Here is a 576716-nt window from a genome sequence, read left to right as displayed (position 1 = left end):
CAGGGCACTCTCGTATTGGGGTATTACTTTCCAATTAGTCGCCTCTGGTGGCTCCCTCCCCCTTTTGTTTATCTTCTGATATCAATCCAACATTCCCACTCTGTTTACCTGCCACTGGCATCTTCTGCTCTTGTAGAGATCCAGACGTGTGTAATTCTGATCTCAGGCTGATTTCATGGGTGATCGGAGTTCTTTGGTAGGTAATCCGCTCACTTTAAGGTACAGGTTGAAACGGCGCCTCCTCCTACTTCCCCACCATCTTGACTCCCCTCTATGGTTTAGTTTTAATACTGGATGTATAAGCTTCAAAACTGCACATTTTATCCTTCAATAAACACTGTGTACTACATGCAAGCAGACTTGGAGAATTCCCAGATGCTCAGTGAGTTCCTTACACACCTGGGCTCATTTCATATATCAAAATCTATTTAGACTATGATAAGCTGGTAAGAGAGTAAAAAGGCCTTTTGTGTAACAACTCGCCTTTGAAGAAAATTTAAGTATCGCTTCTTGGCTTTCTGGCTAGGCTCAAGACGGAAGATAATTTGAGTATATTCATCCCTGCTTCTAAATTGGCTTTCATTATAAAATAAGTAAGATCATAGCTGGGAAGACATTCAACAAACCTTTCAACAAACATTTCTGGGGACAGGAAAATTTCATTATACATTTTTTTTTAATGTGGACATTTTCATAAAGATAATACTTATTTTTTTTGTTATGTTTTTTGTTTGTTATATATTTTGTTTTGTTTTGTTTTGTGTGGCTTACCGTAGAAGAAACCATGAAGTCTCACCTAAGCTGATCACAGTGAAATACAATGTCTAATGACCTGTCTTCTCCAGTCTGGTCTCCATATTCTGTCCGAGGACAACCTGAAATAACTCATGTAAACACAAATACACACAGAGGACAGCCTGAAATAATTCATGTAAACACAAATACACACGCTTGCATGCCCCTGCATGTCTGTAGGTACATATATTTTTTTTAGTATTACACATTACTTGAAAAAATTTTCTGGACTTTACAACAGGATCATTAACTTACTCTTTATTCAAACAGTATTATAAAATTACCTCCTTATTTAAAACTCTCATAATTTTTTAATCTAAACATTCCAGCTGCCTTTTGTTATTATGGACTCACCTAATTTTTTTTTTTAAGTATCTGTGTCACCCTTCAGTCTATTCACAGTGGGTTATCCAAACAGGCTCTTCACAGTTTAGAGTTCTTAATTTAGACTTTGCAAAGTCCGTAAGCACAATCAGGCTGGATATAATTTTCTATATGTGCAAATTTTCTTGAGAGAGGATCTGTAGCTTTCACCACATTCTCAGAGGTTGGAAATCTAGAAAAGTTGGTCAGTCAAAACCATCAAATACCATTAATTCCTAGATTCTAAGTGGAAATACAGGTTCGTCTATTTAATGTAGGTGGTGGGTACATGGGACATGAGACATTTTGTCTTTTGCCTATTTCAAATAGTTCATAAGCAAATTCCTAAGAATGAATTTCCATAAGACAAAAGCATCAATAAAATTTTCTTTAAATCATAACACTGTAATAACATTTTAGAGAAAGGTGCTAATGAATATGTGGAGTTTAACTACCCAAACAGATGGATATGAGAATAAAACATCTACACTACAGTGAGTCTAGATTTCTATGTTAACCCATGGCAAAATACTTAAGAGAACCGAAGCTTCCACCGCTGTGTCATGGGAAGAGCCATCATTAAAGCCCCGGGGATACTGCATGTGGGTGCTGAGACCTTTGTGAGGCTTCCTTTCACTTCGCAGCAAAATGTATGCCTTAGAAAAGGGCTGCCACAGAGAATCAACTCAAAGCTGCCTGAATGAAAAGTAGTTGCCCCCTGTTTTTTAAAAAATTAAGCTATTTCTTTTTTGATAAATTGAGTACTTCCATTTACTTAATAATGAAGTAATTTTGTTCCGTTTCTCTGTACAAGTGAAGTCTTGACAGAGACAGAGACACAGAGAAAAGCACTAGCACTTGCATTTCTGATTAAAGGAAGCAAAATCCAATCCCCTACACAATAAAATCACCATTACTATGCTGCACTTAATTTAATCAGCATAGCTAAATTTACTGATGACTAGCTTCATGCATTAGAGAAATATTAAAAATGTCCCAAATGCCCAAGTCACTTAAATCACTGTAAATCCTAAATCCACAACTTAAGGATCTTCCAATTCAAAGCAACATCAAATTACAGCATCTTTTATTTGTGAGGTTTAAATAGAAAACAAACCAAAAACAAGTAAGGCATTTTTCCCCCTAAAAGATTATATTCTAGTAAGAAAAACATCCAAGATAAAAGTTCTTCCTTCTTTTAAAACTGAGGGGGGAAATTTAAGCATGCAACCTAATGCAGTGAAGTATTCATTACCCACCACCCAGATTTAATGGGGGGTTAAGTTTTGGTCATATCTCTTTCGCTTTTAAGGAAAAAGACATGTGGGGGGAGATGCCTGGGTGGCTCAGTTGGTTAACCGTCCAACTCTTGATTTCAATTCAGGTCATAATCTCAAGGCCATGGAATTGAGCCCCACGTTGGGCTCTGCACTGAGTCTGCTTTTCGCTCTCCCTCTGCTCTTCCTCCTGTTCATGCTTGCATGCTCTATCTCTAAAATAAATAAATAACATCTTTAAAAAAAAAATAAAGAGAAAAATAAGACGTTTGGTATTTTTAAGATGTGAGATATATTTACCCTTTATTTCCTTCACCTCAACCCCTTCCCACCAAATCACCATCCTAAAGTTGAGCTTATCCTTCTGTGAATGTACTTACAGCAATGTGTAGTATTGTTCTATGAAGTTTTTATATTCAATGGAAAACACAGTTCTGCTTTAGTTCCTAAAAATTATTCTAGCGTTCTGTTAAACCCATTAGCAAGTACTGGTTATCAAAATTCCAGTACTTCCAAAAATTTTCTATTTTGGGAAAGTGTTTCAGTATCTGTGGATGATATAGGTTAAGAATTAATCCACAGAAAATGGAGGATAAAAACTGTTACATAGTTTAAAAAATAATGATTAGGATTTACCTTACAAACAAAAGCCATGAAAATATGCTTATTTTACACTGATTGTATTTTAGGTGGTGATTATGATTTTTAATTTTTTTTAAATTATGGTTTGTTTACATCTAAGGTGTATTTTACTGACAAATGATATGACAGAGTAAAGCTACAGTCATCATTTTACATTTAGACTTTATCCTCATCTTTTTGTTATTGACTTTTATAAGATCCTCAACAACTGTATCACCTATTAACATTCAAATCATTCTCTGTTCAAAGTCAATTATTTCAATACTCACGCAGATTCTTTTTAATTGTTAATTGCCTATCTCTGCTATAATTTTATCAGTGGCTTTGTCTGTAATTTACACTTAATACCTTTTTATTAACTTTCTGAACTTTTTTTTAATTTGTAATTAGTTTGCATTGTCTTTTCTTTGTATCCCTCCATATTGACCACTTTGGGTTATGGGGAGAGACCGATCAACAAAGATTAAAACAGCTTAAGTGATTGCAATTAGATTCCCTTTATAGTAAATCAATTCATCAGTAAGTAATGTTACAAATTTTTTTATTATGAAATACAAAGACGGACTTATGCTTTCTTTAGTTTGATTAGACTTCAGACACATTTCTTCCTGACCATAGGGCCCCCAATCTTCCTTTTCTCAGAGCATTACTCTAGAAAATTTTGCCTGCAAAGTCTTTGTCCCCTTTTACATACATATATATAAATATATATGTATGTATGTATATATATGTGTATATATTTATGTTTGTGTGTGTATAAACATATATATATATATATTTCCTTCAAAAATCTCTGGAAATCTTTATTTTTTTTTAAAGATTTTATTTATTTATTTGACAGAGAGAGATCACAAGTAGATAGAGAGGCAGGCAGAGAGAGAGAGAGAGAGAGGGAGCAGGCTCCCTGCTGAGCAGAGAACCCAATGCAGGACTCCATCCCAGGACCCCGAGATCATGACCTGAGCCGAAGGCAGCGGCTTAACCCACTGAGCCACCCAGGTGCCCTCTGGAAATCTTTAAACCCAAGAAAAGTCTTTCTCAAGTACCTGGAAAACCATATTTTTGAAATGTAACCATCCAGGAAGATAACACCCCCATGTGCCAGTCTTTCTGGAAGCATAGGAGCCTAACTTCAGGGGGCACTTAACTCCAAAGTCTGTATCAGCTAGAAGATAATCTTTACATCCAGACAAGGCCAGTCAGCAAACTCAGGTGGCCTGCAATCTCCCCTGTGCACCCCATACTCTTTAAACTCTCTTTCCTCTACTTGAATAACTCCTTGCCAGTTTATCTTGTCTGATACAATTTTTCTTCAACAGTATTTCCTCCAATTCATTCTCCTAGTTGTCAGAACTCCTATAATGAATATTCTGCTAACCACAAATTCCTGATTTCAGTATTAGGCAACTTGGAGAGCCCTACTGGTTTCTCTCACAGGTAAGTCAAGAAATCATGAAACAAATACAATGTCTTTATCAACGTATTTACTATTTAACCTCAAGAGTTATGCAGCATTTTTATCATTCAAATAACAAATGCGTGATTTTTAAAAACAGGTGCCCTGCTTCTTTTTTTTTATTCTGTAAAATCTAACATAATACCTACGGCATAAAATTATTCTAAAAAATGTTTGATGTTCTCTGATTGATTGCCATTTGATTCTTAGATTCTACAGTTTTGAAAAACAGCTAAAATAGAATCCCAAGTTATATTAAGTTCAGTATGTTTACTTGTGTTTCAGATGGCACAGCTATGCAAGAAATGAAAATAACCTGTGTCCAGTTGTAGAGAACTGGCTGAGTAACTGATAATAAAAACATTCACTGGGATCACCTGCAATATATATGTTAACATTTAATTATGGAAAGGGTTGATTACAAAGCTGGGCAGGAAATACACAAGGTGAGACCAGGATATTTTATTACTGAAAAGGGAAGCCATCAAGGTATTTGGGTCCTAACAAAATAGCATAGATTCAACTTGAACAGGACAAAAATGGAACAATTTGAATACACAATTAATTAATTATATATATAATTATAAATATATAGGTATATATAATTTCATACTTACATATATAGAATATAATTATAGGATCAAACATATATATTAAAAACTTTTAAGTTCCTAATGATAATTTTAAAAAGGAAAAAGAAAGAAATCCAAAATCCAACTAATTTTATGAAGACAAATTATACTTAGCTTCAATTCTTTATTCTGAAAATTATTTAAAAGGAAATAAGTAAATATTTATCCTGACTTTCCTGTACAAATTATTTTACTGTAACCCAACCAACTTAATTTATATATACATGTATATGTATATGGGGCACTGGGTGGCTCAGTCGGTTGAGCCTCTTGATTTTGGCCCAGGGTATGGTCTCAGGGTCATAAGATCAAACCCCATGTCAAGCTCTGCAATGGGTGTAGAACCTGCTTAAGATTCTCTCTCTCCCTCTCACTCTGCCTTTCTCCACACTCACGTGCTCTCTCTCCCTCTCAAATAAGTAAATATTTAAAAAATATATATATATACATATGTGTACATATGTACACACACACACACACTCCCCTACATAGGCAAATTCCAACAAATACAAGTAGGAGGATGAAGTTGGAAAATCATTATGTTGTAAATGCTAGTGAAGTAAGTGCTTCCGACAGTGTTTATCAATATATTAAACCATTAGATGAAATGGTAGGATATTTACAAAGGAGAGTTCAAGATGCCACCACCTGAACCCAATAATCAATCTTTTCTAAGGATATGATAAGCAGACACTGCATGTAGGAGAACTCCATGCAAAATGGAGATTAAAACCACTTTATGAAGTATTTTGCCAGAAAAAAAATGTCTAATCTAAATATATTCAAGACTCTAGAACCAAACTATATTACAATAAAAACAAAATAGGAAAAGTTAACTGATTAACAGAAAATTAAACAGACAAACCCAGAATGGAAATGCCCTGCAAGACAACTATATTAATTTTCTGTGGCTGGTGTAAGAAATTACAAAAAAAACTTAGTGGCTTAAAGCAACAACAAATTTTTTGCATTACGGTCCTCTACGTTAGAAGTCTGATGTAAGTGTCACTGAACTAAAGTCAAAATACTGGCAGTGGTGCATTCATTCTGGAGGCTCTAATAGAGAATATTTTTCTTGTCTTTTTCAGCTGACAGAAATCACCCAAATTCCTTGTTTTGTGGCCTCCTTACAGCACTTTCAAATGATAGCAATATAATGTTTCTCTGAATCTCCTCTCCTGCTTGTCTTCCACTTCAAAGTACCTTTGTGATTAACTGTGCACACCTGGATAACAAAGGAAACTCTTCCCACCTCAATGTCCTTAACTTAACCACAACTGCAAAGTCCCTTTCTCCCTGTAAAGTAACATATGCATGGGTTCTGGAATTAGGGTGTGGACATCTTTGGGGGCTACTATTCTGCCGAACTCAACAATTGTCTCATTTTCCTTAATGAATCAATAGCATTAAAAAAGCTGAGAGGACAGATCATTGCTCTAAGTTTAGGTATATTTAACAGACATAACAACAAAATATTATGTATGGTCCTTTTAAATACTAATCCAAACTTGAATAGATAATTTTATGAGGTTCAATGCTTGCACTGTGATCAAATGAGAAAATGTCCCTCTATTTTAGAGATACTCATTCCATAGTTAATACATTAAATGCCTTTCCATGCACTACACGCACATACATGCAGACACATTTGTTAAAAAACAAGAATGGATTTAAGTATGGTTATTACCTAGTGTAGTAATTATAGGTAACTTCCTATGTTTAATTTATCTATGTTTTATGACTAGTCTACAATAAGAATGTGTTATTGGAATGATTAGAATTCATGATGAAAATGAGAAACCCTACCAACAGCATAAGTTTATATATTCCAAGGTACAGAAAAGGAGAAGTTAACATGTACTGAGTATGTAGTTTGTGCCAGACATTATATCAGAAGCTTCGTGTGTATTTCTTATAATCATTATGGCAGTCACATGAGGTTTATCCCATTATCCCCATTAGGTATATTTCTCAGCATCATACTTGGAGCAAATAATCAGTTGGGATTTAAATTCCTCTCTGTCTGGTTTTGAATCCAATTATTTTTTGAAACTTTGTGCTGCCACGACTCCTTTTGCCCGGCACGTAGATCAAACAGGCTTATCAGAGACTGAACGGAAAGGGCTCCATTCATGGGTTCCAGCTATTTGTTGATCTAGAAGACTGTGTCAGTTCGTTGTGAACCCAGCCTTGCACCATGGTTCTCAGGAAGCCTCAACAAACTTGCCATCCACTTAAGTGTCCTTTAAATGATACTGCCAAACAAGCTCTTAGTCTTCTAGAGCAGCTGCACTCCAGGGATTACCCAGGACTCCCCCAGGCTGCTGGAATTCCGGGCTGTCCCACACAGCTGTACACTCAAAGAGAGATGGACTGAAAAACCGCTTCCTCCCCACCAAGCAATGGCATCGGGTCCCCCGAAGTCCACTCACTGCTCCACTACTCTCCTGTTGGATGCCGAGCATCTGGGTGAGATCTCATCACTGTCATGAAGCTCCACAGAAAAACTGATGTGCATTTTACACAATCATAACAGGAAAAGGGAATACTGCCCGACAGAGGAAGTGTTAATGACAGAGAGAAAGCAGATTGTTTCTACTTATTTTGTGTTTGTTTTTATTTTTAATTTTTTTCATTTTTATTTAAATTCCAGTTAACATACACTATAGCATTAGTTTCAGGTGAAGAATTTAGTGATTTATCACTTATATACAACACCCAGTGTTTATCACAAGAGCACTCCTTAATGCCCATATAACCCATCCCCACACCCATCTCACCCCATCAACCCTCAGGACAGAGCTTGCCTCTTTTGCGAATCCCCAGACCTTTCCACCATCATTAGTAGCTCACAGAGCTCCTATAACACATTAAGTCTCAACCCAGCTATCACCTTCTCTGAGAAGGCTTTCTTAATTATCTCTCATGGAGAAAAACTCTTGGCTCTCTCTGCTTCTATAGCCCTACAGTCCTACTTTTGTCATCTCAGGTATGTATTCTTGCCCATCCTTGCTAGACTGTGAACACCTAGAGGTCAAAGGCCCACTTTTATACATAATTTTTAATAAAGGGACGAGAACATACCTAGGGCTTTCTCAATATATTTTTGAATTTACTTGAAGAAAAAAATCATGGCAATCTTATGTCTATTTACTGCTCTCCTGATCATTCTTCTCAGCTCAGGTTCTGTGTTACTAGTGCCTTGGGTTTCTACACAAAGAATTACATTTGAATGACAAGATATACTAAAGTAATTTGTGTGGAATTACTAAAGGATTTGTGTGGAAGGCAGGAATTGGTCAATATTTCTTTTATAAAATACAATGAAGAGATGATTTTATTAACTTCTGACATAAGAAAAAGTATCATTATGTTTTATCAACATAAAAGTATGTTAATAAAGTATTAACATAAGTGAAGCCCCCCCACCCATCTGTTATGAAAGACGCTGCCCAAACATAGTCCCACCACTATGGAAATACTGGAAGCATTACATGGAATTACACGCAGCTAATTCAAGCCTAATAATTCATAGCCCTGAACTGATGCATTACAGTATTTATACTTTTTGTTGTTGCTAGTACGGGAAACACTGCTTCATTAAAAATGTATACAATGGTGATATGGGAAACAAATATCAACATAATCAGTTAGCAACTTTTAAAATTGCTGGACTCCAGTTGAAGAACATTTTTCATCTGCGGGTATCCATAAATCAGAACCTGAGGAAAACATTTAGGGCGGGGTGTGGGGGGAGAATACACACACACACACACACACACACACACACTCACACACACACACACATTATATGAGAACACATTGTGGAAGTTCAAAGTTTTAAAGGGCTACAGATAACATTTTCACCACTCCACTTCCAGTCATTCTATATTCAAACCAGAGCAAACCATGAGTTACCAGTATTCTGCCAAATACAGGCTTAACTTAGAAAAACAATGGTTTGAAATTTAATAAAATTAACAGGACCTCTAAATTCCCAGGAGCCAAGCCAAGAGGTTAAATTGCTCCAGTTTCCTGAGATTAAACGGCCTCTCCTTTTTATGCATTGATGGCCTTTTTCCACTCTAAGCAAAATCATGTTATCTAACTTAGGGACTCATGGGAAACAGGTGCTATATACATCCGAACTGACAATAATGGATTTTGATCTCCTGATGAAACAAGTCGAGTGGAAGTGTACTCCAGAAGCAAAGTAGTCCCCACTGTGAGGATCACCTATACTGAGGGTGTAGAGGTGGATAAGACCCAGACAAATGGAAGCATCTCTTTTCACAAAAAACTTCTGATTTTCTTCTGCTCTAGCAATTTCCCCCATGTAGTTCTTTCTACCAATTCCACTTCTGTGATTTCTAGGTTCTTAACAGCTCATCCATTCCACAAAATGCATCACAAAAGTCACCTTCATTGGCTATGCCCTTCCAACCCACAGCTGGAGTACAACTGTTTTACAACTTCCATGATCTAAACTCAACAAATATGACCAAAGTAGTCACAGTCAAATATAAAACACCTCTGGGAGGAGGAAGGGACACCATGTTAGAGAGTAAGAGACTGTCTTTCATGAAGTCTCCCACTGGGAAAGACCATCACTCTTCAGCTGAGCATCAGGGATTTCTAGAGCTCATGTCCAACACAAGAGCCACTGATCATGTGTGATCACAAGAGCCACTGACCACAGTGATCACAATGATCACTGATTATATGAAATGAGGCTGATTCCATAGCTTGAAATGATAGTGTACCACATTAATCTAATCAAATAAAATAAATTATTTTTACCACTTCCATCCCTGCCTGGAGAGCTCAGAAGTTCCCACTCTGTCCTATCAACAAGTAAAAATCTGAAAAACTAAAAAATCAGCAATTCTTCTTAGTTTCACAAAGTAAACCACTGCCCTCAAAAGACAAAAAGGTGAAAACAGAGAATTCCAATTCACTTAAGCAGAAACCCCTGAGGGGGAAAAAAAAAATAACATTGTCAGCTAGGGAAACCTAAACTGTAATTGATGGACTATTGGAGGATCAGTGTACACTAGTCTAGAGGTTAAAAACCCCAAGAAGAGCCAGTCATAGGGAGACCCCCACACTTCGGGTTTTGCCTTCAGGAGTTCAACCAGTGATAATCTGGGGGGGGGGGATTTTTTTTCCTCATGCTTTTATCAAGAAAAAGGAAAAAGGAGCCATTTTTTAAATATTCCAGGTCATTCTATTCTTATAAGGCCTGCCCTCAGGAAAAATTATTCTAACAAAACCTACCCTACTAGGGTTTTAACAGAGCTTAAACTATCTGCAAGGAGGGAAATGCCCAACTCCAGGCACCGCTAGCCTTCCATACAAAAGGAAATATCCAATTCCAAGTTTCTTCTAGCTATCCTGGGCCATTGAGAATCACTGGTTCAGGGACACAGGCTTATCAAACAATGAGACCTAGTCATAAAACCACAGAATGCTTCCCCTCACCTTACTTACCACTATGTACATTGCTAAGAGTCTGATTATCTTTCACCCTGTACGTTACATCCATCTTGCATCAGAAAATTACAAAGCATACTAAAAGGTAAAAATAAAACAAAACAAACCAAACAAAAAAAGAAACCCACAGTCTAAAGAGATTAAGCAAGCATGAGAACCACAGTCAGATATGGAAGGAATGTTGAAATTATCAAACTAAGATTTAAAAATATATATTATGTTTAACATGCTTTTCAGTTTTGGAAGTTTCTATTGTTATATCCAAAAGCTCAGAATCTCTCCTCAGCCATGTCCAGTCTACTAATGAGCCCATTTTGAAGTATTCTTCAAGGCTCTACTATGCTTACAAACTCCAACATTCCTTTTTGATTCTTTCTTAGAATTTCCAACTCTGCTTACATCATTTTTCTTGCACATTATCCACTTTTTTCATCAAACCATTACCACATTTTTTTAAATCCCTGTTTGAAAATTCCAACATTCCTGATTCCTGTCATATCTGACTCTGGTACTTATGGTTGTTTGGTCTCCTTCAACTGTGTTTTACTGCCTATGTAAATCAGTAATATGATACACCACATAAACAGAATGAAAGATTAAATTACATAGGCAGCTACAAAGATGCAAAAAAGCTCTTCACAAAATATAACATCCTTCCAAAATAAAAAAGTTTTAACAAACTGGGTATAAAAGGAACAAATCACAACATAAGGAAGGCCAAATATGACAAGCTCCATCAAATATCATATGAATAGTGCAAAGTTTTTACTGAGATATAAGTGACATATTATATTAGTTTCAAATGTACAACATAACTCAATATATGTATATATCTCAAATAATCACCACATTAGGCCTACTTAACAACCATCACCACACAGTTACAATTTTCTCTTCTGGTGCTGAGAAATGTATTATATGGATTGAGATTTCTGTGATTTCTCCTATACAACCAAACACCTCAACCTGCATGTACACAGGCAGGCTAAACAATGTTTTTATGAGACTTGTGCTGCATAAGTGACCTCGGCAGACTGATTAGTTGACATTAGCAAGCCTCCAGGTCAGAATTGTTCCTTCTGGTCTCAATGCCAAGAGCTATAAATTTTGGCTTGCATGTCCTCCAATTCCAGGATGGGCTGGCCCTTGCAATGGAATCCAGGAGTGGAAGCAAGCACACCTAGCCCAGGGTCCTTGAATATGTTAAGACATGGTAACACAGGGATGCCGTTCTCTTCCAACTGTAGGTTGGATGTTTTAAGTACCTCATTTGATATAACTCTGTCTTTCCTCCTTTACAGCTTACTAATACCCTCAACCATTGCAGATTTCCCTTTTATTCTTTCTGTTTCTATTATAGTTTTACTTATGAAAAAGTGTTTTTTCCCCTTCAAAACTCAGAGTATGGCTGCCATAAATCATTTGTTTAGAATAAGAACTTATAAGATCTACTCTCTTAGGAACTTTGAAATATGCAATAGAATGTTATTAACTATAGTCACCATGCTGTGCATTACATCCGTAGATGATATCACCATATCCTGTATGAATATGAATAAAATCCTGTAAAATCCTTAGAATGCACCAAAAAGCTGTTAAAATTAATATAAGAATTTAGTGGTTTCAAGATGTAAAATCAACAAAGAAAAACCACTTGAATTTCCACACACTAACAGTGGACTATCTCCAAATGAAATACAGAAAACAATCCCATTTACAGTAAAACCAACAACAATAAAATACTTAAGGATGAGTTTCACCAAGGAAAAGAACTATACTCCAAAAACAGTAAGACATTAATGGAAAAAATGGAAGAAGATACAAATAAATGGAAAAATAATCTATGTTTATAGATCAGAGGAGCTGATATTGTTTCTATGTCTATGCTCTCTAAATCCATCTATCAATTAAATACAACCCCAATCAAAATTCCAATGGCAGGGAGGAGTCAAGATGGCAGAGAAGTAGCAGGCTGAGACTACATCAGGTAGCAGGAGATCAGCTCAATAACTTATCTAAACATTGCAAACACCTACAAATCCAATGGGAGAACAAAGAGAAGAAGAACAGCAATTCTAGAAACAGAAAATCAACCACTTTCTGAAAGGTAGGACTGGCGGAGAAGTGAATCCAAAACGATGGGAAGATAGACTGCAAGGGGAGGGGCCAGCTCCGGCAAGCGGAGGAGAAAGGAGCACAAAATCAGGACTTTTAAAAGTCTGTTCCACTAGGCGAACCATAAGAGACTATGGACTCTGAAAAACAACCTGAGAGTTTTGAAGGGACAGGGGTGGGAGGTTGGGGGAACCAGGTGGTGGGTAATAGGGAGGGCACGTATTGCATGGAGCACTGGGTGTTGTACAAAAACAATGAATACTGTTACGCTGAAAAAATAAATAAATTAATTAAAAATAAAAAAATAAAAATAAAAAGTCTGTTCCACTGAGGGACATTGCTCCAGAGGCTAAACCGGGGTGAAGCCCATGCAGGGTCAGCGTGGCCCCAGGTCCCGCAGGGTCACAGAAGGATCAGGGGTGTCGGAGTGTCACAGAGCTCCCAGGTATTAGAACGGAGAAGCTGGCTACAGAGACAGAGCCGAGGACTGAACTCTCAGCTCAGGTTACCTTGAACGGGTTGCAAGCTGGCTGAGCTCGGAGCACGGCTGAGGCTGGGGATACGGGAGTGATTGGGCGCTGTTCTCTGGGGGCGCACTGAGGAGTGGGGACCCAGGCTCTCGGCTCCTCCGGGCAAGAGACTGGGAGGCCGCCATTTTCATTCCCGTCTTCTGGAACTCTACGGAAAGCATTCAGGGAACAAAAGCTCCAAAAAGCGAACCCGAGCGGATTACTTAGTCTGGCCCCCGGTTAGGGCGGTGTAATTCCGCCTTGGGCAAAAACACTTGAGAGTCACTACAACAGGACCCTCCCCCAGAAGATAAACAAAATATCCAGCCAGGACGAAGTTCATCTATCAAGGAAAGCAGGTTCAATACCTAGGACAGCAGCAGAATTCCAGAGGAGGAGAAAGCAAACACGGAACTCATGGCTTTCTCCCCATGATTCTTTAGTCTTGTGGTTAATTCAATTTCTTTTTCAATTTTTTTCTTTCTTATTTCTTCTTCTGCTAAATTTTTTAAAAACTTTTACCCTTTTCTTTTTTAACGTTTTTTTAAATTGTTTATCTAAAATATATATTTCTCTTTTTTATATTTTTTCTTTGTTTTATTTATTTTTTTTTCTGAACCTCTTTTTATCCCCTTCCCCCACCCCCACGATTTGGGGTCTCTTCTGATTTGGTTACAGCGCACTTTTCTCGGGTCAAATGACAAGACAGAAAAAATCACCACAAACAAAAGAATAAGAGGCAGTATCAAAGGCTAAGGACCTAATCAACACAGACATTGGTAATATGTCAGATCTAGAGTTCAGAATGACGATTCTGAAGGTTCTAGCTGGACTCAAAAAAGGCATGGAAGATATTAGAGAAACTCTCTCTGGAGATATAAAAGCCCTTTCTGGAGAAATTAAAGAACTAAAATCTAACCAAGTTGAAATCAAAAAAGCTATTAATGACGTGCAATCAAAAATGGAGGCTCTCACTGCTAGGATCAATGAGGCAGAAGAAAGAATTAGTGATACAGAAGACCAAATGACAGAGAATAAAGAAGCTGAGCAAAAGAGGGACAAACAGCTACTGGACCATGAGGGGAGAATTCGAGAGATAAGTGACACCATAAGATGAAACAACATTAGAATAATTGGGATTCCAGAAGAAGAAGAAAGAGAGAAAGGAGCAGAAGGTCTATTGGAGAGAATTTCCCTAATATGGCAAAGGGAACAAGCATCAAAATCCAGGAGGTGCAGAGAACACCCCTCAAAATTAAGGAGAATAGGCCCACAACCCATCACCTAATAGTAAAATTTACAAGTCTTAGTGACAAAGAGAAAATCCTGAAAGCAGCCCGGGAAAAGAAGTCTGTAACATACAATGGTAAAAATATTAGTTTGGCAGCAGACTTATCCACAGAGACCTGGCAGGCCAGAAAGAGCTGGCATGATATATTCAGAGCACTAAACGAGAAAAACATGCAGCCAAGAATACTCTATCCAGCTAGCCTATCATTGAAAATAGAAGGAGAGATAAAAAGCTTCCAGGGCAAACAAAAACGGAAGTAATTTGCAAACATCAAACCAGCTCTACAGGAAATATTGAAAGGGGTCCTCTAAGGAAAGAGAGAGCCTAAAAGTAGTAGATCAGAAAGGAACAGAGACAATATACAGTAACAGTCACCTTAAAGGCAATATAAAGACACTAAATTCATATCTCTCAACAGTTACCCTGAATGTTAATGGGCTAAATGCCCCAATCAAAAGACACAGGGTATCAGAATGGATAAAGAAACAAAACCCATCAGTATGTTGCCTACAAGAAACTCATTTTAGACCCGAAGACACCTCCAGATTTAAAGTAAGGGGATGGAAAACAATTTACCATGCTAATGGGCATCAGAAGAAAGCTGGGTGGCAATCCTTATATCAGATCAATTAGATTTTAAGCCAAAGACTATAATAAGAGATGAGGAAGGACACTATATCCTACTCAAAGGGTCTGTCCAACAAGAAGATCTAACAGTTTTAAATATCTATGCCCCTAATGTGGGAGCAGCCAACTATATAAACCAATTAATAACAAAATCAAAGAAACACATCAATAATAATACAATAATAGTAGGGGACTTGAACACTCCCCTCACTGAAATGGACAGATCATCCAAGCAAAAGATCAACAAGGAAATAAAGGCCTTAAATGACACACTGGACCAGATGGACATCACAGATATATTCAGAACATTTCATCCCAAAGCAACAGAATACACATTCTTCTCTAGTGCACATGGAACATTCTCCAGAATAGATCACATCCTGGGTCACAAATCAGGTCTCAACCGGTATCAAAAGATTAGGATCATTCCCTGCATATTTTCAGACCACAATGCTCTGAAGCTAGAACTCAATCACAAGAGAAAAGCTGGAAAGAACCCAAATACATGGAGACTAAACAGCATCCTTCTAAAGAATGAATAGGTCAACCAGGAAATAAAAGAAGAATTGAAAAAGTTCATGTAAAAAAATGATAATGAAAACACAACGGTTCAAAATCTGTGGAATACAGCAAAGGCAGTCCTGAGAGGAAAATATATAGCGGTACAAGCCTTTCTCAAGAAACAAGAAAGGTCTCAAGTACACAACCTAACCCTACACGTAAAGGAGCTGGAGAAAGAACAAGAAAGAAACCCTAAACCCAGCAGGAGAAGAGAAATCATAAAGATCAGAGCAGAAATCAATGAAACAGAAACAAAAAGAACAGTAGAACAAATCAAAAAAACTAGGAGCTGGATCTTTGAAAGAATTAATAAGATTGATAAACCCCTGGCCAGACTTATCAAAAAGAAAAGAGAAAGGACCCAAACAAATAAAATCATGAATGAAAGAGGAGAGATCACAACTAACACCAAAGAAATAGACAATTATAAGAACATACTATGAGCAACTCTACGCCAACAAATTTGACAATCTGGAAGAAATGGATGCATTCCTAGAGACATATAAACTACCACAACTGAACCAGGAAGAAATAGAAAACCTGAACAGACTGATAACCAGTAAGGAGATTGAAACAGTCATCAAAAGTCTCCAAACAAACAAACGCCCAGGGCCAGACGGTTTCCCAGGGGAATTCTACCAAACATTTAAAGAACTAATTCCTATTCTCCTGAAATTGTTCCAAAAAATAGAAATGGAAGGAAAACTTCCAAACTCATTTTATGAGGCCAGCATCACTTTGATCCCAAAACCAGACAAGGATCCCACCAAAAAAGAGAACTACAGACCAATATCCTTGATGAACACAGATGCAAAAATTCTCACCAAAATACTAGCCAGTAGGATTCAATAGTACATTAAAAGGATTATTCACCACGATCAAGTGGGATTTATTCCAGGGCTGCAAGGTTGGTTCAACATCCACAAATCAATCAATGTGACACAACACACTAATAAAAGAAAGAACAAGAACCATATGATACTTCCAATAGATTCTGAAAAAGCATTTGACAAAGTAGAGCATCCCTTCCTGATCAAAACTCTTCAAAGTGTAGGGATAGAGGGCACATACCTCAATATTATCAAAGCCATCTATGAAAAACCCACCGCAAATATCATTCTCAATGGAGAAAAACTGAAAGCTTTTCCGCTAAGGTCAGGAACACGGCAGGGATGTCCATTATCATCACTGCTATTCAACATAGTACTAGAAGTCCTAGCCTCAGCAATCAGACAACAAAAAGGAAATTAAAGGCATCCAAATTGGCAAAGAAGAAGTCAAACTATCACTCTTCGCAGATGATATGATACTATATGTGGAAAAACCAAAAGACTCCACTCCAAAATTGCTAGAACTTGTACAGGAATTCAGTAAAGTGTCAAGATATAAAATCAATGCACAGAAATCAGTTGCATTTCTGTACACCAACAACAAGACAGAAGAAAGAGAAATTAAGGAGTCAATCCCATTTACAACTGCAGCCAAAACCATAAGATACCTAGGAATAAACCTAACCAAATAGGCTAAGAAGCTATATGCAGAAAACTATAAAGTACTCATGAAAGAAACTGAGGAAGACACAAAGAAATGGAAAAATGTTCCATGCTCCTGGATTGGAAGAATAAGTACTGTGAAAATGTCTATGCTACCTAAAGCAATCTACACATTTAATGCAATCCCTATCAAAATACCATCCATTTTTTTCAAGGAAATGGAACAAATAATCCTCAAATTTATATGGAACCAGAAAAGACCTCGAATAGCCAAAGGAATATTGAAAAAGAAAGCCAAAGTTGGTGGCATCACAATTCCGGACTTCAAGCTCTATTACAAAGCTGTCATCATCAAGACAGCATGGTACTGGCACAAAAACAGACACATAGATCAATGGAAGAGAATAGAGAGCCCAGAAATAGACCCTCAACTCTACGGTCAACTAATCTTCGACAAAGCAGGGAAGAATGTCCAATGGAAAAATGACAGCCTCTTCAATAAATGGTGCTGGGAAAATTGGACAGCCACATGCAGAAAAATGAAATTGGACCACTTCCTTACACCACACACGAAAATAGACTCCAAATGGATAAAGGACCTCAATGTGAGAAAGGAATCCATCCAAATCCTTGAGGAGAATACAGGCAGCAACCTCTTCGACCTCAGCCACAGCAACATCTTCCTAGGAACATCGACAAAGGCAAGGGAAGCAAGGGCAAAAATGAACTATTGGGATTTCATCAAGATCAAAAGCTTTTGTACAGCAAAGGAAACAGTTAACAAAACCAAAAGACAACTGACAGAATGGGAGAAGATATTTGCAAACGACATATCAGATAAAGGGCTAGTATCCAAAATCTATAAGGAACTTAGCAAACTCAACACCCAAAGAACAAACAATCCAATCAAGAAATGGGCAGAGGACATGAACAGACACTTCTGCAAAGAAGACATCCAGATGGCCAACAGACCCATGAAAAAGTGCTCCACGTCACTCGGCATCAGGGAAATACAAATCAAAACCACAATGAGGTATCACCTCACACCAGTCAGAATGGCTAAAATTAACAAGTCAGGAAATGACAGATGCTGGCGAGGATGCAGAGAAAGGGGAACCCTCCTACACTGTTGGTGGGAATGCAAACTTGTGCAACCACTCTGGAAAACAGCATGGAGGTTCCTCAAAATGTTGGAAATAGAACTACCCTATGACCCCGCAACTGCACTACTGGGTATTTACCCTAAAGATACAAATGTAGTGATCCGAAGGGGCACATGCACCCGAATGTTTATAGCAGCAATGTCTACAATAGCCAAACTATGGAAAGAACCTAGATGTCCATCAACAGATGAATGGATAAAGAAGAGGTGGTATATATACACAATGGAATACTATGCAGCCATCAAAGGAAATGAAATCTTACCATTTGCAACAACGTGGATGGAACTAGAGGGTATCATGCTAGTGAAATAAGTCAATTGAAGAAAGCCAACTATCATATGATCTCCCTGATAAGAGGACATGGAGATGCAACATGGGGGGTTAGGGGAATAGGAGAAGAATAAATGAAACAAGATGGGATTGGGAGGGAAACAAACCATAAGTGACTCTTAATCTCACAAAACAAACTGGGGGTTGCTGGGGGGAGTTGGTGTTGGGAGAGGGGAAGGGGGTTATTGACATTGGAGAGGGTATGTGCTATCGTGAGTGCTGTGAAGTGTGTAAATCTGGCGATTCACAGACCTGTACCCCGGGGATAAAAATACATTATATGTTTATAAAAGATATAAATAAAACATTTTGACCAAAAAAAAAAAAATTTCAGGTAAACTTTGAGATGCCATGCAATTAAAGCAAACAAAGAAAAAATCATTTCCACTCCCCCAAACCTTCAATTACTTTTATAATACCCAACTACTTGGTTATTTAATAAAGGCTTTTTGTTATTTGGTCAAAAAAAAAAATTCCAATGGCATTTTTGCAGACACAGAAAAAACATCTTAAAATTCATACAGAACCTCAAAAGACTTCCAAGTAGCCAACGCAATCTTGAGAAATGAATACAAAATGAAGGCATCACACTCTTTTTTTTTTTTTTTGTAAGGGTGGGAAAGGACAGAGTGAGAAGGAGAGAAAAAAATCTTAATCTTAACCAGACTCCACATCCAGCATTTAGTTTGATCTCAGGACCGTAGTTTGATCTCAGGACCCTGAGGTCATGACCTGAGCCAAAATCTAGAGTTGGACACTTAACTGAATGAGTCAACCAGGTGCCCCTGGAGGCATCACACTTTGATTTCAAACCATATTTAAAAGCTAAAGTAATAAAACTAGTATCACAGTAGCATTAAAAACAGACACACAGACCAAAAGAATAGAATGAGAACCTAGAAATAAACTTCCCTTATAGGGTCAGCATATTTGACAACAGTGGTTTTGGAAAAACTGTATATTCACATACAAAATATTAAAACTGGACCCTTATCTTATACCACTAACAACAACAACAACAACAAATCCTCAAAACAAATTAAAATCTTGAGACTTAAAACTGCACAACTCTTAGAAGAAAACAGGGGAAAAGCTCCCTGAACTAGTATTAACAATGAATTTTTTGGATATAGCACCAAAAATAGAAGCAATGAAAACATAAATAAGTAAGTACAACTAAAAAGCTCAAAGGAAATAATCAACAATATGAAAGGACAACTTATGGAATGAAAGGAAGTATTTGCAAAGTGTATTATCTGACAGGAGATTCATATCTAAAATATATAAAGAACTTACAGGGACACTTGGGTGGCTCAGTTGGTTAAGCATCTGCCTTCAGCTCAGGTCATGATCCCAGAGGCCTAAGATGGAGTCTGCATCGGGCTCCCTGCTCAGCCGGGAGCCTGCTTCTCCCTCTCCCTCTGTCTGCTGCTTCCTCTGCGGTGCACTCTCTCTCTCTGACAAATTAAAAAAAAAAAAAAGAGAGAGAGAGAGAGGGAGAGAGAGAGAGCTTATAAAAGTCAATGGTGAGAAAAACAAACAAGTGAAAAAACCCTAAACAATCTCAATAAAAATGACAAGAGGACTTCAAATAGACATTTTTGCAAAGACAACCAAATGGTCAGCAAGTACATGAGAAGATGCTCCACATCATTAATAGTGTAAATGCAAATCCAACAATGAGAATGGCTATTAGAAAAGATACAACAGATAACAAATGCTGGCAAGAATGGACGAAAAGGGAAACCCTGTACACTGTTGGTGGGAACGTAAACTGGTACAGTCACATGAAAAACAATGGAAGTTTCTCAAAAAATTCAAAATAGAATTACCGTATGATCCAGCAATCTCACTTCTGGGTATATATCCAAAGGAAGGAAAAGCACTCTCTTAAAGAGATACTACAGTCCCATGCAATCTTATGCTCCCTGAAGCATGATTCACATAGCCAAGTCATATAAACAACCTAAATGTCCACCAGTGGGTGAATGAGTAAAGAAAGTGCTATGCGTATATATACATAATCAAGTCATAAAAAAGAAGGAAATCTTGCCATTTGTGACAACAGGGATGGACCTTTAGGACACCATGTTGAGTGAAATAAGACAAAAATAAATACTGTATGATCTCACTTACATGTGGAATCTAAAAATATCAAACTCACAGAAACAGAGTAAACTCATGGTTACCAGAGCCTGGGAAACAGAGGAAATGTGAAGATTTTCATCAAATGATAGAAACTTCCACTAATAAGATGAATAATTTCTAAGGATCCAAAGTACAGCATATTGACAGTTTAGAAAACATTTTGCCAATTTCTTACAAAACTAAATATACTTTTTACCATAATATTGTGTGTGTGATCAAATTCAAAACAAAAAGGCATGTATTATTTATATTTTAGCAACACACATAAGATTGAGTTATTTCACAACAAAATAAGAATTTTTGCATCATTCATTGGAGGGAAGAAATTTTGCCACTGTTCCAGAAGTCCTTTTTCAAAACTGTTAACCTGAATGAATGTTCTGTAACAATGTCACTTTCAAATAGGCTACTTTTGAAAGCAAAACCATTATAGGTGTCAATATCTATCTGTTTGATATGTATTAGCAGGTTGATTAATATTCTTATTAAAATAACATTTACTCATTTCATATTTTGAAATGTTAGTTGAATTTAACTATTTCTGATAACAGTGAAATACCGTGTAGCAAGCACACTTCCCAACAAAAACAACTAGAAAACAACTACCAAGGAAACTAGAATTTAAGAAGTCAGAATTCTGCAAAGAATTAAAGCTCACTGAAGTGAGCCTGGCAGAGAAGTGACCTATACTTTTCCCAGAACGCTTGTGCATTATATAACACAAGCACATATAGCAGACAGGCTAAGAAACTGAGCAGGAAGCATCGGCTAGAACGTTTAGAATATGAGATAAATTTTCAGCGTCTTACAGGGTTGGAAAGCCAAACATTAAAAGTTCAGGACTACTGATCAGCCAGGATCTCCAGGGCAATAATTCCAGGGAGAAAGAAAGTGCATTAAAGTAAATATAATATATTTTGTTGCTTAGGCATTTACTGATTTGTAAGCAGCCTGTGGCCAAAAGGTTCAGAAAGTAAGCAGAATGTTGGCTAAGAATAGAACTTTTGGAAGATTCATAGAGCAAGGTTAACAAAAATTAGCAATCAGAGCCTGCCAAGATAAAGGGACTTTGGCATACAACCAAGACTTCCACAAAGGGCTCTGGTAGCTACAGCTTAGGAATAAGAAGAGACCAGAACATGGATCATCTACCCGAACAAAACACTTGAACCAAACTTTGCATAAATTGAATCCCAAAATGAATCAAAGTAAATTGCCTCTACTTTAGCTACATGTCAGAAAGCAATTTCTTTCTTGTAATAGATAACACTGTCTCGTGTTTCTAATGTTCTCTAAAAGTGTCATAAAGAATGTCTTGAATCCAACCAAAGATCACCAGCTATATCAAGTTAAAAAAGCAAATTACTGAAAACCAAGGGGAAAAAATAGAAAAAGATTCAAAGGTGACCCAGGTATTACAGTTTCTTACACAAAGATGTAAAAGTAACTGTGACTGATAAATTCTTAAAAGATGAAAAGAGTAAAATTTAACCCAAAAACTGAGTCTATTTTTAAATACTGCATGGATATTAAAAAAACTAATGTATATTATATCTAAAATTAACATGTGCTTAATAGGAGATTAAGGCAGAGTAGAAAAGAGGAAGTGACAGGGAAGATAGGTAAATAAAAAATATTCAGATTAGGGGCACCTGGGTGGCTCAGTGGGTTAAGCCTCTGCCTTCAGTTTGGGTCATGATCTCAGGGTCCTGGGATGGAGTCCCACATCGCATCAGGCTCTCTGCTCAGCGGGGAGCCTGGTTCCCTCTCCCCCTCTACCTGCCCACTTGTGATGTCTCTCTCTCTGTCAAATAAATTTTTTTAAAAAAATCTTTAAAAAAAATATTCAGATTGATTCATAGACAGCAATAAAGAAGGGAAAATATGTAATATAGCTAAGAGACACAGGATAATAAAAACATTTAATTGGAGACCTGGGGAGAAGGGGAGAAATGCTGATTAGATCTTATTTAAAATAGTTTTAAATGTAAGCTAAAGACGCAAAACTCTTTAGAAACAAAGCAGAATAAATGTAAACAAAAGCACACCTAGGCACAACACAGTAAAACGTTTGAAAATCAAATACCAAGAGAGAATCTTAAAAACAAGCAGAAAAAACTTAATCCTGCTGTCAAAGAAGGGACAACAGGAATGATAGTTCTTTTCAACAGAAACAATGGAAGCCAGAAGTCAATTAAATGACATTTTAAAAATGTTGACAGAGAATCAACCAACAATTCAATAGTATTCATCCAAATCAGATGGTGAAACAAAGATGTTTTTAAGTAAAAAAAATTTAGAATATGTCACTAACAGATTAATACAAGAAATAATTAAAGAAAATTTTTAGGCAGCAAGAAAACAATTTCAGATAAAATTTAAAAATTGCAGTAAGTAATGAACAGGAACACAAAACACATCCTTGTCTAAGGCCATGATGATGGTGATGATGATACCGCTCTGGGTAGTTTAAAATGTAGAATTATTATAATTCACGTCAACAACTGCATGCAACAACAGCAAAAGATAGTGTGTTAAAACAAGACAGAAGGGTATATTGGACAAGAAGTGGTAAAAGTACTAAGTTATATCTATTAAACCAAGAATTCATGTTATAATCTCCTGGGTAATCACTACAGATGAGTAAAAGGGCTTTTACTTAAAAAAGTTAATTAAGGGCAAAAATACAGTAATTAACACCAAGAACTCAAACCCTATACTGACAAAGAGGTAAGGAAAAGAACACAGAGCATTAAGGAATACAGGGGAAACCTGTAAGATGACAGATTTAAACCCAAATATAAGAGAATTTTATTCATTAAAGGCCTAAAGATTTCCAATAACTTGGCAGTCCCTGGTAGGCTAAACATAAGAACAGTATGTGAACCAGTAATTATACCTATACAGCTCACAGAAGTGTATGCATACTCATGTCAAAGACATGTACAAGAAGCTTTAACAGCATTATTTCTAATAGCTGAGAACTGGACACAATCCAAATATCTATCAACAGTAAGAGATAAATTGTGTAATACAAGCTATTCAACGAATTACTATGCAGCTGATGAAAAAAACAAAACCATTGTCAGAAGACTTACACGGCTGAATCTAATAAAATTTGAAGGTAAAAAAAGGCATGAAAGAATATGTAATGCATGATTATATTTAGTTCAAAAAGAGTCTAAACTCATATATGGTATTTAAAATCAGGATAGTGGTTAACCTGTGGAGGATGGAGAAGTATTACCTGGAAAAGGTGCCAGGGATGATTTTCTGGTGTGCTGGTCATGTTCTGGTTTTCAATGTAGGTAGTGGTCATGTGAGATCCCTTTAGGAAAATCCATTGAGCCATGTATATATATATATCTATATATATATAATATATAGATAGATATATGATCTCTCTATATATACATATATAGATCTCTATATATCTATCTATATATTATATATATATGACTTGTGTTGTTTTCTGAATGTTATACTTGAACAAAAGAATTTATTTTTAATGTAAATAGGTAATAAGTGGTTATTGGTATAAAGTAAATTTTAATATGTAGGATTTAGAAGTTAAATAAAATGAATTTAACTTCTAGCCCAATATGTGAATTTCCTTATTTTTAAAATATTATTTTCTTGCTTGTCATTAAATTAACAAAAATATCAGTCTAGTTTTCTAACAGGGATGTTTTACAGCAAAAGGGATGGGGAAGTAACTTTCTTTTCATCTACTCCTTTTATAAATACTCACTTTCTCTTCCATGTAAAACTTCAGGGGATTCAATGAATACAAAAATGTGAATGGCATAGTATCACTCCAGTGTATGTGAAATGGGCATGAGAGAGAAATATGCTTCCATATTTTCTGTTCCAATCTACTTTAATATTTTATCAAGCATCTCCTCCACGTTTGATATAGCATGTCAGTCTAGGAAATTATATCCAAACTGCTCAGCAAATTTCATTTCTTGACTTACAAAATCATACTGGAGATGTCTAAAAATTATAAAATTCAAAATTTATTTTCTACATTTATTTTTAGTTTTCTACATTTTAAATAAACTTTACTGGGACAAATCTATCATATCTTCCTGCTAATAATATCTGAGAAGAAATAAAACAAAAAACATGGCAGAAGAATAATACAGAGCGTTCTTCATGAACTGCTTAGCTAGATTTCATCTCCGACTTTGGGGGCTGATACACATCTAAGTTCAACACTAACACTTGGATGACTCTTTGGGGTCAGCCTTTAGGGCCTCTTAAGATGGGTTAGAAGAAGACAGACTGTACTTCCAAAGCCCCATCTTTCACAGCAGATGTTAAGTTCAAGACACCCTAGGGAAACATCAAGGCACTTGTTCCAGAGTTGGTACAGAAAAAAGGTACACATTCCATCTTTCAACAACATCACCCGCAAGGCTCAAGGTCAGTTTTTAACACTTGCTGAGTATTAAACTGCAGACACGTCTACTCTCAAATCCCTAAAATTATATGATGCATCTCTTTATAGGGTGAAAGAAAGCACTGAGGATTTATAGAAGTGGTAGAAGAAATGTGCTGACCTGAAACCTGAAATCCATTTCAAATCGACTCAAAACTATTGTCAAATGATTCCTGAGATCTGGAAATAAGTATGTATGAGAACTTGAGGATTCATTTAGAAAAGAGGTTCTGTTAAACTCAGACAAGCACATGTTCTCACATCCTACACTCCTAACTCTGCAACAGTTTCTACATTTTGTACTGAAAGTTAGGATCTATTTTCCAGTAAATCAATTGCACAACACTGGTTGCGGGCCCATTCTGTACAGTGTCCTTGTTGTGTCACTCACAGAGCTCACACATTTTGGAAGTCAGAAAACAGGAAAAGCATTAATGCACTGCGATACCAGTATAACCAATACAGAACCAAACACCGAACAATATACACTAAGGAAATCTTGGTTAAGGTGAATTCTAGGCAGGATAAAACCCATACCCAGAGACCAAGAAATAAAAAGAAAAGAACCTATTGTATTTGGCAACAGTGACAAAAGAGCTTGTTGGGAGTGGAAGTTACATATTGAGAAATAAGTTGTAAAGTATATTAGAAGCATTAAGAAGCAAGGAATGGCAAACTCTGAATGCCAGAATAAGCATTATGAACTCATTTATTTGGACAAATCTGGCAAAGTGTTAAATTGAGTAAAAAGAAATGAATGGAGCCTGAAGCGAACGATCCAGCCAGAACCTTTGTTGACTCCAACATGTGGCCCAGAATACCATCAATCAGTACGAATGAAACAGATCCACTAAACCTTTAAGACAGAGTGCAGCCTATGAATAGAAAGGCAGATATCACAGCCAAATTCACTAATCATGTATAATTCTCTTCCATTTGTGTTGGAAAAATATAAATCATATTATTATAAAGGAGTTTTTAAGTCTAATAACTAATTCAAAGTGTTTGACCAAAAAGATTATGAATTATTTATGTAATTCTGCCTTTTTATGAACAGACATTCTGAATGACACAGATCAAGAGGAAATGCCAAGGAGAGTAAAAAAACACAGAGAATCTTAAAGTTTTAAGTCTTACCATTGAAATGAGCTATTTTTAAAGGCCCGCTCTGTAATTTTTATTAAGCCCTGATAAGAAAAACAATAAGCAATAACAAATAATGTTTATGCAGCACTTACCATGTGCCAATCACTGTACTAAGCATTTAAATAGTTTTTTATTCCTCACAAAATCCCTTCTCAGTAAAATAAATATTTCTCTCCACATTATAGGATATAAAATAGAATCTAAGAAAGATCATGGTCACAAAGTTACTAAGTGGCAAATCCTAAGAAGACACAATCACATCTATTGACAAAGATCTGTCCTTAAACCTTCTATATTACCCTAAATCAATATTTAGTCAATCTTTTGCAGCATTCCTTGCTTGAAGGAGCTGAAAGACCATAAGACAGGAGTTAAGATGCCTGGGTTTTAATATGATCCAATAATCCCATTACTGGCTATTTACCCAAAGAAAATAAAAACACTAATTTAAAAATTATGTTTACTGCAGCATATTACCTATAATAGCTAAGATATAATAGCAACCCTAAGCGTCCATCAATAGATGAATGGATAAGGAAGAAAGGTGTGGCAAGCATATATGTTATTAATAAATTTTATTATTTATTTATTAAATTTGTTAATTAATAAATTAATGTTAATATTAAGCAGCCTCAAAAAAAGACTAAAATCTTGCTGTCTACAGCAACATGGATGTCCCTAGAAGGTACAACACTAAGTGAAATTAAGTCAGGCAGAGAAAGTCAAATACTATGATTCACCCACATGTGGAATCTAAAAAATACAAAATGAGGGCGCCTGGGTGGCTCAGTGGGTTAAGCCGCTGCCTTCAGCTCAGGTCATGATCTCAGGGTCCTGGGATCGAGTCCCACATCGGGCTCTCTGCTCAGCGGAGAGCCTGCTTCCCTTCCTCTCTCTCTGCCTGCCTCTCTTGTGATTTCTCTCTGTCAAATAAATAAATAAAATCTTTAAAAAAAAAAAATAAATAAAAAATACAAAATGAATAAATAAACAAAAAGCAGAATCAGATCCATAAATACAGAGAACAAATTGATGGTTGCCAGAAGGGAGGGGTCTCTGGGGATGGGCAAAATGTATAAAGAAAGTGGGAGACAGAGGCTTCCTATGAAATAAGTAATGGGAATAAAAGGGACAACACAGGGAAGATAGGGACTGGTACTGTAATACTATTGTATTGTGACAGATGGTAGTGACACCTATGATGAACACAGCAAAACAAAGAGAAAAGTTGAATTGCTATGTCAAACAACTAAAACTAATGTAACATTGTGTGTCACCGACAGTCAAAAAACTTTAAAAATATGCATAAATTTATATTATTTCTAATGTATACCTTGATATAATTGCTAAATATTAAAATAAAATTGATAAAATTTAAAAAAGTCACTTTTGTCCTGAGGGGAATGCAATTTAGATTGTTGCCCAAATCTGTGCTCCTTGAATTGAACTGAATTGAATTGCAATTCTGACAACCTAAACAAATAATTTTCTTTTATTAAAAAAATAAAGTTACCTGGATTTTAAACTTTGGTCTGTCACTAACAGGTTCTGTGACCTCAGAAAAGTCAACCATGCTGGCTTACAATTTTTCCACATATAAAATAGGAGATTGGGGGATTGAAATTCCTTTCAGCATAAATACATAAATAAAATAAAATAATAATATAAAGATAAAATAATCAAATTATATTTACCATATAATTAAGTTTTCAGAATCACCAAGGGTTTATAATTTGTATTTATTCTGGATTTGGTATTCAGAGCAATAATGATTCCTATTTCTGTTTATAGTCAGAGAGTTAAGGATGTTTGCTGCTTTCAGCCTCAACTTTTAATTACCCAGTTTTATAGTTGTTGATAAACACTTATTTTTTTCAAAGCACATGATTTAACCCTGCTTATTCTGCCAGTTGTGTTTTATTCTAAATTTCATTACATAGAAGAGCTTTGCATCTTCACTCTCAGTATTAATATTCAATCAGGAGTTATCACTGCAACTCATGTGATAGAATACCAGTAAATCCATTTAATGCATAAATGCATTTAGAAAGCACACATTTAGCAAGGATTACACTGGTACTCTACAATTAAGGTTCTGTCCCTTCCAGAAAATTATAACTTACCCTAAAGATACAAACATAGTGATCCGAAGGGGCACGTGTACCCGAATGTTTATAAATTATGGTTTTTAATTTTAAAATCACAGATATGCATACGCACTCATATATAAAAGATATTTTTGCTACTCCACATCTGGTAGTAATCTGAGTCACAACTTTGTCTTGCTTGAGTTTGGCAGTAACTATTTTCTTAAAATGTTAAGCATAAGCTCTATGGACAGGATCCAAAGGCAAAAAGCAAATCCACTTAGATAAATTAACTGAAGTGTAAATAAATTACTAAGATTAAAGCAAATCTCATTGCATTCTGTTAGTTATAATAAAAATTAAAACTATTTTTTATGTACTCATTTTCTTTTTAAGAAGAAAATGGCAATAAACGACCACAAATCTCATTCAGGTTTTCCCAAAATACCAGAAATAACAAAATATTTTTTTTCCAAAACATGAATACCCAGCATGTCTCATTATGATACACCACAACACTAGTGTTTCTTCTATTGTAAGTTAACAGAATTTTTAAAAATCTCCTCCTTTGAAACATGGGAAGCAAAAGTTGCATGAAGCTGAACATACATTTTACTTGTACTAATTCAACTCTGTGTGTTTCAGAAGGAAATGAATAAGATAAAACATCAATTTTAACAGTTAAAACTATTTCTGCCTAGTTACATAAGCTGAGGCATGAGACAGGAGGCAGAAAACTACTGGTTCTCAAATGAGTCTTCATCCCACTGTGCATCTCAGTAATAACATCTTATTGTGTTTAATGTAATGGTTTAATCTAATTTCAGTGTTATAAAAGTATATATATTGTAGGATATGTCCCCATATAGAAGCCACATTATTCAAACATATTTTTGACCAAATAAAAACACCAATCTGTCCCCATGGTAGAGAAATAACAGGCTTTGTTGGAGTTATTAAAAGTCTTTTTATCTGTGGCACCTGGATGGCTCAGTTGGTTAAGTGTCTGCCTTTGGCTCAGGTCATGATCCTGTAGTCCTGGGATCGAGCCCCACACTGGGCTCCCTGCTTCTCCCTTTTCCCCTTCTGCTCTCCCCACTCCTGTGCTCTCTCTTGCTCTTTCTCAAATAAATAAATGAAGTCTTTAAATCTAAAATCTAAACAAAAAGAAAATCTTTATATCTCTAATACAGTACTCTCTCAAGGAATTTTCAATTTTTTTTTGTTTTTATCTATCAGACTTTTCTTAGGACAAAATTTCTACTAACTTGCAACTCAACTATAATGTGTTCTTCAATTAGACATCTATGTACTTCAAATGACACTTTCTTTTAAGATTATTTATTTATTTATTTGACACAGAGAGAGAGAGATCACAAGTAGGCAGAGAGGCAGGCAGAGACAGAGGGGGAAGCAGGCTCCCTGCTGAGCAGAGTGTCCAATGTGGGGCTCGATCCCAGGACCCTGAGATCATGACCCAAGCCAAAAGCAGAGGCCTAAACCACTGAGCCACCCAGACGCCCCAAAGCTTACTAGAGCAATCTGAGCACACGTTGCTGTTGAGGCCAAGACCACAGACTGTCATTGCATACAAGTTCCCAGACTGTGGGTGCAAGGAGACAACTTATATGCACAGAAAATTAAAGCATTTGTCTATCTCCTGCATTTAAGTCTTCTGGAAGACCACCAGATCATGCTAGGCAACATGGAGCTCTGATGAGCAAAATTTCCAACATATACATGGGTTAAATAGAACGGATCCTGCTCTGACTTCCATCTGACAAGAGCTGGACGACAGAGACCTCAGTGCCTCTCCACTACTTTCACACTCACCCCACTACTAGCCTTTGCTTCCATGTATAACTACTTGGAAATTAACCAGCTGGAAATCAGGACTCTTCTAAATATCTCATGGATGAAAAGCAAAATCAAAACAAATTGCAGATTACTTGACATTAATACAAGTCTATTTCTTACAAAATATAAGAAAACTGCTCTGTGCATATATTAAGAACTTTGAAATTGCTCAGTAATTACAGGCAATAGGTACTTCTGGAGAAAAGCTTCTAGAACAGAGTTCAAGAGCGAGGATTTTTATAGTCATAAATCTGGAACATTATAACCCCTCTTGAAGTTTAAAAGAATTCTGGAACAAAGTTTTCTCTAGAGAAGCTGATTCAGAGGACTCTGAATTTGGGGAGCAGGTACAGCTGATGGAGAAGATGGAGTGCATGACAGAAGCAATTAGGTCTCTGCATGGTGAATGGTGATCTCCAATCAAGAAAAATAAATTTACATTAAAATATATCATATAACATGTGTATCATATACTGTAATGTATGAATTTTACATGTTAATATTTTACTGTAAATGTGGGTGGAACATTACCATGTGAAATAATATTTAAATAGAGTTATCTCATATTTGCTGAGTTGAAGTCATAAAATATCTATGGCTTTGCACATATTTTTTTCATTTTCTCAATATAAAGGTATTTTTGTTGAGGGAGAAGGGTGTAACACTTTTTATTTTGTAATCTGTTTAACTTTTTAAATGTGGGCCCACATTTCTATTATTATAGCAGGTCTTACAAACATGAATGGCAGGCCTGTTTTTCTTAGGCTATTTTTCAATCAAAATCTGTTTAGTAAAAGAAACAAAATATATGTGCTGTGTATGGCTCACAGGTCATATTTTAACTGAAGAACATTTCTTAACCATCAACTATTTATTACCAAAAGAGAATTCAGGATATAAAGCCAGTAATAGACATAACAAAGGAGAAAGCAGAAATCAGCACTTGGTCTTATTTTAACTTAAATGACTGTCATTAGAGGTGGCTCATTTTGATGAGTTTTCTCCTATAACTGTAAATGCAGGAAGAATAAATTTAATTTAAATACTGATTTCTTCAGAAGAGAATTCATATGAGTGAAACCTAATATTGGCAAAGGGGCTTTATTCAATACAGATTTCTAAAATGAGATATTAATGTTATATATTGCTCATAAAAACAATTTTAATTCTACAAATAGTAAAGGAGTACTTGTGATAATTGCAGGGTGATTATACTGTAATTGTGATATTGGTAATTTCTTAGGAAGTTGAAGGCAGGGATGCTTGGGTGGCTCAGTTGGTTGAGCGGCTGCCTTTGGCTCAGGTCATGATCCCAGCGTCCTGGGATCCAGTCCCACATCCAGCTCCTTGCTCCGCAGGGAGCCTGCTTCTGTCTTTGTCTCTGCAGGCCACTCTGTCTGCCTGTGCTCACACTCTCTCTCTCTTTCTCTGACAAATAAATAAATAAAATATTAAAAAAAAAAAAAGGAAGTTGAAGGCAGACTAAAAACTTCCTACTATTCTCTATGAAAAAGTGTGCTGTAGGAACTCCATGCATCTATAATTAAACATGTCTATAAAAATAAAGTCATAAAAATATTCCTCTCCTTTAAAATCAGAACAGGTTCATATGCTAGAGATTCAATACCTCAGTCACAGAGATTACAGCCTTTCTAAGACACATGCGGAAATAATGTCTGCCCCACAAACTGACAGACATTTCCTAAGACAGTTGAAATTACTTATGCCAAGAATTTCAGGACACCAACACCCATGTCTGCCAGAGAAAATTTCAAAAGTGTGGTGATCAAACTAATACTATATATGTTCAACAATATCAATCCTAGATATTTCAACCAAACTCAATTTGGGGAAGAAACTAATTCAAATCAGCTTGAGTAGAACTCAACTATTAATGAATATAATGAAAAAAGACATTTGGTTATTTTTTCATCATCACTCATTTGAGAGATAATAATGTGGCTTGGAATTAAGTGACAAGATGAATAACAAATGTCGTTTTGGAAATTTGCCTAATCACGAATTCCTTGGTGGAACACAAACATTATTTTATGGTTTGGACCATTAGTGGGTGGCCAGATTTTCATATCTACCTCATAAATAATGCCTTTTTTTTCCCTTTAAAATGTTTTGATGAAACCAGAAGCTGGTACTACCCCATTGTGTAACGGCAGCACCTCCAAAGTAGCAGAAGGTCAGGAGAGCACTCCCCAGCCTGGTGCCCCACAACAGTAAGTTTCTGTTCATATATTTATAGAAAGTCTTGGCAGGAGCCCGTTGCTTAAAAACAGCTGGTAAGATAAATGATGGACACCTGCTTTGGGAGAGAAGACAAAATTTCCAGCAATATATTTGTATGAAATTTTACGAAATGAATGTGATCAATTTACAATGACGTATAGCAAATGGAAAGAACTCCATGAACAAAGCCACATATACACAATGGAATACTATGCAGCCATCCAAAGAAATGAAATCTTGCCATTTGCGACGACGTGGATGGAACTAGAGCGTATCATGCTTAGTGAAATAAGTCAATCGGAGAAAGACAACTATCATATGATCTCCCTGATATGAGGACATGGAGAAGCAACATGGGGGGGTAGGGGGATAGGAGAAGAATAAATGAAACAAGATGGGATTGGGAGGGAGACAAACCATAAATGACTCTTAATCTCACAAAACAAACTGGGGGTTGCTGGGGGGAGGTGGGATTGGGAGAGGGGGAGCGGGCTATGGACATTGGGGAGGGGAGGCGAACCGTAAGAGACTATGGACTCTGAAAAACAACCTGAGGGTTTTGAAGGATCAGGGGTGGGAGGTTGGGGGAACAGGTGGTGGGTAATAGGGAGGGCACGTTTTGCATGGAGCACTGGGTGTTGTGCAAAAAGAATGAATACTGTTACGCTGAAAAAATAAATAAAATGGAAAAAAAAAAAAACAAAGCCACATACAGACACAGAGCTCATATATGAAATAGTGAAAAGTCACGTGAAGTGTAATGTAAACATCCATATTTCTTGAAAAGCTGCTTCAATTTGATTTCACTTTCAGGATCTGGCAAATGTTTGTTCTCTTCCTCAGTGTCCTAGCATCTGCACAGAAATGGCTGCTGTCCTTAGGTAAATGCTCACACAACTCATTGGGTCTGCAGTAGGTTCTTTCCTCTACTCCTGTAAATTCCTGCAGCGTCTTTAATCTTGGGATATTTCAGTTAAAGGAGTAACAGATGGTTAGAGTTTTACGTATGCCATTGCTGCTAGCAATAACAGTTTTCTTAAAAAGATACTTGTATACTTGGATAAAAGTAAATAAATATTTAAACACAAGCAAAAATAACCTCGATTTAAATCTATTTTTTGAGGTAGCAGAACTAAAATGGACAAATATCACACACAAGTGATAGCTCAGGCTTCCCTCATGGTTCTGCCCAAGGGATGATGCAGTCACACAGTGAAAAGGCTCTGTGGTTGTTAGATTAATAGTGTTGCCCACAGATAACCTGCCAGACCCACGAACAGAATGAAGCCAGGAACAGGACAGCACAATGAATCTTGTCAGCCGGTCTATAAGAGAAAAATGCGAAGAATTGTAGAAACTGTTCAAAAATAAGTGGGGATGATAGAGAAAGAAAACATAGTGAACTGAAAAAATACCGTAAGGTTCAAAGGAGATGCTTTTATGGGGCGTGAACACGTCTGTGTGCTTGTGTCTGTCTGGGTGTGCATTTACAGGTATGCTTTGCGTCTGGGTGTCAGGTGTGTGTTTTTTGTAAATTATCTACCCTACTGGTAAAAACGCAGAGGGAATATGTGGCTATGCTGCTTTTGGTAATTAGTCTTAATGCTGAAGCATGGTTTCTGAAGCTCTTCTTTGGAGCAACATGCACCTGGAAAAGAATTTCTTTCAGGATGTATGGACAAAGGAAATACAAGCTTCCTTATTTCACAATATCTGCAGCTAATTTCTCTTTTATAGCTAATATGATTACACAGCCTCTCTCCAAACATCTGGGATGCTTTTTGCCTTCAATTTGTTCCATTTTCTGTTTTGAAAAAAACTAAATCGAATATAGTTTATTCAGGGTTTTCTTTTTAAAGCCTGGTAATTTCTTAGAATGGACACAGATATTCTTCAATTACAGTGCATGCAATTTAAGTATGCACACAAACAAAAAACCTAAGCCAATGCATTTTCAAAGTCAAAATGAAGAAAGAAAGTGTGTGGTTACATATTTGAAAGACAAGAACTGGGTCAGAGATAGGTAACAAAGAAGGCAGTAGGAAAGGTATTCTGGAAGGAATGGCAAAAGGCCAGGTTGCTGGACAGAGTGTAAAAATGGCACGAGGAGAAAGAAATGCCTGGGAATGACAGAGGCAAAAAAGGACTTAGGGAAAGCTAAAATGTCTCACACAATATTTAGGTTCATATATGTATTTCTGCCTCATTTCCTCTGTGACATTCTCAGTAGCACCTACACAGCATTCCAATGCTTTTAGAGTGAACTCACTGGGGAACACTTAAACTGGTCCTAGGTTTTTGGAATCTAAGTTCATAGAAGATGAAAGGCAGGAAAGGGATAAGCAAGGAGTGGGCACAGCCAGGATGCGTATGTTCTACTATGTTTCTCTTCCATCCTTTATTGAGATATAATTGACATGAAACATTGAATAAATTTAAGATGTACAATGTGATGATTTCATACAGGTATACATTGCACAATGTTACCAAAATGTTAGTTAACACCTCTTTCTGCTCACGTAATTCCCATTTGGGATTATAACTGTCATGATGAGAACCTTAAAATTCTACTCGCATAACAACTTCCAAGTACACAATTCAGTTATTACTTAGTGCCATGCTATGGAATAGATCTCCAGCACTTATTCATCCTGTAACTGAAGGCTTGTACCCTTTGACCAAAATCCCCACATCTGCTTTATCTCCCTGCTCCTGATAACCATCAATCTACTGCTCCTTTGAGTTTAATGTTTTTAGATTCCACAGGTAAGCGAGATCAAACATTATTTTTCTTTTTCTACCTTTTATTTCACTTAGCATAATGCCCTGAAGTTGTATGCACGTTATTGGAAATGATAGGATTTCCTTCTTTTTTTTATGGATGACAAATACTCCATTGTATATATACATACGGCTTCTTCTTTATCCATGTATCTACTGATGGACACTTAAGTTGTTTCTTGTCTTGGCTATGATCAATGCTGTAATAAACAGGAATGTTAATATCTCTTTGAGAATATGATTTCATTTCCTTTGGAGATATGCATAGAAATGGGACTGCTTTTCATATGTTCATTCTACTTTCAATTTTTTGAGAAACCTCCCTATTGTTTTCCACAGCAGCTAAACCAGTTTACATGCCCACCAACACAGCCAAGGACCAGGCATCCACACTCTCACCACCATTTGTTATCTCCTGTCTTCACAGACATTCTGGCAGGTGTGGGAGACAGTATTTCCCTGTGGTTTTGATATTCTATAATGTTTAGTACACGCTAATCTGAACTTAATAGAGACAAAGGATTATAAAACAAGGGAATTATTTCAATGCATTCACAATGTTTCTAAATAAAGTGCTATTCTAGGCCAGTTAGGTCAGGGACTAGCACACGACAAAATCATAGGCACGATTTATGTATAGGTTAGTTGGTATCATTCAGTACTGCAGCCAGGGAGTAAATCCTGTCTTTCTTATTTCTCTGCTCTTAAGGTGACCAGTGCAAAAGATTCATGAATCCATACAACCCAGATTTGCCGGGGGGAGAGGGGGCGGAGTGAGGCTTAAACAATATTAAATGACATTACATTATAAATTGCGACTTTGCACAATTTTTGATTCTACAATTTTTAATACCGTCTTAAGAGTTTAAATAAGGTATTCTCAATTTTAACATTCTGGACCAGACTAGTTTTTTGTTCTGTGGTATGTTAGCGGTATCTTTGTTTTCTACTCACTGGATGCCAGGAATAGTCTCCACCCCAGTTACAAAAATCAAAATTGTCTCCAGAGGCTGTCAAACGTCTCTGATGGGAGGGAGGTGGGGTAAAACCTCTCACTGAGAACTATTAGTTTATATTCTGATAAACTAAGACTCAAGACCAAATTTTTTGGAAACATAATTTTACTAGAAAAATTAAACTGCAGTGTTTATTTTCCAAGGTGAAATAATGTTTTCTAAATAGTTACTAAGTAGTTTCTGTGGTGTTCAATTTACAAGTGTACAATTACAATTTTGGGTATTTTCATACATCTTTTTTTTTTTTTAAATTTTATTTGTCAGAGAGAGAGAGTGCACAGGCAGGGAGAGTAGCAGGCAGAGGCAGAGGGAGAAGCAGGCTCCCCACTGAGCAAGAAGCCTGATGTGGGACTGGATCCCAGGATGTTGGGATCATAACCCTAGCTAAAGGCAGCCACTTTGAGTGAAATAAGTCAAGCAGGGAGAGTCAAGTATCATATGGTTTCACTTATTTGTGGAGCATAACAAATAACATGGAGGACATTGGGAGATGGAGAGGAGAAGGAAGTTGAGGGAAATTGGAAGGGGAGGTGAACCATGAAAGACTATGGACTCTGAAAAAGAACGTGAGGGTTTTGAAGGGGCGGGGGTGGGAGGTTGGGGGAACTAGGTGGTGGGTAATAGGGAGGGCACGTATTGCATGGAGCACAGGGTGTCGTGCAAAAACAAAAAATACTGTTATGCTGGGCGCCTCGGTGGCTCAGTGGGTTAAGCCACTGCCTTCGGCTCAGGTCATGATCTCAGGGTCCTGGGATCGAGTCCCACATCGGGCTCTCTGCTCGGCAGGGAGCCTGCTTCCCTCTCTCTCTCTCTCTCTGCCTGCCTCTCTATCTACTTGTGATCTCTCTCTATCAAATAAATAAATAAAATCTTTAAAAAAAATACTGTTATGCTGAAAAAAATAAATAAATAAAAATTTTTAAAAAAAATAAATAAAGGCAGCCGCTTAACCAACTGAGCCACTGAGGCTTCCCATGGGTATTTTCATACATCTTAAAGTAACTTAACTGAATACATGAATCTACATCATAAGCCAATATTTTAGGCAAAGAGGAATATGAAAACTATTTAATAGCTATGCTGGATTTCCAAATGGAATGTCACCACCTATTCACACTCTTAATACATTATATCTATCCAAAAGACAGTGAGAATAATAAGATATAAAAAGAGAAATATAAAGCTAGGATCAAACCATAAAGTAAAATCTTTGTTTTTTCCAAAGAAACAGAGAATGGACATTCACAAATCTAGCCTCAGAACATTCTGGAATCCAAGTGCCAAAGTGGGAAAGAGTAGTTGGAAAGTAAAGGTCAGAAGGGACAGTGGAGCTTGAAGAAAACTCAGCAGGTGGATTAGAGTCCTTCTCTTTAATAAATTAAAAAGAAAAAAAAAACTATCCTGAAACTGTCTGGACTTCAGTTTATATATGCAAAGAAACTTCCTCCCTCACATTTCTTCTGAGATTATTTTACTTCGTCTTATAGTTTATCCTTTAGAAAAGAGCTTCCCAAGATGTGGTGTCATGAATGGCTTACAGATGTGCATGGTATTTGGGAGCTCCCCAGCCCCCAATGTGGCTGGTGGACACCAGAATGGTGAGAAACTCTGGGCTGATTTCTGGACCATGACCATTCTCCTCTTCTTCCCTCAAAATACTGCAGAAGTATTATTATTATTATTTGATATACTCTGTGATGTGAAAATATTTAAGAGTCAAAGTAATCCTACTTCCCTTTATGGGAGTCTTCATTAGACTGATGGGACTTCAATAACAAATTCCACATACTGGTGGCTTCCAGGTTTACTTTCTCACCATGGTAGAGGTTAAAAAAAAACAGTTTAAAATACAACAACTATTCATAATTTAATGAGTCTTCTAGCACACTATTAGGAAACCTCACTAATGAAGAGTATCCTACTTAATGGGAACATGTTGAAAGCTTTCTTCCTGAGTTTAAAAAGGAGACATCATTGTTATAACCAAATAAATTAGATGAATTTTTAAATTCTTAAATACAAGTCCCAAGAAGCAATCACTAGAGGAAACTTGGAAAGACTATGTTCACTATAATAATAATTAGTAAAATCCAAGCCATTTATATCTACTTTTGAAGTTACATGATTCAAAAAAGACTGAACATGGTCAAGTAGACTTTGAAACCCAGTGATTTCTGGGGGAAAAAAAGATAGGTAAAATGATCAGCACTCAAACAAAAATGTTCATAAATAAGCAAGACTCCAGCAGCAATGTATTCATTTTCCTGAGAAAATTAGCAAATAGGCAAATTTACATGAGATGGAATTTATGTTTTTGTTGGTACTAGAAAAGGCCAGAAGGAAGCTATTGATACTAGGTTTGGGTTTTTTCCTTTAAAATTTGATCTTTTATTGATTTTATATATAGAATCTAAATTAGAAATATCATTTTAAAGAAAGGGCATGTTTATTTTAGAAAGAATGATCTCATCTGACTCTCTTATCTTTTCTTGATGAAAGCCTAATTAGATATGCAAACTTGATCAAGTTCAAGATGATAACCACTGGGCATTAGAAAATCATCAATTATTAATGAATTATAAGAAGTGTGTTAAATACATTTTAAGAAACATTTTCACAAAAGAAAGCATTTAAATATTGTAACACAGAAGATGATCATCTCAAAAAATTCCAGATATCAAGAGTAAGAAGTTAATAAAAGTACATAAAGGCAGACCAGCTATTTTCATGCATTTATTTTCCCATTCCCTCTCCCTATAAATACCCAGTCAGGCCTAAGGAATTGCAATTTAAGAAGATTATTTTACAAAGCTACTTCTTTCAAGGATTTTATAGGTTAATCTGGAGCCAGAGAAGTTTCTTTTTTTTTTTTTAAGATTTTATTTATTTATTTGACAGAGAGAGAGATCATGAGTAGGCAGAGAGGCAGGCAGAGAGAGAGGGGGAAGCAGGCTCCCCGCTGAGCAGAGAGCCCATGTGGGGCTCAATCCCAGGATGTTGAGATCATGACCTGAGCCAAAGGCAGAGGCTTAACCCACTGATCCACCCAGGTGCCCCAGGAACCAGAGAAGTTTCTTAGTGGAACAGCAGTAAATGGGGTTCTTGGGACATCTCTCACAGGTTTATCCCTTCCATTTTCTTCCACAATCACCTGGAGTGACACAAACTATGACCTAACATGGAAATATGACCTCATAAGCCAAATACCAAGCCATATAAGAAGTAAAACCATATAAAAGAAAAGCACTGAAGTAGACATCAACCACCATATACAATATAAATTTTTAGAAATAAATGGTTGAGAACTTTAAAGAAACATAATAAGTATCCTAAATTGTATGAGGGAAGACACAGTAATGTGCTTATAATATGCTATAATAATAATAAATGAAACCAAATCCTATCCAGAAATGAACTGCAAAGAAGTCAGGGAGTTTGGTTCTCAGCTTTCTAGTCTCCCCACACTCTAAGACAGGTCACAGGTGACAGGAAATATAGAGAGAATAGGATCATTTGTAACATCTACTTCAAGTAAAAATACCAGCTGGAGAACAGATCAATAACTTGCAGTGTAACCATATATACGGACATACAAAAAGTCACGCCTTCAGAGATCAAAATGGATGCATCTCTGGGGCAGAATGGTGAGAGCAAAAAGCAAGATGGAAAATACAATATGCAAATACGATGCAAAACCAAATAACACTCTGTTTAGAGATACAACCACATGTGGTAAAAGTTTCAAAAAGTATTAGATAATAGACACTTAGTGAATTTTGATCTCTGTGGGTAGAGAAGGAAAATGGGAATCTGGAAAGGACCTTCAGAGTCCTCAAAGTTTTGGGTAGTTTCTGTTTGTTTTTTTTTCTAAGGCAGAAAGGAAGTAAATGGATGTCTGTATTAATATGGTTTATAACTGAATATGTAATGTTATTCTATATATATTCAAGTTTTATAAAACAATTCTGACAAAGAAAAGCAAAAGGAAAAATTAAGGATAATCATAACGAGAAAATAATTAATAAACAAATTTTTTTTTTTTTAAATCACTGGAAAAGGGAGGAAGCTCAGAGAAAGAATTCCATCCGGTAAATTCAAGAAAAGGAAAGCTGAAACATAGATAAAAAGGATCTCAGCAAGTGGAGAGGGAAATTATATATCTGGCAAAGGGAATAGCTGTCAGGGGATGGTAGGAAACCAGAAGCTTTCCTGGTTCTGGTTTGGAATCAGACCAGGTTCTAGACCAGTCTCCTCCTGAGGGGAGCCAAAGATGTGGGATGAGCCTGAAAATACAGGTGGCAATGTGAAGGGACTTTGGGCTCCTTTAAAGAGCTTGCAAGGTTCATTTGTTTTCCTTTGTTCTACATTTAAGAAACCTAAACTCTATCAAGATTTTTTCAGTAATAGGGATACCTGGGTGGCTCAGTGGGTTAAGCCTCTGCCTTTGGCTCAGGACATGATATCAGGGTCCTGGGATCAAGCCCCACATGGGCTCTCTGCTCAGCAGGGAGCCTGCTTCCCCTACTCTCTCTGCCTGCCACTCTGCCTACTTGTGATCTCTCTGTCAAATAAGTAAAAAAAGTCTTAAAAAAAAAACAAAACATTTTTTCAATAGTATATCCTCGTTATTTGTCTGAAACCAAAGCTCTTTGTCCTGTGGAGGATGAACTAGAAAAGCAAAGTTAAGAAACAGGAAGAAGAGTGAGGGGCTCAAAACCTCCCCTACATGTCACGTTTAATGCAAGCACTTCATGCTTTATTTACAGAAAACGTGACTTGCTCTATACGCTTGCGCTATGGCTAGAGGAATTTCCCCTGAATTTGAAATTCTTGCTATTCAAAATGTTTACTGTAGCAGCACGGTTGATTTCTTTCCTCAAAAAGCACAGGGGGGAAAAAAGCTAAGATGAATAAACAGAAGTCAAGTAAGGGAAAAGAAAGAAAGAGAGAGAGAGAGGAAGAAAGAAAGGAAGGAAGGAAGGAGGGTGGGTGAGCAGGTGGGTGGGTGGGTAAGCGATAAGTAAGAGCAGAGAGGCCAAGAAAGCAGTGGGGCAGTGGGAAGAAAAAGCCAAGCTTAGCGAGGCTGCTACGTGGCTGTGAGCAAAGTACTTAGCCTTTCTTGTTTTCACTTTCTTCACCTGTAAAAACAGAGGTTCAGCTAGATAACCCTGAATCCCTCCAGATACATAAATGGCCAGCATGATTCTATTACATGATATGATCCTATTAAAAAGGTACAAAGTCATTCTTAGAGAGCTTTCTTTGTACTGAAGATACTACAGCAAGTATTAAAATGATGCTAAAAATATATTATATGATTATACGGAGACATTAATTTCAATGTTGTAATTTTTTGAGGGTCTTAATTTGGACCTAAGAATAAAATGAAACATGGCTGACTCCTGACTCTCTCAGCAAATTATTGTTGTGTTGATGGCCAAAGGGAGAATTCAATGATCTACCCAGCACTGCTCATCATCATGTGTTGTTTTTGAGACTAGAATTCAACATCTTTTGCCTGTGCTGTGCTGTTTTAAAATGACGGCATGTTTCCTAACACAAGCAGGATTCTTAATCCTCCTAAGACTAGCCTATTTAAGCTACCCAATCCTTGATCCCTAATAACCACTCCAAAAAGAACATTTTCAAAAGCAGCAGAGCAAGGGCAAGATTCGGTGGCTAAAAAAGAAATAAATATAAATCAATCAAAATTAATACCACCAATAAAATGATAGTGGAAAGAATTACTATTATAGTCATCACAATTATCAAGGGTTGTGGAATAAGAAAGCTATATTTGGGAAGTATCTCGTAGATTAATTTATCTGTGCCTTTTCATTTTAACTCTAAAGCAGAAAAACATTTGTTGAAAGAGCTCAGAAGAGCCTGGCTAGGAGAGAATTTTTGTGATTAATTACAAGAACGTACCTAAATTACTCAGCAGTATTTCTGATGCAAGTAAGCCTCAAGGAGGCCTCAACCTGGGCCTGTACAGATTTGAACAAAACACTATTATAGTTTCTAAAAGGCCGAGACCACTCATCTCTAGAATGACTGTAGTCCCACTAATAGAGCAGTCTTGCAAAAACTCAAGGCTACCAAAAGAATTTGTAATTTGCTCCAGCTAACACCTGAAGACAGAGCCTCCACCTCCCAGTTTCTATGGGAGGGTAGGAGCCTCACTTGTATAAGCTCTGGTTAGCAAACCCAGATCGGTTTCGTATGGATCAAACTTTCTCCTAACTGCTTTTTATAATTTTTCACTTCCCTCATTCGACTGATCCTCCACTCACTTGTCTCCCTATTCCCTCATTTTTCTTTTGAAATTCTGAGTCATTTCTGTACAAATTAAATGAGTTCAGTTCATACTAATCTCTTCCCTATTTTTCTAGTGCTGAATCATATCTGTCCTTACCACTTTAACTACTGTCTAACACTGTTTAATTTTGACACTAATAAATTCTCAAGAAATGATGAAGAAATTAAGCCAGAAAAATCAACTTATTAGCAAGATAACAAGATTAGTACGTAACAGAGCCAAAATTTCAATCCAGACCTGTGTGATCATCACTGTTAATTAATTTGCTTCACTTTTGGACAAGTATTTCTTAAAAATCAAGAATAAATCCTATCTTGAAAGTTAATTGATGATATGCCATCTAAAGTATGAGGTATGGGTTTTTGTTGTTGTTGTTTTTTAAATTTTTTTTTAAGATTTTATTTATTTATTTGACAGAGAGATCACAAATAGGCAGAGAGGCAGGCAGAAAGAGAGGAGGAAGCAGGCTCCCTACTGAGCAGAGAACCTGATGCGGGGCTCCATCCCAGGATCCTGAGATCATGACCTGAGCCGAAGGCAGAGGCTTTAACCCACTGAGCCACCCAGGTGCCCCTGTTTTTTTAAATTTTTTTTTATAAATATATAATGTATTATTAGCCCCAGGGGTACAGGTCTGTGAATTGCCGGGTTTACACACTTCACAATGAGGTATGGGTTTTTGAAAACCCAAAACCCATATGCCATTAGAATTTACAAATGAGGAACCTAACATATGTTAAAAATTGCATTAAAATAATTGAATTCACAAAAGAAACTATGACAGCCTAAAAATGGACCTATGCAAAATAAAAATTTTAAAAATTACGTATTAAATAAAAAGAACACTGACATGCTTTCCTTCTGGAATTAATGGAACTGATAAGTATAGGAAATGTTTTTCTCCAACTAGATGTTTATAAATTTCCTCAGCAGTAGACACAAATATTAACAGCAGAGGTTCAAGAAACAGGGAGACTGAGGCTCTACACATAGTCCTCCATTTATTGTTCATGGGACCTGGAAAAATTATTAAATTCTCTGAGCCTCTTCAGCTACATAATAAAGCCAGCATCATGGAACAAAGAATTCCAAGATGGTTTCCAAGGTGTCTGGTCCCTTCTATACATGCCCTATATGATCCTCTTCTTAATGTGTGCAGGACTTGTAAATATCGTGAACTATCATTTTCATGATTATGTTCCATTATATGATAACAGTGATCATACTTTGCAGATGTATTACGTTCCCTAATCAGTAATGAAAAGACTATTATCCTATGTAAGTTTGCAAGCTCTTAAAGAGGGTTTTGATGTCAGAGAAATGTGCTTTTCCCAGCCATGAAGAAGTAAATTGCTATGTTGTGACCAGATCTAGATCTGTAAATAGGTGATCTCCTGGAGCCTCCAGCTCAGAGCCAGCAAGATGAGAACCTCAGTCCTAAAACTACACGGAACTGAACTCTGCTAACAACATGCCTCATCTTCTAAGAAAAGCTTCAGCTTCAAAAGAGAGCACTGGCTGACAACTCAACCTCAACCTGCAGAAATCCTGAGCACAGATTCAGGTAACTCTTGCCCACCCTCCTTGAAACAGCTCAATCACTCCTTAGTCTCATCACAGAACTCAAAATGCAAACCCAGATTATAAAGCATTTTTTAAAACCATCTCAATTTTTTCTCTTATAACAGAGTCAAGAAGAAAATAAGTTCCACCTGACTTACTACCACTATCTTTATTATTTTTTTTAAAGATTTTTATTTATTTGACAGAAAGAGACATCACAAGTAAGCAGAGAGAAAGACGGGGGGGAGGGGGGGGAAGCAGGCTCCCTGCTGAGCAGAGAGCCCGATGCGGGGCTCGATCCCAGGACCCTGAGATCATGACCTGAGCCGAAGACAGAAGCTTAACCCACTGAGCCACCCAGGTGCCCCTATCTTTATTATTTTTAAGACTATTTGGGGAAACATAAATCTTCATGATTATCCTACATCTTTCATTTTCTTTTCTATACTCCAAATATTCAAATCCAATTTCTAAAAATGGAATGAACTCCCATATGCAATAATCTTCTTTCCCAAACTATGGATGGTCACTGAATGGGTCATCTCTGCTACAAGGCACCAATTTCAGTTAGGATCTCTCAGCCACAAATAAAATAATACTTGACTAAGATGATTTAAGTAAAAATGACGTTCTCTTATACCATATAAAAAGAAAGTTCAAAACAGACTCTGATTTAGCAGTTGAACAAATGGAACCTAGATTCTTCCCAATTTCTATGTTACCATTATCAAGTGTAGGTGGTGGTTTCTCCTAGCACAAGATGGCTCTTGTAGTACTGATCATCATATTCTTTTTTTTAATATTTTATTTATTTATTTGACAGAGAGAGAGAGAGATCACAACTAGGCAGAGAGGCAGGCAGAGAAAGGGAGGGAATCCCCACTAAGCAGAGAGCCCAATGTGGGGCTCAATCCCACAACCCTGGGATCATGACCTGAGCCGAAGACAGAGGCTTAACCCACTGAGCCACTCAGGTGCCCCCTGATCATCATATTCTTAATAGCACTCTAGGCAGGGAAAAGTGGATAATGTCATAACAGGCCTTTACCTTGTGATTTCTTTTTCTTTTCTTTCTTTTTTTTTTTTTTTTTAAATTTGTAAGTTGAAGCTTGATAAAAAGCACTCCAGCAAGACTCCCTCTTAAGCTCTTTCATTAATGCTGGCAAAGGAGAATGGGACTGCCACGGTTGACACAGACCAATACAACTTATTCCCCAGGAATGGACATTTTGCCACCCAAACATGCTAAGATGTCTCTTAAGATGAAAAGATAGGGAAAGAGGATGCCTGCGTGGGTCAGTTGGTTAAGCATCTGCCTTTGGCTCAGGTCACAATCCCAGGGTCCTGTGATCTATCCCTGGATCCAGGCTCCTTGCTTAGTGGGGAGTCTGCTTCTCCCTCTGCCTATCACCCACCCTGCTTGCTCTCCCTCCCTCCCTCTCTGACAAACAAAATATTTTTTGAAAAAGTTAAAAAAAGAAAAGATGGAGAAATGACTATTGGATGGGCTAGCAACAACGACTACCTTAACAAAATGTTGTGCAAGCTGAGGATGCTTGCAGTGACAATTTGCCTTATACTAGGGCTTCAGACAAATTTGATAAATTCCCATGGTATGGATAGAGGAATAACTTTACTGGGAAAGTGGGAAATGTACAAAGCTATGAATACTAAGAGAAGAGAAGACAATTATCCTCCATATTCTAATTATTCTACAAAGAACTGTGCTGAGGCATGACAGATTTGCTTGAACAAAGGCCAGGCTTCTATCTCAGTGAAGGAAGCCCACTCCTACATTACTTTCAATTCTTATATTTATCAAATTAAAGGATGCATAGACTGCATGGACACCAGGATTTGGGTGCTCACTTTTTCTAGGAGTTTTGGGGAAGGACAGCTGCCCCACACCTGAAGACAATGTGTTCTATAAAAAGTTGCAATCTCCTTGCAAGGAAGAGAAGCTCTCTAATCCCATGGAAACTTTTATTCAGTGTAGCCCTTCCACTAGAAAGAGTTGGGTGGACCTGATCAAGCTGGCTCATTCCCCAGGCAATCCAGAATGAAAACATATAATCATTTCCCAAAAAATTTTCCCCATAATCTCATCAAATATAAATTTTTCCATCATGGGAACTGGCCTGTCCACATGATGAATAGAAGGAGAATGACCTTATCTATCATTCCTTCATCCTAATGTCCCATTCCGTGATTGACTTTGCTATCCAATTCATTGGGATTTATCATTCTCCTTGGGGGTGAGTCAAAATTTTTGTGCTGTTCTAGTGTTGCATAAGAAGCTCTGTGGGAATAGAAGGATCGAGTTTTGTCATCACCAATGACCTCTAAAATCAAGGGAGGGTAAGCAGAGAACCACCCAATGCAAAACCAGTGTCAGTCTGGACCCTTTCAGATATAACCTACCATTTTCACATTAAGATCAAAGGAATAAAAGGACAAAGATTAATTGTTCTTGTCCCTTACTCACAGATGTCCAAGTATCCAGGAGTCCTGTGAGGACAGAGCTTTAGCTGCTTGCTTCCTCAAAGGACTTTACCTTCAACACATCATTCAGCAGAAATGACTGATTTGAATCACCTCAAAGTTTCAGCTACTGATGACCAAAGAAGCCACTGTTGCTGATACAGAAATCATTTTCTAACGTGACAATGAATGCTGGTGGGTCAAACACTGATAATATTACCATCTATGTAGGTCAGCGCAAGGGCCATCACCTCTACCCACAAAAGGAATTAAAAGTGCTGATGGCGATCCCTGTCCTGAGATGCTGTGGGCCACACTGTAGCTATAAATATCAAGGTTCAGGGGCCTATTTCTAAATAAAAGCTGGTAGCTCCCTTTGATGCTAAATTTCCTTGCACAAATTATACAGATTCACTGATGCCTTAAGTCCTAAGCCTTTTTAATTCTTACTTTTTTCCCCCTATAATTCCACCACCTTAAGATTTTTTCATATTAGGCAGAAAGGTAATTTGAGTGACAAACCCTTCACAATAACTATAGTATTTTCTCTACATCAATGACATATGTTTCAATTAGAGTCCCTTATAATTAATTCTTTATTAAAAGTCTCCTCATTCCCCCATGTAAATAGACTGACGCCTATCTTAAAGATGTGTCTGAATGTTGGGATACAGAGAACATTGGCTCAAACTAGTAACCCCTTTCCTCCCAACTCCCCAACATAAAAAACTTAAATATTTATCCTTATCCAGTATTTGTTATTCTTCATGTGTTCCCCATGTTGATTGTGAGCAAAGTCCTTGAAAAGTAAATAAACCTAAGTGACTATTTTTCAGAACATCAATAAAAGAGTAGCTTTCATACTCTCCTATATGTGTTTCTACAGTGCTTAAAAGATTTTAAAAAGCACGTCCTGTTGCTATACTTTTAAAAAATACAAAAAATAAATAAAAACACAAAGATAAAATAGCTAAAAATAAAGAAGAAAGGAATCTTCAGAAGACAGGCAAACCAGTGACAACTATTGAGAGAAAAGAAAGGAGGCTGAAGGTTGGGACTGAATGTGGAGATTCCCATGAGGTCAGTGAGGTCAACAGAGTCAATAGCTATGACTCTGTACAGTCACCTTATCTCCTTTCCCACTGGTATAACCTCTTTCCTTACCGACTGTCTTCTCAGACCAAAGTCCCTGTATGCTCTATCTGTAAAGGACTGATTATTTCCCTCTTCCCTCTTTAAACAAAGAACATGTGAACGCTGAAACTATATTTCTGATAAAAAGGATGTAGTATTTCAATCTCCTATGACTTTGTCCTTTAATACTGATGAGGGAACAAAAGGCAAGCTGAAGGCAAAACACAAGCTAATACCCACAACCTAACCAACACCCCCCAACACACATACACAGGTAGAATATATGGAACATTCCTCAGGCACTCCTGGCTGCCCTAGAATAAAGGGAAAAACAAATGGTTAACTGATACAGATTACAATCACGCAGGACCTGAGTCTCCATCAGCCTTAATGATTGACCAGAAACCTATAGACTCAATTTCCTGGAGCCCTAACATCAACCTCCCCTCCATAAGACAAAATCTTATATAATCAGTCACCCTTCACAATCCCACGAATCTCTCTGCCCATGGGTCCTGTCCCCGTGCTATAATAAAACACTTTTTTTGCACCAAAAACATCACAAGAGTACTTTCTTGGTCATCTGCCGAACTACCTTATGGAACAGCATGTTCAGGTAGCAAGGAGATTAACACACACACACCCCTCCCCCGAAAAAAAAAAAAAAAAAGAGAGAGAGAGAGAGAAAGAAACGAAAAGAAGGGCTAAATGACCTGCGTTTTCTGCTCTCCAGTGAAAATCCTATTTGCCCCAGGCAATCTGTAAACCTTTAAGAAAAAACAGTGAGGATAAAAGCGCACCACACCCCCCACCCCCCACCCCCCGCCCCCGCAAATGTAGATTGGAGGAAAATCACCATAGGCTAAAAGAAATCTTATGAGAAAAAAAAGGAAAAAAAAAAAAAGAAAGAAATCTTACCACATTAAGTACAAGTACATTGCATTAATATCTAATTCTCTACCCTTCCCCTATCCACATCTTTTTGCATAGGACTTGACAGTTCCTTCTCTAAGATAGAGGTCACAGATATGTTACACCCCTTGTCTCTGTGTTTGTCACCCGGTCTGCTGCGGTTAATGGAATATGAAGAGAAAAAAACAAAAACAAACAAAAACCTTCTGCGTTATTGTGCCTGCTCTCCTTCCCATGCACAGCAGCACAAGAACAGGCCTGGGCTAGCTGAGGAGGATCAGAGACGTGAACTGAGCCACTCATAGGCATTCCTAGCCTAGGTCAGCATCCCCTGTGCTAGGTAAATGCAGGCTGCTCTATGCTACTTAGATTATATGGTTGACTGGGGCCATAAATTAGCTGAGCCCACACCCAAGGATTCCAACTCCTTCCACTTACAGAGGAGAAAACTGCACCAAGTGCAACAGACCCATGCCAGTGTCAGAGCTGGAAGTTAGGCAGGCCCTGAGACAGAACTTTGCAAACTTGCGTTATGATGCTACATGTGGATACTTATCATCCTCATGGGCACTGGAAAGCCAGTTCATTTCCCTGCATCTCAGTGTTTCATTTGTAAATGGAGGAAACATATACGCTGAACAAGTAACTAGAAACCATCCTGCCTAAATATAAGAATCAACATGAAAACGTTTTCTAAAAAAGGGAGAAAGAAGCTAATGACCTTAGTGTTTAATGTAGGCAAGTACATCATTAAACATTTACTTACAATGATGTCATTTTATGACATTTAATTTTTGTGATAAGATTTAATGGAAGAGCAAACTAAGGCTCAGGAAACTTAAGTAACTCTGACCTAAGGACATTAACCCCACAGCACCTGGCATGTTTTTACTCATCAGCAGGTTGCCTACTGCTTGGAGCTCAGGAGAATGGTTAACTATTGTGAAATAAAAAAATTTCTGCTATTGGTCACCTAGAAACATGCTACAAAGTTATTCAAATTAGAACGATTTTCTAATTTCTAATAGCAACTGCTTTTCTATCTCTGATCCAAAAATTATACCAGCAGTATTTTTGTTTTTGCATGTAGACACCTGTCACCTGCCATTAATGGTCACCTTGGTGCTAATTATAACATTCTACCTGCTTTGGAAGATGACGACCTTCTCTATGAGGTGCTCCCAGAGGTGTACCGTGCATTTCAGTTATGCCATATGGCCTACATTTTGATTCAAACTACACCAAACATACCTTCCAAACTCCTTAGAAATATGTATTTTTAGGTTTAACTTCTCTAAATGAGAAGGACTGACTCTCTTTGAGGTAACCATAAGACTTGAATTAAATGTATTAAGAAATGCCTCTAAAAATCGGGGGGGGGCATGGCAAGAGACAAAAGAATTTTGCACCAACAAATATTATATGAAAAAATATGAGGTCAGTGTGAATTACTGGAAATGCTCATTAGTAGTACAGAATATTGACTTGAATGGGACTTAAGAGAAGCCACAAAAAGAATGAAAATTGTATAGGGCAAAAACCTCTCTGATCTTTTCTCAGCCTCAAAGTACTGAGTTAAAACTTCTCTCTTGGAATCCTAAGAGCATGGTGGGTTTACATACAAGCACAACTCTCTCAGAGATGAAATTTCATGCAATTTCTTAGGGTCTTCAGGCATTCTGCTTAATCCACATTAAAATAAGTTAATCAGAAGGATTAAAGGAATATACTTTTATTCCACCTTAAAATCTTTGCCAATAAAATGCATTTGACAAAGATTCTTCTACTAAGTCTTAAAACTTACAACATCCTGAAGAAAATGAGGAGTGATGCTGAAGGAAGATAATGGAATCCTGCTGGAATGTGACTTTTCTCATGGCTAAATTCCATTCTGATTATTCTCATGGCAGTGAGTCACAAATTTCAGGTCACACAGAAAGAAGGAGCAAGGAGCAATGGCATCCTCTTCAACCTCCTATAGAGCTTTATTGGTCCACGTGTCGTTATTTTTGAACAGAAATCTTTTTTCGTAAATTTTTATTATTTTTAAATAATCTCTACATCCAAAGTGGGGCTTGAACTCACAACCCTGAGATCAGGGCTGCATGCTCTACCATCTGAGCCAGCCAGATGCCCCCTGAATAGAAAACTTGGTCATCATTTCTGAACAAAAGTAAGACTGTGCACAAGAACTTTATAAATGCTTCATGGTCCTTCCCTTGTTAAAGTAGTTCTAATTTGTATTATAAATAGAAGCACACATTTGGAAAGAATCCCTTAGATAGCTTATTTAATTGTGATAGTTAACTGGTTTAATTGTAAACAACTAGTTAAATAATAAATTATGTACATATATAAATACTGAAAGGGCACTATTTCAGTTCACAAAGGGAATTTTAACTTTAAATATACAAAATATACAGACAAACTATACAGTCTTTCCAGTAGGAAAATACTAACGTATACTGTGAAAATTAATAAAGGGAAACCACTAAAACAGAGCTGGGAGACCAGCCAGGGGAGTTCTCAGGTCCTACCACTTCTCATGAACTGCAGACACAACAGGAAGAGATGTATCCTGCATTTTCACCACCCAGCAGGAGGAAGGAAGACTCCACCGCCACAATTCCTACAACCTTCCCCTCCCCCATTCCCCATCCCCACCACCCTCCACCAATGAAACAGCCCAGCCAATGCAGCCAATGAAAGGAAGTCACAGCTCAACCAAGGAAAAGCCAACATGGTTCCAACTCCCAGTTTACTCCAGTGGACTTCTTTGTTTCTGACAGCCTTCCCAACTTTCCCTTTTCCTCTGTAAAAGGGCTCATCCCCTCCTTTGTTCAGCTGATTAGTGTAAGAGTTTTGCCTTAGGTTGCCTACCCTGATTACAAGTCTCTGCTATTCCCAAATAAAGTTTACGTTTATTTATTTATTTTTCTGCTGGTAAAATAACTGGCAGTTTCATTTTTAAGGTTAACAATGCTGTGGAAGACAACTGTGGCCTTGTGGTAGTATCCTATCTGCATTCCATAAACTCTGTGAAGTGCTTGCTGACATCCTGCCTGCATTTCAAACAATACTTAACTATGTGCCAGATTTAAATTATAATTTACATTCACCAATATAAGAGTGCTCTCAAAAAAAAAAAAATTTAGTATTTGGCACTACTGATATAATTGACAAAACCTTAAAGTATTTTAAGTGTACAACATGATGATTTGATTAAAATATTTTTTAAATGAAACTCATCTATGGGTGGGAGAATAGTTTTCTGTTTGTTATGTGTAATCTTTACCCAAATCAATTTCAGTTTTATTTGGGGATAATGAAAAAAAAAACAAAAAAAAAAAAACAAGTAAAGCAGGGGCTTTCATATTTTCTATGTAAGCTTCTACTTAAAGATAATAAAGGACAGCATCTACCCCAAAACATCTGTTGATACAAAATGGAAAAACCCTTTAGAATCTCCAAAAGAAAGAGAGTTTTATTCAAGCCCAAGTTTGGACAGCTGCCTGGGAAACACGTTTTTCACTGGGAAGAGAGTGTTCCAGAGAATGAACAGTTTTCAAGCAGTTACATACTTTTTACATCTTGTCAAATCTCAAAATATTATAGAGCACATAGGCAGGACTCATGAGTTTTAATGTCAAGGAGTGCAGGGAACGGGAGCCATTGATGGGTATCTTAAGGACAATAGGGTTTTCCTTTAGGCTACCCACAAAGCAGGTGCACAATGTATGCTTAGTGGGCCCTAAGCAAGGCTTTGGCTTAAACGAAGTTTATGTGTAGTCATGCTGACTTAGAAGAATATCTAAAATGGCTTCCCTTACGTCTCAGGCCTTTAGAGAGCTTTTTCTCTCATCATAACTTCAATAGCAGGCAAAGTATTTACATCAATATGTAAGTGGTGGCAGAATATTTTGAAGTATCAGCAGAGATTGTCTTAATTTTTCTTTCTTAAGACCTTGGTCTTTCGCCCCATTCATATACCTAAACTACAGGACATTTATTACTTCAGATAAACGATTTTACAGTAAAGAAAAACCATTTGAGGTTCTAAAGGCAAAATCTAGAGTATAAACAATTTTGAAAGAAAAAGAGCGGAACTTCCTAAGTCTCTGCCACTCATTATGATGGCCAGAGATGCCCCTGATTTGATGGTGGTAGGTAGGAGACAGAAAAGAGAGTTAAAGAGTCAAAGGGGAGGTCAGCAAGGAAGAAGCAGAAATGTTGGTTCCTTGGGAAAGGTGGTACAAGCAGAAAGAGTTAGGGGTCTACAGAAAAAGAAAAACATATCTTTCTTGATATAAGAAAAATCATTTTAGGGGTGCCTGAGTGGCTCAGTCAATTGAGCGGCCAACTCCTGGTTTGGGCTCTGGTCATGACCCCATGGGTTGTGAGATCAAGCCATACCAGGCTCTGTGCTCAGTGGGAGTCTGCTTGAGATTCTCTCCCTCTCCCCCTCCCCATTCGCTCATTCTCTCTCTGGAGTAAATAAATCTTTAAAAAAATAAATAAAAGAAAAATCATTTTAGCTCCCTCCCCACTCCAACCATCTTATAAAAGAATATAAAAACAAACAGCCACTATCAAGCCAGGAGATAGCCTAAGCATATCAGGGTGAAACTCCCAGAGCTGATTCACAAGTGAAGACTGACTTAAGGCGCATTCTTGAGTTATTTTTGCTGGACCTAAACCTCTGTGACCATTCAAATACCAGGCAAAATAGAGCCAGAGAATTGATAATGTTGACAATGGCCCTTGTGATCTTGACCTGGACCCAGGAGCATTAAAATGACTTTTGCCCCAATTCTATGCTGTATTCCCATTGCACAATTCCCTTCATAAACACGTATGCACCCTTGGCTCAAGAATAAATGAAACAAGATGGGATTGGGAGGGAGACAAACCATAAGTGACTCTTAATCTCACAAAACAAACTGAGGGTTGCTGGGGGGAGGGCGGATTGGGAGAGGGGAAGGAGGGTTATGGACATTGGGGAGGGTATGTGCTATGGTGAGTGCTGTGAAGTGTGTAAACCTGGCGATTCACAGACCTGTACCCCTGGGGATAAAAATACATTATATGTTTATAAAAAAATAAGAAATAAATAAAAAATTAAAATAAATAAATAAATAAAATATGTTTTAAGAAGTTAAAAAAAAAAACTTCCCATTTTGTTCAGGGAACAAAGATTTTCCCAAAATCTTTAGGAAAGATCCCCAGATTCCTCATTGCTTTAAGTAAAACCCTTCCTTTTCCTAATCTCTGGCTCTGTTGTGTCTTTTGGCTTGACACCCATCAAGAGATGAGCCCAGTTTCAGTTCACAGTGGGTCCTGGTCCCTGTCCACAATAACTGAAATCCCAGATTGTTTGGGGATGGTTACAGATGCACCGAGAGATCACTGAATCTGTATCTAGCTATCTTTTAAGAAAGAACAATAGTTCAACTGAGTAAATCTGAAGATCTAATGGGCTTTATTAAGTGATTCACGAATCGAATTGGGTAGCATCCCATCTAGGCAATAGAGAGGAACTCTGAAGAGTTGTACAAAATGTAAAGGTTTTACAGGAAGAAGCATGAGGAGCAAGAAATTATTAGCAAAGAAATAAAAAAGGACTTCTCAGGTAAAATCACCTTCCATCAGGGGTAGTTTAGAGTTTCTTATTAGGTATATCACCTCATCCTCCTTTGGGGGTACAAAGAAGCCCCATGTGACAGATTACCTTATTGGTGTTGATCCCAAAATTCCTGACTAAAGGGTTAAGACTACATTCCTGGAGGAGGCTGGAACTGCAATTAGATAGGTATTAAGTCCCAGTTTGGTTACTTGGCCTAATTGATGCCATTTGGGGACTGTGGTTTTCTTTTAAACACTTTCAAAGGCAGGTGGGCCAGGATCAAGTGTTCTAAGAAGCCACTATTCCCAGTACCCTCAAAAGATTGAGATCTACTTATGTGAAACACCAAAGTAAGAAGATATACAAAGGCTCAGCTGTCAGCCTGAGCCCCTCCAGAAATAGTTTTCAGACATGGAGGTCACAGCGAATAAAGAGGGGGGAGAGGAGAAGGTGAAAGCTTTGCAGATCTTAAAGTTCTTGGCAAATGGTCTGCAACTGACAGAGCCCCACCTTTGTGTGGGGGTGGAGGGATCATTTCAGGAGAAAGGGAGTACCAGGCAGAGACCCTCAAACATTAAAGGAGAAATTTGCATTTTAAAGTGATAGGCCAAGGGCCCAGAGCTGAAATGTGTGGAAGCACTACTCCGAAGGTCTGCATTATGCCTCCCTTGAGGGTGATGTGCAGAGCAAATGTGTCTGCCAACCAGGAATACACCAGTTACTTATGTTAATTCTGGGCAAGAGCTCTGAGTTCAGCACCCCAGAGAAGCTCCTGAATAAATATGCTTCGTTGCCTCTCCTTACCTGCAGAACCTGACGAAAGTTTGAGGAACTAAAAGGGAACAACTTCATCTTTTCCAATCTGTACTTTGCAAATAGTGCTTTTATATTTAAAAAAGAATCCAGGAAGTGCATCTTAAAATGATGCTCATAAAATGAAACCTGGGACTCTCTGTAAATATCAGACAATCTACCTTTTTTTTTTTTTAAGATTTTATTTATTTATTTGACAGACAGAGAGACAGAGATCGCAAGTAGGCAGAGAGGCAGGCAGAGAGAGAGGAGGAAGTGGCTCCCCGCTGAGCAGAGAGCCTGATGCGGGGCTTGATCCCAGGGTCCTGGGATCATGACCTGAGCCGAAGGCAGAAGCTTAACCCACTGAGCCACTCAGGCGCCCCTCTACCTTTTTTTTTTTTTTTAATCTATTATACAGAAATTTTGGAGGCAGAATATCTACTACACAGTCAAAGAACTTCACAGCTCAGTGCCACCTCATATCAGAAGGGGTATTTCAAATACAGACTTTGAGAGAGTTATAAATACAGATAGATGCTGCAAAAAAAATGGGAGCAAGAAGTTTCAAAGAAAAACTGCACAAGCAAGGAAAATTTCACTCAAGACTATTGCATTGGGGGTCGAGATTATTGCAACGACAGAGGGAAATTGAACTCTGTTGAAAGAAAAGGGAGGGGATAACATTAGGCTGCCTCAGTCAGAGGGCAGAACTGGGTTTGGAGGGTACTTGCAGATAAGTTCCCCTCCTAGCAGAGGGCAACATCATAGGAATAGAGGAGCTCAAGACTTGCAGTATCCTAGTCTGCTACTTGGGAAAAGAAGAAAGGGGCTTTTGTCTCCATCTCTGCCTGGGCTCTTTCTGGCACTGGTATGCTGCTTTAGGTTTAATGTATTTTTTTCTTCAGGACAAAACAGAATATTATTTTGTAGTGTTTGTTAATTTCTGTAATTTCTCCGACTATGGCTGATTTCAAGCTATTAATTTGATCACACTGAAATGATAATTTGGGAAGAAATGCAATCAAGTCTTTGGAGGTAGCACCAGGCCACTCAAGTAAGCACATCACCACTGCCTTTTAGCCATACATACCGGCAAAAAACAAGAGAGAGAGACATCCAGAAATAATAATAAAATATCCTATTGATCCCACTTCTAATTAATGAGACTTTACACAATGCACAAAGAGAAGTTTAATATATGAATAGCTTAAGAACTGTAACAAAGACTTACCAACTTATAACACCTTACAATGTACAACAGACTTAATTGCCATTACTGAATTCAGATGAAGAAATCAAGGGTCTCAGCTTCATTTACCTGGTAAATGGCCAGGCTAGGAACAGACCAGAGGACTAACTACTGCCTAAACTCTCCCTTTTCCATGACTTCAACTATAAGCAACATTCACAATCCTTTTCTCAGGACCCACATGCTCAAAAATATCCTTACTGTCTTACCTGAGAGCCTACAGTTCTTACAGGGTGATACCTCCTTTAAAGGTAGACACAACTCAGGATGCTGAAGATAATATGAGTATTTGTGAGGGACGTCACCCCTCCATTATCATCCCTCACACATCAGTGGGACATGTTCTGACATGACTCAATGGAAAAAGGAGTAATTTTTCTTAAAACTAGAAAGAGAAAGATACAGGAAATCTCAATAGTCTGATGCCCTCTGTGATAGGTGGGAAAGTAAATGTAAGTCTAAAAGAGAAGAGAGGCAAAAATGAAGGCTCTGGAAACAATAATCAGCTGACTTACTCATTTAGCTGTTTCATCAGCATGTGGCAGAACTCATAGCAGGTGCTGGATACTAGTTTGAAGAAAGGAAAGAGAATTCTACATGAAGATGAGTTGGGAGGACAAGCATAAAGACAGAAGGGCAATAGGGAAAGAGAGAGTGAAGGAGGGATCCAAGGCCCCAGATGGGCTGCACTCTTAGAAATATGAAAAGTGGGGGCACCTGGGTGGCTCAGTGGGTTAAGCCTCTGCTTCGGCTCAGGTCATGATTTCAGGGTCTTGGGATCAAGCCCTGAATCGGGCTCTCTGCTTAGTGGGGAGCCTGCTTCCCCCTCTCTCTCGGCCTACCACTCTGCCTACTTGTGATCTCTCTGTCAAATAAATACATAAAATCTTTTTAAAAAATATGAAAAGTGTCTGGGGCGCTAGCGTGGCTCAGTCAGTTGAGCATCCAATTCTTGATTCTGGCTCAGGGTCCTGAGTTGGAGTCCCTCATTGGACTTAGCACACAGTCTTCTTGAAATTCTCTCTCCCTCTCCCTCTGTCACTGCCCCTGGTCCTCTCTAAAATAAACAAGTCTTTAAAAAAACTATATAAACAGTATCCAAAAATGGAGTGAAAGACTGTTTCAGTTAGGCAATGTGGCCTTACTTTGACATTTAATTAAGTGTTGGCTTCTGCAGGACCCCAAAATTAACTGAATTTTATTTGTAACCTTTACCATGCCTACCTTGCCACAACATGGACTTCTCCCACTCACAAAGTGGATTCTAAACGTCATGGCTTTATGTTTTCACATTTAACAATAATTAAAATGAAATCAATGAACTATGCATATATTTACATTTTGAATTGCATGGACATAAGTAACTTTTTCAATAAAAAGTAAGGGTGACTGTTTATTCAAAGCACATAGCAATAAGGAGTGAAATAAAAGCGCCAGAAAGTGCTCCCTTTTCATTCAATTAGGTAAATGAATTCCCACCTGGAAGGTGATGCTCTCACTGGAATAACTGTCATAGATTAATGGCAGCATTTCCAATGCAACCACTGATAAAGGATTTTTCTGTTTTTTAATACAGTACTCTTCATAACGGGTGTTATGATCTTCCTACACAGTTCTTTTACACAGTGGTTTATTGTTTTCCATGTGCATAATTTTCATTTGTTATTCAAACAATGATGCTCTCTGAAGTATACTTAGATACCAGAGCAAACTTAAGATTGTTAATGAATTTTTAATTGTCATCATTTTTTTTTAAGAATTTATTTGACACAGAGAGAGAGAAAGAGAGAGAGATCACAAGTACGTAGAGAGGCAGGCAGAGAGAGGGGAAAGCAGGATCCCCCGATGTGGGGCTGGATCCCAGGACCCTGAGATCATGACCTGAGCCAAAGGCAAAGGCCCAACCCACTGAGCCACCCAGGGGCCCGTCATCATTTTACTTTAAACTTAATAATTATCAAGAGTTAAAAATCTCTCCATTCTACATTAAAGAAGGTAAGGCCTTTGAAATTTTCTGTACAACTTCATGTTACTAGTTGCTACATTTTCCACTACCCTTGACAAACACACCACACTCTTCTACCATCGTTATGGTTAAGGATCAGCTGCTTGTCAAGTTGGAAAACTTATTTCCAGAAGCAGAAGCAGATTTTTATTCTATAAGGTGCAAAATATCATTTGTTCCTTAGTTTAAAATGAGTAAAAAGTCTGTTTAATGTTTTTTTTTTCCCCTTCTTTATATCTCTATTATTTGTTCAGAAGAAAAATGTTTATTGTCAGTAGATGCTAAGTGCCTCAGGAAAAATAGGATCCCTTGACAGAATGTCTTCTGCTGGATAAGGGGAGATGACAGACTAAAGTCATTTTACAGAGCAAAATTACCAAAATAAACTACAGCAAGACACCTGAGATCTACTGAATGAGCAGCTGTGAAGTCAAGGCCACAGTCCTGTGCCCTCAAAGAATGAGACCTGGGAGAAGTAGGCAACAGGACTTAATGAATTCAATCCACTCCTACTTTCCAAGACTCAGATGCACTGAAAGGACACAAAAATGGATTTGTTACATTAAAACTTGATTTAATAAATTTTGGGGAGTTCTTGCTGCTTACAGAGAGATACTATGTTTAAACACTCAGATACATCAGAGGTGATGATCAGAATGGCAATCATCCATCAGGAAGGACAGCAGGGACAACACAAATTCAGGGTCCTAGAGGTGCCCTGCTATAGCAGGCTTAACTCTTTAGATACTGAATCATGGAGATCTGGGGGATTCCTGGTAGAAAGGGTTAATGAACATCTACCAAAGTCAGTATTTTATTATCAGTCCCTTCTAACTGAATCTACGTCCTGTACCATATTTAATTTTGTGCATACTTGTTCCTTCTAACAGATACTGCTAAGGTTCTTTTTATTTTATTTTATTTTTTATTTTATTTTATATTTTTTAAAGATTTTATTTATTTATTTGACAGAGAGATCACAAGCAGGCAGAGCAGCAGGTAGAGGGTTGGGGGGGGGGGGGGAAGCAGGCTTGCTGCTGAGCAGAGAGCCCGATGCGGGGCTCGATCCCAGGACGCTGGGATCATGACCAGAGCTGAAGGCAGAGGCTTTAACCCACTGAGCCACCCAGGCGCCTCTATTTTATTTTTAAGCATGGAGCTTAACATGGGGCTTGAACTCATGACCCTGATGTCAAGACCTGGGCTGAAATCAAGAGTTGGACACTTCACTGACTGAGCCACCCAGGCACCCCAATGACTAATGCCTATTTCCTTCCTATCCTCCTAACCCTGATACATTTTTAAACAGGAAATATTTCATCCTGTCACCCAAGCATAATTTTTCAATACTGTACACTTCTGTCTTCCTCTCACATCTCATATTTATACCCCCCATTCTCCTCCTCCCTCAACTTATAACACCAGAGAAGATTTTGCTCAGCATTTTTCCCTTCATCTACTTAATATGCAAATAAAATAACGGGTGTTGTACTGGGAGACAGGGAAGAAAGCCAAAATGTTAGTACTCTTACGTGTCAGGATTCCTTTTACACACACAACTTTACTGTGATTGTCCTAACTGACTGAGAGAGTAACACTCGAAGGGCTCCTGAGTGTCATGGCACTGAATACGGGATTTGTGAAGACATGAAGAGGAAATGCTTCTGTCTAGGAAAGGTTCCTCACTCAACACCTCTGTCTTCCCCTAGTCATCGGTCCTGTTTCACATTATGTAGTAAGACAAAGGTACAGCCAAATATCAGACTTGGAAAGTAATTTGAAAAGAAGTCAAATTCCTTTAGGCTCGCAAATGTTCAGCGCACATGTTCTAGTAATGGCACTATCTTTATTCTTTTTAACTGAGTTCCCAAGTATGGGAGAGTCAGTACAAAGCTAGAGAGGTTTGTTTTGTTGTTTTTGTTTTTAAGTACGATTAAGTTCATTCAACACACATTTTCAATACTGAAATGTGCTGACACGTAAATCACTCAAAATCTTTCTGGGAAGTAGGTGAGGTATAAGTGTATCAGGCACTGGTGCCGTGCCAGATTATTAAGAATGTTAGATGGGCAAAAAGGATTGTAATAGGGTAATGGCAAGTGCAATGACCAGGGTGAAAGTCTAGGGTATTAGCTGTAGGAAAACACAGGATGACGGCCCACACAAGGGCAGGGGAAAACCATGGGAGGCTTTTTGAAGGTATGGATGCTGAACTGGGTGAATGTCAGTGAGACTTCCAAAATGAAGAGAGAAGAGATATCCCAAGCAGTGACTACTGAACATAGTGATAAAGGAAACAGGCTGTAAAGCTATAAAGGTATAAAGGGATAAAGAGAACCTGAGTCTAAATTCTCTGGTTTAATAATTATTGGGTCTGAGCAGATAACTCTCCTTCCATAGACTTATTTACTCTTGGGCAGCCTTAGAACAACAGAAAGAGAAAGAACACTGAGCAACATGTAAGTACTCAAAAATGGTATTTCACCTGTAAAATCTTGGTGATGCCTTCAGGGGACTGTAAGGATTTCCAGATACTTGGAGTGAAATTATTTAAGTTAGGAAATGATAACAAGGCAGAAAAGAGAGTTGAGAGCGAACAGATTCACTGACAGAAATGGCTACCTGTTGTTGTGCACTGTGGTTTTCAGACGCACACACTGATGCACAGCTTGAGGTACAAGGTCTTTGTGAGGGATCAAAGCTACGAAGGGAAGGATGAAGCAGGATAGGAAAGACAGAAGTCACTCGCCATAAGGCAAGGCAACTCTCAAGTAAGCAATGCTTTTTAGAGCTGGGTGTGTAGGCAAAGATGGTCCAGTCTTTCTACCTCTGCTTCCTTCATTTTCTACATGTGCGCTGCCCCAGGAGTGGCATGACTTCAGACAAAGCACCTTACAGTTACTGAGATAGACAAAGTCTCTGCACTGTGGCATCAACTCCCTCCCTGAAGGGAAACCCAGGAGGTATATCTCTGCATCTGTCAAAAGAGTGTTCCCTAAAACCATGCCCCCCCTCTTTACCTTCTGGGTAAAGGAAAAGTGGGCTCTTCTCAGCCCCCTGAGAGCTGGACAGAGCACCTGACTCTGTAGACAATGAAGACTCCAAGTATGAGTCTTCTATTTCTCTCCTCCTATACAGTGTTCATCAAGGAGACTCTATGTTCCAGATGGGGCAGCTGTAAGACAAATGAGCCTTCATCCCCTAGCATGGCCAAGGGGCTTACATGGACATGATTCAGAAGAGTTCAACCTCCAGGTACAATGTACTGAGGAATTGTTACAGGAATTAAGGAAGATGGTGGTATTATCAGATCTGTCTTCAGAAAGATCAAATGGCTACCATATGTAAGATTTTTTGAAATGGATGAAGCTGGAGACAGACACCTTGTAAGCTGCTGTTTGAGTGAGATAAAACCGATAACAAGGGGAAAGGATTTACGATCAAGGGAGAAAGGGAAGCTATAGTGAACCACTATACAATTTGATGACAGATTGGACAGAGGGCAAAATATGCAGTCTGGGGTGTGAGACTGGTGTCATTCACTGTATTTCCATCAGAGAGACTCTCATAGGATCAAAATGGCAACTAGTATTTACCAAATGCTACTGTGCACAAGCTATTGTGCTAGTAATAATCACTTTGCACACCTTTCTCTATTTCCTCAGTAGTCATTAGGCATCCCTTCTATTTTGCTGGCAGAATCACAGCTTTATTTAGGAACTAGTTTTTTTATGTACCTTTACAGGTCTTCCCCATCCCATGGAGTAAAATGTCAATGCGACTATGCCAACTGTTATAATTTTATTTCCCTTATCAGTGATTTGTTAGACATGGTTATGTGACAGAAAAACAAGACAAAAAGGAAAGCCTAGTGAGAGACTTCTGGGATCATTTTCCTCCTAATTTAAAAAGCGGAAATAAAACAGGGACTTGCTCATTCCTGCCTTTTGCCATTGCCATGTGAGGCCCCTCTACTGGGAGCTTCTCTGTATTCTTGTTGTACCCAAAGGGGAAAGTCTAGAGACTTCCAGAGAGAGTGACCAGAAGCCCTCACAACACGGAGACACTGAGCTGACCCACTGTGATTACAGCCTATCCTGAGACTTATTATTGGAGGTAGCACATTTTTCTCATTGTTAAATCCACTTTTAGTTTACTCAGTTACTTGCAGCTAAAGGATCCTAACTGATATAAATGCTTTTATGTTCTTATCTATGCTTGAAGAAGGTAGGCAAAGGTAAAAGGGAACAGTCCAAACTCCCCAAATCTGTGAAAGTAGAGATCCTCTTACAGATTTAAGAGTTATGTCAGGCAGTCACAATCTCAAGTTTTCTCCTCAATTATAAGATATCCTTCCTTCGTTTTGGGGGGCCTGAGTGGCACGGTCAGTTAAGCCTCCGATTCTTGGTGTCAGCTCAGGTCATGACCATAGCGTCATGAAATCAAGTCCCTCACAGGGCTCCATGATCAGAGCAGAGTCTGCTTGAGATTTTCTCTCTCTCCCCTTCTTCTTTCCCTCCCACACATGCCCTCCCTCCCTCTCTCTCCCTTTCTCTCAAATAAATCTAAAAAAAAAGAGATATCCTTTGTTTCACAGGATCTCAGGCATAGTTATTTCCTCAAATTGTGCTATGACCCTTAAATATTTCACTGTCTCCACTCACCATGTTAGGGAGAGTGCCATTAGTTCTGAATGGTTGTTAATGACTGCTCAAGAACTGACTACTGAAATTCAACCTTTCATTAGAGACTGGTGTGCAATTTTGTGACCTCTAACAGGACCCTATGCTCTGCACATCACAGGACTAGCTGCAATGGCTGTTACTGGGGCTATCAACCTTTGCAGCACTGTATTCTTTTCAACAAAAGGTGTTGTGACCAAATTCTCAGATTCTGTCTTTTGTTTCCAGCCTCATTAGTGGCTTAAATGAAACCATTCCTTTCATTGGAATAAAACTGCTTATTTATCTTCAACAAAAACAACCTCAAATAGTGTAACCATTAGAAAATGCATTCTTTTAATATTAATTTTATAGTAGTTCTCTAATGAAGGCAAGATATTCCTAAAGGATACACAAAACGAAAAATCACATATTCGAAACCAAAACAACAAGAAAAAGCAACCAGAGACTTTTTTTTTTTTAAAGATTTATTTATTTATTTATTTGACCAGAGAGAAATCACAAGAGAGGCAGGCAGAGAGAGAGGAAGGGAAGCAGGCTCTCCGCTGAGCAGAGAGCCCGATGTGGGACTCGATCCCAGGACCCTGAGATCACGACCTGAGCAGAAGGCACTGGCTTAACCCACTGAGCCACCCAGGCGCCCCTCAATCAGAGACTTTTAAACAAATGTTAACCTTAACCAAATCTTCTTCAGCTGAGTTTATTTTTTTTTGTCCTACAATGAGTATTAAAACATAGAGAACAATGATAGCAATACATTCCCTGAGCATGATGCTGTATTTCCGAAAATGAGATACTGTATTAAATGCCAATGTCTCCACTTGAGGCTTGCATCCCATGTCTTCTTACCTTCTCAGAGTCTTCAAACACTCCCTCTCCTGAACCAACTATTTCTCGATTTTTGATAGACTGTTACAACTAACAGGTAAACATGCACTAACCTTGTTTTCTTTGAAATAAACCAAATAAAACCCGTCTTGACCTTAATCCCAATTATCTTCCTATCAGGGCTCTACTTTTCCCCATTTCACTGTAAATTTTCTTGATAAACTTAGAATCATGTGATAGGATCTTCTAAATATACTCCAATCAGGTTTCCATCCCCTCTATTTCAGAGAGAAGTCTTATCAAAGTCATTACAAAAATCTGTCTAGAGATCATTGTTCTTTCCTTATCTTTAACCACAACTATCCATTGATTTCAGCATGGTTTCACATCTTTCTTCTTAAAACTCTCTCATCTCCTGATATCCAGGACCTCACATGCTTGTGATTAACCACCTATCTTGTTAGCTGCTTGATCACAGGCTCCTTTCCTGGTTCTTTTCCTCCTGCTGAACCAATAAATGCCCTGGGCTCTCTTATCAGCTCTAAATATGCTTTCTCTAGGGGACAGTTTTTCAAGTCTATGGCTTCAAATAGAAACTGTTTTCTATGACTTCCACATCTGTACCTTTAGATCCAAATTTGCCCTAGAACTCCAGACTCAAGCATTAACACCCTGGTTGATATTTGTCTGCAGGTGTTTCAATAAGCATCTCAAAATTAACAAAGCCAAGACAAAAGTCTTGATTCTCTGCAAGATCCAACGACCAAACTACCTACTACCTCAGATTAACTTTTCTGAATAAACAACTCCATCCAATTTCTCACACCAAACTCTAGGATTTTTGCAGATTTCTCACTATCCCTCAGAGATCTCCACCCTCAAATATACCTACAAAATGGTCAACATACCATGTACAGTTTTTCCTTAAAACATTTCCTAAATCTATTTTTGGTTCTCCATCTCTGCTATATAAACCACCACTGCTCAGATTATTCACAGCACTATAGCTAGCCTCTCTGCTTCCGTTCTGTCACTACACTAGATTTTTGGTTTTGTTTTTTACTTATTAAGTTAACTCCACTGAACTATGATTTATACGCAATAAAGAGCACCTATTTTAAGTTTACAATTCAATGTGCTTGTCAAATGTACCTCCCCATATAATCATTACCCATTCAAGATATGGAGTATTTCCAACACCCCTCAAATTTCCTATGTAGCCATTTGCATTTTACCCTCCCTTGCTCCTGGGCCCAGGCAATAACTGATAAACTCTCTGTTACTGCCTATTAGTTTTACCTGTTCTGCAAATTAAATATACAAGGGTTTATATAGTATGTGCTCTTCTGTGTCCTAGATGGTCCAACATTACACTTTATGATCAATCAATGCTACATGCCTAAGTAGTCTGTTCCATTTTATAGTTTGGATATACCACAATTTAAGAAGAAAAAAAAAGCAAAGAAAACCTTGGTGACCTTAGAGGATAGAAGCACTAAGTAGAATATAATAAAAAATAAACATAATCACAATGAACTCCCTAAAAGTAATGTAACATAGAGCCAGGGAGATGATGTTAGGAAATCCACTATTAAATCATCCATTCTAAAAAACCATATGATCAAAGGAATGTATTTCAATGGGAAATTTTCAATAGGAAAATACTGGGATGCGTAAGTGCTGTAAGCATAATTAGTAAATGGACAGTGAGTTCATGGGAAAAGAGATTATGTTTTCTGAGATAATCACACATGGGTGACCTATGCTTAAAAATGACAGAAAATCACTTGAAATTTCTCATAAAAATGCCAGGTATCTGAGGCATCCCCATTAAACACAATTTTCTTCTCCTCCAGATAAGGAATGGAAAATTAGTCATAGGGTATTTACAGGTAATGTAGTTAGTACTAATGTAGTATTAAATGGTCAGGAAGTCCTACTTTCAAATTGAAATTGGTCCTACCAGCTTTATTAAGTGATGTGTGTACTTCTCAAGTCTAGATAACCATTAGGGAGTCATTTCCAAAATATGCCAACACTTAATGTGCAATCAGATGGAAGGAGCCCCAAAGAACTGTTCAGTTATTTTTTCAGTTATTTATTAACTTGTTTCACTTGTTGAATGTACTCCTTAAAACTGTGCATTCTTCACTTTTGGTTAATTATCCTATAAATTTCGAGTATGTCTTGCTGATTAACATTTTATTCAAGTCTTTTGCATTCTAGGTAAATTCCTGTAGAAATTTTGACTGTAAGGTGGACTTGTCTAATTTTGTTTACAGGTACTTTCAGTTTTGCTTCATATGTTTATGAGTCTCTGTTATTAGGTACACAGAGTTTAAAACTGTTCTATTTTTGTGATGAATTGATACTTTTCTCTTTATGACATACCCCTTCTCACCTTTGTTAATATTCCTACTCCTGAGGACTTATTTGCTATTAAAGCAGATTTTCCCATCTTTTTACTATTAAACTATCTATAACTTCATATTCAAAATGCATTTTCTCTAGATGAATCCACCATAATATTCTTTGGCTTTTAGTTGGACATTTTAGAGCATTTATAATTAATCTAATTATTTATATGATTGTTCTTAAGTATACCATCTGGATACTTGTTTTTCGATTTGTCCCACATATTTTTTTTTGTTCTCTTTCCTTGTGTTCTTTTTGATTATTTAAATATTTTCATTATTCAATTTTTCTTCACTGTGTTCTCAAGTTTATAAAGCAGGAGTTCTATAGTTTGCAGCGTGCATCTCATCACTGTGTACCTTCAAGTAATTTTACGGCATTTGAAGATTGGAATTATGTAACAGTATACCTCTGTTAAACCTACTTTTGTTTATACTGTTACCATCAGTTTTCATCTACACATCATAACCTCCACAAATACATTACTTTTTAACTCAAATAATAAAACATATTTTAAAGAAACTGAAAAATGAGGGAACATTTTTATTTACCCACATAAGGACTTATTTAGTGTTTTTTCATTCTTTGTCTTCCATTCCTTCAGCCTGAAGAAATTTAAACTTTCTTCTTGTGCAGACCTTCTGGTGATAAATTCTCCAAAGTTTTCTTTTCATGAACATCATTTCAGGAAACATCATTTCATTATGAGCATCATTTATTTTATTTTCATTTCTGAAGGATATTTTTTCTGGATGTAGAATTCTAGGTTGACACATGACAAAAAGTCAACCACTTTCTTGTATTTATTCCCCTCTATTTGATCTCTCTTGTTTTCTCCACTTTTAAAATTATATATATATATATATATTTTTTTTTAAATATTTTATTTTATTTTGACAGAGAGAAATCACAAGTAGGCAGAGAGGCAGGCAGAGAGAGAGGAGGAAGCAGGCTCCCCGCGGAGCAGAGAGCCCGATGTGGGGCTCGATCCTAGGACCCTGGAATCATGACCTGAGCCGAAGGCAGAGGCTTTAACCCACTGAGCCACCCAGGAATTTGAATTATATGTTTTGGACTTTTTTATTCCCCTGACTGGAATTTTTTGAATATCTAAGACATGTGGCCTTACCATTTTGAGCAAATTTGGAAATAGGAAGTCCATTATTTCTTCAATTTCTATCCACCCCTTTCAGAACACTAATAACACTACTGTTAGAATTTTTAGAACCATTCTCCAATTCACAGAAGCTAAATATATATTTATTGCAATATATATATACACACACACACACACACACATATATATATATATAATTTTTTCCTTTCAATGCTTCTGTATGGGTAATTTCTATCACTGTGTCTTTAAGTTCACTGATCTTTTTATTCACGGTGTTTAATCTGCAGAAAAATTTATCAATGCACATAATATATTTGTGGTTCTAGACATTCCATTTGGTTCCTCTTTAATATTTTTTATTTGTATATTTACTCCACTTCTTGAATGATCTGGATATTTCCTTTTCCTAGTGCTCAGATACTCCATTAAAGGTCATGGGTCACTTTCGTGAAGCACTGGGGAATTTCTCCTGTGTATCTGTCCCAGTGAAAAATGATACCTCATCACACACCTAACCTGTCTTTGAGTCAGTGGGTTCATGATTTGGAAACTGGATCAGATCTAGAATCTGGGAAAAGACTGTGACATTTTAATGGGCGGCTTTGCTTCTTCACTATCAATTTTTAAATTTATTTTGATTGCATATGTTACGGAAATCCCATTTGTTGTCTATTCATTTTTTCTTAAAGAGTAACATATTCTGCTAACCCTCTCCTTACCTCATTGTGAAGCAAGCCTCTTAGGTCAGTGAAGCAGATCTTGCCACCCACTGTGATAATTGCACTTACCTTGCTTTTGATTGCTAAACACCAGCATCTCCTCTTTGTTATTTTGAGATGCAAGCATACTAATTGGTATCAGGATGCCCAGTTCTAAAACAGCACCTCTACTGTCATTCTTTGCCTAGAAAGAAGAGCCCTCACTGAGCTAATTTTTCATTCCCCTTTTACCAGCTCATTCCTTATTGCACTGTTGACTGGAACGTCCTCAAGGCCTTTCCATAATACACTATCAGCTGTTTATCCAACCTTTTGTAATATACCCTGCCCACCTCTCTCTTCTTGCCATCCACCCTGAAATTTCTGGAAATTCTACTTCATTTACTTTGGATCAGTCTTTGTTCCATGTTTCCAAGAGTAATCCTAGGAGACAGCTAGCATGACCTCCTAGGTTTGATGCCAAAATATTAAACTCTTTTTCACAGGGTATTGCTCTCATATTGATACATTTTCCCTTCCCCAACTTTCTTTTCTATGCTGCTTCTGCTTCATTCAGCAACCCCAGGATCTGATCCTGTGCATTCTTGTCTTCTCACAGTATACTGATATGTGTAGCCAGATCATGCAGCAACTTCAGCATATGGTTTCCCTTTTCCTGAACAAGCCTAATACTTCTCCAAATGGGTGTTCCGGGATTTGTGCCAGTACTGCCTTAGACTGGGTTCCCCAAAAATGGGTTTTTTTAAATAAGAAAGCTGACTGGACAGTGCTCTTAGGAAGTTCATCTGAGAGAGTGTGAGAAAGGCAGACTTTGGGAGAAAGAGAAGCTGAATCATGACATAGTGGCAACTGAGCCTTTAGCCAATCTGCAGAAAGTTCTCAGGCTTGGGTACCCTTTAGAGTTGTCCTAAAATAAGTTAAGGATACCAGGTCTTCAAATATCTCCATCATCCCATCACTGTCCACAGGTTGTCTCCCCACACTTCCTTCCCCATTCCAGGAAGGAACGTAATTTTTAACAAAGCAGCTATTTATTGTTGCCAAATAAAAAAATCCAACAAAGGCTTTAGCTTTGGGCTATTGCATCAGCAGCTGGTGGACAGATGCTTTGACCTTGAAGAGGTGCCCTGGGTGGGACACCTAATATCCACTACAGACATACTTAAACATTCAAAGCAGTTCCCCAGTTTCTTCTGATTTCCATAGCTATGTCTGCAACTGCTTGGTGCTTAGACAGTCATCTTGGTCAAATTTAGCACTGTGCTACTTCATTCTAGTGTTTCTATTTCCTATCTGTTTATGGCATCACTATTCACCTTGGTAAACAAGACAAAACTCTGGAATTCATCCTTTAATTCCCCGTTTTTCTGTCTTTAATTTACGGGTGTGTATCCTGTGTATGTGGAATGCCCTTTCACCCTCTTCTCTACAGAGTAAAATTTTATTTGCCTTTCAAGGCCAACTTTGGGTACCACTTCCTTTCTGGAACTGTCTTCGGTTGTTATTAGCAAAATTAATTACTCTGTCCTATAAGCCACTAATGTAGTTTGCACATCGGGCTACTCTTGTAGGGCTGCCCTAACAAATACCACAGTCTAGGCAGGTGGATGAAACAAGAGGAATTTATTCCACACAGCTCTGGAATCTGGAGGATCAGGACTAAGCAGCCAGCATAACCAGACCTTAGGGAAAGCTCTCTTCCCAGTTTGCAGATAGCCACCTTCTCCTCACATTTTCAAGTGCAGAAAGGGAGAAAGAGTAAGTTCTCTGCTATCACGTCTTATAAGAGCACTAATCCCAACATGAACCCCACCCTCATGATCTGATGTAAACTCATGACCTCCCAAAGGCTCCATCTCCAAAAACCAGCACACTGGGGATTTGGGCTTCAACATATGACTTCGTGGGAAGGAGGCAGACACATTTAGTCCACAGCGTATTCTGTAAGAGAGTCCTCTTACATTAACACCACACTGTGTTAATGTAAGTAGTGTACATATATAAATTCTCTTTAAACCATGAATTTCTAAAATGCAGGCACAGTCTCACTTCATTTTGATCTCTGGTAACTAGTACAGAGACAGCTATTAGGTTATGCTTAAGGCTTATCTACTGAATTATAAATAAATCTATATTATTAGTGTTCCTTTTCAAATATGAAATGCCTAGTCTCGTTTCCCATTCTATGCTTTTTATCTGCTGGTAGCTTGCCAATATCGAGATTCTGTAGTGATAAATGAGTTATGCTTACTGGGCAGACCCTGTTCTGTACTTGAGAACACAGTGCTTGCTCCTCACATCACTGTCCACAAATGTGAAAAGTTAGATGTTTACTGAGCTCCTTGGCACTTTTCACTTTAGTTACACAAGGATACAGTCTATGCAGGTCCTATTTACCACTATATATCCTACGCCTAGTACCATGCCTTATACTAACAAGGCATGCTATAATTTTTTATCAAGTAATAGACATGAATATATTGAGCTTCCAGCTATGGAAAACAGAGCTATAGAAAAAACAGAACATTTCCAATATTCACCAAGAAAAAATTTTAGATAGACTAGCTTGAGTACTGACTGTAAAGAGAGAAACAAAGAAAGAAAAACAAGCAGTGATTCACACAGAAGCAGCACTAAGAAAAGAAAGGGCCAGCTTTCTCTGAGAAAAAGCATGTAGACTTCAAGGTTAACCTGAGCAAAAAGTGAGGCCCAAGTGGAGTTGCCAACAAGTTAACAAAACATCAAACAAAATGTTCCAGATACTGAAAACCGTGAATGTCCTAAATCAGAATTTAATCACATACAAGCACATGAATAGAAAAGATAAAGATTCTAAGGAAATAAATGTGACAATAAACACATTAGTAAGCATAGTGTTTTCTGAAGCCAATACCAAGTCTGTCCACACTGAAGAAAAAAAGAAGCCCTATGAAGGATTATTAGGGGATATATCTTTCACAAAATGCAAATAAGAGGCTGCTTACTAACTGTCACAGTCAATAATCAGAATGCTAATTTATCAGTGGGTAGCAAAGTGGTAAGCACTATTATTTATATTAATATGTTAATTTTTAGCATTTATATGTATTTTCAAAAATGCAAAAACAATTAAAAATGACTTAATTTCAATCAGTTAGCGCACTTATTGTTATTAATCATGAAAATCAGCTGAGCCTGGAACTGTCCATCCCATCTCTGTTTCATTCCTTGGTTGAGTCTCCAGTTGGCTACCAGTGAAGCCGTGTAGCACTGGTTCTTACCAAGAGCACAGCTGATGGAGGAAATTGGGGTTTATAAACTAAAATCAATACTTGGCTTAAATTATGATATGAACCCAAACCTCCATTAGCCAAAGGACAGTGATAAATACAACAAGCCTATCAGGTCCTCCGAAAATTGATGATTCAATAGGCTGATTTAAATAGGGATGACTCACATTCCAGTAAATCTTCATTCCTGTGAGCAAACCAGGTTGTAACCTTTTAGTGTTCTCAGAAGAAATTGGTTATTGATCATAAACAAAAGTCATAGAATTTGATACAAACATAATGCAGTGAGAAACAGGAAAGTATTCTTCATGTTAATGGCAGTTGACACTGCCACGGACCTTCTTTTGAAGTAATTCAGATGGACTTAATGGGATTTGCTCCCATAAGAAACATTTTCCAAACCTTGAAATTTACTGTGTTCATTCCCTGTACTGTGTGGCAGGATTTATTTTCTAGAGTAATGGCTTTAAGCCCATAGAGCTTTCTGCAGTTTTGGACTTATAACCTCCTTGTTCTTATTTCTTTCTTAGTTTATGATTAAATAAAATAGACCCTATAAATCTTCACAATTAATCATTAATTTCTTATAGGCTTCTTTTTCAGGCAATCTCCAAGTATTTTTCAGATAGGTAGTTTTAAGTGTATCAGCAACCTGTTAGAAAATACTAAGTAGAGACACCTGGGTGGCTCAGTTGGTTAAGCATCTGCCTCAGCCTGGGTCATGAGCCCAGGGTCCTGGGATGGAACCCAGCATCGCATCAGGCTCCCTGTTCAGCAGGGAGTCTGATTCTCCCTCTCCCTTTGCCCCACCCCCTGCTCATGCTTGCTCACGCTCTCTCTCTCTCTCTCTCTGACAAATAAATAAATAAATAATAAAAATAAATAAAACAAAATACTAAGTAAAATTGTCCTTTGCTCTATCTCCAGACTTCTGGATTACAGTTTGTTAGGCTTGTTAGTGACATATCTTTTTGCATTAGATGTTCCGTACAACTAACAATAAACATATTGGTATTAAAACAAGAACTGAAAGAAGATTTTAAGAAATAGTTCCTTTTTAATAATGAATAATATATACAAATGGCTCAGTATAGGCTGAGATATGAATAGGATCCTCTCCTTTACTGCCTTAAAACACAGAAATTATAAATAAAATAAAACACTGGGTAAATATCCTTACTAGGGAAGAATAGTTTACCAATGAAATACCTTGTAATTAAGGTCTAATTACAAACTCTCTGTGTCAGCTTAAAAATTAACTTCTAGTTTAGGCAGAAATTCATCCATATGAAAATACAATCTGAGCTCAAGATTTTGTTCTTAAATTAAAATGTAAAAATATTATGTCATTTATTAATATATATCAACACTATAAGCAAGATAACAGTTTAAGCTCATAAATTCTAGAGAGAGTCAATAATGATGCGTTACTTTGCAAAGCTTGACTCATAAACATAATTAGCCTTCTTTTTGCCATAAAACATATACTATCGCAATTCAACCCTATGTACATTTGTATAATAAATACATTACTTGAACATTTAACTACATTACTTAAAAATAAAATCAGAAATAGTATGCATATTGTTTGATCAGAACACAATTAACAACTTAGAGAAACTTAGTAAAATAGATCAAGAAAAAGGAGAGAAAAATAAAATTATCAATATTGGGAAGGAAGAGGGGTATTTTTATAGATAACTTTGGGCCTAAAAAAAGTAATAGACTAATTGATCAACTTTATGTTAATAAACTTGACAAGAGAGATGAAATGGGATAATTCTTTGGAAAACACAACTTATCAAATTTGACATGGAAAGTTATAGAAATTTTTGATATCATTTAAAAGAAATCCAATTTGAATTATCAGAAATATTTCCACAAAAACACTATCATTCCAATGATGAATTCCATCAAATTTACAAGGAATAAATAGCACAACTTTACAAAGACATATCCAAAGATTATAGTGGAGGAAACACTTCCAATTAAATTTTTGTGGCCATTATAACCCTAATACCAAAGATGGACTAAGACAATATAAAAGAAGATTACATAGATTCAAAGAAATCCTCAGATACAAACTGAATCCAACATTTAAAAAGAAAATATACAATGATCAAGCTGGATTTATCTCTGGAATGCAGTTAGTTTAACATCTGAAAATCAACTAATGTAATACTAGATCTGAGAATAAAGGAGAAAAACTATATGTATATTTCAACAGTCACCAAAACAAATCAAATTAAACTGACAATCATAATAAAAAAGAGGAATAAAAAGGGAATTTTTCACTATGTAAGTTGAGACCACATATAACAGCAGAGAACTGAACTTTCACTCCTGAAGATCAGTAACAGTATGCATGTCACATATACTGCTGGTTCTAGGCAATCCACTAAGGTGATAAAAAATAAAAAAAAGATACAAAGATCAGCAAGGAAGAAAGAAACTGTTCCTGTATTTGTAAATGATATGATTGCCTATGTAGGTAATTCTTCTAAATTTCAAAACAAGTATCTCTCATAAGTAAGTTTCAGAGGAAGATTTCCAAGTACAAAGTCAAAATACAAAAATCAACTGTATTTCTATATCATTGCAGAAAACAATTGGAAAATGAAATTTCAAAAGACATTACAGTAGTGTCAAATAAAATATCATACTTAGATAAAACTTCTGAAAAAATACAGGATCTTTGCAACAAAAACATTGCTAAGACCGCAAGTAAGACACAAAGAAATGAAACGATAGACCTTTTTCACGTATTAGAAAACTCAGTATTGTTAAAAATGAAAACTATTCAGTACGTTGACCTAAAATTCAGTACACAAAAACATTGCTAAGACCGCAAGTAAGACACAAAGAAATGAAACGATAGACCTTTTTCACGTATTAGAAAACTCAGTATTGTTAAAAATGAAAACTATTCAGTACGTTGACCTAAAATTCAGTACATATCCAATCAACATTCCAGTGGTCTGTACTGTAAAAACTAATAAGCTAATTCTAAAATTTAAATGGAAATGCAAAGGACTTAAAATAGCCTAAATAATTGGGGGGGGGTAAAGTTGGAGGATTTAACTACAGGGACTTAAAGCTTAGTACAGAGATACAGTACAATGAGGCACTGGCCTAAAAAAAGGCAAATAAAATTAACTGAACAAAACAGAGTCTAGAAACAGACCTACAGTTATAAAGTCAACTTGAATCAAAGTAATTCAATGGTGGGTGAAAGTAAAATCTTTAAAACACATGATACTGAAATAGGTATCAATACTGGGGGAGGCAGGACAAAGGTCTTAAATCTTAACTCACACCAAATTTAAAAAGATAAATTTGAGATGGATTACAGTCCTAAAGTAAAAGATAAAATTATAATACTGTAAGTGAAACCACAGTAGAATATATTTGTCATAAGGATAGATAAATATATCTCTAAGAGGACAAAGAAGGAGTTCTAAAAAAAAAGCAATGGTAAAGCTTCAAAAATATGTTAATCAAAAAACACTAGAAAGAAAGAAAAGGCTTAATCACAGACTGAGAAAAAATGTGGCAAATATATATCTGATGGATTTGTATCTATCATATATAAAGTAATTCTACAACTCATTAATTAAAACAAATAATCCAATAAAGTGCAAGAAAACTACTTAAATACTTTATAAGGAAAGGTATATGAATATCAAATAAGCCCACGAAAATATGCTCAATGTCATGTTTTATTAGTCATCATGGAAATTCAAATTAAAATTGTAACAAATATGGCCATACACCCACTAGAATGGTAGGATTAGATTTAAAAAAAAGTTAAAAGACCAACAACTCAATAGCAGAATTCTCATTTCCAGTATAAATATAAAATAGTACAATCATGTTTTTAAAAATGGTGGTTTCCGGGGCGCCTGGGTGGCTCAGTGGGTTAAGCCGCTGCCTTCAGCTCAGGTCATGATCTCGGGGTCCTGGGATCGAGTCCCGCATTGGGCTCTCTGCTCGGCGGAGAGCCTGCTTCCCTTCCTCTCTCTCTGCCTGCCTCTCTTGTGATTTCTCTCTGTCAAATAAATAAATCTTTAAAAAAAAAAAAAAAAAAAAATGGTGGTTTCCTTCAAAGCTAAGTATACAACTACTTTCTAACCCAGAAATTCTAATTCTAGGTATTTATCCAGAAGAAATTTTTTAAAATGTATGTTCACAAAAAGAGACAAAAATAGAAATCACATAGCCCAAATCTAGAAACAATCCAAGTGACCACTAACAGAAAAATGGATAAACAAATTAATTGTAGTAGAGTCCTGCCACTACTTAGCACCAAAAGAAGCTAACTGTGTATACATAAAATAACATGGCTGAATTTCACAGACATGCTAAGAAAAAGAAGTTGGACACAGAAGAATATATACTTAATGATTCTATTAACATATACTTCTACAAGAGTGAAAACTAATCCACAGTGAAGAAAGCCAGAGAAGTGATCATCCCTGGGTGAATGGAGACTGAGGGTTAGGGACACAAGGGAATGTCTATGGCAATGGAAATATTATATTATCTTGACAAGGCTGTACACTTATCAAACTTGTCAAACTATACACTAGATCTGTTACACTAAATAAGCCTACCCTGAAAGATTACAATCACCCGAAGTCCATTAAAGTTCACTCTCGTTGTACAATCTATCGGCTTTTTTTTTTTTTAGATTTTTAAATTTTTTTATTTTTAGTAATCTCTCCACCTAACGTAGGTCTCCAACTCTCACCCCCTAGATCAAGAGTCACATGCTCTACGTACTGAGCAAGCCAGGCACCCCTAGGGTTTAAACAAACGTATACTGACATGTATCCATCACTATAGTATCACACAAAATATATTCACAGCCTTAAATTTCTCTGCTCCACCTATTCATCTACCCCACCAACCCTTAATAACCACTGATCTTTTCAATGTCTTCACAGTTTTGTCTTTTTTTAATACAAGAAATAATAGCAATTTTTTATACATATAGGAATGATTCGACAGATAAAAAATGGTTTCTGGAATGATATCCTTAAGTAGATGAGGCAAAATGTGCAAAAGCAGAGGAATTAGCTTTAGACAAAAGCACATATGGATCGTTTGTAACAGATAGGAAGGCAGAGTACGTAGGTATAGATACCTGTAAGTGGGTCAAATTAAAGGCAGGAATCTATGGAAACTTTCTGAGAGATTCAGATTCTCAAGTAGGATTCAAAGTCATCAGCTAAGAATGAAGATGACAGGAGACATACTAATGATTTGTGGGGGAAGGAGAAAATAGAACATGAGTGGAAAAGAGAAGCAGAAAAAGATTTCCAGAAAGTATTAAAGCCTCTTTTGTTCTTTTTGTTTAGGAATTTACAGTGGAATGAAAGAATGTGGTTGTGTGCTCTTTCCAGTTCTAACCAACTTCGTGGGTATGTACACAAAGCATTTGAAGAGCTGAATTTAACCATAGCTACAGCTGAACACAACTATCTAATAAAGTAAGAGAACAAGGGAGTTGGGGGTTAATCAAAAGGAGAATTTATAATAAGTAAGCAAGTAATTTAAGCTGTGTAACACGGGTAAAGATTTTGAGAGTGTGAATGCCTTGATCTCAAATGACTAACATAGTGGCTTGTTGAAGTGAGGTGTGGGTACTAAAAGAGAGCTGGGGAAAGAGAAGAGAAATTAAAAAAAAAAACCAGGAAATTAATATAATGAATAATGTAGAGTGGGGAATAATAATAAAGTCTAGAGTATGGCTAGGGAATGGCTCAGGGAAGATGGTGGTCAAGAGGAGAGGTGCTCAAGAAACTGAGGGGGCAAGATGCTGGAAGATTCACCTATGTCAATATTCACATTGTCCCAAATTAAGATGGCAGAGTCGATGAAGAGAATGACAAAGAGCTGAGAGCGAAATCTCTGAAAAATGAAGGGACAATGACCAGGACACAGGCAAATGCCAGAAACAATGAGAGGTAGTAATAAATCCATTATCATGAGATTTAAATGTTGGTGGGCGTGCTGAGATAAGAGCCTAAGGAATGGCCCAAAATGGTCTGAAAGCAACCATGGAGAGTAAAGGCCAGTGCTAAGCCCAGTTAGGTATGAAAAAGCAGCTACTGATTGAAAGCTGCAGAGGAAATAGTCTTTGAGGAAAAGGCCAGATTTAAGAGCGAAAAAGTGTATGCATGTTCAGAGAAGAGTTTGAAAACATATTCTATCATGCAGATAATGGATTGCTAGTCCCAAAGAACACGCTAGAAGGGTTTTGGAGGTTAAGGAAAAGTTTAAGAAAGGGATGGAATAGCAGATAGGCAGGATGATTACAATGAGTGAAGTAACATGGACATGGAAACCTGCCTTCCTGAGGCCAACTATACAAAGGGGAACATAGAGTTGAATGACATTACCTATTCTAGATTTAAGACAGAGGCAACAAAGGTATAAATGTGGGGGGTGAGGGGTGGTGTAAGGAGGTGTACATGTTGGTTTACCATCTGGACCTCTGTTGATTAAGGAAAGGAGGTCTGGGAACTCAGAACTTGTTCATTATGGACATAAAGACCCTGTATGGGTATGGCCTGAATGAGAGGCATGAAAGGCTTGGAGAGGTGTGGTCTTAGCTCACTGCCTGAGTTTATTCTTGACTTCTGTTAACAAAGAGGTTTTTTGGTTTTTTTTTTTTTAAGATTTTATTTATTTATTTGACAGAGAGAGAGATCACAAGTAGGCAGAGAGGCAGGCAGAGAGAGAGGAGGAAGCAGGCTCCCTATGGAGCAGAGATCCCGATGCGGGGCTCAATCCCAGGACCCTGAGATCATGACCTGAGCCAAAGGCAGCGGCTTAATCCACTGAGTCACCCAGGTGCCCCAACAAAGAGGTTTTTTACACCAAGTTTTGACCAACTTGAATTTTTCTGCACTTTGTTAGTAAAAGTTACATATTTTTCGCTAGTATGTATCAATCACTTAGTTCATGCCAGGCAATGTTAGTATATTCCACGTGTGTCTGCATTTTGACTCAATTAAATCAAACCATATGAAGTGCATGCAATTATCATCCCTATTTTAAAAGATGACAAAACTGAAGAAGAGAAGGTTAAATATCTTACCAAAGATCACAAAAGTAGTGCTTATAGCCAAGATTTTATCCCAGAGACTCCACACTATAGACTCTGCATTTACTTAAATGCCAATAAGAATATAGTATTTTTTGTTTGTTTTTTGTTGTTTTGGTGGTCTCAGTAGAGCCTCGTTTTTATACACCAGAAGCTCACTTAGGAAACTTCCAAAATGGTGTGGAATGAGAAAATTATATTGTTCTGTTTTAATTCTTAGCCTTTAACAGAACACCTGGCTTTATCACCTTTTATATTTGATGATGAAAATGATGTGTTTAATGGATTCAATTATTTTCCCTTTTGCAAATTTTAACTATTGAACTATGGTAAACAGTCCTCTTTACTTGTTAATTACAGCTATTAGGCAAAACAGAAATGGTTTTCACCTCAAGAACAGGAGTTTAAAGAGTATTTCTGACAACAACAGTGCTCCCAAAACCATTTCTTGTGTTTGGTTAAAGCCATTCATGAAAAGTACACACATGGGCTGTGAAGGCAGCAGAGAAATTGAAGCAGCACTGGAAAAACCCTGAGAACAGCTCCTCCAGGAACAAGACAATACAAAGGTCAATTATTTGGAAAGCCATTATGTAAGAGCTTGTTTTTATTTTCATGCCCGTAACTCTGCATCTGGGATTCCAAGGTGAGGAGTTTGATCACGCCGTATTTTAAGAGGCACTGAGGTGAATAGTCAAACTGTATGCTCTGGCTTCAAGGAGCTCTCATAACAGGTACATCTTGCAGTAATTCCTGCACTTAGCAGGTGCCTTAACATTCTTACATATAAAACTCCAAGTGATGACTAGCCAGTGATCGTCAAACCAAATCATTAAGATTGTCTTAGGTTAATATTTTCTATAAGTTGACTATGCTTTAAATTTAGTTAATTATAAAACAAATCCTCAATTTTGAAAATTGAAAATGTGTTCTGTTAATTTGGGGAGGGTTTTGGGAAGGCGTATACACACATGAAGCTTTTATTTTACCAGATTTTATTTCCCCCTGTCATATTGTTAATGTCACCACTCTGAATAGGAACAGAACATAAATGTCCACAATTCCTTCTTCTGATTCTGCATGGGACAAACCACACTGAAAAAAAAAAAAACAAACAAACAATAGAACACTGAAGAATATCAACAAAGTTTACTAAAGCACATACCACCAGAAAGCTGTCTCCTTAAAAAAAAAAAAATCTAGTTAATAAAGCCTAATTATGCCAAATTGTTTCTACTTTGTCCTTATGGAAACTAACTATTCAGTAGTCTTTTTTTGTAAGGATTATTCACACATTTGAAAGTTATTTGTCATTTTGTCCCTGCCCTGTTCCTTCTCCAAATTAAATCATGTGCGATTCTCTTTGTATTGGTCTTTAATCATGTCTGTATGTCGTTAATTATGTCATTAATGTATGTCATTAATAAGATCTGTAATGTATTCAGAGTGAGGTTTTAATGTATGAAGAATCCAAGAGTAAAAAAAGAAAAAGTGGGAAGCATACTGACTTCTTCCATAATCTATCATCTTGCTGACGACCCTGTGACTATCTCTCAATTCTTAAAATATAATCAATACAAGATGCACTTCCCATATGAATATAGTGTTCTCGAGACTCAGAAGATTTCCTTGCTGCTTACCAGTAGTAACGGTAAAGTTAAACCAAGCAGACATATTTCCTTGCAACCTTCCTTATCAGTAATAAGCACTGCTAAGAGAGCTGGAAGGAACCCCGGGACCACTTATATCTGGCAGTATGTTCTTTCTCAGTAACCTCATGGCTTTCTGCTGCTCACAGTCTGGATAATGCCCCATGCCGTATCCTTAATGGCAGTATCACCCAAGACTTCCAAGTTCACCAAAGACAGGAAAGTAGGAGGAAGATATGACCAGGCCCGAATCAGCTAAGCACTGCCCTAACCAAACTGACACCTAGAAACTTTGCAAAGAAAAGAAGGGAGGTGCTAATAACATTGAGATAGAATTGACTGGACTCAGGAAAGGCAACATTATTGATTGAACCTGGGGGAGAATGAGCACCAAAACAACATGGCTGGGTTCCTCAAAGTTCTTCCAACAAAGAAGATTGATGGATCATCTTTATAATGATGGATCATTATAAATCCTAGCCTGGTAAAAGAATCCTTATAACCCACTCCACTCACATGTTGTCCCATTTGTTTATTCAAATTACTAAGACAGGGGCGCCTGGGTGGCTCAGTGGGTTAAGCCTCTGCCTTCAGCTCAGGTCATGATCTCAGGGTCCTGGGATTGAACCCCGCATTGGGCGCTCTGCTTAGCAGGGAGCCTGCTTCCCCCTCTCTCTCTGCCTGCCTCTCTGCCTGCTTGTGATCTTTGTCAAATTAAAAACAAAACAAAACAAAAACAAAAACAGGGCGCCTGGGTGGCTCAGTGGGTTGAGCCACTGCCTTCGGCTCGGGTCATGATCTCGGGGTCCTGGGATTGAGTCCCACGTCGGGCTCTCTGCTCAGCGCGGAGCCTGCTTCCCTCTCTCTCTCTCTCTCTGCCTGCCTCTCCATCTACTTGTGATCTCTCTCTGTCAGATAAATAAATAAAAAAAAATCTTAAAAAAAAAAAACCTTAAAAAAATCACTAAGACAAACTTTCCTTTGGGAACTTCTTTGTTTCTTCTTACTTTGCCTTTTATATCATGTCTAATTACTTTTCTTTACGTAATAGAATATAATCTCTGCTTAAGATTTAACAGTGGTATGAGCAACCTGGACATCTGCCTTGTTACCCTTCCAAAGTGGGTATAATATAACACAGAGTAGCCCATAAATATCACATGAATTGAATTGGCTGGGGTTTGGAGAGACTGGGGAGCTTGAAAGTGAATTTTTTTATGAGATCATAGTCCCAGGCCATCATCACAGTCCCACAGCCAGATAGAATATGAGCCATCATGACCACCGCACATAGTTCACTCTTGTGGCCTTGCCAAGAGAGTTTGTCTAACTTCCTCCTAATACTGAAGTGAGCCTACAGGACACAAGTAGATTCCCTTTTGACTGACTACTATCGTTCTGTGCTAAAATAAGGAGAGTCATTTTCATGTCATTTGGGATTTGATCCCTTAGAATACATCTCTTTGTCACTTTTCATTTCTCTTAGTTTTCTTCCATTTTACTCATCCAACTTATATATTCTCTTCCTCCCTCTTCATCTCCTTGACTGGAAACACTGGAGTGCCCAGGGCACCATCTTTGAACTTCTCTATTTCTATTCCCTCCCTAGAGGATCTCATCCAGTCCTATAGATTTACTACTAATCATCTACATGCTGAAGACTCAGAAATGTATATCCCCATCTTAGGTCTGACTTGCAACTCTAGCTGCCCCTCTTGACATGTCCACTTGGGCATCTACGAGGCACCTCAGCCTTAATGTACCCTATACCAAATTCTGACTTTCCCTCTCTTTAATCTGCTGTTCCATCTACTTCAGAGTTACCCAACTGAATAAAGAGCAACTTCATTATTCTATTTGCTCAGACCCCCAAAAAACAAAATACCTGAAGTTGCTCTTGACATCTTTATTTCTCTCACAACTCATAGCTTATCCGTAAGTATTGTTTATATATATGTATAGTTCAACAAGCACTGTTTGCTAAACTTTCAAAATATATTCCAACACTAAATACATTTCACCATCTTTACTGCAATCCATCTTGGTCTAAGCCAGTAACTTCCCTCTTCAGGATTACTCCAGTAGGCTACTTGTCTCTCGGCTTCAAACTCCATCTTAAGCCTCACCTGCATATGAGCGTTTCTTTTAAAGGATAAGTCATCTTGCTCCTTAGGTCTTAATACCTCTCACATATATGCCCAATATCTTCTCATTTTACACCAAGTAAAATCTACAGTCCTAAAATCACTGTAAGATTCTACAACGTCAGACAATACCCTGCTACATCTTTACCTCATCTCTTCTGTCTCTCTGCTCAGTCATTACACTCTAAGCTAAATGGTTTTCTTCAGTCACTCTGGGCATGTTCCCGATCTAGACCCTTCACTCACATTCTTTCTTTTCCTGAAATGCTCTCCTTAAAATTGAATAACATGGACTCCAAACGTTCCTTTGAGTCTCTGCTCAAACATCACCATACCAAAGAAGTCTTGCCTAAATGCTGCATATAAAATAACATTTTAGGGTGCCTGGGTGGCTCAGTGGGTTAAAGGGTCTGCCTTCAGCTCAGGTCATGATCTCAGGGTCCTGGGATCGAGGCCCACATCAGACTCTGTTCAGCAGGGAGCCTGCTTCCCTTCATCTCTCTCTCCATGGTTCTCTCTGCCTACTTGTGATCTCTGTCTGTCAAATAAATAAATAAAATCTTTAAAAAAAATAACATTTTACAGCACTGATTTTTCCAACCTCCATCACTTCCTATTCCCCTGCAAATTACTCTCCAAATTTCTGAATAACATCAGACTTAAATATTTGTTATTAAATTTGTATTTACTTATCACCTGCCTACTCTCATTAGAATGCAAGCACTGTTACCTCTGTATGTAACTATATCATGGCTCTTAAAATAGAAAGGTACCTAGGCCCAAAAGAGACACTGATTAAATTGTTGAATCCATTCATTAATTTTGTAGCAATGGCTACAAAAGAATTCTCAGAATTCTTTTTTTTTTTAATATTTTATTTATTTACTTGACAGAGATTATAAGTAGGCAGAGAGGCAGGCAGAGAGAGAGGGGGAAGCAGGCTCCCCGCTGAGCAGAGAGCCCAATGCAGGGCTGGATCCCAGGACCCTGAGCTCATGACCCAAGCCGAAGGCATAAGCTTAACCCACTGAGCCACCCAGGCGCCCCACCCCCCAGAATTCTAACAGATTCATTTCCTGTGTAATTACCATATTCCTAAAGTAACAGAACATCCTGTATTTTCTCAATTTCTGCCCCACAAAATTAATAGAATTATATAAACATTTGGCTACTGTGTTTTTGTCATTCCTAGTAAATATCACAATTTAAGCCATTGTTATAAACAGAATACAGATCTCCAAGTACATTAAGATTAAAACACAGGAATAGAAAAAAAAATGTTAATGGCTGGGAAATCTTACTACAAGAGGATTTAAGTTCAGTCATAAACATCTATTCAGGAGTGTGCTGATATAACTGGAAGAAAACAAAACACACAAGACAAAATATCAACAACTTCTAGTCCTACAACTTACAGGGAGTTTCTCAGAACAGAAAATAAATATTTTTACTGCCATCCAACCAGGTGCCTAAGAATTTCATTGAGTTAATAAGCAGTCTCTTAATTTCTAAGTTTTAGCGGGGTCCTTGGTAGAGGTGGGTCTTTATTGAAGAAAGTATCTCAAATAATGTTCTCGGTTTTGCAAAAAGAGATCTTAATAGTAAACTGCTCTGTTTGAGAGAATGGCAGTAACTGGGGGTTGAAGGCAGCTAAAAAGGTAGAATAATGGCCTTAAAGCAGGATGGGCTAAGGAGATGGCTATGTTTTGGATAGGGAAAGGAAAGGAAGAGTAGGTTGTGACCAAAGAAAAATCCCTCTTTGTGCAATAAAAAACATGACATTTTTGGTTAATATTATCTAATGTACAAACCGAGTGCTGGCAGCTGAGTGGGGCTATAATCCCCCACTCTTTCTTCTTCGTTTCAGTGAAACATGATAGACACGGAAAAGTCTTGTGTTTTTTGTGCTCTGGCAAGAGGAGAACAGAGGTGGTGTTCACCTGAGGAGAAATGGTGTGAAGGAGGACATTCATTCCAATGGGCAAGACACAGAACCATGAGATCAGTGAAAAGAGGGAGAAACAGACACTCCACAGAGACTCTGGGAAGAAACTGGTTTATCCCACAGTGTGTACAGAGCAAGAGTGAGGTTATTTAGGGTGAAAACAAAGAAATCTAGAGGATTTGGAAACTCTCAAGCAACACAAACTTGGCTTACACAGAAGACAGGCTTTCACATCCAGTCTTCCAGTTATTCCAAATTTTGGTCTTAGAAAAATAAAAAACAACAAACAGACTGCATTGGCCTCCCAGCTCAAAAACTTCTTTCATTGAGATGCACAGTACTTCATTGTTAAGCTCTTGGCTTTTATTTAACTTCTTGACACTTTGTCTTCTTCTTTCTAACCAATTAAACAGCTCTATACTTTTCAGTTATAGTTTTTTTTTCCTGATTTCCAGGAAGCTCCAAGTTAAATTCTAGGCGTCAGCAATGCAAATTTGGAATGTAATAGCCTCTCAATATTTGTTGAATGAGTAAAGAAGGGTCGATAGCAAGACATTATATTGGACAAATCCTAAATTCAAGAATTATGGGTGTGCACCAAAAAAGAACTGATGGCCCACACGTTTCACATGATAGGGAGGGAGACTCTTGGGGAAGCTGAAACTTCTCTCAGGCTGGGACAATGTGCCTCTACAAGAGGGGAAAACCTGAGGGCATCGTTTAGTCATTTTATATCTAGGTTTCTTCATCCACTACTCCCAGCAGGTAATATTGACAGGTGTTTTCTGCTCTGAAAGATATAAATCTAAAAGAGCTTTCTCACAAGAAGGGAGGCTGCTTCTTAAATCTTGATTGAAAGCAACCTATTTCCTCCTTCTCTCTTTTGCGTTCTACTTTTCTCCAGTTATTCTAACTTCCTCAGTAAAATTCCATTATTTTACTCAGGAAAGCATTTAGGTGTCTGGCTTATATCACACATGCTGGAGAAACTAGATATGCAAAGGAAAATCTATTGGCAAAGGCCATTTCTACTTTGACACGGTTCTCAGCCTCCCTGCAAATGGACTTCTGCTTTGAAAAGCTAGTTGAGAACTTTCGTTTCCTTTATTTTTATTTATTTTATTTTATTTTATTTTTGTAGGCAAAGCAGGTAGGGTAGATTTCTGTCTGAGAGAATTAGATGGTTTTTATTTCTCAACCACCTGTTTATTGTTCATTATAATATAATGTTAATGCCAATGTATGCAGTCATTATTGAGAGAACATTAACATTTTAAATGTGTAAGTAAAATCCTGGGGCACTGGAAATTCAAATACACACACATTTTCATTTAAGAGAAGGGTTAGGCTACCTAAGTGAATGCTTGCTCTTCATTAATTACTATGTACATTCTCCTGCTGCAAATGTTGATTTCTAAGAGAGGCAATTTTGTGACTAAAACACAGTCATCATAAACTGTCACAGGGGAGAACACATCTCACATTTTATACTATAATTGAACAAGTGTTTTTATCTCAAAAGCATTACTTCATTCGAGAAAAGAGAATTTTAATGGCACCTTTAAAACAGAAGCCACAACATTAACTGAAACCACACAGCAAGTATGATTTAACAATCACAGTACTTTTCACTTTGTGAGCATAACTCAAGAGCATATTTTGCTTTTTGAAATACACCTAACTTCTATCCTCATGCTTCTTAAACTAATGGCTACATCTGTACTTTTGGAAAAATAATCATCACTGTGCCAAGTGACACTTCCCCCGTAAAATCTCCTACTACCTCCCAAATTGAGACTTTCCCCTCTCCTGGTTTCATATCTTGTTAATTGAGCAGAATTTCCTTATATGAAAAAGAGACTTTTTACACACCATTACTACTGGTGCCAGAAAATAATAATAATAAATTACCAAAATCTGTAGCAATTCTAAATGTTTCAGCACTGGCCATATATATTCATAAAGAAAAAAAGATCTCAATTTCCACCTGAGAGCACGCACATGTGCATAGGAAATCACCTACAGTGGTAATGATTGTAAGAGGGAAAAATAAATAACCCGAACATCCAAACCCAGAGAAATGAGTAAATTCTACAGGGAATTACTATGAGATACAAGTAACAGTGTGAAAATACCTCTAAGATGTATTCTTCAGTAGAACAAATGGCAGTGGCAGAACACCACATGTACTATGATCCCGTTAATGCAGAACACACACGATCATACACCAATACTACATTTTTCTGTTGGTATTTGTATCTGTGCCAAAGATTCCTTTTGGAGAAGGGGTAGCGTAGATAATAGGGTAGATGAAGTGAGTAAATTATATAATTTATAATAAACACAAATTAAAAAATAAATACAAATTAAACATATTTTAAAGTGAAAATGTGAATTTTAAGTAATATAATATGCTGTATACCTCCCTCTTTTTATGCCCAACCTCCTGTCCCTCAATTTCTAAGTACTCTAAGTCAAAGTGTTAGGAGTATTTCTTTGGATTATGGTAAAATGCTGCATATTTCCTTCTAAGGAACCTTCCAAAGGAACTGTCGCTAAGGCACTAAGTGCTATTCATGTTCCGTCTCACTTTCATGTCTCATTAAAAAGTTCACTCTAGGGGCGCCTGGGTGGCTCAGTGGGTTAAAGCCTCTGCCTTCGGCTGGGGTCATGATCCCAGAGTCCTGGGATCGAGCCCCGCATTGGGCTCTCTGCTCAGCAGGAAGCCTGCTTCCTCCCTCTCTCTCTGCCTGCCTCTCTGCCTACTTGTGATCTCTGTCAAATAAATAAATAAAATATTTAGAAAAAAAAAAAAGTTCACTCTATGTTACCATGCAATACAGAAACATAAAAATTATTCAAAAATTTATCAGGGTGGCATACTGTGGGTTCAATCTGCACATCAGATAATAAAGTATACATACTTCTGGAAGATTTAGATACTTCCCCAGAGAAAGTGAACGAAGCTTACAAAGCATATGTTCCCATGCTGTAGATAGCTCATTTGATCATAGTGGCTGATTGAATTAGTCATTCATGAATTGGCTTTATTTTATGATTGAAAAGACTAAAATGTCTCCTGAAAAGTATAGACTATCTCCTTTCTGATGAATCACATTGAATGTCATAATGTACGCTATTTTTCACTTTTAAATCTCAAATAAATTTTCAAATATGTTTTAGCATTCTTGTTTGCATTTATTTTTAAAGATTTTATTTGTTGATTTGTCAGAGAAAGAGGACAAGAGAGTACAAGCAGTGGGAGGGGCAGGCAGAGGGAGAAGCAGACTCCCTGCTAAGCAAGGAGCCCAATGAGGGATTAGATCCCAGGACCCTGGGATCATGACCTAAGCTGAAGGCAGGCACTTAACCAACTGAACCACCCAGGGTCCATACTGTACATTTATAACTGGCACAGGGCCAAAGAAAGTCTCTATGTGTGTTTAGGCAAGTATGTATCATTGTGAGGAAACTTTATTTTCTATAGGAACCCATATATACACTTGCTTACATGTTTACATTTAATTTTATATGTATACTGAATTCCTCCTTCTTAGCCTCTGGAAAACCTGGATCTTGTCACTATATGTAAAGAACAATCCTCTCTTTGCTATGCCCAAACCAAAAAATGAGAGGGATGCTTACATAAAGCCAGCATAAAATGCGTCCCCAAACTTAAGTACCCATTCATTTAAAAGATGTTAGGCAATTCCAAGACTTTTTCCACAAAACAACTTGTGAAACTCCCTACTGTATCAGTAGTATACGAACAATTGTGTTAGTATAAATTCCACTTACCAATTCACTTACCAATACATTAGAATGTCATGACAATGAGGTATGAAAGCCCAGAGAGCCAAAATGTCCCATGAATATGCCCTGTATCATCTACAAAGTGCACTGTTCCTTCTGGATCAGAATAATAGTGTGATAGTGTGATGAGATGTTCACAACAGGAGACACAGAGAAGTTTTCCATATCCTTGGCAACCTTAGGTATATGTTCGTAAAAAGCGATAGATAAGAGTGCAGAACTCAGAGAAGATTAAATGTACCCATGATGTGATTCCACTTGTTATTTTCCTCCTGAAAATATGAGCTGAAAATTTTGTTCCCTCAAGTATGCACATAATTCAGCATTTAACATTTCCAATACTTAACCCAGGGCATGATGGACTGGTGCTACATTTTCAAAGTCCCACTGGCAGAATTAAATAGTTGTTTACACCATCATTTATTCCCCCAGCCTCTTCAGTGTCAGAAACCAAGTATATTCAAAGTGGCAACGTACCCAGCCAAAGGACCACATTCCTTAGTTCTAATGCTGCTATGGCCAGTTGAACATGACAAATATACTTAAATGTTGTGTGAACATTCTTTGTTACGTTCTCTTACAAAAGAAGAGGTAAGCACTCTCCTCATTGTGTTGCCTGGAATATGAATGTGATGCCTGGAGCTCTAGCAACTATTTTATGCCATAAGGACAAAGGTCATCATCCAAGGATAAGAGAGCAAAAAACCGGAATACTGGATCCCTGACAATTTTAATGAGCTGCTGTGTCAGGTCTAAACAGCCTCTTATTTATTACTTTGGGTTTTCTGACATATATAGGCAAACTTATTTTGATAGAAATTGGTTTCAACCTATTTTTAAATGTCTGTTGTTAGTTTATTATAGTTGTTCAAGCCGTTATGAATTTAAAGATAGCTATGAATGCATTTTTCATCTATAATGAAAAATTATAAAAATAAAAAATGCTCCCAATACCATTCTTAGTTTTTTCTTTATAATTCTGCTTTTTAATAATCTCTTTGACCTCTTCCTTCCTTTCTTACATTCTTACATTTCTTAATTTTTGAATGAAATTATTCAATCAGATATATTGAATGCAATATACATGTTTTCTCTGTGCTATGGTCTCTTTACCTTCCTTGCAACAATCTAATTAGCCTCGTTTTTCAGGTCTTCTGACATCCTATTTCCTTTCCCCTTTACATGGCTTTGCATATGAGTTTGCCCCAATGATGTAGTAGTCACCCTTCAGATCTCAGCTCAAAGTTTACTTTCCCCAATGAGTTACATCCCCTAGATATATAGTCTCAGCATAACATGCACCTTTCTTCACAGAACTTAGCATACAGCCGCAATTTTTTCTATTGTTGTTAACTAGTGAAATCACACGTTTAATCTATTTCTCTCTCCAATCTTCTAGATTTTAAACTGCATCAGAATAGGACCTGGTGCCCAGCACAGTTCATGTTGCAGAGTAGGCATTCAGTAAATAAAGAGAATCATCTTGCCCCTGCAGATACACCTGGTAACTATGTGATTTGGGGTCAGGAGAACAGGTGGAACTGGGTTAGAATGTAACAAACCCACATTCCAAAAGAAGTCAGGAAGTGAAGATTACCTACAGTGGCATCCTCAATTTTAAAAATCTGTAAGCAATAATTCTCAACAGGGACTGAAGATGATTTAACAGATTTCGTGAAAGTAATAGTGAATTTTGAAGATGGCAAAGGTTAAGTTTAAAATCTGATGAAAACAGAAGAGGACCGGGAGTCAAGATGGCGGAGAAGTAGCAGACTGAGACTATATCAGGTAGCAAGAGATCAGCTTGATAGCTTATCTAAACATTGCAAACACCTACAAATCCAACGGGAGATCGCAGAGAAGAAGAACAGCAATTCTAGAAACAGAAAATCAACCACTTTCTGAAAGGTAGGACTGGCGGAGAAGTGAATCTAAAACGACAGGAAGATAGACCGCGGGGGAAGGGGCCGGCTCCCAGCAAGCGGCGGAGCAACGGAGCACAAAATCAGGACTTTTAAAAGTCTGTTCCACTGAGGGACATTGCTCCAGAGGCTAAACCAGTGTGAAGCTCACGCAGGGTCAGCGTGGCCCCAGGTCCCACAGGGTCACAGAAGGATCGGGGGTATCAGAGTGTCGCAGAGCTCGCAGGTATTAGAACAGAGAAGCCGGCTACAGAGACAGAGCCGAGGACTGAACTCTCAGCTCAGGGTTACCTTGAACTGGTCGCAGGCTGGGTGAGCTCGGAGCGCGGCTGGAGGCTGGGGATACGGGAGTGATTGGGTGCTGTCCTCTGGGGGCGCACTGAGGAGTGGGGCCCAGGGCTCTCGGCTCCTCCGGGCCAGAGACTAGGAGGCCGCCATTTTCATTCCCGTCCTCCGGAACTCTACGGAAAGCGTTCAGGGAACAGAAGCTCCCAAAAGCGAACCCGAGCCGATTACTTAGTCCGGCCCCCGGTAAGGGCGGTGCAGTCCCGCCTCGGGCAAAGACACTTGAGAGTCACTACAACAGGCCCCTCCCCCAGAAGATCAACAAAATATCCAGCCAGGACGAAGTTCATTTATCAAGGAAAGCAGGTTCAATTCCTAAGACAGCAGCTCAATTCCAGAGGAGGAGAAAGCAAAGCACGGAACTCATGGCTTTCTCCCCATGATTCTTTAGTCTTGCGGCTAATTCAATTTTGTTTTTCTTTTTTCAATTTTTTTCCTTTTTTTCTTTTTTCTTCTTCTGCTAAATTTTTTAAAACTTTTACCCATTTCTTTTTTAACGTTTTTTGACTAGTTTATCTAAATATAAATATTTTTTCTTTCTTTTTCATATTTTTTCTTTATTTGTTTTTTTTCTTTTTTAGTTTTTTTCTTTTTTTTTCTGAACCTCTTTTTATCCCCTTTCTCCCCCACACAATTTGGGGTCCCTTCTGATTTGGTTACAGCGCATTTTTCTGGGGTCTTTGCCACCCTTTTAGTATTTTATTTGATCCCTCATATCCTCTTATCTGGACAAAATGACAAGGCGGAAAAAATCACCACAAACAAAAGAACAAGAGACAGTACCGAAGGCTAGGGACCTAATCAACACTGACATTGGTAATATGTCTAATCAAGAGTTCAGAATGATGATTCTGAACGTTCTAGCCGGGCTCGAAAAAGGCATGGAAGATATTAGAGAAACCCTCTCTGGAGATATAAAAGCCCTTTCTGGAGAAATTAAAGAACTAAAATCTAACCAAGTAGAAATCAAAAAAGCTATTAATGAGGTGCAATTAAAAATGGAGGCTCTTACAGCTAGGATAAATGAGGCAGAAGAAAGAATTAGTGATATAGAAGACCAAATGACAGAGAATAAAGAAGCCGAGCAAAAGAGGGACAAACAGCTATTGGACCACGAGGGGAGAATTCGAGAGATAAGTGACACCATAAGACGAAACAACATTAGAATAATTGGGATTCCAGAAGAAGAAGAAAGAGAGAGGGGAGCAGAAGGTCTATTGGAGATAATTACTGGAAAGAATTTCCCTAATATGGCAAAGGGAACAAGCATCAAAATCCAGGAGATGCAGAGAACCCCCCTCAAAGTCAACAAGAATAGGTCCACACCCCGTCACCTAATAGTAAAATTTACAAGTCTTAGTGACAAAGAGAAAATCCTGAAAGCAGCCCGGGCAAAGAAGTCTATAACATACAATGGTAAAAATATTAGATTGGCAGCAGACTTATCCACAGAGACCTGGCAGGCGAGAAAGAGCTGGCATGATATATTCAGAGCACTCAACGAGAAAAACATGCAGCCAAGAATACTCTATCCAGCTAGGCTATCATTGAAAATAGAAGGAGAGATCAAAAGCTTCCAGGACAAACAAAAACTGAAAGAATTTGCAAACACCAAATGAGCTCTACAGGAAATATTGAAAGGGGTCCTCTAAGCAAAGAGAGAGCCTAAAAGTAGTAGATCAGAAAGGTACAGAGACAATATACAGTAACAGTCACCTTACAGGCTAATAATGGCACTAAATTCATATCTCTCAATAGTTACCCTGAATGTTAATGGGCTAAATGCCCCAATCAAAAGACACAGGGTATCAGAATGGATAAAGAAACAAAACCCGTCAGTATGTTGCCTACAAGAAACTCATTTTAGACGCGAAGACACCTCCAGATTTAAAGTGAGGGGCTGGAAAACAATTTACCATGCTAATGGGCATCAGAAGAAAGCTGGGGTGGCAATCCTTATATCAGATCATTAGATTTTAAGCCAAAGACTATAATAAGAGATGAGGAAGGACACTATATCCTACTCAAAGGGTCTGTCCAACAAGAAGATCTAACCATTTTAAATATCTATGCCTCTAATGTGGGAACAGCCAACTATATAAACCAATTAATAACAAAATCAAAGAAACACATCAATAATAATACAATAATAGTAGGGGACTTGAACACTCCCCTCACTGAAATGGACAGATCATCCAAGCAAAAGATCAACAAGGAAATAAAGGCCTTAAATGACACACTGGACCAGATGGACATCACAGATATATTCAGAACATTTCATCCCAAAGCAACAGAATACACATTCTTCTCTAGTGCACATGGAACATTCTCCAGAATAGATCACATCTTGGGTCACAAATCAGGTCTCAACCGGTATCAAAAGATTAGGATCATTCCCTACATATTTTCAGACCACAATGCTCTGAAGCTAGAACTCAATCACAAGAGGAAAGCTGGAAAGAACCCAAATACATGGAGACTAAACAGCATCCTTCTAAAGAATGAATGGGTCAACCAGGAAATTAAAGAAGAATTGAAAAAATTCATGGAAACAAATGATAATGAAAACACAACGGTTCAAAATCTGTGGGACACAGCAAAGGCAGTCCTGAGAGGAAAATATATAGCGGTACAAGCCTTTCACAAGAAACAAGAAAGGTCTCAAGTACACAACCTAACCCTACATGTAAAGGAGCTGGAGAAAGAACAAGAAAGAAACCCTAAACCCAGCAGGAGAAGAGAAATCATAAAGATCAGAGCAGAAATCAATGAAATAGAAACCAAAAAAACAATAGAAAAAAATCAATGAAACTAGGAGCTGGTTCTTTGTAAGAATCAATAAGATTGATAAACCCCTGGCCAGACTCATCAAAAAGAAAAGAGAAAGGACCCAAATAAATAAAATCATGAATGAAAGAGGAGAGATCACAACTAACACCAAAGAAATACAGACAATTATAAGAACATACTATGAGCAACTCTACGCCAACAAATCTGACAATCTGGAAGAAATGGATGCATTCCTAGAGACATATAAACTACCACAACTGAACCAGGAAGAAATAGAAAACCTGAACAGACTGATAACCAGTAAGGAGATTGAAACAGTCATCAAAAATCTCCAAACAAACAAAAGCCCAGGGCCAGACGGCTTCCCAGGGGAATTCTACCAAACATTTAAAGAAGAACTAATTCCTATTCCCCTGAAACTGTTCCAAAAAATAGAAATGGAAGGAAATCTTCCAAACTCATTTTATGAGGCCAGCTTCACCTTGATCCCAAAACCAGACAAGGATCCCACCAAAAAAGAGAACTACAGACCAATATCCTTGATGAACACAGATGCAAAAATTCTCGCCAAAATACTAGCCAATAGGATGCAACAGTATATTAAAAGGATTATTCACCACGATCAAGTGGGATTTATTCCAGGGCTGCAGGGTTGGTTCAACATCCGCAAATCAATCAATGTGATAGAACACATTAATAAAAGAAAGAACAAGAACCATATGATACTCTCAATAGATGCTGAAAAAGCATTTGACAAAGTACAGCATCCCTTCCTGATCAAAACTCTTCAAAGTGTAGGGATAGAGGGCACATACCTCAATATTATCAAAGCCATCTATGAAAAACCCACCGCAAATATCATTCTCAATGGAGAAAAACTGAAAGCTTTTCCGCTAAGGTCAGGAACACGGCAGGGATGTCCATTATCACTACTGCTATTCAACATAGTACTAGAAGTCCTAGCCTCAGCAATCAGACAACAAAAAGAAATTAAAGGCATCCAAATTGGCAAAGAAGAAGTCAAATTATCACTCTTTGCAGATGATATGATACTATATGTGGAAAACCCAAAAGACTCCACTCCAAAACTGCTAGAACTTGTACAGGAATTCAGTAAAGTGTCAGGATATAAAATCAATGCACAGAAATCAGTTGCATTTCTGTATACCAACAACAAGACTGAAGAAAGAGAAATTAAGGAGTCAACCATTTACAACTGCACCCAAAACTATAAGATACCTAGGAATAAACCTAACCAAAGAGGCTAAGAATCTATATGCAGAAAATTATAAAGTACTCATGAAAGAAATTGAGGAAGACACAAAGAAATGCTCCTGGATTGGAAGAATAAATATTGTGAAAATGTCTATGCTACCTAAAGCAATCTACACATTTAATGCAATCCCTATCAAAATACCATCCATTTTTTTCAAAGAAATGGAACAAATAATCCTAAAATTTATATGGAACCAGAAAAGACCTCGAATAGCCAAAGGAATATTGAAAAAGAAAGTCAAAGTTGGTGGCATCATATTTCCGGACTTCAAGCTCTATTACAAAGCTGTCATCATCAAGACAGCATGGTACTGGCACAAAAACAGACACATAGATCAATGGAACAGAATAGAGAGCCCACAAATAGACCCTCAACTCTATGGTCAACTAATCTTCGACAAAGCAGGAAAGAATGTCCAATGGAAAAAAGACAGCCTCTTCAATAAATGGTGCTGGGAAAATTGGACAGCCACATGCAGAAAAATGAAACTGGACCACTTCCTTACACCACACACGAAAATAGACTCAAAATGGATGAAGGACCTCAATGTGAGAAAGGAATCTATCAAAATCCTTGAGGAGGGGGCGCCTGGGTGGCTCAGCAGGTTAAAGCCTTTGCCTTCAGCTCAGGTCATGATCCTGGGGTGCTGGGATCGAGCCCCGCATCGGGCTCTCTGCTTAGCTGGGAGCCTGCTTCCTCCTCTCTCTCTGCCTGCCTCTCTGCCTACTTGTAATCTCTATCTGTCAAATAAATAAATCTTTAAAAAAAAAAATCCTTGAGGAGAACGCAGGCAGCAACCTCTTCGACCTCAGCCGCAGCAACATCTTCCTAGGAACAACAGCAAAGGCAAGGGAAGCAAGGGCAAAAATGAACTATTGGGATTTCATCAAGATCAAAAGCTTTTGCACAGCAAAGGAAACAGTTAACAAAACCAAAAGACAACTGACAGAATGGGAGAAGATATTTGCAAACGACATAGCAGATAAAGGGCTAGTATCCAAAATCTATAAGGAACTTAGCAAACTCAACACCCAAAGAACAAACAATCCAATCAAGAAATGGGCAGAGGACATGAACAGACATTTCTGCAAAGAAGACATCCAGATGGCCAACAGACACATGAAAAAGTGCTCCACGTCACTTGGCATCAGAGAAATACAAATCAAAACCACAATGAGATATCACCTCACACCAGTCAGAATGGCTAAAATTAACAAGTCAGGAAATGACAGATGCTGGCGAGGATGTGGAGAAAGGGGAGCCCTCCTACACTGTTGGTGGGAATGCAAGCTGGTGCAACCACTCTGGGAAACAGCATGGAGGTTCCTCAAAATGTTGAAAATAGAACTACCCTATGACCCAGCAATTGCACTACTGGGTATTTACCCTAAAGATACAAACATAGTGATCCGAAGGGGCACGTGCACCCGAATGTTTATAGCAGCAATGTCTACAATAGCCAAACTATGGAAAGAACCTAGATGTCCATCAACAGATGAATGGATAAAGAAGAGGTGGTATATATACACAATGGAATACTATGCAGCCATCAAAAGAAATGATATCTTGCCATTTGCGACGACGTGGATGGAACTAGAAGGTATCATGCTTAGTGAAATAAGTCAATCGGAGAAAGACAACTATCATAATCTCCCTGATATGAGGACATGGAGAAGCAACATGAGGGGTTAGGGGGATAGGAGAAGAATAAATGAAACAAGATGGGATTGGGAGGGAGACAGACCATAAGTGACTCTTAATCTCACAAAACAAACTGGGGGTTGCTGGGGGGAGGTGGGATTGGGAGAGGGGGAGGGGGCTATGGACATTGGGGAGGGGAGGCGAACCATAAGAGACTATGGACTCTGAAAAACAACCTGAGGGTTTTGAAGGGTCAGGGGTGGGAGCCTGGGGGAACAGGTGGTGGGTAATAGGGAGGGCACGTTTTGCATGGAGCACTGGGTGTTGTGCAAAAATAATGAATACTGTTATGCTGAAAAATAAATAAATTAAAAAAAAAGAAGAGAATGATAGATAAGTAAAATGACTTAAAAGTGTAATTACAGTTGAAGAGAACAAACTTAATTCAAAGAAAATATAGAGATTTTTCTATACAAACCCCCCAACTGCCCAGTCTCACTCTAATTCACTTTATAAATTACCAATGGTGTTATCTTGCCCAAGAGAAAGTTTGACATCTTTGCAAAATCCTTCAGGGGCGCAGCAGAGACTACAGCAGATACAACACCGCATACTGTTGAGTATACTCAAAAAAATAAAGACCTATAATTTTTTTTTATCATTTTTCTTGATGGACTTTACTGTTAGATGTTTGGAGGAAAGCTGATTTTACTATTTATGATTTTAAATAATTCACAGCCTGGAGCAATCAGCATGGATTTTAAAAGAATCTGAATGAGTCCAGGCATCCATACTTCAATGCCCAACATCTCGCAGGAACTGGCAATCTGATTCCCAGCTGGTCTATTTTCATGTACAACGTCTTAATTTTCAGGGGTTGAAATCAAGCGTGACAAACTAATTTTCTTCATTATGTTACAGGATACTTTAAGGACTACCAAGAGAGACTGCAGACAGTAAATCAATTTAAGTGTGCGGAACAAAATGGGAACTGGTTTTGGGTCATAGTTTGGGAATAAACCTAATGACCTACTCTTTTAATGATTAAAAATAATTTATTTTGGGTTTTGGGGAGTTTCACTTCAAGATGGTAACACCGGAGGATCCTAGGCTCACCTCCTCCCTGGGACATGCTGAATCTGAAGCCACATATGGAACAACTTCCTCTGACAAAACCTAAGAACTAAGCAACTCTTACGTATCAGGCTAAGGAGAAAAGATGAAAGAGGCTGGGACACAAACTTGCCAGAAGCCCCGACCCACGACACAGTGATCCAGTCAGGAGGGAACGGAGTTTCTCCCTGAGGAGCGAAGACCTTGAGTCTCACAGCGGGCACCCATACTGGGAGAAACTCACCCCCAAAACATCTAGCTTTGAAAATTAGATACCCACAAGACTAAAGCAAACAGAGGAAAACCCTCTCAAAGGCTCTCAGGCTCTTGCAAGGACTCACCTGCCCCAGGGCTCAGCACGCAGAAAGGCAATCCAGAAGCTTCCAAGTTTGCCAACAGGCGGCTCATTTACAAATCCTACAGTTTCAGCTTGAGGGTCAGGCATCTACTCTAGGACACATCTAGGCAACCCTGGCTAGCAGGAACCATTTTCAGCCAAAATTCCAGCTGGCAGGCGTCTTTTTTTTTTTTTTTTTTTTTTTTTTTAACGTTAGGCTGTTCCCCCCCCTGCCCCTGCCTATAGTGGCGGACGCCGTCTATACACGTGTCCTCTACCACAATCCAAAGTGTAGGCATCTCCCACCAGGCGGCTTTGACACAGGTCTGGCTTCCGGGTTTTGCCACCGCTGTGGAGAAGCCATCCCTTACTCACGTGGTCATGGAGGGTCCGGGAGTTCAAGTTCTTGGGTCTCGCGAGATTGCAGGCTACTTCCGCAGCACTGCCCTGAAAGCGGACTGAAACACACCCCAGTCTTTAGGATTAAGAGGCCTGTTTGCTTGTCCTGGAGCTTTGGCCTGAGGAACACACTTCTGATCTGGCACACATCTGCCAACTATGAATGAGCTCGCAGGAAACAGAGGCCAGTGGATGCCATCGTCTTGCTCTCCCCTCTGACTTGCTCCATCTTGCCCTAATGTCCCCGAAAGGGGCTTACATCCTTGACTGGTGCCCCGGTTTTTGTGGCTAATGCCAGGGGACACCCCTACATGGCTCTGGTGGCCAGTGGGACTTAGGCTTATGCATTTCACACAGCTGTAATCAATGGAGAGAGTTTTTACAATAGCCGTCACCCAAGGGACTGCAAGAGGCGACAGACCCAGGAGCTCAGGGTTTGTGTGAAGAAGCCCTTTAGCTCACCTCCATAGCTGCAGCCTGAGGGGCAGGCTTCGAATGCCACACACATCTAAGGGCTCTCTCTAACCCCTTACAAAGACCTCAGAGGGCTGGTGCTATCTTTGCTTTCCCTTTGCCGCATTCCAGAGTACCACAAGCAAAACTATAACTGTAGTTAATAATACTGTATTGCATATTTGGAAGTAGCTAGGAGAGCAGATCTTGAAAGTTCTCACAAGAAACAAAATTGTAGATATGCATGGTGATGGACGGTAACTGAACTTAATTGCAATCACTTAGCAACACACACAAATACTGAAATTATATTGCACACCTGAAACTAATGTAGCAATTATACTTCAATTTTAAAAAGAGGAAAAAATAATTATAACCGCACACGACTTAATGGTGGTAGCAAGGACCATGAATCCTGACTAACTGATGAGCCTCAGGATGAATACATGTACGTACTTACTGAGTCCTTACTGATGGAAGATTCCCTTTTTGCTACAGTATGATTGCCTAGTCAGTCATTTTTATATGCACTGATGAAAATTCTCAGCAGACTTCTTGGGGGCATTAATGAAAATTCCTTAGTCATAATTAAGGGTCTTTAAAAAAAAATCTAATTATCATCTTCTTCTGAAGCAGATTTCTAGAAAGAGAACTTAGGGAAAATCCTTACTGATACGGTACCCAAATGTTCTCGTTTCCAGCAATGCCCCCATATCCATGACTCTGGATAGTCAGTATAATTAGAATATTAACATAAACCCTTCATAAGATAGGGTGAAAAAGAAATCATTTCTTCTTCAGAAACTAGAAAGCCCAATATTCTACCATCCAAATATTTTAAATTTCTATCTTCTGTTTCAAATTAATATGACAAAAGCATTCCAATTAACCACAAGAAATTTGCTTTGCAAGTAATGAAAAACAAATCAAATAAGCCACCACAAATAATACAAACAACACGTTTATTTAGAAAAATAAACTGAAAATGCTGTTTGGTACATTTTCCCATGAAGCATAGATAAATGGTTATAAAAAACCGTTATATGTCAAATACAAATTACGAATGATTTCTTTAAGAGAACAAATAGATGTTCAACACAAATGTGTAGTATACAGTTCACTGTATCTGACTTCTTGGCTGTTAATGATATAAAATGATCCCAGCTAAAACAAACTTTGGATCCCTTCTTCATTCATTTGACCACACTTAGACTCTTTTCTTATTATTCTATAGTTTTTTAATTTGAGACAAGTCCATTTTTTTTCTAGAAGATAACTGACTTTTACAGAAGAAAGAGAATCTGGAGAATTTTCAAATGCCTCCTTTCTGGACTCTTGCATGTAACTGTGGTCTCAAATCTCCTGGGACCATCTGTGCAAAAAACAGCACACATCATTACCCTGAATGGAAGTGACAGTGCAAATACTAGAAGTGCATTGAGAAGTAATGAGTAAGAACTGGCCTCCCCCTCCCTTAACCAATATGGGGTGAAGGACTGAATGCAGAAACTTTTCAAGCAATCAACGACAATGCTGTTAGTCCATTATGGCTTTGAGGGTGTGCACAAGATGGCAAACACCCTCTCTGCAAACAGCAACATTCTGTCCTAATACTGTTCATTGCTGAAATGCTCCTCTGTTCACTTTCCTTTTTTGTCTACATATTTTGAAATGCTGAATAAATCAGGCTACAGATCCCTCCTCTCTCTATACTTTCACCTTCCCAAATGATAAATCAATTTTCTAGCTTAATTGCTGAATATAAATTTTCTTGGGCTCACATCTGAGAATATTTTTTCTCCAAGGTAAAATAAGATGGATTTTTTTTGTTGTTTTTGTTGTTGTTCTTCTTGATGTTGTTGGCTTGCTATTTAGTCTTTTTCTTTTTCTTTCTTTCTTTTCTTTTCTTTTTTTTTTTTTTAATCTTCTCGGTAATTTCAGAGTGAAGAGATTTAAGGCTGTGGCTTTTTTTTTTTTTTTTTTTTTTGTCCCCAGGGCTCTGCTCATGGCTGTCAGACTAGAGGCAGATGATTTTATGCAGACCGTATCAGTGATCTTTTGTGCTCCAAAATTGAGGGATTTGCTGCTCTATGGTGGACAGGTTCCTGGTTACTTCAAAATTAGATCTGGCCTCAAGAAGTAACAATGATGAATCTGAAGTGAGAAAATGAGCTGACATGCTTCCAAATAAAGATAGTCCTTTCAACCTGAAGGACCTGTCAAAGTAAGTAAAACAAAAAAACAAGAGATCAGTTGAAGTATTAAACGTAGTTTAACAAAAACACATTGAAATTATCAATGAAGCAATCATTTGTTAACAGTATGCAAAATTTAAAATTATTTGCTTATCAAGGATTTTAGGTGCCTAAACATATATTAAACATATATTCCATTTATATTTCATATATGAAAGCATATGATAACTTAGTCATCAAAATTTAGTAATAGCATGCTTATATTTCAATTAAAAGATCTCATATCTCTGGCTCTTTTATAAACTTCAGTAAATTTGTCCACTTACAAATGTACTAAGTTCTCAAGATATTTCATAAATTTTTCAGACTATAAATCTTATAAATAGTACTCTCAAAAAATATCAAGAACTCACTTTAAGATAATCTTTAATGCCATCTAGGTAGTCTAAATGTATTAGCAAATTGCCAAAACAATATCCTTTTTCTTAATGCAGCAGAGTTGCCAAAGAACTAGTCTCTTTTTTTAAACTCTGTGAGTATCTATAATGCTTTTAAACTAGCACCCAAAATTAATTTAAATCCATATTTGTAATTAATGAATATATTTCTTGGAAGACAAAAAGAAGAAAATGTAACTGTAACTCTCACCCTCCCCACCCACTATCAAAGATGTTTAGCATCACTTAATGTGAGTGCGTCTATGGTCTTCTCTGTAAGTTACAATGTAATAGACAATATTTATGCAATGACTTACTATTAATAGCTTCAGAAAGGTATTAAAATAAACCTAGTACCATAATCCATTGATTAACAAATTATTTAAAAAGTCAGAGACAGAGAATAATGGCTCTTACTATATTTTTAATCTCTTAAAGCTTATCTTAGAACCCCTTGTCTTAACCCTTTCATTGGAGGGTAGATGACCCCCAAATGCATTATGATGTCTGCAACACAAACATACACACAGACAACAGAATAAATCATTTAGTCCTTTTGTGACAAACTCAGTCATTACCATTCTATTAGGTTAATTCTAATTATTTTTCCTTATATTATTCTCAACAACCAAAACAAAGTCCTAGGGTGAAATAACTTAAACTATGAAAATGAAGAAAATGATCCTCTCTTCTCTAAGATTAAACCCAGAAAAATGACCGTATATAATTAACCGGCGCGTATTGAAAGCTTACTCTGATTCATCACTGAGGATGTTTTATGAAAGATACAGAAGTAATGGAAGGAAATCCTCCATCAGGGAGTTGCTTAAGATACAAGAGGATATCAATAAAGAAGAATGCAGAAGGCTGGAATAAACTGGCTTATGCTACCTTTAATCTAACAGCATTACTAGCATCTGCCTATTTATACCATTTTTGTATCTTCTAGAAATAGAATCCTCCATGTATACAAAGGAAATTGACATTCAAGCTGTTACTAATGCAAAAGCAACAATCCTATAATAATTAATATTTTCATTTCACTATTGAATAAAACCATACAAAGGTCACTTTCTCAAAATATACTGAAACATAATTCGTGTACCTGGGGCAAAGATAATTAAATGTGGGGCAAAGATAATTAAATGTGCCAATTATATTTTCATAGGTATATAGTAATCTACATTATTTTTTCAAAGCTTATTAAGGCCGGCAAAACAATCTGTCATTCATTCAAAAATATATATTGTGCCCACGGTATACCAGATACTGTTCTGGGAACCATGGATATAACAATGTAGTCTGTCCTTCAAGGATATTAGTATCAAGAAGGTAAGGGGACACACAAATATTCATAGTAAAAGCAGATTTGTGCCATAGTATATGAAATATAGGAATAGAAGCCTATAGAAGATGGCGTTTGAATTGAGACCTGAGGAGTAGGTTGGAGTTTGAAAAAGTAATCCGTTGCTAGTAGTTATGAAATAAGGATATTTCAAACAGAGGGAAACAGGTGGGCGTAAGTAGGAGAGAGCACGGGGCCTTCAATATTGTGTTGTATAAAATTGAAAGGAGAAATTAGAGTTGATTCTGGATAGCCTGGCAGGGGCCAAGGTGTCCTTTTCTACAAAAAAAAAAAAAAAAAAAAAGTTTTAGATTTTTATCCCAAAGGCAACAGGAACTATTGATGAAGAGAATGGCCGCAGGGAGTGGGGAGAGTATTGGGGAAGGCGGGGAGGGGATACACATTGCAGATATTTTAGGCAAAGGAATGGCAAAGCCTTCAGCTGAAAGCAGTAACTTAATGCCCATTTCAGACACTTCCTTAGCGGCAATTTGAAGAGAGCAAAATAACCCATTCTTTCTTAATTAAATCAAGACAGACTTTCTTTCAATTTTCATCTATTTAAGATAAGAGCAAACATTATTTATGAAGCTTTTCCTGTTTGGCCAATTTGTGTAGGTATCTCATGGAAGCAGACATCGCCTCTCGGTCCTCGGTGGGCGTACATGAAAAGCAGAGACTAAAATCTTCTACCCAGCAGATGTGGATACCCGCTGATTGAATTCTAATATTGGGTATTAGTGAAATACATTGAAGTCATACTGAGTTTTGAAGATTTGTTACAGTTTTCCAGACCTCTCCCTGAATGTGATCAGATACCACATTCAATCTCTTTAACCTCAGGCTCAAATGTTGTTTCCTGCAGAAGAAAAGCCCCAAATAACTTTACATGTATAATTCACAAATTTAAAAATTCCATTATGATAGGTTTTAAAGTACAAGGGTTTTTTTTTTTAAGATTTTATTTACTTGAAAGAGAGAACAAGAGAGCATAAGCAGAGGGAGCAGCAGAAGGAGAGGGAGAAGGTGGCTCCCCGCTGATGCCCAGGAGCCCAGGACCCCGAGATCATCACCTGAGCTCAAGGCAGAGGTTTAATTGATGGAGCCACCCAGGCGCCCCAAATACAAACCTTTTTAAACCATCACATTCCCTTTCTCATATGCTCGCTTCGAATATGGAGACATGTCACGCACCGTTACAACCGTACAAGTTAAATACATTTCCTCAGCATTGACACAATGAGAAATAAATCACACACACCAACATCTTGTATAGCTAACAGTGATTGGAAGCACTATGGAAATGCTTTATGACCCACTCTTCAGATAAGTGGGTTAATTGCTTCATTCTGTTTAAAAAGGCTTTGGTTAAAACTAATTAAAATTTTCTTCACTTTTTGGATGGAAGAAACCTATGTTTTCAAGCACTTTAAGTATCATTTTTAAAAAATTTTTTTTCCAGATCTGAGTGTGGTATACAAAATATGAATACTAGATAATGTTTAGCCTTCAAGTCATTAAATGTCAAGTTAATTTATGTAAGTGGCACCTCAAGTGACTGAGAGCATCTCGATACCGGAAAGACAGCATGACTTTAAAATGTTGAAGATATCACGTGAAGCTAGGGAGAAGCTAAAAATACTACAAAAGTTTGTCCAAACAGAAGAGTCTCATGACTAGATTTATTTGGGCCTTGATGTAATTTTTATAATTCTCTTCTTTTTAATCTATATTTATTGACTATAAACACAAAAATTGTATATATTGATTGCATATTGTTATAAAATATTTTATAAAACAAACGTATGGATCAATATTTACTATTTAAAATTTATATAATTTAAAATATTTTTAACTATGGGACAATGTGTCATATGTCTGCTGCCTTTTAAGAGGCAGAAACCATGAAGAAATCAAAATCATTTTTAAGAAAATCTCTTATTTTCCTTGTTAAATGAATAGCGGTAAAACTTGTTCCCTTAATTCAGTTAAATGAAAATGTATGGACTACCTACTCTAAGTCAGGCATTATACCAAGTATGGAAATTTTAAGAATAAATAATTAGATTTCTATTACATCTAAACATGGAGCTAAGTATTTCACTTTATTTAATTGTTATATTAAGCTATGAAGTAGATATGCTTATAATTTACCGGGTGAGGAAATTCTGGCTCTGGCGAAATTACATCAAGGTCAACATTACCACCTGCAAGCCGAATTCACTATCCCCCAAACCATTCATTTGATGTTGTAACAACAGAGATGAGTATTTGTGACAAATAATATGATCACATAAACTAAAATATTTACTTCTTGGCCCTTTACAGAAAAAGTTTGTCAATCCTGATTGAATCTATCTATCGAATTTATTACAAAATTACTTACCAATCTAACCTTTTATTTTTCTAAATGGGTCGCCAATCATTTTAACAGCATGGATTCAACTACCTCTATTTTGCTATACTCTGATATGGTATTCTTACCATGTAACAATTCACATAACCACATGGTTGTATGTGGTTATGGATGCTAAGAGTTCACTTCCTCTCATTTTAGGTTCAGGTTTTTTATTGTAACAAAATTGTAATATTCTGTGGGATAATGCTGAATTTCTAGAATAATTGGGGCAGAACTGGCATCTGTACAATATTAACTAATCATATCAGAAATATGTTGGACTGATATTTATTTAGACCTTTTTTTTTTAATGATTGATTTATTTTAGAGAGCGACAGAGAGAGTCGTGGGGAGGGGGGAACAGAGAAAGTGAATCTTAAAGCAGACTCCCTGCTGAGCACAGAGCCTGACTAGGGGCCCCATATATAAGATTATGACCAGAACAAAAAGCAAGAGTTGGATCCTTAACTGACTGAAGCCACCCAGGTACCCCTCAACCTTCATTTTAGGGTTCTCGATAGTTTTATCATTTTCTTCAGAGATAGCTTTCACACTCCTTGTTAGAATTATTCCTTTATTATAGCTTTCATTGCTATTTGGATGAAAGTTTTTAAATTGTATTTTGTATGTCTTTATCACTAATACAGAGGTATATATTGAATTTTAAAATATTATTTTATCTAACTAGTTTATGCCACTTTCTTAGTGGTCCTTGTCTAATAGGTTTTTATCTACTGTCTTGGATTACCTAGATCAGTAATCATATTATCTATAAATGTTCACATTATCATCTTTCTTTTTCAAAATTTGACCTTATATGGTTTTTACCTTTCTCTTTTTTCATTATTTAGTCTCTCCAGCACAATGTTGAACAGTACCACTGGTAAGAAATGGTTCATAAAATCATTTCAGTATGACGCCTTACTTGAGAGGAAAAATTTTAACTACATTTCATTTTCTTCTTTTGACATTGGTTGTTCAAATGTTTCGTAAAGCAAATTAGGTTATTTACATTTTTAAATAAATTTATTTTATCCACACTTAAACATAGAAGTCCCTTCAGTGCTCTTCTTTCTGATTCCTAAAGTCACTCATTTTTTTCTCCTTTTTTTTCTTCTTAATTTTTGACGGTGCTAGAGATGGAATGTTTGTGTGCCTCCAGAATTCATGGGTTGAAACCTAATCCCTGATGCGATAGTAGATGGAGGTGAGGGACTCTGGGAAGTGAATGTTTCATGAAAGTAGAACCTCATGAATGGGATTAGTGCCTTTTTTTTTTTTCCTAAAGATTTTATTTATTTGACAGACAGAGATCACAAGCAGACAGAGAGAGAGGAGAAAGCAGGCTTCCCACGAAGCAGAGAGCCCGATGGACCCAGGACCCTGGGATCATGACCTGAGCTGAAGGCAGAGGCTTTAACCCACTGAGCCACCCAGGCGCCCCGGGATTAGTGTTTTTTAAAAGGAGAATCCAGAGAGCTCCTTCTGCCATCCAAGAATATGAGGATGGCATCCAAGAATATGAGGAGAGGAAGGTGGTCTAGAAGCCAGAAATGGGCTTCTGGTTATTTTATTGTAGCAAAATTTTAATATCCTGTGGGATAACGCTGAATTTCTAGAATAATCAGGGCAGAACTGGTATGTATACCAGACACCAAATCTGCCAGTACCTTGATCTTGTACTTCCCAGGCTAAAACCTGTGAGAAATAAATGTTGGTTGTTTAAGCCACCCAATCTATGGCATATTTGTTATAGTGGCCCTACAGACTTAAGACACACAGGGGAAAAATCTATTTTGACATTCTTTTCAAAATAAAATCGAGATTTCCCTTTTTCCATAGGTTTGGTAGTTTTTATAATTTGTTTTTGTCTTTACTAGCTTTCCTTGTCCACGTTAAGAAGATTTTATTATAATTTGTTCAGTTTTTTTGAGTTGAATGTATAGCTTTCATCTTGATTTTTTTTTTTTTTTTTGCAATTTTTGCGTTTATTTGAAAAAAACCTGTTTGGTAATCCACATTCCCAAATATTTATGTTTCCTAATGTGAATAAAGGGATAGCAAAACATTTTCTCCTTCTTTGAAAAGAAAAATGACATTGAGTTAACTTTCTAGCTCTGTTTCCATAGAAACCCGATACTCATGGAATGTCAGCTGTATTACTAGGCAACATTGCTTATAATAAAAATAAATCCTGATTTGTAAACTGCATCTGCTCTGGGGGGGACTTTGAATGACTATAAATACCACATGGGATTTCTTGAGAGTGGTGCATTATTGTAACTGGTGATGTCTGTTGCATATGGATTATTATAACAGATGTTGGTTACTATTCCGGACATGGTGAGTTTTAGACAGGATAGATCTCACACCTACCCATGACCTCAGACTCTACCTCCTGAGCTGTCATGTTAAGAAAGACTTTAGCCCTCGACCCTTGTTGGAACTCTCATGTTGGAAAATCTCTGCATACTGCCCTACTGGGGCATGCTTAGTACCCTTCTAAGGAAATCCACATGGAGTCTGCTTGAGATTCTATCTCTCCCTCTGCCCCTCCCCCTGTTCATGCTCTCTGTCTCTGTCTCTCTCAAATAAATACATAAATCTTTAAAAATAAATAAATGAAAACATCATAAGCTATTTCCTCACACCTATTCAGTGAATTTTATATATCCATGTATTGGTTCCAAGTTATAGGAAATTTGCTTAAGCTCTCATACTGATACATGATACATATATAATTTAATACCTATGATCAAATTAGGAAAAAGCCAATTAGGGATGCACTTCATTGTAATCTTTAAGTCCTATTACACATTTAGCTACTTTGGAAAAACATTTCATTTCATGCTTCACAAGTTATGAATGTTGAGAAAATCACCTTGAAAATAATTATTTTAATGTGAGGGAAAGGACACCACTAATTCTAGCACTGTGTTCTGAATTGACAGAACTCATTTCTTGTCATGAATTATCAATGACATTTTCTAAAGTCTAAGTAAGACTCCCTGGTAGCCACTCTGCTTTCCTGAGCCCAGGAGCTGTGCAGATATTCCCTGAGGAATCTGTGTATTCATGAACACACACACACATAACAAATCTGTACGAAGTACTGGCTACATTGAGGATATTTAGTAAGTGTGCATGTGTCTGACAAAGCAACAGCCTAGAGAAGATGTTACTCAAGAGTTTAAGGCCAGAGGGCCATTTTCTAAAATAAATACCCTATACCTTGAAATAGCATGCACCTTAGAATTGCCCTTCTCACCTAGCTCTGATGGGCTAGCACATCAGACAATAACTTTCAACAACATGAGTTCCAAATGATCAAGGCCAGCTACAAAATTTACAAGGTCCAGGGAAGAATGAAAAGCTGGGACTTGCTCAAAAGGCAGGAAAAAAAGCTTTGTCCTTTTTTATCTAATCACTCTGTTTCTTTTTTTTTTTTTTAATTTACTCTCTAATATCATGCTTTTTCAGGCAGAGGTTGAGTGCAGACCTTGTACAGGTTCTACCCCGTAACTCAGGACACGACACCGGGTTGCCACCGTTGGCCTCCGTGGAGAGGGTACCAGTGATCTCTTGGTATATAAAGGGCAAATGGGTAGCCAGGAGCTTATCCATGTGCATGGTGAAGGTAGAATGAGCCCTGAGGAAAAGCTTCAAGCCCCCTAAGCCATTCTTCCCTATCCCATGGAACTTCACTTACAAAACACAAATTTAAAGTTAAAAATATCAAGGCCTTGACAGAAGAACATTGAGCCCTAAGTTTAAGTGGGTGTAGATGCAGTGAGAGGTACTTCTGAACACAGGGTCTTAAGCAGCAGTAAGTTTCCCATGTCCCTGAAGATGACGCTGCAAGTCCATCCCAAGGACACTTCCATTTGTCCCACCCCACGTCTTTACAGTGAAATTCAAAATAACCCCAACCGCAGGTCCAGCTTTGCCTAATGCTATGCTGTTGTGTTTGGTTCATTCACAACGTTCAACAGTATGTTTCAGTCAGACAACAGTGACAACGGAAGGACGATGTACATGAACCGTAAGGAGGAATATCAAAATCAGTTTAAGGAAGGCTTAAAATATTCTTTTGTGCCAATAAATATTTTTATTCATTTTTATGGATAAATTGCACCTGTCCACTTGTTCAGATTTTGACACTTTTACGTAGAAAAAAAGAGTATGTATCTACTATCTAAATGGGACCTGTAAACTCTAAAAGAGTTGGTAAAAGTCCCTCCATGATATATAAACACTGGAAAAATTTACTTGGTGAAATTCTCCAAGAAAATTGACTATAGATGTAAATAAAACATGGAACTTCTCTTCTCCATGGAACATCTGCATTCACACAACAAAAAAACTATTCTAATTATTACCTTAAGCCACATTTTTTATGTATTTATATGCCCATACAGAATGACATCAGTTGGAAAGAAGGGTATTTTTCAATTTTTTTGCCCATTAGTTTTAATTCACTTAAAATAAATTTAATCACCTAACTTAATAATGATAGAAATTATGGTTTATGAAGAATGTTATTTATAACAGTAAAGTTACTATGTAGTACTATTTCAAAATATTAATAATATATTTATAATTATCTCAATATATTTTAATATATAATTACTCTCATTTCAACATAAATTTCAATATTTCAATACATTTATATCATAAAAATTATTAAAAAGCATATCTTAGAAGCCGAGTTCAGACCTGTTTTAGGATATTTTTGCTAATCTCTCGAAAAATTTTATTACTAATTGGTTTATGATTAAATATCATAATTAAAGTTCCATAGAGAAGGAATAAGTGATGAGAAAAACATGTCATTTTTTTCTATCCTTTTAGATTCCCAGGTGAAAATATTTCTTTGAAGAATACTTTCCAGAAATCTTTTTCTACTGCTCATTATGAACACAAACCCACCAAATTTTTCAAGAGTACCACCACCTTATTATCAAGTACAAATTCCAATTTGCACTTATAAAATATTCCTTCCACAGAATATATGCAATATATGCTTACTTGCTTCATTCATTCATTCAATAATTCATTTATTCATCATCCATCCACCAGTCCCTCTGTCCATTCATTTACCTACATTATGCGCGATCCTGTGCTATTTCATCAGTATGGGATAACACTGAGTCCATCATTTATTTATTTATTTATTTATTTATTTATTATATTGACAGAGATCACAGGTAGGCAGAGAGAGAGGAAGGGAAGCAGTCTCCCTGCTGAGCAGAGAGCCCAATTCAGGGCTAGATCCCAGGACCCCGGGATCATGACCTGAGCTGAAGGCAGAGGATTTAACCCACTGAGCCACCCAGGCGCCCCTGCACTGAGACCCTTATTGCCAAACATCCTTATTGATCAATTAGCAAATTCTTGCCTAATATGCTGTCATGGTTTTAAAATCTGGAGCTCAAAATTAAGTCCCAGTCTACAGTAGTTAGAAGGATCTGTCTTAGATAGTTTCTAATACTCACTTTCTTCATCTGTTGAAGAGGAGGAGGAGGAGGAGGAAAAGACATTAATATCTACTTCCCAGTGCTGATAAACAAAGTAAATGAAAACAGATAAAAATGATTTTGCAGTGCTCATACAGTTCCGTTTTACAAAGAGAAACACATATAAATACGTTGGAGAGGGGTAGATAATGCCACAAGAGAACTGAACAAGCCCCCTGACAATCCGACTCCTAAAAAGATCTCAAGGCTGATTGGTGTATATTGACAGAACTGCCCTAATCCTGTGTCCCATCTCCGACCACAGAAGGAAGCTACTAGAGTGGATCTGCCAAGAAACAAGAACAGAATCAAAATAACTGTCTTGCTCTCTTTCTTCTGCTCCTATTAACAGGATCAGCACTGGCCATTTTTGCAACCCAGAGTTATAAATACTTTCAAATATTTAATTACATGAGAGCAATATCACACATAGTGTTAAAAGTACCAAAATGTAAATTAAATGCTAAAGGAACCAATTTAGAAAAACAGTCACCAGGATGTTTTTGTTTTGTTTTGTTTTTTTCCCCATGAACAGAGTCAAGTATACCCAATGAGGACGTTTGCTTCATTGTGTGAGGAAATCAGGGATGGGGGCTCAGTTATATAAAATTGTGGCTGTTTGCTTACCCTAGACATCCTTGATCTTCACTAGTGGTGTTCAGAGAACAGTTTTCTTGTTTTTATTTATTTTCTAAAAAATCTCAGCGTTCTTTCTCTTTTCGTTACTGTAAGCCAAACAGGAATTTTGCTCATGCTAATGACTGTGAATTGTCTTGTCTAAAATCAAACATGTTTTAGACAACCCCTTCTTCCTAAATCCCCTTTTGCCTGCCTCTCCTTTTCAGTTCCTTTTTTTTTTTTTAAAGATTTATTTATTTGACAGATAGAGATTACAAGTAGGCAGAGAGGCAGGCAGAGAGAGAGAGAGGAGGAAGCAGGCTCCCAGCCAAGCAGAGAGCCCGATGCGGGGCTCGATCCCAGGACCCTGGGATCATGACCTGAGCTGAAGGCAGAGGCTTTAACCCGCTGAGCCACCCAGGTGCCCCTTTTCAGTTCCTTTTTATTCACTGATGTGTGCTGCTCAGAGAAATAGTTGCAACCAAATTGGAAAGCACTGTGAAATGAATGACTGTGATATCTATCCCTCCTTTTGCCAACACTCCTTTGTGTAACTGCATGAAAGCCTGCCGAAGCTAATGTTAACACGTGCACATTCTACTGAGTTCCACTGGAAATGAGGCATGCCAGAAGAATGGCATTACTTTTTCATGGTGGAAAGAGAGTTCCTTCAATCAAAACAAAATCAAAATGCTAACATTGCTCCCTCCTCCTTATTTAAACATTTCTGTCAAACCACACTCATTTTCGGTTTTTAATTTATTACATGAAACAAGCAATACCATGCTTCCCCCTCTAATATCCACTGATGTTGTGCAACGATTAAATTCTGTAGACAAGCAATAAAAGGCTGCTCTCATTTTCATGAGATGGCATTTCTTTCTCCTTGTAGCTTTTAAATAAAGGATCAGATGCCTTCTCTGAATTAGCAAGCTGAGCTTTCTGGGTTGCCTTTTTTATTAACCTAACATAATCAGGTTAACTAGTCTTCTCTCTCCAAGCACAGGCAGGGTTAGAAGTCGAGGACAGGAGGTCAGCCATGACAAATCTGCTGAATAAAGTTATGCTATAGACTGGAAAGGAATCAAGGATTCTGTTTTGTTATCAAAGTCTCTGAAGCAGCCAGACTTGGAAAAAACATCCAGTTGCCTATGCCAAGAGACCATCCCTATTCACCATGTCCTTTTTGAAAACACTGGAATCAAAACGAATGGGAAACAAAACAAAATAAAAGACAGTCTACTAAATTTTATTTTTCTTCTTCCAAAATGCTTTTCGTTTTGAAAATGACTGAATATTATAAGCTCGAGGATAGGAAGAATGTCTTGCATCGACTACAACCGAGTGTATTTCTGGAAAGTCTGTAAAATGCCACATAGAGGAGGTCTCTTATAATGGTTTTGTTTTAATTAAGGGAGTAAGATTATCTCAAGTTTAATTGGCAGGTGTCTAGGATATTTTTTACTTAACCTGAGTATAAGGCTCTATTCCTACCACCTTTTCTTCCATCTTGCCACCACTATGAACTAGAAAATGTGAGTGTCCATATTTATACACCCACAGAACCAAGAGAAAGCAGACCCTTGTATATAAGACAAATAACTGAATGACCTTTCAGTCATAAGAAAAAAAAATGTGCTAAAAAACAGAGCCAAAGTTGTCCCATACAAAAACAATGTTCTATACTCCTAATAACAGTATTTTAGAAGGCTAAAACCCAAGGTACAACTTTTAGAGCTGAGAGTGATTTCTTTCATTTCATTCCTCCCATGAATTCATGATCTCTCTATTAGCCTGACCAACAAAGACAATTTTTTTTGTCTACCTTGGCCCAGTCCTGAGCAAAGCCTTGAATTTACATAGTTGTTGTCGATCCAATTACAGAAACATTTATTGGAAATGTACACACATGCATGAACTGCTCAAGGCACTTGGAAGACAAAGGTGAAGAAGATATTAAAGTGAGAACCCAATTAATGAGCAGACATAAGAGAAAAATGAACTCTGCCCGAGGGAATTGGAAAGGGTTTCGAAGCCAGCTTCCTTAGGGAGGATGACTAGAATTTCAACAAAAAGAAAAAGCATTCAAGCAAAGCGGGGACAGAGGCAGAGAGAAATCAGAGACCTTAGAGCCCAGCCTACAGACCTGGAGGCAGTAGCAAGGGATAAAACCAGAAAGAGAAGATGTTACCACATAATTAATGGGGAGACCATTGAGGTCTCTTACTGGAAAATGAGCTGGTCAGATCTGCAAGACAGAAAGAAGCCCGTGTAGGTATGCGTGCAAAGAATGAAATGAGAACGAACAGACCTTGAATCAGGAAAAGCAATTAGGAGTCTATTATTAATACAGTATTTCAACTGAAAGAGAATGAGATATTGAACTGAGAAAAACAGCATGAGGGATTGAGATGAGGGAATGGGCTCACATGGTATTTAGGATGGAGAATGGAAAGACCATGAAAAATTATTGGAGTGGGAAATGTAGAGGTGGGCGAGATTTTTTCTTTATCGTTTCTGGTGTAGTGATTTGGATGGATAGTAATGTCACCTTCCTGAAAGAAAAGAAGAGGCAAGGAGCAGGTGTGGGGGAAATAAATGGATTGGAGAGGATAAACTATTATCCCAAACACCAAAACAACATGTATCACAAAGGATATTTAACACATTCGAGTGGAAATTATAAAAGTATGGGTTAAAATGGGAAATCTGGTTTCTTAAATCACAAGCTCATCAAAGGGAACTTTCCTTGGCGATATGATTTCTATTAATTATAGAGGCTCAGGTTGGGAATCTTTAAACTTTATTTCTGTCAGTGTCATGCTTTAAATACAGTAAAGTTAGAGAATATGCAGGGAACCAGCCTGAGAGGGCAGCTTGGCTCACTGGAGGGAACATAATGGCTGATTAATTTACTAGAATTCTTTGGCATTCTAATAAATTCAGTGTCTGCCTTTGTGAGGTCATAAATCCCTTAGAGCAACAGAGAAAAGCTACAGAGTTGACCCCTTAAAAATGAGCAGATTTACATATAAAGAACATTCTCCTTATGATTTCAAGATGGCTCTCCACAGACACCCACACATTACAAGGACCTCAGCTTCAGAGTTCTTGGTGTAAAGGTGGACAAATCCACTTATAAATCAGTATTATTTTTTAAAAAAGTCAAATATATATTCAAAGGCATCTCTTTCATATTACTAGAAAGTGTTCTCTTTTCCAAATAAACTCCTATAAATCAGGGTTTTACAATTCAGTACTGGCGACTTTTGGGTGGGGTAATTCTTTGTTGGTGGGTGGGAAAGGAAACTGGTTCACGCACCGTAACATGGTCAGCAGCACCCTTAACCTCTAGCCACAAGGTGTCATTAAGACCACAGATGTCTCTAGACATTGTCAAATGTCTCCTGGAAGGCAAAATTACCCCTTCTGAGAACCATTGATACAAGCAAGTACATTTATCTTCATAAAACTCCTTCATAAGAGAGAAAGTTAGGTGTTCTCTTTTTGAAGAAAAATACTTTCTTGGGAAACTTTCCTAGAACATATCACAAAGTTAGCAAGCAGCAAAGGTCAGTATATAGATCCCGTTTTTTGGGGTGGGGGGCAACTCTTAATCTTTTCCTTACATTCCTATTCTCACTGCAGGAGGAAAAAGTATCTCTTCCTTATAGATGGTAAGAATCACACAAGATGGTCATAGCATAGCCACTGTCTTCTATCCATTTGCTTCCCTCTTTCCTTTTTTCTTTTTTTTATAAATTTACTCTTTAATACTCCAACTTAAGCAATAAAGAAACGAATATTTTCATAGCAACAAGAAATCTCTCAACTCAAAAATAAATGAAACATTATAAACACTAGTTAGTAACAATATATTACCATCTGTAGTATGAGCAAGTCTGTGTTCTTAGAGTAAATCTTACCTTTATTTAGTTCTGGAATGGGAAATCTGTAAGTTATGCACAAATTATGGAATCTATGGGCAACAGATACAAAAATCTGCTAATACCCGTACATAGAGATTCTGAAATTTTGATACAAATATCATGTTCCCCTCTCTGCCATTTCTCTGTCCCCAATCTTGCTCTGTAAAACTTTGTTTCTCCCTTTATCATCACTTACAATTTTTTTCATATATTTATCAGCATGCTAATATCTGTGTTTGCTCCCTGTGTCCATTACCTTGTCTTCTTATGATATTCTCCATTTTTATTCTGGGGGGGGACACTCCCTTCCCAAATCCTTGTCAGCACGTTTTAGGCAGTCTCATAGAGGTAGTCTTTCTTTCCCTAAAAGTGGAACATTTAATTTTTAGCTAAGCAGCTGGTTATGTAGAATAAATACTACCTTGAAGGTGTGTGTAAACATGTGACAAAGTTGGGAAAGGATGAGCTACCACTGAGTGGTAGCTTCTGGAAAACTTTTCAACAGAAAGTTGGTCCACACACTTGGCTGAAATTTTTCTTCCTTTGCTCTGACCTGCTGCCAAGAATGTAGATTTGATGACTACAGTTCCGGCTGCCAGTCTGTATAATTACTGTGAAACATCTACATCAGAGATGGCCAAGACAATGCCCAAAGGAAACTTGGTCTTTGAGGGCTTCGTAACCCAGAGCTGCCATATCAGCACTGAACCAACTCATGACTTCCATGTAAGAAACAATCTTCTAATTTATCTTTGTAATATCTCTGTGGTTTGGGGGACTCAAATTCACATAGGAATTGAAGCTTAATGGATACAAGTGAAAACACATTCTAATCTCAAGACGGAGCCCATAACCTAAGTCTAAACCAGAGAGCTGTTGACATTCCTGTTTCAGAGGGATCCACGCCCTATACCAATATTTTTAGGTAAAACGGTATACTTGCAGCTATGTCAAGAAACTTAATTTGCCATAAAAAATTTGACAAAGAAGTACAAAGATGCTGTCATTCTGACAAAAGCTCTTAGTGTATTTTGGTTTAAGTATCAAAGTTTAAATGCGGACACCTGCGTGGCTCAGTTGTTATGTATCTGCCTTTGGCTCAGGTCATGATCCCAGGATCCTGGGATCCAGGCCCACATTGGGCTCCCTGCTCGAAGGGAAGCCTGCGCTTCCTCTCCCACCCCCCCCCCGCTTGTGTTCCCTCTCTGGCTGTCTCTCTGTCAAATAAATATTTTTTTAAAAAGCCATAAAGTCTAAATGGGCTTGGGACTAAGTCCTCCTTCATGGGAGGCCTGTGTATGGTTTCAAGGGATGGCCCTGATGACGTCAGGGTTACGTGATTAAATATTTAGGCAGCCACGAGCGTTTCTTTGAAGGCATCGGAAGTTACAATTAACATAGTCTGATGTGAGTTTGACAAATTCTGGAGTTCATGATTATTTGTAGAAAACTATGCTATTGGGTTCCTAACTACATGATGCATTTTGGGACAAAGCATTACCAGTCAAGCAAATCAGTCTTCACTCATCAAGGCAATCAATCTTTCTGGGTCCCTTGCACAAATGTCACAATCACAATGTCTTCTGACCAGTTCGGGAGAAAGAGAATAAAGAAGTCAGCAGCTCGTAAGATGTAATGAAATTAAAAATAATAATAATGATGATGCCAGGAAATATTAGTTTCATTAATAATAGTCTTCAGGGGTGCCTGGGTAGCTCAGTGGGCTAAAGCCTCTGCCTTCGGCTCAGGTCCTGATCCCAGGGCCCTGGGATCGAGCCCCAGCATCGGGCTCCCTGCTCAGCAGGGAGCCTGTTTCCCTTCCTCTCTCTCTGCCTGCCTCTCTGCCTACTTGTGATCTCTGTCTGTCAAATAAATAAAATCTTAAAAAAAAATAGTCTTCAGCTCTCAGTTATTAAGTACAATTCAAATAGAATTTACTGAGTACTTGGTGTACTACTTAAAATACATAGGTTGGCTCTGATTGGGATATTTCAAGTAATCTGATAGGGCATAAGGATATTTGGCCAATATTGAATTGTGCATGTCCTATGCCGGGAAATACTGTATATATTCCAGATAGAGTAGTAAACAAGACAGACAGAAGTCTCCACATTTTAATGATGAGATCATATGGGGAAAGGAGCTAGGTCCGATTTTAGGGGAGTTGGAAGTAAGGGTGAGGAGGGGAAGAGGCAGAAACATACTTCTCAGAAGAGAAAGCTAATCTCTGTGATTTCGACCAGTTAAAGGGAAGGAAGAAAAACCAGTGCCCTATTGCTTCAAAGATGAGAGAATATTACATTTGGGGCAAAACTTCCAACACGCAGTAGAGCTGAAGATTAGGTACCATAAATGGGAAGGCCAGAACTGAGCCCAAGGGGAAGAAGGCAGATAGCAGTGTGAGTTTTCCTTCTTTAAATCTGAAAAGATTTATCTAAATTGCAGAGATCAGACATGGCCAATATAAGATGTTTCTACGCTTGTTTTCAATATTAACATTGTTTAATTTTGAACTAATCCATGATTAATGAAAATCCGTGGAATATATGAACAGCATAAAGAAGAGAAAAATGTCATGCTTTCTGACACACAGGGGTATCCGATAATATAGCTTTGGCATATCTTATTCAAGTTCTTAAAGTTTTGTCCTTAGCTGAACTCATTTTCAATGTAGAATATTTTTATAATATGATATCAAAAAATTATAACATTATTTAATGGCTACATAATATTTTAAGGTAAAGCTAGGTTCCTGCTCATTTTTTAAATTAATATATATTAACATTAACCTAAAAAAACACTAACAAATATATTGGATATAGGATTTTATGCCAAAGTAAATGTACTTAGAGGGCTACACAAAGTGTGCTCTTTTTTTAAAAATTTATTTATTTATTTGCGCAAGAGAGGAGGAGCTGGCAGGGGAAGGGGAGGGGCAGGGGAGAAGGAGAAGCAGACTCCCCGCTGAGCAGGGAGCTCAACGTGCGGGTCTATCCCTTGACCCTGAGATCTTGACCTGAGCCAAAGACAGGTATTTTACCGACTGAGCCAGCCAGGCACCCCCAAAATATGCTCTTTTGACATTAGCCCTGGGATATGCTTTGAAAAAGCAAAATAAGAAATGTTCTAATAACAAATGAGTTTGTGAAATAATGCATTTAATACTTTTCCCCATGGAGAGTCTCATAACAAAACAATACTGAGGTCTCTATAATTATGCTTTAAAGAAAACTAGTTGGATTTTCCTTGCCTTCCCTAAATAATTTTATGACAAAACACTTTCTGTATACTTCTTATTTATCTAAGCATTACACACTTTACAGAATACCATATTAGAGAATAAAAATAAAACCCAGCACAAATTAGGGTGAGGTCAAAATTACTTAGTATATTTCAATAACCAAATTAAAGTATATTCTATAGGCTTCTTAAAATATTTTTTAGAAATAACACATGCTGATATTAAAAAATGCAAACAAGACAGGGGTGCTTGGGGGGCTCAGTCAGGTAAGCATCCAGCTCTTGGTTTTGGCTCAGGTCATGATCTCAAGGTGCTGAGACTGAGCCAGCACGGGTCTCCTCGGGCTCTGTACTGGGAGTGGAGACTACTTAAGATTCTTTCTCTGTCCCCCTCTGCCTATGATCATACATGCATGCAGCTCTCAATCAAAAAAAAAAAAAAGCAAATATGACAAGCAATCGAAATCTTATTTCTATCCTAAGTTCTGTCTTAAGAAATCATCATTAACATGTGAGGAACAACATATGAAACATCTCCAAACCATATATGCAGATACAAGGGCAGATAGGGAAACAATAGGTAAATGGGTGATAACAGATAAAGCTATAGATCAGTAGATGGCATTTAAATTTTGCATTAAGCTGCATTCTATATTTAAGAGGTATTCTAATATTAAATTTAACAGAAGAAATACAAACGTAGTGTAACCTAAACGAATTGATAAGTTGCAAGTCAATTTTTTCAACAGTTAAAATATTTTTTAATAAATAATCCCTGTAAACTTAAGGTCAAATTTTGATATATAGTAAGAGTTTCAAGTCTTTTTTTTCTTTTTTTCTTTCCTTCTTTTTTTTTTTTTTTTTTTTTTTTTAAAGTAGGCTTCACAGACAGTGTGGAGCCCAACTCGGGGCTTAAACTGACAACCTGGAGATCAAGACCTGAGCTGAATAAACAAACAAATGAACAAATAAATAGAATTTAAAAAGGCCTAAGCTGAAATCAAGAGTGGGATGCTTAACTGACTGAGCCACCCAAGTGCCCCAGGAGTTTTGAGTCATTTTTAAACTACATAATCAGACTTTAATATTATACATTTACTAATTGCAATAAAAGATGAAGAAATTAGCTCGCTTAGACTTCTCTCCACTTCTACTAGATTGCAAAGCCCTGGAATGAATTTTTCTCGAGACCAGTATGGTACCTCACTATGCCGATTACACTCTATTTCAGGGAAATTTTCCTTTGACATCTTTGAATATTTTTTTGTTCCACATATTCTTCAAAACTGCAATTGTACTTCTTTCTATTTTCTTTGACTATTTCCACCTACAGTCATTTTTATGTCTCTATTACTTTCTCTTTAAGTCATTTCTTCAAGTCTATATAGTTGGGTTTTCAATTGTTTTATTATATTTTTTATAATGTCTTTATCTTATCATTCTTTTTATAAAACAGAGGTCACTTTTTTGTGTGTGATTTCTTTGTAATTTGAGGAATGATTTATCTGGAATCCTGTTTTCCCTCCATATAATTCTTCCATAATGTATGTTCTCTAAGCACCTTTTTCTTCTTCTTTTATAGTTTCTGTTCATAGGCCACATGTTTTTTCTCCCCTGCTTCTGAGTTATCTTTAAGAGATGGCAGCCTAAAAACAACCTGAGGGTTTTGAAGGGTCAGGGGTGGGAGGTTGGGGGAACAGGTGGTGGGTAATAGGGAGGGCACGTTTTGCATGGAGCACTGGGTGTTGTACAAAAACAATGAATACTGTTACGCTGAAGAAATAAATAAAATGGGAAAAAAAAAAAAGATGGCAGCCTGTATACTAAATACTGTCAAATGGGCAGATAATGGAACAAGAAAGGAAATGAGCTCCAACTTGGAATGGTGTTGTACAGAGCACCCCCTTACCAAGACCGATATTACCTTTTGGTACAAACCCACGCTGAGCTCCACACCTCTAAGGGTTGGCATTGAAACCGTGGTGGGTTGGTATAGCTCACTACAGATCTTGTTGAGACACAAGCCCTTCATTTTGAGCCCTGGCGATGGACCCTTGCTCTCCTTTGTTCATCCCTCTTGACATCCAGGACTCTCCTTGGCAGAGAAGGTTTCAGCTCCGGAAAATGACGTTCACTGGGTTCCTCTTGCAGCATCATATTCACTGCCGAGTTGCGAGACTGAATTCACTTTCCACACCAATGTCTACTGACATGCTCTAGTGGCCTGTCCTAGAGCTCAGATCTCCTTATCATACTATAAGGATGGTGAGATAAGCTGCCACGACTGTGATTCTTCCTTTTATGGATGCATTTTCCTGTTTCATCTCTCAGGCTATTCTCCTGTTGTGGCCAGACTACACATAGCATGTTTTCGCTGTGGCTGATACATGATTGGGAGCACTGGCCATCAGCTGACTTTGAAGGAGGAATATAGGTTTAAAAAAGTTCTCCATTCAGAGACCCATAACTGGAAACACGATTTAGTGCTTATAATCTTTAAAATACTGCAGGTGTGTTTAAGGTGTATGCCAGGATACTTCAGGTATTATCAAAAAAGAATTCAAGTCTATTTGTTCTTTCATAACTTAGCAAACATTTCTAACATCCTTAGACTGTGCAGTAGACTACTTGAATTACCAGAAGTGCAGAAATGAACTCTTTCTGTTATGATCAAGGGGCTCAGAAGTCGAGCAACAGGGACACCTGGATGGCTCAGTGGGTTAAAGCCTCTGCCTTCAGCCCAGGTCATGATCCCAGGGTCATGGGATCAAGCCCCGTGTCGGACTCTCCACTCGGCAAGGAGCCTGCTTCCCCCCCACCCCACCTGCCTCTCTGCCTACTTGTGATCTCTCTCTGTCAAATAAATAAGTAAGATATAAAAAAAAAGAAATCAAGTAACAAAGACAAATACACATAAATAAGCAGACAAGATGCAGTGTGTGTGTGTCTGTGTGTGTGTGTGTGTGTGTGTGTGTGTGTGTGTTTAATGCTATAAATATTCCAATAGCAGAATTCGGGGAGGGAGCAAAGGAGTTGCCTATCATCACAAAGAGAAGAAGATATCTGAATTGTGGTTTAAAATGTTAATGGAATTTATGAGGCAGAGGTGGGCAGAGAGAGCTCATGAGAAAACATTGTGTGCAAATAAAGGCATGAAGATGTTAGATCTCTCCATTTGTTGTGGGGCAGCAAGCACCATTTTGTTTCTGGAAGACAGGGTACATGGAGGAAGGTCACGAATGGGTTCAAATAGATATGCTTGGGACAAGAAAATTAAGGACTTTGAGTTTTACTCATAGAAAAATAAAGAAGGGATAATGCAAGACATAAGTTTGATGCTCTAATGAACTACAAGATGCAAAAATGACTCATACAGTGAGTCTTTCTCAAGATTGGATGCTAGTTTGCTAATTCTAGTTTCCAACTACCTTATCTTATCATCACAGCTTCACTTCTGTCCCGCCAAGCTTAACTACTCATACTGAACAATCCTATTACATCTTAATGCCACTCAGATACCACAATATGAAATGATTTCTATTCCATTATTTAAGTAGTTTCAGAGCAATATACAAATTAAGTATCTCTACTCAAAACCACAGTGGTAGGCAACGTCTGAACAATGCCTGTTCTTGAACTGCTTTATTATACTTAGGTTAAATTTGCCAAACATGTGTTTCTTTCAAACATCCTTGGGGTTTAATAGAAGTCCTAAGAAATGCAGCTTGCAAACAACTCTTTTTTTTTAAGATTTTGTTTATGTATTTGAAAGAAGGAAACACCATGAGAGAGGGAACACAAGCAGGGGGAGTGAGTGAGGGAGAAGCAGGCTTCCCGCTGAGAAGAGAGCCCGATGTGGGGCTTGATCCCAGGACCCTGAGATCATGACCTGAGCTGAAGGCAGCTGCTTAACAACTGAGCCACCCAGGTGCCCCTTGCAAACAACTCAGTACAATCATTTCATTTTTTTCCAAATAACTTCGCAAATATTTACTTCTTGTAATTTCCTGCTCATAAAATCCTAGCTGGAGTTGGTGGATGAATTTCATTCTTTTATCCATCTCTATTAAGTGAGGAGTATGAGTTCTTGAAGGTTAAGTTTTTGCTTCAGCTTCTCCAAATGTTCAATTAGAGACAGAATCAGAAAGTCACTAAATTCAATTTACTCTATTGCAAAATTGCTGATAATTTCCAAGGAGTGAGAGAAAAAGAAAACAGTCCCCCAAATATTTTGGAGAAATCCCAGTATAAGCAGAATGTGAGCAAGTAAAGGGAGTGATAAGGAGTATTAAGGAAAGATCTAGTAAATTTTACAATACCTTGCCCTGGTTCTTTAAAACTTTTTTCTAGAATGGCGTTGTGTAACTTTACTATTCTGCAGACACTCATCTATGTTGACTGGAAACAAAAATATGGGAAAATTTACTGCATAGACTGGAGATCACATAGTGTACGATTTCAGTTTTAGAAATGTCCAAATAAAAGAAATCCATAGAAATCGAAAGTAAATTGGTGATTGTTTAGGGCTAGGAATGGTCATGGGTTGGGGTGGGAAGTGACTTTTAACGGGGATGGAGTTTCCTTTGGACGTAATAAAATACTCCAAAATTAAATTGTGGTGATGGGTGCATCATTTGGTGAATATACTAAAAACTACTGATTTTATACTTCAAAATGGTGATTTTCTTGGTATGTGAGTCATGTCTCAATACAGTCGCTTCTCATAAACAGGAGTGGCAAGAACTAAACCGTGCATATTTTTAATGCAAATGATCCATAGAGGAAGGGTGACATAATTAGCTACCATGAGAACTGGGTTCTCAGGCCATATGGACAATTCCTTTTCCTTATGTTTCTCTGAATAGTGCCTTTCTGGTGACTAATTGCATTCCATGACATCACAAGATTTTTAAGCTGTTTTCAACCAACCCTTGTGATCTGGCTGTTGTGAAAGAAGAATACTTCTAAACCCTGTGAAATCAAAACGGTTTCTGCATATCCAGGGAGGTAAGACTGCCGAATTTAAAACTTAGACAACAAACATCTTCAAATCTTCTAATTCGAAGGCAAGAGGATAGATCACGCTGCCTTCGTGACCTTTTTCTTCATGTCCTTTCAGATACCACCCTGCCCTAGGAATGGGATTTATGTTGTTGGGGTGCCTGTCAAGATCTGTGTCTGAAGAAATTGTGAAATACATTATCTTCCGGAAGAGTATCATCAGCGCAGAACATTGTGAGCATCTTTACACTGGGCATGAGAAAACATGTCGCTCACTCCCCCCAGTGCCATTAGGCATCACGAGTCAACCATGCCTCCCAAGATCCAGTAATCTGGATTGAGATGTGTCGCCTTCGTAACAACGGAAGTGTCAGGGACCCAAGGTAGGCAGTTTCGGCCGTCTAAAGAAGTGAAGGCTTGGTTTTAACCATTTTCAATGATTTAGTGTTAATCTTGCTATGTTCACATTGAAATGTTGTTATCCAATCATAATCACTTATTACCCAAATTCGAGCAAATGTAGAGGTGATTAAATTGAAGAAGAGTTACATAGACATTTTGGTTTCATCAGTGGCTTTCACATCACCTTTTGTTTGTTTTTTTTTAAGATTTTATTTATTTATTTATTTAAGAGAGAATGAGTGAGAGAGAGCATGAGAGAGGAGAAGGTCAGAGGGAGAAGCAGACTCCCCAAGGAGCTGAGAGCCCGATGCGGGGCTTGATCCCAGGACCCTGGGACAACGACCTAAGCCGAAGGCAAAGGCCTTAACCCACTGAGCCACCCAGGCACCCCGCCTAAGACATTTTTGCTTCAATTTTCTGGAAGTCTGGGATCATGACCTGAGCCGACGGCGGTCGCTCAACCAACTGAGTCACCCAGGCGCCCTCACATCACCTTTTAAAACATTCCCTCACTCTTAGTATTCTAATCTCTGGAATAAAGCAACTGCTGGTATTTTGTCTTCATACAGTCACCATTTATAAGAAAAAATAAAACTTACATGCTTTGAAATGATATGTTGAGATCAAACATCCTACATACTGAAATTTGCTGTTAACCAGAATATTAAACTCGTTTTGTTTTTTTTTTTTTTATCTTACTAGCATAAAAAAGGGGCATCATTTGGTGAATTATCACAGCAGTATCTGTCAGGTTCATTCATTTCATCAAATATCTCATTAGCGTCCATTGTATACCTATCTCCAGAATTGAGCTGTTTACTTTTGAAAGATGACTTTTGCACTTTTGGAGGATTCGAGATGCTAGGGCATCAGTGAGATGGAAGATCATTTTAAGCTGGAAGGATTTATTTTAAAAGGGAATGGAGTTGAGTATTTAAAAATGGGTAAAACACCACTTATATAATGGGGCACCTGGGTGGCTCAGTGGGTTGAAGCCTCTGCCTTCGGCTCAGGTCATGATCTCAGGGTCCTGGGATCGAGCCCCACATCAGGCTCTCTGCTCAGCGGGGAACCTACTCCCCCGACCCTGCCTGCCTCTCTGCCTACTTGTGATCTCTGTCTGTCAAGTAAATAAATAAAATCTTTAAAAAAAAATACCACTTATATAATGAAAATATAGCCCATATCGGTAGCTGATATTTTTGCTGTACGTATCATATGAAAGACTCATCCAGAATATATGAAAACTTCTATGTATCATTGAAAAAAGCAGATATAACACAACAGAAAAGTAGGAAAGGAGTTGAGGCTATACGTCACAAATGAGGAAATCCCTATGGCCCAAAGAGACTTGTTTTTTAAAATGTTCAACTTCATGAAGCAGCAGATAATGCAACTAAATGATACCAATACATGTCTGTCAGAATAGGTAAAATGAAAGGCAATGCCAAATTTTTGGAAGGATGTGGTACAACCAGAACTCTCATATGTTGCTGGTATAAGTATACACTTGTACAGACATTTTATAAAAATGATTTGAAGAAAATATAGATATATAAGCTCATCAATTCCATTATTAGGTTTACACTTAGCACACAGACACGTCTAATAAATGCAGGTACTAAAATATTTATAGAGCCATGGTTTAAAATAACCCCACAGCGCAAACCGTACTATTAATGATGTCTTATTGACACTGAAATGGATAAATGGTATTATTTTCATAATAGCAGTATATAGCAATAAGAATAAAAATCAAAACTACATACAACAACATGAATGATTTTATGAGAGACTATGTGCTTACTTTCCCATGGATACAAAATATTAAACAGATAAAACTAACCTGTGCCATTGGAAATCAAGAAAGCGGTTACTCTGAGTGTGAGAGAGAGTGATTAGTGACTGAAAAGGAGCCTATGGGCTCTGGAAGTGTGTATAATGACCTCTTTCTGGATCTCAGTGCTGGTTAAACAGTATACTTAGTTTGGAAAAAGCCACTGAGCTGTAAACTGATGATACATGAACATTAATAGATACATACTGTTACCCAATAAGGGTTTTTAAAAAGTGGGGTGAAAATTAGAGGTTTAGGAAAAAGTAAGAAGATGAATTTCTTTATTAAGAGATACTTTTCACAGTCTTTTTTTTTTTTCAGGAAAAAAATGCTTAAATGAAAATAAAGATGAAAAGACAGAAATTTCAACACTAAAAAATGTTGCCAGAGCTGGATTTTTCCCCAGTTTATATAATGCAATCTGCTTAAGGTGATCTATTCTTTCACCACCATGACAGTCCAAAATCAACAACTCTTATTTATATATGTAAGGTCATTCCAGGGGATGCCTGAATCCTCAAAGATAGACAAAGATATATTTGATTTCATTTATGTCTATTTGCTTAAATCTTCCCTCTTTGAACATCAGTAGAACCATGTGTGATATCTGAGGGAAAATATTTCAGATTATTTTCTTAAGTAGATGGTCATGCCAGGGCCTATGGCCCATTATTTATATTTTAAACACTTGCGATTTTATTTTAGAACCATGTAATTTTCTTCTCTATTTCCTATCTTCTTTTTTTTTCATGGTGTATATTTCATTTTACAGCCCCCCACGCACAGAATATTTTAAAGTGTTCAGACATCACTTTAAAAAGAGAGGTAACAAATAGTATGGAGGACATCAGGAGAAGGAAGGGAAAATGAAGGTGGAGGAGAATCAGAGTGGGAGATGAACCATGAGAGACTGTGGACTCGGAGAAACAAACTGAGGGTTTTAGAGGGGAGGGGGATGGGCGGATGGGTGAGCCTCGTGATGGGTATTAAGGAGGGCACGGATTGCATGGAGCACTGGGTACTATTACGCAAACAGTGAATCAGGGAGCACTGCATCAAACACTAATGATGGTGACTAACATAACATAATAAAAAAAAGAGAGATAACACAATAGTAAAGTAGTAAAAGTTGAATAGACAATGCCAAAAGACATTTTTTTTTTATAATGGTCAACTTCATTATGCAACAGAATTGCAAAAACAACAACAACAACAAACCCCACAACGATACCAGTACATGGGCATTAAAATAGATAAATCAAAATCAGCTGATGCAAATTCTACCACAATTTCTTTATCCGTTTATCTGTCAAGATTTTGCTCGTTTCCATGTCTTGATTCTTCTAACACTGCTATGAACACGGCAGTATGGTTATCTTTTTGAGATCATGAATTTCTTTCCTTGGACTTATACCCAGAAATGGTATGTGTTCTCTCTCTCTCATGTTCTCTCCACCCCCCAATAAATAAATAAATAAAATCTTAAAAAAAGGGGGGGGGACATTGCATATCTGTATCCGTGTTTTTGGTTTTTTTTTTTAAATTTCTACCCCACCAGCCAAGCAAATAAATTATCAGTCCCTATTCCACTGTTGTGCACACAGACATCAGCACCTGATATGGTTATCAGAGCCACTGCCTGACCCTGAGTGAAAATCTGTTGGACTCCAAGGCCAACATCCTTACTCTAACTTTGCAAGAAGCTTCCTGGGGAGTAAAGGTTTGAGTCTCCTTCCCCCAGTGAGGTTTTTGAAGTATAGTTTTGTCTGCACTTACCCACATTACATCTGACAGTGGGGAGTCACACTAGCATTGTTATTCTCCTTTCTTTCTTTCTTTTTTTTAGGACTGATTTATTGTTTGTTTGTGTGTTTGTTTATTTGACAGAGAGACAAAGATAGAGAGCATAACTGGGGGACCAGCAGAGGGAGTGGGAGAAGCAAGCTCCTTGCCGAGCAAGGAGCCTGACATGGGGCTTGATCTCGGACCCTGGGATCATGACCTGAGCCAAAGGCAGCCACCTGACTGAGACACCCAGGCACCCCCATAGCTATGCTCCTTAAGTCAAAAAAATACATCAACTACACAAGACATTAATTACAGAGCATCATTTGCTTGAGGTGCTATTTAGTGCATACAAAAATCACTTTGGGTCTATCCAACCAAGGGAAAATAAAGCAAAGCAAAAAAAAAAAAAGCAAAAACAGTGGAAATAAAAGCTTTTAAAATGTTTTCATTGATAAAAATCAAGTTCCTGGAAAGAAATTTTGGTAGGAGTTTATGCCCTCTTCCGTGATATGCTTCACGACAAAAGAAGCACGTGTATCATGATAAATCTAGAAACATTTAAAAAGGCAATCAGGGAGGGACCTCGGTGGCTCAGTGGGTTAAAGCCTCTGCCTTCGGCTCAGGTCATGATCCCAGGGTCCTGGGATCGAGCCCCACATCCAGCTCTCTGCTCAGCGGGGAGCCTGCTTCTCCCTCTCTGCCTGCCTCTCTGCCTACTTGTGATCTCTGTCTGTCAAAAAATATTTTTTAAAAATAAATAAATAAAAAATAAAAAGGAAATCAGGGAATATCAAAGAAAAAATATATATTATGGTATGGGAAAATCACAACTCTTTCAATGTTATCTACAGATGCGTAGTTTCTCTTCCCTTCCCGACAAAAATTAAGAAACAAACATTAATATTGAATAACATCAACTCTTAAAGTCTCTATGTCTGAAGTTAATATACCTACAGACAACCTTAAGTGTTACATGAAGTTAAAGAATTAATGTAAACCAGTAGTCCAATCAATAATTTTCTTTTACTAAACCAGAATGATCAAAATCAGAATAGACATGCAGTAGACATTTCAAACATGAAGTGCATTGGTTAACCTCTCCTTGATGATCTCTTCCAAAACCAGTGGCAAAATGTTTCCTTAAGCCAAAGGGAGACTACAGAGTCTACGTGCTCACAGAACAAGCCACCCATCTCTGATTTTCTCATGGTTCTGAAAGCCTTGTTAGCTTTTCTCACAGATCTGTTGGGAGAAATCCCAAGTACAAAGAGGTTAAGCAGAACAAATTGTAGGCACATGCACACACCCGAAAACAGCCCTACCAGCCTGTGTTGACACACGATCTGCCCGCAGGCACTGACGGTACTTAATTTTGTTGCTTCCTCTATTTCTTTATACCCAATGAACAACAAATACAAACTGAAAGTAGAGAAACTAAAATTAGATTTTAGATCATTTAAACCTGAGGCCTTGGAATAAGTTGCCCAGGTGACAAATTCGAAGAAAATATTAATACAAAACAAAAAGGTATCTTCAATTAACAAGAATCCGTACCTACTAAATCCCACTTAGATTTCTCTGGAAAGTGGAGCTGATATGGTAAAGCCTTTATTACCTGTAACTTCAGGTGGAATAATTACATTTTGTTCTGGAAAGTTGTTTCAAAATTAGTCAGTAATTGGTTCTGGCTCTGGGAAAGGAACACATGAAGATATTAACTTTTCATCTAAAGAAAAAGCCCAAGACCTTTTTTTTAAAGATTTTAATTAATCATTTGATAGAGACCACAACCAGGCAGAGAAGCAGGCAGAGAGAGAGGAAGAAGCAGGCTCTCCATGGAGCAGAGAGCCCCATGCGGGGCTCGATCCCAGGACCCTGGGACAACGACCTAAGCCGAAGGCAGAGGCCTTAACCCACTGAGCCACCCAGGCACCCCGCCTAAGACATTTTTACTTCAATTTTCTATTTCTGTAAATTAGTAAATCACTGGCAAGGAGATGGATGCCTCCATACTTTTCCTTAAGGGGCCCTATTCATTAGAGGGAATGATGTACAATCTACCATATTACTGAAATGTTCAACAACACATGCATACTGCTTATAAAACCAGGCAATAAAGAAAAAGCAATATTTAAATGGAACACACAGAAGAAAATCACTTGAAATTTCATTATATAACCACACCTCTCAATTAAATTGGATATCAGGTAAGTCCTTGAAAATTTAGGCATTCCTGTATTATTTTTGAGTCTCTCTCTCTCTCTTTCTCTTTCTCAAATCTAGATAACCGATCTTGAGAAACAGAATCTTTACAGAGGCGATGAAATTAAAATGAAGATATTAGAGTGAGCCCTAACCCAACATAACTAGTATCTTTATAAGAAGGGGATATTTGCCTCCCCTCCCCAATGTCCATAGCCCGCTCCTCCTCTCCCAATTGGGGAGGGGAGGCGAACCATAAGAGACTATGGACTCTGAAAAACAACCTGAGGGTTTTGAAGGGTCAGGGGTGGGAGGTTGGGGGAACAGGTGGTGGGTGATGGGGAGGGCACGTTTTGCATGGAGCACTGGGTGTTGTGCAAAAAGAATGAATACTGTTACGCTGAAAAAAAAAATAAATAAATAAAAAGGGAAAAAAAAAAAAAAAAAAAAAAAGAAGGGGATATTTGGAGACAGACAAGTACATAGGGAGAACATCAAATGAAAACCAAAGCAGAGATTAGATTGATGATTGGATAAGCCAAGGAACACCAAAGGTTGCCATCAAGCTATGAGAGTCATGGTATAGAATCTACTTCACACGACTCAAAAGGGACCAACCCTGGCATGACTTTGATCTTGGACTTCTAGCCTCCAGAACTCTGAGAAAACAAATTTTTGTTGTTTAAACCACCCGGCTTATGATACTTTGTTACAGAAGCTCTGTTTGACTCAGAGACCATATTTGATTCAGTTTTCATAGTTTTACATAATGTCCCTTTTCTGTTTCTGGATCCCACATTACTTTTAGATATCATATTAAGGCTGTTCTTGGTTGTGATAGTTTCACAGACTTTTTGTTTTAACCTTAACTGTTTGTTTGTTTGTTTTAAGATTTTATTTATTTATTTGACAGAGATCACAAGTAGGCAGAGAGGCAGGCAGAGAGAGAGAGAGGAGGAAGCAGGCTCCCTGCTGAGCAGAGAGCCCAATTCGGGGCTCAATCCCAGGATCCTGAGATCAGGACCCGAGCTGAAGGCAGAGGTTTTAACCCACTGAGCCTTTCAGGTGCCCCTTTACTTTAACTGTTTTGAGAAATAATGGCTAGCTATTTTGTAGGATTCTCCACTATTGGCATTTGTCTAGTTATTTTTCATATGGCTAGGCTGCTGTTATGGGTTTTGGGGAATAAGACCATAGAGGTGAACTGCCTTTTTCATCCCATCATAGCAACCTGAGTGAAAGGAAGCCGTGTGCATCACTCACAGTTCACAAGTAGTAAGTTATGTTCCTCTCCTGACAGCATAGTATTTACACAAAATTATTTAGAATTATCTGTATGGGAGATTGGCCTCTTCTCCCCCACTTATTTACTTATTCAAATATTCCATCATATCAGTAAGGACTCATGGAAGTTTATTTTATACCTTGGGCTATAATCCAATAGTAATTTATTTTATGATCCAAATTGTTCAACCTTTGGCGATTGGAGTTCTTTCAGTTGGTTCTTGTGTACCTTTGACAGAACTGTATCAATGTGGTGTTTGTGTGTATGTGTGGGTGTGTTTACTTCCTTACTTTCTGGCACTTATTAGATGCTCCAAAATCATCTTGTATAGTCCCTGTTCCAGTGTTAAAATCAGCCATTGTGCAAGGATCTTTGGTTCCTTTTTTTAGAAACCAAGTTATGGGCACTACGTAATGCTCATTGCTACTGAAGGGTCATTACTTGCAGACTATCCCAGCTGACCGCACACACACACACACACACACACACACAAGGGTGTGTGTGTTCGAACCCATGCATACACAACTTTTTATGATTATTTTGACAGGTAACCACCTGTATATATATCAAGTTTCTTATGAGTTCTTTCTGATGTCTCTCCAACTCCCATCCATTGCCACATTTCACACCTCTGCCCTTGCAATCTGTAAATCCATTACAACAGTTAAAAATATGACTCCTAACATTCACCATTCACTTACTTCATTGTTCATTTCTTTTTTTTTTTTTTTAAGATTTTCTTTATTTATTTGACAGACAGAGATCACAAGTAGGCAGAGAGGCAGGCAGAGAGAGAGAGGGAAGCAGGCTCCCCGCCAAACAGAGAGCCCGATGCAGGGCTCGATCCCAGGACCCTGAGATCATGACCTGAGCTGAAGGCAGAGGCTTAACCCACTGAGCCACCCAGGCGTCCCTCATTGTTCATTTCTATTACACATGTATAGCAGCCTCAGAATTAACTAATACCTTGGTAGGAAACAGCTTTATTAACTAGAGTCTTTTGCATATATGCAGTTCCTCTTGACTTTAGTCTTAGACCTTCCACTCACATCCCAAGTTACTTGGTCAGCACCTTTTATACCCTTCCCCTTAAGAGAGCTTGTTCCACTCATTTGCAATGCAGTTAAAGTCTCTTCTCATAATCTGCATTCTTTTGTGGAATCCCTGCAATCTTCTAAATAAATTTGTATATATTAATATTTACTCTTTGTGCTTTAAAGTCCTAAGAGTTCTGACAAATGCATAATGTCATGTGTTGACCATTACAATATCATACTGAATGTTTTATCTTAAAAAAAAAAAAAAAACACCAAAACTTTGTTTCACTTATTTAACCTCAATCCCTTCCTCTGAGTCTCTGGCAATCACTTCTGTTTTTATAATGTCTCTATGCTTTCCAAAATATTCTATAATTGCAATCATACAGCATGTAGGCCCTTTGGACCTTTTGTTTTCTTACTGTTAAGTGTTGCTAGTGTATTTTGAATACAAATCCTTTCTGAGATAAATGTTTTATTAAGACTTTGAAGCAGCTCTAAAGTTACTGGAGAGCTATGAATTATAATGTATGTTTTAAAGGAAATTTCAAGAAATACTTCAGAAAATCAATGGACAATTCTTCAATCACTGCAATCTACTTATACTAACAAAAATATGTGAAAAGAAATATGCTCAAAATTTAAAATATTTAAAATATGATAGAGCTATAACACTATAGAAAAATTTATTTTGGGGGGGCACCTGGGTGGCTCAGTGGGTTAAGCCTCTGCCTTTGGCCCAGGTCATGATCTCAGGGTCCTGGGATCGAGCCCTGCATCAGGCTCTCTGCTCAGCAGGGAGCCTGCTTCCCCCTCTCTCTCTGCCTGCCTCTCTGCCTACTTGTGATCTCTCTCTCTCTCTGTCAAATAAATACATAAAATCTTTAAAAAATGTATTTTTTGACTAAGTAAAAACAAAGTTACCATTTTCTGTGCCATTTCTCATGCTCTATAACAGAAAAAAGTGACATTTTAATTCCTTCAAATGATAGTAGATAAAATTGATAAATAATAAAATCAAAGAGCTATTGCACATGAGGCATGAAACAGAACCCAGTGAGAGTAAGCCTTGATAAATATTTCCTCTTACTATTTTCACTTATTACAAAAGCCACATTCATATAAAATATAATTTGAGAAGATAGAAAAATTGGCTGAGCACATTTCATAATAAATAGAAGCCATTTTCATTATTTTTGCACCAAATTTGATTCTAAAAAGAGTTACTTACCTCAGTGTGTAACTACAAATAACCACCATATAAAACACTACTACATCAACAGTTAATGAAGTTAACAATGAACTTACTAACAAAGTAGACGAAATACAGGTTTCCATTCTAAGTTCATTTGAAATCACCCCTTCCCTTTAACTAGTAAATCTCAGATTTGTGATAAATTTTTACTCTAATGAAGCCATCAAAAGCATCACAGAATGATTATGAAGATGAAAACACAACTTTCCACAAGTTCCTTTTTTCCTACTCAAATCCAGAAACTAGAAATACCATTTTCATTCTATGCCTATGATTCATGAATGTTCTCAAAATCAAAACTGTAAGAGGCTTATATTTATAGCACGTTAGACAGTTAGACATGGTCAACTCCCAAGACATAGAATCTCAATTTATCTGGTATCATTCCACAATTATAACTTTATTATTTAATCTTAAATGAGAAATATCATGACCTTACATTTTGAGAATATTCATGTCAAAGGAGTTTTTATGATTAATAAAATGGTGGTAACCAACAAATTAAGTCCGAGTGTCCGAACACTACAATTTCTCTTGTACTGTACAGCAAAAATAAATAAATAAATAAATAAATAAATAAATAAGTTAGTGGTACCAGTTTTCACCCATGGCAAACTGTGCCTATCCAAAATGTTTTTTAATTGTAATAAAATGTGAACAAATGAAATTTAGCTGATTTTACCTGAAATGAGCTCATTAATTCCTGGTATTAACAACTAGCCTTAAGCTCTCCTACTCTAAGACACACTCTTAGAATGCCTTAAATGACATGGTTTATTGTAAACTGTATTAGGAAACAAGGGAATTAGCATAACAAAGGCAAAGATAGCCCTCAATAGTTCATTATCATTGAGACTGAATTCATCTATTTTTTTGTCTTCCTGTTTTAAAAGAAAGACAATGATACAAACTGAGGAGCTAATACTTACTGAAGACAAGTGCAGTGCTCTCTGCCTGTATCATCTGTGAGGTCTTAGAGACAAGCCAACAACTTTACTTTGCAGATGAGAAAAAGCCAAGTTAGAGAAATATAGAAATCTGCCCTACTAACCCCACTAGGGAATGGCAGACTCAGGATTTCCACCCTGTGGTGTTCCTTCAGATGTACTCTCTACTCTCTATGCCATTCTATTCTTTTGTTCCTCAATTTCCTACAGCATTTCCATCTAGAATAGTTGCACCCTCTTTTCTAGCTCAGGGCATCTGATTACTGAAGCAGAAAGTTTTGACTCATATATTTTAATGTCACCCTCCAATCTTTTTATCACCAGCCATACAGAGTTAGTAATAAGATTAAAGATACAGTCTCCTGCTGAGAGAGAAAACTCTTGTTTTTTGCTTGAGTGTGACTTATGTCAAGCCACTAAAATATAAGGTCACTTCTAAAAATATTCTCGTTAATAAAGATGAACCCCACCTTAAACTAGCATCATGTTGTGTGTTGACTGACAGGAACTTAACCCAAAACTTGAAAAAAACCAAACCACAACCAAAACCAGAATAAACCAATTTTAAACCTAAATCTCATGTCAGAGCGCATACAATTAAGTCACTAAATAACTTTTTTACTGAAATGGCAATTCTAATAGTTCCTACTTGGGAGCATTACATGAACTCATTGTGCGTGAATGCACTCTGCTCAGTGATTGCCACATAGTAGGTCCACGTAAGCGATGCTTACATCTTCATCGTCATCATCATCTTGGTAGGCTGAAGTCTGACCAGGCTAAATTTTTAAAAAGTATTTCTATTTTCAATATGTCTATATTAACACATATGATTAGTATATATAATATACATAGTTGATCCTTGAACAATGCAGAGGTTAGGGGTGCCAATCCCCCCTCGTTAAAAATCCACATATAACTTTTGACTCCCCCTGAAACTTAACTATTACCATCCTTCAGTTGACTTGAAGCCTTACTGATAACATAAAGTCAACTAACACACCGTTTGTAGGTTACATGTATAGTATACTGGATTCTAACAATAAAGTAAGCTAGAAAAAGGGATGTATTAAGAAAATTATAAGAAGGAGAAAATACCTTTACAGTACTGCACTGTATTTATTTTAAAAAGTCCATGTAGGAATGGACCCATGAAGTTCATACATGTTGTTCAAGGGTCAGCTGTGTGAATATATAGGTATGTACGTGTATATTATATGTATGTGTGCAGTTATGTGTATATGTAGGTATGTGTGTATCATGCATGTGTATGTGTATATACACGCATGGGTTTGTGTGTTTTTGTGTAGGTGCATATGTGTGTATATACAGGTATGTGTGTATGTAAGCATGTGTGCATATGTGTATATGCATGTGTATATATGTGTACCTATGTGTGTATTATGTGTATGTGTGTATACAGCATTATGACAAACTTCAGCCTCCTATGTCCTTATTTCCAACCACATCACCATACTGAAATTATATTTCCACAGGTGAGTGACTGATCAACTGTCAGATTCAAAGGCCATCTCTTATTCCCTCTACTTCCAGACTTCTTTAGAACATTGGATGCACGTCAACCGTTTTTTCTTGAACCTCTTGTGTTTAAACCCCTCCACGGCAGGCTGACCTCTCACATACACTCTTTCATCACATCACTTCTCTGCTGAAAACCATGAATGTTTCCTTGTTGATTCATAGAAACATTAAAAAGTCCTTACTTGGCACTGTGTTCGCCATCCTTCATAATGTTATCTGAAATTACCTTTAACAATCTCAGAACAAAGGAGACAAAACTGCCACCCTGTGACTTCATGTCAGATGCATGAGCATGTCTCTGGTTCTCTCTCTGACAAAATATATAATTACCCATTAATAGAACCTCTTCTTTCTCTCTCCTCTGTTTTTTTTCTTTTTTAAAAGATTTTATTTATTTATTTGGGGTGCCTGGGTGGCTCAGTGGGTTAAAGCCTCTGCCTTCAGCTCAGGTCGTGGTCTCGGGTCCTGGGATCGAGCCCCACATCGGGCTCTCTGCTCAGCAGGGAGCCTGCTTCCTCCTCTCTCTCTCTGCCTGCCTCTCTGCCTACTTGTGATCTGTCAGATAGATAAAGAAAATCTTTAAAAATTTATTTATTTATTTATTTATTTATTTGAGTGAGAGAAATCACAAGCAGGAGGGAAGGGTAGAGGGTGAAGACTACTCCCTGCTGAGCAGGGAGCCTGATGCGGGGCTCTATCCCAAGACCCTATGACCTGAGCCGAAGGCAGATGCTTAACCGACTGAGCCACCAAGGGACCCTCCTCTGGCTTTCTAACTGAAGCTTCTCAGTGACTATTTTGAGCTGAGCTAAGTATTTGTATAATACTGTTTCCCCTACTTGAGCTAACTTGACGTATAGCCACAAATAAGTACAAGCTTGTAACCAAATACCATTCTGAACCAGATATAAGAGAAATCTCACATTCATGACTTTGGACAGGTGAGTGAGCTCCATCTTAACTGGGACACAATCCAAGGATGTACATTTTGCTAATCGTTGGTCTCAAAAATGGCTGTGATTTCCCAGGGGTATTTTTTTTTTCTTTGTTGTCATTGTTGTTGTTCTAGATCTCACTAAGTTTGCTTGACCTAAGCACAAACGTGTCTGGTCATCGCAAAGATAGTGGAAGAAGATGTTTTCAAAGCTGAAGTGTATAGAACCTCACGGTCCCTCTCAGCCTTCTAATCAAAAATAAAACACAGGTTATGAGGCAAGATTTTCTGTCATTCTATGTTACTTCCATTATTTGAAGAACCTCACATTATCTCCATTGGTATTATTTTCCAGTTTCTTATCATGGCTTTCCAGGTATAATCTGGAAGTAATATATATTTCTAACTTATTTCACATGGGTTCTTATCTTGACTAATATTGCCCCAGAGTAGGCAATTCTTCTTCAAAATGATACACTCTCTTGCTGGAATTTTCCTTAATGGCTTCCTAGAACAAAAATCCTAAATGATACATGACGATGATTACTTTAGCAGTCTTAAATTAGCACTGATTTTTCCACACCCATCAAAAGATTTACATTAAAATATTCCAAGCTTCTTCAGGAAGATTCAGTTCTTCCTGGCACTGAACAATTTTGACGACAACAGAGAAATCCTTAAATCACCTAAATAAAAAGGACACTGGAGTTAAATGCCTACAATCCTGGGGAAGTAAACTTAAATGGATATTTCACAAGGAAATGGAAAAAAAAAAAAAAAAGAAGTAAAGCCCACCTGCTGGGTCTGTATTAATATTAGGATGCTAACTCATCCCCTAAAAAAAGCAACATGGGATTAGCAATCCTACACCACTGTTCACTAGATTCTCTCTGGTTCTCTTTTTTAAAGCTCTCATAATGGGGGACTCAGTGGGTTAAAGCTCTCATAAACTTCTAAGATCAGAGAGAAAGAGTATATGCTCATATTTGGAATAGTCCTAATCAAGAATATTTTATTTAAGGGGCGCCTGGGTGGCTCAGTACGTTAAAGTCTCTGCTTTCAGCTCAGGTCATGATCTCAGGGTCCTGGGATCGAGCCCAGCATCGGGCTCTCTGCTCAGCGGGGAGCCTGCTTCCCCCTCTCTCTCTGCCTGCCTCTCTGCCTACTTGTGGTCTGTCTCTCTCTCTCTCTCTCTCTGTCAAATAAATAAATAAAATCTTTAAAAAAAAAAAAAAAAGAATATTTCATTTAAAATTACTTTTATGGATTTTGAGAGGCAATATACCTGCAAAAAAAAAAGTGAATTTTAAACTACAAATTTAAACCACGTGGCACTGAATCTGCTAACAGGTGTAAAGTAGAGGTAACCCTAAATTCTACGGAGTTTGTAATTTACTTTAAATTCTATCTGGATGAATTAATAACTTGCCTTATCAGGCTTTTACACTCAATTTTGAAAAAAATAAAAAGTTAAGGCTGAATACATTTTTTCTAGGTGCTCTTTGGCCACTCAGTTAACAGCTAATTTGTTTCAAATTCCCACAAAATAGGTAACCAAACAAAATAATGCTGTTAAAGGCTTTGCTATATAGAAGTCACCAAATTTTTCACAACAAAAATTAATTAAAAATGATTTAGACTATGAACTATGTTGATTTGTATGCATTTTCAAATGGGTTTTGAAACCCATTTCAAACATGTTCTTATTTTTATTACATTATGAGGTTAGGGAAGAAATTTTTCAGAGATGCTTTCTCAACAACAAGTCCATATAAGACTATACAAGAAAATTTGACTTGAAATTAGACTTTGGAAAATTTCAGCTTGAAAATACCATCTGGTACTTTTCCACTATTTATTTCCCACAACAAAAAAAAAAAAATTCAGAAGAAAAGTATTACATATGCAGCTTTCTTTTTTTAAATACTTTTTGGTGATAAACAAAGCTCTTTCTACCTATTGTTGCTGCTTGAAAATAAATTTTTATAGTTTAAACATAAATGACAGAGTGCCTGGGGAGCTCACTTGGTTAAGTGTCTGCTTTTAGCTCAGGTCATGATCCTAGAGTCCTGGGATCAAGCCTGGCATTAGGCTCCTTGCTCAGCGAGGAGCCCATTTTTCCCTCTCCCCGCCACTCCTCCTTGCTTGTGCTCTCTCTCACTCTTTCTCTCTCAAGTAAGTAAATAAAAATCTTAAAAAAAAAAAACTATGTTCTTTAATATTACTTATTTTACATTACAGGGGTAATATATCAGTATAGGTATTCTTATCAACTTTCAAAACAAGATAGGAAAACCTTAATGAGAATTTTAACGCATTCTTTGACAATCTAAAATAAATACTTTAATTACCCTAACTGTCATTTTCTGAATTGTGTCATTGTTTCCTTAATTTTTTAGGTATCAAATAAAATATCCAAAATCAGTTTCAAATCCCTGGTCAAACTGATTAAAAACAAACTTTGGGGGTTTTATTTTAGCTTTTTCTTTTTAAGATAAAAGAAAGTTATGGTCACAAAGTAATGTAAATGTTAATAACATTATGTTATTTCTTTGCACTATTCAGAACAAGAACATCATGAATAACTCTGCCATTAGATAAAAGATCTATAACTTCTCTGTTTCCACGCCTTCAAATATCAAACAAAAAAAAAAAAGTGTGAGAGTAGCTTATTATGAATAATAATCAATAGTTTAAAAACAAGTTTTTAACAGGTTTTTAACAAGTTTGTAATAGTTTAAAAAGAAGTTTTTCCCCACATAGAGTTGGAAAATAATTTATGTGACATAACTGAAGTATTCAAGCTCCTAATATAAAAATTTGTCCTATTGGAGCACCTGGGTGGCTCAGTGGGTTAAAGCCTCTGCCTTCAGCTCAGGTCATGATCTCAGGGTCCTGGGATCGAGCCCCGCATCAGGCTCTCTGCTCAGCGGGGAGCCTGCTTCCTCCTCTCTCTCTGCCTGCCTCTCTGCCTACTTGTGATCTCTGTCAAATAAATAAATAAAATCTTTAAAAAAAATTTTTTGTCTTATTTAATTTCAAGTTAAATTGTGTTTTACTTCATTTGAGTTCTCTAGTTTCTTCTATAAATTCTTGATTTTTCTACATTTAAGCATCAAGTGTACATACAAGTACCCAAAGATTAACCATTATAACATTTTGAAAAGTTAAAATTAGCAAACATGAATATGGATACAAATTCTTTAATGCCAAAAGCAATGCCTCTAAGAAATATTCTGTATTAATAGGTACTTGAGCCACATGAAGTTTTATTTTATTTTATTTTTTAAAGATTTTATTTATTTGACAGAAAGATCACCAGCAGACAGAGAAGCAGGCGGGGGTGGGGGGGGGGTGGGGGAAGCAGGCTCCCCACTGAGCAGAGAGCCTGATGCGGGGCTTGATCCCAGGACCCTGAGATCAAGACCTGAGCCAAAGGCAGAGGCTTTAACCCACTGAGCCACCCAGGCGCTCCCAAATGAGGTTTTATATGGGTGATTCAAAAAAATATTCTGATGTTCTTGTGATCTTCTAATTAAACAGTATCAGCAGTTCATAGTATCGGGTTACCAGTTTCAGCACAGAATTGTAAAAAAATTTCAGTTTAGAGCTGCAAAGAGCATAGCTCCCACCACAACAATGAGAGAGAAATTGACAAACTGCAAGTTAAATACTTTCCTTGAAATCTTCAGAAAAATGAACTCACAGGGTGAATGATTAACCAGAAATCTAGAGGGCGACAGGCACTTGTAGGAAGAAATGGGCTGTCACCCAACTAAAACAGATGCTGCCAAATGACACCTAAGCAAGTAAGAAGACTGAGTTTCTTCCCTTCCTCCCTTCCTCCCTCCCTCCCTCCTTCTTTCCTTCCTTTCTTCCTTTTTTAAACATGTTGTCAAACTGAGTAAGAGCTAGCGTGAGACTGTGAAGTCCTTTAGGCTGTAAACAAAGAGCATTCCTACATTCTAACAGGATTTCTCTGCACAAAGACACCAGGGAAGATCAGAGAGTACTGAGGACCCACAATAATGACTACAGTAGGGAAACACTAGCCACTAGCTAAGTTTCCAAAGAAAACTCAAGACCCAGATGTTTTCACTTTGAATTTGATGGAACTCTGAAGGAAAAATTTATACCGCATTAATACAAACTTCTACAAAAAGTAGAAGAAATAGAAACTTTTCTAAATCATTAATGAATTCAACTTTACCTTAATACCAAGAACCAGTAACTGCTTTTGATTAGAGACCTACTTAAAGACACAGGAATTTCTCAACAAAAGACCATCAAATCAAATTTAGAATCAACATTCAAAAAATCACTAAGTATTTACCATATTAACATATGAAGAAAAGCTATATGAGTATCTCAATAGATGTAGAAAAGTGTCTGACAAAATTCAGCATCTGTTTGTAATAAAAAAAATTCGGCAAAGTAGAAATAGAAAAAAAAGTCTCAACTTAATCAACATTTAACCAAAAATTAAAACTAATATCATACATAATGGCAAAACACTGTACTTTCCCACCAAAATTGGGATCAAGGTAAGAATGTCTTTTTATTGCTCCTATTCAACACTGTACTCAAAGTCCCAGATAATGCAAAAAAAGTAATAAAAAGCATACATATTGGAAAGAGAGACATAATCCCATCTCTAAAGATGACACAGTTAGTCTTTGTAGAAAATTCAAAAGAATCTATACAAAAGCTGCTAGGACTAATTTATGATGTTAGCACATTTTCAGGATACAAAGCCAATATATGAAACTCAAATCACGTTCCTATATATCAGCACTGAAACGCTGGAATATGAAATATAAAAAATATGGCAATGAAATCACAGAAATGATACCAAAGGCACAACCCATGAAAGAAATAATTGATAAGCTAGACTTCATTAACATTCAAAACTTCTGCTCTGATAAGACAATGTCAAGAGAATTAGCAAATAAGCCACAGACTGGAAGAAACGATTTTTAAAAGACACATCTGATAATGGACTCTTATCTAAAATACACAAGTAATTCTTCAAGTTCAACCATAAGAACACAACCAACAGAATATAAAAAATGGGCCATAAACCCTAATAAACACCACATTGAAGAAGATACGCAAATGGCAAATAAGCATGTGAGAAGATGTTCCACATCGTATGTCAGCAAGGAAACGCAAATTAAAACACCAATAAGATACCACCACACACATACTAGAATGGCCAAAGTCTGGACCACTTGCCACACCAAAAGCTGGTAAGGATGTGGAACAACAGGAAATCTCGTTCCCTGGGGGTGGGAATGCAAAATGGTACAGCCACTTTGGAGGACAGTATGGTAATTCCCTACAAAACTGAATATACTCCTATCATATGATTCAGCAAGTGTGCTCCTTGGTATTAACCCAAAGGAGTTGAAAACTTATGTTTACAAAAGAGCCTGCATATAGATGCTTAGAGCAGATTTATTCATAATTGTCCAAGCTTGGGAGCTACTTAGGTGTCCTTCTGTAAATGATACATCATTCAGCATTATCTGACACTAAAAAAAATGAGCCATCAAGTCACGCAAAGATATGGAAGAAACCTAAATGAATATTGCTAAATGAAGGAACCCAATCTGAAAAGACTACATACTGTGTAATTCCAACCACGTGACATTCTGTAAAAGGCCAAACTATGGAGAGCATAGTAGATGAGCTGCTGATAGGAGTTGAGGAAGAGGAAGGCAGAGCACAAAGGATTTTTCGGACAGTGAAAACACTCTGTGTAAAACTTAATCATTGATACATGTCATTATACATTTTTTCCAAACTCCTAGAATGTGAAATACCAAGACTGAACACTAAAGTTAAAAATGGTCTTTGGGTAAATAAAATATGTCAAAGTACTGTACTTCAACAAATAAATAACAAATAAACCATCCAATGGGTCATGTTCATAATGGGTGAAGCTATACAGGAGTGAGGGTGGTAATCTGTGTATCTTCCTCTTAATTTTACCTAATTCTGTCTAAAAAATTCAGTCATTAAAAAACAAACAATGCACCAAAAGAAGTGAAGCACTTATATATAAATCATACAGGTTATGTGTAGGATTTATAGGCTGAAAACTACAAAATATTCCTGAAGGAAATCTAAAAGACTTTAATATAGAGTAACATACCATTTTCATGAGCTGTAAAGACTCAAAGTTGTTTAGAGGCCAATTCCCCCCTAACAGACCTGTACATTCAAAGCCATCCCAATCAAAATCAAAGTGGACTTTTTAATGGGGAAAAATTTTAAAACTTTTTTCTAAAATTCATATTGAAATGCACAATATCTAGCCAAAATAACTTTCGGGGGTGGAGGGAAGCACAAAGTTACAGGACTAACCCTACCTTATTTCAAGACTTATTACAAAGTTACAATAATTGAAACAATGTAGTATTTGTGAAGGGACAGAGAAATAGATCAATGTGATAGAAAATAGAGGGCAGACACATTCTTAGATAACCTATTTTCCACAGAGGTACAAAGAAGGGTCTTTTTAATGAATAGTGCTGAAACATTTGGATATTAAATACCAAAAAAAAAAAAAAAGAAAGAAAGCAAAGAAAAAGAGTTTCAATCTATACAATACATCATACACAGAAATTACTAATTACTAACTACAAAGCCTAAAACTCTAAGACTTCTTAGAAGAAAGTATTATATTTTTGTGGCCTTGGGTTAGGGAAAGTTTTCTTAGGTGTAAATCAAAGCTATAAGTCATAAAAGAACTATTTGATAAATAGGACTTACGGGGTGCCTGCGTGGCTCAGTCATTAAACAGACGTCTGCCTTTGGCTCAGGTCATGATCCCAGGGTCCCGGGATCGAGCCACACATCAGGCTTCCTGCTCAGCCACAAGCCTGCTTCTCCCTCTCCCACTCCCCCTGCTTGTGTCCCTTCTCCATCAAATAAATAAATAAAATCTCTAAAAAAAAATTTTAAAAACCAGGACTTAAAAATATTAAAAATCTTCTGCTCTTTGAAGACAAATGAATTGAGGGAGAATTGAAAGATAAGCCCCTATTTTGGAGTCTGAAAACACCCTTTTTGTTTTTTTTCAAAATTGAACAGCTATAGTAGGAAAAAATATAATGCAAGTCAGAAGTGTTTATTACAAACAAGTGTGTGAAGAGAGAGGGAGAAATAGAGGAAGTCCACATTTCTTATTTTCAAGAAAATAACTTTACAAAAATAGGTCATATTATTTGCCACATAAAATATTTTTAAAATTATAATAGAAGTTGCTCTATCTTATATCCTCTGAAACTAGAAAATTGAAAAAAAATAAAAATTTAGAAACAACCAGTTACAAAAATGAACTTTTTTAGAAATTAAGAAACATGCTTACAAAAATTACTTAGTTCAAAAAAATTACTTAGCTCAAAGCTGGGAGTAAAATAACAGGTACAGGAGTGCCTGGGTGGCCAGTCAGTTAACTAAGCGTCTGTCTTCAGTTCAAGGCATGATCCTAGGGTCCTGGGATTGAGCCTCTTGTTTTACTCCCTGCTCAGAGGGGAGTCTGCTTCTCCCTTTGCCCCTCTTTCCTGCTCATGCTCTCTCTCTCACTCTCTCGATCGTGATTTCTCTCTCCCAAATAAATAAAATCTTAAAAAATATTAAGTTCAAATGATCTGAAAGCCAAGGAAAATCATCATAATTCATGACAATACTAATAGAGCACAGCAAAGTCTATTGTCAGTGAAAAATTTAGGCCCACAAAAGTCTTCAATTCTAAAGAAGAAAATAATATGAAAAAGAATATTCACTGGAAAAAAAAATCAGTTAAATAAACCATAAGGAAATTAAACGTGGAATTAATGAAGGAAAAAGAATCCAAGATTAATAAATTAGAAAGCCACATACCTGTACATGAAGACACACATACACATAAAGAATGTCTACATTTAAATACGGTTTCTTTACGGGGCGCCTGGGTGGTTCAGTGGGTTAAACCTCTGCCTTCAGCTCAGGTCATGATCCCAGCGTCCTGGGATCAAGCCTGGGATCAAGCCCGAATTGGGCTCTCAGCTCAGCGGGGAGCCTGCTTCCCTTTCTCTCTCTCCCCCTACCTGCCTCTCTGCCTACTTGTGATCCATCAAATAAATAAACTCTTAAAAAAAAAAAATAAATAAATAAATAAATACTGTTTCTTTAAAATACAAAAAAAAAAAAAAAAAAAAGACAAACTCAAACAAACTCCAGAAAGATGTTTAGAAGCTGAGGATTATGAAATAGACAATAAAATAGTTCATACTTGGAATACGAAAAGAAAAATTAATTGAAGACTTAAGAGAGATCACAAAAATTAGAAGGAAAAAAGGACATCTAACTTTCTGGTAAGCAAACAAATAAATAAATAAAAAAAGAAAACCCTGGGGAAACAAAATATATTCCATACATTTTTTTTTCCCCAGGATAGAAAACTTGATTGGTCCAATTCATACATAATCCATATATTAATCATATAGATGGATAAAGCTCTATCACTAACAGGCACCAAAATGGAGAATGGATTTAAGGAGAGAACTGGGAGAAGCTGAGATGACTCCCACAAAATAGGAGAGGTACAGATGAGAGAGGTCAGATGACTGAGGATTTAAACCTTCCAGCAGAGGGCCACCTGGCTGGCTCAGTAGGTTGTGTGTGCCTGAGGCTCAGGTCATGATCTCAGGGTCCTGAGATGGAGCCCTGCATGGGGCTCTTGCTCAGTGGGGAGTCTACTCCTCCCTCTTCCCCTCCCCTCACTCATACATGCATGTGCACTCTCTCTCTCTCAAATAAATAAATAAAATCTTTTGAAAACAAAAACAAACTTCCAGCAATGGTCCGTAACAAAGTGTGGTTTAGCCAAGCAGAAGACAGAACAAGTAGATATGAAGGGTACATATTTTTTTAATATTTTATTTATTTATTTGTCAGAGAGAGAGAAAGAGAACACAAGCAGGGGGAGCAGCAGGCAGAGGGAGAAGCAGGCTCCCCACGGAGCAGGAAGTCCGATGCGGGACCTGACGCCGGGACCCTGAGATCATGACCTGAGCCGAAGGCAGATTTTTAACCGACCGAACCACCCAGGTGTCCCAACAAAGGTCATATTCTTTAACACAGTCAAACCCGAGAGCATTGCTTCAGATCTACTACATTGACATAAGCCCAATCAACACCCAGATTATTCAAGTACATGAAGACAATGCCTTATGGATCTGACAAAGGGAGAGATGACAGCCTCTGGTTTGGAGAATTCTTCACTATTTGGTCCAGGGAATCAATTCAATCTCCTCAAGGTAGGAAATCCCACTTATTTTCCTGAGGGACGGGGTCCTGTTGGCCTGCAGTGTAAAATGTGACTGCTCATCAGTTGAAGCCAACATTGATAGAGATAATGTCAAATTTCATGAAATCACTGTGCTCAGCCTTTGGATCATTTGTATAGATCAGACGTCAAGAGTGGACTCAGAACAACTGCAGAACATCGGAACCCAAGAGGAAGTTTTACATAAATAAAAATCTCATAAGTTTGGATAGCAGGTATTTATGATTAATTCCATAAAATGTCATAATGAGAAGAAAATACAGCTGGGATTTTTCAATCTGTCAACAATTTTCTGGTTCTGTTATGTTCCTATCATTGTTTTCCTATTAAATATAGGAAGGGGCACCTGGGTGGCTCAGGGGATTAAGCCTCTGCCTTCAGCCCAGGTCATGATCTCAGGGTCCTGGGAAGCCCCACATCAGGCTCTCTGCTCAGCAGGGAGCCTACTTACCCCTCTCTTTGCCTGCCTCTCTGCCTACTTGTGATTTCTCTCTCTGTGTGTCAAATAAATAAATAAATCTTAAAAAAAAAAAAAAACAGGCAAAGATTTTTCCAAATCAGAGAATCACGGGCAGCCTGGACAGAAGGGTATTTTAACAGTGATTTAGTTCAGTCATGAATGTGCAGCTTAACACCTGTGTATTAAGGAGGATTCTGCAGTTTTAAACAACTGAAAGCAAATCTGGACAGTTTTGCAGTATTATGAATTTATTATAAGAGTGAGAAGTGTCCCTAAGAATAGACACTGAAAAGCTCCTTCCTGGGAAGAAGTGGAAACAGAGCAACCCTGAGCATCCAGTTGGGGGAACTCAGGGGCAGATCCCATGGTGTTTGTCCCAAGGGATGAGAGATCCCATCTTTGGCAGCTCAAATTCTAAAGAGATTCTGACTGGCATCAAGTTGCCCACTTAGCCAGGAGAAGAAGACATTCTGTTAGCAGCCTCTCTAGACCATCACCAAGGAAGCTAGATCAGCTCCTCAAAGCAAAACTTTCTCCCTGTGCAAGTATATGGAATATGCACGCTGGGCAAAAAGGGTAAACATCCATGCCGTGTACTCTCTAGGACTTCCTGATCCAGAATTGCTGCCCATTCTTTTAAACATAATCAGCAATGGAGGAGGAGGAGGAGAAGGAGAAGAAGGGGGGTGAGGGTGAGAGGGAGGGGGGAGGAGAAGGAGAATAAGGGGGGAAGGGGAGGAGGGGAGGGGAGAGAGAGGGAGAAGAAGAAGGAAGAGGAGGAGAAGAAAGGGAAGACGGAAGGAAGGAAGGAAGGAAGGAAGGAAAGAAAGAAAGAAAGAAAGAAAGAAAGAAAGAAAGAAAGAAAGAAAGAAAGAAAGAAAGAAATAGAAAGAAAGAAAACATAATCAGCAATAGGAATGCATGCATGGTCAGACAGCTTGGTTACACATTTCTCTTAAATCAAGAGAGCCCTTTGTTTATGGCTTTCATCTTTTACTGTGAGTGCCACCCCAGACCTCTTCAAATTACCAATTTTCCCTCTTCCTTCCCAAATATTTGAAAGCATTTTCAAACCATTTCAGCCAGCTACCGATCTGCTTAGTAGTCCATAAATCCAGTGTGGGGGCGCCTGGGTGGCTCAGTGGGTTAAGCCGCTGCCTTCGGCTCAGGTCATGATCTCAGGGTCCTGGGATCGAGCCCCGCATCGGGCTCTCTGCTCAGTGGGGAGCCTGTTTCTCCCTCTCTCTCTCTGCCTGCCTCTCTGCCTACTTGTGACCTCTCTCTCTGTCAAATAAATAAATAAAATAAAATAAAAAATCCAGTGTGTATATCTCTATTATAGGTCTAGACCTTGTCTATAAGGAACAGGAGGAAACTGTGTAAAAATGCCTTGTACTTGTTTTTTCCTAGTGGTGCCAAAGAAAGTAGTTGTAATGCATGTGTTATTTTAGAGAATCCTTCCGAGGCTCTGGTCATTATTGCTTTCTCTTCTGTCCTTTGCTTCCAGCAATTATCCTGTTAATATTTTCTGGATTTTTGATGCAAGTGACATCAAGCATACGGATTTTGAGTTTGTGGATTTGACTTTCCATCGAGATTGTAAGAATAACACCTGTCCCTCATATTCCAATTCCAACATCTCTCCCATTCCCCATAATCTGAAATTCAGATGTTTTCCTCAATACTCCAAGAATGGAGTATTTTTAAGCCCAGGAGCTAAAGGCTCTCTTTTGATTCCCAGCCTCAACAAACCTCAAAAGTAATGAATTTTAAGAAGCTTTAAAAAAGTGGCTCTACGTCTTGTAGAGGTGAAGTGGGTAGCAGAAGTCATTTGTCTATGTTACTTGCTAATTTGGAGCAACATTCAGTTGTTAATCATGTTATTTCTACCACCTTCAGTGTTTCAAACTTGAAGTCATTACCTCAGATGGTATCGGATTTAATAGTAGGTAATGTTTATGTAGACTTTATTGGGTTCTAGCTACTGTACCTGTTTACATATAATAATTCATTAATGCTCACAACAGAGAATACAGAATTGAAAACTGCCTTACCTATTAGGTATCTACAAATCAAAACCACAATGAGATATCACCTCACACCAGTGAAAATGGCTAAAATTAACAAATCAAGAAATGACATGCTGGTGAGAATGTGGAGAAAAGGGAACCCTCCTACACTGTTGGTGGAAATGCGAGCTGGTGCAGCCACTCTGGAAAACAGTATGGAGGTTCCTCAAAAAGTTGAAAATAGAGCTACCCTATGACCCAGCAATTGCACTACGGGGTATTTACCCTAAAGATACAAACACAGTGATCCGAAGGGGCATGTGCACCCTAATATTTATAGCAGCAATGTCCACAATAGCCAAACTATGAAAACTATGGAAAGAGTCCAGATGCCCATTGCAGATGAATGGATAAAGAAGATGTGGTACACACACGCACACATGCACGCACACACACACACACACACACACACACACACACACACACTGGAATGCTACACAGCCATCAAAAATGAAATCTTGCTATTTGCAGTGACGTGGATGGAACGAGAGGGTATTATGCACAGCAAAATAAGTCAATCAGAGCAAGAAAACTATCCTATGATTTCACTTATATGCAAAATTTAAGAAACAAAACAGGATCATAGGGGAAGTGAGGGGAAAATAAAACAAGACAAAATCAGAGAGGGAGACAAACCAGAAGAGACTCTTAATCATGGGAAACAAACTGCAGGTTGCTGGTGGGGAGGTGGGTGGGGGATGGGGTAACTGGATGATGGACATTAAGGAGGGTACGTGACGTAATGAGCACTGGATGTTATATAAGACTAATGAATCAGGGGCGCCTGGGTGGCTCAGTGGGTTAAAGCCTCTGCCTTCGGCTCAGGTCATGATCTCAGGGTCCTGGGATCGAGCCCCGCATCGGGCTCTCTGCTCTGCAGGGAGCCTGCTTCCTCCTCTCTCTCTGCCTGCCTCTCTGCCTGCTTGTGATTTCTGTCTGTCAAATAAATAAAATATTTTAAAAAAAAAGACTAATGAATCACTGAGCTCTATCTCTGAAACCAATAATACAGTATATGTTATTTAGTCGAGTTTAAATAATAAAAAAAAAAATGCCTTTCCTAATATCACACAGGTAATAAGTGTTCAAGCCAGAATTTATACCCAGGTGATCTAATTTTAAATACTAAATTTATAAATACTATAAAATCCTGGATCTCGAAGCTTGGCTATGAGCATACCAGTACGCTGCCCCAAGTATATAACAGAGAGCCAATGCCCTAAATATGGATACACATACTCTTCAGCCCTGGTGTATACTATGGTTTCTGCAATCCAACACCAGCTTCATTTTCTAGACTGATACTCATCCTGCCCCAATTTCTTGTCAGCCTTCTCCAAAAACTGGTAACATATATAACAACACACTGTGCGTGTTTGCTCGTGACATCGCCCATGTTCTTATAATCAGACCTTTCCCTTTACCAACCTATCACTTTTCAGTGATTCTTTCTCCGGTCTGGGCAGTGTTTTTACTGCTTCCTTCCCCAGCCCCACACAGTCCTTTCTGCTTCCTCAGCTTTGTACTGGAGAAACTGGCTCAGAGATCTGCTGTGGACTTGCCCTTGCTCACTGCCCAACTGTCTATGTCTATCTGAGGTGTAAAAACCCCATGCATGTTCCCCAATAAACCCAGCTTGCTTCTGTCTAGACCTTACCACTGCATTCCTATCTCCTTTTCATTTGGCCATTCATTACCTCTAATCCTAAAAATCTGTGAGTGTACTTTTCTACTTAGATTGCAAGTTGATTGAGGTTGTCAATCATGACACTCCTTTCCCACCTAACACCAAAATGGGCTAAAAGAAAGTGCCCAGCGAGTATGCGTTCCTCTGTTCTTCATGAATGCTTTCAAGACTTAAGTAGGGTAGACGCCTGGGGCACTCAGCCAGTTAAGCATATGCCTTCTGCCTAGGTCATAATCCTAGGATTCTGGGATCCAGCCCCTGCACTGGGTTCCCTCAGCAGGGAGCCTGCTTCTCCCTCTCCCCCTGCTGGTACTTTCTCTCTCTCTGTCAAATACATAAATACAATATTTTTAAAAAAGATCTAAATAGGGTAGAACCCTAACATTACCTTCAGCAGGAGAGTACACAATCCAATAAACTTTGTAGAAAAGTACTGTGAGAATTTTAAACAGCAAAAACTTAGAACTCCGCTTTCTCAATGCTGCCATGCACTAAGGAAGGGCCTATTGTATCTTAACTCCTAAACATGAGTTTTTCCTTAGCAATTTCAGTAATTGGCTGAAAAACTGCTTATCCTAGAGACAATAAATTACATGAGACAGGTGTCAGTAGTGGTTTCCGGTTTTAGTGTTATGATGAAGCGCAGGGAGAGATAAATAGAAAGCTAATATTAATCCTAAAAACATTTTCTAATTAATAGAAACAAGATGAGTCATATAATATTTAAATCAATATATATTTGAAAGGCAAATGAGAATATGCTTATGATAATACAAAGGATAGCATATGAGACCTTCAAATTTAAATATATATATATTTTTAAAGATTTTATTTATGTATTTGGAAGAGAGAGAGAGCATGAGTAGGCAGAGAGGCAGTTGGGGAGGGGGAAGCAGACTCCCTGCTGAGCAGAGAGCCCAATGTAGGGCCTGATCCCAGGACCCCAAGATCATGACCGGAGCCAAAGGCAGAGGCCCAACCCTCTGAGCCACCCAGGTGCCCCTCAAATTTAAATATTTAATCATTTTCCGATGTTTTCTATGAAAATATGTTTAACACTGATTTAGCTATAATGCATAGTTACATGTACAATGTTTCAATGAGAAAACTGTTCTTACATTTATCGATAGTGATATTTATCTATATATCTTACTATGCAACCTGTGTGGCCAAGACTCTGGCACACTACTGACACTTGGTAGTGGCACACACAACAGAAACACAGTTGATCCTCATATGAAGTGGGTTTGAAATGTGCAAGTCTACTTATACTTGGATTTTATTTCAATAAATACAGTACCGTCAATGAATTTTCTCTTTAAAAAATTTCAGTGACATTTTCTTTTTTCTAGTTTCCTTTTACTTTATTGTAAGAATACAGTATATAATACTTATAACATACAAAATAGGTGTTAATCAACTCCTCATGTCATTGGTAAAGCTTCCAGGCCACAGTAAAATATTAATAGTTAAGTTTTTTAGTAGGCAAACATTATTCATGAATTCTTGGCTGCACGGGGGTCAGTACCCTTAACCCCCTTTGTGGCTCAAGGGTCAATTGTACTAGACTTTTTAAAAATTGGAGTGCAAATATTAGGCTGTTAAATTATAAAATTCAATTTAAGCAATACTGATAACAAAATACCACTTTTTGATTCAATTTCTGTCACCTCCCTTAAATAAAAGGGAATTTTCTCTTCTGACATTTCCAGATTGCTAGCTATTCTCCCATTGTCTCTAGTAACTCCCTTCCCTTGCTGTTTGCGTGCCCCACACAAGCCCTCTTCCAGTCCCTGTAATTCCCCATGCACCTTCCATGTCAAGGATTTGTCACATCTCATTTATCACCTGAACGGATACTCCTTACATGAATGTTTCTTCAATTCTTAGATCTGTGCTCAAATATCACTTCCTCATATATGCTTTCCCAGACTTCTGCTTGAGCTAAGGTCTTTCAAATGCTTCCCAAGAATTGGTACTCTTCTCTTACAGCATTATTAAAGGTTTACATGACGTATCCATGATTTCATGAGATTTCTGCCTCATCCTCTCCCTTGTCTATAGTCTCCACGTTGGCAGGTGCTTTCCTAGCTCTCTACTGCAGGCCCCAGTCTGTACCAGCACACAGAAAATGTACAGAGCATGGACACATGCAAGAAAGAATGAATTTTACGTGAAAGGAATCACAGTGTAAGAGACGTGCATGATATTTCAGCCAGAGTACTCCAAAACTAAGACAAACCTTGGCAGAGAATCACCAATATTTGGCCCAAGAAGATTAATGTTATTCGATCTTGGCTGCTGTAAGAAGAACCAGCTTCATTCACTCCCATCACAATATGTTGTGAAACTTACAGGATTGATTCAAAAATATGTAGAAATAAACAACCTATTTTTCTACTTCAATATTTTACTCTTTTAAAAAAATCTTATTTATCTATTCTGAGAGAGAGAGAGAGAGCATGTGTGAGTGAGAGTAGCGGGAGTTAGGGGTAAAGGAGAGGACGAGAGAGATTCCCAAGCAGAGTCCATGCTGAGTGCAGAGCCTGGTGCTGGGTTTGATCTTATGACCCTGAGATCACAACCTGAGCTGAAACCAAGAGTCCGGGGCTCAACCGCCTTAGCACACAGGCAAAAATTATTTATTTATTTATTTTTAAATATTTTATTTATTATTTATTTGACAGACAGAGATCACAAGTAGGCAGAGAGGCAAGCAGAGAGAGAGAGGAAGGGAAGCAGGCTTGCCGCCGAGCAGAGAGCTCGATCCCAGGACCCTGGGATCATGACCTGCGCCAAAGCCAGAGGCTTAACCCACTGAGCCACCCAGGCACCCCAAGGCAAAAATTATTGATTGGTACTTGATGATTCCATCCCTCCTGAAAATTTAACCACTCAGTAACATCTTAACCAAAGACACTCCTCAGAGAGATTTGATACTGTGTGATACTATATATATATATATATATATATATATATACATATATATAATATATATTATATATAATATAATTATTATAATTATTATAATTAATTATTAATAATTAATAATATTAAATATTATTAATATTTAATAAATATTTAATAAATATTTAATTTATTTAAAAAATAAAATAATTTTTAATTATGGGATAATACATAGAAAATACACTGTGGCAACTGATGAGAAATCACTTCATATAATTCTTAAAAAATTAATTTAAAAATGTGAATAATTTTTAAAATGTGGGGAATAAGTTGTGTCAAACACAATTTTTTTTTAATTTCTTGAAACTAAATATACCTATAATGGCTGTAATTACCTAGACCTAATAGAAAATGTTTGAAAAAAGTGATTTTTTCTCCCATCCTTATTTTCTCTCTGCTTTCTCTTTCTTGAAAACAGAGTCAATTCCCAAGCCCCCCAAACTACCTGATGCCATGCTTACATTTTGCTATATTTCTTGGCTTAGTAATGTCTATGAATTGAACATCAGTTTGCTTATGTACAGCTGTCCATGGTGGGTACAGGTGGCCAGTGGGGCAGCTTTCTGAATGAGCATATGATGCTTCTCTTTAAAGTGACATATCCCCCAGGCCATCTTAAAACATCTGGGGAATCACTGATCTGATAAGGTCTAGCAACACTGGAGTGTCTTTTAAAAGAGGAAGCTTTCCACATGAGATAGAACCAGACTGAAAATTGAGGCCTGTCTGCTCTAGTCTGGTAAAGCACATTGGTTCTCAGCAGAGGCAAAAGTTGGAACTTTTAATTTATTGCTCAGGTCAATTTAAAAAGACAAACAAACACCTGGACTGGGTAAAGCATTTGTGAGGTAAACTTTCTAGTAGCACGGTAGGTTACCTGGTGAAGGTAGACTAGAGACTTCTCCCTAGCTCCACACAGATGGATTCTTTCTGAGCCTAAGTCTGGATGTCTTTTGGTTTCTTTCTTGAAAAAAAAAAAAGTTAGGGATTTTAAATATGCATTTAACTTTGAACTCTTCTCCATAATTATAGCAAATTTCAAGTGAACCCCAAAGCAAGCTTTATGTGTAACAGTCACTGAAGAAATTGATCTTTCAGCAGCTCTGATAGAGTAAATTACCTCTCTTTGAGGTATATAAACCATAAAACTTTGAGGTATATAGACTATAAAAAAAATTTTCATATTTTCCATCCAAATTTCAAAGATTTTTTTTTTAATATTTTATTTATTCGACAGAGAGAAATCCAACTAGGCAGAGAGGCAGGCAGAGAGAGAGGAGGAAGCAGGCTCCCTGCGGAGCAGAGAGCCCGATGTGGGGCTCGATCCCAGGACCCTGGGATCATGACCTGAGCTGAAGGCAGAGGCTTTAACCCACTGAGCCACCCAGGCGCCCCCCAAATTTCAAAGGATAGCTTGCTTTTCTTTCCACAACAGAAGGTGCTTTTATTCAATTACTACATTGAACAATAGTTGAGATCAATATGATTTCTCATGTGGCTCCAGGTGAAGGGGAAATAATTTACTTTTATTTATCCAGAAGCACAGTAGTGTTAAGCAGGTATTCCCATAGTTTCACTCCTGAAAATGGGTATTCCTCCTAATTGATTTTCTGTTACATGATTCTCAACTCTGACTGCACATTAAACACCCTGAGGAGCTTTTAAACACACCACTATCAAAGTTCCACTCCAGGCAAACTGAAACCAAATTTCTGGTGCTAGAATCTAGGCACTACTGTGTTTAAAACATTCCAGGTAATGGGGACCTGGGTAGCTCAGTTGGTTAAGTGTCTCCTAGATTTCAGCTTAGGTCAGGATCTCAGGGTCATGAGATCAAGCCCCATGTTGGGCTCCATGCTGAGCAAACTGTCTACTTGAGAATCTTTCTTTCTCTGCTTCTGTCTCTCCTCCCATTCACACGCATGCATCCACACTCTCTCTCAAAAAAGATAAATAAAATCTTTAAACAAACAGATGAAAATAAAAAAGACAACAAAACTTCACAGGTGATTCCAGTGTGGAGTGAAGGCTGCAACCCATTAATCCAATGTTTAATCTGAAAGAAGTTAATTGAAAATGAACCCCAAGAGTTAAGGGAAAATGGCCAACAAAATTGGGAGGTCCTAGATTGAAACTAGTTGGTTCAAAAAGTCTTTGTAAGATATGCTTCACTAAACAGTATTTCTGAACTTCTACTGTGGCTCCAAATTTCTTATTTCCCTCAGAGACAGAGGGTACATTTCAGAAAAACAATTTTAACTTCAGAGGAGAGCTATTTCCCAGGTTCAAATCATGCTTAACAAGGACAGCACCAGGTCTTGGAAGCAGATCTTATGAGCCTCACTAACTTTACCTTTGAGCCAAAGTCAATTATGATTACAGTTGCCTGGGCCATGCAAATCACCTACGTATTTCTGTACCAAATACATATGGAAATGATTCAAAAGAACAAAAAATTAATATAACTGCATAGAAGAACAACTACTTTTAGAAAAAGCTGAAAAAGTCTCAATATGAACCTCCAAACATAATAGAATTATGATAAGTCTTAACATTTTACTGTCTCCAAACCTAAAAATATGAGTGCAAATAGGTTAAACACAAAACAAGAACTACCAGCCAACAAAAATCTTTCACAAAAACAACAGAGTCAGAGAAAGAGCAGGCTTTAAAAAATATTCTCCAAGGCCCACCTTGGTTTAGCTCCATGCAGCTTTTAAGAACTCAGTAAGAAGCACAGTGAGAGAGAAATTGATTTCACAAAAAATCTGAACAAGTCCAATCAGAAATACATGGTTGGAAAGTGCATAATGAGAAAGCGTGGAGGCAGCTCAAAGAGGACCAAGAACCTCAGAAAAAGAACACTGTTGACATTATGGTTTTGCTTTTCTTGCTAGGAGAAAAGCAGAAACATTTTAAACACCCAGAGGTAAGATCCCCTGAATAAGCGAGAATTTAGTTAAACCTAAGAAAAAAGAAAGAAGAGATTTCTGGCATAGTAAGAAGTACAGAAACCTGCTGAAGTACCTCCAACCCACCCTGAACTCAACACAGGGTTCTACAATCCAGTTGCCAGCCTCATTATCCTTATAGAGAATTTGAAAATATTTCTGGAAAAACCAGGATGGACTAGGGTTAAAGCTAATTAAGCAACTTCTCTCTGACAAATGCCAAGACTGGAAGATTCTGCCTCAAATTCATAGGTGCTATTTGAAGCCTGATGATATTCTGGTGTCGATTAGGATATAGCTTCTATAAAGTGACTGGGGTAACAAGTACAATTCTGATTAGGTTTACCTCAACCCAGATGATTTCCACTCCACCACAATTTACAATCCCCTTCTCTCTACCACACAGAGATCACACTCTGAGGGTAACTGCAACTTTGAGATAAGTAGAAGTCAGATAAGGGGAGAAAGCAAACATTTATAATTAAGTCACACAAACAACATCAGTGCAAAGAAAAAGTATGGGCCAAATTGTTCACATTAAAAATGAGCTACGTGAAAAATAGTATAAGCTCTATTTTAGAAGAAAATAAACAGGTAATCAACATGTAAAATTATAATAGAAAACATATTTCTTATTAATACCTCAAAGATAAAAACATAAAACAACAAGAAGAGATGATAACAGAGTTTAAAAAGTCAGGAAACAAATACAGGGCCAAAGTCACAGTATTGGTGAATTAGTAAATGTACTCGGGGCAGAAAAGAAAGAACATACAAAGGAGAAATATTTTACTGAAATATAGGAACAATTAATATATTCAAATGAAGGTCAAATATAAAACAAAGTAATTAAAGCCAATAAGGGAAAGCCTATAGGTATGGAATGTGATCAAAGATGATCAACCCAAGGATAACTGGTCTTCTTGAAGGAGAAAATCCATTAACAAAAAGTCAACGCTTTCCAGAATCAGAATAAAATTTTCCTGAAATTCTAGTAAAATTGAAGATGAAAGCACATAACATTTTCTAGGGGAAATGTCTGATACAAAAATCATCAACAATGAAATACACCTCCATTAAGTAGTGGAAATTCAAGGAAGAAGAAATTTTGCAAAGTACTTACAATTGTAAAAAGATCAGGCTATCTTCAGACTTCTCCACTAATTCAGATGCAGACCCCCTTAGAGCATTAACTCTGAAACTCTGAAGGAAAGAAAGTTTGACCCAATACTACTGTACCAACCAAGCTGAGGGTCACTACAGAGACAGTCACAATAAAAACAATAGACAATAGACAATAAAAACAATAGCCCACATCCATAAGCAAGAAGAAATCACCTAGGAAATGAGCCCTAGTGAGAACCTGTTGGTTTAAACAACCCAGTAAAAACTTCTTGAAATTGAATTTCACTAATTACAATGAAAAAGAAACATGGAGGAGCGCCTGGGTGGCTCAGTCAGTTAAGTGTCTGCCTTTGGCTCAGGTCATGATTCCAGGGACCTGGGGTGGAGCCCCGGGCTCCCTGCTCAGTGGGAAGCCTGCTTCTCTCTCTCCCTCTACCCCTCACTCCCTGCTCGTGCACTCTCTACATCTCTCTCAAATAAATAAATAAAATCTTTTTAAAAAACTGATTTTTTTTTTTAACTTAGAGGGATGATCAAACAACTAGAGAAATAGGACTATAGCAGACTATTAGTACACAACCTCTAGAGTTCCTGGGTGAAGTTTAAACATGGCTTCGAAACATGGAGAGCAAGTAGAGATGGGAGGAAGAATTGGACCACTCTGCTTGGTAAGTAGCAGGTTTAATAGGAAGGCAACTTCCTTACCTACCCTGCTTATCTTGAGCGGCTGCAAGACAGGTAGCTCTCCTCACTTGTTAACCAGAATCTTAAAATTTTATATAGAAGCCTTAACTGTCTTCAGCAGCATATAACGTCTAGGCAATCTCAACAACATGCTGCCCTCAACACTGTGTACTTGAAAAGGGCTCCCACTGTGAGAACTGTGGCAGAATGTAAGTTCCAACGACAGGTGAGAGAAGTGAGGAGCCTCTGATGGTCTGGTCCAGCTCTCAGGCCAACCAGAGTCATGTCTTCTCCATGACCTTCTCCAACAGAGAAAATATGTCTGAAAATAAACCACATACCCGTACTTGAGAAGAAAATATTAAAGGGGGGGAGGGGAAAGTATGGTTGAGTAGTAACTGTTCCTCCCCAGCCCAAATGTCCATGTTCTAATCCTAGGAAACTGTTGATCTATTACATTACATGACAACAAATCAAACAGGGGATATGCAGATGTGTTCAAATTAAGGGTCTTGTGAAGAGGAAATTGTCCTGGGTATGCAGGGGGTGTTGATATTAGCAGAGGCTGGACTCATGCCACCGATGCCTGGAAGGGGCTCATGTCCTAAGGACGGTAGACACCATCTTGAAACTGAGCAAGGCAAGGAAATGGTATCTCCCACAGAAACCAGAGGGACCCAGCCCTGTAGACACTTTGACTGTAGCTCAGTGAGACAGATTTTGGACTTGTGGACTCCAGAGCTCAGAAATAAATTTGCACTGTTTTAAGCTACTGAATATGAAATAATTTGTTAAAGCAGCAATAGGAAGCTAATACAGATGGAAAATAGTTTGAATGCATTCACTTTTTCTAAACTTTCTTTAAAGAAAACCAATAAGCATAGAATATATCAAGAAACTATGGCTTCAGTCTTTTTCATTAAATTATAAAAGGAAACCACCAAAATTTAAAATAATAATTGGCAAATCCAGTGGTCAAGTGGTGACCAGAATTAAAAATATTCTGTACATTTAAAGTTTTTATATAAATAACCTGAGGCAAAAGACACACACACACACACACACACACACACGCACACACACACACACACACCTCTAAACTATAATAGGCACTCATGGGGAAGATAAAAGAAAAATAAAATACTGATAATATAAGAAGCATAAAAGACAGAATTACAAATTAATATATGCATTGCATCAAATGTAAATTAACTTATTCATTGGTTAAAAATCACACATTGTATCAAAAACATTCAGGCTTTATATTTTTTTTTTAAAAACAACACATTAAAATGCAATTATTAAGAAAACTTACATGTAAATGAATGAAGACAAAACAGACCAATGTTAAGATAGGAGTACCAAAAAAAAAAAAAAAAAAAAAAGATAGGAGTACCATCTCAATATATAAGGAAATTGCACTTGAAAAAAAATTAACACTCATTAATGACTACAAACAGAAACTCTCAGCAGAAAAAAAAAAAGGAAGAGAAGGGCACTTTTTAAGTCTCATAAACATCTACAAAAACCTCATGGAAAACATCAAACTTAACTGTGAAATATTGAATATTTTCCCTCTGCGATCTGGAAGGAAACAAAACTATTTGCTATCACCATTAATATATTCAAGATGATCCTGAAGGACCAAACTTTTGCAAGCCCTGGGATGGGGAAAGGAGAAATAAAACTTTCATGACTCACAGATGATGTGACTATGGATGTAAGAAACACAAAAAATCTACATAAAAATTATTAAAAATAATTTAGCATTGGGACACCTGGGTGGCTCAGTGGGTTAAAGTCTCTGCCTTTGGCTCAGGTCATGATCCCAGGGTCCTGGGATTGAGCCCCACATCGGGCTCTCTGCTCAGCAGGGAGCCTGCTTCCCCTCCCTTCTCTCTGCCTGACTCTCTGGCTACTTGTGATCTCTGTCTGTCAAATAAATGAATAAAATCTTAAAAAAAAAATAGCATGGAGCACTAGGTGTGGTGCAAGAACAATGAATTCTGTTATGCTGAAAAGAAATAAAAAAAATAATTTAGCAAGATGACAGTTTGTCAACATACAAAATGATTGTATTTCTCCCCATATGAGAAAAAATGACAAAAATATTAGTTACAAAATCTGTCATTTATATCATCAGCATAGTTTATCTGATGCCAAAGAATCGAGCTATAGAAATATCTTCAAGGATCCTACAGAATACTACACAATATTATGAAAGAAATTTTAAAAACCAGATAAATGGGGAGGTTATGATGCTTTGGATTGGAATACTACTTATTATAAGTGTCAGTTAACTTCAAATTGACTGACATATTGAAGGAAATCACCCCCAAATCCCAGAAGTCTTTTTTGATGCAATTAAAAAAATGAGTCTATAATTTATATAGGAATGAAAAAGTTAAGAATAGGCAAGGCAAGGGGTGCCTGGGTACGTCAGTGGGTTAAAGCCTCTGCCTTCAGCTCAGGTCATGATCTCAGGGTCCTGGGATTGAGCCCCGCATCGGGCTCTCTGCTCAGCGGGGAGCCCGCTCCCCCCCACCTTTCTCTGCCTGCCTCTGCCTATTTGTGATCTCTCTGTCCAATAAATAAATAAAATCTTCAAGAAAAAAAAAGAATAGGCAAGGCAAAATAAGAATACAACCAATGACCTATGTTATCATGTATCAACCCATTCTGCCGAGCCATTGTTCGTAAGGTAGTGTGGCAATGGTATAGGCATGTGAAATGGGCCAAACAAAAATAGGCCAGAAACAGACTCACACACTTGATCCAATTGATTTCTAACAAAGGTGTCAGTGCCATATAACAGGAATAAGTACAACCTTTTCCAGTAACAATTTTAAACGTGAAACTATGAACACAGAAAGTTCCAGAAGGTGGTCTGTCTTAACTTACTAGAAACCTTCAAATGGAAGTGGTCTTTTAAACCAAGACACAAAATACAAAAACTAAAAAGTCCAAGTTACATAAGTTTGAAGTGTTACTAATTCCAAAGAGAGAAGTTCTAGGGGTGCCTGGGTGGCTCAGTGGGTTAAAGCCTCTGCCTTCAGCTCAGGTCATGATCCCAGGATCCTGGGATCGAGCCCCACATCGGGCTCTCTGCTCAGCGGGGAGCCTGCTTCCCCCTATCTCTCTGCCTGCCTCTCTGACTACTTGTGATCTTTTTTTTTCTCTGTCAAATAAATAAATAAAATCTTAAAAAAAAAAGAAAGAAAGAAAGAAAGAAGTTCTAACTTGAGAGTGGGGAAACCTGACAGACATCATAGGGCATTACACAACACTCAGAAAACAAAACAAAGAAAAAAGAAAAAATCGCAGGGCACCATTTCTGCTTACGCTCAAAGGGACACAGTGTCTTACTAGGTGAAAAATGCAGATCTAAGTCCTAAGATCTAAGATCTAAGGATTTAATGATCTTGTCATAATTTGGAGAGTGATAATCATGAAGTCATTTGGCTATCATTCAATTAGCCCAAACTTCCAAGTCCTGGATATTATTCTACAATAATATAATACTTATAATGTAATATAATTATAATAGGGCCATTTAAGCATGTGAGTATATTTGCCATAAAATAATTTAGTAGATCATGAATCTGACATTTCCAATTTTATCTATTTATTACATGGAACTTAAAACATTTTAGTTTTTCTATAATTTATTTGAGGCTTCCTTGTAGAATACTGTTTTCTCAAAACCAATAGGAATTTCAGAATTTCCAGAAGGTTGGCAACACGAAACATCCCAGTATCTTTAAATATGATTAAGAAGCTACTGTCTTATTAAAATGCCTAGTTCTTAACAATTTTTGGGTGGGGCTCTTTTTTTTTTTCCTAATGAGAGAAGAGACAAAGATCTCTGTAACCTATGGCCAACACAGAATACAGAAAATATTTCTTTTATTAAATATTCCAATGACAAAATCAAATTCACTTTGCGTTACACATAAAAAAATAGATCAATTTGGGGAGATAATCTAAATGGACTCTCAGTTACTTGGAAACTTCATTTTGGCACCAACTATATGCTTCAGTGTCCTAAGAGTTTGATTTTTATACATACAACTCAGACCCGACAACTGCATTTCTCTAAACTTGTTCTCTGAGTTGGGTTGGACAATGAAACGTAACCCATTCTCTTCCCCCTTAACTGCCTAAGGGCTTGTGATTTGCGATTTGAGTCCGGCCTTCTTTTTTTTTTTTTTTTTAAGATTTTATTTATTTATTTAACATAGAGAGAGAAAGAGGGAGAGAGACAGCGACAGAGGGAACACAAGCAGGGAGAATAGGAGAGGGAGAAGCAGGCTTCTGGCTGAGCAGGGAGCCAGATGAGGGGCTCTATCCCAGGACCCCAGGATCACGACCTGAGCTGAAGGCACAAATATTTACAAAGGCATCTAACAATTAATAATAAACAAAGCATGCTTTTCATGAGCACCTTATAAAGTAGTCCTCTTCTGGATGCATCCTTAGCATAACACTTCACTCAGAAACTTCTGTTTCCAATGTTGTTTGCGAACTTCTGTGAGAAGGGCTTAACCAAAATTATACTCGCCTAATTATACCACTTGCTACTGCTGACCTCTGTTTATTTCTATTTATACTGATGTTCCCTGAGGACATGAAGATGCCTTATTAGTCTATTTATTTTTAATTATTTTTTTGCCAGTGGCCAGAAGGGTGTTCTGGCAGTATGGAAATAATATTTTTATTTATTTTTTTAAAGATTTTATTTATTTATTTGACAGAGAGATAGAGATTACAAGTAAGCAGACAGAGGGAGAGGGGGAAGCAGGCACCCTGCTGAGCAAGGAGCCCGATTTGGGGCTCAATCCCAGAACCCTGAGATCATGACCTGAGCCGAAGGCAGAGGCCCAACCCACTGAGCCACCCAGGTGCCTCCTGAAATAGTATTTAGATGCAGGTATTAATCAAGTTGCACAAATATTCAGGGAATCAGATCCTCTCTGCAAAGGTCAGCATTTGATTGAGTCACTGCTTTTTCCTTGATTTTAGCTGGTCTCAGTAGGTGGCCCTGTCTCTCTGCTCATTGCTGTTTGCTAAATAGCCTCTTCCAGGAAGGAAGCGGCTGCTAAAAGCTGTAATTACTGACACTGAACACAGATCACTCAGTGACCCTCTGATAAATTCAAATCAGATTGGTACACAGATGCAGTTACCAAGATGATAGGCCAGATTCTGAGCTCTGAGCTTAACAGTGAAGTCTAAGATAACCTGCACACCTATGAATTTTTTAAATGGTTTCGTTTGGGTTGAGACATAAAAGGTCCATTCTAGTTTGAAAGGGCTTGTTAACATATGCAAAACTATTCCCTTGCTTTCAGTCATAAAGACGATGATGTGATCAAACTGGTTAGGTTAGGACAAAGTTGGGAGCACTCTTGTCAGTATGATGACCCGGAAAGTCAAAAGCAAACTTCTGATAATTAAAGAAAAGAATGTGTAAAATAACAGTATCAAACTAATTTCTAAATAGATTATCTTTTTAAGTATTTTGAGGGGATCATATCTGGGTTGGAGAATCCAGAGACCAGGCTTCCCAGTTCAACCTCGTTTTGGTACCAACTCTCTTGCTTAAAGGGAGAGTTAACCTGTGTATTAAATCCAAGAGAAGGGGCACCTGGGTGGCTCAGTTCTGCCTTTGGCTCAGGTCATGATCTCAGGGTGCTGGGATGAAGCCCCACATCGGGCTCTCTATTCGGTGGGCAGCCTGCTCCCCATCTCTCTCTGACTGTCTCTCTGCCTACTTTTGGTCTCTGTCAAATAAGTAAATAAAATCTTAAAAACAAAAAACAAAAAACTGAGAGAAGATCAACACACAGCTATGCCCAGGAGCTCTTGTTGATACATGACTGATATGCCCAATGCTTTAAAAAAAATTATCAATAATCCTTCATTGTAATGATTATAAATACTATATTTTCTATGTAGAAAACATTTTCTTTATTTCCATTTTTTGTCCTTTTCTAAGATTATCTATACTTCCCTGATGTCTGATTCCTACATCTTTTGCCCCCAAAGGCATTTTCCTGGGCTTTTTTTTTCTTTTTCTTCCCTTTCTTTCTTATATTTCCTAATTACTGAACCAATCACCAAGAATTCTTTTAAAATTTTTTACAATCTACAACTCAATATCAAGTTAGTGTATATGTATATTACTAGATCATTAGTTGCCTAAATATTCCAAAGATTAAACTTTTAAAAACACACATTTGAATTATCCTGGGTATTCAAAAGGACTTCAATTGCATACTTTCTGAAGAAAACTTAATCCTCTGAGACATAAGTGTATAACCAGCAGAAGCCAGAGAAAAACACATGACCCTTGAGTACTTACCTTCTCAAACTGCCTTCAACAATGTGATTGGGACATCTGGTTGGATAGATCCTCATCATTTTAAAATTTGGGTTCTCCAAGGAAATAAAACCAAACCAAACCACCGGTTTGACCTGTTGTTTTACTGCTGACTCTATTTTTTCTAAACGACTTTGAATTATGAAGTTCCCCATGATGTCCTATAATAACTAGGATAAGCCAGGCAAGGAGAGCTGGAAGTACAAGAGGTTTTTAAAGCACAAAGACCAATATTAAAATTCAGACTCCCTGTGAGCAGGGATCCTGATGCAGAGCTCTATCCCAGGACCCTAGGATTATGACCTGAGCTAAAGGCAGATCAACTGAGACACCCAGGCACCCTGCATTTTAATTATTCTACCTTCAAATGTAGAAGAGGCCATTTCTCTCTTTTTTTTCCCCCTCATCTAAGTCTCAGAATCTAAACAAACACAACATCCAATTTAGATTTGAAATGTGGGAGAAAAAAAAACCCAAAAAACAGAGTTTACAAACCCATGGCTTACCACCCACTAATTACTTTTCTGAAGTTTCTAACACTAAAATTTTGAGATTTCTATGAGTTAGTCACAAGTGAACTGTTAAGAAGCAGCTACTTAGAGAAAACATTCTTCATTTCTTCAAATAACTGTTGTTGTTGTTTTTCTGAAATTCTAATTTCCCCAAATAAGTGCTCAATTTTTCTTCTAAGAATCTATATACATGTGCTTGGAAGATTCTCAACGTAAACACTTTGCATTATTTAAAGGAGAGTACATTTACAAATAGGGAAACTGAGACATAGGTGGTTAAAAAGAAATATAAAACCCTTTTTTTCCTTAAAGATTTTATTTATTTATTTGACAGAGAGATCACAGGTAGGCAGAGAGGGGGAAGCAGGCTCCCTGGTGAGCAGAGAGCCAGATTCGGGGCTTGATCCCAGGACCCCGAGACCATGACCTGAGCCGAAGGCAGAGGCTTAACCCATTGAGCCACCCAGGCACCCCTATTTATTTATATTTAAAGATGTCTTTATTTTAGAGAGAATACAAGCTGAAAGCGGGGGCAGAGACAGAGGGAGGAGAAGACTCCCCACTGAGCAGGAAGCCTGATGTGGGGCTCCATCCCAAGATCTGTAGATCATGACCCTAACTGAAATCAAGAGTTAGCTGCTTAACCAAGGTACCCGCACACACTCATAATTTTACATAGGGGATGATATAGGTGGAAATGAAATTAATTTAACTTATAAGTGTATTTTAATGTATTCAAACTATAGTAAAAACACTTTAATCGGTAAAGGGCTTCATTTTTTTTTTCCAAACCAAAGGACACACTGAAAACACTGTAAAATAAAAAAAGAGAAAGAAAGAACTGAACTGATAACAACAATGGACAGAACCTTTACCAGTTCAGGGAAAACTGTGGAAAGCCTACGCAATCTGGATGCAAAAGCTTTTGTGGTCATTATGCTGGGAAAGTCACAGATGCTTTCCAGCTGTCTACAAAGCTGCTAAAGAAGTCATTTCTTGGAGAGCTGAACATAGGTCCAACGCTATTCATAATTATCAACCTGCTCGACCTACCGCAAGAAAAAAAAATCACGAATTTTCAGTAATGTGGGCAGGACTTCAGCACAAATTCTATAATGGAAACAGCAGTTTACTAGAAACGTGGAATCAAAGGTAATTACACAGATCAATATGGCATAATAATAAGTGGGTGGTCATTCCACAGAATTGGGTCTACCCATTCACAGCATAATGTGTTTTCACTTCCAGATTTACCTTGGGCTGGAAATTAAGAATGTTCAGGCTTGCCTTTAGCAAGTGTGTTTCAGTGTGGTCGGGCATAAAAAGAAAACTAGAAAAGGAGCAGATAGATGCCAATTACACTAATGGTGTCTCTTCCATCAGAGAGGTACTGATAACATTTCTTGTAATAACCAGCTCTCCAGAAAAGGGAGAAATAAGAAGAAAAAATTTAAAATGTGTGGTCTTTGCTGTGTTCCATGAGGTAAACACTCCCACCACAGATGATTTCAAGCTATCAACATGACATCTTTGAATGGGGAGTTGAGAAAGGGTGTGTATCATTAGCTTTTATGAGTTGGTGTGAACCAACACACCACTGAAACACACTCCCCTCAAATGTCTTAGGAGTGGCAGTACGAATCATTATCCTCAGGACTTCCTCTGCATCTCAAGAACATCTGAAGAACATTTCTGTAGATTTCTGATCCCTAATTCTTGGTCTCTATATCCAAAATGTAGATCACATTTTAACCTACTTTAGACTTGTAAATACAGATATCTATGATCAACATAGGTCTCTGTCTTCTCAAGGGAAATGATCTACCAGATGCAAGCAGATAAATTCTTGCTAGGTCCTAAGAGCTATTGATTTATGAAGCATGTCTTTTATCTCAACTTTACTATCAATATTGTGAAATCCAACCCACACTCTAAACATCTGCCTAAAGGGCTCACATTTAAGGTATTCTGTTCTGGGATAATTTGTGTTTTAATGATATCTTTACATCTTTATAGAAGAGAAAAGGATTAATTCTGATCACCATAGGAACATGTTTCAGTCTGGGTAAGGACACAACTGAGTTTGGAGGCAATCAAAGAACAAAGGATTCTCTTCTGATCATGAGGAGATGTCAAATTTAGATGCTATAGTAGCACTAGAAAAACCATTTCAGGGTAAATAATTTTATTTTTCATATGTATGATTGTACTATTGACTCCCTATTGGATAAATCTTATATTTCATGCTCACTGATCCTTTCTTAAACTCATCATGCTTATGGCTTCCATTGCTGTGGATGGAACTGTCATGGTTTTCTTTGTACATTGGTTACAATTTCTTCTATTTTATTTTATGTTTTTTGAGAGAGACAAAGAGTGCCAGTGGGGTGCGAGGGACAGAGGGAGAGAGAGAATGTAAAGCAGACTCTATGATCAGCAGGGAGCCTGACGTGGGGTTCAATCTCATGACCCTGAGATCATGACCTGAGCTGAAATCAAGATCAGATGCTTAACCAACAGAGACACCCAGATGCCGTGGTTATAATGTCTTCTGTCTCTCCTCACTGAGCTCCTTATCCTACCCTGATCTGTGAAAAGCCAATGATTTCCAAGACTCCACCCTTGGTCCACTGATCTCTTAGAGAGCCTTATTGGTTATTTTTATCTACTCTTATAATTTTGCCTTTATGTAAATGATATTCAAATATCTGTCTTCAACCCAGAAACTTCTCCAATCTTCAGATTCATCTTTTAGTTGAATACTCCCAGCTGAATATTCCATTAGGTCTTCCAAGTATTTAAGACCTTAAATGTTCCCCATCTTCCAACTACAATACTCTGGTGTTTTCTACTTTTGTTGCACTATGATTCACTCTGTTATTTACCTTAGAAGCCTGAAAATGTATTCTTCAGAGAGTTGCTAGGTTGAGCTAACAAGAATAAAAATGTTTCCATACCTTTCCCCTGCATTGAATACTCCATAGCTGCCATTAAAATAGTATTTTTCTACCTCCTAGAATGTAGTAAAGTTATTTAAAAAAATAAACCATAACTTGGGGCACCAGAGTGGCTCAGTTGGTTAAGGATTTGGCTTCAGCTTGGGTCATGATCCCAGAGTCCTGGGATGGAGCCCAGCATCGGGCTCCCTGCTCAGCGGGGAGTCTGCTTTTCCTTCTCCTTCTGTTGCTTCCCTGCTTGTGCTCTTTCTCTCTCTCTCTCTATGTGTCAAGTAAATAAATAAAATATTTAAAAAAAAACATAACTAACCTAACCTAAATATAGTATTCAAAATATGTCAAGGGGGAAAAAAAAAACCAGTTATGGTTGGTGCCCTATTCTGAGACTTGGGGGTAAAAATAGGGGTTGTAGGATAAAGTCCTAGCCACATGACTTCTCCTTCATTCCCCCGCCAGTAGTGAGGTAGTCTGAGGAATTCATTTGGGTAAGCAGAGCAGATGTCAAAAGCCAGTGAACTACAGAATAAAGTTCATTTCTTGGCAGGGCACACAAAACCCTCCATGATGTACTACTGTTCCTCCCCACCTTACCCCTCACACCCCAATCATATAAAACAAGGGGTAGTTTCTCCAGATACCACACTGTTTCTCATTTCCCGTCTTCGCTTATGCTACCCCGTCATAAAGGACACCTTTTGAGCCCCTCCACTCTTAACATGTGGCCATTTACTAAGCAGCTTGAAGATATAAATCAGATGACATTTCATTCATTTATTGATTCAGTCAAACATCAGTGTTTGTACAAAATATTTGCTCTCGGGAAGCACATAATTTTGTGAAGGGGAGACAGACGATAAGCAAACAAGTATGCAAACCCCAGTGAATGAACTGCTTGAATCACCTACCAGTGCCATGTTGGCCATGTACTACACACTCAAACAAACCATTAGTGAGCATCTTACAATTGTCATGCAGAGCACGAAGTGCTTTTATATGTCTGCTCATTTTATTTCTCCAAATTATGTTAGGAAAATCAGTGCTATTCTGCCACTTTGGTAGGTGGGGAGACAAGGGCTCAGAGAGATTCACAAATTCACATATGGCCACATAGCTACAGTTGTCAGAATCTCAATAGAAATCCAGAAATATCTAATTTCTGAAACCAGCCATGTTCATGATAACATTGGCTTTTGGGTGCTACCAAAAAAAAAAAAAAAAAAGAAGAAGAAGAAGAAAGAAAGAAAGGCTCCGTCCCTACCTGAAGTAAATTCACATGTTCACATCTCTCAGTTCTGGATGGATTTCTCTAAATTCTAGGAAGCTTACAGGGAGCTTTACACTGTGGCACATTAGAATTCAAAAGGATTTAATCACGAGCAATGAATCTGCAAAACACGCTGTTGGAACCCCACTGATTTTAGCAAGAAGAGAGCACAGTCTCCTGCAGCATCTGTTGGAATGAAATGGTTTGAGGAGGTCCAGGAAAAGCATAAATGCACAGAACACCTGGTATTCAAGGCATTCTTTGCTATCTAAGCACCAAATTAAAGCTTCAGTTATTCATTCTGAAAATGCTTATAGCTTTGCTGTAAAATCCTACAGTAATGCCCGTGGGCTCCAAATGTAATCGCTAACAAATGGTTTAATAGTAATAGACGGATGCTCTAAGAATTTAGGGAGAATAAATAAACATGTTAAAAATAAGGCATTTGAGCACCTGGGCACCAGGTTACTGTTGCCCAGATGTGGAAAAACACTGCATTCATTGTGACAGACAGATAAAGGCTTTCCCTGTAGAGTCTGAGTAAACACTCCTTGTGAACCTGCCAAAATAAATTCTCTAGAGAAAACAAATCCAGAAAAGCTCAAGATCAGAGTTGATTCCAAATTATCTCCTTTTGTTCATTGTTTAAATGGGGGGACTATCTGAGAATTTAGTATAATCTGGCAGGCATGATTTGCCATCAATGCAGAACTGTCCCCCTAAGATGACTTCCTAATTGTTTCATTAAAATTTAATAACTTAAAAACTGCCTCCTTGTAGGACAACACAGCAAAAATCATTTGTTGTTTTGTGTTTCATATATATATATGGAAATGTTTCCAGGCTACTGTGTGAGAAATTCATTTTGAAAAAAAAAAATGAGATTCTTATTGTTATGATCCCAAAATATTGTAACCTGTTTAAATATTTATACTTACTTTGTTTTTAGATCAGACTGCTGCTCTACCAGTTTGACTTGATTTTCTAAGTTCTAAAAGCAAGTAACAATAACAAGAACTTTAAAAGTTAACTCGACTACCACATATACTAATAATACACATCTTGAAATTTATTTTTTATGCATGCTCTTTTTATGCACAATTTGACCAAACAATATATGTAATTCTATACCATAACTTCTTCCTGTAATGTTAAATTAAAGCATCTTTGTACCACATTTATCATATGCCTCATATGCCACTGAAATGATATACTATAGGGTTTTTTTAAAAAGATTTTATTTATTTCTTTATTTGACAGGGAGAAAGAGTGAGAGAGAGAGAGCACAAGTAGGAGCAGCGGGAGGGAGAGGGAGAAGCAGGTCCCTAGCTAAGTAGGGAGCCTGATGTGGGTCTCAGTCCCAGGACCTGAGGATCATGACCTGATCTGAAGGCAGACACTTGGCCAACTGAGCAACCCAGGTCCCCAAGATAATCTATAGTTTACTTAATCTTGTTTTGGGACATTTAGATAATTTTTAGTTTTTTTTCAGTATTCTTATTACCATATCACCTAATCTTTAAGAGACAATTTACTTATTTACAAGTTTTCTTAATGATTCTAAAAATACACTTACAGAGGGGCACCTGGGTGACTCAGTTAGTTAAAACATCTAATTTTAGCTCTTTGGCCCAGGTCATGATTTCAGGGTCCAGGGATCGAGCCCTGCATCAGGCTACTTGCTCAGTGGGGAGTCTGCTTGTCCTTCTGCCCCCTCTGCTACTCATGTTCTCTCTCTCAAATAAATAGATAACATCTTTAAGATAAAATAAGATTATTCTATTATAAGACTATAGTAGTCAACTTATCCTATTATTTGTCTCCATATTTTACCATGTAGGGACACCTGAAGTCTTAGTTTCATTTGCATCATTAAACCTATCACAATTATTTTTAAAACAATGGCATTTGTCAAATCTACTCCCTATCTTCACATCAACCTTGCATGGCAAATATTGTTCTCATTTTTTTTAAAGATTTTATTTATTTATTTCACAGAGAGAGATCACAAGTAGATAGAGAGGCAGGCAGAGAGAGAGGAGGAAGCAGACTCCCTGCTGAGCAGAGAGCCCGATGCGGGACTCGATCCCAGGACCCTGAGATCATGACCTGAGCCGAAGGCAGTGGCTTAACCCACTCAGCCACCCAGACGCCCTGTTCTCATTTTATAGATAAACTATTTAAAACGTTTAAGCCATCTTCTCATGGCTTCTTACAAAGGGCACATACCAGGTGGCATAGTTGACAGGTATCAAAGTAGAGTAACAGTCAGGCTTCTGGGCAGGAGAAGGAATTCCATCCTGGACACATCAAGTTTAGGTTGCCTGCAGGGTATACCCAGAGGCAGTTATATAATAGGAAGGTGCACACAGATTTGGACCTTTGAAGAGAGTATTCTTCTGAAGACATCAATTTGCAAGTCCTCGGTTAATGGCAAAAGGGGCAAGGGGAGAATCTTGGGGATGCAGATACATTTGGCAAGAAAAAGGCAAAGTGGAGAAAGAAAGGAGGAGAACGTGAAAGAATAGTGGGTGATGTTTTAGAAATCAAGGAAGGAAATAATTTTAAGGTAGGACACTGATGACTTAGAAATAGAGACGCCTCTGGTGATCTTGGCTAAGAGAAGTTTCACTGGTGTTCTGGGGTACAAGAGGGGCTTTCAGGGGTTGACAAGTCAGTGTCCTAATTAACAGGAATAATTCAGAGGGCAAATGTGCAAAATGGGAAGAACATTTTGCTACTTTCCTAGAAACAATGTGGCAAAGCTCCTGCAGAGGTGCATAAAAGGACCAGGTACCTTGCCACGGAGATTCTCAAAGGAGCCCTCGGAGTATATAGAGCCCTGGATTCAGTCCTGTTGTAGGAGAACTAGGCACAGAAACCTTCCTTCCTGTAGAGTGGCTAGGTCCTGTTAATCAGGAAGGACAGCTGATAGGACATCTCCATTATCCTACTCACCAGTGAGTAAAATCAATGCCAAGTGCTCTTATACCAACTACCCTATCCAACCCATTATTAACTATCAAAAGATACTCATCTATGAAGTCTGAAACACAGTACACATACTAAAATAAGATCTATTAAGGAAAATAAGAAACAAAACAACTACTTGGGACAATGACCGATGCTCTAGCCCACTGGCATGCCACTTCTTTCTGCCAAGAGCAGGAGAAAATGGTAGGATTTTGGTTTGGGTTTTGAACAGTTTACAACCAGTTAAGTTGTATCATTCTTAAATATCTTTTTTTAAAAATCCATAAATTGCAGAGCATTAAGGAAATCTCTGCATACAACTACCCCAATCACGTGACCTTTAAACAGCTCAGCCCTTATGGTCACCCCCAACTGCATCGCCACATAAGGCATTCAGAAGAAAAGTGCAATTGTGATTTCTTGATGCCCAGAGATAATTACTACTACTATTTCAATCTGAAGGAGATAATTCTTTGTTCCAATTTTCTTTTGTTGAGCCAAAAAGAACTATTTATATCTCAACTTTCTTTACGTTTTATAGCCAAAGTGTTACCAGAACTACCAAGATCACATGAAGCCTGTGGCATTTACCTTTACACGATATTCAATACTCAACTGAGTAAGAACACTTTTAATTCCATGAAATGAACAAATTTAGGACCAAGTACAAAGACATGTGTTTTGCATAATAAACCTCTCCTCTTCCCCAAGACATTCCAGAACATTGCACTGCTTGATGTCATCTACAGCTCTGGAGTTTGGCGGCTACATTAGGGATATCCTGCAGGTGGGGCTACTGAGTCTCTCCCTTGGATGACAGGTGTTCTACCTACTCACTACCTACTCATTCAGGCCTGCATTAAGAGAAAAAAATAATTGCACACCAACTCTGCACATTGTTTTTTTGTTTTGGTTTTGGTTTTTTGTTTTTTTTAAGACCTTGACCATTCAGAAGAGTGAAAATAATTTCTGCCTTGAAGGCAATCACAGTCCAGTGGGAGAAGGTGATGACTACAGCTTGATAATCCCACAGTTTGGACAGAAAGTGCTTTTGCTACCCAGGATGCAGGTGGCAGGTGCTTGGGAGTGTTCCAGAGCTCTCCAGAGGCCTGATGAAGTGGGGGAAAGGGGAAACTTGGGGTGGAGTTTGCTGCCACACATGTCTTCAACATATTTCTCTTTTTAAAGATCTTATTTACTTATTTGAGAGAGAAAGATGGAGAGTATGCATAGGTTGGGGGAGGGGCAGAGGGAGAAGGACAAGTAGACTCCCCGCTGAGGGCACAGGGCCTGATCCCAGGACCCAAGATCATGACCTGAGCCAAAGTCAGATGCTTAAGTAACTCAGCCACCCAGGTGCCCCAATATATTTCTGAATATAAACTTATTACATATAACTTTCTACCATCAAGACACAAGTCTGGTCACAAGGGAATTAAAAAAAAAAAAAGAGGGGTTCCTGGAGGCTCAGTCCCTTAAGCACTGGACTCATGATTTCATCTCAGGTCATAATCTCATGGATCATGGGATCAAACCCATGATCACAAGGGAATAAAAAAAAAAAAAGAGGGGTTCCTGGAGGCTCAGTCCCTTAAGCACTGGACTCATGATTTCATCTCAGGTCATAATCTCATGGATCATGGGATCAAACCCAAATAGTTCTCCATGCTGAGGGAGAGTCTGCTTCAGATTCTCTCTCTCCCTCTCTTTCTGCCCTTCTTGCTCACACATGCTATCTCTTTTTCCCTCTCTCAAAAATAAATACATCTTCAAACAAATAATAAAAATAAAAATAAATTGAGAAGAAACATTCCCTCTCAAAAGTGTAAAAGACATTCCCACACAATGTAAAAGACATCCCACACAAACCGATAAGGAGAAAAAACCTCGGTATCTAGACCTACATTTATAAGCACAAAATCAATGATGATATAAAATAAATTGATACTGACAAGTATTAGAAAAATGTTACAGATGTAATTTTTTTCTATTACCAGAAGATGAACTCTCAATGTAAATTTTTAAGTGAACATACAAATCCCTTGTTTTTTTAAAAAAAAAGACGATATTGAAATGTAAGTGTTAGGGGTGCCTGTTTTACTTTCAGCTCAGGTCATGATCCCAGGGTTCTAGGATCAAGTCCCACATCAGGCTCCCTGCCTAGCAGGAAGCCTGTGTCTCCCTCTCCCACTGCCCCCCACTTGTGTTCCCTTTCTTGCTGTCTCTCTATCAAATAAATAAATAAAATCTTAAAAAAAGAAATGTGGAGAGAGGCAAGATGACAGAGGAATAGCAGACTGATATGCCATCAGGTCCCAGAAGTTCAGCTAGATAGTTATCAAACCATTCTGAACACCTACAAACTCAACAGGAGATAGAAGAGAAGAGCAGCAATTCTAGGAATAGAAAATCAACCACTTTCTGGAAGGCAGGACGTGCAGAGAAGTGAATCTGAAGCAAGAGGAAGACAGACCAAGAGGGGAGGGGCCAACTCCCAGCAAGCGGTGGAGTAGCGGAGCGCAAAATCAGAACCTTTGTAAGTCTGCCCCACTGATTGACGTCACTCCAGAGGCTAACTGGGGGTGAAACCCTCGTGGGGAAAGTCTGGTCTCAGGTCCTGCAGGGTCACAGAAAGACCGTGTCTGAGTGTGGCAGAGCCCTCAGGTATCAGAGTGGGGAAACTGGCTGCAGAGATGCAACCAAGGAGTGAGCTCTCAGTTAAAGGTTCCCTTAAACCATGATCCAAGGCACAGTCGGGCCACAGCTCTTCAAGCAAGGACCCCACAAGTGGCAGATCCAGGGAGACTCACCTTCTTCGGGGAGGAGTTGCAGGAGTGTGTGGCAGGAATCTGCTGGGTTGGATACTGCAAACAGGGCCATGCACCAGAGACAGAAATGCTCAGTCACAGGTCGGGTGAGCACAGAGTGGGGCTGGAGGCCAGGGAGACAGGAGGGATTGACTGCTTTTCTCTGAGGGCACACTGAGGAGTGGGACCCTGAGCTCTTGGCTCCTCCACGCTAGAGATTGGGAGGCTGCCATTTTCATTCCTATCCCCTAGAGATCTACAGAAAGTGTTCAGAGAACAAAAACTCCCGAGAGTGAACCCAAGCAGATTACTTAGCTCAGCCCCTGGCAAGGGCAGTACAACTCCCCCTCTAGCAAAGATATTTGAGAATCATGGCAACAGGCCTCTCCCCGAGAAGATCACCAAAAACAATCAGCCAAGATCAAGCTCACCAACTAATGAGAATTGTAAAATTTCAAAGCTATGGGAATACAGCATATAGAATTCATGGCTTTTTTCTCATCATTCTTTAGTCTTTGAAAGTTAAATATTTTTTAAGATTTTTTATTTATTATTTGACAGACAGAGATCACAATAGGCAGAGAGGCAGGCAGAGAGAGAGGAAGGGAAGAAGTCTCCCTGCTGAGCAGAGAGCCAGATGTGGGGCTTGATCCCAGGACCCTAGGATCATGACCTGAGCTAGAGGCAGAGGCTTTAACCCACTGAGCCACCCAGGTGCCCCTCGAAGTTAAATTTTTTCAATTTTTTTTTCTTATTCTATTATTTTAACTTTTTTCTTTCCTCTCTTAATGTTTTTTAACTAGTTTATCTTAGCAATATCTTACTAAAAAATCTTTTTAAACCTAAATTGTTACTGTCATATTTTATCTCTTCATTGTATTTAACCTTACTTTTTGTCGGGGTGCCTGGGTGGCTCCGTGGGTTAAAGCTTCTTCCTTCGGCTCAGGTCATGATCCCAGGGTCCTGAGATCGAGCCCCACATCCGGCTCTCTGCTCAGCAGGGAGCCTGCTTCCCTTTCTCTCTCTCTGCCTGCCTCTCTACCTACTTGTGATCTGTCTGTCAAATAAATAAATAAAAATCTTAAAAAAAAAAAAAACACCTTACTTTTTGTATACATATAGGAATTTTTTCCTAAAAAATTTTGGGATTCAATTTCTTCTAACAGATCAAAATATACCCTAAATCTAACACATGGCATTGTTCTAGTCTCCATCCTGAGCACATTCTCTCCCCCTTTTCTTTTATATTTCCAATCAATTTATCAATTCCTTTTTTAGAATTTTTAAAAATTTTCATCTTTACAGTCATATTCCATCTCTTCATCATGTTTACCCTTTTTTTGGGGGGGGGTATATATAAGTTTTTCTTTAAAATTTTGGATGGTAGGTTCTTCTATGACACCAAAATACACCTACAACCAAAATACACCTACAATGGGTGGCTCTTTTATATTCAATATATATATATATGCATGTATAGTTTTTAAAAACTTTTTTCTTTTTATTTCTTTTTTCCCCTCCCCCCGCCACCCCAGGTTTTGGGTCTCTTCTGATTTGGTTTAGTGTACATTTTTCTGGGGTCTTTGCCACCTTTTTAGTATTTTATTCTTTCATTCATATATTCTTATCTGAATAAAATTACAAGACAGAAAAACTCACCACAAAAAAAAAAAAAGAAAAAGAAAAAGAGGCAGTACTGACAGCTAGGGAACTAATCAATACAGACTGGTAATATGTCAGATCTAGAGTTCAGAATGATGATTCTCAAGGTGTTAGCTGGGCTCAAAAAAGGCATGGAAGATACTAGAGAAATGCTTTCAGAAGAAATAAAATCCCTTTCTGGAGAAATAAAAGAACTAAAATCTAACCAAGTTGAAATAAAAAAGCTATTAATGAGGCACGATGAAAATTGGAGGCTCTTACTGCTAGGATAAATGAAGCAGAAGAGAAAATTAGTGATATAGAAAAATGAGAATAAAGAAGCTGAACAAGAGAGACAAACAACTACTGGAACAGGAAGGGAGAGTTCGAGTGATAAGTGATACCATAAGATGAAACAATGTTAGAATAATTGGGATCCCACAAGAAGAAGAAGAAAGAGAGAGGGACAGAAGGTATATTGGAGCAAATTATAGTACAGAATTTCCCTAATATGGCAAAGAGAACAAGCATCAAAATCCAGGAGGTATAGAGAATCCACCTCAAACTCAATAAAAATAGGTCCACACCCCGTCATCTAATAGTAAAACTTACAAGTCTCAGTGACAGATAAAATCCTGAAAGCAGTTCGGGACAAGAAGTCTGTAATGTAAAATGATTGAAATATTACTTGGCAGCAGACCTATCCACAGAGACCTGGCAGGCCAGAAAGAACTGGCATGATATATTCAGAGCACTAAATGAGAAAAATGTGCAGCCAAGAATACTATATCCAGCTAGACTATCATTGAAAATAGAAGGAGAGATAAAAAGCTTCCAGGACAATGAAAACTAAAAGAATTTGCAAACACCAAACTAACCCTATGGGAAATATTGAAAGACGTTCTCTAAGCAAAGACGGAGCCCAAAAGTAGGAGAACGTAAAGGAACAGTAACAGTCATCTCATGGGAACAATAAACAGTAACAGTCATCTCATGGGAAATACAATGGCACTAAATTCATATCTTTCAAAGTTTTCCTGAATGTAAATGGGCTAAATGCCCCAATCAAAGGACACAGGGTATTAGAATGGATAAAAAAAAAACAAAAACCCATCAATATGCTTTCTACAAGAAACTCATTTTAGATTCAAAAACACCTCCAGATTTAAAGTGAGGGGATGGAAAAAAATTTACCATGCTAATGGACATCAAAAGAAAGATGGGGTGGCAATCCTTATATCAGATAGATTAGATTTTAAGCCAAAGAATATAATAACAGATGGGGAAGAAACTATATCACACTTAAAGGGTCTGTCCAACAAGAACAGCTAAAAATTTTAAATATCTATGCCCCTAACATGGGAGCAGCTGGCTATATAAACCAATTAATAACAAAATCAGAGAAACACATCGACAATAATACAATAATAATAGGGGACTTTAACACCCCCCTCACTGAAATGGACAGATCATCCAAGCAAAAGATCAACAAGGAAATGAAGGCCTTAAATGACACACTGGACCAGAGGGACATCACAAATATATTTAGAACATTCCATCCCAAACCAACAGAATACACATTCTTCTCTAGTGGACATGGAACCTTCTCCAGAATAGATCACATCCTGGGTCACAAATCAGGTCTCAACCAGTATCAAAAGATTAGGATCATTCCCTGCATATTTTCAGACCACAATGCTCTGAAGCTAGAACTCAATCACAAGAGGAAAGCTGGAAAGAACCCAAATACATGGAGACTAAACAGCATCCTTCTAAAGAATGAATGGGTCAACCAGGAAATAAAAGAAGAATTGAAAAAGTTCATGTAAACAAATGATAATGAAAACACAAGGGTTCAAAATCTGTGGGACCCAGCAAAGGCAGTCCTGAGAAGAAAGCATATGGTGATACAAGCCTTTCTCAAGAAACAGAAAGATCTCAAGTATATAACCTAACCTTACACCTAAAGGAGCTGGAGAAAGAACAGCAAAGAAAGCCTAAACCCAGCAGGAGAAGAGAAATCATAAAGATCAGAGCAGAAATCAATGAAATAGTAAACAAAAGAACAGTAGAACAAATCAACGAAACTAAGAGCTGGTTCTTTGAAAGAATTAATAAGATTGATAAGCACTCCAAATTTATCAAAAAGATAAGTCTTACTGGCCAGACTTATCAAAAAGAAAAGAGAAAGGACCCAAACAAATAAAATCATTGATGAAAGAGGAGAGATCACAACAAACACCAAAAAAATACAAACAATTATAAGAACATATTATGAGCAATTAAATTATATATAATCAATTAGTTACATTAATTATATTAATTAATATTATAATTTTTATTTAATCACATTAATTAATATTATAATTATATATAATTAATTTTGACAATCTGGAAGAAATGGATGCATTCCTAGAGAGGTATAAACTACCAAAACTGAACCAGGAAGAAATAGAAAACCTGAAGAGACCCATGGAGATGGAAGCAGTCATCAAAAATCTCTCAACAGTGGTGCATGGGTGGCTCAGTGGGTTAAAGCCTCTGCCTTCAGCTCAGGTCGTGATCCAGGATCCTGGGATCGAGCCCCACATCAGGCTCCATGCTCGGCGGGGAGCCTGCTTCCCCCTCTCTCTCTGCCTGCCTCTCTGCCTACTCGTCATCTCTGTCTGTCAAATAAATAAATTAAAAAAAAAATCTCCCAACAAACAAGAGCCCCAGACCAGACAGCTTCCCAAGGAGTTCTACCAAATCTTTAAAAAAGAATTAATACCTATTCTCCTGATACTGTTCCAAAAAAATAGAAATGCAAGGAAAACTTCCAAACTCATTTTATGAGGGCAGCATTACCTTGATCCCAAAACCAAACAAAGACCCCATCAAAAAGAATTACAGACCTATATCCTTGATGAACACAAATGCAAAAATTCTCACCAAAATACTAGCCAATAGGATCCAACAGTACATTAAAAGGATCATTCACCACAACCAAGTGGGATTTATTCCTGGGCTGCAATGTTGGTTCAATATCTGCAAATCAATCAATGTGATACAATACATTAATAAAAGAATGAACAAGAGCCATATGACACTCTCAATAGATGCTGAAAAAACATTTGACAAAGTACAGCATCCTTTCTTGATCAAAACTCTTTAAAGTGAAGGGATAGATGGTACATACCTCATTATCCATCAAAGCCATCGATGAAAAACTCACAGCGAATATCATTCTATATAGGGAAAAACTGAGAGCTTTTCCACTAAAATCAGGAACACAAGCAGGGATGTCCACTATCACCACTGCTATTCAACACAGTACTAGAAGTCCTAGCCTCAGCAATCAGACAACAAAAAAAATAAAGGACATCTGAATCAGCAAAGAAGAGTTCAAACTCACTCTTTGCAGATGGTGGAAAACCCAAAAGACTCCACTCCAAAACTGCTAGAACTCATACAGGAATTCAGTAAAGTGTCAGGATATAAAATAAATGCACAGAATTCAGTTGCACTTCTATACAGCAACAACAAGACAGGAGAAATAGAAACTAAGGAGTCAATCCCATTTACAATTGCACCCAAAAGGGGCGCCTGGGTGGCTCAGTGGGTTAAGCCGCTGCCTTCAGCTCGGGTCATGATCTCGGGGTCCTGGGATCGAGTCCCACATCAGGCTCTCTGCTCAGCAGAGAGCCTGCTTCCCTTCCTCTCTCTCTTCCTGCCTCTCTTGTGATTTCTCTCTGTCAAATAAATAAATCTTAAAAAAAAAAAAAAAAAAAACAATTGCACCCAAAACCATAAGATACCTAGGAATAAACTTAACCAAAGAGCCAAAGAATCTGTACTCAGAAAACTATAAAGTACTCATGAAAGAAATTGAGGAAGACACAAAGAAATGGAAAAACGTCCCATGCTCATGGATTGGAAGAACAAATATTGTGAAAATGTCTATGCTACTTAAAGCAATATACACATTTAATGCAATCTGTATGAAAATACCATCCATTTTTTTTCAAATAAATAGAACAAATATCCTAAAATTTAAATGGAACGAGAAAAGACCCCGAAAAGCCAGAGGAATGTTGAAAAAGAAAACCAAAGTTGGTGGCATCACAATTCGAGACTTCAAGGTCTATTACTAAGCTGTCATCATCAAGACAGTATGATACTGGCACAAAAACAGACACACACATCAGTGCAACAGAATAGAGAGCCCAGAAATAGACCCTCAACTCTATGGTCAACTAGTCTTCAACAAAGCAGGAAAGAATGTCAAGACGTCTCTTCAACAAATGGTGTTGGGAAAATGGGACAGCCACATGCAAAAGTATGAAACTGGACCAATCCCTTACACAACACACAAAAATAGCCACAAAATGGATGAAAGACCTCAATGTGAGACAGGAATCCATCAAAATATTTGAGGAGAACACAGGCAGCAACCTCTTCGACCTTAGCCGCAGCAACTTCCTAGAAACATCGCCAAAGGCAAGGGAAGCAAGAGGCAAAAAGGAACTACTGGGACTTCATCAAGATCAAAAGCTTTGGGGCGCCTGGGTGGCTCAGTGGATTAAGCCGCTGCCTTTGGCTCGGGTCATGATCTCAGGGTCTTGGGATCGAGCCCCGCATGGGGCTCTCTGCTCTGCGGGGAGCCTGCTTCCTCCTCTCTCTCTGCCTGCCTCTCTGCCTACTTGTGACCTCTCTCTCTGTCAAATGAATAAAAAAAAAAAAAAAAAAAAAAAAAGATCAAAAGCTTTTGCACAGCAAAGGAAACAGTCAACAAAACCAGAAGACAACAGACAGAATGGGAGAATATATTTGGGAATGACATATCAGATAAAGGGCTAGTATCCAAAATCTATAAAGAGCTTATCAAACTCAATACCCAAAGAATAAATAATCCAATCAGGAAACGGGCAGAGGACATGAACAGACATTTCTGCAAAGAAGACATCCAGATGGACAACAGACACATGAAAAGTGCTCAACATCACTTGGCATGAGGGAAATACAAATCAAAACCACAATGAGATATCAAATCATACCAGTGAGAATAGCTAAAATTATGTTAGGAAATGACAGATGTTGGAGAGGATGTGGAGAAAGGGGACCCCGCCTACACTGTTGGTGGGAATGCAAGCTGATGCAGCCACTCTGGAAAACAGCATGGAGGTTCCTCAGAAAGCTGAAAACAGAACTACCCTATGACCCAGCAATCACACTACTGGGTATTTACCCTAAAGATACAAATGTAGTGATCTGAAGGGGCACGTGCACCTGAATGCTTATAGCAGCAATGTCCACAATAGCCAAACTATGGAAAGAAGCTAGATGTCAATCAGCAGATGAATGGATAAAGAAGATGTGATGTATATATATACAACGGAATACTATGCAGCCATCAGAAGAAATGAAATCTTGCCATTTGCAACGATGTGGATGGAACTAGAGGATATTATGCTAAGTGTAATAAGTCAATCAGAGAAAGACAATTATCATATGATCTATTTGATATGAGCAATTTGAGAGGCAGTGCAGTGGGTTTGGGGGGTAGGGAAGGAAAAAATGAAACAAGATGGGATCAGGAGGGAGACAAACCATAAGAGACAATCTCACAAAAGAAACTGAGAGTTGCCAGGGGGAGAAGGTATGGAAAGTGTGGTTGGGTTATGGACACTGGGGAGGGTATGTGCTATGGTGAGTGCTGTGAAGTGTGTAAACCTGGCGATTCACAGACCTGTACCCCTGGGGCAAATAATACATTATATGTTAATAAAAAACATTATAAATAAATAAATAACACTGCTATTTAAAAAAAGAAATGTTAAGTTTTAAATAATAAGATTTTTTTTTTTATCATAGACTCTGAAAGGTAACAACCGTATGATAATTTGGTTTTGTTTCTCCATTGCATGAATAGTGCCTGATACACACAGTAGGTCAGGCTATAAACTGACCTGATTAATATTTGTTGAAGGCTGAGAAATTGCTGGAAAGTCTCAGGCAACTGACTTTCCAGGATTTTGTGTATCTAATAAAATGTCAGGTTATTATATATTTCCCTTAATTGCACAACGAAAGAATACAGTGCTTTCTGGCCCAAGGGTTGCTTATCTGCACATTAGTTACATGACTATATTTAAAAAGTATAATATTGGTCATTTTAATTTCCTGATTCTTTGTTTTCATTTCACAGCGATGTGAAGTAGAGCACAGTAACATCACAATTGTGGAGAAATGACATAGACGTCAAGACAAATTCCCCAGAAGGGAGATATTTGGCATGAATACAAGGGACTTACTTAACAAACCAGTCAGAAAAACTGCAACTAAATGCTCATCATACAATATTAGACAAGCCTAGGGAATCAAGTGATGTTTTCAAAGAGCTTGCTGATAAAAATCACCCTCTTTAGCAAAAGAAAATTATTTGATCCTTTTTCCATACTTTGAAAAGTTGAAAACACCACACTGGGGTTTTGATTTCTACTATAATTAAGGCAACATGGCTTAATTCATCTTTTTTTCAAGATTTTTCCATCTGTTGGTGCCATAAACCCCTGAGTGAACTTGGGGATTTCTGTATCATCTTGTTTCACAGACAATATGGCAAAGATAACAGTTAACTCCATCTATTTCTCTCTGCTAAAACTCTTGGCTGTAATCATCTGTTTACTCCCGTGGCAAACAGAGAGGAAATTATACACTATTTCAATCACACAGTTCTTCTTCCCCTTTCCTCAAGCTTATAATGTGCATCTAATAAAATGTGCTAACATGTGAAATCCTAGACAAATATTTAATGAAGAATTATAGGTACAAGAGTATCATCCTAAAAGAATTGGGTGACTGTGATATAATACACTTGTTTAAATCTGGTTGGCCAGACATCCAAGTAATGATTCAGACAATAAATGATAACGTTGTTCCCAAGCCACAGACTGATATCCCTGCTCCAATGCCAATGCCAGCGAGTGGCCTTTCTTCTCAGGTCCTAAATCATAACATTGGGCACTACAAAGCGGACTTTGTCTCCTTAACCCAAGTATATGACATATTCAAAACCCTGTAGATTCTACCATTTTAATCTATCTCTTATATCTGACCCCCTCCTTCCACTAACATCCTTGATTTCATCTTTCACACTACCAACAGATGCATTTTTTCCTCCAAAATTAAAGCATGATCTCATTAGCTCCTGCCCATAGAATAAAATTCTAGCTCTTCTCATTGGTACCAAGAACCCTCCAGGGTCTGGTGCCACTGACTGCTCTTCCTTCTCCCTCACGGTACTTCCCATCCAACCCCTGCTTTCAGCCACATCAACCTTCTGGAAGTTTCTGAACATTATGGGATGTTTTACTCATTCTGCTCTAATCAAACATTTGAATGGCATTAATCCCTGCTTCTCATTCATTCCTTTTTAAAAATTCTTATTCAACAAATATTTACTGAAGACCTATTATGTGCCAGATTCTGGGCCAGGTCTAGGAAACAAAAAACTGAATCACTTAAATGTACAACAGTCCAGGACCTCAGGGTCCTGAAGACAAGTATGACATTGATCAGACAGTCATGACCTTAGCAGGACCTCAACGCCTGCCCTTCTTTGCATCACACTTTTAGGTATTTCCCAATTATTTTACACTCAAAAAATTTAAAAACCAATGAATTAATATAATCAACTTAAGATCTCAAGGATGAAGTAAAATTAATAGTCTGAAATAACTCTACTTTGAAAGAGAGACTATAATGAACCTTTTTACAAATGATAACTTAATAAAAAGAAAAGGTGCTAGACAAATAAATGTAGAATTGAGCCTTGATAATGCCTGGGTGAGAGACAGTTGATAATTCACACAGAAATTTGACTCCCCCAAAACATAACTACTATTACCCTACTACTGACCAGAAATCCTGCTGATAACATAAAACATTCAATTATCACACATATTCTTTTATGTATTCTACACTGTATTCTTAGAATAAAATAAACTAAAGAAAATGTTTTGAAGAAAATCATAAGGCTGGGGTGCCTGGGTGGCTCAGTGGGTTAATCTTCTGCTTTTGGCTCAGGTCATGATCCCAGGGTCCTGGGATCAAGTCTCACATTGGGCTCTCTGCTCAGTGGGGAGCCTGCTTCCCCTCACTCTCTGCCTGCCTCTCTGCCTACTTGTGATCTCTGTCTGTCATATAAATAGATTTTTAAAAATCTTAAAAAAAAAGAAAATCATAAGAAAGAGATCGGGGAAAGTACATTTGTAGTACTGTATTGCACTTACAAAAAAAAAAAAAGGATGTTTAAGTAGATCTGTGAACTTTAGACCCATGGTGATCAAGGGTTTAAAATATAGACAACACAGGGCAAATTAAAGAATCACATAACCTGGAATATCATGGAAATCAAAATCACAGAGAAAGGTACTAATGTGGAATAACTACTTGATTAATTAATTAATAACTACTTGGAGTGTGAGTTTCAGACTATGTTAAAACAAGGAATCTTATTACTTCACTGGCACAAATATTAATATAACTGACCTGTATTGACAAACACAAGTGCTATCCCATTTGCTTTATTTAATATATAAAATATTTTCCATCAGCATATTATATGCTAGTTAAGCTGTTAAAGTTATTAGAATGTTTCCTTTTGTGACTAACCTCTTGAAACCCTGTTTGTATTACTAATTCACTAAGGGAAACTATTTCACATAGAGAATACAAGAGTTTATTCCATCCACCCCTTTCTGGAACTACTAATCAGAGACAGAGAAATTAATCCAATGTTATACTTCATAAAAGGGGGTTTCATTGAGAGTAAAAGCACCAATCAAGCAAGAACCAAGCTGAGTTCTTACTTGATGCTAGGCACTACCATCTATTAAACACTCTGAGCCCTATGTTAAATCAAACATTAAAAATTACAGACTAGGTTTAGATTCTGTGTCCTTAGATTATTATGTTAATCTGTAAAAAAATCCCTTTGCAGTTTAAACTGCAAAGAAGGGTAGTGTTGCAAAAAGGAATATCACCATTCAAAACATGTTTTATGTTGTATCTGAAATTGTATCCCATCCTTTACCATGATGTGACCAGATTACACATGTTAAACATCTCTTTAAGTGTTATTTTTAGTAGAACTTTATAGATGATAGCTGTGAAAAGGGTTATGTGTCAGGCATTATGTTTAATGTGTGTGTGTGTGTGTGTGTGTGTGTGTGTGTGTATGAGAGAGAGAGAGAGATTTGGAATCAATTAGTCAGGAACCTTATTTCTTATTTTCAAAATGTCTATTATTTGTTAACTCTTGATCAAAAAGTGGAAAAGAGAAATGGGAGATTATCTTCCTTCACGTTGCAAATACTATTTCTCCTACAATTTAATAAAACCAGAAAAAATTTGGCCATGACTGAGACCATTCGCTGGGGTGGCTGGGGGATGGGCACTTGGGAGGGTATGTGCTATGGGGAGTGCTGTGAATTGTTTAGAACTGATGAATCACAGACCAGTACCCTGAAGCAAATAATACATTATATGTTAATTAAAAAAACAGTTATGTGATATTAGGAGCATTGCTGTTATCTATATGTAATAATTATATGATTCTCTATTTCATGAATCAAACACCATGAGAAGCTTGGGAGAATGTAACGCCTTATATGAGAAGAAGAATGATGCATGCCTTCTTATTTGGAAGAGAGGAAGAAGATGGTAATGGATCAAAAGGAAATCTAATAAACCAGAATTTGGTGTAAGAAAATGGCAGTATAAAGGTAAAGAAAAGAAAGGAATGGTAGAAATACAAAAAAAAAAAGTTGAGGAAAACATAATATAATCAGGGATGAAAACCTAGAGAAATACTCACTTCCTGACTCTGGTGTCTCACATCCACAGAGACAGAAGCCCCATTTAACAGAACAAGGGATAGGACACACAGGGCGCCTGGGTGGCTCAGTGGGTGAAAGCCTCTGCCTTCGGCTCAGGTCATGATCCCGGGGTCCTGGGATCGAGCCCTGAGTTGGGCTCTCTGCTCAGCAGGGAGCCTGCTTCCTCCTCTCTCTCTCTGCCTGCCTCTCTGCCTAGTTGTGATTTCTGTCAAATAAATAAAATATTAAAAAAAAAACAAAAAAAACCAAAAGCAAAACACAACCCCCCACCATATACAGGGTTCTGTATAAGGTCCTTTACTTTTTAATTGGTACATGCTGTAACGTCTTCCAAATTAAGATCACACTTGAGCAATACTTCATTGTACATGAATTTCATATAGCCTCTAAGGATTTCAAATCAGTTAGAAAGCAGATAGGCTGTTCTTCCCTAACGTAAATTCACATGGGAGCTAAAGACGAAATAATTAAAAAAAAAACAAAACAAAAACAAAACTTACTGAATCTGTGTCATTAATTAAAACTATGTAAATTTCTTCCCTTAGAACTGTCGTGCTGCCTTCCTCACCTCACCTGGAATGGTGAGCACACATTGCATGAGACAATAATTGGCTCTTTTGGTTGCTGTTGTACAATATGTCTCAAATCATAGCACTACTTGCAAATAGATTTAATGAGTGTAAAACATGTTCCCATCAGCTTCGCATCCAAAATGTCATCACATCTACTCTCTCTCCCTTCATGATAATTTTACCAGGGGAAACAAAAAGAAAAGAAAAGAAAAAGGCAATAAATTTTCCGGCATGTAATTTCTTGTATAGTGCTAATGAGGTTTAGTACCCCAATTCAAAAGCCCAGAATAAAATATTTTCCACAACCCATCTGGCACCACACACAGTCAAACTCACACATGCCATCACATCCAACTATAATGTCACCATTATCACCATCGTATCTCAACTCTGGTCAGGCAAACTCACCAGGTCTGAAATAACAAAGTCTCCCGTGATAACGAAGCTCTAGAAGTCCTCTGACTTGTAGGGATGTATTCCAAGAAAATAGGGAACAATAAGTCATTTGTAAATCAACACGATAAGGTGATTGAAGCAACAGAAAATAACTTTACATGATACCTTGTACAGTTTGTCAAAACTTGATGCAGTGAGAAATGGAAAACCATGACCTCTTCTCTAAACCGCTATGATTACTATGCAGTATTTATATTTGTCTTCTGGTCTTCTCCTCTTAGCTGTACTGGTGCCATTTTTTTCCCCTCTATCTAAAATCATAACCTCCTTTCCGGTGCTTCTCTTCATAACCTCTCTAACATCACTGACACACTTCTCTTGAAGAGACACATTGTAGAACTGCTTACAATTCTTTACTGTCTTCCACTGCCCACACTAAACTGTACAGTCTTCCCGGGCCAGAACCTAGTTTAATTTGTGACATTGTATGTGTTGTCTACCAGGAGCTGAATCCCTATAATTTCTTGAGAACAGAGTGTTGATTACATTCCAGGTGCACTCTCATATACTGTGTCATCCAGGGGAAGGTAATAGCTCTCTTGATCTGCGGTAAATCATGGATTGTAGCTGAACATTATAATTCCCTTCAGCTTCCAGTGATCGCTGTAGGCGGAGGTGTTAGACACAACACGGACTAATGAGAGGTAGGGGGAAGCCTTCTGGGTGCCTTTTAAACAAGAATCCAGGAGGAGTTGGCCACTCCTTCTTCAGAGACTTTTGCATGTGGGATCTCTAACTGTGGAAATGATTTAGTAACTGTGGAGAGAGCTTGCTAGACACAATAAGAGCAGGAAAAAAAAAAGCTGGTTTCTTGCTTTTCTTAATTAACTGCTAAACCACCATCCCTGAAGTTATGTCTTCTTGGTATGAAAGATAATTGATGTTTTTTGTTTGTTTGCAGATGATTGGTTAGTTTCTGATATTTGTAGTCAAAGGTCTCCAATGGAACACAGATTTTTCCACTTTACTGAGCAAGTCCTCAAATATCGCAAATGAATAATTAACTCTGGTTTCAGTGTAGAAGGTGAAAATTTACAAAAATATCTAATGCATAAAACAACGATTTTATAGGATTTCTGAAATAGCAATGGCAGTATCAACTTCCAGTGTTCAAGGTTCTAGCAAGTCTAATGTATTACAAAGATGATGGGTTGAAGCCACAGGGCATTTATCTTTTGTCTTATTAACAACAAATTTCTAGATTAAAGAAGAAAAAAAGCAGAATATTCAATCCCTGCTGCTTCATATTTGCAGTACTGAATGTAAGGCACAAGTTAAATATAAAAAGAAATCTAACTTACCATCTCTATCTTGATTTAGATATGAAAGGATAAAACATTAAAAGTTGCCTATAAAGTTCCCTCCCTGACATTCAAATTTAATGAATACTCTCTTGATTCTTAATAGTGTGGTTCATTTTTCAAATAAAGAGCCCAGAGTCGCGGAGAGCACCAGGTGAGGAAGGATATTACACCAAGTTCTTCACAAAGGAAGTACTGCACACTGCTCATTTCAGGTTCTTATCCTGTCAAATGTCATCATCTTTCTAGATTATTACCAAGCAGAAAGAGCCTGTTTATGTGACAGGCAGCATTGAAATTTTGTTTGCAGCCAGAGGCTAAGTAGAAAATTGAAAATACACATGTGTAAGAAACAGCTTTCTGATTTCTATGCAAATCTATCTGTCCCACATGAGTTTATTAATCAAATCATTATTTTTGTCAGGTTTCCTCAGAACCCATGAGTTCCCTCAGAAGTTTTCAAAATAAATGATCAAAGATAACCAGAAAAAAAAAGTCAGGAAGAATGATTTGACCAGAAATAAAATATACAAAACTACACTATTTCCCTTAAGAAAACATTTTCCTCTGGCTAAAAGTATAAACAAGAATCTGTCAATAGTTATAACTCTCTTATTTTACACGAAAAGGGAAGGAGCTAACAAATAATTAAAACTTCAGGTGTTCATACATTTTGACCCACTGACTCTATGACAGGAAAGCTATTCAAAATTATTGGTGCAGAAAAACCATTTTTAGTAAGGTATTCATTACTGCATTATAATAAAATACTTTACTATCAGAATAATTGTCAAATTATGAGTGATATGGCACAGAAATTGCTGGTAGACTGTAAATTTGCTAAGGACATGAACCACATTCATCTTCCTCACCTTCAGCTCTTATCACATTGCCTGATAATAGAGAAAATTCTCAGGAATCTTGACTCATTAACTCACTTGTGTATTGTCCTTATTCATCCAACAACCAAGTATCAAGCCTTATATCCTCCCACAAATCATGCTCAGCCATTGGTGATTCAAGGGACCATAAGAAGGAATTTTGTCTTTAAGAGGTTATTGTTGGTGCTGCAGTTGGGGAAGGAAGGAGGAAAAACACACAAATGGTAAGATGAAGTGTTCATGGTCTTCAGGTAACTGACGGTGGTTTATGGAGTAGACAGTGAAAACCATGTTGTTCTTTTTTTACCGATAGAAATAGAGAAAAATAATAAAAGTTAAAAGCAAAAATGGTGGAATTCACTTAGATTCAACCATCAAAAGGAAGCTGATGATGATGATGCCTGAGGAGACTGGTCGCACAGATGGGAGGACAAACTCCTGCCCGTCAAAAAGCTAGGGAAGGGGAGGCATTTGAGGAGCCGGATGAAAAAGGGCCCAAGAAATATCTGAATAAATGTTGCAAGGATGTGACAGAACATGATGGCTTCTAAGTGTTTCCGTTTGTGATGGACATTTCTTCATTTTGGAATACTTCCAGATTTGCGGGTTTTTTTTTTTTTTTCCTTTTTCCCAGATTTGATTTTTACTAGGTTCTCCCGCTCTTTCTTTTTGATTTGTGGTAGAGATGCAGATGAAAGGTTGTGGAGGCTGACTGATTGCCACTGCTAAGACCTAGAGTCAGTTCAATGTTTGGAATATCATGCAAGAAGTTCTCATGGTGCATGGTGGCTAGAGGGGAGCAAGATGGTGGTGGGCTCTACTCTCCACAGAGAGAAAGAAGGCCTGTGTGAATCAAGCAGCACTTGAGAAACACTTCCTTGTTATCCTATTTACTTTTCATCTGAAAATGGATTGGAAGGGGCAACAGGAGTCAATTTCAAAAAATAGTGCATTTTCTGGAATGGTGACAGACAAAGAATTGTAAAGAGAAAACCAAGATGTCTGATTCACTTTGATTTTCATACACCACCACTGTTCTCAGTTTTTGTTGTTGTTGTTGTTGTTTTGTTTTTTGTTTGTTTTGCTTTGGTATATTTTTAACATGATAAGAAGAATATGATAGCATGGAATAACCTGGTATTTGCTCAGAAATGAAAATTGCAGAACATGTCTATAAAGGGTTTATGAATATACAACATTCCTCAATAGCAATCATATTAAATATTCTATGCAGTATTATCATAAATATGAATATATTCATTTAATTTTCACTTATGAATGCATTTGAGAAACATTTATTTATAGTTTACTTATTACCCAATTATGTCATAAATGGAGTTACATGCATGTGGATGTTTCTGTATTTTTCAGTGAGTCACAAAGGACATAAATATGAAATATTGAAACCAAAGCAGCTTCTAAGGGCTCTTCCTCAGAGCTTTGTGTACTTATAATAAAGTCCTATAATTTCTTTTAAAGGCAGTGCATGTGGAGTTCAAAATTTAACAAGACTGTAGCTTTCAGAATATTAGACACAGCAATCCAATATAATTCCTATACCCCAAAGCCTAAGTCAATTCAGGCAAAAAATAAATATTTTTATCATACCATTTCCTTTCTCAGAGACTAAATGTTTCAATTACATATTTTACAGTCTGCACTACTGTGTTTGACTTTAATAAAAATTCTAACAAGTTGTTCAATATTCATCATCAAGTATGATAATGACACATATCATTTATTTCTTGGGCCATTTTTTAGTGGTTTGACTATTGGGATTTAATATAATATTAGACATATTTAGCACAAAGAAAAAAAACTGATTGCCTGACAAAGCAAGACATTCAGTCAGAAAATTAATCTTTATAATTGTGTTCTAATCATAATATATGTGAACCAAATCCTTGGGGCACTAGGAAGATTCATATATCTTGAAAATGTATCAAATTTTTGGCCCAAAGGCAGTTTTTGCATGGAATCTGGGCTTTTGTATAGGACAACTGCTTAGAAAAAGCCTAGTTGCTAAAGTCAAGGTATGTTCAAGTGCTTTTATATCACTCTAAATATATTCCTATGTATTCTTGTATTATATACTTAAATGTTACAATTTTCATATTATCTGTATCTTAGGAATTCAATTATTTATCTCCAAATTATATCGCATGAAGAAAAGCAAAAGAAAGAAAGAAAGAAAGACAAGGAGGAGGAGGGAGGGAGGAAGGGAAGGAAGGAAAAAAGGAAGGAAGGAAAGGGGGAAGGAAGGAAGGAAAAGAAAGGGGATGCACCATCAATACAGTTAAGAGGGAAAAAAAACTACTGAATAGAAAGCCCAGCAACAAACTCTGACCCATTGTAGGGCTGTGGTAATGTGAGTAAACCACTGAATGCCTTTGGATTCTGATTTTCCATCCATAATATCAATGGTGTAATTATATGGGTTTTAAGTTCAGAAATTCAAAGATTTACGATTCTGAATTCCCATTCCCCACTTATATCACTCAGTTGATACTGCAGTGGGAGGAAACAGATAAAAACAAGGAAGCAGATAAGTAAAATAGTTATAACTATGGAAGGCAGAAGAATATCTCCCCAAAGATGTCCACATCCTGATTCCAGGACTATATTACATCATTATATCATATTATTATATTACACTATATTGCTTTTATATTTTTTTAAATGGAGAGCTACAAAGATTATGAAATTAATGCTGTCTTTTTATATTTAATATTTCTTATTTATGTTATAAATGGATAATTACTCTATATATCTGAAAGCATACCTAGATGGGTCAGGACATTCTTTCTCTAGCTCATGAAAGCCAAGTTACAATGTATGGAGTATGTATAGATTGTAGGTACATTTATGTAATGAGGTTAAAGAATGTATTTTAATAGGGAGGATGAGTGGCTCAGTCAGTTATGTGTCTGACTCTTGATTTCAGCTCAAGTCATGATCTCAGTGTCATGAGATCAAGCCTACCATCAAGCTTCAAGTTCAGTGTGGAGTCTGCTTAGATTTCTTTCTCCTTCCTTGTGCTCTATCTCTCTCTCAAATAAATAAAATATTTTTTAAAAACAAGAAGGTATTTTCAAGAGCCTGGAAATCGCCCAACCAGGACTAATCCATGGAACACTGACATAGAGTCAAAAGCTCATCATTAAGGTAAAAGAAAAGAAAGGAAAAGAAAAGAAGGGGCGCCTGGGTAGCTCAGTCAGTAGGGCATCCACCTTTGGCTCAGGTCATAATCCCAGGGTCCTGGGATCAAGCCTTTTTTTTTTTTTTTTAAATATTTTATTTATTTGACAGAGAGAAATCACAACTAGGCAGAGAGGCAGGCAGAGAGAGAGGAGGAAGCAGGCTTCCCGCGGAGCAGAGAGCCCGATGTGGAGCTCAATCCCAGGACCCCGGGATCATGACCTGAGCCGACGGCAGAGGCTTTAACCCACTGAGCCACCCAGGCGCCCTTGGGATCAAGCCTCTTGTCGGGCTCTCTGCTCAGTAGGAATTCTGCTTCTCCCTCTCCCTCTCTTTTGTGCTCTCTCTCTCTCAAATAAATAAAATCTTTAAAAAAAGAAAAAAAGAAAAGAAGCAACAGTGGAATGTACATGTGGTTGAATGAAGGTTGACACTTTAGCAAGTTTTCTCTCACTTCAGCCACAAGAGGGACTCCATGGAGTGACACCCCTGACCTCAGTCTACAAGTCCCTCATTTTTCCATAAGTGAAGAAACTTGAATGGTCTTCAGGTGAATTTGGAAGAGGGAAGATCACACTCAGCTCAGCTCCCTCCTCTTTGAAGGTCTGTCTCCTCGGAGCAGGTATTCTTATGCACTGGGTCCTGAGAACTACAGAATCTGCATCCGAAAGAGAAGCAGGCCTTTGTCCCAACTGCTTCAGACTTTGGAGCTGAGTCTTTTCAATCAGAAAGAGATAAATCTACGGGACAACAGGTCCAGACCTCCACTGTAGGTTTGATTAGTAATAAACGTAACCTACTGATATCTTTACACTGGACCTTTGCATATATCTCACATGGTTCCTAACACAAGTAAGAGGAGCAGTATTCATCGTGTATCCTAAACCCTAACAAACAGCATGCTAGATATTTTTTCTTTTTTCATGCATGTACTCAGTCTTCATTCAACCAGAATGGGAGCACTCACAAGAGACAGACATTCCAGTGAGAGCAAACAGTGAAAAACAGGTCAGCAAGTAAGTAAAATAATTGTTGTTATGGTAGGCAGGATAATGGCCCTCCAAAAATATTGACATCCTGATCGCAGGCACCCATAAATATGTCAGGTTAAATGGAAAAGGGGGAATTAAGATGGTGGCTGAAATAGAAATTGCTCATCAACCCCCTTGAGATGGGAAATCCTTCTGGATTACCCAGGTGGGCCCAATGTAATCATGTGACCCTACTAAATAAAAAAGAAGAGAAGAGAAGAGTCAGGGTCAAAGTCGTACTACATGAGAGACTTACCCAGCCATTGCTGGCTTGGACGATGAAGGGGTCATGAACCAAGGAATGTAGGCCACCTCTAAAACTTGGGAAGGACCTAGGAATTTGTCTCTGGAGCTCCCACAAAGGAGCACAGCCCTGCTGACTTCTTGACTTTACACCAATGAAACCCACTTCAGATTTCTGAGTACAGGACTTATATAATACCTTTGTGTTTTAAGCCACTGAGTTTGTATGTGCTAGGGCAGCAATGGAAAATGAATACAGTAGTCACTAGTGCTGTGGATATATCTGTTCTCTTCATGAGATTGGGCACACCTGGGAGAAGGTGGGCAATGTTTCTTGTACTTCATGTGATTATGACATTTGTATGATTATGAAGATATGGGGACAGATGAAAACCATGTGGATTTTGGAGGCAGATGGGCTAGTGAGGAATAAACCCAGCTATATATCCAAGAAAGTGATATCCTGTCCCTCTGTAGTTCATCAAATGGCAGTCTGTTTACTTTTGAAAGTTTATTCTTGGAAATTTTGAAATCCTATAGTTCCTTTGAGGGAATCATCTCAAAGAATAAAGCTATCCAAGGAAATGTAAACCATAAATCTTCCTTCCAAAACACACACTGGAAAACCTCATTGGAAAGATCTTGTTGTTTATCTATCATTATGTCTGGAAGAACCTGTAATTCAGACTCTACTACTGCAAGAGAAACAGTGTCCTTATTTCAAGATAACTGTGATATTTCTAAGTTTCTATTTGCTTCCAGAAGGACAAACATTTTATAAGTTCAAAACCCTTCAATGTATCAACTTATAACAAAGCACTGAATTTGAAAACAAGCCACTACCAAAACGCAGGCTGGTTGAAACAGTCTACTCTCCTTTTGAAACATCAAGCTAAAATCAAAGGGCTCTACTTCGATATTTTGTGTTAATAATTAATTTAAAGTTAATTTCAAGTTGTTTATTTGTAGTAAAACCTTTGTCAGAAAGAGATAGTCATATATAATGAGATACCATTATAAGGATTTTTTAAAGGAACACCAAAGACTCAAAATAAATGTGAAAGATATTTGGAACAATGATCAAATTTTCCCCCAAAAAATCTCACTGGAAATACTAACATCATTTGCAAATGATCAGTTAAGGATGGCCTGAGGATACCATTACAACTACAGGATAATTTAAACTAAATGTGTTTGATAATGTCCCTGTACCTTCCTTAATTCTGCATTCTATCTCCCCAAACTTAAAAAAAAATTCTAATTGAACTTGTTCATTTCATCTAATTCTGGGGTTCTTTTGAAATAGACATGCTTCATATCAACCCACAATCCTCTTCCTCTAGGGGTTTACAGTCCTTGAAAACGGCTCTTTTTACCTCATAAAATTACAAGTGTCCCCTTTACACTTTCCATTTTATCTGCTCAACAACAGTAATAGCATTTTTTGAAATAATAGCATTTTTAATTTCTTTTATCTGAGGGTTACCAGAACGCTGGCATATTCAAGTAAAGATGTTTTTAAGATAATGTCACTCCAAGTATCCTAAGGAAACCATTTTCCTTATTAGTACTTATTAGTACTAAAATAGTACTAATGAACTCCTGGTCGTAATTAAAATCCCACCAGGAGTTCATTAGTACTATTTTAAAAGAAAATGACTCTTTTTCATAGAAGAACGCATGTCATCACCATTCTATGGGAAAAAGGTGAAATTAACTGATAGCCATGATGAGAGCACTTGATTGGAATTTTCTAAGCTTTTGATGCATTTATTGTCCAAAATGGGGGTGGGGGTGGTATTTTTGTCTTCCATCTAAGATTGGAACCAAGGGGGCGCCTGGGTGGCTCAGTGGGTTAAGCCGCTACCTTCCGCTCAGGTCATGATCTCAGGGTCCTGGGATCGAGTCCCGCATCGGGCTCTCTGCTCAGCAGGGAGCCTGCTTCCCTCTCTCTCTCTGCCTGCCTCTCTGCCTACTTGTGATCTCTCTCTGTCAAATAAATAAATAAAATCTTTAACAAAAAAAAAAAAAAAGATTGGAACCAAGGAAGAATGGACACTTTTTGCTACGGTACACTCATGACCGGAAAAGGTGACGGTATGGGAGATTTCACGGAGGGGAAAAGAGCTGTCTTCCGCTGTCACCAAGACCCCTGACAAAATAGATGGCTGTCATTGGGTAGACTGTAAATCAAGACTGACGTTACTAAAGTGGAAATATTAAATATTCTCAGGGATGCTGACCCCATGCAGAGAAACTGCAGTGTTTTCTTCCATTCAAGCTAAAAACACATCAGTAGCCTACTGGGAAGAAGACGTGAGTGTTCCTGGGCCATTGGTTTATGACCTGCCACAAGAATCGGTGCCTAGGGACGACTTCCGGGCCACCAAGCCTTATTGGGAAATGCCACAGAACGGCCCCTTTCCCTTGGGAGCCCCTGAAAAAGTTTCTTGTTTCTCTCAAGATTTGAGTGAAAACAACTCCCTTTATTAAGAGTTGTTTCCTTTAATTTCCTCCTTTTCTTTTCCCCCCTTATGGAGAAAGGTGTTTACTCCTAAGTATTACCCATGGTTTTCAAAGTAAGAGGCAAAACTAGAAATTTCCTCAAGCTCTTTCACAAACATCCTAAGAGAAGTACTTGCAGCCCTTAAGAAGCCTTTGTTAGAAACGCAGAACAACAGGCAGGCATATAAAGAGGATTTTCCTTAAAGTCAAGGCTGCTTTTTTCAAAATTTTGAGGAACCTCCATGCTGTTTTCCAGAGTGGTTGCACCAGCCTGCATTCCCACCAACAGTGTAGGAGGGTTCCCCTTTCTCCACATCCTCTCCAGCATCTGTCATTTCCTGACTTGTTAATTTTAGCCATTCTGACTGGTGTGAGGTGATATCTCATTGTGGTTTTGATTTGTATTTCCCTGATTCACAGACCTGTACCCCTGGGGATAGAAATACATTATATGTTTATTAAAAAAAAAAAAAATTTGGAAGGGGAGGCGAACCATGGGAGACTATGGACTCTGAAAAACAACCTGAGGGTTTTGAAGGGTCAGGGGTGGGAGGTTGGGGGAACAGGTGGTGGGTAATGGGGAGGGCACGTTTTGCATGGAGCACTGGGTGTTGTGCAAAAAGAATGAATACTGTTACGCTGAAAAAATAAATAAAATGGGGAAAAAAAAAGTCACGGCTGCTTTTAAACCCGTAAGATACTCAGACTGGTGAAAACAAGAGAACATGAGCATACAATAATTTAGATGAACAAACCTCTCAGAGATCAGTATTTCCCTATAGGAGTTGGAGATCATCAGGCAAGTATTTAAGAACGCGCTTTTGGAAAGTTCCTACCTGCCCAGTGTTCTCTCTCTCCTGGCTTTCTGACAAGGCTGAACTGTGTGCTGGGAAATTCACAGGTTTTGGAGGAGATGAGAATTAGGGTCGAGTAACAGTCTTAATGCTTAACACCTGGGAGACCCACCGCAAATAAACAAGCTCTGCTCTCTTGTCTTGTAATAACAGGAGAAATAAACATTTACTTTAAAGGTGATCAAGATAGCCGTAACTTCCCCTCAGCCTGAGGAAACTTTTCACAGGTTTCTTCCAGACTACAGAACTCTCACCTCCCTCTTCGGAGAGCTTTCACTTTAGACAGCTTTCAGTTATAAGCTCATTTTCTGCACTTTGCGATGGGAATCTTCTCTTGGGCTCCTGCCTTTTTTTTTTTTTTTTAAGATTTTATTTATTTATTTGACAGAGAGAGATCTCAAGTAGGTGGAGAGCAGGCAAAGAGAGAGAGGAGGAAGCAGGCTCCCTACTGAGCAGAGAGCCCAACGCAGGGCTTGATCCCAGGACCCTGGGATCATGACCTGAGCTAAAGACAGAGGCTTTAACCCACTGAGCCACACAGGTGTCCCGGGCTCCAATCTTACCACTCAGGCATGTCTTTCTCAAATCTTGGAGCCGTCCTCTGGAATCATGACCAAGAATGACACCACCTGTGCCCTTATCTTTGCATCTCTGGAGGCAGGGGGTGGGGAGCCTAATTTCAATAAGCACCAAACAGCCAAAACAGACAATCTGATCATATCGACCATCATCCCCAGGTGAAGGTCCCCCGCCAGCCCACCACAGCACCAAACACTCTTCTGCCTTTTCAGTTGGGGCGAGTTCGGTCTTTTCCCTTATTGCTAGAGTCTTGACCCCAACTTCACTTGTCTTGAATGAAGTCACTCCTGCCTGTTGAACCTATCTGGTGCAATATTTCTTTGACAAGAGTCATTATAAAGATGAAATAATACAGCGTATGTAAGATACCCAATGTGGTTGCTTAGTAGATGTTACCTTTTCCCTCTCCCTTTCAAATCACACAAACCTGACGAGAGGTCCCTGAAAATCCCAAATGCCTCCTTTCAAAGATTAGTATACTGTTACGATAGTGTAAAAAACTAAAAAACTAAAAAAAAAAAAAAAAAATCCCGTGTGTGTGTGTTGTTTTTTTTTTAAAGATTTTATTTATTTATTTGACAGAGAGAGATCACAAGTAGATAGAGAGGCAGGCAGAGAGAGAGAGAGAGAGAGGGAAGCAGACTCCCTGGTGAGCAGAGAGCCTGATGTGGGACTCGATCCCAGGACCCCGAGATCATGACCTGAGCCGAAGGCAGCGGCTTAACCCACTGAGCCACCCAGGTGCCCCTGTGTGTGTGTGTTTTAATGGAAGTTAGACTCAAGGAATCTAACAGCAGTTTCTATTTCCAGCGTTCGCCCAGCGGCTTGAATTGCCCACACAGTAGCACCAATAACAAAGATGGGGCCTTGACAGGTACATACGGGTCAGAGGACTGGAAAGGTCTCCAGCCTCAACACAGAGCCATCAACACCACACACAGAAAGGGCACATCAGTTTCCAAAGCCAAACCTCAAGTTTTGTCTTCAGGAACTGATGAAATCATGAAGCGAGAACAGTGGAGTGTCATCATATCAGAAGGCTTGCAGACGACATGCTCAGCGATATCAAATGTAACTTCTCAAAGTATATTTTACTCTAAATGTGCTCCCAAGTTAAACCAAAGAGCTCTTTCTTCCAAGTTGCTGAGTCAGAAAAGAATAAAATACACGTCATTTTTGGTTTGATGTTTAAAAATATGAAAACGGTCTCCTCTCTTTTGATTCTTCACTGGGATCACTCCTAAGACTGCTGAGAGCAATTGTTTATACTCACTTTAATTAATCAAATTTCTCTGAACTTTGCTACATCACTGTTAAAGAGCAATACTAAAAGAAACAGTGTATATTTTTAAACGAAAGTGCTTTCTCTAAGATGCTTCTTCTGTTATGTAATAAGCAATCAAGGACATACCGAGATCTTCTCTGTTGGGATTTTTAATATTTTTAGATTGAGATGTTTTACTACTGTTTTCTATCCCACATCAAACTATCACAGGCTTCAGTTCAAGTTTATTAATGGCAATATTTAGTTCTAGGAGTAATTCATTATCAGAGGAGCAAAAAAGAACATTGTGAATTATTTATAGTTATTGATATCTTGTTTATCATTTTAAAAAATATTTATTTATTTGAGAGAGAGAGAGCAAGTGAGTGGAAGGGGAGGGGTAGAAGGAGAGGTTAGAGAATCTCAAGCAGAGTCCCTACTGTGCATGGAGCCCAACACAACACTCGATCCCACGACCCTGAGATCATAACCTGAGCTGAAATCAAGAGCCGGATGCTTCACCAAATGAACCACCCCGGCACTTCGATATCTTTAATATTTAATATACATTTTGAACACTTCTAATAATATGTTCTTACTTATGTTCTGAACATGAAAAAAAAAATTAACCTTTACTTCCTTAGCCAAAGAGCACAAAAAAGGAATAAAGAAAAATTCCTAGTTTGTTCAAGCTAGTCTGGAAAATAGAAGCTGATTATAAAAGATAAACATAATTAATCGAATATATGATATAAAAAGAAGTTACAAAGAATATTTTCTAACCATTGAAGACTGATTCCTACATCCTTCACATAAAAATGAAATAGACACTTGATATTTGTTTAAAGCATATGTGGAGGGTATTAAAATAATTTATTACAATTGACATGAATTGTAGAGAAGTAGAAATGAGGGAAGTCATAAGAGTATAAGATTTCTGACAATGGGGGCACCTGGGTGGCTCAGTGGGTTAGGTGGCTGCCTTCGGCTCGGGTCATGATCTCAGCCCCGCACTGGGCTCTCTGCTCGGCGGGGAGCTTGCTTCCCCCTCCCTCTCTGCCTGCCTCTCTGCCTACTTGTGATCTCTCTCTGTCAAATGAATAAATAAATTCTTAAAAAAAAAAGATTTCTGACAATGTCAGAATGTTATATTTGATACTTTAGCTTAAAGATACCATCAAGAATCTGAATAACAGCTGGCCAATAATGAATTATTGTCCTAAAATTAGAGTAATATTCCATATTTGTAAAGAGTTGAGCATTACTGGCCTAAGCATGTTACCAACACTTAAGCAATACTCTTAAAATGCACACAAATCAACTTTTGGTTTTTGTCACAATTTAATATAAAATTTTACTTTTCACTTCTTGAAACGTTGACCCAGGGAATCACAGAAACTTGGAGAGGTAAGCTAATACACAAAACACACATACTCCCCACTTTAAATTTGCCTTGAAGGAATCTCTAGCTCAGGAATTAATTACCTTTTTTTTTAATGCCGCATTAACCGAAACAAGATTTTAATGCTCCATTTAAGCTCTCTAAAATGGAGCACTGGGTGTGGTGCATAACCAATGAATTTTGGAACACTGAAAAAAAATTAAATAAAAAATAATAAAATGTAGAATTCTAAATATATTCCTGTCTCTCGCTCATATGGTAAAGAGAATCTGTAAGTACTGATTTCACACTGTTACAATTAGGATGAAATAAGGAATACCAGATGTAGCATTTTGGTACCATTTTCTTGTTTACTATGATTCAGAGGTTTTTAACCATACGGAAATCGTAGAGTCACCCAAGTAATTTTAATATCTGATGTTTGGGCCTCCGATGGGGAGATTCTGATTTCATTGGTCCAGGATGGGCCTCAGCATCTGAACCTTCCCAGGGGTCTGTGATGTCTCATCAGCCACACTCGCACATCTAGGCAAGCGAGGGAATATCCTGAGTTCTAAAATATTCCTCAGCACAGTGGTGCTCTAGTTTCCATACCATAAAATGCTAAGAATTTTTAGAACATATATTCTCAGATTTCATCATCGCTCCATCTGGAAAAGAAAACCAGGTTCTCCTTGGTGCAATTAGTACCACTCTTTTACAGGAACCCTGCACTCTTTCAGATTTGCAACACGGCCCTAGGCCAAAACAGGAGAGGAAAAAAACAAAACCAAAAATCCAAAAAACCTCAAGCCAATGAAGCCCATTTCCTGTATTCATAGAAATTTTGCCCCCGTGACTATCCATTTCCAAGATCCAAGATCAGGTGAAAACTTCTCACAGCACTATCTCCCCCAGAATCTATGAGTCTCTTAATCCTTCTCCACCACCTCCCTTAGGTTTTGCTTCTTGTTGTTAAGAAACTTTTCTCCTAGGGCACCTGGGTGGCTCAGTGGATTAAGCTGCTGCCTTCCGCTCAGGTCATGATCTCAGGGTCCTGGGATCGAGTCCCGCATTGGGCTCTCTGCTCCGCGGGGAGCCTGCTTCCTCCTCTCTCTCTGCCTGCCTCTCTGCCTGCTTGTGATCTCTCTCTCTGTCAAATAAAAAAAAAAAGAAAGAAAAAGAAACTTTTCTCCTAGGAAGTTCAGAAAGGTCTGTTAGAGCCTATGTTCCTATATTACTTCTGCGCTTAAATTTGGATGGGAAAAAAAAATTCTGTGTTTGCTTAAACTTTGATGTATTGTCAGTATCTAAGTCATTGTAGAAAAGCTCCAGGACAACTTGAGGTAATATTTATGTGGAATCTTAACAAACAAACAAAAACACCAAATTCATGGATACAGAGAACAGATTTAGTGGTTTCTACAGACTGGGGCTGAGGAGAAATGAATGAAGGGGTTAAAAGGTAAAATAATAATAATAAATTATAAAAGTTTTTTTTAATAGAAGAGAGAAATAAATGAAGGGAAAATGAAAGTAAAGAAAAGGAAGAGCGGGCAGGGAGGTAGGAAGAGAGGAAGAGAAAGAAAGAAAGAAAGTAAGAAAGAGGAAGGGAGGGAAAGGAAGGAAGGAAGGAAAGAAGAAAGGAAGAGAGAGAAAGAAAGACAATTAGATTATGGTCCAATTCCTAAAGAGAGTCACATCCTAGTATAGCAAAGAGCCATATAAAAACTAATTGTTAAAATAACAGGGTAACCATGACAGTATAAATAAAAAAAAAAAAAAAAACTCTGAGGGAATACACAATACTGAAAAAAAAAAAGGAAAGAAAATTTTCTAAGATACTTTGAGGTAACATATACTGCCAAATCCAACCCCATTGTCCTGTTCTCTAAAAGATGAGTGTGTATAAAGTAATCGGCAGCTTTTTTTTTTTTTTTTTAGATTTTTTTATTTATTTATTTGACAGAGAGAGATCACAAGTAGACAGAGAGGCAGGCAGAGAGAGAGAGAGGGAAGCAGGCTCCCTGCTGAGCAGAGAGCCCGATGCGGGACTCGATCCCAGGACCCTGAGATCATGACCTGAGCCGAAGGCAGCGGCTTAACCCACTGAGCCACCCAGGCGCCCCTCGGCAGCTTTTTATATCTGCCTATAGGTTACAAGAACTACAGAGTATCTCCCCTCATTTCATGGGTTAGGAAATTTATTATGACTAACCTTTATAACTGTAAGCTAAGTAAATGTCACACTTTAAAACTATCAATGAGGAACCTCACACAACTGAACCAAGAATATAAAAATAGCCTTTTCAGATATCTCTTCAATCTGCCCAAACACTGTAAGGGACAATGCAATAGAAGAAGCTATGAGACTAGGATATAATCAATACAACACTTCACACATTAGTGTTCGATCTGTGAATTCAGTCCGCAGATACATATTGAGATGGCTGTTGTTTCTTTTTTTTTTTTTTTAAAGGGTTTTCAAGGCAGAGGTGAGTAGGGTGGTATAATTTTTTTTTAAAGATTTTATTTATTTATTTGACAGAGAGAGATCACAAGTAGGCAGAGAGGCAGGCAGAGAGAGAGGGAAGCAGGCTCCCTGCTGAGCAGAGAGCCTGATGCGGGGCTCGATCCCAGGACCCTGAGATCATGACCTGAGCCAAGGCAGCCGCTTAACCCACTGAGCCACCCAGGTGCCCCTGCTGTTTCTTTATCAAAGGAATTTAATCAAGCGCTGGGGAAAGAATGTTGCCTATTCCTGGTTCATATCATAAGTAAATAAATAAAACCTCAGGTTTAGGATAGCTAGTCTCAGGAAGCACTTTTGATGTAAATACTGGACAAAAGCAGGGCACCTTGACAGCTCTGCTGGTTGAGCACCAGACCCTTGGGTTTTGACTCAGGTCGTGATCTCAGGGTCCTGAAACAAAGCTCCATTTCTGGCTAGAGGCTCAACAGGGAATCTGCTTGAGACTCCCCCCTGCCCTTCCCCACTCATGTGCATTCTCTCTCTCTCTCTCTCTCTCTCTCTCAAATAATTAAATAAACCTTCAGAAAGAAAGAAGACGAGAATACTGGGCAAAACCATAAAACAACAAAATTTCTGAATTTTCTCAATGGGAATAAAAGCCATGTTAACTTTGTATCTTGAATCCAGTAAGTGGAGACAGATTTAGGGTGGTTTAAGGACAATATTCTGGACACAATCCAGTTGCAAATGGTGATTGACCTCTTTTGTCTTTGAATCTGGCACTGTGGTCCTTGCCAGCAAGGAGCATTCATTCCTGTCCCCTTTGCATCATCCTAGCAACTTGGAGCGAGCTTGGGGTGAGGTGGATCTTAAATGCGTGTAATTAAAAGACTAAATATAAACCCAACTGAAAGCCTCATTCTCATGGGAACATTTATAGGCAGCATTGCCTCACCAAAATCTGTCTTCTCAGCTATCTACATCTTGGGAGGGAAAAGTGGTTTTTCCTGATGCTGTTAGTCAAAGTAGAGTGTACCTTCAAATTAAAAAAAACATGACATAGATGAGTGGTGTGTTATATAATCTTTGTTGAAATGCTAAAAAGGACAACTAAACCTTCACGTATTCACTTAAGGGCATAAACTTCATTTTCTCCCTTGTATGCATGCCTTCATTTAAGTTCAAGATTTTGATTGCTCTTCATTTCAATTTCCTTTTCATTTCCCTTCCTTCCTTCTGCCTAGCGCTTTCTGCGTATGTGACAGTACTTCACGTATTAGCTCACATTTTCTTGGTTGTTCTTCTCTGCCAAGACTCTGATTCTCACACACCAATATGCACCAATCTGTCTTCTCCTGGAAACTGCCTGTTTTAAGTTAATGGGAATAAATTTTAGGGGTGCCTGGGCGGCTCAGTCGGTTAAGCATCTGACTCTTGATTTTGACTCAGGTCATGATCTCACTGTTGTGAGATCAAGCCAGCTTCCAGCTCTGTGCTCAGCATGAAGTCTACTGTCCTTCTTCCTCTCCCTCCACGCCTCCCCTGCTCCTACTCACTCATGTGTTCTCACACTTGCTCTCTCTCTCACATAAATAAAATCTTTTAAAAAGGAATACGTTTTATATCAAAAGATATAACTTACTTTTCTCTAAGTTAAAAAGAGAAAACTTACATTTCTGTACATGAGTTTATTTGTCCTACTGGGAGGTCAATTTCCTAACCTAATCAGTGATGGGTCTGTAAGTTTCTTCTATTTTAATACTGTATGTTATTGTTTTGCCAGTGAAAGCAGATATCATAACTATCTTTACATAATTCTGTTAATTTAAGAAAAGACATACACTTGATATTTATTTACTAGTTAATTACTAATTTAATTCCTATTTTTTCCATATACATCTTTATGCTTTCCTTTTTGGATTTTTACCTATATTATACCCATTTTACCATTGCGGTGGTGTTAAAATTTTTAATTTTTTTATTTGATGAATTGATTGGCTGATTGATGAGGAAAGGATTCAGCTAAATGGTGAGAATCTATGGAACAAGATTTATAAAACCACAATAACAAGGAGCAATTATTTCAGGCTCAGGGTACACGGCCAGGAGAAGGTGTGGCAATAGGAAATGAATAATTCATGTCAGGGTTCCAGTCCTGGAGACCTCTTAGTTGGAGCAGTCTTACCAGTGTTGGGCTCCTTGGACTGGGAGGTTGTAAAAGTAGCCATAGAAAGGTTTTTGCTACAATTGCTAGGCCCACTTAACAATTCTAAATGGCAGGTTGTCCCGAGCTTTCACAATTTCTGGGCTGAGATGAAATGATGAAAGAAAAATCTCTCTATTGGATAACTGCCAAATCAAGTGGACATTCAGGTGAAATGTCAAGTGACCAGGAAGGTAACAAATGAAACATCGAAACTGAGGTGCTAACAGCCTCTCTGAATAGAGTGTCACTGGGAATAAATTACTAAAGAAAAAAAGAAAAAAAAAGACAGTTGGCAAAAAATCCAAATTACTGAGATAAAAGGAACAACGGAGAGGCAGAAGATAAATATAGCTGAAAATTGGAGATTTGATGCTCAGATTTATTGGGAAGTGATATGGAGGAGCTATTTTTAATATTCTCTGTAATGATAAGTAAGTCTACTTAGAAATCTATTTAAAAAAAGAATGTCAAGGGGCGCCTGCGTGGCTCAGTGGGTTAAGCCGCTGCCTTCAGCTCGGGTCATGATCTCGGGGTCCTGGGATCGAGTCCCGCATCAGGCTCTCTGCTTAGCAGGGAGCCTGCTTCCCTCTCTCTCTCTGTGCCTGCCTCTCTATCTACTAGTGATCTCTCTATGTTAAATAAATAAATAAAATCTTAAAAAAAAAGAATGTCAAATCTATAAAGCACTTATCAAACTCACCACCCAAAGAACAAATTATCCAATCAAGAAATGGGCAGAAGACATGAACAGACATTTCTGCAAAGAAGACATCCAGATGGCCAACAGACACATGAAAAAGTGCTCCACATCACTCAGCATCAGGGAAATACAAATCAAAACCACAATGAGATACCACCTCACACAAGGATGGCTAAAATTGACCACTCAGGAAATGACAGATATTGGTAAGGATGTGGGGAAAGGGAAACCCTCTATACTGTTGGTGGGAATGCAAGCTGGTGCAGCCACTCTGGAAAATAGCATGGAGGTTCCTCAAAAAGTTGAAAATAGAGCTACCCTACGACCCAGCAACTGAACTCTAGAGATTTACCCCAAAGATACAAATGTAGTGATCCAAAGGGCGCTTGCACCCAAAAGTTTATAGCAGCAATGTCCAAAATAGCCAAACTATGGAAAGAGCCCAGATGTCCATTGACTGATGAATGGATAAAGAAGATGTGGTATGTACACACACACACACACGCACACATGCACACACACACACACGCAAATACTGTGCAGCCATCAAAAATGAAATCTTGCCATTTTGCAATGACCTGGATGGAACTAGAGGGTATTAGGTTGAATGAAATAAGTTAATCAGAGAAAGACAATTATCCTATGATCTCACTTTTATGTGGAATTTAAGAAAAAATTAGGACCATAGGGGGAGAGAGGAAAAAATAAAACAGGATGAAATCAGAGAGGGAGACGAAACATAAGAGACTCTTAATCATAGGAAACAAGGGGTTTGCTATAGGTGGGGAGATGGGAAGATGGGGTAACTGGGTGATAGACATTAAGGAGGGCATGTGATGTAATGAGCACTGGGTATAAGACATAAATCACTGACCTCTATCTCTGAAACTACTAATACATTATATGTTGATTAATTGAATCTATATTTAAAAAATAAAAATTGAAAAAAAACAACTGGAGAAGAAAAAGACAAACCAAGTTTGGCTCTGTCAAATAAATAAATAAATAGAAAAAAGTTTTAAAAACCAGAATGTTAGCAGTGTATTTCAAATATCAATCGGAATACAGTCATCATGATTTGTCTCCCTACAACTCTGATGTTTTAAAAAGGAGGTAAAGTACATCCAAATATCTTGTTTTTGTCCTGAAGAGTTTGAATTGGTAGAATTTCCAGATGATAATTGTGGACTTTTACTAGCAATGTTTTTTTTATTTATGCTTGATCCATTAATTGCTATAATCAAAAACTTTAGTTCTTAGTCCTTCGGAAAGGTACACCTCACCGAAACACACACTCAAATACATCAGACTTCATTTAAAGCAAAACAAAAGTTAATGCTTTGTCAGATTTTAATAATATTGATAAATGATATATTTAACCACAAACGTACATTCTCCTTTTAAACAAAAGCCTGATGATTTAATATCCTAGTCGAACAAACATTTTTCAAAGATTTATAAAGGCCTAATGGTATTAGACTTTAATTAGTTTGACAAATTATATTCTAAATGAATTTACTCATGTGCTATTAAATATTATCATAAAAAATTAAAACTAAGCTACCCTTGTCAAAACAATTTAATAAACTGTGCTTTCTGTTGTAGTCACCTAGGATTTCTGTCATGTTCATTTTCTGACTTGCTAATTCATAAAATTTAATAAATCAAAAATGAGACCTCTACATATGAACTGGCAAAGTTCTAAGAAAAATCATTAGTTTCCTTGATCATGGTAAACATAAAAACATCTAAGTAAAATAATTACTGTATAAATGACGTGAATAAAATATCATTAGCATGAATGCAGGCAAATACAAATCAGTCTCCCAGATTAACAAGGAGCAGAGGAAGTAGAAAAGAAGTATCACAAAACAATGGCAAGGACAGACATTTGTTTGAGGTTTTACTGTTCATAAGGTACTTCCACATTTGTTAAACTATGAGGGCCTTAGGACAGTAGGTTGGAAGGTGGGACTCTTTAGAGGAGAAACAGAGAAAAATATTAGAGAATGGGGAAGTAGTGGGGGATGGTCAAGTGTGTCAATGTGACTACAGCAGAAATAAATTTTGTGAAAGAGGCAACGTGGGCAACATGTAGGGCTCTAAGACCACGTGAAGGACAGACAAAAGAAAGCAAGGAAAATGCACATCACTTCTATTTTGGGGACTGCAAGAGAGACAGGAACTAAGAAGGAGTTGGAGTTGGGACAAATAAATGATGTTTGCAAAGAAGGAGGTCAAACACTTTGTAACCCTGCCTGTTCAGTAGCTTGTCACATCCTGAAGCCTCCTGTCTGTGGGGCTTTCTCTGTTTTACCTTTCAGCCTTGCTGCCTATCAAAGAGCTTAAGAGTGTGGTCCTGATGCCTTACAAGTTCATTTGCAAATGGTAGCATCCTCTTGTTGATATTATCATCCTTGCCCCTGAGAAGTAAAAACAGGATTAGGTGAGCCCCAAATATACAAAGGGAGGAGGATAAGGATTTATAAGCCCTATGGGGTAGAAAAGAGGGACACCATCATCTCCATTTGAAAGCAAGCCTGAGACTTTCGCAATTTGACCTGGACCGCTTGGGAGTTGGGAAAATTGAGACTCAAATCCAGACCTTCTGCTTTCAAGTTTACATTTTTATCCTAAATGAATAGTATAAAATACTGCCGTAATTTATACCATCAGTGACCTAAATTTCTGTAGTAGAGTTTTCATGTTTCTTTGGCCCGTCCTGGATGACTAAGTGTCTTCAAATTAGGTTTATCTATTCTTCTAGGGATAATTATTCATATAGCAACCTAATTTACTAAAAAAAGATCTTTAGAAATTTGACAACTGAAAAGTCAGTACGCGATCCAAAAGGCTCAACTACAAAATGTAAGTTGGTGAGTAGCCTCAAATAGAGCACAGATATGGTAGCTGAAGATGGCAATAGGACTCACTTACCTCTCATCTCAGAAAATGTTGTCAATTCCCTCTACTAAGGCTTTAGTGGGGCTGTTGTTAAATTCATTTCTTTTCTCTCCATCCTTGTTTGAAATCAGATGTCATCCTGATTTATGATGAGACTAAATGAACATCAAGTGATATGAAAAGGAAAAGGTGTGTCTATAATAATCTATAATCTATTCAAATTAGACACACACCAAAAAATTACCTCTTAGAAATGGTGGTAAGCACGACTTGTACCCATGGATAGGCAGCTCTCCTTCCCTTTCTAGGGCACATGGGGACTTGACCAAGGATGTGTACAGCGGCTGAGGTAAATGCACAGGTAAGACTCCAGTAACCCCAACCTCTGTTGACCAGATGGTGCTTCTACACAACCAGCACAGCCCATATTGCCAAATGATTACCTGGAGAGTCTCCCGGACTCAGGATGAACTTAGAGTGAGAAATAATTCAGGTCCCTCTAAGATACTAGAGTTGTTTGCTCCCAAGCCATGGCCTACACTATCTCGACTTACACAGAAATGCACTTGTTCTTTCTCACGGTCTACCTTTTGACAGCTTCAGACTAGTTCCAGTGACACGGTGACCTTCAACTGCACAGGTGACCCATGCACAATGCAGGGCTTCTGCTCTAGGTGGTTCTGAAAGGTGGTGGAGAACTGGGCCATGGGGGCTAACTGCCTGCTTTACAATTCTGTCTTGGACACTTCTTGGCTCCACTATGTTGGGCAGCCCCCTTCTGGTGCCACAGTTTCATTTGCAAAATGTAGTTTATAACAGTGTCTGTGACATTGGGTTGCTATGGGGGAAAATGGCGGTATGAGGGGAAAATAATACATAGAAGAATGGCACAAAGTCAGTCCTTGACAAGGGTTAGATTGTACGTATCTTGTCAATATGAACCCTAAACCACCGCAGGGCCCATGATTGTTTTATTTAGCTGGTCTAAAATTCCCTGTGGGGGTCAGGAGAATTGACAACTACATTATCAAACAGTGGAAAATCGTATTTATAGTATAGTAACAAGAGGATGGAAAGTCTTTTACTAAAGAGAGCTCTAATGCACTGGTCCTTTAGTGGTTCTCCAGAATGGATCAATTGCTATTTTTGGCTTAGGGGTCAATATTAAATAGATGAAATTCACAAAAGAAATACCAGTAATGAAAGTGACACATTCAGGGTCAAAAGGCATTAATACTATGAAATCAGAACCTCTTAGGCAAAGAAACTAAAATTAGAGACAGCTCTTGAACTTAGAGGGGGGAAAAAAACACCCTGAAAGGTAAAGTTGCTGGTATAATTCACAAGAAAATGAGACTGGCATTATTCAGCAGCTCATTCACTTTAGATGGTTCCTAAATTGCCTGAAATCCCTTTTACATTCTGCAAAGATCAAACACATTAAGAATGTCAAAATAACGTTAGGTAACCCCTTTCAGATGTCAAAATAACTGCTCAGAATAAAAGAAAGATTTGCAAAGTTCAGGGCTATGAAGAACATAATTAAGTAGCAAATTTATGGGGGAAAATTATGGGGAGTCAAGCTGTTAAAAAAAAACACAACATAAAACAAACAAACATAAGAGACTGTGGACTCTGAAAAACAACCTGAGGGTTTTGAAGGGTCCGGGGTGGGAGGTTGGGGGAACCAGGTGGTGGGTAACAGGGAGGGCACGTATTGCATGGAGCACTGGGTGTTGTGCAAAAACAATGAATACTGTTACGCTGAAAAAAATAAATAAATTAAAACATCAAAAAAAAAAGTACATGTGAAAACAAACAAACAAACAAAAAACAAATGCCAGCCCAGTCACTTCCCCAGGGGTTGATTTTGATTTTGGCAAAATACTGAAACCGAAATCCTGGATTCCTTCCCTTGTAGATCAGGGTAATATCATCTATTTTATACATTCATAGGGGAATTTGGAGGAACTCTAACATATGCAGAGTTTCAGAAAAATAGTTAATGATATTAGCTTACCTATCTTTGATCAATTTAGAAGTCAATGCTATAAGTAGTATTTCCTCCTTGTTTTCCCATGGCCTGTGCACAAGTCTATACTCCATGTTGATTTAACTACTTTTTACAGGGAGGGTTATTTGCAGGGCTTATTATGTTCCACTTTAGGTTTCCCCAAAAGACTGGACTGATGGATCCAAGGGCTTCACAAAAATGACACCCTGCATCATTGCTGCTCCAAGACGACGTGGATAACAGCGGTTTTATGTTCAACACTGCTGTGTACCCTAATGGGTATCACATCTGCCATTATTTCAGAATCGAGCAACTTGAAGGATTCTAAAACTCCCACGTGTTTAGCCGAAACATTTAAATGCACCATGCCACTTATGGACTGACCTGGAAAATGTCATGTGATTCAGTGATAGCATCTAGTAAGTGTCAGATTCTGTGCACTTTATCTAATTTCGTGATGCGGGTTTTTTTTTTTTTAAAGATTTATTTATTTGACAGAGAGAAATCACAAGAGAGGCAGGCAGAGAGAGAGGAAGGGAAGCAGGCTCTCCGCTGAGCAGAGAGCCCGATGTGGAACTCGATCCCAGGACCCCGAGATCATGACCTGAGCTGAAGGCAGCGGCTTAACCCACTGAGCCACCCAAGCGCCCCGTGATGCGGGTTTTTGATGCAACTTTATTCTCGTAAATCATTTCCTCACTTAGAAATCATCAGTACATACCAAAGCACATTACACTGCAAACTCCTGCTACAAATGTGGGTGTACTTTAGAGCAAAAGGTGCTACCAACAGAGTCAGGAGAAAGAACGGAACTGGGACAAGTAGAAGGCTTGACGTGGCAGTAGTGCGTGTATTCCACGGAAAAAGTTCAGTCCAGACAGTGACTCATGACTTGACTACATCATTCCCAGCGCAAACGCATGGGAAGCTACTCAGGCTTTTCTTCATGGAGCATCCAAAAAGAACTATATAATTAGAATCTGTAGATAAAAGGTCTTGCATAGTTTCAAAGACGGTGCGTAGCTACTGCTCTTGGTAATGCTAAAGGTAACTACTGGTCTGTCCAAAGAAAGTCCTATAATACAGTGCCCTATTCCTTTATTCATTAAATAATTAGATGCAGGCATAATTCAAACACAAGAATTTTTAGGTTAATTAAACCACTTCAGTTAATACCATTCATTTTTCCCCCTAGAATAATGTTAAGCTAATGAGGGAAGGTATGAATATAATAATAACAGATTGAAAGAGTGGGGAATTTTTCTTTCTGCATGCCCAGTATTTTTGAGCAGATACTTTAAATTTAGCTTAAGCATGACCTAAAAAGAATATCAGTTTTATCTCCTTCTATAACTGCTGTAACTGCTAGGGGATGGAAGAAAACTTTGGTCAGTTTTTCTTTTCTTTTCGCCTTTCATCAGACAAGATACAATAACCTCCCATCCCCCAAGTGGGATCATCGTTGTTTAAACTAGCAAGAGAAATCCTTTCCTTTTCCTTTAAGAGATGCTACTTAAAAAAAAAAAAGTCCACGTTCTACCTTTCACTCTGGATGAATGTTGCCATAGGCAGCCTTACCCTTGGACATTTTGTAGGAACATCACCTTTCAAAGAGGATAGAGGCTAACTCAGTGGTGCTCACTCTGCTCGGTAACACAAATCTTCAAATGCACAGTGGGAAAAAAGAACTGCCCCAAAGGGTTTGCCCTGGGATCTTTGGAAAAGTAACCATGTACCATGTTTTACTATAATTTAATGGCAGATGTGCAGAGCCTGCATTAGATAATTAAAATTTTGAAAGCCATGTTGGCTGAAGACAGAAGTGGCAAGGCCACTTACAACACTTTAATTATAAGTTTGTTTTTTTTTTTTTTAAGATTTTATTTATTTATTTGACAGAGAGAGAGATCACAAGTAGGCAGAGAGGCAGGCAGAGAGAGAGGAGGAAGCAGGCTCCCTGCGGAGCAGAGAGCCCGATGCGGGGCTCGATCCCAGGACCCTGAGATCATGACCTGAGCTGAAGGCAGCGGCTTAATCCACTGAGCCACCCAGGCGCCCTTTAATTATAAGTTTATTATGTTGCCCTCTGTTCATTGTGTTCCCTGGTTTACAGGTTTGTATCTATTTAAAAACATACGTTCTGGTGAATATTTCAAGGTGATCTGCCGGGGAAAAAGAAGACAAAACGAAAAAACTTTATTGGCCCAATGTATTTCGAACCTTAATGAAAGAAAAAAAAATGAAATAATGGAATAAATAAACTCAAAAGAAAGTCCCAGCACTGATATAATCTACCATTGAATCTGAATACTTAATAAACTAAGAGGAGAAGTTCAACCCCTCTTAACTCTTTTAGGTTAGGATTTAACTTGGCCCTTTAGGCCAAAAGCTGCTTGCACAAGTGTTGAATGAGAACAGGTATTGCCATTTGAGCAATGTGAACAGGTACACTTAAAAAGATGGATGCTATGGGGTACCTTTGACTCTGCTTTGAGAATGAGAGATGAGTCTGAGCCTCACAGGTTGTGACTAAGCACCTGGTTCAAGGTCCTTCTTCGGTCAGCTTGAATTAGTCAGCTTATTCAACCCACTTCATTGTAATTGAGTTACTTGCTCTGTGAGTGATTTGTGGTTGCTAGGAAGCTCTTACCTTGAGATCCAGACTGGCTCCCCGACACTGACAGGGGTCAACATTTCGCACGAAAAGCTAATTATTAGGTCATGGTAACTTGCTGTGAAAGGAAGATGAGCTGAAGGGAGAAAGCTGCGTGTCTTCCAAGACTGTTTATAATACCATATGGTCTAACACTGGCTGCACATTTGAAAGAAAGTGATTACTAAAATCTAGAAAATGATGAAAGTTTGGGTTTATTAATAAGTCTAAATGAACGCATGAAAAAATTAAGACTATATTAGCTTGGTATTCGGAAAGTTGATTGTGTGTTTACTTGGGTCAGATTTATTAAACATAGTTATCGCATAATTAATATATTTGAGATTGTGGCTTTTCTCTATTATTGCTCTTACATTCCGTAACTTTCTGAAAAAAAAAAATGGATTTATAGTGCTTGCGTTATCTTCACAGCCAAAACACACAGGAATGAAATCATGCTGAGTAAATTTGTAACATGACGTCTTCTATTTTTTCACTCATTTAATCATTCCTTCAAAAAGTCATTTTCCCTCTGTTATTCTGCCTAAGGTACTTTACCATTTTTTAATAAGAAGTTGTTGAAAAACAGTATTCCAGATTACCATCATGTGGCTTGAAAAAGGCAATAGAGAAACAAGACAGCCTCCTTGGAGCAACAAAAATTAAACTTTTGAGATCAAAAGCCAAATAGTCCCAAAATTATAGTATCTTTTTAATTAAGCTGCTCAATAAACCAAATTTCACCAAAGAGAACTCCCTCTCCTCTTGCCAATTAATGGAATTTTTGTTCAGGTATGCACTTCTCATCACGATTCTAGGACAGATGAACTCATCTCTAGTTCCAGAACAAAATATACAATCTGTCCAAATCACCGTAGCTGGGAAGTGAACTTGATCCACAGGTGGGTAAGTGACATAAGCTGGCAAGTTAGCCTTAAGAGAAAGACCTCTGTAAGATGTCAGGAGGAAAGGATGTGTTCTCTTGCTTCTATAAAATAACAAAGATCCCTGGCATATTTCAACTGTGAGGGGAAACAGCATCAAGGCTGATACTAAGAACATCCTATTCCAGAAGCATCTTTATTTTCCGCTATGATTCTCTTATAAATGGGGATTCCCTTGGAGAGGCAGAGAACTTGCTGTTGAAGGAGGAAGATCATCCCACTGCTTCGGTGTCCTGGTTTATGGTGTGACTGGGAGGGATGCGGAGTGTGAGGAGGATCTAAAGGGTTCGGCCATGTATTGGGTCAATGAGACCTTCAATGTATGGCCTTGGCCTTACCACAAGGCATAACATGAAAATGTGTAAATACCACTTATGACCTGGTAATGATATTTGATTTAGAAAATGCTGCTGGATACTCACTGTAATCTTCTCCAAACTTTTTCAGAGTCGCTACCCATTTTGATGAATATTCACACAGGATTCAATGAACCACTGCTTCATTTCCGCTCTGAGGAACGTGTGCTTTTGCCATTAGGTACTGTTGTTTATTGACGTATGATATTTCCAGAGACAAAAATCTTTCATTACATATATAGGGGAAACATATAATCATTATTGGATAGTATAGAAAATAAACTTTTTGGTACTGTTCTCGGCATTTCATAATGTAAAACTAGTGGCAAACATCTTTAGAAAAAATAATAAAATAGTCCTTCGGTATTAAAATTTCTTCCCTAAAAAGCATCTGGCCAAAGTTAGGAGGGTGACATGTTATTAGTGCATAGATGAGTTAGGCATGAATAAAATGAATCTAATTCCACCTCTGATGGTAAATCAAACCATTTGAAATCTACAGGCCACTGTTTCTGCGAGGTCGGGTGCAAGAAACAAAAAGCGCAGCTTTTTCATGGTTCTGTGGTTTCTGATGTTGCAACTGTTTAAACACCGTGTGCCCGGGGTAAAAACGACATAGTGCATACTTACCAGGTGGTTTTTATGCCACTTTGCTGAATGCAGGATTAATATATTTGGGCTTTTTATTGCTTGAGTAGAAAGTGCTCATTACTTATTATTTTATGTTTATAGCATAGAAATTAAAAAACAAAACCAAAAACAACGAAAAGGTTTTGGAAATGGCATACATCACACTGTTGTAGTGGTTGATTTCCTCAAGATCGTCTTCTGTGGTTTTGGTGCAGTGGGAGGAGGCACAGTTGCAGGTCTGAGAGGGGGGAAGCTGTTACTGTGGCTTATTCCCAGCCCCCCGTTTTCCAGCGGAAAAGGAGGGAGGTGGGGCGGAGGAGGGAGGGGAGGGCCTGGGTGAGGAAGCTTCCCCGGTGGGTGGACAGGTTCGCTGTGTAAATGGACCTCCCTGTTTTTTATGTTATACCGGGCGTCACAGTCGGGACAATAGCCATGGTACTGCACTTTTTCATTAAACCGAACTCGTTCCCGAGGCCCTGCCTGGGGACACCTGTCTTTGTCAGGTCTGTGCGTCAGAGGCTGCACGGGAGCCTTGTCCAAGGTACTGGCGGGTAGGCAGCAGATGTCTCCGTTTGGAATTTTGTTCGGTGCCCCGGGGAAGCCTCCGTTTCGCAGGAGGGTGCCATTGGTCTTCAGGGTATTGGCCACAGGCACCCCTCTTGGAGGGTCTTCACACTTGACCGGGGTCAACCGCGGGGGAGGCGGTGGAGGGTTTGGCTTTCTCAGGACGGTGAGGATCGCAGACGGGTGCGCTGGGGGTTTGATGAGGGGTGCATTGGCCTGCACTTTGATCTTCTCGATGCTGGAGGCGGTCGTGCCGCTGGAGCTACTGTTCAGGGTGTCCGTTTTGGAGCTGTCGGTCATCTCATCCTCCAGCTGGAGGTCGGAGGTCAGGGTATCAATCTGGTCAACCACCTGGTGGAAAGGACAAGGTAACTGTGTTAACAATCACCCAGAGCCAAACAGACCAGGAACAAACGTCTCCCTGTTGAGCTGGAAATCTGCTCAGGGAACCTTGACTCATACTACATCCTTGACTCCGTGGTTGGAAAGTGTTTCCATTCCATACATTGAAGGAATGGTCTCCAGAGGTGTGTGGACTGTTTGATAACCTAATGATGTCATGTACCTAGAACATAATATACGATTAACATATACCTTCTCTTCCTGGCTCTGCTGAACCCATGAAAGATAAGACCCTGATACAGAAACAGAAATGATTTTTTAAAAACAAGAGGTGGGTGGCTTTCCCTAGGCTCAGCCTGTAGAAAGCTACCGGAAAACATGAATCTCACGTGAAAAATGAGAAAAGCCAGATACTCTGCAAAACTCTAACTTTTTTTTTAAAGACTTTATTTACTTATTTGACAGACAGATATTACAAGTAGGCAGAGAGGCAGGCAGAGAGAGAGAGAGAGAGAGAGAGAGAGAGGAGAAAGCAGGCTCCCTGCGGAGCAGAGAGCCCGATGTGGGGCTCAATCCCAGGACCCTGGGTTCATGACCTGAGCTGAAGGCAGAGGCTTTAACCCATTGAGCCACCCAGGCACCCCAACCCTAACTTTTCTTGAGATGATCAGAGAATGGAGAATCACAAGGACACCCACCCAGCTGAGCTGCAAAAAGTCTCCAGGCCTCTGAGGATAGAAAGGGCACGTGGACTGTTGCACCTTTGGCCAGTCATAGGGAACAGAGAGCCTCCACCAAAGTGAGGAAGCAGCTAGAACTTTAATCAATAAATCATGACAATTTAGAGTCCCCAGGAGCCCAGACACAATGCTGTCTGTCCTCACTCAAGTCTCTGTTCCATGAGCCTCTGGTGTTGGGTGCTGAGGAGAGCAGGGCAGAGAATGGAATGAATGAGTCTCCCTGCTCCATTCCCCACCCCCCGCCATCCCTGGGCATCCCATAGGCATAAATCTCCAGGGACTTCCCAGATCTTCATCCTTTATAAAACACAATGTGTAAGCATTAAGGGAATGGCAACAGTCTCCTGCTTCTGAGAAAGGGGAGAAGCCACAGCTGTCTGTCTTTTGGGAAAGGGGCAGAAAATTCTCTTGGCCCCAAGAACTTGCACAGCAGATGTCTGCCATCACTTGGGGGAGGGATCCAAGTCATAGCATCTCAAGAGCTCAGACACCAGGCAGAGGCAGGGAATCCAGTGTGGCTGGCAGAACCATCAGATGTGATGGAGGTCTGACCCTAGTGAAGGAGAATAGATGAGAAGGGGCGAGATAGGACAGAAGAGTCATGGTGTTAAAGCCGCTCATGGAAGGACTCTGGCATCGCCCCTAACAGGCTTGCCTGAGGGTCTCTGTCCTGTTCAACATGGTCAGGAGGCAGCTTGCTGGAAGGAAGCACAGCCTCGGCTCAAATGCTGGATATCAGAACAGGCTCATTCACCCTCCCTCAGGCAGAGATCTTGGAGACCATGCTCAAGGTGGCCATAAAGGCACGATTACCCATATACAAAGATGGGAAGGTTACGGGTCATTTTAAAATAGTTTATTTACGTATAGTCTTTTCATTTCACGTTTCCACATGCAGATTTGTCTCTCGGTCTTCAGGTCTCAGTGTGTTCCACTGTGAAGCTGGCTCTTTGACACATGGTGGCAGAATTGGGCTCAAAATGAAAACATCATCGGCATCCAGAATGGTAGGGAGGATGGAGAGATTTTACTTCTTCCTCATGAGGGTCTTAAGGGATTGCTTCTTGCTACTGTCACCAGAGCTCAGCCTTCTAATTTTAGCATATATATATATATATATATATATATATATATATATATATATATCAGACCCACTTCTCTGCATTTCTTTGGTCCTCTCTGAGCCGCCATTGTTTACCACAGGGTCCCCCGAAGTCACCTTGTTCCCTCTTTCAATTCTGTCGTGTCAGTGATTTTCTAAAACAGAAATGTGCTCCTGGCGTCAAATCCCTACTCAAAACCTTTCAATGCCTGTTCATCTCTCCTGTGATAAAGATCAATTCTTAACACCGTCTCCAAGGTCGTGTATAGTTTCCCTCAGTGTTGTGCTGGTAAATGTTTAAAACTGGTTCTTAGAGGTGTAAGGGAGTTTTGATTCAAAAAGTTTGCCAATTTCTTTGGTGTAAATTCCCACAATGATCAATTTCAAGTTAGTGAATATGACATCACTGCATTAGAGATTGGGAAGAAATGTTAATTGACACAGCAGTAGAGATGCTTCTACATGCCAGTAGAATCAGCAAAAATAAACTCAGGGGGCACAGATAATAGTAGAATGTAGTAAAATAATTAAGAATGACTGAGAACAATGAGAAAGCCTTGTATTTAATGTAATTTACTTAATATGAGTATATATATACAAATTTAATTTTTTTCAATTCAGTTAATATACAGCATATCATTGGTTTCAGAAGTAGAGTTCAGTGATTCTTCCCCCCCCCCCATTTTATTTATTTTTTTCAGCATAACAGTATTCATTGTTTTTGCACAACACCCAGTGCTCCATGCAAAACGTGCCCTCACTATTACCCACCACCTGTTCCCCCAAGCTCCCACCCCTGACCCTTCAAAACCCTCAGGTTGTCTTTCAGAGTCCATAGTCTCTTATGGTTCGCCTCCCCTTCCAAATTTTTTTTTAAATAAACATATAATGTATTTTTATCCCCAGGGATACAGGTCTGTGAATCGCCAGGTTTACACACTTCACAGCACTCACGATAGCACATACCCTCCCCAATGTCCATAACCCCCTCCCCCTCTCCCAACCCCACCTCCCCCCAGCAACCCTCAGTTTGTTTTGTGAGATTAAGAGTCACTTATGGTTTGTCTCCCTCCCAATCCCATCTTGTTTCATTTATTCTTCTCCTATCCCCCTAACCCCCCATGTTGCATCTCCATGTCCTTATATCAGGGAGATCATATGATAGTTGTCTTTCTCCGATTGACTTATTTCACTAAGCATGATACGCTCTAGTTCCATCCACGTCGTCGCAAATGGCAAGATTTCATTTCTTTTGATGGCTGCATAGTAATCCATTGTGTATATACACCACATCTTCTTTATCCACTCATCTGTTGATGGACATCTAGGTTCTTTCCATAGTTTGGCTATTGTAGACATTGCTGCTATAAACATTCGGGTACACGTGCCCCTTCGGATCACTATGTTTGTATCTTTAGGGTAAATACCCAGTAGTGCAATTGTGGAGAAAGGGGAACCCTCCTCCACTGTTGGTGGGAATGCAAGCTGGTGCAACCACTCTGGAAAACAGCATGGAGGTTCCTCAAAATGTTGAAAATAGAACTACCCTATGACCCAGCAATTGCACTATTGAGTTCAGTGATTCTATATTTTGGTTTTTAATAATGGTTATTTAGCAGCAGGCTCACACAAAATTTCTGAAAATAGAACAATTGGCCCTTTTTAGCCAGACCCAGTCAGCACATTACTGTCTCTCCTCAAATGACTCTCCATCCTCAGCTCTAATAAATTTCCCTTTTATTTTCTGTTTTCAAACCTCCTGGGTCTTCCTATAGACCCTCATAATTGTCAGTCTGCTTCCTGCCATAGGACATTTGCACATACCAATTTTTCTACTTGAAATGCTTTGACGTTTCCTCTTTGTCGACTTAAAGCCTTAGCTCAGGAGTCCCTCATGACCTCAGCCTTCTCTGTTCTGCAATTTCCCATGTGGATCAGGCGAAATTGTTAAATATTCACAGGGAACTTTATTTCTTTCACTGAAAGCATTTGCATACTTTGTGATTGTTTAGAGAGTAGGAGGAGTCCTGGAATAGTCTTTCCTCTCTAGACTCTCATTTCGATGAGATCAGAGACCATGTTTGTTGGTACTACTGTGACATAAAGTCCTAAGGTGGTGAATGACAATTAAAAGGGGCTCAATAAATACTTGTTAAATAAATGCACTGAAGGCTATTTCTTTAGTTTAAGAGTGAACAACAACCAAAAACCACAAACAAACAAAAAAGAGTGAACGAAAACATGTTCTTTCTCATTTGAGTTTTGAAGCTGTTACTTTGCAAAGTCACATCTAATCAGTTATTCTAGAGTAAAATAGGGGGGAAGGGAGTTATACAGAAATGATCCAGTCTGATGGCACAGTCTGCAGCTCTAGCCCAGACATCCCAGAAATTAAAGTGGGAGGACACGGGAGAATGTGAGAGATGGGGGATGGTCTAGGCTCATAGGTACTGTGCACAATCTCACCTGGAGAGACTCTTTACCCAGAGCCTTATATCGCATTACATATCTACAGGGAAGACAAGAAAGCTGGTCCTCTCTCAAGGGAGGGAGGCTGCTGCTAAGAGACGAGTCAGTATTGATTGGGCGTCTCATGCAGTTCTGTAGCTGCTGGTGGATTTTAGTCTCCATATTTTTATTTCCTGAGTGCCTATTAGATGAAAAACTAAAACAGACAAATACAGTTGACCCTTGCACGACACAAGGCTTAGAGGTGCTGCTTCTACTGTGCAAAGCTATGTCTCTGTTGAACCCTCAAAACTTAACCACTAACAGTGGACTGTTGACTTGGAATCCTCATTGATAACAGAAAGAGTTGATGAACATCAGTTGTGTATGCTGTATGCATTATCTACTGTACTCTTTCCACAAAGTAAACTAAAGAAAAGAAAATGTTAATAAGGAAATCATAAGGAAGAGAAAGTACCTTACAGTACTGTATTTTTAGAAAGAAATCTGCATATAAGTGGACCTCCAGAGTTCAAACTTGTGGACTTTAAAGGTCAACTGCAAAGCCCTTGTGGAGCTGGGAATCCAGTGGAAGGACCCGGCATGACTTAGATACTCAAACCTATAACTGTAAAAGTACTAATTTTCTAGGAGCTCTGAATGACAGACCAAGATACTGTAAGAGGAGAATAAAAACAGCCCATCAAAAAGTCAGCAAAAATCATACTAAAGAATTATACACAAAACTACAACTTTTGGTAAGCTGTAATTTGGTAGAATGTTGCTAAGAAAACACCATGGAAAACCAAAAATCATTAAAAGTATAAAAATTTTATCAAACCACCATCCAATTAATGAAAGAGGATTATAGTTACTTTTATTTCTGAAAATAATCAATTTAATCAGAGCCTTTCAGTATGCCCATTTGTTTCTTTGGATGGGGACTGCACTTTTGATATTTCATGGATACTAGTCAGGCATACAAAAATTATGAAATTTATAAAATCATTTGGGATAACCACAAAAAACAATTATTCGTAACAAAGACTTTATAGAAAAAAAAAAAGTCAGCAAAACCTCTCTGAAGGATGAGTGGCCGTTAAATGGTAGAAGAGGAGAGATTCCAGAAGGTGCTCAGGGAAGGGCCTGATAAAGTTCTTCTGACAGAAGAGAGGGCCTGAGCATGAGCCACGGGAAGGTGACTCTGGGCTGAAGGGCACCATGAGAGGTCAGGCTATGAGGGGGTCCCGCTAAGTGCTGATCAAATACCACAGAGTCCTAAAGAGTTCCAGAAGGGAGAGAAGCCCTATTCACAGAGATGATAAATTGCTATTTTTCAGAATGGAAGCATCATCGAATGAGAGAAGCACACAGAGCTCCAAACAGGAAAATATAAACAAACCCACACCCAGACATGCTGTCATAAGAACACAGAACACGAAAAAGTGTAGATGCCAAAACGTACCAAAACAGCACATTAATGATTTTGTGTTAAATCTACATGGGACCCAGCTGGTGCAAGGACACTCAGACCCTCCTGAGTCCTCCTGGAAGCATGAAATAAATCTTTTGTATGAAAAGTACCCTCCCTGCACTAAGGAAGAAAAAGGTGATGTTATCACCAGAGATAGGAATTTTAAAGCCAAGAAAACTATAGGAAAAAAACTTGTTCCTAAAAAAAAATATATATATATATATATATAAATATATATATTTATATATATATATTATTTATTTAAGAGAGAGAGAGAGAGAGATAGTGAGAGAAACATGAGCATGGAGGAGAGGGAGAAGCAGGCTCCCACCTGAGCAGGGAGCCTGATGCGGGGCTCAATCCCAGAACCCCAGGATAATGACCTAAGCCAACTGACTGAGGCAACCAGGTGCCCTCTTGTTACTTTTTTACTCATCTACTACCTCAGCCCAAATTCTGCTTAGAATTCCTTATGAATTAAAACTCCCAAGCCTCTGTTTTCTCTATCCTGTCAATTCCTCACTAATTTATTTTCTCTTTGTCTAAAATGTACAAAATGTACAAAATGCTTTCTCTTTGTCTAAAATGTACAAAATGCCTGCCGTGGTCATTGGTTTGGGTCTCAGTTTCATTATTGGACCTCCATGCGTATATAATAAAACTTTGGTTTTTTCCTCCTGTTACTCTGTCCCATGTCAATTTAATTCCTCAAGCAGCTAGAAGAACCCCGGGGGGAAAAGGAAGAAATGTCTCCTTCTCCTACAAAAGTAATGATAAGAGTTTTACAACAATAAAACAAGGCACATCAAGTATGTATTGAGCAACAAAAATTAGGATGACAGATTTGCAAAAAAAAATATAAGTCTGAAGAAAATTTAAAAGTATGTTTCATAATGAAAGAAAGTAACTGAAAATATAGTTGAATTCTTCTGTAAATGTGAGGGTGAAATCAACATTGTCACATATAAAGACTGGGAGAGTGTACTTTTTACAGCTAAGTGTTGAAATACAGATAAATGACAAATCAGAAAAAGGTAAGAAAACAGAAGAAAGGGCTAGCATACAAGGAGCATAGATGAACAAAGAAATTATAAAATAATAAAAATGTGCATTGGTTACAAAACAATAATGTACTAATGACTAATTGGAGAGATGAGAAAAATGTGAAAGTAAGATACTAGGAAAAATGACATAAAAAATGACATAAAAAATTTATTATTTTTACTGTAAGAAATCAGTAGCAGTGATATTGATTATGGCTCATTAAGTCGAGAATGCATGTGAAAAAATTTTAGAGCCATTACTGAATTAAGAGACAAACTTATAATTTCCAAAATAATATAAAGTTTAAAGACTGAGTAAGAAAAATTTGGTATCTTTTAAATTTTAAAAATGCAGAAAATAAGAAAAACAAAACAAAAATAACATAGCAAACAGAAAAGAAACTACGTAAGATAGAAAAAATAACTCCAAATATATTAGTAATCATAACAAACATAAATAGATTACAATACTTTATTCAAAAAAGGACACAGAAACATTCATATAAATGGACACAAATAAGATCAGCAGGCAAATATTCTAATGAAACCTGATGCAGCTCCATAAACACTAAGTAAAAGGGTCTACCTAAATTTTTCTTCATTGAAACAGTTTTGTTTCCGTACTGAGTAAAAAAAAAAAAAAAAAAAAAAATAGACTGAAACAGGGACGCCTGGGTGACTCAGTCAGTTAAGTATCTGCTTTGGCTCAGGGCATGATCCCAGGGTTCTGGAATTGAGTCCCACATCAGGCTCCCTGCTCAGTGGGGAGTCTGCTTGTCCTTCAGCCTGCCGCTCCCCCTGGATGTGCTCTCTCTCTCTCACTTGCTTGCATTCTCTCTCTCAAAAATCTTTAAAATAATGAATGAAACAAAATTTGGAGATTATACACACATACACACAAAATCAGAAAAATGTTGTAAAAAAGTAACTGACACAAGCAGAATGCTTAATTTCCACTCAATCTCATGAGTAATCAAGGGAGGGCAAACTGAAGACAGATGCAATAGCATTTCATTCTTAAAAGTGATTCAAAACAAGACAATCTGATAATTCCAGTTGATGATGATGATGTGGGTAAGTGGGGAGTATGTACATCGCTAAGGGCAATATACATTCAGTCCATTAGAAAAGTTCTGACAATGTCCTATAAAGTGGACAGGGGACATTCTCTGTGGTACAGGTATTTTAGGAAAAAAGCCTACCCTACTCTAGAGAAACTCAAACGGACGTGCACAGGGCTGAAAAAGCATAGGAATGTTCCTTGCAGATTGTTAGTTATCTCATAGCAAAAAACTGGTAACCTAAATATCAGTTGGTAAGTGCTTGGGTACACAAAATATAAGGTAGTTCAAAGGAAGTAACCAGAACTATATGTATCAGTAGGGATAAATCTAAAAAATGAACGTTGAGTGTAACAAAGTTAAAACACACTACTCAGTGTGTCTTTATTGTTGATATATAGAAACAAGGGTAGTTTATGTTACAGAATGTTAAAATAAACAATACACATCAAATTTAGGCAAGAAGGCAGGGGAGTGGATATTGAAAGGCAGCTACCATATGGCTAAGATACTTTATTTCTTTTTAAAATTGATGCAAAGTAATTAGGAGAAAGGGTTGACATTGGTTAAGTCTGGGTTATAGTTGCTACATTAGTTTATTTATTTTCTGTCCTGTGTGAATCATTTTATAACTTGAAAATAAAATAAATGTTTAACACTAGTTAAAAAAAGTTAGAAAGAAAGGAAAATATTTAAATAAAGTTAAATTTAAATTTAAATACAGTTAAATTTAAACTTTAAATAAAGTTAAATATTTAAATAAAGTTAGAAAGAAAGGAAAGAAGTGATTCTTGCAGCTGCCGTGTGGAGAACATATTGAAAGGCGTTGAAGTTTATTTACTTGGCTAGTTAGACTCATCGCAGCCAAGTGAGAGATGAATAGATTAGCCAGACAAGGAATACACTGTGTCCTTATAATTACATTTCAATGTTTGGCGGAAACTCTTTCAAAAAAGTACCATGTTGCAACTAAAGGAATCATAACCACAGGCAAGACGGAATTAAATGGAAAAGGAAATGAAAGAAAATAGGTCTAGGGGGACGGAGTGTTTGCAGATATCTGGGGGTGAGAAGAAGCATGACATTAATCCTAAGTCTGATAACATGCACACCTAACATTAGAAGCAAGGGAGAATTGTATCTCTCCAATATGAAACTGAGCCATCTGTCTAATTGTGGCTGCTCATGTCTAAAGAGGAATCTGCTCATGGAATGCAAGCAGAGAGAGTTAAAGAAAGGACAAGAACAGGTGATGTGTTCGATGATCTTCAGAGGTTTTTGTTAGAATCACATACAAGGAAGCTGTGGATCAACTGTGAAATGATTAATAATAATAATTGTGATTTAGGAATCACATGAGCTCCAGGTTTTCATACCTGGGGAATATCCTTAAATAATTTCATAAAACAGAGGCTGATTTGGCAGAAATGACGTGGTTTGTAGCTGTTTGTGGAAATCCAAAATTCATTTATATTAATTCTATAAATATTAAACTATAAAGAACAAACACAGAGACAATGTAGGCTTATCATTAGAGTGAAAGTCAGGTCAAACAGACTGACCTAGAATTAAAAAAAAAAAAAAATTAAGTGCTCTTTGTCCGATGTTCTCGTGTGGTAATGTCTATTTTATTATTACAATTGCCTTAATATGTTGGAATTATCTATTTATACGTGTTCCCCTCAGACCAGGAGCATGGATTTCCACCTTAGTTTCCTGGGCAGGAAGCAGAGACTGCAAGAGTACATGCTCTAATAGGCTGAGAGAGCGAAGTGGACAAAAGTAGACTTTGAGAGAAAAGACATATCTCGACCTCACTTCCATTCCTCCCCAGCTTTTCCAACTCGGGTCTGATTTTCAAAGTGTTCACACTCACCAATTCCAGGTGGTGCAGGAAGGCACAAAGGAATGGATGAAGCAGAGAAAGGGCAGGCAGAAATAAGGCATGGGTGACACCTGGTAAGCTCTCCTCCTATGTTCTTGACTTTTCGAGCCTAGCTCCACAGCTTGGGGCAGAGAACATTTCGGACACTCTCCAAAACAGGGAAACTAGTTAAGTCTATATTTATCTTCCATTATTTGTCTATGTCAACAGCTGTACATGTATTTAGAACATTCCTAAACCCTGCTGATCTTGTTTAAATAAAAACCACACAATATATATAGTTCAATTGCCTTAAAACCAAAGAAAACCCTCTCTCCACTTGAGGGAATCTTCCTCTAGAGTCTCCTCAGTAATAATTCGCAACTCTAAAAATGGCAGCTTCAAACTTAGTGGAAGGAAAGCAAGAATTTAGCCCTGACTTACATCTGTATAAAAAAGTTTGTGAGATCTTCTAAGGTCTTTAACATTGACTTATCAGAGCCACCACCTTTTGCATATGTGGTATCAACTATAAAGATCTAAGAAGAGAAATGTATGGGAACCATAGGAATTTTTCCCAAGAGACAGCTGAGAACATCCCTTCCTCATAGCTCCCAGACTCTGGTCAGTGGCTGAGCCGCAGCGCAGGCAGACCCGAGAGCTCTGATTAGCAGCGCCACGGTCTATACAGGATAGCAACCGGCGGACCCAGCCAGATCCTCCCTGAAAGAGATGAAACAGAGAGGAGTGGAGTCACCAGTGGGGCTCTTCCAGCATGAGGACAAGTGGCCAATATCCTTGGCATTCTGTTCATAACTCACACACTTCATATCTATTTTGGATATTATACCAATTTTTGAAGGCCTAATTGATGCTCATCTTTGTACCCTTTACTTATGCTACTGACCTATTGGTAGCATTAAAGTAAGTCCTTCATCATAGATCACACAACTTTGTGTCCCATTGCTAGATTACAGGGTTTGCTATACACTGTCTCTGAATGGCTCTGCACAAATAATTCTTGTAATCATTTTGTGAATGTGCTTGTGTTAAGAAAAAAAAGTAATAATATGTGGAAACACCGAGATAATTCCATAAATTTGGTTAACTCTGCTTTGGAACTTGTTTATCTTGAAAAAAAAAATCTGTAAGAGCTTTAAAAAAAAAAATCCCAGGAGTCACTCAGGCTTCTCTTGATATTTGGAAAGACCCAAGGACCAGTATGGAAGAGTTTCTCAGGGGGTAAACACTAAATGCTTGCTTCCAAAAAGATGACTAAAATAGTCTTGGGTTCCTGAAGCTGTCTCTGTATTTCTACAGCAACAGTTCATCCTTAACATTATTTCTTACAGACCTAGCCAACTGGCTGCTGCTATAGTTCCATGATATCCCAAACACCATACTAATATTTTTGTATTAGCTCATGCTTCTGCATTCTCCTTGTCCTTGGCACATCTGAGAGAGTACCATGCTGGCTCTGGATATTCTAGGGTAGATAAGGCAGTACCTTGAAGCTGTCCGAGACTCGAGCTCTGTCTAGCTTTCTGCTCTGCCATCCCAAGTGTGTGATTTAGATTTCATGTCCAACTTCAGAGCTGGACTTCTAGCTGTTACATAAGCATTTCAAGGGGAAGAACAGAAAAGGTGAGCAAAGCCATATAACTACGGCTGTTTAAAGAGATGTTTCAGGAGCGATGCATTTGATTTGCTTACATTTCACCAGCCAAAATTAAGCTTCCTAGAGGCAAGAAAGCTGGGGAATGGGGGCTTTTATATGGGGCTCAATGCACGTAGTGAATAGCAATGATTCTACAGAATAAAAAGGGAGGAAGGATATTTCAAGTCAAATAGTAACCTCTGAAACACACACACACACACAGAGCACACAAATAAAAAAAAATCATATGCATCTAACCATTCTTGTTGGGAAGTACATGGGAACGATAAACTTCCTTAAAAATGTTTAATTTTTTGAAACTTTTTAAAGTACCGGAATTGATTTCATGACCCATTGTGACCTGAGACAAAACAAAAAGCTGGAAGCTTAACTGACTGAGCCACCCAGGCATTAATTTTGAAACTTTTGCAGACAGCACAGAGTATATTTTGGGGAAATATTGTGTTGTCTGCTTTTGTCATATACATAAAAGAGGTAATGGATACTCTGTTCTCTGGAAGCAACCAAGATTAAAAAGAAAAACAACACCATCATTCATGTCAAGCCTCATCAACAGAAAAGCAAGATAAGGCTATAATGTAATCTGTCTTGTTTTCTGTGTATTCAACTGGGTTTGACAAATATCTCTTGTGCAAATACTATTCATCTGTTATTACAGGAGACAGTGAGAATTACGAAAAATGTTTCTAGTTTAATAGGGACTGATCACACGTACTTAGTGTCTTCCTCTCCAAATCATAGTTAAATAACAGTAAAGGGGAACGACAGTAATAAATTCAGAAATTTTTCTCGAAGTGGGGCATACATGGATCGGAGATTTTTATAACTACTGATGAATTAATAAAAAGGTGGAAAAAGCACTGATGGAATCCCAGAAGAATTTCAGACTTGAAAGTGGGATACAGAGAGGGTGGGAGTGAGAATCAATGCAAAAATTAAGAGTGTGAAGTTGTTGAGTGACTGTAATTCACAGTGGAAAACACTGTGTCAAATGGCCTCATGCTCTTTGAAGGGCAGCAAAATTAGCAGCACAGCAGGAAAAGTGAGATTGTACCTATAAGGAAATCGAACAACTGAGATTTTAGCTATAAGGAAACTGAACAATGTTTCTGGATAAATAGAAGGCTGAGTCAATCATGAAGATGAAGGTGCCCTTATTAGCGAACCAAAGAGAACTTTGCAATAAATCTAATTAGTGTATTACAGAGGGTTGAGAATGTCTTGCAGTTATAAAATAAGACCATACAGTTATTTTTTTTAAAAAGTAGAGGATGTCAGAGAAATATTTGGAATATAAAGCATAAGTACTAAATTAAAAAAAAATAATAGGAAGGCTGGAAGATACAATCTAAGAAAGATTGCCAACCATAAAGCAAGATTTTCTCTTAAAGGGAAATACAAGAGAAAAGTTAGGACATGGAGAGCAAGAAGAGCAGCCCTGGACCTCCAAATTATTGAGGAGTTCCAGAAGAATGGGCGGGAAATGTAGGATGGCAATGTTCAAAGAAACAATAAAAGAAAAAATTTCATAGTTGATAATACAAAGGGAGCTCCAGATGGAAAACACCGTCTGAGGGCTAATCAGGGAAAAACAAAGTCAGTCACCCACCAAATAAACCCAGGACACCCAGAAAGAAGTGAAAATCAAATAAACATCACAGTTTCTCCAGGACAAATGGATAACCAAAAACATTTTTACCAGTAACGTCAACGGTTCTGGCTAAAGTGATTTCACTTTCTACACTTGGCTTCTTCACTTTCTACACTTTCATTTCTACACTTGGCTAAATTACCATCTCAATGTAAGTGAAAATTGAAATATTTGGCGATATTAGGGACAAGGACAGTGTATATATCCCTTGTATCTGTTCTTCGAAAGTAAAGGACGTACTGTAACACAGTAAAATGGAATCCGGGACAGGAAGAATTAGAGCTAAGAAACACTGTAACACAGAAGTGTGAAAGCAAATAAAAGAACTTATGAATAACACCCATATCACAGACCTACAAAGCAATTCTTCTTCTTTTTTTTAAAGATTTATTTATCTCTGCTGAGGGGCAGAGGGAGAGAGAGGGAGAATCTTAAGCAGACTCTGTGTTGAGCATCAAGCCTGGCCTGGGGCTGGATCCATAATCCTGAAATCATGACCTGAGCCGAAACCAAGAGCCCAAGGCTTAACAGACTGCACCTCCTGGTGTCCCTAAAAAGCAATTACTTTAAAGTAACACAGAGAATCGGAAAGCTCCAAGAAAAAATAATAATGAGTTCCATTCAACAGGTCATATAACTGGAAATTTGTAACACAGCACTGAAACGGGGAAGAAATAAACTGTTGACAGTGTGGCTGATAACAATGGTGTGCGAGTTGAGAATTCATTACTATCTTCAACTGAATTCATTTCTGGGAGGTTCAAGTTTAGAGACACACATTTAAATTCATTTCTTTATGGGTTCATTAACATTGTTTCATTCTATTTTTACTATTGAGATACTGGTTATTGATGGATCTCTTCAACATATGGAATAAAACAAGATTAGTTCTTCATCTTCCATAAAGATGAGTCAAATGACATGAGGTGAAGTTTTTAAAAAAGTGTTGGAGATATTACTTAGATAGCTGACTAATCAGAAAATAAAGACAAGAAGAGGCATCTGGGTGGCTCAGTTGGTTAAGCGCCCCACTCTTGATTTTGGATCAGGTCATGTTCTCACGGTCATGAGATCGAGCCCCACATCGAAGTCCATGCTCAGTGCTGAGTCTACTTGATATTCTCCTTTTTCTTCTCCTCTGCCCCTTCCCTGCTTGCACATATGTGCCTTCTCTCTCACACACAAATAAATAAGATCTTAAAAAAAAAAAAAAAAGAAAAGAAAGATGAGTAGCTAAAAGTGGTTGTGTCTTGAGAAAGGACCAGACACTGGATAGAGATGAAAAAGAAGGAAGGGCCACCAAGGGCTCAGCTGGTGAAGCACCTGACATCTCAGCTCAGGTCTTGAGATCAGGGTTCTGAGTTCAAGCCTGGAGCTGGGCTCTGTACTGGGTATGGAACCTAGTTTAAAAAGAAAAAAAGGATAGAAGAATGAGAATCATACTGGTATGTCCTTATAAAGAATGTGATTTGGAGATGGGAACAAAAGTGTATATAACTAGCTTGATGATGGTTAAAATAATACCCAAGAAAATCAGAGATAAAGGATGAGCTGGACCTTATTTATTCCCATGTAGGCTAATAATTATGGTACATTGTGTGTCCAGGAAAACAGGAGTGATCTACTCTTTCCAAGCAGGTCAGTTGGTGGCATTGGTCAGAGATTGTTTCAAGTCAGGTGACACCTGAGAGAAGTCGTGAATGGTAAAATAAGATTAGGAGGAAAAGTCATTTCTTGGCAGAGGCATGAAGGTATGAAACACTTTTATTTTTTTAACATGTTTGTAAAGAATAAAGTAGGAATAGACGAGCAGGTGGCTCAGTTCATTAAGCATCTGCCTTCGATTAAGGTCATGGTCCCAGGGTCTGGGGATTGAGCCCCAGAATGGGTAGCCCACTCCCTGCTCAGCTGGGAGCCTGCTTCTCCCTCTCCCTCTGTCTACTGCTCCCTCTGCTTGTGCACTTCTCTCTCTGACAAATAAATAAATAAAATCTTAAAAAAAAAAAAAGAATAAAGTAGGAAATGACAAGTGAATAGGACAGAAGGCTGAAAATAGATAAAGACCAGGTTCGGGGTGGGGGGGGTCGTGCCCAGTAGGCCATGTTAAGAAGTTTAGATGCTGTAAATTGCAATTTTTAAACATGAGTCATCAGACGGGTGAGATTTAAGGCACCACCAAAAAAGTGCGTGGAGTTACTACTTTGACAGAGAGGCGCAGATGGGATGCTCATGTTATACTAGGTTCATTTCTTTTAAGTCATAGTTTACTTTATAGTCATAGTACTGATAATTATAGATAGCCTCGGTCCAGCTATAAAATTTAACTCCAGATATGATTTGTCCAAAATGTTAATGGGCCCTGGCAGCCTTGGAAAATCACACAAGTTTCAACAGGCTATGTTACTTGAAGCACTAAACAATCCAAAATTTTTAACTCCACGCTTTGCAAAATCAAGACGTTTAATTTTTTTTTTAAACTTGTAACACGAAACTACCTGGTTTCATTGAAATCAATTCCACATAGGAGTTTTGAGCATTTCTGAGATGCTCCTGAAGGAAGTAGAAATTCCTGAAATTATTATACTGACATACTCTGTTTTATTATTGTGATCTGCTTTATTGCAGAGTCTAGATGCCATTAGGAGGGAAACAGTGTGAGAACTAGCATTAGAAGTGGAGCCTGAATACGGGACTGAATTGTTACCATCTCATGATAAAAATTGGATGGATGAGGCATTGTTTCTTAGGGATGAGCGGAGAAAGTGGTTCCTTGAGACGGAATCTGCTCCTGGGAAAGATGGCATGAAGATTTTTGAAATGACAACAAATGAGTTAGAACATGACACACACACAGTTGATAGGGCAATGGCAGGGTCGGAGAGGATTGTGTCCAGTTTGGAAAGAAGTCCTGGTGTGGGGAAAAGGCTACCAAACAGCATCACGTGCTACAGAAGAAGCATTTCTGAAAGGAAGAGGCAATCGATGTGGCAAACGTCACTGCTGTCTTACGTTAAGGAACTGCCACAGTCGCCCCAGCCTTCAGCAGTCACCACCCTGATGGGTCAGCAGCCATCCCCATGGAGGCAGGGCCCTCCAACAGCAAAAACATGATGATTCACTGAAAGCATTTTTTTAGCAATAAAATATCTTTAAATTAAGGTATATGTACATTGTCTTTTTAAAGACTTCATGCTATTGAACATTTCAGAGACTATAGTAGAGTGTCAACATAACCTTTTTTTTTAAGATTTTATTTATTTATTTGACAGACAGAGATCACAAGTAGGCAGAGAAGCAGGCAGAGAGAGACAGGAAGCAGGCTCCCTGCAGAGCAGAAAGCCCCATGTGGGGCTCGATCCCAGGACCCTGGGATCATGATCTGAGCCGAAGGCAGAGGCTTTAACCCACTGAGCCACCCAGGCGCCCCCAACATAACTTTTATAAGCACTAGGAAACCAAAAAATTCATTGGCCTCACTTTATTGGGACAGTTGCCTTATTACTGTGGTCTGGAAAGGAACCCACAATATCTCTCTGAAGTATACACAGTTTCTAATGGTCACATGCCATCTAAATGCTTATTCTTTAGAATGAACATAAAACAATTATGAACTAAGGGAGAAAGTACCATTAAAGCACAGCTTAGCTTCCTCTAATTAAAATGTACGATGCCTGCTCCAAGTCCCACATTGACGTGTCTATCAGTTTTTTACTTGTCTATCAGGTGAGGTGTTTACAACTTTTCTTTCCCCTGTAGCAAACATTACCCACGGATTATAACGCCTGAAATGCCTCTGCTCACTTTAATTTCTGCCTTTATAAGGTATCTTGGTATTTTAACAGGCAACATGCTTCTACTGAGGCTGCTTGTAAAGTGTGGAAAAGGAAACATTCCTCATCATAATTGCTTTAGTGGCTTAATAGTTGTAAAAGACTCATCTATACACTTTCTGAGTACACATTTCGATATGATGCCATTACGTTAATAATATTTGGGGGGGGCGTAGCTCATGATAATGGAAGTGCAACTTTAACACCAGCTTACACTACTCAATCCTTCTCTCTTTTTGTATTTGTAGAAGTGTAAATGAAATAAACCTCGAGTTGTGCATTATATTCCCTACTGATGTTAAAGCAGCTCAATAAAAAAATATATATATATTCTGTCAGCATCATGAGTAAGGTTGTACAAACAAAACCTGCCCGAGTCAATTCATTCTTCTATTTAATCTATTCTCTGCATTGTGGTCAGACAGAGCTTTTGAAAAATATGTATATATTTGTTACATGTGTTTACATGACATAAATGATTAAGCCTTAATGGTTCTTAAGATCGAGGTCAGATAATTTACAAGGCCATAATATCCCTCAGATCTGGGTCCTGTTTTCCACACCTGCAGGCCCCCATGTCACTTTCCTCACTCTGTGCTCTTTTTATTTCTTCCAGTGCTTCGAAGAAGCTAAGCTCCTATTCTGGGTCTTTTTTTATTTTTTTGGAGACAGAGATGCGGGGGTGGGAAGGGGCAGAGGGAGACAGAGATAAAGAATCCCAAGCAGGTTCCATGCCCAGCATGGAGCCTGACGAGGGCTCGATCTCACAACCCTGAGATCATGACCTGAACTGAAACTAAGAGTCAGATGCTACCCAGGAGCCCCTCTCTGGGTCTTTGTAGAAGTCATTCATAAAGAATCCTTAAATCTACATAGAAGTCTACCTAGACATGGTCATTCCTCACTGTTTCCTCCCATAACGTAAACACACGCACATATACACACGCTCTGTTTCACACACAGTGCCTATTCTTCAAACACGAATCCCCATATCTCTTCTTCCAGGAATTCTTCCAGAATGTTCTCATGGTCCCTACCACAGCCCAAGAGCACCTCCATGTATGTGTCACAGCACGTATCACATTCATATAGTGACTGAATGCTATCGGCCCTTTCATATCTGTCTCCTTGGTGAGACTTTAAGCTCCGAGAGGGCAGGGTAACCTGTGTCTTTGTCTGGGACTGACATATATGTTGAATTAAAAAATAATAAACATTTAAAAAATCAAATGAAAAATACTGTAGCAAAACATTTTTAAGTTAGTTACCTATTGCTTACAGTTTGGTGCTTGTTTATAAACTTTGGGGATGATGAAGTTCAGTTGGTTGTAAATAAACTACATTCATGAGATTCCTAATTTCCCTCTCTCTAATATATACATTATTATATTAAATACATTTAATAATAATAGAATAACATATTAACATATATTACATATCCATATAATACATACGCACAACATATACATGCATGGTTTAAAAATATGATACTAAACTGGGGGTTGCTGGGGGGAGGTGGGGTTGGGAGAGGGGGAGGGGGTTATGGACACTGGGGAGGGTATGTGCTATCGTGAGTGCTGTGAAGTGTGTAAACCTGATGATTCACAGAACTGTACCCCTGGGGATAAAAATACATTATAGGGGCACCTGGGTGGCTCAGTGGGTTAAAGCCTCTGCCTTTGGCTCAGGTCATGATCCCAGGGTCCTGGGATCAAGACCCACATCGGACTCTCTGCTCAGCAGGGAGCCTGCTTCCCCTCTCTCTCTCTGCCTGCCTCTCTGCCTGCTTGTGATCTCTGTCTGTCAAATAAGTAAATAAAATCTTAAAAAAAAAATAAAAAATAAAAATACATTATATGTTTATTAAAAAAAAAAAGAAAGGATGAATACCCAACTTTTGTAGCAACATGGACGGGACCGGAAAGTGATTACGCTGAGTGAAATAAGTCAAGCAGAGAGAGTCAAGTATCATATGGTTTCACTTATTTGTGGAGCATAACAAATAACATGGAGGACATGGGGAGATGGAGAGGAGAAGGGAGTTGAGGGAAATTGGAAGGGGAGGCGAACCATAAGAGACTATGGACTCTGAAAAACAACCTGAGGGTTTTGAAGGGGCGGGGGTGGGAGGTTGAGGAACCAGGTGGTGGGTAATAGGGAGGGCACGTATTCCATGGAGCACTGGGTGTTGTGCAAAAATAATGAATACTGTTATGCTGAAAAAATAAATAAATAAATTTATAAAAAAATATGATACTTTCAGACATAGCTCTCATGGAGAGAAGGTACCACAATGATTCATTAAAATAAACTTGTAAGATTTCTAGAGCATTTCATTTACCAAGACCTCTTAAGAAATACTGACATATACATTAAAGTGGCATTTTGACATATGTCTTTACTTTGTACATCTCAGATACTGAGCTAAATGTTTGGTAAATAACATAACGGAAGAATTCAGTGAATTAGATTATTTTTTATCTAAATTACCTTAGAATCCATGTAGAATATGAAATTACTTGTCAGAAACATCAGAAAAAAACTCTGTTACTCCCTTCCATGATATCTCAAGAATATACTTACACTATAGAAATAAGAGCATGTATAAGCACTCAAAATAATAGTACTAGAAATATTGATATTGATACTACTACTTGATTTGAAGGTAGGATATTTGGATGTCATTTTTTTATAAAGATTTTATTTATTTATTTGACAGAGAGAACACAAGAGAGGCAGGCAGAGAGAGAGGAAGGGAAGCAGGCTCTCTACTGAGCAGAGAGCCCGATGTGGGACTCGATCCCAGGACCCTGAGATCATGACCTGAGCCGAAGGCAGCGGCTTAACCCACTGAGCCACCCAGGCGCCCTTGGATGTCATTTTAATGTGGACTCTCACTAGTCATACAACGGTGAAACTGAGTCTTTCCTTTCTGGCATTAGTTCTGAACTTTGTTAATTAAAAAAAAAAAAGAAGAAGAAGAAGAAGAGAGAGAGAAAGAGAGAGGGACAGAGAAACTGTCTGTGGCATCTGTGATACGGGCTATAACATAAGTATGGATAAAATATTTTGAGAGCAGATAGGAAAGAACAATTAAATCCACCATGGAAGGAGGGAGAAACAACGTCAGAGAAGGTGCTGGTGGTAGGAAGCATTTAAAATGGACCTTGAAGGATAAGGTAAAAAAAAAGTGGAAGAGCATTTAAAGAACAATAAAATGCAATTTAAAGGAAGGAGGGATGGTTTGAAAAATAAATAGATTTCCAAGAACAGAATATCATCCAATTTTCCCCTCTCTCTCTTTCTTCTTCTTCTGGGAAATAGGATGGAGTTTCCTCAGAGAGTTGAAAATAGAGCTACCCTACAACCCAGCAATAGCACTACTGGATATTTACCCTAAAGATACAAACGTAGTGATCCGAAGGGGCACGTGTACCCGAATGTCTATAGCAGCAATGTCTACAATAGCCAAACTATGGAAAGAACCTAGATGTCCATCAACAGATGAATGGATAAAGAAGACGTGGTGCATATAAACACAATGGAATACGATGCAGCCATCAAAATACCCCAAATCTTGTCATTTGCAACGATGTGGATGGAACTAGAGGGTGTTATTATAAGCAAAATAAATCAATCAGAGAAAGACAATTATCATATGATCTCTTTGATATGAGGAATTTGAAAGGCAGGGTGGGGGGGTCATTGGGGGAAGGAAAGGAAAAATGAAACAAGATGGGATCAGGAGGGAGACAAACCATAAGAGACTCTTGATCTTGGGAAACAAACTGAGGGTTGCTGGGGGGTGGAGGGGTAGGGATAGGGTGGCTGGATGATGGACATCAGGGAGGGTATGTGCTATGGTGAGTACTGTAAATTGTGTAAGACTGATGATTCACAGACTAGTGCCCCTGAAGCAAAAAATACATTATATGTTAATTAAAAAAAAAAACAAAACAAAAGAAAGAAAGTCATCTAATATAGCAGACTACAAGGGGTATATGGGATGGATGAGTGTGTGTGTGTGTGTGTGTGTGTGTGTACATGTGCTCCCTGGGGGTCCATGAAGGGGCAGATTAAGAAGGGAGAACATGCGTAAAGACAGAAAAGGAAAAAGAAAAAGGTGAAGAAGTGCTAGAATGCTTAACCATAATCACTACCATGTTAAATACTGTGAGTTTGACTTGTATCTGAAAAAAAAAATGGCAAGGTTTGAACAGAAAAGTGATGTGAGCATCTATGATTTTATGGAGCCTTGAGGAAGTAGAATGATGCTGCTATAAAGCAAGTCATTAAAAAAGATGATTCTTGTCCTAAGCAAACTTAGGGATAATTACAGAAAATGATGCAAATGGGAAGGTTATATTACATTATTTTTGCATTAGTGAAAACATGTGAAAATCTCTACAGCTCATCTTTAGAATATCTTTCCCAACTTGAAAATAGCCAGTCTAACTCAATTAGGATGAGAGCATGCTTAGCAGAAACATACAGAGGGACATTATCCTTGGTTTAATAAAGGTATGCAAGCATTATGATATCTCCCTCTGTGCCTGAGTTCCAAAATTTAATGGAGTAAGGTGAGTTGTATTTTACAATATAATACCTGCATGTCTGATTTAATGAATCAGAATACATGAAATGAAAGAGAAAGGCAGAATTTAAAATTTGGGATTCTTTTCGAATTGGCTTCCCAAGCATCTGTCTTTATTGTCACAGGTCCCCACAGATATTTCAGAAGAACTCCTCAAACTCAACATACACAAAACAGATAATCATATCAAAAAATGGGCAGAAGATATGAACAGACACCTCTCCAATGAAGACATACAAATAGCTATCAGACACATGAAAAAATGTTCATCATCACTAGCCATCAGGGAGATTCAAATTAAAACTACATTGAGATACCACCCGACACCAGTTAGAATGGCCAAAATTAGCAAGACAGGAAACAACGTGTGTTGGAGAGGATGTGGAGAAAGGGGAACCCTCTTACACTGTTGGTGGAATGCAAGTTGGTGCAGCCACTTTGGAGAACAGTGTGGAGACTCCTGAAGAAATTAAGAATAGAGCTTCCCTATGACCCTGCAATTGCCCTGCTGGGTATTTACCCCAAAGATACAGATGTAGTGAAAAGAAGAGCCATCTGTACCCCAATGTTTATTGCAGCAATGGCCACAGTCGCCAAACTGTGGAAAGAACCAAGATGCCCTTCAATGGATGAATGGATAAGGAAGATGTGGTACATATACACGATGGAATATTATGCCTCCATCAGAAAGGATGAATACCCAACTTTTGTAGCAACATGGACGGGACTGGAAGAGATTATGCTGAGCGAAATAAGTCAAGCAGAGAGAGTCAAGTATCATATGGTTTCACTTATTTGTGGAGCATAACAAAGAACACGGTGGACATGGGGAGATGAGAGGAGAGGGAGTTGAGGGAAACTGGAAGGGGAAATGAACCATGAGAGACTATGGACTCTGAAAAACAACCAGAGGGTTTTGAAGGGGCGGGGTGGGGGGGGCGTTGGAGGTTGAGGAACCAGGTGGTGGGTAATAGGGAGGGCATGTACTGCATGGAGCACTGGGTGTGATGCCAAAACAATGAACACTGTTACGCTGAAAATAAACAAATTTAAAAAAAAAAGAAAGAAAAATAAATTACACATAATTTGAAAAACAATGAAGATTTTCACCAAAGACAGACAGCAGCTTCTTAAATGCGCTAGGTCTTTGAAACTTGAACTTTCATGGCTCTCACTCTGTTGAAAATTCCGTGAAAGACTTCAGCATGTTTTTTTTTTTTTTTCTTTATGAGAACAGAGATTTCAGAACATTTGTAGCTAAAGTTATTCCTATGGGTTAGTTCTAACAAAACTGTTGGTAAAGGTACTATAAATATAGAAGTTCTACATATGGTATTTGGATAAGCAAAATGTAGAATATTTTTCTAGCACTTTTAAAATGTTAAGGCACTGAGCACAGGAAAACTGTAAATCTTTTCTCACCTGTGAATTTGCATTATTGACTACTCTTCACTTACTAGAATATGAAACATTCTTTTCCGCAGTTTCAAATATTACATATTTTCCTTATAGTCAGGATAAGATTTCTGCATACTATGCATATCATTATAATGTATAGATTATATAGTATATACTCATTTGAAACTTTGTAATTATACAGTTAAAATTTGGAAGCCATAAAAACTTGTTTATCTTCACAATTACGTTCTTACTGATTGAAAATAAAAAAAAAAAAGCAAAGCCCTCTAGTGGCGAAAATTACACACAGTTCCATGATAAGTCATCAAATTCTCTATTACTATTTAAAAAAATAATTAACATATTTGTTACATTGTTAGTATAAAACCCACTTTTTTCCAAAGTAAGACTTTTTCTTTTCCTGAGGTCTAACTGAATCAAAAGGTGAAACGACTGTGCCATTTAAGTTAATTTTTCTTTTCTTAAAAATTTATTTATTTATTTAAGATTTTATTTATTTATTTGACAGACAGAGAGGCAGGCAGAGAGAGAGAGGAGGAAGCAAGCTCCCTGCTGAGCAGAGAGCCCGATGCGGGGCTGGATCCCAGGACCCTGAGATCATGACCTGGGCTGAGGCAGAGGTTTTTAACCCACTGAGCCACCCAGGTGCCCCCATTTAAGTTAATTTCATTAAGAAAGGGATTTTTAAAAATTTTCTAAATAATATGAAAATTATGAGTGTATAAACCACATGTTCTGAAATGTCAAGATCTAATATGTGGAGGATGATGTGTGTGGATTTTAGAATATATGATTAATACATGATTTTCATATATGTGAATCAATAATTAGGGAATGATGACTAAATCTTCTGGGTAACTTACAATATCTAGCCATTCAACATGTTGTTTTTTTTTTTTTTTTTTTTTTTTTCAGAAGACTAGGGTTAAACATTAACAGAACTATACAAGGAATGTTCACGAAGTAACAGCATGTTGAAGCATGCCACAAAGCAGGCATGTATATATACTACAATAAAGAGGAAAATATGGTTAACAGCAGCAGATACCACCGTATAAAGGGGACAGGCAAAGAAGGCCTTGTCTCGGCCTTTTCTTTCTTTCTTTCTTTCTTTCTTTCTTTCTTTCTTTCTTTAAAGATTTTATTTGAGAGAGAGACAGCATGAGCCGGGTTGGGGGAGGAGGGAGGGAAGGCAGAGGGGGGAAAGGGTGAAAAGAGATGGAGAAGCAGACTCCCCAGGGACATGAGGCTGGATCCCAGGACCCTGCGATCATGACCTGACCTAAAGTCAGACGCTTAACCCACGGAGCTACCCCTGCTTTGCCCTTTTCTAAAGACTTCAAGAGAAGCTAGAAAGACTGATTTATATGTGAAATTTACAGATTTCAAGCATTGGTGCCATTAAAAAGAAAAAAAAAATGACCATGCAGGTCGAGCCAAATCTGTTCACAGGCATAATCCACTCCACACATCACCATTCTGAGACCCCTGGCTTAACAGACCCCGTGTTCTTACATGAACACACCACAGAGTTACTCTCATTTCATACAAATGAAAAAAAAATTTGGAAAAACCTTCCTCAAAATTAAAATACCCGAATTAGCCTTTCTCAAATAATAAATAAACACAGGGCTTCCTATTTGCCCGAGGGTCATTTTCTCTCTTAAAATATTTTTTCTCAACCCCGTCCGGCCTCCTCACATGTAGGAAGACGTGTCCAGACAGTCATACTTGCCAGGCCTGCGGCATCACTCTTACCATACAAGGATTTGTCTAGTTTCTGATATATGCGCTGTTCTAACAGATACACTACTGAATATTGTTACTGTTTAAAGCACGTCAATTTCCCAGCATACCATATTTACAAAATTACCCTCAGTCCATCTCAGAATAAGATGAGACCCTGTGGTGTGATGGCTTGTTACAAGAAACTTTCCTGTTACAAGCTGCTGTAAACAATTGCTTAGCACACGGGGCAGGGGTGCTGCTAGTTAGCTTTGACTCAACGGTGAAAAGCAGCAGAGTCGTCATCTGATTCCTCGAAGTAGACTGGGTGTACGCTACAGTTACATGAATGTGTGTATGAAAGAGAGCAGAGTTTCTGAGCTAGGAGAAGAGTGAAGTTTTAATGCTGAAAAGTCAGAAAATACGATTTTCTAATCAGTGTTTTTCTTCCTAAGCTCCTCAGAGCACTCCTTTCCCTTAAACTCCAAATGCTCTGGCATGAGCGAGGTCAAGACCAAAACCTACTTACTTAAGACAGCATGATAGATAGGATCTCCAGGAAGCAATTCAAAGGAAAAGTTTCTGGGTAATAACACCAAATGACGGTACGAGGTGTGCTTGAATGAAAATGTAAATGAAATGACTTCTCATTGTTTTACTTTTTATACCCTGATCAACTTTGTCCATCTTTTTTTTAAATTAATTAATTTATTTTTTCAGCAAAACAGTATTCATTGTTTTTGCACAACACCCAGTGCTCCATGCAATACGTGCCCTCCCTACTACCCACCACCTGGTTCCCCCAACTTTGTCCATCTTTTTAGCCGGCATGTGGGCATTCCTTTTATTCATAAAATCGGAGGTCGCAGGGAAAAGTGAGCTAAGTAGACTCTCTGTCCGCAGTCACAGATAAAACAACAAGCAGCAAAAGCACTGAAGAGCGGAAACTAGGGAACGAAAACGGTGCCATTCACAGTCCTAAATTGGAAAGGCTATCAGCCAAAGAAAAAGAGGGTTTTAGCTTGGCTCCTGACAGATCCTTAGATTTGCAGTCCCACCTTGGGATGAAATAACAAAGCGAAGTAACAAAAGTCCTCATGTTTTCACAAATAAATCTGAAAGCATTATGTGGACAGGGACTGGGGGAGGACTACAAAGTATGGGGAGGACTGCCGAAGAGCAGATGGTAGAACAAGGGAAGTGAGCAAAGGGCTGAGGGAGGGGAGCAGAAGCACTGGGACCACGTGGAGCTAAAGCTTTGACGTGACACAGAAATACCTTCCCCACAGGCCCGTGATAACCCCGAATGCGGCAGGATAATGAACTGGAACATAACAGCATCGATCCTACCAAAGGAAAGCAGTAATTTGTGATCCCTCTCCGTCCCCACCTCTGCTGCATCTCCCCCGGACCTTCAAGCTATGGGACTGTGGCGAGGATATGAAAGAAGCTCACCTTCCCCCCTCGGGGCTTGCCTGAGAAAATAAGTCGAACTGAGACACGACAGGAACACAGCGGAGGGGATTGGGGGGGCGAGGAGTCACCCACGCTGTTTGAAGCCCAAGGCAAGTTCCAAGCAGAGAGGTTCAAGCTAAGCAAGATGAAAAAAAAAATTGGCATGGAAACTCTGTAAACACTATTGTGGCAAGGGCTGGGGGAAGAGAAGAAACATGGAACACACAGAGAAAAAGGTGATGAATTCCATTGGGAGGAAATAGAAGAAAATGTGCCCTGAATGTTTTGTGCTAAAGAAATAGCTCATAAGATAAACCTACGCTATTATCTAGAGCAAGATCTCTGTCTGTCTCTACAGATACATAGCAACCAATGTGAAGACACAGAGATGTAGATACATACAGAATAAGAGAAGAGAAACTGAAGAGCCAAAGAAACACACATAGTTCTGAAATACCATTGTGACCAAATTCATAAATGAAATGGAAACAGAAGGAGAAAAGATGTTACTGAAACTAAATTACTGACCATGATAAAAAGACTTGGAAGCCCAAGTTTAAATACAGAATTTTGGGGCCACTCAGCATTCTACATTAGGGCATGGCAGTGAAGAAGGATAAGCTTCTGGCCCCCAAACTCCAACCATGGCCCATCATTCTCCTTTTCCCACTCCAGTCTTCCTTACACCATGAGGGGCTTCAAAAGCACATAGGCCGATACCCTAACCCATACTTCCAAGCTTTGTCTCTCTATAGCTCTGCAAACAGTCACTTTTGGCCATTCCTTGGGTCCCAATGTACCGGGGATTTGGTGTGCTCTCAGAAAGAAAGATCATGACTGGAAGCTATCACAAGTCTTTGGACATTTTGGAGTTGATAGCTGGGAATGGCAAGTTCTAGGGTACTGGGGTGAAATCTAGATACAGACACAAGCTGGACTTGGATGCTGGGTCCCAAAAGGCAGCAAGGGGAGGCAGAACAGGTGCCCTCAAACACAACGTCCAAAACAAGCACCTCACTTGATGAGCTCTGAAGTTATGTACTGATTGCAGAAATTAGAGAGGAAATAATAGTAAGAGAGAGGGAGAAAATGCAAAGTGGATATCCATCCTAGGGAATGTTGGTTTTCCTAATAAATAGCCTTCATTATTATAAAACAGAAGAAAACCAATGCATTCAAAAGGCTAATTTCTCTGACAGAAAGGAACTAGTTTGTTTAAACCACACAATGTGCATCAGTAATACCTGTTGGTTAGCAATTGCCACTAAGAAATCACCAGCACTTCAAGGACAGGCAGCCAGGCAGAATGGGCAAGTTAAGTTCAAGTGAGAAAAATCAAGCTGGTATCAGAACTTTCCCAGATCAATATCAAATGATGGAAGATGGAACAGCAATGTGTATGAAGTTCTGGGAGGGACAAAGTGTCACCCACGAATCTCCTCCCCAGCCAAACTGCTGTGTGGTATGAGGACAACAGACTGAATAGTCTTAACCCTCAAGAACCAAAATATCAAACAGCAAAATTCACCAACACAGAAGATGACAGGAAAAGATGTGAGGAAAGGATTAGATCAATACTCGGCGGCCAGGTCCACACATCCTGAAGGAGAAAATATATTACCAGAGCATTTATAAAATAATCCGTCTAGTAGAGAGACAACGGACAGAGAATGGCAAGCAGCTAAGAACACAAAGACCGGGGCGCCTGGGTGGCTCAGTGGATTAAGCCGCTGCCTTCGGCTCAGGTCATGATCTCAGAGTCCTGGGATCGAGCCCCGCATCAGGCTCTCTGCTCCGCAGGGAGCCTGCTTCCTCCTCTCTCTCTGCCTGCCTCTCTGCCTACTTGTGATCTCTCTCTCTGTCAAATAAATAAATAAAATCTTTAAAAAAAAAAAAAAAGAACACAAAGACCAAAGGATCTCTTGAACAATTCTTTAAAAGCAAACATACAAATAAAAACAAGCGAAAATTGCTTGACAATATACTTGACAACGCAGGATCTCATTAAACATGGAAAAGGATTTCAAGTCCACTTTTGCTTTTTATTTTTTATTTTTTTAACTTTAAGATTTTATTTATTTGTTTCTTTGTTATTTATTTATATATTTGAGAGAGCACAAGTCAGGGGGGCTGGCAGAGGGGAAGGGAGAAGAAGACTCCCACTGAGCAGGAAGCCTGACACGGGGTTCAATCCCAGAACTCTGGGATCATGACCCAAGTCAAAGATAGATGCTCAAAACTGACGGACACACCCAGGCGCTCCCACTTTTGCTTTTTATATTTCCTAATCATCAAGCAACAAAATTAGAGTTTAAACTAAATTCGTAAATTATGCCACTTATGTGAATTTTAAAATACGCATGTGAGACTATGTATTGTCATGAGAATCCACACAGGAAAAGTTCCAAAGCATGCACAGGGAGATAGGTAGAAACTTCAAGAGGAAAGAGGAGGTTCGGTTGGGAGCAAGGGACTCAGAGGTTTTGTGGTTCTTGTGCAGTTTAAACAGGGAAAGGCAAAATACAAGGCAGATAGAGCAAACCAAAATATCTATTAAATCTGTTTCACTGGAACTATGTGAGTTTTTGTTTGTGCGTGTTGTTTTCTGTAGTCTTACATATGTTTCAAAGTGTTCAAAATTAAAAATGTTTTCAAATGCAAAGCCTACAAAGTATTTTAATTTGCCTTACCATGTAGCAGCTCTGAACATTTTTAATATATACAATGTGATGTTATCAAAACATATGTTCTATGTCAAGAAAACAAAGAAACAGAAAGAGAATCATGGCAACCTTCTTTAGCAGTGATGCGTCAGTGAAAGAGAGTTACAAAATATGTTGCCACTAACATCATGTTATTTAAAATGTGTTGCAAACAACAAATACTATTCATAAAGATATATGGTTTCAAATTCAGAAATAACTACAATAAATATATTTGGGAATCAGGAGAAATTTGATGCATTTACTCTAAAATGTTTGTTTTGCCTAAAGCAATGGACATATTTATACTGTCTTTATGTAGAGCTTCATAATTTGAATTAAGTTTAGCAATGGGGGACTCATCCAGGATCTAGACTTTACATTCGAGATTGCTAAGGAGACATTCTATGACATGAGTAAGTAGAATTTGACTTAGGAATATGTTTCACAACATGGACGTAGTGACAGGCAGACATCTGTGTTATCTCAGCTCCTTCATTGACCAAGAGCCTGTGAAGATGCACTGGGTAGGAATTCTGTCATCTCCCTAACATCGAATGATCTGTCTGTTAAATTGCAAAGCTTCTGCTAGACAATGTGGTTGGACGTCTTGTGAGATGAGAAAGAGACCAGCAAATACATCTTCAGATTGACTATGTAAAGTTTTTGAAATTGATTTAATTATTGTACTCATCTGAACAATTCCAGTACTTTTGGAAGACAGTGGAGTGGTGGACATAGGTATTTCTGCTTTTCCTCATCTTTAACTGGTGCTTTCTGGGCTTTGCACACGTTGTGGGCTCCAGAGAATGCAACTTCAGAGCATGTCTTTGGCCACCAGTAGAAAACTCTTAAAACAGCTTCAGAAATACCCAAATCCTACAAGCCTAGGTGTGGCTAAAGTTGATAAACTACGCTGGGATATGTTATACCAGAAAATTACACAGCCACTGACTTCTCAGCATGGCATGAGGAATGCCTTCCATTCTGAAATCACATATTGTTCCAGAAAACAAAAATGTGTAAGGGAATTCTGTAGTTGAATCTATAGAGAGAACAAAGGAATTTCAATTTCATATGAGGGTCCATAGGTCGAGAATTTTGGGAGACAAAAAATAATGGATGACCAGTATTTCCAGGAGGGTACTCAAAGAAACAATGGTTGGTATTGAGGTAGCATGCTGACAGAGGTAGGAAAAAAGCTCTCCTAACAAAATCCAAATTTCCTCCCCATAGAGAACAATATTATTCCTTAATAGTTAAATTCTTAGTGGCTAAATCCAATAGACAAAAAGAGCAAAAAGCAGAGGAATTGGGGGCAATTTATTAAGGGTGAAGGAACATTAACACCTGTCATGTTTCCTTCCGAGCAGAGTCCTAGATGTTCATCTCCTCATGTCTTCCACTCGTGGGAATGTGGAATGAATGGAAGAGTCTGGAAAGACCAAATATAAAGTTGTTCCTTTTGGCTTCCTCCAGCGAGTTAGTTACATGCAGAGAACACACTTGTTCAGCTCCAAGTGCAAGAAAGGCATCTCCTGGCCTCCACTGTGTGCAGTAGAGCAGGTAAGTACGGGGATTCAGGACTTGGGCTAATGGATGCTTTTAGACAGTGGTACACTGTTACATGTTTAATAACCAGATCTTCAGGAGGAAAATGGTCCCTGCTATATGTCATTAACTAAATTCCATGGTGTACATATTTCCACCACAGGTCTTTGTAAGCTACCAACATGGCGTCCCTGAGCATGGAACTGGGAAGGTATGCGAACAATGAGTTCTCACAGCCCCTCAGAGTTGGCTCTAGCATACCACTGCACTGAAGTGTCATTCTTCAAGCGGCCTTTTATCAGTAACTGAAGTATTTTAGCTTCAAACTGCTTACGCTGAATTTTTCAATTGGTTTAAAGCCTGGGTTGGCAAGAGGAGTGCTAAGTATTTGTCTCCCTCAAACAGTAAAATGTACACAGGTCTCATACAGGGACCATTTCTAATGTACCCTTTCAGCTCTGTGAGTAATAGAATAATTGAACCCTGGGAAACACTTAGCAAATGAAAATGAATGAATACAATTGATTTGATGATGGTGCAGAGATATTTCCTTATACGTAAAATAGCCTAGATGTGCAACCTTTATTCAAGTAATAATACAAGCTCTTTGTTAAAAAAAAAAATCATTTGGCTACTGCCAAGGTAAATGTAGATCTTTCTCATTCTAAAGCCCTGGAGAATAAAAATATTAAGTCCTTCTATTATTATTAACCTCAAATATTTCTACTGAAAATTTTTGGATGTGTTTTCTTCACAAACATATAGTAAACTCATAATAAAGACTTATTGAAATAAATTCCCAAATAGTTTAGTATTGAAACATCAAGCACAAAAATACCACATATGTATAAGTCAACAACTGACTATTTAAGTTAATTCTATTTATTTTATTTAAAAAAATTTTTTTAAAGATTTTATTTATTTATTTGACAGACAGAGATCACAAGTAGGCAGAGAGGAAGGCAGAGAGAGAGGGGGAAGCAGGCTCCCTGCTGAGCAGAGAGCCGGATGCGGGGCTTGATCCCAGGACCCTGGGATCATGACCTGAGCCGAAGGCAGAGGCTTTAACCCACTGAGCCACCCAGGTGCCCTATTTATTTATTTTAGACAAAAAATTGCCTAAGTGGTTATTTTTAAAAATGGTAAAAAGCTACTTTGGTAAGGTATATATAAACGTCAACCTAAATATGTCCCTTTTAGAGCTTACTTGTAGTCACAGTTAATTACTGGATTTTAGATGTTGACTTCTGTACTCACAATTATTTTTCCCCTATTCTGGTATGTTTGATATATAAACTCCTCCCCTCCCCCACCCCAGAATCATTACTACCATTAGAAAGTCTTCTACTTTCTTTGGAGCTCAATGTGATAAGAGGTTATAAAAAACAAAACAAAACAAAAAAACCACAATTTTTTTCACATAATTGCTACCACCCTTCAACTTCACATCTATTAAGGGCGGCTATAAGAAGTGAACAGACAATTGAGCCAGACAAGCAAACACATAACTTTTAGTTACACAATTAAGTTTCTTCAGGTGACTTCTTCTTCCATGATGTTGAGGTAATATAGTAGCAGATTTCCAGTCAGCAGAAATTAAAGTACAATAAAACTGTAATGATGTAGTAAGTAGGATCCAAGAGATTCATTCCTGTAGGAGTTGGTCATGATACTGGAAGGATATAGCCACACAAAATCTATGAAGTGCCAGGTGAAGGCTGGCGCCTCCTGGGGGCAGCTGTGCCCTCTGTCTCAACTGTGGACTGGGGGCAGAGGCTGGGTTTCAGGACTTGTTGGGACTTTCTGGAGAATGACAGTAATTTGGGAATCTCCTGATTAGTAGGCACCTGTGTCATCCCTCATCCACAGAGTTGGGAAGGATGAATACTAAGACCATGAGGACTTCCCTCAACTTGCCTGGTTCCCCAAGTGAGGGTCTCATTCTTCTTTCCATCTCCAGCCTCCTCATCATTTGGTCACCTTCATTTAAATATATGGATCGGGCTGAGGATGAAAACCAACTTTCAATAACTATCATCCAAATTTGCATTATCATGGGGCATGTAACTGCATGGTTTTATTGCATTATGTTTGATTCTAGGGTATTCTAATAGATAATCCCACAGACCATTTCCCTGAGTTTTCAGATTATAAATTAAATTAAGAAGTGCTGGGGGGAAAAATGAAGCATTAAATTGGATCCTCAAATATTTCTAAGCTACTTCTTCTACCTTCCTTCCTCTAAATTTTTCTTTTTTGCTCGTTTGTGTGAAAGTGTCTATATATGTCCAGCTCCGTCCATACTTTCTTTACACACTAAACTACTATTCAGTACCATAAAAATCTTTTTTAAGAAGTTCACTTCCTGAACTCAAGAAAAACCATCCATTGAAAATTCCTGTCAGCACAATTAATTTCTCATCCTCTGATAATGGGTACCCTTCAATTTTATAGACTTAATGTCAACAGGCCAGCATATATAATCACTAGGAGAAACTGAACATTTTTGTCATTAAGTATCACATTATTAAGCACTCATCATTGCCACAGCCCAGAGTTAACATAAGCAATAAATGAGCAAGTTATGGGGAAATGCTGGCGGATTGTATATTGATGAAAAATAAGGGAAAATGTGAACAATAAGCACATCTCTTTTGCTTTATGAAGTTTCTGAAATTTTTCTGTCTATCTACCAGCTTTTTGTCTACATTTAGGCTCCACTGGTGGATGGCTCAATATATTTAGGTATATTTTTCACATTTTTTTTTTTTTAACTGGCAGTGGTATCTTCAATACCTGTGCCTTCATCATCATGGGTCACAAAGGGAATGCCAAAGTTCACAAAGGCAGGCATATTGCTTATAAATATAAATATTGCTCAAACTTATCATTAAAATACCATCTTTCACTGAGAAAATAGCAAAAGTGAAAACTTTTTTTTTATAAGATGGCCTTGGCAAGCATGTAACCTAAATGGGCTATTCGATTTAGATAGTTTGGTGGACAATGTTTTATCTTTTTTAATTTTTTTGAAGATTTTATTTATTTATTGAGCGGGCAAGAGAGGGAGAGCACCGAGGAAGGGAGACAAAGAGAAGCAGACTCAGGGCGCCTGGGTGGCTCAGTGGGTTAAAGCCTCTGCCTTCGGCTCAGGTCATGATCCCAGGGTCCTGGGATCGAGCCCCGTATCGGACTCTCTGCTCAGCAGGAAGCCTGCTTCCTTTCTTCTCTCTCTGCCTGCCTCTCTGCCTTGTGATCTCTGTCTGTCAAATAAATAAATAAAATATTAAAAAAAAAAGAGAGAGAGAGAGAATCAGACTCCCCACTGAGCAGGGAGCCCAATATGGGGCTCGATCCTAGGACTCTGGGATCATGACCTGAACTGAATGAAGGCAGAGGCTTAACCCACTGAGCCACTCGGGTGCCCTTAGTGGACAATGTTTTAAGAGAATATAGAGAGGTTGCTTGGTCTCAGTACAAACAACTTACACATAGGCTTCTTCATGCATTTATGTTAGCTACCTGGGGCACCATAAAAATCTTTGTGGGGGGCATATGGCAGGCTACTTCCAGTGGATAACTGGGTAATTTTAAATTAATCAAAGTGAAAAGTAAACACACCATTTGGCCCTCAACACTATAACTGGGACACACATTAACTGTATGTATTTGTATACACATTTTCTTTCTCATGTTCACTAAAGTACTATTTGTAATATAGGTACGTACATGTCAACAGAGATACAGTCCCATCAGGAATGTAAGAATGCTAATCTAAGTATCATTTGTTAAAACACTGTGCATAAAAGGCAGGAAAGATCAAATACAAAATAAGATGAAAATACCAAACAAAATAGAATGTCCATCAATAGGGAACAGGAGTTTATGTAGCACAGCTCTTTAAAAAAAAACTAATAAAGGAAGGTTTCCATGAGCTGATAAGCCTGACATGGAAAATTAAGAACCTGTATAATTAAACAAGAACAAAAATATGGGACAGTGCATACAGTGAGACCACGGTTCTTCTGAAAAGCCTTTAGGAATATTCTACGTTGGAGACTAATGTATCCTTTTCACAATTCTATTGCAGTGAGCTTTTCCTTTAGCCTTTGGATGGATTCACTATTTGATTGAGCACCAGATGAAGTAACTAGCTTGCATTTAAATTCCATGCTAAATACATATATACATATAAATACATATATATATATGAGAATAATAATGCAAATATGTACATTTATAAATACTAGAATCACACTCAATTCAAAGGGATTCTTATACAACTTTGGGGAGAGTAGGGGTCACTGGGACTCGATTCTTGTCAATAGACAAGAATATATATGGCCCCATTCTTAAAGCCGTTGACAGTGAACAGACGCTATAGTTACAACCGCCGCCTAATATACTTTGTTATGCTAAATCTGCATACCTAGTTAAATTTCATTAAGTTGAAGAACTTACACTGGAAATCCTCTGCAAATAATACTCAGGTGTTTTAAAAAAAGAAGGGGTGTGTATGTGTATGTGTGTGTATGCAGGAAGGTTTTGTAGAAGAATAAATAATACCTCGGAGACAGTAGGACTTATCATGTTCTCAGATTTGGGAATATAAAGAAAAATATAATTTTTTGGTATATCTTTTTGTATGTAAATATATACCATGTGTATGTGCCATTAAAAAACAAAACAAAACAAAACAAAACATAGTACCCATCCTTAGAGAAACAAAGCTTCTCTACCAATCTTAGAGAACCAAATTCCTCTAAAATTTTGAGCCATATCTCATGTCAAGAGTATTGCTCACCGTCTATCTGACTCAGGCCTTGATTTAGGGTGACTGCATTCCACAAATAATTATAAATCAAATGTACAACCCTGTGGATAAAAGCCCAAAATCAATTCAGTCATTTAATGTCACTGGCTCTGGTGTTCTCTCTCCAGCCTTTCTAGACACCTGGGACCTGTTAGATCTCTCAGACGTAGGTGCTTCTCCTGGTTGCCGAATCGCTCAGATAGTTGCTAATTTCATGTCACTTTATCCTTGATGTCACAGCTAGAGTGACCTTTCTGAAATGGGGACTTCCTGGCTTTAACTTCTTCAGTGGGCCTCCCCAACGGTCTAGATAAAATCTAAACTCTTAAACAAGACTGAATTGTCCCCTAACAAACCTCCTTTTCTTCCTCAGCAAAAGCATACAGAACTAAGAAAGTTAGCAGGACACAGGGCCACCCTCTCCCAAAAGTCTGTATTTCCTAGGCTCTTGTGTAACAAGTAGATGCGATGTGCAATGAAGGCGTAACTGATGGAAGGTAAAGTACAACTTCCGGGGAGGAGACTTTGATTTTGCTCTCCTTATGCTCCCTGGAATGCTGACATGATGGTGGAATGGCCATCTTGGATCACAGAGTAGCAGGTGTGCTGGACCACCTACCTCACATGAGAGAAAAGTAGACTTCCAACTCATTTAAACTCCTGCTATTTTGATAATTAATCCCTCAGAGTTTAATCCTAATTTGAATGAATATAAAAAGACAGCCTCGTCAATAAATGGTGCTGGGAAAATTGGACAGCCACATGCAGAAAAATGAAACTGGACCACCTCCTTACATCACACATGAAAATAGACTCAAAATGGATGAAGGACCTCAATGCGAGAAAGGAATCCATCAAAATCCTTGAGGAGAACACAGGCAGCAACCTCTTCTGTCCCAGCCGCAGCAACATCTTCCTAGGAACATCGCCAAAGGCAAGGGAAGCAAGGGCAAAAATGAACTATTGGGATTTCATCAAGATCAAAAGCTTTTGCACAGCAAAGGAAACAGTTAACAAAACCAAAAGACAACTGACAGAATGGCAGAAGATATTTGCAAACGACATATCAGATAAAGGACTAGTGTCCAAAACCTATAAGGAACTTAGCAAACTCAACACCCAAAGAACAAATAATCCAATCAAGAAATGGGCAGAGGACATGAACAGACATTTCTGCAAAGAAGACATCCAGATGGCCAACAGACCCATGAAAACGTGCTCCACATCACTCGGCATCAGGGAAATACAAATCAAAACCACAATGAGATACCATCTCACACCAGTCAGAATGGCGAAAATTAACAAGTCAGGAAATGAGAGATGCTGGTAAGGATGCAGAGAAAGGGGAACCCTCCTACACTGTTGGTGGGAATGCAAGCTGTACAATCACTCTGGAAAACAGCATGGAGGTTCCTCAAAATGTTGAAAATAGAACTACCCTATGACCTAGCAATTGCACTACTGGGTATTTACCCTAAAGATACAAACATAGTGATCCGAAGGGGCATGTGCACCCAAATGTTTATAACAGCAATGTCTACAATAGCCAAACTATGGAAAGAACCTAGATGTCCATCAACAGATGAATGGATAAAGAAGAAGTGGTATATATACACAATGGAATACTATGCAGCCATCAAAAGAAATGAAATCTTGCCATTTGCGACGATGTGGATGGAACTAGAGGGTATCATGCTTAGTGAAATAAGTCAATCGGAGAAAGACAACTATCGTATGATCTCCCTAATATAAGGACGTGGAGATGCAACATGGGGGGGGTTAGGGGGATAGGAGAAGAATAAATGAAACAAGATGGGATTGGGAGGGAGACAAACCATAAGCGACTCTTAATCTCACAAAACAAACTGAGGGTTGCCGGGGGGGAGGGGGGCTTGGGAGAGGGGGAGTGGGGTTATGGACATTGGAGAGGGTATGTGCTATGGTGAGTGCTGTGAAATGTGTAAACCTGGCGATTCGCAGACCCGTACCCCTGGGGATAAAAATACATTATATGTTTATAAAAAAAATAAGAAATAAAAAAAAAAAAAAAAAAAAAACATGTTATATGATCTGGTCTCTACCTATCCTTTCAACTTCATCTTTTACTACTCCTACGATTGCCTCTACACGGAGGCTATGTCTAATTGGCACTTCCCAGAGTGCGCCATGCTATTTCTTATTTCTATGTATTAGTATATGATGGCTCATTTGTCTGAGATTGTCTGCTCCTACCTCTACCCCTTTGCATGGAAACTGGAAAATGGACTTATTAGAAGACCAAAATAGTCTTTTTATCCGCCCCCCCCCCCCAGTCCCTAACACATTGTAGTAGTTGCTGTAGAAAAGATCAGAACAAATTTAGAGCTGAAGAAAATCTCCTTAACCTTCTCCTATCCGCACTGGCCCAGGAGGGGAAAAAGAGAGAAAACGGATTTAGAAAGAATACAATGCAGAGAAAAAGTAACCTCACATGTAAGTATCTTCAGAGAGAGACAGAGAATATACTGCATCCACTAAAAAAGAATGTTGTCCTATGAAAATATGTAATAAAAATAAGAAAGAGCTCCCATGTAGTTAACATTTTATTACCCTATTTAAAACTCTAGTAAAAGGGACAGAAGATAAAGCCCAGAAAGCAGGAAAGAATGACTGAAAATAGAAAATAGGAAAGAGAAAGATAAAAATATTGGTATATCAACCTAAAACACCCTATAGTCCATTTCTAGGAAGGTGGATTTTAGAAAGAGAGAAGAAAGGGATGAGGAGAATTATCAGAAACATTATACATGAACACATCTCAAAAAGTAAATTATCTTTAGTATGAATGTACTGGATTATACATGTATTCTTTCTTTAACTCATGAGTACCAGTCATCTTTACTGACCACATATTACCTCTGAGAACATAGGCCAGCCACTGGAGAGCAAAAGATGAGTAAGATAATGTTTCTGCTCTCCATGACCTTATTCTATAGAAGAAAACATGCATATAAAATGGTAATTGCATGCAATTACAGTAAGAACAATAAACTTCTGTGAGAGCTCTGCACGAGGATGAGAGAAATCCCTAACCCACCCCAGACTCAGTTTGGAATTTCACAAAGTAATACTTCCATGTGACCATTTATGGGTTAATACTACATTTTTTAACTTTTGATATTCTTTTAAATCATTCCCATCAAATGAATTTTGGTGTTTAAGGCTAAAAAAAACTTTGGTAATCTATGTATTCCAAAAGCCATTGGGCAAAACCAAATAACACCACTGCTTTTTAATTTTTATTGAAGGAAAACATATGTAGAGAGACAAGCATAAAAATCCTAAGAAAAGTTCAATGAATTGTTTCCAAGGTGAACACAACCATGTGACCCACACGGAGACCAAGGATCTAATACTGCTCCCACCCTGGGAGATGCCTCAGGGTCCCTTCTAGTCACTTTCTTCTCCCAAGTGAAACCATCTTCAGGACTCCTAACAGCAGAGATTACTTCTATCCTTGAACTTATTAAAAATGAAATCTTATCTCATATGCACTCTGTCTGACACCTTCAGCTGAATATTTAGTATGAGAAACGTGTTTTTCAAGACATTTAAACATTTAAATGTTTTTTAAATTAATTTCAATAAAACGTCAGTTTTATTTTAAATAAACTTTTTTTAAGGAACATTTTTAGAATGACTGAATTTTTTTAACAATAGTACAAAGAGTTGCCATATAACCTCACACTCAGTTATCCCTATTACTAGGATCTCATATTCCTGTGCTAGGTATGTTCATCAAAATTAATGAACTGATATTGAAAAGTAATTGTTAAGTAAAGCTTACATTGTACTGGGATTTCCTCAGCTGTCCCTTCATGTCCTTTTTCTGTCCCAGGGTCCCATCTAAGATCCATTATATATTGTCATCATGTCTCCTTAGGCTCTCTTGGTTGCTAGTTTCTCAGAATTCCCTTGTTCTTCATGAACTTGCCAGTTTTGAGGATTACTGGTCAGGCATTTTGTGAAAGGTGGCTTGATTGGAACTTGCCTGATGTTTTTCTCATGGTTAGATGGAGGAAATGTATTTTGGGGAAGAAGACCACAGAGGTCAAGTGCCATTCTCATCGCACGACATCGAGGGTATGTTCTATCAGTACTGACTTACCAAGCTTGATGTTGAGCTAAAGCACGTGGCTTCAGGTAGTGCTTGTCAGGTTTCTTCACTATAAAGTTACCCCTCGCCTCTTGTTTTACGTCCTCCTTTCATACCATACTTTTTGGAATCAAGTAATACATACCAGGAAATGACAAGTTTATATGATTCCCAAGTACAAATCGTAACTACTATAATACTATTGTAACTACTATAATATAGAATATAATAATATAGAATCTTGCAGGAAAGTGACATTTACAGTGGACCCAATTTATGATATCCACGGAGTATCAACCCAGAAAACACTGACACCACTGTAAATAGTTTTTCCCCCCCAAAAATCATTTAAATTGACCGTCAAATAACTTGATCTTTCTATTAATGTACATCTAGGGAAAGAGTCTTAGATCGATTCTAAAGAGGTCAACTGAAAACTAGAAAGCATTGTATAAAAGTCATTTGGAAATCTGGGTTAGCCAAATTTTGAATGATTTATTCACTTTTCTTTCTCTTTGCATGTGTAGGCTTGTCTACAGGTTTCTAAAGAAAGTTTCCAAAAATATACACCATATAGTATTAAGGGTTGATACTGCAAAGACAGAAGAGTGCTGAGGGGGTTTTTTTCAAAGAAGATTAAGGTAGATCACATAATTTATTAACAAGTGCCTTATGAAGCTTATATTCAACAAATAAGTTATCCCCAACATTTTTACCTTATAAAGCGAAATTTGTAAGTCTAATGAGAAATATGCCTAAATAATGTCTTAACTAGTTCCTCAGCATCATATAGAAAATATATTATTTATTTAACATTGCAAAAAATAACACAGCATATTTTGCTTACATGGTATTGCAATAACCTATCTTCAGTCTTTTAATGACATTCGGTAATCTAAACTACCTGCCAAATAACCATAGGCTAGAATTATATCTGTGCATGTTATCCTTTTTTAAAATTTGAAATATTTAATTATTTTATTTATTTATTTGAGAGGGAGTAGGAACTGGTGAGGGAGGGGCCAGTGAAGAGGGAGAAGTAGACTCCCCACTAAGCAGGGAGCCTAATGCGGAGCTGGATCCTAGGACCTTGAGATCATGACCTGAGCCAAAAGCAGACTCTCTCTCTCTCTCTCTTTCTCTCTCTCTCTCTCTTTTTAAGATTTTATTTATTTATTTGACAGAGAGAGATCACAAGTAGGCAGAGAGGCAGGCGGGGTTGGGGAAGCAGGCTCCCTGCTGAGCAGAGAGTCCGATGTAGGGCTTGATCCCAGGACCCTGAGATCATGACTTGAGATGAAGGCAGAGGCTTAACTCACTGAGTCACTCAGGTGCCCTCAAAAGCAGATTCTTAAACTACTGGGCCACCCAGGTACCTCTGTTCACATTACTCTTAAACCAAGTATCTATCCTTTTTGACTAAATTTTCAAAATAAGGTACTGGCTCATAGTTAGTAGTAATAGAAATGACAATGATTTTCAAAACTCATTCTATATTTTTCATCTATTTTTGAGGCAAAAAGACCTTGATCTTCATGCTAACTTTGAGTCATATCGTCTGCTTTGACTCATACCCCATAAATATGAATGATCAATGTAAATTAGCAAGAAATATATTGCAATCTTCCTAGAAAAACTCATACTACTGAAATTCCATTATTAAACTAATACACTAAACTTAAAAAGAGTGGGAGAGAACTGTATTGAGACAGAGCTAAAATTTTCCCCAGATAGTTTATTTTGTACATGACTCAAAATAGATCTTTAAATCCATCCCAGGGGTGTGCTAAAGCAGTTTATTAATGACTTATAAGAGTCATTTGTTGAATTTTCTAGAATTTGTGAATCTATTGTTAAAGTCATTACTAAAAATCAAATTATATAAACTGACAATATAATCATATTAAGAACAAAGGTTATGAATATTCAAACCCATCACTTCCTAACATTTTACTATTACACATGTTCTTCAGCTCATTTATACCTAGTGTATATGCAAGAAATTCTACATTGTGCTACTGTGCACCATTTCCCAATTCCACACTCAGTGACATCAGGCCTGTAGCTTAAAATATGCTACAGGGGTAGTATTTAGACCACAAAAATAAGAAAATGTTACAAACCTGGGTTCTGCCTTCCCATCTAAGAAAGCTGGTTGTTAATATTTACTAACATACCACTGACCAAGCCATGTCTAATCCTTCACCTTGCCAATTCTATCCCCTGCTCCAAAAGAAATCTTCACATTGGTTCTCTTTAAAGGCACTTGTTTTGGGGAAACTTCCAGCCATGTATATAATACTGATTCACTTACAGATAATAAAGACTTAAATTCTTTTGAAAAAAGAATTTCAATTAAAAAAATGAGAAAAATTGGGGCACCGGAGTGACTCAGTGGGTTAAAGCCTCTGCCTTCGGCTCAGGTCACAATCCCAGGGTCCTGGGATTGAGCCCCACATCAGGCTCTCTGCTCAGTGGGGAGCCTGCTTCCTCCTCTCTCTCCGCCTGCCTCTCTGCCTACTTGTGATCTCTGTCTGTCAAATAAATAAATAAATAAATCTTAAAAAAATTTTTTTAAAAATTAAAACAATGAGAAAAATAGAAAAGCAATTTGATTCCAAGTGAGCAACACATTCGTAAGAAGAAAGATCCTATGTGAGTTCAACCAACCCTGAAACTTACATGTGACTTTAATAAGTTCTGAATGTAAGAGAAGATGGTAGAGCCTATGGGTGACAGAAATCGGTTTCATCTTGATATCACCATTTACACTAGGAACATACTTAATATCTCTGAGACTTGAATCATTGTTTAATAAAAAAAAGATGTTTTGAAGAGTAAGATGAGATAATAAATGTGAAATTACCACAGATGTTCCATAAACATTAGCTGTTTTTATGCTGTACACTTAGGTCCAGCAAGGGATCACCATTGTGACCAAAGAAAGCTTGGATTCATAAACGCCCAATGAATACTATGCAGATGAGCCTTTTCTATACCCTGTTCCTATATATGCATTGAATATTAGCATACTGAAGCTCAGAAAAAACCAACACATAAGGAACCTGAATAAAGAGTTAGCAGTGTTCCTAAAATTTCTCATATTTTACCCGATCTTCCCATTTTGGGGACTTGTAAGCCATTCCTCTCCAAAATGCTGTATCTAATAATATAATAAGTCCTCTCACTTCTACCTCTGTGGGACAGCTAAATATGCATTTACTGCTGTTTCATTTCTCTGAGAGCCCCTAAATCAGGATCTCAACCTCGCCCCCCCCCCCACAAATAGAAGTATATAACCTGGTAATTTCCTATTACCTGTAAATAGTCATTTTTTTTGGTGTGAAGTATTTTAGGAAATAACATTAAAATGAAGTATGACATTCAGATAATTTTACAAGGGCCTATTCTAGACTGTACAGGATTTGAAAGGATTATATAAACTGTTATGGAAGGTTCAGAGGCCATCCAAAAGCAATTACAGGTTTTAAAAATTGTCCTTATGAAACTGGAATTATTAGGGACTGGATTTATTAAAGAAACAAGATGAAGTGTTGATATTATAATAGACTTCAATAAGTTAAGACTTAGCAGCAGTCAAAGGAATTGGTTAAATGCAATCTATCAAGCCACAGACAAAAAAAAAAAAAAAAAGCAGGATTACACACACAAAAAATTCTTGGCAGACGCTGATATTCATCACCCAAACATAAAGTGACTCAGACTCAGTTTCTAAAAATTTCTTTTTTGGGGGAAATCGCCTCAAAAATTAAGACTTTCATGTATCTTGAATATTTAATTGTCTAGTTGAAAGCAGGAGGAAACACTGGAAGGCATCACAAAGTTATTTCTGGTCCTACAGATATATGATGAAACCCAAGACACATACCAGGCAGTAAGTGAATGCATGTGGGGCAAAGCTCATCAATGTAGTCAATATTTCTTTCTAAAATGTCTCATCCCATGCCTTTTCTGTCATAGTCCTATTCTTATTTTTTATTTTAAATTTCTCCTGAGGTTCCTGTGAATTCCTTATAATTTCCCTTGTTTCAGAAAGCATTTCATACACATTTTATTACTGTTACTGTCTTTCTGTTCAACGTCAGGCATTGAACGTTTCCTATACGGCAGCCTCAGGGATCTGCAACCAAGTCCTTCGCCTAGAAGAACGCTGCCTGTTCTTACCACACATTCTGTCTCTGCAGCCCACATCCCTGCAAACAAAAGCAAAGAATACAAAACAAAATGTAATGCCCGCTTCTGATATCTACAGGGGCAGTGGCATATTTCTCTTGGTGTTCCCATTGGTATTTTGCCCTGCCCTTACTTACATTTTATTTATCTTTTTCTAAAGATTTTATTTATTTATTTGAGAGAGAGAGAGGGAGAGAGAGCACAAGCTGGGTGAGGAACAGAGGGAGAAGCAGAATCCCCACCGAGCAGGAAGCCTCACATGGGGCTTGATCCCAGGACCCTGGGATCATGACCTGAGCCGAAGGCAGAGACACTTAAATGACTGAACCACCCAGGCATCCCTCTCTGACTTACATTTTAATAAGCCATCTCAATTCCCATCTTTTATATTGCTAGACATGCATTTATCACAATTTCGTTCCTCTGTTCACCCCAGCAGCTTCTCGATCACTGACACAGCCTCTGGCTAGTGCTGTACTCACTCTGTCCCCGTAGTCAATCGAATATATCATCACCAAGTTTCTCTTGCAAAAGCTAGAGCTCTTACTGTATCACCGACCAACTCTGAAACGTTCTCAGATCTTGATGTTCACTAAGAAGAATCCACGCATTGTATCCTCTGCCTACCATCCCAGTGTAGTTTCTCACTTTTCGACTATACTCACCCTAAGCTTCAGGCAGGTGGCTGAGCTTTCCCGACTTAGGACCTGGCTAATGATGTTCCCTATCTGGAATGTCCTCCTCTCCACAGCTGAAAATTCTCCGCATTCCCTAAGGCTATGCATCCATTCTTTGATCCATTTAACAGAGATGGACATATTGATCAATAAGATGGTTATTTTTTTCTGTTCTTACAAAGTTCTAGTATGGAAGCAACGACAGAAAATAAACAAATAACCTTATACGTCGTCGGCTGCCTTTGTGATGGGTGTAATGATGGAAAAGTTAGTAGTAACATTTTTAAATGATGTGACTGAAATTTTTTTGCCACCCTCTTTATCTATCCTGCACAACCATAATGGGATCATGCTCGTTCTTCTTCCTACTGACAAACCCCTTGTCATTTCTCCATGTCAGTAACACCTCAGTAATATTTCTGTAATATGTATCACTCTCTGGTCTGTATAATATTGACTTGTGATCTCAACTTAGCTCCCTTTTTGGGGGACTGTAACTCCTGAAGACCTATTCCACTCCAACCACCGGTTTAGAAAAATTGTACAGTCCCTTCACTGGAGGGACTACTGAGCCGTTTCTAGGAAAAAAATTTTTTTCTCTGTCTTAAGACAGATAACCACAAGATTACAGAGTATGGCTTTTTTTTTTCTTTTTTCTTCTTCTGGTCATTGATATTCAAGATGTAATGTCTGGAAGTACAGCAGATATTAGTCATCAGAGTGAGCATAATACCTAAACCAAGGATGACACAGTGGAACAAGAAAAGAACCTCAGGCCTTGGTGATACCTCTGGGCCACTGATCTCACCAGTCCTGCAGTACCCACAGACATACCTATCCCTAAACCCCTTATTAAGTTGACTTGAGAATGTCCCCTTCTGTCGAAGCCAGTTATCTGCAGCAAATACTGACATATTACATTACCAGATCGCAAACACTTTGAGGATGAGGCATGTATGTTTTTCCCCTCCATTATTTCTGCATTATCTATTTTTGCTCATAGTAGCTGGTCAAAAACAGTAGTTTGGGCCATTAAAGTTCCATTTTAACTAAAACATTTTTCATTTATATTTTCTCTGTCTCCCTGTCTCCCTCTTTCTTCCTCCTCCCTCCCTCTTTCTGTGTGTGTGTGTGTGTGTGTGTGTGTGTGTGTGTGTGTGTGTCTCCAGCTTTTTAAACCAAAGCACAGTTACAGGCTTAAATTCCAAGCTACATTAGAATGGGCTTTCTATGATGCTGTAACACACAGGTTGATACTTAGGGTGATATGAAAAGACAAAGAGGAAAGTATTCAATTTCATGATTCTTTCCTTTAGTAAAAAAGGATTCACATCTTGTCTACATAGCGAGGCCATAAACACAGCCAAGTAATCTACAATTTTAAAGAAAAGAGAAAATGTACGGCTGTCAAAAAGTTGAAAATACTGAACACCCTCTAGAGATGACAAGACATACAAGTGTTGGCGGGGCACCTAGTCGGAAGAGAGCCACAAGAATAAATATTTTATTTCAGTCAACAGCTGGCTTTAGAGGAATAGGTTGTTGAGATGAGTCTTTCAAATGTAATGCAAGTCACGTAAGAAGGCTTTCTATCAAAGGTCCCATTTCAAGTTATTTAAATTCCCGTATGGTTTACAAGCTCACAACACAAACCAACTGAACTATATAAGCCAGCGGTGTTATTTCACTGTTTGGAATACCCTCACTGACAATGTTCTATGTGAGAAAAACAGGCATCATTCATTACTCAAAGAAAGGGACTGGAGTGCCTTTCCAAATGCCAGGTCAAATGAAAGATATGACTCCACACCATAAAAAATGAGGTAGGCTTGGCCCTCAGCTCAAAAGTTTCTGAAATCTTTTGACCCAAGAGGCAATATTAAATGAAAATATAAATGTGATTCAATTTTCTGTGGACTTATGTGTTAAGGCAATGGCTTGCTGTCAGACATGGTGGGAAGCTCTGTCTGCTCATCCTGTTGGCATTAACCTGCCCTACACATCTTTAACTCCCATTGGATACTTTTAGTAAGAATATGAACAAAATTAGGGGCACTTGTGTGGCTCAGTGGGTTAAGCCTCTACCTTCGGCTCAGGTCATGTTCCCAGGGTCAGGGATCGAGCTCCGCATCGGGCTCTCTGCTCATCAGGGAGCTTGCTTTTCCCCTCTCTCTGCCTGTCTCTCTGCCTACTTGTGATCTCTCTCTCCTCTCTCTGTGTCAAATAAATAAAATCTTTTTTAAAATCCTCTAAGAAAGAATATGAACAAAATTAAACTTTATTTGTTGTAATATTGGTGCTTGACATTTTCCAAGCTCTTTAGAGAGCTTAGAAATATTAGGGCATTTCCTTTTGCCCTTTTTTCCCACGGCAGCCCAGTTACACACATTAGAGCTTCTCGGAGGACCAATGTTCTATATGCTGGAGTCAAATAGAGATAATAGCCAGCATTTACTGAAGGCTTATTGTATGCCTGGACTTAAATGCAACATGTTATGTCCATTATTGAAGTGGATGTTTATTCTGAGGAAGTTATCATTCCTCCCTGCCCAGGAGTGTAAACTGAGATTACAGAAGTTAAATCACTGGCCCAAGTACTTGCATGGCTTCTAAGAGAATGTACAGATTTGGAACGCAGCTCTCTGAGTTCTTCCAGAACTTTCTATGGCCTCTATGAAGTGCTTTAGTCTCATGCCTACTTCCCCAGTGCCCCACTTCATTCAGGTTTTTACTGAAGGTACACCTGGAGAAGAGATCACGAGCTGAGCTTGCCCTGATGGTCCAGGGGTCCAACTAACATCTTCAGGATGCAATATTTATCAGGCTCTTGATATGAACATTTAAGATAAATTTTAATAATTTAAGGTAAAAAAATCACTACAAAATAAAAATATGTATATTTTACAATTCACTTTAATAAAGATTTGTATGGTTTTGGCCAAAACAAAGGAGTGATCAATTTTTTTTTTTTAGCCATGTTTCCATTTGTCAACATGGTCTGAACATAGTTGCCTGAATGTAACCTGGATGTGCCACAGTCACGAGGGGTGACTTTTGACGGCCAGGACAATCACACAGAGAAGAGAAACCCTGAATGGGCTGGGGACTGGGTACGGTCTCTTCAAACACCTTAAATTTACTACCAATAAACCGAAGAAGCCCAAAGAGAAACTTTCACACTCAACACGTGACAATTAAAGTTTTTTATTGTTTATTATTTTTTTACCTACATATCTCTTTCTGCTTTCAAAAATTTCATTATCACCAACATGACATTTAAATTCTTATTCCATTGAAGAAAACATAAAGGACTGTATCAAATGCTTTAAGAATGTATTTATCTTTGAAATCAACTCAACTCTTAATTACACTAATTCAAGAAGTCAGTTCTCCATTTATTTGTGCTGCATATATTTATCATCACTCACCCACTATAGGCTGAAAGACTTCGGCACGTACTGAGAAATCAAGAATGGAGACCTCAAGTATCCTGCAGAAACAGACATGAGTCACAAAGCAATATGCTGTATTGGGGAAGGTGTAATGCGGCAGCAATGTATAGGAAAGGAAAAGGAGCAGGGAGAGGGGAGTGTGACAAGGAATAGATAATGCATGTGGAGCATCATAGGATGAGTAGCCAGGTGTTTGGCTTCTTGTTGGGGTTCACATTCTGGACAGAGAGACGGATGCTCAAAGACAGACACATCACGGAGCTCAGTGTGCCTATGAAGTAACAACAGTTCAGTGTAGATGCAGCATAGAGATACCATGGTCAGGAAACGAGCCTAGACAAGCGGATAACTAAGGGTTCATAGGTAACCCAAGGGAGCCTGTATTTTTTCTACAGACTGGTGATTTTTTTATAAAATTTTTTATTTTTATTAACATGTAATTTTATTAACATGTAATGTATTATTAGCCCCAGGGGTACAGGTCTGTGAATTGCCAGGTTTACACACTTTACAGCACTCACCATAGCACATACCCTCCCCAATGTCCATAACCCAACCACCCTCTCCCCCCTGCCCCTGGCAACCCTCAGTTTGTTTTGTGAGATTAAGAGTCTCTTATGGTTTGTCTCCCTCCCGATCCCATCTTGTTTCATTTATTCTTTTCCTACCCCCCAAGGCCCCCATGTTGCCTCTCAACTTCCTCATGTCAGGGAAATCATACAATAATTTAGACTGGTGATTTTTAAGCTGCTGTTCTGCCCTGCAGACACACTGAGGTACCTTAGGTCACCCAGCAAGCTATGATGGTAAGAACCTTTCCGAGATCACTGCTCTATGTTCTTGTCTCATACAATAAACGTCACATCAAATCAGCTCCATGCACTTGAGCTAGTGCATAAAATACCATTTGAGAGAGGAGTCTGCCCAGTAAAAACGGGTTTGAAAATTACTGCTATGGGAAATAAGCCAATGTTGAAGTACTTTTAACAGGGAAACAAGTTCAGACTTGTAGGAAAAATATCCAAAGGGCCATGTGGTGGCAGACAGAGCTGAGGCTGATGAGGAAGGATGCTGTTCCCATTGTCCAGGAGAGATATGGTGATAGTGCGAAGGAACTAAAGAACAAAGGAAGGGATAAACAGTGAAGATGTTTAGGAGGTAGGACAGGCAGTATTTGGTGGTTGATGAGATGTGAAGTGTAAGGAAGAAAGGAAGGTTTTGGAAGGCACCAACATTTCTGGCTGGAACGTACCCATGGGGACCACATGGCATACCTAACAAGGGAAGAAGGGACATGGCTGGGGACCGGAAGGGTTCAGTACTCACATACCGAGTTTGAGGCTCTGGGGACAACCAGATCAATGTAATCAACAGGCAAAGGATCTCATCCTTACAGCCTCAGGTAAATGCTCTGCTCAGTATGGCGATGGAGAGTGAAGCTGCCTAGGAATAATTTGTCCCCAGCATTTTTTTTAGAGACAACAGTAACATTTTCTTATAATTGTTCATTTGAAGGAACTAAGGTCAACGAGAAGAGAAGAAAGCCTGAGGTGTCCCTACCAAGGAAAGGCAAATGGATGGTCATCTAGAGGTGTGGAGAGTGTTCCATTTTCTCTCTGTGAGCATGGAGAGTGTGCTTATGGGCAGGCACGCTGCTTCAGGATTGTTCCAGACTTCCTGCAGACAGTGTGAAATTCTGACAATACCCCTGGAAGGGGGGCTCTCCTTTATCACAAAAGGTTGGAGAGCTTAGTGAAAGAAAAGGAGAGGAAAAACATTTGTTTCCCTGCCCTATGCACTTTTTTTTCCCCCATTTTATTTATTTTTTCAGCGTAACAGTATTCATTCTTTTTGCACAACACCCAGTGCTCCATGCAAAACGTGCCCTCCCCATTACCCACCACCTGTTCCCCCAACCTGAGTGCTGTGAAGTGTGTAAACCTGGCGATTCACAGACCTGTACCCCTGGGGATAAAAATACATTATATGTTTATTAAAAAAAAAAAAAATTGGAAGGGGTGCCCTATGCACTTTTTAAAAACTACAGAGCACTCACATATTCTGTTGCTGCTTATTCAATGGCCCGACAACTATTGGTTTTATCTGCGTGAGCTATTAATCTGTTAGCTCCCACAGACCAGGTACTGCGATTTTTAGTGGTTGACTCTCCAGCCATTTGTTACATATTAGTTGGCACACAGTTCTCAATAAACATTTGCAGGATGAATATATCCATGAAGGTAATTTTTCTTTTTTCTTTTCTTTTTCTTTCTTTCTTTTTTTTTTTTGCATGTAGAGAAGACAGGTCATAATCTGCTCAGCTTCAGGATCATTTCAAACTGGGTCCGAGTTTTGCTTAACTTCTCGCCCTCAGCCTTGCCTTGTTGCTTGTTTGTTGAGATGTTCCTGCTCTTCTTCCACCTCCACCCCTCCTTACTCGGCTCCTTTTGCCTAACAATGGCATCTTTCTACAAATTTTAGGCAATGGCTACTTCTCTTGCTCACTGCCAAATCACTGACGGCCAGTGCATGCACTGCCAATTCGCCAAATGGCAAAGAGAAACCTGCTGAAGCCATAGGCAAGTTCAACCTTCAGGGTTACAGCCTCACCTTGGTTCTGGGGGTCAGATACTGGGACATAGGAGCAGAGATGAGTTGTCTTGATTTTATTTTATTTTTTTTTGAGAGAAGTAACGTCATTTGTTTATACTATCTGTCTACTTTTTAATGAAGGTGAAAGAGTTGGCCAAAAGTTATCCTGTGAAGAAAAGAGCAGGACAATCCATGCTCTGCCTCTAGCCCCAACGTAATGCTTCATTCACAGGAACGTGCAACCATTTTAAATGTAATCCCAGTTCTTTATCCGTGTATGAATGGTTAGCGTGTAAATAAGACACAATCTTTCCTAAGAAGATACTGCCTTCAAAATTGTGATTGATTGTGCTGGTGATGAGTTACAAGGTCTTGGCACATCATTAGAAAGACTATTGTTATGAAAACTGTATGGGTGCCTGTCTGTCTCGTGTTTTCTTTTCAAATGGCGTCAACTATGTTAATGCCATCCGTGTAAAAATCCTTGTAGTGTCTATATGTCGCAAATTTTAATTTGGTGATGTTGATTTAAAATGGCAATGAGACTATTTTTAGATGAAGAAGGAGGATCAGAAAAGCAACCATCATTTTGGATCACTGACTTTTGAGGCTATGCAAAGCATTTCCATAGAACTTTTCACGAAGCTTAGTCCAGTCAAACTAGAGAACAGAATATAATCTACACTGATATATCATGCAAGGAAGTAAAATGTTCTTCCTCATCATCAGACTGTATTTCCATTTTTATAATCTTCTTGTTATAAAACTGATTATAATTAAGATTTATTTCTTTCCAAACAATTGCATGATTTAAACAAACTATAGTACCAAAAAGCCTCAAATAATATTAAAACAACAAAAATACACTAATTCAATCTAAAAATCTTTATTAAATATCAAATATTGGTTAATAGGTAGTCATTAGGTGTAAGGTAACTAGCACCAAAATATAAGTTACTTACTACTGAAAAATGTCATCCTGAGTTAGTAGAAGGGACATATGCTGAATTAAGTCACCAGATATCGGAATTCAAAATAAAATCTGTTGTTTTTTCAATAATAACAAACTAAGATTTTAGTGATTTCAGAGCTCCCTGAAGTTAACTGCACAGACAAGGTCTTAGCTTCAGTTCTACGAAATACTGGCCTCTAAAATAACATCCTTCAGTAGGATTGGAATATTTGCCAGTGATCAGATAATTCATTTAATTAGGGTCATATTATAAACTGAAGAGTGGAAGTCTTTGCCTCTTTTCCTCCTAAACCAATAAACAGAGAGATAGAAAGACAGAAGTAGAGATATTTCTAAAATAATTATCACACCACAAGCTGTGTGTTGAAATGTGCATGTGAATTATCCAGGCAATAGCTAGGTTGGAAAAAGCCATGGATGACCAAACGGAATTGATTAGGGCAGAACTGAAAGCCACCAGGGATGATGTTCACAATGTTAGGGCAGAACTGAAACCCACCAAGGATGATGTTCAAAATGCTCTCAATGAGTTCCAATCTAATCTAAATTCTCTAAAAGCTAGGGTAACTGAGACAGAAGATAGAATTAGTGATCTGGAGGACAAACAGATAGAGAGAAAGGATCAGGAGGAAGCCTGGAACAAACAGCTCAGAAGCCACGAAAACAGAATCAGGGAAATAAATGATGCCATGAAACGTTCCAACGTCAGAATTACTGGAATCCCTGAAGGGGAGGAAAAAGAAAGAAGTCTAGAAGATATAGTGGAAGAAGTTGTCTATGAAAATTTTCCCAATCTCACAAATGGAAACAACGTTCATGTACTAGAGGCAGAGAGATTTCCCCCCAAGATTTTAGATTCTCGAAAGTCCCCATGACACCTTATAGTTAAAATGAGGAATTATGTTTCGAGACAGACCCTCTTAAAAGAAGCTAGGACAAAGAAGCTCCTTACATACAGAGGAAAGCCCATTAGAATAATGTCAGACCTTTCCACAGAGACCTGGCAAGCCAGGAAGGGCTGGCAAAATATATTCAGAGTACTAAATGAGAAGAACATGCAGCCAAGAATACTCTATCCAGCAACACTGACATTCAAAATGGATGGAGAGATAAAGAGTTTCCAAGACCGGCAGGGATTAAAAGACTATGCAACCACCAAGCCGACACTGCAGGAAATATTAAGGGGGGTCCTTTAAAAAAGAAAAAAATCCTGGGGCACCTGGGTGGCTCAGTGGGTTAAAGCCTCTGCCTTCAGCTCAGGTCATGATCCCAGGGTCCTGGGATCGAGCCTCACATCAGGCTCTCTGCTCTGCAGGGAGCCTGCTTCCTCCTCTCTCTCTGCCTGCCTCTCTGCCTAGTTGTGATTTCTCTCTGTCAAATAAATAAAATATTAAAAAAAAGAGAGAAAAAATCCCAAGAATATCATTGAACAGAAATATAGAAACAATCTACAGACAGAAAGACTTCAAAGGTAACACGATGTCAATAAAAACCTATCTCTCAATAATCACTCTCAATGTGAATGGCCTAAATGTACCCATAAAACGACACAGGGCTGCAGATTGGATAAAACGACAGGACCCATCCATATGTTGTCTACAAGAGACCCATTTTGAACCTAAGGATACACCCAGACTGAAAGTGAAGGGATGGAGAAGCATCATTCATGCCAATGGGCCTCAAAAGAAGGCCGGGGTAGCGATTCTCATATCAGATAAATTAGATTTCAAACTAAGACTGTAGTCAGAGATACAGAAGGACACTACATAATTCTTAAAGGGACTATCCACGACGATAATCTAACAATTGTAAATATCTATGCCCCCAATATGGGAGCACCCAATTACATAAGAAAACTATTAATCAAGATAAAGAGTCATATTGATATGAATACAATAATAGTAGGAGATCTTAATATGCCTCTCTCAGAAATAGACAGATCATTGAAGCAGAAAATTAATAAAGAAATAAGAGCATTGAATGAAACATTGGACCAGATGGACCTCATAGACATATACAGAACATTCCACCCTAAAACAACAGAATACTCATTCTTCTCAAGTGCACATGGAACCTTCTCCAGAATAGACCACATACTGGGTCACAAAGCAGGACTCAACCAATACCAAAAGACTGACATTATTCCCTGCATATTCTCAGATCACAATGCTTTGAAACTGGAGCTCAATCACAAGGAAAAGTTCAGAAGGAACTCAAACACCTGGAAGCTAAAGACCACCTTGCTTAAGAATGCTTGGATCAACCAGGAGATCAAAGATGAACTTATACAATTCTTGGAAACCAATGAGAATGAAGACACTTCGGTCCAAAACCTATGGGATACAGCAAAGGCGGTTCTAAGGGGGAAATACATAGCCATCCAAGCCTCCCTCAAAAACATCGAAAAATCCAGATACACCAGCTGTCTCTACACCTTAAAGAACTGGAGAATCAACAACAAATCAAAACAACTCCACACGCAAGAAGGGAAATAATCAAGATTAGAGCAGAGATCAATGAGGTAGAAACAAGAGATACAGTAGAACGTATCAATGAAACTAGAAGCTGGTTTTTTGAAAGAATCAATAATATCGATAAACCATTGGCCACACTAATCCAAAAGAAAAGAGAGAAAGCCAAATTAATAAAATTATGAATGAAAAGGGAGAGATCACAACTAACACCAAGGAAGTAGAAAAAATCAACAGAAATTATTACCAACAGTTATATGCCAATAAGCTAAGCAACCTAGATGAAATGGATGCATTCCTGGAAAACTATAAACTCCCAAAATTGAACCAGGAAGAAATTGACAACCTGAATAGACCGATATCTAGTAATGAGATTGAGCAGTGATCAAAAACCCCAAAAAACAAGAGCCCAGGACCTGACGGATTCCCTGGGGAATTCTACCAAACTTTCAAAGAAGAAATAACACCAATTCTCCTGAAGTTGTTCCAAAAAATTGAAGCAGAAGGAAAACTTCCAGACTCTTTTTATGAAGCCAGCATTACCTGATGCCCAAACCAGGCAAAGACCCTACCAAAAAGGAGAATTTCAGACCAATATCACTATGCATATGGATGCAAAGATTCTCAACAAGATCCTAGCAAACAGGATCCAGCAGCACATTAAAAAGATTATCCACCATGACCAGGTGGGATTCATCCCTGGGTTGCAAGGTTGGTTCAACATTCGCAAATCAATCAATGTGATAAAACAAAACAATAAGAGAAGAGAGAAGAACCACATGGTCCTCTCAATGGATGCAGAAAAAGCATTTGACAAAATCCAGCATCCGTTCCTGATTAAAACGCTTCAAAGTATAGGGATAGAGGGAACATTCCTGAACTTCATAAAATCTATCTATGAAAGACCCACAGCAAATATCATCCTCAATGGGAAAAAGCTTGCAGCCTTCCCGTTGAGATCAGGAACACGACAAGGATGCCCACTCTCACCACTCTTGTTCAACATAGTATTAGAAGTCCTAGCAACGGCAATCAGACAACAAAGAGAAATAAAAGGTATCCAAATTGGCAATGAAGAAGTCAAACTCTCTCTCTTCACAGATGACATGATTCTTTATATGGAAAACCCCAAAGACTCCACCCCCAAACTACTAGAACTCATACAGCAATTCAGTAACGTGGCAGGATACAAAGTCAATGTACAGAAATCAGTGGCTTTCTTATACACTAACAATGAAAATACAGAAAGGGAAATTAGAGAATCGATTCCATTTACTATAGCACCAAGAACCATAAGATACCTGGGAATAAACCTAACCAAAGAGGTAAAGGACCTGTACTCGAGGAACTACAGAACACTCATGAAAGAAACTGAAGAAGACACAAAAAGATGGAAGACCATTCCATGCTCTTGGATTGGAAGAATAAACATTGTTAAAATGTCTATAGTGCCTAGAGCAATCTATACTTTTAATGCCATTCCGATCAAAATTCCACCGGTATTTTTCAAAGAGCTGGCGCAAATAATCCTAAAATTTGTATGGAATCAGAAGAGATGCTGAATTGCTAAGGAAATGTTGAAAAACAAAAACAAAACTGGCGGCATCACGTTACCTGATTTCAAGCTTTACTACAAAGCTGTGATCACCAAGACAGCATGGTACTGGCATAAAAACAGACACATAGACCAGTGGAACAGAGTGGAGAGCCCAGATATGGACCCTCAACAATATGGTCAAATAATCTTCAACAAAACAGGAAAAAAAAAATACAATGGAAAAAAGACAGTCTCTTCAATAAATGGCGCTGGGAAAACTGGACAGCTATATGTAGAAGAATGAAACTCGACCATTCTCTTACACCGTACACAAAGATAAACTTGAAATGGAAAAAAGACCTTAACGTGAGACAGGAATCCTTCAGAATCCTAGAGGAGAACATAGGCAGTAACCTCTTCGATATCAGCCACAGCAACTTCTTTCAAGTTATGTCTCCAAACGCAAAGGAAACAAAAGTGAAAATGAACTTTTGGGACTTCATCAAGATCAAAAGCTTCTGCACAGCAAAGGAAACAGTCAATAAAACAAAAAGGCAACCCACGGAATGGGAGAAGATATTTGCAAATGACAGTACAGACAAAAGGTTGATATCCAGGATCTATAAAGATCTCCTCAAACTCAACACACACAAAACAGATAATCATATCAAAAAATGGTCAGAAGATATGAACAGACACTTCTCCAATGAAGACATACAAATGGCTATCAGACACATGAAAAAATGCTCATCATCACTAGCCATCAGGGAGATTCAAATTAAAACTACATTGAGATACCTCCTGACACCAGTTAGAATGGCCAAAATTAGCAAGACAGGAACAACCTGTGTTGGAGAGGATGTGGAGAAAGGGGAACCCTCTTACACTGTTGGTGGGAATGCAAGTTAGTGCAGCCACTTTGGAGAACAGTGTGGAGATTCCTGAAGAAATTAAGAATAGAGCTTCCCTATGACCCTGCAATTGCCCTGCTGGGTATTTACCCCAAAGATACAGATGTAGTGAAAAGAAGAGCCATCTGTACCCCAATGTTTATAGCAGCAATGGCTACGGTCGCCAAACTGTGGAAAGAACCAAGATGCCCTTCAATGGATGAATGGATAAGGAAGATGTGGTACATATATACAATGGAGTCTTATGCCTCCATCAGAAAGGATGAATACCCAACTTTTGTAGCAACATGGACAGGACTGGAAGAGATTATGCTGAGCGAAATAAGTCAAGCAGAGAGAGTCAAGTATCATATGGTCTCACTTATTTGTGGAGCATAACAAAGAACACGGTGGACATGGGGAGATGGAGAGGGAGTTGAGGGAAACTGGAAGGGGAGATGAACCATGAGAGACTATGGACTCTGAAAAACAACCAGAGGGTTTTGAAGGGACGGGGGTGGGAGGTTGGGGAACCAGGTGGTGGGTAATAGGGAGGGCACGTATTGCATGGAGCACTGGGTGTGGTGCAAAAACAACGAACACTGTTACGCTGAAAATAAACAAATTAAATAAATAAATAAATAAATAAATAAATAAAACCTTAACAAAATAAAATAATAAAATAAAAAAAAAAGAAATGTGCATGTGAGAAAGCACATGTATTGCTGTGTATGTATACTAGGGTGTGTGTGTGTATGTGTGTTTGTGAGTGCAGAGTAATAATTGACAGCTAGACTGTGGAGGTTATAAACCCCAGCTTTACTGCATCCTATCTACGTAACTCTGAGAAGGAGCTTATCTTCTCAGAGTGCCTGGCCTTTAAATGGGATTAGAACAGAATTTTTGGACTATTAGATTTAAATGAATAAATTAATGGAAAATCTTGCAACAGTGCCTGGTTCACAGTGTTATTATCTTATTGATTACTGATATCAAAATTCTTCTAGCTCCTATACATGTCATAAATTATCCTGAAAAAACACCAGGTCAAATACAATGTTTGGAGGGATTCTGGATACGTATATGCTTAAAAATATCTTAATTACTAATAATTGCATGAATGACCTTGGTAAAATGCCTATCTGTGACATCATTTCTCTATTTTAAAAAAAGGTGGTTATGATGCCTGCCAACACCGGAGGAGGAGATCGAGAAGAATTAATGAATATAGCTAAAGCTCTAATAAGGAGGATTATATAATAGTATTACGGTACCTTAATATTAATATTTCTTTGCCTTTATGTGTTACTTTGCATGCATTTCAAAGCAAACCAACAACAAAACTGCTAAATCAGGGTTCCTTTTAAGAGAGATCTTTTTTTAAAGTGTGTGGGAGAGAGTGAGCTGAAAGCAGCAAAAAATAGGAAAACATAAAGGCAGAGGAAGTAGATTCATCTAATAAGAAAAAAAAATCAAGGAAAAGCAACACTCAAATGGTAAATTATTTTCCTCCCAATCTATTTCTTTTCATGCTCAGCAGAAAAGGAGTAATCCAGGTTTATATTATGCATGTACATATAAAATTAGGGCTCTTAATATGCCCCAGAATCATGAACTTTAAAATACCAGCTCTTTGGTAATGTAGAAAGAGGAGTTTGTGTCTATTTTGAGTCTGGTGAATTCCCTCTGAAGTTTTAGTTTTCAATAAATCTTCACTATCAGCTTATTCTATGGTCATTGGCTTCTTTATGGTAAGCATCCAGTCCAAACATAAAAAACACGTTTATTGGTGGGTGAGTCCTGAACATTTAGGGAGAACATATACAACAAAGGGATATGGGAGACTTCTGTGTCCTACAATATACTAGACTAGAGAGACCAGAAAGCCTGAAACGTCTCTAAAATGCATATTTAGAATTGCTCAAAAAGGAAAGGGACCGTCCAGGTGGTGGGAACAGATATGGAAGCCAGCAAGCTAGTCGAGAAACAAACCTTGTGTGAAGAAGAGGGGGGCTGTCTGTGTGGGTAATCAAGGGGTTTGGGGCTTGACCCTCAACGTGGACCACAGATAATAAAGTAGCAACGATTGCATCTGAACAGGGCCTTGCAAGAGCCGTACCCTCCTGAAGGTGGAGCCAAGGAAACAAATAAATGTATCTACTTAATGTAGAATGTAAGGATGTAGTTCTGCACTGTGGGTTCGGGGAAAACAAAGTGCAGGTTTGAATTTTTTTTTTTAATAACTTTAAATTTTTTTTTACTTAGACTTGGGATTCAAACTTATGGAATTTGCACACAGCAGCAATCCCAAGCCAGGAAATTATAAAAGTGTATCTAGCAGTGAGCTAGTGATGGCATAGAAGCCTCTGGAAGAAATGGAGGCAAGTCAGACCTTAGGCTACTTTGAAGATTTAGATAACTTTATAATAAAGAAATGAGAATACATATAAGGAAGCAATCCACTATGACTGAGTGTTGGTACAGAGAGCAACCAACAGATATAGAAATGTAAGAGCTTAAAATAATAATAAAAATTATGCTGAGTGAAATAAGTCAAGCAGAGAGAGTCAATTACCATATGGTTTCACTTACCTGTGGAGCGTAAGGAATAACAGAGGACGTTGGGAGATAGGGAGGAGAAGGGAGCTGGGGACTATTGGAGTGGGAGACAAACCATGAGAGACTGTGTACTCTGAGAAACAAACTGAGGGTTTTGGGGGGGTGGGTGGGGTTTGGGTGAGCCTGGTGGTGGGTATTAAAGAGGGCACGTACTGCATGGAGCAATAATTCAACAATGAATTCAACCATGAATTCTGGAACACTGAAAAAAATTAAATAAAAAAATAATAAAAAAGAAAATGAATATGAAATAAATATGTTGAAAGTGACTAAAGATACAAATTAAAAAAATAAACATTGAAAAAGACATTGGGTAGAGAGAGCAGCGACTCACCCCAAACCTACCCTTCATGACACAGGGTGTCGTCCCGTACCTTGGCACTTTCCTCACTGACCTGGTGATGTTGGATACTGCAATGGAGGACTACATGGAGGAATACCGAGTCCTCACAGACATCATGCTGCCCCAGGCAGCGGCAGAGAATTACTGCCTAGAGCCCCAGCATCCATTCATGGCCTGGTTCTGGTCTGTGGAGCGGCTCAGCGAGGATGAGAGCTACATCCTGTCCTGCCAGCTGGAGCAAAGGTCCTAGTTACCCAGCAGAACACAAGCACCAGGACAACTGGCTTCATAACACCATCAGAGCTGAACCCGTGGCCACTGGCTGAACAAGGATTGCACCTCGGCCCCTGGGCTACTTGTGGTGCGTGAGCCCCATCTGCTGCACAACACCCCTTCCTCTCGCCTATAGACTTATATTTTGGGGGGGGGGTTGCAATATTTAATATAATTAAAAGGTTTTTATTTTACAAAAAAAAAAAACAAAAGTAATATGTTTGTGAGAACCTTAGGGATTAAAGTTTGTGTTACAAATAAAAAAAAAAAGAAAAAGACATTGGGTATAAATGTAACTAAACATATAAGCAAGCTAAACATCAAGTTAGACATAGCTGAAGGGGAAAGCAGTGAACTAGAAAACAGAGAAGGAAGTAGAGTGTAGTAATATAAAGATTGTGAAAATATTAAAAAGTGGCTAGGAGATAAGGATGATACAGTAAGAAGATGATACATTTTAAGAAATTGATGTAGATAATAAAGAGGATACCTTTTTAAAATTTATTTTACAGAATTTTATTTTACAGAATTTATTTTACAGAATTTTACAGAAAGATCTCGTAGGCACACAAGCGAGTGGGAAGAGGGGCAGGGGGTAGAGAACCTGAAGCCAACTCTGAGCTGAGCGGGAGGCCTGACGTGGGACTCAATCCCATGAAAGTGAGATTGTGACCTGTGCCAAAGCCAAGGGCTGGACACTTAACTGATGGAGCCATCTGGGTGCCCCAAAAGGGAACAGCATTTAACAGGAGTTCTGAGACAGAGAGGGAGCAAGGGCGGGAGGGAGGAAGGGATGAGAGAATGAAGAAGAAAGAAAAAAAAAAAAAAAAGGAAAACGGGAACACGTTAGTATTTAAAGAAAGAATGGTCGGGAATCTTCCAGAATTGATGAAAAACGTGAATCCTTGCACATGAGGGAAAAAAATGAGATGTGAGTGTGATTAAAAAAAGAAAACTCCACATCTGAGGGCTGTCATAATGGATTGACCAATGACCAAGGAACAGAGAAGCTCTTGAAAGCAACCAAAATGAAAAGACAGATGAACTGCTACATAATAATAGTTATGCCAACAGTTGAATTCAAATGACTGGATGCTACAGGAGACATCAGAAGATCATGGACTGATATTATTAAAAGGCTGAGTTGAAATGACTCTTTGCTTTGAATCATCTGTCCAGTAAATCTAAAATGTAGGATCAAATACATATTTTTCAAAGCAAAAACAAAGAGAGGCTCCTACTAGTTCCCCTTATCTAAAGAACTAAAGGATGCACTTTGGGAATACAGAAACTGAGCCAGAAATGAGTGTGAAGTAATGGTGAGCAAAGAAATGGGGAAACATATCAGTAAATCTAAATAAAAATGTTAGCATCAAACAGTAAGTATAAAATGACTGCTTTAGGGCATTTAAGCGGAAATGAGACTAAATATTGGGTAGTAAGGTAGCTAGAAGAATTAAAACATTCTAAGATCCCTTTACTGGTCAAGAGGCATATAGGAATACTGTGCATGCACATTAAATTTGCATTTTATTTTTATTTTTTTAAAGATTTTATTTATTTATTTGTCAGAGAGAGAGAGGGAGAGAGGGAGCACAGGCAGACAGAGTGGCAGGCAGAGTCAGGGAGAAGCAGGCTCCCCGCTGAGCAAGGAGCCCCATGCGGGACTCGATCCCAGGACACTGGGACCATGACCTGAGCCGAAGGCAGCTGCCCAACCAACTGAGCGTCCTACTGAGGTGTCCCTAAATTTGCATTTTAGAAATAGGCACTTGAAGAAATCAGGCAGACATGTTAAACATTGAATACAGTCTCTAAAAAAAGCAGAAAAAATGTGTTTCAAACAATTTAAGGGAATTCAACAATGAACATTAGAGATCCCCAACTTTAAGATGCTTAATTTTGGATGGCAAAGACATAGATACAATGTCCTACAACAAAATAAGAGTCAAAGATATGCTTTATCCTACAGAAGTCTAATTCCTCTGTCCTACATTTTGTATCTTTTCCTCTTTACTGCCTTGGCAGGGGGCCTGATGTTCAGCCTTCCATCTATCTTCTCATGGAAGGAACATAAATTCACAAGAAACATAAATTCACAAGATAACAGAACAATTGAAGAAATGGTTATAGGATCTGCGTCGCTGTTAAGAGGAAAAAACACTCAGAAGACGAAGGACAACAGAACGAGAAGGCAATCAAGGCCTGTAATTATGACTAAGGATAGGCCAGGAGATACTGTTTAAAATGAAATAAGAAAACACACGAATGGGTCTTTTTATTTCCTTCAGACAGGGACTAACGAGGGAGAGAATGGATTTGGGAAATCCATTCCTTTTGAAAAATCCATCTCTAGCCGTAAATTGTTGAGTCCATGAAAAAGAGACCGAGATCTGAGGCTTTTAGGAGTCAGGGAACGCTAGCTCAGGCTGATCCTGGGGGAAGAATCACTTGGAGGCATGCCAGAGCCCAATTCCACCTTTCCTCAGTGGTGTCGCTCTTCTATTTTGATGCCTGAAGACCCAGCACAATCGCGAAATAATCTATAATATGTCCCTAATTTTTTTTCACAAAGCTTGAAGCCCAGGAATGAAAAATGATGCACTTAGGAAAATTATCTTTAAATGGGTATAGTTTTTGTGGGATCATACTTTTCTCCATCTGCCCAGGTAAGATGCCTGGTAATGCAAAGCGAAGGCTATTATAACACATCAATACAGAATCTTAGTTTTATTTTTTTTTTTAAAGATTTATATATTTGACAGATAGAGGTTACAAGTAGGCAGAGAGGCAGGCAGAGAGAGAGAGAGAGAGGAGGAAGCAGGCTCCCAGCCAAGCAGAGAGCCTGATGCGGGGCTCGATCCCAGGACCCTGGGATCATGACCTGAGCCGAAGGCAGAGGCTTTAACCTACTGAGCCACCCAGGCACCCCACAGAATCTTAGTTTTAGTCCTTATTGCTGGCAGTTCCAACTTGCGACAAGATGTTAAGAGAGTCTTTTAAAATGATAGTCATGAAATTGCTTAAGAAGCTAGTTACCAGGGGCGCCTGGGTGGCTCAGTGGATTAAGCCGCTGCCTTCGGCTCAGGTCATGATCTCAGGGTCCTGGGATCAAGCCCCGCGTCGGGCTCTCTGCTCTGCAGGGAGCCTGCTTCCTCCTCTCTCTCTGCCTGCCTCTCTGCCTACTTGTGACCTCTCTCTCTGTCAAATAAATAAATAAAATCTTAAAAAAAAAAAAAAAGAACCTAGTTACCATATCCACCCTGGCTCTACCAAAATCATCAATCCGCACTTATTAAATACCTATTATTTCAAACAATGAGTACAGAGTACCGGGATCATTTATGGGTTATACATGACTAGGATTCAGGGCTGCTGAGTTCTAGACCTAATTAAATCTCTATATGCCTCTGTTGTCTAATCTGCAAAACAGGGGAAATGAAAATCAAACGCCCTGCATACCTCACAAAATAGAAATGAGTAAAAAAATCAATGGATAGAACATAATAAAATTGGGCCACTGACTAAATCAATGACCCACCCAGGGTAAAGACAGCAAGTTCCTCCCATACGTTGTAGAGATTCCTCTTCTCCACAGGAATCGAATATCGCAGTGCAACTTCCATTTCAAGATTTTTATTTAAGAGACAAGTTTTAGATGAGGTAAAGAAACCTAATTTATTTCCAAAGTCAGATACACAGTTCATCATATCAAAGGGAAACTGTGTATGGCTGAACTCTAATGAAACAAACTTTCTATTTTATTGCCAACTTGTTTTGAGGCTAACTATAAAGAAATGACTTTTTAATCTTTTATTCTACAAATTATGGAGAAGGGGCAGAGAAATGTGAAAATTATAATGTTATCAACTTTTGAACTTGATTTTTAGTCTGCTTCATCTTTCTCACTGAACTATGGACCAAAATACTCAGTCTCTGGGCTATGATTAAGTCTATTTATTTATTTTTTAAAATTAAACAGCTTTACTGAGGAATAATTTGCATATGAGAAAATTCACCCATTAAGTGTACAATTCTTTCCGAGGAAATGATTTTCAGGAAATTTGTGTAACCTTCAACATGATCTAGCTGTAGGACAGGTATCACCCTTCAAAAAGACCTCTCCTGCTTATTTATTTGCAGTCAACCCTACTACAATGCCTAGTTCCAGGTCTACTTTCCAGCTCTATGGATTTGTTTTTTTATGGATATTTCATATAAATGGAATCATATACTGTGTGGTTTTTATATCTGACTTCTTTTACTTGGCATAATGTTTTTGAGGTTCTTGCTTATTGTACCATGTATGAGGATTTGGTTAATTTTTATTGCTGAATAATATTCTCTTGCATGGTTCTGTCGTATTTTGTTCATCCAATCATCAGTTGATGGACATTTAGACTATTTCCATTTTTTGGCTATTATGAATAATGCTGTTATGGACATCATGATCTAATTTCATGGGTATATACTGAATTATACCTGTAATACACACACACACACACACACACACACACACACACACACACGGGTATACGTATCTGTAGCATTTACTCAGCCTTGGGAAAATTGGTGTAGAGATACACAAACCATAAATTTAGACTTTTCAAATGCTCTGTGATTCTTCTAAGATTGTGAGGTGAAGAGAAACAGAATTGTTAAGGGGTTAATAGTATGGAGTCTGGAGCTGGATTTCTTAGGTTAGGAAGCCAGCTTAGTATCATGTTAATTCAAAGTTAGACAAGTCATTAGCTTCTTTGGTTTTCTTGACTGTAGAAAGGGATAATGACAGCTCTCTCTCTCTTTTAAAGATACATTTATTTTATAGAGTAAGAAAGTGTGAGCGGGGGGACAGGCAGAGAGAGAGGGAGACAAGCAGACTCCATGCTGAGCAGGGAGCCACTGTGGGGCTCGATCCCACTACCTTGAGTTCATGACCTGAGCTGAAACTAAGAGTCAGACACATAAATGACTGAGCCACCCAGATGCCCGACAATGTCTATTTTATTAGCTTATAGTGAGGGTTTGATGATGAACACACTTTGTGCAGTGCTCACTAGATGTCAACTATCATAATTACAGCTATGTATCAAATCATTATGGAAATAATTTTTAAGAATTTAGTAGTGCTATTAAAACAAGATATTTAGAAGATATCTGAATTTATTTGCCCACTAAGAGATGAAACTATTCCTCCTGCTTTAACACTATGAAGCACAAACATCATATGTTTTTCTATGAAGGGCAGCAAAATACCTATTTTCTTGTCTGGCCATCCCCAGAGTCATGGGCTGGGGAAGAATCTCTAATAACTGCTAGCCAAATTACATCAAAATGAAAATCTTTTGAATAGCAAAGGAAACCATCAGCAAAACAAAAAGACAATCTACTGAATGGGAAAAGATATTTGCAAATGATATCTGATAAAGCGTTAATATCCCAAATATATAAAGAACTTAGATAATTCAACAACAAAAACTCCCAATCTGGTTAAAAAATGGGCTGAGGACCTGTATGGATACTTTTTCAAAGATAGATGTACAGATGACCAACACATACATGAGGAAATGCACAACATTACTAGTCATTAGGGAAATGCAAATCCAGGAAGGAAGGAAAGACTCAAAGAAGCGGGGGCAGGAGGGAGGGATAGAACCATCCTTGGATCCAGAGACAAAGTAGCAGAATTGAATTTCTATCATGAAAATTCTTTCTGCTAATATGTCTTTTTGAGTATGACACTAGACACACCACGGAAGGAAACAGAAAGGAAAATAAATAGAAAAGCAAGGATGTAGCTTCCTCAACTTAATTGATTTATTTATAATAGTGCCAGGAATGAGCCAAGAATAATTCTTAATCCCTTAAAAACAGTACGTCATTTAATCTTCATCAGACCCTATGAAGGAGTGTCTATTACTTCCAGTTTCAGATGAGATCGCTGAGGCACAGAGAGGCTGAGTAATGTGACCAGTGTCCAACAGCTTGTCAGTACAGACCAGATTAAAGTGCTCCACGGTGCAGGTGGCACCACCGTGCTTTGCTACTTATTTTACTGGAAGACAGAAACGTCCGACTGAAGACATATCCCCGGAAAAGACAAGTAGAAGCCTAATCAGTTTTTTGTTCTGCACACAGACCAATTCCCTTTAATCACACTCTTTGATTTACTTTAAGCTGCAGGAAAAGGCTTCTTTCAAAGATGAGTGAAATAAGAAAGGTCTAAATTATACCCTATTTTCAGTTTTATCTTAAATTCCGTTATCCATTTTATATAAATGTGATACTGTAAAAGCCAAGCTTTTCAAGTTCGTAGATGAGATTCTTCATAAGCCAGAAATGATCCCAAACTTTACCATAGGAACATTCTCTCTCTGACCAGTAACTTTTTCACTATCCGTGAACTGAGAGAGCAGCAGACACTCTGAGGGGAAAAACATTCCCAATTTTGAAAAATCTTGGCCAATTTATGTCTTTCTTGGAAGATCATGGTGCATATGAACACTTACAACTTTTTTAATTACGTAAGCATTAAGTACACACTTGTAAAGACTTAGAACCTCCAGAAAAATGGAAGGTAGCCTTATATTAACATTTTTTAAAATATTTTATTTATTTATTTGGCAGACAGATCACAAGTTGGCAGAGAGGGAGGCAGAGGGGAGGGAGGAAGCAGGGTCACTGCTGAGCAGAGAGCCCAATGCGGGGCTTGATCCCAGGACCGTGGGATCATGACCTGAGCTGAAGGCAGAGGCTTAACCCACTGAGCCACTCAGGCGCCCCTTATATTAACATTTTAAAGGCTCTGCAAAGTCCCAATGTATAGAAACCTGATTAAATTTGCTTAATGGAGCATCTCTCAAAATGTTAAAATAATACCATCTGCTTTTACCCAATGGAAGATCTCTGACCTATACTGGAAAACACTGTTCTAGACAACTAACCAATCTATAACAGATTAATGTGATTATTTCTTATTTTTCTGATGAAAACATAAACTAATGAAATCTTCTTGAAACAGATTTTATTAATTTATTTGACAGAGCGAGAGAGAGTCAGAGAGCACAAATAGGGGGAATGGCAGAGGGAGAAGGAGAAGCAAGATCCCCACTGAGTAGGGAGCCTGACTCAGGGCTCAAACCCAGGACCCTGGGATCATGACCTGAGCTGAAGGTCGAGGCTTAACCAACTGAGCCACTCAGATGCCCTTATGCAATCTTTGGGAAAGATGCATTATGGGAAAGATGACAGTTAATACTACATGAAAACATGAGTAATTGTAAAGATGAGACTACATAGAGTAATATTCGTTAACATTCTCCAGGGTTCCTCATGCTCTGGATGTTAAGTGTTCTACATGGATTATCTCATTTAATGTCCAAAACAACCTTAAAAGGCAAGCATGCAATTATTGATTCCTGTCCAAGGTGCGTACTTAAAAGATGTGAAGCTGCAATTCAAAAGCATGCATTTTAAATCCAGAATTCATATTCCAATCATTAAGCTGAACTGCCTTCCACCATGTCGTAAGCAATCCTATCACTTACACATACAGAACCTCTTTTAATAGGAATCAGCTAGGGAGTAGGTAATTATTACATAGAACTACCAAGGAAAATCTAAGAATGGTGAGAGGATTTATTCACCATAATTTACGTCAACTCTTGATATATTTGTTACAATAGAACCCTGCCATTTGTGGATGTCTCTTTTTCACGTTACTAAGGAGTCTGATGATTGGAACACTTTTTTTTCTGCTTCCCTCTCCTGAAATAACTGCAGCGACAGCACATTTCCAAATGGTGTTATATTCTGTAAATACTTGAAAATTAAAAAAAAAATAAAATAAAAAGAAACAGATCTGCAGTCAGAGCAGTATTTCGTCTTACCTTTTGTGTTTTCCTTTGGAAGGATTATTCATACATTAATCCCTAATTCCAACACACGAAATGTGTTGTGTTTGTGAGTGGACAGTATGCATTTTTTATTGTTTTCTCCCTACTGCAATGCTTTCAAAGTGCCAACATTAAGTTTCTGCAAATCAAATTCTATTTTGACATACAGGCTTTTAAAGGAGCAAAAAGAAAATCACGCAAAAAGCACGTGATTTAAAGACTGCAAAAAGTTACTAAAATATGGAGAGCCGACTTCCAAAGAATGTACACTTTTCATGATTTGTGCGCATAAGATGATATTGAAGTCATGAGTAAGGCATCTCTTCAGCTCTCTGAAGAGTCTTTATTTCTTGGTGACCTCTTTAAAGCCTTGGAAAGTAGAAAAACGAGGAACAAACTGATCTGTGGACTTTTTTTTTCTTTCATTCCATACATACTCATTGGGCTGTTCCTTTTCTAGGTGTTCAGGATTCAGGAGTGAAAAGAGCAGGTCCATTCCTTTAAAAAACTCATATCTGGCAGGGAGGAGACAGTCAACAAATAAGAAAACAAGCCCATGAATGAGAAATCACAGAATGGTAAGCGCCATGAGGAAAAGTACAAAGTGTACCATGAGAGAACTAGGTGCCAAAAGGCACAGTATGTGATAGGGAGTGACAAGGATACATACAGACAGTGACAGCCCAGGCTGGGTGGTCAGCAAAGCTGCTTCTGAGAAAGGTAACACAGCAACAGGGACTGTGAGGGGAGAAGGTGCCAGGCATCAAGAGGAAAAACCTGGAAGCAGAAATGAATGTGGGAAGCCTAAAGGACCCAAAGGAGAGCTTATACAAGACAGAGTGGCAGGCAGGGGCATCTGAGTGATAGGTAAGTTCTGGGGTCAGCAGAGGCCGCAGTGGACTGAAGGAGCCCCCGTGACAATGCGGAGACATGGTTTTCAACATGGGATGACCTTCATTCTTTTCTCTTTCAGCCCCTACTTTGGGGGCTCTGAGGAAAACGGGTTATAGGATGGCAAGGGAGGAAGCAGGGTCTGGTTAGGAATTCATATAAGGACCATCTGATGAAAGGAGGAGGACAGGGAAGACGGTGAAGAGAAGGATTCAAGATATATTCTGAAGACAGACCTGACACACCTTTTTAGAGGATTGGGCATGCAAGGTGAGTACAAGGGAGGAAACAAGAACGATCCCGAGAGTTCTGAGCCAGGTAGCTGGTGAGATTCTGAGGTGATTTCCTGACATAGAGCAAACTGAAGGGAGAAAGAGAGTGGAGGGGCTGGGTATGGATTCTGAAGTCCCATTTTAGCCATGTTTACTTTGAGATGCCTAAGAAACCCCCAGTGGAGATGAGGCATGGGCTCTGGGATGAGGTCAGGCCACAGCTGTCTGTGAGTCTCAGAAGCACTCACACAGACCTGTTGATGAGCTCCAAAGGACTAGCTGAGGTCAGCACGCGGGTGGAGAGGAGGAGAGAAGCCGGAAGAGAGCTCTCAGACTGAATATTGGACCCACCAACATCTAGAGTTGAGGAAACAGAGGATTCAGCAAAAAGCACTACAGAGGGGTGGCCCGTCAGAGCGGAACTATAAATGTATCAGTTCTACAATAGGACCTTGACACGATAAGACTTACTACAAAGATAACCAAAGACGAGTGCACTCTGGCTTTTTATCACCTATGGCTTTGTGTTTATTGCCAAGTCCACGGACCAGTATCAGAGAAGTACTGGCTTGCTGATTAAGGCTGAATGTAAACAGCACTTCTCTAGAAGAATTTCTACAGTGTTGTGATTTCACAACGAAACCAAGCAAGCCCCACGCATAAGCATGGTTTCCTGCACGTTATCAATCACTGCGCACATCTGTGGAGAATGGCGGCATAACCACGAAGCTGACCTCTGCACTTCCCCCCCGCCGCTGGGGGCTTTGCTGCCACATGCCCCACAATTCCCCACTGTCACCACATTTGAGGGCATTCTTTGTGATGAAAAGATTCAAGAGAAATTTCATCTGCTATTTTGTTATGGAACAATTCTGCAAAACTCCTGCTTGAAATTTCTCATAGTTTTCTTTTCACTTCACTAATCGAAAGAGGAGACTTGGCCATGGCTGTGAATTCCAGGCTTAGAAATGTCAATGGCTATGAAACAATACTGATTTCAGGGTTTGGTTTTTTTTTTTAAGATTTTATTTATTTACTTGACAGGCAGAGATCACAAGTAGGCAGAGAGGCAGGCAGAGAGAAAGAGGGGAAAGCAGGCTCCCCATCGAGCAGAGACCCCAATGCGGAGCTCGATCCCAGGACCCCAGGACCACGACCTGAGCCAAAGGCAGAGGTTTTAACTCACTGAGCCACCCAGGCACCCCCTGACTTCAATTTTTAAGCCCCATGCATTTTAGTTTCTCTCTACTGCCACTATTCATCCTCATTCCCTGGACTCAATTTATGACTTTGTAACCTCTCTCTGATGTACTTCCAACTCACTTATCTTACCTTGATTTTTTTTTAAATTTTATTTTATTTTTCTACTACAATCTGAACCTATCAAGGGCAGAACCCTTAGTAGTCTTCACATCTCTTATTTCTACCATGACATCCAGTTCAAAGCACATTTTCACTAAATGAGCAAATGCATGAATTAAATCGTCTACTCTATTAGGTCAAACTGTCCCTTTCCAGTTTGACAAAAATGTAATAAAGATATCAAAGGAATGCTTTCTTATATTAAATAACACACCTATTGCTGAGACTCATCAGCCTCCCAAATTTTCCCACATCTCTTTAATTTGGATAGGTAATTTTAATCAGTGTGCAAGTATAAAAAATACCACCATTTTGAGTGACAACCGCTATTCAATTGACCTAAGATTCCAGCCCGCCCCCCTTCCCCGTCAACTACCAGCATGGTTAAACTCAATAGCAACATGTTGCCTTTTTCTTTTGTTCAGTGTGGAAAATACTTTTTGAAGAAGCATTTAAGAATTTTTTAAATTTATAGTCCTTATAAGCATTATGCAAAGGCACTGCAAATTCCATCCCACTATTTTTACTAGTCAACTTTATAACTAATTTCAACAATGAGATCTCTGTTTTTTTTTTTTTAAAGATTTTATTTATTTATTTGACAGACAGAGATCACAAGTAGGCAGAGAGGCAGGCAGAGAGAGAGGAGGAAGCAGGCGCCCCGCTCAGCAGAGAGCCCGATGCGGTGCTCGATCCCAGGACCCTGGGATCATGACCTGAGCTGAAGGCAGAGGCTTTAACCCACTGAGCCACCCAGGCGCCCCTGAGATCTCTGTTTTTAAGGAACTAAACTCAGCTAACATAGTTCAGTACTAGATCTGAATTTGTTTTCTAGAAAACTATAAATGAGTTTGAGAGGGTCTATCATTGTCTGATAAGTGCAACAGAAATCTAAAGTGTAAAAATACTTCACTGGAGAACAAATGCATTGTCTGATTAGAGACTATGGGTGACTTTATTCTGATGCAAAATGTTGTGCCTACAGTGTACTACTTTTCCTGTAAAAGTCATATCAAACAGAATACATGGAAATTAGGTCCCAAATTCTCTGGTCCACTAGGTCAGCTGAAGGCTTTAGGAAATCCACATTGAAAAATGACTCCCAAAATATTAATCATGAGTTAATATTAGAGCTAGAATTTAAATGTAAGAAATCTTCATGTCTAGTCTTACATTATCTTCACCATGGAATTTGATCTCGGATATGTCAAGTAGCTTTATTGTGAAATCACATTATTTATAAAAAGGAAAGTGAACGGACGCCTGGGTGGCTCAGCAGGTTAAACCCTCTGTCTTCAGCTCAGGTCATGATTCCAGGGTCCTGGGATCAAGCCCCGCATTGGGCTCTCTGCTGAGCAGGGAACCTACTTCCCCTCCTCTCTCTCTGCCTGTCTCTCTGCCTAATTGTGATCTCTGTCTGTCAAGTAAATAAATAAAATCTTTAAAAAAAAAAAAGGAAAGTGAATTAAAAAAAAGGAATTCTACATATTTCTCCATGGGCTTGCCTATCAATGTAGATATAGACAGGTTTTTTAACCTTTTATTTTCCTGATTTAGTCAACAATGTACCCTGACTTTCGATTCGGTATATTTTTATATTTACATAGTATCAATAACTCCTAGTTTACTTACTTCTAAGTGGAATTTGATTGACAAGATAAGTATAGCTAAATCCCAAATAACATTCCCTCTTGTTTTATAAGTAGGGCACATTAAAGTGAAGATAATTTATGGCATGGGTCGTAACTATTAAAAACCAGTATAACTGTTACAGCTTCAAAATTGAATTTTTTTTTTTTTTACTAATCACATTATTGAATTCATTGTATACTAATGGAGAAAGTTTTTGTAACGGCTTCTCAACTACAAAATCAACACTATTCTGAGGAATTCATTTCAAATAGCGTATTCCCCAAGGCATGATGAAAGGATGTAACTGATTAAAGAAAAATAGTCATCAGAAACATCACAAATATTGCCAATATTCAACATTACCCAGACATCTTTTATTTCTGGTTTTAGATATAATAAATTTACTCCTCTTATTCAATAGTTAATTGACCATGGCATCTTTCAAATTTTATCTAGTGTGGAAAAATTTGGCATTCAAATTTAACACAAATGATAAGTAGAGTCCTATATAGATAGAAATATAAAAATTAAACTATTATTCCAGAAGCATCAGGGCTTCAGAAGGAATAAACCCATATTCTTCCCTATATAGAAAAGTACTGGTAGCCTTTGATGGTGGGAAAATAAAAATTTGCAACACAAAACATTGTTGACCTTGACTCTATATGTTTTCACTTCATTAAAAATTCACAGCTGCTAAAAGTAATGATCCTTCCTATGGTCACAGATGGTATAACAGACTATCCCTGAAATATGAATGAATTCTACATAACACATATCAACCTTTCAGGGAAAAAATAAGCATAATTCAGTATTTCCTTCTAAGTAATCATATTTTTAAGTAATTTTTATTTTTTTAATGTTCAAATTGACTAGTTGTTTATAGTTAATATATATAAAGAGAAATTATGGAAATGTAAGCTAGTTTTGCTCACAGGAAGTGTAGGTATGCTAACACAAACTCATTAACCCTGGCATCTTGGAAGTTAAATCTTAGTTACAAACACACTATAAGTGTTCCTTAAAAAACCTTTGGAGCCCTACAAAGCAAACATTGCTTACTTTCATGGCATTATTATACATATTTTCCTCTATGGAATTTAAACATAAAACAGAAACTGAAAATATGATAACTTAAATGGTGATAACTTGTGTTGTGATTGTTAATTTTTTTAAAATTTTTTATTTCTTTCTTATTTTTTTTTATAAACATATAAAGTACTTTTATCCCCAGGGGTACAGGTCTGTGAATCACCAAGTTTACACACTTCACAGCACTCTCCATAACACATACCCTCCCCAATGTCCTTAACCCCCCTCTCCCTCTCCCAACCCCCTCTCCCCCCAGCAACCCTCAGTTTGTTTTGTGAGATTAAAAGTCACTTATGGTTTGTCTCCCTCCCAATTCCATCTTGTTTCATTTATTCTTTTCCTATCCCCCAAAACCCCCATGTTGCATCTCCATGTCCTCATATCAGGGAGATCATATGATAGTTGTCTTTCTCCGATTGACTTATTTCACTAAGCATGATACCCTCTAGTTCCATCCACGTCGTCGCAAATGGCAAGATCAAAATCCTTGAGGAGAACACAGGCAGCAACCTCTTCGACCTCAGCTGCAGCAACATCTTCCTAGGAACATCGCCAAAGGCAAGGGAAGCAAGGGCAAAAATGAACTATTGGGATTTCATCAAGATCAAAAGCTTTTGCACAGCAAAGGAAACAGTTAACAAAACCAAAAGACAACTGACAGAATGGGAGAAGATATTTGCAAACGACATATCAGATAAAGGGCTAGTATCCAAAATCTATAAGGAACTTAGCAAACTCAACACCCAAAGAACAAACAATCCAATCAAGAAATGGGCAGAGGACATGAACAGACATTTCTGCAAAGAAGACATCCAGATGGCCAACAGACACATGAAAAAGTGCTCCACGTCACTCGGCATCAGGGAAATACAAATCAAAACCACAATGAGATATCACCTCACACCAGTCAGAATGGCTAAAATTAACAAGTCAGGAAATGAGAGATGCTGGTGAGGATGCAGAGAAAGGGGAACCCTCCTGCACTGTTGGTGGGAATGCAAGCTGGTACAATCACTCTGGAAAACAGCATGGAGGTTCCTCAAAATGTTGAAAATAGAACTATCCTATGACCTAGCAATTGCACTACTGGGTATTTAACCTAAAGATACAAACATAGTGATCTGAAGGGGCACGTGCACCCAAATGTTTATAACAGCAATGTCTACAATAGCCAAACTATGGAAAGAACCTAGATGTCCATCAACAGATGAATGGATAAAGAAGAAGTGGTATATATACACAATGGAATACTATGCAGCCATCAAAAGAAATGAAATCTTGCCATTTGATTGCTAATTTTTATTTAAGGTCATTATTTCATAACTTTAGTATTCAGATATCTACTTGTCAATCTCAACTTTCATACATATTTCAAATAACAAATGATATATTGGGCTTGTATGTTTCTTAGAAATGTTGGTATGCGATGTCCAAATCCTAGCACCCATCATGTCAAGGTGGGGTTGACCTTCTGGGCACTTCCTGGTGCCCTGTTGTCACTGTCTACCTATAGCACTGTTTCCCTGGGTCATCCCATGGAGAGGTGAGAGTAGGTTATGGAGCTTCTGTTAAAAATATATTAGAGAACTTTTACAACTAGTGTATTGACTCCAGACTTTCCAAAGCACACTGAACTGAACAGGTACAGGAGATAATCAATGAATGAAGGGGGAGGCATTAGTCAGCCTACAAAGGAATAGGTTGGAGCAATGGAGAAGGACACGTGACTGGAGGAGAGGGGGAGGTACCATGGGACGCATGTGTATGGAGTTAACGCATGTGAAGGACTGCATCATGTGGCTGGAAATATAGGAATTGGAGTTGAGATCAAGCAATCAAATGCTCAAGATCTTTTCAATGAGGAACCCACCTGGTCTTTCTAAGAACACAATGCAATATAGCATGTCACTGGTAAGTCTCCTGAAATGACACTTATTCATTTGTCAATACTATTTTAATCCCACTGTCCAATGAGTCATTAACATACACAAATAAGGACAGAGCCAGTGATCAGGAAGAAAAGGGGCAGTCGGTCAAGCCCTGGACACTGACATGAATCCTTCCAGTAGTGGAGTGGCGTAGAGGAGCTTCTGGAAACCAGACAGCAGTACTCAAATGTTTGAAAGGATACCTTGTCTTAGGAAACCAAGGCTAGCTGTGTGACTGAATCAACCTCAGACAAACCTACCCTCAAGCACGTTAACACAGGACTACACTAAATCTGAGTGACAGAGAATTGTAGAGCAAAGGATAAGTGATCTCTTGGCCGTGCTACTATTAAAAACTCTAAGTCCCAGAGGGTAGTGAACATAGAGTCCATGCCCTCAAGGTCTAAATAAAGTCCTCATGGTCCATTAGGTCACATTCAATCCAGAGATACTAGATCACTGGTCCCCAAGTATGTGGTCCTCACTTCAGCCATAAGCCTTTGGTAGCATGTTCCCCAAACACTGAGGTTGCTATACTTGTACCTTATTCATACTAGGTGATCACAAGAGGACACAAACTCTGTCATTCCATCTGCCCAATCATTCACTCACTCTGTCACTAACTACCTACAGAGTACCATGCTTTGTCAGTACTGGCAATGAAGAGAAACTGAGAAGGATCCCTCCTTCAAGGCACTCCAAAGAACCAGCGTGGGGCAGGGAATGGAGAAAGGATTTTCTCAGCACCCTGCTGCTTCCCATTCTATACTTGATTTTTTTTTTATCAACAATAACCTTGAATATTTATTTAATAGTAGAGGAAATGCAAAATCACACATGTGAATAAGCTCAAGGCAGTTAACTTCATCATTCATCTTCATGATGAATACTCATTCATGAAATATTCACTGAGCACCTGTTAAGTGTCAGGGGCCCTTGAGGTTTTTGGGAGTGAAACACCCAGAATCCCTGACCACATTTTTATTACATACATGTGCATTACAAGAAACACTTCGGCTAATAATGAATTATAAAATTTGAATGCAAAAAAAAGCTAATTTAAAAAATAACCTAACGGATTATTTTATGCAGGCAATCTTCGTCACTCAGTATTAAACAATTTTATGGCTCACACTTTTAATAAAGTTAACAAATAGGAAAAGCAGTCAAAATTTCTAACCACATTTCACATTAAATCTACACTGAATACTCCTAAGAATTGTGACAAGAATCAGAGATTCATAAAGTTATAATGCTGGAGTGGAAAAGCAAAGAAATGGTAAAAATGAGGCTGTCTATATTAATCTATCTGATGGAATTTATGTACCTCTTTATTCCCCCCTCCTCCCAAAAATCTTTCACATAAAAAAGACACTAAAATAAAGGCCTGAAGAAGGGGATGTAGATTTCTCTGTTGAACACTACTGGTTCATTCTTCAAACCAAGACACGGAGAGTGTTTGAAATATGGCACCCCTAGTCAGACTCACTAGCTATGCACCCCAGGCAAGGTACTAACTTGCCTCTCCTTTCTTATCTCTGAAATGGAGGTTAAAAATAAATGAGCAAATAAACAAACAAATAATCGTACTAGCTTCATAGGGTCAATGAAGGAATTATATGAGCTAATACGTGGAAAGGAAAAACACATTTTCAAGCCCATTAGTGTTTACTCTCATTTCTGTTATTAAATTGGAAAAGCACAGCAGGAACAATGCATGTCGGGGTCTCCACTGACAGAAGTTCTCAGAACACCTTAAAGAAAGAATTTGGATCTGAACATTATAACCTTCTTATTAACCTCTGTGTCAAATATTCTCCGGGCCACCCAGTAACTGACCACCCTGCAGTGTTTGGGTGCCTTTATGTCCCTCCTCATAGCAACATCCAATTGTCGAACTCCAAGTTCACTGCTAGAACACCCTGGCTTCATAGTGCATACCACTTTTCCCATTTCTTCCATTCTGACAGTATAGATCGTGTTCGTCTGTTTGGCAGAAACTGTCTGGCTTTCCACAGTGGAAAAAACTGTTACCAAACCATTCCAGCCATAACTTGTGATCTTATTCAGCAATACAACTTTTCTGCCAACCACAAGCTCAACAATTCCTTCCTTCACCACCACCCCCCCCCCAACGCCCCCTCATCCTGCCATGTATTTTAGACAGTCTCAGACTAGGCTAAAACCAAAATGAAAAAGTTTCAAAATTATCTGGTCAATGCTTGAAGGAAGTCATGAAATCACACTTCCATTATCCAGAGTATTACTACCCATTCTAGAAGGACACTGTCTGAACTCTATGCTTGGAATCAGCTACTGGGAAATTACAGAAGATCATCTGAATTTGTGAGAGGGGAAAGCACCAAACATGAATTCTTAACAAATGTGCATTTACATTTTTGGCCTTTGCAGAACTAATCAACATCCACAATCTGTTTCAATAACTCTGTCCTGAGTATTTGCTTATCCTTCCAACAACAAGATGCCAGAAAGAAAACCAAAACCAAAACAAACAAACAAAAAAAACCAACCAAACAAACAAACAAAAAAACCCACAGCAGAACTGAACATTGAATAGGTTTTTCAAAAATCACAACAGGTTTCACACTGAGCTTGCCACATTATCTTGTCTCCTTATGATCAACAACATACATTTGTAAAATGTGTCAGAGGCACAGGGTCACAGTCTGGTAATGGAAGAGAAAGATGCCTCTGTATTAGGCAATCACGTTCATCTAGGAATCAAAACATACACCCATACCCAGGAGCTACAAATGTCCATCAGTTGAATCCATGTGCGCTAGGATGCTTTGCAAAGGAAAGCCCAATTCAAATTCTAAACAGTACCCAACGTGCTTCGCTGAAAGTTCCTGTAGGGAAGTGATAACCTCTAACTCATCTTTAGAATACTAGCATCTGAGAAGAGAAGAAGATCTGTTTACGGCTACACAAAATTAATTAATGCTCAGCTCTTAGGCTACACAGCAGAGAACTATTGGTCTCTCAGTCAAGATTTCTTAAATGACTCATGTGTCTGGATATAAAGAACTGAATTGCAGGGTTCAGTCTCACTGTTAGTGGCCATCACCGACATGATGAATGACCTTAAAGAAAAAGTATTTATCAAGAATCAGCATATCACTGTGCGGTTGAAATTGCACCAGCAAACCCAGAAAAACCTACGGTATAAATATATTTTTAAAAATGAATTTAGGGGTGCCTGGGTAGATCAGTCGGTTAAGCATCTGCCTTCAGCTTAGGTCATGATCCCAGGGTCCTGGGCTCAAGTTCTGCATCAGGCTCCCTGCTCAGCGGGGAGCCTGCTTCTCCTTCTGCCTGTGGCTTCCCCTGCTTGTGCATACTCTTTCTAAGACTCTCTCTCTCTCCCCCTGACAAATAAATAAACAAAATCTGAAAAATAAATACATATATACATACATATGGAATTTAATTTGTGATAGATCATACATGTAGAGCATAGAAATGAACTAAAACTTTCAAATTTTCGATAAAGCATCAGTTATTTTGTCTGAAATGGAAGGTAAAATGGATAATTTAAATAGCTTTCATGTTGGGGCACCTGGGTGGCTCAGTGGGTTAAAGCCTCTGCCTTCGGCTCAGGTCATGATCCCAGGGTCCTGGGATCGAGCCCCGCATCGGGCTCTCTGCTCAGCAGGGAGCCTGCTTCCTCCTCTCTCTCTGCTTGCCTCTCTGCCTACTTGTGATCTGTCTGTCAAATAAATAAATAAAATCTTAAAAAAAAATAGCTTTCATGTAAATGATGCAGAAACATCTACAAGGGATTTAAGTAATGAATTTAAGTATAAAAGGCTTATAGAATTACTGAAAAAAATATAGAGCATGACCTTCCATAGGGCAATTAAACATCAAAGATTTACATTTCAAGATTTAAAAGAAAGAGGAAAATAGCAAAAAAAAAAAAAATTTACAAACTTCAAATTGAAACTAATTTCAACTTAAGTGCTACCAGAAAGACAATGATGAAATCTGACTATAAAATCAAACATATCTCATTTATAGTACACCAATACTAGCTCTAATTGCACATTCTATGATTGTTCAGAAAACCTGCAATTATACAAAATGTGATCCTTGTTTTAAAATTCAAGCTTGATCACTAGGTTTCTTTCACAATATTTAGACTTGGGAAAGATGTACTATAACCAGGATCCATGTATAAATTCCTTATGTGTCCCTTAATTCCTGCTGAACTACTAAGTAGATGTTTTGCCCATCATCTTTAGAAAGTACGCACAATGCTCATGTCCTTGGCCAATAAGAATTTCAATTGTGAAAAAGACAGTGAACTCATCACTGATCCCTCATTTCAAGAAAATGGAAATGTGAATTTTCTGGACCAAAATATGATCATATCCCTGGAGAGTTCCATTTCAAATAAACACAGGCACTAATACCCATACTAAAAAAGATTGTAAGGTTTTGTGAAAGTAACAGATGAGCAATATTATATACATGCCTCATTGGATAATGCAATAAAACAACTGTATGCATTTGTGTCTGTATATTTTCAAAAGAATCAAATTAAATAATGTATATATGGAAGCTTTCTTTTATAGCTTTAGAGTGTTTTTGAATCATAATTAATAATTGACCTGAAAATTAAAAACTCATATTGCCATATCAGATAGTTTAAATAAGAGTGTAGCACTGAAATCGAATAGTTCAAGGCAGGTGAATTTTTTAACTAGTTAGTCTCGTAGTACCAAGGAATTTATTCAGCTGGTTAGGGAAGACATGGACAGTGATGGACAAAACATCCTTTAACACAAATCTATACAGTAAATGGTAAGGAACTGCTTTCCCTACAAAAAAAAAAAAAAAAAAGGAAAATTTGATAAAATACATACTGCTTTCAGTCTTCCTTTCATGCCTATATTACTGTTATTTTAATCTTGAAACTTTTCATTGTCTGAAAGCCTGACTAAATGGCACTTCATCCTGTGGTTATCCTATCTGTTTCCACATGATTTGACAAATATCCCCAAATAATTTGAAAAGAGAGGCCAAGTGCTGTAACTTGTTGAAGAATATCCCTTCTTATAGGAAGGAAAGCACATATTTTTGGAAGATATGATCTTCCCAGGATGAAGAGTAGGCTCTTTTTTGAATATGATGAATTTCAAGGATTGATTTGCTTCTCAGAATACCAAAACCAGCAGGAGAGATCCTCCTTTTGACAACTTTCTGATGCCAGGAGTACAATGAGCATGAAGAAGAACTCAGTTTGCAATCCAAAACTCCACCCAATATGGGTTCATCTCATTTAGTTTTCTGTGGGTCAAAACAATAACAGAACCTTGGATCAGAGCAGGAATTAAAAATAAAAAAAAAAAACAGATGCAATACTATCTAAAGGTTTAAGAAGGCATAAAAATGATCACAATATACATTTTTGGGGGGTGGGAGGGGCTGAAGGAAAGGGAGAAAAATCATCTCCAGAAGATTCCCCATTCGGCATGTAGAGCCCACCACGGGGCTTGATCTCAAAACCCTGAGATTATGACCTGAGCTGAAATCAGGATCCAGAGGCTCAACTGACTGAGCTGCCCAGGAGCCCCAATCACCCAGGAGCCCTTACTTCTTTAAACAAAACAAAACAAAACAAAACACTACTTTTTAGCAGAAATGCAGCTTTATAATTGAAAATAGGTTAGTAAAATCTGGCCTCATAGAAACATCCCCATAATTAATAGCTTAAAATGATGTTTTTTCAGTACATAAAATGAAGAATTAGTACTCCAGCCATTTTTTCCCCCTAACTACTAACATGCTTATAAAATTTGAACTGTTCAGCAGTAAATAAAACCTTGAAGACAAGTCGACAGTTTTGATTTTTTGTTTTCCCCACTTGTTGGACAGCTTTACATTAACTAGTCTTCACTTCTGCCCCACTTTGAATGCTAATATAATCATCATTAATTCTGAATATTAGTGCTGGTTTCAACAGTTCTACATGAGAAGGGCTCAGAGGCAGAATCTAATTGGAAAGCCAGGCCAGGGTCCTAGTCTAAGAAAGCTGTTCTGCATACGAAGAACCCTATTTTTAAAGATTTTATTTTTTTATTTGTCAGAGAGAGAGAGAGAGAGGGAGAGAGGGATCACAGGCAGACAGAGTGGCAGGCAGAGTCAGAGGGAGAAGCAGGCTCCCCGCTGAGCAAGGAGCCCGAAGTGGGACTCGATCCAGGACGCTGGGATCATGACCTGAGCCGAAGGCAGCTGCTTAACCAACTGAGCCACCCAGGCGTCCCAGAACCCTATTTTTAATTAAAGCATAGGTCCCTTCCCAGGGGATGAGGGTAAGGTTAACATGGAGATTACAGAGGGAAAGTTCAATCTTACTCCATCCTTGCCCTTCCAAAAGCCTCTAGTCATGACTTCTTATTCATTTAGGTTCAAAGTGAAACCACTGGACATATTTCAAGGAAACATAAGGGAAGGCTTCAACCAAAACAGGCCTGCAGCTGAGTGTCGCAGCTAGAACAGCTCCAAGATGAGCTACCCACCTGAAGGATGAGTTGAAGGAAAAGAATGAGTGATGGAAAGACATTGAACAGTAGGTCTCTAAGTGTAAGGTTTGTTTCTGTTTATTTATTTTTTTATTTTCACGGGAAGAGGGATTCGGAAAGATCAGAATGGCTGAGGATGCATCAAATTTAAAAGATTTTTCTGAGGCATATAAGTGGCTCAGTCTGTTAAGCCTCTGACTCTAGATTTTGGCTCAGGTCATGATCTCAGGGTCATGAGATCAAGCCCGAGGTATGGAGCTCTGCACTCAGCACAGAGTCTGCTTGGGATTCTCTGTCCCTCGGCCCCTACCAAGCCCCCTTGGGCAATGTTCCTTCTCTCTCTCACTCTAAAATAAACAAATAAAATCCTAACATTTTTTTCCTTGTTTCCTATAAAGTAAATTTCCTACATATGTGGGTAATACATATGTGGGTAATAAACCTCAGGAAAATAAGACAAGTAGACTAAAACAAAACAAACACCACAATAAAATTCCGTGCTGGCAGGACTGACAGAAGTTGGCGGAAATCGTTAACGTGCCTTGGGCAGTGGGAAGCATGGTAAAACATCGCTATCTCCGTGAAGTAGATTCTTAAAAGGGACTTTGAGTGATGCCTGGGTGGCTCATTCAGCGGGGCATCTGCTTTCAGCTCAGGTCATGATCTCAGGGTCCTGGGATCAAGTCCCACATCCAGCTCCTTCTCAGTAGGGAGCCTGCTTCCCCCTATGCCTGCTGCTCCCCCTGCTTGTGCACTCTTTCTTGTCTGACAAATAAATAAACAAAATCTTTAAAAAATTAAAAATATCACTATATATTTTCCTCTCAGGACTGCCTTTGCTGTGTCCCACAGATTTTGAACTGTTGTGTTTTCATTATCATTTGTTTCCATGAATTTTTTCAGTTCTTCTTTAATTTCCTGGTTGACCCATTCATTCTTTAGAAGGATGCTGTTTAGTCTCCATGTATTTGGGTTCTTTCCAGCTTTCCTCTTGTGATTGAGTTCTAGCTTCAGAGCATTGTGGTCTGAAAATATGCAGGGAATGATCCCAATCTTTTGATACCGGTTGAGACCTGATTTGTGACCCAGGATGTGATCTATTCTGGAGAAGGTTCCATGTGCACTAGAGAAGAATGTGTATTCTGTTGCTTTGGGATGAAATGTTCTGAATATATCTGTGATGTCCATCTGGTCCAGTGTGTCATTTAAGGCCTTTATTTCCTTGTTGATCTTTTGCTTGGATGATCTGTCCATTTCAGTGAGGGGAGTGTTAAAGTCCCCTACTATTATTGTATTATTATTGATGTGTTTCTTTGATTTTGTTATTAATTGGTTGATATAGTTGGCTGCTCCCATGTTAGGGGCATAGATATTTAAAATTGTTAGATCTTCTTGTTGGACAGACCCTTTGAGTAGGATATAGTGTCCTTCCTCATCTCTTATTATAGTCTTTGGCTTAAAATCTAATTGATCTGATATAAGGATTGCCACCCCAGCTTTCTTCTGATGCCCATTAGCATGGTAAATTGTTTTCCAGCCCCTCACTTTAAATCGGGAGGTGTCTTCGCGTCTAAAATGAGTTTCTTGTAGGCAACATACTGATGGGTTTTGTTTTTTTATCCATTCTGATACCCTGTGTCTTTTGATTGGGGCATTTAGCCCATTAACATTCAGGGTAACTATTGAGAGATATGAATTTAGTGCCATTATTAGCCTGTAAGGTGACTGTTACTGTATATTGTCTCTGTACCTTTCTGATCTACTACTTTTAGGCTCTCTCTTTGCTTAGAGGACCCCTTTCAATATTTCCTGTAGACCTGGTTTGGTGTAAAAGTGACTTTGAAATGAAGATAAACCGTGAGCGTGGTAAGAGACTCAGAGGAAGCACAGAGAAAGGTTCTCTCTACAGCAGCATCTGCAATCCCATCATAGCTCTTACGCAGCTCACGGGAGCGAACCAACCATGTAAATCCCCAACTAATATTCCTTTATAGAATAATAAAGAAACCACAGATCTATTTCGAAAAGTAAAAAGAATAACAAGTTTTAGGTTCTTCCTTTTGGGGCTAATAAGACACAAATAATGATTGCCTGTCACATGACATCATGGCATCTGAAACATAGTATGTCAAAAGAAAAAAAAAAAACACTGGGAACCTTCCGCTTTTTGTTTAAAGGTGAAAAGATGTCTGTGTTTGAAAAGTTAATAAGCTAAGATATACTTTTCATGACTGGTTACCTGAACAAAGTTGCTATAAATCATGGGTAAACTGTGCTGCTTCAAAGACCTTCTTGAAATGATTGAGCTAAGCATCACTATTTATAGGTCCAGAAGAGGCATCAATAAAATATAATTTACTGATATTCTGAAATTTCTTCATTTTTTAAAGATTTTTTTGTAATTTTATTTTTTTTTCAGTGTTCCAAGATTCATTGTTTATGGACCACACTCAATGCTCCACGTAATACATACTCTCCTTAATACCCATCACCAGGCTCACCCAACCGCTCACCCCTACCCATCCAAACCCCTCAGCTTGCTTCTCAGAGTCCACAGTCTCTCATGGTTTGTCTCCCCCTCTGATTTCCCTCAACTCCTCTCCATCTCCCAATGTCCTCCATGTTATTCCTTATGCTCCACAAGTAAGTGAAACCATATGATAATTGATCAAATGCTTTTTCTGCATCAGTTGAGAGGACCATTACTTCTCTCTTCTTTTACTGATTTGTTCTATCACATTGATTGATTTGTGAATGTCAAACCACACTTGCATCCCAGGGATAAATCCCCCATAATCTTTTTAATGTACTCTTGGGTCCTGTTAGCTAGGATCTTGTTGAGAATCTTGGCATCCATATTCATCAGGGATACTGGCCGGAAATTCTCCTTTTAGGTGGGGCCATTGCCTGGTTTGGGGATCAGGGTAATGCTGGCTTCATAGAAAGAGTCTGGAAGTTTTCCTTCTGTTTCTATTTTTTGAAACAGCTTCAGGAGAATAGGTATTATTTCTTCTTTGAATGTTTGGTAGAATTCCCCAGGGAATCCATCAGGTCCTGGGCTCTTGTTTTTGGGGAGGTTTTTGATCACTGCTTCAATCTCATTACTAGATATTGGTCTATTCAGGTTGTCAGTTTCTTCCTGATGCAGTTTTGGAAGTTTATAGGTTTCCATCTCTTCTAGGTTACTTAACTTATTGGCATATAACTGTTGATAATAATTTCTGATGATTGCTTCTATTTCCTTGGTGTTAGTCATAATCTCTCCCCTTTCATTCACAATTTTATTGATTTGGGTCTTCTCTCTTTTCTTTTGGATTAGTTTGGCCAGTGGTTGATCAATCTTTTTGATTCTTTGCAAAAACCATCTTCCAGTTTCATTGGGTGTTCTACTGTATCTCTAGTTTCTATCTCATTCATCTCTGTTCTAATCTTGATTATTTCCCTTCTTGTGCATGGGGTTAGCTTAATTTGTTGTTGATTTTGCAGTTCTTTAAGGTGTAAAGAGAGCAGGTGTATTTGGGATTTTTCAATTTTTTTAAAGTGAGGCTTGGATGGCTATTTATTTCCCCGTTAGGACTGCCTTTGTTGTAACCCATAGGTTTTGGACCGATGTGTCTTCATTCTCATTGGTTTCCATGAATGTTTAAGTTCTTCTTTGGTTTCCTGGTTGATCCAAACATTCCTGAGCAGGATTCTCTTTAGATTCCAAGTGTTTGATTTACTTCCAAACTTCTTGTGATTGAGTTCCAGTTTCAAAGTGTTGTGGTCTGAGAATATGCAGGGAATAATCTCAGTCTTTGGTATTGGTTGAGCCCTGAGTTGTGTTCCAAAACATGGTCTATTCAGGATAAATTTCCACATGCACTCAAGAAGAATGAGTATTCAGTTGTTTTAGGGTAGAATGTTCTGTATGTATCTATGAGGTCCATCTGGTCCAGTGTATCATTCAAAGCTCTTGTTTCTTTGTTGACATCCTGCTTAGATAATCTGTCTATTGCTGAGAGTGGAGTGTTGAAGTCTCCTACTATTAACATATTATCAATACGTCTCTTTATTTTTGTTAAAAGTTGGCTTATTTAGTTGGCTATTCCCATATTAGGGGCATAGATATTTATAATTGTTAGAGCTTCTTGTTGGATAGACAATATAAGAATGATATTGTGTCCTTCTGTATCTCTAACTACAGTCTTTAATTTAAAATCTAATTTGTCTGATATGAGAATTGCTACCCCAGCCTTTTGAGGTCCGCTGGCATGAAATATGGTTCTCCATCCCTTTACTTTCAGTCTGGATGTATCTTTAGGTTCAAGAATGAGTCTCTTATCGAAAGCAAAAGGATGGGTCCTGTCTTTTTATCTAATCTGCAACCCTCTGCCATTTTATGGGAGCATTTAGACTGTTCATGTTGAGAGTGATTACTGAAAGATATGATTTTATTGTCATCATGTTGCCTGTAAGGTCCTTGTTTCTACAGATTGTTTCTATATATTTCTGTTCTATATCACCCTTGGGGTTCTTTCTCTTTTTACAGAACTCCCCTTAATATTTCTTGCAGGATTGGTTTAGTGGTCATATATTCTTTCAGTTTCTGCCCGTGCTAAAAGCTCCTTATCTCTCCATCCATTCTGAATGACAGCCTTGCTGGATAAAGTATTCTTGGTTGCATGTTCTTCTCATTTAGTACCCTGAATATGTCTTGCCAGCCCTTTCTGACTTGCCAGGTCTCAGTGGACAGGTCTGATATTATTCTGATGTTCCTCTCTCTGTACATAAGGAACCTCTTCCCAGTAACTGCCCTTAAGATGGTTTCCTTGGTTCTAAGATTTGCAAGTCTTACTATTACATGTTGGGGCATTGTTCTGTTTTCCTTCAGGGAGGGGTCCTCTATGCCTCTAGGATGTGAATGCTTTTTTCATTCCCCAGATTAGGGAAGTTTTCAGCTATGATTTCCTCAAGTATATCTTCTAGTGTTCTCTCTCTCTCCATCCCTAAGGGATCCCAATAATTCTGACATTGGAATGTTTCATGGTGTCGTTTATTTCTCTAATTCTGTTTTCATCGATTTTAAGCTGTTTATTCTAGGCCTTTTCCTGTTCCTTCTTTTCTATCAGTTTGTCTTCTAGATCACTAATTCATTCTTCTGCCTCATTTACACTAGCTGTTAGAGTATCTATATTAGATTGGATCTCATTGACAGCATTTTAAATTCTGCCAGATCAGCTCTCATTTCTGCCCTTAGAGAATCTACCTTGCCTTAGAGAAGAATAATCTTCTCTATTCTAGCTATTGTCTGTATAACTGTTACCCTGAATTCTATTCTAGCATCTTGCCATTAGTTCTGTGGCAGAGGTCACAGTCTCTGAGTCTTTCCTATGTTGGGGGTTCCTCCTCTGAGTCATTCTGTTGAGGGGTGGTTGAGGGAATGCACAGAGTCTAAACTACTGACCACAATCCAAGCCAGGTGCACCTGTTTTTTAAGAAATGTAAGCGTTCCTGGCCTCTTGTTTTTTCAGCCTGTCTTCTGCAGAGAGGCTCCTGCCACACTATTACTGAGGCAACCCTGTTTGGACAGGGTTGCCTGTTTGGACCCCTGTGGCAGTGGGATGGGCTCAGTGAAAACTGATTTTTTTGGGAGGGCTTTTGTTCTGTGGTGGCTTTACCTAGTGGCTTTCTGTGTCTCTTCCAAGAGTCAGAGCAGAAGTGACTGTGTCCAAACTTTTGTCTCAGAACAGAGAGATCACAGTCTGTTCTTCAGTGAGTTCTCCAGGCCACACTGTCTCCGTTTCTGTCTGTGCTGCTAAAAACTGCAATGTACTGGGCTGTGAGCCTCAGAGCAGCACTCCCAGCCCTTACTTCCAGGTCCAGCACATCTCTACCCTTTGTGCTTCTATAACTGTCAGCTACCCCCAGTTTGCATATGCCACGTTTCACTCTGGGGGCTGCCCTAAACTCCTTTCCCTGCTCCCATCAGTCTGCAAGTCTGTGCCCAGGCCCCAGCGCAGGAGACTTTTGCCTCCCTCCCTCTTCCATTTATCTTCCAATATCTGCCTGCAGAAACAGGGCTCCTTGCTTTATTCCTCGAGACCACTGCCTGACATATTCTATTTGTAGAGATCCGGATATATCTTCTTACATCTCAGGCTTATTTTGTGGGTGTTCAAAATGGTCTGGCTAGATATCCAGCCCAGTTGAGGGGACCAGTAGATATAGGGTCCCCTAATCCAACATCATCTTTGTGACTCACATTTTCTGCATTTTTGAAATTATTTAACATAGCCCCGGAATGATTGCTTGACTAAATACCTAGAGCCAATAATACATAATCTTTGGTAAAGAAGATGGAATGGTGTATAATGTTTCCTAAGAGCATCACATTGATGGTTAATAAAGTGACTTCATGTGGAGAAATGAAAAAAAAAAAACTTAAATTTCATAGTTCTGTTTTTAATATGATAAGAAAAAATATAGCTAGCTTGTCAAATCAGTGAGAGAAGTTTTACTTTTATTTTTAAGATTTATTTATTTTAGAGAAAGGGAGAGACAGAGACAGACATAGAGACAGACAGAGAGACAGAGAAAGGGAGACATGGTGGGAGGGGCGGAGGGAGGAAAGAGAATCCCAAGCATGGAGCCTGACACAGGATGGGAAGAAGAACTCGATCCCTTAACCCTGAAATCATGACCTGGGCTAAAATCAAAAGTCAGATGCCTAACGTACTGAGCAGGTGCTTGACTTTTCTATATTTCAATGGACAATGCTAAGGAGGCAAAGCCAAGTAATTGCTGACACTTAAGAACAAAGCCATTCTTAACTGTGATGAGAAACTTCTCAAATTTTCACAATGGCTGCCAATCTTTAGCCCTGTGATGGGGATCTCAACCAGAGAAAGTGCTTAACAAAATATTTTCATGTATCCTATTAAGTAACAACTATTATTATGAAAATCTAAAGCTAATTATTAGCTGAGATAGAGAAATGTACCATATCATTGAAAAAAAAATAAATTATGGTCCTCTAAGAATGAATCACGTAGACATTGGACAGCAAATAAAAAGAAAAGAAATAACGTATAGAATAGTTTTATGTCAAATTCTTTTGAAATAAACCACTGCAAAAGGTTATGGTTTCATCATTCAATAAAAAATCCTGTCTTCTTAATGTCACAATAAATTAAAAAATCTTATTTATTCTGATTCATACACTTCATATAAATGCAATATATCAGTTGATGCAATATATATCAAACAAAAAAACAAATTGGCTGGTCCCGAATATAGCATTTTATAACTTAGTGACATCAACTGTCAGTTCACTCAAGAGTATTTACTAAGCATTCACTGCAGAGAACACTGCTCCAAGAGTTATTCTGCATTTCATTCTTCAGGCCTACAAATATATTTTCACATTAATAAGTAGACTATTCTCATTTGAAATTTATGTTTGGAAGAGAGCATTGCAGAAGCAGCATATAAACTTCAACCAGGGTAAATGTGTTACCAAAATTTATGGAAGAGGAGTATGACATCATCATTATGTATGACAAAATTGTAACACAGTATAATGCCTTGATGATGCTAGTTTGTCTTCTCAGACACATTGATGATGAAAGTGATAGATGTCCAAAATACTACATAAAGATTTAAGCAATAGTATTGCATAACAAATCAAGAGTAGGACAGTAATCCTAGGGGTTTTCTCTTTTACACATCAAATGGAAACACAAGCTACTCTTGCAAAGCTGTTTTACCATATCTCTTAGGAAATATACCATTCTAACACATTTTTTTCTCCTTTTAAAGATTCAAGATAAGAAATTTCAAATGCATCTATGCAATTATATTTACAACACTATAATCTCTATGGTTTACTATTTTAAAACTGAAAATTGAAAGCAACCAACACAATTTAAATACCCAAGCCACTTAGACCATCCATGTGATTATGGTACAAGAGGAAGGTATTATACAGGTAATTAGAAAAAAAAAAAAAAGAAAACAAATGAATACATAAAGTACTTGATTGACCCCCCAAAACATTTATTGTATTTATTAAATTAGCTAAATAAAAATAAACTTACATTTTATTACATAATACACAGATAATTTATAATGTGCTGAGAGTTCTAAGAAAACTGTAAAATGGAGATAGATTGCCCATTTGTTAGAAATCAAGCCAGGGCTGTATTTATGAAAATGTTTATACAGTCTTTAATACAAAGATTGCGACAGGTGAAGGAAGGGAAATATGTAGGATAAATGTATATGTTCTCTGTAAATCAAGGATGTGCCATAAAAAGAAAACCTACAATGCCATTATTGATAACAGTTTGGAATACTATTAGATTAAATATAAAGAATACAAGATAGGTACCAGATGAAGATCAGAGAAGCTTTCCTCGTGGTGACTACTAGGTCTCAGAACAGTGATGAAAAATCATGAATATACATTTATATATATTCTTATATATTCACAGTAGTAAGAATAATGCCTCATCTTTACTGAATGCTCATGGCGAGCCAGGCACTTGAATTCACAGTCCAGGTGTCCTTCAACTTTTACTAAACCATTTATAAATTTTGCTTCTCCATTTCACTGTTGTAGAAACTGGAACTCTGGAGGTCACACATGTAGAAGCAAGCTCACAGTGATAGAAACCTGGGTCTGTCTGACCTCAAAGTCCCCCAGGGACAGGTCCCACATCAATCTCAGCTGCTAAGAATTCTAGATACGTCACTACCTCTCACAAGTCGGCAGCTTTCTGATGAAAGTAACACTTCCTAAAACTTTAACATGGAATCAATTACGACAAAATGAACATAAAAATATTATCTATAATTACAGAGTAAGTGTAAAATAAAATCTCTAGTAAGAAACTCTTACTGACGGGGGCACCTGGGTGGTGCAGTCCGTTAAGATTCCGACTCTTGGTTTTGGCTCAGGTCATGATCCCAGAGTCCTGGGATTGAGCCCTGCATTGGGCTCTGCACTTAGTGGGGAGTCTGCTTGAGATTCTCTCTCTCTCTCCCTCTCCTTCTGCCCCTCCTGGTTTTGCTGTCTTTCTCTCTCTCTAAAATAAATAAAATCTTAAAAAAAAAAAAAAAAGAAAAAGAAAAAGAAAGAAAGAAACTCATCCTGACAAAATACTATAGAAAACAGGTATACAAGGCAAAGCCCTCTCCAGTGGCTATTTCTCAGGGAGACAAGTCAAGTGCACAAATGACTTCTGGACATAGAAAGACCACAAGGGCAGAAAGATCACCACAGGCTCTCAGAGGCAGAGAGTGGAAGAGAAGGAATCGAGAACCCGAGCTGGACCTGTAGGGACTGAGCTGAGAAGAGGTTGGGAAATGAGGTCTTGGTTATAGAACACCTGAAATTGTCACTTATCTTTTGATTATCTTCTGCTGAGATGGAAACATTCTTACAATGGTTTCTGAAAATCATGTCTTAGATGGGGAACAAAACAAGCTGGACTGAGCACTGGGAGCTGAAAGTGTGGGTATTATATTAAGTGCTCTTCTCACACACACAAAAATAATGTAAGGGGCAGCTGGTTGGCTCAGTCAGTCAAGCATCTGCCTTTGGCTCAGGTCATGATCCCAGGGTCCTGGGACTGAGTCCTCCCCCTTCTCAGTGGGGAGTCTGCTTCTCCCTTTCCCTCGGCACTTCCTCCTCTTTGTGCTCTCTCTCTCACTCTTTCTCTCTCTCAAATAATAAAGCCTTTAAAAACTAATATAAAAGGAGGGCAGGAGAAAAGTTCTGGGAGAGACAAATATGTTTATGGCATTGCCTGTGGATGGTCTCACAAATATGTATGTATCTCCAGACTCAGTAAGTTACATATATTAAATATGTGTGTCTTTCTGTATGGCAATCACAGCTCAGTGAAAAGTTTAAAAAATACTAGCTGAGGATTCTAGATAAAAAATAAATTTAAATAATTCAACTATGAATCACAGAAATGATTTGCAACAGAAAAGGAAGACAAAACTGTTCTCAGTTCTAAGCTACTTTCTGGGCCCGCAAATTCTGAGCCAATCCCTTTCAGGCTGTGGCCTTTCAACAAGTTAATCTGAAGAGCACTGCCCTAAATCCACAGACTCAGATTAAGCTTGTGGGAAATGGCAACAAAGCCTGCATTAGGTTGGACATTTCTCTACCTTGAGAATTTATGAGTACTACCCTTGGGCTGGGCTAGGTTACATCAAATACTATTAGATTCTAAGAAGGGGAAAGTAGGTCAAAGTTCTTGTTAAAGACAGTGGCTTTTGTAAAGGTATTCAAGTAGGAGCCAGTAAGAAACATTCAGAAAATTAGCCTTGTTCCAGGTTAAATGGAACACAGATTTCTTTTCTTAAGGCAGATAGTACATTTCATAAAGTGTCTTTAAATTAGATAGTTAAAAATAAACCTTAAAAACAAGCTAATAAGCTTAATTTTTATTCTTTATTAAAATAAAAAGCTTACTCATTTAACCTTTATAATAACCATATAAAGTAGGTTTTCTTATTATCCTTATTTTATTGAAGATAAAACTGAAGCCCATAGAGGCTAAGTAATTTAAGGTCACATTGCTAGAACATGGTAGAGCCAAGATTCTAATGAAGGAAGTTTACTGGGACTTTTCTCCTGTGATTTTTTTTTAAAAGAAAGAAAAAAAAAAGGGGGAGGGGAAATGAAGGATGGGTATCTTAAATTCAGACTGAGTTGTTAAACATATTACATTTCAAAAATGTGATGACTGGCACACATCAATTTAAAATCTATTTTTGTATTTTATTTCTCTATATAGAGAGTAAACTCCAAGGTAATAGGGATCCCAGAACAGAAGGTAAAGTGTTAACAATTCCCTGAGATATATAAGCTAAGCTGGAAACACTACCTTGATGTGTTGAATAATATAGCTGACATTCTTAATGAGATGTAAGTATGAGGGGAGACAAACACATATTAGGCTTTATTTTTAACCAAACAGAAAAACCGTCATCCTTCATCCTCTCACATCAGCAAAATTTTCTTACACCATTGTGTAGTGATATAGGCTGCTCATTTTATGGACTTAAAATTTGACTAGTAAAAAATCAGGCTCACTTCAAGGAGAAAATGTATTTCCCTCAAGCCCAGAAGTAAAACTGACATGTCTGTCCTGTTTTTATGCAGCATTTTGAAGTCCATGGATTTTTTTAAACTGTTTTAACAACTGAACCTTTCATTTCCCATGGGGGCAAGGGTAAAATACATGGCTGTTTTATGTTACAGAACACTTTTGAGAGATTAATACAATACAATAGGGGGGCTCGTCTGGTGAGGGGGAAAGTCCAGAGACTTGGATTCCAATGAGACTCTCTCCTGATGGTGATGGAAATGGCCTCAGGTCTCTGAATCTTAGTTTCTCGACCACACTACTTTTCTCACGGGATCACAGGATTAAATAAGATAACATGAAAGTAGCTTTCAGGACGAATACCCAACTTTTGTAGCAACATGGACAGGACTGGAAGAAATTATGCTGAGCGAAATAAGTCAAGCAGAGAGAGTCAAGTATCATATGGTCTCACTTATTTGTGGAGCATAACAAATAACATGGAGGACATGGGGAGATGGAGAGGAGAGGGAGTTGAGGGAAACTGGAAGGGGAGATGAACCATGAGAGACTATGGACTCTGAAAAACAACCAGAGGGTTATGAAGGGGCGGTGGGAGGGGGTGGGGTGGGGTGGGAGGTTGAGGAACCAGGTGGTGGGTAATAGGGAGGGCACGTACTGCATGGAGCACTGGGTGTGATGCCAAAACAATGAACACTGTTATGCTGTAAATAAGCAAATAAAAATAAATAAATTAATTAAAAAAAAAAAAGAAAGTAGCTTTCAGAGGATCTTCTGAAAAGCAGGCTCTTTTTTGTTATTGTTGTTGTTGTCTTGGAATTGTATCTATTTATTTGAGAGAGAGAGAGAGCGAGAGAGAGATTGAGTGGGGTGAGAGGCAAACTCCCCGCTGAGCAGAGAGCCAGATGCAGGGCTCGATGCCAGGACCCTGGGATCATGACCTGAGCTGAAGGCAGACACTCACCCGACTGAGCCACTCACGTGGCCCTAAAATGTAGGCTCTTTATGAACACAGACAGCTGCTATTTTAGAAGAAACTACCTTTTTTAAAACATGTGATTTGAAGTCAGAATCAGAACTATTACTCCTGGTTGTATAAATTGCTAAATTTTGATCATGGGTTATTCAAAACTCAACCAAAATACATTTTACCCTGTTATAAAACACAGATAATTTATTCTGTGCCTGTCTGAAAAAAAATTGCTGGAGCATCAAATCAGACACTGCATGTTGAATAGAAAAGCAGTATCAATGTAGTAAAGCAAATTCCAAATAGCGTTCATAAAATACTTTTTAAAATTCAAGAATAAGAGTAAGAAAAAATTTTAGCAATTAAGTTTTCTGTCTACTAATCAATGATGATACGTTTCACAGCCCAACTTAAATTACCCTGTGTTTAATTAGAATTATACGGCTACTACACGACCTCTAAGATCCTTTCTGATTCTTGAATTGTACAATTTTTGATATCCTCCTGGAAAAACTGCTGACGCAGACTCTAAGTCAGAACTCAAAAAAGTGAAGGCACTGCTCATGCGTAGTTCAGGCAATGCCCCTTAAGAATAAACTCTTTCGGGGCGCCTGGGTGGCTCAGTGGGTTAAAGCCGCTGCCTTCGGCTCGGGTCGTGATCCCAGGGTCCTGGAATCGAGCCCCGCATCGGGCTCTCTTCTCCGCAGGGAGACTGCTTCCTCCTCTCTCTGCCTGCCTCTCTGCCTAGTTGTGATTTCTCTCTGTCAAATTAATAAAAATATTTTTTTTTTAAAAAAGAATAAACTCTTTCTGTATGTCCCGGATGCTACTTCCTTCTGCTAGTCTCAACTCCCATCACATCCCACCTTGTCCTATAATTTAGAATGAGCACCTTGAGGCATTATGCCTCCATTCAAGTGCTTTTCCCTCTGCCTAGAAGACCTCCCTTTCTTTGACTTTGGGAGAGGGCACTTCACATCATGTAGTGAGATGGCCTATTTGCACGCCTTCTTTCTTTTGGATGTGTTTTTGAGCAGGGAGGACCTTGTATATATCAGCACTTTCATTGTAGCAAACAATCATTGACCCACAACAGATACTGAATGTGTTACATGGGGTCACATTCAAAGAGTCAAGACAATCTCTGAAACTTCCAGTGAATCTCTAGCATACCTGGAACCTCCTGGGTCAGAAGTCTATGTGATTCCAAGAGCTGTGTCAGTGCGTCTGAGAACCTGGCTGGACGTTGGCACCTGGTGGAGGGCCTAGAGTGAGGGTGCCCAGCATGTAGGAGGCAGTTTCCATTCAAACAACAAACAACAGAATTCCAAAGCATCTACCAACATCCAGGGTTTTCTTTGTGCCTGGCAACTAATCTTCTCCTTGGCAGAACAACAGGACCAAATCTCTTGAGATTTACCAACAGTTGTAATGCCATTCTTGACACAGTTATTAAATCCTGGACCCCACTGTTTTATTTTCAGATCTGTTTCTAGTCAAAGTCCACAAAGAAAATTCCCTGTTTATCAGTACAAATGCTCACCACAATGTAGATGCTAAAGAGAGACAGAATAAAGTCTCCTCTTGCAAGTTGCCCTAACCCTTGCCATTTTAATAAAATACCTCCAGGAAACAAATGTGACTCATTGCTTCCTACCTGGTTTGCCAGGCTCTGGGAATTTTTAGAACCCTCAGATGGAATGGCAGATTGCATTTTTTGCAATGGCCTATACACACACACACACACACACACACACACACACACACGCACACAGCCCTTCCCACACATTTTCTATTGAAATGTGTTGGCAGTCTTCCAGTGAAATGAGGTGAGGTCTATGTTCCCTCCTCCTAAAGTCTGGGTGGACATTTACACCTGCCTCAATCGATAATATGCAGAAGAAACAGGGCTGTGTGACTTCTGAAGCTAGATAAGAAAAAGCAAATGACCTCAGACTGGCTCACCTTCTGTCTTGAGACACACGCTCCTGGAACCCAGCCACTATGTTGTGAGGAATCCCAGGCTACACAAAGAGGCCCCACATGGGCCTGCCCGACAGGAGCCACAGCAAGGCCCACCACCAGCTCTGTGAGTGAATGAGAAGATATGCCCAACCTCTGCTATTTGTGTCTTCTGGCTGATATCCACCAAGACCATGACAGAAAATAGATGATCACTGCTATTCGAAGCCACCAAGTTTTAGAATGATTTCTTATGCAGTAAGGAATAATCAAAATAGACTTGGCAGGCTGCCTAGTCTTTGGAATATCAATTTGCAACTAGGTTTAAGGCAGTCTGAGACCTCATACTCTTTGGGCAATTTTTTAAAAAAAAATTTTATTGAAAGATAATATGCAAATAACCATTCTGAATTTCATATTTCTGTAGCAAAAATTATACCATTATGGAAGAAATAAGAAAATAATTCTGAAAATATGGAACTCCTTCACTGATAGAAGATTCCAGATGGTTTTTAAAGCCCTCCATAATCTTTCCCTATGTTTTTAAATATATTTCTTCGACAAGGTTTGAAGAGCATACTTTTGTTAATATTGCTGGGTTTTTAAAAAATTTACTTATTTTAGAGAGAAAGATATCTGTGAGTGAGGGGTGGGAAGAGAAGTAGAGGGAGAGGGAGAGAGAGAATCTCAAGCAGACTCTGTGCTGAGTAGAGAGCCCAACACAAAGCTCTATCCAGGGACCCTGAGATCATGACCTGAGCTGAACCCAAGAGTCAGACGTCTAACCGACTGAACCAACCAGGTGCTCATGTTATTGTTGTTGTTGTTGTTTTTAAAGATTTTATTTATTCATTTGACAGACAGAGATCACAAGTAGGCAGAAGGCAGGCAGAGAGAGAGGAAGGGAAGCAGGCTCCCCGCTGAGCAGAGAGCCCGGACGCTGGGATCATGACCCGAGCCAAAGATAGAGGCTTTAACCCACTGAGCCACCCAGGCGCCCTGTAATTGTTGTTTTAATACTTCTTTCTTTTCATTTTAAATGAAATGTAAATTCTCTTTGGCCCCAAATGCACAACACTGTAGACCTGAGACACCTCTATCCCATACTGTCTCACAATGAGGTCCTGATGGAGTTCTCTGAATTTGAGTTTATCTCCATAACCCCTTGAATCCATTGAAATTACATGACTCATAAAAATACTCCTCTGAAACCTACTTTTTCTACTTGGTTTTCATTCTTAGAAGTCCCTCCGACCTGTCATTAGACCCAGGGCTCATTTTAAGCCCTTCTTGGACCAGATGTCCACCCATAAGCATGTCCACAGATATTCTACGGGCCTTCACAGAACACCCCACTTAGAAGATCTCCCTCTAAACTGCCAACTAACCTATTCCTCAAGTCGAAGTAAGTCTATCTCCCCTGTGGACCTTTATTTACTTTTTCATATATGCTTCAGTTTTCCCATCCAGAAAATGAGGCTAAAAGTGGTCTCTAGCTCCTGACATTGCTAAGAATTGATTAAAAATAAAGGCACTCAATGGGCCCAGGTATACACATAATTATCATGATACTTACATCTTCTCTGAATGCTATTCAAGATATTTTGAGCAGGTTCTTTGTCTCCCACCAGCCTTGTGTGCAGCCAATGACATAATACTCATTGTATGTGTTGATCTGTAGTTGGAGTAGGTCAGCACATTAAACCTTTAAATTACTTACTGACATTAATCATATTCAAATTCAAGGGCTGCCTACAATTTAAAACACAGACATAAAAGTAGAAAAATAATCGTCCTCTAATATTTCAAATAGGATTTATTAATTTTGACAAAATGCATGTAAATTCAGGAAGCCAAGCTATGACCAGAACCTCATCTGCTAAAACATAATTTCAGTGAACAATCTCTTTCCCAAGAAAGCTGAAGCCCTATCTCTTAGTATAAAGAGGTATAAGGCACTCCCCACCCCCCAACCTCTCCAAATAAAGCTTTGGCAATCTCTCTGGACTCAGAAGGATTGATGTCAATGAATGATTCTGACAACCAGGTCCAGCTTGGGATTTAAAATAATAAACATTATGATGGAAGCCTACGTAGCCTGAAGGTAATAAGGGATGACTTAAAATTTAAAAAAAAAAAAAATTGTTGAACAGGGATGCCTGGGTGGTTCAGTTGGTTAAGCATCTGCATTTGGCTCAGGTCATGATTCCACAGTCCTAGGATCAAGCTCCGCATCAAGGCTCCCTGTTCAGAGGGAGACTGCTTCTCCCTCTCCCTCTGCCTACCACTTCCCATGCTCATGCTCTCTCTCTGTCAAATAAATAAATAAAATCTTAAAAAAAAAAAAAAAAGTTGATGAACACAGTGCTCGCTATGTTGAAAAAGTAAATCTCCATTCAAATATTTCTGGTCTGTATTGTTAAAAGGCTTTCTTAGGAAGGTTAAGGAAGAATTTAAACAAACAAACAAACAAAACACAGGGGCGCCTGGGTAGTTCAGTGGGTTAAAGCCTCTGCCTTTGGCTCAGGTCATGATCTCAGGGTCATGGGATCAAGCCCCACATCGGGCTCTCTGCTCAGCGGGGAGCCTGCTTCCCCCTCTCTCTCTGCCTGCCTCTCTGCCTACTTATGATCTCTCTCTCTCTCTGTCAATAAATAAATAGTCTTTTAAAAAAACAATGCTATACCCCACAGTGGCAATAATTAATAATACTGAATTGCATATTTAAGAGTTGCCAAGAGAGGAGATTTTAAAGTTCTCATCACAAGAAAAAAATTCTGCAACTCTAAATGGTGATGGATGTTAACAAGACTTATTGTGGTGATCAGTTAGCAATATATACAAACATGGAATCATTATGGTGAATGCCTGAAGCTAATATAATATTGTATATCAATTATATTTAAATTAAAAATGATAAATAATTTATTGCAAGGAAAGCTACAATGTCAGGCTAAAAAAGGCTTACTATAATACACCATCTTTAAAATAAATATTCTGTCAAGAATGAACTGTTTAAAAAGTTTCCTACAAAATGGATATTCAGAGGTAAGTGATTAATCCCAAATTGGGAAAAAGGTCTATGAATACTGATGTTCATACTTGTATTATGTATCACAGTGAACAACCGAATGTCCCAGATGGAAATACAGTTAATTAAATTATGGCTCATTTTCTTAATGTGGTATTATACAACATTAAATTGTTTACAAAGATTTATAGCACCTCAGAAAATACTGAAAGCATAATGTTTAGGAAGAAAATAAGATAACTAAAGCCCATACATCATAGCACCATGAGGAAACAAATAGACACTCAGCATAAAAAATTGGCTGGCAGTGTAAGAGGTTCCTTGGGTGTGGGCATCTAGCTGACTTTTCGCTTCGCATTTTCTGTTATTTTACCAAATATTTTATAATGGAAGACATATCTTCTATAATGAAATATTTTACAATTAAGTTTCTCATTCTCTTCTTATCCTGTCTTCCCCCTTTCTCCTTCTTTTTTCTTCATTTACAAATCAGCCTACCAATGTAGAGCTTGGTTCCCATGGGCACCTGGTGGCTCAGTTGGTTAGGCGTCTGCCTTCAGGTCAGGTCATGAGCTCAGGGTTGTACGACTGGGCCCCACGTGGGGCTCTGTGCTCAGTGGGGAGTCTTCTTGAGATTCTCTATCTCCCTCTGCCTCTGCCCCGCCAACATAGTAAATAACTAAATCTTTAAAAAATGAAAAAGGGTCTGGTCTCTAGATTCCAAAAGAACTGGGTTTAAGTTGCATCCCAGGCACTTTCCAATAGTGGGAACTTCTCTGAGTTAGTAACTCCTTAAGTTTCTCCATTTATAAGAATTAGTATAATAATAGCATCTCCATCTCTGATTTCTGGAAAATAAAATAAGAAGAATAAAAATACAGCTCTCAGCATTGTGCCTGCCACGTGGTCATTGGTCAATAAACGAGAAATGATACTTTGCACTTTATGGCCCACCGTTCCCTCTTCTGTGTCTTTCTTTGCCTCATGTAAGGGAAGTTTAGTATTGTTGTTGTTTTTTTTTAAATTTTATTTATTTATTTGACAGACAGAGATCACAAGTAGGCAGAGAGGCAGGCAGAGAGAGAGAGGGAGCAGGGTAGAAGCAGGCTCCCCGCTGAGCAGAGAGCCTGATGCGGGACTCGATCCCAGGACCCTGGGATCATGACCTGAGCCGAAGGCAGCGGCTTAACCCACTGAGCCACCCAGGCGCCCCAGAAGTTCAGTATTGTTAACAGAGGCAGAAGGCACAGCAAACATTACCTAACCAAAGCAAACATCTGTGTGTTCTTTAATGTTGCACTGATTTTGCAAGATTTGCAAAAATCCCAGGAAGCAATGATCATGAAATGGTGTTGCCCAAAAATATCAGGAGGATGTCAGTGTTTCAAAAAAGAAGAAACCCACACAAATAAAAATTAGCTTGAATTGGTGTTATTTCTTTGCTCCTATTGTATTTCACCAAAACTGAACTCATGTGCTAATCAAGTTACTGTTCATGGGGAGGATGGATGGGCTAAAGTCATCCTCTAGTGCTTAAGAAAACAGTGTCTCTCAAGCTTCTATATTTTTTAGAGTTTACAGCCTTTTACCTTCTCCATATATGAATACTGCAGGGCTTTAAACAGGATATTTGATGAAAATATAAAAATGTTCCGGTTTGGATTTCTTTGTTAAAATTTTAAAGTACATTCTTGGGACACATATTACTTTTGTCCATACACATTGCTATATATAGTTATACATGAATCATATTAGTGTGACCCCACAACGATATGCAATTACTTACCCATTCTGAACCATTTCCTGGAATTCACCCATGCTTAAAAAATTTTTTAAAAAGAATATGTCAGTATGCGAAAACCAAATCTTTTGAAAAATACTTTCTGGGGCTGCTTGGGTGGCTCAGTCAGTTAAGTGCTTTCCTTCGGATCAGGTCATGATCCCAGGGTCCTGGGACTGAGCCCCACAAGAGGCTCCCTGCTCAGTGGGAAGTCTGCTTCTCCCTCTCCTTCTGCTACTCTCTCTCTCTATGTCAAATAAATAAATGAAAGCTTAAAAAAATGGTTGCTGTATTAGTCAACAGAACAAATGGATGCATAGAAAGAGAAAAATCAAGAGACAGATTTTAAGGGGTTATTTAGGAGGAGAGGGAAGCCAGTAAGTCCCAAGATCTTGTAGTCAGCAAGTTAGTGATCCAGGAAATCCAACAGGGATCCATTCCCTGTCCAAAGGCCTGAGAACCAGCAGTGCCAATGGAATACACTCCAATCCAAAAGCTGGAAGATTCAAGACCCAAGAAAAGCCAATATTTCAGTTCAAGTTTGAAGACAAGGGGAAAAAAAAAACCCACTCATAGTCACTGTTCTTTTTTAAATTTAGTGACAAGTTTCTGATTTTTCCAGGTAAAAATAAAAGAACAAAATAGTAGCATGATTAAGGAATTATAACTCAATTTAGGATAGTAACTGCCCAAGAGTCATAGAAATGGGTAGGCATCTTCTTACTATCAGAAGTGATTTTTTCATTAAAAAAAAAAATGTTAAGCTTTTTGTCTTGGAGGAGTCAATCTCAAGCAATTTATTAGCTTCAAATATTTTCCCCTGCATTTATTTTTTTAATCTTTAAGAATACATTTAGTTGTTGTGTATCATACATACAGCAGACCTGTCACAGCATTTGGAATTCACAGAGAACACACTTAATGACATCAGCAGGCACCTCAAGAAACACTATGAACAGAATGCCAGAAGAGCCCCTTACCCCTCTCTCACTTACTAGCTCCCCAGAAAAATAATTATTCTTCCTTTTTTTTTCTTTTTAAGATTTTATTTATTATTTGTCTGAGAGAGTGAGGGAGCATTTGCACAAGCAAGGGGAAAGGGAGAAGAGGGCTCCCCACTCAGTAAGGAGCCTGACGCAGGACTTGATCCCAGGACCCTGGGATGATGACCTGAGCCAAAGGCAGACACTTAACCCACTGAGCCACCCAGGCATCCCTATTCTTCTTTCTAATTCCACAGATCCATTTCACCTCTTTTCAATTTTTTATAACTGAATCATTTTTCATGTCAGGCTTCTTCTGTTCAACACAGGGAGTGGAATGTTATGAATTCATAAGATCAATCCATACATTTGCATAAACTTCATTCTTTCTACTATGTAGTATTTCATCATATGAAATTACACTTGTCCATTTTATTACTGATGCGCAAGAGCATTACTGCCACTTTGGGGCTATTTTAAATACTCCTGCTATAACATTATTTTACATGTCTTTCAGTAAATATATGAACTGGTTCATTTTGTTATATCCCTAAAAATGGAATTTCTCTATTTTAATGTATACATTATGTTCTGTTTTAGTAGGCTCCAGGCACAGTTTTCAAACCAGCCATACCAATGTATTCTTCTACCAATAACATATGAGAGTTCCAGTACTTTCATATGCTCACCGCATCCCATATTGTCTGTTTTCTTTTTTCATTTTCATCATTGTGCTGCATATTTAGAAATACCACAAGGTGGGTTTAATTTGCACTTCTCTCTGACTAATGAAACTGAGTAGCTTTTCATATGTATTTTGGTCTTTTTTTTTTTTTTACTTTATTTTTTAAAAGTTTGTATTTATTCATTTGAGAGAGACAGAGAGAGAAAGAGAGAGAAAGGGAGCACAAGCAGGGAGGGAGTGGCAGCATTACTGGGAGAAACAGACTTTCTGCTGAGCAAGAAAGAGCCCGATGTGGGGCTCCATCCCAGCACCCTGGGATCATGACCTGAGCCAAGGCAGACACTTAACCGACTGAGCCACCCAGGAGACCCATTTTTTTTTCTTTTAGATAAATTCTTGTAAAATGGACATTCACATTATTTGTGCTCCCCTCCCTCCGCAGTGTTGTCTTTTTTTATACCTACTGATTTGCTGGAACTAGCTGTATATTCTGGAAATAAGTCCTCAAATACACCCATTACATTTCTCCTCTTTGTGCTTTTTCCTTTCCCTCTCTTGTGATTTTTTAAAGTAAACAGTAGGTCAATTTAATTTACCCTACTTTGTTGATATTCTTCTATTACAGTTACAACTTTCTGTATCTCTTTAAAAAATTCTTCACTTACTACAAAGGTATAAAGACATTCTATTTTTTTTTCTTGAAAGTTAGAGTTTTGTCTCTCACTTTTAGAGCTAGAATGATGCCAACATTGATTATTTTAATCATAGGAAGTTTCAAAACTCATTTATTATTTTTCATCTATATATTCAATTGACATGGCATTACTTACTAGAAAACAAACAACGCATCCATTCCCCACAGCTGCAAACAGTTGAGTACTAAATTTAGCTTTGTTGATGCACAAGCACAAAGCAGCAAGTATTATGGGTAACTCTGGAAACAAGTTATTACCTACAAACTAACAATTAATGCTTATAATCTCATCACATTCCTAATTCCGTGATTTTACTTGCTTCTCAGAGAATAAGGAGTTTGAGATCTTTTACTCACGGCATCAATACTGTATGCAATAGTAACTGGCATATTGTAGGTGCTCAATAAATGTTTCCTGAGTGAAGTGGTTTCACATTTTTCTAACTGTACTGGATTCGTCTTCATTTAAAAAAAAAACTAAAATATTGGTTTTCATGATATATATCCAAATTCAAAAGTTATGAATATTACTGTACTTTAACCTGAAAAGATACAGTTCATGAAAGAAGTACACTGAATTTCAAAATATGAGAACTGATAAAGCTAACAAGTTTCCTTTGTCACAACAACTTCAACAATTAAGACTGGTTCCATAAAAGAAATGACTATTCGGGGAATTTAAGGATTTCTATTTGAAAGCGTCAACTTTTTTGCCCTGGAATTGTGTTTCAAGGCATAGCTAGTTTCACTATGCTTCACTTTACCACACTTTGCAGATCTTGTGTTTTTCACATATTGAAGGTTTGGGGAAACTCTGTGGGCAGCAAGTGCTATTTTTCCAACAGTGCTTACTCTGTGCCTCTGGGTCACATGTTGGTAATAAAAAATATTTAGAATGTTTTAATTATTATTACATTTGTTATGGTGATCTGTGATCAGTGATTGTGACTTGCTAAAATCTCAGATGGTGGTTAGCATTTTTTAGCACTCAATTATCTTTTGATTAGGGTATCTACATTGTATATTTAGACATAATACCACTGAACACTTAACAGATACAGTATTATCAGATTATAGATACTTAATAGATACAATGTAAGTGTAACTTTTATATACACTGGGAAACCGAAAAATTCAGTTGACTTGCTTCACTGGGATGGCTGGCAGTATCTCCAAGGTATACCCTATTTTATTTTCTTTTTTACATTTCAGTCTCTTAGCTAAACTTTTGACAATGAATCTATGGTGCTTTTACACACATAAAAGAATGTTATTTTTCAAAAGGTCTAATTTATATGAAAACTATTAGTTTTCCATGAGAAGAGGTACTATCAGAGTTCTAAAACAGAAGACTGAATTTGAGAAACAACAAAAATTTGAGAAAAGAATTTGAGAAACAAAACAGAGGATCATAGGGGAAGAGAGGAAAACAAGAAACAAGGAGAAATGAGAGAGGGAGACAAACCAAAAGAGACTCTTAATCTGAGGAAACAAACTGAGGTTGCTGGAATGGAGGGCAGTGGGAGGGATAGGCTGGGTGATGGACACTGGCGAGGGTATGTGTTGTGGTGAGTGTTGTGTTTTGTGTAAGACTGATGAATCACATACCTGTACCCCTGAAACAAATAATACATTATATGTTAATTAAAAAAAAAAAAAAAAAGAGGTGCTCCTGGGTGGCTCAGTGGGTTAAAGCCTCTGCCTTCGGCTCAGGTCATGATCTCAGGGTTCTGGGATCGATTCCTGCATCCGGCTCTCTGCTCAGCAGGGAGCCTGCTTCCTCCTCTCTCTCTCTGCCTACCTCTCTGCCTGCTTGTGAACTCTGTCTGTCAAATAAATAAATAAATAAATCTTAAAAAAAAAAAAAGATGACAGGTTGAATACTTGTTGGGGTCAAAAGCTAGGACACCAAGTCTATCTACCTGTTGTGACTTACAAGGCTAGAATTAGAAAAAGCAGGATAATAAAACAAAACAAAACTTCTCTTGGGTACAGTCCTTCCATAAATTCTCTTAATTTTGTGTGAATATACAGCCACTTGGCCAGAAAAGTAAATGTCTTCTATTAGCAAATGTGGTTGAGGCACAACCGCAGTACTAGCATGTAGACAGAGATGGCGATAGAGAGCATCATATGTTGGATTCCACTCTACAGAAATGCTAAGACCTTATGGGGCTTTGGAGAGATTTCAAAACAGAAGAAATTCTGAATTTGGAACATCTCAAGGTCGCCTAAATCAAAGTTCATGTCATGTTTTCCTTATTCTCTGGATTACTAAACAACTGTCTAAAATCCAAACAGTTCTTCCTGAATTTTTCAAACTGAACGATCCTACAATATTAATCCCATGTTTGTGAATACTTGAAAAAGAAAAAGACCACATGCTTTGCAGTATGGTTTCAGCATACCTTTTGATGTACGAACTTGTTTCACAGAATTCGTAAATTGGTAAATAGTGAGTAACAATAGCCTTAGATTCCTAATTGTACTTCCCTGGGTGAAATAATTTCAAAATGAAAATAAATTGAGGGGTGTCTGGGTGGGTCAGTGGGTTAAGCCTCTGCCTTTGGCTCAGGTCATGATCTCAGGGTCCTGAGATTGAGCCCTGCATGGGGTTCTCTCTTCAGCAGGGAGCCTGCTTCCCCCGTCTCTCTGCCTGCCTCTCTGCCTACTTGTGACTTCTCTCTCTGTGTCAAATAAATAAATAAAATCTTAAAAAAAAAAAAGAAAAGAAATTGAATGAAAATTATCTTTTGTGACTTAACAGATAGGAAAGAGAGAACCTAACATTTTGTTAAAAAATAATAGTTTCAGGATTCTCTTGCCATTATTTACCTGTCAATTTAACATAAACATAAATATATTTTGAAAATCAGGTAACACTTTTTACTTCTTGAATCCTGTGTACATTTCTCTAAGTTCTGCTGTTTTCAGCTTAAAAACAGAGGGTGTATTTGAATTGATAACTTCTTTTGCAGTGGTGTTGCAGAGGGGATGGTACCATCATTAACATCATGGCTGTCAATATCACCCAGGGAGTAGTAGTGAATTCCTCCACTCCAGTGAGTTCTTACCTGTAGGGATCATGTCCTCCAAGCTCACTGTGCTACTAAACTTTTACTAAATTGGTCTAAGAGAACATTGTAGCCTTGCCACAGTGAAATCAACAGCTCAAATAACAATGCCTTCAGAGACAAGGAGGGGAATAACAGTAAGACATCAAATAATGGTGAGAGCTATGGCCAGCTGGGAAGTAGAAGCCCAAAGGCTTTCAAATTCCATTTTTTTCCCCTCATAGATTTGAAATTAGAATTTATTCTTCTTGTCATTTTGACATAATGGTGAGAAAACTTTGCTACACAAGCATTTAAACTCAAAGGGGAGAAAGCTTCTGTGTGGGAAGGAGACAAACAGAAACATATTCAATGGCCAAAAACAATTCTTAGCCAACATTCTTTAAGTCACAGACTTCATGTCACAGACATCAGCTTCAGCAAGTGTCCTTAAGTTGAGACAAATGCCTGGGGCCCTCCATTTGCCTGTTCAGACAAAGAGGCCAAGACTGAGAATAGAGGCATTTCATTCTGGCAGACAAGAGGAAATCAAGACAGTGGATTATGGATTTTGTCCATGCTAGCTTTCTCTACTTACTTTTCTCAGGGTTTTTTTTCCCCCTTTGGGGCCACTCTAATAGGTCTTGGTACCTATGACTCAAACAAATGGCTCCTTTAAGTTTCACTGATGGATTTTAGACTCCAGAGTAATATTCAAGTTTCAGTCCTCACCTATGTAATCAGCAGTATATAATCAATTTGATCACTCCTCGTCCTTCAAAAGTTTTACTAGGCTACTAAGACATTTTCCCTTGGTTCTTCTACTTCGTGACCCACTCTTTCTTTGCTTCTTTGCTAGTTCCCCCTCATTTCAGTAACTGCTAATATTTAAACTTCTCTTAGGCTCAATAATTAGATTTCTCCTCTTCTCCACCTACTCTCCTCCCTAAATAAAGCTCATCCAGTCCCATTAATTAAATACCATCTATATGCAAATAGTCTCTGCTCAGCCCTTTCTCCTGAACTCCAGAGTCATGGATCTGACAACCTGCTTGATATGTCCACTTGGGTGTCTACCTGACAACTCAAGATTACCATGTGCAAAATGGAACTTCCGCACTTGCTTTCCACAGTTTTCCCTATTTCAGTAAATGGCAACTCCATCCCTCCAGGTGTCTAGATAAAAGGTCATGGTGCCAACCTTGATTCTTCTTTTTCTTTCAAAGGCACATCTAATCCATTAGCCAACCCTAGATGCTACACACTTAACATGTTAACTAGAATTCAGCCACTTCTCTCAATCTACACCTCTTGTACAATGGAAGGTTATATATGGTCACAAATTCTTTGAGCATCCACCCATGAAGAGATAAAGTTTAAACCCTGGAATTCTGATGGGCTCTGTGCCAACTCTGACACATAGAGTAGGACAGAAGTGATGCTGCCCCACTTTCTAGATGCAGGTCTGGAGATACTGGCAGCTGCCACTTTTGATCTATTAAAATACTTGTTCTTGGAGTTGTAATCCACTAAACAAGGAGTTTGAATAACACAGAATAACATACTGGGAAGGCCATGTGGAAAAGTTCTGAACCTACATGGAGAAAGAGAGAGAGTGATTCATTGATCCCAGCCTTCTTGGTCTTCCTTCTGAGGTATCAAGCATGCATCAGAAGGGATCTTGGATCCTTCAGAGAAGTTGCAGACCAAATACCTCCACATGATCCTTGCTTGCTCCTCCTGAAGCAGAACTCACCACCTGCGGGCCCTGCTTACAAGCTTGACCCACAGAAATGGGACACATTATAAAGTGGTTGGTTTTTGTAAGGCACTAAGGGTAAGGTAATTTGTTCCAAAGGAATGGATAACTAGAACAATCATGCTCTCCCAAGGAAACATCGCTCTTCTCTTGAATGACTTCAAAGTTTTTTAACTGATCTCTCATCTCCCTGATTCCAAGCTGGGCTTTCCCATTTTTTCTTTACAAAGAAGTCATAGTAACTCTTCTAAAAATACTGTATCACTCATTTCCTCAAAGCCTTCCAATGGATTCCTACCTAATGGAGGTTAATAACTAGATCTTATAATGGCATTGATAGCCCTTTGTGATCTGAACCTCCTCTGCCATTCTGACTTGACATCCTATCATGCGTCCTCATACCCACTGCCCTTCAGCCACACTGGCTTCTCTGAAGTTGCTGGGACACACCAAGCACGCTCCTATTGCATTAACTACTGCATTTGCATTTACTATCCCCTCTGCCCAGAAGAGTTTTCATCCCTTGTCACCCACATGGCCCCATCTTTTACTTCCATCCATTCTCTGGGTAAATGCCACCTTCTAAGAGAAGACAGTGATGAGCATCACCTATTAAATAGCACCCCAACATTCTAACTCCAGCAAACTCTATTATCTCACACTGATTTTTTTCTCCCAAACCATATGACATAGCCATTTATATTAACTATTTACCTTGTTTGTTTACATTCTGTCTCATTCCTTTGTGTATAATTTTTTTTTTTTGCACTGGCATTATTATTAAAAACTTCTGATTTAAAAAACTTAGTTGTTCTTAAGTTTCCAAAAAGAGGATCACGTTTATAATCTTTGGGAATCCATTTTTTTCACTGAATAATTTCTTACTAAGATTTATCCACATCATTGGATGTTGCTACACATTATTCATTTTGCCTATGGTATTATTTTGTGACTACACAATAAATTACTCATTTCCTCTTATACTCATTCACATTTAGATGGTTTTCAAAATTGCTTCTATAATGTTTGCTACTATGAAGATTACTGTACATGTCTCTATGCATGTGTTCAAGAGTTTCCACTGGTAAAATATCTACCAGTATAAGGACTAGCTGGTAGGTTATTTGAATGCTATGCTTTTCCATTGCTCTTTGTACTGGGTCATGTTTCATGTTTTTACTGAAAACCATCTGAGTTTCCTCAGTCCCTATGTTATACATCTGGACCAATATATTTAACTATGCAAGACGTCTAGTGGTTGCCTTTTCAGCATCTTTATTTCCTTTTTTCCACTGACAGTACCCTAATTTTCCCTTGTAAAGTCACATTTCCATTTTCAGCAGTTATGATGGGTATGGCAAAGCCAGCCCTAGGAATGAAACTGATTGGCAGAAACCATTCAATACACCCCATCCTCTCAACGCTGTCATGCATTCAGAGACAGCTAGGTAAGCCATTTAGAGACATTTACTGGAGCTTCCGGGAGGAAGACTTTTATTTCTCTTCTATGGAACTGACAGCAGAAGTGCTCTCATCTCCTGGATGGAAGTTATAAGACTCGTAACCTGGAAATGGAACAAACCTTGGAGACACTGGGTCAAGAAACAACAAGAGAGAAACCCAGTCCTAGTCACACCTTCAGATCCTCATAAGCCATATCTAAAGTGAATCCTCTACCTGGAATTTTATACTTTCTGATCCAGGAACTCCTACCACTTTATTTTTTCTTTAATTGGAGTTTCTGTTACAGGTCTCATGGAAGTCATTATACATCCCTAATTTTAACTCCAATAGTTCTTTTTTTTTTTTTAAGATTTTATTTATTTGTCAGAGATAGAGAGGGAGCACAAGCAAGGGGAGGTGCAGGAAGAGAAGCAGGCTCCCTGCTGAGCAGAGAGCCCAATGTAGAGCATGATCCCAGGACTCCGGGATCATGACCTGAGCCGAAGGCAGACGCTTAACCCACTGAGCCACCCAGGCGTCCCTTCAATAGTTCTTTTGCATTAATCTTTCACCCAGCTATTCCCAAGCATTTATTTATTTATTTTGCCCATCACTCCCCTGGCATTTATTATTTTCTATGTCCCAGCTAGTGAATTCCTGCACTTCAAAGCCCAGCTTCATTCCCATCTCTTGCATAACCCTTCCCTGATCATGTTGGGACTTCAGAGGACCCCCAGAGCACTTTTCTGCTTCCCTTTTTGGGGTGATGTTCTATTTTCCCCATCTTTTTTGAAGTCTTATGTTCCAACAGACATCTCCTGCTGTGCTGTAGGATGCTTCTCGCCTTGTCCAACTCATAAGCTTGCTGAATTCAAGGACCACGAGTTATATGTCATTATCTCGTCCAAGACCGTAAACCCTTATTAAATGAACACACTCTGTAAAGCATGTCTGTGCCTTCTCCATTCTCTTGCGCTTTCTCGGTTTCGAAGACGCAAGATTCTGTGTTGAATGGAAAGCCCCAAGAAGCCATCACTGTTAAAACTAAAACAATCGGGGCGCCTGGGTGGCTCAGTGAGTTAGGGCCTCTGCTTTCGACTCGGGTCATGATCCCAGGGTCTCGGGATCGAGCCCCATGTCGGGCTCTCTCCTCAGCGGAGAGCCTGCTTCCCTCCTCTCTCTCTCTGCCTACTTGTGATCTCTCTCTGTCAAATGAATGGATAAAAATCTTTAAAAAAAAAAAAAATAAATAAATAAAACTAAAACAATCAATTTGCCGTAACCCTTGCCTACCACATGTCTCTCCCCACTGTATTACCCTGGAGGCTCTAATAGTCTGTGCACCACTCAAGAGTTTTTATGGGTATGAAATCTGCAAGCTTAGAAGAGAGCACATTTTTTAAAAAATAAAGTGCCTTAACGCTCATGGGGGATAAAGAAAACAATTGGTTAGAGTAAGTATTTCATGAGCATATAACAGAAAATCTTAGAACAGCTAACAAATGTGTATTTATAGTTATTTTTTCATGTATTTATTAATGAGGGGGAGGGGCAGAGGAAGAGGGCTCCCTGCTGAGTGCAGAGCCAGACCAGTCTCATGACCCTGAGATCAGGAGCTGAGCTGAAATCAAGAGTCAACACTTAACCCACTGAGAGACCCAGGTGCCCTTAACACATGTTTATAAACATGTATAAATAGAAAGAAAAACAATCTCTAAAAGCAGGATAGGGAAGAGAAGGATGTATGGAATGGGGCTGTCAAAACATGAGTGAAATGAATGAATCTCACTTGACCCAGAGGGAGAAATTAAAAACCAAAACCAAAACAAACAAACAAACAAAAACCAAACAACTCCCTGAGTTGAGAGAGCACACTGGGCACCTTAGTATCAAAGCTGTGGAGAAGTCGCTGGCGATTCCATTGTTTGTTTGTTAGGAGCCGGTAATGACAGCGTCCCGAAAACATTTCACAGTTTTTGTAAAATTTGCTAAGTTCATTTCGCAAAACTTCTACTCAGACGGTTGTGACAACTTAACCTAGTATATCAAGGCAGTTAATGTCTAAAAACTGTGCCAAAAAAGTATCAGAATAGCTTAAAAAAAAAAAAAGAAAAAGTTTTGTGGCGTTGTATGATCTATCACTGCTGAAGAACATGTAATTCTCACTTTTATATTACCCTGCTCCCTACAAAAATGAGAAGTGCTATGGCCTATATGCCATGCTGTACAACAATAAATCCACAAATATTGAACAGTATTTCCTATTCTGAACTGGTTCCCTTGATTAGGTGGTAGAGAACATGGGGAGACTAAGGGAGACTATTTGGTCCTTTATGTTCTTTTTTATATAGAACATTAAAAAGGCATTTTTACCCCAGATGATTGTATTCTGTTTTCTTTCCAGAAAGATCCTTCACAAATGTCTCATATCCCTGATCAGAGACAATAACAGAAACTTCATCTCTTGCCCTCTGGGGCTGTGATTCCCCACAAGCTGTACAAGTGTGTCACCCCCTAAGGAGTTCTAAAAAGTATATTTTGTCTGGGCTTTGATCCAGAATCTCCCTGGGTGGGACCTGGAGACCTACATTTTTTGGAAAGTCAGCTGATTAGGGTCATGTACAAGCATGTGCAGCCCTTGCCATCCCTGCACTGCCTGGCTCCAACTGGATCCGAATCTCTGGATTCCCCCGGTCTCCTAAAAGATGACTGATAATGCCAACAAGCAGTCACCTCCTCAGGGCACAAGGCTTGTAATCATTTGGCCGGCAGGTAGTGGCAATCCATGTACAACCAAAGAAATAATGCAAGGCCCTGGTAAATTCACTTAAATGAAAGCTTGTGTCAGATCGTGTTAGGAATCTGCCTTGTACCCATATGAAACTCACATGACTGCTGTAATTCTGTAGCCTCATCCCGAAGATAATGGTGAACGACGGTGGAGAGGGGTGGAAAGGAGAGAGGGTCTGGACAAGATAGGGCCTGGGTCAATGAGACAGATTATTTATCCCATGGACTGTCCTCTAGAAGGCAGTTACGTATCTCAATGATAACTTTCCACCAGGCTCTGTGAACGCAGTCTACTCCAGACAAGTGTGATGGAAAGCATGGAGGTAGATTCACTGAAAAGCAAATGCAAGGTCTAGTCCCTCAGGTAAGAGGCTGTACTACACAGGCTGTCTTAGACTGTTTGCACTGCTACGACAAAACACCACAGCCTGGGAGACTCACACATCAAAAAAACATTTATTGCTCACACTTCTGGAGGCTCCGAAGGCCAGCCAACACCCCTGCTGGTTTGCAAATGGCCTTCTATCTTCTTATAGCCTCACATCGCTGAGAGGAGAAAGAACAGGCTCTCTGGTTTCTTCTTATAAGTGTACTGATCTCATCATGAGGAGCCCACACTGGTGACCTCATCTAAACCTAACTGCCTCTCAAAGTCCCACCTCCTAATACCCCCACTTTGGGAGTCAGGGCTTCCACACAGGAATTTGGGGGTACATAAACATTCAGCCCATTACAGGGCCCTAGGCAAACAGATTAGATCTCAGAAAAAAGACCGGGTATGAATTCTGCATGAAAGTCTGCAGTACCAATAGGTAGACCCAGGAGTACCCTTAGAGTCTTAAAGGGCACGCACAAGGTATCTGGCTTAGGACAAGAGATTTATTCCTCTCCACCAATTTATAAGATATAAAAGCTAAAAAAGCAGAACACACACTCATCTGATAAGCATGGAACACGAAACACAAAACGCTGAAAAAGCAGTTGACTTAAAAATTATGCAGGAGCTGAGTATGCCTTAGGAACAGAAAGAAAAATAACTGATAGAACTCCATGAGACATATAAGAAAATCACTTTTTTTAAAAAACCAATTTAAGAGTAATATATCAAAGACCAGAGTGAGGCCTATGCCCAGCAGGATGCTGGCTAAGTTTAGGTAAATGTGTCTTCCTGACTGTATTCATAGAAACTTGCTTCTAGAATATGCATGGGAAGCAATTCAAGGAACTATTAAGGGCTCCTGCTTCCCAGGAGAAGGAGTGAGAGGCAGGGAGACAGAGAAGAGTCTCACTGCAGAGTGAACGCCCTTTTGAAAATTAAACTTTACAGAATGTTTATCTACAAACTATTTAGAATTATATAGTTTACCTATAAACTACTTAAAAGTGAATGAATTTAATAAAACACAGGGAGGAGTATTCTAATTTCTCACATTTTTAATTAAACAGAGAGAACCCTATTTTGAAGTTAGTGATCAAAACCCTTCCATCAGCAGGTGGCATACACTTCTGCAAAAGACATTTTTTCTAAAGACCTGTGGGGCCAAGAAATTCTTGACTGTTGGTGAAAACAAATACCAGAAGGAAATATGTAAAACTCAGTAAGATACAAAAGCCACCTCAATCAAGCTATTGTTTTGGTGACATCCTCTGGAATGGGAAGGGTGGTCACCCACCCAGTCAACCACGACTTGTTTATACGTTTAACACAGAATGTGCCATGGTCCATGTGTGAATAGGCTAAATCAGCCCTGTCAAAATTTAGGGGGAAAAACTATTCAGGATAAATTGCAATGTCAAAATACTGTGAAAGAAATCCATCTGTGATGCCATTGCAAAGTTAATTGCACTTAAAATAAGCCCAGTACTCAAAACAATGAAATAGAATGATACTTCAGAGGTATCTGATTTTTTTTTCCTTTTCCTTTCTTTCTTTTCTTTAAATTATTATATTTAGTTAGCCAACATACAGAGGTACCTGGTTTTGAGAGGGTAACTACTAAGGCTTATAATGCATGTGAAAATTAATAACGGTATTTCTTAGCCAGTACTCCTCCATCTCACAGATCCTTAGGTGGCAAGCATTATTTATTTTTATTCTATGTGTAAGGCCAGAAATTTGCTAAGGATCTCACGGGTAGGAAGTGGCAGAGAAAGAAGTCACAGTCCGGCTTTATTTCAAACACCTACGATCTTTCCAGATCACACGGTGATCAATTACATACCCAATCACACAGAGCAGAACAAGCTCTTCTGAAACTGCTAGCTTTGAAATGGTTCTCTGTATTTAGGCAAGGCTAATCAGGTTATCTAGCCTGAACAGACTAGTCTCCACATTTAAGAGTATAGAAACTAAGAATGTCATTCTGTCTCAATGAACGTTTAATTACAACAATTTACCACTCTGTTTTTCAAGGTTGTACCTCACTTTAATATATTTTTTTAAATCCTTCTTCATGGAACATTACATCAAAAACTAATGATGTACTGTATGGTGACTAACATAATACAATAAAAAATAAATAAAACACATTTAAAAGAAGACATCTCAAAATCAAATCAATCAATAAACAAATAAATAAATCCTTTGCCCCCAGTTAATTTCTAATATATCACACACGAAGAAAGAGAAAAACAGCCAGCCAGCATTTTAGTACAAAACACATGTATATAAGTGGATCACCAATATATTAGCTCCCCAGAAAATGTTATAACCCGTTATGTCACTGAATACATCTGGAGCTTTCAACTGAGGATTACTAACATAAGCCAATAAAAATGTTTGTGTTAATTGGTATTTCAGTGTGCTGTAACCCAAAGATAACCAAAACCAAAATTACCAAAGTGTCAAGTGAAGCCTACATATTTTACTGATGTCATCATTGAGTCTACAAGTTATACCTCATCCATATAAAGTGAGCACTAGAGTTTTTTAAAGAGATTGTGTAAAAACAACTGGAAGACAGTAACATTTAGTTCACTTGTTAAAGGGATTTATATGTGGGTTTTAAAAAAGCATCACTACCCAATTGTTTCCCAGAAGGATAAGACTAATCTTGACTTAAAATCGTAGATAGACAAGATCATACTCAAAGTTACATATGGAACTAACATTAGAGCCTAGTGACAAGATATCTATTTTGTTTTAAATTTTCCTACATCAAAAACACAGAAGTGGAGTTAGTATCCTATTTGTAATCTGTCCAAAAGTCTGTTATCTTTCCACACTACATATCATTTTTATAGATAAAGAATTTACTTCCAAGTTATCATACCAATTTACATCTTACTGGTCTTCCAACCTTTAGGTGGAAAAAAAATCTCAGGGCCATTATTCTGTTTTGTGGAAGAATGGATTACTCGTGTTACTTTATTTTCAGCTTTACTAATGTATAATTGACAAAATCGGAACATATTTAAGTGTACAACATGATGATTGGGTGTGGACACAATATAAAAACATTTCCACAATCCAGTTAATTAACGTACAGAACAGATTATTTTAAACAATGATTTTTAAAACGTCTGATTTTTCAATTATAAACTCCAAACAACATGGAATTGCTTAAATAACTTTAAGTTAAAAAAAATGCTGATATGATGAAATACCTCATTTCTAATGAAAAGCTCCCATACTTTGTAGTTGACCTCTAACCAACACCATACCCTGATCCTTATGAACTTGAAATGTTTTCTAATATCAGCAGGTACCATGTAGAATGAGTTCCTACATGATTCTTCCGAAGTACAAGTACAAGAATCCTAACTTTGAAAACATGTTACCCATTTCAAAGGATGCTAAATAATTTCAAATTGTCATAATCTAGTTATCAAGATATGGTTTATATTTCTTCTAGTAAGTAGTTAATGAATCTAAATGTAATTACATATTACAATCCCTGTTGAAGAATGCCAAAGAAACCACAGGCATCATAATTATATATAATCAAACCCTTGATTTTGCATAAGAAAATGAATATCCAGCACTGCCAGAGATTTGCTCCAAGTATTAGTTTTGGCACTGACTTTTTTTTTTTTTTTTTTGACACTAAAGTACGGGCAACGAAAGTAAAAAGTGGAACCATATCATACTAAAATGCTTCCTTAAGATTATTTATTTGAGGGAGAGAAAGCAAGAGAGAGAGCACGAGCAGAGGGAAGGGAGGGGCAGAGGGAGAAGCAGACCCCCGCTGAGTGTGGAGCCCAGTGGAGGACTGCATGCAGGATCCTGAGATCACGACCAGAGCCGAAGGCAGAAGCTTAACTGACTAAGCCAGCCAGGCGTCCCCAGACTAAAATGTTTCTGCATAGCAAAGAAGATATGAACAAAATATAAAAGCAATATATGCCATGAGAGAAAATATTTGTAAAACGTCTATCTAATAAGGGGCTAATACTCAAAATATGTAAGGAACTCAGCAAAAAAAACAAATAAGTGGATTAGAAAATAGGCAGAATACCTGATAAACAATTCTTCAAAAAGGATGCACAAATGGCCAACAGGTATATGAAAAGATGTTCAACACGACTAATTATCAGGGAAAAGCAAATCAAAACCACAATGAACTATTACTTAACACTTACTGGGATGACTAGTATCAAAAAATCCAAAAATAGCAGGTGTTAGCAAGAATGCAGAAAAAAGGCAACTCTTGTTACTTGTTGGTCAGGATATAAATTGGTACGATGCTTTTATTTTATTTATTTATTTGACAGAGACACAGTGAGAGTGGGAATACAAGCAGAGGGAGTGGGAGAGGGAGAAACAGGCATCCCGCTGAGCAGGGAGCCCAATGCGGGGCTCGATCCCAGGACCCTGAGATCATGACCTGAGCCAAAGGCTGATCCTTAACGACTAAGCCACCTAGGAATCCCTAAATTTGTACAATGAATGGAAAACAGTACAATGATTCCTCAGAAAAGCAACAACAGAACTGCCATTTGATTGAGCAACCCCATTTCTAGGTGTACTGAAAGGAAGTAAAACCAGTATCTTGAACAGATATTTGCAACTGCCATGTTCACTGCAGCCTTATTTAGAGTAGCCAAAATATGTAAACACGGTAAGTACCCATCAACAATTGAATGGATAAAGAAAATATGATAGATAGATATAAATATATATATATATTTATATACATACACAAAGCCAATGAAATATTAGGCTTTAAAAGAAAGGAAATCCTGGGGCTCCTGGGTGGCTCAGTCGGTTAAGTGTCTGTCTTCAGCTCAGGTCATGACCTTTGGGTCCCAGGACCCAGGCCGAGTTGTCAAGTTGTCTGGTTCCCAGCTCAGAAGGGAGTCTGCTTCTCCCTCTTCTCCTCTCCCATTGCCTCCGTCTCCCCAGCTCTTACACATACTTTCTCTCCCAAATAAATACATAAAATCTTAAAAAATAAATAAATAAATAAAATAAAAGGAAGGAAATCCTGCCAGTTGCAAAAACACAGTTGAAACTGGAGCACGTTACACTAAGTAAAATAAACCAGGCAAAGTCAGACAATTACTACATAATCTCAATTATATATGGATTTTTTTTTAGAATCTTTTTTTTTTTTAGATTTTATTCATTTATTTGACAGACAGATCACAAATAGGCAGAGAGACAAGCAGAGAGAGAGGAGGAAGCAGGTTCTCCGAGGAGTAGAGAGCCCTATGTGGGGCTCGATCCCAGGACCCTGAGATCGTGACCTGAGCCAAAGGCTTTAACCCACTGAGCCACCCAGGAGCCCCCTACAAATGGATTTTTAAAAAAGGGAGGGAAAAAAAAAAAAAAGAGAGTAGAAGGGTGGTTAACAGGGACTGGGGGCTCAAAAAAAGGCAGATATTGGTCAGATAGTATAAATTTCTAGTTATATTACAAAGAGTTTCTAGGGGCCCCTGGGGGCTCAGTGGGTTAAGCGACTGCCTTTGGCTCAGGTCATGATCCTGGAGTCCTGGGATCAAGTCCCACTTCGGGCTCCCAGCTCCATGGGGAGTCTGCTTCTCCCTCTGACCTTCTCCCCTCTCATGTTTTCTCTCACTCTCTCTCTCAAATAAATAAATAAAGTCTTAAATAAATAAATAAATAGATAGATAGATAGGTAGGTAGATAGATTGATTCTAGAGACCGAAAGTGGAGTATCAGGACTATAGCTAATAGGACTATAGCTAATAAAAATGTCCTGTACACTAACCATTTGCTGACATGGATCTTAAGTGTTTTCACCACACATACACAAAGGGGTAACTAATGAGATGATGGATATGTAAATCTCTATAACCATGGTAATCATTTCACAATGTATGTACATATCAAAATGGCACATTGTACACCTTAAATATATGTATTTTTACTAGTCTCACACCTCAATAAAGCTAGTGGGAGAAAAACATACCAGATGGCAAAGTCATTTATTTGGAGCCAGGTGTCCTGAAACGCAGTCCTTGTTTCTTTTCATCATATCAGGGTAACAGTAATGATAATGTAAAGTAATTTGCACAAAAAGAAAAAAGAAAAAAAAGCAGAGACACAATAAAATCAAATGTCATGTAAGTATAACAAAATAGTATAAGGAGGAATTCCTCCTCCTTCTACTTCCCAATTCCTCCTTATACTATTATAATATATATATATATATATATATATATATATATATATATATATTCCAGAACTACACTGACTCTAGGTGAGCTGTTTACTCAGTCTTGTCTTTGGCCTTCAAAACATGTGCTTTTTTATATGCAATAGGAAGAGACATGAAAATGGAAATGAAGACACGTTTCTATGCTATGCCATTTAAAATGGAATTCCATTTAGAAGACCCTGAGTCATACAATGGTATTGGTGAAAAGTTTGGTGATTCTATTCAAAGAATACGACTTAGCTGACATACAGTTCTTGCCCATGGAAGCAAGAGCTCATGATTTAAAAAAGGAAAATCAATTTTTGAGATGGAAATACAATTGCGACAATGGTCAGAATTACATTTCAGAGGCTAAAATTTTGCCATCCCACATAGGAAAGAAAACGACTGAGAAATTCGAACTGATGAAACCTTGAAAGGTTATCTGCCAGATTACATCTATGATTTCGGAAATCCAGGAAGTTATTCATTTTATAGATAAAATGTTAGGAACGTTTGTGGGTTGAGGATTCACATCTCCATCAAATTCATATATTGAAGCCTTGACTCCCAGTGTGACGATATTTGGAGTGGAACCTTTGGGAAGTAATTAGGTTTAGATGACCCCTTACTAAAATCAAGCTATGACACAGAGGAAGTAGCATCTAACTGACCATTTGTAATGCCACCAAACTTTAAACAAGTGTGATGAGAGTGGTTCTTAGGACATATTCACTATATTTTGGTTATCACTGCTCTTTCTAATGGCTTCAGATAATGATTTAACAATAAGTCTATGTAGAATTTTATAAGAGTAAAAAATCTATGTATGCATCTCATGTGATATGTTATTTTTTTGCTAAAGAGAAGAAAATATTTGCCCCTTGGGAATCTGTCCTCTTCTTCACGCTTCGTGGCAACTGAAGACATTGCAGGAAAAGCACGAAACAAGGCAGAAGAACTGAACTATACTTTTAGGTACATTAAATAAACAAATTTGTCTTGGACCAACCAGCTGAAATCTCTGCACTCTCTGCAAAGGGAGAGTAATAATCTGAGGTCAGAGTCACCTGGTTCATTCCCTGCAATGTGGGAGCCCAGAGGGCTGGACAAGTTTAATCAAGACAAGGAAGATGATGAGTTCAAGAGGCAGGCTCACAACACAGATTTCCTTATCTGAATTCTAATTTGGCATTCACCATCAACACGCAGTGGCAGGCTTTAAAAAATCAATGAGAAATTTGTGCTAAAGAACTTCTTAAGGCACGGCATGCAAAGAAAATGAAAGCTAAGGTTACAATGATAATTTCTTTCAGAGTCGTCTGCAAAATTTACATTACCCCAAGATTCAATCTGTCTATGCTCAGAAAGTTCAGAAGAAATCTGCACTCGGATTATTTCTACGAGGATGGCCCAAGACCAAGAAACATGGCTTAGTTTTTGCATAAAAAGACACTAGTTTCTGAATGACAAGAATTTCCTAAAATTATTTCTAACTAAAAAAAACCCTAAACCACCAATTTTGCAGAACAAGCCATTGCTAGCTATACCAAATCCACATGCAAGTGGAAAACAGATTTCTTATTTGCAAGTTCATCTTAAGTGATATAAATGGCATGGATTCTGAGTGGTAAAAAGATAAATTCTGTGGTTAAGTACATGCCTTACAATTTCCAGTTCACTTCAGCCTTATTAAAAATGTCAACACCACTGCCCAAAATAATAGATATGCCTATTGTCTTGGTTCTCTTTATAATTCTTTGGTATTTTACAGGTCATATTAATGTTACACCCAGCAACTAGCAATAAGAAAGAATAAAGCATCCAGTTCCCCACGCAGTCACTTGAAGGAATATAATGACACTAAGAAAAAAAGTGTTTACCATTAGTCCCCACTGATGTCTTTAGTCACATAACAACAGAAGCCACTGGAAGCTTGTAAAGGACATAAACTGAATTTCTAATCAGTATAAACTTCAGAGGCTCATGAGGTCTTACTGAAATAGTCTACCTCTTGCATTATCGTCTGCTGTTACTATGAAAGCCACATGTCACTTGGAGTCCCCAAATGCCATAGGTAATTATGAATCAGGATCTAAGAGGATGCCTGAGACCTACTTTTGTTTACAGCTCCATCAGCAAGAAAGTTCTCCTTTGGTTCTACATGAGTAAGTAAATCTAACAGATACTCTTGATATCCTGCACTGAACCCCTGTTGGAAACCGTCATTCCTCTAATCAAATATATTTGAATATTTATTATGTACATAAGGCATGAGGCTAGCACAAAAGAACCTGTTCAACCATGTCTGACCTTAGCTCTGGTGATCCAAGCAGCCCTTCCCGGATGGCTAATGCCTTTCCACATACTCCTTCATGGACATTAATTCCCCATCAACAACAATTTCTCTTATCTATTTATCATATCCTACATTTACGTGAATGCACAGGTTTTACTTGTTGACCACGTAAACCTAAAGCAAAACCAAACAACCAGTCAACAGGCACACAGTTTAGTGAGTCAAGGACCCAACACTTTAACCCAAGATCATTGGACAGTCATGCGGTCATTCAGCTTCCTTTTGGAAAGAGGAAACAGTCTGGATGGCTGGTAAGGAACAATGAAGATATTGAAATAATCAGGGCATCTGTCAAGTTCTGTCCTTCCCCTCTTGAGGTTACATTGCATAAAAAATACAGGGGGTTCTTGAACAATGGGGTAGTTAGTGGTGCCAACCTCATGCAGCCAAAAATACTCGTGTTACTTTCGACGTCCCCAAAACGTAAGTGCTAACATCCTATTGTTGACAAGGAGCCTTCCCAGAAAAATAAACAGCTGGTTAACACATATTTTGTATGTTATATATACTCTATACTCTATTCTTACAATAAAGAAAGCCAGGGCACCTGGGTGGCTCAGTGGGTTAAAGCCTCTGCCTTCGGCTCATGTCATGATCTCAGGGTCCTGGGAACGAGCCCTGCATCGGGCTCTCTGCTCAGCGGGGAGCCTGTTTCCCTTCCTCTCTCTCTGCCTGCTTCTCTGCCTACTTGTGACCTCTCTCTCTGTCAAATAAAAATTAATTATATGCTTATAAAAAAAAATTGGAGGGGGAGGCGAACCATAAGAGACTATGGACTCTGAAAAACAACCTGAGGGTTTTGAAGGGTCAGGGGTGGGAGGTTGGGGGAACAGGTGGTGGGTAATAGGGAGGGCACGTTTTGCATGGAGCACTGGGTGTTGTGCAAAAACAATGAATACTGTTACGCTGAAAGAATAAATTAATTTAAAAAAATAAATAAATAAATAAAATCCTAAAAAAATAAATAAAGATAGATAAAACAAACAAACAAAAAAACACTGCCTAGTTCAAACTGGTGTTTTTCAAGGTCAGCTGTAAATTAAGCACAACGAAGAAAAGAAATGAGGGTCATGAAGAATTAGGAAAAATAATGGAGGAATACCTCTGATCAAGCAAGATACTGTGCTGGGTACGTACACAAGTATTAAATCAATTAACCCCTTCATATTGTTCCTATCTCCATACATGGAGGAATTACCCTCTTAAGAGAAGGACCAGGGTGTAAATCTAGGCCTGTGAGACTCAAACATGATGCATGTTCAAATAGCTGTGTCTGCTATATACAGTGAGGTACGTTCATGCCTTCTGGTCAACCCATCAACACAAGGGATGTGGGAGCACTTCTGCCCCTCGTCAGAGTGGAAGGGAAACTAAGTGCTTTCTAAGATTTCCTTATTTCATCCTCATTCCCCACCAAACCCAGAACCTTCCTGTAGCATGTACTTGCAAAATTATCAAACCTACCCTTTGACATTTACTTTTTCATCTTCGTAGTTTTTCTTTCCAATTGTCAGGGTGGCCAAATCACGTCACTCTACCCAACCTCTTCAAAAACCTAAGAGGCATGCTATTCAAACCTAATGACCAACTCTATCATATCTCAAGAAATTCTAGAATTTCTTGAGCTTCATGTCTGGAGTTGGTATTAAGAAGGAAAAGAAGGCTGTGTTCTTGATCCTCTTCCGGCGATGATGACACACAGGTCCGTGGAATAGCCTGGGCATACCTCGTTTTCCGGGAAGCATTTTTAGGAACCGCATTCCCTCTCCATTCTCCCCAGCACAGGCATGCTTCTTCACATCAGCTGGTTTACTTGGACTCATTTGGAAGTTCCTTCTCACAGGAAAGTCTGCTCTTATTTTCCTGACCTTTGCCAAATCCCCCGATCATCATCCTTTTCAGAGCCGATGACTGCAGCTTTATATTCATTTTTATGAGTGATCATATAATTCTAGTCCTAGGGGAGGGATAGAAACTACAGGAGGATAAGGATTTATCTGTTTGTATTCAATACTGCCTCCCCAAATGCCTAGCAATGTTCCTATGCATAGTAGGTGATCCATAAGTATTTTTAATTGATTAATTTGCAAATTAATCACCTAGGGTTAAGGCCAGACAAACACCTAGCCACTGAACACAATAAAGTCTACCAGATTTGAAACTTAGTTAATTGGGCCAATATCCCATCCCCAGCTATGTTAGCCATGATCCGCCTTGGCTGCCAAGTCCTTACTGATATGTCATTTTTCTCAACACCTAGAATACAAAGGTATATTTTAAAGAATCAGTAAGTACATATTCAGAATCTTCCAACACATGAGATGCTAGAGAAGTATAAAGAAATACAGATCATGCTTCCTCCTCTCAAAAAATTTGTCATGGGCTGTCTGGGTGGCTCAGTGGGTTAAGCCTCTGCCTTTGGCTCAGGTCATGATCCCAGTGTCCTGGGATTGAGCCTCATGTCAGGCTCTCTGCTCAGCAGGGAGCCTGCTTCCCCCAGCCACTCTCTCTCTCTGCCTGCCTCTCTGCCTACTTGTGTTCTTTGTCTGTCAAGTAAATAAATAAAGTCTTTTAAAAAAATTGGTCATGTAGTTGACTGACTAATGTGTGGAAAGAAATCTGGTGAAGTGGGAAAGTTGCAACGTTAATGCAAGGGTAACGAAGAGGGAGGTCACTGAAAGCCAGCAGTGTGAGAGACGCCTCAGGGTGGACTAGGGGCAAGAGTCCAGTGCTCAGCCTGAAATACACAGGAGGGAGATGAAGAGGAGGTGCTCTCAGGGAGAACACTACCTATTCTGAAGGAAGGGAAGGAAGCCTGCTTGACTCCATCAGAGGATGGAAAAATAGTGACTGTATTTCCATTAAGTAGGGAGACGAGGGAATAAAGAAGCCTGAAACTTCAGGTGATGGGGAGACCACAACGAGCCACTTCCAATTCCTTTTATTTTTTATTTTATTTTTGTATTATTATGTTCAATTAGCCAGCATATAATTCTGGAAAGACATGCTGGAAGAATTTCTATTTTCGGAAGATTTTTATAACAAGTTTACTTTTCAAGGAACAAAAGTAGAAAAACGTGCAAATGTAGGCAATTGGAGGTTGAGGAAAGGAGTCAACACACTCTTCTAGAACGGTAACAAATGTGTATATAGGTGTACATGTGTGCGTGGGCATGCACACGCATGTGTGTGTCTGTATGGAGAGAGGGCTTGGTTTTTTTGTTGTTCTTTTTTTTAACATCCAGGCACCATGTTCTCAGCACTCAGATATCAGCACATTTAAAGTCGGTTCAGTGCACTGAAATCTCATTTGTGGAACCTCACCAAAAGTGGAGAGCATGGTGGTCGTGCAGCTGTTTCTATCGCTGTCTGGGTCCTAATTCTTTAGTCACCTCTTGGCCAATGGCAAGTCAGACGCCACAGCAGTGTGATATTATTACATCAGTCCATGGAAAGATAACATGTGTCAAACCCTTGCTTGTTCCCAGCTCTACCGATAAAAGATAATTCCAGGACAACAGCAAAAGAAAAAGCAGAAGGCTTGAAGGTCAATTATAACATTTGACCCATTAAATTGAAGTTTCTCTGTCAACCAGCCGGAGCACAGATGGTCTGAAATGACTGACCTGTTATTTTTCTATAGACTTCACAATTTTTCTTTAAAACAACTCCGATTCAACTCAAGCGATACATTCTCCTTTGACCAGCAATGAAAAGTGCACAATACTTTATTTTCTCGTTGTCACCGACTGTTTTTTTTTTTTTTTACTTTTTTTTTCCATTTTATTTATTTTTTCAGCGTAACAGTATTCATTCTTTTTGCACAACACCCAGTGCTCCATGCAAAACGTGCCCTCCCCATTACCCACCACCTGTTCCCCCAACCTCCCACCCCTGACCCTTCAAAACCCTCAGGTTGTTTTTCAGAGTCCATAGTCTCTTATGGTTCCCCTCCCCTCCCCAATGTCCATAGCCCGCTCCCCCTCTCCCAATCCCACCTCCCCCCAGCAACCCCCAGTTTGTTTTGTGAGATTAAGAGTCATTTATGGTTTGTCTCCCTCCCAATCCCATCTTGTTTCATTTATTCTTCTCCGACTGTTTTAAAGACTGTTTTCCCTGTTTACTATTAACCGTTTAAACTTCCAAGCCCCTTTCACTGAATTTGCTTAAGAAAGCTGTAACTGAGGGATGAGTAGCCTTTAAAGAGAAAATTGTAAAAGAGATGAACTTAATAGAATCAAGAGAAGGGATGCCTGAGTGGCTCGATGGGTTAAGCCTCTGCCTTCGGCTCAGGTCATGATCTCAGGGTCTTGGGATCGAGTCCCACCTCGGGCTCTCTGCTCAGCAGGGAGCCTGCTTCCCCCCCCCCCCCCCCCGTCTGTCTCTTTGCCTACCTGTGATCTCTGTCTGCCAAATAAATAAATAAAATCTTTAAAAAAAATAGAATCAAGACAAAACACTCATGTATCTATACCTATCAGATAATGGGCTACACATAACTCAGGTGAGCACTGTTGAATACTAAGAACGTTAATGTATTTACAGTTGGCCACTTAGAAAGAGGGGCAGTTTAAGGAACAAAGTGAATAGGAACATCAACCATGTCTATCTACGGGCAACATCTGAAAGCAGGATCACACAATCCTCATTTCCTTTTCTGAAATCAAGATTCACAACTTGAAAAATGCCCTTTGCCTTCCTCAGTATCTCCTTAGACTAATCATCGTCATTACCAGCACACAGGCATTGAGGAGACCCAACCTAAATCAACAATCCATTATATGTATTCATCGAAAGCTCTGCTGTTTTTATTCTCATTAGCCTGTATTGTTTTTTCCATATTACTGAAGTCAGGTTCTATGAAAATTAAAAGAAATAAATTTAAAAAAATAAAATTTCTGGAGCACCTGGGTGACTCAGTAAATTGAGAGTCTGAAGCTTGGTTTTGACTTAGGTCAGGATCTCACAGTCATGGGATCTAGGCCTGGGTCATGCTCTCTGCTCAGCTTGGAGTCTGCTCAGCTTGGAGTCTGCTTCAGATTCTCAATCTCTTTCTATCTCAAATAAATAAATGAATTCTTAAAAATAAAAGAAATAAAATTTACTATCTATTGCTTGTGTATGCATGTGCTTTTGTAAAAATTGGGAGATATGCTCACAGTGCCTTTTAATGGATTTTTAAAGAAACAGAATAAATTATTATATCCACTTAGAGACGCAGATCCACTTGCCCTTTTTTGAATGTTTGCAAGTCTCACAGCATGAAGGGAATAATTACTTGCAGAAATTTTTTAAATAATTTCAGATAGGCAGGCACTTCGCTTGTGACGTACATTCTCCTTTTTAAAATCCTAGGCCAGGGGCGCCTGGGTGGCTCAGTGGATTAAGCCGCTGCCTTCGGCTCAGGTCATGATCTCAGGGTCCTGGGATCGAGCCCCGCATCGGGCTCTCTGCTCCGCAGGGAGCCTGCTTCCTCCTCTCTCTCTGCCTGCCTCTCTGCCTACTTGTGATCTCTCTGTCAAATAAATAAATAAATTCTTAAAAAAAAAAAAAATCCTAGGCCAGATAACAAAAATTAAATTTTGTTTTTATTTGTTATGTTCTTGTAGATAATGCCAAAAGATAATTAATATTATAAAAAATGAAAACTGCATCCTAATGAGGATGATTTGCCTTCCCAAGAAACACAGGTCCAAGAATATCAGTCGAAGATTTACAGAAAAGTCACCAGCTCTTCATTTTTCTTCTAAGGACAGACCGATGGAGCCTCTGAGTTTAGACAGAATCAGCCTATCAGAATCAGGTCTACCCAGACTAGGTAGTTCACAGTGAAGAGGATGGGGTGAGCTATCCTGTTTACTGCCTCGCTTGGGAACTAAGATTATTTCCTAAGAATTTCCATATTGTCCCCACCTTTATTTTTTTCCTTTATATTTTCCCAGGAATGAAAAAATACCCAAGGATCTGTGAGTTTTTTGCAGCCTTGGAAAATGATAATGGTGTGAGCTCCTTAGACACTGCCAGGCCCCTGCATTGGGAGGATTTGATGATAGAATCACCCCTAAGGCTCCTGAGAGCACCAAATCCTAACCACTAGACCACCAGGGAGCTCAAGGCTCTTGAGAAGAGAGCAGAAATCTCTAGCCAAATGCTTAGTCACCTCTCTTCTCCTCCTGTGGACTTTCAGTTCAATAGATGAGGCAGTGAGAGTTGGCTAATCATAGCATCTGTTTCCTTAAGTTAAATATTGATGTGTAGGGATGGCTCTAAAGTATTTAACAATCAGTAGGTCATACTAACCAGCCAGAAGGAGCAGGGACCTGAGCCTGGGGACAGCCCTCCTCTGGTTCCTACCATGTCAATCAATTATCTAGTTTCTGAATCATGGAGAACCGATGAATGCACTGGGGGAAACTCTAGGTGGTAGGTGGGGTAAGGCCAGGGAGCCTAGGTCCGATCCGTAACTATATTCGAACCTACACAAAAATATTTTAGGATTTCCACAATCCAACCGGCATCTCTTTGCCATTGTGTACTCCTGAAATTAGCCATATTTAGATGCGTGAGCTTCTCCTCTATATTCCAGGGAGGGCGGAAACTTAATTTTTGGCAGGCTTGCAAGAAAATCTTTTTTAGTTAAATATGGAGGCAATGTAACATGGCAGTTAGAAACAGGGGCTGTACCACTGACTGTACAACCCTGTTACTAACTCCAGCCTCCTCGATTCATAAAATGGAAATGATAAGAATACTCCTAGGAGCACTCTGAGAATTGATGGAGTGATTTATAAAAAGCACTTTGCATGGCAGGTGCTCAATAAATGCTGGTCTATGTCTACTTCTATAGTAGAACATATCTTTGTCTAACTACACTGTCACAGTTGGTAGGAAGTAGAGCCTCCAGTCTATTTTAAATTACCTAAAAAGAAATTGGCATGAATATATCTTACTTTTCAAGCTGTTGGGGGAATGATGTATGCCTTCAGATTAAGTTTGGGCATTGAAGAACAAATGTATTTTTGTAAGGGCTAAATTTTAAAAAGGTCAGAAAAAAAGTAGTACCTGGTATCTTTTCATTTTATTTTTAATGAGGGAAATTATTTATTAGGAGCAGTGCGATATGGTGGTGATGTTCCATGATTCACTGATAAAATAAATGGTTTCAGGATATTTCTCCACAGACATGAATAAAAACTTAAATATATCATGTAGCATTTTTAAAAAGGATTTCATGTGGGAAGCACTATATGACATCTTATTTTTATAAGGAAGTTTAATAATTTTTTTGCCAATATTTTCTCTTAAAAATAAGACCCAATGGCTTGAAGGATAAAGAAGCACATGGTAATATTTTTCAGCCTCCTTTAGGACATCATGAAGGTCACTACCATTTACCAGTTGTCTATTATAAAATTATGAGATGTCAGAGCCAAAAGAAACGTTCTCAATGAGCTTGCTGGTAAGTGGGGAACACTGATTAATTCCAAATAAAATGTCTAATAATAATATTCCTCTCAAGGAGAGAGTCTTGTGTATAAAAACACCTATAAGGATTATTATCAACAATTTGTAATTTTCATTAGAACATTTTAAATTTCCATTGAAAACAGATTTTTATTCACCATGAAACAATTAAAACATTTAGAAGAGCCAAGGATGCTTGTGGACACAGCTATGTGCATATGAGTAAGCATGAAGACAGGCCATCTGTAGGCAATTAAAAGGAAGAAAATTATCTCTTTTACCAAAAAAAAAGTTGTGATGTTCAAACTTAAGTTTCCTAAATAGCCTATCTCTACCCCTTTTCTCCAATCTTCTCTGCTTAGCTTGTCTTAAGGGCACTATTATTTCCTGCTCTACTGATCATCTGAGACAGAGAAATCCCACATTCTCAATAGGCAACACATTTTTCACGTTGGTTATGGAACGTTCCTAAAGATATCAAGTTGAGGAAATCAGGTCTGAGATATTTAGGATCTCAGAGATCTAGGTGGAAAAAAATCACATGTAGGAAATAGTACTGCTATCCAAACTTTTAGAGGAACAGTGACAAGGAAGTCAATACACCGATGGGTCATGACAATGAGTTAATTGTATTGGGACTGCTCTTTTCATGAAATGAAATATAAAATAATAGAACAGAATAGAAAACATGCTATATAGAGTAAAATAGAAAACACAATTGTATCATATATATTAATTAAATTTTATTTCAGTTTCATATATCCACACACATGCAGACATCACACACATACATGTGTACTATGTTGTGATGAAAAAGGCATTTCTTGGGGCACCTGGGTGGCTCAGTCATTAAGCGTCTGCCTTTGGCTCAAGTCGTGATCCCAGGGTCCTGGGATCAAGCCCCACATCGGTCTCCCTGCTCAGGGGGGAACCAGCTTCTCTCCCACCCACCCTGCTTGTGTCCCTCTCTCACTGTGCCTCTGTCAAATAAATAAATAAAATCTTAAAGAAAAAAAAAAAAGAAAAAGGCATTTATTTCTTACTGTTGCAATGGGCCAAAGTGTTTGAAAGCCACTGAGATGCAACAGAAATCACAAACTGGTAAGTATCAGTCAACCAAATATTTAATTTATCTCACAGAGTGGCTTCTTGGACATTGGATCTATTGCTAATATTTAGAGATTGCAAGAGTTCACATAAAAAGCTGTTTGTGTAAGTTCCTTTGAAAGACCAGAAGATCTAACGTCCCTTCGGGACACAGTCCCTGGAGCTGAGGCTTCACTGCATCACTAGAAAGGACATGGGCTGTCCAGGTCGTCAGGGTTCCTCACACTCCTCCTCTGGCTCTGTTCTGTACTTGCCAGACAACTTCAGGCATTTGAACTTGACACCACTGGTCTACACTTGTGCTCTGACAATGATCACAGAGGTTCGGGGACTGTTAAAGTTTGACCTGGATCCTCCCACGGCCTGACAGACACTGGGTCTAGACTGAATCTGGTCATAAAAGAAATAATTAGAAAATTATCCATCTGGAAAGCCAACAAGTGCCTTAGAGGTCTTTACTGTAAATGTTTCATTTCACAGATGAGGAAACCGAGACCCAAAGAGAACAAGCGTAATGCCAAATGTCCCAGCGTTAAGAGCGCCGCAATCTAAGTTTTCACTTTTCTCTGGATGCCCCTTCGTGGGTCCCATGATTTGAATAAATTTCAGAAACGAAAGGTGGTTTTGAGGCTATGGTGGCATACTTATGTGACGTATAAATGATCTACAGATAATGGAGATGTTGATAGAAATAAAGTACTGGAAATCAATATTCTATTCATACCGTATTTTGTTCACATCCATTCCCTTATTTACCTACGGTATCCAAGTGTATATCAGTTGAGGAAATGTAATGGGTGTGGGTCAATGAATGTAGAGCATATGTTCTAAAATACGAATGACCCAGGTTAATTCCTCAATTTTGACGATATATCATGGTGCTGAAAGATGTTAGCATGGGGGGAAATTAGGTGAAGGGTTATGGAACTCTCTGCACAGTATTTGCAACCTTCTTTGTAAATCTAAAATGACTTCTAAAATAAAAGTGCTGTTTAAAAATATTGAGAAACCATGAATAAAGATGTTATGAGAATGCCATCTTCCTTAGCAGTAAACACAGAAAGGGATAAATTTATCTTGAAGAAAACATTCCTTTGTCAAAAAAACAAAAAACAAAAACCAACTACTCCAGCGTAACTGTCACCACTCAAAACCTTGCATCAGGCTGGCCCGAGGCTTCTAACAAGGTCATGGCTCTAAACAGGCCCAAATGTTACTCCCACTTTGAACTACAGTGCCCATCTTAAGACATATAACATACACAAAAATAATTTTAACTGATAAAGAGGCTTCAGACATTCTCCGTAACACCCTAGAGAGAAGAAATACTAGATTTTTTTAAAATAAGATTTTATTTATTTATTTGACAGAGATCACAAGTAGGCAGAGAGGCAGGCAGAGAGAGAGAGGGGGAAGCAGGCTCCCTGCTGAGCAGAGAGCCCGATGGAGGGCTCGATCCCAGGACCCTGGGATCGTGACCTGAGCTGAAGGCAGAGGCTTTAACCCACAGAGTCTCCCAGGTGCCCCTAGATTTGGTTTTAATGGCATAGACCTGAGAAGGAGTATTGCTTATTTTTATTCTTTGGCTTTAATGAACACTTAAGAGTATAATTTTTCAAAAAAAAAAAAAAAAAGAATGAAGGGGTAGGAGGAAGCTTGCCAATGGATTCAGGGAATGTTCAGGAGAACAGGAAGAGGCAGGGACATCCTGGGGGAAATGCCTTTAAAGTTGAACAATGTCCACCTTCCAAAATAGCCCACCCGGGCCCTCAAATTTGTGTGACCCCAATTATCTTGGAAGGAACTCTCCCATGTCTGGATCAATTATTACCAAAGGTAGATGTTTATTACCAAAAAAAATGATGGGGTCATGAAGGTATCTCAGCACTTGAACTTGAGGAATGACCTTAAGGAGACGTCTCAAAGCCCCGAATCTGCTGTGGCAGAAGGTACTATGGAATTGCTTGCTGTCAGTTCTTAGGAGAGGAATGCAGTTTAGTGTGCAGTGGTCTACACTGCTCAACAAAATCCTATGCACAGGATGAGCAATGATGCAGAGCTGGGAAGGAAAGGAAAATCTCCAGGCTTTCACAAAAAAAAAGGTTACCTATCATTACATCTGTGTCTAAACCAAGCTACTATTACCCTGTCTCAAATACTAAGTCAGCCCACTGTAAGACCTCAGAAGACACCCTTTATATATTAATAAATAAACGTAGAGTTATATCACATTCTATTTGCATTTGTCTGGATGACAGTTAGGACACATGCCTATGTTTATGGCTCTGTAGCACATGCCTGCACAGAAGGGATGTCCCATCTGGCTGGGAGACAATGAAGCACTGATAACACAATGAATAACTTAGAGGTGTATTATGAGAAATGTTACAAAGGGATAGTGGTACAGGGTAGTGACAAAGAGCAAACAAGGGGTGTTAATTTATCCTGGGGTCTCCAAATGACTGAATTCCATTAAGGTGAGTTCTGAAGGACAGAGAAGAGTTAATGAGGGAACACCAAAGCAGAGGGGAAGGATAAGGGAGTCCAAGTCCCTTGTCGAAGAAGGGAGTCCAAGTCCAAGTCCCCATGTCCAAGCAGTATGTCCAAGGTCCAAGGCAAGAAGGGGCATGACAATTTCAAGGGGCAGAAAACAGGCTCCCATGACCAGAACATTGGCTGTCCGGGGGCACAAGGGGCACAGTAAACCTGGACAAAGACATGGGCCAGGTCACAGAGGTCCAACAGGACTGACACCGAAATCCAACAGTGAGCCTCAGAGACCTGAATTTTCTGGAAAAGGCAAGCCCAACTCTGTAAAGTGTTGTTAAGAAGCAAAGTGACAGGCATGCGCGGGTGGCTCAGATGGTTAAGCGTCTGCCTTCAGCTCAAGTCATGATCCCAGGGTGCTGGGATCAAGTCCAGCATAGGGCTCCCTGCTCAGTGGGGAGTCTGCTTCTCCCTCTCCCCCTACTAGTGCTTTTTGTCTCTTTTTCTCAAATAAATAAATACAATCTTAAAAAAAGTCTTCCTGTCTTGGCCTAAAGAGAAGTCTTCAAAGAAGCCAAAAATACAGTGGGTGAATATTCTTGGCTCATTCAAGAAAACGACACTTTAATTAATGTCTTCTCTGCCCAGGGAACCATCACAATATGAAACCTTGTTAGGTTCACCAAAATGGAAACTGGTTTCAAAAAACAAACAAACAAAACAAAACAAAAAACCCACGGCCAGCTATGCACAGGTATATGAGTGTCTGTCCAAGTAGCCACTTTTGGAGGGACAGGCATTCCTGTCCCTTTGGTTGATCCCATATCAACCAAAGAGATATTTTGAAACAACAAAGAGCTCTGAAAGTGACCCAGTCAACTCTCTCACTACTACATATGTTAGCCACTCATCAAAAAAGAAAAAAGAAGGAAAAAGAAAGAAAGAAAGAAAGAAAGAAGGAAAGAAAGCCAGCCTCATATATGTAAAATTTTTTCATGATAATTTTTGGAAGAAATAGCGAAAATAAAATACTCTAGAGACTTCATCTGCCTGAAGCTGATATATTAATTGTTGTTAAAAAAAAATAACCACCCAATTACATTATAGTGAACTGATCATTTCAATGCTCAATCAATGAATGATAAAAGAATCTCAGGTCTTACAATGCTCTTTTTGTCCTCAAATAGTAGCTAAAGTTTTGTCAGAGAAAACAGAAGCCTTAGATGGTTATTCACAAAACAAAGTCTAAATTGAAATCACTTTGAATAACAGGTGGTCACTGTTTCTTGTTTCTTGGTTCTTTTTTTATTATTATAATCTTAATTAAATAATTGCCTGGATGTAGAATATGTTGAAAGCGCCAGGAAAAAGAAGATACTATGTAAAAACACATAGAGTGGCTTTGTTTTACCAAAATCATGATTTTTTGAAACCTTTCTTCCTTCAATAGGAAATATTCATGAGAACCCGCAACGTTCTTCTCTTCATGTTGTAGAAAGAGCCTGGAAGCTGCCTGCCAGAAATTGCACAAAATACTAGAAACCATACTGAGCTGGTCTTTCCTGTTTTCTCAGGAGCCCAGGTACAGGGGGGATAAAGCTTCTCCTGCCCTTGGGGTCAAGTGCTCCCGATTTAGTAATTTTCTTTCACACCAGTTTTCTTTCTCTCTATTTCACTTCACCCACTTTTTCTCAATCTTCCTCCAGGGAACAAACTCGCATTATAAATGCTAAGTCAGCAGCCAAGGCTTTCTCTCTAAGCAGGTGGTACAAATTCAAAGAGCTCCAAGAATGGCTGGAACCTCTGGGAATAGAATAGTGAGGTCACTTGGAGGACTGAGCTCTCAGAGGAACCTGGGATTATTTGGGAGCTTTGAGAAAGTCTGGAAGAAAGGACAATTTTCTTTTGTATCTGCAATTGTAACCCATTAAAACAAAAGCTGAGGATCCTTTCTGTTTTCAAAAGCACCCTATGGATCTGTACCTTCTTCTTTTTTTTTTTTCCTGATGAATTTAAATCACTAAGCAGTTATCAAACCTTTAGCAGTGGAAGACTTTATTCAATCCATTAAATCTCCACTAAAAGTGGCATTTTAATAGTATATATTAATGTTTACAAGTTCAAAACTGTCAAATGTATACCCAATAAACGGAAGTGATGTATATTTAACAACGCAAAATCTTGCAGTTGAGTTTGATATATGATGGCTGTTTTCATAAACAGATTACTTGGGGATTTCATTTTAGTTGCAGAACAGGGACAAAATCTTAATTCACATAGAAATGGGGCTGAAATTGCCATGTTTTCTCAAGAACTTCTCTTACATCTCTGACTATTCATCAATTAAAGTAATTCAGTAGCTTGAAAGAGGGGTAGCAGAAATTCCTTGTTCAGACTGGAAATGGAACGTTAATAATCTCTTCTTGCATTTCCTATATAGTAAATATTCAACACGGATGGAATCAATGAACAGACAACTCAGGCAATCTTAATCTCCTTTGTTGAGCAGGAAATATGCTTTAAAGTGGATTTCAAAATGATGGCATGTTAAAAATACCATTTTTAAAAAAACATCTGAGATGTATAGGCGACCATTTATGGTTAAAAATCATACACAAGTTCCAAAACAATTCATTTCAGGCTGAGTTTTTAAGTGGAGCCACTTGGCATGTAACTATAGCTAAAGAATCAGTAATGAAACTAACTATGATCTTACCTTGGCCAAATTCAGCTCATTCTGTCTAGTAACAGTTGGAGTGAGGTCAGGGGACCTTCTAATTTAATAATAGCTACAAATATCATGGATAAAATGGAGATTTTAGGATGGAATGGGTAGTGCTTCTATAATACTCGCTACAGCAGCCTCTGAGTTTTGCCTGGTATGCAACATGCATGCTACAGAATTTGAGAAATTCGATATGATTGCAAGTGAACCCAGCATAACACTGGACCCTTCTAGTAAGGAATACATTTTCTGGAATGCCTAGAGATGGTAGGGAAATTTTTATTCCAAGAATCAATTTGGGAAAACAAATGAAACAACTTGGTGATCTCCAGCACATTCAAATTTGTTAATTAAAAAAATGTGTGTTATCCTAGAGTTTTCAAGTGATTAATTTCTTAAAATTAAATTTGAGCCAAATAATTATTTCTTCTTGTAGCATACTATGGTGTTAAGGAACATGAGTAGAAAACCAATCACCTAATTAAATCTTAACAGATAAGGACAATTATCTTTGTTGACAGGAGGCAAACAACAGCAAGTCCTAGCATTATAACTTACTTCTTCAGTGACCAGGTAAGGGCAGTGTCTGATCTAAAAAAAAAATGTAAACATGAACACCTTGCACACACATCAAAATCGCATCCTTTCAAAGAGCATGTTTCTTTCCACTGATTCATATATGTTTTGTTCAAACCAAACAAATGTATATGTATTATATGTATATTTATTTACAGAATTTTTTTTTTCTAAAAAGGAAGACATTTCATCCATACACCCTCTGAACAAAATAAGTCAGGTATTTAACTGGGAAAATAAAGTGACTTTGTAAAGTGCATTGTATAATATAAAGTATGTGTGATAGTATGCTGCTAAAAAGGAGAGGACCACAACCAGTGTTAATGAGAATCAGTGTATCACTGACATTAAATATGCCACTGAGGAGATTCAAACAAAATTATTTCCTGATACAAGAAGGTCATACACACAAAGTTATTTGTTTTTGCCCACTGGTACAACATTTTTTTTTTTTCTAGAGAGGGAGAGAGGGATGAGGAGGGGCAGAGGGAAAAGGAAGAGAATTTTAAGCTGGCTCTACTCCCAGCACGGAGCTCAATCTCACAACCCTGAGATCATAACCTGAGCCTAAATTGAGAGTTGGATGTTTAACTGCATGAGACCCCCAACTGCCCCCCAACTGTCACAACTTTATAACTAAACATCAGCAATGGATGCTGTAACATTTTGTAAACAACAGTATATCACTTAATAAAAGTAAATGACCATTACGTTTAGAGACGAAGCACAGGACAATTGATGAAATGTGATAAAGTTTACAGGCTAGTGTGTAAGTGCTAATTTCTTCATCCTGAGAACTGTACTATGGTTACTTAAGTGAATGTCCTTGTTTTATAGGAAATAGACACAAGATATTTAGAAATAAGGGGGCACCATGTATGTAAATTGCTCTCAATGACTTCAGAAAACACTTATAAGGTAAGAGAAAGAGAATAATAAAGCAAATATGGTAAAATGTTACGAACTGGGGAATCTGGGTACAAGAGAATTCTGAGTATCAGATGGGCAAATTCTCTGTGACTGAAGTTCTTTCAAAACAAAAATGGTTTTGGGCCCCTGGGTGGCTCAGATGGTTAAGCATCTGCCTTTGGCTCGGGTCGTGATCCCAGGGTCCTGGAATGGAGTCCCACATCGGGCTCTCTGCTCAGTGGGGAGCCTACTTCTCCCTCTGCCTCTTTCTGTGTCTCATGAATAAATAAAATCTTTTTAGTAAACAAAACAAAACAAAAAAGATTCTACACAACTATCTCACAAAAAGAGATCTGCAACGTTACAGATCCACAATGTTGATTGTGAAAAGAGGAACAAAGTAGCGATATGGCACTCCATGGAGCTTTTTTCTATGTATTTTATACACACATGGATATTAAGTATACCCAGGTGTCTGACACACAAATAAAATAAAGCCAGTGTAAAATAAATAGAAACAATCACTTTGAATTCCAAATTCATTACAGTCTGGTTCATTACATTCTTTACATCCATGTCTGTTACTCAACACAATATATAACTTTTAAAAATAATTATGCCCTATGAACTTCTGATAAAAAATTTGGTTCATGTACAAGGTTATTTCTAGAACCACAAAAGAGTTCAACTACCAATAAAACCAAAAACTTTTCATGCAAGAATTTTTCATACTACACATGCTCATAATGACTTGTTTAAAAAAACCTGTATTTCTCTCCTTTCTATTGACCAGTTAGGGCTTACATCTAATTAAATAAAAGCAACGAACACACCAGGATTGAAAAGATCTATTTTAAGATAATCTTTGGCAATGCACTGAAAACAGAATGATGGAATCATTTGTATTAGTGTGTAGGGGGAAAAAAAGAGAGAAATAGAGGCGAAATATAATATATTTCAAGTATAGAGAGTCAGATACATAATTCCATCTATAAAATGATATATACTAAAAAGATATAAGATATTATTTTAAGGGTAAAATAGTCAATGACAGCTGGGCTTGTCTTTACCTTAACCATTTCGTTTAGGTGCTGTGAATAGCACATTTATACATCTTACATGTATATGTACTCAAAGAAGAAATATTTGAGTTTAGTGGATAAGAATACAAATATACGGGGCGCCTGGGTGGCTCAGTGGTTTAAGCTGCTGCCTTCGGCTCAGGTCATGATTCCAGGGTCCTGGGATCGAGCCCCGCATCGGGCTCTCTGCTCGGCAGGGAGCCTGCTTCCCTCTCACTCTCTCTGCCTCTCTGCCTACTTGTGATCTCTCTCTGTCAAATAAACAAATAAAATCTTACAAAAAAAAAAAAAAGAATTAAAAAAAGAATACAAATATACAATTAAAAAAAATCAGAAACACAAGACAACAGCATTAGACAACTAGTGCGTGGTGCCTCTGGCCTCAGTCCTTGACCCTCTTCTCTGTATCACTTACTGAGTGATTCCATCAGTTTTCATGGTTTTAACTACCACCTGTTTGCCAACAGCACTGAAATTTATATTTCCAGTTTGGACTCCTTGCACAAACTCCTAAATGGTTTATACAATTGTTTATTAAAAATCTGTCTGGATTTCAAATAAGTACCTTGAGCTCCAACTGTCAAAAAACTGATCTCTGATATCTCTCCGCACCTCTCCCTCTCCAAAGCCTTCCTCATTTCAAGGGAGGTAACCCCAAATAACCTGGCCAAACAAACAAACAAACCTGAATTCATCTATGACTACTGTTTTGCTATTATGACTCACATCCAATCTGCCAGAACACCTTGTTAGTTTTACTTTCAAACCATATCCAGTATCTAGCCACTGACTATCTCCACGGCCACCTGGCTGGTCCAGCCATAACAACATCATCTGTCACCCAAACTACTGCAACAGCCTAATTGTCTCTTTCTGCCCACACCATTCTACAGACTATTCTCAACGCAAACATTAGGATGATCCTTTAAAAAAATCATTCAGATTATGTGCTCCTCTGCTCAAATGTCCACACTGGTCCCTGATTTCACTCAGAGACGTGGATGACTGTACCCAACGGCCAGGTTCTCATTGCCTTTCTGATTTTATCTTCTAGTGTCCTCCTTCTGCTCCCGCTGTCCTAGCCACAAATGCTTCCTTGAATGTACCAGCCAGGCATGGGTCTGCTTTGGAAACTGCCCTGGCTGTCTACTCCAGCTGAAACATTTTTTTCCATAGATACTCACATGGACAATTCTTTCACCCTCTTGAAAGGCTTTGTTCCAATCACACCCTCACAATAACTAATCTATCCAAAATAGCAACCTATCCCAACCTCTATCCTGACACTCCAGAACCTCTTTATACGTTGATCTTTTCTTTTTCCACAGAACTCATCACTTTCTAATATACTATACAACTTATTAATTTATTATTAATTTATAATAATAGTAATAATTTATTATGTTTAATGCCCATCTCCCCTTTTAAAACTTAAGCTCCAACAGAGTGAGGATCTTTGCTTTGTTTACTAACATATACCTGAATCTCTGCAACAATGCCCAACACATAACAGGCACTCGATAAATAGTTATGAATTAAATGAAATTGAAAATAAGAGAAAACTTACTAGGGTTATAGATGATCAGGTTGTTTTTGGAATTCCTAGATTTGATGCCTTGGGTTGTATACATGAGGAAGAGGGAAATATATGTAAAGATGACTGCATGGAAATCTAGTAGGTTACTCAAAATGGGCAGCGATAGGAAATCCTTGGTCATATTAGTCTAGTGACTTCTATCCAGGACCCTAGGTTCAATGCAGAAGACTCCTGAGGCAGACAGTCAAAGATGAAGGTAAGTAAAAAATCAGGAAAGTAACCATCTGTCTGAGACCTAAGAGACATCATTCTGAGTTAGAATGAACTGGAAACACCAAAAACATTAGGGAGACATTACCCCAGCCCACTCCTTCTAGAAATTTTATTTTTATGCAGAAAAAGTTTTGGGAATGATGTTTGCAAAATACAATAACTTTTTTTCTGGGGAATGGGCTCTTGAGTGGGCTTTTGCTTGTGTGTCCTTTCTCTAGTATATGGATTTTTTGTCCCAAATTCTTAAAAAATTAAAAGTTAATTCTTCCAGAAAATAAGAGTTCTACTAAAAGCCTATATACATTTCCTTATAAAAAATAAAAGCTAATATTCTTGAAAGATAATACTGAATATGTTATATTTCTTCTAAAGTTCCTTGAATGTAATATTATATATTATGTTTTTAACCTTTGAGGCACAATAACTTGAATGGTACCCAGTACCAGAGTAAACCACCATTATCTTCCATTCCTATAAAGTCTGATCTCATATAAGCTTTAACAAAGAATCTTCTAATTCACTTTATTATACCCATAAAAAGCCAGAAATGTACTTCAAAAGCATTGTGGATAGATTTTATAAAGAACTTACATGTAAGTAATAAACACAGAAAGTATTTCCAAACCATGGTGTATTATCTTTATCCAAAATGACATATCTGCATAATCATAATGAGATTTATGTGTAATCTTGACCAGAGTGAGGAGACTGGGTAAGTCAGTGTTTCTGGATCCCAACCAATAGGATTTTATGACTTGGGGACCATATTATACAATCATATAAATTTTATTCTCATCTTCTCTGTTGATATAAAATTCGTCCCATGCTTATTTTTTTAAATATGAGAGAACACAAGGATAGTCACAAAGGAAACTTCTAATAGATTTTTTTTTTAATAATTAGCTCTTCAATTAGCTCACTGTTAACAAGTTGACTATGGATGTCTTCAACTCATTAGAAGCCAGTTAACAAGTCTTGCATTATTGTCATCAACTTACTGTACAATGGCTGAGCAGTCACAGCAGTAAATTAATTATGCTTTGTAGCATATTTACGTATTTAAATATGTATGCATAATTGAGTATTTATAATTTTGCATTATGCTCAGAAGATACTACTTTTCTTTTTTAAAGATTTTATTTATGGGGCACCGGGGTGGCTCAGTGGGTTGAGCCTCTGCCTTTGGCTCAGATCATGATCTCAGGGTCCTGGGATCGAGCCCCACATTGGGTTCTCTGCTCAGCGGGGAGCCTGCATCTCCCTCTCCCTCTGTCTGCCTCTCTGCCTACTTGTTATCTCTCTCTCTGTCAAATAAATGAATAAAATCTTTTAAAAAATAAATATTTTATTTACTTATTTGACAGAAAGCACAAGTAGGGGGAGCAGCAGAGGGAGAAGGAGAAGCAGATATCCCTGCTGAGCAGGGAGACCAATGTGGGACTCGATTCCAGGACCTCAGGATCAGGACCTGAGTGGAAGGGAGATGCTTAACTGACTGAGCCACCCAGGTGCCCCAATACTACTTTTTTTTTTTTTTAATATTCTATTAGGTTCTTTACCAAATGAGTGTCAGTTTAGAGAGTTCTGAAGCATTATTCAGACAGAGGCACTAAGCAAGCTGCCGGAATAAATACACAAACAAGAAGGCATAAATCAGAAGATGCAAACTACTATATAGAGGACAATACTCAAGTGAAGCAGATACAGGAATGACCTGCTAGTGAGTGCACATGTTCAGTGACTGGTTTACTGTATTTGGGAATGACTGATACTATGAATTGAAAGCTTCACACCAGCCACATTCTTCTAGACCTCTGTCTGCTATACAAGACCTCCTCACTCACTACAACCCATCCCCCCCTCCTGCGTTTTGGTCATAATGGTCCAAGCTCCCTGGAGTCTTGCAGGTGGAGGAAGAGGCCAAGAACCCCCTAAAAATATTCTCTTATAGGTCTAAAACCCTCCCTCCAAACAACTACTTCTATAACAAAATTGAGATCAAACTATGTCAACCTATCATTTGCCATGAAACTACCACCACTCAAGACGAAAAGGTGCTTATATTCAAGGAAGGTTCTTACCTGACAGTCTTCCTTCCTTCGAAGGGGAATAGAAAACTTGAACTCTGAGTTTTTAAACCTCCTCATTATTCTAGCCAGTATACTGGGGATACAGCAAAAATGGAGCTGAGCAAGGAGAACGTGTGATAGAGTAGAAGGAGGAGGCTGTCTGTTTACTTCTGTTAACCTTCAACTATTTTTCACCAAATATATGTCTATTTCTACCCTCTTTGCACTGAGCTATGCACTGCATGGAATTATGTAGGTAAAATTCTAACTGAGATTTCAGTGTGCAGAATGTTTGCTAAAACCTTCTACTATTTTAGTATATGGATTCTATGAAGTTCTCTGACTCAGATGAGAAAACAAAAACTTCCATCCTGAGTCCTGCCAAGGAGACTCTTCCTCATTATTCAAATCCCTCTTCTTCTAAGGTTGTCCCTTTCCCCTCCTTTCAAATTCCACCCTGCCCTCCATTTCCCACACCCCCTGTACCTCACCTCACCCCAAATCCAATGCTTCTCAACCTTGCCACAAGGCACTGTTTTGCTACCATGGGGTTATCCTGGAATGAGTCTTCTGCTGGTCTCACTACTCAATATTTTAAAAACTATTATTTGTTAAGAAAAATGGAAGGAAAAGAAAAAAGGAACACAAAGGAGAAAGGAATGAAGAAATAGAGAGAAATTACAAAAGAGAAAGTACAGGGAGACATAATAAAAGTGAAGGAAGGAAAAAAGGCAGACAGAGGAAAAAGGAAACGCAGTCGGCAGAGAATTACCTTGGTTCACGGATACTAGGTCTCACTCTAGAGCAGACATTGTGTGAACTGCTTTCCATGCAGTATTTAAGTTAAGAAAAGAAATATATATATATGTATATATATATATGTATACCCACACACACACACACACACACACACACACACACGCTTGATATACAACAGGAAAAAATGTTTTAAGAAATGCAAGCTTCCTAAAAATACAAAATAAATATATCATGATGTATAAGGTATTCTTCCTTTCCCCATTTCATCCAAGCACGTAAAACTCAATTTTGTATTATTTGTATTTAGTTTAAAAGGTTAATATCAAAAAGAAAGCAAGCCTGTAATATTGTGTGCAATTTTCTGGTATTACAATGGAGTGATTTTTATCTAGTTATGTGCTCTTAAAAGATGTATCACCATGGTAACTAGATCCTTTGACAATTATTCTATTTTAGTGCAAACCAATACAAAGGGGTTAAAAATACCTTTTGGTCTTGAAGCTTGAGATTCACAGTCACTCTGAAAGTTTATCCTTTCCTCCCTTCTCATGTTTAGGAGGATGCTTAAGAATATTTCTTTGTCTTCTTCAACCTCGTGTCAAACTGATTTGAGCAGGAGTAGTTCTCAAACCATGAAAGTTGATGTACTTTGTGACAGTAAACTCCCAACAGGAATTTTTGCACTTAATTCAGATGAATAAATATTGCTTATATAACTTAATGTTAAGCACTTATTGTGCTTGCCAATTTCAGAGAGAAAAATTAGGATGTTTGTCTCAGAGGCAGATTATTTTAGAAAACAAGGTAGCCTCTGATACGTCCTCACGATGCATCATTTCCGTACATATATAATGTGAGAGATGATATTTCTATTCAAGCTAGATTGTCATCCAGAGAAATGAGTTCCGTGATTCATATGAGTCTCATGAGTTCCATGAGTCCCTTCCCAAGAAGTAAGGGTCAACCTTACCTCTTTCCACAAGGCTCTGTGGCTTTTTCCAGCCTCAGAAGAATGTCCGAGCTCTTCAGGGTTTTGAGGAAATCAATACTATCCACTTTCCTGTATTCCTCATGAGCATGCCCATTGTCATCCAGTGTGTGGGTGGTTGGAGGGAAGACCTGTCAACTGTCTCCAGATGGCAGCCTCCTCCTGTCTCCAATATTTTCCTGCCACCCTCAAACTTCTAAGGAAAGACCGTGATCCCATGCCCTTCTTGAATGAACTTTGCGTAAGTCATCTCTGGATCTGGTGTCTCCACCACACCCTTTTTGTACCTCTTGCCTTCCCATGCTGCATGCACACACTGGATGGGATCCCTTCTGTGTTAGGTCTCTAAGGCTTGGCTGGAAACCCAGATGCCTTCACTGAGCCAGATTTCCTGATTTAGGGACTCTTTGTATTTCCTCTGAGGTTACACAGTTTTCGCATTTTCTCCTTTTCCATGGGCTCACAATTCAGGCTCTTTTCTCTACTCCATCCCCTGAGTATGACAAAGTTGCCACAGATGGCAGACGTCCTGATTTCCATAAAATGATGTGGCTACAGTCGCCATCCAGCGTCACTGAAATGAAGGCCATTCTAGAGCAACATCAACTCTACCACACTGGAACTGGTTCTCCTCAACCACCATTATCTGAAATCATGCTTTTGGCTCTCCGCAGGGCTGACTTAGTACAAAAGGCTGTGGATATTTTTGTCCCTACTGGTGTCACATTTGGGTTCTTTCTTCTGACATCACCTCTCCGTTACACCTAAATTCTAGAATTTTCCACAGCGGCAGCAGGGAAGGGATACTTCACCTGGCGGGGTACACAGGATGCTCACCATGGCATAGGAGTAGGAGTTCAGTTTCCATCACTATTAAGGCTTCTGCATGCCTTTCCTATCTGATTTTTATTTAAATGATATTCATGAAGTAAATGAATTTGGATTTTTTTTTAAATCATTTAACAAAGGGTTCTGTGAAACATCTGTGTATTTCCCTTCATTTCTTCATATTGTTTCCACATTGGGCTAAAGGAGAAAGGTAATTTTTTATTCTTGTCTGTTTTCACTTCTAGGCTACTGTGTTCCTCTAACCAAGAAAATAAAACAAGCATCCCTCAGCACTGCCTTTGATGTCTTTTTTCTCCCTTCTGTCAAAATGGCCCCAACATCCGATAACACACACACGAGAAGGTATGTGTCAACCCAGTCCTACTCTCTTAGCAGAAAGTTCAGGCAAATGTACAAAAGAGAAGGAATGCTCAGTTTCTAGATCTCAGATTCTAGAGCCTTCTTCTGGAAACCAGAGAACCTATGGCACAGTCCCAAGTTTTGTTTCCAATTGAGTTCTACATCTAACTATGTCCATACACTATTACAGCTGTACTTCTCATTTCATGACTCAAAATTAGCCAGAGGCAACTCAAACTGTTACTTGCTAACATTTAATTTGATCAGAATCTCTCATGGTTCTTTTGTTTCCTTATTCATTTAAGACGGGGGTCCGCATGCTGCAGCCTGTGAGCTAAACCCAGCCTGAGAGCCAAATCCAGCTTGCCACCTGCTTCTGTACAGACCATAAGCTAGGAATGGTTTTTACCAATGAAAGCAATCTCCTTGATCATAAGGAACAATGACTTTGAACCATGATTACGGAAAATGTGATTCTGCCCACCCTCCCCACCGCCAAAAAGAAAAAAAAAAAAAAAAAAGAATTCAACTTCTCATCAGTAGACCCATATTACAAAAACTTGTATTCAATTATATTTTGAATTTCACCAGTAAAATTTGTGAAAATGTGCTTGTTGTAGAAGCATCTATGTTACATTCTTGATTTGGACTCTGAGCCCATGGAGCCTAAAAGAGGCTCTTCACAGAAGAGGTTTGCTGATCCCAGTTTTAAGGGGACAGAGCTAGAGATGGTCTATGGCATGCAAAGGAAAACCTCCACAGTAGTTAATTAATGCAAGAACTCTAGCCTTTTCACTATATATACATATATTTTTCAGGCTAAGCTACATATATACAGATACATATATATATATATATATTTGTATATTTATACGTGCATATTTATGTTTCTGCTTGTTGCAATGCACATTAATTAAATGTTGCCAGTGTAGATCCTCCATCCTCACGTTCTTGCTAAAACAAGTATCACCATTTTCAAATGAGTATTCATTACTAGAACTGATTGAACATTTCCAAAGTATTAGACTTGACGACCTTCACAAACCATATGAGGTAGACATTACTCCTGTTTACCAAAGGTTACAAAATAGAGGTCATGGAAGGCTGACCAGCTTACATAAGACACAGAGTGAGTAGGAGACCCAGCTGACTTTGACTCCAGGCTCAGTCCCAGTAACATACTGTTTGTGCCTCTGTTTACCTTCTCCTTCTGCGAATTTCCTTTAACCACCTACAGCTTCTATATGTGCTATAGGCAGCAAGTCACTGCTGTTCCCTCCACCACCCTGACCCCATTCAGAAGCAGTCACATTGGCACAGAGATTTAGGAGTGTAGCAATATCCATGTCCCAATGCTAATTTGAACTTCCGGTCCACTGACCTTGTTTAAATCACAAAGTCCAGCCTGAAACTCTGGACAGAGGCGAAGAGCCAAGTGAGAACGGCAAGTGAACTGCAAATGGGCTTCCAGAGCCAACAGGCTTCACTTGCTTTCTTGAAATTAGGAGCTCCGATCAAGGGTGCTAGGGGAGCTGACTGATTGCCTCTTCTATTTCGGTACTAACCTAAATAAGCTTTAACCCTGGGAGCCGTTACCCATCAAAGTGAAAACCTATATAGAGTTACAGGAAGTCCAAATGAAGTGATCAAGAAAGGCAATGAAGTAGCAGTAGGGAAACCTGGATTAACAATTCACTTCTACCATTAACCCACTAAGGGGCATGGGCTTCATTTCACATAATCAGGAGTTTGTGATTTGGTTACGATTTTTACACAGATGATAACTCAAGTTTCTTCCAACTCTATGTTCCCATGATTTTAGGGCTCTAAAATACATCTGCATAGTGACACAATTTAGACAAGAGTGCTGTCTGAATGGTGGCCTGAAATGATCAAATTATTCTGATACTGGCTAGGCTAATCAGATCACACATTAATGGTTTTCTTCACTCATCTGGAATAGTCAGGACAGTCTGCTATATCGATTTCACTGAAAACCTAGACTTAGTCTGGAAATGCTTCTAAACTCTTGCAAAATAATAACTCCATAGTCTTTGGACTATTACATCGCTGTGATTTTGCTGAGATCAGATGGTTCTAACTTTTTAAGGATTTAACCAATTAGTGTGCTTACAGATTGTGTTATTTTATGATCACTCATCTCTAGTAGGGCGCTGACTTGGTATAGGCAGCAGTGCCCATATTTCCAAAGATGTGCCCAACCCAGGGCTTAACACACAATGGAGCTTGCAACATGTATACCATGAGATGAAAAAATAAAATTATAATTATTATAGCTGTAATACTTCATGTTATTTCCTGGACTGGTTGCCTTGGGAGCAAATACATAAGGCACAGAAATGTATTCCAAAAGTCAAAAAGGGAAAGAAAGGCATGTAATTATATTTGAAGAACATAAATGCTTTTGAAGACATGCAGATCTGAAAGGAGCTGTATAAGTGGATAGAAGAATAACAAGGGACTGGGGTGGCCTGATCTGGGTTCTCACTGGGAATGGTGAGCTTGGGTAGGACCTGGTGTGTGAAGGAGAGAAAGTCTGCAATGCTCAGATTAGTGACAAGAAGATGATGGCAGGATTTAACATTATTAACCAGGCCCACAAAGACTCCGGGAATTACGTAACATTTTCTTTGCAGTTCAGTTCCCTGAACTGATGACCTCCCTCTCCAAACAGAAAGAGTAGGTCTGAAAATGGAGACCTGACTGTCCTCCAGCCCCATCCGTCTGGAGAATGAATTAAGTCAGATTTCTCTTCAGATCTACCTTAATCTATCATGTTATTGCATGGGGAAATGCTTGTCTAAAAATGTTCTTTCTTCTTTTTACACACCTGAAATTCTTGAACAGTGAGCAAAGCTTATCATTACCTAATAAATCATCCTTTGCCTCATTAAAAAAAAAAAAAAAGCTTATGCCTAACATCTTTTGCATCAATGTGACCATTTGAACTGCACAGTGAGTCTTTGTCAAGGCTTATTTCTCAAAGTGCACTAATGACCTATAAGCATGGACACCCAGCTGCTTTGTGTGTGCCCATTTTGTCTAGTTATTCATGGGTGCAGATATAGCAAGATAACGGCCCTCACAATACCTAGCAGAATTTTCGACCCAGTAGTTACTAGAATAATGTGGCACCGTGGTTGCTGCTAAGGAAAAATCATACGTTCTTAAATTAGGTCAGTACTGCATATTCATAGGGGCCCATGGAACTGAAGAGTTTGAAGTGGAACATCTACTTAGTAAATGTATTTATTTGAAATCGGTCATGTTCCAGAAAGAAATTAAGATGGCTTACAAAGATTCCTCAAGTATAGCAAGGGAGCATAAATTAAAAGGAGGAAAGAATGGTTGAGTTACAATTTGTATTTATGAATTAATTTAAATTATTAAGGTCTAGACATAGAAGAAGTGGCAGAAGTAGGGAGCTATAATAGGACTATGTGGTAGAGCATGAGTCATTAAGCTTGCAAAGAGAGGGCAGTGTGGAGAATTTGAAGACAATCTGATTTAGTATATTTTGACATATAATGGAGTCCTCTCACATGCACCAATCACTTTGCAGTCGACGAAGCACATTAAACACATTTATTTCCTTATTGCGGTAAGTCTACATTGGAAATAAGGAAATAAAGTCTAGTAAGAAATAGTGACATACCATGACAAGTTGGCTTGTATAAATGATAATACAGAATATTTTCAGGAAGACTTATGGACTGGTAAAGCAGAATTAGAGAATCTTTTAAAGGCAGTCTACATATCCCACTGATAAATGACACACCTCCAAGTTATCGAATCTTTGAGAGACCACTTTCAATATTAGGTTAAACCACACAGAATTGGCATTTTGTAGGTTAAAAATGGTTAAACATCAGACATTTCAGATGTTCAACCTCATAGTTTGGATACCAGTGAAAACCAAGTGTGAGATGGCTCTTCCAAAGCACCAAAATTCGTTCACCCTCACTTAATTTTGTAGCTTGCACATGAGACGTGATGTTTTTACCATGGAAGAAATATAAATAAAAACACACTAATTATCCTTATAAGACCTTTTCAGAACAGTAATTCTACAGCAATCAACACTAGATTCTGGTACTATGACTTCTGTAGAGAAATTCTGGGGGGTGGATATCGACAACTATTCCTAAGAGAAGGGTAAAACCTCGAATCTGGCACAGAGGTCAGCTTAACTACAGGAATCCTTATTCACATGGGCTATGTTACATTAGCAGGTTACATAAAGGTCTATGTCTCAGTTTCCTTATCTGCAAGTTGAAAATAATGCTGTAACTTTCTCTAACATTAAATCTATATAACTGAGCAATTATATCTTTCTATTTTGACTTTTGAAAAAGTCAGAACCAAGCTGGAAGCTCAATTTCAGGAACCAGGTTGACCCTTGTGGTCTACATATTAATATTCTTTTCTTTGATTTTCAGTTATTATTTATTTATATTTTTCTTATATTTAATGATCTATTTCTTCTTTATCTCACCTTTAGGAGATAGAATTTTTTGTCTTTTTTTGTTTTTTAAGTAAGAAGATAAGTTTGTTTTTTGTTTTTTGTTTTTAGAGAGAGGGAGAGCATACATGCAGGAAAGGGATGGAGGGAGAGGAAGAGAGAGAATCTTAAGCAGGCTCCCCACTTAGCATGTAGCCAGATGTGGGCTCAATCTCATGACTGAGATCATGACTTGAGCCAAAATCAAGAGTCAGAAGCTTGAATGACTGAACAACGCAGGAGCCCCAAGGAGATAACATTTTTAACATTACCTTAAATGTTTGTGGTAAAAGTTGGGTTAAAACATAACCAATAAATGAATACATGAAAAATATACGCTTTGAAAATGTTGACTGAGGGTGATTTCCATCAAGAAATACGTGTTATGCTACTTTAAAATGCATATAAATTCACGCATGATAAAGCACTGACTACAGGGGGTAATAACTGTAGCAAATTATAAAGCACTATGAAAAAAATTCAATTGAAAATAAATGTTAAATCATAAAATATTAATGATTTTTATGTTCAATAAATGTTGCTGCAAATTAAAGGAAATTAAACAGTATGAAGCAAATAAGCCATACTCATTGATGTCAATAATAAATGGTGGATAACTATGATAGTCCCAAATACAAATGAATTTATTGCATGTGTCTGTGCTATGCAAAGTTCATGTATCCAATTCAAAACAACATTTGCCCCACTGGTAAATGCACATTAATAACAAGGACTATCAAAAAAACTCACCAGTCCTACATGCTGTAACTGAGTTACTCTATTGAAATATATAAATTATAGAGGCAAATCCATCTAAAAAACTTCCATATATTTTTATCACCCCAACACAGAGCTAATGGTTAATTAGATCACAGCGATAAATAAATGAAATGGTAAGATGCTTTATTTGCTAGAAATGCACAAGCTATGAAGTCTACCTCTACAAGAAAGAAACAAATAAATGAAAGACTTAAAAGCAAATCGTTCAAGTTGCTCTTTTGAAGTTAATTTAGAATAAGAGAGGCTGGGATTCATGCTTTCTGATTCTAAATTAAATCAAAAGCAGAGAAGAAGTTCAACATTTTACCACAGAAATATGTCTCATAAAGACAGGCACTGTAATTTCTGATTGCGGTCTGGGCTGTGTGTGTGCATGCCCGCACATAGAAACAAAGTATGCACATTACATTCAAGCTATAGTGGTAACAACAACAACAAATCCAGAAATCTACAGAATAACAAAACCAAAAGACATGTTCTTTCCGATTATTCTAAGAAAAGTGAATGATCCCAGCCCAGACACATTTTAGATAAGATCTTAACATACTACGAAGACAGAAAATGAAGTCTCTTTCAGACAAACTGTTATTTGTTTCCTCTGTCCTTAAACTCAGTTCTTAGTTATTGCATTTTTTCCCCTTCCTTCCCCTCAATAAAACTGTAAATTTAGGTTAGGCAAGATGGCAGAGTAATAGCAGACTTGTATGATATCAGATCCCAGGAGTTCAGCTAGACAGTTATCAAACCATTCTGAACACGTACAAACCCAAGAGGAGATAGAAGAGAAGAGCAGCAATTCTAAGAACAGAAAGTTGACCACTTTCTGGAAGGTAGGGCATGAGGAGAAGTGAATCCAAAGTGATGGGAAGATAGACCATGGGGGGAGGGGTGGGCTCCCAGCAAGTGGTAGAGCAGCAGAGCACAAAACTGGAACATTTAAAAGTCAGCTCCACGGAGGGACATCTCTCCATAGGCTAAGCAGAGGGTGGAACCCTCGTGGGGACAGTGTGGTCTCAGGACCATTGGAGTCAAAGAAAGACCAGAAGTGTCGGAGTGTGGCAGAGCCCCCAGGTACCAGAGTGGGGAAGCCAGATGCAGAGACGGAGCCCAGGAGTGAGCTCTCAGCGTGGGATAACCTTAAACTGTGATCTGAGGCACAGTCATGCCACAGCTCCTCGAGAAGGGCCCCCACAAGTGTCAGATCCGGGAGACTCACCTTCCTCCTGGGAGGAGTGGCAGGAGCACCCGGCAGGAATCTGCTGGGTTTGGAGACTGCAAACGAGACAGAAACGCTCAGTCACACTCCCGGTCAGCTCGGAGCATGGCCAGAGACCAGGGAGACGGGACTGACTAACTGCTTTTCTCCAAGGGCCCACTGAGGAGTGGGGTCCCAAGCTCTGGGCTCCTCCAGGCTGGAGATTGGGAGGCCGCCATTTTCATTTCTATCCTCCAAAGCTGTACAGAAAGCATTCAGGGAACAAAAGCTCTGAGACCAAAACCATGCAGATTACTTAGCCCGGCTCCTGGCAAGGGCAGTGCAATTCCACCTCCCGCAAAGACATTTGAGAATCATTAGCAACAGGCCTCTCACCCAGAAGATTAGTAAGAACACTCAGCCAAGACCAAGCTCACCCATGAACGAGAACTGTAGAACTTTAGAGCTAAGGGAAAGCAACACATAGAATTCATGGCTTTTTTCCCCAAGATCCTTTAGTCTTGTAAATTTAATTTTTTTAAATTTTATTGTTTTTCTTATTCTATTTTTTAAACTTTTCCTCTTTCCTCTTTTAACGTTTTTTAACTAGTTTATCTTAACAATACCTTTCTTAAAAAAAAATCTTTTTAAACTGTCATTGTTATGATCATACTTTATCCCTTCATTGTATTTAACCTTATTTTTTGTATATATATAGGTTTTTCTTTCTAAAAAAACTTGGGATACAATTTCTTCTAATAGATCAAAATATACTCTAAATCTAGCACATGGCTTCTTTCTAGTCTCAGCCTGATCACAATCTCTTTTTTTCTTTTTCCAACCAACTTATCAATTCCTTTTTTAGAATTTTTTTAAAATTTTCATCTTTACAGTCATATTCCATCCCTTCATCATGTTTACCTTTATTTTGTATATATATAAGTTTTTCTTTCTTTAAAATTTTGGGAGGCAGTTTATTCTAAGAGACAAAAATACACCCAAAATCAAGTTGGTGGCTCTGTTCTATTCACCAGTCTAATATATTTTTTAATTATTTTATTTTTATTTCTTCTCCCCCCAGTTTTGGGTCTCCTCTGATTTGGTTGGTGTACATTTTTCTGGGGTCTTTGCCAGAGAATAGTATTTTATTCTCTTGTTCATATATTCTTATCTGGATAAAATGACAAGGCAGAAAAACTCACAACAAAAAAAAAAAAAAAAAAAAGAAGAAGAAGAAGAAGAAGAAGAGGCAGTACCAAAGGCTAGGGATCTAATCAATATGGACATTGGTAATATGTCAGATCTAGAGTTCAGAATGATGATTCTTAAGGTGCTAGTTGGGCTCAAAAAAAGCATGGAAGAGATTAGAGAAACTCTTTCTGGAGAAATAAAATCCCTTTCTGGAGAAATAAAAGAACTAAGTTCCAACCAAGTTGAAATCAAAACAGCTATTAATGAGGTACAATAAAAAATGGAGGTTCTTACTGCTAGGATAAATGAGGCAGAAGAGACAATTAGTGATATAGAAGACCAAATGATGGATAATAAAGAAGCTGAGCAAAAGAGAGACAAACAACTACTGGGCCATGAAGGGAAAATTCGGAAGATAAGTGATACCATAATACAAAACAATATTAGAATAACTGGAATTCCAGAAGAAGAAGAAAGAGAGAGGGGAGCAGAAGGTATATTGGAGCATATTGTAATAGAGAATTTCCCTAATATAGCAAAGGGAACAAGCACCAAAATCTAGGAGGCACAGAGAATCTCCCTCAAAATCAATAAGAATACGTCCACACCCCATCATTTAATAATAAGATTTACAAGTCTTAGTGACGAAGAGAAAATCCTGAAAGCAGCCCGGGACAAGAAGTATGTAACATACAATGGTAAAAATATTAGATTGGCAGCAGACTTATCCACACAGACCTGGCAGGCCAGAAAGGACTGGCATGATATAATCAGAGCACTAAATGAGAAAAATATGCAGCCAAGAACACTATATCCAGCTAGGCTATCATTGAAAATAGAAGGAGAGATAAAAAGCTTCCAGGACAAACAAAAATTAAAAGAATTTGCAAACAAAAAACCAGCCCTACAGGAAATATTGAAAGGGGTCCTCCAAGCAAAGAGAGAGCCTAAAAGTAGTAGATCAGAAAGGTACAGAGACAATATACAGTAACAGTCACCTTACAAGCAATACAATGGCGCTAAATTCATATCTCTCAATAGTTACCTTGAATGTAAATAGGCTAAATGCCCCAATCAAAAGACACAGGGTATCAGAATGGATAAAAAAACAAACCCCCCTGGGGTGCCTAGGTGGCTCAGTGGGTTAATCCTCTGTCTTTGGCTCAGGTCATGATCTCAGGGTCCTGGGATCGAGCCCCACATTGGGCTCTCTGCCAACACGGAGCTTGCTTTCCCCTCTCTTTCTCTGACTGCTTGTGATCTCTGTGCATCAAATAAATAAATAAATAAATAAATAAATATATAAAATCTAAAACAAACAAAAAAACGATCAATATGCTGTCTACAAGAAACTCATTTTAGACCCAAAGACACCTCCAGATTTAAAGTGAGGGGGTGAAAAACCATTTACCACGTTAATGGACATCAAAAGAAACCTGGGGTGGAGATCCTTCTATAAGATAAATTAGATTTTAGGCCAAAGACTAGAATAAGAGATGAGGAAGGACACTATATCATATTCAAAGGGTCTGTCCAACAAGAAGATCTAACAATTTTAAATATCTATGCCCCTGATATGGGAACAGCCAATTATATAATTTGTTATATATATATATATATATATATATATAATTATATATATATAATTAATTTGTTAATAACAAAATCAGAGAAACACATCGACAATAATACAATAATAGTAGGGGACTTTAACACCCCCCTCACTGAAATGGACAGATCATCCAAGCAAAAGATCAACAGGGAAATGAAGGCCTTCAACGACACACTGGACCAGAGGGACATCACAGATATATTCAGAACATTCCATCCCAAAACAACAGAATACACATTCTTCTCTAGTGCACATGGAACATTCTCCAGAATAGATCACATCCTGGGTCACAAATCAGGTCTCAACCAGCACCAAAAGACTGGGATCATTCCCTACATATTTTCAAAACTATAAATTTAATTCTGGATGCTGTCTACAAACTCCCTTTCAGAAGAGAAGCATAATATGCCTAGATACATGTTAAAAATTTACAGCTGAGTCCTTTCCAGGAATTGCCTTAAACCAAGGGAACTCATCCCACCTAAGGTGGCACATTCTCTCCTGGAATCACCCCCTACTCAAGATCTGGCTGACGTGGGGGTAACAAAGGCTTTGGTTTCACATCAGACCTCTGTGAAGGACTACAGCAAGTTCAGTGCTTCCAATGCAACTGGGTGAACCCTCTCCTGCAAAGACAGTGCCTTTCACCTTCTCCCTCTGCCTAATCCTGCTTCTGCTCTACCTTGATAGATGTCTCCAGAGGCATTTGTCAATGAGCCTCTTTTAGACCAGTCGTCCTCTCCCGAGAAACATTATCTATGATATCGTGCAGGAAAAAAAAAGGTTGCCATCATTCAGTTTAAAAGAAATGAAACAGAAGTGTAATCAGAACAATCTTTAAGAATTTGGGTGGGGGAAGGCTAGGAAGACACAAAACTCCCAGTGGAGAAAGAAGACCTTCAATGTTTTAAACAAAGGATTGGCCTTTTATAGTTTATGACTAATTTTCAAATGTAACACGTCCATAACAACTTATAGAAGATGTTCAGTTGAGGAAAATAATAATAAACTGAAATGATGAAATATTTACCCAAATCAAAGGAGACCAAATGTTAATATACTACATGTAGTAAAATTTAAATTGAAGTTTCAGTTGCTGTGACAGTATGGGACCCAATAAACTAGGTTCGGGTTCAACCTAAGTTCTTTTCAAGGGAAGATGTCATTGATCTGCAGGGGCCTTCTGCCTTGCTTCCTTTTTATTCTAATTTTACTACAATTTCAGGAACAGGATCGAACGCTGTGGGCAAAATGGTAATAAAATATTGGACATTGTCATATAAAAATAGAAAAACTGATGCTACTTTCTCATAAGCTTTATAACAATGTTCAGGACTAACTATATCTAGAAAAGATTCAGCAAAGAACAACAGAAAATATTAGTTTGGAGAAGCAGCTATAGAAGAGTGAATTAAAAAGATTAGGTATCTTCAGTATAAAAAGGCAAAGCTGGAAATGACGTAACCGGGTATTAAAAAATAAAACCCCAAGATAAAAAAATGCATTATTTTTCAGCAATTCCTCAGCATACCAATTCTCCTAGTAGGTCATGCCCTCCTACCTCAGCATTCTGTTTTTAGTTGGAGCATATCCTATAGCATTCAAAGACTCTGGTGTCTCTTTTCTTCCATCATAAAAGACTCCCTTCAGCTTCTAAAAAAAAAGCACTATAATGTATCCTGTGTCCATGTTCTCTGTGTCTGTCCATAAGAACTTAATCAAATCTGACTGCCGAGTCCCATGCCCGAAGAGACCGCTCCCAGGACAGTTACTAGTTACCTCAGTGCTACAAAAACCGGGGGGTACTTCAGGTTACCTCACTTCACTTCTTAGCAGCAATTGAGGAAGACCCCCCCCTTTTTTTTTCTGAAAAATATGAGGCTTTTGTCCCATCAAATGGATTTCTTCCTAACCTGTTGGCAGCTCCTTCTCCTTCTGGTCACTTCATTCCAAACTTTGCTCATTCGTTCACTCATCTGGCAAGAATCGAGTCTGGAGATGCAATAGGGAGCAATATGGGAGACAGCTCCTGCTCTCCCAGAGTCCTTTTCACCTTCTCTGACTTCGCAGGATGTGATTCTTCCCTGCTATCAAGATGGCGCTATAGGTAACTTTTCTCTAGTTGGGCAACAATGCAGATGTCTTCCTATGGCAATGCTTTCAAATTTATTATTTCCTCTTCTTGAAAAGGTTGGCCCCAGCTAGCCCATCCCGAAAACAGCCTCCATGCCACTGCCTCAGAAACTTGCTCTTAATTTCTGTCTCAGCCGTTATATACTCTTCCTTCATGGAAACCCACTCTTTCCTTCCATAATCATTATAATCTGTAATGACAGAGCTGCTGGGTTTGTTGGTTTGACTGGGGGTCCAGGAAGTTAAGAATCCTGCTTATTTTGTCATTTACCTAGACCTTTAAAGGCACAATGAAATTCCTGGCACTTTTTTCTCTTTAAAATAAATAAAACCTAAACCAAGGAAAGAAACAGCTTCCATTGCATTGTTGGTACAAGAGATGGTTTAAGGGGAGAAGTGCAAAGAGGTGTCTAAGAGATTGAAGTTCATCAACGAAAGAGTCATGATTAACTTTTGCTGAAGTTACTATCAGAAGAGATAAGTAGGCTTTTTTTTTTTTTTCATAGCACAATACTAGACCATATACATCCAAAATTAGGCAAGGAAAATCCAAACCCAGGCAATCTATCTGCAGATCCAATAGCTCCAATAGGGCTACCCATCCATCATTGTATGGACATACCACTTCTTCCCCAGCCAAGATACTGTATTCCATTTGCAAGCACACTAATCTATCATAGAGAATCTCAGAACTTTCAAGCTAATGAAGGTCTTGTAAATCTCAGAGGGACCACACCCAGGAAGGTCACACAGAGAGCGAAGGCAGACAAGGCACCAGAACCCAGGTCTCCTGGTCCTCATAAGAGAGCTCGACCACTACACACTGGTCCTTCCTTTTGGAAATAAAGAAGGAGACAAATAGAAAACCAACTTTCACCTACAAATGATCTTCCATTACCCACAAAATATTCACCATGAATATTCTAAAGTACTTCTGCTCTTTAGGAAAAAGAGCAATCTTTAAAAACTTTTAGCTACTTTTTAAAAGAAAGACAATCTATGAAATTGCAAATCTTTTTAAGGACCCTGGAGATTTCTCAGGATATTTTTTTCAACACAGAAAAATTTTTTCCTTCCATTTATGTATTAGAAAAAAGAAAAGAGAACTATATTTTGCAATGGGACCCCACTTACATATGTGAAAAAATGTTGAAGTGTGGAAAAGAATACAAACAAAAAAAAACAACCTGAGGGTTTTGAAGGGGCGGGGGTGGGAGGTGGGGGGAACAGGTGGTGGGTAATGGGGAGGGCACGTATTGCATGGAGCACTGGGTGTTGTGCAAAAACAATGAATACTGTTACGCTGAAAAAAATAAATTTAATTTAAAAAAAAAGTCTTAAGAGTCTTAAGAGTTATGGAGGAAAGTTTGTGGGAGTGGGTGGGGGGCCCAGAAAGAAGAGAGGGGGGCACTGCACTCGTGGATGGTAGAGAATGTTTCTGCTCCAACTGGAATGTTCTGATTTCTCTTAAAGGAGAATGAATGGTATTCATCTATTGTTCATGTAACTATAATAAGATAAATAACATAACAAAATTAATGTTTTGTTTTGAAACAAACAAAAAGACTTTCCAAAAGGATGCAGGTCAAGCGAATTAGCCTATGTTCTCTGTCATAATAGTTTTCTCCTAGACTTTTCCATCACAGTGGTGTAAAAGTACTTGGTGCCAAAGATTTCTTGCCACCAATTTTTTACTCTGCCTCAGGGAAATCCCAAAGAAGACTTCTCTTTGGATTGCATTTACCTCAGGAGGATTTCTCACAGATTTTGCTAACAATAGAAATCATTCTTGGTTAGGATACAGACCCAGCGGGGTATTCAAAATGCCACAGGCTACTCAGTGGTCCTGCCTGGCAAAGCCTGCTGGTAGGTACCACATGAGCCATATGGAAATTGCTAAAATGGGAAATAAAGCAGCAGGTTGTGAAGGCACCAGCTTCCCTGGCCATGGCAGAATTAGCATTTGTCTATGATGCAAAGCCTTCCTGCCTCTGAAATGCCCACTATCCATGGAGTATCACCAGTCCATGGCGGGATACCGAACGGGATTTCGATATATCCTGCCGATTTCCTTTTTACTTCTTTGACTCATGCCTGACATAACCACATTTGGAAAGAAGAAAGTGTAAAAAGAAAAGAACCTACAGAGCCCATACCTTGCTCAGCAGAAGTGATATTCTGTAGACACTGATGCTGTGATAATTTTGAAGTGCAATGTAAACATCTGATAATCGCCAATATATGAGTACCTCCTCCCTGAGAGAGAATATCGAGACACTTTTTTTTTTTTTTTTTTACTTTCTAACATAAAAATTCTCCAATTCGAGCTGTAATGGAAAAACAATGTAGGGTAAACAGCTGTACTACTAAGAGAGACCTATCGGAAAAGGGAAAATCACCTACCAGAATATTCTCAGTAAGGAGAAAAGACACCATCAATTGACACTTGACAGGTGTTTTAGGTCAGCCTCTCTCCAGAGAGCACTGAAGAAAGACATGATATCAATATAATATATATATAAAATATAGTAATATATTATATATTATAATTAATTAATGCAATATAATTAGAATATATTAATATAATATAATATAGAAGCTCCCCCTTCTCCACAGGTTTATGTCCCACTTTCAGTTACATCAAGTCAGCTGTTGTCTGAAGAAGACAATCCTCCTTCTGACATAGGATCAGAAGGTCAACGGTAGTCACACCACAGCTCCATCACAATGTCTTCATCAGTCTCCTCACTTCCTCTCATCACCTCACCTTATCACACAGAGTTATTTTGTCAGTACACGTCATCACAAGAGGAAGGGTGAGTTTTAAGACAGACCACATTCACATAATTTTATTACCATATATTACTATAATTGCTCTATTTTCTTACCAGTCATGATTGTTACTCTCTTACTATGCCTCATTTATAAATTAAATTTGGATCACAAAGTAGGTATGCGTAGAAAAAGAAAAAAAAACAAAACCAGTAGATAGAGGGTTCAGTACTATTCATGCTTTCAGACCTCCAAGGGGAGGCTTGGTACATATTCCCCAGGGATAAGTGGGGATGACTGTTCCTTTCAGCTGAAGAAAAGCAAAGCAATCTCAGAATATGTAAATGCTATAAAAGCAATGAATGTGGGATCTTTGCCTAATCCCCATCCACGCAAGGCGCACTGTATCCCTCTTTCCAGGGGTGAATTTTCTGTAACACATTGCTTAAAGCTGATTGTGAGAAGCATGTTGTGTTTACGGTGGAAATAAGAATACACATACATGTGGAGACTGTGTCAAAGACTGATACCCTATACCATGAGCCTTTTTTTTTTTTTTTTTTTTTTTGAGTGACTGAGTGGATAAAGACTTTTAAAAGAAGAATGATCAGTAGGGACAGTACCCTTGAGGCTGTGTAAGCCAAGCAATTTCCTAAGAAAGGTGTCACACTCAGCTACGTTACACAGGCCTTCTGTCACCCACTATTGTCAGCGGGATCACATCACCAGAGTTATCAATCACACAGCACTTTCCCGTTAATTTACAAAGGAGATTAGTTTACGACGGCACTTCATCTGAAAATAGAATAGGACATTGAATGTTTATCTTTCTACTCAAAAAAAGAAAGGAGAAGGTTTACAGGAATATTAAGGAGCCCCTGGAAGATATGAGGGGACAGATGATACACTCCATATGTACATCTTTGGCAGGTAAAGAACGTGCATCAATATTCCTTTATCACAGGTTTTGAAAGAGCCTTCAGCTCCATAGAGAACTAAATTGAACCCTGGGATTGAGTGACTGTGCAAGCATTGTGAATGTCACTTGTCACAAGGGCACAGAGAATCAGTACATCCTTAGGCTGGAAACTTAGATTCATCTCATCATTATTCATTTATAAATACTTACTGAGCACCTACTATACGCTAGAAGTGGTACTAAATACTAGTCATATGATTTTATATGAAACAGATGTTCTCGCTGACCTTGTGTCGCTTAAAAAAACAGGTAAATATAAAAGTCCAAAGAGTGACAAATTCTATGAAAAGTTCTAAGAAAAAGGAGAACACAGTGATATAGCAGAGAATATCGGGGAGGGGAGCACAAGGCCAGCACTCAGGGTCTGAGAAAGAATGAGTCAGGTGAAGAACAGGTCGGTCAAGACTCCGGGTAGAGGAAGCAGGTGTTGAAGACTTTGAGCCTACAGAGTATGAACCTTTGGGAATTGGAGGAGGATCAGTGTGGCTACGTTATAATGAGAAAAGGACAGAAAAGTCTGGGATGATGTTGAAAAGGTAGCCAACAACAGATGGTCGTGAGGAAAAGACTACATTTTCAGTTTACTGAGAAGTCACTGAAAGGGTATAAGCAGAATGACCTGATCTGATTTAAGTCTTAAGCAGGCTCTTTGGAGAGTGGCTATAGGCAACTCAATGTTGCCTACATCTCAATGTACTGTGCCGTCTCAATGTCATCCTAAGCTTTTTTCTCAGCTACCAGAATCCCACCTCCTCTAAAATGAAATTCATCCATGCCTTCCAAATATCTGGGAAGAACAGCCAGGAGCAAGAATCCCAGAGGAAGGGGTTTTCCATACACCAAATTCTACCAGAGATACCCCAGCCTTACTGGCAGCTCCCCACTCCAAACTCATGACTGCTGATTCTCTTAGCTAAGTATAGAGACACAGCCAGGCAACTGCGATCCTCTGTGGATTGGGTCCTGGGGAGCCCTCACAACCTCAATGCTCAGAAAACTGGGCAGAAACAGGAAGTTCTGCCTCCAAGAAAGGGAATGGACAATGGATGCAGGAGGGAAGGAGACCTGTACCCTGAACACTCTCCTCTGCCTGGGGGTGAGGGAGAACTGGTCAGTCACAGTGCCAGCCACTATGGTGTACTGGATATCTCTGGGAGCCTACAATGGTAGCAGATGCCTAGATCTAGGGCAGCTGAAATTCAGCATAGCTGTGATGGGTAAAGTTGTTGAACCGCCATTAACCTCTTTCCTCTCAGGTCTCCATTTTTTTTTTTTTTTTAACTTCACAATACAATGTTATTAGATTGAGGTAATAGGATCTAAAATATAAAACATTGAAGTTCACCTACTTAATTAATTTTTGGTATATAAAGTATATAAAATTAGTATGTACTAATTTTATATATAAAATAAAGTATATAAGTATATATAAATAAAGTATATAAAATAAAGTATATAGAATTACAAAGCATATAAAATTAGTAAATATTTTTCCATTATGTGGCAATGTAATTATATGAAAGTTATCTACATCTTTAAAAAATCAAAATCTCAGCTCTTCATCAGTTTTGTTTTAAATAATCTTGTAGAGTTTCATTTTCAATTTTTAAAATATTTTTGTAACTTTTAACTATTTTGTGATATTATATCTTGAATGATCCAATATGATATCATATAGCATTTTTTTTTCATTTTATTTTATTTTATTTCTTTTCAGTGTTCCTTAACACACGAATAAAGCATTACCTAACTGTTGTGGTGAATAAGACTGAATAATTTAACTGTGGGGCTTGGGGACTTCAGACAGATTTCTTTTTCACCAAGGCTTTTAAAAGCAATGGTTGCTCATTTTCCTATAAGACCTCTAGAAGGGTGGGGGGCACCTGGGTGGCTCAGCCGGTTAAGCCTCGGCCTTCAGCTCAGGTCATGATCCCAGGATCCTGGGACTGAGCCCCACATCGGGCTCCCTGCTCGGCAGGGAGCCTGCTTCTCCCTCTCCCACTCCCCCTGCTTCTGTTCCCTCTCTCGCTCTCTGTCAAATAAATAAATAAAATAAAATCAATGGGAATGACACATCCTTAGTGATTCCTCTAGGTTTCGGGTGTACATGTGTCTTGTTATGGGACACGAACCTGTGTCAAAAACAATGTTCTTACTTCTCTGCTGTCGAAGGACTGTGATTATTTTCTACAGGATGAAAGTAAAATCTAAAAGTCTAACTGCCCCTTAACACCAGGAAATTCCCAAATAAATGCATTCAGTGAGTAGAAAGTTGTCCCAGATCTGACTTCTCTAAATATTGAATTAACCTAATATAGGCAGTGAGGGGAGAGGAAGGGCGACAGAGAGAAATTCTACCAAGAACTTAGAAATAAGAGCGATAAGGTTTCCTTCTGAAAATTGAATTATAAAAATCACAGCATAATGGGTGAGAGAGAGATAAGGTGAGTTATTTTGAAGAGCCAAAAATGGCCTGGACATGAAAAAGTGGTTATCATCAATAATAATGAGACAGCAATGAAAGCTGAGAAAAATGTAGAAAATGAACATTCTTTCAGAGGCCTGGTCCAAGGGAAGGAATGCTTTGGCCCAGAGATGTGTTCTCTCTGGTCCCAGAGATAAATAAAGCCTTCTATGCATGAATTAACTCACCTTAGATTGATGCCATTTAATCTAAACTGATTCCATGCAATCTGTACAGGCTTTTAATTACATTCCGGTTTCCCAAGTTCTCTTCTTTCAGGGAAAAAAAAAAAAAAATCTAGCCAAAAGATGATGGCCCCTCTGGTAGTACTATTTCTCATTATATACTAATATACTGGCATCCTGCTTTTATTCATTAGTTTACAGGAACCTGTGTGGGGGAATCCTAAGAGACAGATTCACATTTAGTGTGCCCATAAGTCAGGTTTCTGAAACAGGAAGGCTGAAAACCAGACCATATCTCGTAATCTCTTACTGTGCGCTCCTCCCCATGACATTAGCATCTCTAAGTAAGTAGAAACAGGTGACCCCCACATTTCACTGATGAGATAACTAAAGGCCCGGGGTCCTTGGTGGCAGAACAGGGCCTGGAATCTGGGTTTCCTGATTCCTTGTCCATGTCACATCAAAGATATATGTGACACTCTAATTATCCGTTCAGTCTGTCTAAATTCTAGGGTTTGGGATGAATAGAAATCCTCTTGGTATTCCCATCAGGGGATCATGCTAGGTAGAAGTCATTGATCTAACTAGCTGATTTTTCAGTGCCCCCCATCACCACCTAATGCATCCTTTCTCCTTTATCTTCCATGTATAAGCATGCTTATGATAGTTTAAAAAACAACAACAACAACAAAAAAAGGAAACTAGTGGCTTCATACCACACCTAACATGCAATATGTGGGTACAGATAGCATTTCATGGGACATGATCCTTTTCTGCAAGTGATAGGAAGTGCAAAATAATCCCTCAAAGATAGCAGGCTGTTGCACAATGATAAGCACGCCAGACAGTAATTTTTCATCTTAGCAATTTCAACTGAGGAGCAGTTTCAACTGTCAAGACCTATCCCTTTCTCATATTTCCATTATGAACTGTATTCCAACATACATTAACAAGCTCCTATGTAACAAGCTGAATGTTATTATTTACCATTTAAGTAGCTTTCTGAGAACACAAAGCGTGGTGCCAATCATGAGTGTTTTGCTCGTAATACCATCTCTGCGGAAGCAGGCATAAATCATTCTTCCGCTTTAACAGCTGAAAAATGAGCACCAAGTCAGAGTGAGTTAATGACAAAACACTTTAAATAATAAGTCCAGCTAGAATAAAACATGTATTTATCCAGTTTGGGCTATTTTACCGTAAGGGTCTTTTCAACATTTTCATGGATTGGCTCTTCTGGAAACTTTTTTTGCAGGGGGGTCGGGGGGAGTGGTGGTGGCTGGTGGAAGCCTTATTGATGCGCTGGTTCAAATACTGACACATCGGAAGAGCAGTAGACTGAACAGGGAATCAGTCATCCTGACACAGCAGAAGAAATATCCTGGTAAAAGCACTTAAAGTCTTGGTAGACTCGTGGGTTAAATATTGTTCAGTGCTGATACAAAATTCAGCAGTGAATTTCGGTTAAGCCTTCCCGGCGCGTGCACATTTCTGATGGAACAGGTATGATGAAAGCTGAGCCGCCCTGCTAGTCACCTGACAACGTTGATTCACGTGAATTTCCACCCGCTTTAACTCAGTACTCTAGGGAGACACTCCAGTTCCATTAACACTGAAAGAGGACAGAAATTCAACAGCTATCAGAAGCAGAAAATTGATAGCTCTTCTTTTCAAATTTAAACCTGCCCCCTCCACCTCCAAGTAATGTCTGGATGCTACTACAGTTAACTATGAAGAATGAGGAAGAGAAGTGTCAACAGACAGACAAAGCCTCTGTGGGGGAGCCCTTCTCAGCCATTATTCCCTCAAGCTTACCTCACTCTGAGAAAATAGAGTCCTGGCAACCAGCATCCTTCCCTCCTGTCCCCCACCACCCCCAACCCTGCATGTGACGGCATCAACTGAAAAATTTCAGTAGCCCGGAATGACTTGCCATCCATCTTCTGGTGTTCTTAACAGGCCCTTTTCCCTCTCACATGATCCCAAAAGCATATGGTTGTAAACAGTCCTACAGATGGATGCGGAAAACTCTAACAGAAGCCAAGGGGACAATCTGGCCCACAGATGTACGATTACACCATCGTGGGCCTGTGCTGCTCATAAACCATGTGAGTTAAAGTATTTACAAGATGAATACAAGAAACACAAAACACGCGTGAACGTAAAAGACAAGGATTTACTACAAGACTGCATTTTGTTAGCTAATTAGGAATTCACTATCTAGAGTCACGGGTAACATAAACAGAAGACGGGGCTGTGTTAGCTACTGCCTCTATCAGAGCAAGCTAGGGCCATCGGTACGGGTTTCCAGCTTCACCAATTTTGTTTTATTAGGCAAATGACCACCACCAGCCAACACGACCCAACTGAATTTACAAACTATACAGAACGAAACATTTATAGTAAAGAATAGTTAAATTCAGACAACGACAACCCTGGCACTTCCTACGCCTTTATGGATTCACAGGCGGCATTTACAAATGTTCAGCGTAGTCACTGTTTGAAAAAGCAGATCATGGTAACACAGTAGCTTTGTCCCCAAATTAATGCTTTAAAACCTAAGATGATCTGGAACGCCTGGGTGGCTCAAGGGGTTAAGCATCTGCCTTTGGCTCATATCATGTTCCCGGGGTCCTGGGATGGAGCCCCACATCAGCTTTCCGCTCAGTGGGGAGTCTGCTTCTCTTTCTCCCTCTGCTCCTCCCCCTGCTGTGTGTACTCCAACACATGCTCTCTCTCTGTCTGTCTCAAATAAATCAAATAAATAAATAAAACCTAAGATGATCCTTGTATGTGGAAAAAAAGATCCAAAGCGCAACACGAAAGTGTTTGCAGAGCAGTGTTACCCACATACGGTGCTGCTAAGTAAAAACAGTTTTATAATATTAGGTATATTCTGCACATACTGGAGAAGCGTGTGGGGAAGGATAATACCATTGTTCTAAAGCCTATGCTTTCCACTGTAATTTCTAAAGGATTGAGGCTTCTTGGATTATCAACTGTCTGAGGGAAGTGGATTTTATCACATTGTAGCAGGCTGCTATTAGGAGCGCAAACTGTCATTAGTCTCCACATATTCTCCTTTAAATTGAAAAATGTGTTAAGTTGCACATAAAAAAATACTAATAAATAACACTGCACACAGAAATAACTTAGCACACAGAAAGCCCAATTTTAAGCACTCCAGAGCTGAAGCCACAACTACAAGAGCTCTGGAATGAATACTCCAGATGTCACCCATCTCAGTGTGACTTTTTATCCTGACAGCTCAGAAGGGCAACTGTGTCCTGGGGCATTTTATCCCTATTCCAGACAACAACAAGGGGAGGAAAGGAAGAAAAAGGAGAGTGGTATGTGCAGATGTTTACTACCTTTTAAAACATTTCCTGGAAGCATTACCAATGACTTGTATTCAGAATGCCACTACTTAACAGTGTCACATTTGAATAAAAGAGGCCGAAAAGTATCATTATTCCGGGGGGTGGGGCACCTTAGCACTTCCAACCATACTGGCATTCTTCTTTTTTATTTTAAGAATTTTATTTATTTATTTGAAAGAGAATGGGAGAGAAAGTAGTTACGAACAGAGGAGGGGTTTAGAGGGAGAAGCAGACTCTCCTGAGCCGGAAGCCCAAAGTGGGATGTGAACCCAGGACCCTGGGATCATGACCTGAGCCGAAGGCAGACGCTTAACTGACTGAGCCACCAGGCGTCCCATCCTGGGATTCTGACATGAAGGCAGAGAGAGGGAAAGTCAGGAGGGAGGTAACCAGCTGTATCTGCTACTGATACGAATACATTGTTTGGTGTCCAGTTGTTTCTATATACAAACACAACAGGACATAGTTTGTAAAGTTCTGGAAAATGTTATCTGGCAGGGATGGCTGCTCTCCGAATCTCCAAGCTCCCGCTGCTGCCTGACACTCCAGAATGACTCCGAAAAGCTGTTAACTATTGTACCTTCTCCTTCCTCCCACCATGCCGCCTCCTTCTGAAATAAAGACTGTAAAAGAACTAGCGCTTTAGGGTAGGAAGGTAAAAAGCTAGAAGCAAAGGGCAAAGAAGGAAAAGAAAGGGAATTCCCCGCCACGGCCAGGCTCTGCATTAGGCACATCACACGTTTTATCTCATGAAAACACGACTGGCTCATGAGGGAGGCGGTATTGTTCCCGCTTACAAAGAAGAAAACAGAAGCTCACACTCCCCACTTAGTGCATTGACTGAAGTCAGACACCTTCAATACTTTGAACCTGTATTTTCTGATTCTGAAGTTCAAGTTGTATCGTAAAATAGATGAGCTTGTAGTTAGGAAAGAAAGAAAAAAGACATTTTAATTAAAATATGTGAAACAAAACAAAATAAAAAAATGACCAAAATATTGAATTGTGCTCTTCAGGCTTTATATAGACAGACCATGCCCACATCACATCAGTCCTACATTTTATTATTGCCACCTCCAAAACTGATATGGCCATGCTGATCCTGAGGCAATTCTTACTTCTGGAAGAAGAGAAAACTAAATTGTTGAGATATGCCAACTGTTTGCACGCAGTCACACAGTTGCAAATTTGGTAACTGGAAGGTTTTCCAAACCAAAAACACTACTCATAAATTAGGAATGATAATCAGTGAAAAGTCTGCTTTGTAACTGAAGCAAGTATTTTCTAGATATAACATCATCAAACACAGAAATAAATCTTAATGTCCATTTTAGCTTTGGCAGATACAGGCATATACATGTAACATAAAAATGTCTTAGATAGTGTAAATCTTCAAGAGTAAATGTGGAGTATTATCTCAGGAAGGTGCGACATATTCTAGAAAGAGGGAATCTTTATGCATTTAGTTTCTTCAGGGTTTCTGGATATATATAAAAAAAAAAAACAAAAAATGGCGTAGAAGTTAATCATTCAATGATCAGATTGAAAAGGAGGAGCTGGTTGGCTAAATTTGAAAGTCAAAAGTTCTCTCCTTGGGATTTCTTCGGCCTGGCGGGACCACTGAGAGGAAGCTGTAATGAGTGGGGTGGCAGATACCGAAATTACTCTCCAACGCCATGGCAGGTACCTTCTTCTGAGGCCAGAAAGCAAAAATCCTCACCTTTCTAGCCTCCTTGCTTGCCACGGTACCCAAGTGTATTCAATGAGATGGAACAGAAAGGAAAACTTTTTAAAGGAATAGACAGCTGGTAAGCTCTTCTGAGCCCTCTTTAGACTTTTGCTCTTCTCCCTTCTTTCTACCAGAAAATCGATGTGATGCTGGATGTGCAGCAGCCATTTTGTCACCACAAGGGGAAATTACGTGACATGGGTAAAAAAAAAAAAGACAGAAGAGGCCTGATTGCTTCATGACACTGTGAATATGTTGGTTTAGCCCTGGACTGCCTGCCCCAGAATTCATTGTTACATAAGAAAAATCACTGTCATAAATTTTAGCCACTATTAATCAGGTTTTCTATAATTTAAAACTTGAACAGAGTCCTAACTTATACAAACCAGTTCAGCTTACAGCATGTGTGCGTTCAGTGACCATTAGTCCATATCTCTGGCAGAGACTTTTAAACAGTATTTAGAAATATCGTAACAAAATATATTTCAATGTTTTAATTTTTGTCTTTAGGGATTTCTTCTAAAATAAGATTGTATGTGTCTTTTCCTTATAAGGTAGAATAAAAATGGAAGGAGTTGTAAATAAACCTAAAAGGTAACTTTTATCAAAATTCCAAATTGAAATGGAGATATATAGTTGGTGACTCAAAAGGAATGCATATGAAAATACTCCATAGGGACGCCTGGGTGGCTCAGTGGATTGGGCCTCTGCCTTCAGTTTGGGTCACGATCTCAGGGTCTTGGGATCGAGTCTCACGTTGGGCTCTCTGCTTGTCGGGGAGCCTGCTTCCTCCTCTCTGTCTCTCTGCCTGCTTGTGATCTCTATCTGTCAAATAAATAAATTAAATCTTAAGCAAAAAAAAAAAAAAAGAAAGAGAAAAGAAAATACTCCATAGTCTCCATATATTGTGTTTGTCTGTTTCTTCATCTGTTTTTAAAATATCATTGCTGTAATGTCAGTATTTTTAAGTTTTCAAGGCAAGGAAACTTTTATTCTTTTGTCAAGTGATATGGCTTTGTGAGGACATAAAATAAGCTTATGTGTGACTTCACAAAAAGGGAAGTGTATTTTCATTTACATATACGCACATGGATACATAAAACAGACATATGTACACTTTCAGAAGAGAGGTAGCAAATTTAAAAGTAGATATTGTATCAGTTTAAGGTAGACATGCAAATAATTTATGAACAATGTTGATGTTGTACAGCTTTTGAGACTTAGTCAAAGTGAAAAGACAACAAAAAAAAAGAGAGAAAAGACAACAGAACATTTCAACCTATTTAAAACTTACTCTTTAGCAATCTGTACAAAGAAAAATGGAAAATCCTATGCCACTTTTTACATTAAAATAATTGACATTTAAACAACTGCTAAATGCACGAAACCTCTGTCCTCCAGTGATGGAGAGTCTGATAATCCTTCACGATGAACAGTCTCAAAGTAAAATTTGAGACCCATGTTTGGAATTTTAGCTGCATATACTCACATCCTCTCTCCATCTGGTAAGTGGGGTGCAAAGAAGCCCATTTGAGAAATCCATTTATACTGGACACCTGCCCAGGTAGGAAGCAAAAGCTGTATTCAGACAGGTGTAAAGTAACCAACTCCCTGTTAGAGTTCTTATCTAGGACTTGGACTGTTTTCATTACATTTGCTTTGGAGCACTTAATAACCAAATGCATTACAAATTGTCCCTTTATTAAGGGGCCCACCAGTATTTCTTTAGACATTTAAGTTTTCGGTTCAAATACTTATGAGAAGCCTCATTAAGTTTCTATTATCTGCAACTCATTTCTAATAGTCAGAAAAGTATTTGGAAAGGCAGAAGAAAAAGAGCAGGAAGGGAGAAAGGAAAGAGGATTAAATTAATCAGGTGGAATTCTTTTTAGCATTATTCTTTTTTTCCCCTTGCTCTTTTTTTTTTGTTTGTTTGTTTGTTTATTTACAGCATAACAGTGTTCATTGTTTTGGCATCACACCCAGTGCTCCATGCAGTACATGCGGGGGGGGGGGGGGTGGGGGGGTGGGGGGATTCAACATGAAGATGGAGGTAATCCCTGAGGGGGTGACTCTCTGGCACTTGCATTCAATATGCCTCAGAAACAGCATGAAAAGGACACAGGCATTGTCATCTCCTTCAGACTCTTGGCTTCAGAGAGGCTCCCCATGGCTGACGAGGACTGCACCATGGCTGTGCCGCAAAGAACTGGCTTGATACTCTCTTCTGAATCCCTGCATGAGCTCCTCTCTACTGACCACATCATCATTTTCTTCCAGAGACTTCCCTTCTTAAACCAAATGGTCACTGCCCCGTCAACCAAATAAGGAGGGACTCCCTGTTCTCTTTGTTAATTGGAAGTACTTATCAAAGACTGAGGCACAAGAGTTTCTTTTCAACCTATCAGCTTGATATATGACACATCGACACAATTTCTTCACTAACTCCTCAGCTCTGTAGGTAAGAAATGTCTGGTAGGAACTCAAAGAAATTTTTGTTGACCCTTTTGGTTTGTCTCCATTAGAATGTAATATGCTGTAAGACTCCAAACGCACATCTCCTGATTCTGGTGTGTTGCCACTAACACTTCCAATGTGAGATTATGCAGGGTGTGTTGGGCTGTTAATGTCCAGCAGAATCAGCACCATGGCCAGAGCAGAGTGAAGAAGAGGGCATACAACACTTGAACCTCAGCCAAATACGTCTGTCTCCAACAGGTGGATTATTTTACAGTTTCTTCTCCCCAAGAAGTGTAAATCTTACTAGACTAATAATAAGTATCCTCAGCTCTTTGAGGTTATCTGAATCTCTCTGCCCTCTTCTTTCACCATACTTCAAAAATAGAGTAATCAGTTTCTGGATTTCCCCTGCAATGACCCTGTGTCTACTGTTATTTCTATTAAAGCATCCATACTATATCAACAAACATTTTTCCTACCCCTAAAATTAGACCATGTAAGACTATGTCACTTCATGGAAACTGTAAAAGAATAGAACTGTATTGATTTAAAAAAAAAAAAAACTTTAAATGCTTATAATTTGCATCATTTTAAAGCAAATATTTTCCTATGCTTTACGTTTTCTCTCCCTTTCCCTCATTTCAACAAACACAAAATACTTGAGTCCCTAGAGTTTGATTCATTTTATTATTTTTATGACATTCACAAAAAGGCTCAGTACTGATATTTTGTAATTTATTCTTAAACTTTATTAGACTTATTGGTGGAATTTGATGTCTTCAAGATTAAGTGAATGTGAAACAACTGAATTTTTACAACCTAGGGGACCCTTAGTATTTTATTTTTGTGCTTCAACATAACATGGGATTGTGAACCAGGAAAATATTTTTTAAATGAAAGGATAAGCTAACCATTTCACTAGTTAGTATGAGAAGGTTTTTGAATGGCCAGAGTCTCCTTTGCCTCTTAAAGCAGATTGTTTGAATAAGAATAAACTATTTTTTTCCAGACAATACACTCTACAATAAACTCACAAATCATTGGTGCTAGGAGAAAACCTAATATTCATTTTATTAGGTTGAACAGAAATAGCCAGTAGAGAACGATTTCGACCAACAAAAACAGGAACATCACATGTTTCAACAAATAAAGAGAAAACTGCCTCCGGAGCGATTAACAGATTTGCCAAAGGTCAGTAACAAAGCTGGAATCTAAACCAAGCCCAGCAGATTCCACACCAGGTGGCCCTTGCACTTTAAGTACACAGAGCCTCTTAACACATCAGTTTGTTTGTTTTTGATTACAGTTTCTTTTTTCTTCCATTTAAAACATTCCTGTCACAGACACAGGGAAGAATTAAGGGGATTTTGTGCCTAAGGAGTAACAAAGACAATAAGAATATGTAACCCTTGACTGGCTACTACCTTATGGGGTTTCAATGGGTTTAAATATTATAATTTTGATACATCTTATTGAAAACAAAGTTTATTGCATTTCTTTTCTTGGAAAGTGCTACTATTTGTTGTCAAATATAGAAGACAAATAAAAGCAGACTTGTGAAGAAAATTAAGAATAAACATAGAAAAAGGAACAGGAAACTGATACAGATATTTTGAGGCACACTCTTATTTCAGTTTTTCTCAGTTTCTGGTTATTTCCTTAAAACAGATTCTCTGAAGTGATATTCCTGGGACACAGGGTTTGCACTGCTTCTGAGAGATACTAAAAAAGTGTCCTCTAGACTTCTTATTCCAATTTAGATCTTTATTAGCTTTGTTTTGAAAATGTTTGACTACCTCCTGCCCTCCACAGTAATTTTTCATATGTATACTAGCCTGTTTTTTTTTTATTTTATGAACTACTAGATCACATTCTCTAACATTTTTTTACTTGAATGGTTCCACTCATTTCTATGAATGAGACCTGAAACAACATACAGAAATATCATCTTAACATAAATGTCCTTCGAATTATAGAGAAGATACTGTTTATTAATCATGGCCCTTCAAAGGACTAAGCACAAAAAGGGGAGGGTAGCAAATAATTACTTCTTCATCATACCATTATAAACTAGACTTATTTTTAGAAGTTAATCTTTGCTTATGGAGATGCAGTTAGGTGTGTGTCCCTGCATGTGTTTGTGACTTAATATTTCTAAGCCACGCTTTTTCTCTAGACAAAAGAAATATCTGGCATCTAGTTAAATTTTTTTAAAGATTTTATTTATTTATTTGACAGACAGAGATCACAAGTAGGCATAGAGGCAGGCAGAGAGAGAAGGGGAAGCAGGCTTCCCACTGAGCAGAGAGCCTGATGCGGGGCTCTATCCCAGGACCCCGAGACCATGACCTGAGCCAAAGGCAGAAGCTTACCCTGCTGAGCAGCCCAGATGTCCTAGTTAAACTTTTGATAGATAGAACATCTTTCCCCAATACTAGCACAAACCTATTACCACTTAAAAGTAAGTGGTAGAATTCAGAAGCAAAGTGTAATTAATTTAATTCATGTCATTAAATGAAGTGTGTTGCTCACAAATAATAAAGCCAACTCTGAAGATTTTTTATTTATTAACTCTACACATTTCTACCTTTCTATGGTCTTTCACATTTACTCTATATGCTCAGGAAGAATCCTTCATATTATTTCAAGTTGACAAGTTTAACAATTCTGTCATTTGAAGTTAAATGTCTCTTCCCTGAATTCAGAACTTTTCACTTTGTGTTTCCATCATCTTACATACTATAATTGCTTACTTTGTTCTTTAAGGGTTCTTGGCTATTATGTAGGAATAAATCATAAGACCAAAAGTAAGATAAAAAATAAGCACAAGGGAGTCTTATCCAAAACATGAATTTCTAATCAACCTATAACATGAACAAAAAAAGAAGGATATAAAATTTATAGAATTGAGCATTACATGAATTTACTTTATTTGGCACAGCCCACTGGAAGGCCACTTCTGAAAGACCACTTCTTTTAATAACAAAAAATAAGAATAACACATGACTGTTACTGTAATTTCTATATTTGTATTTTCTTTAAGGAGAGTGACAGAAAATACAAACTTCTTCAGAGAGACTCAGTTTTCCATGTGGTGTTTCTATTATCTAATCATAAACAGGCAAGAAATCAAGAATTAATGCTTCTCTTTGGTGACTGCCATATTTTTGAGATTTGTGATTTAAATGTTAATATTTTAGCTAAAAAAGTTTAATTATTATAATATGTCTATACTATCACAAATATAGAATTTGTTTAATGTTCCTGTTTAAAAGCAAATGGTCTAATCATAAACAGGCAAGAAATCAAGAATTAATGCTTCTCTTTGGTGACTGCCATATTTTTGAGATTCATGATTTAAATGTTAACATTTTAGCCAAAAAAGTTAAATTATTATAATATGTCTATACTATCACAAATATAGAATTTGTTTAATGTTCCTGTTTAAAAGCAAATGGTATCAAGGCTTCTGCTTCCAAAGACATGGGGTAGATGTACTTTATTACTCCCATGAAGTACATCTAAAATCCCTGCACATTACATACAAAATGAACATAATAGGGTTCTAAAAGGAAAAGAGAAAAACAGCTAGGGACCTAGGGGGAGAAAAATCCAAGGGAAAAAAATGTGGGGAGTCCCATGAATTTTCTTTTTGTATTATATATCTGTGAATTGTTGCTGAAGGAGCCAGCAAGCTAGAAATATCAAAGGAAGTAGACTAAAAATGTCCAACAGAAAGCTTTCTCTGGCTAGTCAAATAACCAGGAAAAGAATAGCCTCCCAGGACAGGAAAATTTAGATAACAGCTGCTGTAATCCAACCAAATACCACAGAAAAATTGGGGACCCACTCCCATCTAGAGCAGCAAAGACCAAGTAGGGAGTCGAAACTCCCATCTTTCAGACACTCTAAAGAGGCACTCCAAAAAAGGTAGAGAATGGCGAGAACCTGAACTTTCATACCCAAAGGATAGTAAAAACTACACCTCCCTTTCCTATAGCTTTCATTCCTTCCCTTGGGTATCAAAAGAGGAGAGTATAGAAAGTGGATTTGTACCTATTCTAGCGGTAATGATGTATTACATTCACCTCACAGACTCTTGTAACATAATACCCAAAAGGTCCCAGTTTTAGTTGGGAATCACTCATCATCCCAAGAAACAGAAATTTTCCAAAGTAAATTAAAAAAAAAAAAGACAATCAATAGATATGAACATCTTGATGATAAAAATATCAGAGAAATATTTTAGAGAAGCCATCACACACACACATAAAAACTTCAATAAATAATTATGAATATACTTGAAACAAATATTAAAATACTTGAAATATAAAAAATATGAATATACTGGAAACAAATGAAAAAAAAGTAGAATGACTCATCAAAGAAATCAAAGATATAAAGAACAGGCAAATATAAGTTTTAGCGGTGAAAATATAATAATCAGAATTAAAAACTCAGTGAATGGGCTCAACAACAGAATGGAGGGGACAAACGAAAGAGTCAGTGAATTGACATTACAAATTAGATTTAACAATATAGAAATAATCCAATCTGGAAACAGTGAAAATAGACTGAAAACAGCAACAACAACAACAACAAGAGACTCAGGGATCTACAAGGACCTAACCAAAGATCTAATATTCATTTCACTGGAGAAAGACAGGTTTAAAAAAAAAAGTACTCAAAGAAATAATAGCTGAAATTGTCCCTTATTTGTCAAAAGACATATACCTTCAGGTTCAGGAAAATGAGCAAACTTCAAACAAGATAAATTCAATAAAGAAATATGAAGCAAGATATATCAAAGCCAATTTTCTGAAAACCCAAAACAAAGAAAAACAATTAATTACCGAAAGAGAAATAATACCTTATCTATCTTTTCTCCTTATTTAGGAGAAAAGTAATATGAATGATAGCAAATTTCATGTCAGAAACTATGGAGATAAAAAGGATGTGGAACAATATTTTTTAAGTGCTGAAAGTAAATAACTGTTTACCCAGAATCTATAACCAATGAAAATATCCCTACAGAATGAAAGATAAATGACATTCTCAGATGAAGGAAAGCTAAGAGAATTAGTCATGAGAAGACCTTTTCTAATAGAAGGACTAAAGGATGTTCTATAAATATAAAGGAAATAATTAAAAAAGAAACAAAATATCTAGAAGGAAAAAGAACACAGTAAACAAAACCATTGGTAAATACGATAGATATTGCTTTGCTCTTCAGTTTTCTATATCATGTTTGGTGGTAAAATAAAAAAGTTTAAGGTAGTCCAATATAGTTCTAAATATACGAAGAGAAGATATTTAAGGCAAATACTATATATGAGGAACAGTGAAAAGACATAAAGTGAGGTAAGTTTTTTATACTGTACTCAAATCAATAAAATGACAACACCAGTAGACTGTGATAAACTATGTATACATAAAGTAAAACCTAGAACTGCTACTAAAAAAGCTACATAAAAACATAAACATAAAAACACTATAGACAAATCAAAATGAAATTCTAAAAATGTTCAAATAATATACAAGAAGTTAGAGGAAAAAATGGAGGAATGAAAAGCAAAGAGAACAAACAGGAGACAAAACCAAGAGAAGAGATTTAAGCCTTAACATGTCAATAATCACGTTAAATGTAAATGGTCTAAGTACATCAACTAAAAGAAAGAGATCAGTCATGTGAATGATACAATTATATACTGCCTACAAGAAATTTACTTTAAATATAATTATATAGACAGATAGAAAAGATGGAAAAAGATATACCATGCAGGCATTAATTTTAAAAAAAGGCCAGAATAGCTACATTAATATCAGATCAAACAGAATTTACAGCAACAACATGTATCATAAAAAAGAAATATTATGTAATAGTAAAAAGATCAATCCACCAAGAAAATAGAACAACCCCAAGAATGCACCAAAAACTAAGACAAAACTACAGTTATAGTTGGAGACTTCAAAACCTTTCTCCTGAAATTGCTAGTACAATTAGACAGAAAATTAGAAGGATATAAAAGAACTTGACAATACCATCAACAAACAAGGTTTAGTTAGCATTTACAGAGCACTCCACACAACAGCAGGATGCATATTTCTTCAATTGTGTATGTAATACATACCAAAGTATACTATATTTTGGGCCATAAATGAAAGGCTTAACTACTTAGCAGAACTGAAATCATACAGAGTGTACTCTCTGACCTCAGAAGAAATCAAACTAGAAATCAATCACAAAAAGAGAACATGAAAATCTCCAAATACTCAGAAACTAAACAACACACTTCTTAACAACCCATGGGTCAAAGAAGAGGTTTCAAGAGTAATTAAACAGTAAACCGAACTGAATGAAAATGAAATAAAAAAATTCAATATATGTGAGACACAGCTATTGCAGAGCTGGGAGGGAAGTATGTAGTACTACAAGCTTACAACAGAGGAAAATGAAAAGTCTACCATAAATAATCTAAATTCTTATCTCAAGAAACTAGAAAAAAAGAACAAAATACAAGATGAAAGAAGTTAATTTTAGTACAAGATAAAAGAAGTTAATAATAAATATAAGAGAGGGAATAAATGAAATTAAAACCAGAAAAAAAAACATAAAAAAAAATCAATGAAATCAGGTGATTCTTTGAAAAGATCAATAAAACTGACAAACCTCAGACTTTTAAGGGGTGAAAACAACAACAACAACAACAAGAAACAATACAAATTATTAGTATCAGGAATGGAAGAGGAGCTATCACCACAGTTCCTGCTTATATCAAAACAATAAAAAAATTATAAACAACTCTACAGACATAAATTTGACAGTTTACATGAAATTGGTCAAGTCTTTGAAAAATACAAATGACCTCATCTTACTCAATGTAAAACAGATAATTTGAATAATCCCATAACCATTGAGGAAATTTATTATTATTATTTATTTATCTGACAGACAGAGATCACAAGAAGGCAGAGGCAGGCAGAGAGAGAGAGAGAGAGGAAGAGGAAGCAGGTTCCCCGCTGAGCAGAGAGTCCAATGTGGGGCTCGATCCCAGGACCCTGGGATCATGACCTGAGCCAAGGCAGATGCTTAACCAACTGAGCCACCCAGGAGTCCCTTAAAATAATAATTGTAAAGCTCCTAAAAACCAACTGAGCCACCCAGGAGTCCCTTAAAATAATAATCGTAAAGCTCCTAAAAAGGAAAATCTCCAAGCTCAGATGGAGAGTTCTATCAAACATTTAAAAGTATTAACATAAATGCAATACAATCTCCAGAAAATAAAAGATGTGAGAACACTTCACACTTCATTTTATAAAGCTAATCTCACCCCATTGTCAACATTGATCAAAGACAACAGGAAAATAAAACTATATACTGATAGCCCTCATGACTATAGAAACAAAAATCCTTAACAATGTATTAGCAAATAAAATGCATGTATATATAAATTATACACCATAACCAAATGGTTTTTTTTTTTGACTTTCATTTTATTTATTTTTTCAGTGTAACAGTATTCATTCTTTTTGCACAACACCCAGTGCTCCATGCAAAACGTGCCCTCCCCATTACCCACCACCTGTTCCCCCAACCTCCCACCCCTGACCCTTCAAAACCCTCAGGTTGCCCCAACCTCCCATCCCTGACCCTTCAAAACCCTCAGGTTGTTTTTCAGAGTACATAGTCTCTTAACCAAATGTTTTTTATTTCAGTAATGGGGGACTGGTTTACTCCACCATATTAAAAGGCTAAAAAAAAAAAAAAACCACCACATGATCATATCAATCAATGCAATTTAAACAAATTCAGCATCCATTTATGCAAAAACTCTCAGAAAATAATAGGAATATAAGGAAACTTCCATAAGTTCATAAAAAGCATATTTTAAAAAACCTACAGCTAAGATTTTACTGACTGGTAAAAAAAATGAATATATTCTCCCTAACAATGGGCCCAAAGAAGGACAAGCACTCTTCCTACTTTTTTGTATAATTACTGGAAGGTCCAGTCAGTGAAGTAAGGCAATAAAAGGAAATAAAAGGCATGCAGATAAGAAAGACAGAAATAAAACTGTCCTTATTTGCAAATAACATAATTGTCCAAAAATCTCTATGATCACTCAAAAAATAGGTAGTAATCTAAACAAACATGTATATGTCTATATCCAGAAAACCACAAAATATTAATATGGAAAATTAACTAAGATATAAATAAATAAAAATATCATGTTCATTGATTGGAAGACTCAACTTTAAAAGGTCATCAATTCTCCCCAAACTGTTATTCAAGTTTGATACAGTTTCTATCAAAGTCTCAGCAAAATATTTTTAAGTAAAGACTGACAAGAATATTCTAAAATGTATAAAGAAATCAAAGAAATTAGAATGGTTAAAACAACTTGGAAAAAGAACAAAGGGGAAAGAACCAATATACCCAACATCAGTGCTTATTATAGTTGGAATAATCAACATTGTATGATATCAGCAGAGGAAGAGACACTAAACCACTGGAACAGAATTGAGAATCTAGAAACAGTACCAAAGAAATATGTCTAAATGATTTCTTGGAAAGATGCAAAAGCAATTTAATGGAAGAGAGCCTTTTCAATAAATTGTGCCAGCAAGTGGACATCCATAGATAAAGCAATAAACCTCAATTTAAATTTAATTTTTAATTAACTGATTAATTTTAATTTTCATATCTTATAGAGAAATTAACTCAAAATATATCACAGACTTAAATGTAAACTGCAAAAACATGAAATTTTAAGAAAAAATAAGAGGAAAAACTTCAGAATTTAGAGCTAGGAAAAGAGTTTTTGACACCAATAGCAGGATTTATGAAATTTTAAAAAACTGCTAAATTGAACTTCATCAAATTTTAAAACTTTGCCCCAAGAAAGGCCCTGTGAAGGGGATGAAAATATAAGCTACAAACTGGGAAAATATATTAGCAAACCACATATCTGACAGAGGACAAGTACCTAGAATACATAAAGAGTTCTTAAAACTTAGAGTAAAAAAATAAATAATCCAATTCAAAAATAGACAAAAGAAATGGACACATTTTACCAAAAATAATATATGCCTAGAGAATTAGCAAATGAAAAGAGGCTCCATATAATAAGTCATCATGGAAAAGGGAAATTAAAACCACACCAAAAAGTCACTAAACACCAATCAAAATGGCAAAGATAAAAACTTGGACAGCATCAAATGCTGGTGGGGATCAAAGGAAAGAGAAACTGGATCACTCATACATTGCTGGTGGGACCACGAACGGTAAAACAATTCTGGAAAACTGACAGTTCCATATAATTAAACATGCTACTGACATACAATCTAGCAAATGCACTCTTAGGCATTTGCCTAAGAGAAATAAAAATTTACGTTCACACAAAAACTTGTATATACATATTTACAGCAGCTTTTTTTCTTTATGATAGCTCGAAATTGGAAACAGCTCAGACATTCTTCAATGGGTGAGTGGTTAAATGAGGTAAGGAAGATACATCTCTACCACAGACTATTAGTCAGCAATAAACAGAAACAAACTATACTTGACCTTTGAAAAATAAGGGTGTGAACAGCATGGCTGCACTTACACACAGGTTTTTTTTTGTTTTTTGGTTTTTGTTTTTTTTTCAGCACAGTACTGTAAAGGTATTTGCTTTTCTTTGGGATTTTCTTAATAACATTTTCTTTTCTCTAGCTTACTTTATTCTAAGAATACAGTATGTAATATAGGTAACATACAAAACATGAGTTAATCAGCTTTTTATGCTATCAGCAAGGCTTCAGGTCAATGGTAGGCAAATATTGCTAGTTATGTTTTTATGAAGTCAAGTTATATGTAGACTTTTGACTGCATGGGGGATCAGTAGCCCTAACCTACCAGTTGTTTAAGGATCAACTGTATTGATATTAAAAAAAAAAACAAACCTGAATGGTCTTGGGAGAATTATGATGAACAGGAAAAATGCAAATCCTAAAAGGTCATATTTGGCACGAATCCAGTTATGTAATAATCTATGGTAAAATGTTAAACAGTAGAAATGGCGAACATACCTAGTGATTGGCAGGGGTAAGGGGGCAGGTGGGAGCAGTAGAGAAGTGTGGGGGCTATAAAAAGCCCATATGAGAGATCTTTGCAGTGATGGAACTATTTCATATCTTGACTATATCAATGTCAATAATCATGTCATGATATTGTGCTAGACTTAGTCAAGATTGTTGCAAACTGGGTAAAAGTACATGAGATATCTCAATTATTTCTTACACTGCATGCAAATCCAAAATTATCACAAAACAAAAATCTTAAGTGAAAATAAAGGGCTTTTTGATGGTGATGACCTTCCCACAAGAATATGCTTTCAAGAAGGACTTCCTCCACCCCTCTCTGGAAGAGGAGAAGAGGAAACACAAAAGCGGCACCTAGTGTGAGCCCCAGTTCCTACTCTGTGGATGTGAAGTGCCCAGGATGCTATGAAAACATGACCAACTCCAGTCATGCCCAAACAGTAGTTCTGTGTGTTGACTGGTCTACTGTCCTCTGCCAGCCTCCAGGAGAAAGAGAAAGGCTTAGAGAAGGAGGATCCTACAGAAGGAGCACTAAAAGTACCCTGAATCAAAGATGACTGGGATTTCCCATTCCACTAAACACATTTTAGATTTTTAATATTTTTAAAGATTTTATTTATTTATTTGAGAGAGAGAGAGACCAAGAGAATGAGGGGGGTGGGGGGAGAGGAGCAGAGGGAGAAGCAGACTCCCCGCTGAGCAGGGAGCCCTGTTGGACTTGATACCAGAACCCTGGAGATCATGACCTGAACTGAAGGCAGATGCTTAGCTGACTGAGTTACCCAGGTGCCCATATTTTAGATTTTTAAAAGATGTTACTTATTGAAGACTCTGGTAAAACAGCACATAAAGAAAAAGGGTAACAGTTAAGGGATAAAGTGCTCGTAACACAATCAATAGGCTTTTTGTTTATTTCAACTAAAAAAATCAAACAAACGAAAACCAACAATCATTCCAAAAATGAACCTTAGAAAACTGAACACAGTGTACTCTTCACATATGAATTACAAATAAAGGTGAATAAAGAGATTGCACACTATGATTTATTAATTTCATTTTCATTTTTTATATTACCATGTAACTTAGGAATTGTGTCATTACAACTCACTGACTGGAATCAGATATTCCTATGGGATTTTGCTATCAAGGCTTTCTGATCTTCAAAGTAACACCATTCTCTTATACTTGTAGAGACTATAAATAAAGAAAATTAATAAAAATAAAAAGAAAGAGTGTGTGCCCTTAGGTCTTATATCTAAGATAATACAAAATATGTAAGAAGAGAAAATACTCTTCAGTATTTCTATTTGAGAGAGAGAGTGCGCAGCAGGGAGGGTCAGAGGGAGAGAGAGTCCCAGGCAGACCTCTGCTGAGTGTGGAGCCCGATTCAGGGCTTCCATCTCAGGACCCTGAGATCACGACCTGAGTCAAACCCAAGTGTTAGATGCCCATCTGACTGCATCATCCAGGCACCTCTCTTCAGTATCTCTAATGCATTTTCAAGCAAAGAGATTTCCAAGAAAACTAATCACGGGCCCTAATCATTTTCCACTCTTTTTGAGTGATTTCTCATGCTAGACTAGAAAGCATTAAAAACTAGTTCTAGACCTAGTTTATACCAACATATATAAAAGGTGCACTAGTGACTCATGATGAACCATTTCACTGCAGTTGGTCTGTACTTTGCATGAAAGATCATTGCTCTCATTTCACAGAACTTTAGGAAATCCACAGCAGGTACAAATAGCAGGTGTTACAAGCTCGTAACAATCCTGTTAATGCCTGCTTTACGTTGGCGTTTGCCATCATTCCAAAAGTGCATCTTCAACAAACGTGTGATGAAAAGTGCACCTAATTACGTGCATGGTCCTTTTATAATTTTTGGCTAATAAAATGCCTCAAACTGAGATAATCAGTATTTATCTTAATACTTTTTTGGGAACCATGGAAAAACAATTTAAGGAAAACTGTGAAGCAAATTGTTACAAAAGTGCAGTTATTACACAATATCCGAAGAAACATTTTTAAATCTACTCTTTTAAATGGGCTAAAAATTATCTTAAAATAGAACAGTTTAGGAAGTTAATTAAGATTTCATTGTAACCGCAAATTAGTAGACGTGTGTAACTGCCATGTTATTAAGAGAGAAAATGAGAAATAAAAATCTATATGACATATTTTATTCTAGAAATTCAAAACAGCATTATAGTATTGTCTTCTAATCTGTATCGACAGAACTGAAGACGAATTCTGAGAATCTCTTATTTCTAAAGCTTACAGTTTTAAGGAATGAAACTTCATAGTTCTTTACCTTGAACATTTGAAATTAAAAACCATTTAAAACATTTTATGTATTTGCCTGTCTTCTTTTTTATTATTATTTTTTTATTTATTTCTTTTCAGCGTAACAGAATTCATTGTTTATGCACCACACCCAGTGTTCCATGCAATATGAGCCCTCCATAATACCCACCACCTGGCTCCCCCAACCTCCCACCCCCCACCCCTTCAAAACCCTCAGATTGTTTTTCAGAGTCCATAGTCTCTCATGGTTCACCTCTGCTTCCAATTTCCCTCAACTCCCATCTCTCCATCACCCCATGTCCTCCATGCTATTTGTTATGCTCCACAAATAAGTGAAACCATATGATAATCGACTCTCTCTGCTTGACTTATTTCGCTCAGCATAATCTCTTCCAGTCCCGTCCATGTTGCTACAAAACTTGGGTATTCATCCTTTCCGATGGAGGCATAATACTCCATCGTGTATATGGACCACATCTTCCTTATCCATTTGTCCACTGAAGGGCATCTTGGTTCTTTCCACAGTTTGGCGACCATGGCCATTCCTGCTATAAACATTGGGGTACAGATGGCCCTTCTTTTCACTACATCTATATCTTTGGGGGTAAATACCCAGCAGTGCAATTGCAGGGTCGTAGGGAAGCTCTATTTTTAATTTCTTAAGGAATCTCCACACTGTTCTCCGAAGTGGCTGCACTAACTTGCATTCCCACCAACAGTGTAAGAGGGTTCCCCTTTCTCCATATCCTCTCCAACACAGGTTGTTTCCTGTCTTGCTAATTTTGGCCATTCTAACTGGTGTAAGGTGGTATCTCAATGTGGTTTTAATTTGAATCTCCCTGATGGCTAGTGATGATGAGCATTTTTTCATGTCTGATAAACATTTGTATGTCTTTAGTGGACAAGTGTCTGTTTATGTCTCTGTTCATGCCTGTCTTCTTAAAACAGAGTATGCTACTGGTAATTTAACTTTATTTGGAGAACTTGAATAGTTGTGGAATAGAGATGTTTTCTCTTACTAAAAATATGGTTAGTTGTTGCTGTGCATTTGCTCATTTTTTAATAGGCATTCCGGGTTTTTCCTAATTTTGGGGCTTTATGCTTCTGTTTCACACTAGCACCGGTTTACAAGTCTCAAGTGGGAAAAGAAAACCTGCAACCCATTCTAATTTGGTAGCTATAACTGCTATGGGCTGAAAACAAATGCATGTTAATATTTTGGGCCAACTAAGAACAAGCTGGAATTGACTGAAAGAAAATAAATGTTTTAGTGCATGATCTCTCTGCACAAATTAGTTAAGAATCACTTAAGTCAACTACACGCATTTCTTTTCTCTCTTAATTTCAGGCCATCAGCTATGCTCTGGCACTTGAGGTCATCAGAAATCTGCTTTCACAAAAAGCTAAATGGTGTATTATGGTTCTATTTAAGTTTTATTGACACGCACAATTGAAAAGTGATGTGTCCGTGAATTTATTGTAGGGTAAAGATTCCATTGAATGTGAGCTTCTTCTTTTTATGACACATCCCACCATCTAGTCAATCTATTCTATCAAAAAGAGTGTTTTCTAAAATTGCACCACAGAATACTAGTCCTGACAGATGGTCTCCAAAAAGCACAGTCCTCACTCCAATAAGTTTAGGAAATAGTGCCGAATGATTGCGTTTGACAAGTCTTCCCTATATGCAAGAATCTGTGTGTGTGTGTGTACGTGTGTAAGACTTAGCCAATGAAACACACATTCCATAAGCCCTATTTTGAAAAACAGGCATCTGAAAAGGGTCAAATTGTGGCCAAGACAACAGTGGGTTCATCAAATCCCAACTGACTTTCTTCATTATGGGGTTATAAAAAGACTTCACTTCCCTTGCATTTAGGTTTTTTACTCCAGCTCTATTTGCATAGGCAATCTGTGCTACTTGCAGATGAAATGTAGTAAGTTCTCCTTTCATTCTTTTTTTTTTTTTTTTTTTGCCTGGAAACCACTGAAATAATGCATTGAGACAGCAGGATCACGAAAGCCTGGGTCCCTAAGCAGGTTGCACCCCCACACCAACTTGCATAAGAGAGTGCAGTGTGTTGGACAAATAAACCTTTGTTGAGTTCACTGACATTTCAGGGTTAACTTATTATTGCTGTATAACTTAACATATCTTAACCAATACAAGAGTTGGATTCTGAAATAACAAGAGCAATGCAAAGAGACTTGATATAAGAATTATAGATGTTCAGACATGGAAAATTTCTTATTCACTCTTTATATCTACTTGTCAAGAAACAAATGATATGTTTTACTTTCATAGATATTCATTAAATAGACTTGCTAGGCTACTATGTGGTAGGCACTGCTCTAAACTAAAAGGGTAAAGTAAGATAAAATAAACATAAGGCCCTTACTCTCCTACAGCACACATCGGATTGAAAGGAAGAAAAAGCCCAGTGGGGAATACGTTCATTAAGAAAAAAGTGGCAATTTTCTTATTAGATAATTATATCTATAATTTCCATTCCCCTGCTAAATTTCATTTTAAAATATTCTAAAATTACAGCAGTTATGGCAACAAAAAAAATGAGTCATTACTCACATTTTGTTAGAATGACAGATCAGGTATTAAATCAAATATGGATATTTCTTGGTTCTCTTTAGTAATGGAAACCTATTTGAGTGTAATCATTAAACTATTTCAAAAATTTATTTTGGAAAAGAGTTATTCTAGGCAAATTGAAATAAATTTCACTTAATTCCATAAATTTAAACTTCCCTTTATCACTAGCCAAATTCTGTTCACTGAAGCAACACCCCTGCTAAAAAGATTTTCTGAAATTCGAAGAAACATCTCATTTCTAAATTATAGTCCTAGCCATAGTAATGCATCACTTCCCACCTGTATTATACAAGAAATAAGCTTTCTACAATTTATAGGAACAATATTAATATATTATTATTTTTAATCTTTACTTTCAAAAAACAGTATCTAAAAGACTTCCTACAGAATTTTGGAATTCATACATGTGTACTAAATACTTCTCCTATGCTAATAATGGAACCAGTATCTGTAATGATATGTTTTAAGATGCTGGTAAATTGTGGGTTCTTTTATTTTTAAAGATTTTTTTTTTAATTTTATTTATTTGACAGAGAAGATCACAAGTAGGCAGAGAGGCAGGCAGAGAGAGAGGGGAAACAGGCTTCCTGCTGAGCAGAGAGCCCAATGCGGGGTTCAATCCCAGGACCCTGAGATCATGACCTGAGTTGAAGTCAGAGGCTTAACCCACTGAGCCACCCAGATGCCCCTGGTAAATTGTGTTTAATTTGAAAATTAACGAACATCAAAGAGAAGTAAGTCAGCCAAAGTGCTGTCTATCATGTACTTTATGGTCTGAAAGTACTTGAGGTCAATGCCAAGTTGAGGAGTACTACACAGGGTGGCATAGAGGAGGACTTTTGAAGACATAAATTCAATCACCTCTCATATATTTACTCTTGGTAATAGAGTAAAATAAGACCATTTTATAATTGCAAATGAGATCAAAGTTTGTGACTAAAAAGTATTCAGTTGGTTTACTTTCCCCCATAATTTACAACAATCATCAGAAAAAATAAAATAAATAAAGCAATCATCATTTTGTGTCAAATTAGTAAATAATAGCCTATTTTCAGGTTCACTAAACACTATAACAATAGTGTCTAACTCTAAACAACATGAGCTTATTGTTACATTTTCCATTCAACATAGCCCTTGTCTCGTTTCTCTTTTCTCTCTACAATTCTATTCAGGTATCAGTGCTTCTTCAGTAAATCTAATTTTCTTTATCAGTTTTCCTGAGGAAAGAAGATACATGGTCAGGAACTAATAAGAAGAGCAGATGGTTAGAAACATTTCAAATCTAAGAAGGAGCTAAATATGACAAAAAAAGGAGTTTACACTGTTAGGTAATATCAAATTATCAATATACAGGGTATGACTCCTTTTTGGTAGAATGACAAAAAGAAAGACATTATGGTTAGAATTTGGGTAGTTTTTCTAGGACTATACCTCCCCTCACCCCCACCAAAAATATCCTAGAAGTGTTATTGGCCAACCCAATATTCAATAGGAAGAATATGAGAACCTAGGTAATCTAAGAGGTTGTCGGCGAGTAACAGAATTCGTTAGACATTATGAGCATTAGTGACTTCAGGATGGTGCACACCATCTGTAGTGCAACAACCCCAAAGAGGTGTGTTGTACCATATTATTCTCCTTATTTAAAAAAAAAATTTAAGTCTCCAACGGCACAAAAGGCAGCCTGTTATGAATAAGGTTTAAGTACTGAATAGAAATTCCATGGAGTACATAGATTTTAAAAAATAGTATCTCTAGGAGTGCCTAGATGGCTCAGTCATTAAGTGTCTGCCTTTGTCTCAGGTCATGATCCCAGAGACCTAGGATCGAGTCCCACATTGGGCTCCCTATTCAGTGGGGAGTCTTCTTCTCCCCTGCCTGCCCTTCCCCCTGCTTGTGTGCACTCTCTTTCTGTCAAGTAAATAAAATTTTTTTAAAAAGAAAGAAAGAAAGAAAGAAAATATTATCTCTAGGAGTCATTAAAAAATAACTTTCTGTTTTTTTATGTTGTGAGGTGATGAGCAACTGTGAGCTCAAAAGTAGCATCAAAGTAGTCTAAAGACTGTAGGGGATTAATCAAATATAAGTAACATAATTATAATGATGCTGGGAAAAATTAACTTTGAGTAATAGTCTCTAATTTTTAAAAACTGATAAATACTAATATTTAACTTCACAATTTAAAAGTGTCTTCTTTTTTATAAACACCAAGCAATTATTAATATTCTATATTAAATGACAATAATGTATATTACTTCTTTTTACTTATCTGTTATTCCTAGGGATATCCTGGGTTATTTCATAAGATAGTTTGAAAATAATGCATTTAAGTAATGCTTCAAAATGGCAAAGCAAAATTATGTCAGTTATTTAAATATTTTAACTTCTATGTTGAAACACATTTCTCTAGTTACATAGATTTTTTTTTTCACTTCATATATATTTAGCATGTGAAAAGGTTTCTGTTCAAATCCAAACTGCCCAACTAAAATCCAGATTTCAGTTTTAAAATTGAAGAAAATTTTGTAATATGGTATTGTCTTTAAAGCCAGAAGCCAAGGGGTACCTGAGTGGCTCAGTCACTTAAGTGTCAGACTCTTAATTTCAGCTCAGGTCATGATCTCAGTGCTGTGGGATCAAGCCCCACATCAGGCTCCACACACAGCACAGAATCTACTAGAGAGTCTCCTCCTCTGCCCCTCCCTCACACACTGATACACTCTCTCAACTAAATAAACAGAATCTTAAAAAAATAAATAAAGACAATTGAAGCCAAGAACTCCAATATTCTCTCTTACTGAAGTGGACAGATTAAAAATATGCATGCAAAAAGACAGAGATGACCAGATCCCTACAGGAAAGGGGGAGAGAGACTATGTTTTTCATATAGTAAGTCGAAAGTTCAATAACCAGACAATATTATCTCCTGAGCAACATAACAACAACAACAATCAGGTTAAGAAGGCCCTTTTCTACATTAATGTCTGTTCTTTAGTATCTCAATAGGCTAATTTTAAGTACTCATATTTTTGAACACTAGAGGGAGTATATAAAAGAAAAAGAAGTCAAATACTGATGCTACCTAGTTCTTCAATGTTTTACATAGTATTGTGTCGTTGCAACAAAATACTTGATTACTTCTTACAGACATGGTGGAATGATTAAAACATTTTAAACAGTATCCAATATCCCTTTATTATGTCATTTTCCAGTTAATTTAAAATTTAAGCCTGTTGGCAAGAAAGGTACATAATAGTCAAGAAATAGCAAAACAAAACAAAGTGAATGCATTTTAAAGTAGACATTCATTTTCCTTATTTTAGTCTACATATTCCATTAAAAGAAAGTAAAATTATATCTTAAGCGCTTTGAAGAATTTAAAACGACATGCCTGAGCCTAAGGAATAATGGGCACTTTCAAATCAGAGTCAGACTTTTGTCTCAAGGTGAAGCCCTGAGGTTATGCTTCATTTAGGGTTTATATAGACAAGTTGTCTCCAGAATTTCCATATGGGAGGGATAACATGAGAACTGATGGTTGGGGGACCAGAAACATGAGGACTTAATGAATTAATATTTTTTAAACACTCTGCCTCACACACAGTAAGCATTCAATGTATCAGATATTAGAGAGAGAGCTTTTGTTCATTTCAAAGAATAAGAATATGGTTTGAGTTCAGTGAAATGCATTCAGTGAAGGTAAGCACATAATGAAACTGAAGTAGGGGAAACAAGCCCTCCCCTACAGGCAACCCACACACTAAAAGCGTGTGCAATAGGAAGATTAAAAAATCCACACAGAAAGTGTTTCATAAGCATCTACTATATGCTCCTTCTTGGTAACTAGTAGCTATGCAGTAGAAAGTAAGTGTGATAGTTTGACCCTTGAGAACATGGATGGAACAAGAGTTGGAAGAGATCCAGTCATTCATTCATTTGTTTAATGAGCCCATCTCACGTGACGACCACTGCCCTAGGAACTTGAGATGTCTAAGGGAATAAAATAAAGATCACACACCTCCAGAAGCTGACATTCTATAGGTGGAATACAAACAAATAATAAGCAGTAGAAATAAATTGTTCAGTGCTACAGAAGCTGCTAAGTGTTAAGAAAGGGAGAAAGGCCTTGACAGGGAAAGGATAAAGAACGGTGGACCATATAAACACAGACAGAGTTGCCAGGAGATGCTACGGTAGGCGACAATGTAGTAAATCTTGAATGAGGTGCAAGGGTCAGAACAGAAGTGGAGTGCTGTGAAAATGTGCATGGTACAGCACGATTACTGTGGCCGAAGCAAGAAAAGTCAGAAAGAAAGCAGCGAGAAAGGAAGGGGGAGGGGTAACAGGTGAGGAAGGAAATGTTGTGAGCCTCGGAACCACTGTACGCTCTGTGACTCCGAGTGAAATGGGAAGTCACTAAGGGGATTTGAGAAGAGTGATGTGATGTGGCTTGACCCTGACTGTGAGTGGGAAAAGGGCTGAAGGAGGCCAAAGAGAATAGTCAGGAAGTCTTCTGTAGCAATCCAATGGAGAGGGGATGTTGGCATGGACAATGGTGGCAGAAGGCAAAAAGAATCGGTCAGATTCTGGAAACATTTTAAAGACAGAACTGACCAGACTTTTCAATGAACTATAGACGATGTATGAGAGCATGAGATGTTAATGATTCCAAGGTCTGGAAGGATGGAAACACCATCCACTGATATGAGAAAGACTATAAGGTATTAGGTTTTGTGGGATGAAGGAGATCATGGTTCAGTTTTGGGCATGGTTAAGTGGAAGCTGTCTTTCAGACAGCCAAGTAGAGATGTGTCTTCTGGGGAGAAGACCTCAGAAGAAATGTCTGGGCTGATGACCCAGATCTGTAAGTCATGGACCTACCCGTGGAATTAAACCACAAGACTGAACATGAACACCAAGATGAAGACTGTAAATTTTTTTTTTCCAAAAGAGAATCAAAGTTTGAGTTCAGACACCTGAGAGGAGAAATGAATAAAGGTAAGAGAGGAAGAAAAATCAGGTGAGAAAAGCATAGTATACTTCAAGTTGAGTGAAGAAAGATTATTGGGGATGTACAAATGCTGCCAAGGGATTAAATAAATGAGGTCTTGAAATCAACTATGATTAAATAAGGAGTCGTTGCGGTTACACATTATGTTCTGACGGGAGTGCATTTATAAAAGGATAGGTAATAGGCGGTAACAGTAGAGACAACTCTTAGGGGTTCTATAAAGGAGAGCTTGGAAGTAGGGTGGTAACTTTCAGGTGAAGTTGGGTCAAGAGAGGATTTTGCTATTATCTTCATTTTCATCTGTACACTGATGGGCACCATATGGGCCAGAGTGAAAAGTGAAGGTATAGAAGAGATGGGGAGGGGGCGCCTGGGTGGCTCAGTGGTTTAAGCCTCTGCCTTCAGCTCAGGTCATGATCTCAGGGTCCTGGGATCGAGCCCCACATCGGGCTCTCTGCTCAGTGGGGAGCCTGTTTCTCCCTCTCTCTCTGCCTACTTGTGACCTCTCTCTGTCAAATAAATAAATAAATAAATAAATAAATAAAAGAAGAGATGGGGAGGACTGCCAGTGATTTTCTTAAGTAGACGATAAAGGACAGGCTCTCCTGAGTAGGCAGAATGACTGACTTTCACCGTGAATACATATTATGGGGAAATGGATCCTCAAATTCAAATTCCTCATTGGATAACAAGAATGAGACTTGAAAAATGTCTTATGAAGATGACATGTTTAGTAGCTGACAGAGAAAGGATACTGGATGTCTTTAAGAAGGCACAAATAAGCAACAGAAGTCAACGCAAAGCAGAGGCGCAGTGAGAGAAAGGACTATGGAAGGCAAGGCGGGATAAAAAACCCAGATGGTGTCAAGATTGTCAGGGATGGTCTCTGGGTTACTCACTGAAGGGAAGACAAAGATAAAGTCAAAGAGGAAAAATGGGACTCTGGATGTAAGCTGGGAGGCTGGGTTTGTTCATCTGACATTTTAAGTATCAGGAGGATAGTATATGATCTTTTAAGCGGGGGAGTGGCCCAAAGAAAGCAGTGCATTAAGAAGATTAATCTGGCTGTGTTTAGAGAATGAATCGCAGAGAACAAAGGAGTTAGCTGTAGGGCTATTAAAACATCTTCAGTGAAGTTTACAGCAAAGGGATTATGGAGGTGGCTGTAGGAAGAAGGCAGCCAGTCTGAAATCCCTTTTAGGGCTTTTCTGATAAGGCAAGACTTATCAGTGACGTAATGCTCTTGCAGCATCCTGCACTTTTCTTTCTGAGTCCTTACTGCTCCTTCATATACATTATTTCTGCCTGTATTTGAACGATGTCTCCATGCTAGCATATAAGCTCCCGATGAGAGGGGCCATGCTTGCTATTTCATTTCCCTGGCCTTGCAGAAAGTAGGTGTTTGCGGAATAACTGAAGATGATACAGGGCATATCAAAGAAGCTGATAAGAAAGCAAAAGGAGGGGCGCCTGGGAGGCTCAGTGGGTTAAAGCCTCTGCTTTCGGCTCAGGTCGTGGTCCCAGGGTCCTGGAATCGAGCCCCGCATTGGGCTCCTTGCTCAGCAGGGAGCCTGCTTCCCCTCCTCTCTCTCTGCCTGCCTCTCTGCCTGCTTGTGATCTCTCTCTGTCAAATAAATAAATAAAATCTTTTTTAAAAAAAAGAAAGAAAGCAAAAGGAAAGAGAAGACAACAAAAGATGCGGAAGACAGGAAGAGCAGGAGAAAGAAGGGACAAACAAGAAAGAGGAAAGTGACAGATGGAGTAGAGAAAGGAAAGGAGGAGGGGGAAGAAAAACAGAGGATGCTGAAGTTAAAAACCCGTAAAACAGAAGAGCTACTATGTTGCTGCTGGGAACTGGGAAGCTGATTACGGACCATGGTTTACAGGGAGAAATATTCAAATTCTAACTCTACCACATGCCCTCCATATTGGTGACCCTCTCTGTCTTAGCTTCCCCCTATAGAGAGCAACCTCATAATAACCTTATGATAACCTCACAGGTTAACCAATGGGTGCAATCCCATGAGTTAATTTAGAACAGCTCCGGTGTTCTAAATGATGAACTGATGTCCGTCAAGTTCACCATCACTGTCTTTCTTCAATAGCTTGTGCCATGCCCTACAGCTGACACACCATTTGAACCTCTCCTATCTCTACACATGTGAAAGATGCAAGAGGACGATAAGACAGATTGGCAGGGGAGACGAAGAGCCCCTTCCTTCCAGCTGAGGTTGCTGCTGACCTCGCTCAGGAACCATGAGTGGCATGAACATAGTAACCACCATCGCCTCTGCTGGGTCTCCCTTGTTTTCCCCGAATAGTAAAACAGACCAGCACTTAAATTCCTTGAAATGTGTCGGTTTCACTTTTCATTGTGAAAAATGGCAAAGGAGATAGGAGAAGGGCTGAATGGAAATGAGAAGGTGCCTTTTCAAAGTAGGTTCAGTAAAGAAAAACAGAATTGGGTAAATGTAGGGGAAAAACACCAGTAATGGTTTGTTTAAAGAAAGAGAATACTGAGATAGAAAAGAAACATAAAATCCTAATGCTTGATGGATAAACACAAATAAAGGCATAAGTAAATAGAACGGTGGGTGAAGAAAGCATTATTAAGTTGCACAGAGCCATGGTTCTTGACCACGATGAGTCCCCTCTCTCCCAGAGGACAACCTGGCAACGTTTAGAGACATTTTTAGTTCTCAAACTGACATTCTCGGTGGCTACTGGCATCTAGTTAGTAGACACCAGGGATGCTGCTGAAGATCCTACAATGCACAGGACAGCCTCAACAACAGAGAATTTTCTGCCCAAAGAGCCATGTTTGAAAAGCCCCAGCTAGAGGGTACCTGGGTGGCTCAGTGGGTTAAGCCTCTGCCTTTGGCTCAGGTCATGATCTCAGGGTCCTGGGATCGAGCCCTGCATCGGGCTCTCTGCTCAGTGGGGAGCCTGCTTCCCTTCTCTTTCTGCCTGACTCTGCCTGCTTGTGATCTCTCTCTCTGTGTGTCAAATAAATAAATAAAATAAAATAAAAAACTAAGCTACTGGGGTGCCTGGGTGGCTCAATGGGTTAAAGCCACTGCCTTCAGCTCGGGTCATGATCCCAGGGTCCTGGGATCGAGCCCCGCATGAGGCTCTCTGCTCAATAGGGAGCCTGCTTCCCTTCCTCTCTCTCTGCCTGCCTCTCTGCCTATGTGTGATCTCTGTCTGTCAAATAAATAAATAAAATCTTAAAAAAAAAATAAAACTTAAAAAAAAAAAGAAAAACCCCAGCTAGAGATGAAAGGTAGAGGAAAAGATGGAAACAGATTGGATCCTGTCACTCCTCTGTTCAAACTGCAAAGCCTCCATCTTTCTTTTTAAATAATTTTTTTAAAATTTATTTATTTTGAGAGGAGAGAGAGAGAGCAAGCATGAATGGGGGAGAAGGGGCAGAGGGAGAAGCAGGGTCCCCGCTGAGCAGGGATCCCAGTGTGGGACTTGATCCCAGGGTCCTGGGATCACGATATGAGCCAAAGGCAGATGCTTAACCTTAAGACTGAGTCCCCACACACCCTGAAAAGCCCCCATGTTACTCTAGGAGTTATGATCCTTAGACATGTCTCCCTATGCCCCCCGGGACCCCTTCTCATCCTTCCTGCCTCACTGGCCTCTTGACTCTTCTGCAAACACGCGGGACACTGCTGTTCCCTCTACCTGGAAAAGTGCTCTCCTAGATACCCATACAGGATCTCATTTACCTTCCAGCTTTTCTCTGATATTGCCATGTCTCTTTCTCGGCCAGGCTTATTCCAGACCACCCTAGTTACAGTTGTACCTCTTCCCCATGACTGTGTCCCCCATTAGAATCTTCTATTGGGTTCTAGCACTTTCCAGGATTTGACATAATTTGACAATTACCATGTTGGTCTGTTTTCCTCGTGTCCATCCCACCCACTCCGTCAGCTCCATGAGGAATTTTGTTGGTCACCACAGCCCTGCTGCTAGGGAAGTGGCCGGCATACAGTAGGCTCCAAACAATTATTTGCTGAGTAAATGAATAAAGAGGCTCAGACAAATTCAAAGAATAGTAGCAACAATTATAGATCCATTAAAGTGTTCACTCTATTCATGGGAACTGTTGTAAGTGCTTCACATAGAAGTAGCCTTTGATCTCTATAACTAGTCTCCAATGTAGGTAGAATTATCATTACCATTGCCTTTTTAAAGAAGAAGTGAAGTCAGAGAGAGGTTAAGAAACATGTCCAACATTGCAAAACAGAGCAATATGAAATGGTCCAGCTGAGAACCCGCCCTCTCAACGATGCCACCCTCTTTCGCAACAGAGCCTCAAAATTTTTCTATTACTAAAAGAAAAAGTAATTCTAAATTATTTGTCAGGAACATCCAGCTTAGCCAATCAAGGAATAATCAGACTTACACTTTATTCTATCCAACAACTGAACAGATTCAAACTTGTCATTGCTATGTGAGCTTTTAGATTCCAAGTTAATTTCCAATTACATATAGCTTGATCGTTGTCATGGAAAGTAAAAAAGTCATAGTTACCTAGATATCTTTTTGAGTGACTGTCAGTTTTTAGCAGGTTCACTGAAGTTAAATTAAAATGTAGAAATCATATACTAACCAAGGCTTGGTTGTCACAATGAATGTAAAACAGTAATAATTTATTTTAACAAATCTTAAAGAGAACAAGAACCGGTCGGTAATGGTTTTCAACCGTGGCCTTATTTCTTGGATAACAGACGTGTCTCGCGAAAGTGATGTCCCGTGTTGTCAGTTTGTGTTTTTATGATATGTTAACATCATATGTAAGAGCACTGGGTGTGGTGCATAAACAATGAATCTTGGGGGCACCTGGGTGACTCAGTGGGTTAAAGCCTCTGCCTTCGGCTCAGGTCATGATCTCAGCGTCCTGGGATCGAGCCCCGCATTGGGCTCTCTGCTTGTCAGGGAGCCTGCTTCCTCCTCTCTCTCTGCTTGCCTCTCTGCCTACTTGTGATCTCTCTGTGTCAAATAAATAAATAAAAATCTTTAAAAAAAAAAAAAGAACAATGAATCTTGGAACACTGAAAAAATAAAATAAAATAAAGAAGAATGCCATAATGGGGAATAACAAAGGAAGAAATGTCTGAGTTTCAAAGGCCTGCCCTCACATTCCTCTGATGTGTCATTCCAGGAGTTAGCATATGTTTTACTAAGCAAGTTTTCTAAGCACAGAGAAATCAATTAAAATGGAAAGCACATGAATTTCCCTCCCACATTTGCTTTCTCTGGGTATTATGGCCCTTTATACATTCCATATTGCTATAGAGAGCCTTCTTTCTCCCCCATAGAGGGAACTCCCTATGACAGATGACTTCCTTCAGGGCCAGGTCTTGAGCTGATTCATGATTGTGTCCTTCATGGTCTTCAGCACAGGGTCCTACATGTACCAAGAATTCAATAAATCTTTCTTATTTTGTGAATTAATGTCATGCCGGAAAACGTGAAAGCAAACAAGGAAAAACGCTGCTCTGGGAACAGTTTTAAGAAAAGTATAGGCTTAATTTACAATAGGTTCTGAAAATATTTTGTTCTATGGATGATGTACTCAAGCACTTATCATTTAAAAAATTTAAAATGTGGGGTGCCTGGGTGGCTCAATCGGTTGAGCACCTGCCTTTGGTTCAGGTCATGATCCCAGGGTCCTGGAGTCGAGTCCCCCTTCGAGTCCCCTATCAGGCTTCTTGCTTGGTGAGGAGGCTGCTTCTCCTTCTGCCTGCCTCTTCCCCTGCTTGTGCTCGCTAGCTCTCTCTCTCTCTGACAAATGAATTTTTTAAAAATCTTTAAAAAAAAATATGAGAGTTAGCCTTTAGATACATGGGCGTTCCATAGTGTGGCAACAGTAGTAAAGTGTGTGTGTGTGTGTGTGTAACAGAAGGAAACTGCTGATGAACTATCCACTGGGCCCCACCACCAGCATAAAAGGCATAAAATTTTCCTTCCTGTTTTTTGGGGGGTGAAGGGACAGAAGGAGAGAGAGAATCTTAAGCAGAACCCAACCCAGCAGCAAGCTGGACACAGGGCTCCATCTCATGATCCTGAGATCATGACCCTGAGATCGTGACCTGAGCCTAAAGCAAGAGTTGGACACTTAACCGACTGAGCCACCCAGGCACCCCCTCTCTTTTTTCATTTTTGTAGAGGCGGGACTTGTAATCTTGACTATTAAAGAGCTGGGTTTCAAATAACTACCTGAAAATTAAAAACCAAAACAAAACACACAAACAATCATTTGTTTTGTCTCGTCTCCCGTGTTATTCTTACCTCCCCAAGATTCTCTAAGTTATCTGCAAAACCTTATTTTCATATGAGCCGTTGTGCCAGGAGAAATATCCATGATTGTGTCAAACTTTCAAAGGGTTCTGTGATATGGGGGAAAAAAATAAGAACGATTGCTGCTAGGAAGTAATTGATCTGAGAGAGAGAGAGAGATAAGAACTATAATAATAGTATATATTTATTTATATATATTTATATATAACAAATGATTTATATTTATAATATAATATTATATAAATAAATATAATTCATATCTATATATTTAACTTGGTATTTTTCTGCAGCATGAATATAGTTGGAAATTTTAGGATAAGATTTGATACTAGGCAAGAGGCAAAGAAATGCCAACATATCTGTTCACTTTCATGTAGTACTAGAGAAGAAAATCTGTTGGAAATCATCAAATTTGCTTTCTCCAAGCAAGTATGGCATATATTATCTGAGAACCTATTTATAGTGTGCCAAACACTGTAGTAACTGACTCCTTGGGCACAGGTATGTAACGTATCTCCACACGCTATTCTACAAGTAAACATTTATCCCAAACACCAACTTGAAGTGCATTTACAAAGGAGGAGGGAAGACAAAGACCATAAATATAAATTTTGCCTTAACAATGGTAACGTTTTTACCTAAATTGGGGTTTAAAAGCCAAATTCCTTTGGAAGCTGCATGTCCTTCCATCTTCAAAAACAAAAAATAGCATATATAGCAAATAAGGCAATATGTGTCCTGAGTTGACAGGACACCTTGTGAGCCTACTTTGGACATTAATTAGATATGTCCCTTACCTCCTTTTAATTAATGTCACTTTCTGTCTCTTAGTAAGAAGTGTTTACTCTGGGTTCTCAGGTCTTATGGGAAATGTTAGTCTAAAGCACTTCATCCTAAGGAACTAACTTTGCATATAAAGAAAATATTTCTATCCGTATTATACTGGAAAAACAAAGATTTTAGAAAAAAGTTGTTTTGTGTATCACCCTTTTGTACATGGTAAGAGGGGTTGCCTGAAAATTGCTATCACTAGAATCAGTATGAGAAATCTGTTTATAAAAATACACATGACCTTGTTAGTCAGCTCAAAAAGTTGGTTTCTGGTAGAGAGTTCAACAAGCTTTTCTCTTCATCAGTCATTGCAGAAAGCCATGAAACTCCAAACATCTCCAAAAACGTAGGGACAATTTGGTAACATCAAAAGAAATTGTTACCGGGGCGCCTGGGTGGCTCAGCGGGTTAAAGCCTCTGCCTTCAGCTCAGGTCATGATTCCAGGGTCCTGGGATCAAGCCCGGCATCGGGCTCTCTGCTTGGCTGGGAGCCTGCTTCCTCCTCTCTGTCTCTCTCTGCCTGCCTCTCTGCCTACTTGTAATCTCTATCTGTCAAAAAAATAAATCTTTAAAAAAAAAAAAAGAAAGAAATTGTTACTAAGACTATTTGGTAACATAAAAAGAAAAATAATGTTCTCAAATTCTTTTAAATTCATTTAAAACAGGTGTACACAATACTAGATATCACCTAGCACCCATTTTAGCTGTTCATTTATTTTCTGTTGTCATATAAAAAAGCTAAGTAATGCTGTCATTAACATTTTTTTGGAATACAAAATAGGTCAAAAGTAATCCTGTAAGGGCTCCTGGGTGGCTCAGTGGGTTAAAGCCTCTGCCTTCGGCTCAGGTCATGATCTCAGGGTCCTGGGATCGAGCCCCGCGTGGGGCTCTTTGCTCAGCGGGGAGTCTGCTCCCCCCCCCACTCTCTCTCTGCCTGCCTCTCTGCCTACTTGTGATCTCTGTCAAATAAACAAATAAAATATTTTTTTAAAAAAGTAATCTTGTAGCACCTATTTATTTGGACAATGCAAATTTCAAGGTCTAACTGACTCACTAATTCTGCCTTGAGACTGATGCCTGAAACTCTGAGTGTAACCCAGGGAAAACAATGACTATTAGCACAAAATAATAATAAACCACAAAACAAAATTAAAAAAATTTATTAGTCTCATATAAAATTTAAAAAACAGTGTCTGGTATACGAATGGATAAAGAAGATGTGGCACACACAGGCAATGGAATATTACTCAGCCATAAAAAGGATGAAACCTTGCCATTTGCAAGGACATGGATGGAGCTAGAGAGTATAAGCCTAAGTGAAATAATTCAGTTACAGGAAGACAAATACCATATGATTTTGCTCACATGTGGAATTTAAGAAACAGAACAAATGAATGAAGAATATAAATAGAAGAGACAAACAAGAGAATAGACTCTTTCAATACGGAGAACCGGTGGTTGCCAGAGGGGAGGAGGGTGGCTGGATGGATGAAAGAGACCAAGGGGATTAAGAGTTCACTTATCCTGATCAACACTGAGAAAGGTACAGAATTGTTGAATAATTATATTGACCATATGACACAGATATAACACTGTATGTTAATCATACTTAAAGAAAAAAAAGAAACTGTCCATAGATACTGCTGCTGGGAGTAAAAATTTGTATAAACTCCCTGAAAGACAGTTAATATGAATCAAAATCTCTAAAACTCCTACTCTTGACTTCTAAGAAAATGTAAACAACAAAACAAGTTAAGAAAAGTCACAGAGCTGAGGGATTCAATTCCTGGCTCTAGTACTAAAATGTCTGGCATCGAAGACTCACTTCACTTACAAGTTAAGTGACCTTGGGCAAGTTACTTATCTCTGGCCTCTGTTTTCTTATCTGTAAAATTGTATATTTATCTTTCTCATATGTGTGTTTTGGGCATGAGAAGATTTAATATAAGTAAATATATCTAATGAGTACGTGGCAGACAGTAAAAATCTCTTTTAGCTATTCTTATTGCCAGAGTTACTCTAAAAATTTTGGTGATATTTAACAGCCACAGAAATTTATAAATTAATAGAATGTCCAACATTAGGGGAACATAGAGCAGAGCTACATAATCCTTATGATCTACTCCTCAACAAAGGAGAAAATATCCTTGCATAAAATTTCATAATTTTATATGACTTGACCCATGATAAAAATATGCATACAAAAGGATCCAAAGGAAAAACAGCAAAATGTCCAATGTATCTACTTCTGTTGGACATTCAGGATAATTTTAATTTTCTCCTGTATAATTTTTAGATTTTTCCAAGCCTTCTCCAGTATTCATATATTCTTTTACTTCTGAAATCAGAAAGAAAAAAAAAAAGGAAATGAGTTCTTTAAAAAACTAGTACCCATGGGTGTGGGTTTGGGGGAGGATTGATTAAGTAGAACATGGAGGATTTTTAGGACAATAAAAATACCCTGTAAGATACCATGATGATGGATACATGTCCTTATGCATTTTCCCAAACCCGTAGAATGTACAGCACTAACAGTGAACCATATTACCAACTATGGATCTGGGGGGATTACGATGCATCAATGTAGACTCATCAGTTGGAATAAATGTACCACTCTAGTGGGAAATGTTGATAATGGGGGACACAGCACATGTGTTGCGATAGAAGGTATTTGAGAAATCTCTGTGCCTTCACTTCAATGTTTCTATGAACCTAAATCTGCTCTAAAAAAAAAAAATCTTACTAAAGAAAATGAATTAAAATTTTTAGAGGAAAAAAGTACTATTTGTTGTTTACTCATCTTTTATTTTTAGCTTGACATCAATTATGCACATTTCAATCAGAACTGAATCAGCAGCCTACCGGAATTTTACCACTCTAATTCTCAAAAATTGCCCAAGAAATTACTCAGGGACTAGATGTATAGAAGGATCTGTAGTTTAATTTGTTTGGGAAAATATGTTTTACTCAAACTTACATTACTCTTTTGCTGCATTTTGATTTACATACCTGAGATCCTTAGAGAAGTAAGGGTGGAAAAACTTAATCCAGGTAACAATGAAACCTATTGCACTGGTTTTATTATATATTTACTTCACTATTGGCTAAGGCACATTATCTATTTATTACCTTCAGGCTGTTCGAGTTTCCTATCAGCTAATTCCTTGAGTCTTGAATGGTTTTAATGCATTGAAAACAGAGAGAGTGAAAGATGGGTTACTGGTTATCTTTATTTTCTCAGAACCATTCTGCTCCTTCAGTAACATGCTAAGTAAGCCATCATGCTTAGGACAAGAAAAATTCCAAAAACATTTTAGCATTTGGTAAATATCCTTGAGTTTGAGGATGCAGACTGTTGCATAAAGTTGCAAAAGTACAGCTCCTGCAACGACTGAATGAACTGTGAAATTTCATTCATTCACGACTTTAGAACTTGGGAAATACTCCAGAGATCATTCTCTATAATTTGTTCTAGTAATGAATTTTATATGCATGGACTTATTCACCAAAGAATACTTGGTAGGATTTCCTAAAGCAAGAAACTACAGAACTTCACTCAGCAAAGCCATTTAAAAAGCAGAAAACATTTAAAAACAGAAACATTTTGCAGTTAATTGTTAATTCTATGACTTCTGTTCTCATCAGTCCCCAAATGGATCATTTCTAGTGGATTTTCAAACTTCTCAAAATTAAACTTTTTTTTAAAGATTTTATTTATATATTTGAGAGAGAGAGAGTGCATGAGAAGCGGGGAGGGTCAGAGGGAGAAGCAGACTTCCTGCTGAGCAAGGAACCCAATGACCTGGGCCAAAGACAGTCCCTTAAGCAAATGAGCCATGCAGGTGCCCCTCAAAATTAAACTTAAGTTTAATTTATTTCCCTGTATGACCTCATAAGGAAGATCATGGGTGTTTACCAATCCACAGGCACAGTACTGACCTAACTTCCCACCTAAGGAGTCTGACCACTGAGTAGGTCTAAGGCACAGAAAGAATAACTCTTCTTAACTGTGTTCTCTCTGAGAGACATATGTATTCACAAAGCTTAGCAATAAATAAATAAATTTTATATAGACATATAATTTTATACATGGATACACACACATATATACAGACATATGTAATTATATGTATCAAATATTTTAAATTTAATAAATTACATTTATTAAACAAATAAATAATATATGCATATATTCAACCCATTAGCAGTGTGATTACTTCAAGTTGTAAAATGAAACACTACAAACATGTTCAAAGTTATAATCAGTCAAAACTAAAAGAGAATGTAGCTAGAGCAGCAATGAATTTTGTTCCCAAATCAAAGGCTCTTTACTACATATTCCAGACTCTCTCTAACCAATAAGACCTAAGATACCATATTAACACTAACATTTGAGGCAAAACAGTTCACCAGTAAGATCTTCCTAAAAGAACAGGCACATTGGTACCCAAAGATGTCAGATTATTTGACAACCATTTTTAAAGAGTAATGACTTTTTTCTACATTTCTTAATAATAATAATAATAAAAGGATATATTCACATCTAATAAGCCAGTAATGGCTAATTTCATCCCTAAAACTTTAGAGTTTCACCCCAATTTTTTTTAATGTGCAGTAAAAAGCATCACGGAATAATACTGTAATATTATTGTATGTAACAATGCTATCTCCTGTTAATTCCTTCCCCTCTCTACTCTTCAAATTATACCCACATCTCAAAGCTCTAAAATCTTCTTTTTGACTATTCATCCCCCCAAGGATTTATCCTTCATGAGAAACTCCAATATTCATTTGTAGGACTCGGATATGAGATCTCCTGTGTAGGGCACTGATCCACTTGTATTAATCATGACAATCTAAGTAAATTGTAAGTTCCTTAAAATTCTTACCTTACCATCATTTTTAAGCTGCTTCTTTCTTCACCAAAGGCTGACTATCTTACTAAGTACATGGCAAATGTCACCGTATAAATCTACATACACTAATTCTTATTCTCAATTCTATTTTTTATTCTCAAGCCTATTAGACCAGAGTCAGAGTGGCCACAAAAAAGAATGCCTTTTCACACTATTGATGTTCAAAGACAGGAAAAATGCATCCCAAGCTACTGCTTTGAGTTCACTGAGACCAGAATCTACAACTTGCTCATTTTGGTAGTCATACAAAGATAATACAGTACTTGGCACATAGTACGCACTGAATAAATATGTTGAATTATACTTCAGGATTTTCCATTATACTACAGAAGATCAAAAGACCCTTATTATTTCTGAAAAGTCATGTTATTTAAGATTTTACTGAATGCTGAGGATAGAATAAAACTGCCCTTAGACTTTGCAAAAATGGTGTTTCTTATCTTCCAATATATAATCCAATTATGAATGAGGAAGCAGTGGATAAGTAAATAACTAATCATAACTCAGTATAATGTGGAGTTTTGTTCTAATTAGTACAATGCTTCAAGCAGATATTATTATGTTCGAATCTACTCCCAATACCTGAATTTTCCGATGACTCAAGTCCAGAGAACTTCTAAAAAGAAAAAGCCATTTCAAAATAACTTCAAAGGGGGTGCCTGGGTGGCTCAGTGGATTAAGCCTCTGCCTTCAGCTCAGGTCATGATCCCAGGGTCCTGGGATCGAGCCCCACATCGGGCTCCCTGCTCCGCAGGGAGCCTGCTTCCTCCTCTCTCGGTCTGCCTCTCTGCCTAGTTGTGATTTCTCTCTGTCAAATAAATAAAATATTAAAAAAATAATAATAACCTCAAAGGTCCAAAGCTGTTGGTACAGAATTTATGCAAAAAAAAAAAAAAGAATATTCAAAAAAGGGTATTGCATTTTAGAATAGAAGAAGTAAAAAAGAAAAACAAATACGATACAGTGACTAACATAGTGATCTAGTCATAATCAGCTTTTTAAAAATTTCTAATTTCTGCTCCAAGTTAATAAGAACTGTCTGCTAATTTATGTCAAGATATGGTATGGCCCAAGGGTACAGTATTGCCAATAAAGGAATTAGAATTCTAAATATAACAGTTTATGTTTCTAATACATACCAGTGGTAAGCTGCCAGGATACTGAATGTAACAACTGATGAAGAGTGAGGTTCAGAGCTGCAAGTCATAGCTACAGAGACCAACAAGTTCTGCAATTTTATACAGTTTTAAGTCATCCCTCCATTCAAAACTCCATCAAAGGCATGTTCAATCACACGTGCAGTACTATCTTAAAAAGATAAATGCTGGGCAACTGCAAGATGTTATAAGTTACACATGCCCTATAAATACTTGTTCTCAAAATAACTATCATTCACATTATGTAAAAGGCCGGGGTTCTGAGATTCGGCCTTAGTAGACACAACTCCATGTGCAAACCTAGGACAATGATAGCCTCAAGAAAGTAATTAGCAATCGCATCACACCCTTTATCATTCATAAATTTACTCTCAGGGTAAGCTTTTTCCACAAACAGGCCCTGGCAGCCAATCAAAGATCCCAAAACATTAAGTCAAAATTTTATCTCTCAATCTGTCCATAAGATAGATCCTTTCATTTACTTGGTTGTACATTATTTACGTTTCCCCATACGTTTGTAAATGACCTGTTTTTGTTTTTGCCCTTAGGGAAGGCTCAAATAAAAGAAGACAGAGAAAGAGTGAGAGATCTGCAGGTTTCCTGACTGAACTCTTTGTGATTCTAATGAAGAGCCCTAGGGAGGTTAAAAGTTTCACCCTAGATCTACCTGGTCTCCAGATGTCTACAAGATAATGAGCCCAAGCAGAACCAAGACTCTGCAGTTCCTCCTTATTTATTCTGTCTAAAATAGACAGTGGAGTGACACGTCATAATATAAGGAAGTATGTGCCCACAGTGGCAGAGTTTTGACTGCCTTTCTCTTAATTTCAGCCTCTTCCCCAAGACAGCAAACACCTTACTTTGCTGATGTAGGTTTCTCACACCCCCCAGGGTAGAAACCTCAACTACTATAAAGCACAGTTCTGCCAAGGGGAGCAAGCCCAAATTTGCTCATTTTTTAAAACGCCATAATGTTTCAGATGGAAACACAGCCTGCCAAAGATGTCAAATAAAAAATAACAAAATAGAAACCAACAGCATCTTTAGACTTGAATTGCAACGCATAGCCTCGCCATCTGTCAACCAGTTGTGAAGCAATGATCCCATGGATGCCCTGCGAACACGGACAAGTTAGATCCTTGCACCCATCATCTGTATCAGTCCCCACTCTCAGGATCTCAGTGGTAATTACGTTCTGTCTCTGGAACAACCTGCAGAAATGGCATGAGCCACTAGCAAACCCAACCCTGCCACTGAATGGGTCATTTTCGCAGGTTTTCATTCGGTAACAAATGAGGAGCTCGGTTCCTAGAGGTGATGGGAAATCCGGGGAGGAAGGGAGTTAGGCTGGGGAAGGTGGGGGTGGAAGGCGGACTCTTTTTTCGCGTTTGTATGGGAAATTGGACAGAGGAGCTTCATCTCCAGAGGCCAGACAGCCAAACCACCCCCCAGTCTCCTCCCCCTTGGCCTCAGAAAACAGGAATACAATTTTGGACCTCGAGTATGTACCACTCCTTCCCTTCCCGCCGCGGCCACCACCTTAGAAGTTACAGGCTTCCTCTCGCACAACTGCGGTGCGGACTCCCTGACCGAGAGCCAAACCCGCCAGCCTTCGCGAGCGGAACCGCAGGCTCGGACTCCGCCACCAGCTCCGCGACGCCACCCGCTGCGGGCGGGGTAGGCTCTCGGGAGACCCCACCTCTCCCGCCCAGCCCTCCTCCCTCCACCCCCGCCGCCTGGAGCAGCAGCCTGACTTACGCAGCCTCAACCCCGGCACCGCCTTGGCTTCCTTGGATCCCAGTCACAGGGGTAGGGGTGGGAGGGCACACGTGGAACGGAGGGTCAGGGTGAGGGGGGAGCGGGAAAGAACGAGGCAGTCCGGTTCCCAAGAGCCAGGACGCAAGTGGCAAGACCCTGCTGCACGCCCACCACACACACGAACACGCTCACCGACGCACCCCAGGTTCAATGCCAAGTGTCTACAAGATGGGAGGCAGGAAGGAGGTGGGGTGGAGGGAAGGCCGGGAGTTACTGAGAGCGGCATTCGGAGAGCTGGGGATGCTTCAGGAACTGCCAAAGTGAGAAAGTCCCAGACCCCCCTCTCCATCCCCAAGTCTGGGTTCCCCTGCCTGCCGCCCGGTCGCCTTCCTTCCAGCCGGGCTCGAGAGGCAGGGAGGTGAGCCGGAGCCAAGCTTCCCCTGGGCTGCCCTCCCCGGCCTGGCCCAGGGCCCGGAACCCGGCCCCCCTCCAGCCCCGGCTTGGGGAGATTGCCAGGCAAGGAGCGACTTGCCAAAGGACTCTGGGGGAGCAAGAGGGCAGGACAGGAGCATTTTGCACGCTCTGGCCCGGCTGCTCATTTCTTCCTCTGTCGACACACCCCCAGTGTGCCCCCTTCCCGGACATTACACGCACACCGAAACCCAGACACGCACGCGTTCGTCCTTCCCACCGTCCCAGGTCCATCGGTTAAAACACTAGTTGATTTCCTCCTGATTAAAAAGAAAAAGAAAAAAAAAAAAAAAAGTGCAACAACTCTTCTCCGGAGTCGCCCGAGCAAAGAAAGTCCGTCTGCGGGCGTCTTTCTATAGTTTTCCAGGAGTTAAGAAAACGGGCGGTCCCCAGTGAAAACGGGACCGGAACCCCGAGGGGGCGAAAGGTGACGAACTCCTTCCCCACCCCCGCGCCTCTCACCTCCTTAAGTTCCTTGGCCACGTCCTTCAGGTCGCCCAGGACTAATTCCAGATCCTCCACGATGATCTTGATCTGTTCCTTCACCTTGGTTTTGGAGGCGGCCGGCGGTCCCTCGGCTGGAGAGGACGAGGAGGGGGTCCCCTTGGACTTGGCTGACATTCTCTAGGGGCAGGCGAGGCAGGTCAGCACAGGCGGGCGAGCGGAGGCTGCTGCGCGCCCCCGTCCCTGGCGCTGCTGCGGCCGCCCCGATCCCCCCACATCCTGGACGCTCCCTGGGCAGCGGCGGGTGGCTGCGCTCGGCGCTCGGCAGGGCGGCCGCACCGTGGTGCTGCCATCAACTCCCCGAGACGCGGCGCTCGGCGCGGGGCTGCAGACGGGCGAGCAGCGCGCCTGCGCCTCCTCCCGCCGCCGCCCGCCGCTCTCGCGCACACACGCGCTCGCTCCCCGCCCGCCGCGCCCGGGGCTGCCAGCTGCAGTCCCCGCCGCCCGGCCCTCCGGGAGCCCTGGCCCCGCACCTGGGCGCCCGCGAGCCCGGAGCCCGCTCCGCGCCCTGCCTAGCCCAGGCCTCGAACCTGAGCTGCCCTCGTCTCCGCAGCCCAAGGTGGGCTTTCTCACGGCTAGCCCCGCTGGCTTCCTTCTCGCCCGCTGGCAGAGCCATGGAGCCCCGGCACACTTTCTGACAACATGCAAAGAACCACAGTAGGGCCGGCAGTTGGATTTGGGGGAGGGGGAGGGGGCAGAAAAGCTGCCCAGGTTAATTACCCAGGACCAGAGTGTGTTCAGAAGGCCTCCAGTCACTCTCCTAGTGACCTGCGAGTTAAACGGAGGTGTGCCTACTTCTGCTGGAGAGAGACGTGCGTAAGTGATGAGCCCTCGCCCCCTGGAATAATGAAATTCAACCAATACTCTTGAAAGAGTTTCCCTAATCCTGCTGATTCCACAAAACTAACAGCGGATTTATTAATTTCAAGTCTTCACACCAAAAATTCCCCGGGGAGACTGTCTGAGTCATCTTGGCTCTACTTATCTGGGACAGCTCCTCTTTCCTTTTTTTTTTTTTTTTTTTTAACTGTTTTCTTGACCTATGCCCATGTGTGTTTTCAGTGGAGCGGGGAGGGAATAAGCTGTCCGCATCCCTTCTTAGGAGAGTTGAATAAGAAGAGTGCCTACAACTTTTTTTTCATCAGTTTTTTTTTTTTTTTAAATCTCCATTTCAAGCCTTTTGCTACTAAATAGGAAATAATTTTCTGACTGTTCTGTCAAAAGGACCCAGGGAGGGGAGTTAATAGGAAGCCTTCAGTTTCATTCTCAGTAGGTGGCTCCCATTCTCATTAGCTAAAGTTTTAATTTCCTTAGTAAAAAACCCATGGGCTATTAGCTACTGACCTGGCAGGAAGGCTATACTTTATTGTCTTCAGCGCACACTACTCCAAATCATTATTTTAATAGGCTTCCCCTCTTAGTCATGCCTTCCCAGGGCCCTTGCTTCTTCCTTCTCACACCCCAGGTGGCTCCAACAAGCTTCTAGAGTTGAAGAAAATCTTGGCAGTTCTTCTGAGTTCCTTAAGCCCTCCACGGTCAGTCAGTCTTAATTCTGAACAATTTATCTTGACAAAATAACTGGAAGTCATATATGAAATATGAAAAAAAAAGAGGCAACAGAAGAAAACAGAAATTTAGATATGGTGTCAAAACAGTAACAGCATTGAAAAATACATTGAAAAATCAGGGACAAAGAAGAAAGCAGAGGCTGCTGGGGAACAATTAAAATAAAGAATAAAGAAACCAGTGTGCAGTAAGCAAATTGGAGAGGAGAAAAAAGAAGAAATACTTAAAAGTGTTAAATAACTAATATGTTGAAGCTTTCTGAGTTGGGGAAAATATTTTTTTCTAAGTTCCTTTACTTCCGCAGGTTCTTTATATTATGTAGATATAACAGTAAAAATAATTATATCAGCTTTACAAATTATCCAACTGAAAATTTCTAATTTTTATTGAGACTTTTATTTCATATGTGAATAAAGATGAATGGTCAGAAATGGCAAGAGATTATATGAGAAAAAAAGAAAGAGTGCGTTTCCTCTAGATTTGAATGTTTGACTCTCCTTAGTAGGCAAGTAAACACAAAAGCCCCCAAACTCAAAAGAATAATGATTTTAGGCAAGAATATTGGAGGAGCAGAAGGGAAATAGTATTTTCCCTCCCACTGACAAAATAATACTCTTGTTATGTAAGAATATATCCATGCTACTCTGAATCACCTTCACTAAAGATGTGGAAAAAAATCTCTTGTCCTATGATATCCACTGCTATTAATGAAAAAAACTATTCTGCCTCAGAACTGAATCATAATTATTGCTCTGAAACACACCATTCACACCCATATCAGTTTATTCTTAAATAATGGTGGCTCTCTATTTATGTCTATATTGGAACATGGAGCATGGAGTGAACTGAAAGGGGAAAAGTTAAAACTGACTTCCAAACCCAAACTAAAAAGCTTATAGGGCCCAAGGAGTTGTGGCTACCACTATCTTCCAGTTATTAAGCAGGTGTGGGTAAAATATTTCTAAAGAAGAAACTTTTATATAGTTAAAAAATAATAAGGGAAAGAAAGCAGAAAAAAAGACATACACACAAGAAGGACACACATATTTATATATAAATATATTTTCTGTCTGTGTGTGTGTATTCTATTTACTTTCTACTTTTTATTTTTAACCCTTATGGAAAAAAAATCATTCATTGCTTTGGCCCATCCTGGACTGTCAAAGCTTCATACATGATGTTTTAAAGCCAAATTACAGAGACCACAGAGCAGAAGTGACACATAGTAAAATTTCTGACAAATCTGTCCATAAATTTATGTACGAGCACTAGCTACAAATGGGTACATACTCAAACCCCATCACTTATAAACTTAGACACAAAAACATACTTCTAAAAAAAGTAAGGTCTTATTCACAGAAGTGATTGTACGCCCAGCATTTTATTCTGTGTCTTTATGTTTTCTGAGTTTTGCAGCAAGAAGGATTGGATAATTATAGGAGATCATCTAGTGGTTGTTTTTTTAGTTACAAGCACTTATCAGTATTCTTGGGCGTGTGTGTGTGTGTGTGTGTAATCTATTGCAATCGATCCCTAATAATTGATGTGCAGGAAATGTTATGACACTGACATAATTCTGAATTCATTAGGAGTTCAAGAATATTCCCAAAATACTTTGTCCCATTTTGGTGCAGTGGCTCTTACTGACTTATTACCTTAAAAATGCTCATTGATTCTCAAACAACAGATGATAGGCATCACATAACATCACTCTTCATGGAGACATCTGGTTTTCTTTCTTTCTTTTTTTTTCTTTCACATGAATTTATTTTTGTTTGTGAAATCTAATAAAGTTATTAGAGATCTTTGAAAACATGGAGGAACTAGAACTAGAACCCCGTGTTCACCCATACTTTCACTGGAGTGGTCTCTATTTATCTAGAGAAGAGTCTCCTTCTTACCAACTGTTTTTGGCATGACCTCTAGCTTCTACTGATAAACGCATATTGGTTTACAAAATGTGATCTGAGATTTTAAGTGGAAGTATTCTACGTAGAACCGTGTCTCTTGCAAGGTGCTCGCTCAATAAATAAAATACTGAACGAATTGTTGTCCGTCTCAATGCGTTTTGAGATTAATTCAACAAATACTTTTTAAATGGCTGCTCTAGGCAAGAATCCACACTACGGAGGGGCAACTCGGTTTAGCCAGTCGTAGTCCTAGTAGGAACAATTACGTAATCCCACAGAGGACTCGAATATAAAAACCGAGATTACCTCAGAGTATCTCGTCTTGCCCTGTTTCCCAACTGTAATCAGTTAATTTCACTTGATCTCCGAAGTCAATATATACTTGGCTTTTGTTTTGTTTTTCTGTTTTTTTACTTTTTATCCATGTGACAGAAACTGAACTTTGCCTAACGCAACAAAGGAAATTGTTTCAGAGCCAAACCGAAGAAAGGTTAAAGATAGGAATATCTTCACCTGGGATTGCAGCCGGAAATTCTAAGATCATTGGCACTACTTCTTTCTGTCCTTGTATCCCACCGCCTTTGTGTGGATTGTTACTTTCTCTTAAGCTCATTTCTACATAAGGTTAAATGGAGTCCCTGGTAAGTCCAGGCTCCCATCTTCACAATGTGGCAACTAGAAAAGAGAAAAGATCATCACAGAAAGCTTCCGGGAGAAGACTCTGACAGGGCTAGCCCAGGGTATGGACACCTCAGCCCATTGTCATTACCCGGTAGGGTGTAAAGCTAAGAGCAGGGTTGTGCCATTCTTACAGAAAAAGCGTGCATTTGTATACCTATTACTATGATTTTCCAGCAGGTGGCAGTAAAACAAGTTATTCCACCAAAGCCTGTCTAGTATGATAATTTTCTTACACAGAAGTAAAGGGTTTGGGGGGCACCTGGGTGGCGGCGTAGTGGGTGAAGTGTCTGCCTTGGGCTCAAATCATGATCCCAGGGTCCGGGGATCCAGCCCAGCCCTGGGCTCCCTGTTCAGCATGGAATTCGCTTGAGATTCCCATTCTCTCTCTCTCTCTCCCCCTCTTCCGCTCTCACATAAATAAGTAAACTCTTTTAAAAATAATAATAAAAAAACGAAGTAAAGTGTTTTCAAGAAGCAAAATCATTTACAGATTCACAGAAAGAAAGACACCGTAGGAGTTAGCAAGGCTTGGGTGAGGAAACGGGTGAGGAAGTTTAATGACCTGCCCAACTTGGATCAAGTTGCCTGTACCGGTGCCCTATTTCACCACCAAAAGAGGAGACGTGCCCCTGGGAAGATAAAAACAATAGGTATCCCCCATATAGACCTCAACAGGATCACATAACTTCTTTCTCACACTTAGAGATTAATATCTTTTCGTTGTTCTTGCTTCTGGAAGCCAGCTTCACGCAAGTCTGCCATTGGGCACTCCGTTTACCCATACCAAGAACCCTTCATCCAGCCCCATCTCAGGGTTCCAGCTTGGAAGACCTCAGTGGCCCAGAGCTGCTCAACTGCCCCAGAACATGTGCAAGCAATTCTGACACAGTTACTCCCTTTACCCCTCTTTAGGAGTTTCCACTCATCCTGAATCCCTGGGACCCGTGCCTGACATCCCATTCTGCCTCTCAGCTTCAAACTTCTGGGCCAAGTGGAGAGAGAACCTGAGACTTTCGGTACTCTGGGACTCTTACAGACGTGCCAAAGAGGTGTTTTTAAAACTTGGCCACCTGCCACTGTACACCGTTTAACAGCTTAGCTGCCTCTTTCCCTGGAAGGTGATTCAACTACAACCAACGCAAACTTGATCATTGCGTAGAAAACAATACACCCTACTAGACCCAAGATCATTGAAAATTCTACTCCATCATCCACGCACCCAATTAATTTCCATAAGTACTTGGTGATAGCTATTGCTGTACGTTTCAGGGTCCTTAGTTTCTTGTCTTGGTTTTTGCTCCCCCCCACCCCAAGAAAGCAAGCGAGTGTGAGCTGGGAAGAATTACTGGATTTGATAAAATCAAGGTCGACAGAGAAGTTGGCAGCTGTTGTACCCCTCCCTCTATTTATGGAATATTCTGGCCTTCAGGGAAAAAAAAGCGGGGTCCTTCCCGGTACAAGATGGCCAGAAAAGTCATCCACTGTGTATGGCCAGTTAGAATATGAAGTTTTAGTTCCTCGTCTGAAAACTGGCATGGGATGACCCAGCTCTGCAAAGAGTCTAGGCATTCCGTATAATGCTGAGTATAAAGACTTAGACACCCTGCCAGTCTGAGCTAGTGGACCTTGATACAATAATTGGCGTCCCTAAAGAAGCTACTACTCTAATTGGCATGCCGCCTGTACTTTTTCATCCCACTTGCTCACTGCAAGTCCATGAGCTTTGGCCCAAGGCTCAACTCAAGCTTCAAATAATATTGTTATAGACTGAATGTTTGTGTCCCCGATGCATTCCTAAGTTGAAGGCCTACCCCCCAGTGTGATGGTGTTCGGAGATGGGGCCTTTGGGAGGTAGCTAGACTTAAATTAGTTCATGAAAGTGGGGCCTCAGAATAACATTAGTGGCTTTACTTTTTTTTTTTTTAAAGATTTTATTTATTTATTCTGGGGGGCAGGGAGAAATAACATAGGGGAGGAAGGGAGGGGGAGAAACCCAAGCAGACTCTGCTCTGAGCATGGAGCCCGACCAGGGGCTCAATCCCACCACTGTGAGATTGTGACCTGAGCCAAAGGCAAAGAATCAGCCGCTTAACCCACTGTGCCACCAAGGTGCCCCGGAATTAGTGGCTTTATAAGGAGGAGAAGAGAGAGAGGTCTCCTTTAGGAGTGTGCACCAAGGAAAGGCCATGTGAGGCCACTGTGGGAAGACAGACATCTGCAAGCCAAGGAGTGAATCCTCCCTAGGAACTGAATTGGCCACCACCCTGATTTTGGATTTCCTCACTTCCAAAACTGTGAGAAAAGAAGTATCAGTTCTTTAAGTCACTTAGCTTATAGTATTCTGTTATGGAAGCCCAGACTAAGATAGATTTTGCTTTGTTTAGTTTTTCCAGCTTTAGTGAGATATGCGACATATAACGCTATGTAAGTTTAAGGTGTACAGTGTGGTGGTTTGAAAGATGTCGTAAAACAAAGGCCACTGACCACCTTCATCCTGTCTCATGATTACCATTTCTTTCTTGTGGTGAAAACATTTACAATCTTCTTTTTGGGGAATTTTCAAGAGTATAATACAGTGTCATGAGCTATAGTCTCTATGCTGCACCATTACATCCCCAGAACTTGCTCATCTTACAACAGAAAGTCGGCACCCTTTGCCCAACATCTCCCCCTTTTCACCATGCCGCACCACTAGTAACCACCACTCTACTGTCTCTTTCTACAGGTTCAGCGGTTAAAGGTTCCACATTTAAGTGATACCACACAGTTTCTGTCTTTGTCTGACTTAGTTCAGGATTGACCCAAATTGTCACAAATGGTAGCATTTGATTCTTTATCATGGCTGAATAATACTCCACTGAGAGAAAGAGAGAGAGAGATCATCTTTACTCATTCGTTTGTTGAGTAACACTTGGGTTGTTTCCATATCCTAGCTATAATGAATATGGGCAAGTATGGATAAGTCTTTGAGATCCTGATTTCATTTCCTTTGGATATATTTCCGGAAGTGGGATAACTGAGTCAAATCATAGTTGATGACAGATGTTCACACTGAGAAGGAGGGCAGAGCTGGAACAAATATGTAAAAATGTCAAAGCAGCTTTGGAGCTGGGTGAGGGGAGGAGGCTAGAGGGGTTTTGAGGTTCATGTTAGAACTGTGGATATTAGGGCTATTCTGGTGGGAACCGAGAAAGAAGAAAGCAAGGCTCCATCCTCTTAGTGTACAAATACTCACACACAGCATGTTTGTGGAAATGTGGACATGACGGGTCATTCTGGTGATGAGTCTCAGATGGAAATGAGGAACATCGTATTGGAAACTAGAGAAGGCGCACCTAGGTGGCTCAGTCAGTTATCCGACCCAGGTCATGACCCCATGGTCCTGGGATCGAGTCCCACATCAGACTCCCTGCTCAGCGGGGAGCCTGTTTCTCCCTCTCCCTTTGCCCATTGCTCTGCTTGTGCTCACGCTCTTTCTCTCACTCTCACTCTCAAATAAATAAATAAAATCTTAAAAAAATTTTTAAAAAGGAAACTAGGAAAGGTGATCCTTGTTATAAAGGGGCAAAGAACTTCTTTGAATCCTTTTGGTATTCTTCCTGGTTTGTAGGAGGGAGAGCTTGGGAGCTATGCAAGTGGATATTTAATAGAGATTTTTAAGCAAAATGTCAAAGGAGCAGTTGTTTCCTCCCGGTTGCTTACAGTGTAACGCAAGGAGAGAGAGATGAATTGAAGGGGGAATTATTAGGTAAAAAGGAACCAGGACTTAAATGTTAAGAAAACTGTAAGCTTGACCATTTTGCAAAAATAAATAATAAATAAGCGCATTCCAAAGAAAACACCAAAGGTACAACGAGGCTTACATAAATCGAACACACCCAGTTTGAACTGAAGGGGATAGAGATGGGATGAAGTAAAGGAAGTCTGTCTGACTTGGGAGGTCCTATAGGATTGGGTCATAGCGTTATTAGAATATGAACTTGTACTCTCCTCCAAGAAAGGGGAAGAAGGACCAAAGGCAATTCAGAGTTCATCCAGGGCACCATATTGGTTTTAACAGATTGGATAGGGTTCAGCCAAAGACTTGTGGATGAGTTCCTCTCGCAAAGCCACAGGGCCAGGCAGCCCATGGCCTTAGGGGTGTAATGCCCCCCAGTGGAGCCACAGAGGTGGGATGACTGGATTGGTATATTGTCGAGCTTTAACGTCTGATGACATTTGCCCTACTAGATATGGGACTTGCTGGGGACCCATCCCCATTTCCTTGTGTTCCTCCCTTTTGGAATAGGAATGTCTGTCCTACGGCTGTCCCACCGCCATATGTTCGAAGCACAGTAACCATGTGTCTGGTTTCAAAGGTTCACATCTAAAGAGCAATTCTGCTTAACGATGAATTATGCATCCGGGTTCACTCATACCTGATTCCGATGATACTAGAATGAGACTTAGGACTTTAGACTATAGGGCTGATCCTGGGACAAGTTAAGATTTTGGGGGCTGCTGGGATGGAATGAATGTGTTTTGCATGTGAGGAGATCAATTTGGGGGGGTGTTGAAGCAGAGTGTTATTGACTGAATGTTTGTTGTTTCCTCAAAATTCCCATGTTTGAACCCTAAGCCCAGTGTTATTTGGAGATGGGGCCTTTGGGAGGTGACTGGGGTTACCTGAGGTCGTGAGAAAGGGCCTTCATGACAGGATTAGGGACCGCCATTTAAGAAGAGGCCCTCTCTCAGTACTTCTCTGTCTCTCACCCCTCCCTTCTTCCCCTTCCCCTCACCTCCTTACCCCCCTCTCTCTTTCTCTGCCTCTCTCTGCGCAAACACCGGGGACAGGCCCTTTCTTGTCAGGAAGCAGCAAGAAGGCAGCCAGGCATCTGCAAGCCGAGAAGAGAATTCTCACTAGGAGCCAAATCTGCTGGCATCCCGATCTCCAACTTGTCAACCTCCAAAACTACAAGAAAATAAATCTCCATTGTTCAAGCCATCCAGCCTGCAGTCTGTTGTGATGGCAGGGAGAGCTCTCTAAGATAGATATTACCCACCTTGGAGGAGTTCTATAATTACATGAAGAGGGCGTCATCTCTTAGAGAGCGTGAGTTAAACCGTGGAGTCTGGCGAGTACACATAGTGTGTATGTGCACAATGCTCTCTGGGGTTTTGCAATTCACAAGCTCTGAAGCTGAAGGTTAAAGTCCTCTGAAATGGACAGAAAGGGGTAGGGAGAGAGAGAGAGAGAAAGACAGTCAGTAACCCAGTTAGGATGTTTGCGTTGGACGCCCAGTGGATAGAGCCTCAGGGCATGCACTAGAGAGGAATAATGAGGCTGGATTGGAAATAATCCATAGGCTTTTCAGGAGTGAGAAGGCGGTATCAGCTACAGGCTCTGGCAACTGATTCGAGACATTGGTGTAAAAGACGTCAAGTTGGATTTTAAGATTTTGAGTCTACGTCATTTGTAAGAGTTCATTTTAATAGGTTTTGAAATATACTTAAAAGTCATGCCTAATCTGGGATTGATGCATTTTGCTGGGCTGAAGAAAAATTAAACTAGAGGAATGTTTTACCTAGGAGGAAACCAAGTGGTCCTCTGTGTTATTTTCCTGCAGAGTTCAGGTGTGTACGTAAATGATAATACCATTTAAAGACCAGATATTATTATCAGAGTTCATGTGTCAGAATAGTCAACATCATAAAATAAGCAGGTGTTCGTAACCCTAATGTAAAACACTCATTACAGTGACATTTTAGAGAATCTTAGAATTTTAGGATTAGAAATGACCTTAGAAACCATACAATCCAAATCTTTTAATCTTACTGATATAGACAATGAGTTCAGAGAGATTACCCAGAATTAAGAAGTGTCTGGAATCAGACCTTCTGACACTTGGTCACACATGGACCCTTGAATGATACAAATAGGTGAAAAGAATATTAGCTGTCCCAAAACTAACTCTTTTTGAAAGCACCGTGTAATCATAAGATATGGTAAGAACCATCTCTCCTCCGTTAAAAGCTCCTACATCTTGCGGCTTGTGGGCAATCTCTAGTACTTTATTTTTTTTTATTTTTATTTATTTATTTGACAGATAGAGATCACAAGTACGCAGAGAGGCAGGCAGAGAGAGAAAGGAAGAGAAGCAGGCTCCCTGCTGAACAGAGAGCCCGATGTGGGGCTCAATCCCAGGGTCCTAGGATCATGACCTGAGTGGAAGGCAGAGGCTTTAACCCACTGAGCCACCCAAGTGCCCTATCTCTAGTACTTTAAAAGTCTTGATGACCATATCCTTTGAAGGACAGCAGGGATCAGAAAAAGGAAGCATCAATACTACAAGTTCTAGAAAAGCTATATAGGAGACCTCTAAGGACAGTACTAGAATAAGATAGAAAAGAAACTGTTAACTTGGTAATGCAGAAAAATAATTAGTACATAACTTTTCATAACATAGATTTCTTAATGTTATGTTTCACAAAAATTGAATATATGTGTATAGGATGGCAACATAGGAAATATTTTTAACCATCTGTCGCTACTGTAATTTGATCAAAGTCTTGATATCTCTGCTATTTTAATAATACTGGCTCTAATGTAATTAAATTTTTCTCAATATCCTTTTCCATACTTATAAGCTGTTTCATTTCTTTTACAGTAACTTCTAATTCTTTGATAAAGATGTTTTTAATTTTTTTTTTTTTTTTGAGAAAGAAAGAGAGAAATGGGGGCAGCGGCAGAGGGAGAAGGAGAGTCTCAAGCAGACTCCACGCTAAGCAGAGCAGACATGTGGCTCGAGCCCCTGACCCTGAGATCCTGTCCTGAGCCAAAAATCAAGAGTTGGACGCTTCACTGACTGAGCCACCCAGGTGCCCCTCTAATTCTTTGAAACCATTTTCAACCCAGCATGTATTTGTAAATGCTACAATTAAAAGGGAACAATGCTCGTGTTGATCAATTTAAGACACTGTCTTTATTCCATAGTGACATTTCAGCATAATGCCTTCTACATTAGTGTTTCACATAATTTTTCTAAAACCTTTTGAATTTTAGCATGTATAAAGTCCTAGGAGACAGTATTTCTGCTGAGCTTAGCCCCAGCTCAACTACCAGTTTAGCAGGGCATCTGAAAATGGCTCAGCCCCTTCCCACATAGCACAGTGGGACAGCAGAGCGTTCCTCATCCCATTAAATGCCACTCATATAAACCGTCCAGATATCTAAAAGGCCCCCTAGAGAGTTTCCTTTAAAAACCACTTTGCCGTGGGGTTTTCAGGATCTAATAGAAGGAAAAGTCTCTATCTCTTATTTTGGGTTTTCAGAGAACTGGTACAAAGTGTTACTCTGTCTCCCTTACTCTTTCTAAACAATAAAGCAGCAGGCGATGGTGGGAACTGAGTAGATTTGAAGTTAGACACCTTCGGTTTGAAACTCTTATCCTGTCCCTAGCTCTGTGATCTTAGGCACTGAAACGCCACCAGTGTGCTTACAGTACCTATTTGCAAAAGCGAATTGAGAATCAACAGAGATAATTATGTGGAAACGTTTTGTAAACTGTGAATTACTGAACAACTCTTAGTCACTGTTACTCTTTTTGTTTGTTCTGATTGATGTTCTCTTTACGTCAAGGAACCTGCCACCTCCCTTGATCCAGGACTTGGCTGCTTTCCAGAATCGCCTGATTAAGTAAACCCTTCTACAACAGCAATTTTTCAGAGTCTATTCTAACAGTTTCAATTAAAAAAAATTGAAACACGGTGTACTATGTACCCCTCTTACATATGATGAAGGTAAATATCAGGATATGAAAGTCTAAAACATCTTCCCTGTTTTAGTTTCCAGACTGGATTTGACCATGGAATCCTATGCTTTCTATGTCTGGTCCCTCCCTTCCCTTCCCTTCTTCTTCCTTCCCTTCCTTTTTCTTTTAACATGACACCTGTTACTTATTCTGCTTCAAGAATTTCATGGAACACAATTTTGTAAGATCTGTTCCAAAAGCTTCGAATGATGATTACACTTGATCATGTTTTGCTTTTCCTAAGAACTGATTCTATACACTGCGATTATTTGGTATAGGAGGACTTTATCAGAAATCCTGTTCTGTGTTTCCAGAGTATTTTATGCTCATGTATTTTTTCAAATAACAAATTTTGTTCTGTTATTCTTATTCATGTTATTCTTATTCATGTATTTGTATAGATCTCTACTATTTTCCAGCCACTGCCTAATGTCTCATCATCTCCCTTGAGGCCCAGTATCAAGCAATAAAACTGGAGTGGGGAATTACCATTATCCTCACTTTAAGGTTAGGAGCCTTAATTGAGATCACACAACTGTTGTGGGACGACCAGCAGCACAAAGCAAGTGTCCTCATTCTTGCTCACTGAGCTTTCTCCTACCATGCAGAGCTTCCCAGCTCCTAGTCTTTCACACCGTGCACCTCCAATCCTCTTTGCTGTCTTCCAGTGCCAAAAACTAGTGTATTTTCTACTTTAGATCAGATACGTAAAGGGGAGAATTTGCTTATTTTTAGCTGCCTGATAACGGAACTCAATCTTTATTCACTACAGTCTTTGAGAATGTGGGGGGTGGAGGGAGAGGGAGGGGGGTGTTGGGAGGGTTCTTTTTCATTAGAATTACTTAAGAGAAAGTTTTCCATTCTCAAGTGCTGACCAAGATTTATTCTAGAAACCTCCAAGATTGTGGCTATGTCAGATTTTTTAAGCGTTAGACTGAATCCACTGAAAGGTTTGGGTTCATAATTCCACAGCAGAGAACAATCTGGGTTATAAACAATGGGACTTTTCCTGCCACAAGGGCATGACAATGTTTTCTATGCAAGGAAAGCAATCGTTCAAGTGTTGCCCATCTGGAGCCATAAAAGGGCTCAGAACACACTCATGCAACCGAGAAAACAAAAGGGAAAGATTTTTGCCATGTACTTTCCCCCATGCATTTGACACGTTGTCAGCTCAGTAACATTCTCGACATTTCTGAGCTGTTCGGTGCAGCAGCACATGAACAGAAAAGTGTGACTTAGACTCCACTGGCATGTCACCAGGCTCCAGCACAAGGTAACATTCAGTTGGCTCCTCTTGAGATAAGCTGAATGCCAGGTAATTTATAGCCAAGTGAACCGGATGGTTGGGATGGTGTGAAAACCACGCCGGCTACCAAATTCTGCAATAATGTCGCCACTGGACTCCATTTGCTCCTGCCCCAGGATTTTTACTTATTTATTGTTTTATGAGGTGCAGCCTACAAATCAATAAGTCACGCAGTATTGATTCCCGTAGGGGGTATAAGCGATTTCTCATTTACCTGACAACACTTATGTTCCCAGGCTTGGAAACTGTGGGAAGATAGAGGGTTTCCCTAAATCCAGTCATCGATTACATATTACAAAATTAATTTCATATGATCCTTTCGATTTCTGACCTAATACGTACATTCAAATCTTTTCGGTCAATTTTGGAAGCCTAACCCTAGAAAAGTTGTGAAATTAAAACAGAGCTCCCCGTGACTTTCTACCTTGTTGATTCTGCTGCCACAGAACACGTGCTGGACGGCAGGTGAGGGATAGAGAGGCGATGAATGGAGCCTGATGAGGCAGTAACCAGGGCAAGAGATGACATTAATGAAACCAGACGAACTGTCCACTAGTTTTTGCAGTGATCTGTTCCTGGGGGACTTACCTGCCTGGACAGCATCCACACGTTCCTTTGTTGTCTGCCTTCTACACTGGTACAGATGATGGGGGCGAGAGGAAGAATTTTTTTTTTAAGATTTTATTTATCTTTTTGATACACAGTAATAGAGAGAAAGAGCATGAGTCTGAACAGAGGGAGGGGCAGAGGCAGAGGGAGAAGCAGACTCCCCTCTGAGTAGGGAGCCTGATGCAGGGCTCAACCTCAGGACCCCGAGATCATGACTTGAGCCGACAGCTGCAGCTTAACCAACTGTGCCGCCCATGTGTCCCAAGAGGAAGAATATTTCTTTAGCATGCAGGGTTGGCTGGGTCCCCAAGTCACAGTCTTTGACAAAAGCCTGCCTGGGTTCTGTTTATTCTGTTCTCCCCACGTTTCCCTTCAGACCTTGGCTGTTCCTCACATTCTGTACCACTGCTTTGTGTCATACACTTGTCCTCTGTCCCCATGTGGAAGTGCCACGTTTTACCTCACCCTGCCTTATTATACACACTACAAAGCCGATCATGTCTGCTCACGTATGACTGGCCCACCAGTAGGAGTCCCACTCGCAAGACTCTACAGACATGGTGTAGGAAGTCTTTCCCTCTAGGAGAAGAGTGAACTAGGATCCCAGCCTTGGTCCCAAGCTGATAGTCATTGCAGGAAAATAATGCGTACGTGTGTTTTACAATATAAGGTATATCTTCTGGCTCATTCTCACACCCACATGCCCATCCTGGTATATGATTGCATTCATATCCAGTTTGTTTAATAAATTACTTACAAACAGTAGAATTTTGGTGAATTTAAATGATCAAAGTAATGCATTTCTACAGATGCCTAAAATTTCATATTTTTCTCTTAGTTTTCTTTCTTTAACTCTCACATTTAAATCGTGCAAATAAGTTTCCCATCATACACACCTGGTTCATATTTTCCTTCTAAGCTATTAGACATATTTGGACACCATTAGTGTCTGTAACTATGCCAACTGTTTTTTCTACAAGCAAGATCAGGCAAATCAAAGGGATCAGGCAACGCAATGATAGCTGGAAATAAATATTTTTTAAAATGCTGTTGAATTATGTTCAACTCCCATGGTTACGTCTTTTATACAAGAATAGTGAATTGCACTGCTGATTAACGTGAAAAGAACACACTAAACTTGTTTAATATGTTAATTATTTTAGAAACTCCGTTAGATGCTCGAGTTTCTTTCCATGCTGTGCTGGCTTATTCTTTCTATTTAAGTGTTCTCATCTCAGTATTTTATAATGGCAGATGCAACTCGACACTACAGTATCTCACAGCATTTGCATTTTTCTGTAGAGTTTTACACCATTAGACCTCTCCAGTCCCCATGGTAGATCCATAAAATGAAAGATTTCAAAGACATGTGGGAAGGGTTTTCACTGGGGGATGGAGCAGGTGGAGTGTAGCTGACCATATTCCCAAGAAGTGCTCTCAGGGTATTAGGTGAGTGTGAGTGTGTCTGTCCTTTGGGAAAAGATAGCTGAAGTTAACATTACTTTAAATACCTCAAAATGCAATTAGCTGATTGTGCTTTGAATTTTTTTGCTGTTGTTGTCCATGGTGTTTGATGATTCTGCCTCTCTAAATTTTCTTTTCAAAATTAGATGCCAGACCATTAACAAAAATATGGAATGAAAGCAATCTTCACCAGTGTTGAGCATTTCTTCTTTGTGGGATCAGAACACAGCCATGCCCACCTGCATGGGTCCTCTTCTATGCAGAGGCTGTGGCTGACGGATAACCACAGAGCAACTACGGAAGAGGACATAAAAGTGGGGGCAAACTGAATCCCAGGCAGGAGGGTAGAGCCCTCGATGTCAAATTAACTGAGCTAGGAAAAGACCAAGATGCAGCTCTGCATGCTAGAAATTGTATGTTTTCACATGACGCGTACTTCTCTAAGTGTGATATATAAGAAGACGGTGGAGGGTAAAACAACACCATCTCTTAAGGCAGAAATACACCAACTTAAGTGCCAAGAATGAGCCAGGACTCACATATCACGATGTGCCTTCTGGTTATAGCTGAAATACGTACTTAGATCTTCAGTAGTCCCCAAAAGGAATGTGGAAAGAACAGGGCAACTGATAGTCTGTGATTGCTGGCAAACACTGAGATGGGGAGCTTATCTTCTCAAATAAGGGTGGGGACCACCAGCAGCAGCAGCAGAGAGAGAGAGAGAGAGCGCGTACACCAAAGAATAGGGGGACTTACTAAATGTTGCAAAACAAGTAAAACAAAAATTAATTTGAAAAAAACTAAAGAGGATGCTTGAGGAAATTATTTAAGGAAGAAACCAGAGGAAACACTTTTATAAAAGGAACCCATTTAGATATATCAGTGAGAAACAAGAAAATATGGCACCTGTGGAACAAGAGCAGAAAAGCATGACAAGAACAGGTTGAGAAGTCAGTTAATATACTTCATCTCTGACTATTTCTGGAATATGTATAAAATGTATTAAGCTCTTAGTACATTTTCTATAAGTAAGATAGTATTTGGTGTATTCTCTGATCAAAAAACAATACATCCAGAAGCCAATAAAAGCTTTTGTTCATTATGAAATGACCAAAAGACCAAAAGTATTTTTATAAATAAAAAAAGTATTCTTATAAATAACTGCCAAATCCCATTAATCAAACACTTAGTAAATGATGAGATCACCAGGCTCTGAGCCCAATGAAGCCATGAAATACTTGTCTTATTCACCACTGTATACAAATGTGGGCATGTCTGGTACAGACTCAACAAATGTTATTCTAAGTTGGGTTTCACATTAGGAGAGCCTGAGACAAGAAATTCTTGACTGAGAGAGTACTCCCAAGGGGAGCATGGAAGGATGTGAGGAAAGCAGAGGTGTGTAAAGAAAACACGCAATAACAAAATACCACAGAGTTGGTGGTTTAAATGACAGACATTTGTTTCTCCATCCGGAGGCTGGGAAGTCCAAGATCAAGATGCCAGAAAGGTAAATCCATTCTGAGCCTCTTCTATTGGCTTGTAGGTGGCCCACATCTCACTCTGTACTTACAGCGATAGAGAGCAAAGGAGTGAGCCTCTCCAGAGTGTCTTCTTGTAAGGGCAGTAATCCCATTATGAGGGCCCTAATCCGCCCTATAACCTCATCTAACCATCTAACTCTAATTATATTCCAAAAGTCTTATCTCCAAATACCATCACAGTGGGAGGTAGGGCTTCACCAAACGAACTGCAGGAGGGACACAACCATCCAGTCCATGACGCGGTTTCAGAAGACTGGCCTCTTACTATGACCTAGTCTGGTCCCACCAAGATCTCTTAAACACGAACTGCACCACCAAGGCTACATATATAAAACAGGTATTCTTGGTTGCCTCTGAGCACACCATGTTTTAGGAGTCATCTCCAAAGATGAGCCAGCTGTCAGAGGTCTCAAGGCTGCCATTTTGACTCAGATGCGCTTTCTGGTCATTACACCGATGTTTAGTGCTGCTCCCTAACCTTGGCTATTCTGGGATATTCTCGACCTCATTAAGTGACAGAATTATCCACTATCAATCTGTCATACAGAGGACTGCCATTATTGAGGTACTCAAGAATGCTGGTGTGCACCAGCCCATCCTTAGTTGCTTTGGCATTTTCAACTGGAGTCTCTTCCAATTTGACCTAACGGATTCATTCCAGCACCTGCTCTTCTCGAGGCTGTGGACTCATTCTTACACACTCTCCCATAGCTGTTCTGCCATCTCTAACTCACACAAGGTGGGCCATTGCCTTTTGCAAGTTGCTAAGAGTGGTCTGAGAAGCATACAAAAATCATCTCCAAAGGCCTGTGCCCAGGGGTTAATTCCTGAGGTATGAAACTTGTGCTTCAAGTTTTTCTCTCTTATTAAAACTCTCTCTTATCCAAAATTCTCCCTTCTGGTTCAGTACCTTTAGTCTCCACTCACAGGGCTACTCTCCAGTTCTTTTTGGCATATATGAAGCATGTCATATTAGCCAGGTCTGATAGTTCCTTTGGTAAAACATTCCTCTCTTTGCTTCACATAATGAGCTTTTCCATTTTCAAGTCATGCTCAAATTGGACAAAATTATTGGTATGGTGGTGGAATGCCTGGGTGGCTCAGTCAGTTAAGCAGCTGCCTTCGGCTCAGGTCATGACCCCAGGGTCCTGGGATTGAGTCCCACCCACATCAGGCTCCTTCCTCAGTATGGAACCTGCTTCTCTCCGCCTCTGCCTGCCACTCTGCCTGCCTGTTCACGCTCTCTCTCTCTCTCTGACAAATAAATAAATAAATAAATAAACAAATAAACAAAATCTTAAAAAAAAGATTATTGGTATGGTGACAAGGATGGTAGTTGAGGGATAATCCTAAATAGGTCAAGACTGTCCTGAAAAGCAATTGCCACACTTTCATCTTCACACACGGGTAACCATTTTTCTCTATTAAGCAGAGTACACTAAGTCTACAGGACTTGAGGGCTCAGGAGAATCTTGGAGTTGGTATATTTCAACTGCCTCTACCTATATATAACCATCCTTAGTCTCATGCATCCACCCTTCCTATCAAGGCCCTCACTTTGGCATATATATATATGCCAAGTACATATATATTTATAAATTTATATTTATATAAACATATATTTATACATAAGTACATATTTATATATACATTTATAATTATTTATACATAATGAATTATGGTTAATCAATTATACATAATTAATTAATTATAATAATTAATATACATATTAATTATTTATACATAAATATATATTTGTAGAAATATAAATTTATAAATATAATTTTAATATTTATAAAATATTTATAATATTTATAATTATAAATATATTTATATTTATATATAAATATATATATTTGGCATACATATATGGCATATTATGTATGGCATATATATTATGGCATACATACAAATATATATATATTTATGTATGCCAAATATAGATATGAATGAATATATATATATGTGTGTGTGTGTGTGTTTGTATTATTTGTTAATTTATTTATTTATTTCTGACTGAATGCTAGGCATCTGCAAAGTCCTCAAGAAGTTTGATACACTCTCTAGGAAAACCATGCCTGGAACATATTCCAACTCCATATCTTTTAATCCAGTTCATTATAACAGAAACTTATGAGCACCAATTATGTACAAAGCATCTCACAGAATACTCACTGCCTTCTCTTACTTATTTTGTGTTAATCAAGGTGGCACTGTCCCTCACATCCATGCCCCCAGGTAAAAACTATGTAGCTAAAAGTGTTGTCCTCAGTGAACTCTCCCTATTTCTACACCTTTAAGTAAGGCCCAATTACAAAGTTCCTTGTCCAAACAGACTAAAAATTCCAGTGGTCAGTTTGCTGCTTAGTAGCCTGTTCAGTTTGGATAATGGGAGTAACAAAGAAATAATAAGTAATTAATAGAGTAATGAAGAAATAATGAAGGAGTAATGAAGAAATAATAAATCTAGATTGTTGGTTTGGACAAAAAAAAATAATAAAACGATGGTGGGAAGTTATTAGAGTGGGTTTTAAAAGAAATATCCCACGAAATTGTGAATGACTGCTATCCCCTTGCTCCTTAGACATCACCATAGAAATTTAGACCATCTTTTCCATTCAACAGCTTAGATAATAAGAGGTTGATGGAAAGTCTGGGGGTATGGCAGAACAAGAAAAATATAGTATCTGTCATGTCCTTACTATGTGCTCTGCTCAGTGCTTTAGATGCATTAGTTCATTCCATCCTTCTAAACACCCTAAGTTCCATAATGTTCATCCCCAAGTACAGATGAGAACACCGAGGCAGAAAGAACTTAACTACATGTGGAAGTTCAGCACAAGAAGTGAGAGTTCTGAATTAATCTCAAGGGTAAAGGACTGCAAATTCAGTAGCCTTACCTACTACTTTAACTCAGAGTTAAAAAACAAAAACAAGGGCGCCTGGCTGGCTCTGTCGGTTAAACATCTGCCTTCAGCTCAGGTCATGATCTCAGGGTCCTGGGACGGAGTCCCTCATTGGACTCCTTGTTCAGCAGGGAGCCTGCTTCTCCCTCTCCCACTACTCCTCCCCACTGCTTGTGCTCTCTCTCTCAAATAATAATATAAATAAATAAAATCTTTAAAAATAAATAAATAAATAAAATCTTAAAATTTTTTTAAAAAAACAGGAACTCCATTATCTGTCATGAATCTATAAACGAATATGTTTCGACAGAAACTTTCTTGGTCTCAATTTTTCACCTGTACAATGAAAAATTTCATTTTATGAACTTTAATAAAATTTCCACCTGCAGTATTTCATATATCCAATTGATCGTTTACTTAGTGACCTCGCATCAGGTGTCCAGAAATATTAAAGTACACCACTCAAAGACCTGGGTAGTATAAGTTTGAATAATTTACTTTTCTTGCATTACTTGGTTTTTCATAGGAGATTTTACCAGGAGACAAAAATAAGTCATCACCTGTGTTCTTTGCTTCTTTCCTTGAACACCTTGCACCAAATATTACAGATACACAGATATACAGATATATATATATTTATCTCCAAGAGTTGGGTCTCATCTTTCTTACTCTAATAATGTTTTCTCTATTCTAGACACAGAGAATACTTAATAAAAACACTCCATATTTATGCAATTGACAAACTGTTTTTCTCATTTTCTTTCCAGCTCTTTAATAATGAAACAATGAAAAAAAGGCCTGGAATGTTTCCTCTGATGGCTGAAATCTATTACTTGGGCCATAAAGTTGATGTCAGAAAAACACAGGATCTTTTATGATCATGCATTTTTACATCCCAGAAGCTATAAATGTTTCCCACAAAAGTCTTAAAATACTTTTCCTATTCTATTCTTTGTGTTTCAAGCAGCGTTACATACTCTACATGTCAGAAATGATTATTCTCACCATGATTCTCCATTGTGTACGGATATAACTCATTTTATTAATTACTTAGTATGTGTTTTCTCATACACTGTGCCATCTTGACTATGCATAGATTTAATATCTGTGCATTTTCATTTCCCCACTTTCATTTTGAAATAGACATATTTTGCTCCCTGTTCTCTTGAAATAAATAATGCCAGAAAAGAAATCTACACTGAATTCATCGACACTGGATTAGTTTGTGTCTTACTGGCCACGGGCTGGCTCTGTCGGAAATCAGTCTGCGGGGTACTTACAGGGTCAGTTGCACTGGGTATTTGTTACTTCACTAATCCCTTTTCTGTGCTTTTTACCCTCACTCTGTTCTACATCACAGGGAACACCATTTTCCTGCCAGCTAGCTTCTCTTGCCAACTGGCTTCTTGGCAGGTTTAGGCAAAGGTGAAAACAGGGAGGTGAGAAGAAGAGAAATCGGAGTCTTTCTTCCTCTCTTATGGGATGGTTAGACATTGTGGCAACATCTTCGGCAGTGGCTGCATCTCCTGAGCTCCTGGACAACAGCCAGCTCCCACTCCAGCCCTGCTGAGCCCCAACCACTGACGGCCACTGTTCTAGCTCCCCTTACACAGCCCAACTTTTGGATCTGGTATTACTACCTCTTGCTTCTGTACCATCTGCTCCCAGACTACTCATGCTTCCAGCTGTTATTAATCTTGAGTTTGCCTCATTATCCTGGAATGATTCACCAGCAACTCTATTACTACATGAAAAATTCCTTGAATTTTATTTTCTCTTTTTGAAAGAACTACTACTGTTTCTCTCTCTTTTTCTTTCTTTCTTTCTTTCTTTAGATTGGTCTTAAAGATTCACCCACACTTACTCATTTCCCATTCTTTCACCCAGACTTCTTACATATCAGACTTGTGCAAGGTAATGTAAGGGTGGGAGCCCACCTCGAAATAAGATGCACATTTCTTCCCATCTTTTCTGAAAATTACACTCCAGGAGAAAAGATGGATATTGTATACTAAGTTGTATATATGATACCTAGTGTAAGAGAAATTATCTGATATTATGGCATCAACTAACAAGAGAAAGTAAGCCAACAAGAAGGGTCAGGAGAGAACTTATTTAAAAAAATATGTTCTATCTAGGGGTGCCTGGGTGGCTCAGCGGGTTAAGCCTCTGCCTTCGGCTCAGGTCACGGTCTCAGGGTCCTGGAACCGAGCCGCGCATCGGGCTCTCTGCTCAACAGGGAGCCTGCTTCCCCCTCTCTCACCTGTCTCTCTGCCTACTTGTGATCTCTCTCTCTCTGTGTCAAATAAAAAAAACATACACACACACACACACACACATATATATATTCTAACTTCATTTCCCATTATACACACACACACACACACATATATTCTAACTTCATTTCCCATTTTACAAATAATCTATAAAATCTTCATCAGTATTTGCCTTGAGTATATCAAGATATGTGGATAAGCAATGTGAAAGGGAAGGAGGCTTTCTCTTTTATGCATATTCTTCTATAACCTTTGAGTAATGTGCTAACGGCAGGCAATGCATATTCAAAAACATCATTTAAAATTACCTATAAATTGGGGCACCTGGGTGGCTCAATGGATTAAGCCTCTGCTTTCGGCTCAGGTCATGATCTCTGGGTCCTGGGATCGAGCCCCACATTGGGGCTCTGTGCTCAGCGGGGAGCCTGCTTCCCCCTCTCTCTGCCTGCCTCTCTGCCTACTTGTGATCTCTCTCTCTCTCGCTCTCTCTCTCAAATAAATAAACAAAATCTTTAAAAAAATAAAATAAAATAAAATTACCTATAAATATCTGAGGAGTGCCCGGGTGACACAGTGTGTTAAGCGACTAACTCTTGGTTTTGACTCAGGTCATGATCTCAGGGTCCTGAGACTAAGCCCCGTGTCAGGCTCCCCACTCGGCAGGGAGTCTGCTTGAGATTTTCTCTTCCTCTTGTGCCCCTCCTGCTGAAGCTCGCTCTCTCTAAAATAAATAAATAAATCTTTTTTAAAAATAAAATAAGTATGAAGTGAATTAGGTGAATATTTTTTCCTGATCTAAATATATATCCATAGAGTCACATGACAATTCACTACGGTTTTAGAGATTCTCTGGCTAGTAGAATGTCCCCAATTAGGATGAGGATGACACAAAATATTTCAAGTAGTTCAGCAATAAATGTGAGTGTATGTCAGATAACCAGTGATCCCAAATGTTTAAATAATAAAGGACTATGGATGGGCCAGTTGTCTCTATAATCCTTCATTCAGAACCTCCTACATCCGCAATAAAGACTATAGGGGTTTTGGGACACCTGGGTGGCTCAGTGGGTTAAGCCTCTGCCTTTGGCTCAGGTCATCATCCCAAGGTCCTGGGATCAAGCCCTGCATCAGGCTCCCTGCTCAGTGGGGCGCCTGCTTCCCCTACTCTCTTTCTGCCTGCCTCTCTGCCTACTTGTGATCTCTGTCAAATAAATAAATAAAATCTTAAAAAAAAAAGACTACAGGGTTTGCATGTGCAAATATAAGTATTGAAACCTGTTCCTATATGTCACCTTGCCTTTATTTAGCTTGGAAAGAGCACCTTAGGTTAAAGCTCTTGTGACTTGTTTGAATACTTTCTTATTTTTTGTGTGTTCAATTTGATCAAAAATATTTACAAATCATATAGTATTTCCCTGATATTGTGTCTGGTTCTGAGGATGATACAATAAACAGAATATATATCTTCTCCTTTAGGAATTTTTTGGTCTGAGAGATGCAGATACATGAGTAAGTGCTTATAATACCATATGATAGATCCCAAGAGGGAGGGTAACGTAGTTATGGGAGCCCAGTAGAAAGGCATCTCGCTAGCCTTGGAAAATCATGGAATGCTCACCAGAGGATATGAGAGCTAACCGGAAGAGGAATCAAAAGTTTCTATCAGGGGCGCCTGGGTGGCTCAGTGGGTTAATGCCTCTGCCTTCGGCTCAGGTCATGATCCCAGGGTCCTGGGATGGAGCCCCGCATCAGGCTCTCTGCTCGGCAGGGAGCCTGCTTCCCTTCCTCTCTCTGCCTACTTGTGATCTCTGTCTGTCAAAGAAATAAATAAAATCTTTAAAAAAAAAAAGTTTCCCCAGTTGGGGAGGGTATGTGTTATTGTGAGTGCTATGAAGTGTGTAAACCTGGTGATTCACAGACCTGTACCCCTGGGGATAAAAATACATTATATGTTTATAAAAAAAAAAAAATTGGAAGGGGAGGTGAACCATAAGAGACTATGGACTCTGAAAAACAACCTGAGGGTTTTGAAGGGTTGGGGGTGGGAGGTTGGGGGAATAGGTGGTGGGTAATGGGGAGGGCACGTATTGCATGGAGCACTGGGTGTTGTGCAAAAACAATGAATACTGTTACGCTGAAAAAATAAATAAATTTAAATACTGAAAAAAAAAGTTTCTATCAGTGGAAGTGCACAAACTTGAAAGTTAACTCCTTTTATGGGTCACAAGACTGAAACCAAACACAGGTTAATTTTCAAAAGAAGCAAAAACAATATGGTACTTAATTTAGGAGATCCAGTTTATAACTGTTATAAAAGACTATAACTTATTTACATGAACTGCTGGACCCTCACCAATGCCACGTAAGGGTGATTGCTAATGAAACAGATTCCATAACAAGCCAGCCACAAATACTGTTTTTCTTAGAACTAAGGCATAGGGTTTGTTTTACCCTGAGGACTCCTTATCCCCATAAAGGCATTATAATTAGAGTCCTAATTAGTAAAGTTGCTCATTATTCTTAATTAAATTAGACATTAGCCAGACATCAAAAATCATAATACATACCAATTATTTGCCAGAGTAAGTTATTCATATCATTTGCTTTATGCTTAATGTACAGCCAAATGGAAAACAAAACAAAACATAAATGTACAGCCAAATGTGGCAAATAAAGCCAACAAACCAAGCCCTTTTTAGAACCTTCATAGCAGAGTTCCTTGCCTGCCCAGAGGGCTCACTGGCTCCCTTCCCCATGGCTTTGTCTCTGTTGGTTCTGAACTTGACTTTGACTCTCAGGAGCTTTCTCTGCCCTGCTCTTTTTTTTTTTTTTTTTTTAAAGATTTTATTTATTTATTTGACAGAGAAAGATCACAAGTAGGCAGAGAGGCAGGCAGAGAGAGTGAGAGGGAAGCAGGCTCCCCGCCGAGCAGAGAGCCCGATGCGGGACTCGATCCCAGGACCCCGAGACCACGACCCGAGCCGAAGGCAGTGGAAAGTCAGGGAGATTCTAACAAACATCTGAGCTCATTAACCGCGACCACGCTCCCTCTGACATGCTGCAAATCTTTAATTTCATCTCTGTTCATTTCCTGGCCAGGATGGTCACGTGACCACGATTCCAAGTTCCCCTTTCTTTTATTCTTTTAGTAGATGGTAGAGACGCCTTTGGGGGCGGGGGCGGGGGGGGGCGCGGAGAGGATGAGGCCATGCAATATGATCTCATTGTCCTTAGTTGTCATTTCACCAATATGAAGTTTTTCTCACTTCTACCTTCTCTCAATATAGACAGAAAAACACAGTCGCTGCTTTCTAAGTTGAATTCTTTTACCTTGGCGCTTTTTCACACACCGTATTTTTTTTTTTTTTTAAGATTTTATTTATCCATTTGACAGAGAGAGATCACAAGCAGGCAGAGAGGCAGGCAGAGAGAGAGGAGGAAGCAGGCTCCCCGCTGAGCAGAGAGCCCGACATGGGACTCGATCCCAGGACCCCAGGATCATGACCCGAGCCGAAAGCAGAGGCTTTAACCCACTGAGCCACCCAGGAGCCCCGTATTTTTAAAATCAAGCAAATGCTCTTGCTTCGCCGGGCAGCATTTTTCATTTAATATCAATTTTCCCTATGTCCACCGGCTCCGTTGTCTTTGTCTGTAAAGGTGCCATCACCTGCACAGTATACACAAGGCTGTTGCTGGATTCTATCTGTGCATTAGGTTCTCTGTCTGTGTCTCTCACACCCAAAATACACACACACGATGGCATGTATTATAAGCATGGATTATACAAATGCAGTATAGGGAGGAAGCAAATGGCTGAGAAAAGGTTTTCTAAGACTGGGGTTTGATCTAGGCTCTGGAAGAATCAGTCAGATTTTTCTAGAGCAGCAGTTCTCAAACTTCCTTATCTCAAAACCCCTTTATGTTCTTACAAGTAAGTGAGGATTCCAAAGTGGTTTTGTTTATCTGAATTTTATCTCTCTTCATGCTGTCATTTGAAAAAGAAGTTTCTAGGGGTGCTTGGGTAGCTTATTTGGTTACCTGTCTCCCTCGGGCTCAGGTCTTGATCCCAGGGTCCTGGGATTGAGCCGTGGGTCAGGTTCCCTGGTCAGCTGGAAGTCTGCTTCTTCAACTCCCTCTGCCTTGCTTGTGCTCTCTCTCTCTCTCTCAAATAAATAGAATCTTTAAAAAAAAGAAATTGATAAAATATTTTAAATTGATTTACAAATAATCATAAAAACCCATTAGATGTCCACATAAAATATATTTTTATAAGAAATAGCCACATTTTCCCCAAAAAGCCAGAATACCATTGTTTCACAATTTTGCAAATCTCATGTCTGATTGAACAGAATGATGTTAGTTTCTCTTATCAGTTCTGCATTAAATCGGTTGCAGAACATTGTTTTGACTGAAGATGTAGAGAAATTCCTGCATCACAAGTGTAATTATAAAACAAGGGAAGATCATTTTAATAGCCATCTAAGATAATTGAGCTTATCCTTCTTGGACATTATACTAACACTCTGACAAGTGCTCAGTTCTTACAGGCTAGTTGTGAGGTACAATCTGCACTGTATTAGTGAATTATTCATACTGTTTTATTAAAAGGCACACTGGCCTGTTTTGATATTTTGATATTTTACGCGAACCACTGTGTGCACTGGTTGTTTGAAAAATATTCATTCATAGACTTATGCAGAACTTTTAATTTTTAACACCATTCATTATACAGTGTAAAAATATCCCATTCATCATCAGAACTATCTTTTAAGCACTGAGAAATGGCCAAGCCTACAGTGGCAAATAAAAATTTTTCAGAATTTCAACAGTCATGCCAAATTTCAAATTTTATCCCTGGTAACATATACTATCCACTCTTTTCCTTGAAATGATAAGCTCACTTTGCTCATTTTCCAGAGAAGTTCTGCCAAGTACCCAATTCTGAATAATTTTAATTTTCATGTATTCTTTCAAATGCATTTTCATTAAAAAATATGGTGGTTCATCTCAAAACTCAAACAACTGCACAATGTTTTGAGGATATAACCATTGTACTTTAGTGTCCAGAATAAGTGGTTTAGGTATACTTCCCTTTTTGCCACAGAGAATATTCAAAAGTTGAGTAAGGAGGAACCATGATTTAATAAATAATCTTACTGCCTTTTAAAAAAGACTTTATTTATTTGAGAGAGTGTGAGAGAGAGAGAAGGAGCAGGGGGAAAGGCAGAGGGAGAAGCTGACTCCCTGCTGACCAGGGAGCTTAATGTGGGGCTCAATCCCGGGACCCCGAGATCGCAACTTGAGCCAAAGGCAGATGCCTAACTGACTGAGCCACACAGGTGCCCCTAATCTTACCTCTTTACTAAAGATATTCCTAAGTAAAATTCTTCCTGCCTCTTTCTTGCTCTCTAACTTTAAGTGCTGGCAGTGAAAAATGTAGTAATCACTTGTATAGGTTGGTGCCAATGTTGTGATTGGTGCCAAGTGTATCTATCATTTTATAAAATCTTTTGTAATATCATTGTAAATGTTAGCACAGTTAAGAAAGGCAAGTCGTGTCACAGTATATTTTGGAAATGGTCTTGATCTCCTGGACCTCCTTAAAGGATCCTGGGACTCCCCCCGCCAACCGACATTCATGAACCAAACTTTGGGAATCCCTGCTGTAGATACAGAAGCTTAAAAGACATCTGGCAGAAAATAATTACCATATACAAAGACTACAACAAGGGGCGCCTGGATGGCTCAGTGGGTTAAAGCCTCTGCCTTTGGCTCAGGTCATGATCCCAGGGTCCTGGGATCGAGCCCCACATCAGGCTCTCTGCTCAGCAGGGGGCCTGCTTCCTCCTCTCTCTCTGCTTGCCTCTCTGCCTACTTGTGATCTCTGTCTGTAAAATAAGTAAATAAAATCTAAAAAACAAAAAACAAAACAAAACAAAAAGACTACAATGACACATATTTATCAGCAGTACCTGGTTAACAAGAGCTAATAATTATCCACAATATATTACTCTCTGCTCCCTAAACATGACTTACTCTTTTGGTCTCCATGCCATTGTACACTTAAAGGAATAGGGTAGATAGTAAGATGCCTGGAAAGACAAGTGGAGGACACTGTGTGTTCACTTGTGTTCTGTGCTCCAGTTTGGTGGTAAGATCAGCAATATTCTATCTTGACCTTATGGTTTTTGTCCACAGTTCTTCCAGATCTTTGGAACTGCACTGTCCAATGATAGTCATTAGCCTAATGTGGTTATGTAAATTAAACTTAATCAAAATTAAATAGCATTAAAAATTCAGTGCCTCAGTTAAACTAGTCCTGGTCCAGTGCTCAGTGTCACATGTGGCTGCTGGCTATTATTTGATTAGTGCAGACCTAGAGCATTTCCGTCACTGCAGACAGTTCTATTAGCCTGGGCTGGAGTGGAATATCATATTCTTTTATCTTCACCATAATTTACTGCACTCCCCTTATCCTAGTTACATCGTAAGAGGGATCTTAAAACACCTGCTTTATTCGCAGTTCTTAGCTATTTCTTTTTGTTTACGACAAACCCCCATGAGAATGCCCCATCCAGTCAACACATGAGACGCCCAATTCCTTAATGTCCTATATTTCCAATGTCCTTTATCTCCAGGCCAGTCTTTAAACAATCCAGGGCTGCTCCGTCTCTGAAACGTTGAACTTCACTGTCTCATTCTCAGATCACATATCCCTAAATTCTAGTTCCTACTTTCTCATTTCTATTTGTTATTTCAAATCTTCAAGAGCAGAGGCTGCCACGGGCCTATCATCAAGTAACTATGTCAACATAGTCAAGTTCTACATCAACATAAGCAGACTCTTCTGGCCTAGACTCTTAGTTACTATCACTTCAGTGAAAATTCTGGCATGGGTCAAGGGTGGCAGTCACTGATAGGACTGATCCAAGCCTAGGTCATCTTTCTTGACTGCCTACATTTTGTTCCTCTCTGCACATGTCCCATTTGAATTTCTCTCTACTTTCAACTTCCCCTTTTGAAACTGGACAAACGTCATGGATTTTAAAACATAACCTTGGGGGTTACCAAGGCCTGTTGACCAGTTAGCTCCCTATCTTTTTGGATTTTGACCATATGTCTTCTGCCCCTGGTCTATACCAGAATCTGAGAGGCTGCCCTAACTCCTTCCAACCTTCCATTACTCACATACCATCGGTCACTAAGTTCTGCCCTTTGTACCTTCCAAATGTATTTCAGATCAATTCTGTCCTTTCCAAAATTCTCAAATAGGTCTCCTTGTAGCACTGGTGAAAGGGATTTGTTGATCACAACTCTAAGTCGCCCCAGGGAGAGGTGAGACTCCAAAAGAATAATTTGGTGCTTAATGGATATACTTACAAGAGACTTCTAGAAAAGGGAAAGAGGGAATTTTATGTCAGTCATGGTCAACAATTTAAGAAGCAACGAGGCTGAAAATTTCTCAAGAATTAGAAGTAAGTTTGGAACCTGCAGCCCAGAACTTCCTGAAGCTGTACAGAGAGAAGAAAAAAAGCTATTCCAAGCAGTGAGAAGAGCATTTGTCAGGGGGCTGTTGCAAAAGTTCAATGCATGATGGTAGGCAGCTGTGAATGATGGTAATGGCTTTGTGGAGCCCAGCAGCTGTCTCAGAGGGAACGGCAGCTTTGCAATGAAACTCCCTAGTTTCTTCCAGTAACACAAAACTTGCTGTCTTTCTCTGCACAAGTTCCCGGCATACAACTTCCTGACCAACGCAAGGGAAGACTGTGCCCAGAGTAGCATCTTTTCCCCAGCACCCAATCCCACTGAGGTGCAGAAGAATTCGTGGTTGGAACAGCAGGTCGTGGACTATTCCTGCAACACCTCATTCTCTGAGAGGCCTCGGGGCAATCAGGAGTAAGACTGTAGTAAGGCTGTAGGAGACATCCAGGAAATTACTCTTGTCTCTTAAACTATCTTAAACTATCCACCTTCTTATGAGACCAAAGGGAGAAGGTCCAACAGTTCAGACATTAGAGCTGATATAGTCCTAACTTCATCTTAACACTAGTCCTGTGCTGGTGGCCTGGGGATGTGAATTTTACATTGTTATTTCTGGATTTTTAAAAATTTGTTCCGCAAATACAGACTCCGTGAGGACAGGGCATATGTCTTAATAACTGCACACCTTCTGATAATGTTAGGTACTGACAGAATTTCTGTGTTCGTGATTTTTAAGTCTAAGGAATATCATTTCTTCTGGGAGTATACTAACACAGAGAAACCAAGTCAGTAATTAGTTCTCTTAGCTTGTATTTTATATTTCCCTCTCTCTATTTTTAATGCAGGACTCTTTTTTTGGCCAATCCCCCTGGTTTTAGCTCCACATAATTTCCGATTGAGTACCTGGAGATTTGGAGATTTTTTGTGGGTTCTTCAGGACAAACTGCCTTCCTTCTCCTTTGCATGTCTCTCCAAAGGTACTCTGGTTTTAACTCTCTCAGTTGTGTTAAGTCACATAGCTCCCTTCTATGAGGCTGTCCCCACTCCAGTTCTTTTTCTTTTCATGTGATAAAGCCACTGAAAAAACTCACTCACTGTCATTTGGTTCAATATTTGAAGAGAGATCACATACACGCTGTCGCCCGTCAGGGAGCTAATTTCAAAGCAGAGGAGAAGTGGGCTGTTGCAGAGGAAGGATCTGAGTAAGAGGGAAAGCTGCCTGAGGCTCCCAGGGAGCATGCCGGTGAGGAGATAAGAGAACAGAAAGGATACGGAAAGAGGCTGCTAAAATAAATAAACCATCTGCTTTGCCATTTTGTCTTGGTTTGGTCCCAATGCCAGCTGTCAATTCCAGTGCCAGGCAGGATCCTGGTTGGCTCAGCGAGAGGAGATCTGGGTTAATGCAGGTCACCCTCCTCGGCTGCCTCTAGTACTCAAAGCAGACGACCTCTTCGGCGTCACCACATTCTCCTAATGTGATCTTGGGCCCTTGTATAATCTGGGGAGGTAGCTGGGTCCTTCTTTAACCACAGAACCCTGAGGCAGCCACGTCAAACCGACAGTTATCCCAGATGAACTGGCAGGGCCAGAAGGCTCCAAGAAGGAAAAGTATGACGGTGTCCTTAGATGAGAAGAATGACAAATATGACACATGGAATTTAGAGCAGCAATTCTCGAAGTGAGTTCCAAGCAACACTACCCCAGTAGATGCTCCTTAAAAAAAGAAAGAGAGAGAGAGAGTGAGAGAGAGAGAGAGAGAGAAAGAAAGAAAGAAAGAAAGAAAGAAAGAAAGAAAGAGAGAGTTCTGGATCAGTTCCCCTAAAGGCCTTTCACACTGAAAGAAGTCAAGTTCACCCCCCGCATGCATACAAAAATAAGCACATTAGACTGTGGGATAAATGCCAATAAGCCCAACAAAATTCTGATTTTCCCTGATGTTAACTTCCTTGGTGCATTAAACAAATATTAAATATTGATAGAAGGGTTTTTTCTCTCCCGATCTGCTGGCGTCCCAAACATGTATTTTATCTGCCTCATGGTTAATGGTTACTCTGGCACAGGTTCTAGAGTTCAGTGATTTGGGGGAAGTGATGCATTTCCTCTGGAAGATCCCTAATGTGTGTGAGTGTACTGAAGAGTCTGATAGCTTACTGGAGAGAAAAATGGGCAGGTTCAACACACTGTTTCCAAATCGTGTTTTGACCACAGCACCCATTTTTGACAGGGTATCTTTAGTATTCTCCTGAACTGACGGTCTGCAGAAGGTTTTAGGAGGCCACCGTTGAAGGATGAGAGCACTCAAAGTTGGACAAGGAAGGCATCTGGCCCATGCAAGCCCCATTGTGTCCAACATTCTGCACAAAGAGACATGATGGCACCGAGGATTAATCTTTCAAGGCATCTGTTCTTTTAATGTGGAACATAAATCCCAGCCATCTAAATATACTTCTTGCTTTTTCCAGATAAAATATTTTCTGTACCTAACTGGAGTTTAACAGTATTGGTGCTATTTTAATTGCCACTTGATATCATCTCAGAAGCAGCTGGCTATGTTTTGACTGTGATAGAATTGACAGAAGTTGTGTATGGGTAATGCAATTTGTAATTCTCTAAAGTTTTGATTTGCGTGTGTGTGTGTGTGTGTGTGTGTGTGTGCACATTTCCTTAAAAGCACCATGTACCTCAACAAACGATAGATCACCCAAGAGATTTGAGATTCTAACAATCTGGTGTGGACTAGATGAAGAGAAAGTAAAATTAAATTATTTCTAAACTGAAAGGTACCCCTCCAAAACTAAAAATAAAATTTTTCTATTGCTTAATAATGTGACAGACAGAACTACAGGGCCTTTGAAAATCCTAATTGTCAGAATGTGCCCATCATAACCCAATGTACTTCAAATACAAAGAAATATGTACCTCTTATAGACACAATGAATATAACGAATGATCTAATAAAGCAAAACCATTTTGGAGGATGAACTCAACTGCTTTATATAATAATCACTTACAGTAACAGGGAGGTAAGAAGTGAGAGCACCAAACAACACTGATGGAAATAGATTTTGAGCTATTTTTTCTGGTTTAATTTGTGGGTATGTTGACCTATCCCTCTTCTTCCATTCCTCCCTGTTACCAAAAGCATGCATTAAAAGAAGGCTGAGATTCAGGATATAATCTATGACCAGAGACAAAAACACAGCTGACTGGCCCAAATGAGGATTATAATATTAGCAAAATGTTTGTCCAAATAAGTTAATGAACTACATACAATAGACGGTTTCATAGTGCATATGGTACAAAAAAGTTCTTCCTATTTCTTATCCTGTCTTTAACATCAGAGCGAGATGAACCTTAGGAAATTTAAATTCACTGTGTGTCTTATAGTCAATGGAAGAATGTATTCATGATTATAAAAATAGCGTTACTATGAATAAAAATTTACTCTTAAGTGTTTACCACATATAATAACCTAAGTTAAACTCATTTGTTATATTAGGCTTTATTTTTCACAGAAGGTTGTGGATCACAGCAAAACTGGGCAAAATGCACAGAAATTCCCGTATACTTCCTGCCCCCACACAGGCATAGCTTCCACGCTGTCAATACGCTCAACCAGAGTGGCAATTTGGTACAATGGGTGAACCCGCAATGACACACCATAATCACCAGAGTCCCTGTTTCACACTGTGGTTCACTCGTGATGTGGCACATTCTGTGGTATTGAAAGCTGCATAACGACATGTGTCTACTATTATAGTACCATAGAAAGTAGTTCCACAGCCTTTCCCACAACCTCTAGCAAACACTGATCTTTTTACTCTCCCCACAGTTTTTTACCTTCGTCAGGATGTCATATAGTTGGGATACTATCATATGCAGGCTTTTCAGATTGGCTTCTTTCATTTAACAATAGACATTTAAGTTCTTCCGTGTTTTTTCATAACTTGGTAGCTTGTTTCTCTTTAGGGCTGAATAATATTCCATTGTCTGAAAGTACCATGGTTAATGTATCCATTCACCAACTGAAGGACATCTTGGTTGCTTCCAAGTTCTGGCAGTTATAAGTAAGGCATCTCTAAGTATTCATGAGTAAGTACCGGTATGGGCATAGTTTTCAGCTCCTTTGGGTACATACCAAGGAGCACAATTGTTGGATTACGTCATAAGTGTGTATTTGTTTAAACAACAATAACAATACAAACACCAGACTGTCTTCCCAAGTGGCTGTCCTGTTTTGCATTCCCACCAGCCGTGAGTGTAAGCTCTGTAATTTGACATTCTTGCTCGCACTTGGCATTGTCAGTGTTTGGGATTTTGGTGATTCTGATAGGTGTGTGGTGGTATCTCATTTTAATTTCCATTTCCCTGGTGACATATAATGTGGAGATTCTTTTTCCACGCTTATATGTCATCTGTGTATCTTCTTGGGTAAGTGCCTTTTAAAATCATTGGCCCATTTGTTATTCAGGTTGTAGGTAAACTTTATATGCCTAGAGTTTTAAGTATGAAGACTACCCAAACAATGTCACTGCTGCATGATTCAGTCTCTGGGATTTGTGAAATAGGAGAGGCCATCTATTGTTTTTTTTAGTTTTGAAAAACAAAAACAAAAACAAAAACCAACTATCTTAAAATATTTCCTAGAAAATCTCTTCCTTTTAAGCACACACCTCTCAACCCTCAGTCCTCAGAGGCTGCTGGGGACTAAGACAGTTTGTTGGAACAGCCTAAAAATGGGAAACTATGTTCCACTTAAACATTTCTTTTATTCAGTTTTATCATGATTAGGAAAAAATCCCCATACAGGGATAGGTAGAAGGTAAATCTGAATTTTGAAAATATCAATCCTTATACACACTAAAGTATCTAACGCAATATATACAGGGTCTACACTATAAATATTTGTAGATCACATTATTTTTCAGGAAAGCATAATCTTCCTCAAGCAATTTTAAATATACTATTCTACTAAAGGTGATTATTATTATATTATCAACCCAAACATTCAATGGAATGCTAGACCTAGTAAGCCAAGTAGAGAAAAGTGTATCATAATTCTACCTTCTTCAGATGTTTCCCCAAGAAACCTTCACTTATGATCTTCCTTTGCCTGTTCTTATCATTCTAAATTATCATCAGTTAAGTGGACCTTTTCTTAGGCATTCTGAAATTCTTCACAAATACTTCCTAATTTAGCACAGCCCATCTCCTCGTCTCATCACCCCCAGAGCCACCACAAAAGTCTCTCCCTGAGAGCACTTAGACCTTGCCGAAGTTCTTCCTAGTCTTACAGAGAATTTTCTCACCTGACAGACTTGTACATTTACTTCACTCTCTAATTCACAATCCTGTTTTGCTTACTCCATCTCTTCCTCTCTTGACTACAATTTATAGAATATTGCATGATATCTTCTACATTTATTCTTGTAATAAAGAACTGAGTTCCAGAGTGCCTTGGTGACTCAGTTCGTTAAGCAGCAGACTCTTGATAGCAGCTCAGGTCATCTTCTCAGGGTCTTGGGATCGAGCCCCATATTGGATCTTGTGCTCAATGAGGATTCTTCTTGCGATTCTCTCCTGGAGATTGCTTCTTCTCCCTCTGCCCCTCCCTCCACATGCGCGCTCTCTCTCAAAAAAATTTTTAAAATCTTATTTAAAGAAAAAGAACTGGACTTCATTTTTTTAAAAATTGAAGCACACCTGCATATATGTTACATTTGTTTCTGTTGTATAGCTTAATGATTGGACATGGCATAATGATCTGTAGGCTGCTCACCGCAGAGAAACCTACAAATTCAGTGCAATCAACCAAACAGCATTTTCCACAGAACGAGAACAAATGATACAAAATTTGTATGGAACCACTGAAGACCCCAGATAGCCAAAGCAGTCTTGAGAAAGGACAAAGCTGGAGGTGTCACAATTCCAGACTTTAAGATACACTACAAAGCTGCAGTCATCAAAACAGGACGACATCTTCTTTATCCATTCATCTGTTGATGGACATCTAGGTTCTTTCCATAGTCTGGCTATTGTAGACATTGCTACTATAAACATTCGGGTACACGTGCCCCTTCGGATCACTATGTTTGTATCTTTAGGGTAAATACCCAGTAGTGCAATTGCTGGGTCATAGGGTAGTTCTATTTTCAACATTTTGAGGAACCTCCATGCTGTTTTCCAGAGTGCTTAGTGAAATAAGTCAATCGGAGAAAGACAACTATCATATGATCTCCCTGATATGAGGACATGGAGAAGCAACATGGGGGGGTAGGGGGATAGGAGAAGAATAAATGAAACAAGATGGGATTGGGAGGGAGACAAACCATAAATGACTCTTAATCTCACAAAACAAACTGGGGGTTGCTGGGGGGAGGTGGGATTGGGAGAGGGGGAGCGGGCTATGGACATTGGGGAGGGGAGGCGAACCATAAGAGACTATGGACTCTGAAAAAAACAACCTGAGGGTTTTGAAGGGTCAGGGGTGGGAGGTTGGGGGAACAGGTGGTGGGTAATGGGGAGGGCACGTTTTGCATGGAGCACTGGGTGTTGTGCAAAAAGAATGAATACTGTTACGCTGAAAAAATAAATAAAATGGGAAAAAAAAAAAAAAACAGGACGGCACTGGCACCAAAACAGACACACATATCAATAGAATAGAATAGAAAGCCTAGTCATAAGCCCATGCTTACAGGGTTGATTAATCTGTACACCATTTTTTATGTTTGATCTCACAAGCTTTTAATTTCCCACCTATCTTTCCTGCGGCCCCACAGAGGGCAAGCTTGATCAGTCCCCATGTGCCACTCATCTTGTGAGGTCAGGGGCAACCCATCTGCAGACTCCCCACCCAAGTATGTGGATTTTTGCCTGGACCCACCTCCAAGCCACAACAAGGACCCTCTCTTTGCTTTGGTTACTCCTTGCAGAGTTTCAACACTTCTCCTTGGGAAGTCCTTTAGTGGTTTATTGTGTGAGTAATCAATTTGATTTTATATTTGTAGGTCTGTGTAAGTTGTTTGTCCTGATAACTATTACAAATTCGGGGGGGGTGGAATTTATAGGAGGAGACATTAGTTACCCACATAAAACAATTCCTATGCATTTATTTATAGCAATAAATCTCATCTTTGTCACTAATACTTTTCATTCAAAATGTTAAAAATGCCTTACTTTCATTGTGCCCAATGTTGATATTTATGTAGTGTGTGTGTGTGTGTGTGTGTAGGCATAATATATATAATTATATGTGTAAATATATAAGTAATGTCTCTATCTACACAAATGTTCTCTGTCTTGATCTGAAAACCACTAGCAGCAAAAAGTGTCATCTTTGTTTCTCTGTGATTCATTTTAGTTTGGAGGTAAATGAATTTAATTAAAATCAAAATAGGAGTGCCTGTGTGGCTCAGTCAGTTAAGTGTCTGACTCTTGATTTTGACTCAGGTCATGATCTCAGGGTCATGAGATGGAGCCCCACATTGGGTTCTGTGCTTAGCGCAGAGTCTGCTTGATGTTCTCTCTCTTCCTCTCCCTCTACCCCTCAGCTGCTTTCTCTCTCTGTCTTAAATAAATAGATAAATCTTTTAAAAAATAAAAGATAAAATAGAAATAACTGGAGGAACAATTTCTCTATAGTCTAAAGACTCATGCTGTGTTTTATATTTTACTGTCTGATACTATACTTGGTAATATAATACTTATTTGTGTTCAGTTTGTTTTAAATCCTGTCTTAGTACATACATGGGCTTCAAGTTCTAATTCTTCATTCACGTTATTCTTTTCAAGCTTCCTTTCCTAATTTGGGTTTCCAGATGTGCTAATCATCTGATGGGCATAGCTCTGTGTGGATTAGCAGCCAATTCTTTAACTTTACCACAGAGTTTTTTAACCTCACGTCTTTGTACTGAGTTACTGTGACTTACAAACTACTTCCTGTGAAAAAAATATCCTTTTACTGTTAGACTTCATGTCAGTCACACATTATTGCAAACATCTGGAATAGAGGAGAAAAGACTTGGATTCGTTCCCCAAAATGCCTTAAAGACCAAGCAAAAGGATTCCATAGTCAAACTAATGACATGAAAGTACAATGGAGAAAGGAATAAAAACACTGAGGTTATTTTGGGAGATGGGAGTAAAATCAAGTATGTGATAAATCTATCAGTTTTTCCATCTATCTTCCTTTAGGGATGACATAGTCATTTTTCTTTCAGCAATAGTTTCTCTAGTATTTTCACATTTATGCAATTCTAACAAGCATTTTACACAGATGCAACATCCAACTCAGATGGTGATCAAATGGCCATGGGATGAAAATAAACACTCCAGAGCCAAATACAAAAGTTAAAAATGATGTTGGTGCCATAGTCTTACCACTAGTGTCATTCTTGAATTTGTTTAACACCATTTGCACTTCCTGTCTAGTAATTTCCTTTTTATTTACTTTCCTGGAATTCTCTCCAAAATACATCTGATAACCCTGTGACTTACCTAGTTATCTCAGAACCCTCAGTGCTCTCAGAACACTTTGATAAATCCTCAAAATGCAAATGAAAGCTGCAGACAAGTGAAAAAGAATTCTAATCTATAAAAATATACACTTCATTGATTTTACATGTGTTGAAATATTTTACAGCTTCTAAATTAGCTGAAATAGGTGATCTAAACTTTCAAGGGAAAAAGTTTTGATTATGACTTATAGAACAAACATGCTCATAAAGAATACAATAGGTAACCTCTTTAGGAGAGACTAGTGTGTCAATGAATTTACTAGACAAAAATGACAATTTTACATAACCATTAACTTCACAAAAAAGTAGAGAGGAAATGCATTCTGCTTATACAAGAACGGGTCTTAGAAAGGTTGAAGATTACTTGTGCCCATTAGCACCTTTCTATCCTATCCTTAAGGGCCTGAGGAGACCGTAAGACACTCTGATGGCATCCTCATGTCAATGATTCCCTTTTCTCTGTAAAGGGAAAGACCCATACCCAGGAAACCCATTGACTCTTAACTTGCATGAGACTTCTTTTCCATCCTCTGAAGCTTACTCCCTTAAAGACTGCCAAAATGAGCCAGTTAGAGATATTATCCAAGGAATTTGAAAATTGGGCAATGTAACATCAAGACATTCATTGGAACAGAATTACATTGACAGACACTCCCTAAAGAGAAGATACATGCATCCTGTTGACATGAACACAAAAGTCCTCATTTAATCTTTCTATTGGCTTCACTTACCCAGTTATTCCCATGATTCCTATTCTCTACCCCAGCTCTTTTTCCAAATAAACTGTCTTGTTATTGTTGGTAATCTGTCCAGAGGTGGTTTCTGTGACCTGTCGATAAAAAGGAAACTTAAGTTATACAGATATTGATAACAGGCAGTGAATTGTACACAACAGATATTCAGGGACATGTGGAATATGTATGTATGTATGTATGTATGTATGTATGTATGTATTTTAATTTAAAATCCATTAATTAACATATAGTGTATTATTAGATTCAGAGGCAGAGTTCAGTAATTCATTAGTTGTAGATAACACCTAGTGCTCATCACATCATGCACCCCGCTGAAAGTCATCACCCATTTACCCCATATTCCCAACTGGGACACATAGACTATTTATGTCTATGTCATGCCAAGAAAGACTGGAATGTATTGAGTCCTTCTCTTACTTTAGGATGGCAATCAGCTCATGGAACATGGGGTCAGAACAACTGAATTGGGTTATTTCCTGTGATCCATGGGCCATAACCTCAGTGAGGTAGAAACTGAAGAACTGGACAAAAGTTACTACAGAAATTTTAAAGCAACTATCAGGGGTCCAGAGAAACACGATTTTTTATAGCATTAGATAACATAAAACAAAAGATTCAGAATCAGATGTAAAATTCTGGACTAAGTCATGGAATAAAATAAAAAATCCTGTGGGGTGCTAAAAATAAGTGTATTCTTTCCAGAAAGAGAACTTGATGGCATTACAGCTTCTATCGTGTTCTAGAAGTGCAATGGTAGAACTTTGAGTAGTTCACCTTTATAATCTACGTCATCTAGAAGAAGAGATGGACCAGCCAGTAGCTAATTGTTTGGCGTAATGATCAGGGTTTCACGTGATAGATAGAGGTTTAATGGCAATGTGATTGGAGAAAGAGTATGTGGATCAACTTTTCAGGATAGTTTCTGAACTTGAATATTCTCTAGATGTTCTCCAAAAGAGCCCCTCAAGGAAAGAGTTCAACAAATCAAAGAAGAAGACCCATTTGTGAATATCAGTTATTCTTCTTTGCAAATGTTCAATGATCCTGAAAAAGCTGCCATGGGCTAGGGAAGTAGACTATGCATGGGCACAATGACAATGACACAGAATGTCTTCAACAAGGTCAACTCTACCATCACTAATGATCCTGTCATTACTGCTGGGACCCCATTTGGCTGTTGAATGCACATTTTTAGAAAATCAACTAGCCTTGAGATTCCTTTATAGTAACATGCATCAAGGTAAGAGGCAAGTGTTGGTGACCAATAGATTCTATTAGATCCCTTCCATCATGAAATGAACAGTAATTTTCTTCTTATTCTGAATAACACTATGACACTTATTCTGAATTTGCTTCTGACAGAATCACCTTTTGTGGACTTACCAAATTCCCTATGTACCGTGATGATACTTCACAAAATTATGCATGGGCATAGTAAGCACACTTAATGAGGAAATAAATAAGTTAAGAGGCACACGTGTTTGAGATTCACTGGTATTTTCATGCATTCAATATTGGGAAGTACTGGAAGAGAATGCCTTATTGAAGTCTCACCAGTGGCTTCACATAAAGATGAAAATTTATGAATTTGGGAGCTATCTTGCAATGTTGTATATATGTTTTAACTCTGGGCTGTGGTAGACTCAAGGTTTACTTCTTCAGAGAAGGTGTTGTTTTCACCAAGTCTCTTGTATATTGTGAATGACTCACTCACTCCCTATTCCAAACCACTTCTCATGTGCAGGGGACAGAATAATAAAACCCTTGTTTTTTTTTTCAGACTCACTTGCAGCTAAGACTCAATATGTTATCACTGCTTTGTCTATCAGATGTACACGCACAGGACTTTAATTTGGAATCAGTTTTGTGAGAATGGGATGTAGATTATGCTGGTTGTATTGTGGCAGAATGAGAACACTCTTGGAAGGAGCAGCTTGTGTGATGGCTCGTTGAAATGAGAGAAGTCTGAGTGTAGCAGAATTGGAAGCATCTTTGGAGAGGCTCATTCCTCAAATCTCAAGTAAGAGTTGTTACTTCAGCTCTGCCAGTATTTTAAAAGCTGTCTATACTCCTTAATATTTACCTTTCCACTGAAACTAACCAAACGAGATTCCTTTGTTTTCAACTAAAAACCAGGACTGATAATAACTGGAAACTAAAGCTATCATCTGACCATGTTGGACCACTAATGTCATGGGAGCAGGTAGAAAACAAGGTCACAGTGTCTGGTCTAAGAGCTCTGGAATATCAAAGGAAACACATTTGGTTGTAAATATTTTAGGATGCTATAACAAATGGAACCAGGTAGAACTCTAAGTTGATAAGATACCTGAAGAATAAAAATGTATACCACTCTATTTGGCAAAGTGTCCAGAAATGCTGGCTAAAGAGCTGAGAAGTGAAAGACATGGATATTAGTATGAGAACAGGACAAAGACCGGCTACTGCACAGGCATATGCAATGAGTCTTGAGGGCTCTATTTTTTCCTCCATTTCCCTCTTTGTATTTTACACTATTACTGCATTTGGTGTTTTTCAAACACGTGTCTGTGTTTTAAGTGTGTATGTGCTTCACAGGTTAATTTAAAAAATAAAATAAAAATTTAAAAACATTTTAATTAGGCTGCTATTGGTTCAATTAAACTTCTTTAGTATTAAACTAGCTCAACAGAAAAGTAGAAAAAGACAAATGACAAAAAATAGTTATTACTGATTATAAACCAATCTATACTTTTTTAATGATGAGAAAACTGGGCTCAAAATAGGGAAAGAGGGTACAAAAGAGAGGTATTTGATTTTCTATCTATATCCCTTTTTTTAAAAATTTTATTTATTTGACAGAGAGAGATCACAAGTAGATAGAGAGGCAGGCAGAGAGAGAGAGAGAGGGAAGCAGGCTCCCTGCTGAGCAGAGAGCCCTGAGATCATGACCTGAGCCGAAGGCAGCAGCTTAAACCACTGAACCACCCAGGCGCCCCTATCTATATCCCTTTTTAAAGGTTAGCATTAGCTAGGAGAATGTTCTCATTGCAAGGAAGACGGTAGTGACATCTACATCATCCTTAACAGGCAAATAAACTCTCCTTTCATTTAAATAGAATGTACCATCCCATTCCTTCTAACCACTAAACTCTCTCAAACATTGACATCTTGTCCTTAATAGGAAACAGTTGGAATAAATGAATTCCTATATTAATATTACACCTGAGTGATCTCCTTCGTAAATACTGTTTTTTTCTATTTTGTCCTGCCAGGTACACTTAACGAGAGACAATAAAATACTCTGATGGTAATTTTGTAGAATGTTATTTTTGTTCTCTGAGTTTTTTTCTTAACTACTACTATTAAACACTAACAAGAAAACAAGAGGAAAAAATTAAAAACTAGGAAAATAGTTCTTTATAAAAATTCCCTTATTATCCTCTATACTTTAAAATAAACTATTTTTCATGACTAGCTTGTTTCACTGATGAATTACATGAACTTTTAAGGAAAAGTAATATCAATAATAATATCGGTATTATGCAAACTTTTATGCAAAGATATTTTAAGAAAGAAAATCACAGACTAAAAACCATCATAGAGAATGAGGCAAAAAATCCTTAACAAAATATTAGTGAATTGCAAGAAGGGAAGGGGCAAAGGGAGAGGAAAGAGGGAGAATCCCTAAGAAGGCTCCCTGCTGGGTGAGGAGCCCAAGGTGGGGCTCAATCCCAGGACCCTGAGATCATGACCTGAGCTGAAATCAAGAGACAGATACTCAACCAAATGAGCCATTTAGGGGCCCCGGTAGTATAATCTTATGAATATATTAAAAACCAAAGAACTGTTTAAAAAATTAGTGAATTAAACACAGTAATATACAAAATGTATAACATATCACAACCAAATGGGGTTTACTCGAAGAATGAAAGATTAATGTAATACTTAAAAATTAATTATTTATTTGCCACATTTACAGAACAATGTAGAAAAATATCAAGTCTTTAAGATCAACTCCCCTTTATAATACATAAAAGAAACTCTCAGTGTATTGGCATAAGAAGAACTTCCTCAATCCAACAGCATGTATCTATGAAAATTTATAGTCATCAACATAGTTACTAGCCAGTACAATGAGATAAGAAAAAGAAATAAAAGGCTGAAAGGAATAAATTGCCTTTATTCATAACTAAAAATTATATGCATTGAAAACTCTAAGGAATCACCCAAATCTACTAGAACTAAGCAAATTTAACACATTACTGTAGGGAAGGTCAAGAGTCCAAAACAAATTGTTGTTCCATATATAAGCAAGAAACAATTCAAAGTAAAATACAGAACACATTTACAATAGCATAAAAAAAAACCACACGAAGTAATTTAACATGAGATATGCAAGATCCCCATACTGAAACCTACAGAACATTGCTTAGTGAATGAAATAATACTTTATACATAGAGTGATATAACATCTTCATGGAATGGAAGACAATAATATGCTAAGATCTAAAATTAATGCATAGATTTAATGTAATGACTATAAAAATTCCAACAGTGTTTTTTTTTAGAAATTTACAAATTGGTTCTAAAATTTGTATGAAAAATACAAAAGATTTTGAAATAAAAAACACTCTTAGAATAAAAGAATGAATGAGTTTGCCATAGTTATACAACAGTATCTAAAAAATTATGCAAAGGCCAAAGTAATCAAGATCCTGGGGTAATAATATAAAGCTGGATCAATGAAAAATAGGGAGAGGAAGTGCACAAAGCGCCCCACACATGACAAAGTCAGTTAAATAGGAAAAGCAAAGCCTCTTCAACTAGTGGTGCTGGAATTACAGATAAAAATAAGTCACTTATTTATGAAAACTGCTGCTTAACAATGTATCTTAATTCACTATTGGTGAACTTTAAAGTAAGACAAGAATTAGCAAAACCTCAGAAAACATCTACTGGTCTACTTCTGTTTGAAATATAAAGACCAAAATATGAATCCAGTCTTGGCCATGTGCTGGGTTGTTGTCAATGAATGAATTACATGACATCTGTCTTCAATTTTTTTTATTTGCTATAATTATTTGTTATTTATCATAAGTAAGTATACATTATAAAACTATCAGGCCTCAAGCAAGTGCTCAGTATACAATGATGAACACAACAAAACGGCCTTGATTCTCAAGGATTTTCAATCTATGGTGTTTAAGAGGTGAAGTACACACTCGTTAAATAAAAACACAAACATATGATGACCTATTTTTGTAACATAATACGATTTGCATGATTTTTAATATATTCATTTTGGAAGGATCTCCTCTCAAGATGTCAGTATAACTCCTTCCAATCAACTACGAAAGAAGTTATAATTGTACTTGGAAAATATAATGGTTCCTCATTAGATTGGGGATGACGATCAGCTTTTTCAATGAAGTCAGGAAATCACGGGTGGGCTGAGATCTGAAGGTTGGAAGGAATTACTTCAGTACCGTGAGTAGAGACAGAGATTCTAGTTTTAGGAACAAGTGGAAACATCCTGAAGTAGATGAGAATTTTGTGTGTTTGAGGAGCTACCTGATGGCTTTATATCTGTGTGCATTTGAAGAACCAGCCAGTCAGTCTAAGAGCGTGAAGGTAGAGAAGTCACTGCCCAATTCCCACAGAGCTCTGAGGCTGGAGTTTATCTCGAGTGCACCATAGCAGGTTTCCGAAAGGTTCTGAACAAAAGCTGCTACTTGATATACTCTAGATTTGTAAAAAGCCAATGTCTCCTCTCAGTAGGAGGCAGAACAAAAAATAATCCGTAGATTTTAGGTATGGAAGAAAGCGACAGTTGTCCCACTCAGTTCAGTACTGGGGGCAAATGGGCGTTCTGGCCCTTGGGAAGACCATCTCACTTCTCAGAGAGCACATGGGGCACAGAATACTTCCGTGTATTGCCCCAGTTGCTGATTTTTAGAGTTTCTTTGAAGCACTCTTAAACATGCAGGTAATTGATTCATCATGGCTCTTGGCTCTACAAGAGCCTTACCATAAGGTAACCATTTGACATTTGACTTGAACCATTTGAACGAAGATGCAAACCACCTCCACCACAAGAAGACTTCAGCATAACTCCTGTTGAGCACAGGACTCAGAGCTGTGTAGCCCCCTCTGCGGCCTGTAAAGGACGGGCTTGGTGCAAATACACATTTTAAATTGGCCAAAATGAAGTGGTGGAGGGGGTTATCCTAACACTAGTTCTCGCTTGAAGGTTGTCTTCCAAGACAACAAGGCTAGTATTTATAGTTAACGCCTACTTACTATTTCTGAGAGTAATTAGAAGGCGGACTAGACGAGAAGCCTATTCAACACCTTGAAAGGCTGGAAACTATCCTACACTACTAGCATTCTTACTCATTTATGAGTATTTCATGATACAGACTCTGAAGAAGCAACGAGAGCCTACGATTTTAAGTGAAGCCAGTCTAGTTGTTGAAATAAACTTTCCATGGGTGAAAAGCTCAAGTAAACACTGAAAACAAAGCCTGTGCTATTTGCTGATTTCATTCTTTACTAATATAACAGTGCATGACAGGAACACTTCACTTGTAGCTTTGCTAGAAACTTCCTTCCCATTCATCCACACCCTAGACTGCAGACGTCTAGCATGCAATTTGAGAAGACATTACAGCACTTTACAAGGCTAATAGACTAGCTTTACCTTGGGGACTGTAATTCAAATCCCTGTTGAAAATCCCACCTCTGATTTCATCTGAGTGTACAGTTTAACTTCTTCAGGCTTCCACTCTGCTTTGGTGATCAAAGCATTTAGAGGTGTAAAACGTATGTTCCCACTTCCTCGCTTAAGTTGCAAGGAAGCTGGTATCCAGCACCTTCAGGATAGGATATAACTTCTTTAATGTGGTAACAACAACACGAGCAAACCTTCTGGTTCCTCACATTTCAGTTTTTTTTTTCTTGCCATGTAGACCGAGCTCCGGATTTCAAACAGTTTGACGGAATATGCTGTGATATAACATCGCTGTGACAGATGCCAACGCTGGGACCTGTCTGAGAAGAATTTTGTTTTGTCCTCCTGACTTCCTTCCAGCCCAACTTGACTTAGAATAGATGACTCTGTGTTTTAACTAATTCCATGTCACTCCTTCCCATTAGACTCTGAGCGATATAAACAGATTTCTTAAGAGATACCACTCGATTCCTATTTGTTGAATGGCTACGTTAAAGGATGAATGAAATACACGTTCATCCAGTTATATAGTTTAGGATTAGATACTTTGATTAAATGAAAATGGAATATGAATTAGTAGTGATGTAGCTCTCTAAACAACCCATAATATTCAAGATTAACATTGTATCAGAAGAACCTGCAGCATCTACATTTCGGGAAATAATCAATAGCCATTCTGGTCTGTGGAGTCATTTAAAACCTTGTATTTATTGACTCCAGGTCTGAATAACATAACTAACAAAGGACGTGAAGAAAGTAAGAATGAAATGAAACACCTGATTACATATAATACATAACAAGAGACTGTAGATGTAAAATAAAACAAAAATTAAATTTTTTGTGGTTTAAAACCACATAGTACATGTGAAGAACATCAGTAAGGATTGGATAATACTGTATCATACAACAATGTACATGCCACTAGCATAAGAAACAGTATATTAGCAATATTAATGAGGTCCTTAGCAAATCCCTTTCTACAAATAAGTAAAAACTTCCTGTTATATGGAAATAGAATACAGGTAACTGCTTCTTTTTCTCCACTTCTTATATCATTTTTTTTTTTATTATCTCCCTAAAGTAGTTAGAATAAATAGAATTTTTTAAAACATTTTATTTTATTTATTTATTTGACAGAGATCACAAGTAGGCAGAGAGGCAGGCAGAGAGAGGAGAAGCAGGCTCCCTGCTGAGCAAAGAGCCCGATGCGGGGCTTGATCCCAGGATCGTGGGATCATGACCTGAGCTGGAGGCAGTGGCCTTAACTCACTGAGCCACCAAGACGCCCCTCGATAGAAAATTTTTTGAGATGATGGTGAGTATCCTTCTCTTATTTCTGATGTCAACAGAAATTACTCCAGCATTTCACCAGTATTATTTCCTGACATTTTTCAGACACTAGCATATATTCAGTTAAGAAAATTTTCTTCAACTTCTGGTTTGACTTTTTATTATAAATATGTGGTGAATTTTTATATAAAGGTTTTTAATCTATTGTGCAGATCTTAAGGTTTTTCTCCTATAATTGGTTGATGTTAAAAACATCTTTGTTTTAACTATACTAGTTTAAAATGTACTATTTTTGGAGTACCTGGGTACAACTGGCTAAGTTGGTTAAATGTCTGCCACCTTTGCTCGGGTCATGACCCCATCCTGGGACTGAGCCCCACATTGGGCGCCCTGCTCAGTTGTCTACTTCTCCCTCTCCTTCTGCCCCTCCCCCTGCTCTTGTGACCTCTCTGGCTCTCAAATGAAATCTTTTAAAAATGAAATGAAATGTATAACTTTCTACATATTGGTGAATTCAGTTTGCAGGTATTACTCTTTTGTTTCAAAAGTAAGATTGACATAAAATTTCTCTTTTTCTTTCTGAACGTATGTGGAATTTGTATCAAGAATATATTAGCCTCATAAATTCACTGAGGAATGTATTGGTTTTCTACTCAGCTATAACAAATTACCACAAACTTAATGGCTTAAGACAATGTTTATTACCTTACAGTTCTACAGGTTAGAAGTCTGACATGGGTCTCACTGGGCTACTATAAAGATGCCAACAGGATTGTAGGATTTTCTGGCTTTTAAGAGACTATTCATTTCCTTGGTTTTTGAGCTGCTAGTGGCCACCTTCCTTTGGCTCAGAGCTCCTTCTTCCAATTTCAAAGCCAGTCATGCCTTTTAGAACCTGCTTTCCCTGCCATATCTTTATGACACTCCTTCTTCTGCCTCCCTGTCCCACTTCTAAGGACCCTGGGGATTACACTGGGTCCCTCTGGAAAATCCAGGCTATTTAAGGTCTTAGTTCATCTGCAAATTCCCATTTGCTGTGTTAAGTAACATGTTCACAAGTCTTTTGACCAGGAAGCAGATATTTTTGGGGAATAATCATTCTCCTTACAAGAGGTACTCCTATTTTTGCTTTTTGTGGAGGAAGCTTGGGGGGGGGGATCAAAATGATAATTCCTTGCACATTTGGTAAAATTTTATGTGCACCATCAAGAGGATGGGGGGGGCATCTCCTGTGGGTGAAAAGATTTTAAAATAATGACTTAATTTCTTCCATGAGAACAAACACATCGATATTTCTTGAATAGGTTTTGATTAATTCCAGGAAATACCGAGTTAACCTATATTACAAAGAGAGAAATATTACCATAATGTTTTCTTGTTCTTTTACCACCTTTTAAAATGTATACTTACTCAGGGTACCCAGATGGTTCAGTCAGTTAAGTGTCCACCTTTGCCGCAGGTCATGATCCCCAAGGTCCTGGGATTGAGTCCCTAATCGGGCTCTCTGCTTAGAGGACAGCCTGCTTCTCCTTCTCTCGCTCCCCCTGCTTATACTCTATCAAATAAATAAAATCTTTTAGAAAAAAAAATGTATACTTTCTCTGAATTAACATTCTTTTTTTTCCCATTTTATTTATTTTTTCAGCGTAACAGTATTCATTGTTTTTGCACAACACCCAGTGCTCCATGCAAAACGTGCCCTCCCTATTACCCACCACCTGTTCCCCCAACCTCCCACCCCTGACCCTTCAAAACCCTCAGGTTGTTTTTCAGAGTCCATAGTCTCTTATGGTTCGCCTCCCCTTCCAAATTTTTTTTTTAATAAACATATAATGTATTTTTATCCCCAGGGGTACAGGTCTGTGAATCGCCAGGTTTACACACTTCACAGCACTCACGATAGCACATACCCTCCCCAATGTCCATAGCCCCCTCCCCCTCTCCCAATCCCACCTCCCCCCAGCAACATTCTTTTTTAAATGAGTTCTGATCACCTGCAAAATTTCTGCATTTTATTAGTCTTTTCATTGGAAAGAAAAGATCTTAGGCCTGTTGGAGGTGTATCTGTCTTAATCTCACTGATTTATAAACCTGATGTAATTATGTCTTCTCTTTTCATTGGAGTTATTTTATTATTTTGTTTTCTTTTTTAAAGATTTTATTTATTTATTTGACAGACAGAGATTACAAGTAGGCAGAGAGGCAGGCAGAGAGAGAGAGGAGGAAGCAGGCTCCCCAATGAACAAGGAGCCTGATGTGGGACTCGATCCCAGGACCCTGGGATCATGACCTGAGTTGAAGGCAGAGGCTTAACCCACTGAACTCCCCAGACGCCCCTATTATTTTGTTCTCATTTTGAAATTCCTAAGTTAGATGTTTAGTCCATTTCTTTATATAAAATAAACACACTCAAGGTAATAAAATTCCTTCTACTACTATTAGCTACATCCTACAAGTTTGACATATAGAAATTTCTTTAACATTCAATTAAAAGTAGCTTTAGTTTTACATTGTTTTCTTCTTTAAATGATTAGGTATTTAAAGTGTACTTTTAAAATTCTAAATGTTTGCTATTTTAATCAATGTTTTTCTTATTGAGTTCAAATATAATAATTATAATGTGCTCAAATGTGGACTATAATACTGGATTTTAAGAACTGTAGCCTTCAGGCTGAAACACAGTCAACTAGGTAAAATGTAATGTGTAGGTTGGAAAAGAAAGTGTAATAACTATTAAATGAAGTCATACACATATAAAGTTTATGTATATAAATTCAATATATGCACAGAAATAATGCCTTTGATATTATTTATATATTATGCATTAAAAATACACACACATTTATATGGTTCATAACTATTTTTTATTTAATTTAGAACCTGCTTGATAGTTCCCCTTTGCTGGTGGATTTGTTCACTCTACTGGTAAGCTGTGTATTTGTGTTAACAGACAAATCAAGTCTGTGATTAGTATGTCTATCTGCTAAACTAAGGCATTTTATCATTATAATTTAAATGTACTGAAAATTTCTATTTTTTTTTTGCCTGAAATGTATTTTGTCTGGTTCTAGAAAAGCTATCTCAGTGGTTTTTTAGGCAGTCTTTGCCTACTGTATGCTTTTCTATTATTTTTTTCTCTGTGTGCCCCCAACCCTGCTTTACTGAGATACAACTGATATAAAACACTGTGTAAGTTTAAGGTGGGCATCACGTTTTGTTACACTCGTATATTGCAAAATGATTACTACCATAGCATTAACTTACACCTCCAACACATCACATAATTACCATTGGGGGGGGATTTGAGAATATTTAACTTACTCTCTTAGCAACTTTCAAGTATGTAATGCAGCGTAATTAACCGTGATAACCTGCATAAACATTAGATCCCTAAAATTTGTTTATCTAGTATTTAGAAGTCTGTATCCTCTGGCTGACATTTCTCTATTTCCCCCATCCTTCAGCCTCTGGTAAACACCATTCTACTCTCAACTTCTCTGAATTCAACTTTCTTAGATTCCATATTTAAGTGAAACGGTGCAGCATTTGTCTTTTTCTGTCTGATTTATTTCACTTAGAATAATGCCCTGAAGGTCCATGTATGGTTTTGCAAATGGAAAGACTTCTTTTCTTCTTGCAGCTGAATAATATTTCACTATGGACACACACATGCACACACTTTCTTTACCATTCATCTGTTGACAGACACTGAGGTTGTTTCTGTAGTTTGGCTATTGTGAATAATGTTTCAATGAACATCAGAGTGCAGATAAATCTTCAAGATTTATCATCTCGCAGCTGAATAATATTTCACTATGGACACACACATGCACACACCTTCTTTATCCATTCATCTGTTGACAGACACTGAGGTTGTTTCTGTAGTTTGGCTATTGTGAATAATGTTTCAATGAACATCAGAGTGCAGATAAATCTTCAAGATACTGTTATCACTTCTTTTGGAAATATACCCAGAAGTACCATTGCTAGATCATAATGCGGTTTGTAATTTTTTGAGCCAACTCCATGCTGTTTCCCATGGTGGCTATCCCAACTTACGTTCCTACCAACCAGGTACCTATGATAGGATGTTCCCTTTTCTCCACATCCTCACCAGTACGTTGCCGTTCTACTAATTACCATTCTAAGAGGGGTGAGATGAAATCACATGGTGGTTTTGATATCCATTTCCCTGGTGATTAATGATGTTGAGCAAGCCCCTTTCTGCCTACCTGTTGGTCATTTAAATATCTTCTTTAGGAAAAGATCTGTTCAGTTCCTCTGCCCATTTTTGTAACCGAGCTGCTTGTTTGTGTGTGTGTGTGTGTGTGTGTTTGTTTTACTATTGAGTTGCAGGAGTTCTTTATATATTTTAGATATTAACCTATTATCAGCCATGTGATTTACAAGTATCTTTGCCGGTGCCATAGGTTGCCTTTTAGTTTTGTTGTTTCCTTGCTGTTGAGTAGCTTTTTTAGCTTGATAGTCCAGTTATCTATTTTTGAAATCAGGAAGCACAATATCTCCAGCTTTGTTACACATTCTCACCTTTGCTTTGGCTATCCAGGTTTTTTTGTGGTTTCATATAAATTTTAAAATTGATTTTTCACTTTTTTTGGAATGTGCCATTGGAATTTTGTTAGGATTGCCTTGAATTTATACAAGAGTTTGGGTAGTAAGTACTAGTATTTAAAAATATGAATACAGTATTACCTCCTGGATTCCGTTAGCACAGGATGTCTTCCCACTTGTTTGTGTCTACTTAAATTCCTTCCATCAAAGTTTTTAGTTTTTAATCTTTCACTTCCTTGGTTAAGCTTAATTATAAATATTTTATTGATCTGGGGTCAATTGTAAGTGGCATTGTTTCCTTTATTTCTATTTCAGACATTGTTATTAGTGTTTAGATACAAATGATTTTCATACGTTGCTTTTGTATCTTGAACTTGACTGAATTTGTTCATTGGTTCTAAGAGTTTTTTGGCGGACTCTTCAGAGTTTTCTATGAATAATATCATGTCATCTGCAAATAGATTTTTTACTTCTTTCTTTCAAATTTGGATGCCTTTTATTTCTTTTTCTTGCCTGAGTGCTCTGACCATTACTTCAGTACTATGTTGAATAGGAGTGGTGATAGTTGACACTTTTGTCTTATTCCTGATCTTAGAGGAAAAGCTTTCAACCCTTCATTGTTGGGTATAATGTTAGTTGTAGGCTTGTTGTACATGGCCTTTATTGTATTGAGGTATGTTCCTCGTATATAACCCATTTGATGAGCATTTTATCATGGAAGGATGTTGTATTTTTGTCAAATGCTTCATCTACATTTACTGAGTAAATGTTTGATTTTTCTCCATCATTCTGTGAGTGTGGCATATCACATTTGTTGGTGCGTATATATTTGAAACAATCCTTGTGTCCCAAGGATAAATCCCACTTAATTACAGTGTATGATCCTTTTTTTTTTTAAAGATTTTATTTATTTATTTGACAGAGAGAGAGATCACAAGTAGGCAGAGAGGCAGGCAGAGAGAGAGGAGGAAGCAGGCTCCCTGCAGAGCAGAGAGCCCGATGCGGGACTCGATCCCAGAACCCTGAGATCATGACCTGAGCCGAAGGCAGCGGCTTAATCCACTGAGCCACCCAGGCGCCCCATGTATGATCCTTTTAATGAGTTGTTAAATTTGGTTTGCAAACAATTTGTTGAGAATTGTTTCCTTCTGTATTTTTCAGGGATTTTGATCTGTAGTTTTCTTATCTTGGAGTGGCCTTATTTGATTTTGGTATCAGGGTAATTTCCTGCCTTGTAAAATAAGTTCAGATATCTCCCTCTCATTTAATTATTTTTTTTGAAGAGTTTGAGATGGGACATTATTTTTCTTTAAATGCTTTTTAGAATTCACCTATGAAACTGTCCGGCCCTGAGCTTTTCTGTGTTGGGATATTTTATAACTGTTCTATTTCTTCATGATTCAGTCTTGACAAACTGTGTATTCCTAGGAATTTATTCATTTTTTTCTAGGTTATCCAATTTGTTGACAAGTAAGTGCTCATAATAGTCTTTTATGATGCTATGTTTTTCTGTGGTCAGTTGTAGTATCTCTTATTTCAGATTTTATTTATTTGAGTTTTCTCTCTTTCTCTTGGTCTAGTTAAAAGTTTGCTTTATCTTTTCAAAACAACAAGCTCTTAGTTTCACTGATATTTTCTATCATTTTCCAGTGTCTATTTCATTTATTTCTGCTCCAGTCTTTGTAATTTTCTTACTTCTGTTAATCTGGTCTCAATTGTTTTTCTTTTCTTAGTTACTCAAGATATAAAGTTATGTTGTTTAGAGAGATTTCTTATTTCTTGATGTATGCATTTATCTATAAACTTTGCTCTAAAACTGCCTTTAACATTCATTAAACTTTGTGTTACCCATTTTTATCCTTTTTTCTTGCATGTCTGTATCTTAAGCCTTTTCTTACTCGAATAACAAATCATATTATTTTATTATCTAACATAACTTACTAGTTCCATAGAACTTGTGTTGGAATGCCATACTACCTATCCCCAGAGACCTGTGAGAATAAACCCTACAATAAAACATGAGGTGCAGACAATTGGTTTGAAAGTCCCAATAAAAAGCAAAAAATAATAAATAAATAAATAATTAAATAAATAAAAATAAGTAAATAAAAATATAAAAAACACCACAAAACACACAAAAAAACAAAAACACACACAATGCATTTTTGCATTTTTACAACATCCTATAGGTTTTAGTATGCATGTTGTGTTTCCATTTTTGTTTCAAATTTTTAAAAAAAATTCATTGAAGGGTCAGGGGTGGGAGGTTGGGGGAACAGGTGGTGGGTAATGGGGAGGGCACGTTTTGCATGGAGCACTGGGTGTTGTGCAAAAACAATGAATACTGTTACGCTGAAAAAATAAATAAAATGGAAAAAAAAATTCTTCTGTGACCTGTTGGCTGTTCAAGAGTATATTGTATAATTTCCACATATTTGCGAATCACCCAGCTTTTTCCCCTATTACTGATTTCTAGCTTCATACCATTATGGTCAGAGAAGATTCAGTATGATTGCAATCTTCCTAAATTTGCTGAGACTTGGCTTGTTACCTGACATATGATCTGTCCTTGAAAATGTTCTGTGTGTTCTCTGGAACTAAGAATATACATTCTGCTGCTGTTAGATGGAAAGTTCTGTTGATGGCTGTTAAGTCCATTTGGTCTAAATTATGTTTCAAGTCCAATGTTTCCTTGTTGATTTTCTGTCTGATCTATCCATTGTTAAAAGTGGGGTATCAAGACTATTAGTTATTATTGTACTCTCTGATTATTATTATTATATCTCCTGTCAGATATGTATTTGCCTTATATATTTAAGTGCTACAATGTTGGGTATATATATATATATATATATATATATATATATACTTATGATTGTTATGTCTTATTGTTGAATTGGCCATTTTATCATTATATAATGAACTCCTTTGTTTCTTGTTACTGTTTTTGGCTGGCAGTCTACTTTGTCTGATATAAGTATAGGTACCACTGATCACTTTTGGTTTCCACTTACACAGAATATCTTCTTCCATCCCTTCACTCTGAGGCTATGTGTGTCCTTGTCCTTAAGGCTGAAGTTAATCTCTTGTAGGAAACATACAGCTGGGTCTTTTTATTTATTTTTTAAATCCACCAAGCCATTCTATGTCTTTTGATTGGAGAGTTTAATCCAATTACATTTAAAGTAATTCTTGACAAGTAAGGACTTATTTTTTTTTTTATTTGACAGAGAGAGACCACAAGTAGACAGAGAGGCAGGCAGAGAGAGAGAGACAGAGAGAGAGAGGGAAGCAGGCTCCCTGCTGAGCAGAGAACCCGATGCGGGACTCGATCCCAGGACCTGCGATCATGACCTGAGCCGAAGGCAGCGGCTTAACCCACTGAGCTACCCAGGCGTCCCGACAAGTAAGGACTTATTAATGGCATCTTATTCATTGTTTTTAGCTGTTTGTAATTCCCTTTTTCCTTTTTTCCTCTCTTGTTGGTTTCTTTTGTGAACTGATTATTTTCTGTAGTGGTATTCTTTGACTTTGTCCTCTTACTTTTATGAATCTACTATAAGTGTTGCTTTGTGGGTATCAAAAAGCTTACTAAAAACCTCTAGATATAACAGTCTATTGTACACTGATAACTTTGACAGTATACAAAAATTATATTCTTTTACTTTTCCTATTTATGTTCTTAATATCACAATTTATCTCTTTTTTATACTGTGTACTCATTAATTATAGTACCTCTAATTATTTTTAATACAGTTATACTTTAACCTTATACTATAGTTTAGTAGCTAACACATCACCATATTACAGTATTAGAATATTATGAATCTGATTATATATTTACCTTTACCAGGTGTGTTTTATATTTTCATATATCTTCATGCTACTAATAAGCATCCTTTCATTTCAGTCCGAAGGACTCCATTCAGTGCTTTTTGTAAGACAGTCTAATAGTATTGAACTCTCTCAGCTTTTGCTTGTTTGAAAAGTCTTAGTTCTCTTTCATTCCTGAAGGCTAACTTTTCTGGATAGAATATTTGTTGTCGATAGATATTTTTCCTGGCCCTTTGAATATATTATTCTATTTTCTCCTAGCCTGTGAGGTTTCTTTTGAGAAATCCACTGATAGCTTAATGTGGGTTCCACTATAATTTACAATTTTTTAAACCTTTTTCCTTTTAAGATACTTTTTTGTCTTTAACTGTTGGCAGGTTTATTTGAATGTGTCTTGAAAAAGTTTTTTTAAGTTTATTTTTTTGGTGATCTATGGGCTCACGAACTTTGACAACTACATCTCTTCCCAGATTTGGGAAGCTCTCAAACATTATTTCTTTAAACAGGTTTTTGCCCCCTTCTCCCTATCTTCTCTCTCTCGGTTCATAAACTGATCCTTTTGGTGGTATCCAACAGATCACATAGGCTTTCTTCATTCATCTTTTCATCCTTGTTATCATCTGATGAGATTACTTCAAAATTCCTGTCTTTATTGCACAGATTCTTCTGCTTAATCCATTCTATTGTTGATACTCTACTGTACTTTTCATTAATTGTATGTTTCAGCTCCAGAATTTCTGTCTGGCTCGTTCTTATATTTATCTTTGTTAAACTTTTTTCCATTTTGCTCAGATATTTTTTCCCAAATTTACTGAATTGTCTTTGTGCGTTTTCTTTTTTTTTTTTCATTTTATTTATTTTTTCAGTGTAACAGTATTCATTCTTTTTGCACAACACCCAGTGCTCCATGCAAAACGTGCCCTCCCCATTACCCACCACCTGTTCCCCCAACCTCCCACCCCTGACCCTTCAAAACCCTCAGGTTGCCCCAACCTCCCACCCCTGACCCTTCAAAACCCTCAGGTTGTTTTTCAGAGTCCATAGTCTCTTATGGTTCGCCTCCCCTCCCCAATGTCCATAGCCCACTCCCCCTCTCCCAATCCCACCTCCCCCCAGCAACCCCCAGTTTGTTTTGTGAGATTAAGAGTCATTTATGGTTTGTCTCCCTCCCAAGCCCATCTTGTTTCATTTACTCTTCTCCTATCCCCCTACCCCCCCATGTTGCTTCTCCATGTCCTCATATCAGGGAGATCATATGATAGTTGTCTTTGTGCGTTTTCTTATAGCCCATTGAGTTTCCTTAAAACAGCTATTTTGAATCCTTTTTTTGGTAAATTACAGCTCTTCACGTCCTGGGTCTCAGTTGCCAGAAAGTTGTTGAAATCCTTTGGTGGTGCCATGTTACCTTGATTTTTCATGTTCTTTGAGGTAGCAGTCACCTCCAATATTTACTGCCTTTGAGAGGAAAAAAACCCTTCCATCACCCCTGATATTCTGAGGCTATCTCAGATCTTCTGTAGGTATACCTGCCTCATACTTCTTGCTCCCTCTTATTGCAGAAAATCTTAGCCCTGTATGCCCTCTTTGGATGTTGCAGTGCACCAAGCCAAGTGCTGACAGCTTCTCTTTTGTTTTCTCAAATGTGGTGCCAAAGCTGAAATTTGTGGTCTCTTTCTGGTCTGCAGATTTGACCAAATTTCTGCATATGCTCACTACTCATCTGCCAAAGCCCACTTCTGCTGCTGTGGGAACTCCACACGGACAGTTGGCCATAGGGTGCAGTGTGGATGGGGGTGAGGCAAGCAGAGCACTGCGGTGCCCATGGACCAGTTGAAGGGATCATGAGTGAGGCATTTCCAATAGCTTATGGGTGGGCTTCTTGATGGAATCCACAATACAGTGGATTGGATGGAATATGCAATACAAGAATCCACAGTGTTCTCCAGGAGTTCTAGCTACCACTGTTCCTGCCTCCTTCTGTCTCCCAGTCATGTAGCTCACGGCTCAGTACTCTGGGTTGTGTGAGAGACAAATCAGACACTCTGGCAGCATCCCATGCAGTTCAGAAAGCAGGATGTTCACTCATACACTCTCCCTTTCCCCCATGGGATAAATCACGAGCCAAGGAAAATGTTTCTTGGCACTAAGATGTGCTGCCTTGCAGGAAGAGTGATATGGGTAACATAAAACTGTTCTCTTACTCACTCACTCCAATGGATCCACATATGTATTTATTTACTCCAGTAACATGCTGGAATGTCTCCTCTGGAAACCCAGACTTCTACAAAGGTTCTCTTATCCATGAGTGAGTGCCTAAATTAATGTTCTCTGAAGCCCCATGGCTGAGAGGGGCCAGGGCTGCTTTCACAAACTACTGCAGGGTCCACAGCTGGGAGCGAGTTCTCCCTGCATGTGACTGATGCACAGATGCGTAAGACTCCTCTTGGGTCCCTTTTTATTTGGTGCTGGATCCCACACTTGCCTCAAAGACACCTTTATCCATGGATGCTGAAATTTTATTGTTGAGGAGTAGGACACAGACAAGGGACATCTTAGGCCACCATGATGCTGACATCATTCCTCTTTTAAATTATGCTTCCATTTTTTATTTTTAATTATATTTTAATTATGTTTTCTACATATAACTTATATCTGAACTTTATCAATTTGATCAATGAATATCTTCATTTTTGTTTGTTTTTACCTGCAAATCTCTTCCTTCATATGTATTACAATTACAGATATGTATGATTGGTTTCTCTCTTTTGTTTTGAGCTTTTTTGTCCTACTTTGCTTATATCATTTGTTTTTATTTTGCTTTTTTTCAAGATTGATTTTTTAAAAATTCCATTTCCTCCCCGTATCTTCTGAAAGTTGCATACATTTCAATTATTTTAATGGCTGCCATTCTACTTTTACCACACATACATAATTCAAAGATTAATCAGAATCTTTTCTATTCTACCTAAGGGATATTTGAAATCACTTCAACTCCAATCAACCTCCTTTTTTGGCTTATATTTTATATTATATAAATAAAATAAATATGTTATATATATATTTATTATGTATTTATTTATATTTATATTATATAGTTGCCCACAATGTTACTATCGGTATTTTTAACTTCCCAAATTAGATAATAATATTGATGATGCATATTTTCCCAGACACATACTAGTTTCTTTGTTCGCTATTGTTTCTTGGATCTCAGTCCTTCCTTCCTGAATAAATATTTCTCACTATTTTTTGTAATAAGGTCTGCTGTTGATAAGCTATCTCCATTTCTATGTGTCTGAAAATTACAAATTGCAGCACTTATCTGCAGGAAGCCAAGCACTCTTAGTTTTCATTAGAGGCACAGTCTGTGGTGTAAGTAGTCTTGTCATTTGGCCATTTTGGTCAAGCACATTGAATGGTGGTTGAAGTGTCTGTACCTGAGATGGATGGTAGGCAAATGGCACTAGACAAATCACAGTACTCCTTTCTAGCTCACAATTTATTCTGGAGCTATACAGTTGAGACTAACTGCCCTGCCATGAAATATCAGGGGTGTGTGTGTGTGACTTCAACTGCCATAATGAACTGGGTGTTTTCTGATCCACCACACCATAAATTCTGGTATAACCAGGATCACCCCATATCATTTGGAGTTGACATGGCATAGCCATGAATGAACAAATTCTGAAACAGATGGCTCACATTCTCAGTGTCCTCCTGCTTTATTGGCCATCCTCCCTCAGACAACGTTAACCTCATATGCAGTTTTCTAGTCTAAAGAGAAGAAAAACAAACTTAGGTTGAAGATGGTTTTAGAGAGTAGAGCTGCTCTTGTTTGAAGGGTTCCACTAAGATATTCCAGGCTTACCCTGGCGTGGTCCTGAGGATAACAAAGTAGAGAAAACTTCCTTGTGGGCAGAAAGTACTTTTTCCTTATAGGAAATATATTTTAAAGTATAGCTGGCATTTAAACATAAGAGAATCACTGACACTATTTTTTTCAGGATGGTCAGGGACTTGGAAGACCGAGTAGAGAACTGGTAAAAACTTGGAGAATTTTCCTCTTGGAATGAGATCAGTCTAGGAGGAATTCTGTTCTATGTGCATCCTCGTCCAGCTGCTGAATATGCACTTAATGATTAAACTTATGAAATAAACTATTCCATGGCTAGCAGTCAGCCTTTCCCCCAACCACCCCCAGATTTGCTTAACGATTACTAACAAGCGCCTATGGTAGAAAGAATGGATGTGATGCATAGATATAAAAATACAGGCTGGCTTTTACCAAAGATGGATTTTTTCCCCACCAATTTTGCCTGAATGGTAACAATATCTAACCTTCAATGAGGCTAAATAACTGAGTAACAAATCACCTGATGGCAGATAAGGTATATCCCTGACAGAGGGAAATTTGTTCTTATTGGAATAAACACATTTTGTGTATAATTTTGACATTTTTGTTCATGGCTCTTCTAAAAGAAGCAGTATCTATATTTTTATGAAATGTCTTAGCACTACATTACTCCACCTAATCTTTCTGATCAAGAAATTCATATTCTTACAAGAGACGTAAGGCAATGGGGCTTGTATCCATGGGTTTTGTTAGTTTTGGCATGTACCTTATCACTTAGAAACCACCTGAATTATAGACCCCTACAAAGGAATAATAAAGGCAAATTCATTCCTTGCTAAGAGATCCATCTTCAAATGTTTTGGAATCATCCTCTGGGAGCTAGTATATACTCTGAGTCAGCAATTAATGTATGGTTCTGTTTCCTTCTTTGCCCAACCCAGACTATGTGGGTCTAGAAACATTGTTAGGTGCCGAAACGAGACTGGCCCCTCTCACTAGCACAACAAAGAACACCCTCACAATGCTGATTGCCCTGTAACCAATTCCTTCATGCTCAAACTGGCTATAGTGGATTCTGTTGTATATAAATAAGAACCCTGGCAGATATGGGTGTTAATATTACTTATACAAAGTATACTGAGTAAATGTTTTTGGAATCTGAGAATGGGATTCTACTAAACCTAAAAAACATATGATATGCAAACTGTTTTACAGTCAGTGTGACTCACTGGTCAAAGAAAAAAATCTATTATTAGAAATTGTGAGTACAAATCCAGTGACTATATGATTACCTTGAGTCTTAATTTTCTCATTTTGCCTCAGTTTCCTTACAGAGTTGGAAGGATATTAATTTCCAAAATGTTTGTAAAAGAACTGGATTGTGTAACTGGATTGTGTAAAAGAACTGGGTTTCTTACATGAAAGGACCATGACCTTCATATTTGGTTAGATCCAGCACCTACCTTGATATCTGACACGCTCTCAATAAATAGTTGTTCATTAAATTACAAAGTTTATGTGCTATGTTCATGTTAATTACTCATATTAATAAAGTCAGAGTTTCAAAGTATATTCATAATATTCATTTATCTAATTATAAGTATCTAGATACAGACAGAGTCTTTCTTGCATACAGGCAACACAATGTCTATGGTTTTCTTGAGCTAAGGTCATTAATAAACTTATTTGGAAACAGTATGCCCAGGGATATGTGTTAGCTAGAGCTTAATATGGGTCATAAATCTATAATATCAACAAGAAATTCTGCATAAGGAAAGAGGTATGGAGAAACAGGTTTAGACTTGGGGAAGGAAAGTTGAGAAAAACAAGCGACAGCCAGAGAAGGAATTTATGGGATGATTAACCTGTCAAAGGAGATATATTTGTTAAGGTATTTTCCATTTGGAGTTTGGTTTAAACAATTTTCTCTCCTTCCTTGAACATGACATGTATAATTTGGGAAAATCTACACATCTCACTAATGACTTGGTAGTGGATTTAACTGCAGAGAGCCATGATGAAAAGCCAAGTCCTGTTTCAAGGTTGGGAGAAAAAGAGGCCCTTTAAGGGATGATACTCACATAGAGAGTATATATTCAAATTGTTGTTTATGAGCGGCTTCCAGAAAACCTGCTATATAAGTAGATGCAGATTTCTAATTAATACAGCCATTGGGGGAGTTTACATTTTATATCTACTGAGTATACAATAGGATATTTAGAGATTTTATTATATTTATATTAAAATATCTTCAATGTATAACACTGTGTTAATACTAATTTGTTCTTCTGCTCGTTCATTCATTCATTCATTCATTTATTCAATTATCTTATACCATATTTACTGGGATGCCCAATTCACATACTGTAAAATTCACCCCCTTTTTTTTAAAGGGGGAAAGACAGAGCAAGAGGAAGAGAATCTTAAGCAGCCTCCATGCCCAGAACAGAGCCCAAAGCAGGGCTTGATCTCACAACCCTAAAATCATGACATGAGCCAAAATCAAGAGTCAGACACTTAACAGACTGACCCACCCAGACAGTTCCAAATTTATCCTTTTAAAGTATACAATTAAATGTTTTTTACTATATTCTCAGAATTGTCAACAATTACTACAAATTGAGAACATTTCTGTCCCTTGAAAAAGAAATTTCAAATCCACTGCTTCCCCCCAACTCCCATCCCTTACCAACCACTAATCTAATTTCTGACTTTATAGATTTGCCTGTTCTAGACACTTCATATAAATGGAATCATATAATATGTGATTATTTGTCACTGGCTTTTTTCACTTAGCAAGATGTTTTCAAAGATCATCCACTTGTACTTTCTATCAGAACTTCATTTCTTCTTATTGACAAATAATATTCCTTTGTATGAATATGTAACATTTATCTATTCTTAGGCTAATAGACATTTGGGTTGTCCCCACTTTGGGTGATTATGAATAATGCTGTTATGAATATTCATGTACAAGTTTCTGCATGGATAAATGTTTTCACTCTCTTGGATGAAATTATTGGGTCATCTGCTTACTTTGTGCTCAAATTTTTGAGGAACTGCTATATTGTTTTCCAAAGTGGTTGCATAGTTTTATATTACACCAGCAATGTTTGAGAATTCCAATTTCTCCACATCATCAACAGTACTTGTTATTGTCTTCTTTTGATTATACCCATGAATGTGGGAGTGAAATGGTATCTTGTGGTTTTGATGTGGATTTCACTAGTGACTAATGATGTTAAGCAACTTTTCATATCCTTTTTGACCATTCGCATTATCTTATATGAAAAAAGTTTTTTCAATCACTTTTTCATCTCTAATTATTTGTGTTTTATTATTGAATTGTAAGATTTTTTTATATATTCTAGATATAAGTCTTCTATCAGAGATATGATTTAGAAATATCCTCTTTCATTCTGTGAGTTGCCTATTTACTGTCCCACTTGTATCATTTGAAGGATAAAACATTTTTTTAAATTTTGATTTAACTCATGTGATCTATTTTCTCTCTCTCTCCCTCTTTTTTCTTTTTTGCTTTTACTTTTGTTACCACACGTAAGAAACCATCAACTCACTCAGAGTAAAGTTTACCCTTATATTTCCTTCTAAGGTGTTTACAGGTTTAACTCTTATATTTAAGTTTGTGATCCAATTTAATTTTTGTCTATGGCATGAGGTAGAAGTCCAACCTCACTTTTTTGGATATGGATATTCTGTTGTCTTTGCACCATTTATTGAAAAAAAATTCTCCATTTAATTGTTCGGCACCCTTGTCAATTGATCATAAATCTAAGACTTTCTTTCTGGACTCTCACTTCTGTTCTACTATTCAATTTATCTAACCCCAAGTGAGCACAATATTCTCTTATCACTGAAGCTTTGTAGTAAATTTTCAAATAGGAAACCATGAGTATTCCAACTTTGTTCTTTTTCAAGATTCTTTTGGTTCTTCTAGACCTCTAGCATTTTTATAAAAATTTTATCTCTATATTATCCACTATTACAAAAGAAAAAAGAGTTAGATTTTGATAGGGATTACAGTGAATCTTTAGACCAGTTTGGCAAATACTGTCAATTTCACAATACTAAGAATTCTGATCCATGAACATGGATGTCTTTCCATTTACTTAGATCTTCTTCTATTTCTTTTTCTTTTTTTAAAGATTTTATTTATTTGACACACAGAGAGAGAAATCACAAGTAGGCAGAGAGGCAGGCAGAGAGAGATGGGGAAGCAGGCTCCCTGCTGAGCAGAGAGCCCGATGCAGGATTCAATCCCAGGACCCTGAAATCATGACCTGAGCCAAAGGCAGAGGCTAAACCCACTGAGCCACCCAGGTGCCCTATCTTCTTCTATTTCTTTAAACAATGTTTTGTAGTTTTCAATATACAAGTGTTGAATTTCTTCTAACTTCATTATTTTGTTCTTTTTGATGCTATTACAAATGTAATAGTTTCCTTAACTTATTCTTTTTTCATTACTAGTATTTAGACATACTTATTTTTCATACATTCATCTTTTATCCCAAAATACTGTTAAACTCATTTGTTAGTTCTAATGCTTTTTAAGATCATTTATAATTTCTATGATTATGTTTATACCATATGCAAAGTGAACTAATTTTTCTTCTTCCATTTCATTCAGGATGCTTTTCATTTCTTTTCCTTGCCTAATTAACCTGTCTAGGATCTCTTATACAATTTTAAACAGAATGGTCAGGAGTAGCTATTCTTGTCTTGTTCTTGGTATTAAGTGAGAATCATTCAGTTTTTTTTAGCATTTTGTGGTTGCGGGTTTTTGGTTTTTCTGTTTGTTTGTTTGTTTTGTAGATATGCTTTATTGGATTGAAGAAGTTACCCTCTATTCCTAGTTTGTTGAACATCTTTACCACAAAAGAGTACTAGATTTTATCAGATGCTTTTTCTGTACCTTTTGAGATAATCATTTGTTGTTTGTGCTTAATTCTATTAATATGGTATATTACTTTGGTTTTTAACTTTTAAACCAACTTTACATTCCTGCAATAAATCCCACTTGGTCATAGTATGAAATCCATTTTATGTATTGTTGGATTTGGTTTTCTAGTTTGTTAGTTTTGGTTTTACCATCTTTTTTTTTTTTAAGATTTTATTTATTTATTTGACAGACAGAGATTACAAGTAGGCAGAGAGGCAGGCAGAGAGAGAGGAGGGGAAGCAGGCTCCCCACTGAGCAGAGAGCCTGATGCCTGGCTTGATCCCAGGACTCTGGGATCATGACCTGAGCTGAAGGCAGAGGCTTTAACCACTGAGCCACCCAAGCGTCCCTGGTTTTACTATCTTTTAAAACTCATTAAACTGAGTAGTGAATGACAGTTATTCTGCTAGACAATAAGGATGGAAATGTAATCAAAATCATACATAATGGGGTGCCTGGGTGGCTCAGTGGGTTAAGCCGCTGCCTTCGGCTCAGGTCATGATCTCAGGGTCCTGGGATCGAGCCCCGCATCGGGCTCTCTGCTCAGCAGGGAGTCTGCTTCCCTCTCACTCTCTCTGTCTGCCTCTCTGCCTACTTATGATCTCTCTGTGTCAAATAAATAAATAAAATCTTTAAAAAAAAAATCATACATAATCCCTTCCATCATGAGCTCCTAGTTTAGCCAGGGAGAAAGACTTTATTCAAATAGTTACACAAATTCCAACTAGTAACCAATTAAAACCAACACTATAAACAGAAGAAACATGGCTCTAAATGAGCCGATAACAAAGGAAAAGAACTGAACTGAAATGTGGTGTGCTTTTTTCCGTAATTTGAAGGATATTTAGGTACTAACTAGGAAATGGAGGAGAGGGAAGTGTTCTAGAAAGAGGAATAGTGTATCTGAGAAACCGGGGAGTGTGGGAGATTCCACAAAGACAGTCATTTTGAGAGAGGCCTAGAGACGTCTTGACAAGACCTACATTATCCAAGTCCTCGTAGGCCATGTTAATATTTTTTCAATATTACTCCAAAAGCAATAAGCAGCCACTGACAAGTTTTAAGCAAGTGAAGTGACATTATTAGATTTTCAGTTTTAAAAGATAGCTCTGACTGCTTTGTGGAAAATGGACTGAACAGAGGACGTAATTATTTTCTGGAAGTTATTCAAGGGGCCAATGATAGTAGTCCAGCTGAAAGATGCTGGCTGGTACATTGGCAAAGGCTGGTGGCAGAGGAGTTCCAGGTAAAAGGACTATGAAATTAAGATGAAATTTTACCTCTGATGATGTAACTCAGATTCTTTGCATTTTATTCTTTACGCTATTGTAAAATCCATAATTTTCACAAAATACTCACACCCGAATTACTGAGATGTTAGGGGATAATGGCCTAAGGGGATAACGTAAGTTAAAAACAGGAAATATAGAAACATTTAAAAATTCATATAAATAATTGTGGAGCACCAAAACATCTATGCCAAGCTCATCTATCAATGTTCAAATGTTCTGATAAGGTAAATGGAGAATGAAAAACATCTTTCAAGTTCATCTGAAGGAAAAATACTCTCAAATTGATCTAACAATTTTCTAAAGCACATATATGCTAGTAAGATAATTAATGGAATTTTTATACTTCTGCTCTGAAAGTATTGTGCATTAGATTTCTACTGTTTAAAAATTAGTTAGTACTCCTATTATGGAAGTGAATTTTTGGATTTTGTTGGTTTTTTTGTTTTGTTTTGTTTTGTTATATAACATATTGCTGGTACAAATTTCAATAAGCAAGAAATTAATTTTCTTGTCACAAATTCTGGTTTCTAGTATTTTCATTTTACAGAATCACATTTGCAATGATGAAAGCTCTAATTTGCACAAAAGAGCAATGGAAAATTAATTTAAAACCACATTTGGTTGCACATATGTTAGGAATAAAATTGTTGTTTTAAATGGTTTAATTAGAACAGTTTGTCATACTTAGTGGAAACTGGTATAATGGCATTATTTTAACTACTAAGTTGTGGCAGAAATTGAAAGAGTATGAGAGACTCTTTTGAAGCTTTGTACTTTCATGTTTTTCAGAATCGTTCTATCTGTCTCATTATCTGCAAGGTACTTGTCACTATAAAACTGAGTTACTCAAAAGGATGTGAGACTAGAGCATAGAGAGAAATCATTTTGAGTAAAATAACATCTATTTCAACATTTAGTGCTTGAAAACCCTTTTTATCTCTGAACATGTTAACAGTCTGAATAGTGAATTTCCTATTCAAAGCTAAATTAATTAGCTACATGCCTGCCGATGGACGGAAGAGTAGGCACGTTGCCAAACATGAAAAGAAACACACAGCTTAAGTCTAAGCGAGGGTCACAATTTCCAGAGCTCCTAGGGGACTTTCCCCTGTGGTCTTGATCTACACACAGTGGTAACTAGTCACACCTTACTCTTCTGTGTCTCCTTCTTACTCTATGCACACTAAGTACTCTGACCAAATGAGGGAGGCCATCTAAATCTTTCTCAGACATCTCCCCTATTTTCCTGATTTGGTTTCAGGAGAAGTCAGCAGTCTCAACACCTCAACAAATCTTGTATCCAAATTCTTCCCAAACCTCGAGTAGTAAGTAATTGTTCCAATGTCTTAAACTACCCGTGACCCAATCTCAAATGGAGGTCTTCTTGCCCCTCCCCCCACTCCTCAGTCCTGTAAATGAGGAAGATTATCTTCCTCCAGTCACTTACACACGTGGCTAGCTCAGGTACTTCATGAGATTATAAACCCCCTTGAGGTTAATTCCTTCTCATCTTCGGATATTACCTCTCTCTTTGCTTCAGACAGTTCTTGGCACATAGAGCAGTACTGCCAAAATGAATTGCCTTCACAGGGTTATGGGCAGGCTCAGGCTCACGCTGCACGGAACAACTGAGTGAGTGACTCATGGATCCAACAGAGGGAGAAGAGCCTGCTGCTCTGGGTTTATAATGGTGCCCTGGGGATGCATTTGGAGAAAGACTTCCTTGTACAGCGAAGTTTCTTATATGTCGAAAGAAAAAAAGAGAAGTAAGGGAAAGAGCCAGGAGAGCTCAGAATTTTGACCCAGAAAAACAACAGTGACACAAAACCAAGACTGAGCTAAGACCGAGCATGAAGGAATTGGGGCACCTCCTCGGGTAAAGCTGAGACTTCCCATCAAATGCCCCTTTCTCCCTTCCTGATGGAATTCTTAGGGGATCAGCTTCTTCCTGAAGACTGGTACAACAGGGTCATTTAAAATGGCTGAGTTACCATCAAGAGAAATGAAATCTTGCCATTTGCAATGATGTGGATGGAACTAGAGGGTATTATGCTGAGTGAAATAAGTCAATCAGGGAAAGACAATTATCATATGATCTCTCTGATATGAGGAAGTGGAGAGGCAGGGCGGGCGGTTATGGGGGCAAGGGAGGAAAAATGAAACAAGATGGGATCAGAAGGGAGACAAACCATAAGAGACTCTTAATCTCACGAGGGTTGCTGGGAGGTAGGGAGGTAGGGATAGGGTAGCTGGGTGATGGACATAAGAGAGGGTATGTGCTGTGATGAGTGCTGCGAAATGTGTAAGCCTGATGTTTCACAGACCTGTACCCCTGGGGCAAAAAATACATTATATGTTAATAAAATTAATTAATCAATTAAAATAAACAAAATGGCCAAGTTAAAAAAACGTTAACTGCTTATCATGGATATTTGTTACTCTTCACTGGAGAATCAGGAACTTAGCTCCTTCCCAAGGCTTCCAGAATCACCTGTCACAAACTTGGGTGCTGTGACAGGATGGGCAGAGTGTGCCTCCCACCACAGGAGCTCAAGTTCCGGATACTCAGTCTTCTAGGCTCTCTCGCAGCTCAAGTTCAGGCAAATGACCCATGCACGGCCAATGGGATTTCTAGGGATGACGGACTGAAGAAGCTCTCTGGCAGAGAGGAATATCGCGGCAAGATCAAACTCCAGAAGCAGCCAGAGCAGGTGTGCTAATGTGGGTGCTGTCTGCCCAGGGCTAACTGTGGGTGCGTGAGGTACAGCTTTCACTATTTTGGGGCGGGGGCGGGGGGTATGTGCTGGTGCTCACAATGCATTCCATGAAGGAGTCTGGGGAATTTTTCTGGATGTCTTGACTGTCAGTCACCTGGCATTTCTGCCAGCTCCATCCACAACCTAGTACTCTTTCAGCACGTTTACCTCAGTGTAGTAGAGGACTTCAGGACCTGCCGATCATCTTCTAACTGTTAGCCCCTGCACTTTCCCTGAAGGCTGGCTCCATCTGCCTGAGCCCATCCCACCCTGTGCAGGCTGGAGAAGATGTTGGAAATACTGGCCGAATTCATGGTCTACAGAAGCTGCCCTTCATCAGCAATTGTTAGGAGTTGGCTCACCATACCCAGCTCTCCTTTCAGGGTCATAACCAGTGTGAGATTAAGCAACAATAGCAGCCTGTTTGATAATGTACCTTTTGGGGGCTTCTTTCCATTTTCTCTAAAACTTCCCCATGCCTCTGTTCTTGTTCCTGGGATCACTTCCCAAATAACCTCTTCGAATATGAATCCTGTCTCAGAGTCTACTCCTGGAATATAAATTAAAACACAAAAAAATCTGAAACTTGGTTTATGTTGCCAATAATGCAGAAACCTGACTACCTTCCCATATTATGGAAGTTACCATCACATAAAAATGTCTAGTCACAGGATGAGTGATAATCTAATCTCTCATGATGTTTCTCTCTTTGCCTTTCACTCCTTCCTAATCGAAATTTTGTAAAAATAAAAATTTTAAAATCAAGGAGGGGTGCCTGGGTGGCTCAGTCGGTTAAGCAATCCACCTGTGGGTTTTGGCTCCGGTCATGATCTCAGGGTCCTGATGGAGTGAATGAGACTTGTGTCCAGCTCAGTGCTCTGTGGGGGAGTCTGCTTGAGAGTTCTCTCTCTCTTTCTGACCCTCCCCAACCTCTCTCTCTAATAAATAAATATATCTTTTTTAAAAAGCATGGAAGGTGAAATTATAGAGGTTTTTTTTAAAGATTTTATTTATTTGACAGAGAGAGACAGAGCAAGAGGGGGAACACAAGCAGAGGGAGTGGGAGAGGGAGAAGCAGGCTTCCCACTGAGCAGGGAGCCTGATGTGGGACTCGATCCCAGGACCCTGTGTTCATGACCTTAGCTGAACGCAGAGGCTTAACCAACTGAGCCACCTAGGTACCCTAGATATTTTTTGCTAACTACCATATTTAGCTCTTATCAATAAACAAAACACTGGACTATTTACCTAATTTTTCTGAATCTCCATTTCTTCTTGGAGAAGTGATGGTATCCATAACTCTCTTACTATAAAAATACATAAAATAAATATTTCAAGTGTCTACATGGTACCAATCACACTAATGGGCAACATACATACATTCCTTTTTTCCTCTTTATTCCACCTTTTGCTCCTTTCCTTGATCAGCCTCCTTCTTTCTTATATAAACAATAACTGAACAAAGTCAAAATACCCAACGCAATATAGTTTTGGTGCTATCTCTAGCCATACAAGGCATTTAACACCTTTGATAAACATTTCTCTCAAGGTGGCAATTCTGATTCTATATCTAAAGATACTTTCACTAAATGCAAAGCTTGGACCAACATGCACTCACCAAAAGTTACCCTGCACAACAGCCAAACTGTGGAAGGAGCCGAGATGCCCTTCAACAGATGAATGGATAAAGAAGATGTGGTTTGTATATAAAATGGAAGATAACTCAGCCATCAGAAAGGATGAATACTCACCATTTGCATCAACATGAATGGAACTAGAAGGGATTATGCTGAGTGAAATAACTCAAGCAGAGAAAGTCAATTATCATATGGTTTCACTTATATGTAGAGCATAAGGAATAACACCAAGGACCACAGGGGAAAGGAGGGAAAACTGAATGGGAAGAAATCAGAGAGAAAGAGAGAGAGACAAACCTTGAGAGACTCTGGACCCTGGGAAACAAGGGTAACAATGGGGTAACTGGGTGATGGGCATTAAGGAGGGCACGTGATATGATGAGCACTGGGTGTTATATGTAACTGATGAGTCACTGAACATTACAACAAAGACTAATGATGTACTAGATGTTGGCTAATTGAATTTAAAAAAAGTTACCTCACACAAAACACATCCCTCTAACATCGATATGGTTCATTCAAGAACTTCTTTCTGAGGGGCGCCTGGGTGGCTTAGTGGGTTATAACCTGGGATGGAGCCCGCATTGGGCTCTCTGCTCAGCTCAGCTGGGAGCCTGCTTCCTCCTCTCTTTGCCTGCCTCTCTGCCTGTTTGTGATCTCTGTCTGTCAAATAAATAAATAAAATCTTAAAAAAAAAAAAAGAACTTCTTTCTGCACCCACAACTTTTACATAGTGCACACTCCATTCTTCTCACATATTCAATGCAATTGATCGAACATCCTGGGTGTCCTCAATATTTTCTGGCTACTGCCTTCCTCAGAGCTGCTTGCTCTTTAAGTCTGGACAGCTAACCTGACTAATCTGATCAACTAATTTAAATCAAAATACTCTTCCAAATAACAGCTGCATTTTTACTTGGGCTTAGTTAACTCTGAGGAACTGAGAAAACTTAAAGCACAGAAGCAGAATCTTAAGTGGGGGTGTATGTGGGGAAGAAGATACTTTTCGAACTTTCAAATCCTATTCCGCAGGTGACTGCTTATTCCAGCAAAACAGAAAACTGGCTCTGGGACTTTCTGATTATAATAAATCTCCTATTTCCTTGGCTTTTTACCAATTATCAACTGTTATTCTGAAAACATTAAATACACCCTGTCTTTGAAAATGAATGACTTTTTATTCTATTCATGTAACAAGACCTTTTTTTTTTAAGACTATTTATTTATTTATCTATTTATTTGACAGACAGAGATCACAAGTAGGCAGAGAAGCAGCGGGGGGGGGGGGGGAAGCAGGCTCCCCGCTGAGCAGAGAGCCTGATGCAGGGCTCAATCCCAGTACCTGGAGACCATGACCTGAGCCGAAGGCAGAGGCTTAACCCACTGAGCCACCCAGGTGCCCTGTAACAAGTGCTTTTTAAATATCATTATGTTCAAAACATTATTTATGCATTAAAAGTCAGCAAATAAAGATACAGATACTTAGCCACTCTAAGAGCTTAGGTGTTAGTTGTCAAATCAAAGTATATATATATGCATGAAGTTGTTACCCAGAATTTCAGAATATGTATGATTTCTGTGCCAATGAATTTTTCTGCACAAAACATAGTCATGCAGTTCTAGAATGATAAGATGAATGGGCATTACCATAGCTAAGAAAGACAGCGTGGTTGAAAACTGGAGCAACCCTTGAAAGAAGGGTGACTATTTATGTCAGGAAAGAGAAAGATGAGCATCCCGGGTGGGGGCAGCCTTAGAGACTGAAGGAAGCTCTACTAGAGAAGAAGTGTCCCATCAGGCAGAAACAGCGTCCAAATGTTGAGAAGTAAGGGAATAACTTGAGTATGGCCTACTCACTCAGCCTAAGAGGTATGTGTGCCTGCAGGTTGATATTTTATGTTAGAGTGTATGGGAAATCACTGGATATGCACTGTATCTCTTTCTGGAACCATAACTTGACTCATTTTAAGGCATCTCTAAAGGACATCAAAACAAACAGCCCTACTGAGAGTAGATTGCAAAATTAACATGAAATTCAGCAGAAAGACCCAGAGGAAATATGGATTGGAGTTGTGTTAGTATCTTATTGGTAGCCAACGACCAGACTGAGGATGAGGTCGTCAAAGAGAGTGGTCAGAGTATGAGAAGCAGAGTTTGGGGGCAGGCAGACCAAGAGCTACGCATGAAAGAGCTTGAGAGGGAAAAGTGGAAGACATGGGGGTGATCCAAGAGAGAGCTGTTGGGAGAACTATAATGTCAAAGAAGGGATTGTCAAACCTGTCAAATAATGCAGGGAATTCAAATGAGGCACACATTAAAGGATACCCTTTAGAGTTCATTCTTAATCAATGGTGAGCAACATCTTGACAGTAATTTCAGGAAAAGGGCATCGAGAAGCTCAAATAAGGTTAGAATTTTAGAGTGGTGACCAGGGTTCTTTTCCCATCCCCAGAAAGTGGTTCATCTGTAGGTCACCATTTCCCTTTGGTGAAACCCTCTGGTTCCCAATGTGCCATTATGTTCCTTCTCAACCAGCCTCACAATCCATATGCCCCCACTGTACTGTTCAAGATGGCTGTGGGACATCAGAATAGCAGATGTTTAAGATTGATCCTTGGGAAGAAACCAACATGTAGAACAAGAATTTCCAATGCTCTTGGGGGAGGATGTTGGCGTGAACACTGCCCTGCAGTGACAGATCTGTCTCCAAGGAAAAGTATTATCTCCAGAAGAGTTGTAAGAGCCTTAGGTGAAAGGAAGGAATGCCGTTGCGGGTGAGGAGCCCTTTTAGAAAAAAAAGGCAAATACACAATCAAAATATGATGCTTGTAAGTGCGTGTTGATTAACTGTGACCTTGAGACCTGTGGATCTTCCAATTTTTTAAGTCTTTTATTTCCTAAGATAATGTTAAGGGAGATAATTTTCCACTTTGGAAATTGGAATCTAAATTTTTAAAAATGATTTTCAACAGTTCAAAGGAGATAACTTCCATTTTAAATATAACTGTTAAATCACTTTTTAAAATGTAGCCAAAGGGTTATAAAAATAACCATGATGATATAATTACCTCATCATTCAGTTCAAAACATATGAACATAACCTTTTTAATATTCAAAAAATTTGATTGCTTTTTCTTCACTGAAATCATTTTTTCACTCCATTTTTCCCAACAGAGTTTTATCCTAATATATTTTTATATTTGAATGTTTTTACTGAACACTCTATCACGTTTCCTTGCAATAAAAATATATAATTAAATATAAATGTGTATTAACATTTTCTATGAACATAGGTCTTAAGTGTCTAAAATTTCTTCTGGAATTATTCTAACAATTATTAGAAAAAACCCACCATTCAGGGCAACATTATAAATCATTATACATAATTTTTTAATTTTACTTTATTTTAAAGATTTTATTTATTTGACAGAGAGAGAGAGAGAGCGCATAAGCAAGGGGAGCAGCAGACGGAGGGAGAAGCAGGCTCCCAGCTGAGCAAAGAGCCCAACATGGGGCTGGATCCCAAGGCCCTGGGATCATGACCTGAGCAAAGGGAAGACACTTTACTGACAGAGCCACCCAGGTCTGCCCCCATAAATGACATTTTTTTAAAATGAAAAAAACTTAAAAAGTCTTATTGGAAACAGATCTATTGATGACATAGATGGAATCTCTCTATCTACGAAGCTTTGACTAGTGGAGTTTCCCCCTTACCACCTGGGAACTTCTGCATTTCTGGGCTATGGGGCAGGGAAGACTTAGAACAGGGGCAGGTGTGAATGAGTGCCAAAGGGGAGGCAGGAAAGGCCAATAGGCGTTTCTATTCAGAGCAAGCATTAGCCCAGGCAAGACCATACAAAGAAGCTGAGAACCTGAAAATCCATTTCCTTAATCGATCCCAACTCATGCACACTTATGGTCTCTTGTTATATACATTCAGGGTACAATATTAAAGAGCATCTCAAAGAGTGACATTCTCCTTAATATAGAGTTTCCTTTCCCAACCTGCCCTCCCCATTTAGGAAAAAGTCTTTGTTTTATGCTATCGACTCTCCGGCACTGGAGATATATATAGAGTCTGTTCTATTACAAGAGCTGTTCCAGGACTGATTTTAAGTTGAGGAAATTAGCAGTGGGATTCCATTTCTCCTTGCTATAACTTCTCCTTTCCTTACTCAAGTGGTAACTTGACTTTATGGAAAGGATTCTGTTGAGAAATCCTATCAAGCGCCATGCATATGACTTGAGGAAGGTGGTGCCAATGTTTACCAGGAGACACTTACGGGAATGCAGTAGAGTCCTAATCAAAAGCCTGGGTAGGAGGGAAAGTAGGGAGAAGGGATGGTGTTGGGATGTGAGTTAAGAATTGGAGGGGGAGACAAACCATGAGAGACCATGGGCTCTGAGAAACAGAGGGTTTTTGAGCTGGGGGGTTGGAGGGGGTGAGCCTGGTGGTGGGTATTAAGGAAGGCACATACTGCATGGAGCACTGGGTGTGGTGCATAAACAATGAATTTTGGAACACTGAAAAAAAAATAAAATTAAATAAAATTAAAAAAAAAGAATGGGAAGGCTTTTAGTATAACACACACATTTTCAAGAAAAGCTCACATACTTAAGCTTCAAAGCTTTGAAGCTGTCAAAATGGCTAAAGGGAACTCCACCCCTTTAAAGCGAAAAGCATGTAAAATAACGAGGAATTGTAGATTACATTTAGCCAATGACATCTAAAAATTTAATTAAGCAGAAGAAAACAGTTCACAAGTTGGGGAATACCATTTAGGGTGAGACCGAATCGACAAAACCTAGAGAGAAATGACTTTACAAAAATGATTTTAATTTTTATATAACTCTGTCGGACCCTGTTTCAGTGACATGCTGAAGAAAGCATACTTATGTATCTGGTGTCCTTTCAGACAGAGGAGCCACATAATGGAAGCAAGCTGCTGAGGCTGATGTTACAATGAACGCATCCCACACCAGTGAAAGAAAAAAAAAAAAAGAAATCAAGCTGAAAAACGGAAACTAAGACATTGAGCAAGGTATGAATCATATCCTGTTCTCGTAGAACTGTGTGGTTATATTTGATTTACACAATTTGCTTACGGGAATCAGCCACCAGAAGTTTGTATAAATGTTTTCTTGACTGAACTGCACAGAACCAGAAAGGACAAACAGTTTCAAATAGAGGAAATTGCTACATCTTCAGAGGAAAATCCTGGGATTTACTTAAATTTGTGTTCTGTCAAATGCAACCCCAGACAAAGTTCAGCTGTATTTCAGGTCTAATGGTTGAGAGACACTCTCAGCACAGCGCCTGGCTTGCTGGACACTCAACACCGATTCAAGGAATAAATTAAACTAACTAATGAATGATGAGTACACACACACACACACACACAGCCACAAACTACACATTAGAAACAACGACATCAGACTCTGACATCTGTGAAAACCTGCTATTATTGTATTGATTCTCAGGAACAGACTCATTAAAATTTTTTTAAAACATTTTTTTAAAGTGGTGATTTAAAAAAATTAATTCTATTTTCTTAGCTCTTTTCCTTGGTCATCTCACCTATTCTTAATATGTTGATGAATTATTTTCCCTCAGGAAAACACACACACACACACACACACACACACACACACACACACACACACAGATTCTAAGGTCAAAGCAAAAGGTTTTATTTCGAAAGGACAATTTAGGCTCAAGGACTGAGATCTGCTTCAAGTGAAGTCACCCTAGGGGAACAGTTTCTTTTTGTTGCTTTAATGTAACTTTCTCTCTTGTGCTTCTTAAGGTGGAGAGAAGCAGCTAGAGAGCTTGAATATTCCACAGTGCTCTACTGCTAAGGTCTAACAACCCACAGATGGGCAAACAAATAGATTTCCTGGAGGTTGATTTTGTTTCTTCTCTGAGCTCAAAAGAAGTGAAAATCAAAACAAAGCTCATCTGGCAGCCCACACCGTTTTATAGGCATTTGACAGTATTGTTATTAAAATCTACAAGGAAGACCGAGCAAAGGCATTTATCATATCACATTCTGACCTCATTTTTTTCTTTGTCAAAAGATGACAAGAGGGAACAATTTTTCTCCCTTAGGAAATTATTAGCTAGAAAACGATTTCTTTTAATTTTTTTTAAAATATGTATTTATTTTAAAGAGACAGAGAGAGAGAGAGAGAGAATGAGCACAAGTGGGAGGGGCAGAGGGAGAGGGAGAGAGAATCCCCAGCGGACTCAGCGCTGAGCCCAGAGCCCTGACACAGGGCTCAACCTCACAACCCTGAAACCACGACCTGAACTGAAACCAAAAGTTGTACAGTTAACCCATGGTGCCGGTGAGGCGCTCCGCTGTGAATTAGTAATACAGATGTTATGAGGCTTATACCAGGAGGAATATCCCTGGGTAAAAATACTATCTGAGTATCAGTCACATTTTCTGCTGAACCGAGCAAGGAGCTAACATGTTTGTTAGGAGCCTAGCTTATTTAATTTGTGGTTCATAGAGCAGTGCATTTGTGGTGGTGTACAACCTCAGGTGGGTTGGGGGTCCACTCCTGTCAGTTTCACAGCCACTGACTTGCACTTAGAAAAGATGAAAGTTTAGTGCTTAACCAATCGAGTGTTTTTGCTCTATGCTTTTAGAGATAAATGAGTCAAAACGTTGTCCCCAAATAATATCCTACCTTGGCGAAGTTCATGGTAGTGCTACTACTTATTTAAGTACCAATGTTTAAATTTTGGTACTAGAGACGACTTCCATTATATTACACAGTATCATCCGTACCTGGAAACCGTCCAGTGCGAACCATGTCATCTCGTATGTTTGGAGCTGTCAAGTTATTTAAGTAGATTTTTTTTTAAAGATTTTATTTATTTATTTGACAGAGAGAGACCACAAGTAGGCAGAGAGGCAGACAGAGAGAGAGGAGGAAGCAGGCTCCCTGCTGAGCAGAGAGTCTGATGCGGGGCTTGATCCCAGGACCCTGAGATCATGACTTGAGCCTAAGGCAGAGGCTCAAACCACGGAGCACCCAGGTGCCCCTATTTAAGTAGATTTTTAAAGATAGTAAAAGTTCTCTATGAGCTACTTTTTTCTTTCTTCCCAATCGAAGCCTCAAGTATGCACACAAATAATGAGCACATTAATAGGAAATAGGACCGTGCACTTTTGGCTGGTTTCCGGTCTGTGACCACTGTGGGAAAGCTCCAAACTGTCCCTTGATTCCGTGGTGTGTCACCACCAGCAGGTTACAAGTAAATTGGGCTGCCTTCTGACACATCTCACAGGTCTCTAAACCTGCACATCACTGTCTACACATCTCTTGTGGCCCATCATTTCCCTTATATAAATAAACAGATATAGACACGTTAAGTCTTACAAGAATCTCTGCCCTCTGCCTTCCTACATTCAAATAAAACATATTGTTATATTACTTCTCAGTATCTTCTTGAAGAAATTAAAATATTTCACAAACTCAAAACAAACCTTAAAACTAACTAGAGACGGGGGCACTTGGGTGGCTCAGTGGGTTAAAGCCTCGCCTTTGGCTCAGGTCATGATCCTGGGGTCCTAGGATCGAGCCCTGCATTGGGCTCTCTGCTCAGCGGGGAGCCTGCTTACCCCTCTCTCTCTGCCTGCCTCTCTGCCTACTTGTGACCTCTGTCTGTCAAAAAATAAATAAATAAATAAAATCTTTAAAAAAACTAACTAGAAACATACAACCTATTTCTTCTAAGTCAGATAGCTGGCAAATGGCATTTCACAGTCCATTTTAGGTAAGCATCTAGATACCTGTTTTCAAGAATATATGGTTGTTGAATGTAACTATTCAAAGGTCAAAAGCAGAAATGTGGTCATCGAGTAAATGGATGGACGAATTGTTGCTTAATTTCCTGCAGCTGAAAATCGAATTTGACTAAGATTCTTTTTATTTCTCTCTATATAATTGCATGTGTGTGGGAATGGTTTATATGTGTCTGCATGCATACACACACACACACACATGCAAACCATGATCAACTTGACAAATATATTATCAGTCTAATTAGAATGTTTTATGACTAGCAAATAAAATGGGAGAGGTTTTAAGTGACTAACACAGGCTAGTGCTAAATGGCAGACTGTAACTCAAAACTCACATTTTAGTCTTTCTTAAAAATTATCTGTAATTGTTGAGTTTTATAGGCATTCTGTAATGCTGGCTTCAAAACAAACTGGGGGTTGCTGGGGGAGGTGGGATTGGGAGAGGGGGAGCGGGCCATGACCATTTAAAAGTGAGTAAAACACCTGCCTACCGTTAAGATATGTCCCCTATGTCTCCTATGTCATCTGAGTGATAGGGAAACACTGGGTTACTTAGATTCATAATGAACAGCTTTAAGAAAATTCCCCTGTGGTTGCCTTGACCTTTCTAAATGTAATATTCTTGGGATTAACATTTTCCTATGTTAAAAAAACATGCCCGTGAAAAGAAATATGTCTGCCGCACAATAGAGAATGGAGTACGATGTGTATTTTTATACATACAAATTTTTACATTGGGATTCCAGATGTGATAAAAGAGTATAGTATTAATGCGTGGAGTAGATTAAGTAATATTAGAAAGAACTTGAGTATGGGAAGGAGAAAGAATAGGGCTTCTAAGCAGAAGGTAAGATCAAATTCAAAGGGCAGCCACTTAATTTACTAAGAAGATAAAATAAGAATAGGCCAAAGAAATGTGCATGAATTTTCATCAAGGAGAACGCTTAAATAAATAAATAAATATTCCAGATTTATTCCAGTGTAGGTTACTTATAAAATATTAAAAACATAAACAAATTTAATAATCTGTGAATTGATCAATTAATTAGATTTTATTAAAGATGCACAATCTCCTTCCTCTCATTTTAAAAAGAAATCAAAATGGCTAGCGACATGTGGTCAAAGACAACCTCTATGACGGTGTAGAAAACATGATGCTGACCTGTCTTCTGAGCTCAATGACTGGAGTCAATTGCTGACTGGATAAATAAGTGCCACGGACACGTCCAGCAGAGCTGGGACACCTGTAAAAGTTTTTATCAACAGACCAGGCAAGGAATCACACAACATACCTCTAACGCAATTTCTCAGAAGCAACTCCTCAGTCCCTTGGACAGCGTTTCCTTAAAAACCGAACTCCTGTCATCAGATCACCCTTCTGATGATATGCCAAGAGAGAGGACAGAAAGTCTTTGCTTTTTTGTGAAAAGTTCCCTAAACCTATCATTTATTTGACTCATTAAAGTCACCTAATTCAAAATTAATTCAACAAACTGAGCAGTGAAAGTCAAAGCTTATTGTACTTGTATACTTACTACAGAGGAAAGGTAGCTTATCTAGGTTATCTAAAACCCATTCTGTCATTTTTCTTCCCTAATAGTATGCTTCATTTTTCTGTTCCTCATGCTAATTTCAAAAAAAAAAAAAAGCGTTGACTTTAATTAGCCACCATTGGTTTCAATGCAGGAAAATAAAAAAACTTATTATTGCAACTGTCTACATTTAAAAAAAATAGCATGTTTACTAACTTATGTTATTTTAGAAATCTTCCAAATGAGAGTTTTTTTTCTAACTATGCAAAAACTTATTTCTAAAGAACTTTTAAAAAGGCATAAAAATGCAGGAAAAATTAAGCATTGTTTTCTTTATGATGGCAATTGATGGAAATTTTTCTTAAACAAAACTCGGTACGAAGTTTTCTGGTTAAAAGTTATTGTTTAGAGTCTTTCTTGCCTCTGCTTTCTGCTATAAAATTGGTGCAATAAAAACCAAACAAGGAAACAGAAGAAAAGCTTTTATTTTAATGAAACTATGGAAATGAAACTATGGAAATGAAACTATGGAAGAACCACTGCCAAATATAATGAAAGACTGGCCAAATGGAGGGAAGATTCTTGGGATTTAAACCATTCCAGATCTCAAATAGGATACAGAATATGCCCAAATTAGGTGGCATAAGCTAAAAGGTGGGCCTGGGGGCCGGTGAGTGACAGCTTCTTGGAAAAAAGAAGGTCAAAGGCACATAAAGACTGCAAGAAAGTCCGTGTGCCTACAAGAGCCATGGAGTGACAAGGGAAGCAGAGCAAGTTGAAGAACATTACGGGCTCATTATCTTTGCCTCAGGCCTTCCCACCATGCCAGGACGGAGGAGAGCACACTACGTGAATATCATTTCTAAAATTTCTAGTCCTTGGCAACCAAGGACAAGTAAAAAACCAGCAAAGGACATGTAGGCTTCTGCAAGGAGTCAAAAATATCTTCTGCTATCAATGAGCAGAGATAAACCCAAAAGTAAAGTGTGAGTTTGTGTAACTGACCCAAATTGTACAGGCGTGATTTTCCAGCTCAGTGCCCTGGCTCAAACTGAAGCACCATTGTTAAGCAGCAAGCTGGCCCAGAAATGATATCTCTTATCCAAGATTAGCAATAATCAGAAATGACACAGTACGTGATGGAGGCAAAGAAATTATAAGAAAATATGAGCAAAGTAATGCAAGTAAGGGGCGCCTTCAGTGGCTCAGTCGGTTAAGCATCTGACTCTTTCAGCTCAGGTTATGATCTCAGGGTCATAAGATCAGGCCCCACATTGGGCTCTGTGCTCCGTGTGGAGTCTGCTTGTCCCTCTCTGCTCCTCCTTCTTGCTCTCTCTTTCTTTCTCTCTGTCTCTCAAATAAATAAGTCAGATCTTTAAAAAAAGGAATACAATTACTACCTCAACAAATTGAAAACAAAGACAAAACCACAAAAGAGTACTAAACAGAAGAAACTGTGAAACCATTTCTCCTTAAAATCAAGTACAGACAACGTGGTCAATATAATGAAAACAAGCTTGAATAATAGTTAACTGCCTTCAAAGAAGATGTAATGATACAGTGGTAGGACAGTGCTGGCATAGCTCAGAAATGAAAGGAAAAACATTATTTACAAAATTTAAAAATAGTCACTGTATAAAAGAAAACAGACACTACTGAAAAAGTCAGAATCAAACAAAAAGAATAAAAAGTGCGCCTGGGTGGCTCACTCAGCTAGGCATCCAACTCTTGATTTTCATTTTAGCTCAGGTGATGGTCTCAGGGTCATGGGATCAAGCCCCACTTTGGGAGAGGGGGCTTGATTGAGCCCTGCTTGAGATTCTTGCTTTCCCTCTGCCTCTCCTGCTCTCTTTCTCTCTCTTTAAAAAAACTAAAACCAAAAAAGAGATAAAAACCCTAACCCCTCCCCAAAATGAAAAGTAAATACTAAAATTCATATATGACTATACATGCATAGAATATATCTGGAAAGTAACAAAATCAATTTAACAATGGTGCTTCTGGGAAGGCTCAGTATTTTGGGAGTCTTATGGGTGAGAAGGATAAGTACCTTTAATTACATACTTCTATTTTCTCTTATTGTTTTTTAGTTTTACCATTAAAATTTTTATAATAGCAATTATCTACTGTGTGCATACTCTGATGCATTTTACCATACTAAACTACCATAGAGACACTATGTATTTGAAGTACAAATTAAATTTGTACTTCATTGATGGATCTTAGTTGCATAGCCTATTTCATTAAAACCACAATCAACACTCATTGATCATATTTAAAACTAAGTGCTCAGAATTAAATGTCAACGAGAAAAGTACCAAGGTGGAAGAGAGAACATAGAAAGAAAAAACATAGAAAGAAAAAAAAAACTGCAATGGAAAAAAAAAAAATTTCAAATGATCAGAGATCAGGATTTTTTTTTAAGATTTTATTTATGTATTTGACAGAGAGAGAGCAAAAGCAGGCAGAGTGGCATGCAAAGGAGGAGTCTGATTTAGCCTCTGTCTTGATCCCAGGACCCCAGGATCCTGACCTGATCTGAAGGCAGATGCTGAACTGACTGAGCCATGCAGGTACCCCAAGATGAGGATTATTAATATCACATTGGGAGAGAAGAAAACTATTATTTCTAGTCCCCCAAGAATGGCAGACCATCTAAAACTTTCCATGAGTTGTGTGTTTTTTTTCCTTTGTTTTGTTTTGTTTTGGGTTTTCTTTGATATGCATTTCTGGGCCTAGGCAGAGCTGGCCCCAGTAATTTATGTGAGAGTCCCAATTTTCTTTCAAATTAGTCTTACTGTACAGGACTGTGCTTACACAATATCAACAAATTAGAATTGCTTTACTTCATCAACTATGTATACATTACACGTTTAGAGACAGTGCTGAAACCACATATTCTGTCTTTTCAAAGCACTGCCTTCCCATCACTGGGTCTCAAGGCATGCTAGCCCTTTGAGGAGTGACATTAAAGGGAATGGTGACATAAGACACAATCCTCATTTTAAAAAATTGAACTTATTCACAAGCATATTCTTAAAGATCACCATATTGGTATTTGTTTGCATCCTAAGAAACTATCAAATTGGAAATATAGATATTAACATGATAAAAAATAACAACATGCAAATTGACTTGGGAAAAATATACCATCAGCAAAAACAATTACATTATTTAATTGCTTTATGTTAAGTTTATTTTTTCTTTTTCAACTAAGAAAGTAATGTTAAGAAAGTAATGTAATGGTAAACTTTGAAAACAAAAAATGCTGAAACCTACTAAGTAGTTGGAAAAGACAATAATTAAAGGTACAAATGTAATTATTCTAAGATAAAGGGTGAAGAACAATAAATCATTGAGTAGAGACAATGATACAAAGAGAGCAAACATGATTTGTGCTATTTCATGAAAAAAAAAAAGGACAATTTTCCCATTTAATCATTGGACTTGATTCTTCCAAAAGTAGGTTTAAAAAACCAGAACATTCGTGGATGAGTGATGTAGGTGACTTCTGATCAGAAAAAAGACAAGTGTTGTGAGTTATTTGAAAAAGAGAAGAAAAAAAGAAGACAGATCCTTTTATTCCAGCTTTTGTTCTTAACAAAAATTAAATTAACTTCCAGGGTCTAAAAAGCATTTTCAAATTGAAAAAAAAAAAAAAGTCAAATTCCCTTACTTACATGACATAACATAACAGAGACATTAAATTTAAAATGGAAAAAAAAAATTACAAAAACAAGAACTAAAACACAAAAAGAAAACCAGAAATTAAAGAAAATACAAACTTTGATTACATACTACATGGCATATTGTCAAGAATGGCAATGGCCTTTACCACTTCCTGAACCTTTATTTGCCTTATGTAGTTTTAGAAATTTACCTTTGCCTATAAAAATCACTCCTCTCATCTTGATTTTTTATTTCTACACATTCTTGAGCAAACAAAGGTAAATCTCTTTACAAATATACTGCTATGGCAATATATGGAAATATATACAAGTTCACATTTCTGAGGAGTGGCTCCCATATCAATAAACTCTCCTTTACTGAACTTCGTGCTTTGAACCCTTGGATCAAGCAGTCTGGAGGATACCTACTTTCCTAGGGCTGCATGTACACTAGGTCCTGTAATTCTTTTACACTATAGTCCCTTCCTTCTCTCAGCAGACCCTGCCTTCCCTGGGCTAGGATATGCTGGGAGTTAACCTTCATGTTTCATGTGATGATCAGAAGGGGAGGTAGGGGTACGTTCTTGAATGGGATCTTGAAAGGCAGTAGCCTCTGACATTGTTTTCAAACAAGAAGATACTGCTACCTTTTAGCAGGGAGAAAGAACCACTTCAGCAAACCCAGGGGGTTAAGGTAACCAGGAGGTTCTAAACTATGATAGTATAGATGCAGGGAGTCCTATCACAAGGCACAGTGAACCACTCCTACCCCAAAGGGCCTTCCTCTTGGCACAGCAGACTTTCAAGCTTGAGAATTCTGGGGAACTCTGTGACCTTGGTAATTAATTTCTAGGCATGATCTTCCGCTTCACTCTCTAGCTTAAGGATGTGAAATTATTTTTATATGCTCTTAATTTGGCCTTTGGTTTCACAGTAGTCCTTAAAGAGGTGATGAATCACCTTCAACCTTTCACTGCCTTTCTTCAAGGCCTCTATTAACCTCACTGAAGAGCCATCTGATTCCATAATTCTTATATTTACTGCTTTTCCAGTATTTTTCAAATAGCCTCAGAATGTACTCACTAGTGCACTTGTTTTTTAATTATGTTATGCTAGTCACAATACAGTACATCATCAGTTTCTGATGTAGTGTTCTGTGAGTCATTGTTTGCGTCTAACACTCAGTTCTTCACGCAATACATGCCCTCTCCTTAATACCCATCACTGGGCTATTTTCTTTTTTTTTTTTTTTTAAGATTTTATTTATTTATTTTTTTTTCTTTTTTTTTATGTTACTTTTTTTTTCATTTTATTTATTTTTTCAGTGTAACAGTATTCATTCTTTTTGCACAACACCCAGTGCTCCATGCAAAACGTGCCCTCCCCATTACCCACCACCTGTTCCCCCAACCTCCCACCCCTGACCCTTCAAAACCCTCAGGTTGCCCCAACCTCCCACCCCTGACCCTTCAAAACCCTCAGGTTGTTTTTCAGAGTCCATAGTCTCTTATGGTTCGCCTCCCCTCCCCAATGTCCATAGCCCGCTCCCCCTCTCCCAATCCCACCTCCCCCCAGCAACCCCCAGTTTGTTTTGAGAGATTAAGAGTCATTTATGGTTTGTAGGGGGATAGGAGAAGAGTAAATGAAACAAGATGGGATTGGGAGGGACACTGGGCTATTTTCTTAATCATACCTCACTACTCCGTCTACTTCTGATGACAGTTCTAACAATCACACTGTGCAGTACTCAGAGTACTTCCCCACTACCATCGAGAGCTCCTCACTGCAAATCAGCCAGTGGGGAGTCTGGTGCCAGAATCCATTTTAGTCCATTGTTTCGACCACTGGCACTCTTAGTCATATGTGGGGTTTCCCAGAAAACAGACTTCAAAATGAAGACTGTTCTCTGGGATTAATACCTATCAGCAAGTGAGAGAAGCAGAACTGTATAGAGGGAGATTGGAACAGTGGTGAATTTGCCCTGGAAATCCCAGCCAATTCCAAAGGACCTCTACTGACAAAGATCCCCCAGATTGAAGCCAACAAGTGGAACTTTGGAACCATCCACCCGCAAAGAGTGGCCTGTAGAAAAGGGATCTCACAAGACAACTCCCTTTTGCCAAGAGCGTTTACTGGGGAGGGATTCATCTGGTAGCCCTGCAGCTGAGAAGAAAGAGTGTCCCCCTCCAAAGGGGAATCTGGGTGGTGGACCACCACATCTACTACATATACTAACACTCAAATGTCACCCTCTTTGTGAAGAATTCTTTACCCTATGTAAATAATGTAATGATCACACAGTTCTGTGTGTGCTACTGTTTCTTATTCATTCATTTAGAGGATAAATTATCATTTCTATATCTTAATCAACTGCAAAATTTTAAACCATTTGAGGATATGGGTCATATATCTAGCCAATGCTTTACACTTACTAAGTACTGATTAACACTGTTATGTATGATCACAATCAGCCGCTGGAGGAAACGTATCATAATTTCAAGTGAGTTAAACAGTTTTGCAATGTGACCTCTCACCAATATGGTATTAGGTGTGCAACAATATGATCAAGGAAGAGTGGTGTGCTAGGAATGGTGAGAAAATGATGGAAAAACAACAGTCCTTCATTTCCATTGATTTATACATGTTTAAAGTAGAACTCTTCTCACTTGTTCCTCCAAGCATTAGGTTAGCTTTACTTGTGCAGCCACTTAGATTTTATTTTGATAAAGAGAATTGGAAACAAATCTTATTTTGGAGGGGTCACTTCATGTTTCACAAAAGGCTGTGAAAGTAATGAATTTCATATTTATAAGAATGAATTCAATTCATCATATGCATGATGAATTCATACACTACTCAAAGCAAGAATCTACACATTCAACGCAATTTCAATCAAAATAACACCAGCAGGGCGCCTGAGTGGCTCAGTGGGTTAAGCCGCTGCCTTCGGCTCAGGTCATGATCTCGGGGTCCTGGGATCGAGTCCCACATCGGGCTCTCTGCTCAGCAGGGAGCCTGCTTCCCTCTCTCTCTCTCTGCCTGCTTCTCTGCTACTTGTGATGTCTCTCTGTCAAATAAATAAATAAAATCTTAAAAAAAAAATAACACCAGCATTTTTCATTAGAACACTTGAACAAAGTGTTCACTAGAGCTAGAACAAACACTTCTAAAATTTGTATGCAATCAGAAAAATCCCAAAAAGACAAAATAATATTGAAAAAGAAAAGCAAAGTGGAAGGCATCACAATACTGGGCTTCAAGCTGAATTACAAAGCTGTAATGATAAAGACAGTATGGTACTGGCACAAAAACAGACACAAAGATCAAGTGAACAGAACAGAGAGCCCAGAAATGGACCCACAACTATAGTGTCAACTAATCTTTGACAAAGCAGGAAAGAACATCCAGTGGGGAAAAAAGTCTCTTCAACAAATGGTGTTTGGAAAACTGGACAGTCATATGCAGAAGAATGAAACTGGACCACTCTTGTACATCATACACAAAAATAAACTCAAAATGGTGAAATACCTGAATGTAAGACAGGAATCCATCAAAATCCTAAAGAAGAAAACAAGCAGCAACCTCTCAATCCTTGGCCGCAGCAACTCTTACTAGACATGTCTCTGGGGGCAAGGGAAACAAAAGCAAAAATGAACTGTTGGGACCTCAACAAGATAAAAAGCTTCTGCACAGTGAAGAAAATAATGAGTAAAACTAAAGGCAACGGACGGAATGGAAGAAGATATTTGCAAATGACACATTACATAAAGGGCTAGTATCCAGAATCTATAAAGAACTTATCAAAGTCACAACCAAAACACAAACCACCCAGTCAAGAAATGTTCAGAAGACATGAATAGACACTTTTCCAAAGAAGACATCCAGATGGCTAATAGACGCATGAAAAAATGCTCAACATCACTTTTCATCAGGGAAATAACAAATCAAATCCACAAAGAGATCCCATCACACACCTGTAAGAATGGCTAAAATTAACAACTCAGAAAAAATAAACCAACAACTCAGGAAACAACAGATGTTGATGAGGATGTGGAAAAAGGGGAACACTTTCACACTTTCGGCAGGAATGCAAACTGGTGTGACCACTCAGGAGAATGGTATGGAGGTTCCTCAAAAAAAAATAGATAGTTCTAAAATAGTTCTAAAAAATGGAACTACCCGACCACCCAGCAATTGAACTACTAGGTATTTATCCAAAGGATACAAAAGAGTTGTTTTGAAGGGACACATCCACCCCCAATGTTTAGAGCAATCAACAAGAGCCAAATTATAGAAAGAGCCCAATGACTGGAGACTGCAACTGATGAATGGATAAAGGAGTCCTGGTATATATGCAACAATGAGACATTACGTGGTGATAAAAAAGAATGAAATCTTGCCATTTGCCAGGAAGTGAATGGACCTAGATGGTTTTCTGCTAAGGGAAACAAGTCAGTCAGAGAAAGATACTGTGATTTCACTCATGTGGAATTTGAGAAAATACATTAAAAAATAAATATACAAATCTAAAAATTGATGAACACGGGGAAGAGAAGGAAAAATAAAATAAGATAAAAACAGAGAGGAAGGAAACTGCAAGTGACCTTAGAGAACAAACTGAGGGTTGATGGAAGGAGGTGAGTGGAGAGATGGGCTAAATGAGTGATGGGCATTGAGGAAGGCTCTTGTTAGGATGAGCGCTGGGTATTATATTTAAGTGATGAATCACTAAATTATACTCCTGAAACCAACACTACATTATATGTTATTTAATTTGAATTTAAATTAAAAATAATATGGATCACCTGGGTGGTTCAGTGGGTAAAGCCTCTGCCTTTGGCTCAGGTCATGATTCAAGGGGCCTGGGATCAAGCCCTGCATCAGCTCTGCTCAGCGGGGAGCCTGCTTCCCCATCTCTCTCTGCCTCCTCTCTGCTTACTTGTGATCTCTCTCTGTGTGTCAAATAAATAAATAAAATATTTCAAACAAACAAAAAAATAAAAACAAATTTTAAAAAATACAAATTCATTAACATATTATTATTTGGAATCTCAAGCAAATACTTTGGGGTCTACAGTGATTATGTAATGTGTCACTCTCTGACTGGAGTAGTTTAAACAAGATGACTTTCTATTTATCTTCATTTTAAAATTTTATCTGGGTCACTATCTCCTGTTTACTAATAAGAGAATATGGAAGATGATGAAACTAAGAAATGTTCCTTTTTTATTGTAAGGCAATCATCATCTATTTAGCAATCAAGTCTACCGAGTAAGCATGAATTATAAATATAATAGTTAAAATCTCACTGGTAATGACAGATAAAATTACATCTACTTCCACTAGTTTTTTTAAAAAAGAGATTATGCCTCTAAAGACACAGGACTCTAGATGGAGTTCTTCCCTTAGGGCACCACTGATTAAATGATTCATCTTCATTTGTTCCAGCTATAGGGAAGAAAATATCAAAATACAGATCGAGAGAGTCTTTTACATAATATTACCTCTATTTTCTGCTAACCTTATTTTCTTTCAGCTAATTAAAACATCTAATGGATCTCTAATAAAATTCACTCAGGATCGTTTGTAGCATTTCCATGAAAAAGTAGGAAGTTTGTCCATGGTGAAAGCCCATCTCCCTGTTTATTATTTTCCTCCCCGCTCTTACTTTACGGTCATTGTTAAGCATCTAGCTAATAGGTTCATTCAACAACCAGTATCTGCTAATGAGGAATGTAGCTTTGGGCCAAAATCCTGTGTGATCCTCCAGGGCTCATCTAGGCTTTGCGTAGGGGCTATCGATGGGGGAAATCGCATTCCCCTCACCAGGCTCACTGCTTTGCCAGGGCACACAAGTCTTTTGGAGGAAGTTTCAGGTAAGGACTGCAGTCTTACTAAGGAGCAGCCATGCTCATGTGAGTATCTGGTCCAGTATTCCTGGTCCATGAGACTCACTTTTGAGGTCTCATGAGGGTTCTTGTGAGACACTTCCCAGGTGCCCGCACAGAGACTTCTCCTTATCCCGACTCCTGGATGATGTCTTCTCCTGCTTGGACACAGTCACTCCAAGCTCTTCCCTCTCTTTGTCCCTCCAGCCCGATGGTCCATAAAGTGACAGAAGCCTTTTATTGGGGCTTCTTTGCAGCATCCATCTGGCCTTCAGCTGGTACCATTACATGAGGGAAAATGGAATATGGGGAGTTAAGCCCACTTTCTGTCTCTTGTTTGTACCATCCTAATAAATGGTAAAGGCTTGCTCCTTTCAGGGTTGTCTGAAAGGTACTCAGATGTCAAGGTGACCCAAACAGTTAAGCGTTTACTAAATTTCAGACCTTAACTCAGCCATCATGGAACTTGCTTTCTCAATGCCAGAGACCCTTTGTCTCAGAGACGTTCACCATTAAATGTGTGACCCTCCTCAGCGATATTTAGATTTTAGCAAAGTACTTTTGAAGTCAGAAACATTTTCTGAGGCTAAAGGATAACAAAAGAGGGTGGAATTTGGGGCATTGTGAAAACTGTTTTTGGTTTTGGAAGCACACTTGGAAGAGGTGGATTTTATTTGTAAGAGTGCTGTGAGTGAAATAAGTCAAGCAGAGAGAGTCAAGTATCATATGGTTTCACTTATTTGTGGAGCATAACAAAGAACATGGAGGACATGGGGAGATGGAGAGGAGAAGGAAGTTGAGGGAAATTGGAAGGGGAGGTGAACCATAAGAGACTATGGACTCTGAAAAACAAACTGAGGGTTTTGAAGGGGCAGGGGATGGGAGGTTGGGGGAAGCAGGTGGTGGGTAATAGGGAGGGCACGTGTTGCATGGAGCACGGGGTGTTGTGCAAAAACAATAAATACTGTTACACTGAAAAAATAAATAAATAAAAATTTTAAAAAAAGAGTGCTGTGGTAAAACTTCACATGGGATCTACTCCCTTAACAAATTTTTGAATGCATAATACAGTACAAGTAGCTATAGGAACAATGTTGTACAGCAGGTCTCTAAAACTTATTCATCTTTTGTAATTGAAACATTCTACCTGTTGAATAGCACTTTCCCATTTCTCCCTACCTCTAGGCTCTGGCAACCACCATTCCACTCTGTGTTTCTGTGAATGTGTCTATTTTAGATCCATCATAAGTAAGTGGAATTATGCAGTATTTATCCTTCTGTGTCTGGTTTCACTTATAATATCCCGGTTCATCCATGTTGTGTACATGGCAGGATTCTCTTCCATTTTAAGGCTCAATAGTATTTCTCTGTATACACCATGCCTTCTTTATCTACTCATCCACTGATGAACATTTAGGTTGTTTCTGTACTTTGGTTATTATAAACAATGCTGTAAGGAGTATGGTAGAGCAAATACATCTTTGAGATTCTAAATGTAATTTTTTTGGTTAAATACTTGGAAGGGCTGGAATTGACCCCTGTACCTGCAAGTGGGTAGAGACATATTCTACCTACCTATAGAGTTACCTCCAATTTCCTTTAACAGTTATGCTCAGAAAGCGTATCTACACAGTCTAACCATATGTGTAGTCCTTTCTTTCCAACTTGCAGTGAGAACTTGAGTTTGTAAATAACCCCAAGTAAAAGCCAAAGTTCTTACAGTGGCATATGGGAATTTGCCCCATGTGTCTTTGTCCCTAGATAGCTCTCCAGTCTCCTCTCCTATACCTTCTATCCTGGGCCCATGTGAAACCACATAAAGACAGCTATACATTCCACTCTAGGACATTGCATTTGCTTCCCCCGCATCAAGAATGCTCTTCTCCAAGTATCTGTTAGCTTGTTCCTTCCCCTTTTCTAATACTATCTCCTGGCCACCGTTTCCAAAATTTAAACTCCTCCTTCGCTGTTCACTGCTGGATCCCTCGTATTTATGTCTGGCACATGGAAGGTATTCAATAAATACTTGTTGAATGAAGGAAAAAAAAAAAAACAATTATACCTATAAATCAGGAAAACCCAAATACATTTTTGAGATCACAAAAGCTATTATGTACTATCATTGAAGCTCATCTGTTGCTTAGAGCTAGACAAGGGCTCTATTTGCAAAGTTCTTATAAGAGATTGAAACAGGGAGGAAAGGCCTTAGTGATTGAAGCTAAGGAAGCAGTTGAGAATCGTAGCCAGAGGAAGTAACTCACAATCCTGGATTTCCATGTACAGCCAAGGGATCATTTTCGGGTCATACCTGTCCTAGATGCAACTCTGTTCCTACTTAATGCTAGTGCTGGAAAAAAAAAAAAAATCCCTCCCACTTTGGCAGTAAAGTTCAGAGAGAGACACAGCATAGATCAGAGAGTACAGAGAACAAAGAGAATGAGCAAGAACACGCAGAACAGAGAAGACATTCCTCTTGAGGAGAAGCTGCAGGCAGCACTGGAAAGGGAACAAGGCTCTTAAAACTCTGGCACTCCACAGAGTCACAGAAATGATTACTAAGAACAATTATTTCAAGTCTGAACCTTCAGGAACTGCAACGACTCCAAGAATGGGCTGCGGTACTGGTAAACCAATTCTCAAGGAAGTAACTGTTGAAGTGCAGGTAGTTACTTATCATTTACTGGCGCTTCACAATTTATTAGGCATGGCTGTGGTTATCGCTCACAACTTGATGTAGTTGTGTACTATTTTATACAAAAGGAAGATGAAAGTGTAGATCATCTGCTCAAAATCACAATCCAGAAAACAGTGAGTTCGGAATTTGAACCCAGAATCCTATGATGTAGCGTAGTGAAAATAGCTACCAGATGGATGAGCAGAGAAAACCAGGATCTGAGCTAGCCTTGCCAGGCTAAGCATTTCCAACATGTCCTAGAGAGGAAAAGTTATCAGGAAATAAAACCATAATCACAAGGAGTGTGTGTGTGTGTGTGTGTGTGTGAGAGAGAGAGAGAAAAAGAGAGCGAGAGCGAGCACACACACGCACTCATGTCTGTACATGTAGCATGAAGTATATATGTGTTTTTTCCTCTTTAGTATATACCTGAGATGGGGTTTAACTATTTATGATTATGATTATGATTATGATTAATAATTCCAGATTCCTCCTTTTTTTTGCAATGTTGATTTTTCTGGTGCAGTATCTCTACTGTGAGCACAAGACTAAAAATACTAATTTATAACTATCAGTTATGGGATACTTACTAGGTCCCATGTACTGTGACAAGTGCTTTATGTAAGTCATTCCAATAAATTTGCATAGTTATTACCTCCATTACATAAGGAAATGCTGAGACTGGGAGAGATAGGATAACCTATGCAAAATCACAATCATTAAAAATTAGTTCTTGCTGACTTCTGAGCCCCAACCATTCACCAAATATCATGCCACATAAAGGAAGTAAACTATGAAAAGAACAAGAAACTGGTATATTCACTTCATGACATGTTGAATGAAGATGGTTTCAAGCAATCTTACTAGGGTTATTAAAGCACACAGAGGCCTGTACACTTTTATTTTATGGCTTCAGTGTTCCTGCTAAGGACCACTCACCATAATTTCCCTTGTATGGTCCACTGATCATGTCCTCAGTTCCTGATTACTGAGAACCCCCAAGATCGCTGGTCCATAGGTTAGGGTCAAACTCTCTCTTAGGAGTGCAGAGGAATGAGACCGTGGCTCTGAGTGCATGCAGGTGGGATAGGATATTGGATATTAGCAGGTGGAGTCAGAATCCAGGAAGAAGGAGATAACTCAAGAGGGAGAACGGTGAGACACTGCTTACTGATACAGAGTAAGTGGATGATTTCCAGATACTATAACAAATCATCATTTTCATTATGCTAAGTAAGAACCAACGGGTCCCTTAAACACCAAATCCATGCTTCTTATGAGAGTTAATTTTGAGTTTGCTTTAAAAAAAAAAAAACATTTTATTTATTTATTTTATATAGAGAGAAAGAACATGAGAGGGGGCAGGAGCAGAGAGAGAGGGTGAGGGAAGGGGAAAGAATCTCAAACAGACTGTGCTGAGCTTGGAGGCCGACAAGAGGCTCGATTTCACAACCCCGAGATCATGACCTGAGAGGAAACCAAAAATCGGATGCTTAACCAACTGAGCCATGTAGGTGCCCTGAGTCTGCTTTTGAGATACATTTTATCACCGGTCAGTATTTTAAACTCCATATTCCTATTTTATTATGATAAAATCACCAAAACTTTTCAGGGCCAACTCTCTAGATCATAATGTAACCCACATACAACTAAGGATTCAGTTTATAAAAGAGGATCCTAAAATGGATTCAAGGTTGCAAAAGGAGTTTTGCTACAATTTTGATATTTCCATATACTCATTTACCCTATGTGCTCCTGTTTTATACCTATTTGCATTATCATCATGCATTAAATATACACTGTTACTTTTCTTAAAAGAATATTTAAAGGTGAGAAAGTCTCTTTTTACAAAGCCCTTGTATTACTTTAAGAGAAATTTTAACAAAAACGAAATCAAACGATAAAAAGAAAAACCTTTAACAATGTTACTGAGAGAAAGGGTATCACATCAGCAAGTGAATTCACGTTTGAAAATAGGTATAAAAGGGAAGGCAATCACGAATCCATCATGAAACTTTCAGAAATACTGCTTAAGACCTCAGAGTTGTAAAAAGGACAAATATGAAAGCTCATGTTTATCTTACTGGGTCAACTGCAAAATCACATATTATTATGTCAACAGGAAACATTTTCATTTCCAAAATAATGTTCATTTATAACAAGCTATTCCATCAAATAAGAGCTGAACCAGATAAACATGAAGTAGAAAGTTACTTCAGGCTGAAGATAATGAAAGGCAGGATCAGTTCTTTACTTATACTTAACAGAATAGTTGGGGCCCACCTGGATTTGGTTATGAGTAGGGTATTCATGTATTATCCAAACTAGGATACTCTTGTAGATGAAAGGGGCACTTTGCCAGGGCAAGAGCTATAAACCAGGAGGGCTATCCCAGGCAACTTGGAAGTTCAAGTCATTTTACTTATATTGAAGGCATGATGGCTGTTAGGAGAACCTCAACCTTATCTTCACTCACTTCTAAATTTACTTAATTTTTATTTTTTTTAAAGATATTTATTTGAGAGAGAGTAAGTGAAAGAGATAGTGAGCGAGAGAGAGTGAGCAAGAGAGAGAGTGAGCACAAACAAGTTAGGAGCAGAGCAAGACAGAGAAGCAGACTTCCCACAGAGCAGGGAGCCCAATGTGGGGCTAGATCCTGGGACTCCAGGATGACGACATGAGTTAAAGCAGATGCTTAAAGGACTGAGCCACCCAGGCACCCCTAAATTTACTTACTTCTTATTTTTTTAAAGATTTTATTTATTTATTTGACAGAGAGAGACCACAAACAGGCAGAGAGGCAGGCAGAGAGAGAGAGAGGAGGAAGCAGGCTCCCCGCCAAGTAGAGAGCCCGATGTGGGACTCAATCCCAGGACCCTGGGATCATGACCTGAGCCGAAGGCAGAGGCTTAACCCACTGAGCCACACAGGCACCCCTTAAATTTACTTACTTCTTAAAATGATACTAAGTATTGATCTATGGCATGTAAGGTAAAGAAACCTTAATAGGATAGTGCATTAAGCATGTAAGATATTCATATGCAAATTTTTAGTTTACTGTACTCTAAAGGCAGAGCACCAGATATGCATTTGAACACTGAGCGCTTTGAATAAAAAAGGAGAAAGGAGTGCAGATTGTAGTACCTACAACCAGTATTTGTTAACTGCAACATTTGGCACTGAAAAAGGTGTTATTTTTAAATGGTGAAACAGTCACAACTGTATTAGGAAATGTGTTAACCATGCTATGATTAATCATTACTTCCCATAGTAATTTGCCTAGAAAAATATTCACTGAAAAAGAAGGCAGGCATCTAGGTGGCTCAGCGGGTTAAGCAGCCAACTCTTGATTTTCGCTCAGGTCATGATTTCGAGGTTCTGAGATCGAGCCCCATGTTGGGTTCTAGTCAACGCTAGGCTAAGCATTTCTAACATGGAGTCAGCTTGAGATTCTCTCTCTCCCTCTGCTTACAGTAGCTCTTTCTCAATAAATAAATAAATAAATTTTTTTTTTTTAAAAAGGCAGTGCTAACCATGGGTAAATATGTGGAGAAACCAAGAGTTGCATATACCCTTGGTAAGCATGGGAAATGATGTGATCATCCTGGAAAAACACTCCAGAAAAGTATTTGGCATTACCTACTAAAGCTGAATACATACTTATGTTTTGGTTCACCATTTTCTATCCTAGCAGAAATGTATACACATATTCATCAAAAGATACACAAAATGTTAATGACAACATTATTTGTAACAGTCTCAAATTAGAAACTACTTAAATGCCCATCAACAGGAGACTAGAGAGTGACTGTGATAGTCAAGCAATGAAATACTATTCATCAGGAAGAATGAAAAATCTGCAAGCACTCTCAACAACGTGGATCAGCCTCGCAAACGGAATCCTTAGCAGAAGAATCCAGACAGAAAAGAAGGCATATTGTAGGATTCTTCTTATGCAAACTTCGAATACAGGATGACCCAATGTATAGTGTTGAATCAGGATGGTTATCAGCCTTAGGGTGCTGGCGTTGACTAGAAGGGGCACAAGGGAGGTTCCCAAAGTGGGTGAGGTTTTGTTCCTTGATCTGGATGCCCATTCTATGGGTGTGTGTATGATGTGTAAAGGTAATCAAACCGCAACACATTATTTGTGCACCTTCCTTATGGAAATAATTCTTCAATCAATACTTTTGAAAGAGGCAAACTTCAGTCCAGCACTTGTAGAAATGGTAATAAGTTTCAAATTAACAAGATCTGAACCAATTATGTTTTAAAGCATAGAGAAACATGAATTCTTGTTAAACCTTTGAGAAAAGTTGCATTACACAAAATATGTTCCAAGGTTTTATAAAATGGTTTGAGGGGATTTTTTCCAATTCTAAATTTCCTTTCAAAAGAAAATCTACTCATGTTTGCAAAACTTGGGATTATAAAAAAAAATTTCCCAAGTTATATGATCTGTACACACATAATATTTATATTACGTATAATGTAAATATACGGTAATATATGTATATCACTTACATAATGCATATATGTATAACACATATATGAATTTGAGTATTGGTAATTTTTTTCCTATGTTTTTCTCTTTGAACAATTACATACAATGCTTTGCTTAAAAGTTATTTTATTTTAAAAATAAAATTGCTACAGTTTTTAGGACTGTTTTCTAGAATGCAAAAATAAGAATGTGGGCCTTGTGAATATTTTTAATGAGAAAGGAAAATTATTATCAGTGCTATAATGATGAGTTATTAAAAGTAAAAAATGTAAAATACAATTTTTATTTCTGGACTAAATTTATTATTTAGGTTGTACTCAGTCATTCATAATATAGATAGAAATGCTTACAGAGGTATTCTATTGAAAAAGTTCTAGAACTAAAATAATTCTTATGCTTATAAATGTATAAACACCCTTTGATTCTAAACTCTCATCATTTCAATGTTTGCTATGAATGCAAATGTATGTAACAAATAAAAAACTGGGGCACCTGGGTGGCTCAGTCGTTAAGCCTCTGCCTCCAGCTCAGGTCATGATCCCAGGGTCCTGGGATTGAGCCCCACATCGGGCAGGCTCCCTGCTCAGTGGGAACCTGTTCTCCCACTCCCACTCGCCTGTTTGTGTTCCTTCTCTCCCTGTGTCTTTGTAAAAAAAAATAAAATAAAATATTTTAAAAAACTATTATAGCAAACTATGTTTTAATTGATGAACCAGTCTTATAATGATCTTTTATATTTTACTGTTACTTGCCTTCTTTACATGTCTTACTATTTTTCAGTTTTATTTACACTGAAATACATGGTTAATGCAATGTAGAAATAAAACATAGTAAGTATCTGATTCAACCTGCTCTCACTGCATTTAGAATAAACACATACCACTAACAAGCTGGCTAGATATAAAATAATTACTTACTTGGTGTTACAAACACTTTATATGGTGTATTATTTAAACATTCAAGAGAACGTTATTAATATTTGTAGAAACTGGGATTTGGTGACAGGCAAGACATTCATTAAGGAGTTTCCAAATTTTGGGGTGCCTGGGTGGCTCAGTGGGTTAAGCCTCTGCCTTCAGCTCTGGTCATGGTCTCAGAGTCCTGGGATCAAGAACTGCATCGGGCTCTCTGCTCAACGGGAGCCTGTTTCCTCCTCTTTCTCCCTGCCTCTCTGCCTACTTGTGATCTCTCTGTCAAATGAATAAATAAAATCTTAAATTTAAAAAAAAGATGTTTCCAAATTTAAATAACAGAATAAAGACTCATATTACACCTGAAAATTCACTATACAATATATTTTTTAAATTGGATTAGAGTGAAGAAAAAGATATGCCTTTAATATGTTACCTAAAAGAAGACAATAATGCTGAAAAGGGATTTGCCATATTTCTCAACAGTGAGTGTGCATTTATGAAATGCTTTAAAATGACAAAAATAAATAAATACAGAAATAATTTGGGAGGTAATCTTCAACTGTCCAATTTTAACACCCTATAGTATTTTGTGAAGACTCTTCTACTTTTCAGGGCTGGGACAAGGGTGTGCGGGAAAATTTTAGGTAAAATCTTTTCTAACAGTCAGATATAGATGGATGTTTATCTAGAAAAACATAGCCTGTTGTGGAAAACCGATTTCTGGGCTCTGGAGCCGAGATAAAACATGAAGACAGAGTTTGCGAATAAGGAGAAACGATAGTTTTATTGCTTTGCCAGGCAAAGGCGGCTGCAGCAGGCTAATGCCTTCAAAAATGCAGACCTGAGGCACCTGGGTGGCTTAGTCCGTTGAGCATTTGACTTTCGATTTCAGCTCAGGTCATGATCTCAGCATCCTGGGCTGAAGCCCCATGTGAGGCTCCATGCTCAGCGTGGAGTCTGCTTCAGAGTGTCTCTCCCTATCGCTCTCCCTCTGCTCCTCCCCTCATACATGCTCTCTCTATGTCTCTCTAAAATAAATAAATAAAATCTTAAAAACAAAACAAAACCAAAAATGTGCAGACTCACTGGGCTGGGGGAAGGCTGTGGGGTTTGGAAGGAAAATACAAGATCTGGGTGGTTTAGAGAGGAATTGGTCTGCTCTGCCCGCTGTGTTCATCATGTCTGCAAGGTGGTCTCCGACGAGCCCAGGCGCCGACCCACCAAGTCTCATGACTGAGTAAAAGTCAGCTCAATGTCCACATCAATTCCAAGTTCCTGGAACAAAGGATCCTACAGAAAAACAAGTCAAGGGGACAGGGAGGCTTCAAGAATGAAAAAGAGAAAAATCTGTTCTGTTTAAAGCCAAGCCTTGCAGAAGCATTAGGGTGTCCATCTGAAATTCCATCCATCTTTACGTTTCTATAGTGATTTCAATATCCTACAAATATATTCACTGCCTCAAAATGGTAGTAATGATGGATGCCAGAAAAGCTAAGGACAATTTTGTGCAACATACTACTGATCAGAATACAGAGAATAAAGAAAAAAATGAACCAAGGGTTATTTAGAAAGACAGGAGAAAATGAAACCTGAGATTTACTCATCCACACTCTGACAATCAGGCCTGATAACACCTGAAGAATTCACCGGTAAAACAGAATGAGACTCACCCCTCCACACCCTTCCCAAAGAGAGTTTAGCAGAAGGACTGCTTCCGCCGGGGTTCCTCAAGAGGCAGTCTCACTCTCTGCCCATAGGTCCCAAAGAACCTTTTGGCCTCACCTGCCTTCTCATCCATGGAGGACTTCGTCGCAACTAAGAAAGGAAAGATTACTGAAGCCATGTCTTGCCTCCTCTCAACTCCTTTATTTTAATTTCTGAGTTAAGATATAAAGAATTTATGGAACAAATCTTTATTTTGTTTCTTTTCTGCAGTAATTTTGAGGGAAAAAATCATTAAAATGGGAATGATTAGGGATTTTAAGAAATTCCAAATCCATTTTTAGAAGACAATTATTTTAATAGGTATGTAAATTATCTTGGTAACGTCTACCTAGAAAAGTCGGTATTCTGGAGAACACATTGGAAAACAGCAGGTCCACCCCCACAGGCTTTGATATGAACGAAGTTAGTCTGGGTGTTGCACTTGTTACAGTCTATGCACAGATTTAGCAATTGGGACTGGCAACAGACAATCTCTTCCCTGGCTATTTTCACTTGAATTATTTCAGAAGAAAACATTCAGCATAGAGTATTGATATTAAAGTGGATACGCTACACTTTTTTTTTTTTCCACATCAGACAAGTCACATGCCAAAATCCTAACAAGGTTTCAGGAAGACACAAGTCACCCAATGGTTGTGAACACCCAATCGTCACACTCATGAACTACAAAATGATTAAAGATATGCTAGATATTTAGTCCTTCAGATTTTCTAAATTTGATACCTGCATGATCACTAGAAAGTTGTATGTATTCCAAGCCTTTGTAGAGCTGGTTTTACCCAACTCCTTCCTAAGGCTTGACTGGGCCTTAGATATTGACCAAGGTTTGCAACATGGGGTGTCCCTGTGTAGTACATGGGCAGAGGCAGACTGACCATGAACTGAACAAAGTTCAACCCACAGGGCCCCTCACTTGCAGGCCCTGGGAGGGGAATGAATACTGGCTTCAGAAAGTCAACAACTTTGGTAAAATTTGCAAATATAAAATATTTTACTCTACACCCTGTTAGGAACACTGTCTGGGGCCATCTGCTTTCTCCCGTGAAACGTTTCCCCTCTTGTTGTCTGATGGTTATTCCTATGGCTCCAAGAATGTGAAGTATCTCAAAGGAGTTCATGCTGGCCATACATTTATTTTGCATTTACGTAACATGATGGCAGTAACTTGAGTGGAAAATTAGGCTCGTCTTAGTCATCCAGGCACGGATTCTGCCAACTCCCTCAGTGTCCTGCTACAAAGCTGCAGAGCCTGAGGTCATAACATGACTCACAAGGGAAGAACAAGAGTCACAAGGAGGAAACAAGGTTGGGAGTGTATAGGGGCGTAGCTACTTTTTCAAAAACACTTCCAATTATTATCGAGGTAAAAGTGTTTATAGGATTCTGCTCTCATCAGTGCTAAGCGAACATAGAACTTTCTGCCTGTCAACGACAGACTGAACAATGCAGTAACAGCAATTTTAAGAACCACCATACTTTCTTTTTTCTTCTTTTTATGGAAATGGGGGAGGGGGAAACAGATTTGTCAGGATTCCTATCTTAGTAGGACACACACCTATAGCATTCCTATATACAGCAAGTCTGTGTGAGAAACTGCATATCTTATACATCCAAATGTTTCAGATTTTATCTTTGTGTATCTGACACCTTTTCTGTTGCTAAAGTCTAGAACTTCCAGAGAAAACAGCAGGCAGATCATACCCAAAGCAATAAATCCTAAAGAGGAAAAGAGAGCTTTCTTAGATTTTTTTCAATAATCCAGTAAAAGAAGAGGCACACATCATGTAAGTATATTGGGAATAAATTAAAATTTCTGCTCTTTTGATTTAACAAATTTACTGACATTATCAAAAATAATAAAACTCATATGCCACTACAACCAAAATATCAAGGCATACTGGCCGACGTATGTTGTCAGTTAAAGGATGATTTAAAATTAGTTCTCCCAAGAAAACTTGAAACATAAATTCTCTGAAAATCTTAGAGTTCATACATAGAAGAAATGGAAAGATTTCCCCAAATGTGGAAACAATTGTAAAAAGTTATGTAATGTTAGAAATGACTTACAAAGCTCAAACTTTTGGAAACTCTCAGTAATAATAAATTTTAATCAACCATACTATTTCCTCTATAATAAAATTGTTGCCTCAAAAGAGGTGTTTATTCCTAGAGTATCCAGCCAACAAATGCAGAAAAAAAAATTATTGACTTACGGCAGCCCATTAATAGTTTCTCAACTTTTAAAAGTATTAATCTTTTGTGATTTACTTCACTTCTTTCTAATATTGTATTTGTAATTGTCCTTCCTGTTTCTTAAATGGGAGTCTCTAAGATAATGTATGTTTCTGGTCTCATAAAACCTACATCAGTCATGTGTTTTGATGTGTAGAAAATGAACACATAATACAATTTCCAAATAAGGACACTTCTGAGAGTGAAAGATTTATATAAATAATTACAGGTTTTAAAGTGGAAAAGTCTTTAACAAACTACAAGTAGGTCATCCTACTTACATAAAGACAGGATAAATTTCTGATGGACAGCACAGAGAGGGAAACACTATTCTGTTCTGGGAAACTAGTATGATTCTTGGTTATTTATTTATTATAGCTACATCTCATTATGTTTTTCTCTTTCTTTGATTTCTAGGAAACTTAGAGGTAAACTTTGTGTTCAACAACTGTAGATTTCCTTAGTTTAGGATTTTCTAGCTTAACTTATTCCTCGTGGCTTACAATTTAAGTCTCTCCTTCCCTTTCCTAGCATTTTTTTAATTTCTTTTCAGCATAACAGTATTCATTGTTTTTGCACCACACCCAGTGCTCTATGTAATATGTGCCCTCCCTATTACCCACCACCTGGTTCCCCCAACCTCTCACCCCCACCCCTTCAAAACCCTCAGGTTGTTTTTCAGAGTCCATAGTCTCTCATGGTTCATCTCCCCTTCCAATTTTCCTAGCATTTATTAAATAGTTACACAGTCTTAAAAAATATTTTCTATCAAATATTGCCTCAAAGTATTTTTTGGAAGTTAGTATTCTATAAAGAAAATAGTTAATAAAGACAAGGTTTTGGAATTGTTAGGATAGTAACAGTTACTATTTATTAAACAGTGATTCTGGTCCAGTTCTTTAATGTAAATTATTTTTCTTTTTTTTTTCCTTTGTGCCAATGATTTCTAGATATTTTTATATTCTACTATCACTCATTTATCAAATACAGCATACATTTTGATAAGGACTACCTTCTCAGAATAAGAACTGTACGCTTCATGATTATGAATTGGATTCTTTCTGTTGTTGACTGGAGAGAATTTTCCAAACACAAACACACATATATACATATACATCGATTCTCTTTTATGTATGCATACATACTTCCATATATGTACACTATTGTATATGTTTGTGTGTATGTGTGTGGCGTTGTTAAGTGTTTCCTCCCTGAATATACACCAAACATCCTGACATTGAGATGCTGCTGTGGCAATTTAATTCAATTATCTGCTTGACATCTTGACTTTGATGAAGTCAGTGTAACTTTCACTGCTGAATAAAAAGACTGCATTCAGTCCTGGCCATTCTCTGAGGTTCCTATGAAGTCAATGGAACCCTGTAGCCATGAGGAGCAGTGGGGAGTCTTGGCAGCATGGCCAGTCCAGCATCCCTGACTGATTTCCCCAACTAGGCAGCTACCTACCTACTCATTAGTAACCGAAGCTCTTCCCTTCAGTGAAACCTGTCAACTTCTTCGAGAGTACCCATTATCTTTTCCAGACTGTGATCTTAACAGGGACTTGATCTCAAATGATCTCAGTGAGGCAAGCCAAGCCACCAAGATCACCTGTGAACATCGTATGTCTAACATCCCATCTGGGGGAAACCCGTAGTCTGTGATGACCACATGGGTATGGGCACCTGTGCCGTGTGTTGGGGTAGGGCGGAGGAGCTAGCAAGTTCTGATTCAGTATATCAGTCACACTGTCCGGTCCCTTTGTCTCTGGGAATAATGAGAACACTGAGATTCAGGGGCACCCTGATAACCTTGATAGAGCACATAATGACTAGGCAGAAGATACAGTGAACGGGAAAACAGACTTTCAGCTGATGGGACTTCTCAAACAGGTGCATAGCAGGCCTGCTTTTGCTTCCCTTCACATCAGGTCAAGGTTACACAGTGATGGACGTTTCTTGAGACCGGTCAACTTGTTTTCTCTCACTATTCCTATTCAAGGTTAAGAAACACATACTAAAGATGTAAGGGCTGAAATGAACAGGAAGGAAACAGTGAGATAATATTAATATTCCCTTCCCTCTTTTAGGCTCTTCAGTCCATTAACCACGCTTAAAACAGAGCTTCTATGAAGATTTTCATATTTGTCATTTTTTAAAAAGTTATCTTTCCCAGAATTTAATTTTAAGAGAGTAAACAAATATCGAGACAGCAAACAAAACTTCGATTCCAAAAGAAAAAAAAAGGCAAAAAAAATAGTTAAAACAAAACACAACAAAAATATTCTGGAAATAATCAAGGAAAATGATCTAAGGGTAGGAAAATAATTTAATGGAAGTTTCAAAATATTAATATGCCTTAGGTTGGGATGGTCCAAGTAGCTCCAAACCCTGCTCATTTTGCCTTGGGAAGAGGGATGGGATTAGATCAGACAACAATATTCTAAAAAGTATCAATATAATTCCTCTCAGGAGAATAACAGAAAGAGCAGCATGAGCTGGGGATTCTGGAAGAAGAAATGGACCCTTGCACAAAAGTAGAAGTCCCCACCCGCCTTCTTCTGAGTCGCTCTAAAGGACACTGAAAACCCCTGGACCTCACCCTTGTGGTGATTCCCTAGGGGCATCAAAACTATCAAAGGAAAGCAAAGCACTTTCAGAAACGTTTGGAGCTTATTATCTCCAAGAACACACTGACATTTAATCAAACAGAAGATGAAAGATGGAGATGAGAAGAATCTGAATGGGAGGAAGCCATTGCTCAACGGAGCCCCTTGGCTGCAATTTCCCCAAACCGAACCCCCTAGCTGCCCCCACCACCCTGTCCCACAATCAGATTTTCAATACAAATGCTAAAAAAAAAAAATAAATCCTGTATTTCTTTCTTCTATTATGAGGAAGTGGGAACGACTGCAAAGATGAGAGAGCATTTGAACTGGTCATAGACCATGGCTCAGCTTCTCCAAATGGAGTCAGAAGAATTATCTGAGGTCGGGGGCCATTCTGATGCTGGACAGGGATGCCTCCCAGACAAGGGGAAGGAAGAAAGGTTCAGGATAGTTAACAAAGCTTGAATGCCAATGAACCCTCTAGTTTTATAGCGTCCTTCACCCCCCCTTTCCCATGCACATGCTGCAGAAAGTCTGTCCTCAGGATGAATCTCAGAAGACAGATTTCAGATGAGGAAGAAATCACGTAGCACTCACTGTAATGTTTCAGGGCAAATAAAGGGTCTAGAAAGAGCTTCCAAGTTAGCAAATCATACAAGAAAAAGATTAAAATAAAAAAACAGGGTATAGACAAATTTACTGCAGCGAAAAGAGAAAATGAATAGAAGGAACACAGCATGTAATGAACAGAGGACAGCTTTTTGCTGAAAGAAAACATAAGCCAAGAACGTAGAAAACTCAAAAAACCTTACTGGTCCACAAGCATTCCCCACTAAGTCGTCAATCCTAAAAAGACTAGGTTTGTACCTTTAGAAAGATCACTGAAAAGCTCTTTGAAACCAGAATTGTTATTGAGACAAACAACAACACAACAACGAATCTGTATTAAAAGATAAAAAACTACTTACAAATTTTACGACAGACATATAGTAAAAATTAATTAACCAGTTTGCTAGACAATTTCTACCATTTAAGCTGTTATTCATACTTTGGCCAGAAATAACAGCTTATTTCTCACAGTGTGTTTGACACAAGAAGGGCATGATTCAGGAGTCATGATAGCTATCTACAACTTTCAAGTTAAAAACATCAGTTTCAAGTATGGACTGTTATTGGGGCATGGGGGTTGTGCAGTAGGTTTAACATAGGATTCTTGGTTTTGCCTCAGGTCATGATCACAGGTTTGCGGGATCGAGCCCCACATCAGGCTCCGTGATCAGCCGGGAGTCTGCTTTCCCTCTGCCCCTCCCCGCTGCTCTCTCTGTCTCTCTAAAATAAATAAATAATTTTTTTAAAAAACAGACAAAAATTATTTTTCTCACATTGTCTTTCTCAAGAAAATGAGATTTAAGCATAGAATGAGTTTATAAATGTTGTTTTTGTAGATGTGCAACTGAGAAAATATATGTAAAATATATGATTTCCATTAATTTCTGCTCAGTCTTCAGGTTTTCTGATACAGTAATAACACACAGTCAAAGGAGTGGGAGGAGTCAGGTCAGAGTCCAAATAAGAAGGGTCATTACCTGACTGCCATCTCGAGAAAGGCTCTTGGGCTTTCACTTTCTTGCCTTCCAAAAATACAGACATTTGACCTAGAAGCTCTCTTTTTTAAAAAAAAGAATAAAAATTCCTTACTTTTCCTATTGTTTTCTAACTCTTGGATTATATGGGAGAAAAAAAAAATGTCAATGGTCCAAAATCACCTAGGGAAAGTTTCCATTAGCGGGAACCTACATGGGACCTGGCATGCCGTTGGGACTGGATTTAATCCCAATCCTGCCACTTGTACATGTTATGAACCTGGAATGCTGGCAACTCTCTAAGCCTCTCTTTCCTCCTGGGCAAAACCGGCCAGGCCAAGAAGGATTATTTTTCTTTTTCTCCTCCTCCTCTTCTTCTTCCCCCAACTCTTCATTCCTTTAAGTTCTAACGGCTTTCTTTTTTTTTTAAGGAACTCACAAACTTATAAAACTTCTTCCCATGAAAACACACACAAGCACAAAGTTCTATACATCCTATCAGTGGGTCTCTTTAGGAAGAAGTCCATCAACTCCATATTCGGAATTTCAGTACGTGGATTACCAGTAAGGTCACTGCTGGTACTAACATGGGGGATACCCATGTTACTACTCTAAAAGAATGGCCGGATTTCACTTTGTGACATCAGCAGACCCTCTCAAAACATTAATAACTGAACTCTGTCTATGCTTATTGCCTTGCATGTGACTTTTACTAGACGGTTGATTAGATGGCTATGTTTTTTTAAGATTTTATTTATTTATTTGACAGACAGAGATCACAAGTAGGCAGAGAAGCAGGCAGAGAGAGAGAGGAGGAAGCAGGCTCCCCGCCGAGCAGTGAGCCCGAAGCGGGGTTCTATCCCAGGACCCTGGAATCATGACCTGAGCCGAAGGCAGAGGCTTTAACCCACTGAGCCACCCAGGCACCCCACATGGCTATCATTTTCACCAAGATCTACTTATTTAAAGATTTCAGGATATGCAAGGAGGGACAGTAGAATACAGTGAATAAAATCTTTGGCTTATGAATCTATAGACCTGAGTTCTATTCTTTGATCTCAAAGGTTCTCTGTCACTTTGAGTAAGTTACTTGGCAGCTCCTTTCATAATAATGGTGGGGAAACTTGCCTTCATGATTTTAGAGTGATTTCCTACTCTCTATTTGTTTATTATGTTCAGTTAGCCACTGAATAGTACATAATTAGTTTTTGATGAAGTGTTCAGTGATTTATTACTGAAGTATAACATCCTGTGCATATCACATGTGCCCTCCTCTATACCTAGCTCCCTGTTACCCCTTTCCCCCATCGTCCTCCCCTCTGAAACCCTCAGATTGTTTCCTGCAGTCCATAGTCCCTCTTGGTTCATCTCCGTCTCTGATTTCTTCCCCTTCAGATTTCTCTCCCTTCCCCTATGGTCCTCCATGTTATTCCTTATGTTCTACATATGAGTGAAACCACACGATAACTGCCTTTCTCTATATTCTTATTATGAGTTAATAGAGGACCCATAAAGACTGCTATTGTTATTTATGTGGATACAATACCATTTGGAATTTTATCCAGTGGTTTGCAGTGAGCCCCATTTGTGTCCATTCCCAGACATGTTCGGCTGTGTACACCAAGGCCTGCTTGTGTAACCAGAGCCAGGCTCCCCTGAGCTGCTGTTCCGGGCTCCTTGGAGTCTAGATCAGCTGGAAGCATCCCTCAACCAGCTCCATCCAGACCAGTGTGGCTTGCCAGAATGTGCACCCCAAGTAGTGAGGCCAGCCTTGTTTCCTGACAACTACGGATGCCTCAGCCCTCCCAGAAATGAAGGCCAAGATGGTGCAGAGCTTCAACCACAATGTCAGGGGAACTATGAAGAATTTGCTCCTACTCACATATGCCAGAGCCAGAGGGGGGTGTCGTGCTGTGGGAAGAGGGAACTGGCTATTTCAGTGACTGCTAGGTGGGAATACATTAAGTCGTCTGGAATTATGGAGAAATTCATGGCCCTGGATCATCCTTTGAAGAGCAAGAAACAGGAGAGCAGAAGTATCAGGAAGATAAATTCCTTGTCCTTCCTCCCCTCTGACAGCTTCTCCGGCAACACCCAGAGTGACCAAGAAATTGGTTGTATCTTCTTGTGAAGCTATCCTCAGTAACTTGTACTGTTTCCCAGCTCTATGGGCCTTCCTGCCTCACTCTTGCTGCCTGGAATTGTACCACCAATAAAGCATAACCTGGGAACTTCGCCTGGAGCTCTGTTTTCCAATTTCTGCAAGGCGCACACAGAACATAATGCCTAGGATCTTCGTAGGCATTTGCTTCTCATCTACAGAAAATCTGGGGGAGGGGGGTGGGAATGATGGCAGGGAAAGCTGAGAAAACTCAACAATATGGCTTCGCTTCAAATGTGAACCAGATACAAATGCCATCAATAGCCAAGGAATTGGCAAATGGTTTCCAATGCCCATAATGTCACTCTTCTCTTTACATTAATCCGACCCTGGTATTACTGCTCTCTTCTGAATTTATTTTTTGTTATTTACTTGAGAGGGAGCTGATTTTATAGAGACTATGGAGAAAATATAGGAGAAATAGAGAAGTAAAGAAGGATGTCCTCTAAGAAATGGGAAAACAAAATCACTAGATGACGGGAAGATACTAGTCCTACATACAAGATTTGGGCTTCCATAGACCTTAGAAGGTCTTCTATGGAAGCCCAAATTAAATATTGTGCATCTACAATAAAGAAGATATTCCAGTTTCAAAAATTTGATGTAAGCTCTTCTTTTGAAAAAATAAAGATCCTGAAGCCTATTAATCTTCATTGGGTGGTGTAATAAACCACAGCACTGATTTGGAATAAGCACAGGATGGGTACCATCCATCTATCTTCCAAGAAGGACTTGTCTGGCTTACTGGGAGTCTTGTCAGCAGAAACCCTTTAGCTGCCAGCATTGTTTGGAGGCTGCCTTGGTTGCCGAGAGCAAACTCACCCAAGATCACACCCTTTGTAAGTCAGCACAGCAGAGAGACCAACAGAGACAGATATAAAGGCCTGGCCTTTTCGTCCCAATGAGGAACATCTATAATGGCTCATTGGCGCTCCATCTCAAGCACCCTGAGGTGTCAGCAAAGGCTGTTGTTGGCCTACATGGCACCTCAACTTCTCCTTCTGCCCAATCTAGCTCATTTCCCCTCAAAATAGGTGTTGATCCCAACACATCCCTTGATAAACATTAAACATAGTTCATTCTACACATGATTCTTCTCCACGTTAATTTTCATGGTGTGAATATGCGTGTGGTGGGGGGGGGAAGGAAATAAAAAAAGTGCTTCCTTTTGGCCTTTAACTTATATGCCTAGTCCCCAAGCAGAGATGATAAGACACTTAAGATCAGAAAACTCAGATGTCAATCCAAACAAATAAAGACCTTTACTGTGCATTAGCCTTTTATTTGCTGGAAGGTGTCAAGAGCACAGGTTTATGAAAGCACTTTATGTATTTTTAAATTTATGGGAAATATTTTTATCTTTTAAATTTTTTTTTAAATTTTATTTTTTCAGTGTTCCAAGAGTCATTGTTTATGCACCGCACCCAGTGTTCTCTGCAATACGTGCCCTCCTTAATACCCACCACCAGGTGGGTATTGAAAGATTTTTATGAAAGAATTTTAACATTTTATCAACTGATAGGGACATCCTGGGTCACCCTGCCTAAATATGTCTTCCCCTAAGCAAAGTGGGACCGTTATTAAAGTGGCTCTTAAAAGGGAGACCAACATGGGGCGGAAACATGGTGTCCTCATTAACTGAAGATTTCTGCCAGAGGGGAAAAAAAGCATGTAAAGATACAGACTGTTCCACAGTGACAGAACTTTCCATCATATGGCAGCTGTCTAACTGACCCGGAGCCCCCAGTATTTTCTCTCTGACTGCTGGAAATAACTTGCCGTTCTGCTCTGAAGAAGGCCATTCCACCAGCTGCTTCAGCCAAGCAGGGGAAGGACAGTGCCTGCTCCAGGAGAGCTGAAAGGCAAACTGCTGGACTAAGTAGTGAACAGCCCTGCTGAGACTCTGCCTTTCAAGTGACCAGTGACCCTTTCTCTACTTCCTATGACTAACTTGCTGCTGAATCAACATGAACTAGAGAGAGAGAAAGAATAGTCCTTTCTCTTTCTCTCCTTTTTCTTGGACTACAAGCATTGACCAGAGAGCCATACAGTCTCTGGGAGAGGGAATCCCTCATTGATTAATCATTAATATCATTATTATGGTATTAATCATTAATTAATCATTAATATCATTAATATAAAATCATTAATATCAAATACCTTTGGCCTGCTTTCCTACACTGGGAGCCTGCACAGTAAAACTCACTAGAATGAGGATAGCATTCTCTAGTTAGAAACCAAGAGACTATTCCAAGGGACATGAGCAAATATGCCACTGTAAACTCAATTTATTTAAAAAAAAAAATAGAAAACTAAAAAAAAAAAACCCTTAGTTCATAATCTCAACAGTATTTGGAAACACATTATTATGGATAAATTGTTCAGACGAAATAGGAAAAAGTGCTTTAGGTTAGAAACCAAGTGCAGAATGTAAAATATTTTTTAGATGTATTATTGTAACTGAGTAGGATAACGTTGTTACTTTTAGGAGGAGACTGCTAACATTTCCTGGTTGAAGAGTCACGTTTAAATGGCTAACCAAAATGTAAAAGGATAAAAGTAAAGACAGATCAAGAAAGTAACGGAAACAGCAATCTGGCCAAAATACAATCCAATTTAAATTTATCCTTATATTTAAAAATATTCCAATTTAAAGAAAAAAAAGGAAAATTATATCCATAAAGGCTCCTGAAGTTAAGGATGCATTCATAATAAATAACCACCGAACTGTGCATTTTCACGGAATAAATATATACAGTATATTTTTATTCTTAAGTCAGCATTGTGAGCCTAAATAGGTTTAGAAAGTGAGTGAAAGAAAAGCAACCACTTTGGTGACTCACTCTAAAAAGAACAGCTATTTTTACCGTGAAACAAATAGATTTTAAACTATAGAGATTCTAATATCAGCCTACGTCTTCTAAACCCACCAACATTGTGCCTATATATAGAGTCAAACATAGTTTGTTTGGCACTGAAAGGCCAGAAATGAACCCACAGTTACATAGTCAATTAATCTTCGACAAAGTAGCAAAGAATATCCAACATGTCTCTTCAACAAATGGTGCTGGGAAAACTGGACAGCTACTTGCAAATAAATCCACTTGTATGGATCATTTTCTTACACCATATACAAAAATAAACTCAAACAGATTAAAGATCTAAATGTGAGACCTGAACCCATAAAAACCCTAGAAGAGAGCACAGGCAGTAATTTCCCTGAAATATCCCACAGTTTCTTCCTTCTAGGCACATCTTCTAAGGCAAGGGAAGCAAAAGTAAAAATAAACTATTGGGACTACATCAAAATAAAAGGCTTCTGCACAGTGAAGGAAACAATCGACTAAAACTAAAAGGCAGCCGAAGGAATGGGAGAAAATATTTGCAAAATATCAAAATATATAAAGAACTTATTAAACTCAACACCAAAAAAGCAAATAATCCAGTTAAGAAATGGGCAGAAGACATGAACAGACATTTCTGCAAAGAAGACATTCAGATGGCCAACAGACACATGAAAAGATGCTCAACATCACTCATCACCAGGGAAATGCAAACCAAAACCACAATGAGATATTATTACCTCATACCTGTCAGAATGGTGAAAATAAAAAACATAAACAACAGGTATTGGTGAGGATGTGGAGAAAGGGAAATCCTCTTGTACTTGTGACAGGAATGCAAACTGGTTCAGCCACTCTAGAAGACAGACTGGAGGGTCCTCAAAAAGTTAAAAATAGAACTACCCTGTGATCCAGCAATTGCACTACTAGGTATTTACCCAAGGAATATAAAAACACTAATTCAAAGAGATACTTGAACCCCAATGTTTACAGTGGCATTATCTACGGTAGCCTAATTATGGAAGCAGCTGAAGTGTCCATTGACTGATGAATGGATGAAGAAGATGGGTTGTGTGTGAGCACATACATATATAGATGGTGCAATATTACTCAGCCATAAAAACAATGAAAATTTTCCATCTCCAACAACACGAATGGAGCCAAAGAGTATAATGCTAACTGAAGTAAGTCAGTCAGGGAAAGACAAATACCATATGATTTCACTCATACGTGATATTTAAGGGAAAAAATAAACAAAGGGGAAAAAGAGAGAGAGAGACTTTTAACTCTAGAGAACAAACTGATGGGTTACCAGAGAGTAAGTGCGGAGGGGATGGGTAAAATAGGAGATGGGGATTAAGGAGGGTACTTGTGATGGGCACTGTATAAGTGGTAAAATCAGTAAATGCTACTCCTAAAATTCATATTACACTCTATGTTAACTGGAATTTAAATAAAAACTTAGAGTTTGTTTGAATATAAGGTTGATTTGTCTTTGAACTGCAATAATCAAATATCATCATCATCATCATCATCATCATTATCATCATCATCATTTTGGAATGCAAGCCTAAGGGAACTCCTAACTAAAGTAAAAAGGATTTATGCATTTTGGCTACACTGCTAAGGTATGTGAGGTACTGCTTTCTCCTCTTGCAGAATATGGGGTATACAATTCCCAGCTACAGTGGAATACTTCACATGTGAAATAATTTCATTGACAATATTCATGACACTACAAAAATAATCCTAGCCCCTCTCTACTTCAACTTGTTATTCCCTTTACAGAAATCAAAATTATGATTTCTTTTGTGAGATCCAAATAATACAGGAAGAGATGACAAATTTTATTTAACTTCTTTTATACTACCATGTGAATTCACTGATCCAATCCTTTCTCAAAGCAGATCTTTGATAAGAGAGCAAACATGAGTCAAGTGCAACAAAATTTTCAAAGAAAAAATGTTTCTCTAATTAAAAAAACTGTTTTAGATTGTATTAAGTGTTCTTTACTGAGAATAATTACATTAAAATTTATCACTTAACACTTCTAGTTTTAAAAAATAAAACATATCTTTTCTGTATAAGTAAATCCATTTTAATTGTGAAATGCTTGAAACATTTAAAAATCAAAGACTAATATCACATTTAGTTAATACTGATATTTCAAATTATTTGTTTCAGATCTTTTTATTAAAAAACTCATTATGGGGACGCTTGGGTGGCTCAGTGGGTTAAGCCTCTGCCTTCGGCTCAGGTCATGATCTCAGGGTCCTGGGATCAAGCCCTGCATCAGGCTCTCTGCTCAGCAGGGAGCCTGCTTCCCCCTCTTTCTCTGCCTGCCTACTTGTGATCTCTGTCTGTCTGTCAAACGAATAAATAAAATCTTTTTAAAAAAACCTCATTATGGGGCGCCTGGGTGGCTCAGTGGATTAAGCCGCTGCCTTCGGCTCAGGTCATGATCTCGGGGTCCTGGGATCGAGCCCCCCATCGGGCTCTCTGCTCCTCAGGGAGCCTGCTTCCTCCTCTCTCTCTGCCTGCCTCTCTGCCTACTTGTGATCTCTCTCTCTGTCAAATAAATAAATAAAATTTTTAAAAAAACCTCATTATGTAGTTATAACTACATTTGTACCTCTATTGATGAAATTCCCTCCTCCCCTTTCTGGAGCGAAGAACTGTGCTGGGTTGATGACTCCTCTTTCCATCCATGTTTTGATATTTTCTCTACACCTACATGTTTTCACCAATGTATGGTATTGATTTGATCTTTTTAGCATTTAACCTAAAAGGTGGCTTGTTTTTTACTCCACTCAACACTGCTTTTGAGATCCATCTGTGTGTATTCATGTGACTCTACCTCATTAATTTTGCCTACTAAGTAGCCCTCTGTTACCCGAATCTACCTTAGATTTTGAACCCATCCTCTGTTTATAATCAGTAAGGTTAAATTCAATATTTTGCTATTATACAGAAATCTTCAATAAGCGTCCTTGTACACGTCCCTCATTCACAGGTGTTAGATTTCCTCTAGTCTACAGCGATAAATCTGTCTAAAAGTAGACATTATGGGTTGCAGATTGTGTGTGTGTGTATCTGATTTTACTAAATATTCCCAGCTTTGTTATGCCAAGTAGTACGAATCTATACTACCATCAGAAGTATGTGAGGAGTCCCACATCCTCAAAAAGACTTAAGAATTGTTATATTTCAAGATGTGTGGCAATACGATACACTAGGAATGATATGATAATATCATGAAAATGGCCTCCTATCTATTTTTACATTTGGAGCTCCTTTTTTCCAAATGAGGATATTTCTGTGTATTTATTAGCTTTTCTCTGTTCCCATTCTTTGATAATCTTACCCATTAGATGTCTTACTTAGTGACATGTACCATTTCTTTGTATATTCTAGATACTAATCCTTTGCCAGGTATTGAGTTATAAAGAACCTCTGGTTTAATTTGTCATTTAACTCTGTTCTACACTATCTTTTAAATGTAAAAGTTTATGAATTTTATTATTATCAAATCTATCAATTTTTTTCCTTTTATCTTTTGTAAGAAATCCTTACAAATGCTAATGTAATTATAAACATGTTCCTTCATTTTCTTCTAAGGGCTTAAAAATTTTCCTTGGCACTCTTAGTTCTTTAATCTATTTCAGATTCTTTTTTTTTTTAAGATTTTATTTATTTGTTTGTGTGTGAGAGAGAGAGCACAAGGAGGGGGAGTAGCAGAGAGAGAAGAACTGGGAGCCTGACATGGGGCTCAATCCCAGATTCCAGGACCCCAGGATCATGACCTGAGCAGAAGGCATATGCTTAACTGGCTAAGACACCCAGGCATTCCTCAGATATTCTCTCTCTCTCTCTCTCTCTCTTTTTTTTTTTAACTCTTAAAGAATTATTTATTTATGTTAGAGAGAGCAAGAGAGCATGCGCACATGACTGCAAGTGGAGGAGGGGTAGAGGAAAAGGGAAAGAGAGAAACTCAAGTAGATACCATGCTGAGAATGGAGCCCAACTCATACTTCCTTCTCACCACCTGAGATCAAGACCTGAGTGAAACCAAGAGTCAGACGTTTAAAGGACTGAGCCACCCGTGTGCCCTAGATTCCTCTTTTCTATGAGTGTGCCAGAAATCCAGTATTTTCCTGCTGTGAACAGTACTTCCCCATAAGCACTCAGAGAAGAGGTCAAAACTTGGCCTCCAGATATTGCTTCTGTCCTGTATAATCCTCCATGGTGACTGGGACTCTCTGTGTCCTCTCCTGCCTATTGGCCTAACAATGATCTTTTCCATAACTTACAATACTCTTTTAATAACTAAGTTCCATAATAAATACCCCATCTGCATTCCTCTGTCAAGTTGACTTAGCTGCTCTTAGTCCTTTAATCCTGCATGGGAATTTAGAATAAGCTTATTGAATTTCAGATTCAACTTAGGAGTGGCCCAATTTTGACCACGAAATTCACAAAATAATAAACCACAAGTGGTCATAGCATTCTAAAAGTTATTCTAAAGGGGACTTAGACCAAGGTTTGAGAAATCTTGATCCTTGCTAGCAGTGTAAGAGCCTCCTTGAACCTCACATCTTTGCTGCATGTAGGTGATTTGGCCTCAGGATATCAGGATAGTTCTTGTTTCGTTCATAGTCTCACCCCAGAAGAAGATTTTATTTCTAGTAAACAAACCTCTTCAGACTTGGCCACAATGATATCCTTGTTTTTAATCTCCAATTACATGTATCTGCAGTATTTCCTACTGAGAAAATGTGTGTCCTATTACCAAGCAGTATGTTTTATACATAAAGTAGTAAACTCTTTTTTCAAAGCAAAGTAATGAAACATCATGTTTATTTAAAACCTAACCCAGCACAAAAGCCAAACACTGTATACAGTGGTGTGCATGCAATTTTATTTAAAGCTTGATTTTCTATTAAGTTTTGTTGGTACAAAATCTTTCCAAGTTGATATTTGTTCATTCATTCCAGGAATGATCGTTTCTGTCAGTCGAAAATCAAACATGCTTTTCACTAAAAATTTTTGGCTTGGCATGTCACAGCCACTTCAAGACCTTACTTTGGAAAAACACATCAAAACCGTCATTATCGCACAGCCATAATGTTAATGCCTAAGAGCAGTGATAGAGAATCTAATTCTGGACTTTCTTTTTTAATTTTAGTTTATTTTTTTCCTGGGCTTTCTTTAAAAGAAAATTCAAGTTTTATATAAAGTGATGAAGTAAGTAAGAGGAAGATCTTGCTAAGTTGCACACCACTGTGTATTTGCCTTTGCAAAATACAGTTTGTGTGTTGGTGGTTTTCAGGACAGATATGGGGACTCATTTAGAGGGCAGTTTCAGCATCAGTTGCTGCTAGCCTTATCTCAGATCCACCTAGAAAGAGCTTCTGCAAAATGAAGTAAATCTATCTACAAAACATGAGAGCATATCAAAATTAATTAATAAAGCATACCACAGACATAGCCTCCAGATAGGAACTTTAGAGAAAAATGATTTATTTCATGAGACAAACATCCCTGACAAATAGATCATATAGGTTCTGCTTATATAATCCCTACAGTGAAATACTGACTTTAAGTTTCATTAAATACTATTGGATGGTTTCTAGGGATTAGGTACTCTGTTAAAAGCCACAACTATAAATACAAATGGGGTGTGTGTGTGTGTTTGTGTATACGCGTGTGTGTGTGTTTGTGCCTTAGTATTACATCTTGTTTCAGAAAGCAATTGTACCATCGTGCATATAAGAATTTATAAAACACACAAAAATACCACAATAAGTTAAAAAAACAGGCAAATGAAGAGGTAAAGTGAGAAAATTAAGTTTAACGATGAATAAGGCTAATGTGAATGAACAGTTATTCCCTAAAGTCCTCTTCATGTCTGTAGGTAGGACACTAAATGACCACAAGTCAAATATACCCATTTACATTTAACTGATTATTTCATCAGGTTAAATTTCCAGAAGAGAAATGACTGAGGAAAGGAGTTTAATCTGAAGGCTTTGGTTCATATTGCCAAATTGCCCTCTGCACAATTTATTCAATTTACCAACCTGCCACCATCATATAAGAAGGTCCTGTATCCCACATGTTAACTAATTCTGCATATTATTATTCATTTAATCATTGCCATTCTAATTAGGTAAAATCTCATTTTTATTTTCATTCCCATAGTTCTCAAAGCAATGGAAAATTGTCATAGAATATTGTGTTTAATATTTTGTGACTTGCCTCTTGGAAAGCATTATTATTTTTTTTAATGAGACATTTGTCATTTTAGAGATCACTTAAATAATAGTAAGGATGTTATACAATATATAAGGACAATAACCTATATCCTGCCACATGTGTTAAGAATACTTTTTTGCTCCTGTTGTGAGTACCATTTCAACCACTTTTTACGTATTAATAGTGTTTTATTTTTTCTGTGGTTTAATTCACTTATTATTGCAGGTATTATTCATGCCTGTTGTCAAATTTTATGGGTTGTATTCAGACTGAGATTAGATAAATATGTATGTATATTCTCTCCTAGGAATTTTATAATGTTTTACAATTATACATTTAAATAGCATTTACATTTGGGGCATCTGGGTGGCATAGTCGGTTAAGCATTCAGCTATTGATTTCAGTTCAGGTCATGATCTCAGAGTTGTGAGATCAAGCCCCCATTCAGGCTTCATGCTTAGTGTAGAATCCGCTTGAGATTTTTTTTCTCTCTCTCTCCTCCTCTGTCCCTCCTGCTTGTTTTCTCTCTCTGTCTCTAACATAAATAAATAAAATCTTTAAAAAAATAAATGGCATATATGTTCATGGAGAATTTATTGTGGTTTAAAATGGAATTTAGGAATATTACTTTATTTATATTTCCAGACGATTGGACTATTGTCCCAATTCCAATCATTAAATAGTCATTCATTTCTTCACCAAGATGGAAGACTAAATTTGCAATTCTATTTTGAACAGTTTCTCCCATTTAATTAACAATATTATAATGATGCTAGACTTCTATTTTAATTTTTAGAGACATAATAAATTTCTCAAACTTTTATTTTGTTTTCCTTGATAGTATCTTTTCTTTCAGTGTTTTGATCTATTTATTGGGCAGCCGTCTTACTGGGTACTAGGAATTAAGCAGCAAACAAGAGAGATATCCACAGAATGCTACATTTTAGTGTAGAAAGTAATCACCATACAAACAATTGCCCAATTCTTTAATTGTGAACTCAACTACTTTATGGAATAAAATGCTGCCAAAATGATGTAGACAAAGTGAGTAGGAGAAGGCTTATCCAAGAAAAAGATTTTGAAGACAAACTCTAAAGGATGAAAAGGAATTAGTAATGAAATGAATAGTAGCAGGGAATTTTTCAAGCAAAGTGACAGCAAGCAGGTGCAAATGTCGTAAGATGATAAAAGAAGAATGGTGCATTTGAGGAATGTAAAGAATATGGGGGTGGCCACAGTAGAGAAAGCCAAGGGAATAACAGCTCAAGTTGTGAATAGTGTATAGAAACCACATTACTCAGAATCTTAAAGGTCATGTGAGGAATCTTAACTATTTTTCTGAACAACAGTGACAAGCAGATATTGCTTCTGTCCTGAGTGGATTTAAGCCAGGGAGACGTGTTATGGAATCAGTCATGTGTCAGTATCATGAAAAAATCAGGAAGGAACTAGTGTAGATATAGTAAAACAGGTGAGGAGATTATTGCCATTGGTAGGCAAGAGATGACAGCGACTTAAAATATAGTCATGGCAGTAAGGAGAGGAGAAGGTATGTGAAAATGATTCTTAAGAGGGAGAACTGAAAAGGATTTATTGATTTAGTGTATGTAGAGAGCAAGAGAGCCAAGAATCAGGGATGCCTACTAGGACTCGGGGATTATGAGACAAGGTAGATACTGGTGACTTTCTCTGTGAGGGGAGAGGACAATGTTTGAGATATATGTAGACTTATTCATTTGTGAAAATCAAAATAATAATACCTAGCATAAGAGGGATTTCAAGAAGTGATATAATATATATAGGGAGCCATCAGTGTCCATTAAACTATGTGACGGATGAGATAGCTTATCTCAAGGGAGGGTTTACAGAAAAGGACTAACCTCAAGGACATGTAATACTGACAGGTTTGATATACAAAACATATTGGCAAAGCAATCTACTGTACAATGACCAGAGACAAGGGAGATACACTAGGAGAATGCAAGAACACAAGACAGGAACCAGAACAAAACAATAAAATACTACTACCTGAACAAATCCTGAAAAACGAGATGAAAGCATAATTACTAAGAATCAGAAATATGAAGCAGAGAATTAACTCAAAATTTAAAAATAAAAAACTAACTGGCCTCTAAGAAATAATTTTGTTTTATTTCAATGCAAAAGAAAAAAAGAAAGAAAGGAGAAAGCCTGAAAGAAATAAGCAATTTTCTAGAAAAAAAACTAATTGAATATGGGTGCCAGGTGTCTCAGTCGATTAAGCACCTGACTCTTGGTTTTGGCTCACATCATGATCTCAGGGTCATGAGATCAAGAGCCGAGTGGGCTCCATGCTTGGCGGGGAACTGGCTTAAAGATTATTTCTCTCTGCCCCTCCCCCTATTCAAATGAGCACTCTCTCTCAAATAAATGAATTTATTTTTAAAAATTTTTCTTTTTTAAAGATTTTACCCATTTACTTGACAGACAGATCACAAGTAGGCAGAGAGGCAGGCAGAGAGAGAGAGAGAGAGAGAGAGGAGGAAACAGGCTCCCTGCTGAGCAGAGAGCCTGATGTGGGGCTCGATACCAGGACCCCAAGATAATGACTTGAGCTGAAGTCAGAGGCCTTAACCCACTGAGCCACCCAGGTGCCCCTCAAATAAATGAATTTAAATAAAGAAAAAAAGAAAAAGCATAATTGACTAAACCCAACTTTTGACAAGAACGACATTTAAAAAGACCAATTTCTATAAAATAAATAGAAATTATGTCAAGGGGCGCCTGGGTGGCTCAGTGGGTTAAGGCTGCTGCCTTCGGCTTGGGTCATGGTCCCAGGGTCCTGGGATTGAGCCCCACGTCAGGCTCTCTGCTCGGCGGGGAGCCTGCTTCCTCCTCTCTCTCTGCCTGCCTCTTCTCTCTCTGCTTCTCTCTTCTCTGCCTACTTGTGATCTCTGTCTGTCAAGTAAATAAATAAAATCTTAAAAAAAAAAAGAAAATTATGTCAAGCATTTACTAGTCTAAGATTATTTCCCACAGGAAATTTCTATAAAATCAGAAAGAGTTGATAATTCCAATGATATTTAAAATGATACAGAGCATAAAACAAAAACAAAAACTTCAATTTTCTATGAAATAAGAACAACACTGGTACTAACACTTGTAAAAACTTGTACCAAAAGGGAAACTAGAGATAAATTTCAGATATGAACTTTGACTAAAAACTTCTACATAAAATATTATCACAGTCCAGGGAAATATAACTGTTGTGACCTTTATTCTTGCAATGCAAAGATGGTTCAAACTATGAAAACTATTAACTAAGTTCATAATATTAAAATATTTAGTGAGAACAATAATCCTTACATAGATCCTAAGAAAGGAATTTTGCAAAACTAAATACCTTCTATGACAGTTTATAATCAATAAACTAGGTATAGGTTTATACTTTCTTAAATGAAAAATATTCTTTTTCTTAAGATTTTATTTATTTATTTCACAGAGAGAGACACAGTGAGAGAGGGAACACAGCAGAGGGAGTGGGCCGTCTCAAGGAGCAGGGAGCCAATGCAGGACTCGATCCCAGGACCCTGGGATCATGACCTGAACCAAAGGTAGATGCTTAAGAACTGAGCCATCCAGACACCCCATGAAAAATATTCTAAATTCACCCCAAAGCTATCTAAGCAAAACCCACGATGATGCTGTCCAAGGAAAACATGAGATTCTTTTAAAGTCAGTAACAGAAAAGCAAGTCCACCATCATTACTGTTATTCAACAATCTTAACGACAACACAATGATAAAATACAAAAAAAAAAATCAGAATTATAAACTTTGAAAGCAGGACTTAAAACCATTCCTTTCTGCAAATGATAAGACTGAAGAAGAGAATACGGTGGGGATGTCCCACTGTAATTAATAAATACCCCTATGATCAAGAAGAAGCCTCGGCATAAGGGCAGGAATTAACAATATAATTAAGGGAAATGCTTGCATAGATACAAACAACTCATTAAAAGTTAAAATGGAAGAAAACCTCAAATTTCTAGTAGCAACACAAAGTCCTAAATACTTACTAATAAGCTTAATAAGGCTATGAAGAAATGTTTGGATACTTTTGACAAAGAAGATTTAAAACAATAGCTTACTGTGTTGTTTGACAGGGAGATTTAGCTTCATAAAGGTATCAATTTCCCTGAAGTTAATTTATAAATTTAATATGATCCTCACAAAATCAGCTTATTTCTTAAAATACACGATGACTCAAAATCACGTATGGAGATTTTTAAAGTTAAAAAATACTTTAAATTTATGATAAAAAAAGAGCAACAGTGGGTCATTAACATTCGTAAATAAAAATACAAGCTTCAGTAATTAAAACAGTGTACTATCAGCACATGAATAAACAATCTAAAAGAATAGAAAAAAAAGAGAAATGTCAAAAATAGATCTTAAATGTATTAAAAATTAGCATTTAATAAATTTATCTTCTACCAGGAGGGATAAAGTGCCTATTAAATAAATGATCTGGGTACAAAGTAAGGTCAGATCCATACCAGAGTAAATTCCAAATAGTTCAAAGATTTAAATATAAAGAAATGAGTCCATAAAAACTATCAGAAGAAAAAAAAAGAGAGAGCTTTTCTATAATCCCAATGCGGAAAAATCCTTTCTTGACTCAAAATTCAAAATCTAAAAACAATAGAATATCTCTCCATGACAAAAACTGCCATCATGAACACCAAAGGATAAATCAATGATAAAGTGGGACTAACACTCACGAGTTACACTACACCTTATCACCTTAACAGATAAAGAATTTTAAAAAATTATTTAAAAAAATGAGCCCACGATATGAACAGAGTTTTTATGACAAAATTTAAAATCTACAAATGACTCAAACTTAGGAAAACACACTTCTTTCACTCACAATAATGAGAAGGCAAATTAGAGGTAAAGTAAGAGACCTCACTTTGACAGCACATAGACCAAGAACTCAAGTGATACAGAGAACGTTAGCAGAGTCACTGTGCAAATATGACATGCAAAGTCGTGCAGCATTCCACATTCAAAAAGAGATACAATTTTAAAGCATCAACTTGACAAAAATCTATGTTGTTGTTGTTTTTTTTTTAAGATTTTATTTATTTGACAGGCAGAGATCACAAGTAGGCAGAGAGGCAGGCAGAGAGAGATGGAGAAGCAGGCTCCCTGCTGAGCAGAGAGCCCTATGCGGGGCTCGATCCCAGGACCCTGGGATCACAACCCAAGCCAAAAGCAGAGGCTTCAACCCACTGAGCCACCTAGGCACCCAAAAAGCTATGTTTTAAAACACACTTGGTAAGTGTTTGGAGAGTAGAGCGCTCATCCATTGCTGGTCAAACTGTAAGTTGGCATAATCCCCATGGAGGGGCAGTTTTGAAGTATCTATCACAAATTATATGGTACAGACCCTGTGAGCAACCAATTTTACTTCTAGGAATGTATCTTACGTAGACATACTCAGAGAGACCGTAAATGTTGGTACGGACAGGTAATGCACTGTAGCACAGATCATATAAACAAAATTTAGAAACAAAGTATCTGTGGATGAGGGATGCTTTAATATATTATGGTATATTCACACAAGGGAATATTATACACTCCTCATCTTGATGTAGAAATACATGTGAGATAATTTTTTTAAGTAAAAACACAAATATGGAAGAATATGTAAAATACGGTACCCCTGGCATAAAACACAGAAAAATAATTCATGCTTATTTGCTTTTATGTATGCAAAAACATGTGTGGAAAGACACCTAAGAATTGAACATGGTAATATATGTTGAAGGGTGTACTGGGAACTGGACAAATGAGAAATAAAGTCAGGAGGAGACTTGGCATTGTATAGTTGTGAGGAGTGAGGAGTATAGTCCTTGGCAATAGTCATGATAGTGAGTGAAGCTGCAGATGCACAAGCTTGTGTACCAAAGGAAGCTCATGAGTCTGTAGAGGTTCTGCTCTTCCTAAGATTGACGCAGCTGCTACCGATTGCCAAGAAACCATTTAAAGGGCTTGATAGGAGAGACTCTTCCTAAACCATTATATTACCTATTATAATTGAAATTAACAAGAGGTTCATTATTCAACATGTCTTCTTAAAAAGGCCAAAGAATGGTATTGTAGTGCATGTATCCACTTAGAATTGAGAACCGTGTATAAAGCATACTGTTAGATTATGAAGCCAGTTCAATGCTTAGCACTGCTTTCAAGGAGCTTACATTTTTCAAGGGCAAATATGCCATGCAGATAAATACATGTGACTACAAAATCAGAGAGAAACTATAAAAGGTGGAGAGAAATAAAGTGCCATGAGTTTTAGAGGGGACAAAGATGGCCACCAGCTGGAGAACAGGAGTGAAAGATCTAGGGAGATCTGGAATTTAAATGAAGTAACAAGGCCAAAAGATCTGTCAGTCAAACAGCATTTCAGGTGGACAATATGATACAAAGACAGAAAGAGAAAAAGAGGACAGGGAAAGGTTAGAAAAAATAGTTCTTTAGGCTTATGATTATAATATTTGATGATAAATCCAATAAGGGGTTAGTATCCAAAATACATAAAGGACTTACATAACTCAACACCAAAACTCCCCAAATAATCCAATTTAAAAAATGGGCAGAAGACACAAGCAGATATTTCTCGAAAGAGGACATAGAGATGACCAACGGCCAGATGGAAAGATGTTCAACACCAATAACCAACAGCAAAATACAAATCAAAACCACAACAAAATATTACCACACACCTGTTGGAATGGCTAAAACCAAAAACACAAGGAACAAGTGTCAGAAAGGATATGGAGAAAAAGGAACACTTATGCACTTTCGGTAGGAAAACAAGCTTGTATAGCCACTGTGAAAAAATCATATGGAGCCTCCTTAAAAAATTAAAAATAGAATTACCATATGATTCAGTAATTCCACTACTGGGCATTTACCCCAAGAATACAAAAACTCTAATTTGAAAAGATACATGAACCTCTATATTTACTGCAGCACTTTACTGTAGCCAAAATATGGAAGCAACTCAAGTGTCCATTGACAGATGAATGGATAAAGGAGATGAGGGGTGTGTGTGTGTCTATATACACATATGCATGTACGTATGTGTGTGTGTGTGTATCCTTCATCTTCTCTCGATATATACTGAACATTATTCAGCCATAATAATGTATGAAATCTTGCCATTTGCAATGACATGGATGGATCTAGATGATATATTGTTAAGTGAAATAAGTCAGAGAAAGACAGATGCCATATGACTTCACTCCTATGTGGAATTTAAGAAGCAAATGAACAAAGGAAAAAAGAGACAAACAGAAAAACACTCTTAAATATAGAGAACAACTGTGATTACCAGAGTAGAGAATGGTGAGGGAAGGGTCAAATACACAAAGGGGATTAATAGTCACTGATATTATGAACACTGAGTTATAGAATTGTTGAATCATTACATTGTACATCTGAACTAATTAAGCATTATTGGTTAATTATACTGGAAGTTCTAAAAAACTCTATTTAAAAAAAAAAAAGAATATGGTATTTATAAAACATAATCACTGAGTCCAGATTATAGGGGACCTGGATTGAAGGCTGAAGAGTTTGGGTTTTACTTCATAAATGTGGGACGGTTCTAGAGGTGCAGGAGAAGCATAGTAATAGCATCCAAATGGCCCCTGAGCAAGGATAACCTGGCAACAAATTTGCAGAATGGTTAGAGGTAAGGGTGGATCTTGGAGAAAGGAAAACAAGTATGAGAGTACTGGAGAAGTCCAAGTGAGACATTCTTAGAATCATGATGGAAAGTACAAGGGAACAGTTACACAGCATCACACGGAGGAGCAAGGAAATAATAGGGACCCAGTAAATACTTGCTGTAAAAGTGGATAATTAAATGAATGAATAAATAAATGAATGAGGTACGACAGATGGAAGCAAGGAACTCATTTTTATTCCTGCTCCTCACTCAAATTATTAGTCAGCCTGCATCAAGTTCTTTCTCCAGAGTCCCGTTCCTGACTGACACTCTTAGAGGAAAGGCAAGACCAACAGTCTATTTATTACTAGATGGGGAAAGGAAAAAATCTTGGCTTTCTTGTTAAGCTTCTGCTCTTCCCCTGGTCATTCTCAAATCAACTGAGCAAGAGGAGTGCTTTGCAGAAGGGCTGTGGCTTCCGAGGCGTGCATACTGCAGTCTTATCGGTCACCACAGAGGGGATGTGACCGAGCTGTTTTCCTCGCAGCCAGGGACCACTAATGACTAGACAGGTATGTTAGACCAAATCGGGAAATGCGGGACAGGACCCAGGACAATCGGGTTCCTGTGTGATGACAGGATTTAATCCTGGATGTTCTTCAGAAATGAATGGTAAAACAGATGTCTGAGGAAAGAGAAGAGGAAAGAAGGGTGTGAATATGGAAGGAAGCATGCCAAAGAGGAAAGAAGGAAGAAAAAAAGAATTAAGGAAATAAAATATGAGGGGAAAGAAAGGAGGATGAAAAAAGAAAAAAAAAAGAAAAAGGAAAAAGCAGGAAACAACAAATTGTTTTTATTTTTCTGGAACTTCTCTCTTGGAAGATTTATAGACATTTACCCCTGACAGTCAAATGAAGTAAGCACTATCATTTTTAATTTTATAGATGAATCACCTAGATGATGATTACTATTCTTATTACTACTATTACTATTATATCTCAAGCCTTTTTATAAATTCACACCCTTGGGCAGCAGGTCACTGAGTAATAAAATTGCTTATGACAAGGAAATGCAATTATTGTGAGAACTAGGACCATTTGGGAAAAGACAATTTAACTGATAATACAATTTACCTTTGCTTTTTAATTCAACTGATACTGCTCTGGGGGAACTGTACTTTTAGCAGTCCTTGTCAGACCTGGTTTCTATGGAAATTTTAGGCTGCTGTCATTGGATGAAGTCAATGATGCCATGGGAACAACAGCCCTGAAAATGGCAAGCTTCTCTTCCAAAGGTGTAATGTGCCTTTCTCCTGAAATGTGACAGAACCCACTAGCAAATACAAATTTCCTCCAGAGATAAACACAATATAATGAGTTAGCCATGCTACTGTTCTCCAAAATTACTGCAAAAAAGTATATCCTCAAATAATGATTTTCAATTAAAGGAAGAAGAGAAAGGAAAATAACATCATAATCGAGAGGGGGATGGACAGTCTTCATGAACCTAAACTCAGCCACTGAAACCACAACTCACGTATAGATGTGCTCCTTACTTGGACTTTCCTCCCTTTCATTTATGACATGTCCCAGTCAGGCAGAGAGCGCTTCCCTTCTTCTCCGTACTTTTTCCACATCTATCTGCCACTGTCCTCCTACTATGCAGATTCCCCAGTGTTCAAAATCACTGGCTGTTTGCAGACATCTTAGCCTTCAGTTTGCAACTGGCCACTGCTTAGAGGGGTGAGAGCAGATGGAAACTGTGCGTGATGAAGGATATAGTGGAAAGAAGCATTTCTTTACTGAAATATTTGGTGTGTCAGTTCACCTGAAATTTCATTCTAAGTGAATCCTTGGAATTTCCACAATACATCATCTACTTGTGTAATCATGGTGAACATGCAAACTGCATGGGCTCTTGGATATCTGAAAGTCGATACATGATGATACAGAGGGTCTTGGAGTATGAACAGGAAATGTATTATAGCTATCCTAGTCTATACATGCCTTCAGTAAAAGGAGGAAGAAGAAAGAGCCAAGAAACTGGATATAGTAGCCATGAAGGCAAATAGAGTCCTAGGTATTTCTCTAGTTGTCCATCACGCCCCTGGGGTCTCCATTTTTCTTGGTAGGGGGAAACTAGTATTAACAGAAGACACAAGTATTAGAATACTGCATAGAAAACACTGCTTGAGTCTCCATGATGAAATTACTTGAGGTTTTTATTTTTGAGCGGAAGGGAACGTTAAAGAATATTCAGCAAAGCTGAAGCCCTTCAAACCACCCTCCCCCACACAACTACTACTTCTTTGACCACCATGTTCCCATTTTACATGATGGATCTCAACTCCATTTTGATTTGATTTTTAGAAATTAAAAGTAAAACATCAATCATTCAACTTTCCTCAGAAATGATGCAAAGGAAAAAGGAAAGGAATTAAACAAATTAACCTGTCATGAATTAAGACTTTTTAAGGCTTCACTGTTGGATCTAGTGGAGCTCTTTGCATGCTTCAATTGACTTGTGTGCCTATTTTGGTGTCTGCCCATCCTAAGAACACTGCTTCTGTGTGGTGAGTTTATTATTCTGTTTTCCAGTGTGAAGAAGCTCGAGGGGGATAAAACTCCTTTAGGCATGAGGTTAAGTGTGGTGACCTCTTCTGTCGTCTGAAGCATTTGTATGAGAGACTGCTACCCAAAGGTGAAGGTGCCATCTTGCCATGGGCCAGAGTGAGCTATTCCCCTCCAAGTAGGAGTGAAGGATGCAAGCCAGCTTAGCACAGTTAAGGTGCGGGACTCAGATGAATTAATGGGAGTTATAAATCAATAGTGACACGTGGATTCAAACATGGAGAGTCCACAACCCCCAGACTTCCCCATCAAGTGCTCTAGCTGTTGTTCACAGAAAGCCTGGTTCAATCAACATCTGTTTTGCTGATTTTCAGACCTATCTTGTTGGCTCTGCCTTCTTGAAGTTTTGCATAAGTTGGGAGTTTTATTCTAAAACCCCTTTTCAAATTTTCTCAAAAGATAAGGTTGTATCTGTTGCCTGACAGAGTAGTGTATGTGCTCTGAAGGTTCAGCGATGCCAGAGAGGAAGAACGTTTCTGTTCCAACTCCTAGCTCTCCTCAACGCCAATTCCCTATCATAAGCCCATACACCTTCTTTGGATTTCTTCCATCTCCAAAGGGCATAAACATGACATCAAGCCCAATTAAAAGATCCTTCTCAATCCTTACCTCAGAAAGGGACAAACAGGAGTGAACGACAACACCCAGGAAACCATCTACCTCCACCTGCTCTCCAGAATTTAAGCTATAATATCTTGAGATGCTGTTTTCCTCAAAGCCGCATGGGCCTTGACATACAAGCCTCCCTGGGCGGTAGTCCTGGGCCAATAAAAAGGCTAATCACATGCACTTCAGGAAAGAAAAATGGGAGCTCGATGTAGCGCGAGTCCATGTATCATCACTATTTTCAGGGCAAGTGAAATGTCAAGGCTAAAATACCCTCCAGCTATCTATAAAATAACGTTAGCCAGATACACAGTCATGGCAGAGTTTTGAAATATTACTCGATTGATTTTCTCCATCAGAAAAAAACCAAAAAATATATTTTTCTGCTTCACATTTATCAAAAAGGGTACTGAATTAAAGGTAAAAATACTGAAGCAGTCTGGTATCTTGTCAAAGTTAATCTATGTGCCATCGTCCCATCTATCCCACAGAAATGCATTATACTGGAATTGGAAAGCTATTTCATCAGTAAGATGCTTGATTCGTCCTCCTTTAAGATTTTTTTATTTTGTTTTGTATACTTGTGTTATTTTTTGAAACTAGACAGTGTTAAATATTGGTTACTGCTAATTCTGTAAATTAACTCTTCTGTTGTTCACAAAATGGGTCAACTGCTACATATTTTTTTTTAAAGATTTTATTTATTTATTTGACAGACAGAGATCACAAGTAGGCAGAGGCAGGCAGAGAGAGAGGAGGAAGCAGGCTCCCCGCCGAGCAGAGAGCCCGATGTGGGGCTCCATCCCAGGACTCCCCCGATCATGACCTGAGCCGAAGGCAGAGGTTTTAACCTACTGAGCCACCCAGGTGCCCCAACTGCCACAGATTAAAGATATTTTATTTTCATTTTTCCTATTTCAATGATCTTTTTTTTTTTAAATTTGACTTTTTTAAAAATATTTATTTGACAGAGAGAAATCACAACTAGGCAGAGAGGCAGGCAGAGAGAGAGGAGGAAGCAGGCTCCCTGTGGAGCAGAGAGCCGGATGTGGGGCTCGATCCCAGGACCCTGAGATCATGACCTGAGTCAAAGGCAGAGGCTTTAACCCACTGAGCCACCCAGGCGCCCCTTTCAATGATCTTTTAAAAGGTTTACATTCCTCTGTAGTATATAAATTTATGGAAATAGAGACACAGGAGTGGATTATTTTGACAAATTAGTTATTGTCTTAATAGATGGTACAATTATGAATAAAACTTTCTTCTCTTTACCTATGTGTTTGATGGCATCACATATATTTTATTTTCATGCTATCTTAATCACAGAAGAATAGCTAGGCTTTTGCTGCCAACATGCATTCTGAACAGTAGGAATGCTCTGGAATTTGAAATGATTTGAGATGATTTATTTTCTCAATCAACATTTAATTAACATGCCTACTTGATAGCAGCGACTTGTATAGGTTTTGAGAGCCTAATGAGAAAGAAAACATACTTTGCATCTCCATTGAACTCCCAATCTGTAACTATTAGCCTAAGATTTTTTTAATGAAGACTTTTTATAAAGGCTGTCATATAGTTTTTAAAAAGTCATTTGAAACCATTACAAATTGGCACCAAAAGAAAGGCAAAGACTTTAGCCCATCTTGAAGAACTTTTCTCTGTATATTCACATATGTAAATGGAGAATAAAAACAAAGAGGCTCAAGCTTTATACTAATTGTAGAAAAAATTATTCTGAAAAGATTTTCAAAATGAATAAGTGATATTCATAGATCTTATATACTCCCAATCTGGCACTACATGGACAAAACCCACGGACCTAGACAACTTACTACTTCGACTTTCAAAAACATCATGTTCATAAGGTGTAGTGACCGGCCTGCCTTTTATAGCCAAGAGTTACAGAAGAGAAGTAAATGGTGGGAATGGTTTCATGTTCTTTCTTTTTTCCTTCTCTGCAATGAGATCCCCAATCCCCCTTCATGATCTGATGCCAGCACTCAGGACCTTGACTTAGAAAATATTTACAAATATTACTACAAAAACAGATCTTATCAAACTGAGACCTTTGAGTGGAGCCAACAACTGTAACAGTGAAAAAAGCAGGCAGACCGGCTATCAGGAAATAATCATGTAATTTAGGGTACCCAGATAAACTCACAAGGTCCCTTTGTTTCTTCCACATTAACAAGGAGTTCTCTTTATTCCAGAAGAGATTGCATATCCAGTTAAAAAATACAAACTCTTCAGATGGAAGGAAACTTATACAGGTAAGTATATCCAGTGCACACATCCCTGTGTTCACAAGGGAAGTGAAATCCAGAGAGATCCACCTCAGAGCTGGCAAAGCTCTCCAGGCCTCCATTAGGATGCTTTTCCAATAGACCTACTTCTTAAGATCACACTACACTATGCAACGGCATATTTACTGGGAACCTGCTGAAACAAGCTGTAAGGAGAGAGGTCTAGAAAGTCTAAATGAGTGAATTCATAAAATTGTATTAAGGAGCTCCCCTCCAAATTGTATATAGTTCAGATTTCTCAAAACTTGGATCCCATCCTGTTGATACAGATAGAGCATAGAGTTTCATATCCTTGTAACTTATTAAGTCTATACTGGAGTTGACTAGGATACAGTCCATTCTTTTTTGGCAAAGGTCTGCCAATTAAAAGAGTCTAGACTGGATCATGAGGGACTTCTCTCTCTCTTTTTTTTTTTTTTTGAAGTGTTCATTTCAAGGGCTTCTCATTAGTTTTTCAGTCACCATTTCTTCCTGTTTCATAGGAACACATTGCTTTATCAGTCAAAGAAAAAAAGTTTATTAATATCAAAATAACTTCACAATGCACATATTTTCTAGCTGGTTTAAATGGAAACAATAATTTTAATATGTGGGGTAAAATAGGTACATGAGGTGCACATATGTCAAGAATAACTTTCATATTTAGAGATTTTTTTTATCGTATTGAAATGAATTTTCACTTATGTAAGAAGCAGAAGAATTGCAAAGGAAGTTGTTCTTCCTGTTTATTTCATTTTCTGGAATTTCTCATTGTTCACATGAGAGAAAACCTAGAGGTCTTTGTTGAAAAGGTAATCCTGAGGGACTCCTGGGTGGCTCAATTGGTTAAGCATCTGCCTTTGGCTCTGGTGACGATCACTGCGGTCCTGGGATTGAGTCCCTCATAGGGCTTCCTGCTCAGTGGGTAGTCTGTTTTTCCCTCTCTCTCTACGCCTCCACTGCATGTTCTCTTGCTCTTAAATAAATAAAATCTTTTAAAAAATTAGGTAATCCATAAGAGACTATGGACTCTGAAAAACAACCTGAGGGTTTTGAAGGGGCGGGGTGGGAGGTTGGGGGAACCAGGTGGTGGGTGATGGGGAGGGCACGTATTGCATGGAGCACTGGGTGTGGTGCAAAAACAATGAATACTGTTATGCTGAAAAAATAATAAATTAAAAAAAAATTAGGTAATCCTGAAATATTGTTCTATAACCACGATAAAAATATTTCTTTTCTCAACTCCCTACACTTAACATTTAATTTCAGTTCCATGATTGATAATGTGCATTAATAATGAAACACTTCAGGATTTAGCACATCATGGTATGATCAGAGTACAGCATCAACAAAGACCAAACAACAAGAAAAAGGGTTAGCATTCCTTGATATGAATTTCTGAAATACAAACTATAAATTTACAAATGCAGAAGATTTCCTATCCATTTGAGGAAGAAAATATATATATGTATGTTTTTCTATATATATTTTCATATATATACATATATGTGTATATGTATATATATACACATATACACACATATCAATCACACTAATTACTACATTTTATGAAATGTATTCTAATTATTCATGACATAAAGGATTTCTACTTGAGAAAACCATTGAACTTTTGTTTATGGAGTTTCTGTTTCTTTAGCTTGTTGAGAGTTTGGGAAAATGTACCACATATCTTAAGAAACATAGAACAATTAAATGCAATCAGATATTATCAACTTATCAATCCTTAGATGGCAGCATCCTAGAAAAATGCACTATTTTGGAGAAAACATAATATTTTAGGGGAAATAAAGCCTGTTGGAAGTAAAAATATCTATTTTATTCCAAAACAAATCTACTACTGTCTCTGGGTAAAACTCCACTTCACCAGTCTGTAGTCACCCATTTAGATGGTAGAGTTGACTTTTGAGGAATGGCTTTTCACAGCTAGGGTTCTTCAGTATACTGATAAATATTTGGGGGATAGGAGTTTTATCTATGCCATTTATACCTGGCACATTTTTAAACACCTTGAATCCCTTCTTAGAGTTCTGTCAGAACTAAAAATTCTGCAGTAAACTTTTGCCTTCTTTAATCTTAGATTCTCCAAACATTTTCATTTTTAACCTTGATGATGTCTCCTCCAAACACCTTATTAAGTCTGTGTATGCATGTGTGTGTGTGTGTGTGTGTGTGTGTGTGTGTATTCTATCCAACAATACTAAAGAAAATCAAAACTGGAGGATGTCAAGTACTCCTCTCAAGAAGTTCCACAAAGTAGTTGCTCAGTAAGTATTTATTTCATGAAAAAAAAAGAAAACACAAACATGTGTTACAAACTAGATTAAACAATGTTTCTTCAGGCCATCTATATATTCTGTTCTTTGTATTGTCTTTCCTAGCAGAGTTGAAAACATGGATAAATTTGATTTTTCTATTATTTGGCCACAAAGAGACATTGCACTTTTATCTTGTTTGTAATAAGTATGCATAGCCAATGGTAATTGTGCATTCTGAAGGCAGCATTAGCAAAGAGAATACTAAACCCACCTAAAATCATGACTATTTTAGTCATAATGGTCACAAGCACTTCTGCCAATTCTGAAATGATGCATTACTAATTCTATCCTCAAATACTTGAAATTTCTCCAAACAATCAATTTGGAATTCTACTGGGCATAGATCATTATTTTAGAGCCAAATTCAAAGTTGTTAATGAACTTCTATCTCAGATTCTACAGCTGTCATTTCAAATAAAATTTTATTGATACATTTTGTAAAAATTAAATTCTAGTTGCATTGGATTCTGGGAAATATAAACAACACACTTCTCTTAGATTCTTGCTCTTGGTTTTGATCTCTTTACATTAAAAAGGGAGGAAAAAGGAAGGAGGGAGATAAATTGCCAGTGTCGTGAATTCTGCCTTTGACATTAAACAGCTCACTTAAATGCTGCAGAATTGATAATTCTGTATTGGATTTACACTGTGATAATGATAATGTAGTGTTATAACATTTATTGCCAAACAACTGAGATCTCGGGCTTTTTATTTGTTTTTTAAATGGAGTGTCTCAGTCTGTAAGCAAGGATTTTTAGTTTTTATTTATTCTTTTTTTTTAACAGATTAGGTGACTGAATCTTCAGAAGATGATTTTAAACCTTGTAGAGGGGGGCACCTGGGTGGCTCAGTGGGTTAAGCCGCTGCCTTCGGCTCAGGTCATGATCTCAGGGTCCTGGGATCGAGTCCCACATCGGGCTCTCTGCTCAGTGGAGAGCCTGCTTCCCTTCCTCTCTCTCTGCCTGCCTCTCTGTGATTTCTCTCTGTCAAATAAATAAAATCTAAAAAAAAAAAAAAAACAACAAAACCTTGTAGAGGGTAAAGAAAGCAACCACACCCGTAATTACTTAAGGGGTGGCAGTAAAAAATTTTAAAAAAATTACTTAAGCCAGGCAACTCGGAGGATGAATTAAAATAGAAGCTTTAGAATAGCTCATTTAACTTAAAATGTGACATCCATTTTATGCTTGGTTAATATCTGAGCTTTAAAATAAGACATTAAAAATTAAGTCACCCTTCTGAAGATAAATTACCAAATTCTTTCCATACGAAATACTTAACTATATTTTCCCAAGGTTCAAATGGGTATGATTTTCACCTTCCCTTTACACTTTACCTATGCTACAGCACAATATGCTTTATACAAGGATATTCCCACCAATGAAGAGGACTACGTCCTATGAAAATCAGTCCCTTGGAACTTCAGAGAAATACTGAATAATTTCCTACATCCAACAGAGGATAATAGTTATCAATATACCAGAGCTTACTATATACTAGGTACTGGGATAAGAAACAAACCTAAACAGGTGCTAGTTTATCATCATCCCTATTTTTTTAAAAGATTTTATTTATTTATTTGTCAGAGAGAGAGAGAGAGCAAGCATGAGCAGGGAGAGCTGCAGGCAGAAGGAGAAACAGACTCCCTGCTGAGTGGGGAGCACAATGCAGGACTCCATCCCAGGACTCTGGGATTATAACCTGAGTCGAAGGCAGATGCTTAACTGACTGAGCCACCCAGCCACCCCCATCATCCCTATTTTATAGTTGAAAAGAGAGATAGTTCAGTTAAGTAATTTCAAATGTTAACCCTAAGTAAATGCCAGAGAACCACATTTTCTAATTCTGGCTCTCGGATCACCTGACTGACTGACTACAGGCTGGTGCTCACTGGAAAAGCCTGCAGGGATGGGGCAGAAGGATTCACCTGGGCTGCCATGGCTGTTGGCTTGCTGTCCATAATCCACGGGTGGGATTTTGAAGATACGAGATGTGACTGGGCTGAAGGTGACTGCCACCCAGGTCACTCATAGCCTGGCTAGGACCAGGTCAGGGAAACTGTCTGTCTCATTCCTGAAAACCACTTCAGGGGTAATTCTGGGTGGAGATGAGGACAAAAAGTCTCTGCTCCCAAGTCTAGTCAGGGGCTCTTTGGGCAATTAAATGGAGGCTAAAACTACCCTTGACCCCATCTTGAGGCGAGTTGTGCCAAAGACAACGTCCAGCTGGAAGGCTTCTATTTCCAACAGGCTGAAAGAAGAGGGAGGCAAACAGAAGCTATACAAGGACAAACATCTGACCCCCTCGGGAACTCTTGAATGCTCAGACCTAATACTTGCCCCTGGCTCAGTGGCCTGAAGGACTTCTACAAATATTAACTAATTAATTTTCATCTTTTAATCATCCCACTAAGTGCAGACTATTATAATACCTCGTAATTAAGCAACATCCAAAGTTTCTGAGCTAGGAAGTGGCAGAGCCAGAGTTCCATATCCTTACATTTGGTTCTTCTCTGTGCTCGTACCCACTCCACCATGCCGCGTCTCATTGTCGAGGCAGTCTCAGCCCGCCGAGAGCCATACCCCACTCACTGGCCTCAAAACGCAGCAAGTCTGCACCGCACTGGCCCAAACAGACTGACTGTTTCAGGTATGAGCTGTTTCACACTGATGAAGATGCTGTTTTTAAACATGTGCTTTGAACAAGGGCATTGACAGAGGCTGAAGGCAGAAGCTCAGATACAGGCAATGGATACCTGATGCCCAGGGAGGGTGAAAATAAAACCCCAGGGACGATCAGGGAAACAGTAACCATGTTGGTTAATAGATAGCATGGAATTGGGGACAGACAGTCTGGGTTCAGAGTCAAGTTCTACCACTCCCTAGCTGTGGGGCTTCCCAGGTTACTTTGACTTTTTGAATATTGGATTCCTCACCTTTAAAAGGGGGTGTGGGAATAATATTGACCTGTGCAGATTGTTGTAAGAATTCAGTGCAAAGTGGCACTTACTAAAGATTAAATAAGGGTGGCTATGGAACTTATTTCCTAGAAGAGGATGAGAAGAACCTAAGAGCGCGGGAAGAGAAATACAGACTTTATCGTCACAAAGATATTTTCAGTCACGCTGGATCAAGTGATTTTACTGGTCCTTTAGTGAAAAGCAACTGATATCCATACTCATACCCCACTCCTCTTTCACAGTGTTGGTTAAAATTATGCCCATGGTAGATGTTCTCAATGAATTTTTGCCATCTATAGTGAATCCAGAATAGAGCCGCAAGTTCTTCCCTCCAGGACCCATTGCTGCATCCATTTGCCTTTCCCATTAGAAAGGGAGTCAATTTGCCCATTCTTTGAATCTGGGCTGGCATTGGTCTGACAGAACAAAGAGAAGAGATGGTACAGCACCTCTGGGGCCAGATCTGAAGCTATGCAGCACGCTGGCCTCGCTTGCTTGGAATGCTGTCTTGTGACTGCCATGTAGAGAAGCTGAGCTGGTCTACTAGAGACTTAGACCATGCAAAGGAGAATGAAGGGAACTCAGCTGACAAGAGACACACCTGCCAGTCATGTGACTGATACCATCTTCCCGCCAACCCACCCATCCCTTTGCTAAGTGTAGCTTCAAGAATGAGGAAAGACCAGGAGAAGAACTAGCAACAATTTTGAGAAATAATAGATCACTGTTTCAAACTGCGGATTGAACACGGCAAGAAAGAGCTGAAACAGCTTCTTCATGAATTAAAGAATGTTTTCAGAGGGGCGCCTGTGTGGCTCATTGGGTTAAGTGTCTGACTCTTGATTTCAGCTCAGATCTTGATATCAGGGCTGTGAGTTCAAGCCCCATGCTGGGTTCCATGGTGGGCAAGGAGCCTACTTAAAAAAAAAAAAAAAAAAAAGAAAGAAAAGGAAAAAAAAAAAAGAATGCTTTTAGAAATTCCTATGCCATTTCTAAGACTGTAGACTCCATGTATGAATGAAACCAAGATTTGGGCATAGACATGAGGCAGAACACAAAGACATTTTGAGGAATGCTGTCTTTGGCAGGTTTATTTTAGTCTGATTTGATTCTCTCATAAGTACTCTCATAAGTACTGCAACCCAGGAGGGCCATTTTTCTGCATAGGGTTATTCTAGACCTATATTCTACACGTATAGAATACATATAATATTGTAAAAATATTTACCACTAGAGTATAGATTAGAGCACAAGACTGGGAGCAAAAGGATCTAAAGTTGATTCCTGACTTACCAGCCACGCACCTTAGACAGTTTACTACATTAAGCATTACCAATTACAAGTAACATGTGTGTGTCCAATACTGAATAAACAAGACTCATTGGATACCACCACAAAAACAACTTAATTTTTCTATATTAATATCCATTCCTTTAAAAGCCTCCTTGCAGGGAGTTTTTTCTTGGTGTATATATAAAAACTCATCATGAAACCTGTATCGTTTTCTTCCAGAGTATACGTCCAAGTCCTAAAACTTGCCAATATTTGGAAAAGCAGATGTAGTCTTACACAATTAAAGACAGAAAACAAAGAGGGGACGCCTGGGTGGCTCAGTTGGTTAAGCAGCTGCCTTCGGCTCAGGTCATGATCCCAGCGTCCTGGGATCGAGTCCCACATCAGGCTCCTTGCTCCACGGGGAGCCTGTTTTGCCCTCTGACTCTGCCTGCTACTCTGTCTGCCTGTGCTTACTCTCTCTCTCTGACTAATAAATAAATAAAATCTTAAAAAAAAAGACAAAAAACAAAGAAACAAGCAAGTATTACAAAAAATGAAACATGTCAAATGAGATTATATAAGAAAGACCAAAACAAATATAATGATTAATAGTGAGTTTAACTCCTTCACTAAAGAGAAGTGACTAGATTTCTAGTCATTTTGGATTAACAAATACTAGTGAGCTAGATACTTCTATGAAATTCTCAGTAACATCAGCAGACACACAAAAATATTTTTTTAAGTAATTATGAGCTATGAGATGCTGGAGAGATAATATTCAATGTATTATTATTAAAAATATCTGAATGTTTGAAAAAAAAACCGTTGTAGATATACAGGATTTTTTAAAGAAAAAGATATAGTGCACAATAAATAAAACTTGTATACCTTTATACGTAGATAGCATAGCACTGAAATGAAAAGAGCCATGACTTGAGACAGGTAGGCAAAGACTCCTGAGTCTTCCAATCTTCTCCGAGTAAGAGCCAAAGAACTAGACACACAAAGCATGACCTCAGGATCTATTACATTTATGACATTGCTCTTGGCAACAGGGAGATAAAGCAAGAAATCGTAGAGACTAACCATCCAAGAGCTTACTGTCTCCTCCAAGGAGACAGCCCACATATTAAGCAATAGCAATTAACAAAGACAGTCTGGCTTTGAAATAATAGAAAAAAAACACTGAGGGCTCTAAGAGTTCCAGGGAGAAACAGACCCTTTGAGCAGGGGCAGAAAAGAAAAGCATCATGGGGAGGTATGATTTGAAGCAATCAAAATCTGACCTTGAAGTACAGAGTTCAGAAGTCTGTGCTGGGAAAATCCATTTGAAATAAAATATTTTTTTTTTGTTTTGTCTTGGGGTCCTTGTTTTTCCCTGTGTTTCAATACTCAGAGGATGATTAACATCGAAGTGTGCCTGTTTTAGGAAGATGTTATGGTGATAGTGTCTGGAGGGTCCCAGAGCAGCGGGGGTGCAATGGTGGACAGCTTTTATTTTTCCTGTTCCCAACTTCTCTTTCCCATCCCTTAAAAGTTTATCAAGAAGATTTTCTTGGGGATCAGGTCACAGTCAGTTATTAAAAAGTCCGGTCTAGTCTAATTGAAAGCTCCAAATGGAAGCTCCCAGCTCAGACTTCTACCATGGCCTGAGGATGGAGCAGATGGGAGTGTGATACCACTTCCTTTTCTCCTCCGCTCTTTTCCTTCGGGATGAAGAAGAAGGAATAGACAAGGGTCTGATTTAACAAGTGCTGCTGTAGCTCTTTACCAGCGTTAAACCACCTTTTGTGAGACCAGCTTCTAAAAACTGTCTGTTTGAGTGTACCTGTAATTCATTCAAAGGCCCTGGGTAGGGCTCCCCATCCTACAGATCCTTGACGTAGGACACAGGCAAACTCTTCAACATCCCACTTGCACTTTGCTCCTGGGGAAACACCTTGCAGACTCATGCTCTCTGGATCCCCCTGAACTAGCTGGCTCAGCCCACAACATTTGGCTGCAGCAACATCACCTCTCTGGATACTTTCCAGGGGGACTGTGCAAACCAGAGGAACCCGAATGCTATGCCAGGTTGAATATGGGAACACGGGCTTTGCTGGCGAGGTCTCTTCTCCAAAATGCCATCTCTCTTTCCTCTTTCCTTGAAGAGGCACAGATTGCTAATCCACAATCCTCCACATGAGCTGATGCTTAAATACAGATTGGGAAATGAGGGCCGTGTTTAAACTGGATGTGTGATCCTCTTGGAATGGAGAAGCACCCATGCCGTCTTGGAGAACATGAAAAAGCAAAAAGCCACCGGATCTTTTCCTCCAAATCTGACGCTCCTGACTCTAATGACTGATAAGTTACAACTCTCCTTCACGACTTCTCTGTCTTCTGTTTTATAGACAGGAGGCCAAGAGTGATATTGGTGGCATCAGAGCCAGTCAGGGCTTCAAACGTATTCCTTTCTTTGTAGAATGGGCATTACTTGATACCCTGTCCGCAACTTTGGTACGAGTCATCAATTCTGGCCAAAAAGAAGAGCCTTTCCCAAAATCTTATACCGTGAAGTCCAATCCTCAAATATATAACACTGTCAGGTTTGTTTTGCCGTTTTACTAAAATACCAGAATTAATGAAATTTTTCTTAGTCTTAGATGTCTTTCACACTGATTTCCAGGAGTTTACTTTTATGTGCTCTGGAATCCTTTTTCAAGAATTTTTAAAAACTATATTTTTAAAGTTTTATATACCTGCCAAATGGCAGTGAGCTCGCTAAAGTATTAGTTTCATATTAGGTTGCATAAATAAAAGCCAAACTCAGTATCACTGATTCTTATCCTGATAGAATACAGTTGGTTCAAATGAACACTGTGGTCAAAACTGAGACAGTAAGGACTTTTAGTACTTCCAATTTTATTAACATCTGAAAATTTTAGGGTTTTTAAAAATCTCTTTTCCTGATCAGAAAAAAAAAATGTAAAAAGAAAAAAGGTGCATAAGGTCTAACTTAGAACAATCTATGTGATGGTTTTGTTTTCTAAAGAAATGGTCCATTTGTGTATACATATACTCAGAAACACAATGACAGCAAAACACATCCACCCCTGAATAGTTTCAATAATAAGTGACTGTTGTGGTTTTACATGTGGGAGATAAATAGAGGAAAATTAATTATCATTCATTTTATATTATTTGTACTATCTGGTTGGTTCAAATGAGAACTGTAGTCTTAATGTTCTATTGCTCCAGAGAGTAAAGTGTTAAAACACTAGACCACTTTATTAATTTATTTGGCAGTCTAAATATTTTGGTTTACTTAGTAGTCCCAATTTCCAAAAAAAAAAAGTAGTTTCACACATGAATACTTAACAAAAACACTTCCAGACCAGGAACACAAGGGTAAAAGATCTGGTCTTCTGCCAGGGCCTGGGTTGAGTGCATGAACCAATAAATCAATACTGGAATGATTAATTATCGCCTTCAATCATGTCAAGTCAGTCATTTTTGGTTAGTAAGCAAACCAGCTAGAGCAAAAAGAATGCCTCTAGGGATTAAAGTTATTTTCCCCACTGTGGCTGAGTTATCTTAAACTCTTCACCATTCATCGTATTTTCTATATTAAGGAAGGTAAAATTTTTTTTTTAAGATTTTATTTATTTGACGGACAGAGATCACAAGTAGGCAGAGAGAGAGAGCAGGAAGCAGGCTCCCTGCGGAGCAGAGAGCTCGATGCGGGGCTTATTCCCAGAACCCTGGGATCATGACCCGAGCCTAAGGCAGAGGCTTAACCCACTGAGCCACCCAGGAGTCTTAATACTAAGGAAAGTAAAGCCAAGTGAGAGGGATTTAGCTTCCCAGTGTGTGGCCAAATTATTATTTTTTGCCATCTCATGGTCATCTAATAGATTCCACAACTTTGAGCTCTTCATTTCATTAATTCAGCAAATCCTTTTTGAGAGCCTCACTGTGCCAGGCACAAGAGAGGCAACAGAGAGCAGTATCAGACTGGTTTCTAACCCTCGAACAGATTACAGGTGAGTGTGGGAGCAAAGTGATAGTGGGAAAAACTGATAACTGCTACAAAGCTTTTCAGCTCTTTCACCTACCAATCCATTTTCATGGTGACACCTGCCCATACACTACGTCCCTGAGATGGATAAGAGGGGCTCTGTTGTGCTTACTGCTGTAAGTCTCCAATCAGTCACCTAGAACGCACCAGACATCCTGAGGACTGAGAAGGTAAACCTAACTAATTCCAGTGGCAAAACCTTGACTCGGGTTAGTCATCACACTAAATCTACTGTTCCCTCAATTACACGGATCATTTCTTTGATTCTCTACCTCCTTTAGTAGTTGGAATGTTACTTCTTACAAGTAAGATAAAATCACACGTGGTCATTTTTAAAAGATGCATGAAAAAGATACTTTTCAGGTTCTATAAAATCTAGTTTAGTTTTCCAAAACAGAAATAAGATAGCAGATGAAAAAGAAACTTTTTTTTTTTTTTTCCAAGATCAAGACATATTGTGACAATCCACTGGGATCGGTTCAGGGGTGCTTACCCAGAATACCAACCACTATGTTTCAGGTAAAATGGTGAATTTAGAAAACAAGATCTTGTTAATAAACCATTTTAGTTCTAAGTTTTTATTCTTTTCTTCTGCTGAGATATTTACTAGTACATATGCCTGAGATTTTAGTTAATAATCACATTTTTCAGGTGAGCGTGTATGGCCTTCAGGAAAGAGAGGGCAAAGAGTCAAGGAGATGGGTTTAATTCTTAGGTTAAGTGAAGATAATAGAAACACTTTTCAAGGTATTGCTGCTTATGTGGAGAGCCACTCTCTGAATGTTTGCATCCTGCCAACGTGTGTACACTGACATTCTAACGTGATATGATGGTATTTGGAGATGGAGGCTTTGGTAGGTGAGTAGTTCATGGTGGTGGAGCCTTCACAAATGCGATCAGCGTATTTAGGTAAGAGGCTCCCAGGAGGCTGCCCACCCATTCTGCCATCTGAGGACACTGCAGAGACAGCTGCTGAAGAAGCAGCCTCTCACCAGATACCTCACCTGCCAGTGCTCTAACCTTTTCTTCTCGGTCTCCAGAACTGTGAGAAATAACTGTCTCTTTTAAACCACTAGCATATGCTCTTTTTGTTCCAGTAGCCTGAATAAGCTAAAACATACACAGATACGTGTGTTCTCTTGGGTTACCGATCTGCAGTCAGATGCTATTCTCAAGGTGCTATCCTTATCATTTCCAAGTTCCAAAACCAAATAGAATAGCAGACAGCCTCATTTCTACCTTTCACAGGAAAAACATATTCAATTCCAAGAACATTAAACCTCAGTCTTTCTTGACTACTAACCCTAACTCATTTATAATTACAGTGCTAGCAATATGTAAAATACTCATCTATAGATGATTTTTATATATTAAAACATCATTTTTATTTTTTATTTTTATTTACACAAATATATACGTTATCGTGGTAAAATTCCAAACAATCAAGAAAAAAAAATCTATCTCCCTCTGTCCTTCACTTGCAATATTAAGCTACTCCAAGAGTAACTATGATCAATTGTTTAGTGATTGCTTCTAAACATTATACCACACATTTATAGACAGGTACACATGTACACATATGCTTTTGTGTTAGCTCTTTTCATGTAAATAATAGACACATATCACCTTGCAACTTTTCATTTAAGTTTCTGAGATTTCTCTATGACATTCATTGCCATATTGAGGGACAATTAGATAGTCTACCATGTTTTACTTTTATAAATACGGCATCAATAATCATCTTTGTACATGTCACCTGGTCACATGATTGAATACTTCTCTTCAGTGAATACCAAGAAGTGGAAATGATGGATCATGAGCAGCAGTATAAATCAGTTCTCCAAAATTTTCTTCCAGTGTGATTTATACCACCACCAGTGGTGCAAAAGAATTCTTTCGTGGCATCATGTCACTTACACTGTGGTATTATTGACAAAATGTTAGGTCTATCTAATTTTATTTTATTTTTACAGATTTTACTTATTTATTGGGAGAGAGAGTATGGGTGCACAAGAGTGGAGGGAGGAGAGGAGAAAGAGGGAGAAACAGACTCTGTACTGAGCATGGAGCCTGTCATAGGACTTGAACCAACGACTCCAAGATCATGACCTGAGCCAAAATCAAGAGTCAGAGGGCCAACTTCTGAGCCACGCAGGTGCCCCTATCAAACTTTATTTTAATTTACTTGTCCCAGATTATATTTGAGGTTGAACATTTCCCTTTATGTCTGTTGACCTTTTATATTCCATCTTTTGTTAATTATTCATTTGGTCACTTTTTATTAGATTATATACTTTGCTTTTTAATTAATTTGTAGCAGCTTTGTATTTTGAATATAATTATCTACTATAAATGCTTAAATATACTTTCCTACCTCATCAATTCTTTTTAACTTAGTTTTGGTTCTTCCTGTGGCTTAAAAGTTTAAATTTAGGGAGGTGGGATTGGGAGAGGGGGAGCGGGCTATGGACATTGGGGAGGGGAGGCGAACCATAAGAGACTATGGACTCTGAAAAACAACCTGAGGGTTTTGAAGGGTCAGGGGTGGGAGGTTGGGGGAACAGGTGGTGGGTAATGGGGAGGGCACGTTTTGCATGGAGCACTGGGTGTTGTGCAAAAAGAATGAATACTGTTACGCTGAAAAAATAAATAAAATGAAAAAAAAAGTTTAAATTTATAAGTAGTCAATTTATCAATCACTAACTGTATGGCTATTATCTGCTGCGTATTTTGACAAAGGTCTGCCTACACAAAAATTGTAAACATACTTCTCCCCAATTTTTTCTGAGTATCTTTTTTACCATTAGGTTCAAAATTCATCTGGAATTCATTTTTGGGAATTCTGTAGTGAAGATTCCTAACTACAAACACATAGCTATCTGTTTCCACATGGTATAGTGAATTCTATGGGAATGCTGTAATGTAAGATTTATAATTCCAAATGTATAGCCAACTATTCTTAAACAATTTTCTGACTTTTCCAAACCATTCATTACCTTTTCCCTTCATTAGAAAACCTACTTTTCCCATAGAGTAAATTCTTATTTAGCAAATAAGTATTAGTTGTCATTACTTTAGTCAAAATTATTATTTAAGTATTTCCTCCCATAAGCTCTAAGTTTTTGGAACTCTAGAGAAATGACTACATTTTATCCATAAACATGAGAACAGTCACTCTCTTCTCCAGCTCTGGTTTGATATGTTAGCTGTTTTGTCAGAATTAGCACATCAAACTGACATCATAGTGAATGCAGCTGAGAAGGCAAGGGCTTCATCTTTTCGTAGTTTCCATCTGTCTTGTTCTCTGGCCATAACTCCTAGCTGATGACTCCCCAGCGCTAGCTGGCTTTGTATCAGAAGCTAAGTCATTAGGCAGTGAGAGAAGTGATGAGCAGCTTTCATCAGGGTCCGCTCACCAGGCACTACAGGCCTCCACTGTGCTGATAGTACTTCTCTTGGTCGTCCGCATTATCCACAACTCAGTACAAAGACTCTGGCCTTTTATGCAAACACGCGTTTCTTCTATAAAAGAACCCCCTCCCTCCCATCTTTTCCTTTAATGTCATATAACGGAATGTTCACAGACTGAGATTATAGCTTTGATCATGACTGTCTTTTACATGTGAATTTCTAAGAACACATAAATTAAAAGAGCTTATTACATAGTTTAGTGTCTTATTTGTTTCCCATATCTTTCTTCTCGAAATCCAACATGTCATTAAGACCAACTGACTACTCTCCGGAAACATCACGTAAATTTGTTTCATCTTTTCTATGCCGAGTGACACTTTTACTCAGTGCTGTATCAAATTTCACTTAAGGCAACTATTGCAACACTATCTTCAATAATATCTCCAATGTGAATATTGCATTCCTTTCTTTTATATTTTGTAAAAGTCGTGTCTTTCTAAACCACAGATTGATTACAGTTTTATGATCTTAACCTAACTTCCGCAAGTCATGTAACTCCTCCTTTTCTATGAAATAAAACCCTGACCACTTGGAAGGGCAGTTAATAAGCCCTATAAATGTATAGCCACTTAGTTTTTCTAGCATCCACTGCCTCTCTCATTCTTCCTCAACCTACTATATTCTAGACGGCAACGACAAAGAAAAATGTGGCATTATACATCTTAATGTTCTTACTATGTGGCATTAGACACATTGATAGTCTTACTATGAAACATAATAAAATATTATAAGACAACTTTATTGTTCTTTTACAATGAAAATATGTTCAACTTAGGAAAAGATTACAACCCAATTTTTTCTATTGTGAAAAGAGACAACTTTCTCCCATTTCTTTGTGTTGAGTAAAATGTCGAGCATAGTTGGAGACTCAATCCTTACTCCAAAGGAGACTATCTAGACTTTTACTTCTATGATTGAAAAGCCAGTAACATGAAAACTCTCCAACTTAGAACAACTATTAAAATGGGCTAAAGTTTTAAAATCTACTATTTAGAGGCATGAGGGAAAAACCCACCCAAAACTACTGAGTCAAAAATCCTAGACAGGAGGAAATGGATTTAGGTAAAAACAATTTTTCTGTTGTTTTTTCCCCTTAAGGCATTTGGTACCCATGTTCTTCCCAACACTGCCCAAGTAAGGCCTTGTGTTAAGGTGTAAAGAGAGCAATCAAGAGTGATAATGTACTGTGTGAAACCTATGCATGTTCTAACTTCTCTTTCTAAAAAGAAATAATTGAAAATTCCAAACCTCACCAAACCACTTTATTATTAAACAACAAAAAACAAAACAAAATTTCCCACCTCAACTGGGTAAAAGATCAAGAAATCAGGCTGAAAAACTAAGCAGAGCAGTTTCAGTGTACTAAAAATTATAGTATAAGCATAAATATAGTATAAAGTATACTTATAAATATAAGTATAAATATAGTATAAGCCTGAGGAGAAAGGGCTTCAGAAGTACTGCTGGCTTTCAGCTCAGACCCATTTAAGACTACAGTATGGGAGGGGCACCTGGGTGGCTCAGTGGGTTAAAGCCTCTGCCTTCAGCTCAGGTCATGATCCTGGGGTCCTGGGATCGAGCCCGCGTCAGGCTCTCTGCTCCACAGGGAACCTGCTTCCTCCTCTCTCTCTGCCTGCCTCTCTGCCTAGTTGTGATTTCTCTCTGTCAAATAAATAAAATATTAAAAAAAAAAAAGACTACAGTATGGGATGAAAGCAAACTTCAGTTCTTACAACACTGAAACTCAGCCTTAGCCATAAATCAACCCAGTCTCTGAAAGGCACAAGGTCACCAGTCCTACTAGAGCTTCCTTCTAGAAGAAAAAAAAATGTTTTTTAAAGATTTATGTATTTTAGGGTGGGAGTCAAGATGGCGGAGAAGTAGCAGCCTGAGACTACATCAGGTAGCAGGAGATCAGCTCGATAGCTTATCTAAACATTGCAAACACCTACAAATCCAACGGGAGAGCGAAGAGAAGAAGAACAGCAACTCTAGAAACAGAAAATCAACCACTTTCTGAAAGGTAGGACTGGCGGAGAAGTGAATCTAAAACGACGGGAAGATAGACCGCGGGGGGAGGGGCCGGCTCCCGGCAAGCGGTGGAGCAACGGAGCACAAAATCAGGACTTTTAAAAGTCTGTTCCACTGAGGGACATTGCTCCAGGGGCTAAACCGGGGTGAAGCCCACGCGGGGCCAGCGTGGCCCCAGGCCCCGCAAGGTCACAGAAGGATCGGGGGTGTCAGAGTGTCAGAGAGCTCGCAGGTATTAGAACGGAGAAACCGGCTGCAAAGACAGAGCCGAGGACTGAACTCTCAGCTCGGGGTTACCTTGAACTGGTCGCGGGCTGGGTGAGCTCAGAGCGCGGCTAGAGGCTGGGGATACGGGAGTGATTGGGTGCTGTCCTCTGGGGGCGCACTGAGGAGTGGGGCCCCAGGCTCTCGGCTCCTCTGGGCCGGAGACTGGGAGGCCGCCATTTTCATTCCCGTCCTCCGGAACTCTACGGAAAGCGTTCAGGGAACAGAAGCTCCCAAAAGCGAACCCGAGCCGATTACTTAGTCCGGCCGCCGGTAAGGGCGGTGCAATCCCGCCTCGGGCAAAGACACTTGAGAGTCACTACAACAGGCCCCTCCCCCAGAAGATCAACAAAATATCCAGCCAGGACGAAGTTCATCTATCAAGGAGAAAGCAGATTCAATTCCTAAGACAGCAGAGCAATTCCAGAGGAGGAGAAAGCAAAGCACGGAACTCATGGCTTTCTCCCCATGATTCTTTAGTCTTGCGGCTACTTCAATTTTTTTTTCTTTTTTCAATTTTTTGTTTCTTTTATCAATTTTTTTTTCTTTTTTCTTTTTTCTTCTTCTGCTAAATTTTTTTAAAACTTTTACCCTTTTCTTTTTTAACGTTTTTTGACTAGTTCATCTAAATATATATATTTTTTCTTTCTTTTTTATATTTTTTTATTTGTTTTATTTTTTAAATTTTTTTCTTTTCTTTTTTTTTTTTCTTTTTTTTTCAGAACCTGTTTTTTATCCCCTTTCTCCCCCCCACAATTTGGGGTCTCTTCTGATTTGGTTACAGCTCATTTTTCCGGGGTCTTTGCCACCCTATTAGTAGTTTATTTGCTCCTTCATATCCTCTTATCTGGACAAAATGACAAGGCGGAAAAAATCACCACAAACAAAAGAACAAGAGACAGTACCGAAGGCTAGGGACCTAATCAACACAGACATTGGTACTATGTCAGATCAAGAGTTCAGAATGACGATTCTGAACATTCTAGCCGGGCTCGAAAAAGGCATGGAAGATATTAGAGAAACCCTCTCTGGAGATATTAAAGCCCTTTCTGGAGAAATTAAAGAACTAAAATCTAACCAGGTTGAAATCAAAAAAGCTATTAATGAGGTGCAATCAAAAATGGAGGCTCTCACTGCTAGGATAAATGAGGCAGAAGAAAGAATTAGTGACATAGAAGACCAAATGACAGAGAATAAAGAAGCCGAGCAAAAGAGGGACAAACAGCTACTGGACCACGAGGGGAGAATTCGAGAGATAAGTGACAAAATAAGACGAAAGAAGATTAGAATAATTGGGATTCCAGAAGAAGAAGAAACAGAGAGGGGAGCAGAAGGTCTATGGGAGAGAATCATTGGAGAGAATTTCCCTAATATGGCAAAGGGAACAAGCATCAAAATCCAGGAGATGCAGAGAACCCCCCTCAAAGTCAACAAGAATAGGTCCACACCCCGTCACCTAATAGTAAAATTGACAAGTCTTAGTGACAAAGAGAAAATCCTGAAAGCAGCCCGAGAAAAGAAGTCTGTAACATACAATGGTAAAAATATTAGATTGGCGGCAGACTTATCCACAGAGACCTGGCAGGCCAGGAAGAGCTGGCATGATATATTCAGAGCACTCAACGAGAAAAACATGCAGCCAAGAATACTCTATCCAGCTAGGCTATCATTGAAAATAGAAGGAGAGATCAAAAGCTTCCAGGACAAACAAAAACTGAAAGAATTTGCAAACACCAAACCAGGTCTCCAGGAAATATTGAAAGGGGTCCTCTAAGCAAAGAGAGAGCCTAAAAGTAGTAGATCAGAAAGGTACAGAGACAATATACAGTAACAGTCACCTTACAGGCTACTAATGGCACTAAATTCATATCTCTCAATAGTTACCCTGAATGTTAATGGGCTAAATGCCCCAATCAAAAGACACAGGGTATCAGAATGGATAAAAAAACAAAACCCATCAGTATGTTGCCTACAAGAAACTCATTTTAGACGCGAAGACACCTCCAGATTGAAAGTGAGGGGGTGGAAAACAATTTACCATGCTAATGGGCATCAGAAGAAAGCTGGGGTGGCAATCCTTATATCAGATCAATTAGATTTTAAGCCAAAGACTATAATAAGAGATGAGGAAGGACACTATATCCTACTCAAAGGGTCTGTCCAACAAGAAGATCTAACAATTTTAAATATCTATGCCCCTAACGTGGGAGCAGCCAACTATATAAACCAATTAATAACAAAATCAAAGAAACACATCAATAATAATACAATAATAGTAGGGGACTTGAACACTCCCCTCACTGAAATGGACAGATCATCCAAGCAAAAGATCAACAAGGAAATAAAGGCCTTAAATGACACACTGGACCAGATGGACATCACAGATATATTCAGAACATTTCATCCCAAAGCAACAGAATACACATTCTTCTCTAGTGCACATGGAACCTTCTCCAGAATAGATCACATCCTGGGTCACAAATCAGGTCTCAACCGGTATCAAAAGATTAGGATTATTCCCTGCATATTTTCAGACCACAATGCTCTGATGCTAGAACTCAATCACAAGACGAAAGCTGGAAAGAACCCAAATACATGGAGACTAAACAGCATCCTTCTAAAGAATGAATGGGCTAACCAGGAAATTAAAGAAGAATTGAAAAAATTCATGGAAACAAATGATAATGAAAACACAACAGTTCAAAATCTGTGGGACACAGCAAAGGCAGTCCTGAGAGGAAAATATATAGCGGTACAAGCCTTTCTCAAGAAACAAGAAAGGTCTCAAGTACACAACCTAACCCTACGCGTAAAGGAGCTGGAGAAAGAACAAGAAAGAAACCCTAAACCCAGCAGGAGAAGAGAAATCATAAAGATCAGAGCAGAAATCAATGAAATAGAAACCAAAAAAACAATAGAAAAAATCAATGAAAATAGGAGCTGGTTCTTTGAAAGAATCAATAGGATTGATAAACCCCTGGCCAGACTCATCAAAAAGAAAAGAGAAAGGACCCAAATCAATAAAATCATGAATGAAAGAGGAGAGATCACAACTAACACCAAAGAAATACAGACAATTATAAGAACATACTATGAGCAACTCTACGCCAACAAATTGGACAATCTGGAAGAAATGGATGCATTCCTAGAGACATATAAACTACCACAACTGAACCAGGAAGAAATAGAAAACCTGAACAGGCCCATAACCAGTAAGGAGATTGAAACAGTCATCAAAAATCTCCAAACAAACAAAAGCCCAGGGCCAGATGGCTTCCCAGGGGAATTCTACCAAACATTTAAAGAAGAACTCATTCCTATTCTCCTGAAACTGTTCCAAAAAATAGAAATGGAAGGAAAACTTCCAAACTCATTTTATGAGGCCAGCATCACCTTGATCCCAAAACCAGACAAGGATCCCACCAAAAAAGAGAACTACAGACCAATATCCTTGATGAACACAGACGCAAAAATTCTCGCCAAAATACTAGCCAATAGGATTCAACAGTACATTAAAAGGATTATTCACCACGATCAAGTGGGATTTATTCCAGGGCTGCAGGGTTGGTTCAACATCCGCAAATCAATCAATGTGATAGAACACATTAATAAAAGAAAGAACAAGAACCATATGATACTCTCAATAGATGCTGAAAAAGCATTTGACAAAGTACAGCATCCCTTCCTGATCAAAACTCTTCAAAGTGTGGGGATAGAGGGCACATACCTCAATATTATCAAAGCCATCTATGAAAAACCCACCGCAAATATCATTCTCAATGGAGAAAAACTGAAAGCTTTTCCATTAAGGTCAGGAACACGGCAGGGATGTCCATTATCACCACTGCTATTCAACATAGTACTAGAAGTCCTAGCCTCAGCAATCAGACAACAAAAAGAAATTAAAGGCATCCAAATTGGTAAAGAAGAAGTCAAACTATCACTCTTCGCAGATGATATGATACTATATGTGGAAAACCCAAAAGACTCCACTCCAAAACTGCTAGAACTTGTACAGGAATTCAGTAAAGTGTCAGGATATAAAATCAATGCACAGAAATCAGTTGCATTTCTGTACACCAACAACAAGACTGAAGAAAGAGAAATTAAGGAGTCAATCCCATTCACAATTGTACCCAAAACTATAAGATACCTAGGAATAAACCTAACCAAAGAGACTAAGAATCTATACACAGAAAATTATAAAGTACTCATGAAAGAAATTGAGGAAGACACAAAAAAATGGAAAAATGTTCCATGCTCCTGGATTGGAAGAATAAATATTGTGAAAATGTCTATGCTACCTAAAGCAATCTACACATTTAATGCAATCCCTATCAAAATACCATCCATTTTTTTCAAAGAAATGGAACAAATAATCCTAAAATTTATATGGAACCAGAAAAGACCTCGAATAGCCAAAGGAATATTGAAGAACAAAGCCAAAGTTGGTGGCATCACAATTCCGGACTTCAAGCTCTATTACAAAGCTGTCATCATCAAGACAGCATGGTACTGGCACAAAAACAGACACATAGATCAGTGGAACAGAATAGAGAGCCCAGAAATCGACCCTCAACTCTATGGCCAACTCATCTTCGACAAAGCAGGAAAGAATGTCCAATGGAAAAAAGACAGCCTCTTCAATAAATGGTGCTGGGAAAATTGGACAGCCACATGCAGAAAAATGAAATTGGACCACTTCCTTACACCACACACGAAAATAGACTCCAAATGGATGAAGGACCTCAATGTGAGAAAGGAATCCATCAAAATCCTTGAGGAGAACGCAGGCAGCAACCTCTTCGACCTCAGCCGCAGCAACATCTTCCTAGGAACAACGGCAAAGGCAAGGGAAGCAAGGGCAAAAATGAACTATTGGGATTTCATCAAGATCAAAAGCTTTTGCACAGCAAAGGAAACAGTTAACAAAACCAAAAGACAGCTGACAGAATGGGAGAAGATATTTGCAAACGACCTATCAGATAAAGGGCTAGTATCCAAAATCTATAAGGAACTTAGCAAACTCAACACCCAAAGAACAAACAATCCAATCAAGAAATGGGCAGATAATTAGCATTATCCAGAGAATAGCTTGTGGTATTTGTGAAGGTCTGAAACTACTCCAGGAAAGGGTCGTTCTTTTTCCAGTTGTTGTCAAAGCAAGCCAATGGCTTCTGGGAACACAGTTTGGCAGGTTCTTACAAAACTAAACATATTATTAGCATACGATCCACCAATCACAATCTGGTATTAACCCAAAGGAATTGAGAACTTATATCTACACAAAAACCAGCACGTAGTTGTTTAGAACAACTTTATTCATAATTGCCAAAGCTTGGAAATAATCCCATACCCTTCAGTAGGTGAAGGGATAAATCCACTGCAGTCCGTTCAGGTAATGGAATATTACTCAATGCTAAAAAGAAATGAACTCTCAAGCCATGAAAAGACACACAGAAAACTCAAATGCATATTCCTAAGTGAAACAAGTCAATTTGAAAGGTGATATACTATTGGACTCCCAACTGTATGACATTCTGGAAAAGGCAAAATTATGGAGACAATAAAAGGGTCATGGTTGCCAGGGGTTGGGGAGCAGGGGAAGGGATGAACATGCAGAGCACAAAGGATTTCTAGAGTGGAAAATATCTTGTATGATACCATAATGATGGATCCATGTCATTATACATTTGTGCAAAGTCATAGAAAATACACCTCCATAAGTGAACCATAGCGTAAACTGTGGCCTTTGATTATGCTATGTCAGTGTAGATTCAACTGCAACAAATGTACCACTCTGTAAGGGATGTTGATAATGGGGGAGGTTGTGCATGTGTGCAGGCAAGGGGGGTACATGGGGAACGTCTGTACCTTCCCCCCAATTTTGCTATGACCTTATACTGCTCTAAAAATAGTCTTCATGAAAAAAGAACAGATTGTAATATTTTACTAGTGATCTCAATCTTCAGAATAAATATGGTGTCACTCTTCATTTCCCCTCAAAAAAAAAAAAAAAAAAAAAAAAAAAGAAATGGGCAGAGGACATGAACAGACATTTCTGCAAAGAAGACATCCAGATGGCCAACAGACACATGAAAAAGTGCTCCACGTCACTCGGCATCAGGGAAATACAAATCAAAACCACAATGAGATATCACCTCACACCAGTCAGAATGGCTAAAATTAACAAGTCAGGAAATGACAGATGCTGGAGAGGATGTGGAGAAAGGGGAACCCTCCTCCACTGTTGGTGGGAATGCAAGCTGGTCCAACCACTCTGGAAAACAGCATGGAGGTTCCTCAAAATGTTGAAAATAGAACTACCCTATGACCCAGCAATTGCACTACTGGGTATTTACCCTAAAGATACAAACATAGTGATCCGAAGGGGCACGTGTACCCGAATGTTTATAGCAGCAATGTCTACAATAGCCAGACTATGGAAAGAACCTAGATGTCCATCAACAGATGAATGGATCAAGAAGATGTGGTATATATACACAATGGAATACTATGCAGCCATCAAAAGAAATGAAATCTTGCCATTTGCGACGACGTGGATGGAACTAGAGCGTATCATGCTTAGTGAAATAAGTCAATCGGAGAAAGACAACTATCATATGGTCTCCCTGATATGAGGACATGGAGAAGCAACATGGGGGGGTAGGGGGATAGGAGAAGAATAAATGAAACAAGATGGGATTGGGAGGGAGACAAACCATAAATGACTCTTAATCTCACAAAACAAACTGGGGGTTGCTGGGGGGAGGTGGGATTGGGAGAGGGGGAGCGGGCTATGGACATTGGGGAGGGGAGGCGAACCATAAGAGACTATGGACTCTGAAAAACAACCTGAGGGTTTTGAAGGATCAGGGGTGGGAGGTTGGGGGAACAGGTGGTGGGTAATGGGGAGGGCACGTTTTGCATGGAGCACTGGGTGTTGTGCAAAAAGAATGAATACTGTTACTCTGAAAAAATAAATAAAATGGAAAAAAAAAAGATTTATGTATTTTAAAGGGAGTGAGAGAGAGAGAGAGTGTGTGCATGGGTGGGGGAAGGGCAGAGAGAGAGAGCTAATCCTAAACAGGCTCCACGCCTGGCTCAAATCCCACAACTCAGAGATCATGACCTGAGCTAAAATCAAGAGTCTGACACTTAACTGACTGTACCATCCAAGCTCCCCGGAAGAAAATTTAAGAACAAAACAGCATTTATAGTCTTTTCAAGTTTTTATACATAATGTCTATCATGCAATCCAAAACTACCAGGTGTGCCAAAAATTCTCAAAATTCAGAGTACAAACAAAGAGATAATAGAAGCTATCCCTCAGGCAATCCAGATATTGCTTTAATATAATTGTGATTAATATGACCAAGGAAATGTATGATAAAATAGATTATGTCACCAAAAAATAAGCAAATGAAAACTACACAACAATAACAAAGAATCAGATTATTAGTTAAGAATCAAATGAATCAGCAATCCTATCCAGCATCAAATTTTGCTAAACAGAGGCAAGGATACAAGCAACCAAAAGGTTTAGACAAAAGAAAAAAGAAGCTCCTGGGGCATCCATGATGACTCTCACAGGTCCTTCTTTTCCACGGCAGACATGAACCATTAGCTCAGAGACAAGCCTCTAAGTGATATTCATGGGGTTCCTCACATAGTAGGTAGCATTTCAAACCACATACATTACCATATAACACTCCAGGGAGCTGTATAACTTATGTGATTTTTCTCCAGGGAAGTATATTATCCTGGATTCCATTTTATATAGGTTATCCTTGGCTAGAGAGAGCCAGGGAAAGGTGTTTTACACATAAAGTCTCTTGTGTCTAGTAAATATCATGAGTCCTTTGATCTGAGTGTCCAGGTTACCCAGTTAGACTAGGTTACCCTTGCTACTTTTGTTCCTTTCTCCATAGGTATTCCCCCAGTAAAGGGAATGAATGAATCACAGGCCAGCTGCTTTATCCCTATATCCCAAACTTTAAAAATAACAACTTCAATAAAAAATTGATCAATGCACTTATAATTAAATTAGACAGAGCAGGAAAGGAGATTCATAGTCTGGAGAAGTGTAGGGTAGATCAGTAGTGTATCACATATCTGGACCGCAGGCGAAAGAAAAGAGAGGAGCATACAAAACAACCGGCACACAGTAATACATTTTTTTAAAATTTTTATTTATTTATTTTTTCAGCGTAACAGTATTGTTTTTGCACAACACCCAGTGCTCCATGCAATACGTGCCCTCCCTAATACATTTTATTAGAGTCCTGGAAAGACAAGAGAAATTGAGAATGAGCAGAATATGTATTTGAAGGCGTATTAGCAGCTTCTGCTTTGGGGTAAACGTAACCACTGCAACAAAGTGTTACTGCTGCAAACAACTTAAAGCCTTAAAGGGCCTGGGAACAATGAAGACTAAATTAGGGTTGAGAAAAATTTTAAGTAGGCTGAGAGCAATAGCTCTTCTTCCCTAGGGATATTTAAGAATCATAGACAATCTACAGTCTGAGAAGATAAAGACTTACCCAAAGCAAAAGGCAAACAATAGGTTTCAGTGGTTGCATGGGCCTGGAGTAACAAAATTGGAAGTGTGAGGTTGTCAAACATTTGATGTATCCTGCCCTATAAACAGTACCGAATTTTAAAATTATACAAGACAGGAAGCTAAAGAGATATGACAAAAGGTGTGGCAGAACTAAGTTTCTAATTCACCAGAAGTGAGTATAAAACAACCTGGCAACAAGTGTGAACCATATATAAACTCAGTCTTACTAAAATTTAAAGCAGCTTGGACATAACTCAGTCCTTGCTGAGTTGAGGTGGTCTCCTCTCAAAGCCCAGTCAACACCACAACTCTGATTTTTTTCACTAGGATAAAGTAAAATCTTGCCAGTAGGAGATTCTTCATATGAAACCTCTAGGTTTCTATCATATACAATATCTGGAATGTGATGAAGAAATTAAGAGTTATGAGAAGAGGGGTGCCTGGGTGGCTCAGTGGATTAAAGCCTCTGCCTTCGGCTCAGGTCATGATCTCAGGGTCCTGGGATCGAGCCCTGCATCAGGCTCTCTGCTCAGCAGGGAGCCTGCTTCCTCCCCTCTCTCTCTCTTCCTGCCTCACTGCCTACTTGTGATCTCTGTCTGTCAAATAAATAAATAGTAAATAAATAAATAAAATAAATAAATCTTAAAAAAAAGAGTTATGAGAAGAGGCAACTCAATGTGGACAATTACTAAGAAGAAGAAAAAAAACTAAAGAAGCAGACCCACAAATGATCCATATGCTGATCATCTTGAGATAACTATGATTAATAAGCTCATGAGAACAGGAACAAAAAGGATAAAATGGATGAAACAACAGAAATTTTAAAAGTATAATCTGTGAAACAATATCAGATGGACATTGAAGTATTGAAAAATAAAATATCTAACATTAGTAATTTCACAGATGACTTGAAAAGTAGATTAGATATAGTAAAAGAAAGGATTGGTGAACTCAAATATGAATCAAAAGAAAAGATCCACATGAGGTACAAAGAAGAACAGTGGGGTGTGACAGCAGAACAGAGTCTGAGAGAACTGCGGGTTTCAGTGATTAGAAGTGACTCGAGTTCTAGAAGGAGAAGAAGGAGCAAATGGGGCGGAAGCAACATTGTGTTTGAGAATTTTCCAAAACAGATTAAAGTAGTGCCTACCCACAGATTCAAGAAATCTGGTGTAACCCAAACAATATAAATGACAAGCCAATCAAACAAAGACCCATTTTGGTAAAACTGTTGAAAAACACAACTAAAAAGAAAGACTTAAAAACAACTAGAGAAAAAAGAAAAGGTCTAGTATATTAAAAAATGCAGCAACAAGGCTCAGTTACATAAAGATGAATGCCAAAATATATTCCATTGTCTGTTGGTATGGCACCTTTAATACACTGATTATACAATAAATGCCAAAAAATTTTTGATTTCCACTGAAAATATTCTTGAAATATGAAGATAAAAGTAGCTCAATTTAAAACAACAAAAATGAATTATTTATTACATGAAAGCCTACACTAGGGAGAAAAAACAAAAGAACAGAGTTCTTAAAGTAGAAGAAAAATGATC

General features: G+C 38.4%; 1 protein-coding gene and 1 non-coding gene across 8 annotated transcripts; both read right to left on the bottom strand.

The window, feature by feature from the left end:
- Positions 1-100491: 100491 nt before the first annotated feature.
- PRR16 (proline rich 16) lies at positions 100492-421588 on the bottom strand. Of its 7 annotated transcripts, none has more exons than XM_045998801.1 (3): positions 420797-421219; positions 215425-216181; positions 100492-100732 (listed from the first exon to the last, which is right to left on the bottom strand). In XM_045998801.1, the coding sequence occupies exons 1-2, from the start codon at positions 420953-420955 to the stop codon at positions 215426-215428; spliced, it is 915 nt and encodes a 304-aa protein (XP_045854757.1). In that variant the 5' UTR covers positions 420956-421219; the 3' UTR covers positions 100492-100732; position 215425. The 7 variants fall into 7 exon arrangements, with proteins under 7 accessions (XP_045854757.1, XP_045854761.1, XP_045854762.1 ...); XM_045998805.1 differs by lacking the exon at positions 100492-100732 and adding an exon at positions 411193-411290 and having other exon boundaries at positions 213619-216181; positions 420797-420923; XM_045998804.1 differs by lacking the exon at positions 100492-100732 and adding an exon at positions 421559-421588 and having other exon boundaries at positions 213622-216181; positions 420797-420958.
- Positions 421589-519844: 98256 nt separating this feature from the next.
- On the bottom strand, positions 519845-519949 carry LOC123939562. Its single transcript, XR_006817927.1, has one exon. It is a non-coding gene; the product is annotated as a small nucleolar RNA U13 (small nucleolar RNA).
- Positions 519950-576716: the final 56767 nt, after the last annotated feature.

Source organism: Meles meles, chromosome 3, assembly GCF_922984935.1.
Source record: "Meles meles chromosome 3, mMelMel3.1 paternal haplotype, whole genome shotgun sequence".
NCBI lineage: Eukaryota > Metazoa > Chordata > Mammalia > Carnivora > Mustelidae > Meles > Meles meles.
Note: the sequence above shows the minus strand (reverse complement) of the source record. Positions and strands in the feature narration are given on the sequence as shown.

Bases quoted from the DNA above. Each gene is read 5' to 3' on its own strand.
- PRR16 (XM_045998804.1), bottom strand. From the start codon at position 420,955: ATGTCAGCCAAGTCCAAGGGGACCCCCTCCTCGTCCTCTCCAGCCGAG. The intron at 216,182-420,796 runs GTGAGAGGCGCG...CCTTTCCACCAG, and splicing joins TGGCCAAGGAACTTAAGGAG to GTGGTTGACCAGATTGATAC.